Below are 501,801 nucleotides of genomic sequence, written 5' to 3'. Positions count from 1 at the left end.
GGTGATTGCAGCCATGAAATTAAAAGACTCTTACTCCTTGGAAGGAAAGTTATGACCAACCTAGACAGCATATTGAAAAGCAGAGACATTACTTTGCCAACAAAGGTCCGTCTAGTCAAGGCTATGGTTTTTCAAGTGGTCATGTATGGATGTTAGAGTTGGACTGTGAAGAAAGCTGAGTGCCGAAAAATTGATGCTTTTGAACTGTGGTGTTGGAGAAGACTCTTGAGAGTCCCTTGGACTGCAAGGAGATCCAACCAGTCCATCCTAAAGGAGACAGTCCTGGGTGTTCATTGGAAGGACTAATGCTGAAGCTGAAACTCCCAATACTTTGGCCACCTCATGCGAAGAGTTGACTCATTGGAAAAGACCCTGATGCTGGGAGGGATTGGGGGCAGGAGGAGAAGGGGACGACAGAGGATGAGATGGCTGGATGGCATCACCGACTCGATGGACATGGGTTTGAGTAGCCTCCAGGAGTTGGTGATGGACAGGGAGGCCTGGCATGCTTCGAGTCATGAGGTCGCAAAGAGTTGGACACGACTGAGCGACTGAACTGAACTGAATATCATTCAATCTTACTATTTAAAAGGCAGGGAAACTGAGACCCAGACAGGAGTCCTCAGAACCCAGGGGGGTAAGTATCTCTAACATTTAGGAAGGAGAGGCATTTCTCTTCCCTGTAAACCATAGTCTGTTTTCTGCTTGAATGTCACAGGCTAAGTGACATCTCCCCTTCTAAGATCAAGCTCTCATTAACTTGTTTCAGGGCTGGTGTTTTCACTATGTCCATTTTAGCCAATAAAAATGAGAACTTTTGAAGTTACTGATTATCCCACTTAAAGTCAGGGCACAAACTGGGCCACTTTCAGAGACAAAGGGCTTCATCACTGAAGCTGGCAGTGACTGGTAGGGAGGAGAGGAATGAGGTAAAAATAGAAGTGGGGAGAAGTTTAAGGAGGAAGTAGAAGACACAGCAACTTCAACATTTTTAAGGACCTGAAACTGGAGGGGGGCAGCTATGTCTCCCAGACTGCCCTTGTCCTAAGTTAGACAAACCAATATGTCTCTGACAAAGTTCTGGCCAAAGTCACCCTTTAATGCTGATAGAACTATTCCTTGTTACCACAGCTGTGATGATTCGCCCACTAACCTTGCCTGAGCACTTGGTGGGTGTCTGGCCCTTGGCTAACTTTTGACATCCTCTCATTCATCCTCACAAGAAGTCCCTAAGTTAAAATCTTGGCCTTTGGAGTTACTCTACATGCGGTTGGAAAACTGGCCTCTTTGAGTGGTTCTGACTTTGGCTTTGGTTGGGCAAATTAAATGCCTTCCTGAGCCTCAATTTCCTCATCTCTCTAAAATAAACATAATAATATATTTCTTTCTCAGGATCAGAATACGTCTATGTGAAATTGAAAGTCATTCAGTTGTGTCCGACTCTTTGCAACCCCATGGACCACACAGTCCATGAAATTCTCCAGGCCAGAATACTGGAGTGAGTAGCCAATATATTTATTTCTCAGGATCAGAATGCTTCTATAATCATAAACTTATCAAGGGTAGAAAGTAAGCAATCAACAATGATGTCATTCATTATTAATCAATATTGATATCAGCACCAGGAAGGCTAAGCTTCTGATAATCATTCTACCCAAGGTCACAGGGCTGAACCAGGATGGCTAAATTGGAGGGATAGGTCCTGGAGTGCCTGGGCCTCTGGGCTTCGGGGCCCAGGGCTGAGGTGGCGCGACAGGGGCTCCTGGACAGGGACCCAGGCCGCCCGGCTGGTGCTCCAAGCTGCCTCCACGCCCCAGTCCCGTTCTCCTGGGGATCTAACTGACCGGAGACTCATACTGCAGTGCCCTCCCAGGCAGGATACGGCGGATCCTCAGCCCTGCGAGGCCGTCCAGCCTAATGACATGTAGCGATGACCGGCCGGCCGCGCTCAACTGATCTGAGAACCGATCCCACACCTGCCTTCTGGACAGGCGGCTCCCAAATGCGACTTCCGGGAGCCGCGGGGCGTGCCGGGAGCCAGGCCATACAGCCAATCCCCGCGCGGGGGCGGGCAGCAGTTGCTCGGCAACGGGGCGGGCGCCCAAAAGAGGCCAGTAAGGCAGGGTGAACAGGTGTGAGAGCCGGAGAGGTAGGCGACCTGCCAATCCCGGAGGAGCCTGCTTTTCCGGTCCGCATTTCCTTTACTCCTACCTGGGCTTAGAAAGAGGTTGCTGAGAAAAATGACAAGAATAAACCATGAGAAGTAATAAAGATATTCATGTGTATTGAGCACGTACCCTGGGCCTGGCTCTTGACAGGGATTATTTCATTTGATCCTCATTTGATTTTGCATGATTGCTGGCCTCAGTTTGTAAATGAATAACCGGAGGTTTCCACAGAGTAGGCACTTTGCCGGAAGTAACTCAGCCAGAGAGTAGCAAAGCTACCCAGGAATTTGAACCTGGGTGGTCTTGAACCCATGTGGTCTGTGTTCTTACTGAGTCAAGTAGTGGACTCCCATTTCAATTCAGGAAAAGAAGTCTTGAGTTCGTACCTGCAGGGGCCAATCCAGGCTTTATGAGGTCTGAAGGGTAGACAATTTGGGGACCCTCTTTAGGAAAAAACAACAAAATTGCAGTATAAAATTAGGTGCATAAAAGAAAACTTGTTTAGAATGCAAAAAAAATTACAAAACACTTTTGTTAATTTTACAAAACTATCTGACCATGTGAACAGGTTGCTAGGGCCCTACGCAAAGGCATCCTTGGCCCTTAGCTCCCACTGAAGTCCTTGAGTCAGGCAAATTGCTTTGCAGGCTTCTCTTCCCTCCCCTTGACCACCCTGCATCCCAGCCACAGGCCCTCTCTTGGCTGGGCCCTAGCAACGCCTCTAGTAGGGCTTTTCTGGCGGTGACAACAAGCTTGGCCTGCCCAGTGAGCAAGCTAAAGAGAGAGTTAACACACTTGGTTGGAAGCATGCTTCAAACACTGAGGGACCCAGAGATGCTAATCTTTGGCGGTCAAGAAGGATCACACCAAGACATCTTTTATACCAGTGACTCTTAGGGTGTGGTCCTTCAGCACTTGGGAACCTGTTAGAAATGCACCCTCTCAGATTTCACCCTAAACCTACTGAACTTGAAACTGGGTGGTGGGGTCCAGCAACTGGTATTGCAACAAGACCCCTGGAGAGACTGATGTACACTCAAGTGTGAGTACCACTGTTATGCCACATCACTTCCCACAGTTTGCCGTGGCCTGGAGCTCCCGTGTCTACATTGGTAACGTGCTCAATAACACACCTTTTTTTTTTTTTTTTTGGTCTCCCTCCTTTACTTGTCTCACTTTCTCAGTCTTCAACTGGGGCTTCCTAGGATCGTCTCCAATAAACTACCTGCACTTGAGCCCTTGTCTCAGGCTGCTTCTAGAGGAACAACGGTGCAGGTGAGAACAGGAGGAGGTGTCACTGCACAGTGAGGAGGAGGGTGATGACTGGCACCCGCTGAATGGAGGCTGAATGTTCTGCTAAAGGCTTTGTTTTCATTGTTTCATTCCCAACCCCACCATCCATGAGGAAATTGGGGTTGGAAGGTGACTAAGTAGCTTTGAACTCAAAGATTTTAACCCAAGACTGCTTGAGTCCCAAGGGTAGGCTCCTTACACGCAAGGGCAGAGGGCCAGCCCACATTATGTCTGTTGGTCATTGCTGCTTTTCTCTGGGCAGGCAGGAATTCAGTGTTGTCCCATTCCCGTTGGACACAGCCGGAGCACTCACTAAGGGATGCTGAAATGGTGAGTGCACTGGCCTCACAGAGAGTGAGAGGTGCCCTCACTCCAGTGCTGAGTTCCCTTGGGTCCAAAGCCGGCCCCCTGTGCCTGCCCTGCAGGCCTCTTCTGTGCCCAAGCATGTGCCCTTAATCCAGAGCCGCAGCCTCTTCTGTCACAGGCGTTGAAATCTGGCCAGCTCTGCAGCTAAGAGAGCTACTTGGGGGTGGGGCGAGGAGGGGTGAGTGCTGAGCCCTGAACCTGTTTCCTCTGATGTTAGAGGCCCTAGTCACTTGGGTCTGCATGTTTCCAGGAAACTCCAGCTCTCTCTGCCTTGTCACCTGCCCTAGCCCCTAGGCTTGCATGCTCCCGAGGGATACCCTTGTCTTCTCTGGGCTCACGGCACCTGGGGCTTGAGGTCCCAGCTGTCTTCCTTGTTAACAGTTTCTCCCTAGTCCCCTACTTGTGATCCAGGGATGATGGCTGTGTTAACAGTTTGGGGTGAGTGGGGGACACTGATGAGAGCCCAGGCCTCAATCTTCAGCTCTGCTGTTGACTTTGAGCAGGGATTTTTTTTTTTTTTTTAACTCTTCAGAGCCTTGTTTTTCTGATCTGTAAAGTGGGGAGTGCACCTCCTCCCCTCAAGGTTCTTCTAATGATGCTCACGGGAGACAGCAATGTACGCACATGACATAGTCATGAGCCGTGAGGGGTGCGGTTTGCACCTGGGGCCTCCTGTTCCCTCCATCACAATGACGAGGGACCTGGGGGATGGTCTTGGGTCCTCCAGGTCCCGCGGTCTGCCAGAAGGCTGCTGGTGATGCCCAAAAGGTAGAGTTCTCCCCAGGACACTGCCAGCCCTTCCTTCAGGGTGGGAAGAGATAGAAAGGCTGACTTGAGCAATCACTAGCTTAAGGATGTTCCATTGCCTCACCCTGCCAAAAAATGACTCCCAATCTCCAGTTGAAATCAGGCCCCTCTGTAATAATTTCCCACCACATATTTGTTTTTCCTTTGTGGCAGTTATCAAGAATTGTAATTACTTACCTGCCTTTTTTTTTTTTTTTAGACATTTTTTAAAATGGAAATTTGTGAACGATTACAGAAGAAAACAGAATAGTACCTGGCCCTCATGTACACATCACCCAGCTTCAACAATTGCCAACTCAGGGTCAGTCTTTTTTCACCTCTACCTGCACTCACTCCCCCCTCCTGTATTAATCTGAGGCATCATATCATTTCATCTGTAAATATTTTGGTGTGTGTCTCTGAATGATTAGGGCTCTTTTATGAAATATAACCACAGTACCATTATTACACTTAAAAATGAGAAATAATTCCTTGCTCTGTGATTATTGTTAACTGTCTGTAACCAGGCTGTGAACTTCATGAGAGCCTTGTTCCTGGCTGTATCCATAGTGCCTGAGAGCTAGCACACTCTTAGTATTTGTTGCACAGATAGATGGATGGATGGATGAAAGGGAGAAAGGTGAAAGATGCTGGGGACCCAGCCTGCTTTCTGTGGATGCTGCTCCATCCCTTCAGCACTGTGGTGTGATGGGTGTGATCGCTGCCTTGGAGATCAACAGTTACATACTCTCTCTGATGTGAGCAACACCGTAAACCTCTCAGTTTCTTTCCCTGCCAACCTGCCTTCAGCTTAATCGGGCAGCAAGTCACTAATCTTCTCCTCGTGGCTGCAGCCCGCTCCCCCTACTGCAGCTAATTCCACCTTCTGACTTAATCATCCTCCTTAGGCTTTCAATATAGGGCTTTGCATCTTCAGAGCCGCTCAGGCATTAGCTGATTACTGTAATCTGTCCAACTCCCATGGCGTCAGCCAGGATGGCAGGGGAAGCATAGGACTTCCATTATCCTCCTGGATCCTCAGTTTCCTCATCTGTAAAACTGGGTGAGTGGGCCTAACTGACATTATTGGTTGGAGATTAAGTAAAATGAAGTACATCAAGTGCAGTGTCTCCTGACACACCAGAAGCCCTCAGGAATGGTGATTATTTCCCATTGTAATTCAGGGGATAACTCTCACTGAAGAACCAAGCAGGTCGGATTTCAATATGGCTTTTTCCCCTTAAAGAAAACATTTTCTGAGCCTGTTTTCTCATCCTTGAAATGGGGTGAACAGTGCCACCCTTTCAAAGTCTGCTAAATGGAATAAAAGCTGTGATACGTCTGTGAGGCACTGAGCAGAGTGCTGGGCACCTAGTAAGTGCTAAGAAAGTCCTGGTGGTTCCTGCTCTTCCCAGAAGGAGGCAGAGACAGGGGAAGGAGAAGGAGGCAGTGGCGCCCTTGGGAAGGTGCCGATTATATCTTTTCTCCTCCGTTCCCGAAGGTTTGTAGTCGGAGGAGGATGCCTGTTGCGCTCACCATCATGTCCCCAGCCCTTTGCCTTGCTGAGTTCTCAGTCACGAATAAGTGAATGAATTTGCTGAGGTGTGGATGAGATTAATACATCTGAACAGGACTGGATAGTTTATAGAGGACTCAAGATCTTTATCGCACAACCAGAGAAGGTAAGCAGGCCAAGGGTTAGACCCATATGTTACAGTTGAAGAAACTGGGGCTCAGGGAGATCAACAGTGGTCTGTAAGTGTTAACAGCTGTAGCTAATCTCATGCCAATTTGGCTCTGCCGGGAAGAGTGAGCGGAGCATTGGGCTCATGAAGAATCCGGCCTGTGTCATGGGTGAGGTTACAAGTATTTCTGAGATTTTCCAAAGCTGCAGAGACTCTGCCCGCTCTGCCTTCTTCCTCCTGCTGTGCCTGGTGTGGGGCTGTATCCCAGTGCATTTGTTTTTTTAGATAACTTTTTCCTCTCTTTTTTTCTTTTAATTGAGCTGTAATTGGCATCCAAGTGCACTTGTTTTTAATTACTGACAATTTCAACTTCAGGGCTGCCATGAACAGCCACAAAGGTTACATACTGTGCAACTCCAGGGGACAGATGTCATTCACCAGGACAGCAGTGAAGAGGTAAGTCTCACTCTGAAGCTGGAGGTGACCCAAGGAGGAGATGGGAAGCCTCCTCATGCACTGGCTGGAGTAAAGAACTCTGCAGGAACCAAGGCTCCTGGACAGTCTCCGGTCTCCCTGGCAGGGTCCACGTTTGGAGTGTGGACATCCAGGGGCTGATTTCCACCCTTCTTAGGGGTAAAGGTAGGAAAGTCCTGGACATTTAACCTCAGCTTTAAAACGAGGTAGTTAAGGAAAGGGAGCAAGACTCTGAACCCAGTATATTATAGACTTTATTACATATATAAGTAATCATTTAACCTTGATAATAAAGCTCTTTGAATAAGCATCATCCACCCATTTTACAGATGACTTAACTGGACACATGGAAGTTAATTAGCTTGCCCAAAGGGCCACACAGCAAGGAAGTGGCAGAGCTGGAATTCAAACTCTAGGCCCCCTATGTTACCCCTGGATGTAACCTGCATTTTACAAGGAAAGTAGCTGAGGCCCAGAGAGGGGCAGTGACTTACCCAGAGTCACACAGCCAGCTAATCACTGAGTAAATACTGAACCCAAGAATCTATAGACTGTCAGTCCCAAAGAGCCTGTAAGAGTGCCTGGCCCATTAATTAGTATTTTTAATAAAAATAAGTCTAGAGAGAGACCCAGCATGGCTGGGACAGGAGAGCTGGGGATGGGGCATGTGTGGAGCAGATGGTGAAGGGCAGGCACCAAGCCTCCGCATTTTTGGCTCCAGTCTCTCTAGAAGGAAAGCCACTGTTCCCTCCATTTCCAGGTGGTGGGTGGGGTCCCACAGGGTGAGAGGTGCTGCGCCGCACTTGGCCTCTAGGTGGCGCCCGTACTGCAGCTCTGGACTCCCTTGGGCAGCCTGGGCCTCGGGAATTGGTCTGTCCCTGGGGGCTGCTCTGTCCCCAGAGTTTTCAGTACACCCTGGGCAACAGCTCCCCTTTCCCTCCTCCAGGCTTCTTCTGCCCTGGCTTTGGCAGCGAAGGGTTGTCACGGCCCACACCGGGAGCTCATGCCTCAACTTAGTCCTCCCTTAGAAGCCCTCTGCAGCTCCATAGGTGAGAACCTTCAGAGGGTCTAGTAGGTCACCCAGATGCTGCCCATCTGCTCCACCTTGGAGAGTTTGCTCAGTCTCCTTGAGCCTCACTTTCCTCATCTGTAGAATGGAAGTGAGGTTTCTTTTGCCAGGATGTTGAGAGGATCAGATGGAACGTTTTATAAAATGCCTAGCCCCTTGCAGATGCTCAAGGGAGGGAAACTGTTAGGATTGTTCCACGGTTGGCGGCTGCCTGTTGTTACTTTTGCCTGGCTGCTACTTCTTCTTCACCTTTCTCACCTTGGTCCATCATACCACACCTTATCCATCACCATCAGCCTCTTACCCAGTTCTTGTGGGCCTGGCACCTCTTTGGAGATGATGCAGAACAGTGAGTAAGCAGAAGGCTCTGGGGTCTTGCTGTCTAGGTTCAAATCGTCCACTTCAGGACTCCCTGAGTGGCCTTGGTCAAGTTTCTTCGCTTCACTGCTGCAGATTCTTGGTGCTTACCCACTACACATTCCAGTCTCCCGGCAGTTAGGTTGGAACCATGCGACTGACTAGTTTTGGCCAGATAAATGGGAGCAGGAGTGTGTCCTGCTCTAGGAAAGGTGGTTAAGAGCCTGTGTGGACATCCTCTATCCCTGTCTTGTCCTGTCACTGTGGCCCCTGTGGGACCACAGGGTTATGGGTTTGTGTTGCAATATCCCACAGGGTTATCATGTCAGAGTATAGCTCTGAGATGGAAGTGCCCTGAGTCCCCAGATCACCCTTGGAGGAGAACCATACCCCTAGCCTGGCACTGTGTGTCAGCAAGAAGTGAACTTTTATTGCCACAGAGACTTCAGAGTTTGTTTGTACTGACCATAACCCAGTTTAACTTCATGGATACAGCCTTCTGTGCCTGTTTTCTCATCAGTGAAATGGGGACAATGAGAGCGCCATTCTCATAGAGTCATTGTGAGGATTAAGGGAGACTGTGGTTGCAACCCTCTTAAGATATAAAATTTTAGTTTTTATTACCTTTTAGGAAGGTACAGAACAGCACAAAATGACTTTAGACTCTCAGAGCAGGAGGGACCCTGGAAGGACCTTGAATTCACTCCTCATGGTTACATGAGACAGAAGCTCAGGGGGAGAAATGCCTTGTTCAAAGTCATTCAGGGAGAAAAGAGCTGACACAGGGCTGAATCATGGGTCTTCTGACCTCTGTCTAGGGCTCCTTTGGACACACCTTGGTCCCTGCTTTCTGGAAGCTTATGATTTGATTGGAAACAAGACAGACAGACATACAACAAAACCATCACTGAAGATTCCGTGTGGGAGCTGTCCAGAGAGTGAGGACTCTGAGGGTTAGAGAAGGACCTGGGGTCTGCAGGATGGGAAAGGAAGACTTCCAGGAGATGGTGTGGCTTGGAAAATGGGCTTCAGCAGAGAGCAAGGAGGGCAGTGGGCAGTGGCAGGAGAGAGGACTGGGGATGAAGAGCAGAGTGGCCCATAGAATAGATGAGTTAAGGCACAGTCTGCTGAACCAGTCCCCTGGTGAGGGGTCATGTAGCCTCCTTCCCCACCTCCCCCCATTATAAAGAGCACTGCACTAAACATCTTTGTACCCATCTCTGTGTATCTCTGTATTTTGCCAGCTGAGATAGAGGCTTTGTGGGAAAGAGAGGTTGGGGTGAAGCCCAAAGATATATTGGGCCTGATTTCTTAGGTTTGGGGGCTTTGAACACCATTCCGAGGCTTCCTCTTAATTCTTCGCATCAGGAGTCTTGAAAATGGGAACAAGCTCTTTTCTGGAGTAGTTTGACTGCAATAGGGCCCAGAGGTGGGATGTGGGGCCGGGGATGTGTGCCTCTCTTTACTGGACATTGGATTTTCTGCTGTGTGACTAATGGGGCCGGAGTGGGGCTCAGAGCCTGGAGACAGCAGTTCTTGCTCATTGCTGGCTGCCCCCCTGGTCCAGGCTGTGGATGGGTCCAGGGGTATTGCATTCCTTGGTTCCACAGTCTGCAGCCAGAATGGGCTCTGTGGGCGGCACACAGGGCCCCATTCTGGAAGGCCCAAGCCTTTTTCAAGCTCTGTCACCATCCTTCTATGGAACGCACACTGGCAGATTAACAAGAGGGAGGCAGCCCCTCTGTGTACCCATGTGGAAAGAGCTCCAGGATATATTTTAAGAGCAGAAAATCAAGTTATAGAACAATATGTGAAGTATGACTGTTTATAAACAACAAATAATTCTTAAAACTATACACACACATGCAACCTTATTATTCAATTTTCCCCTCTATTGGCTGGTTCTATCCATCCATTTATGATTCTTTTAGGGTTAGCCGAGAGCCAGAGCAGGCATCCTTGATGTATTAATGTTTCCCACACATCACATTTTAACCCATTTCCGGGACAATGCAAGGGCTATAGAACATTCTCATTCTATTTACCCCCTCCCTGACTCATGTGCTGTTGTATCATGTTATTTTAATTTTCTCGCTGTATTTTGAACATTAGTTGTATTGTTTTATACAACCAAGATTCATTTATACTTCTCTGTATTTCCCTTTCTATCACCCCCTTTCCTTTCTGAATATCCAAGCTCCCATCTGGGACCACTTTCCTTCTGCCTGAAGCTTCTCCTTATATTTATTTTTGTGTTTGAACCATTCAGATGGTTCAAAATTCAAAAGAAGAGAAGTGTTCTATGATCAATGTCTCTCTCTCCCACCCCTGCCCCCAGCCCCAAACTATATATTTCCACGTGTCCATAGAACATTACTTGGAAGGATACACACCACATCGAGAGGGGTAGCTTGTCTGCGGTCTGAAGCATCTGCCTTGATAATATATTCCCGTCTCCAGCGTGCAAGGAAAAGTCAGGGTCTGGGACAGGCAGCCAGGAGACCCAGTCTCTGCTGACTGACAGCCTGTCACTGTGCCCGCCGGTGCACACAGCCTCTCGAAATTGTCTAGGTCCTCTTTAGATCCTGGCCCCAGCCCTGTGGGCCGGGAGGGGCACGGGTCCCCATTCCCAGCACAGCTAACGACCATGGCTTCCAGGTACCATTTCATGTTTATCAGCTCATTCACTCCTCACAGCAACTATACCAGTACTGTCACCATTTTACAGGTGAGCAAACTGAGGACTTCACAAGGCAGAGGCAGGATTCAGACTAAATTCAAACAGCCCAGCTCCAGAGCCCAAGCAATTACTAACTCCATTCTACAGATGAGGAAACGGAGGCCCCGGAAGGTCAAGCCATGTGCTCTGCTTCACACAGTCAGGAGCAGCAGAGCAAGAACTTGCATCTGTGACTTTTGAGGTTGATATCCATCCCCCTCCCCCAAGACTAGTGGTTTTCCTATGCGCATTACAATCACCCAGGGAGCTTTCAAAAATGCCATGTGCAGTTGTCAGCCAGATCAATCAAATCCAAATCTCTGATCCTATTTTTACACTCTTAGCCCCCCTTCCAGGAACTTCTGAAGTGTAGTCAGGGTTGAGAACCACTGTCCAGGCCCACACACGGTCAGAGCTTGGGATCTGACTGCTTGGATTTAGTTTAATTCAGACTTTGCTCCCTGTGATCTTGGGCAACCTGCTATTTCATTTCTGTGCTGCCTCAGTTTCCTCATCTGTCAGATTGGTTCATTGGAGTGTCTTTTTCATGTGAGGATTGAATGAGATAATCCATGCAAAGCACTTGGAACAGTGTCTGGCACAAAATCTGTTTTAAATTAACAGTATTATTATTGTTACTCTTGTGTAGCTTTGTAGAAAGCTTGCCCTTCTCCCTTCAGGTTTTCCATCTGTGAAGGCACCTTGAAGTGTGGACTGCCTGGTCTTAAAGGCATCTTCCAGCTCCAGTGTGCTCATGTCAACGTTAGTTGTCTGGTCTCAAGCCTTTGCTGCCTCCCCCACTCTTTGAGAAGCCCAGCCCTGCCCATTTTGCATGGAGGCTGCAGCAAGCACATGCCAGGAGAACCAGGGACCTGCTTCTGTGGGTTGAGTCCAGCCTCTTATCATGGTGTTGATACCGCTCACAGCCGTGACATGCTGGGCTGTAGGAAGAGAAATTGCCCATGGTTGGGGGTAGTGGATGCAGCTCCAGCTGCCCCCAGAGAAATACAGAGGGGCCCGGAAGGGGGGCCCTCCACAAGGCAGGGCAGGGGACCCTGGCAGAGCAGGGCACCCCATGCCCACTTCCTACTAGTGCCCAGGGCACATGGTGCCGGTCTTGCCACCAACTGCCATTCTGCACCAATGCATAATTCATGCCCCCATGTGCCAATCTGTGCCAGCTTTAATTAGCGCCTAACTTTTTGTCATTCATTTTGCTGTGAATACCTTATGAATAAATGATGGGAGAGGGGAGCAGGGAGCGGGGCAGGAATGTGAGGGGAGGAGCCTGGCTCCTTAGGCCTCGTGGGGGAGGGATAAGCTTCCGTGGAGAGGCTAGGGAAGCCATGCTCTCAGGGCACACCCCACCCTCCCCACCCCACCCCCGGGACGGGGCCTCGGCTATGCAGATGGGTGGCCCCAGCCCACCCCATTCGCCTCCCAGCCTTGCTCGTTCACAAGCAGCATCCAGCCGCCACAGCTGTGCCAGGCTCCGAGGGCCCACAAACTAAACTCAGGAGCACACATGCTTGGTTTATGGTGGCAGGCGCTGCCCCGGGAGAGGGGAGCGGGCGGGATGCAAACAGGAAGCAACAAATCGGGCTCTGCCACAGCTCAGGGCTGGGAATCCAGGGGGGTGGCAGCAAACGTGAAGTGGGAGAAGGAGGCTGTTATGGAGGGCGCCCAGAGGAGAGGCGTTTATGTCCATTAAAAATAATAATCGCCCCTCACAGGGACGAGAGACTTGTTTGTGAGTGTTGTTTTGCTTTCATGGTTTATAAAGCACTTGAGCATGTGTTTTTCTCTTTCGTCCTGAATGGCAACCTTGGGAGGCACTCAGGGAGGCTGGGGGCTGGTGTGCCCATTTACAACTGAGAAGACTGAGGCTCAGAGAATTTATTTGGCTAAGACCCAGGTCCTCTGCATTCTAGTCTCCTGAGCCTTGCATTACACCCCCTGCCTCACCTCCATTCTTTGGGAAGGAAGGAGGGGAGGAAAGCACCCCAGTCAGGGCTGGGGGACCCAGGGAGCCATTTCAGTCCCAGGTGGTTTAATAGGCTGGACAGATTTCAAAGAGCAGACTTGGATTCCCTTGGCTCCTTTCCTCCCATTCTTTCTCACCAAGAGTGCCAGAGGGCCACCAGGGTATTTGGCATTTTAAGGACATAGAGACAGTGAAGCAGAGGTACCCATTCCTCCAAGACGCCAGCCCAGGGCCACTATGGGGCCACGCAGTCTCCTCCTCTCCATCCTTTAGCTCATCATACTCTTCAGTATCATCATGCATCATACGGGGCATCTTTGCCTCCAAGCCCAGCCCCCTCTGCCTCCAGCATCATTTGCTGAGTGACCCCCAGGCCCAGGTGTGGCAGACCAGGCCCTTCATGGTCCAGCCCGTGCCCCTCTCCTGAGATTCCTCTCTCACCCCTCCCGGCACATCTTGGTCCAGCCCTACTGCTCCCCTACCTGAAGTCTCTAAACCATGTGATGCCCCCGTGACTTGGCCCACAGCCCCTCTCCCACAGATGGACTTGCTGACCTTATCTGGCCAAGCACACTCATCTTACAAGGCTCTGCTTAAGTGGTCTCTCCTCTTGGAAGTCTTCCCCAGTTTTCCTGGTTAGGGTGGACTATAACCTACTTGGAGCCTCTCTGTCACTGCTGACCTCTGGTCCTGGCTTCGAGTAGCATTGTCTTATGCCTCCCAGCTACTTATTTCTGTAGCTGTCATTCCAACTGGACTGGAACTGAAGCTTCTCTGAGGGCCAGAAGAGGCCATATGCTTCTCTGTGTTCTCAGCCCCCAGTCCAGAGCCTGGCACACTGTGGACCTTCCAGGAATGCTTGCTAGATGAATGAACAAAGACTTTGTCTCTGCCTTTGAGGATCCTAAAGTCAAAGCTGTCTCTGAGCTAAAGATGAACCTGAACCCTCTACAGAGATGTGGCCACTTCTGGAGAAACAAGGACAAGGTCATTCTGATATAGAAAGAGCCAATATATCAATTCTTTCTTTTCCATCTTTCCTTCCTCCCTTTCCCTCCCTCCCTTACTTCCTTCCCTCTTTCCTTCTATTTCTTCCCTCCTTCCTTTTTCCCCTTTCTTTCCTTCTTTCTTAAATTTTGGAAAAGAAGGGATGGAGGTACTTTGGCAAATCTGACCCCATGTTGCACTGTAATCCCCTACAACTGACAGGAGAATCTTCATATGGTCCATACCTGGCAGGGTTCTCATAGTTGCCAGCAACAGAAAGAGACTCTGGCTAGCTGATGCAGAAAATGAATTTGCTAGTTAGATAAGGGAGAGTTCTTACAGAATCAAACAGAGGCTGGAGGACAGGCCCAGAAAACAGAGAGGGACCAAAGAAGGCAGATTGCCAAGAACACAGCTGAGAATGAAGCCCAGATCAGGCCTCAAGTGCTGTCAGTCAGGGTTTGGTACTTTCCATAACTTCTGAACTATTCTAAACTATTTCTAAACTTTGTGATTCTCTTCAAGGTTCAAAGTTAAGAGGGGAGCTTCTGATTGGCTGTCCTGGGCCACGTGCCGTGCCCTGTGGCCAGGAGGTGGGTGACGGAGGACCTTCCCTTTCAGTTGTCACAGTTAGAGCTGGGCCTGGTCCTTCCTCAACAGGGAGCTCCCCCCAGGAGGAAGGAGGTCTGCAGGATGCTGGGCCCTGAGCTGGTAGCATCTCTATGGTTCTATGGTTGTCAAAGTGCTCCCTCACTGCCCCAGGAGGAAGGCTGGGCGGGCATCATGATCGTAATTGCAGAATGGAAACCAGAGCTCAGAGAGGCTGAGAGACTTGTCCAAAGTCACATTAAGAGGTGCCCCACAGATTTGGGGGAGAGGCAAAGGTTTCCTATGGAGAGGCAGATGGGGAGAACTCTGGGCTCTTGGTGGACAACCCTGAAATGGTTTGAGAGATGGAAACTCCAGTCAGGAAGAAAGGCTGGCATTCCAGGGAATAATCCCCTGGAGAGAAGAGGGCACTGGCTCAGGGGATAGAGGTCGAGTTCCCTTTACCAGCTCTGAGTCTCCTGCAGATGCTGCCATCTCGAATTTGGCTGCTTCGTGTGCGGATAGCAGGGCTGCTACTCACCTACAGGGTCAGAAAGCTCCCACGGCTCCTGTGGGGAGAGTCCACATGCATGTCCCGGGACCTTGCTCACACTCTTCCGTCCACCCGAGACGCCCCTGTGCTTTTGCTCCATGTGGAATTCCTGTTCATCGTAGCAAAACTCAGCCCTGAAGTCTCTTGGTCCAGACAGCTTTTCTGGACTCAACCTTCCTGAGAATCCATCACCCCACTCTCCTTGGGCTACCTCTCCGCTTTGTGACACTTACCTTGTCAGCCTGTACCTGATTTATATATCTGTCCCCTCTTGGACTGGGAGTGCCTCAAAGACAGCCTGTTATTCACAGCTGTGTCCCCAGTGTGCCGTGCGGGCTTGTTCCTAGCAGATCCGTTCCCGGCTCGTCTGCTATGCTTCAAATCACAGCAGGACTGGCCCCAAATCCCACTTGGGTCTGCAGCTTCTGGCTGGAGTCAGCCAAAGAGAGGTGCTGGGGGAGGCCAGAGCTGGGGGCGAGAAGCCAGGATGTCTCTTCTTCATCCTTGACCTTAAGCAGTGTCTCTCGTAGTAACTGTGTCTCCGGCTCCCACCTGCCAGCTCCACTGTGCTCCCATCTTGTGCTGTGTGACCCTGATCCTGGTGACTGCTTCCTCTCTTCATCCCTCCAGCCTAGGGTGGGTAGCAGCTTTCTGCTGTTGCTGAACTGAGTCACCTCATCATCCCCTGTTTGAATTCTCAGCTCTTCCATCACTATATGACCACAGTTGCTTTGAACCCCTTATTATGCATTCAAAGCAGTTCTGTGGGCGGGCTGCACTCAGACAGACACCCCAGGTCCTAACACAGTTCTTGGCACAGAGCGGGCACTTGACAAATGCTTGTGGAATAAAAGTGGCTGCCGAAGAATTTCTATGAACAGAAGTATGATGCCCACATTGGAGGAGGTGAATTCAGATGAATTCAGTGCTGTTTTGTTCACTTGTAAAATGACTGCAGAAAGCCTGGGGAGTCATAGTTTGAGAAAAGGGGGCAAACCAGAAAGAAAGCAGGATTTAGGATTGGAGAATCTTTGAAAAGCACCTCTTCTAGTAGTTTCATTTTATGAATGAGGAACAGGAGTCTTATGAGAAGTCGTGTCTAAGTCAAAACCAGTTAGAGAGCCATCTGAAATTCAGAAACCAGATTCCCAACTCCTGGCTCCATCACCATCTGACACTGTGACTCCCTGAGACCTGCCAGACCACATCTCCAGCCCTGCCCTTTGTCCTCAGGTCCCAGACTTCTGTGTCCAATGACCTCCCTGACCTCTGCACTCAGTCACTGCACTGGCCTCTCACACTCTACACACCCTGGCGGGGTGGGGGTGCTCTTGCTCCTCTTCCCTCACTTCCCATCTCAGGGAATAGCACCCTGTCCACTTATTTCCACAAGCCAGTAACCTGGCGTCTCCATGACATTTCCCTCTCTCTCCCCCCAGCATCACTCCGTCTCCCAGGTCTGTAGATTTTTTACCTCCTGAATATCCCTTCCCTCCATTTCTACATCACCACCCCAGACCAGGACTCTGATACCTGGACAGCTGAGCTAGCTTATAGAGATGTGAGCTCTGGGGGCGGGGTGGGAGGGGGGAATTTGTGTGCATACATTTCTGTGCATGTTTTATTCACTGATGTATCCCAGTGTCAAGATTCCCAGGGGTTAGCAACTTTTTTGCAAAGGGCCAGATAGTAAATATCTTAGGCTTTGGGGACTGGAGAATCTCTGTTGCAACTCCTTAACTCTGCAGTTTTACTATGAAAGGAGCCATAACCCGATGGACATGTCTATGTTCTGCTAAAACTCTCTGTACAAAAATGGGGGGCAAGGTGGATTTGGTCTGAAATGTGTGGTCTGTTCCTGGTTGAGAACTTCCTGGCACACAGTAGATGGTAAGTAAATATTTCTAACTGAAGAAAGATGCTCTTATCATCTATCACCTCCCAATCAATTCCCTGTTTTTCCTATTTTCATGACACTCCTACCCCTCAACCTTCATCCCAACCATCTGCTTCAAAGCCTCCACTCCTAGGATAGAGATCAAACCCTGATGAAGCCAACATGCTCTGTACGTCTGGGCCCTGCTCTCACTGTGGCTTTACACTCCCTGACCTCCTCACCCTTTGAGCACTCCAGCCCCTCTAGACTTCCTTCACTTCCTTATGTATACCAGTTCCTTCCTACCATGAGGCCTTTGCACATACTGTTTCTTCTGCCTAAAACCCACTCTCTCTCTCCCCATCATGCATCCCTCAGATCTCAACTCAGCGTTATCTCCTCCAAGAAGTCTTCCCAGGTCCCCTAGGCCAGGTACCATTAAAATATTCCTCTTCCCAGCACCGATTCTGACTGTAATTTTACCTGATTATGTGTTTCATTGACTGTTTTTCCTGTTAGAGAAGCTCTACAAGGTACAAGGACCAAGCCTATTTCTTCCTCTGTCACATCCCCAGAACCTATTTCAGTTAGCTAGCGTATAGTAGCAATAATGAGTAAATGGTAAAGAATGGAGCTTTGGAAGCAGGCAGAGTCTAGGTTCAGTACCTGACTCCACCACATGGGTAACTCATGCACCTCCCTAAAGCCTGTTTTATTCTGGTAAAACCACGCTAAAGACACACCTACCAGAAAAGCTGTGTTGAGATTAGAATGAAGTCAGGTCAAAAGTCTCAGCCCAGAGCCTGACTCCAGGCAGCTATTGTCAATATGCTGATACAGGTCCAGACATCCAGTCAATGATATATGGTTAAAAGAATTCAGAATGTTTAGCCCTGGGAGGTAAAGATCAAGGTCAGGGAATGACCATCTTCAGCTATGCCAGTATAGACTCTTCCTGTTTCCAGCTGTCTGGAAAAGTCATGAAGTCTCCATCCTTACATATGTGCAAAAAGAAGCTGGGAGACCCTTATTCAGGTGTGCACCCTGCTTGGGTGAGGGTGCTCAGGTGACATCACCGGTTTCTTCTAATTCGGGGCCCCTCATTTGCAAGCAACTGGGGACATTTTCAGTTTTGATTGATGGAGGGGGCGCAGATGGGAGAGCATGAGTGGGGTAGGCAAAGGCAGCTGGTTGAGCCAACACAGCTAAGTGGTCCCAATGACTAGAGGGACAGCCCCGCTCGGCGCTCAGCGCGACTTTGGGAGTAGAGAGGGGGCGCTTAAAGCCAACAGATGGCGCAGGCTTACCTAGACCCGGGCGCCCGTTCGTTCTGGCTTCCCGGGAGCGTTCCCCGTTCCGCCCGAGGCCAGCCTGGCCCCCACCCCTCTGCGGGACAGTGGGCGGCCCTGCGGAGCGTGGCTCCCGCATGCACCTAGGGCCGCTTTCTCCGGCTTCCTCCTTGCCCCTTTGGGGGATTCGTCGAGTTGCCACAGCAGCCGGTGCCATGACATCGGCAGAGGGCAGTTTCGCCAGCACTGAAATATTCATGCCCTAAGCGCCTGGCCCCGGCTTCGCGCCGCTCCCGGGGGTCCGAGCTGGGTCAGGGGTGGGGGGGCTCAAGGATCCTGGCGCCCACCGTGGTGGGAGGGTGGGCGGCGGGGCGCGGCGGGGCAGGCAGGGGCTGGGCGAGGCGGGAGGTGAGGGAGGGAGCGTCAGGAGGCGGGGTCTAGGTGGCGGGGGCCGAGCAGGGCGGAGGAAGCGAGGGAAAGTTGATCGCGGACTTGAGCCGCGGCGGCGGCTCGGGAAAGAGGGCTGCGAGCGCGATGCTTGGTGAGAAGACGAGTCCGACGGCTGCCGGGCGCTGATCTCGGCGGGGCTAGCGGTCCGGCCCCGGGCATGGGGTGCCGGGGTGACGGGCTTCGGGACGATTGGGGCGCGCCTCGTGTGAGCCCGCGGCGCGCCTGAAGTTGCGGCCGGCAAGCCGAAGGGGACCCAGGAGCGGCCAGCGCGCCGCGGATGAGCCTTCGCACCGGCGGCGAGACGCGGCCGTGGTCAGCACTCGAGCAGGCGGCCTTCCGGGGCAGATCCAGCGGAGAGCAGAGCCCAAGGCGCGGCGCCGCTCCGCACATGCACACGGTACCAAGAGCCACGCACCGCCCCTTCCTCCCCCGCTTCCCTCGCCTTCTCCGAGCCGTTCACCCGCCACGCGGTGGGAAAGTTGGAGCCGTGGGGTCGCGACCGTAGCCGCCGAACCACTTGTTCTCGGCACGGCCATTGCCCTCGGCGGGCGCCCGGGACCTCCTTCCCTCCCCGGCTCCCAGCCAGCATCCTGCGTCCCACTCCCAGCCCGCGGCTGGACGCGCGGCAACTTTGATTCCTGGCAACTCGAATTCCCTCCGCGTTGGCCTTGGGAGGAAAGGCACTCCACTTCCCACCTCGCTTCCTGGACCCGGGAACGTTCGTGCGCTTTGCTTTCTGCGCCTCACAGAGGGTCTGGGTCTGGGTCTGGGTCTGGGGTGGGGAGAATTTCGAGGGCAAAGAGGGCGTTGGGGTCCGATCTCGTCTCCTTCTGCGCTCTGGATCCCCCTTTGGACAGTGGAGGTGGGGTGGGGCACAGCCCCACCGCGGGGTAGGCGTCGGCACTCTCCTCCCCTCATCACTTCTCTGTGCCGGCCAGAGACCCCAGAGGACTCTGGCTCTGGGCCGGCTATGGAAAGACGCACCCCTCGAGGAGCAGGGAGCCTGTGCCGCTCGCGCTTTGCCTTCCCCGGCCACCGGCAGTGCTGGTTGTCCCCAGGGGCTTGCGCTCAGGAATGCAGCCCCTGTCTCCCCTGCAGGTCAGCCCGGGACGCCTGCAGAACCCGTGCGTGCCAAGGTGGTGGCGGCAGCAGCCGGAGGGCACTCAGTGCCTCGCTTTCCCGCGGAGCCAGCACCTAGAGCCGCTACCTCCGTGCCTCCAGCCGAGATCCTGTGCCCTTGCTGCCGGCCACCGCCCCCTGCGACCCTAACCCGCAGCCCTTGTGCAGTCAGCAGCCCACCTCGGGCAAATTAGCCTTTCCTGGGTAGTAGCACGCCCCACCCTCCCCAGTAATTCAGAGAGCAGTGCCTGCCTCTTTTTTCATACTTTGCCCTCTCATACTAGAGAAAGCATTGACTCTTACCTTTCAGCCGCTTAGCAAGTACCCCCACCCCAATTTGGATTGGATTTTGAAATAAGCTGGAGAGGCACAGGGGGGAGTGTGTGTGTGTGTGTGTGTGTGCTGGAGAGGCACAGGGGGGAGTGTGTGTGTGTGTGTGTGTGTGTGTGTTGGGTGGAGTCAGACAGTTGCCCAGGGGAGAATTAAGCTGCCCAGGGTGGGGTGGGCTGAAAAAGCCTGGCTGAGGCCAGGAAGAGAGGTGCTGATGAGTCAGCCCATTTGTGGGGTGAGACCAGGCTTGGAGTTGATGTTTGGTGCATGGTGCAGGGGTAGGCGCACTGCGGTCAGCACCTATGAGGGTGATCAGCACCTATGAGTCTGGGTGACCGGATGTCACTCCGGTGGAGGGGCTTGGAGGAGGCCCCTTAGCTGGGGGAGCTGGGATGCTTGGTGCTGTCCGGGGAGAGTGGGAATGCAGTGTGGCTGAATGGCAGAGAGGGAGGGTACCCTGTAGGCTGGAAAGGTGATACTACAGAAGTGACTGGTGTGAACCAGGTGGCTCTGCTCTGGGTGATGGAGAGCTTCGAGAGTGTGCAAGAGGCCGAGAGTTGAATGATATCCTGGCCTCCTCTGGGCTGAACCCCAATATACATGTCTGTCTCCACCTTCCTGAACCCCCAAAAGCTGTGCTTCTCACATATGCTTACCAAAGAGGTTAATTTGAGGGTTATGATGGTGGATGGTCCTGGTTGCCTCCCAGGTATTTCCTCTGCCCATACAAGCAACCTTACCTGCAAACTCACCATTTAAGGTTCGTTTCTTTGAGCTTAATATTTTGAAGGGCGCCTTTCTGAAGCCGTAATTAAAAATGCACATACTTCTGGGAGGTGAAGGTCTAGTAGAGCCTTGCTACTCTGAGTGTGGCCTGTGGACCTGCAGCATCAGCATCACAAGCATCAGCTTGTTAGAAAAGCAGATTCTTGCACCCCACCCCTGACCTCTTGAATCAGAATCTGTATTTGACAAGATCCTTGAGAGGTTTGTTTTATCAGTAAAGTTTGAGAAGCCCTGGTCCACAGTACCTTCTCAGGAATGAGCATTTCACAGCCCTTGGTGAAAGAGTGTCAAAAAGGTCACTGGATAAGAATGTAGGTTTGAGAATGAGATTGAGACTGGAACTTCTTTTCTTGGACGTTTATGGTAGGGTTGGATTAATTGTCCACTGCTGGCTCGTTGAGGGAGCCTCCTGCTAGTGCCAGGAGGGTATCTGTGTTTTGGGCATCTTTAGACAAATTCAAGTAGCAGCTCAGTTTTCTGTGTAATTAAAACACTGCCATGTGTGCTGCATATGGGCCAGTAGGAAGTGGGCGGAAGGGGCAGGGTTTTTGGAAGCTGGTGATAAACTGCTCTGCCTCTAGGAGGCCTGGGGTTGGGTAGATGCTGTCCCTTAAGGAGAAAGAATTAAGGAACTGTCCTCCTCTTCATCTGTCCCTCCCAAATGAATGGAATGACCCACCAATCACACCTCTCCACAGTCTTAGGATTTATGCAGAGGGAGCTGCAGAAATGCTAATTTGGGGCAGTCAGCAGAGGAGAGGATACCAGCCAAGCTCCACTCTTAATTACCCCTGCCACCAGCCCAGGCTGGACACCCCGTTTCTGCTACCCGGTGCCCTGGGAGGTCCCTGGGCCCAAGAAATAGGATGATGCCAAGGCACGGTGCAAGTCACCACCCATGGTCCTCTGGAGGAAGGGTGGTGACCCCGACGCCAGCAAGGCTGGCCTGAGACTGGGGATCTGAGGACTTCAGAGCCTTGGTGGGGCCAACGCTCTGAAAGGTGAAAGATTATGGCATGACTCGTGCACCCTAGACCTACTGAAAGAGGACTGTCCTTCCTCTGTGCTGGCCTTTTTGCCAGGAGGCAGAGTGGCCCGGGGAGCTGTGGGAGAACGTGGGTTGGCATGGTCTTGGAACTAACAGACAGTGACACTCATGTGAAAGATATCTTCATCTGTGAGTTCAAAAACAACTGGTTAATAGAAGTCTTACTGTCTCCTAGAACCCTCAGGTTTTAAACAAAATTCATTGTTTTAAAACGTGAAGGTGATTTATTTTTAGCAAATTAATTTAACTGCCTTTGTTCATTTTTTAAAAAATTATTTTCAAGCCTTGATTTGAGTTTTTCTTGGCCCCAGGTAGTCCTATTTGTCCATTTAATTGATGTGCAAAGTTATTTGTGAGTTGGACCCTGCCGGATGGGTTCTTTCAGAATGGGGTTATTTTGCCTCCAGTGGAAGGGAAGTGGGGAGGGGAACAGGTTCCTCTGTGCTCTAGCCTCCTGCACCAGTGTGGACAGCACCATGAGTCAGGTGGGTGGGAGGGGTGGTCAACTCCCCAGCTGTGCCTCCCTCACTCACAGCCCTCACCCTGCACTTTGCCCGACTCTGCAGTGGTCTGGTCTCTCACTAGACGGTGAGCTCCTTCAGCATGAACTGTATCTTATTCCTCCTTGTATCTGCAGGGACCGATGCTTAATCACTGTCCATTGACTCAGTGGCTATTACATCGGCATCTGGTATGCCTATAACCAGTTTTAAGTATTCACATGGATTCCTTTTTGACTGAGCAGCTAGTGGCCGTCTTGCTGTATCCTGGGCTCTAGTCAAATGCCTCTGGAGTAGAGGCACAAACTCATGTGCCTACAGGGGCTGCGAAGCTGACCAGAGAGTAAAGCAGCATCGAATGTAAGACGATAGGGCGTGGTGGGGACTGTGGAGAATCGAAAAGCACAGGCCCCAAGGAAAAGGCACAACTGTAGGCAAAACCCGCCTATATGACAGAAGTCAGAATCATGGTTACTCCAGGGTGTGATGACTAGGGCTCAACGGTTGCTTTTGGAGTGCTGGAAATTTCCATATCTTGATCTGCCTATCTACAAGAGTGGTGAGTGATCATTTGTGCAGAAGAGTCAATTCAGAAGAATTAGAGCATTTATGGAGATAAATAGAAGCGTATTTATTTTGGTTCAATATGAAAATAGCTTTATTGAATTCCATAAGGCAGAAAATGCATACTCTTACCAACGCTATTGACTAGAAGGGTGTCAGTGAGAAACTTGGCATATTTAAGAAGTAGCCACATGGAGATAGCTTTCTAGTCTTTCATTGTGAAATGTAATCTGGTTCTGTCCCGGGGAGTGGTATGGGCTGCTGCCGCTGCTTCTTTCTGGCTGTGTATTTGGGTCTCAGCGATCATGCTCCTGGGGCTCTGCCTCCCTTCAGCAGTGACAGTCTGCAAGGCTCCATGTATTGTTGGGGGCTTGGGGCTATCAGACGTCTGTCCCTAGCCCCAGGGGCCTCAGGCGGTGACACCAAGAGTGACACAGCAGGTTCCGGCTTAGCTTCCGGCTTAGCGTTTGTAGTTTTGATCTTTCCTTTGCAGAGTCTAACAGCTCATACAAGAGTTGGTTATTATTATGATCATAAACCTGTTCCCCTCCTGATTTTTGTGAGGCCGCTTGGAGGCAGATAGAATTTCCACTCCTGAGCTAAGGCTAAGGCCTTGCCCAGGCCTTAGTTTTCTCAGTGGTTGAATGGGAATAATTTCCAATTACACTGTAGCCTTGCTGTCAGCATCAATAAGACGAAAACTCTACAGAAAGCCTTTTGTGCAGGGCCTGGCACATGGTACACATGCAGAATGTGCTAGCTTTTTTATTATCCCTTTTCGATTCAGTCATGTGTTAGGCACATTGTATTCCAGCAAAGAGGTGAAACCTCCCCTTACTTTGAGAGTTGGACAATCTATAAGTTCTTAAATTGAATTCTGCCTGAGGATGTATGCATGTGTGGTTGTGGTTTTTCATTTTGCATTAATTATTAGCAACATTAAAAAATGTCATTTTCGTAATAAAGAGCTAGATTTCTGGCATATCTGGCTAGAACAGGCAACATTGGGTCTGTGTTCCCAATTGACGGTAATTGGTTGGGGCTGAGTTGCAGCCACCCCCTTTTATTTACTTATATTTTTATTTAAAAAATGCTTTGAGGGTTATATACATACAATAAAGTGAACAGATCTTAAATGAAAGTGATGGGTTTTTGCATATGTGTGCACGTGTGTAACCCCAGCTGGATCTGATGCATCCTTGGTGGCTTGATGAGGCTCCCTCAGGCCCCCTCCTGCACTTTTTGTGTGTGTGTGATACTCTTATTTTATGTAATAGCATATTATAATCAAATAATGTAATTACAGAGTTTTCTATAGCATTATTTTTAGAGACTGTTTAGTTTTTCATTATATTCATTGAAGTAACCACTATTATGATTTTGCTCTGGCTTCTGTCAACATGTGAGTTTTACAGGTGCGCTTATAACCTTCAGTTCTCCTCAGTCTCCACCATTCCCTGTTGTCTCACATCTGACCCCATTTATTTACACTACATCCTGGCCCGTTTAGCCACATGAGTTTGTGACATCTATGCCAAGGGCTAGAAGAATCCTTAGAAACTAGCTGGATGTACCTTGTACCACGTTACAGGTGCAGAAACTGAGGCTCGCAGGGAGTGGGCTGCTTCCAGACCCTCTCCTGGGGTGAGGTGGGCCTGGGCGGTGGCTAATCAAGGACAGAGCCCTGCTACTTCCACCTCAGCATGAGGCCAGGCAGATCGTCATCTCTTGGTCCCTGGCATCCAGGGCCTGACCCTGCAATCACAGTCACCCAGAGCCTCCCGCAGGCTGATCAACCTAAGAGGGAGGGAGTCCTTCCTGAAGATGTATCTTCCCCAGGACAGGCTCTTAGCAGCACTGCCTTCCTCTTTAAAGGCCATGCTCCATTTGGAGAGGAGCTGCAATGCCATTTGTGACAAGGGCCCTGTGTACCACCTTGATTGTGTCTGTTTCTGAAAGGAAGGCTGTAATTTGGGAGCCAGTGAAATCAAGGGAGGGAACTAGAGGAGAGCAGAAGAGAGACAGAAAGGGAGGGAAGGGAGAGAAAACAAAAGGGGTGGCTGGGACTATGTCTGGGTCTCCATTTGTAGTGCTGGTCCTGTCCCCAAGAAATGCTGGCTTTTCCTGGCTTCCTTGGGGCTCAGTCAGGGTGGGCTGGGTCCCTCCAAGGACTTCCCTTTAGCTCTGCCCCTCTTGTGCTCTTTGATACAGAGATAAGAGACTTGTCATCCGGCCTGGGGCTTATCCAGGGCTTCAGTCTCCAGTCCTCTGCATCCCTTCTCTGACTCTCACCTGCCCTTGCCCTGGGAGGAGACTAATTTTGACCTTTTCTCCTGGGGCCAGAAGAGCTGCTATCTTCAGGAACCAGTGGTGACAGAACTCTAAGCCAGGCCCCTCTCTGTCCCTTCTACAGAGGCCTGAGGCTTTGTCTTAGGAGAGGCGTGGGTAGACTGCCACAGGAAATCTAGCGTGTATTGGACAGTGGGGCAGGAGGTCCTTCCTTTGTGTTTTAGGGTCTCACATCCACTGTTGGGGAGACCTTTCATTTAGCTGTTCGGTCAACCAATACTGAGCATCACCTGTGTACCAGGCTTCTCTAGTGACTGGGGATTTATGCTGAGCATCTACAGCAGTGCTGTTCAATAGAAATACAATGCAAGCCACACATGCAAGTCACATACATGGTTTTAAATTTTCTGGTAGCCATTTTAAAAAATTGAAAGAAATAAATGAAATTATTTTTGATAATCTGTTTTATTTAACCCAGTGTATCCAGAATATTATCATTTAGCAGTAATCAATATAACAAACTATTAATGAGATCTTTTACAGTCTTTTTTTTAAAAATTAAGACTTTGGAATTTTGTGTGTGTTTTGTATCTATAGCACTTCTCAGCTGGACTCAGCGCATTTCAAGTGCCCATTGGCCATGTGTGGCCGGGGGCTACTTTACTGAACTGGGGGAAATAGATAATAAATACACACTCAAGACAATTTCAGATGTTCATGAGAGCTAAGAGAAAACAGAGGATCATTGACATGCTAAGGGCAGAAGATAGAGTAGGTGGGGAAGGCTTCTTGGAGAATGGGAAGATGTGGTCTATCTCCATGGACCTGAGTCCTGGCAGGGTTGGGGAGAGGAGTGGAAGGTGGGGAGGGGTCCGTGTGTCCTCAGGCAGTCCCCCAGTATTCCACAGCACTTTGATTACCAAGCATGGGATTAAATATCCCTTCTCCTTAGAAGGCCCAAGTAGAGGGGGCCTGGAAGTGCTAGCAGTGTTTTAGAAAAGCACCTTATCTGTGTGTGTGTGGGGGGGGGGGGGGGGGGTCTCATTTTCTACGCATACTTTATAAGAGAAAGATAAGGATTAAGTTCATCTTTCTGCTGCTTTTTACACTTGGGAGTTTTCCAAGGAAGGAGGACTTTGGCATGGAAAGCTGAGGAAGTTGGGGCAACCCAGAGCAGCGGGGGTTGTGTCCTCTGGAGGAGAGGGTCTGGCCTGTCCAAAGTAGCAGGGCTTGGATGCCAGGGGGCTTCTGGTGCTTAGCAGACCAGAAGGCCCATTTTTTTTTCTGCTGGACTAGGATGGGAGGAGGACGGGGAGGGGATCTTGGGGCTTGGAAGAAGTGTCATGGACAGAATGCTCTGGGGCTGGGTAAATGCAGACCTTCCTTGCTGTCTGGACTTTGCCTGGTTGACCTGGGCCAGGGTGAACATTCAGGTGCCCACAATGTCCAGTCTGTCTGGGCAGCTGGTGTAAGAGAGTCAGGCTGGTTATGCGGACACTGGGCAAATTGCACTTGCTCGCCCCGTATAAAAGGGGGCACCACTGCAGCGGTTTTTGCCTGTGGTTATAAAGCAGCATGCAGGATAAGTGTGGTTAGACACTTCAACTTCTCAAAATTCTCTGGAAATCTAGATTTAAAAACTACAAAATTGTATTTCAAATGTTAGCAACCAATTCAAGTATTTAAAAACACCATGAAGCCACCATTCATTCATTGGTCAAATTTTTATTGAGCCCCTACTGTGTGCCAGACACTGTTTTAGGCCTCTGGGGTCTGTCAGTGGCTCCCAGTTCAGTTCATTTCAGTCGCTCAGTCGTGTCCAACTCTTTGCAACCCCATGGACTGCAGCACGCCAGGCCTCCCTGTCCGTCACCAACTCCCAGAGTCTACTCAAACTCCATTGAGTCAGTGATGCCCCACCCTTGTGTGATATACATTGTTGGGAAAGGCCCTCAGGTAAGCTGCATGTAACCCACAGATGGCCAGTTGATATAAGATCTTCGTCATAAACGTAGAGTTTCAGGGATGAAAATAATATCAGGAAGCATTTATTAAACACTTACTGTGTGACAGCCCCTGGGCTTGGCACTTCATATAAAACCCCCTGCTTAGTCCTGACAACAACCGAATGAGACGGGGACTTCTATTGGTTGTAGTTTACAGATGAGAAGTCAGGCCCAGAGAGATGAAGCAATTTACCCAGAGTCACAGAGTTAGTAGGCAGCGGGGTCAATGTGACCCAAGGCAGTCTGAGTCCTTAATCCTTACTATGTCCTTCCCATTGTACTGTACTTAGGGCTAGAGCCAGATCCCTGCTTAGGCAGATGGAAACTGAGTCTGGAAAGGACAAGTGAGCCCTGCTGGGTCTGCACAGAGGCAGTGACAGGTATGGACTTCCAATCCAGGCCTGTCAGGCGTGTTTATTGCCATGTGGACTTTACCTGTGATTGACTCTTCCCTGGGGTTGGACAGTCAGGTGCCTACAGCACCCAGGCATTTAAGAGCAGGGCTGGGCAGTGATTTAACATCCATGGGAGTAAATGAGGGGGCAGCTCACCGGCTTAGACTACAGGTCATCTGCTTGGATCAGGCTGCCCCATATGGGTAGGCCAGGCATGTCAATGCTCTCTGCTCTTGCCTAGACTGGAGACCTCAGCCTGACCTCAGCTCTCTCCCCTGTAAAACCCGGGGGGTCAAATGCAATGACTTGTGGTTTAATCTCTGCCCCACACCTTCCCTCTGCTGTTGGCCAGGCTTGCTGGTGAACTGCCCTCAGTATTTCTGGCCAAACTTTAATCCTGGCCTGGACTCTGGGTCCTGACCTGAGTGACTAGAGGACCATGGATTCATCTTGTAGTTTCCTTGTGTTGCTGTACCTATGGTAACCAGGAGGCAGAGGAATATGTGTGAACGGTGAAGAAAGATGCCCCTGGCAGGCTTGGGAAGACTGTGTGACAGTTCTTACTTTGGCTCAAGTACTTTCATCCTCTGAGCCACAGTGTTCTCAGTAGAAGGAAAAACCCTTCTGACCAATCCCCTTGATTCCAGGAGGGAGGGGCTCTTGTGAGATATAGGAAGGTACCTGGCTAAATGAATTGTGATATATAGACAGCTCAGTAAATAAATATTTTGAGTTATCATTATGCATTAATGACTTGAACTATGCAGGATTTACAAGAGATATGCAGATAGTTATGTAAACATCACAAACACCTCTAAATTCCAATAGCAGTGTCTGAATGGCTTGATGGCTTACGTCCACTCCAGCAACTTGACACCCCTCTTCGGGGAAAGTGTGTAAGTCAACAAATCCAGGGACTACTGTTTGCGGGCACTGTGCAAGGCACAGAAAGTCCAAGAGCTTTCACAACTATTCAGAGTACCATATTTGGGCCAGTCAATCTGATGTGTGTGTGTGTGTGTGTGTGTGTGTGTGAGAGAGAGAGAGACAGAGCACCCTATAGCCCCCTTTGGGAACTTCAGCATCTCATGCCTGCCACAGCTAAAGTTTTCCTTCTCTGCTTTTCCTCACGGAACTCAAAGGTCTCCCCTTCACCCGAAGTGCGGTGTGTGACAGCTGGGGGCCGAGTTCTCACAGGGATGGCTGCGTCCTGGGAAGGAGACAGGAAGGGCATGGGGTGTAAAGAGTGGGGGTTGCTGCAGGCTAGACCTGCCAGGCTGGCTGACCTGCCAAGAGGAGCCTGAGGGCTGTTGGAAACTGGAGCTCGGGCCGGAAGAAGGGAGCCCATGAATAATACAGCGGGAGGGAGGCTGTTAACTAGGTGACCTCGTTGCACCTGTGTGTTTCACAGCTTCCTGGGGAGCCGCCACGGGAGGCCAGGGTGTCGGGCAAGGGCAGAGGGGAGAGGGAAAGGCCGAGTGGAGAAACAGTGCCTTCGTTTTCCATCCCACTCTCCTTTCGGCTCTCCAGCTCAGAAGTTCTTTGTACTAGCAGCTCCTTCTCCTTCTGGTTTTGACCCAGCTGGCCTTGGCCACGTGCGCGGGCGCATGCGTGCTCGGGAGCGAGCATAGGCGCGCGGGCGTGGACGTGCGTGCTCTCACACAGGTGTCCTGGTCACCAGCGTGTTCCTGAGCAGAGGCGGAATGTGAGGCTGGGCCTTCTCCGGGGCCCTGCCTCTCAGGCCTGCTTCCCGGGTCTGTCTGCTGAGCTGGGCGGGCCTGCTCCTGGCCTCTGGCCCTTATGTGCTGTGTCACCTTTGTCAAGGTGGCCCCCTCTCTGGGCCGTTTCTGGCCGCCATGGACAGTACAGGCTCCTGGGCCAGAACGGTGTGGCGTCCCAAGCTTTCAGCCTCTGACAAGGGAAGCACCGCTTGATGTAAGTTGGGGGTCGGTAGCCCTGACTTTCTCTTCTAATGCTGTGGGGTCTGTCATTTTTTTTTTTTTTTTTTAAATTTTTTTATTAGTTGGAGGCTAATTACTTCACAACATTTCAGTGGGTTTTGTCATACATTGATATGAATCAGCCATAGATTTACACTTATTCCCCATCCTGATCCCCCCTCCCACCTCCCTCTCCACCCGACTCCTCTGGGTCTTCCCAGTGCACCAGGCCCGAGCACTTGTCTCATGCATCCCACCTGGGCTGGTGATCTGTTTCACCATAGATAATATACATGTTTCGATGCTGTTCTCTCGAAACATCTCACCCTCGCCTTTTCCCACAGAGTCCAAAAGTCTGTTCTGTCCGTCTGTGTCTCTTTTTCTGTTTTACATATAGGGTTATCATTACCATCTTTCTAAATTCCATATTATGTGTTAGTATACTGTATTGGTCTTTATCTTTCTGGCTTACTTCACTCTGTATAATGGGCTCCAGTTTCATCCATCTCATTAGAACTGATTCAAATGAATTCTTTTTAATGGCTGAGTAATATTCCATGGTGTATATGTACCACAGCTTCCTTATCCATTCGTCTGCTGATGGGCATCTAGGTTGCTTCATGTCCTGGCTATTATAAACAGTGCTGCCAATGAAACATGGGTGCCACGTGTCTCTTTACAGATCTGGTTTCCTCAGTGTGTATGCCCAAAAGTGGGATTGCTGGGTCATATGGCAGTTCTATTTCCAGTTTTTTAAGGAATCTCCACACTGTTTTCCATAGTGGCTGTACTAGTTTGCATTCCCACCAACAGTGTAAGAGGGTTCCCTTTTCTCCACACCCTCTCCAGCATTTATTGCTTGTAGTCTTTGGTCTGTCATTTTTAAGTACTCGTCACCGGAGCCCATTTACAGCCGCCCAGACCTGGCACAGAGGAGCCTCCCTAGCTCCCACAGCTCCTGGTGAAGCAAAGAAAGTCTCTGGGCAGACATGGGGGCCGTTTTAGGACCACGCAGAGGGAGATGAGCTTGAACGCAGCAGGAGAGTGGAAGGGAAGACCCGAGGAGAAGCTCGTTGAACAGTGTGTGGGCTGAGGGGCAGAGGAAGCGGTGAGATGCTGTAGTCCATTCCCAAAGGAGACTGACTTTTACCTGGCTTTACCTTCCGAGGAGCTGTTTCCAGACCCCTGGCCTGGGGGTGGGAAGCAGAGGGCCCCTGGCCAATACCTGGGACCAGAGCAGGAGCCCCGGCCTGCATCTCCTCTTTGGTCCTAAGTGCTGTCAGCAAGGACCTGACCCCTGAGGAGGTCTCAGGCCCTCCTCCCCAGGACTGGAAAGGGACTTTCCTCCAAAGCCGTACTGTGGCCTTAGCCTGCTTCCTCAGACTTAGGAGCCCGGGCCCAGTGACCTAGGCCTTCCAGCTGCCCTCTGAAAGCTAGGCCTTTTAAGAGGTGGTACCGTAAGGAAGAGGACAAAAAAAAAAAAAAAGAAAGAGGTGGTGCACCTCCATATGCACACACATCTCTGCACAGACTCGTAGACACGTTTCCTGCCTGGCCAGTATGGGGAGCACCTCCTCCTTTGTGTCTGGTCTGGGTGTGTGTGGCCAGAGCTACAAGCACCAGGCTTCATCTTCGGGCCCACTGCTTAAACCAGGAGAGTATTTCTATTTCTGAGCCAGACCATCCAGGTTCAAATCCTAGCTCTTCCAATGATTAGTTGTGTGACCTTCGGCACTTGAATCATTCTGTTCTTTAGTTTTCTCATCTAGAAAATCAGGATAGTAATAGAACCTACCTAAAAGGGTTATTGGGAGAATTAAAGGAGTTATTGCCTGTAAAATGCTTAGAAAATATGCCTGCCATATAGTAAATACTCAAGAAATGCTACTGTTAGTTACTTGTAGGTTACTGTTAAACTTTTATGCTACTGTTACTCTTAGCTCCTGCGTTTTGGAAACTCACAGTTTTGCAGGCTGGCTGAGGGTGCCAGGCGTAGCTATTATACCTCTGAGAAAAGCTTTGTAGGTTCAGAGAAAGTGGGGGCGGCATCTGGGTTGGGATGAGAGGGCAGTCTTGGGAGGCTCCATGGAGGAAGAGGTGCCCTTGCTGAGAGGCTGTGGCTTTTCTCTGTGCCCCCTGGCTCTGTCCTCCCACAGTAGCAGGGAAGAAGAGAGGCAGGTAGTTCAGTGGTTAGTAGCATTAATGTTGCTCCCAAGTCAACTGGAATATTTTTAGTCAGCTTTTTAATTGAAGTATAACACTTACAAAAAAGGGTACAAATAATACACGTACAACTTGAATTATCACAAAGTGGCTACTCCCCTGTAACTGCCATGCAAACCAAGAAAAAAGAAATTAACAGAAGCATTTCTGTCATTAGCCAAAGGTAACTTCTATCTTGGCTTCTAATAGCATGCATTCATTTTTGTCTATATTGAATTCATAGAAATTCAGTCATACAATATTTTCTCTCGGCGATGTTTTCTACTCAACTTATTTGTGAGGTTCATCACGCTGTGTATAGTTACATTTGTCTGTTCTCATTACTGTATAAGTTTCCATTGTGTAAATATACCTACAGTTTACCCATTCTATTGTTGATGGACAATGGGGTTACTTCTGGTTTTTGGCTATTATGGAAAAGTCTGTTAGGATCATTGGTTATGTGTCTTTTGGTGTACATATATATATATATATATGCGATTCTTTTGGGTATATTTGACTGTCCTTTTAGCAATACAAATGCTATAATGTAGTTACTAGCTTTATGTATCTAGTAGTATAAATTTTCTAGCTTTATTCTTCATTTTGGCTCTTTGCATTTCCGTATGACTTTAGAATCAACTTTTGAAATTCCACAAAGACTCTGCTGAGATTCAGTTAAGACTGTATCAACAATATGTAGATCAGTTTGAGGAAAATGGACATCTTTATAATATTGAATTTCTGATCCATGAATAAAATATCCTCCTCCATTGTCCTAGGTCTTAATTTCTTTCAAGAATGTTTCTTAGCTGTCTGTGTAGAGGTCTCATGGCTTCTCTGGTGGCTCAGTGGTAAAGAACCTGCCTGTAGGAGATGCAGTTTTGATCCCTGGGTCGGGAAGATCCCCTGGAGGAAGGCCTGGCAACCCACTCCAGTATTCTGGCTGGGAAAATCCTATGGACGGAGAAGCCTGGTGGGCTACAGTCCATGGGGTCACAAAGAGTCATACATGACTGAAGTGACTGAGCACGTAGAGGTCTTATACTTCTTTTATTAGATTGATTTCTATATATTTTATGCTTTTGATACTATTATAAGTGATATTTAAAGGTTTTTTTTTCATTTCTAATTATTTGTTTCTGGCATATAGAAGTACCATTGATTTTTAAAATATTGACCTGTATCCAACAATCTTTGTTAAATTTACTTATTATACCCAATAGTTTATCTATAGAATCTTTGATTTTTTTTTAACTTGCACAATCATGTTTTCTATAAATAATAACAATCTTATATCTTCCTTTCCAATATTTATATATTTTTTCTTGCCTTATTGCAATGGCTAAGTCTTCCAAAATAATATTGCATAGATGTGGTGATAGTGGGCATCCTTATTTTGATTCTGGTATTGCGAAAACTTTCAATGTTTCACTGTTAAGTATGATGTTTGTGGTAAGTTTTTTGTAGATCTAGTTTATCATATTAGGAAAATTTTTTGATTATTTTTTTCAAAACTGGGAAAATACATATAATATAAAATTTACCATTTTAAGTATACATTTCATTGGCATTAATAAAATTCACAATGTACACACCATCACTATCCATTTCCAAACTTTTAATCATCTCAAACAAAAGCTCTGTAAACTCTGTAAGCATTGGACAATAACTCCCCATTTTCTGTCCTTCCAGGCCCTGGCAACCTCTGTTTTCTGTCTCTATAAATGTGCCTGTTTCTAGGTATCTAATGTAAGTGGAGTCATATAATAATTGTAATTTGTGTCTGGCTTGTTTAACATGCTTTCAGCGTTCATTCATGTTTAGCATGTATCAGAATTCCTTTTTTTAAGGTGGAATAATAGCTCAATTGTATACATATACCATATTTCATTTATCTATTCATCCACTGATGTCATTTGGATTGTTTCTACTTTCTAGCTATTGTGAATAGTGCTGCTAAGAACATCAGTGTACAAATATCTGTTTGAGTCCATGCTTTCAGTTTGTTTGAGTATATATTTAGGAGTGGAATTATCATAAATAATTCCACATTTAGTTTTTTGAGGAATCATCACACTGTTTTCCACAGAAGTTGCTTAATTGTATGTGGCCACAACAATGCGAAAGTTACAATTTTCTCCATATATTCACAAAAATGCTTGTTATTTTTGTTATTATTAATATTTTTTATAATAGCCATTCTAATGGGTATGAAGTGGTATCCCACTGAGATTTTTATTTGCATTTCCCTAATGGCTAGTGATAAGTATCTCTTCACTTAATTGGCCATTTTAATATCTTCTATGGAGAAATATGTATTCAAGTACTTTGCAAAGCTATTTTTGAATTGGGCTGCTTGTATTTTTGTTGTTGAGTTGTAAGGGTTCTTTATATGTTCTGGATATAATCCCTTATTGGAATATAAATTTTTCCCCATTCTATAGGTATTCATTCTGTTGATAGTGTCCTTTGATATACATAAGTTTTTAATTTTGATGAAATCCAGTTTATCTTTTTTGTTATTGTTGTTGCCTGTGTTTTTGGTGTCATAGCCAGGAAATCATTGCCTATTCCAATGTCATAAAGATTTTCACCTAAGAAGTTTATAGTTTTAGTTCTTATATTTAGGTATTTGATCTATTTTTTGTTAAGTTTTGTATATAGTATAAGAGTCCAGCTTTTGTTTGTAGTTATTGAGTTTTCCCAGGATGATTTGTTGAAAAAGACTGCCCTTTCCCCATTGAATGATCTTGGCACCCTTGTCAAAAATGTTTTAACAGTATATGCGATGATTTATTTCTGTGCTTTCTGTTCTATTCCACTGGTCTATATTAATGTCCTTACATCAGTACCGCACTGTTGTGATTAATGTAACTTTGTAGCAAGTTTTGAAATCAAGAAGTATGAATTCTCCAACATTGTTCTTTTTCAAGATTGTTTTGGCTATTTGAAATTCCACACAGATCTTAAGATGGGTTTTTCTATTTCTGCAGAAAACATCATTGGCATTTTGATAGAGATTGTATTAAATCTGTAGATTACTATGGGTAATATTTTATCTTAATATTAAGGATAGTATTTTAACAATTTTAAGTCTTCCCATCCATGAACATGGGATGTCTCTCACTTAATTTGTGTCTTCTTTGATTTCTATCACTATGTTTTATAGTAGTCAGTGCACAGGTCATTTGCTTCCTTGGTTAAGTTTATTCTTTAGCATTTTATTCTTTTTGATGCTGTTGTAAATGGAATTGTTTTCTTAATTTTGTCTTCAGGTTATTCATTGCTGGTGAGTAGAAATGCAACTTATTTTTGTGAGTTGATTTTGTATCCTGCAACTGCTGAAGTTATTTACTAGCTCCAACAGATTTTAAATGGAATCTTTAGTTTTCTTTATATATGATCATGTCATCTGTGCATGGGGATAATTTTACTTCTTCCTTTCCAATTTGGAACTGGGAATTTATTGCCAAGTTACTCTGGCTAGAGCTTTCAGTATTATGTTGAATGGAAGTGGTAATAGTGGATATCCTTGTTTTGTTCCTGATCTCAAGGATGTCTTTAGCCACTGAGTGTGATGTTAGCTGTGAGTTTTTTGTATCTGGCCTCTTTTCTTCTGTTTTGCAGAGAGTTTTTTAAAAATTATAAGTGCATATGGAATTTTATCAAATGTATTTTTGCATCTATTTGAAATGATCATGTAATTTTTCTTCTTTTTCCTGTTAGTTTGCTGAATTACATGAATTGATTTTCAAAAGTTAACCAACATTGCATTCCTGGAATAAATCCAACTTTGTCTTAATGCATTATTCTCTTCATAATCCCTTGGAAACTACTGGACTAGATTTAATGGTTTCTCTTGACTATATTTTGCATGTGAATTATTAGTATTCCTTAAAATATTTTTTTCATCTGTGTTCATTAAAGAGATTGACCTATGATTTGCCTTTCTTCTGATGGCTTTATCAGATTATAGTATCAAGTTGTGCGGGCTTTGCAATATAAATTAGGAACTGTTTCTTCTTTTTCTGTTTCTCTGTAGGAGTTTGGATAAGATTTGTGTTATGTTTTTCCTCAAATCTTTAGGAAAATTAATCCGAGAAGCCACACGAGCTTATATTTCTTAAAGGGAAGGCTATTTTTAAAATATGTAATTTATTTATTTATTTTTGGCTGTGTTGGGTCTTCACTGCTGCACAGGCTTTTTCTCTAGTCGTGGCGAGTGGGGGCTATTCTCTAGTTGTGGTGCTCAGGCTTCTCATTGTGGTGGCCTCTCTTGTAGAGCATGGGCTCTAGCACACATGGGCTTCAGTAGCTGTGGCTCCCAGGCTCCAGAGCACAGGCTCAGTAGTTGTGACGCACAGGCTTGGTTACTCTGCAGCATGTGGGATCTTCCCGGATCAGGGATTGGAGCCGTGTCTCCTACATTGGCAGGCAGATTCTTCACCACTGAGCTACCAAGGAAGCCCTAGTGGGAAGGTTTTTGATTACAATCTCAATATGTCTAGAGAAATAAAACTATTTATATTTCTGTGTTCTCATGTGTCAGTTTTGGTAAGTTGTACTTTTTGAGGACTTTATGTAAATTTTTATATGAATTGACAAAGTTATTCATAATATCTCCTTCATTATTGTATTGTAGTCTATACTTTGTAGAATCTGCGGTGAGACTTTCTTATTCATGATGCTGGTAATATACGCCTTCTCTCTCATTTTTTTCACTGTCTTGCTGATCACTGTATTTGTTAGTCTTGTTAGTCTTTTCAAAGGATCAACTTTTTTTGTCATTGTGCAGTCACTCAGTCATGTCTGACTCTTTGCGACTCCATGGACTGCAGCACTCCAGGCTTCCCTGTCCTTCACCATCTCTCAGAACTTGCTCAGGCTCATGTTCATTGAGTCAGTGATGCCATCCACCCATCTCGTCCTCTGTCGTCCCCTTCTTCTCCTGCCTTCAGTCTTTTCCAGAATCAGTATCTTTTCTAATGAGTCGGCTCTCATTGGAAATTATTATTACCTCAAGTATTGAAGCTTCAGCATCAGTCCTTCCAATGAATATTCAGGATTGATCTCCTTTAGGATTGACTGGTTTGATATCCTCACAGTCCAAGGGACTCTCAAGAGTCTTCTCCAACACCACAGTTCAAAAGCAGCAGATCTTTGGCACTCAGTCTTCTTTATGGTCCAGCTCCCACATCCATACATGACCACTGGAAAAACCATAGCTTTGACTATACAGACCTTTGTTGGCAAAGTACTGTCTCTGCTTTTTAATATGCTGTCTAGGTTAGTCATAGCTTTTCTTCCAAGGAGCAAGTGTCTTTTAATTTCATGGCTGCAGTCACCATCTGCAGTGATTTTGGAGCTCAAGAAAATAGTCTCTCACTGTTTCCATTGTTTCCTCACCTATTTGCCATGAAATGAGTGGACCGGATGCCATGATCTTAGTTTTTTGAATGTTGAATTTTAAGCCAGCTTTTCCACTCTCCTCTTTAACCTTCATCAAGAGGCTCTTTAGTTCCTCTTCACTTTCTGCCATCAGGATGGTGTCATCTGCATATCTGAGGTTATTGATATTTCTCCTGGCAATCTTGATTCTGGTTTGTGCTTCATCCAGCCTAGCATTTCACATGATGTACTCTGCATTTAAGTTAAATAAACAGGGTGACAATATACAGCCTTGATATACTCCTTTCCCACTTTGGAACCAGTCTGTTGTTCCTTGTATGGTTCTAACCGTTGCTTCTTGACCTGCATACAGGTTTCTCAGGAGGCAGGTAAGGTGGTCTGGTATTCCCATCTCTTTAAGAATTTTCCACAGTTTGTTGTGATCCACACAGTCAAAGGCTTTAGCATAATCAATGAAGTAGAAGTAGATGTTTTTCTGGAATTCTCTTGTTTTATGATCTAATGAATGTTGGCAATTTGATCTTTTAATTCACTGATTTTTTAATCAACTTTTAATTTACTGATTTTTGTTTTATATTTCATTTCCTTTCTTTAGTAAATTAAAAAATTTTTAACTTTCTTTGAGTTTAATTTACTTCTTAAAACATGTTTCAAGATAGATACATGGATCATTGGTTTTTGGATTTTCTTCTTTTTGAAAATATGAATTTAAGGCTATAAAATTTCCTCCAAGCAGAAAATTTATATGTCACAAATTTTAATGTTATATTTTAATTATTTTAAGGCTCAAAATATTTTCTACTTTCCTTTGCAGTTTCTTCTTTGATTTATGATTTCTTAGAAAGACATTGCTTTATTTCCAAACATTTGGGGATTTCCTCATTTTTTTATGCTTGTTTTTGAGCTTAATATGCTGTGATTAGAGAACATACTTTGAATGATTTCAGTTCGTTGAAATGTTTTGAAAGTTACTTTATGGCCCAGAATGTAGGGTTTTGATAAATTATCCATTGCTTCATAAGAAGAGTGTTTATTTCTGTAGTTGTACCCAGTTTTCATTTTGTCAGTGAGGTCAGATACGTAAGTCAGGTTGATTAGATGCTGGTATCCTTCTGATTTGTTTTCTACTTTTTCTATCCATTTTTGAGAAATATATGTTGACATCTTCCATTACAGTTATAGATTTGTCTCTCTTTCTAGTTTTCTCTGAAAGTCCCCAATCCATAGGACAAGGCCATTGGAGAGTCACCTAGATAGAAAAAGTTTCATGTAGTTTTAAATTCTCTTCCTTTCACCCAGTTTTATCATACAGATTTTCAAATGCAGAAAGTTTGAAAGACCTGTACAGTGAACACCCATGTACCCACCACTGGGGATTTTACAGTTTACATTTTGTCGCATTTCATTTATCATGTATATATCCATCAAACCATTTCTTTTTTTTTTTTTAATTTTTATTAGTTGGAGGCTAATTACTTCACAACATTTCAGTGGGTTTTGTCATACATTGATATGAATCAGCCATAGATTTACACGTATTCCCCATCCCGATCCCCCCTCCCACCTCCCTCTCCACCCGATTCCTCTGGGTCTTCCCAGTGCACCAGGCCCGAGCACTTGTCCATGCATCCCACCTGGGCTGGTGATCTGTTTCACCATAGATAGTATACATGCTGTTCTTTTGAAATATCCCACCCTCACATTCTCCCACAGAGTTCAAAAGTCTGTTCTGTATTTCTGTGTCTCTTTTTCTGTTTTGCATATAGGGTTTTCGTTACCATCTTTCTAAATTCCATATATATGTGTTAGTATGCTGTACTGTTCTTTATCTTTCTGGCTTACTTCACTCTGTATAAGGGGCTCCAGTTTCATCCATCTCATTAGGACTGATTCAAATGAATTCTTTTTAATGGCTGAGTAATATTCCATGGTGTATATGTACCACAGCTTCCTTATCCATTCATCTGCTGATGGGCATCTAGGTTGCTTCCATGTCCTGGCTATTATAAACAGTGCTGCGATGAACATTGGGGTGCACGTGTCTCTTTCAGATCTGGTTTCCTCAGTGTGTATGCCCAGAAGTGGGATTGCTGGGTCATATGGCAGTTCTATTTCCAGTTTTTTAAGAAATCTCCACACTGTTTTCCATAGCGGCTGTACTAGTTTGCATTCCCACCAACAGTGTAAGAGGGTTCCCTTTTCTCCACACCCTCTCCAGCACTTATTGCTTGTAGACTTTTGGATAGCAGCCATCCTGACTGGCGTGTAATGGTACCTCATTGTGGTTTTGATTTGCATTTCTCTGATAATGAGTGATGTTGAGCATCTTTTCATGTGTTTGTTAGCCATCTGTATGTCTTCTTTGGAGAAATGTCTGTTTAGTTCTTTGGCCCATTTTTTGATTGGGTCATTTATTTTTCTGGAATTGAGCTGCAGGAGTTGCTTGTATATTTTTGAGATTAATCCTTTGTCTGTTTCTTCATTTGCTATTATTTTCTCCCAATCTGAGGGCTGTCTTTTCACCTTACTTATAGTTTCCTTTGTAGTGCAAAAGCTTTTAAGTTTCATTAGGTCCCATTTGTTTAGTTTTGCTTTTATTTCCAATATTCTGGGAGGTGGGTCATAGAGGATCTTGCTGTGATTTATGTCGGAGAGTGTTTTGCCTATGTTCTCCTCTAGGAGTTTTATAGTTTCTGGTCTTACATTTAGATCTTTAATCCATTTTGAGTTTATTTTTGTGTATGGTGTTAGAAAGTGTTCTAGTTTCATTCTTTTACAAGTGGTTGACCAGTTTTCCCAGCACCACTTGTTAAAGAGGTTGTCTTTTTTCCATTGTATATCCTTGCCTCCTTTGTCAAAGATAAGGTGTCCATAGGTTCGTGGATTTATCTCTGGGCTTTCTATTCTGTTCCATTGATCTATATTTCTGTCTTTGTGCCAGTACCATACTGTCTTGATGACTGTGGCTTTGTAGTAGAGTCTGAAGTCAGGCAGGTTGATTCCTCCAGTTCCATTCTTCTTTCTCAAGATTACTTTGGCTATTCGAGGTTTTTTGTATTTCCATACAAATTGTGAAATTCTTTGGTCTAGTTCTGTGAAAAATACCGTTGGTAGCTTGATAGGGATTGCATTTGAATCTATAGATTGCTTTGGGTAGAATAGCCATTTTGACAATATTGATTCTTCCAATCCATGTACACGGTATGTTTCTCCATCTGTTTGTGTCCTCTTTGATTTCTTTCATCAGTGTTTTATAGTTTTCTATGTATAGGTCTTTTGTTTCTTTAGGTAGATATACTCCTAAGTATTTTATTCTTTTTGTTGCAATGGTGAATGGTATTGTTTCCTTAATTTCTCTTTCTGTTTTTTCATTGTTAGTATATAGGAATGCAAGGGATTTCTGTGTGTTAATTTTATATCCTGCAACTTTACTATATTCATTGATTAGCTCTAGTAATTTTCTGGTAGAGTCTTTAGGGTTTTCTATGTAGAGGATCATGTCATCTGCAAACAGTGAGAGTTTCACTTCTTCTTTTCCTATCTGGATTCCTTTTACTTCTTTTTCTGCTCTGATTGCTGTGGCCAAAACTTCCAACACTATGTTGAATAGTAGTGGTGAGAGTGGGCACCCTTGTCTTGTTCCTGATTTCAGGGGAAATGCTTTCAATTTTTCACCATTGAGGGTGATGCTTGCTGTGGGTTTGTCATATATAGCTTTTATTATGTTGAGGTATGTTCCTTCTATTCCTGCTTTTTGGAGAGTTTTAATCATAAATGAGTGTTGAATTTTGTCAAAGGCTTTCTCTGCATCTATTGAGATAATCATATGGTTTTTATCTTTCAATTTGTTAATGTGGTGTATTACATTGATTGATTTGCGGATATTAAAGAATCCTTGCATTCCTGGGATAAAGCCCACTTGGTCATGGTGTATGATTTTTTTAATATGTTGTTGGATTCTGTTTGCTAGAATTTTGTTAAGGGTTTTTGCATCTATGTTCATCAGTGATATTGGCCTGTAGTTTTCTTTTTTTGTGGCATCTTTGTCTGGTTTTGGAATTAGGGTGATGGTGGCCTCGTAGAATGAGTTTGGAAGCTTACCTTTATCTGCAATTTTCTGGAAGAGTTTGAGTAAGATAGGTGTAGCTCTTCTCTAAATTTTTGTAGAATTCTCAGCCGTGAAGCCATCTGGTCCTGGGCTTTGTTTTTGCTTGGAAGATTTTTTGATTACAGTTTCGATTTCCTTTGCTTGTTGATGGGTCTGTTAATATCTTCTATTTCTTCCTGGTTCAGTTTTGGAAAGTTATACTTTTCTAAGAATTTGTCCATTTCATCCAAGTTGTCCATTTTATTGGCATAGAGCTGCTGGTAGTAGTCTCTTATGATCCTTTGTATTTCAGTGTTGTCTGTTGTGATCTCTCCATTTTCATTTCTAATTTTGCTAATTTGGTTCTTTTCTCTTTGTTTCTTAATGAGTCTTGCTAATGGTTTGTCAATTTTGTTTATTTTTTCAAAAAACCAGCTTTAGCTTTGTTGATTTTTGCTATGGTCTCTTTAGTTTCTTTTGCATTTATTTCTGCCCTAATTTTTAAGATTTCTTTCCTTCTACTAACCCTGGGTTCTTCATTTCTTCCTTCTCTAATTGCTTTAGGTGTAGAGTTAGGTTATTTATTTGACTTTTTTCTTGTTTCTTGAGGTAAGCCTGTAATGCTATGAACCTTCCCCTTTAGCACTGCTTTTACAGTGTCCCATAGGTTTTGGGTTGTTGTGGCATTCATTCATCTATACATATTTGGATTTCTTTTTTGATTTCTTCTATGATTTGTTGGTTATTCAGAAGCGTGTTATTTAGCCTCCAGGTGTTTGAATTTTTAACAATTTTTTTCCTGTAATTGAGGTCTAATCTTACTGCACTGTGGTCAGAAAAGATGACTGGAATGATTTCAATTTTTTTGAATTTTCCAAGACCAGATTTATGGTCCAGGATGTGATCTATTCTGGAGAAGGTTCCGTGTGCACTTGAGAAAAAGGTTGTTTTGGGGTGAAATGTCCTATAGATATCAATTATGTCTAGCTGGTCCATTGTGTAATTTAAGGTTTGTGTTTCCTTGTTAATTTTCTGTTTAGTTGATCTATCCATAGTTGTGAGTGGGGTATTAAAGTCTCCCACTATTATTGTGTTACTATTAATTTCTTCTTTCATACTCGTTAGTGTTTGCCGTACATATTGCGGTGCTGCTATGTTGGGTGCATATATATTTATAATTGTTATATCTTCTTCTTGGATTGATCCTTTGATCATTATGTAGTGTCCTTCTTTGTCTCTTTTCACATCCTTTATTTGAAAGTCTATTTTATCTGATATGAGTATTGCGACTCCTGCTTTCTTTTTGTCTCCGTTTGCGTGAAATATTTTTTTCCAGCCCTTCACGTTTAGTCTGTATGTGTCTCTTGTTTTGAGGTGGGTCTCTTGTAGACAGCATATATAGGGGTCTTGTTTTTGTATCCATTCAGCCAATCTTTGTCTTTTGGTTGGGGCATTCAACCCATTTACATTTAAGGTAATTATTGATAGGTGTGGTCCCATTGCCATTTACTTTGTTGTTTTGGGTTCATGTTTATACAACCTTTCTGCATTTCCTGTCTAGAGAAGATCCTTTAGCATCTGTTGGAGAGCTGGTTTGGTGGTGCTGAATTCTCTCACCTTTTGCTTGTCTGTAACGCTTTTGAATTCTCCTTCATATCTGAATGAGATCCTTGCTGGGTACAGTAATCTAGGTTGTAGGTTATTCTCTTTCATTACTTTCAGTATGTCCTGCCATTCCCTTCTGGCCTGAAGGGTTTCTATTGATAGATCAGCTGTTATCCTTATGGGAATCCCTTTGTGTGTTATTTGTTGTTTCTTCCTTGCTGCTTTTAATATTTGTTCTTTGTGTTTGATCTTTGTTAATTTGATTAATATGTGTCTTGGGGTGTTTCGCCTTGGGTTTATCCTATTTGGGACTCTCTGGGTTTCTTGACTTGGGATGGCTATTTCCTTCCCCATTTTAGGGAAGTTTTCAGCTATTATCCTCCTCGAGTATTTTCTCATGGCCTTTCTTTTTGTCTTCTTCTTCTGGAACTCCATTGATTCGAATGTGGGGCCGTTTCACATTGTCCCAGAGGTCCTGAGCGTTATCCTCATTTTCTTTTGATCCTTTTTTCTTTTTTCCTTCTCTGCTTCATTTATTTCCACCATTTAATCTCTACCTCACTTATTCCTTCTTCTGCCTCCGTTATTCTACTCTTGGTTCCCTCAAAGTGTTTTGACTCTCATTGCATTATTCATTTTTAATGGACTCTTTTTTATTTCTTCTAGGTCCTTATTAAACATTTCTTACATCTTCTCAATCTTTGTGTCCAGGCTATTTATCTGTAACTCCATTTTGTTTTCAAGATTTTGGATCATTTTTATTATCATTATTCTAAATTCTTTTTCAGGTAGATTTCCTATCTCCTCCTCTTTTGCTTGACTTGGTGGGCATTTTTCATGTTCCTTTACCTGTTCGGTATTTCTTTGCCTTTTCATCTTGTTTTAAATTGCTGTGCTTGGAGTGGACTTTTCTGTATTCTGGAGGTCTGTGGTTCCTTTTTATTGTGGAGGATTAACCCAGTGGGTGGGGTTAGACGATTGGCTTGTCAAGATTTCCTGGTTAGGGAAGCGTGCGTCAGTGTTCTGGTGTGTGGAACTTGATTTCTTCTCTTTGGAGAGCAATGGAGTGCCCAGTAATGAGTTTTGAGATGGGTCTATGTGTTAGGTGTCACCTTGGGCAGCCTGTATGTTGACGTTCAGGGCTATGTTCCTGCGTTGCTGGAGAATTTGCGTGGTATGTCTTGCTCTAAAACTTATTGGCTCTTGGGTGGTGGTTGGTTTAAGTGTAGGTATGGAGGCTTTTGGACGGTCACTTATTACTTTAAGTTCCATGTAGTCAGGAGTTTTCTGGTGTTCTCAGGTTTTGGGCTTAAGTCTCCTGCCTCTGGATTTCAGTTTTATTCTTCCTGTAGTCTCAGGACTTCTCCAACTATACAGCACTGATAATAAAACTTCTAGGTTAATGGCGAAAAGATTCTCTCCCATTAGGGACACCCAGAGAGGTTCACAGAGTTACATGAAGAAGAGGAGAGGGAGGAAGGAGATAGAGATAAGCAGGAGGAGAAAAAGGGGGACTCAAGAGGAGAGAGACGGATCTACGCAGCTGTCTGTTCCCAGAGTGTTCTCTGTAGCCCAGTCACCTACAAAGATTCACAGAATTGGATTGGGAAGAGAAGGGGAAAGGAGGAAACAGAGGTGTTCTGAGGTAGAAAACAGAGAGTCAAAATTGGGAGAGAATAATCTTCGGTTTAAAAATAGGGCTTCTCTTCTTTTTTTTTTTTTTTGTAAGGTTATAGTGTATTGAAAATGAAAATTAAGGAGGAGTAGAGGAGTACTAGAGGACTTTAAAAGAAATAAGAGAAAAAGAAAAATAGAAAATAGAAGAGAAAAAGGAAAGAAAAAAAAGAAGAAAAAAGAAAAAAAAAAAGAAAAAGAAAAAAAAAGAAAAAAAAAGGAAAGAAAAAAAATTTTTTTCCCCCTAATTAAAAAAATCATAAAAATCTATGGAAATGAAAGTTAAGGAGTAATGGGGGAGTAATAGGGGATTTTAAAGGGAAATAGAAGAGAAAAAATAAAAAAGAAAAAATAAAAAAAGAAAAAAAAAAGTAAAATTATATCTAGGAGTTTCTCTGGAGCTGTTGCAGTCAGTGTGGGTTCGGCTCAGTTTCAGATAGCTCCTCGTTCCAGCTTACACTTCTCGATATCTACAGGCCCCTTCCGGTGTAGTCGGTGTTTTCTAGAGGGATTTTAATCTGTTGCACCAGTCCCTTCTGAAGCGGTTCCCTTTGTTTATTTGGCTTCTGTTTGCCGGTCTCTTCAGAGCCTCATTTCCGCCCTGACACAGGAGGGCGGAGGTGGACTCTTATTCAGGTAGCTAGTTCCGTCGCTCTGCGGGGCAGGGAGGGGCTGGCGCCGCGGGGACGGGCTGGCGCTGCCGGGAGGGGCTGACGCTGCTTTCTCCGTCTGCGCTGCTCAGGCTCCCGGCTGCTCTATATGGAGCGCGCCCCGCGCTGCGCGAGGTTCCAGCCCTCGGGTGTTCCACAAAAGCGCGGAACGAAAAGCTGCGCCTGCTCTCTGTGCCTTCCCCGTCAGAGCGGTCCAGGCAGCGAGGGGCTTGGTGGGCGCATTCTCCCCAGGTGTGGCGCGCCCACTCCCTTCCACGGACCCAGTCTCAGTTTCCTCTGGCGCCAGTCGGGTGCGTGCGCCTTCTGCCCTCCGCGTCCCCAGCCCTAGTCCCCGCCCGCGCCGGTCGGGTGCCTGCGCCCGGTGTCTCACCGCGACCTTCCCCTCCCCCCTGCCTTCTGCCTCCGGCGGGGCTGGGCTGGTCCGCAGCCTGCGAGCTCTTCTCTGGACCTTCTCGGTCTCTTTGTTCTGCGAACGGCCGGCAGTGTGTTCGGGCCGGTTAATTTTCTCTCTTTTGGTCTCCCACAGTTCAAGTTGGCAACTCACAGAAGCTCCCTCCGATTGTCCTCAGGGCACTCAGGCCCGGACCCTACCCCAAGCAATGCCGCCTAAGACTCCTTTCCCGGGACGGATCTCTGTCCTTAGCTCTTTTGTCTCACTTTTTATCTTTTATATTTTGTCCTACCTCCTTTCGAAGACAATGGGCTGCTTTTCTGGGCACCTGATGACCTCAGCTAGAGATCAGAAGTTGTTTTGCGAAGTTTGCTCTGCGTTCAGTTATTCTTTTGATGAATTTGTAGGAGAGAAAGTGGTCTCCCCGTCCTACTCCTCCGCCATCTTGGCTCCTCCCCCCAAACCATTTCTTTAGGGCTGTATTCAAAGTTAGTTGTGTAACTGGCTCACTTCACCCCAAAACCCTTCATCACGTGTATCATTAAGTAGTTATCTTGCCTAATTTTAAAGTCAAAAGTAGAGATCTTAAATAGTTCAGGTACAAAGGACAGCTCCTCAAGAGAAAGTGGGCCAAGTAGGAGAGAAGATGTGTCACCACAAGGGTTTCACCTGCAAGACCTAGGACGCTGATGGTGCAGCTGAGTGTCCCTCTCACCTTCCAGGCAACAGGGATGGGGTCTGGCTTGGCCTCTCTTGAGTGCTTTGCCTCTAGTAGCTTGGGGCTGGTGTTCAGGATAGGTCTGTTGTGCAAATGAATGGTGTGCTTCAAAGGGCAGAAGTTGACTGTGTGATTCTGAAGGCTATAAGCCCAGAGAGTGAAAGTTCCTGGGAGGCAGCCTGGGATCCATTGAAAGAGAAAATTTGTCTTTCTTTTTTGAAGTACCAAATTAACTTTTGTTTCTACAACTTTATTTTCAGGCAGGTAATATAGGCATGTTGTTGAGTCACTAAGTTAGGTCTGACTCTTTTGTGACCCCATGTACTGTAGCCTGCCAGGCTTCTTTATCCATGGGATGTTCCAGCATGGTGAAAATTCAAAAGGCCCCAAATGGAATGCAGTGAAATCTCTCTCTTTCTCCTCTCTCCTGCAGCCACCCAGTTTTTATCCCCAGAGGTGGTCAGTTTCTGGTTTCTTAGGGTCCTCTCAAGTAGTCTGTGTACACATGTGATGATGGTGATAGTGAAAGTGTTAGTTGTTCAGTCGTGTCCGACTATTTGCAACCCCATAGACTGTAGCCTGCCGGGCTCCTCTGTCCATGGATTTCTCCAGGCAGGAATACTGGAGTGGGTTGCCATTCCCTACTTCAAGGAATATTCCCAATGAAGGGATCAAACCCAGGTCTGAATTGCAGGTAGATTCTTTACGGTCTGCGTCACCAGGGATAGTAACACTACTAATACCACTTATTGAGAGCTTATTCTATGTGAGCTTGTATTCTGAGTATTTTACATGTGTTACTTCATTTGATCTTTGTAGCAGCCCTATGAAGTATGTGCTATTATCATCTCCATTTCAGAGATGTAAGCAACTGAGCCCATAGGAGTTAAGCAGCTCAGGCAAGCTCACATACCCACATGGGCAGTCAGGATGTGAGTCCAGCTGGTCTGCTGCACTCTTGACCTCTTGTTCTATTCCTTTCAGTGTTTCTTGGAACCAACTCTATCAAAAGTTCCCTCCAGTGACCTGGCAATTGTGTATTTAACAGTGCACCAGCCTGGTTGATATGGTGGTGAGCTCCCTGTCCCTGGAGGGCATTCAACTAAATGACCCCAAGGGCTTCTCTACAAATAGCCTTGTTAGTTTCCCCCTAGCTTTAGTTTCTGCTTCTCTCCTGCCTGTGGGATCAGTTTTCTCTCCTCTCTGTAGGGGTCTCAGGTCTGTATCCTATTCTATCAAACCCCAGAAAGGAGCCCTTTGAGCATCTCATAAGGAAGGATGAGGTCTGGGCAGGGTGGCCCCTCCCCTGTACTGAGGCACAGAGTGGGCAATGGGAGCTATTCAGCCACAAGACTGTGTCTGCCAGGAATGGTCCTCCCCACTCCTTTTCTGACCCCTGTGTTTAACCTGGCTTCTCTCCCTCTTTCCATCGCCCACCCCAGGCCCAGCCTGAGGAGAACCTGTATGCCCAGAGAGGAGAGTGGGGGCATATGGGAAAGAGCTGAGTAAAATTCTTCACTAGGAACAAATCTCATTTTCAAGAAAGTCTTGACAAAATGAGGCATTAAATTACAATATTTCGGAGAGCGTCGTAATTCTATTGCAGACAGCCCTTCATCATGGAATCTGAAAGCTGGGAAAATACAAAACTCATTAGATTAAAATAAACCACCTACTGCTCTAGAGAAAAGCTTATTTATCAATATCAATTTACTTATGATTACTCTGGCCTGCAATTTGTTATTTTTAAGAATTATGATTTGTGTATTGCTCATACAGATGTGAAATATTTTTTCTTAAATTGAGTGTTTTAAAAAAGATGTCCTTAGTAAAGGTTAGAAAGTGGGTACTGGGGACGAGGAATTGGGGAGGATCAGGAGATAAGTAAGAGGTTGGAGTCAGGGATGGTGAGAAAGAGGGTGTGTGAAGAGCTAGATGGAAGCAAGTATGGACAGAGTGAACCAGAAACCACATAAAACCTTTGGGTCTTTAAAAGAAGTATTTTATTCATTAAGAGGAAGGACATCCTAATTAACCAAGCTGTCCAAAGATGGAATGTGTGCTGTGTGGGTAGTGAGCTTTCTGTTCCTGGAGGCATACAAGTTCAAGTTCAAAGTCTAGAAAGGAGGATGCTGTAAAGGACAGCAGTTGGATGAAGCACCGCCTGTAGTTCTTTCCAGTCCTGATGTTCAGTGATTCTGTGAATCTTACACACCAGGTCTGGAGGATAGGACAGTGTGGGGCAGCCTTGAATCATGTAGAAGAGAGTACTGGATTGGGGAACAAATCCTCCCACCTTGAATTCACCGGCTCTGGTGCTCCTGGTTCTGGCCAGCCCTTGCTGTGTGGTACCATGGAAAGAGCTCTGTTCCCACTGCTAGAGCCCCCTGGGTTCAAATACGGCTGTCATCACTTTCTGCTGTGAGACGTCAGTCAAGTGGTGGATTCTTCCTCAGCCCCAGATTCTTCATCAGTAGAATGGGTCAGTAAGGCCCCTTCATAGGTAGTGGTAAGGATCTATGACATTTTATAGAAAGTCTAGCACACGGTAGGCACACTCAACATGTGTTAATACCATTCCTACCTCCCTCCTGGGCCAGTTTCCTTATCTGCAAAGTGGACTGTCTGCGGGGGATCTCTGGGTTTCTTCTGGTTCTAGTTTTCTGCCCCAGGTATTCAGTGCTCTTTGTGTGAGGAAGGAAAGTGGTTGGGGTGAGGGGGAGCCCCAGCAGCTCCCAGCACCTTGAACCTGCTTGATGGCCTCCTGCACTGACATAGGTGGTTTTCCTGCTCAAAGGATCTGCTGTCAGTTCTCCATGTTTTTGTCCTGCCTTTGGGAAATTGGATCCCCATATCGTAGATGGGAAAGTGGAGGCCCAGAGAGGAGAGGAGCGGATGCTCATCTGCCCCTCCCCACCACAGCCCCGGGCCCCCTGTTCTTAACTTCTTTTCCTGAGCAGCTCTGTGGGTTGTGGGGAGCAGAGGAGACTGCCTTCAGAATTTCCGGGAGTGTTTGGCATGGAACACACCCACTGTAGCCTCTTGCTCTCTTTTCTCCATCTTTCTGCCAAATTGTAGTCTCTCTTTGGGACAAGCAGCTGTGCTCTGGTCCTCTACTTTCTCTCCTTTGCTTCCTCCCTCCCTCTATTCTTGCATATCTTCAATACCTAATATTGAACTCTTCCTATGCTATGACAACCCCATGTTAGGCTCCAGAGCAACCAAAGTGGATAAGGCAGGGCCCTGATTCTAGGGGACTCCAGAGACCAGTGGAGGAGACAGGTGTGTGTACACACACACGCAGTATGTGGTATGCTGTAACAGTGAGGGGCACAGCTTCATGCTGAAGCCTAGCTGGTGGAATCAGAGAAGACTTCCCAGAGGAGGTGATGGCTAAGCTATCTGTAAAATGAGAAAAACGAATTTGCTGTGGATTCTGTGCCCCTATAGAGCTGGGACTCAGTGACAACCGAATGGCTAACCACGCACTGCAGCGGGGCTGGGTTTGACATCACTCCCTGCCCCAGGTTCGGGACAAGTCCTTTACCCCCGGAGGAAGAAGGTGGAGTAGGAAGGCCCTCCTTGGCTGGGTCTTGGTGATGGGCACATCTGAGCAGAGGTTAGCCAGGGATCACAGAGGGCAGCCAGCTAGCAGCTCTGGCAGGGTGATTCGGCCTCTCTGGCAGGATCTGTTTGCTGGGGAGTGGGATGGGGGAGGTGGGGAAAACTGTGGCAGGGGGTGACAGATTTGGGGCTCACTTAAACAAATTCCTAGTTGTCAGTTGAACCAAGGTTCAAGCACTTCCGGGGTTTTGAGACCATGCCTCTTATCATTCCTGAGATACAGTCTCACCCTCTGGAAAGATGGGTGGCATTGACTCCTGCAAGGTAGTGGGAGAGCCAGGTGACCTAGAAGGCAGCGCTCAGCTGGGCAGCCAGGACGGATGGTGCTCTCTGTCCTGCCTGAGACCACCTGGTGCCTGCTCCCTCATGAGCTGCGGTCCTGGTGGGGTGAGACAGGGCTGTGATGAGCTTGACAGTGGCATGCCCTACACATGTAATGGGCATTATTACTGCTGTCGTCAGTGTTCTGTGAATTAGGCAGAAGAGACAGGGACTGAGGATGGAGCAAGGCAAGAGGACATTTGAATCCAGTGGATGCTCACCCTGGGTGAAGCACACTCGAGGGCATGCATTTAATCTTCATGATGTCTGCCAATGTGGTGGTGCTATTCTCTCGGTTTATACAGAGGGGAAACTGAGGCTGAGCAGGGATTTGAGTACAGGTGTCTCCTTCCAGTCTCCTGAAGGTCCCTGTTTGGAATGGTCCCTTTCTCCCTACCCCGTAGTGAGACAGCTTTGCCATACCTGAGTTCCTCGCTGAGCTCTTGGTTGAGAGTCCAAAACTCCTTCCGCACGAAGCCTGCACTGGGCTCCCCTTTCTCCCTTCAGGAGTTGTGATATTAATGAGCATAAAGGCAACTGAATGGCATCTCACACAATTATCTGGGGGGGAAGTAGCTGTCACAAACAATCTGGAAAAGATTAATCACTTAACTTACAGGAAAACTATCAGCTTTCTATTAGAGAGCCCAGGTCTTACCCTCCTTCCTCCCGTTCCTTAAGGTGGGGATCCCAGCCCGGTTTGGGGGCCCCATTTCCACCATGTGGACTTGACTGAGAGTCACTTTCCTGCTGGCTGGTGGCGCTCAGGCCTCGGCCTTCCCTGCATCGCAGCCTCAGGCTGCTCAAGCTAAAGGGACTGCATCTACATCCACTTCCTCCTGGAATGTTAGCAGTGCTCCTACTATGCACAGGCTCGGATTGGCTGGGAAGGAGCGCTCAGCATGGTTAGCACAGAAACAAGAATTGGCCCTTGTCAATTGCTTTAAAACAGCGTGAGTCACACAACAGGAATCCCAGATAGAGGATGGGGGCCCCTTCTGCCTGGGAGGCTTGGTGGGGTGGGGGTCAAGGGAGACTCCTCAGGGGAGGTGACATCTCAGCCTCTTCCTGGCAGCTGAGTCCCCGTATGGCCAGGTGGGAGGGAGGACCTCTGGGCGTGGAGAGGCCCAGACAAGGGCACGAGCTGTGAAGTCCTAAGTGGCATTTTGCAGGCAAGGACACTGAAGCCCAGAGAGACCCGAAGCCTTGCCGGGGGTCACCCTGTGATTTATGTCTGCCCTGTGATTGAAAACTCCTGTGTGCACCTAAGAATGAGGAGGAGAGGCTCAATGCTGAACCGGTGTCCGTGAGAGATGGGAGACTGTCATGGAAGGCGTCCTGGAGCGGGTAGGGTGGAAGGCAGCTGAGGGAACCGGTGAGGCTAACATCACACTGGGAGAGGGAGAGAGAGAGAAAGAGTGTGAACGGGCTCCCAGTCGTTAAGCCCCGGACATGGAGATGAAGAGCCTGGCAGGGGCCTTTCCTAGGAGTGAGGCTGGCTTGGAGCCTTTCCTACCCATCTCTCAGGACAGCTCCTACCCTGGCCTGAACTCTTGTGCTTCCGTAGGTGAAACCTCAGCAGGAAGTGGGCACCTTCATGCTCTCTCTCTCGCCTTCACTCCCTGCAGCTCTCTGGGGTCCAGTGCCAAGGAAGAGGCCTGGACTTGGCCATCTGACCCTTTGGCCAGTTTTCAGCATACAGTTGATCCTCTCAGCACTCAGCTTCCTCCTTGGTGAAATGGCCTAACATCTGCCTGTCTAGATTCGCAGTCATGTTCGCAGAAAGCCTTTGCAGAGTTAAAACCACAGAGATATCCTCCTGGCAGCTGCCTAGAGTTGGGGGTCACGCCTCAGGATGCAGCATGGAAATTGCTGGGTGATGGCTGCCCAGCATCCCAGACTCTTTGGGGTAGGCTTTGGGGTATAAGAGGCAAGAGTGGAAAGGGAGAAGGAGGTGGAGACTTGGAACAGATGTGGACCCCTCCCTCTGTCTGGTGAGAGAGCTCACCCCCCTGTACTGAACACAGTCCCACCCACAGTTCCCTTGACTGCCCCCTGGCCCCCAAGCAAATGGTCTTGACTTGTCTGGGGGCAGGGCAGTGGTCAGCATCTGTGAGGCAGAAAACAGCAGAGCTGGGAAAACCAAGTCCGCTTCGCCCTTCACAGAGGCAGGCCCGGATTTTCCAAAGGCTATGCTCAGAACCTGGGGTCTCCATTTTCATCCCTGGCTCTCAGGCTGAAGGGCTGAAGCTGAAGGCAGCCTTTATGGCTCTCAGTGTCTGTGTTTGCAACATGGGTTGCCTGGCCCAGGTTGGCTTACCACGGGACGTGGACTTCACGGGTAGCAAGACGGGGCTAGGTGAGGCCAAGCCACCTCCCTGATTGGAGGTGGGAGGCAGGGCCCAGGGAGGCAAGCAGAAGGGTCTGCACAGTGGTCGAACTTGCCAAGTTAACTGGCTTAATTTTTGACACACTTCAGTTTCTACACTAGTTTGCTTTCTTTCTAAATTTAGTTTTTATATTTTAAACAGCTTTATTGAGATGGTGTTCACATATGATACTATTTACCCACTTAGAGTCTACAATTCAGTGGTTATTAGTACAGTCACAGAAAAGTACAACTTTTGCTACAGTGTATTTTGGAACATTTTCATCCTTTTCAAAAGAAACTCCATACCTTTTAGCTATCACCCCTGCATCCTTCCATCATTTCAACCCTAAGCAACCACTAATCTATGTCCTGTCTGTATAGATTTATCTTTTCTGGCCAGACATTTCATATAGGTAGATTCATGTAACATGTGGTCTTTTGTGACTGACTTCTTTGACTTAACATGATGATTTGAAGGTTCATCTATGTTGTATCAGTACTTTGTTCATTTTTATGCCTGAATAATATCCCATTGCATGGATATAACATCTTTTGTTTATTCATTTGTCCATTAATGGACATTTGGGTTATTTCACCTTTTGACTGTTAAGAATAATAATGCTTGAATGTTCAAGTTTCTATGTGGACATAGGTCTTAATTTCTCTTAGCTGTATACCTAGAAGTGATATTACTGGGTCTTATGATAGCTCTGTAATAGTTTGAGGAATAGTCAGACTATTTTAAAGTGGCTGCACCATTTTACATTCCTATCAGCAATGTAGGAGGGTTCAATTTTTCCATATCCTCTCCAACACTGCTGTTACCTGTCTTTTTGATTACAGCTGTACTAGTGAGTGTGAGGGGTAGCTCACTGTGGTTTTGATTTGCATTTCCCCGATGACCGGTGACGCTGAGCATCTTGTCATGTGCTTATTGGCCGTTTGTACATCTTCCTTGGAGAAATGTCTGTTCAGATCCTTCAGCGATCTTTTAATTGAGTTATTCATCTTTTCACTATTAGGTTGTAAGAGTTCTTTATATATTCTAGATAAGTCCCTTGTTAGATGTATGATTTGCACATATTTTCTTCCATTCTGGGTTGTCTTTTCACTCTCTTGATAGTGTCCTTTGAAGTATACATATTTTTAATTTTTATGAAGCCAACTTATCTACTGTTCTTATGTTGTTTATGCTTTTGGTGTCATGTTTAAGAAACCATTGCCTAATTTAAGGTCATGAAGATTTACACCTGTTTTTCTTTGATGAGTTTTAGCTCTTTCATTTAGGTTTTTGATCCATTTTGAGTTGATTTTTGTAGATGGAGTGAGCCAGGGCCCAACTTTATTCTTTTGCACCTTGCTGTCTAGTTGCCCCAGTACCGTTTGTTGAAAAGACAGTTAAATGGACTTGACCCCTTTGTTGAAAATCAGTTGACCATAGACATATAGTTTTATTTCTGGAGCGTCAATTCTATTCTGATCTATAAGTCTCTTTGAATGCCAGAACCATGCTGTCTTGATTACTAGCTTGTTTTTAAATGGAGTATTTGCTGCCTTGTTTAAATACTATTAGTACTTCAATGCAGATAGCTAAGAAAATACAGAAAAACATTAAGGACAGAAAAATCACCTGTTATCTCACTACACAAAAATAAAATAAAGGTGCTGCTTTTATTGTGTTTACTGTGTTTCTGCAGTATATTTTCTCTACAGGTTCATACATCTATCATTTTTTTCCAACACAGTAACACGCTTTGCGTGTTAGTCTTGTAGATTGCGTTTTCTGTTTAACAGTTTGCCATGAACATTTTTCCTTGTCAATAAACATTCTCTGAAAACATGGTTTTCCATGGCTGCCTCATAGTTGGCTATATGAAACCGCCCTAACTTACTCATGTAAAACCTCTGTCATTGATCATTGAGTTGCCTGTTTTTATGAGTATAAACAGTGCTGCCACAAACATCCTCAAAACAAACCTTTGTGCCATGATTCTGACAATTTCCTTAGCAGAATTCCTACCTGTGGAACTGCAAAGTCAAAAGGTGTGTGAGTGTTTTCAGGTTAGAGTTTTATTGTGCCAAAGGCCTCCCAGAAAGCTGTACCATTCATACTAGAGGGGATTCTCATAAAAAACACAGTGTGGAATATAGCGTGACTCAAAAGCTGTTTTGGAATTATTTCTATACTTTAGGTATTAATCCCTTATCAGATATGTGATTTGCAAATATCTTTTGCAGGTTTGCCATTTTACTCTGTAGATAGCATCGTTTGATGCACACACGTTTTTCATTTTGATGAAGTCCAATTTATCCATCTTTTTATTGCCTGTGCTTTTGATGTTATAGTCAAATCCAATGGCGAGAGGATTTCCCTCTGTGTTTTCTTCTATGGGTATATACATTTCATAGTGTGCTATCAGTCATTTGTCGCCTCAGTAAAGCTGCATAACAAACCATTACAACAATCATTTACTTTTACTCGTGTGTCAATGGGCCAACTGGGGAGGGTCAGCAAACCTAGGCCTGATGTGACTGAGCCTGTATCTGGACCCTCTTGTGGGTTCAGTCTGCTCACTTTTCCTGGGGCATGTTCTTCTCAGATTGAAAGGCAGGTGCTCAAGAGGCAAGCCTCTCTGCACAAAAGCTGTGCTTCTGCTCATAGGGAGGTTAGCCAAAGCATCCATTTGTCAAAGCGAGTCACATGGTCAAGCCCAGCATCGAGGGTGGAACAGCATCTTCTGCCTACTGTGAGACCCCAGCATGGGTGTAGATGCTCAATCCTATGCAGAGTGAAGGGTTGGGACCAGTAATTTGGTCATCCACAGTGATGACTGGGGACAGGAATGAACCTGGCAGATTTGAGACTGATAAGTAGCTAGTGTGCCTGAAAGATGGTGATGAAGGGTGTAAGGAGGAAAGTGCCGCTTACTGGATGCATGAAAAATATCAGTTACTGAATTAATCAAAAAATTAAAAGAATGTATCAACGGAAGTAGATTTACTGAGATGGGAAAGATGAGGAGGGGGAACCTTTGGAGAAGAAATTGGCTCACTGTTGGATAAGTTAAATGTTAGAGGCACACCAAGAGGAGATGTTAAGTTGGCAGATGGCTGTATGTGCTAGACTCCGCTTTCAAGGAACTGAGGGTCTTCTTGCAGAAGGAGGATGTGTGAAAGTCTAACTAACCCTGGTGGCTGGGATAGCTGTCTCCAAAAATGTAAGAAGGATGAGGGGAGCTGAGGATCTCACTGCCAGCAGAGGTCTGGGAAGCCTTCATGGAAGATGTGGCATTAGAGCTGTGCATTGAAGAGAGGCTGGTTATGCAAGGTGCGGCTAGGTGGTGCTTTGATTGGAGAAAATAGCATGACCCAGGCACAGAGGGAGAGCACAGGGTGTGGTGACAGGCAGTGCCCCTTGGGGTAGAGGGTACAGATTTTAACAACATGCCAGAGCTGGGCCAATGTCTGTTGCCTGTTCTCTGCTGGTGAGTTGGGAGATAGGAGAAAGCTGACTTTGATCAACTCTGTTCTTCTTCCCAGCCCTAGTGGGACTGGGGATCTGAGGATCAGGACCCTCAGCTGCCTTTTCTGAAACAAAAAAAAAAAGAATGAGTCCCTGGTGCTGGTGACAGAAAGGGGAAACTGGCCCTTTCTTAATTGTTGAAGGGAGTGTGACATAATGCACCCTCTTTGGAGAGCAGTTTGTCAACACCTATAAAAATATGAAAATCTCCTACTTCCCATATTTATATAGACATGGAAATAAGGATATTCATTATGGTTTCATTCATTAATGCAAAGGTTTAAAACAAACTAAATGTACATCACTGTTGTTGTTCAGTCTCTAAGTTGTGTCCAACTCTTTGTGATAGTATGGATTGCAACACTCCAGGCTCCTCTGTCCTCCACTGTCTCCTGGAGTTTGCTCAGATGCATGTCCATTGAGTCAGTGATGCTGTCTAACTATCTCTTCCTCTGCTGCTGCTTCTCCTTTTACCTTCAGTCTTTCCCAGCATCGAGGTCTTTTCCAGAGAGTCAGCTCTTTGCATCAGGTGGCCGAAGTATAGGAGCTTCAGCTTCAGCATCAGTCCTTTCAGTGAATGTTCAGGATTGATTTCCTTTAGGATTGATTGGTTGGATCTCCTTGCAGTCCAAGGGACTCTCAAGAGTCTTTTCCAGCACCACAATTCAAAAGCATCAGTTCTTCAGCACTCAGTCTTCTTTGTAGTCCAACTCTCACATCCATACATGACTCCTGGGGAAACCATAGCTTTGGCTATATGGACTTTTGTTGGCAAAGTGATGTCTCTTCTTTTCAATGTGCTGTCCAGGTTTGTCATAGCTTTTCTTCCAAGGAGCAAGTGTCTTTTAATTTCATGGGTGCAGTCATCGTCTGCAGTGATTTTGGAGCCTAAGAAAATAAAATCTGGCACTGTTTCCACTTTTTTCCCTTCTGTTTGCCACAAAGTGATGGGACTGGATCTTGGTGTTTTGTTTTTTGAATGTTGAGTTTCAAGCCAGCTTTTTCACTCTCCTCTTTCACCCTCATCAAGAGGTTCTTTAGTTCCTTTTCACTTTCTGCCATTAGAGCAGTATCATCTGCATATCTGAGGTTGTGGATATTTCTCCCGGCAGTCTTGATTCCAGCTTGTGATTCATTCAGCCCAGCATTTCACATGATGTACTCTGAATATAAGTTAAATAAGCAGAGTGACAGTATACAGCCTTGTACTCCTTTGAACCAGCCTTTGTACTCCTAATTTTGAACCAGTCAGTTGTCCCATGCCTAGTCCTAACTGTTGCTTCTTGAACATGTACAAGTTTCTTAGGAGACAGGTGAGGTGGTCTGATACTCCTGTCTCTTTAAGAATTTTCCAGTTTGCTGTGATCCACACAGTCAAAGGCTTTAGCATAGTTAATGAAGCAGAAGTAGATGTTTTTCTGGAACTTCCTTGTTTTCTCCATGATCCAACAAATGTTGGCAATTTGATCTCTAGTCCCTCTGCTTTTTCTAAACACAACTTGTATATCTGAAAGTTCCTAATTCACGTAATGCTGAAGCCGAGCTGGAAGGATTTTGAGCATAACCTTGCTAGAATGTGATGAGCACAATTGTATGGTAGTTTGAATATTCTTTGGCATTGCCCTTTTCTTTGGGATTGGGATGAAAACTGACCTTTTCCAGTCCTGAGGCCATTGACAAGTTTTCTGAATTTGTTGACATATTGAGTGCAGCACTTTCACAGCATCATCTTTTAGGAAATAGCTCAGTTGGAATTCCATCACCTCCAGTAACTTTGTTCATAGTAATGCTTCCTATGGCCCACTTGACTTCAGACTCCGGGATGTCTGGCTGTAGGTGAGTGACTACACCGTTGTGGTTATCTGGGTCATTAAGACATTTTTGGTATAGTTCTGTGTGTTCTTGCCACCTCTTCTTAATCTCTTCTGCTTCTGTTAGGTCCTTACCATTTATTTATTCCCTTTATCATGGCCATCGTTGCATGAAATGTTCCCTTGATATCTCCAATTTTCTTGAAGAGATCTCTATAGTCTTTCCTGTTCTATTGTTTTCCTCTATTTCTTTGCATTGTTCATTTAAGAAGGCCTTCTTATCTCTCCTTGCTATTCTTTGGAACTCTGCATTCATTTGGATGTATCTTTCCCCTTCTCTCTTGCCTTCTGCTTCTCTTCTTTCCTCAGCTATTGTAAAGCCTCCTCAGACAACCTCCTTGCCTTCTTGCATTTCTTTTTCTTTGGGATGGTTTTGGTCACTGCCTCCTGTATAGTGTTATGAACCTCCATCCATAGTTCTTCAGGCACTCTGTCTATAGGATCTAATCCCTTGAATCTCTTCATCACCTCCACTCTATAATCATAAGTGATTTGATTTAGGTCATACCTGAATGACCTAGTGGTTTCCCCTACTTCCTTCAATTTAAGCCTGAATTTTTCAATAAGGAGCTCATGGTCTGAGTCACAGTCAGCTCTAGGTCTTGTTTTTGCTGACTGTATAGAGTTTCTCCATCTTTGGCTCCAAAGAACATAATCTGATTTCGTTATTGACCATCTGGTGATGCCCATCAGAGTCGTGTAGAGTCATCTCTAAAGTTGTTAGAAAAGGGTATTTGTTATGCCCAGCATGTCCATCAGCAGGGGTTAATTATGGTCTCTTCATATAGAACACTCTGCAGCTGCTAAAAATAGCAAGGCAGCTCTGTGTGTACTGAGATAGAACAACCTTCAGGATACGTTGTCATGTGAGACAGCTAGGAGTAGGAGAGCATGAATAGCTCTTAGCTTGTTTTTAAGAGGAGAGACCTATGTGCTATGTCCTCACGTGTACCTACAATACTTCAGGAATTGCTGGTTGCCTCTGGAAAGGTGTGGGCTTGGGTGGAAGGGAGACTCCCTTCCTGCTCAACACCTCCTGTGCACTTGTGTACCATGTCTGTGTGTGACTTCCAGAAAGGACAGAATAAAATATAGTTCCTGCTGGATGATTTTTTTTGACGTATAGGTTGAGGGGACTCAGGATACCAGGCCTCCCATGGAGGATGCTGGACCACCTGAGATGCCCCCATGGGGGTCTCAGGCTATGCCCCTCCCAGTCCTGCCTGACTCACCTGCCTCCCCCTATCTCAGACCCTGGTTCATCCAGTGGGAACTTTGGGGAGGGCACAAGAACAGAATGGCCACCAGGTGGTCTTTCCCCTCCTTCTGGGTAGGGTCCCTGTAAGTGCCCTCCCATCCCAGCAGCCTCCCCAGCCAGCGGCCTGGCCTGGATGGTGTGGACTCTGAAGCATGGCGGTCGGTGGCCGACCGTGGCTTTTCCATCAGTGGCCCTAATGGTGTGTCTGCAGGTGCCTCCTCGCATGCACGAACATCTCTGTGTGTAGTGGTGGTGAATAATCCCCAAATTGTCTTTGATTTCTGCAGTGTATTTCTGTATTTCTATTCAAGTTGAGTGCGTCTGATTTTATGGGAATTCATAACAGTTCAAACGACATCGTGGCACCCTGCTGTGAAAATCTCTCATTCCCGAGAAGCTGAAATGCTGCTCAGATGTCCCCTCCTGCCCTTTCCCTCCCCCTCTGCTCGGTTCCTTCTTGGCTCCTTGCTGCTGGGACGGAAAGTGCTGCCTCTCCATACACTGAGTGCACCCTCTGCCCCTGCGTCCTGACTGAGCTGCTGCGGGGAGCGGTGGGAGATGGGGACAGGAGGGTCCCACCCAGGAGCTGAGCCGAGAGTGGGCTGGTTTCTGGGAAGAGGGGAGAGGGCTTTGCTCCGCACCAAGCAGAGGCAGGCTTTCCAGTCTGTCCAAGAAGCCAGGCTGCCTGGCTTCTCAGGTTTGGTTCAGAGGCTTTTGGTGAAACCCCTGAAGGTTGGGAGGAATCTGACACTCTCCCACCTGGGGAAAGGGGGGATGGGAAGGAGGGACCCTCCAGGGTTGGGCCAGGGGCCCCACTGGGTGAAGGGACATCCCCTGTAGCAGTTCAGAGTTTGCATGTGTGTGAGAGGGAGTGAAATACATTAGGGTGCTCATTTTACTTGTAAATTGCTAGTGTTCCCCCTGCTATGAAATTGTTAGTGTTCCTCTGCCCCAGCCCCCTACCCTGGGAAAGAAGAGCCCTCAGAACAGGCCCAAGCTTCAGACCTGGGCCTGGTCTCCAAAGCCTCGGCTTTAAACCACTCTTCTGTTCTTGGGTCTCCATTGGTGGAGCAGGTGGAGTCCTCTTGATGATGGGCCTCCTTAGACCTCCTCTCTGCAGCATGGGCCTGAAGGCCGAGAGGCTTGTCTTCTGAGCTGGGACCTTCTGCCCTGGAGGGAGGGAACTCCTGCCCCTAGAAGGGTCTGAGCAGCTGCCGAGGGGTGTGGTTAACCTGAAGACCATCAAGGACCCACCCAGCTCTAAGGGTCTCCTCTGGCATTCAGAGGACTGCGGGCCTGGGGGTGTGGGGGTTGGGGCAGGACTCAGCAGAGCGGAGGAAGAAGCTTCCTAATCAGAGTTGTCTGTCTGTTCATGGGCTGCTGGCAACGCTTTGGTAGGGTGGACACCAGTTAGGTCTCTGATTGTCAAAACATTGAGTATGTATTATAGAAAATGAGGAAAATGAAAATCGTATGTGGAAGAATATAAAATCAGTCATAACCTTACCAGTCAGATAAAACCACTGCTTCACATGACTGTCCTGTATGTGCATCCCACACAGACACACGTGCATGCATGTTCGAAGCCATACACAATCCTCTGCATGCTTTCTGTGGACATCCACCACTGAACCAGTCCCCAAGGGTGTCTGGGCTGTGCCACTGTCGTAAATAACACAGCCATGGACATCCTGTGGCTGAGTGTCTGTGCTCAGCCATGATGGTTTCCTCAGCTAAAGTTCTAGACTTGCTGGGCCACGAGGGCAGACACGTCTTTAGGCTCCTCACACAGGTTTCAAGTATTCCTTTGTTTTCAGCCGAGCTGCCTCAGCTCAAAGGTGTGGGGCACAGAGATCTTGTCCCTCTGGTGGCTTCAAGTGCTGGTGACACGCACATTTACATCTGTGGCCCCACCTCAGGCCTGAGCTCTAGTTGAGGGTGTCCTCCTCCCTGTCTAGCATCACTGGTTGGTGGTCACCGGCCATTCCAGACTCGCTCCGTCCCAGCCTGAGCTTCAAATCTTGCTCCTTGGTCGGTCCCGGCAGCAGCTTTTCCCTGTCCTGGGCCAGAACCCTTGGCTCAGTTCTTTCTCGTGCAGCTCTATCCATTCCAGCAGGAAACTCTGAGTTCTACTTTGAAAATGTCCCCATCTGCCAGATCTCAGACTTGCTGCTTGAGTCCCTGCCAGAGCCCCCGTCCCCTCCGGCCTGCGTCACTGTGGCAGCCTCCACACCTGTCTGCCTGTATCTGCCCTTACCCTTCATAGTGAGTCCTCGTCTCCGCAGCCAGTGTACTCCTTTAACCCCTGAGTCATTCTCATCTGTCTTGGCTGTCTGAAGACCACGGCTCCCAGTTTACTCATGTCCCTGGTTTATAAGGTGCCCATGGTGGGCCCATTGCCCTCTGCCCTCATCTCTTACGATTCTCCCCACAGTGCACTCCACTAGCTGCACTGGCCTCCTCACCATTCCTCAGGGATGCTAGCTCGTCTTGCCTCAGGGCCTTTGCACAGGCTGTTGTCTCTGCCCAGAAGGCATTTTCCCCAGGTAGCATGGCTCACTCTCCTGTTTCTTCAAGCATGGGTTCATAGATTATCTTCAGAGGTACTCAGACCTCTTGCCCTGCTCCTTTTCTCTTTCCTTAGCACGTATCATCCCCAGCACACTGTAGAACTTGCTCACCGATGCTGTTTGTGCTGGTCTCCCGGGGGGGATGCCAGCTCCCTCTTGGCCAGGTCTTTAGTTTGTATGGCAGGGTCTAGCACCGTGCCCACGCCTGGCCCACAGCAGGTAATGTTGGGGTGGACATTGCCCCGCACTTGGCTTGGAAGCTTTACCCTGCAGCTCACAGGCTCTCTCAGGTGTACATGAGGCTCTGATTTGATTTTGGGGGTCATTCCTCTGTGGGTCAGTTCCCTCGATGTTATAACTGTACCATCTGCCAGAGCCTCCCCTGCTGGCCCTCAGCCCAGGCCTCCATGAGTAGCAGGTCTTTATGGGCTGAAGTCAGGACAAGGTGAAGGCCAGGGTGGGGAGGGGGTGCTGCCTTGAATCGAGGACAGTTTTTTGTCCACTCCTTCCAGGGACAAAGGTGTTAACCTCTCAGGGCTGGTGCTGGAGGAGACATGAGGGTGCAGAGGAGGGGACTTGGTCACCCTGGTGGTGCATGCATTCTCTTGTTGGTACTGGTTCCAGAGCAATGTCTGTCAGATGCCAACAGCATGGAGGGACAGCGGAAACAGGATCCTGCTCGCCAGCCCTAACTGTGCCTCTTCTTCTTGGCACATTAACGTGGCCTTGCTGCTGGCTCCTATATACTGTGGCTGTGGACCATGTTGGATTCTGACCCAGGCTTGACTTCCTGGCCTCTGAGTAGATGCAGGATCCTGCCCAGAGCCTTCCCACCAGGCCCTCACCCTGGGCCTGCCCTGGGACACATGTCTGAGCTCAGCAAGTGTTGGGGCTGAGGCTAGGAGACCTTGGGCTTGGCCACTTACTAGCTCTGTGACCTCAAGCTTTACCTGCCTGAGCCCCAGAGTGCAGAACACACAGTGGCTGGCATGTAATAGGCTCTCAGTAGACGTTGACATTCTGCCTCTTAAACTCTGTGCAGCTCACATCTCAGCTCTTCGGGAAGGCTCGAGAGTTCTCTGTTCACCTGGCCTCGGACAGCGACAGGCGCGATTGCTTATCTGGTACCTCACCCACATCTGCAGCCATTCTCATGGCTCCTTATCCTCCCACGGTGCCTGGTACTGGGCTTGGCATGAAAAAAGTTGCTGGAATTGGCAGCCTGAGGGCTTTGGATCTTCTTGGCAGTGGGTATGTTTCAGAGATTTCTGGAAAGCTTCCTGCCAGAGTGGATTTTGGGGCAGACAGCTCTAACACTGCTTGTACCTCTGGGGCAGGTCTCTGGCACCTATCCCAGGTCAGACAAGAAGCCCAGCACAGAAGGGTGTGTGTCTGGGTTCCCTGGTCCAGCAGGGACAGGTGGGGGCTGCTGGGAGCTCAGAGAGGCACAGCCTCCCAGGGTGGAGGAGGCCATGGAGCTCTGCTGGGGGGAGGGCAGAGGGCCAGGAGGCTGGGGGAACAGCTGTTGCACAGGGTGGAGCGAGGTCAGGCTCTCCCAGGGGACCCATGCCGCTCGCTGCAGCCCCAGCACTGAGGGAATGCTGGCAGGCCAAGGCAGCATCATTGCGACACCTGACCTGGAGGTGGGGGCCCAGGTGCTTCTTCTCATAGCCACCACCCTCTGTTCTCTCTGGACCCTGCTTTCCTCCTCGTGGCCGAAGGAACAAAAGGAAGAGTAAGATCTGGGATTGCTGGGAAAACCCAGCGGTGGGACGGACCCACTTTGTCCTGGCCACTCTGCTTTACCCTTTGGAGCCTGTACTCCCCGACCTAGTGTCCATGCTGCCTTGCCCCAAGGGAGGATGGAGAGTCAGGATGGAGCGCAGATTGTCCCGGCTTGGGATGCTCCCAAGGTGGTCTCTGCCAATCCTGCCGAATGAGAACGTTACCTGGCTGCCGTTGACTGACAGAGGGGGCCACTGAGGCAGTGTGAGTGCCTCTGAAGGGGAGACAGATGTTTAAGGAGAGAGGATGGGGACAGGGTGCTTGCCCAGCAGCGTCAGAGCCTAAGCCAGCACGTGGAAAGGGAGTTGCATTATACACGCCTGTGTGTTGTGCACACGCACTCACTTCTTTGTGTCACATTCATCCTGCATCTGGTTGTGTTGTGTATTGTCCTCCTTGAGGGAGGGGCCACGGCTTCCTCTTTTATAGATTAGTAAACAGGGTGGGCGGGGTGGGGGTGGGCAGCAGCACGTGTGTGTGAGTGTGTGTGCATGTGTGTGTGTGTGTGCACACTAACTCTCTTTAGTCATATCTGACTCTGACCCCATGGACTGTAGCCTGCCAGGCTCCTCTGTCCATGGGGATTCTCTAGGCAAGAATACTAGAGTGGGTTGCCATGCCCTCCTCCAGGGGATCTTCCCAATTCAGGGATCAAACCCATGTCTCTTATTTCTCCTGCATTGGCAGGCGGATTCTTTACCATTAGCGCCACCTGGGAATCCCAGCAAGGTGTGATGGAAATGGTGTGGGACTCAGGTCCAATCCTAGGTGAGCTCTCTGAGTCTTAATTTCCTCATCTATAAAATGGGGACTATAATATCTACATTTTAGAGAGATTTGGGAGGACTGAATAAAGTCGTACCTATGAAAATCCCAGTAAGTGTTCATTCATTTTCTTCCTTCCTTCCTTCCACTGTGAACTTCCTGCAACACCCAGCAGAACGTGTGCACTCCCAGCTATTTGTGGATGATCTTCTTAGCAGATGTTGTTTAATTCTCATAACAGCTGGTTTCCAAAGGCAGAGAGCTGGAGATTTTTTTTAAAAGACACTCACTCACTGTGAGATGTCAGATTGTCACTTAATTGCTCTGTGCCTCGGTTTCTCCACTTGTAAATCAGGGATAATGCTAGCAGTGCTGGCTAGCTTCTTCTCAGGATATGATAGGCTAACACAAGATAACAGATGGAAAGTGGTTTGAACATTTAGAAAAAGGCATCGTGTTCAACCTTGCTGGCAGTTAGGGAAATGCAAATTAAAGCAACAAGGCCATACCGTTTTTCATGCATCCGATTGGCAGCCATTTAAAAGAGGGATGACTTCCAGGTGGGCGCAGAGGCCCTCTCATACACTGTTGGAGGGAGTGGGAATTGCCACAGCCTTTCAGAAGGTAATATGACAATGTCTGAGAGAAGTTTACATATGTGCTCTGTGTTGTATTTAATTGGCCCATTAATGCTACTATTGGAGAACTAAGATTAAGAGCAAAGTCCCAACCCAGTTATGTGTGGCGAGATGTGCACTGCAACATTGCCTGTGTGGCAGGAACCTGGAAACACCCAGATGCCCAACAATAGGGCTGTTTGTCTCCATGACAAAACATCCGTACCATGAGCTGTTACCCAGCTCTGAAAATGGAGGAGGTGGATATGGCAGTGTCGACCTGGAGAGTTATGTGTGAATTATCATGACATGAGAAAAGTGAGTTTCTTTTGTGTAGAGGGTATCTCCATCATCCTGAAGAGAAACAGCAGCCACATCACTGACGCGCGTCTGTAGTGCGAACGGATCTGCTTGGCTCGGGAGAAAGGCCTTGCAGGATGCATACCAGGCCCAAGCTGCCTGCTCTGGCCATCAGATGGGTCATGTTTGGCTCATGAAAATGGAATTATTTGCCAACAAGTAAAAATTGAATTCATATTAAAAGCCAAATTTCCAGCTTTTCATTGAGAACACTCGGAAGCTCCGGGCACACTGGACCCACATTCCCTCTTGGCTGAAACACATCAGCAGTGGTTGCTTTTGTACAGAGCACGTGGCCTCCGAATGGCCGTCTTCCCCACCACTGGGTCTCCTCATTTCTGTGCCCTGCCTGGCCCCTGGGATAGGCTCTTGACCTTTGGAAACACAAAGGGGTGGCAATATAGGGCTATGATGGGGGCATTTGTCTTTTATGATGTGAAAACATCTTAGAATCTTTTCTTTCCCACATTTCTGTTTCACACCTGATAATTAGAACATCTTAAGTACAGTATTCCAGGGAAACACAGGGTACCATGGGCCACTGTGTGTGGTGTGGGGCAGGCTCCATCCTGCACTCCGCACGAGGCTGGGAGAGGGAGCTGGCTCCAAGTCCGGAACCAAGGGACTGTACTCTGGGCCCTTTCTGAAGCCCTCAGTCTGAGATCTTGCAGAGATGTAGAAGTCTCTCCACAAAAGCCCTTTTCTTCAGCTCCCGCCACCTCCCCAGGGCTTTCCTGATCATGTATTGATGAGGCAGGAGGCACGTCACCTTGGAACCAGATGCTGACCTCACCACTCACTAGTTGGGGGTCTCTGAGCAAATTTTTAAGGCTCTCAGCCTCTAGACCTTTATAAACTGGGAAGGGTAATGCCTCCCAGGCGAGGGGCATAGTAAGCGCTGCCTGAAGGAGGGTATGTGGACCCTTGGCTGGGCTGTGGGCTTGATGTGAGACACGGAGGTGGGACAGCACTAACAGACTATTTAGTGGGAGGCAGGGATTCCCAGCTGAGGAGTGCGGGCCTCTCTTGGTGTCACTGCAGGGCTCCAGGGAGGCCTGCAGGTGAAATAAGGAACCAGAGACCATGGCCCTGCTGTCATGGGGCTGGGCTTGAAGGGTGGGGCAAATCCCCACATCTGAAGGCTTAGGGATGGGAGCCTGCCTTGCTGAGCCTCTGGCTGCTGGATCCCAAATCTCTCTAGAGCTTAGCTAGACAGAAAAATCCAGATCCAACTTCCCACAGACTTGCTGGGGGCCCTGGGCAAGTTACCTCCCTTCTCTGTGCCTCTTTGGATACTGTGGCCTGGTGCATCCTTTCATATCCAAGGTTATGAGATGATATGCAGATATAAAAACAGGAAAGGACATGCTTGTTGGGCACTTTAGCTGAGGGAGTGGGGGGCGGGGTCGGAGCAGTGGGTCTGCTAGCCACACTGAGATCCCTGCCTTCCTGCTCAGTGCCTGTGTCCTAACTGTCCCCACTTACCAGGTTCCATCGCTCTTGAGGGATGCTATCCTAGAGTGGCAGGCAGCAGCCCTTTCCTCCACCCGTGGAGCCTAGTGTATGTCACAGACCTGTCCCTGTGCCTCTGAGCTCTGCCCACAGGCTATGCAACCCGCCTCCACGAGGGCAAAGAGGAGACTGTTGCCCCTGCCCTCATCTCCATCACTCTCAGGCTGCTGTGCTATACCCAGCGTTGGACGATGACAAAATCAGAGGCTGCAGACCCTCTCTTCCTCCCCATGCCCTCTCCCCACCCCCAACCCCCGTTTGCCTCAATTCCGTCTCCTCCTGTCTGAGACCCAGTTCTCCTGGGAGCAGCAGGGGTGGGCAGTGCTGGAGGGGCTGGAAGAGCAGGGCAGCTCCAACAGGCAGCTTCTCACCCTCTCCCCCTTTTGTCCTCAGGAGCCATGAGGTGCCACGTAGCCTCCAGCTGCCTTGTGGTCTGGCTTTCTGTGCTCATCTCTGGATGCTGGGGTAAGTCCAACCCTCTGCCTTCTCCCCCGACAGCAGGTATGGGTGGCCAGGCTTGATGATATGTGGTTGGGGTTTGTGCTCTGGGACTCCAGAGACCAGCCTTGCTATGTGTGATACTGGGCACGCACATCCCTCTCTGGGCCTCAGTTGCTTCTGTAGGATTCACAGGGCTGAAAATACCAGCCATCCCCAGGGCCTGGGACGCAGGAGGGAAGGGGAGGAGCCTTGAGAAATACTTGTGCTCTAAGGGAGGCATCTGTGACAATGAACTGTCCTTCTGGGATGCGGGGACAGGCCCTGGTTCTCTTCAGCTCCACGGTTGTCTCCTGAGCACCTGCTATGCATCTCCTGTTTGTCCAGCTCTGGGGGTATGGAAGAAATGACATTCTCAGGAGTCAAGTCTCATCGGGGAGAAAGACACGGGTGGAACTGCTATGAGCAGGGTGAATAAAGTGGTAATAAAGGCTGCACAGAGCTCCAGAGAAGCCCATTAGAAGAAAAACTCCATTGGGCCTGTGGGCACAGGAGAGCCTGACAGAAGGGAGATGTTTCATCTGGGCCCTGAAGACTGAGTTGTTTAAGAAAGAGGGATGGAGGGCATCCTGGAGGAGGGAACAGCCTGAGCGAGGGGGTGGCTGCCAGGAGTCTCTCCTCCCTGCAGGGAGGACCAGCCCTCCTTCCCCTGGGCCTGCAGCAGCCAGGTCAGTGCCAGCTCTAGTGCCCACGGAGGAGGCCAGGGAAGGCCTGGGCATTTGCCTCTCCTGGACAGCGAGAGCAAAGCAGCTCTGATCTGCAGGAAGGAAGGCCAGCAGGCACAGCTGGCTCGGTGTCCCCCAGGGCCAGGGCGCCCTCAGGGAAGAGCTATGGGAACGGCATGCCAGGCGACACAGGCAAGCACATTCCTGAGGGGGGCCGGCTCCTTCTCCCACTCCAGGGAGCCGGGAGCCTCTGGAGGAAGCCAGAGCTTCATGCTTGGTGGGTTGCCGCTGGCGTCCTGCTGCCCGAGAGTCCCATGAAAGTTGCCAGTCCTGGCTTCCAGACTGGGAGTAGTCTTTGCTGGAATGCCTCTGCAGTGGGGAGCTCACTCCCACCCAGGCAGCCCAGGATGACAGCACAGCCTCAGAGACTCTCGGGGCAGATCTGGAAGGGGTCTCAGACCCTCTCTCCACTCCTGGCCCACTTCACAAAGGAGAAGACTGGTGCCTGCAGAAGCAACAGGCCCAGGGTCGTACAGAGCAGGGCCCAACTGGGTCTCCATCCAGGTCCCTGTCCTCTACTGGGGCTTTGGTCAAAAAATCCAGGCCCCTGCCCCTCTCTGCCCCATTCACAGAGGCCTCAGTAGGGGGCACCCGAGACCAGCTCTGACCCTCTGGCTTTGCTGGAAGATGTCCTCAGCCTCCTCAGGGACTTCATGAGCTTGGACATTCATACCCTCCCCACCCCATTAAAAAGAAATATACATGTAAAAGTAAAGCAGGTGCTAAGAGCTCGGCTGCCTTCCTGGAAGAGGTGGCAGTCTCCCCTTGAGCTCTCTAAATTAGAGATTGTTCATGCATCCTAAGTGGGCACACGGCAGCAGCGTGGAGCCAAGCTGCTGTGTTCCAGCCCCACTTCTCCAGGGGGTTCTCTTGGGCAAGTTTCTTAGCTTCTCCGTGTTTCAGCTTCCTTCTCTAAAATAGGAAGGACAATAGGACTCTGCTTCTTACATTGTCAGAATGACCAGATGAATTAATATTTATATCAAGCACTTAGAATAGTGCCTAGCACATCTTAAGTGCTAAATAAGTGTTCAGTTCAGTTCAGTTGCTCAGTCCGACTCTTTGCGACCCCATGGGCTGCAGCACACCAGGCTTCTTTGTCCGTCACCAACTCCCAGAGCTTACTCAAGCTCATGTCCATTGAGTCGGTGATGCCATCCAACCATCTCATCCTTAAGTGTTAGCTCTTTTATTATCATTTTCACTTCTCTCTAAGAGGAGAAAAATGGGGTGCGGAAAACAAAGGAGTTAAGGCCTTTCCCTAGGCCACCCAGCCATTCTCTAGCCTGCCTGTGAGCTAGCCTGCTTTGCATGTGTGTGTATATGTATGTATTTATGTGTATAAGTCATTGCTGGCACAGTCCCCTTTCCTGGGCCCGGTGGGGGGCAGCCAGTGTGGTTCCTCTGGCACGATGGGGCCATGTAGCCCCAGCTGATCTCTCCTCCCGTTCCTGGCAGTCAGTGATAGGTCAGGCCTAGGGACAGACACCCCTCCCCGATGTCATATCTCTTTGTCAGCCTGTCCTCTCTGCCGATGATTTCTACACCCCCTCCCAACATCCCGCCTGCTTCCGTGTGCTCCCTGGCATTCCTCACTGTGGGCCTGTGGGCTTATTGGAAAGGCAGGAGGCGAAGGCCTAAGGAGACCTGCTCTGCCCCTGTCTAGCCTGGCCAGTGAGCCTCCTGCCGGGTCCCACAGGCCCCGGGTGTGAGGGGCCCCTGACGGTGAGCCCCCAGGCTTCCCCACATCAGGCCCCTCACCGCTGCGCTCCCAGGGGCCACACTGCAGTCGCCGTAACAGTGATGGTGTGCACGGGATACCTTTGACGGGGAGCTGTAGGGCGGGAGGGCAGTGAGGGCTTTTTGTCCTTATCTTGAGGCTGGGCAGTAGTAGCCAGAGAGGTGGAGCAATTTGCCCAGGTCACGTGGCAGCAGGTGGCAGGGCTTACAAGGCCTCAGTCCTGGGTGCTGCTCCACGTGCCTTGTCCTGGGCACCTTCTGGTCTTGGATTGGGGGGCAGGGCGTAGGGCTCTACCCCACGTGGACCTCAGTGAGAACCTTGGTACCTGCAGAGGCCTGGGGAGGCGGACTTGGGCTGAAATCGGGCCTTCCTGGTTCCAGTCCAGGCTCTGCCACTTGCGGTATTCCTCGAGCTGCAAGAATTCCCTGTCCCATCCCACAGCTCTGAGTGAAGTTGTGCTTCCTGGCCTGGTAGACACCTGGTCCTTCCCACACTGAGTGTCTTGACCACTCCACTCCTGCACCTTCCCAGCTTCGCTTCCTTCCCAAATCTTTCCCTTCCTCGCCTTTGTGGGGAGGGCCTGTCGTCCAGCACGTGCAGCCCAAATTCGCCTTCTCCCTTCTCCCCTCAGGCCTGTGATGGTTTAAAGCTTGAATCTTGTTTGTGTGTTTGAAACATTTAAAGCTGGTGGACTCACATCTACTTTGTAGGGAAGGATCAGTGTGAGTGGGCCCGGGATGTGCGGAGAAGGCGTCCTGGGCTGAGTGAACAGTAGGTGCCAGAGCAGGGAATGAGCTGTGTGGAGAGGAGACAGAGGGTTGCATCGTGGTTGCAGGCAACTGGACTCCCCTTCCTTGCAGAAGAGTCACTGTGGTCCCCTCCCCTTGCCACACTCACTCACATTCCCACTTGGCCAGAGGCGTCAAGGCTCCTGAGGCAGGAGGACACAGCCTCCGCGCCTTAAAAGTATCTTTAAGCGAACAAGTGACCTGTGGGCCCGCCCCTTTCCCACTCTTCCCAGGACCCTCCCAGCCCCCACTGGCAGCCCAAGGCTGCTGGGCTTCCTGGGGTAGCAGCCTGTTACCAGAACTCAGTCCTGCTTGGTATGTGGCAGGCGACACATGTCCCCCGGGCTCTGCCCAGCTGCCCGTGCAGGACTCCCAGTGGCTGATTATTGGCAGGTTGTATGAAACAAAATTTGAAAAAGAACGATGCTGCTGCGGGTGATGTTTTTCTGGCTGATTTCCCTCTCCCACCAGCCTGAGCCCACCCTATATTCTCTGGGCACCTCTGGGCCTTCTCCCCTGGCTCAGCCATTTTCCATCAGGGAGCCCAAGTCCCCCAGCAGGGATCCATCCCCCTCTGGCTGCATGGGCAGCACTGTCATTAATTTTTGTTGTTGCTCATTCACTAAGTCACGTCTGACTCTTTGCGACCCCATGGACTATAGCATGCCAGGCTCCTGTGTCCTACACTGTCTCCCAGAGTTTGCTCAAATTCATGTCCATTGAGTCAGTGATGCTATCTAACCATCTTGGTGTTAATCATAGCTACCACTTATCGAAAGCTTGCTGTGTTCGAGAGCATGGTGCTAAGCACTTTATGTATGTAATCTCATTTAATCCCCATCACAGCAAAGAAGTTAAGTCTTGTTGTTATCGCTATTCTACACCTGAGTAAACTGAGGTTCGGGAAGGTTGCATGATTAGAAAGAGGTGCAGGGACGTTCCAAACAAAAGGGAAACCCTTGATCACTGGCCTGTTTCTGAGACTGCTGTGTTTGTGAGGAGCCCCAGATTCCTCATATGAGAGGGTAGAAGGGTGTGGATGAAATTCAGTGGTCAGGGAGGGCTTCTTGAAAGAAGAGACATCTAAGACAAAAACTTGAAGAATGACTAGGGATTTGGCAAGAGAAGGCAGAAGGGCCAGCAGTCCAGGGCAGGAGGGGAGAAAGAGGCTACAATGCTTGCAGAACCGGAAATGACACAGCTTGGTGCCTGAGTGAAGGCAGGTGGAGGTGGGAATCCCGGTAGTCCTGCCTGTTCCCCACTAGGAGGTCTCAGGCAATGAGGGAAGTGCTGGCCTCTGTGTTCTTGGGCCTGGCCTAAACTCTGAGGGAGCCAGGTCCGCGGAAATGAGGGAGGAGAGGGCTGTAGCCCATCCACATTCAGGGCCCCTGGAAGACCCAGCACAAGCCGCTAAAGTGCGTGCTGCACAATACTGGCCCCATGTGAGACCGGCCAGCCCCCGGCCCCCAGTGGGCAGGGTCAGAGGGGGAAGTGCCCTCACTTGCCTACTGGGGTGTTTTCCAATACCAACAACCAGTTCTCTAACTCTCCAGACACTGACTGTGTGTCCAACAATTCAGTTCAATCCTGATGCTAAGTACCTGGAGCTAGTGTCAGAGTCCACAGATTTAGGGGTTCAGCTGTACTTTAGATTCTAGTGGTGAGTCCCAGGCCACCTGTACTTCTGACCAACAAGCTATAAATCAGGGCTTCCTCCTAGCCCTTCTCAGGTTCAGTTAGCGAGAATGACTCACAGAACGCAGGGAAGTAGTTCACTTATTACATTTACTGGTTGAATATAAAGCATAAAGCGTACAACTCAGGAACAGCCAGATGGAAGAGATGCATGGGATGAGGTCTGTGTGTGGGGTGGGGGGGCTGGGATCAGGTGGAGTTTCCATGTTTCTCTAGGTGCACCATCCTTCCAGCACATCAATGTGTTCACCAACCTGGAAGCTCATCAAATCTTGGAAATCTCCAGCCCCTCTTCCCTCCTCCCTAAGGTTGGGGATGGACTGAAAGTTCCCATCAAATCACTTGGTCTTTAGTGATTGGCCCCTTCCTGAGGTTTTCTGTAGAGGCTCCACTCTAAATCATCTCATTGGGAAAAAGGAACCCTCCTATCCCATTGGTGGGAGTGTAAATTGGTGCAGCCTCTATGGAGAACAGTATGGAGGTTCCTTAAAAAACTAAAAATAGTTACCATGTGATCCAGCATTCCCACTCCTGGGCATATATCTGGAGAAAACTCTATTTCAAAAAGATACATGCATCCCAGTGTTTATAGCAGTATTATTTATAGTAGTCAAGACATGGAAGCAACCTAAATGTCCATCAACAGAGGACTGGATAAAGAAGATGTGGTACATGTATACAATGGAATACTACTCAGCCATAAAATGAATGCAGTAATGCCATTTGCAGTTACATGGATACAACCAGAGTTTATCATACTAAGTGAAGTAAGTCAGACAGACAAAGACAAATAGCAGTGATGCTACTTATACATGGAATCTAAAATATGACACAACTGAACTTATTTACAAAACAGAAACAGACCCACAGACATAAAAAAAAAGCTTATGGTTACTAGAGGGGAAAGGTAGGGGGAGGGATAAATTAAGAATTTGGAATTAGCAGATCCAAACTACTATATATAAAATAAATAGCTAAGAAGGTTCTACCATTCATCACAAGGAACTATATTCAATATCTTATAATAAACTATATAGTGGAAAAGAACATGAAAAGAACTGAATCACTTTTCTTTCTCCAGAAATTAACACAGCATTGTAAATTAACATACTTTAAAATTTTTTTAATTAAAAAAAATCACCTCATTTGCATAAACTTTCAGTTCAGTTCAGTTGCTCAGTTGTGTCTGACTCTGAGACCCCATGGACTGTAGCACACTAGGCTTCCCTGTCCATCACCAGCTCCCAGAGCTTGAACAAACTCATGTCCATCGAGTTGGTGATGCCATCCAACCGCCTCATCCTCTGTCGTCCATTTCTCCTCCTGTCTTGAATCTTTCCCAGCATCAGGGTCTTTTCTAATGAGTCATTTCTTCATATCAGGTGGCCAAAGTATTGCATAAACTTAGGTGTGGTCAAAGGAACTCCTTATGAGTAACAAAAGACACTGCTCTTGCTCTGAAAAATTCCAAGGAGTTTTGAAGCTCTGTGCCAAGCCAAATTCTGGGCACCAGAGTTCCAGTGGTTAACAAAGTAGACGGCTCTTTTCCTTACCAAGCTCCCACTCTGTGTATAGCTGGGCTGCCCAGCAGAAATACAGTGTGAGCCACAAGTGTGATCTTAAATTTTCTAGGAATGGCATTAGAAAAGAAACAGGTGCAACTCATTTTAATAATGTATTTTACATAATCCAGTATAGCTACAGTATTATCATTTCCACACATAATCAATATAAAAGATGAATGAGATATTTTATACTCACTTTTCCATACAGGGCTTCCCTGATAGCTCAATTGGTAAAGAATCTGCCTGTAATGAAGAAGACCCCAGTTCAATTCCTGGGTCGGGATGATCCGCCAGAGAAGGGATAGGTTACCCACTCCAGTATTCTTGGGCTTCCCTTCTGGCTCAACTGGTAAAGAATCTGCCTGCAATGTGGGAGACCTGGGTTTGATCCCTGGGTTGGGAAGATTCACTGGAGAAGGGAAAAGCTGCCCACTCCAGTATCCTGGCCTGGAGAATTCCATGAACTGTATAGTCTGTAGGGTTGCAAAGAGTCGGACACAACTGAGAGACTTTCACTTTCCATACAAGGTCTTCAAAAACCTGTGTATATTTTTACATTTCATCACATCCTAATGTGGACCAGGGCTCAATAGCTACACGTGGCTGCTGGCCTGGCTGACCAAATGACCTCACAGCCTTCTGCCTGCCTTCCTAGTTACTCCTGGTTTGCCTTGAGGCAGAGCAGCGAGCTACCAGGGGCCGTGGCACTGGATGCAGAGTCAGTGCCCATTGTAGCCTCTACTCTGCGCCCCTTGCAGAACGCATGGAATTGGCATGAGGGTACTTGACTGATGCTCTTCTTCTCTAACTTCCAGGCCAGGTGAACCGACTGCCCTTCTTCACCAACCACTTCTTTGACACATACCTGCTGATCAGTGAGGATACGCCTGTGGGTGAGTTGGCACAAGGGCTGGTGGGCATGCAGGGTGGTATGGGGTGGCCTCCTTTCCCACAAGTGAAAGAGATCTTAGACATGGAGATGATAATCCCCCTGTGATTGGAACCTCTCCCATGGTGTCCCTGATGGATGTTCATGTGGTCTCTTCTTGGTTGCCTCCAGGGATGGGGCACTCACTACTTCCTGTGATGGCCCATTCCAAAAGAGAGGAGGTCTCAGTATCAAAGATTTTATCACATTAAGCCCAAGTTGCTTAACTTTCACTTCTCCATTAATTTTGTCCTACAAAATGGCTTGTTCTTCTTCCTTGTGAAAATTTGAAGATGGAAGCTCTTATAATTTGATTTGCAGCCTTTTGTACTTTTCTGTGATTACTGAGTTTTCTCTGCACTGGGTATGCCTGTTTTTTGTCATTAAAAAAAAAAACTGTTTAGGAAGTGATCATGAGCATCTTGGTCCGTGCCCCTCACCACCTCCCACCTGCCCCAACTTGACTCACCTCATCACCCAGGTCTGTCCTCGTGAGCCCTTCCTGAGGGCCAGGCTCCTTTACCTGCAGCTGGAGGTCGGCAGACGTAGCCCCATGGCCTTAGCCCAGCTCTAGGGATCCCGAAGCTTCTCAAGAAATGGGGTTGACTTGATCAAACCCATCTTGCAGCTGTGCTGGTGGGACAGCACTGGTCCTGTGTGTGTGTGTTAGTCATTCACTCATGTTTGACTCTTTGTGACCCCATGGACTGTAGCTGGCCAGGTTCCTCTGTCCATGGAATTCTTCAGGCAAGAATACTGGAGTGGGTAGCCACTCCCTTCTCTAGGGGATCTTCCCCATCCAGGGATTGAATCCGGGTCTCCCGCACCGCAGGCAGATTCTTTACCATCTGAGCCACCAAGGAAGCCTGTGAGCACAGAGGAAAACCACGCCACGTCACATTCACCAACACTCCCTCTTGTGTCCTTTCATTCTTGTCTGTTTTAGAGAAAGTGCTTGTAATCTGGGGCTTCTTACCCTCAGATCTGCCTGCTTTGTGGGTATCAGGGTAGAGCTGTGTACCAGGAGCAGTATACATAAAGGGCCAGCATGGTGCATCTTTCGGGAGCATCACTTGTACTTGAAAGTGAATTCTTAAACTTAGTGTCATTTATGTAAATTAAAATAGATCTAGTAATACAGCCTCACTGATTTGTTTGACTATTCAGTCTGTTTCAGTCTTCCAGTGTTTTATCTTGAACTGATACTTAGTGTAAGTAAAAAGGTCAGAGTTGGGATTCCTGGTTTAAGTATCATGCTTTGTCATTTTAATGAAAGTTCAGTGATTTCAAGGCATATTATGAATAATGGGTATACATTTTACAGCAGTAAATTTCTTCAGAAAATTTTTCTGTAGTTAGGTTTAAGTTATTTACAATCAAACAAGTCATTATGTGGTAAGGGGCTTAATATTCCTGAAAGAAATGGATATCTGACTAATGCCAACCAGCTGGTCAGATTTTTTCTGGTTTTAGATGTCACATGTATTTTGAAGGTAAAAGGATAAAATGAGTGAGCTTTGTCATGATTCACTATTCTAGAACTTGCATGACCTTTATTGTGTTTCCTCTGGAATGTTCTTGAAATTTTAGTTTACTAAAGATAGCTTATTAGACTTGCCAACTTACTGCTCAGCTGTATCTTTGTGAACAAGTGATATGCCCTTACAATTGTATACAGTCTGGTATGTGCAACAATGTGGAGATTCCTCAAATGATTTAAATAAAATGCTTGAACACTGAAAAAAAAAAAAGAAAGTGAAGTAGGATGGCTTGGAGAGGGGAGGGCTCTGAAGATATTTAACTAATAGGTCATTTAAAGCACTCTTTCATATATGTAAAACCAAACCTAAATGCAAAATTCTTCAAAGAAAATGTTTGCTTGAAGAGGAGAGACTTAGTGGGCCCCAGACTCACCCCTGCTGTTTGCAGGGATGCACAAGCAGCCCCCTGCAGAGGTCTTTCCTTCCAGTCTTCCTTTTTTTGTGGATGGGTGCCAGACACAGCAGGTGTGTTTCTGACTGTTGTGGGGCTTGTCCCCATGGCCCAGTGATGCTCTGGGGCAGTGGGGGCCACTGTGTAGAAAGTAGCCTCTCTTTTGATGGTTTGCAGGCCCACACATCAGTGTTGTGAGGCTGGGTTTGGGGTTTGGTGCTCGGGGATGTGGTGTTTGAAGTGTTATCCCAGAAGGAGGCAGATTGCTTCTCTGGAATATTCTCCCAGAGACTTAGATCACCTTCTGAGGAGTGGAAAGGATGGCTGGCAATCTTTTGGGGACCGTGCTGAGCTATTCCCCCAAACTGAGTTGGGTCAGGGCTGTTGTTTGTGGGCTCCTGGATTCTTCCTGGCTCCTCCCCAGGCCCAGACATGGCGTGGGGCTGGCATGGAGCCAGCAGAGCAGAGGCCCATTGCACGTGGACCCATAAATGATGAATGTTAGCAGTGTTTATCACCATTCGGGGTTCTACTTTTTTCAGTTCATTCACCAGTTTATCGGATATAGACGGGGTGCCCCCCTGTGCCAGGCCCGAGTGCTGTGAATTCAGAGAGGAACTTGACAGAGGGATAAAGAAACCAGAGTCATGGGTAGTAGCAGCTGCGCTGGTCACCTGGATAAGCCCCAGTGGGGATTGGAGGGGGAGGGTCATGCCCCTGGGGGCAGGGAGAAGCAGAAGTTTGGGGGAGGTGATGGCACTTGAGCTAAGTCCCAAAAGGGTCCTTTCCATTTCTTCACACGCTGTTTCCTGTGGCTGGTTTTTGTGTCTGTCTGAACCTCATCCTCCTGGAGAGTCCTTCAGGGTGGAAGAAATATATCTGGGACAGGTGAGATCCCTGAGGCAGAGCTGTGGCCAGCCAGTCACTAGTTGGGGCTGCTGATGGAGAGGCAAAGGCCCGTCAGGTGAGTGGTGCTACCGCTTGTGGCCCTGCACTGCCCCGCTCAGCCCTGAGTGGCGGGTTCTCTGAGGCCTGTGCTGCAGGGAGGCGGGTGGGGTGCCCCCAGTGAACACACCAGCAGGCCCTGCTCCAGTTACCTTTGGCCCCAGCTCTTGATCATCTCCTGGAGATGCTGACATCGGTTGGCCTCCAGGAACAACTCCTAGGACTCGACCCGTTATGGCTGCACTTGGCAGCCACAGCAGTGGTGTCCATCTGCGGCAGTGGGGATTGATCCCAGCTCTGGGAGGCCGCAGGAGTGAGAGAGGAGTCAGTGAGCTGGAAGACAGCCCTGCTCACCTCTCTGGGCAGGGCCAGTGCTGAGCGGGCCTGCACTGTCCTCCTTGCTTCCTTTTACATGAGGATGACAGAGCCCAGTTCCACCCTGAAGGTCAGGCACCCAGTTTCCATTCCTTGCTGTGTGGCATTGGGCACGGTGCCATATCTCTCTCAGCCTCTGTCTCCCCATCTCACCAATGAGAGGGCATTGGAAAGGTGGGCCCCAGTGAGTTTTGGCCTGGGCAGTCCTGCTAGCCCAGGGTATTGTATCTCTGGGCCCTCAGATAACACAGCCCTGGAAACCTCCAGTGAGTGTTGTCACCTACTTGCCCTGGGCCGCTCAGAGTGGATGTGAAGTCATGTGGACATGCCAGGATGCAGGCCTCTGACTAGCAGTGGCCAGGGTGAGGGTAAGGGTTCAAACAGCTTGTTAGGGGACTGGCCCTCTGCTTGCTGTGTGGAACGAGGTGGCCTAGAGACTTGACTTTGAAGCTTGGCTCTCACTACCCTTTGCTCTCTGAATCTTGGTGCTCCGAACTGTAAAATGGGATGGAATAGTTTCCCCTCTGGATCATTGGCATGTGTACATACCTTGTTGTTAACTCGAAAGCCTCCATGCCTGGAATGCTTTGTTCTTAAGGAAAAGAGGATTTACCTGTGGCCCAGGGATGACTGGTTTACTGTCCCACCAGCCACCAGTTTGCAGGGGAGACAAACAAGCACGTAGATGAGCTGGGTCCAGTGGGGTGGCTAGTGCCAGTGGCTAGAACCAGAGCCCAAATTAGTCAGCTCACCAGAGGAGGCGGTCAGAGCTGTGAGCAGACCAAACTTCCAACTGGGAAGATAATCTGGGACAGATTATCTGGCTTCTGCCTGGACCCCCAGTGATGGGGAACTCAGGATCTTATCAGGCTGCCCATTTCTGTTCTTGGAGACAGTTCCGGGGATGAAAAAGTCTTCGTAATATTACTATGAAACCTGTCCCTAAAACTCCTATGCATTGAACCTAATTCTGAAATTTATAGAATAATAAATTGGAAATTTATAGAATAATAATGATAACTATGATATACAATGTATATATAATTATATTATTATAATGACGGTGTTTATTGAGTGTTCGAGGCAGTGTCCTGAGTGTTTTGTTTTTAAATTCCTTTTAAGAATGGAAGGAAGATAGAGTTTGGCTACAGGCTCTGTCAGGATGTAGTTTCTGTGAATGTGCTTTCCTGGGCTAGAGATTAGGACTTTCATTCACCTCAAACCTTCTGAGCATTTCTATTCTTTATGCTCTTGCCTCAATTTCCGACCACAGGCCAGCAGCCCTGTGCTCGGGAGCAGAATGGGAGGGCACAGCCCGGCCATCTGAAATCCCGTGCACAGGCTGCTTGTTCCGTCTCTGTCTCCTCCTATCTTAGCTTCCAATTGCCTCTGTGCAATGTTCTTTTGTAGACCATCTCCCAGCAGAAAAAGACAGAAGCCAAATGAAGTCATCAAGCAGCTCTGCCTTCCCCCGGCCTGTTAACATCCAGGGCCCCCTTGTCCTTGCATGTCTTCTCCAGACGTGAACCTCAGTCACTGACAGCAGAGCCTGGCCTGGGCAGAGCAGAGCAAGGGGACAGCGAGCACTTAATGGTCAGGCTGCTTGGCATTGCCCACACCTTGGCCCTGACTGTCAGCAGCAAGTGGCTGTGTGGCACCTTTAGAATGAGGGACAGGGTACAAGGATGCCATCTCTGATTGCCTTCCCCAATCCATTCCAACCACTCCACCAGTTTTGCTCATGTTGAGATCACTGACCACCTCCCCGTGGCTAAAGCCGACCTAATCCTCAGGCCTTGTGGCCTTTCAGCAGCGATGTTTATCTCTTCCAGGGCATTACCTCTAGCTGTGCCTTCTCAGTCTGTTTCCCCCACCACCCCCTCATGGAGTGACTCATCCACTCCAGCCACATCAGTTTTCTTGCCATTCCTTGAGCACGAAAGGTGAGTTCCCACCTCTTGCCCTTTGCAGTTGCTGCTCCTTTTGCCGGGAACATGATGGGCCTCCGTTGGTCAGTCAAGTTGATTCAGATGCCGCTGCTTCCGTGCGGCCTTCTGGGTTTCTCCAGGCAGGGTTCAAGCGCTGCTTCCTTTGCTTTCTCCTTCTCTGCTCGTCCAATCACAGAGCTGTTGTTACTCAGCTCCTCCTCTGTCTCCCGTGTTGCCTCATGAATCCTTCCAGGTGCCCAGGCATCTCCGTGTCTCCTGAGCCCACCCCTGTGCCTGGCTCATGCCCAGGGCTCCAGGTGCCTTGGGGCAGGAGTGAAGTCTAGAGCTTGTGAGTGGCAGGGGTTGGGGGACCTTCCAAGGCGGGGACTAGGGCTGGCTGCATGCCAGCTCGCTATCCTCCTGGAGTCTCAGGCCAGGCGACCCTGCCGCCCAAAGGTGTTAGGAGCGAGGTGTGGGTGATGACAAGGATGGCTGCCCAGGGAGAGCACCCAGGAGAGCATGCCCCCCAGGTGGCACAGGTGCGGTCTGGGCCTGCGCTTGTGAATGGCAAAGCCCACATTGCACCAAGGGTCATGTTTTTATTATTCCAGCTGCCTGCTGGGCCTGTATGTGACGTATTTTCTAGGGACACTCAGGGTGCTGAGCTCTGACTGGCCTCCAGGGAGGGACACAGAAACAGCCTGGCTTGGAGGCACCAAGCTGATTTAGGATTCTGAGGGGGATGGAGGGCATCTAGTCCATCTACCTTGGCTGCCACCCAATCCTCATTCTTCAGGTCCTGGAGGGGGCAGGGTTCCTCAGGGTGGGGTCCCAAGGTCACTCATCCTATCCCAATTCTAAATATCCCCAGCCTAAAGCCTCCCACGTGCCCAGAGAAAGGAGTGAGAACTCTTTATCATACATAGCCCGTCACACACCGCTCCTCACCTGCTCCCCAGTCACGGGAACCTGCTCGCACCCCAGCCTCTCACCTCCATCTCACCACCACACCCTCGCCCGTGCTGTTCCTTCGGCAAGGAGCACCTTTCCCCATCCCTGCCTGGTGGGTTCCTGCTCATCTTTTGAGACGTAGCTCAGCTGTCACCTGCCTGGGAGGGGCCATAGCTCCCCCACCCCTCACCCTGTGTTTGCTTTGAATTTGACTCTATGAAAGCTCTTAGCAAAGTCCTATCAGGGTTATTTGTGGTAACTCCCCATTGGCGGTTCGTTTTTGCTTATTACCTTAATTAATATCGACATTGCAATTCATTATCATTTCGGTATTTATGTATAATGTAAGATTGTAGAACAATACTATTAGCTAGCGTTTATTGACTGCCAGCCTCCAGCCAGGGCCCCTGTTAAGCATTTGAAACATGGGCTCCTGTCGACCTCACAGTGAGGCTCGGGGAGGTGTCATCACGTCCACTGCACAGCCGAGCAAGCTGAGCGTCTTGGCACACGTCCTCTGTGCCAAGCACAGTGCTTTGTGTAAAGTGGGCCTTAACAGATGCTGATCGGATGAGTAGGGGGATGAAGGAAGGATGAAAGGATGAGTGGATGTTGAATGTCTTGCCGATTCCCCTCCTGTTGGCTCCAGTCCCTCCATGTGTTGCCAAGGTTGGCGCACACAGAGCCGACTTCCCCAGGCAGACCTCCCCCCCACCTCTCAGACCTCCAGAGCGTCCTGAGCCACAATTCAGGTGATAATGCCCACGCTAATCACCTACATGACTAAATTAGTCTTGTCAGGAGCCATTAAGGCAGGAGCTCGGGATTCATTAGGATGGATTGGGCCCAGGCAGCGCCTGGCACTGCTGCCAGTCGGCGCTGATTAATTTCTCTGCAAACTCCATCAATGCCCAGCTGTTTCGTCTGGACCCAGCGAGAGCAATTTTCAGGTGGGCTGACCCGCATCGCGGTCTCAGTAGACGGAGGAGCTGTGTGCCTGCAAGCACGCAGACAGCTCCCTGCAGGGGCAGCCCGCACCGGCTCGGAGAGGGAGGTGTGGGGCGGGGATGGCAGGACATCAAGCATGAGGTTGGAGCAGAAACAAAGGGGGCGGCAAGAGGGGGATCTGGGAGGGGCCTTCCTGCACCGCTCTTCGTACCTGGTGTCCTGGGAGGGGCTTTATCCCTCTCTGTGCCCCTCTACCCTTGTCTAAGCAAAGGGAAGAAATCATCTCTCGGGAGAGGATGGAGAGCCACAAGGTGAAGATGATTGTTCCCTTAAGCAGGGTGTTCCTTAGGACACGGAGAAGAGGAGGTCATTGTCCCCCACAGCAGTTCCTTGGCAGGGGATGGTGGCAAAGCTAGAGGAACTGGAGGGTTAGAGGGACGTGGATATGAGGAATCCAGTGAGGGGGGTCCAAGACATCAGCGAGGCATGTGCTCTGATCATGGTTTGTGCTTTCCCGCCGGCCACCTGCACAGAGGCAGGGTAGCTCAATAGCTAAGAACAATACAAAAAAAAAAAAAAATCAGACTGGCTGAGACAGGAATGTGTTAAGGAGAAATCACAATCTGTGGTTGAAGTTAAGGTCAGAGGTAGACAGCACTAACAGCCTGTATTCCTCACCTTCAATTACACCCCTCACCTGAGAATCCTCAGAGGGCCAGCCATGAACAACTAGGGCCTCCTGTGGGACAGTTTGATAATCACTAGTCATTCACTCCCACTTTACAGATAGCGAAACTGAGGCCCAAGCAGGGAGCTTGCCCAAGGGCCTCAGAGAGTTACTATTGAATCCCTGCCCTAACTTCTTACACCAGCTGCAAAGGAATTTAAGGGGGCTCTGCCCATGCAGGCACTGGGTACCTCTGGGCCTAGGGAAGAAGGGGCCTGGGTTGGTGCCTCAAAGCTCCTGCAGTCCGAGGCTGGAGTGCTTAGGGAGGGGAGCCCAGCTGCTCCCTAAGGCCGTCGGTACTAGGTGAGGTTCTGGAGGAAAGCGGTGATCCAGTATCTGTCCAGGTGAGCAGGTGCTGGACAAGCTGGTCTGGGGCCCTGGCTCAGTGGTGCCTTCACAGAGCAGAGCTTTCATGCTTCCTTCTGGGAGGTGTGGATGACTTACAGGACTCCGGAAGGGCCTGGATGCCACTGTGGCCCTGCTTCCTTTCTGCCATTCCCCAGGTCAGCATCGGCCCTCAAAGGGGTTATAGGACAGAATAGTGTCCTTCTGGGGGGTTCTGGACTGTAGCCACTCCTTAGAGGTCCCTGCCTGGGCACATCAGGAGCCCGTGGCAAGCCCAGCTGTGGACTCCCTCTTGACACATGAGTGGGGATGGGGTGAGTGTTTTGGACGCAGCCATAATATCACTAATGATAACGATGATGTGCCACCTGTCGTGCAGGCAGGCGTTAACGGTCCGCACCGCGCGCCTGTGCCAGGCTGTGCTCGGTGGCAGTGTGGGGACGCACACACGCATTAAAGATAACTGGGGAAATGGCAGCTATCTTTAATTACACACTTACTCTGTGTCTAGGTCAGCTCTTCATACACATTGCTTTGTTGAAGCCTTGTAGCAGACCAAGAAAGTGGGCTTTATAATCCCTACTTTACAGATGAGAAGGCAGAGGTCTCAGAGGGGGTTAGTAATTTGCACTGGGTCACACAACTTATATAGGGTGGAAATTGAGCTTGAACCCAGCGCTGCCTGACCCCAAAGCCTGTGCACTTAACCACAACTTGGGGACTCTGTGTGTGGGTCATTGCTTTTAAGGAGCCCCCGTTTGGAGCTGAGAAGAGGATGTTGTGGTAAATGTCCAGTCCACCCTGGGCAAGTGGGAACTGTGAGCTCCAGGGTGCTGCTAATGCTTGAGGGGAGGAAGGACTTCATTCTGGGCTTGGAGAGGGGGAGGTTCATAGTGGAGGTAGCATTGAGTGACTGGATGTACAGGCAGAAGCCACAGGAGTGGCATTTCAGAAGGCCATGGACCAGGTCAGCCCACCATGGGGCAAGCAACTTGTGTTGTGTCTTGGGTGGCAGAAGTAGGTTGTTGTGGCTAAAAATAAAAATAATAGTAGTAATCAACTAGTACCTGCATTTTATTAGTTAGATTACTTGCATGATCTCACCGAATCCTTACAGCAATGATGGGAAGTCTGCTCTATCATGATCCCCCTGTTACAGACTCGGATCAGTCAAGCTGCCCAAGCTCCCTCGGGATTTGAATCCCAAGATTTGAGTCTTCAACATCCACACTCTTACTACCCTCCTCTGCTACCTCTCAGGAGTTTTGAGGGTCTTTCCTCAGTCTGTTACCCAGGAAAGGGTCTCAGTGATCAATGATTGCACACGGGAGAGGAGCTGGGAGCAGGGGAAGTTGCTCCCAGAGAGGGGAGAGTGGCCAGCACAGCTCTGCCTTCGAGTGCAGGCCCAGGACTGGGGCAGGAGCCTGGGTTCCCGGCTGGGCTCTGCTCCCGTGCAGCTGTGTGAGCTTGGGCCAGTCGATTTTCCTGTTTGGGCCTCACTTTGCCGACTCCTTGGACTATGCTAGTGCTTGCTGGACGTACTGTGCAGAGTTGGGAATATTGCTGAGAAACAACTGGGGAAACAGAAGAGACTGTTAGATTAACCAAGTTGCTAGCTCCCGGGCCCACAGCCTTTTCCATGATCAGCAGTGAAGGAGGTGGGGGCCTCGACCAGCTGTGCTGGTGGCCAGGCAGCAGGCACCCCCTTTAGTGGGGTTGGGGGGCTGGCAGATGAGCCTGGCTCAGCTGCGTCATTGGGTGAGATTGTGCTGAGCTTGCAGCCAGCCGGGAACACTTGGGCTCTCTGGGAACTAGCTGAAGGTATGATTTACAGGAGCTGAAAATCCTCCAGCTGGTTGGGGAGACAGTGGCAGGCAGAGCCGACTTTGAACTTGTCATCACTCCCCTCACCCGACTATTCTTTACACAGCTCAGGAGACCTGTGAGCCTGACTGTCCAACTACAGCTTAGCCCAGAATAGATCAAGTCTCCATGTCAGCCCTGGACCTGGGTTTGGACACTCGGGAAAGTTGTCCTTTGATGCAAGGATCTCCACCGCCCTCCTCCTCTCCCCGATCTGGGCACAGGGCACCAAGCCCTGGGAGGGGTGGCCCAAGGCCTGGGTTCTAATTTCAGCTGTACCACTGGTTATCTCTGTAACCATATACAAGTCCCTTAGCCTCTCTGAGTCTCTTTTTCCTCATCTGAAAATGGGGCTGATCAACTTGCCCAGCTGACTTCACAGGGATCTTTATGAAAGAGCTTTGAAAACTAAATTGCCATGAACGTAGCAGACTGTTTTTATTGAGATATTTGTCTTGAAGTGCCTCCTCTTCTAAGAAGCCCTCCATTGAATCTTGAGTATGGACTGTATGAACTGGCTACTTAAAAAAAAAAAAATCTTTCTATGCCTCAGTTTACCTGGTTGGAAAACAGGGGTGATGATCACATAGTACGTACTCGTAGGATTAAATAAGTTAACTTCAGACCTTGAGAACTGTCCTTGGCACTAGTATATGCCAACTATATTGTTGTCATTGACTCGTGCTTTTCCCAACTAGGAGAGAAGCAACTTGAGGACAAGAATGATATGCTAAGTGGCCCAAGCCTACTGTGCTCAACACATAAAAAATTTGGTGTGATTTATGTGTTGCTCTTCCAAGGGCATTTTCTCTTGTAGGTGGGAAAGGCCCAGAGGTCCCTGGCCCCACCTCCCAGCCTGGCCAGGAATGCACTTTGTATATAGCTGTCGGCCAGCAGGCAGTGCAGACACAGGGTGGACCCTTGCAGCTGTGGGCAACGCCCCATCTCACTGGGTAGTGGGCACACCCTCTTGCTCGTGGACCTTCTGCCTCTTCTCCATGCTTCATCATTCCTGGTTTGCCCAGAGCTCCCTGCAGTCAGCCTGTCCTCTTCACATGATGTTGTCTAGGGTCTGAAGACCAAAACCTGCCCCTGAATCTGCTGTTTTACTCTAGAGGTCCCAGTTCCTGTAGCCAGCCCCCGGACTCAGGACAGACTTTCCCACCTACTCCATCTTGGTCACCCTTCTATGTGCCAGGTGCCATGCCCAGTGGTTTTTCATGCCTTGCTCATTTAATCGTCACAGCTCCCTATGAAGGAGGTGGTTATTCAGTCCATTTTACAGATGAGGAAACTGAGGCTTAGAGAGATTGTCACCCACCCAAGTTATTGAGTGTGCTGTATTCAAGCCCAGGTCTTTTTCCTCCCATAGCCAACACTCTACCCTCTTTGCAGTTGAGTAGATCAGAGTAAGCAAAGAGGAGAACCTTCTAGCTCTGGGGTAGAACAGCATCCTCACCCATCATCTGTGGCCTCTCTTGAGCTTCTTCACCCTGCCCTCATACTACAGGGGATGGAGGGGAACAGAGCATCAAACTCTGGTTCCCCCTCTGGCCTCTTGCCCTTGGGTGAGGGAGAGGGTATTCCTCAGCTGCCTGTCTCTATCCGCACACCCTGGTGTCATGGTGCTGCCCGTGGACCCTCTGTTCCTGGGCTATCTTGGCAGTAGGACTGTGTGCTACAGCAACCTAGCACTTCCTAGGACTGATTTGGTCTTTGAAAAGGATAATTCAAGATGAATATGCTGGCCTCCAACCCGAGTGAGATGGAGGGGTTATTGAATGTTGAACCCGCTTCATTGCATCAGCTGCTTTATGAGCTCTTTAGAAAACCCTACGCCAGGGATAACTCACCTCTGGCAGGGAGGCAGCTTGTGGGTGAGCAGGGCTGACGGGGCCCAGGCACCCCACTCGGCTCACCTGGGTACCAGAAGTGGCTTCCAGCCTCGTTGCGGTACAGGTCACTGTCCCTCCCCTCTTACCCATCCTGTGATGCCCCAGAGCGTGGGGTGCGAGCAGTGGTGCCCACCTGCTGGTCCCCCTCTGGATTCTAGCTCCAGACTGCCTTGGACATTGCAGGTAGGGTATAGGTGAGTGGCCCAGAGCCTGTGGGTAAATCTCAGTGATTTCTGGCAGCTTGTCACCCCTAGGGGCAGCCCAGTCCTATTGCCAGGGACACTGCCTCTGCAGGCTGACAGACGTCCCAGCAGATCAGAGCGGATCCGTGGCTGGGGACTCAGTGAACTGTTGGGGAGGTGTCCTTGAGGGATCACCTTGCTTGGTGTTGACACACAGGGGCACAAGGTCCCGGGTGCAAAGCTCCCTTTGGGGCCCTAGCAGCTCACCTCACCTGGGTCACCCCAGGTGTTTGTCCTCATCGGCTACCATGGCAGCCCCTCGATGTTAGAGGACTGGCTAGAGGGGAGCCAGGGAATAGACCATGTTGTGAGCTCTTTGAGAGTAGGAACCCAGTCTTAAACCCTGTTCGGTGGGGTCACTGGGATGTACCGGAGGCTGGCAGTGAGCACCAATGGCCTCCTTCTTCAATGTCCCTTGTGCAGCCTGGCACAGGGAGTGGCATTCATCCCATGTAATGACGTAAGTGTCTGTCCCAACCCGAGAGTTCATTCCTCCCTGGGCTGCAAATATCAGAAAGCCTTTTCTGAGGAAGAGGCAGGCGTCCAGGAGAGGAAGTGATGGGGAGACACGCCCCACACACAAGGGGCAGCTTGGGGACAGAAGAGTGCAGGGGACCGAGGCTTCCCAGTCAGGGGGCAGAGTGATGCCAGTCAGTGCCCTGGGAGTGGGTGGCGCCAGCATTCCGTCTCTTAGCACAGTCCTCATCCCCTCCTCAGTCCTGCCTCTTCTCTGTTCCTGGCCACATCATGGGATTCAAAGTCTGATGGCAGTGTCTTGGGATGAAAGCAATTTACAGACCCTGAGCCACTTTCCCATACACGTGACCCTCAGGACAGCTGACAAGGGCCACTTCTGCCTCCACTTCTGCCTGACAGAGGATGAGATGGTTGGATGGCATCACTTACTCGATGGACATGAGTTTGAGCAAGCTCAGGTTGGTGATGATAGGGAAGCCAGGTGTGCTGCAGTTCATGGGGTCGCAAAGAGTCGGACATGACTGAGCCACTGAACTGAACTGCCCCTACTTTAGAGATGAGGAAAAGTCAGTGATATGTCCAAAGTAAAAGGGTGCCTTAAATATTTGTAACAAGGTTTGAACTGGTTGGTCTGACCCCAGCCTGGACTTTCAGCTGCAGTGCCCGGCTACATGCCCACTCCGTGCCCATGAGTAAGTCATAGCTCTTTAGACCCCAGCTTCCCCATCTTGTAAACTGAGGCTAACAGGTTCATCCTATTTGTGATCTTTCCCTCCCATTCATAGTTCTGAACCCCCTGGGGGACTTGTTACAACTCAGATTGCAGGCCACACCCTCTAAGTTTTTGATTCAGTAGGTCTGGCTTGGGGCCCAATAATTCACCTTTCCAGCAAGTTCTTAGATGCTGCTGCTGCCGCCGCTGGTCTGAGCACCACACCTTGAGGCCTCTCCCCTTGCCCCACTGCTTCCCAGCCTCTGGAATTGGCTCTGGAGTCCAGCATGAGTCCTCCGTCATCCAGGCCTGGTCAGGCAGGCAGCCCTGGTGGCAGTTGCCCTGTGGGCCTCATGTTGGGCTCTCTGGACCCATCTCTTGCCTGCCTGGCCATCTTGCAGGTCCCATGGCTGGGACATCACCAGTGTTCTCTACACCTCAGTTATGGCTCCTCCTCGGGTGACAGATGTGTGAAACAGGAGGGGGTCTGCAAGGGAGGGGAGGCACAGTAGAGCGGAGATGAGATAGTGAGATGCCCTCAGCCCCCGCCTTTTGTGTTTACACAGAGTAGCCGCGCAGCAGTGGGCATAATTACTCCTGACGGCCTTCATTAAAAGCTCTGGAGCAATTTACAGTCAATTAAGGAGCAGGGAACTGCTTCCTTCTCAGGTGCTCCCACCTGCTTGGGAAGGAGTCCTGCCCAAGAAAGTGTGGAGATGGTTCGGGGGCAGGGTGTGTTTCAGGGTCTGTCAGGGATGGTGGGGTGGCTTCTGAAGCGATAAACCTGCTGGCCTCACTGTCAACAGCCTGGACATCCATCACCAACTCCTGGCTATGCACTCCCAACGTGGTGTGACAGTCCGTGAGCTGTGGAGGGAGCTCTGAGGCCGGGCTCTGCCCCCGCCCATGCTGAGGCCTCAGGCAGATCCTTCCAGCCCTGGGAGCCTTAGTTTTTCTTATCTATAAAATGGGGCTGATCCCATGCACTATGCAGAGCTATTTTGACTCTTGAATGAAATAATGAATGTGGTGGGCACAGGGCCAGGCCCCCACCGGGTGTGCAGTGGCAGGGATGGTCATTCCTGTCCCACCTGGGGACCGGCCCCTGCCTGCACAAAAAGTGCTTTCAAAAAGCGAGAAAAAGAAAAAAGCTGATCAGATGCTGACATTCTGAGGTGCCCCTGAGCCTGCCCTCACTCTCCAGACAGGAAACCAGAAGACAAGTGTGGGGAGTGGGCCTATGGTGCCTGCCCCTCTGGGTGGGACCTTCAAACTTAGATGGCCTCAGATTCAAGGGAGAATGCTTCCTTTTTTGCCTGAAGGTCAACTTAGGAAAATTAAAATGTTCACCAGCTGCATTTCTTTGGCTCAGTTGGTGAAGAGTCTGCCTGCAATGCAGGAGACCCAAGTGTGATCCCTGGGTGGGGAAGATTCCCCTGGAGAAAGAAATGGCAACTCACTCCAGTTTTCTTGCCTGGAGAATTCCATGGACAGAGAAGCCTGGTGGGCTACAGTCCATGTGGTCACAAAGAGTCGGACACAACTGAATACTAACACTTTCAAAATAAAAATAGCTTCATTGAGTGCCATGGTTGAACGTAGGGGAGGAAAATGAATATTTTTACAACTTAAATGACCTGCTTTACTGACTAGAAACATGTCAATGAGAAAAGTCACACTGCCTTTTTGCTCCAAATATATAAATAAATCTGAGTTTATTTGAGGAGGGGCAGTTATGAAACTGCATTCTGAAATTAGACCAGGGGCCACATTGAGAAAACAGGCTGCCTGGGAGCCTGGGTGCTTGTCCCTGCTCCAGCCTGGTACCCTCATTTGGTGAGATGACATATGAGTTGTGACATAGGACTTGTGACAAATGCCCAGCACTGCGCCTGGCACACCATCAAGGCTCGTTAATCCCAGCCTGCGCTCACCCAGTTGGCAGGAAGTGTTGTCTTTTCCTTCCTAGTTACTTTCTGTGCCGTCGATGCCATTGAAAGAATAATGAGGGCTGAGGACAGGGTCACCCTCCCTCCTTTCTCTATCCCTCCATCTTCCATCTGAGCTTTAGAAGAGGTGAGTGAGTGGCAGGGGAGGCCGGACGGATGGTGGAAGAGATTAGCATTCTCTTACTGGCTGGCTCTCTGGCCAGAGTTTTCTCATCCATAAATCAGGATGTTGACTCTCTCGTGACAAAGTATCAGTGGGTGTAAAGACCCCAGGGTGTCTGACAGCCAGGTCTCTTGAGGTCAAAACATCTTCATGTTGGAACTGATCTGTTTTGTTGAAGTTTTTCTGCTGTTTCTCATTCTCTGCCCTTTTGCTTCACCTAGGGCAGTGTCCTGCCATCAACATGTTGACATGTTGGGAATTGATTCCCAGGCCTGCTGGAATTTCTTACATTGGCTGCTTCCTTATGAGGAACATATAGATGTTGTCTACCCACCACTGTATCTTTGGAGGCCTCATTAGAATATTTAGTTTCAGCAACACGTGTGGTACTTATTCTGTGTCAGTAACTGCTGTAAGCTCCTTTAAAGTGAGGAAGGGTTACTATCTTTTCCATTTTATAGATGGGGAATCTAAGGCAAATGGTTGCAGTGACTTGTCCAAGATCATATAGCTGGTGAGTGGGGTGGAGCCAGGATTTGAACTTGGGTGGTCCTGCTCCAACAACTGGCTTGTGAACCAGTGTGTTCTGCTACCTCCCAATAATAGTAATGACAATAGTAATAACAGCTTTTATTTATTGAGCACCTAGGGGGCACTTTGTACCCATTGTTGCATCAAATCTTTATGATAACTTGTCAGGAGGGTCTTTAAGGCTCTGTGTGACAGATGAGAAAACTGAAGCTCAGAGGGAAAAATCAAGATGCCCTGCTCCCAGAACTAGTAAACAGTAGAGTCCAGACTTAAATCCAGGGCAGACTGTTTGTGAATCCCTGACTGCCTGGTTTTAGAAGATGGTCAAATAGTCATTTCATTTCCCCAGCCAGTCCTGCTGCATCTCCTGTTGCTCTGGCTCCAGGGAAGAGAATCTTTTAAAACCCACCTGTTATCTGTGATGAGGACTTGTCTCATCCAGAAACAATTCCGCCCAGCCTCACTGTCCAGAGCCTGGGTGGATGGCTCACCTTTACATTTCTGGTGATGCTAAATGAGGAATAGGGAATGGAGGGCGCAGAGGGGGTGGTCGTGCCACATAACAGGACCTCTCGTAGACCCTTTCAGTCTCATTGATTGCTGACCCTGACCATGTGTCCCATGTGCCTCCTCACTGGTGGCAGCTAGATCTCCTTACTAGTTAAACTGAAGCAAGTCACTTAAAGTGCTGTTATAACCAGACACCTCTAAGTTCAAATCCCCTTCCCCTGTCCATCAGACCCTGCCCCATAGAGTTAACCAGAGCTGCCATTTATGGATAGCCAACTAGGTGACAAGACTTTACATGTATCATCTCATTCAATCCTCACCACCACCTAGGATGAAGGCACCATACCCTTATCTCCATTCCTGTCAGTGCGAGACACTTGAAGCCCATGGAAAAGTATAACACTGAAATGCAGTGGCCGCTGGCCACACGTGACTATTTAAATGTACATTAATTCCAATGAGATAAAAATGCAGAACTCAGTTTCTCTTTCCCCGTGTTTCAAGTGTTCAGTAGCCACACCTGTGGAGTGGCTGTGTCTGGGGCAACACGGATCATGTTTCCGTTTTCCCTGCACATTTGGTTGGACGGTCCTGGCACAGAGTCTCTCTGATCTTCAAATGAGCAGCTGAGCCTCAGCATCCTACCCCTGGCCACTCAGCTGGGGACAGGTGGCCCTCTGAGGGCATGCCTGGTCATGTAACCCCCATTCTCCATGCCTGGCCCTGAGGACAAAGAACTTTCTCTCCAGGTGATAGCTGGAAAGCTTCAGGGACAAAGAGGCAACGTGACCTACTCAAGGTCAGGAGGCTGGAGTCGATGGTGTGAGAGAGACCAGGGGGTTCTGAATCGTCGAGTGCCACCCCGCTCCCGAACCCTGGCCGGGCCAGCTCAGAGCTGGGGCCCTGGAGGCCAGAGGCAGCCCTGCTGGTTATGAATTTTTACAGCTGCTTACCTGACGTTGTTCCGTCCGGGAATGAAATAACTCTCCCCACGGCCACTATGAATTCTTTGCTTCCTGGGGAAGGAAAACAGCCCCTGTGATTGGAACATTGTCTGCAGTCCTGTCAGGCAGCCAGCGGTGAGTGACAGGTGAGAGAAAGCAAACGGCTGAAAGCCATTACCCTCTTACTTCAGTGGACTTGGGAAAATAGTCATAAATTAGTGCCGTGTGCCGAACGAGGGGAGAGGAAAAAACACAGGAAAAAAAAAAAAACTCCCTGAGAAAGTCATAATTTTCCTCCTGAGTGTGGGAGGAATAGGATGTTCAGAAGGTAATGTCTCAGAAGAGCCTGCTCGGCACCCTGGCCTTTGGCCATGGGCGAGACAGAGTGTGGTGTGTGTGTGCGTGTGTTTGTGCTCACACACCCACGGGGTCACGGTCCACCTTGGTGGCTGCTGTTTATTATGAAGTCAGAATCTGGGGAAGAGCAACAAGGGTAGCCCTTGTGGGACTGCATGCTCTCTGAGGTTGTGATTACTTAAAGCATTGGCTCTTTTTCCTTTGTGGGGGATGGTGGGAGGAGGGTGAGGAGGGGCTGGCACAGAGCAGGATGGCTGAGCGAGCCCCTTTGGAGACCAAGGAGAGGATCCCCAGGATCAGGGTTGCTGGGATGGGATAAGCTATCTAATTCCAGAGAATTAACTCTGACAAACCTAAGTGTGAACTTGAATTAGAACTTCTGTGAGTGGATAATGTACACCAGTGGTTCTTAGACTTTGGTGAGCCTCAGAATCCTCTAGAAGGCTTGCTAAAACAAATTGCTGGGTCCTGACTCCGGAGTTTCTGATTCAGCAGATCTGGGATAAGCCTGGGAATTTGCATTTCTCACTGCTTCCAGGTGCTGTTGCTGCTGCTGTTCCGGGGAGCACACTCTGAGAACCGCTGATGCACACCCTCAAAAGAGTCCTTTCATGAATCCCCACTACCCTGCCCCACAATGTCTCCTGAGCACCCACTGGTGCTGGAGCGGCTCAGCAGGTCCAACAGCCCCGTCTTCCTGGGGATTCTGCTGGGGTAGGAGGGTCAGATGCTTCTCAGCTGACCATGGCCACCCAGGCTGGACACGGGTGATAATGAGGGGAAAGCTGAGAGGAGGAGGTGGGCATAGGAGAGAGTCTCGCCCTCAAGAGGGGGTCCTGGCATTGCAGTCAGATGGACCCCAAGTCTCCAGGACATCTCTGTGATTGCTCCTGATTCGCTAGAACCAGGGTCCTCCCTGGTCTTTCCTAAGGATTCAAGGAGCAAATGTGTATCAGGGGCTCAGAGTGCAGCCCAGGCGCTTGGGTCAGGTGTCAGACAGAGGAAACCGCGGGTGCGAAGGGGTGGGGCAGACACGAGCCCCTCCTCCTCTGCTCCTCGCCCCTCCCAGAACTCCTCCCCCAAGAGCCTTCGCCTGCTTCCTCCTCTGCCTTCTAGACAGTGTCACCCCTCACGCTGGCGCTCAGGGCTTGTCTTTCTCCTAGGCTTCTTCTATGTGGACCTCAGGAAGGCTCAGCAGTTCCCTTGCTCCACAGGAGCCCCAAAGCAGGGCTCATATCCCTTCCATCCTAAAACACAGCCCTTCTGGACCCTGAAGATCCCTCCACCAACTTTCCTTTCTTTCCCATTCAAGCTCCTTTAAAAAAATAACTTACCTACAGCATTATTGAGATATAATCCACATATGAAAAATGTTGTGTTGTTATATACATTCAAAGTGTATAATTGATTCTTTTTGAGATACAGGTAAACCCTGAAAACCGTTACCACAGTCAGGATACTAAGCTTATCCATCACCTTCCAAAAGTTTTCTCATGCCTCTTTGTAATCCTTCCCTCTACCCCTCCTACCTTCCCTCCCCAGATAACCACTGATCTACCTTCTGTGTCTGTGGATTAGTTTGCTTTTTCTAGAACTTTATGTAAATGGACTAATACTGTATGTACTCTTTTTGTCTATCTGCTTTCACTCAGTATCATTATTTTGAGACCCATTCATATTGTTGCTACATAATAGCTTATCCATCTTTGTTGTCAAGTTGTATTCCAAACAAAGATAGACCACACTTTGTTTATTCATTCATCTGTTGATGAACATTTGCGTTGTTTCCAGTGTTTGGCTATTCCAAATAAGAGTGCCATAAAACTCAGTTACTTTATATGGACATATGCTTTTATATCGGAGGGGGGGGGGGAAGTATCTAGGAGTGGGATGGCTGAGTGTTAAGTGTATGTTTAACTTCTTAAGAAACTGCCAAACTGTTTTTCAGAGTGGTTGTACCATTCACATTCCTACTCAGCTGTTCCACTCACTAGACTTGCTAACACTTGGCACAGGATGTCTTTTTTTTTATTATGGAAATATATATGTATATAATACATAAAATTTACCATTTCAACTATTTTTAAGTGTACAATTCAGTGGCATTAAGTATATTTCCAATGTTGTGGAAGCATCCCACTCTTTCCAGAACATTTTCATTGTCCCACACAGAAACTCTGTACCCATTAAACAATAATTCCATTCTTTCCCACCTCCAGACTCTGGTAACTCTATGATGGGAGGTATTTTTAATTTTGGACATTCTAGTAGGTATGTGTGGTATCTCATTGTGGTTTTAATTTGCATTTCCCTAACAGCGTTGAGCCTTTTCACTTTCATGCATTGGAGAAGGAAATGGCACCCCACTCCAGTGTTCTTGCCAGGAGAATCCCAGGGGCGGTGGAGCCTGGTGGGCTTCCGTCTATGGGGTTGCACAGAGTCGGACACGACTGAAGCGACTTAGCAGCAGCAGCAGCAACAGTGTTGGGCAGCTTCTCATGTGCTGATTTGCCAACTGTATATCTACTCTGAAGTGGCCAGTCAAATCATTTGACCATTGTTGAAAACAAGTTGTTTTCTTATTATTGAATTTTGAGAGTCCCTTATATATTTTGGATCAGAGTCCTTTATCAGATGGATGATTTGCCAATACTTTCACTCAGTCTGTATCTCTCTGTACATTCTTTTAAGCCGTGTCTTTTGAAGAACAAAAGTTTTAAATATATGCAGCCAGGCTTCTTGATGGGTGGTCTACACTCACTCGCTTCCTCTTGACCTGGGTTGGTCTGCTGTTTGCTCCTGACCCTTCTGCATAGCTCTTCCCTGCATTGCACTGACATACCTCACATTAAGGCCAGTCGATGGGGCAGTTTTCAGACCTCACCTCTCTGTTTGACCTTGCAGCTCCTGGGACCTGACTCACTGTTCCCCAGGCACCCTCCTGCCCTTCTCCTGCCTTTGTGACCACTCCTTCTTGGTCTCCTTCTTCCACTGAGCAGTGCTTCCCAGGAAATGCCCTCTGACCCCTTATACATGCTCCCCATGATGGGATCTCCCCCTCCATTTGTCCCATGACCACTTCGAGCCAGTGACACCTAGGTCACCGTCTGCAGCCCAACCACCTCGCCAACTCAGAACACACAGTCCCAGCTCTGCCCTGCAGCTGCTCTAAAAAGCCCAGAGGCACCCCCGTTGTCATGCACCGAACACTCTGCTGTTTTCTGCTTCAGTGCCTGGTCTGCACACTTCTGCTGCCTAAGACGCGCTTCTTGAGTTTCCTTTCCTCCTCCTTTGTCTTCATTCACCTCACACCGTCTCTCTTCCAGGAAGCCTTCCTGGAATTTCTGCCTCAGGGGTCTGTCCTCTGGCCTCTCCTGGCCAGTGATACAGCCTTGCACCTATCACTTTATGTGGAAATAAACTGTTTATATGTTTATTGGGTTTTCCAGGTAGCGCTAGTGGTAAAGAACCTGCCTGCCCATGCAGGAGACATAAGAGACAGAGGTTTGATCTCTGGGTTGGGAAGATCCCCTGGAGAAGGGCATGGCAACCCCCTCCAGTACTCTTGCCTGGAGAATCCCCATGGACAGAGGAGCCCGGTGGGCTGCAGCCTGTAGGGTCACACAGAGTCAGACACGACTGAAGTGAGCTAGCACATGTGTTTATTTCCCTCACTAGGCAGTAATTGCTTAGAGGGCCCATGGGACTTCTAACCCATGTCATGTGCCCCACATATGTGTTCATATGCCCCACATCTGCAGGTGTGCCTGGAATGGATTCAGTGGTCGGAAAATGGTGGGTGATTAAATTTCAGGACAGGACCCTGGGTCAGTCCTAAGCTTGTTCCTCAGATCCATTCTTGGTCTCTTCAGCTCTGCCCTCAATCACAGGGAGCTGACCCCATGGGCTGTCTTTCCTGGGTCTGCTGACTTCTACCTGGATTTAGAAAATGAGGGGCCCGGCAGGAGACTGGACAGTGGGAGGAAGGCTGTCCACTGCTTGGGTGGTGGCTCCAGCTCCCACCAGGGGCATTGCCCCCAGGCTTGGAAATGCCGCTTTCTCCCTTGACCCTTCCCTGCAGAGCTGGCAGTGGTGGCTTCTTGCTGCAGCTGATCCCTGGGTCACTGCACCGTCCCCTTCTTGGCCTCTCAGCTCTTCCTTTTGTCGTCCGTATGACTGATTCCCTGCACCGGACCCCCTCTCTGCTCAACACTGATAGTGCTTCTTTCTTCTTGGCTGGACCCTTTCCAATGGGCAGGGGCCCTTCTGCTGATACCGAGGACCCACCTGGTATCATTGATCCTGGGAAGGCACAGTAAATGGCAGGCATGGAGGCCCAGGCCCAGCAGGCTCTGTCTAAAGTCTTTGGCCCTGAAAGTCCTGCCCGGTCCTCCACAGCTAAGCTAAGCCTGTATCCTTTGCGCTGGGGTCACTGAGGGAGCAGCTGAGTGGTGGGTTGAGCAGGCGGGCAGCTCCAACGCCTCCTGTGCACTTGGCCTGGCCCCTTTATCGATGAAGCCTGCTGAGTGGTAAAAGCCAAAGTAGCCCCAGGTGGTGGGATAATAGCATCTTTAATTGTGCTCAAATGAGATTAACTTCTTATCTGACAGTTTGACATCTTTATTGTTATTAATGCCCGAATAATGTATTGTTATTTTTATAAACTCCATGGTGGCAAACATTTTCCCTTTATTTGGGTTAAAAATAGATGTATCTGTTACTTCCCGTCATTACCCCAGGTGGGACTCAGGGTCCCCAGCTGGGAGCAGGGTCTGGGGTGAAGGGAAGTCACATCTGCCTAGTCACCTCCCGAGGGACAGGGCCCAGGACTGGTCACTTGGCAGTAGCATAGCCAGGGCCTGGATGAGCTGAGGCCTCCAGGTTTCTAGTCACTCCCTGAGAAGAAGGGGTGCTTCTGGGTGACCTCTACCAGAGGCAGTGTTCTGGGATACAGAGTGTGGATTCTGTCCTGGGCAGTTTCAGGAGAAATAGCCTCAAATTGAAATTCAGGTTCTCTGTAGTACCAATTAGATTGAGAAAGAAGATGTAAAATGTAATTAAATGTAAACCATCTGGAAGAACTAAGAGCTCCCTTTGCTTGTTCATTTGTGCGTTTGTAAGTTTAAGCGTTGATCACCTGCCAGATTCAGTGTTAAATGCTGGGTGAGCTATGCTGCCTTCCAGTTGTTTCTTTCAGGGATGGGGTCACGGGGAGGGGCAGCATAATGAAGAGGCCACATGCATGGCTCTGGAGTCAGACTGCTTGGGACCAGCCCTGCTACCCATTTATCCCAGGGTAGGATACTCAGCTTCCATGAGCCTCAGTTTTCCTATTCTGTAAAATGGAGCTAATGAAAGTATTTATTTCCAGGGATTTGGGGATCATTAAATACATGTGAAGACATTTAATATACAGCCTGGAGCACATAATAGCCAAACGGTATTGAAGGAAGTTATTATAGGTGCTAGCCATCACTGGGACTGGTCTGCTTGGGGATCCCACAGCATCTGTGGTATGGGGATAGGTTCTTGCAGAAGGACTGCTAGGAGGTCAGGTCCCTTCCCTGGGAGGGAAGATTCATGCCCCTGCCCCTAGGGCTGAGAACTGCTGAAGGTCAGTGCACCGGAGAGCCCTGTACTTCGTCCCCAGGGACCTGGTGCCCACTCCCAGACACCCTGTCGCCTCCACTTACCCACTCGTTAGCCCTGCCGACAAGGTCGATAATGCTTGCGCCTTAGAGAGCTGCAGCCAATGTCTTTATCAAAGCCAATATTAATTTTCACTAATTAGGAGCTGCCGCTAATGAGCATCACAGCTAATTTAGCTCATCTATAACCCGGGAATGGCGCCGCTCACGTGCCAGGTTCAGGATGCTGGCCCCCGTTGCCTCCCCCACCCCCTCACTGCAGCACTGAGGCGCCAGCTGCCGGTACAGCCTGCACTGCCTGGTGACCCAGCCGTCTTGTTCTGCTGATGAAGGCCCAGGGGTCCCCATCTCCAGGGAGCCCCCCGGTGGCACTCGTAGGCAAGTCCTTCAGGGATAGGTCAGAGTGTGTGCCTGCTGGCCCCCAGTCTGGGAGACTCCCTATTAGGAAGGCTCTGGCTCCATTCTAGTACCTTTGCCACCTCCTCCAGGAAGACTTCAGAGACTGCCTCAGCCCATGAAACCCATTCCTCTCTTAGAGAGCCTTGTCCTCACTGGAAAAATGTTGGTAGTGAGTTAAAATTTGTCCTTGACAGTGTTTGTCAGATTGCCTATTCCTGGGAGATAGTAGAGCCTGGTCATCAGAGAGTGGGCCACGGATTCTAATGAATAGCAGCCGTGAGGCCTGTGCCTCAGCTTCCTCTCCAGTACAGTGGGAAGAATGGTATTACTCCTAGGGTCATGGTACAAGTGAGATGAATCATTGCATTAGCTGTGACTCATTGCTGTTGACATTCCCAGTGTAGGTCAAGGATCCACATGCTTACATCTTGCCTCTTCTTTATGCATCTTTGTGCCCCACTCTGTGCCCAGTACTGATTTTCCTCAGAGCAACCAGTGGGGCAAGAACCCTGACTGGCAGGCTAAGAGCCCAGTGTGGTGCCAGTAATTGTCAAATGAATGAATGGCCTTGGATACTTATATCGCCTGTCTGAGCCTTAGTTTCCCTATCTGTAAAATGGGTCCATCAGCCTGGTCAGTCTCTTAGCACCCTCTCAGCATGTCTGCTTTGTGATCCTTGGAGGTAAATATTTGCTGAGTGGGTAGATGTTGACCTCTGGCTCTCACTAGGAAGACTGGAGCAGGGATTTATTTCCCCTCCAGGCCCCTCTCAGGGCAGCTCCCATTTCTCAGATGGGGCTCAAGATCAGATGCTGGTCTCAGCTGCGCACCGTCAGAGTGGGGCCACTTTACCTGAATCAGGCATAGCTCTCTCTTCCCCTCACCATCCCCAAGCCATCACTTCTGGGAAGCCAGAGAGGTGCTTTACCTGGCTTGGCCCTTGGGCTCACGGTCCAATCCCCAGGAGCTGCCCAGGAGTGTCCTCTGCCCCTCCGTCTTCCCCTGGCCTCCTTGGCACTTCACAGCCATGTCTGAACACATTTAAGGATCATGGCAAGGGGAGGGGAGCGTGGGAATGGAGGGAAAATGGGGGCAATGGGCTCAGACTCTCCTGGAGAAATTACATTCCTGTCTCTTTCCCTCAGATTCCTTCTCTGTAGCCTGCGCTTTTGCTTAGGATGGGGGAGGGCCCAGGAGGGTGGGTGAGGACATCTTTTTTGCACTTATCACCTCGGAAAAGCGACCTTCAGGCCGAGCCAACTTTGGGGGAAGTGCCTTCAGCCGTGACAGATTTGACTATAAATCTTTAGTATTAATGCCTGGTTCCCAAGGTCTGTCATTCTGTATGCCCGTGTGACAAGCAAAAACACCGCATGCCCCATCTGTCACCTGAGGGGTCCCTGCCTCTTGCTGGCTTAGCCTGGGGAGGGTGGTGGCTGGGGGTAGGGGTATGAAGGAGAGGGAAAAGGTGGGGATGATTGGTCCAGGATCTGGTGGTGGGGGATGAGGCTCCAGCAGACTGGAGCGCAGGACTTGAGGGGTGAAGGCTGGAAACTCCGGGTGAGAATGGACCCTAATTCCATGTCTGGGCTCCAGAAGCCTGAAGGTGGGTGGGAGGAAAAGCAGCCTGTGGGTCCGAGCTTGATTTAGCATCTGTGGTGGCTGAGATGATTTCTGAGGTCCTCCGCCCTCTGGTTGTGTTTACACAGCTCTGACTCCCTAAGGGCACAAAGACCTTTGGTGATTTCGTTTGATGGGAGCCGCGTAGGGCTGTCCACAGACAGTAGCACACACAGTGGGTAGCTGTGAGAGGCCAGGAAGTGAGGATGGTGTGTCTCCAATTTGCTCTTCTGGGTTCTCTGCAGAGATTCAGAGCTGAAACAGACACTTCATAGCCAAATGGAAAACCACTAACCTGGCAGAAGGGACAGAGATGGTGTTGGGAGGGGACACGGGACAACTTGTTTTCACTTTTGTGAAAATATAACACGCAGACAGAAGAGTGAATAGAACCTGAACATGCACATTAAAGAGGTATTATAAAGCAGACACCTGTGTGATCTCACCATGAGCATTGCCAGGACCTTTTAAAGCAACCCCTTCCTGTGCCTGCTTGGCCTGTTCCCTCTTCATCAGGAGTGGGGCCACCCCTCCTTCAGGGCTGTTTCAAAGTGAGAACATTCTCCAGAGGTGTCTGAGAAGAACTTTAACAGAGTGGGGCCCTGGGAGCGTCAGGGCTACTTTACGCTTGACCTTGAATGACAGCCATTGTGCAGCATCCCACATAGCCAGCCTTCCCACTTCTCCATCTGCTCTTCCAAGGCCCACCTTCTACCTCTCTAAACATCCCGTTTTGCCTTCCTCCCTGCTCCTCTTTCAGCAGGCTAAAGAATGGCTCAGCGGGTAAAGAATCTGCCTGCAATGCAGGAGATGCAGGGTGATGGGGTTTGATCCCTACGTTGGGAAGATCCCCTGGAGGAGGAAGTGGCAACCCACTCCAGTATTCTTGCCTGAAAAATGCCATGGACAGAAGAGCCTGGCGGGTTACAGTCCATAGGGTCACAAACAGGACACAACTGAGCACAATTACAACACATCATAGCTCCTCCTTGAATGCTGGCATGCCTCGGGCCCTGCCTTCAACCGGCTTCCCCACGCCCTCTACAGCGCTTTCCCTGGTCCTCATCCCCACCCACCGTGGCTTCAGGTGCCACAAGCAGGGTCCAGCGTTACAAACCACCTCCAGAGTGATACACATGTATGTCCACCTGTCTCCTGGACCTTACGTGATGTATTCCGCAGACACCTCCAACACAAGCCTAAGCCAGAATTTGTCTCTTGCCTATCTTCCCAAATTCAGTTAGTAGGACCAGTTGCCTAAGCCAGAAATCTACAAAGTCAACCTTCCTGTCCCTAAGCTGATTTACTAAGTCACTAGGTCTTTCTACTTTTACTTCTGATATCTCTCTCACATGTCCCTTTCCTTCTATGCTGGGCTCTTATCATCTCTACTTAGCGCAGGAAATCCCTAGCACTCATACCACATTTCTCTTGTCCTGTGTCCATGCCAGACATCACTAGTCAATCGTTAGACTTTTCCCCTTTCAATGCAGTACCCTTGCAGCCACTTGTATCAATCTGTCAGAATTGGTGCACGAGATGAAGCTGATTTGCTATCCGTGGCCTGGGTTTCATAATAACTTCCCAACTGGTCTCCTCCTTGCTTTCAGTGTCTGCCCACACAAGTCTTCTCTACTACTGCCAAAAGATCTTTTAATTTATTTTCATTGAGGTGTAGTTGATTTACAATTTTATCTGTTTCAAATATATAGCATAGCATTTCAGATTTTTTATTTAAACTTATTATAAGATATTGATTATATTTCCTCTGCTATATAACATATACTTGCAGTTTGTTTATTTTATACGTACTAGATTGTAACTCTTAATCTCCTACCCTTATCTTGCCTCGTCCCCCTTCCCTCTCCCCACTGAAAACCACTAGTTTGTTCTCAATATCTGTGAGTCTGTTTCTGTTTTGTTACATTCATTCATTCATTTTGTTTTTTAGAATCCACTTGTTAAGTATTAACATACAGTATTTTTCTTTCTCTGACATTTCAGTAAGCATAATATACCCTCTGGGTCCATACAAATGGCAAAATTTGGTCCATACAAATGGTTGCAAATGGAAAAATTTCATTCTTATTTGTGATTGACTGGTAGTCCATTGTGTGTGTGTGTGTGTGTGTGACCTCTTATTTATCCATTCATCTGTTGAAGGACACTTAGGTTGTTTCCATATCTTGGCTATTATAAATTAAGCTATTAGCTATTATGAACGTTGGGTTGCAAGTGTCTTTTTGAATTACCATTTTCATTTTCTTTGGATAGATACCCAGGAGTAGAATTGCTAGATCATATGATAGTTCTGTTTTTAATTTTTTGAGAAACAACCATACTGTTTTCTGTAGTGGCTGCACCAAGTTGCATTCCTACCAACCAATTACAAGAGTCCTCTTTTCTCCACTTCCTCACCAACATTTGTTATTTGTGGTATTTTTGATAATAGCCATTATGACAGGTGTAAGATTATCTCTCATTGTGGTTTGGATGTGCACGTCTATGATGATTAGTGACTTTGAGCATCATTTCATGTTCCTGTTGATTGGCTGTATGTCTTCTTAAAGTGCTTATTAAGGTCTTCTGCCCATTTTGTAATTGTTTTTTTCCTGATAATAAATTGTATGAGCTATTTATATATTTTGGATATTAACCCCTTATCAATCATATATCATTTGCAAATATTTTCTCCCATTCAGCAGTTGTCTTTTCATTCATTTTGTTGATAGTTTCCCTTGCTGTGCAAAAACTTTTAATTCAGTCTCATTTGTCTATGTTTGGTTTAACTTCTTTTGTCTTAGGAGACAGATCCAAAAAAATTGCTATGATTTACGTCAAAGAGTGTTTTGCCTATATTTTCTTTTAGGAGTTTTATTGTTTTGTGTCTTACATTTAGGTCCTTAATCCATTTTGAGTTTATTTTTGTGTATGGTGTGAGAAGATGTTCTAATTTCATTTTTTCACTTGTAGCTTTTAGGAACAATTACTGAAGAGACTGTGTTTCCCCATTGTATGCTCCTACCTCCTTTGTTGTAGATTATTCGACCATAGGTATGTGAGTTTATTTCTGGGCTTTCTATTCTGTTCCATTGATCTATGTGTCTGTTTTGGTGCCAGTACTGTACTGTTTTGATTACTATAGCTTTGTAGTATAGTCGAAATCAGAGAGTGATACCTCCAGCTTTGTTCTTCTTTCTCAAGTTTGCTTTGGCAATGCAAGGTCTTTTGTGTTTCCATACAAATTCTAGATTTATTTGTTCTAGTTCTGTGGAAAATGCCATTGGTATTTTGATAGGGTTTGCACTGAATCTGTAGATTGTCTTGGGTAGCATGGTCATTTTAATAATATTAATTCTTCCAGTCCTGAACACAGCATGTCTTTCTATCTGTGTATGTTGTCTTCAGTTTCATTCATTGGTGTCTTATGGTTTTCTGAGTACAGGTCTTTTAACTCCTTAGTTAGATTTATTCTGAGGTATTTTCTTCTTTTTGATGCAATGGTAAATGAGATTATTTTCTTAATTTCTCTTTCTGATAGTTCCTTGTTAATATATAGAAATGAAATAGATTTCTGTATATTAATTTGGTATCCTGAAACTACCAAATTCATTGCTAGTCTCTAGTAGTTTTTTGGTAGCATCTTTAGAATTTTCTATATATTGTATCATGCCATCTGCAAACAGTGACAGTTTTACTTCTTTCTTTCCAAGTTAGATTCTTTTTTATTTCTTTTTTTTTTTTTTTGTCTGATTGTTGTGGCTCAGACTTCCAATACTATGTTGAATAAAAATGGTGAAAGTGGGCACCCTTATTTTGTTCCTGATCTCAGAGGGAATGCTTTCAGCTTTCACCATTGAGTATGATGTTAGCTATGGGGTTATCATATACAGCCTTTGTTATGTTGAGGTATGTTTCCTCTATGTCCACTTTCTGGAGAGTTTTCTGGAGAGTTTTTATCATAAATGGATGTTGAATTTTGTCAAAAGCTTTTTTTTTTTTTGCATCTTTTGAGATGATCATATGGTTTTTATTCTTCAGTTTGTTGATGTGGTATATTACATTGATTGATTTGTGGATATCGAAAAATCCTTGTATCTGGGATAAATCTCACTTGATCATGGTGTATGATCCTTTTAATGTATTTTTTAATTTAGTTTGTTAATATTTTGTTGAGGATTTTCACATCTATATTCATCAGTGATATTGGCCTGTAATTTTCTTTTTTTGTGGTGTCTGTGTGTGGTGGCATCAGGGTGATGCTGGTTTTGTATAATGAGTTTGGTAGTATTCCTTCCTCTGAACTTTTTTGGAGTAGTTTGAAAAAGATGTTGTTCAGTCGCTAAGTCATGTTTGACTCTTTGCATGCCCATGGACTGCAGCACACCAGGCTTCCCTGTTCTTCGCTATCTCCCATAGTTTTTTCCAATTCATGTCCATTGAGTCAGTGATGCCATCCAACCATCTTATCCTCTGTCGCCCCCTTCTCTTCAATCTTTTCCAGCATCAGGGTTTTTTTTTTTTTTTTACTGTATTGGTTTATAATAAATGAGAAAACAGAAGGTAAAGCATATATTTATAGCTGAATGTGGGACACCCCACATTCAGCATGTCCAACTCTTTGCAACTCCATGGCCTGGAGCCCACCAGGCTTCTCTGTCCACGGGATTCTCCAGGCAAGAATACTGGAGTGGGTTGCCATGCCCTACTTCAGGGGATCTTTCCAACCCAAGTATCAAACCCAAGTCTCCTGCACCTCCTGCATTGCCAGGGGGTTGGAATTCTTTACCACTGAGCCACCTAGGTCTGTGTTTAGTAACACAAACACATTTAGCCACTACTAAGTATAAGGCTTGGCTTCTGCTGTGGGGAGAAGTGCAGACATGATGAATTTATATGTATGAAAGTGCCTTATGAGAAGTTGTTCAAATGCTACTTATTAGTTTCTAAGAAATACATATATACATATATATAAAATATATATACATTAGTAAATATGGCACTTCACCACAGAAAGACTAGAAGCTTGTGTGTGGGAAGAAGGTGCCAGAAGAGCTGCAGCTTGTGATCACTAATGGGTAGAGGAAGGTTATCTGAAATTAGAGGAAAGGGTGTAATACCAGGTAGATGGAAGGGTGTGAACCATACGCACATGTGGAATTGAGGCAGCCGGTGGCCGTCTGAGGTGTACAGCATCAGGGTGTTTTCCAGTGAGTCTGCTCTTCACATCAGGTGGCCAAAGTATTGGAGCTTCAGCTTCAACACCAGTTTTTCCAATGAATACTCAGGGTTGATTTCCTTTAGGATTGACTGGTTTGATCTCCTTGCTGTCCAAGGGACTCTCAGGAGTCTTCTCCAGCACCACAGTTCAAAAGCATCAGTTCTTCAGTGCTCAGCCTTCTTTATGGTCCAACTCTCACATATGTACATGACTACTGGAAAAAATCACAGCTTTGACTATACTGAACTATTCTGTGAATGTTTGGTAAAATTCACCAGTGAAGCCATCTGGTCCTGGACTTTTGTTTGTCGAGAGTTGTTTTTTGTTTTTTTGTAATTACCAATTTAATTTCATTACTGTTAATTGATTTGTTTGTATTTTCTATTTCTTCCTGATTCAATACTGGGAGATTGTACTTTTCTAGAAAAGTGTTCATTTCTTCTGGGTTGTCCATTTTATTGGTGTACAGTTGTTTCTAGTAATCTCTTATTCTTTGTATTTCTGTGATGTTGATCATAACTTCTCCTTTTTCATTTCTTAATTTGGGCCCTCTTTTTTTGTTGATTAGTGTGGCTAAAGGTTTATCAATTTTATATACCTTTATAAAGAACTAACTTTTAGTTTTACTGATCTTTTCTATTTTTTTAAAGTCCCTATTTCATTTATTTCTGCTCTGATTGTTATGATAGCTTTCCTTCTACTAAGTTTGACTTCTGTTTGTTCTCTGTTTTCTAGTTCCTTTAGGTGTTAGGTTTGGTTGTTTGAGATTTTCTTATTTCCTGAGGTAGACTTCTATCACTATAAAATTCCCTCTTTAAACTGCTTTTGTTGAATCTCATAGACTTTGCATCATTGTGTTTATGCTTTGATTTGTCTTCAGGTATTTTTAAATTTCTTCTTTGATTTCTTCAGTGATCCATTAGTATCCATCATATTGTTTAGCCTTCACACATTTGTGTTTTTTTGCAGTTTTTTCCCCCATAAAAGAGTCTTTTTAAAAGTACAAATGAAGCTAGGTTACTCTTCTACTTTAAAATTCTTCTGTAGCTATTGTTTATTGGATACACAGCTTCAGTGTTGCAAGAGGAAAAGAATTCTGGAGATGGATGGTGATGATGATTGCAGAACAATGTGAATGTACTTAATAGTGCTGAACTGTACACTTAGAAATGATTAAGATGGTAAATTTTATATAATGTTCATTTTTCTACAAAAAAATTGAAGAAGAAAATGAATTCTGACACAGGCTACTGCAGACATGAACCTTGAAGACATATACTAAGTAAATAAGCCAGTCACAAAAGGAAAAATATTGTTTGACTCCACTTATATCCATTTCATAGAGACAAAGTAGAAGAATGATTACAGGACCTGGGAGGAGGGGGATTGTGGACCTTACTGTTTAATGGTAGTGATGATTGCAGAACACTGTAAATGCACTTAATGCCATTGAACTGTATGTTTAAACATGGTCAAAATGGTATATTTTATGTTATGTATATTTTACTGAAATTAAAAAAAAATATTTTATGATTTTATAAATTATATTTTAAAACTAAATAGACACATACATGTGCCTGCACATATATACAGGAGACCCAGGTTTGATCCTTGGGTCAGGAAGATCCCCTGAAGAAGGGAATGGCCACCCACTCCAGTGTTTATTCTTGCCTGGAGAATCCCATGGAGAGAGGAGCCAGGTAGGCTACAGTCTGGCCATGACTGAGTGACTAACACTTTCACTACTTTCATACGTGTATATATACAAACATAAATATATGAAATCCTTTTATAGCCCTCCATGGCCAATAGGATAAAATAAAAGCTTCCCAGCCCTAGATATGTGGCTGCTTCTGATCCAGGCCCTGCCCACCTCTCTCAGCTCCTTAATCTCATCTCCTACCTGCTGCTTCACTGTTGTCACTCCTGCCACACCTGGAGATGTGCAGTTCTTTAGACACGTCATGTGACCTCATTTGGGCCTTTGCACCTGCATTTCTCTTTGCTAGGAACCCCCACTCTGCCCCTACCTCTGGCTACTTCCTTTTTATCCTTCAAGACTCTTATCTTCTTGGATTTCATGGTCTCCTTACCCCATCATAGTGAGTTGCCCCTCCCTGACCTCTTGGAGTATCCTGCCTGACAGAGCTTGTCATAGGTTCTCTTTGCCACTTGACTGCATTTGACTCATCCTGACATCTGCTGGACCTGATGCTGTACTGAGTACATGTAATCCTTAGGTAGTCCATTGGATGTTACTGGGGCAGAGTTGGGGTGCCATGCCTCCCTCTTCTTCATATTTCTCACTGATCTCTGGTACTGCTGTCCATTGGTTAGGGGCATCCCACATTCAGCAGTACATCAATAACTCCAGTGGCCGTGGAGAAATCTAAGAGCCTTTTCCTAAGTTCAGTTCAGTTCAGTCACTCAGTCATGTCCGACTCTTTGTGACCCTATGAACCACAGCACGCCAGGCCTCCCTGTCCATCACCAATTCCCAGAGTTTACCCAAACTCGTGTCCATTGAGTCGGTGATGCCATCTAACCATCTCATCCTCTGTCGTCCCCTTCTCCTCCTGCCTTCCATCTTTTCCAGCATCAGGGTCTTTTCAAATGAGTCAGCTCTTCACATCACATGGCCAAAATATTGGAGTTTCAGCTTCAACATCAGTCCTTCCAGTGAACACCCAGGACTGATTTCCTTTAGGATGGACTGGTTGGATCTCCTTGCATTCCAAGGGACTCTTAAGAGTCTTCTCCACACCACAGTTCAAAAGCATCAATTCTTCTGCACTCAGCTTTCTCTATAGTCCAACTCTCACATCCATACATGACTACTGGAAGAACCATAGTCTTGACTAGACGGATCTTTGTTGACAAAGTAATGTCTCTGTTTTTTAATATGCTGTCTAGGTTGGTCATAACTTTCCTTCCAAGGAGTAAGCGTCTTTTAATTTCATGGCTGCAATCGCCATTTGCAGTGATTTTGAAGCCCAAAAAAATAAAGTCAGCCACTGTTACCACTGTTTCCACATCTAATTGTCATGAAGTGATGGGACTGGATGCCATGATCTTAGTTTTCTGAATGTTGAGCTTTAAGCCAACTTTTTCACTCTCCTCTTTCACTTTCATCAAGAGATTTGACCAAAAAAGAAGTCTTTTTCTCTCCTCCTCCTTTTGTAAGAATGGAGAGTCTGGAAGGCAGTAGGCTGGCTTATCTGTCCCCTTGGTTCTTATGTCTGTTCACTGGGTACATGGAGACTTATGGTTTTGGTTTAGGGAAGGGAAGGGAATGGCCATTTACTGAGAATCCCCTTTAAGGCAGGAACTTTTAGATGTGTTTCTTTTCTTAATTCTCAGAAAGACGCTTAAGAAGCAGGAATAATTGTCCTCATTATATAGAGGAAGCTCAGAGAAGTTAAATGCATTGCCTGGGGTCACACAGCAGGCAAATAACAGGGGCAGGATTCAAACCCAGGCATAGCTATGCCCCAGATCCTTATGCTGCTGTCTTTCTTGAGGTTAGAACTGATCTCCAAACCACCCATGTGAAAGGAAGTGGAAGACAACCCCTGATGTTGGGGTCTCCTGTGCTCATTTCTTTCATCCTCTCTCTCCTCTCCAAGGAATGGTTCCTCCAGGTTCCTTGGGGAGTCTGCAGGGTGAAGCCTTCAGGAGGTTTGTCTAAGGAGTTGAGGGTTGGGGTGAGCTGAATCCCTGAAGAGAGCAGGAGGATGGGGAAGAGGACGAGGTTAAGGGTAGGTCTGCCCTCTGCAAGGGGACTTTGAAAGGGGGCAAAGGGGCTGGAATGTGTTCTCCTGAGCCAGGAAACTCCCTTCTATCAGTACCAGAAGCTCCACCATTAGGGTGTCATCCCATTGGGTCTTTAAAATTCTGATCCTTTAAAAATAAAATGCTTCTGAGAAGCATCACATGTTAAATAGTTAACTGGTCATGATTCAGGCGACAGCCTGCAGCTGCCAGATGTTCGAGAGTGGGGACTCAGGTGAGGATCCGGGCTGATGACCAGGGATGGGGAAGAGGACCTGGGGGCCTGGACACGGGTGCAGGAAGGTGAGGGCACCAAACGCTGTGAGGGCAGTGCAGCAGGTTCAGAGGTGTGTGTGTGTGCATGCACACACATGTGCATGTGGCTGTGTGTGCGTATCCACGAGGGCTGGAGAGTCTCTGGACACACACATGGCTGAGATCACGTACTTATTTCAGGGACTTAATACAATAAATTTCCTTCTTGTTCACACAAAATGCAAGTTGGGTGACCAGGTACCTGGCCCCCACATGGTGATTCAGTGATGCAGCCCGCTTCAATCTCATGGTTCCGCCGCTGTCTCCCCATGTGGCTTCTACAGTCCTCCATGGCAAGGAAGGAAGGGTGAGGGCTCACCCTGCTCCTCCATGCTGTGGCCAGGAGGTGACCCACAGCACTGCCTCTCTGTCCCATTGGCATACCTGATACATGGCCCACCCAGGTGCCAGGGGGCTGTAAAAGGAGGGGGTACACGGGTGGGGAGAGCAACAGGAGCAAAGGTGCAGGGGCAGGAGAGAGCTTCCACCTGCACCTCGCATGCCTCCAGGAAGCCGCTGTTGTGTTTGATGAGGGAAAGATTGGAGTTGGGATGCTGAGTGGAGATGAGGTTGCAGGAGCTGGAATAAGTGCAGGGAGACCAGGTAGAAGGAAGTCATGGTCCCTTCTCACACGAGGAAAAGGACATGGACGGGGGGACATTTGGGCTTTAGACTCAGCAGCACTTGCCAGTGGGCTGGCTGTGGGGTAACACATACAGGAGTTTGTGCTATCAGGGCTAACCCTCGAGCTCTGGTTTTTGGAACTAGAAAGTTAATGCCTTCCAGGGACTCCCCCCTTAGAGGAAGATAGGGGTTCAGTTTTAGCCTTTGGTCATCCAAGTGAGCATGTCAAGATGGCTTTGTGAAAAACCGGGGGCTTAGATGAAACAGCTATGGCAGGTGGGCCACTGTCCACTGACCGCCACTCCCTTGGAAGTCATGACACAGAGAAGGAAGGGGTGTGGGGGAGAATCACAGCCCCAGGGAAGGGAGCGAGGATTGTGAGAGCAGAGGAGTGGCACCTCTTCTCAGAGTCACTGGGGTCACTGGGCGCCCAGATGCCCTGGGCCAGGCCCTGACCTGCCACGTCTGCCAACTTGGGTGCCAGTTAGCAAAGAGTTCGGTCAGTAGCAGCCTCTGTCTGAAAATGGACGATCAGGGCTCAGGAGGAAAGCTTTATGAAACTGAAAGCTGGGGAACCACTGAAGAGGGCCAGAAGGAGGGAAGAACTCCCTGGGTCAGTTCTTCCTCTGGAATGCCATCCTGAGCTGAGCTCCAGAGAACAAGGCTTTCCTCTCTGTCTTCAAGCTGAGTCTTGGGAGGTGGCTGTGGTGGGAATGTCTGGGGAAGCCCAGGGTCTGGCTCTCAGAGAGTTCCTCTTGCCCGTGTGGGGTGAGCAAGCTCCCACCAGCCCACAGCAGGCTGAGGATGCTCTCCCCAGACAGGGGGAGTTGGATGCTGTGGGCCTGGCCTGCATCTTGCTGTTTCAGGGCAGCTTAGCTGCTGAGTGGTGCCGGGAGAGCCTGGGCTATCGTTCCCTGCAAGGAAAAGGGGAGTCAAGAGCTGGCTTGAGTCCCTGCCCACCTACCCACCCTCCCCAGTGGAGTGGGAGCTTGATGGAGGTTCTTTGCAGTGGTCATTCAGTCGTGTCCGACTCTTGCGACCCCATGGACTGAGGTACACCAGGCTCCTCTGTCCATGGGATTTCCCAGGCATGAATACTGGAGTAGGTTGCCATTTCCTTCTCCAGGGGATCTTCGCTACCCAATTGAACCCACGTCTCCTGCACTGCAGGCAGATTCTTTACTGACTGAGCCACCAGGGCAGCCAAGTCCTGCTTGCCCCATTCTGAGCACTCCCTGCCCACAAGGCCTCATTCCCAGCAGCTTCCAGGTGGGAGGGGCCCTTCCCCCCCTCTCTCCATTGCCCCTTCTCTCCCCTCTCTCTGTATTTCTTTACCTCCTCTAGTATTGAACCTCCAAAGTACAGTTCACGGCATTAAGGACCTCAGACCCAGAATCCCTGTGGATCTACCTCCTCCCCACTCACCACAGTGCCTATCCCTGGAGAGAAACGTCTCTGTCCTCTGTCAGTCACAGAGCTGCTTTCTAGTTGATGCCAGGAGTTTCTGGCTCCTTGGAAAGCTTTCTTTCCTCTAGGCCAGGAAGACAATGGAGGCCAGGGGAGGTGAAAACACCCAGTGGGGAAGGAATAGGCTGCCTCCTCAACCCCAGGAGAATGCTGGTGGGACAGGGGCTCCAGTGCTCAGGAGGACACAGGCCAGGCCACACTGCTGGGCAGGTGAAGGGCCAGGTTGTCGCTGATGCCTGGTTGTTTACTTCAGATTTCTTACTTCCAGAAAGACCTGGGGACTTAACAGGAAAAGCCCAGTGTGACTGGAGACTCAGGGGAATAAAGCATCACAGGGATCTAGGGGAAGCCAAGGGATTAGGTGGTCTCAGGTGCCTGAGTTGAGCAGATTACAGCATTTGGGGCACTGGCATTTGGCCCTAAGTGTCCTGACAGTTAAATCCAAAAGGGAGCCTTGCTGAAGGGTTTCTAGGCAACAGAGCGCGTGCCCATTAATCTAGAGAGGCAGTTCTCCCTGGAAGCAAATCTCAAGCAGGAATTGATCATGTGGGTCTTAGTACTAAAGGACATCGAGGGGTACAGTCCATAGTGTCTTCCAAGAAGGTTTTGCAGGAGATCTGAAATGCTGCTCACCCGTCCTAACATTGACCGTGGAGGAAGGCAGGGGCCTAATGATAAATCACAACACAGCAGAGATTCAGACTCCATGTGGGGCTGAGCTGGGGCCTTGCTTTCTGTGAAGTTCCCTTGATAGGGTCTGGTCCTTAGGACTTGGCCACCCATCTGGTATAACCGTCCACTGCTCAGGCTCTGAAATCACACCCTCACACCTGTCACGGGTGACCTTCAAGATGTTTCCTAACCTTTCCAGAGTGGGACACACCAAAAAGAACAGACACTATATGGTCATGGGGCCAGAGCAGGTCCTACAGATTCTCTGGTGGGTAGGATTGAGCTTCTGGGGCAGGGGGCAAAGGCAGGGAGGTGGCGAGGGTCTGGGGCAGCCTCACTTTCTTGGGGTTTCAGTGTTTTAACAACTGGTGTGACTGTCCGGGAGCATCTCAGGGGGTGCTCAGCTCTGCCCCTCTTCTCATTCCCTTCTGGGCTCCATTCCCAGCATCCTTGACAGGCTTGGGTGCCCATCGTCCTTCATATGGCACCTTCATCCCGGCACCTGCTCTCACATGCAGGTTTGCCTTAATAATGATGACTGCCGTGGGAAAGAGAATTCCCCACCCTTTCCTGGGCCTTCTCTGTCCTCAAGGGCTCAGCCTTTTGTGTGAGTTAGCTGATTTAGTCCTCCTGGCAGGCTGTGTGGTGGTGTGGTTATCACTCCCATTCTACAGGCAAGGACACTGAGGCCTAGAGTGTTTACATTGTAGTCATGGTACTGAGTGAAGCAAAAATTACTGTTGGTGTATTTGTTAACTTACACATATCATCTGCATCTCCACATTCACACTACTGCACACATGTGTGCACATATACACATGTGCACATGCATGCACACACCCTCTGATGTGCACACTTTTGAGTCTTTGCTGTCTGAGCTCCCAGAGAGTCGCTGGCTCCTGTCCTGCAACCCACATGCTCCTGTCAAACTCATGGTTCTGGGATCCGCTGTTTCCCGACACCTCCCACGACCACAGGGCGTGTCTGTGGTTCTCCTGGGGCCTGTGCCTGGAAGTGGGGGGAGAGGGCCTGCGGCACAGCAGTCCCATTACTCACAGGTGGGAGGATGTGAGAACAGTTGGGCCACTCTTAAACGTCTCTCCACGTCGTCCTCATTAATAACTGTAATGCCAGCATCACTCGCTCTTAAATAGCCTCATTTATCAACAAGCAATTTGCCGTGGCGAGGTGGCAGGGACGCAGATAAGCAGACGGGGCCGAGGTGCTTGCAAGACACCTGCCAAGTATCTTTCTTTCTCCTCCTCCATCCCTAGAGCAGTGGGAGGAAGAGGAGGTGATAGGTAGGAAACTCAGTGAAAGGAATATTCCAGCCTGGAGGGAGGCTCACAGACTAACCTCTTTTTCTAAACACAGAGGACTTGGCCAGTGTGGGACAAGCATGGCTGCTGGCAAGACTGTTTCCTCTGGGTCCCAGAGCGTGTGGCACTCATGGGCAGTCCTCTGTCCTAGAGACACATGCCTGTCTGTCTGACAGCCCCTGGGCTGAGAGTCAGGGGGTCAGAGCCCTGCTCTGCCACTTCCAGGTGATGACCTTGGGGACACCATTTAACTGCCGAGCCTGTCCTCTCTAAACCTTAGCAGTGATGGTGAACATCCCTGTCTTGTTTCTGGTCTTAAAAAGCTTAAAAAGTCCATTAAGTATAACACCTGCTATAGATTTTTGGTATCCAGATTCTACAGCATTGAGGAAGTTGCCTTTTATTCCTTCTTTGCTGGGGTTTTATTACAAATAGGTGTTGCTTTCAATCATATGCATTGATAGACTCTCCCTCTGTAAAATGGACACCTTGTAGCCATCATGGGGATTGAATGAATAATTTACACAAAATTTCTTGTACACTTACCAGAGCTCTGTTACTTAGGAATTTATCTGGCTACAAGTTAGAGAAAATTGGCTGACCATGGTATAAACCAGTGGGGGCTTCTATCCTCCTTAGAAGGAGGCCAGAAGGTGGGCGGCTGCTGGAACCGGTTTGCTAGTGGATGAGCAACACCATCAGAAACCCAGGCTCTTTCTTTCATCATCCTTCCTGCAATGACCTTTTGTCCTCAGGCTGCCCCATCCTCAGACATCACCGTTGTTTCTTTATTTCAGGAAGGAGCCAAAGCCTTTTTCTTTGGCATGTCTTTGAGAAAGCCTTCCCACTTGCTCCCAAGAAGATCTCCCCTTAGATCTCACTGGCCAGAATCTGTCCAGGGAAGTGAGCCTGTTTGACTGCTTTAGCTTAATCCTGATTTTGAGGCCAGGAATGGTTCTACCTCTCTAGAATCATGTGTACTCCATGGCCTCCTGAAAAAATTGAAGTTGTGTGGTCAGAGAAGGCTATGTGGACAGAGAAGGTTGTGTATGTGGAGTGGGCATGGTATCTGGGCAGGCACATTGCCAATTGTCACTTGGGTGGCGAGGACTGGTTTGGAACCCACTGCTCTAGGTGATCTCCAGGTGACCCTGTGTCTTGCTTGCCCAGGATGCTCAGATTCTATGACAAAGCCAGGAGTAAGCTGGAGGCATGGTCTGGACTTCTAATGCTGGGATACGTGGACCCAAGTAGCACACAAAATTGAAAGTTACTCAGTCGTACATGACTCTTTGCAACCCCATGGACTATACAGTCCATGGACTTCTCCAGGCCAGAATACTAGTGTGGGTAACTTTCCCTTCTCCAGGGGATCTTCCCAATGCACAGATCAAACCCAGGTTGCCCACTTTGCAGGTGGATTCTTTACCAGATGAGCCACACAAAAAGCCACGGATAAATCTGACTTATCTTCCTGGAGTGCTGATTTTACTTGACAGTGGAATGCAGAGAAAAAAATTTCATATAAAAATAAACATCATTACATTATGGAGTAGAATAAAGAATTTATAGATTTTTAAGATGGGCCCAGTGGACTCTAAGCTCCTTGAAGACAGGAGCCATATCTGTCCTGTTCAGTGTTATGTAGGCTCTCAAGTGCAGCTTTATTGAGTGAATAAATGAGTTCACTAAGATGCAAATAAATGAAATATCAAACAGACTTTGAATTAATTCCATCTCTGTGATCTGCTTCTTTAGGTTGCACATCTTCAAAATCTCCCAAGATACAAGTTCATGTCTCCTCTTGTCTCTAGGGTTATTTTGGTGTGAAGCACTGAATTAACTTACTATTTGTTGGAGACTCCAGCACTCTGGGAATACAGAGGAGAGGGAGGCAGAGAATGCAGGAATATCAGAGAAGGCTTCCTGGAGGAGGTGGGCCTTGAGCTGGAAAAGAGGAGGAACAGTATCCTTCTGTAGCCACAGGACCAGCCTAGAGCAGAGGATAGGAGGGGAGGGCTGAGATGGGATAAATGGGCCGGGCTTAACTGCGGTGATATGGCTTAAGGTGGCCACACTGTCTACCAAGGTTTCCCCATGTATCATCTCACACCAGGCTTCCAACAGAGTAGTCTTAGTATCGTAGTCCTCATTTATAGGAAACAGAGGCTTAGGACATAGCTGCAGTTACACAGTCAGTAAGGGGGAGACTCAACTTGAACGTGGCATGGCGAACACCAACTCTGCTGCTCTTGGACCATATCTTACTGCCTTAGGCCAGGTTCCCTAGAAAGAGACTGAGATGAAGATGTGTATGCTGAGGTCACTGGGGTATACAGGAGCGGGACTGGGCAGAGGGAGAGGCTGGGCTGTGCTGCCGTTGCAACAGCCCCCTCAGCTGATCCTCCGGAGAGTTCTGGGGCTGGGGTGATCCAACCCCTGATGAGGGGCTGGATGAGGCAGGGGGCCAGGCCTTTGTCCCCTCCATCAATCACGCACTGGGCACAGACTGTAACCTTGGGCCAGCCGTGTGCTTCATAGCCTCCCCCTCGTGGCAGATGCCGCTGCTCTCCCTCACGCCTCAAGGTTTGTCTGTAACACATTGTTCCCTCTGCCTGGAATGGTCCTTTCCTTCATACCGACAAACTGCAGCTTATCCTCCAGGTTCACATGCCATTTCCTTTAGCTCTAAAATCTGTTTGAAATAGAACAAAGTGCAGGACAGTAGATGCCCATGTCTTTACAAAAAAAAAAAAAAAAAAGAAACAAAAATATATATACAGATTATCTATATATGTATATACACACATACTCGCTATGTATACATAATATAAACATATCTCTGGAAGATACATAAGAAACTGCAAACAGCAGGTGCTTTCAAGGTAAGGTCCAAGTGGGTGGGGGCTTTTTGCGCCTTACGAAGTTAGAGTGATGTAAACTACTCTAACGACTCTACATTAGGCCAAGTATTTAATAAATAGCAAATTTAGTCAATAAATGTAGTAAGTTTAGGAAGTAAATGGTAAGTTTAATAAAAGTAAAATCAGTAATTATTAAGAACACAAAGAAGGAAAATGATGGTGAAACCATTTGCTGGGGTAGGGCCTAGCTGCTCACTTTTCTCTATATGGCCTCTCACCACTGTAATTAAATAATTCCCGGTGTAACGATTTATTTAGAGTCCGTCTCCACCCCCAGACTGTAAGCTCGGTGAAGGCCGTCTTGTCCACCACGGTCAGGCAGTGTGCTGCACACCTAATGAGCAATTGAGGAGATCCAGTCCACGTCCTCAGGCTGGCTGCTGCTTCTCCTTCACCTCTCTCCTTCCCCCACCCCATGCATAAAAACGGCCTGCTTTCTTTCCATTTTTGCTTATTAATGCTCTTTATGATCACTTATGCAACCAGCCTAGAGGCCCTTTGCATAATATATCCATCCTGTGCACGGGGTGGAGAGTCATTGCATACATAATGTGCGGGCATCTGCATTCCCTGGGCCATGGTCTCCGCCCTTGTCTGTACCTTCCTGGGATTCTCAACTACTGTCCACTGGGTCCACCCCATGTCCTACAAGAGACTCAGAGTCAGGCTCTCGAGCGCCTGGGGAGATGGGCCATGCATGAACTTGTTATTTCATGTGCTAAGGGCATGCTCTGATAGCAGCCAGCACAAGCATCTTTGTGGGTGGGTCAGGGAAGCCTCTCCCCCCCCACTCCTCCCACCACACCCCAGGAGGTGTTTGGACTGAAATATGGAGGAGAAGGCATATACTGGGAGAAAGGAGGTGAAGGGCCCTCCAAACAGGAGCTTTGGCCTTGTACCTTCTCCTGCACATAGGATGCTGTGAGTTTGGGTACAGTGCTCAGACAAAAAGGTGGGAACCTTTCACCTAGGAAGGAAGGCTGCCTGCCAGTCCCGGGCTTCCCGGTGTTACTGCAGTCGTCCCCAGAGCCTTTTTCTCACGCTGCCCTGGCTACTTTGACATCCCTTACTGTGTCACTTGTTTAGTCATTTGTCTCCGCCAGCCAATAGTGTACACCGGTGATTTGCCACTTGTATTTTGTTCCCACACTGGCTTTATTTGGCCCACCCAGGGATTCTTTAAACCTCTGATTGGTTGCCAACACCTAAACACTGGGAAATTTTATATCAAAACATGGATTTCCAGTTTTCCTTGATTGGATCTGGCGATGATCAGATGGCTGACCCCTTGATGATGGGACACATAATGCCCTGCAATTCAGCATAATCCCAACCTGAACTTCTTTGTTCATCTCTGTCTCCAGCCTGATTCTTAGTAACGCTGAACTATGACTTTGTTGTTTCCTAAAGAGACTAATTAAATAACCTGAGTATGTCTTTGTTTCACTATTGTTCTTAAAAGGTGTTTTTGCTTTATAGGGAATTCTAAGTTGGCATTTACTTCCCCTCAGCATGTTAAAGATATCAACCTATTGACTTGGGCATCCATTGTTGTATTTGAGAAATTAATTCCGTTTAAAATGTTGGTTCCGTGGTGGTAGTCTGTATGTCTTCTCTGGTTGCATTTAAGATGCTCTGTTTTTCTTTGGTGTTTCTGTTGTTTTGCTGTGACCTATCTGGTATTAATTGCTATGTATTTATCCTGCTTGGGTTTCATTGGGTTTCCTGAATCTATAGATTGGAGTCTTTGGTCAATTCTAGAACATTAGCTCTTCAAATATTGCTTCTGTCCATTCTTTGCTTCTGCAATCTCAGTTAAATATAGGTTAGACCTATCAGTTTTATCCCTGCACTTACCCTCTTGTTATATTATCTATCTCTGATGCTCTGTGCTACATTCTGGATAATTTCATCGATTTTATCTTTCAATTCACCAGTTCTTTTCAGCAGTGTCTAATTTTTAGTAAAACCAAAGCTTTTGAAACTTTAATGATCACAGTGATTTCTAGGAGCTCTATTTGATCCCTTCTTTACATGTACTTGCTCTTTGTTTTATTGGCAAGCCACTCATCTAGTTCTTGAAACATGGTGAACATTTTATGTTTCTTGCCTGGTAATCCCAATATTTAAAGTGGTTGAGGTCTGATTACTGTTTTTTCTTCAGGTTTTCAGTGATGATATTTAGTGTGTATGTGTATTTTGACTGCAAAATCCTCATTTGGTTGGCAGTGTGAAGGAGGGATTCTTTGAGACCTGAGACCTTTAGGTTGGTCACTCCAGAGAGGATTTGTATTTGTCTTATTAAACATTTATTGACTATGCCAAAGCCTTTGACTGTGTGGATCACAATAAACTGGAAAATTCTGAAAGAGATAGGAATACCAGACCACCTGACCTGCCTCTTGAGAAACTTGTATGCAGGTCAGGAAGCAACAGTTAGAACTGGACATGGAACAGCAGACTGGTTCCAAATAGGAAAAGGAGTACATCAAGGCTGTGTATTGTCACCCTGCTTATTTAACTAATACGCAGAGTACATCATGAGAAACGCTGGGCTGGAGGAAGCACAAGCTTGAATCAAGATTGCCAGGAGAAATATCAATAACCTCAGATATGCAGATGACACCACCCTTATGGAAGAAAGTGAAGAGGAACTAAAGAGCCTCTTAATGAAAGTGAAAGAGGAGAGTGAAAAAGTTGGCTTAAAGCTCAACATTTGGAAAACTAAGATCATGGCATCCGGTCCCATCACTTCATGACAATTAGATGTGGAAACAGTGGAAACAGTGGCTGACTTTATTTTTCTGGGCTCCAAAGTCACTGCAAATGGCGATTGCAGCCATGAAATTAAAAGACGCTTACTCCTTGGAAGGAAAGTTATGACCAACCTAGACAGCATATTAAAAAACAGAGACATTACTTTGTCAACAAAGATCCGTCTAGTCAAGGCTATGGTTTTTCCAGTAGTCATGTATGGATGTGAGAGTTGGACTATAGAGAAAGCTGAGTGCCAAAGAATTGATGCTTTTGAACTGTGGTGTTGGAGAAGACTCTTGAGAGTCCCTTGGACTGCAAGGAGATCCAACCAGTCCATCATAAAGGAAATCAGTCCTGGGTGTTCACTGGAAGGACTGATGTTGAAGCTGAAACTCCAATATTTTGGCCACGTGATGTGAAGAGCTGACTCATTGGAAAAGACCCTGATGCTGGAAAAGATTGAAGGCAGGAGGAGAAGGGGACGACAGAGGATGAGATGGTTGGATGGCATCACTAACTCCATGGACATGGGTTTGGGTAAACTCTGGGAGTTGGTGATGGACAGGGAGGCCTGGCGTGCTGCAGTCCATGGGGTTGCAAAGAGTTGGACACGACTGAGCGACTGAACTGAACTAAACTATTAAACATTTAAGCTTGCTATTTGTCTGGGACCACTTTAAATTCAGTTTCTTTGCTTAAGGATTTTTGGACACACAGACAAGGTGAACTTGGACTGCTAATGCATCTGGGAACGTCTTGTGGTCATGAGTCCTTGTGGGCTATGTTCCCCTTTCCAGTCAGCACCATGGTTTCAGAGAGGCATTTTGTTCTTTTCAAACACTCCGGGTTTGTGTGGGAGTCCAGATTTATTTCCAGTTCACTCTTACACTAAGGGTGTGGTTCCTGGGGTCCCTGCTATGATGTGGATGGTTTTCTTTTAGACTCCCTACCCTGAATGGGGCCTGGTGTATCCTATCATTTTTCTCCTCTTCTCTGAGCCCTGGGGGCTCTGACAATGAAAACTCAGGTTTATCTGGTTCAGTAGATGCCCCCAAGGTATTAGGCAGACTCTCTGGGTTTCTTCCTTCACTTGGTATTTCCCATCCCGCCTGGGTCTCTGCGAGAGCACCTCTGTGTGCCACGTGGCCTGGCTGTGGCTCACTTTGAGCACCTTTTAACTTCTGCCTCAGTGCTGCCTTCATGCAAAACCTCTTATTCACCAACTCCCTGCCTGTGCACACCCCCAGGAGATACCAGTCGCACTGAGGTCCCCAGTTGGCACATAGTCGAAGTCCAACAAAGTACCATCCTCCAGACTTGAACCGAGCCTCGGCACCTGTTTACACAAAATGGCTTTGAACTATAGTGATGGTGGTTAATTTGACTGAGTTGCCCTTGGAAGAGTCGGTTATTTATTTTTTAATAACCTAAACTAGGGTCACAGTCTAAGCCCTTCATTTGTGATGCAACTAGAAACATTACATTTTGTTCTCTGAGGTTGTCTTATGTATTCTGTACAACTTGTGGGAGGAAGGGATACAGCAGCAAAAGAGCACGTAATTGTGAGAGAAGGGAGCAGGATTTTTGTCCTGACTCCATCACTGTATAGGGGACCTCGACTAGCCCCCGCCTGCCCCTTGGTTTCAGGTCCCTGTAAGTAGCCTGAGGGCATTTCGCTGTGTCTAAGACATTCTGTGAGTCCCACTGGAGCCAAAGGACCCTCTTCTCCATGGGGGCACAGCAGGTCCAGGGGGCCATGCTCAGGGGCTGTTTGCCCCACCGTATACGGGTTCCCACGGTGTAGCATCAGCCTTGGTGAGGTGGGGTTGGGAAAGCAGCCAGTGCCTCCTGCATCTGCCTGGCAGGTGGTGGGAGACTGTCGCTGGCATCCTGCCATGCTCTCTGCCCTGCTCCGGTGGGGAAGTGGTCCGCTGTGCCCTGGCCACCCAACTTCAGGCCCTGTTGCTGTGAAGGGCAGAGGGGCTTAGAGGGCATGAAATGCATGTCCTCTGCCTCCCTTTCTAGGTTTCTTGAAGCACCAGCAGGTTTCACAACCAATTTAAGAGGGAAGACCCTGCCAGAGAGAGAAAAAGGAAAGAGGCCAGAGTCTTGCCCCCCAGGATTCCTGAAGTGAATTACATCCCAATATTCAAAGAATGGGGGCACTGAGAGCCATGCGGGATAAGTGTGAATGCAGAGGTGTGTGGATAGCTTGTCTCTGGGCAGTGCCTTGGCTGAATGGCAAGAGGACCCCTCTGCAGCCCACCTGCAACTCTTCACTTACTCGTTCCCACCTCTCGTCCACCAGTGTCCACCATTTTCACCATGTGGGGCTGAGAGCTTCCAGCTCTGTCCACAGGGGACTAGGAGGAAGAATCTTGATTCCAGGAGGAAGAGGATCTCCAAGGACTCCAGGAGTTTGCCCTCTGCCTAATTAAAAGATAAACATACCCAGTTAAAGAATATCCTCCCAGCTACATAGTCACCAGGCAGGTGGGCACTGGGAAAGCTGTCTGGCTCTTACTCTCTTTTCTCTGCTCCTCAAAGAAAAGCAACAAGACATTCCTTGGGATGCCTATTAGAGACTGAGGATGAAGTCCTTGGTGTGGCTTTTAGCAATACAGTAACCACACTCCTGCAAACCCTAGAACCACATCGCCTCATGTTTATGCAGCAATGCACTGATTCATTCATTCACTCGTTTGCTCAATGGACAGTGACTGAGGGCCTGTCCTATGCCAGGCACTGGGCCAGGATGTGGGGATCCAGCAAAGAACAGGGCCACAGTCCCTGCCCCCTCAGACTGCTCACCATCAGGTGGAAGAGTCAGACCAGAAGATCAGCCCCTCATTAGGATGCAGGGTACAGACTACTTTGGTTGGGTTCTGCTGTGGAGGACTCAAAGTTTCTCTGGGATGTCTGGGATTTATGATGCGCTTCCTCTTCTGTTGTCTGGCATGGCCCTTGCCCCAGCCTTCTAAGGCAGCAACAAGGCCAGTGAGGTGGCAAGAGTTGCTTAGGTGACACAGATGGGGCCAGGAGTGGGACCTGGAGCCCCACACTGTACAAGTCTGGGCTCATCAGGCAACTGCACTGAACCACAGCTTCTTCACTATTAAGAGAGCGGGTAGCCCCTGGATAGGCCTGCCTGGAGGTGTGGTGGTGTGGACCTGGAATGAATCCAGGAAAGCACTTTCTAAGTGTTGGGTGTCATGCATATGTTTAGACTTATTATCTCAGGTGTTGGGTGATCAGAATTTGGCCTGAGCAAAAAGCAGCTCATGTGCCACCCAGTTCAGACAACTTAGGTTCCCTACTGATGAAGCAGTGATTCCTAACCTGGCTGGCAGATGGGCAGAACCATCTGGGGAGCTGTCTCAGACTCTGCCTCCTGTGTTCCCCTCTGTGACAGACACTCTGATAGGCTCTTTGGGTGAGAACAGCTTACTTGTTTTTTTGTTCCTTTACTCGTTTGCTTATCCGTTCATCCACCCACCCCCTCCAAGAAAAGATACGCCTGAAGTAAAGCCAGCCAGAAATCTTCCTGGCCCAATATTTCTCCAGTTATTATTTCCTAAACCACTGATGTCCTTTGATATGCTCTTGGAAGAAAGGGTTTCTTGGCCAAATAAATTTGGGGAAAGCTATGTCTTTTCTACCACCTCGTGGAGCTCTTCACAGTACACCTTAATGTAATAAAGGCTCTGAGAGGTCCTGCAGGAAAGAAACTGATTTGCCTTTTTTTAATGCAGTGTTCCCTAGACCTTTGCGTCTGAGCAGTGCTTTTTCGTGGAGTATCCATTAGCCTCCTAGGGAATTAATGATTCGTGAAATACACTTTGGGAAGCATTCCTTTAAGCGCAAAATCTTTTTTTAATTATAATGACTTGCATGGAATATTCATAAGATCTATTTTGTATGCATCTGCCTCCTTACATAGGGATGACTCAACATTCAGCACTTTCTTGGCACATCATTGAGCACATCACCGTGAATAGCACTCTGGGACAATGCGTCGTCATTGAGAGGAGCTAGTGAAGGGACTTAGAATATTTTAAGTTTTTACTTTACAGAGAGTTTTTATCTTCCCCTTTTGTGAGCAGCAGAAGCTGTTGATAATTTCTTCTTCCATGCATGCATTGTTCCTGTACCTGCTTGAGATACCTGTGAATTGAAAATACAAAGAACCAGCCTGATTATAACCATATGTAAAGAGTAAACAGGCTCTGAATGAGAACCTGACTGTATCTCTCTTTTTCATAACGGGCTTAAAATTTGGTGCATGGGTTTTATACCATGACTCTTAGCTGCTCAAAGACCTTTGGGACGAATTTCCTGCTTTTCATCTATGGTCTGGGTAAGTGAATATGTGGGATGTGACTCTTGAATATGTGGAGTGTTACTAAACCCCCAGCAGAGGACAGGCCTTTGTGAATCATTTGGGGCCACTACTGAATAAGAACACTGTTATCAAGGTCAGATTGTCATGAATTTGAATGATCACTCCACCTCTTTTAGCTGTGTGATCTTGGGCAAGTTGCTAAACCTTTCTGAAACCCAGTCTCCTCATCTGAGTGTGGGAATACCTTTCTCACAGGTTTGTGGTAGATATTAAAAGAGATTATGCCTGTGCAGTGCTTATCAGAGTGCCTGCCTCTCAGACAGTAGTTGTTCAATGAATGGGACCTAGTGGCAAGGCCAGGACTGGGGTGAGACAAGTGAGGTGTCCAGGGTACAAAAACAAGCCTGACTTTTGCAAGTACAGGGTCAGCACTGAGGGAGTGCCACCTTAAGTTTTGCATCCCGATGCCTCTCTGGTCTCACACCCTTGCTAGTGAGAAGCTGTCACCCACAGTTGTTCTCTGAGACTAAGGGCCTGGGAAGCCTCTGACTGGATGAATCGACCCATGCTCACCTAGGGAATCAGCCCACCACCTGTAACTGCCTCCCCACCTGAGGCGGCAGGTGAACCAGCTAAGAGGACTGGCCCCAGATGAGTAAAGGCATACCTGGGAAGAAGTGGGACAGAGGAATGAGCTGAATGGGAAGGCTTGCTCACCTGGACTCTCCCAGGTCAGGAGCCCCCACAGAGCCCCGCCCCACCAACCCTTGAGTGGCGGCAGGGCCTCTGCCCGCTGGGCTGGACCCCACTTCCCTGCCAAAACTTCTAAAAACACAAACAGTGGCAAGAGCAGCATTTGCATAAATCTCATTAGAAAAAGTGCAAGTTTCATAAATCTTGTGATAAATTAGCACGATATCATTCTCAACGTGATGTATTAATTTTAGGGCAAAATGAACGGTGCTGTGATCATTGTGGGTAATTATGAGTCTCCTCAAAGAGGAAGTGATTTCTGGAGGGACTTTTCTGGCCTCCTTCACAGTGGGAGGCAGGAGGGGGGAGCCAGGGGTGAGGGGAAAGGTGTCTTTCTCACCTGCTTTTCTGATTGCACCTTTCTTAGTTTCCTAGTCTCCTTTCCTGCTATTGAGAGGTGAAAAGAAGCGGCCCCTTGGGTTTGTGGGCACAGGAAGGGAGCACAGGAGATTCTGAAACCAGGTCCTAAGGTCCAAATTCCCTTTGAAAAGAATTCTAAATGACTGGGGCCCAGGCCCTTGAAAGGTCCAGCCCTGTGGTTCTCAAAGTTGTGGTTCCAGACCAGTGGGCTTAGCATCGCCGGAGACCTTGTTAAAAGTGCAGATTCTGAACCAGAAACTCTGGCAGGGGCTCATGAATCTGTGTTTTAAACAAGCCCTCCTGGTGCTGCTGCTGAAGGCTCAAGTTTGAGAACCTGTACTCTAACCCAATGATTCTCTACTTGGCTGCACGCTGGAATCACTGGGGGAATTATAGCAAAATACTGATGTCCGGGCTCTGGACTAGACCAATTAATTAAAACAGAACCCTTTGGGAGTAGAGCCTGGGCATTCTTATTTTTAGAAGCTACCTAGGTGATGCTAATATGAAATCAGGTTGGGGTTCACTGCTTTAAGGGTATAAATTTACTTCTTTTTAAAAAAAAATATTGGGACTTGGAAAATTTTGAACACGGGAAGGGGCAACAGAGCAAATAAGTTTTTCTTTTTCTGCCACACCTGTGGAATTGGCCTGAGTGGAATGATGTAGCTAGGGACCCACATGTTTGACATGGTGGAGTCCCCTGGAGCTGGGGGGTGGGGTCATTGGGAAACTAGCTTCCCCGTTCACCAGGTGAAAGCGCCACCTTGAGCCATGATTCCCAGTCTTACCGGCACATTAGAATCACCTGGGGATTTAGAACTTTCCAAAGCGTAGCTGTACCCCAGCCCAGTTAATCACAGCCTTAGGGTGTGGGGACACAGCCGTGGGGGTCATTTGAAAGCTCCAGGTCATTTCAGTGTGTTGACAAGTCCAGGGACCACTGACCTGTGAGTTTTCCTATGATGTAGGAAATTGGATTAGACCTGGCAATTGAAAGAATCTCAGGGATCATTTAGATCTTGGTTATCAACCTTGGCTGCCCTTTGGAATCATCTGGGGTTTTTTTGTTTGTTTTGGAGCATTCTGATACTTGAGTCCCTTCCACAGAAGCTCTGATGTACTTGATCTGGGCGGTATGGCTGGGCCTCTGGAGTTGCAGAAATGTCACAGGTGATTCAGACATGTCGCCTGGCCTAAGGCCCATGGGACTGAACTGCCCCATCATCTGCAGGAGAGGGATGGGGCACCCTGACGATGCAGCCTGTTAGCAGAGCCTCACCTTGAGGTGGCTGCTCTCCCCGGGGGCCATGCTGATAGGCGACAGGAGCCCGGCTCCTTCTGAGCCAGGAAGAGTGTGAGTGTTGGCATGATGCATGAGAGGCAGGAGGGGAGCACCAGGGTCCTCCGAGCAGGAAGGAATCAGCATGTGCCTGCAGGTGTTTGGATAATCTCTTCTGAGCCTTTAAGGGCCGGCAGTGCTCTGTTTATTTTAGTGATAATGTCAAGTTCAATTTGCCATCATTTTTCCACATTTCCTTTTGTAAAGTTAATTGAACAGTTCAATGAATTGAAAAGTTTCAGGAGAAAGGAAAAAAATACCCACGCCACTATTATCATTGTTATTAAATCTGGTAACTACAACTTGACTTTTCTGGCCTCTGTGACAGGACTTCAACCCCCGTGAGCCAGGGAGCTGCAGCAAGGACTCAGGGAGGTCAAACAGAATATTCTGAGGCCCCTTTATTCATGGCTATTTCATGCTCAGGTTGCTGTTCTTGAGCAGAAAAGAATATCTAGTCTACCCTGGACCCAGACTGTCCGCCCTGATGAGTCAGGCTCTTCTGGGAGTGTTTCAGCCAGCTTGGAAATCCTTGCCAGTGGGGCTGGGTCACCCATGCCTTCTGTCCTCCGCAGTGCCTCAGACATGGTGTGTGGCAAACAGAATCTCAACATCGTAGCTGGATGGGACCTTCATGTGGTGTAGTGGAAAGAGGACTGGGGAGCCCAGGACTCACCTGAGTGTCAGCTCTGCCACCCATAGGGGTTCGCTGGGTGATGGTGGACGCTTCACTGAGCCACCCAGCCCCACGTCTCCTTTGGCTTGTTGGCCTCATCAATAATGAGAACATGTGGCTGTGTACCGCCACCCCTTTCCCTATTCATGTCTCGTGTCTTTAATGGATCATAGCATCCTCCTGAACCGAGGTATAGCTTTGAAATCCTTCGCCACCCAACGCCCATGACCTGGGGACCAGCCTAGCACCTTGGCCACTCACCATGTTGGATTCGATTCTCCCCAAGGCCCTCTGTGCTCTGGCCATTAACATCAGCCCCATCATGGTGTCAGTGGGGAAAGGGAGGCTCAGAGAGGTGAGTGGCTCATGCTCAGTCACACGAAAGTGGTGGCTGAATGCTGTCCGCTGCCAGCCTTGTTAGTTCTGAGCCCCACTGCTTCTGTCTCAATAAAGGGATTTCACTGAGGCTGCCTTCCTCGAAACTTCTGTGTCCTTTGATTCCAGGTCCCAAGTGCTCATCATGGGGGTCACAGCCTGTCAACCAGAGGGAGGGTAAGAACACAGTTCCTCCTCCATCCTGGCTCTGACTAGATCCCAAACCCATGCTTTCATTCCCAAATGTGCCTGTGAAAGGCCAGGAAAAACATGTGGCATAAGGGATGTGTGTGTAGGCCTGTCCGCTGGACTGTCTTCTCCGGGAGGGCAGGGACTTCTGTCTGTTTTGTTCCCTGTTGCCGAGAGTAATGCCCAGCACAGAGTGGATGCTCAGGCATTGTTTGCTGAGTGAATGACTGAAGGACTGTAATTGCCTCATGCAGATTAGAAAGTCACCAAACAGTCCCAGCTCTGCCTTGTGTAAGCTATGTGACTTTGGGCGAGTAACAACCTCTCTGTGACTCATGAGGTCCTAGGGGATTAGAGTCCGTTGGTGCCTATGACCAGGCCAGGCAGGCCTTGGCTCTGATGACGCTATCGTGGTTGTGCCAGAAGCAGAATAGCTCTGGGATTCTGAGACTCAGCGTCAGATGCCTCAAATATTTAATGTCTTATCTATTCTCTTGTGCTTTATTACTTTAAAATAACAGCCACATGTAGCTCTGGCTCTTCCCCACCTCTGAAGCCTCTGAGCTTACATCATCCTGCTCTGTTAAATGTCTCCTGTTCTGCTGAATTAGCCTGTCCCCTTGGCCATCAGACACCTGCTTGCCCAGGTGAGCTGGCCACCCCTTCGCTGACTCTCAGGAGGGACTCACCATCTTCCTGGCCAGTGATAAGTGGGTCGTGGAAAGCCCGGGTGATAGAGGGGGTCCACATTTCCTACCTCAAGGGTGCTCACCTTCAGGCCAGCCAAGTAACCCAGGAGTCCAGAGCAGCCTGAAACACGGAGGGAGCCTGGGGGTTAGTCTCTGTGGAGCGAGGAGAGGGAAGCCTCAGATTCCCCCAAAAGGTTTTGTGATTAAAGCTATGAGGGTGGTGGAGGGAAGGTGAATTTTGAGTCAGACAGACTTGGGTTCAAATCCTTGCTATGCCACCTCCCGGTTGTGTCTCCTTGGGTAGGTTATTTGACCCCTAGGAGCCTCAGTATTCTTATCTGTGTAGTGGGGATGCTAACCCCTCTCTGTGGGGTTTGTGAGAAATGGATGACAGAGAATGAATGAAAACCACTCAGCATAGTGCCTGGAAAATAGTAGGTGCTCAATTAATGCTCATTTTCGCCCCCCAGGCAGTTCATATCATCTGCACCAAGTAGACTGAGCTATAGGAAAGAAAGGATGTGAAGAGGGCCTGTGGGCTTTGGTGTCAGTTACTTCCTTTATCTAGACAAAGGTGTTCTGATGAGTGTAAGGACATTGGCCAGTGCAGGGCTGGCTTAAGAGCAGGCCCACCTCACATCTCATGCTGGTGTAAGGTGGGGCCCAGGACCACAAGACAACCCCCAAATGAAGTTGGCTCCCCTGAGGTCAAACCAAGTTCAGGACCCCTGGGTGTTAGAGGGAAGGAGCCTGATAGAAGCAGGAGAGCGGGAAGGCGAAAACCTAAGACAAATGAGATTATCCCCAGGAATCAAGGCACTTAACTGACCTGTCTGATCCCAGAGGGGAGACAAATGAGATTACAGGCTCCAAGGCCAGCCCAGTGTTGGGGAGGAGGGGAGGGGGCTCATTCCAGGGGAGACAGAGAGGGCAGGAGCCCCTGGCTCTGCAGATATCAAGGCCAGAGCAGCTAGATCCCTCCAGACCAGGGGTGGGGGTGAGGGTCCCTCCTGAACAGGGTGGCCTTGTGTAGCAGGTTCATGGCCATGGGGACGGGGGCAGTGGTTATTCTCAGAAATACCTGGGTATAACCCAGGGCTTATAACCCGGGGTTGGAGGCCTGCTATCTGCTACTCCTTGCTCACCCATACACAGCCCCATCTCAAGCTGTCATCTTCCTGCCAGGACCCCTGCTTCTCTGTCTGTAAAGTGAGAAGGGGCTTTTTTGGTTCTCATTTCTGCTGTTATTAGTCCTTGTTTCTGAGCTTACCTGTCGACTCTAAGTCTGATTCTCTCCCTCCTAACTGCCTGGAACCTGATAGGAGGAGACTGCTGTTAATAGATACTTGGCCCCTGATTGGGAAATGACTGTAGATCAGGGCTGATGTGAAGTCCTTGTAAGTCACAGGTTGCAAAAGTTTGCTTCCACATGCCTTGGAGGATTGATTAGCAGTGGCTGTATGAAACCCAGTGTTGTGAAGGATCCTAAAGTTGAATATAGACTCAACAGAAAAGGGAGCTGTGATTGATTAGTAATGTCTGCTTGGGTTGGGGAAGGAATGGGTCAGTTCCTCAGCCCCAAGAGCAGACTGATTGTCATGGAGGGGTGGGGAGAGTTGCCAAGTGTGCCCCAGAACATCAGCCTCCACCTTCAAGGGAGTGATGCCTGCTCCCTGCTGTGCAGAGTTACAGACGACAAATCAGGGAGCACAGAGGAGGGAGACCTTCATGACAGAGGAGGCATTTGAGACAGGTTTTTAGGGTGACCAAGAGCTGAGAGTCCATGAGAGGAGGAAGGGCCTTCCAGGCTGAAGGAACAGCTCCAGCATGTGTGTGGGAACAGGCGAGGTCCTCTTGCGCCTGAGAGGTGAGAGCGGTGCATCGGTCTGAGCCCAGGGCCGTGGTGGGAACGTGACTGGCCAGGGAGTTGAGCACAGGTTGGGGGGAGTACTGGCCATCAGGAAGGAATTTGGTTTGAATTCTGTGTGAACTGTGGCAGGTGTCTGAGACAGGCGTGGCACAGTCAGAGGCTTGCCTTCAGCAGATGCTACTATGAGGATGAAGCACAGTAAACTCTCCTTACCCTTAATTCATTCTGTAGTGCCCTGTCCGTGTTTGGGAAACGTAGCCTTCATCCTTCCCCCATCCAAAACATAAAAATAATATAAAAAGGCCTTGCAGCCTGCCACTTCCCTGCCTGAGTTTCTGGCCCACCCCTGGTCCAGCAGGTAAAGACTCACAGCTCCCCAGGAGTGCATGACATGCCAATCCCAGGCCTCACCCCTCAGTGCAAATAACAATAATAACAATAACAGTCATCTCAGCGAGCAGCATGGGCCCAGCAGGGCTGCAAAGGAAGCTGTGATTGTCCACCCCTTGCCAGGAAGATGGATATGGCCTGCTGCTAAGGAGCTGAGGCCATTGTGGGGATGTCTCACCAGTCCTGTGCCTCCCAGGGAGGGGCATTTGCAGTCTGTTGGACAGATCCCTGCCATGACTAGGGTTTCTGGCCTCCAGAACAGGGTTTACTGCCCAAGAATGGGGTACTTGGGCCCAAGGATAGGGTACACTGCCAGTGATGGGGTACATGGCACCCAAGTTGGGATACACTGCCCAGTATGTGATGCATGGCCCAAAAATAGGGTACTTGAACCCAGGGTGGGGTACATGGTCCCAGGATGGGGTACCTGGTGCCAGGATAGAGTCTTTAGCCCCAAGAATAAGGTACACTGCCCCAGATGACCCCCAGGAGAGAGTACATGGCCTCAGGATAGGGTACAAGGCTGTCCCTGAGAGAATGGACCATCAGCCAATGATGCCCCAGTATGATTCCACCTACATCCAAAGCCAAGTGCTTGTAGTTTGGGCATTAGTAGGTTTTGATTAGCCGTGCTTTTCCCTGTCCATTAGTGTACATAATTAAGAGTTAGTTTGCTATATTCTCTCTTCTTGTCGTGGCTCAGAAATCTTCGTGACTTTTGGGGGCTGTCTTTTCCCAACACCTCTCAGCAGTTGGCAGCATCCATTTATTAACCCCATGACTATTTACTGAGTGCCTCCATGATGCCAGCCCCATGTTAGGCTTAGGGATACAACAGGGAACATGACAGGCTAGGCTGCTGCCCCCATAGAGCTAATATGAAGTGTGTGTCGGGGGAGGGAGACAGATGGGTTGGAGCAGGTAGTCAGCAAATCAAGTGAATAAACAAGATCATCTGAGATGAGGTAGGTAGGGGCTGTGAAGACAGTGACGTGGGGTGTGTGGGCACAGAATGACATCTCTTTAGACAGACTCTATCTATATAATGGGGTATGTGAGTTACCTTCTCCGAGAAGGGAACTCATGACCTGAGAGGTGAATAATGAGTAGCATATAGTGACCTCAGGTTGGAACATTGCTGGCAGAGGACACAACCAGGGCAAATGTCCTGAGGCAGCTACAGAGTGTTCAGGAGCAGAGGCAAGACCATGGCAGAGGTAGGGGTGAGTCCAGGGACTACTTTGTGAGATGCAGTGGGAGGATTGTCTTGGGTGAGGTCACAGGGGCCTTAGATGTGATCTGGTTTAAGTTTGGGTTTAAAAAAAATTTTTTTTAATTGTGGTAAAAGACATGTAACATAAAATTTACCATCTTAGCCATTTTAAAGTATACAGAGCGTTAGGTATGTTCACAGTGTTGTGCAGTCAATCTCCAGAATTATTTTCATCTTATAGAACCAATACTGAACCCCTTAACAACTCCCATCCCTCACTGTCCCCAGTCCCTGGCAACCACCCTTCTAGATTCTGGCGCTATGGCTGTGACTCCTTTAAGTATATCATGTAAGCAGAATAATACCACTGTTGGTCTTTTTGTGACTGGCTTATCAGCAAAGATTTAGCATAAGGTCCTCAGGTTTCATCCATGTTGTAGCATTTGTCAGAATTTCCTTCCTTTTTAAGGCTGAATAATTTCTATTGGATGTAGGTGTCCCATTTTGTTTATTCTTTCTTCCATCAGTGGACACTTGGGTCGCTTCCACCTTTTGACCATTGTAACTAAAATGCTGCTATGAACATGGGTATACAGTGATTTAAGTTCTTCAGGGTTCCAGCCATGAGGTAGGCTGAGCCCTCACCTGGGTTGTGTTGCCTCAGGGTAGAGGGGGCCAGCCTCTCTGAGTTACCCTTCCTTATGAGGTAGGGGAGGCCAAGAACAGAGAATCCTCCAGAAGCACCGATTGAGCTGAGAGCCCTAAGACTGAGCCTTTAAATCATCCTGGGGCCAGAGGAGCTTTTCTCTGCATCCAAAATGTGAGCCATAAACCAGGCTGACTTACAGGCAGTACTCACTGGTCTGGTTGTTTATGGCCAGCATCCTTTCTGATTGGTTGATGCCTGTACTGTGCCTGTTGTTAAATATTTGAATATCACCCTGCTATAAACCAATCTCAGAACTTCTAAACCTGGCTGTGTGTCATCATCTCTTGCAGGGAGAATGGAAGCTGCTGTTTAAACATTCACACTCTAGGCTCCTTCCGCGGCCTATCAAGGAGCAAGGCTTGGGAATCTGTATGTAATAAGCACACGGGGTGATCCTGATGCCATAGTCTTAGGGGGTCTTATGAAGCAGAAGCAGGTCTTGTGATGAGAGTTCAAGTGCAAACAGTTTATCAGGGAGGAGAGTCCAGGAAACACAGGTCAGGGAGTAAGAATATGAGACTGTGAAGAGAAGGAAGTCATAAAGATGCTTCATCAACCAAGTCTCCTCACTGGGCAAGTGGACACAAATCCCATGGGGGAACTTCAAGAGCTGGTTTGGAACACAGCCTTTGAATTACTCTGTGAGAGATGAGGGAGCTAGGGCATTTATCTACCAACTCTTTATCTGCCATCTTTTATCAGTCATTCATTGAGTGCTCTACCAGGGGCATTAGTTCCCTGGCATAAACAGGCCTGTCCTGCGTATGGTTGAAGCAGTCTCTGGTGGTCAGAACCCCTCAGGACTGGCTTTGGCGGTGAGGCTGGTGTGTGACAGTGCTATGTAAGGAATAGTGGGCAGGGTACCGACGGCATCGGCTACAGAGGACTGCCGAGTTCCCATCAATCCCCATACAGGGAGTGGTAAGCCCCTGTGAAACAATGATTATCCTTCTTACCACTGAAGAGAGTTTGAGCAAGCTCCGGGAGTTGGTGATGGACAGGGAGGCCTGGAATTGGTGCAGTCTATGGGGTTGCAAAGAGTTGGACACAACTGAGCCACTGAACTGACTGACCACTGAAGAGAATTCAAGTCTCATCCATTGTTGGCAGAAATGTAAATAGTGGGATTACTATGGAAAACAGTTTGGTGGTTCCTCAAAGAGTTAAGAGTTTCTATTGCTGCTGCTGGTAAGTCACGTCAGTCGTGTCCGACTCTGTGCAACCCCATAGACAGCAGCCCAACAGGCTCCTCTGTCCCTGGGATTCTCCAGGCAAGAGTATTGGAGTGGGCTGCCATTTCCTTCTCCAAAGCATGAAAGTGAAAAGTGAAAGTGAAGTTGTTCAGTCATGTCCAACTCTTAGCAACCCCATGGACTGTAGCCTACCAGGCTCCTCCGTCCATGGGATTCTCCAGGCAAGAATACTGGAGTGGTTGCCATTGCCTTCTCCAAGAGTTTCTATAGGACCCGGCAATTCCACTTCTAGATATATACCCACCCCGCCCCCCAGAATTGAAAATAGATGTTCAAACAAAAACTTGTCCACAGGTGTTCATAGCAGCATTATTCACAGTAGCCAAAAGGGGGAAACAACTCAAATGTCTATCAACTGATGATATGGGTAAACAAAATATAGCATACCATACAGTGGAGTAGTCATCATAATAAGGAATTAAATACTAATATATTAGCACAGGGAACTCTGCTCAATGTTATGTGGCAGCCTGGTTAGGAGGGAAGTTTGGAGAGAATTGATACATGTATATGTATGCGTGTCTGAGTCCCTTTGCTGTCCACCTGAAACTCTCACTACATTGCTAATCACCTGTACTCCAATAAAAAATAAAAAGTTAAAAATACTAATACATGTTACAAATGGATGAATCTTGAAAACATTATCCTGAGTGAAAAAAAAACCAGCACTTACGGTATGGTTCTATTTATATGAAATATCCAGAACAGGAAAATTTGTAGAGACAGACAGTGTGGATTAGCAGTTGCCAGAGGCTGGGGGAGGAGGGAATGGGGAGGAATGCTAATGGGGATGGGTTTCCTTTTGGGGTGATGAAAATGTTCTGGAAACAAATAATGGTGATGTTTACACCACATTGTGAATGTACCACATGCCACAGAATTAATTAAAATGATACACTTTGTATTATATATATTTTACTACAATTAAAAACAAGAGCTCCAGGCATTGTATAGCCTGAGTTTCAGGGTCTACCGTTTCCCAGGTGGGAAACAAACCCATTGCATGGTGTGTGTACACCAGGATCCCACAGCCGGAATGGTTCTCCTGAGGGGCTGCTTCTGGGGGCACTACGTGGGAGTTGGGCCCCACAGCTTGGCCTCTTTCCTGTCTGAATGGTGCAAACAGAGGTTGCTGGAAGCCTCCCTAATGGGGAAATGAGTCCTGTGTCCTGGATAGCCAAAGCCAGGCCTGGCTTCTACAGAATGGCAGGATAGCTGGGCGGGGGAGTATGTGCCTAGCAGGAAAATTGCGGGGCGTCTTGTCTTAAATATAATATTAAATTGGCACCTTTAATTAGTACACTTAGAAAAGGTCACTAGCAATTACCTGGGACACAAAGAAGGCGTGAGCAGGCAAGAGCCCGTGAGGAAGCCGAAAAGGACCATTTTGAGCAGCACATAATTGAGGAGAAAATGGATAAAAGTCCTGAAAATTACAGGGTGGGTGACAGCAGCTGATGGCCCCATCCTTGTCCTGCCCAGCGCCGCCCCCCTTCTTGGGAGAGCCTGAGCATCAGGCCTGGGAGAGCCATTAGGGATACTGGGTCAAGTTGTGTGACCTTGGGTGGGGGGCCAGTGGGGCCTTTCTGGAATCCCATGGACTGGCTGGGAGCTTGGCTCCATATTCTCCACCTGGGCTGGGCCCTGAAGGAGATTGACAAGTGAGATTTCCAGTCCAGGGGGCTAGCATGGACTTGTTGATGTATTGTGGACAAACAGGGACCCCATGGGCCTCAGTTTCCTCGTGTTGAATCTCCCCAAGGCCTTGGGAAGTAGCTCAGTATTCCTCAAACTTTTCCACTAAAGGACCCCTGAGGGTATCAGAAAGGAACCAGGTGTCCCCGGAAGTCAGCAGGAGGCTGGAAATTCTTTTATAGTTTTAGATTATATCTTTAAAAATGATTATACTCACATTATATTCCCATTTGTCTTAGTATAAAATAGTTGCTTGTCACTGAGTGACACAGATGCTTTGGGGAGATGTGCTTGGTTTTTCTATGGCTTCACATATCTCCTCCTTCCTCCCCTCGGGAGGAGCACTGTACTGGGAGTCTGGAAACTTGGGCTTAAGCCCTGACTCAGTTGCTCCCTGTTGTACTTCGGGCAAATTGCTAAATGCTTTCAGTTTCTCCACCTTTAAAATAGGAAGGGAACTCCCCAAAAGATCTCTGTTTTTTTTCGCTCCATGATTTCACTCCTCCTTCTGCTTCTTACCTCCTCTCATCACCTTGGATGCTACCATGTCCTACTCTGGTGTGTGATCTTGGAGAGGCTATTTTGCCTTTTTGAGCCTCAACTTCCTAATCTATATAATGGGTGGAAAAATGACTACCAAACAGAGTTGTTGAGAGGATTTAGTGAAATAACCCATGTGAATGGGCTCACATTTCATGTCTGGCATTTCATAAGAGGCTAATGATTGCCCAGTATCTGCTTTTTCTGAGTCACTTAGGGCCTGATAGAGTCATGTCTATGGAAGTCCTGAATCTTGAGTTCACATATCAAGTGTTGAGATTTGTAAGATTGTGGAAACAAATGTGGGCACTGGGCCAGAATGCCTGGGCTTTGAAGTTCTGCTCTGCCATTTGCTAATTGTGTGGCCGTGGTAAATTACTTAATCACTCTGTTACCTTATTTGTTAAGTGAGGAGAATAACAGGAAAGATTGAATTAGTTATTACACAGAAATCCTTAGCCAAGTATCTGGAATGTGGTTAGTGCTCCAGAATACTGGTTCTCATTGTCATGTTAGAAATTCTTTCAAAAGTTGACTTAGAAAAGCTCATCAGCATTCTTTTCTAAATAAAATCCCAAGTTTTGAATCCTTCCTTCCTTAGCTAGATCATCAGAGCTATTCAGTAAATATAAGAGTCAGTATATGGGGCAAAAAGAGTGTCCATCCCATTTTATAGGGTAAACTGAGGCTTTGAAAGAAGTGATTTGCTGAAGGCCCATGGTTCTAACCTAACTACTTCGAGAATCAGATGGAAACTGCAGACCTTCCCTGCAGAGAATGACAGACTATACACTCAGAACATTTTGCACTGTTCTTGGGGGTTTAAGGACCTCTTGAAGCTACAGTAACCACCTAATCCAATGCCTGGGACCTCCTGGTTTTAGCACATCTCCTGGGAAATACCTCAGTTCAGTTTAGTTCAGTCACTCAGTCGTGTCCGACTCTTTGTAACCCCATGGACTGCAGCATGCCAGGCTTTCCTGTCCATCACCTACTCCCAGAGCTTGCTCAAACTCATGTCCATTGAGTCAGTGATGCCATCCAACCATCTCATCCTCTGTCATCCCCTTCTCCTGCCTTCAATCTTTCCCAGCATCAGGATCTTTTTCAGTGAGTCCATTCTTTGCATCAGGTGGCCAAAGTATTGGAGTTTCAGCTTCAGCATCAGTCTTTCCAATGAATGTTCAGGGTTGATTTCCTTTAGGATTGACTGGTTTGACCTCCTTGCAGTCCAAGGGACTCTCGAGAGTCTTCTCCAACACCACAGTTCAAAAGCATTGATTCTTTGGCACTCAGCTTTCTTTGTAATCCAACTCTCACATCCATAGATGACTACTGGAAAAACCATAGATTTAACTAGACGGACCGTTGTTGGCAAATGTCTCTGCTTTTTAATACGCTGTCTAGGTTTGTCATAGTTTTCTTCCAAGGAGCAAGTGTCTTTTAATTTAATGGCTGCAGTCACCATCTGTAGTGATTTTTTAGTCCCCAAATATAAAGTCTATCATTGTTTCCCCGTTTATTTGCCATGAAGTGATGGGACTGGATGCCATGATCTTAGTTTTCTGAATGTTGAGTTTTAAGCCTACTTTTTCACTCTCCTCTTTCACTTTTATCAAAAGGCTGTTTAGTTCTTCTTCACTTTCTGCCGTAAGGGTGGTGTCATCTGCATATCTGAGGTTATTGCTATTTCTCCCAGCAATCTTGATTCCGGCTTGTGCTTCATCCTAGAAATAATGAATGCCTCAGTCCTAGACAAACTTCAGTGGTTGGTCACCCTACCTGAAGGCTACCTGAGGGGTCTGCTGTGAACCCCAGGGGAAGGTGACCTACTCTAAGACTTCTTAGGCAGGGTTAGGCCAGGCATTCTTATGCCCAGAGTGGCCTCTGGTCAGGGCTTTGTTTCTTTGTGAAGGTAACACCTCAGCCCTCTAACTGTGGACAGGAGCTAGACTTTGTCACCTGGCTTTAGACTGGAGTCCCCTGATGCTGCTGCATATCTTCCTAACCTCTGTGTACTCCACACAGCCAGCACCTAATCACTGTTGAATGAATGCCAGGTTTGTAAAATTTTCTGAATTAGAAAATATTGCTTCCATTTGTAAAAGACAGAAATCCAACTCTACTTAGGCAAAAAAAAAAAAAAAAAAAGGAGGGGGTGATTTATTAGCTCACACAGCTGAGCAGTCCAGGGGATAGAGCTAATATCATGTATAGTTGACTGCAGACCCTCAAACCATTAGGAATCTCTGTCCATGCACCATTTGGCTCTGTTTTCCTCCTTGTTGGCCTCATCCTCAGGCAGGCTCTTCCTGTGGTGCCAAAGATGGCTGCCAGCAGGACCAACCCCAGTGGAAAAAAAGCACCTCTCTCCTACTTGTTTCAGCAGAAGTCCCAGCATTGGCTTTGATTGGCTAGTTTGGGTCACATGCTCATCCCTGAACCAATCACTGTGATCAGGGAGATGCTGTGCTCTGATTGGCTACGGCTAAGTAGTGTGTCCATCTTGGAACATAAGAATTGAAGGGTTGTGGGCTTGTGCTCATTTGAGCCACATGGAGAACCCTTTCTCTAAGTTAAAAGACAAGAGGACAGGTGGAAGTCACAGAACAAGGTGAATGATAGTTCCCTGTTAAACACTGTGACAAGTGACCAGGGCAGAGGCGGGGAGCCTGGGATGGAGCCAAAGATGCAAAGGGGTCCTGCAGTAGTCAGGGACCTGCTGGTGGTCTATTGGGCGACTGCTCCCTATAGGAACTCAGCTCCCTGGGTAAGGTGCTCAAGAATGGACTAACCTCCTGTTTTTGTCCTCTGCTGTCCTCTGTGGGTACTTCAGGTTCCTCTGTGACCCAGTTGCTGGCCCGAGACATGGACAATGACCCTCTGGTGTTTGGCGTGTCTGGGGAAGAGGCCTCCCGTTTCTTTGCTGTGGAGCCTGACACAGGCGTGGTGTGGCTCCGGCAGCCACTGGACAGAGAGGTATGACCTGCCTCGACCTCCACCCCAGTCCTTCCATAGGGAGGCAGGGGCACATGCTAGAAGAAGATAGTTCATCGTCTTCTTACCCTGAAGCAGAATCTTCCTGCCTGAATGGTGTCCCTTTTCCAGGGCCAGTGCTGATGTCTGCATTTGGCTTTAGAATGGGGTGGTTGGGAGTGTCTCCAAGTAGGGGGCAACACTGGATAGGCAAGAGGGACAGTGACCTTGGGTACGTCCCCTGTAGGATAGTGGCTCCATGGGAGTCACACTTGTCGTTTCCATGTGTGTGAAAGACAGTGGCTCAGTTGTGTCCAACTTTTTTGCAACCCGTTAGACTGTAGCCCGCCAGGCTCCTCACCCATGGTATTTTCCAGGCAGCAATACTGGAGGGGGTTGGCATAAACCAACACAATTCTGTAAAGCAACTAAAAAATCAATTAATTAAAAAAAAAATACTGGAGGGGGTAGCCACTCCCTTCTCCAGGGGCTCTTCTCAACCCAGGGATCAAACCCAGATCTCCTACATTCCATAATCCTTCCCCCTACAACAAATGTTCCTCCGAAAGATACTTTCCAGAGACACAGGAACTGATGACAGTAACCCTTAGCAAATTAAAGTAAGGGTTTGAGCAAACCCACCCCCGCTTTCTCCTCACATTGAAGTGGCCACACTTTGCTCGAGATCACACAGTAAATTCGAGACAGAGCCCAGATTAGAACCCAAGATTCTTGACTTTTAATCTATTTCTCTTTTATGGGAAAGATCCATATTCCGAACCTACTTCTCCAATCTAAAAGACAATGCTTATTTTGTAGGGAAGCCCTCAGCTATCCAGTCCCAGACCAGCTCTTAGGGCAATGCTGGAGGGTCTCCACCCCCATGTAGGGCTCCAGACTCGGGGCCTCAGCTCGCCTCCCTAATGCTGTTCTCCTCCCTCCCTACGTTTTCTTTCAGACCAAGTCAGAGTTCACAGTGGAGTTCTCTGTCAGCGACCACCAGGGGGTGAGTGTCCCCCGAGGCCCCTGCTGCCTGGGGAGGTAGGGTCCCTGGGCCTTCGGGTGGAAAGACACCAGAGGCTGAGACTGACATTAATTCCCCATGCTTGTCTTGCCAGGTGATTACAAGGAAGGTGAACATCCAGGTCGGGGACGTGAATGACAACGCACCCACATTTCATAATCAGCCCTACAGTGTCCGCATCCCTGAGGTATGTGCCTCCGGGGTCACATTCGAGGGATATTTGGGGTCTGCTGCTCTGGGGCCATCTGGGAGTGGACTGATACTGGGGGATGGGCAGCTCCAGCTCCTTCTCTCCTGCCCACACCTCAGCCCAGGCACCTGCTCTGGGCACATTGGTGACCAAGCCAGTACCTCTGACGGGGCTTGTCTGCTGGTTGTAGAGAGCAGGTTGGTGGGAGCCTCACGCCTGAGAGAGAGCCCTGGATAAATCCCTGAACTCTGGCCAGAGTCAGGGACAGGATGGAGGTTGGGAGAGGCACGTTGTACCTCGTTTTTTCCATTCACAGGGTGTGGGCCTTGGACAGGTGGGTTGGCAGACTTAGAACCCCAGGGCTCCCAGCTTTGGCCAGAACAGTCCCCCCAGGATGCAGGGCACATGCAGTGACTGGAAGGGGCTTTCTTTCTTGAACCCCATGCTCGCCCCGCTGGCTCGCTGGCCGTTGGCTCCTCTGGGTCGTCTGTGTACTCTGAGTGTGTTTGCATGAGTGCATGAGTGTAAAACCAAGCCATTGCTGGTAATTGAGAAGTACAGATTATTGCATTACGAACGGTTAGATTATAAGCTGGCTGCTGGCCCCAGGGTTCTCATTGCTTGCTGTCCCTCTCCCTGGTGGCTGATGGCAGGCTTCTGGGCTGGCAGTTAGTGATTCCAAGACCTTGAAGGTGGCGGATAAAGAGCTTCTAACTGGGTGTCCCTCAGGCCTGCCCTAGGGGCTCTGGGTTGGACAGCAGCAGTAAAGGATGAGGAGGGGAGATGGCATCCACTTGGGAGAGAGGCAGGCTGCCACTGTGGCATTGGAGTTCTCGTCCCTTTATCTCATTGGATAAGGAAACTGAAAGAGCTCTAGAAAAGACCTATTTAGTTTATAGATGAGAAAAGTGAGGCTCAGCGTGGGAGAGTGACTTGTCTAAGGTCACACAGCTTTGACTTCCAGCTTCCTGACTCCCAGGGCAGCCTCAGATACCTCAAGGATGAAGAAACCTGATATCATGCCCCCATGTTCCTGTTGCTGGCCCTCCTTACTCAGCTGTGAGTCAAGGGTCCTCTGCTTGTGCCAGAAAGAGGACCAACATGCAGGTGGGGTACACCGGAGGTGCTCATGCCCCCCTGATGGAGTGGGACACAGGGAGAGAGACCCTGCAATCCAAGCACAGGGGCGCAGTGTCCTGAGCTGTGGCCGGCATGCCCAGGATTGCAGCTTGGCTCTGGGCCCCTGCTCATTTGGAAGTCTCCCTAATTTAATTAAGGGTCTCTACGTGCCAGCCTGCACTCTGGGCCCGTGCTTAGAAACCAAGGGCATGGCTCGGAGTTAATGAGCCTTGGACCCATTGCTCAGCTGCCATCCTGGCAGGCATGGCTGCCCTCTGCCTTCCCTCACAGGGGCAGCAGACAGCAGCAATGAGGGGTCGCATCCCTGCTCTCAGCCCCTCGGCTGGGGCCAGCCTTTCCTATCTTCCTTGCCAGAAGAAAATGTGACCTCTAGCACTGCCCCGTTGGAATCCCCCGGGATTCTCCAAAGGCCTCTGCCTCCAAGGAGAGAGCCTCTTCAGTCATTCATTTATTTAACAAATATTTATTGAGTGTCTGCTGTGAGCATGGCGCCATGCCAGGCTCTCACTGCACAGAGACCTGGGAGGCCAGAGGAATATATAATGATGGGAGCCAGAACCAGAGGCCAGAGACCCCAGGCTTAGCCCCTGCTCTGCCCCCAGATTTCTGGGTCCACTAGGGTGCGTCATTTAACCTCTCTGGGCCATAGTCCTCCTTCTTTAATAAAAGCAGAGGACAGGTGAGATAAAATGGCCTGCCTCCTGCCCATCTGATGAGGAGAGGGTGGGCCAAGAGGGGCTAGCTCGAAGGACACACAGTCCTTGGAGGCAGGCCCATGTGGTTTACTCACCTGCATGTAAACCTCCCTGGGTCACTTCAGTGGCCTGATATTCGATGCCCTGCTCAGGGCAGCTCCATGTAGCCAGTGGCGATGTGGTGTCAGCTGGATGGAGGCCTGGCCACTCCTGACCCAGGGTGGTTTGGCACTGACCAGCCCTGCCCTGGGGTGGTCATCTGAGCTAGAGCTTAGCTGCTGGACTCAGGTCCCAGCTGGAGTACGTTACGAGTCTGCTGGTCTTGGCCCAGACTTCAGCCAGGGATCTCCTGCTTACGTGGAGGTCACCCTGGAAACCCCAGGCCCTCACCCTTGAGAAGCATGATTCAGTGGCAAAAGCCCTGTGGGTGTAAACAGGGTGAGAACACAAACCAGAGGAATGGGGAGGGGGCACGACAGACCCCACAAGGCATCAGTCCTCAGGGGTTACCAGAGCAATCAGAAAAATCTCGATGTACTTCCTGGAAGAGGTGGGTTTCCAGGAGAAGCTCGCCAAGGTGAGCAGCAGAGCTCCTGTGTTATATGGTGGGCAGAGGTAGCCTGGAGGTCAAGACACCTGGGTTCTAGTGCTGACAACTAAGACTTTAGACCTGTTGCTGCCCCTCTGCTGGCTTCAACTCCAATAGCTGTTAAGCTGAGGCAGTTGGCCAGGCCCCTTCCAGGACTGAAGTTCCATGGTCTGAGTAGGAATCCCGAAATGAGTGGCTCCTTCTTATCCTCCATTACTTCATTATTCCTTGAAGGGCTGGCAAAGACCTCCAGTGGCTTCCTCCATCCACTTAGCTCTTCTTTTGGTAGTCCCAGTCACCTGCATGTCATCCCTAACCTTCCTGACCTCCACTCCCCCGAGCCCTAGGGGCCTTCATAATATTTGGGTCTGTTGTGCCCAGAACCCTGGAATAGGCATGAGGAAAAAGTTACAGGGAGGTAAATTCTAGGTCTACATAAGGAAGAATTTGCTGACTTAAACTTTCACAGTCTCCTCCTCAGCCCTGCTGAGGGATGTACTGAGCTCCCCATCCCTGAGGTTATGTTAACAGAAGCAGAAGCCCGTGTTTCAGAAGCCATCCAGTGCTGAGTATTGGAGAGGTGATGAATCAGAGGCTCCCAAACATACCCCATCAGAATTTCCTGGGGAACTAGTTAGGCTGCATATTCCTGGGCCCCTGCAATTCTGAAGCAGTGGTTTGGGGAGAGCTGGCCCAGGAAGCTGCATTTTTAACTCCATGGTGACAGCACACCCTGGGGGATAACATCTGTGGCCATCCCCACCAGTGGGTTTCTCAGAGGTGCTGCAGCAGCCCATCTTTGAGAACTCTCAGCCTGTCCACAGCTGCCTAGAGACATCAACCCACAGGGAATCACATCCTCAGGCCTAGCCCCTGAGCAGGTGGGAGGCAGGTCAAGACCAGGCACTGCCCCTTTCCTAGAGAAGTTCACCCGCCCCCTGCCCTCCCAGACCTGCCCCCTCTCCCTCCGAAAGCCCCTGCTTAAGCTGGGCAGGCGTGTTTGGGTTTGTTTGTTCTCAGTTCCGCTCCTGCCCACCCCTCTCCCCTCACTAAGCTGTTCTACATGTAATTATCCATTTTATCAGGGTGAAAGGCCCTGCAATTCACTTGTCGAAGCCCTAACGAGGCAGTGTGGATGCTTTCAAGTCCGTAAAGAAAAGGGAAATCCTGCTAGAATTGGCAACTTAATTCACCAAGCCAGCCTCGACAGACCTCATTAAGTCCCCGTGTATTCATTTCAGGCTAATGGCTGTCATGCTGACTGCTGTTTGATTTGCTGTAATAGACTTTTATGGCGTTCCAATTTGCTCAAACGTGTTTGCCTGTGTCTCTGCCCAGCAGTGCTGCTCCAGCACCTCCGTTAGGGGTGCGTGCCCACCTCTCTGACCTTCAGCACTGCCCCGTGCTCCTCCTTCTGCCCCCGGCCCTCAGCCTTCCAGCTGTGCCCCAGGGAGGTGCCCCAGGGAGGTGACCCTAGGCCTAGGTGTTTGGGTCAGAGGACAGATGGTGCCAGGAGGCTCCTTGGGCTCAGGAGGGCCTCTGGAGTGTCAGGGTTGGCCATGTCACTGACGTTCCGAGAAGCTCAGCCTCCTTAGCTGGGCCTTTAGCCATCTGGCCTCAGCCTCCCTTTCTCAGCTTATCTTCTGGTATTCCTCCACATGAGTCCTCCTGTCAGCCAAGGGGCTGAGCCAGTGCCCCCGAGCATGTGTCTGCGTGTCACTTTTCTTTGTAAAACACACGTCATACTGTTCTAACTAGTTCTGGAGTGTTTTCTTTCTTCTTGCAGCCTAACTCTATTCTGCCTGTCCTTCAAAGCCCAAATCTGATCCACTGTGCTTTGATTCCCTCAAATTGTTTGAAATGAACACAAACATTTGTTGAACAGCTATGGAGCAGGGCCCAGGGATTTTCAGTTGGCTTGGCAATTCAGGGTAGAAAAAAAGACTCTACTGTTTGCCAGCTGTATAACTTTGGAAGGAACTTAATCTTTCTGGACCTCAGTTTTTTAACTATAAGGTGGGAGACAATGTTTCCCTTTTGGGGTTATCGTGAGAGCTATAATAATGCTGGTAGGAAAAGCCCTTAGTCCAGTTTGTGGCTCATAATATATTTGGTGAAATACTAGTGATTGAGACCAGGGTCTTTGTGCTCAGGGAAGGTAATTTTACAGGGAGAAAAACAAGTAAGTAGGTGTCTAACTACCTCTAAATGTATTAAATGCTATGGCAGCTTAGAATGTGCAAAGTGGGATGGAAGGAGTAGACCTATGGAGTGAACTGTGGAAGGAGTGAACTGGTCTATATATGGGGGCTATTCATATGGGACCTTAGAGGATGAGTAGGAGTTTGTTAAGCAGAGAAGCAGATTATGTTCTCTCTGAATATCATATACTTTCTGAGATCCTTTAGTTTTTTTTTCCCATATGTTGGAATTTCCTGAAGAAGGAGGTGAACTCTAACTCCTGACCAGAGATCCTGGTGAGGTGGGACAGTGACTATATAGGTATGTGTGTCCCTTGCAAGTGCCCCCGTTACCTTGTAGAAACAAATTGGGCTGGAAGTGGGCCTTCTGGCTCCCGGCCCAGGTTTCTGTGAAGGACAGGTCCTGTGTAGATCTTTGTCACCCCTGGCTTCAGGTAACAAGATGGGAATGAGGTTGGAGGTGGGGAGGAGTGGGGCTGAGATGAGTCAAAAGGGACCCGAGAGTATGAGAGTTCTTTTCGGATCCTCAAGGATGGCTCGGGACATGATCGGAGCCAGAGCCCAGGGTTCCTGGCCCCAGGTCCAACCAGGCCACAGCATCTTTCCATATCACTTAATAAGGACAGATGAAAGTTGCTCCTTGTATGTCCTTCCTAGGGCTAGGAAAACAGGGAGGAGAGTATTCTTGATAATCATTTGTCAGTGAAACAAAATAAAGAATTCATTTCTATGATGATAATAATAAGTTGGTGTTTTGTTATTGAGAGCTTCCTGTGTGCCTAATACTATACTTCTGGTATGGGAACTGACTGAGCCCTCACTTCATGGAGTAGCCTCTCTTGTCCCCATTCTACAGATGTGGATATGGAAGTAGAGAGGTTATATAAGTTGTCCAAAGCTAGGCAAGGATGGGGCCAGGATTCAGGGACAGGTCCGATTATGTGACCTTCAGTAGGTAACTTCAATTCTACCTACAAAATGGAGATAATTATGCATGCCTTGCAAAATTATTGTGAGATTGAAATATAGGGGACCATGCGTGAGAATTGCTTAGCGTAGAGCCCAGTGTAAATGCCGAATAAATGGTCATAGTTATAGTCACTGTATGTCCATCTCTCCTGCCAGACAGAGCAGGGACAGAGCTCAAGTACCCGTGCGTCCTCAGTACCCAGCCCCAGATCTGGCCCCTGGATGTGAACTTCACGAACGGGCAGAGCCCTGCTACTTCCTCTGCCTCTTGGGTGGTTGGAAGGACAGCAGGAGCATTTATGCCAAGAATTCACTGCTGGTGCTCACTGATGCCCGCTGTTGCCTGCCAATTCTTGAACCTCAGCCATGCCATCCCATGTGCCCTGGGCATGTGGGGAGCCCAGAGTGGCCCAGAGCATGCGGAGGTGGACTTACCAAACTTATTAGCCCCACTAGGCCCTATGGCAGTGCTCCCAGCTGCCCTCCTCAAGGTAGGCCCATCAGACAATGAATGATTTATAAACTGCATCCTCAGGCTGCAGAGAGAAGTGGGGATGAGAGGGACTCCCACTGGCTTGTGCCTGCCATCCCCCTAAGGTGTCAGCTCTGCTCACAAGAGTGTCATCTCCCATGCCAGGAGAGGCAGCCCCTTGACAGGCCATATTAATTTATACCCTGGGGCCACGGTGCCCGGCGGCCCCCTCTGCATCTATAACTACACGCCTATTGATCTGGGAGAGGGAGATCAATCGGTCATCTCAGGGGCCCTGGAACTTGCTGGCCAGAGTCAGAGCAGATGGTGGCCCTGGGCCACACCTCTGTGCCCCTCGGTGAGCACCCCGAGGTGCCTGAGTCTTTTCTGGTCTCCTGCTGTCAGCACAGTGACCAGTACCTAGAACTCCTCCCTTCTCCCAGTGGGTGTCACAGCCTGCAGCAGCAAGGACAGCAGGCTTTGGGCTTGTAGCAGTGAAGTTATACACACAGCAAAGCAACAGCGTTGCCTGTCACAACAGTCTTGAGGTGCTGTGTGTGTGTAGTGCTGGTGTGTGAGTGTGTGTGCACCTAAGTAATGTCTTCTCTCTGTCCTGGTGTTTTCACTGTCTTTCATTTGTCCTCAGGACAGCTCTGTCAGTTAGGGGACAATTTTTCTTCCCATTTTCAGGATGAGACAAATTGAGGCCAGTACAAGGTCACTGCTTTCCCTAAGTCCCCTGGTGTCAGATATTCTTGCAACTAGAGTCTTGCTGTCTCTCATCTTTTAGCACCTTTGCATGGGTCTTTTTGCAACTCTGCCATTACCTGCTGTGGTTGCCCTGATACAGACAGGATGCAGGGAGGTGAGCTGGGGGCTCTGAGCTCTGAGCACAGGCTTCCCCCCATCCAAGGCTGGGGCAGGCCCATGAGCCCTGTGCACAGGCTGTGGGGGTCCAGTGGAGAAGCTCCACTCAGAGCCCTCTGCCAGTGGTCTGCAGTGAGGACCATCCCAAAGGTCAGGACCCAGCCCTGGTCACAGTGATGCACGTTCTGCATGACCTGCTGGGTTAGCCCCCCAAGGCAACCTCCAAGATTTCCGACCTCACATGTACATGCAGCATTATTTGTGAGAAGTAAGAGACCGACACACATGGGTAAATATGCCAGCCTGATCCACCTGCCTGCAGGGATGATTCAACAACTTTCTGCCGTCTCCTCCTTGAGTCTTAGGTGCCCAGGAGGGACTAAATGGAGTCCCACAGAATCCAGGCCCAGAGAGCTCAGCCCAGACACATAGTTTGAAGCTCCTTGCTCCCTCATCCCCACTGTGGAGTGAAGCTCAGGACCCCGCCTCCCCCCGAGACCCCTGTGGCACCTCCTTCTCTGCTTGGGGTGCATGGCCAGGGCTGTGGACATTCGCCACCATCCTCAGCATGAGGAAAGAGGACAGTACAGGAGCAAGAGATGGAAAGAACCCAGATGTAATTAAAATTATTATTTTGTTTGAATGGTAATAATGTTCTTAATTACATCAGTTTCCTCACCGATTCTCACTGGGAGTCTTTGGGGGCCCATATAATTCTATTGCAATGACTGCAGGACCCTCTGCCATGCATACGAAGCAGGGGACTGTGTGTGGAACCCAGATTGTGTGCATTAGGGACTCTCTGGCATGTGCTGGGTTACCTTTTATTGTGCCCCCCGCCCTTTAAATAAAGAACCTCTAAATGGAAGGAGATGATAGCTGCCTGCTGGAGATGTTCCCGCTGCATTGTTGGGCTGTCAGCCTCGTGCGCCAGAGTCCACCTGGCGTCTTTCATCTCCCTTTCCCCTTAGTGTTCTCCTCTTCCCCCAGTGGGACCTGTTGGTGGAAGGGCACAGAACTCCTGCCTGCACCCCTTTCCCTCTAGGCAGCGGGATTTCCTTAGACCTTGAGTGGGAGGACAGGTTTAGGAAACAGAGGGTTGAAGAAGGTCCCTCGTGCACCCAAGGGCAGCTGTGGCTTCACTGCATGATAAGATCCTGAGCCCGATCTGTGACATGGGGTCCCTGGTCCCTATGGCAGCACTGTGAGGGAGCCAGGCACACAGGGGTTCTAACTCCACAGTGGGAGGCTGGGAGCAAGGGGCTTAGCCTCCCGAAGCCTCCATTTCTTCATCTATAAAATAGGGGTACGTTGGGGTTGTTGTGAAAGTTCAGTGAGAGCATGTGTATGAAGCAGCACCCACGCAGGATAGTTGATCGGCTTTCCTGTTGTTCTGAGAAGTTCCCCAAGAACTTCAGGAAAGTTGCTTGAAGTCCAAGTTGCAGCTGGACAAGTAGGCTCTGTTGCTATGGACTGAATGGTTGGTTTTGGGGGTGTCAGTGGTCAAGAACTCACAGTCCAGAAGGAGACAGGAAATATGTGGGAAACATGAAGCAAAGACATGACAAGGGAAAAACAGAAACAGAGTCACCTAGGAATAACTAGTAATAGGCAGAGAGCATTTCAAATAGGCTCCTGGAAGCCAGCACCAGAGGGTCAGTCAAGCTGACTTCCTCCCGCCACACATTTTGTAGAGATCAGAAGCCAGGGAGGGTCAAGGATGAGCCCAAGGTCACCTGCTAAATCAGTGGCAAACCGCTGAAGACCTCAGGTGACTGGGCAAGATAGTCAGAGATGCAGTTTCCAGAAGCTGTGATGAGCCTGAGGGCGTGCCTGGGTGGGAGGCGCAGCACTGTTTTCCCAGGTCAATGTCCAGAGTTGGGCTGGCGGCACAAGGGGGTGCCTTCTGGTCTCCCACAGACCCCCCCCATACCCCAGGGGCAGTGGCCTCAGGCTGCCTTCTCGATGCAAAGCCCTCATGGGGGTGTGGACTAGACACCAGCTCGTGCTTCTTCCTTGGCTCTTCTCGGGGCCTCTGGGATTTTGTCTCAGCCCCTCTACTTCCCCTAACAAGTTTGAATATTGTCAGAATGGCTTGGCAACAGGCCTGTCAACACCCCCATAATAATATTGAGGCCCCCACTCAATAAGCTTGTTTTGATGCATTCTCTGGCTGCTTGACCCACCTTGTTTTCTACCAGAAAATGAGAGAAAGAGGAGAGGTCCCAGGTGATGAAGCTATTATAATTTCCGGGATTCCTTAGCATCCTTTAGTTACTTTGCAACTTTGTGGCGCTGGCTGGAAGCTGGGAGGGACTGAACTCTCCCTCTTTATGATAACCTTAAGTGGAAGCCTCCTGTCCGTCTATTAAAAAGCCAGCTCTTCTCTCCAGATGCGATGATGCGGCTGAGAGATTTCACCCGGGCATAATCACTAGGTTCAGTGTAGTCGTCCCCCATTCACTGTCTTTGCCATCCATCGGCCAGCCCACGTCCATGGCATGGGGAATTGCCAGCCGCGAAGAGCTGAATACTTGGTCACGTCCTTGTCCAGGAGGGTCACACCTCCTGGTCCCCTTTCCTAGCCGTGCCCCCGAGAGAGGGAAAGGGCTTGGAAGCCTCTCCCTCCAACCCCTCCCCTCTTGGTATCTTCCGGTGTGAGCTCAGCTGTGCCTCCACCATTCCCAGCACAAACCCTGCATTATAGAAATCCATCCTGTTTGTGTGAGGCTTTGATCTCCCAGCTTTCCTGTCCTTTCTGTCCCAGAGCCTCCCTACAGTCTGTTCACTTTGCTGCCGCCCTGCCTGCGTTCATGTTGTGCCCTCCCCCGAGCTGCTGTCACCCAAACACCCTGCACCATCTTCCTTCCTCTCATTTAGCCAAGCCCTACTCTTCCTTTCTCAGAATAGAGTGGGGAGGGCAGGGGAAGTCCTCTGTGTCCATATTTACAGATAACCAAGTCAAGTATTAGAGGAGTTGGAAGACTTGCCCAGAAAGTGACCCTCTGGGATCAGACCCAGGCCCTTCTCTTGGTCTTCCCCACTGGACTTGAAGGCACAGGCCTCTCTTAGTCCCTGCTCTTCGAGTTGCTCCCACACCTGTTATGTCGATCCTGGCTTCTAAACCTCCTCCTTGGTGATCCCTCTGTGTTCTTACCTTGGCCTGGCCTTTCCTTCTTGGGATGGCACCAGGCCTCCCCTCAGGCAAGAGAGGTCAGCCAGTCCCAGGTCTGGGTACTGAGCCTTCCTCAGGCTGGCTCAGCCAGTGAACAGCCCCTCCTGCTCGTCACCTGTCCATACAGCTCTGCAAGTTCAAGTGGGGTGAGCTCTAGCCCAGAGAGGCCAGGGGCCCCTCCACCTGTGGCTGGGTGGTCTCGTCCCCCTTCCAGGGCTCAATTTGCCCCTCTGTCAGATAGGACTATTAGTCTTGTCCACTCCACAGTGTGGGTAAAACTACAGGACAGATAGGAAGGCCCTGAACTTAAAGCTTCTTTCAGGTGGGATAGATGAACCCCTGGCGTGTTTTCTCCAATGGCCCTGCAGGTTTCGTGAGTTTTCTTTTCCTTCCTTCCTTCCTTCTTTTCTACCCCTACTCCCTCCCCACTCCCCCTTCCTTCCGTTTTTTGAGTCTGTGTATTACCTAAGTGTAAATATAGAGAAGTGAGCAATCATAAGTGTTCATAAGTTTATGAGTTAGTTACAAAGTGGATACATTTGTGTTGCCACATCTAGATCAAGAAACAGAACCTCTCAGGTGTCTAGAAGCCCCCTTGTGACCTTTCTAGTCCTTCCTCCTCCCTCCAGAAAGTAAACACTATCCTGTCTTCTAACCTCATGGGTTACTTCTGCCCATTTTCATTTTATTATATACATTCTATTGCATGTGTGTATAATCAGTTGCTTCAGTCTTGTCTGACACTTTGAGACCCCATGGACTGTACCCCACCAGGCTCCTCTGTCCATGGGATTCTCCAGGCAAGAATCTTGGAGTGGGTTGCCATGCCCTCCTCCAGGGTATCTTCCTGATCCAGGGATCCAACCTCCATCTCCCTGCATCCCCTGCATTGCAGGTGGATTCTTTACCACTGAGCCACCGGGGAAGGTTTTTTTTAATCACCTAAGATTCAGGGTACAGGCAGCCAGCTTCTTCTTGGAAGTCACTTCCCACAATGAATAGAACCACAGTGGTTAGGTTAGAGGTTTGAATATTGGTCTCCCAACTCACACCTGTGAGTTTCTAGGAAACTTCCTGTCTCTGGTTAAATGAGTGTGGTGTTGATACAGCGTCACCACCATGCAGGTGACATGAGACAATGGATGTGCAGGGCTCAGCCTTCAGCCCACACACAGGAAGGCCGGACGGACTATCCCCTGTGGGCTTCCCCTCCCTGGTCGTGGGTCATCCCTGCAGGTGGATATGGAGCTGCCTGGGAGCTGAGACAGGAGGCTGCATGGGGACCTAAATGGAATGGCTGAAACTTGGGTTGAGAGGAAGGGGAAGGGAAAAAAGGAGGTGGGCCCCTTCCTTCTTGCACTCTCCTTCAATCCTCACAGAAGTCGTCCCCTTGGTAAGAAAGATGTGATTTTCCTCATATTATAGCTGGAAAAATGAGCCCAGAGAGGTTAAGTAACTTGCCAGAGCTGCACAGCTTGCCCTAGGTGGCTTCCTCTGTACTGCCCCCGCAGAGTGAGTCCAAATGCATTTTATCCTCAGTGTATCTGCCTAGGGTTTGGGGTTTACTATAAGTCTGTCTGCTTCTGAGAGGCCAGCCTTGGGTCTGGAGAAAGTGGAAGGGGGGAGGTGTTTGCTTAGGAGAGGGCTTCTTGAAGTGACCTTTATTGCGTCTCAGCTCCTTCAGTCTTCTGCAAAGCTGCAGCTCCTATCAGCAAACCAATCTCAGGCCTGCATGAGAAAACACAAAAATCTTTAAAGGCTTCTTAGCAGCTTGAAGTGATTGTTGTTGTTTTTTTCCCCCTTCTCTGTTCAGGGCTGGGGCAGGGCCAGGACAGTGGGAGAAAAATGATAAATTCTTCCAAAGCATTGTCTTTCTCCTCACCTCTCCACATCATCAGGTTCCCCAAACTCAGGGGCCACCAGACCTTTAAAAAAACAACAAAAAATCCACCCAATACAGCCCAAACGATAGAGACAGAGGGACATGCAGCAGCAGCTATTGGGGCGGAAAGCCCTAAATGGTGTGGAAGTAATGCCTAAAGTGTGCTGGCGATTACAGACATTTCCACGGAGCCATGCTCGGGCTGCATGGGTCGGTAGCAGCAGCCATGGGGAAATAAATAAGTGAGCAAGCCTGGGAGATCCCGTTAACTGTTGCTGTGCAGAAGGGAGGTTTGGGGCAGGTCATTGGTGAGGGGCAGAAGGAAGGTAGATGGGCTCATTCATTCATTCTTCCACCCATTCATTTGGTTGTACTAAGCTCCTCTGATGTGCAAGGGATGTCGCTAGAACCTTTCCGTGGTGTTCTGAGGGCAGTGACCAGAATCCTGCCAGGCTGGCAAGACCTGGCCCCAGTCCCTTCTTCACCTCCCCTTGACCAATGCTTTCTTATGCCTCTACCTTCTTTCTGGTGCCTTAGGGCTTGTGCCACAGGACCTTTGCACGGCTGTTCCCTCCCCCTCTTTTCATGAACCATTTCTGGTGTGCTCTGTTCCCAAAGCCAGATGCTGAAGGCAGCTCAGTTCTTGCAGACGCCCCTCCAAGGCCTTTGCAGAAGGGTTGAGCCTGGCCTCACCAGAGTTTGCAGGCAGCACTGAGAAATGAGGATGCCTTACTCAGGAATGCTGGAGGAAAGGATGTCATCTAGTGGAGCTGGGGTATGGTAGGCAAACAATAATCCCAAAGGTGTCCACTTCCTAATCATAGGAAACTGGGACTGTGCTACCTCATGTGGCAAGAGGGACTTTGCAGGTGTGATTAAGTTATGGGCTTTCCTGGGGAGATAACCAGCTGATCTGTGTGGCCCCATTGTAATCACAAGGGTCCTTTTACGAGGGAGGTAGGAGAATCAGAGGGGGTGTGAATGGAAGCATCTGTCAGAGAGAGATTTGAAGGTGCTATACTTCTGGTCTGAGCACATAAAAAGAGGCTACCGACCAAGGAATGAGCATGGCTTCTAGAAGCTGGAAAAGGCAGGGACACAGATTCTCCTCTGGAGTCCCCAGAAGGAATGCAAGCCTTGTAACCACTTAATTTTAGTCCAGTAAGACCCACGTTGGACTTCTAACCACAGCAACTGTAAGATGATAAACTTACATTGTTTTAAGCCACGGAGTTTGTGGGACTTCGTTTCAGTACATATAGGAGATGGTATAGGTGCTTTGAAGGCAGAGCTGTAGGACATACATTCTACAGTGCATCCCTTCAGCACCCCCAAACTCTACTTAAGTTGCTCCTTTGGGGCCCTTAAGGCAGGGGGATTTATGCACACAGGGGAGTGTTGTCTGGACATAGGTATGAGACGGTGGTTGTTGAAGGTGATCCATGAGGGTCAGCCATGGGGCAGGGGCACCCAGAGGTGGGGAGGCCACTGTATGGGAAGAGGCCTTGTAGAAACCAGGAGGGGTGCCATGGGAGAGCTTAGGAGCCCATTCAGTGGGTATAGAGAGAGGGAGAGCTTGCAGATGAGGGGGTGGAGGGTTGTGTTAGAGGTGCTACATCGCAGAACTGGCCCCAGGCTGCTGGGAACCCAGGAAGACTTCTCCATTGCCTGAAGGAGAGCTTAGCAGGTGCCTGAGTGCTGGAGGCCCTCCTCGAAAGCTCGACCTCTTGACACAAACGGGCTCAGAGACAGAGAGGGGTGTCTGCTTGACTTCTGCCAGAGTAGTGATGGAATGCAGAAGTGTTATTAGTCCCATCTACTTGACCCCACCCTTATTCATTTGATCACTCATTCATCAGGTATCTCCTAGATTCCTCCTGGATGCCAAGTCCATCCTAGGTTCTAGAGACAGAAGAGGAGTGAGATATGGTCCCTGGCCTCTGGAGGTCCCAGCTGGGCCCTGCTCACCCACAGTGGCACCTTTAAAGCACACAGGGAGGCCAGTGCTTCAGGACTCAGGCAGCTACCACCCAAAGCTTGGCGCCTTCTGGATTGCTGATGGGTGAGATAGGACGGTTCACCTATCCCAGCTTTAGTGCTACAGGAATCCTCAGCCTTGCCACCCACCCTCCCACCCCATCCTAACTCCCAAGTCCCTTGTGACATGTGACATGAGTGGAGATCGAGCATCACTCCTTCCCTCCAGGCAGCAGGATTGGACACGGGAGCTCTAAATGAGCTTGACAGATTTGTTTTCTCTGCTCTATCGTGTTCCTCCACCACCCTACCCTTCAGCAGCCTGGATCACTTGCAGGGTGTTCTCAGTCTGGTCTAGGAGGGAGGAGCAGGAACCAGCTTGGTTCTGAGACCAAGAGAGGCCTCCTCTGTGTCTGGACTCTCCGTCTGCTTCCTTATACCTGAGATGGGTGCAGACCCCACAGGAATAGACAAGGCCCTCTGGATTCAGCAGCATTACTGAAGAAGGGACGTGGTACCAGACACTTAGAGGACTTGGTGTGGGCTTCATGACCATGCCTTCCTCCCACCTCCTGTTCCAGCTTCTGACAATACCACTTGTCTGATGTGTGGGTCCTCCTGGTCCCAAGTTCCAAGGTGTGTGAACTGATTAAAGATGGAATCCGTATCTTATAGTTCCTTGACCCGTAAGGGCCATGGGTACTGGCATGAGGAAAGCACTGAATAACAACATTCATAACAATAATGGAGGCTGTACATGCATTCACCTGGTGCTTTTCATCTCCCATCTTTGGTGCAGGTATTGAGATTATCCCCATATTTAAGGCTCAGAAAGGCTGTCAGTTGCTGAGCTGGGATGTGAACCGAGCAGGTGCACCGCCAGGGCCCCACCATGCTGGTGCTGCCTCTGCTGACAGCGGGTCAGGGACAGGGCCATGGAGGTGTTCACAGCTGGGCTGTGTGTCCTGTGCGCATGCCTGGATTCCCAGGGGACCCAGCAGGCGGCAGACCCCTGTGAGAGGGCTGCTCCTGGGCCTGACTTCCAGCCTGTGGCTCCTGGCAGCCCTCAAGGTCTCCCTTTGCCTTCCTCTCTCTAGCACAGTACCTGGTGCCATAATCAGCATGGGATAGCAAAAGGGTGGGGATGCCAGACCCTGCTCCCAGTCCTAGAGAGCCTGGCTGGGTAGCGCGTTCCTGGACAGACGCCTCCCCACCCCTGCGCCAGGACACGCACGCGTGCACACCCATCAGGCATGACGTCCGCCCTGCCTCCTTCTGTCCCGTGTGTCTCCCTCACGGGTCAGTGCCCCGGAGTGGTAAATCACGAGCAAATTGGCCACAGCCAGCAGGAGGCCAGGAGGACACAGGGAGGGGACACAGCCATTAAGGCCGTTAGCACTGAGCTGGCCGGGCAGATGAAAGCACAGCTGATCGGGAGAGGGGGGGCCAGCCTTCTTCTCTGGGCACTGTTCTAGAACCCTCCAAGGTGTGGAACATGCGTGCTCATTGGGAATTTACTGAGCATGCAGGACTCGTGGTGTATACCCTGGGTTATGCCTCCCCCATGAGAACAGTCTCAGGTGGGGACACTCACTGCGTTCATAAGGGATTAGAGATAAGCTCATTCCTGCCTAGATTCTTTGGACTGGAGGAGACTTCACCCCTGCCCCCCACCTCCACCCCCCACCTCCACCCCTCACCTCCCATGGCAGCAGTGTATCTTAAAGAAACACCAGGCTGAGATTCTTTTTCATGTCTTTGGACCTCTTTCATCTCCTCGGGCTCCAGTTTACCCACCTATGCAGTGGAGTTAATATTTAACCTTAGCTCTAGCTAGCTTCCTAACTAGTCACCATTGTTGTAAAGGCACGTGAGCCAATGGGTATGACGTGACATGAAGACTAGACCCCAGGTCCCCAGGTTGTGGCCCAGCTGAATTAGGCCATCATGTCATGGCACTCAGAGGGGTCTGGGTAACATCCCTGCCCCAAAAGGAGAAAGCAGGATAAGTGTTGTGACAGTGCAGACCGTTCTGGGGCACGTCACTCCCTGCTGCCCCTCTGGACATGGGCCTCAGTCTTCTGTCCCAGGCCTCATTGTTGTTTAGGCCCAGTGGTTGATGAGCAGAAGCAGGGCATATGTTGTCAGTAAACTGCGGCCTTAGACCTCAAAGTCCTCTCTGTATGGCTGGTGCCTTGGGACAGGTCCCTTCCCATAGTCTCACCTGGGGGGCCGTTAGGCAGGCAGGGCCGTCCCTTCTGCACGGCTGGCCTTGCAGCCGGCCTGTGGCAGACACGGCTTTTTTGTTTTTGGTTAAAAAGCCTCATCGGAGCGTTATGATATTGGAATGTGAAGGGTAATTGAGCTGAAAGCTATTCTCTTCCTGCGAACAGTGCGAAAGGAGTGATTGAGGCTTGCAGGCCTGTGTACCAGCCTGGGAACCCTGATGAAATCAGGCCTGTGCAGAGAAGGGGGGTGATAGATGAAGTGGATCCAGGCCCCCCAAACCCTTCTTCTCCACCCGAGGGGTGCAGGCCTGCCCTAAATGTGCTCCCCTGGGACTCTGAGCTGCCAGGCTGGGCCTCCACCCACCTGGAGCAGATAGCCGAGGTCCCCGGTATGTTGGGGCTAGGAGGAGGGGCCCCGTGACAGATCTTGAGGAGGGGCCTGGACACTGGACTGAAACGAGCAGAACAGGGTGGTACTGCGTCCTCTGCCCGCTTCTCCCTGCTATGTCTTCTCCTGCCCCTACTCTGTAGAGGGTCTCTTTCTCTGCTTTCTGCATCTCTCCTCACCCAACTGCTCCTCTCTCTCTGCCCCTCCCTCTGTATTCTACCCTATCTCTGCCAGTGTTTGGACAGCCCCAGTGTTTTCTAAGCCATTTTACTGCACAGCTGAATCACATGAGGGCCTTGTTAAAATGCAGATTCTGATTCAGCATGTCTGGGATGGGGCCTGAGACTCTGTTTCTACCAAGTTCCCATGGGATGCCTATGCCACTGGTCCACAACCTCACTTTGAGGAGGAAAGTTATAGGAAGCAGCCAGTGCCAAGCAGGAGTGACCCAGATTCTCAGTGTAGGGCCCAGATGTAAGGAGACACCCAGAGGGACCATAGGCTGTTCCCGAACAAGGCTGCCCCCTGTGGTTGTGCAGGTGGCGCACCCAGCAAGCAGGAGAGTGCTGGTGAAGTCCAGCCCAGTGCTGCTCAGAAAGCCGCGTTCTTCAGAGCTGGTGGCATTGCCTGGAGAAAGGAGCACGTTTTTCTTGGCTCCATAGGTTAGTTTGCTCACCAAGGTATGAACTTGCATGGAAGGGTTCACTCTGAAGGGTCATCTTTTCCTGATTGTGCACACGGGCACCGTACCGGCTTGCCCCCAAACCCCAGGTGGTCACTCTGTGCCTACTTTGCATCCCCCTGTTCCTCCTCCCTCACAGGCCAGTCTCATAGTTTCTCCTGCAGAGTGTGGAAGGCCAGCGAGAAGAGAACTAGAGTGTGTCTCATGTGTACCTTCAGACCCAGAGTCTCTCTTCAGTCACTCCAGCCCCACCTGGGTGTGAAGAGTGGGCATGGGGCTTCCTGAGCCCCAGAAGCCCAAGGAACAGGCCCTCTCCTGCCTCCTGCCTCCTCCCTGCCCAGAGAGTTCAGCTGGAGGGGTTAGACTGATCCATCCCCTCTCTCCTAGCTGGGGATGAGGACAGAGTCTGCTGCACGGAGGGGTTATCCCTGAGAAAAGAAACTGAGCAACCCCAGCAAACCAAGCCTACACTCCCCACCCCAGCATGTACACACACACAGCCTACACTCCCCACCCCAGCATGTACACACACACAGCCTACACTCCCCACCCCAGCATGTACACACACACACAGCCTACACTCCCTACCCCAGCATGTACATACACACACATACATACACACATCAAACTCAGTCTTTCCGCCTGGCCCGTTATTAATTGCCACGAAGGCTGAGCTGAATGGGTCCCATTAATATGTGCTCCAGCAGCTCCGAGGAGCCGGGGCTTGTGCTGGCACGCTGCAGCTTATCTCTCTCAGCCAGGCTTTCCCTGCACAGGACTCCACTGGCGTCTAACAAGCCCTCCTCGGGGACTTCTGGGCCCGTGTGCCAGGCCCAGCAAGGGCAGAGTGGCCCAGCCCTCTTTGGCTCTGCCCTGCTAGATCCCATCTGAGTACAACCTTTCCTCTTACCCTGCTGATACCTGCAGCCTGGGTGGGGCCGAGGGCAGTCTCCACAGGCTGCCATGCCTTCTTCCCACCCCGCACTGGGCCTGAAGCCTCCCTAACCACGCGCCCACCCATCCACCCCGGCGCCCCTTTCTGCTTCAGACCTGACTTCCCTCATCCTTCAGTGCTGCTATGCCAAGGACTGTGATGGATCGCCTTGGCATTCTTCTTGCCTGGCTGGTGTCCCAGGTGGGCAGGTGTGCAAGGCAGGGTCTCTCTTGCAGCTGGGTCGCCTCCTCTCTCCTTCTTTCCTTAGCACCTACCTTTCTGACAGCCTCTCATCTCACAACCCTCCTGACTTGGCATTCACGGCCCCTGTGACCATCACAAGAGGGAGGAGTCTGGATGCTTATTTTTTCCACCTCTCTGTCCCACCAGTGAATAGAGTAATACACGGGGTTAATGCTTACTGGACAGCTAATGCTTATCAAACACGTCCTGTGTGCCAGAAACTGTGCTCGGCATTTTCTCAGCATTATTTCATTCTTAGACCACCTTGGAGAAAGGTGTGTTCACTCTTTCCATTATGCAGATGAAGAAGCAGAGTCCCAGAGGTGTTAAGTGACTGTTCAAAGTCACCCAGCTTGCAGACAAGCTTCCAGGAAGCAGACACCACAATATGCATGGCAAAGAAACACCTCTATTTGGACATTTTCCTGTAACATGGAGCTCCCAGCTCCCCTGGGGCCATCCAGGACAAGTTCAGGCATCTCTAAATTGTAAGAAAATGCTTCGTATGTCGAGCTGGAATATGCTGGCCTGCCACTTGTGCTGCATCGATCCAGGCTTGCCGGCCAGTATTAGGGTTAGTGATAGTGCGGCCACGGGAGGCTGCCATGAGGCTGAACCCACCACCTTGACCCCGTTAGCACCAGCTTGTAAGGACTTGTAAGGACCAAGGGGGACCTGAGAGTAATTCTTCCTCCCCAGGACTTCCTCCAGCTGTGGACCCCAGGGCTTCATCTCCTCTAGCTTTTGGCCAGGGCTAATAGTCAGTACTCCCAAGCCCTGGAGGTAATAAGCCCAGGGTCTCCATTCAGGGTTCTGAACCCTCTTAGTTGGGGGTTCTCAGACTCCACTGGCACTAACATACCTCCTGAAATATTCTGTTTCTTCCATTCTAAGATGCCCATTTGCCCCTCATTTTAAAATACATAAAATTGAGATTCATCTCCAGTCTTCACCTGCACAAGTGGTGACCACACTCACCTCACCAGTGGGTGACTGCTCTCTGCTCTTCAGCCCTGCTTCCTAGGAAATAGCTCAGAGTCCCATCCTTAGGAATGTGGGCATGGCTCACCCTTCCCATCCCTAGCGGCAAAGCCAGGTTGAGTTGGGTTGGGATCCTGAGAAATAGGGAGCCTCCAAAGGCCATCACTGCCTGATCCTTCCAGCCATAGCCAACACCCACATTTGGCACTTACTGTGCAGACAGGAAGTGCTGACATTTTTAAGATCCCATACTTGGTCCACTTCAGCATTAGTGTGGTACCTCAGCCCTGGCCCCTTTGGCCCAAGATATTCCTTATCTCTTGGCCTCTGAGTGTGCAGGTCAGAACCAAAGAGGAGAATAGCAGTGTTCATTTTTACATGGAGCTCCCAAGTTCATTTTTCTAAGAAGTTGAAGAGCTTTGGACTGGAATGAATATTTTTCCCTCCTGTTCAGAAAACAGTTAGTCCTCCCTCCAGTTCCCTCCAGGGAAACTGATAGCCAGCCCCTCCCGGAAAAAGGGAGTCCCCCCGAGTCCCCTGATATCCACAGCAAAAGGCAGAAGCAGCTGCTTGGGAGCTGGGTTTGGCTCTTTCAGGGGCTTGGGTGGCTTGAGGCATCAGGACCTTCTGCAGGGAAACCGGTCGGCCCCCTCCCTCCCCCACCGCAGCTCTTCCCAGAAGTCCTCAGGCAGGAAGGCTCTAATTGATGAACTTGTTCCCCATAGCTGTCACATGTCTTCAGTTCATTACAGCCCCATCTGCCTCTCACTGAGGCTGCTCTGCTGGCCTCCCGGCTGCGGCTGGAGGGGAGAGTGCACACAAGAGCAGCTGGGCTCAGAGGCCCTGCGATTATCTTGGAGAGTCCAATCAGGGTAATGGCAGGTCCTTCTTCAGGGGAACTGAGTGTCTGGACAGGGTGGTAGAGAGGGTGGAACTCAAGGAGGCAGGTTAACCCTTAGCCTTCTGAACCTGGAGGCTGGGACCACTGCCTGCACCTTCTTCCACCCCCCCCCCCCCGGAACCCTCCCTGAAGTTCACCCGGACCACTCTGGACTAGACTGAAACTCAGCTGGGTCGTTTGAATCCTCACCCTTGAGCTTTCCTGATGCTAAGCTCTGGAGGTCCCAGACTAACAGCGTGAAGTTTGACCACTGGCAAGTGTTTTTAACTGTCGGTGTGTGCGCAGCACTAGAGTTAGCACTGCCGGGCGTGACAGTGCCCCGCTGTTCCAGCATCTCCTGGCTGGTCACTGGTACTGCCTGACTTAGCTGGCATGTGGGGAGAGACCCAGTGTGACGGGCTTCCGAACCGCAAGCCCCCCTCATTCTAGTCCTGTTTCTGCCACTGGCAGGGGACTTGGGGTGTCATTTCCTACTGGACTTTGGCTTCCTCACTGACACAGTAAGGATGTGACAACCTCCCTGCCCACCTCACAGAGTTAGCCCTGCCAGGCTGTATTTAGCCTTCAATTTTATGGGTAATAAATTCCACAAATACTTATTGGCTCCGGGGAGATGAAAAACCACATATGCCCCTCAGCACTGGCCTCTGGGAACTTCTAGTCTAATGAGGGAGATGCACATAATTGTGATGAGCTGAGGTTGGCTAAACAGGACACCTGCAAACACTCACTGGAGGTAGAGGCTGGAAGGCACTTGATGGGGGAGGCAGCCTTGCTCCGTGCTGAATAGGCTGAGATGGAGCGAAGGGCAGCCTGGGAGGGGGGTGGGACGGCGTTGGAGAAGGTCAGCATGAGGAAAGGTGTGGAGTCAGAAGAAGACCAGGGTTGCTTGGGGAGCTGTGAGAAGAAATGCTGGAATAGGCCCCATGGACATAATGTAAAAACTTATGTTGATTACAGCCTCAATATAAAGGACCCCAGGTACCCCAGTAAGTAGTCTGGATTTTCTCCTCTTAGGCGGTGAAGAAGGGTGGAGGCCAGGGAAGGATGCAGTCATCGCTGAGCTTTTGGGAAGGGTCTCTCATGGCTGCAGAAAGGATAGATGGGTGAGGCAGAGCAAACTGTGCAAGTATTCTTTCTCTGACTCCCACCGCCCCCCCATTACCACCACAGGCTGTCTAAATCTATAACTCCCTGTTCTAGAAAGGGCATCTTGTCCCTCTTCTCATTTCCCTGCATTATTTTTTTCCTGAGGTTTCAGAAAGCATCTCCTTTGAGGCTCCCACCGGCCCCCACCGCCCATTCCCAGCCAGGCTCTGAATTTTAACCATTCTATTTTCTTTACAGATTTTATGATAAACAGTCCATGTTTTCTGATGCCTTTCCTAAGTGTGTCAGGCTGTCCCTCGAGGCACTGCTGCGTCCCTTCACTCCGAGATGCCCAATCTCATCCCCACCCGGATGTGTGATTGTCCCCACTTCCAACTGGTTCGTTCTAAGTGGCCAGCACATCTCCGGCCCACCCCAGATCCATAAAATTTGGGGGCGAGTGTCCATCATCTCAGGCTGAATCTGGGTCACGCTGGCTCATAAACTAGCCTGTGGAACGGCCCCCCTCAACTCAAGCAAGGGACGTCTGTCCTGATTTTTCACACTTTTCCTGCCACTTCCACATCTGGAAGAACTGGCTGCTATGACCAACCACTATAGTACCATCAGTCTGCCCAGTGCAACTCCCCATCGTTCTGGGGTCTCCCCGTCCCACTTGCCAGCAGCTCCACCTGCTTTCAGTCTTTTGTTGCTGGTATAGAAATAAGTTTATTTAAACCTCTTTGAGCTGGGTACTTTCTTGAGTCGTCTCCTATTCCTGGTGTTCAGAAGTCTTGCCAACCTGACAAGCATGCCCATCTCCATTTCCCCCAAAGTGTTGCCACCACCACTGTCCACAGTAAAACCAACAGTTAAACTCAGAGGATGGTCAGACCAGGTTACCTGAAACGTTAGACTCCAGTGGTCTTTTAAGGGTCATTCCTCTGCCCTGATTTCCAGGTCCATTGGCTCTGTTCTGAGGGAGATCACCACCCATGCTGGACACCAAGGGTAGGACAGGTATAGACACTGGCACAGGCGACTTTGCTTGGGACCAAAAAGTGAGGCTTGGAGATCTATAGGATTCACTTTTCCTTTAAGCTCCAGGAGCCTGGAGGCTGCCCACCAGCTTGGACAGGCAGAGGGAAGAGGTCCTTTTAGCTGAGAAAACCCACAGTTCCTAGCCTGATGCCTGAAGAGCCCCCATCGTCCCCTCCCTGCACGGGTGACCAGAACAGGGTCCCTGGGGGCCAGGCTCACTCTGCTGCCGGCTTGCGTCCTCTGAGGCTCTTCAGGGAAGCATGGCTGACTGCCTTCTCCATGCCCAATCTCTTCCATCCAGACTGCTCATTGCACTTTTTATGGCTTGGAGATGGTGGTTTATGGAGCAGGAGAAAGACAGCAGTAGAACTGAAGGAAGGGCAGACTGGCTGGGGGCGGGGTGGATGGTACTTATAACCTCTGGTTAAGCCCAAAGACATTGTGTAAATTATGGCCCGTGTCTTCCTTCGTCCCCACTTTGCATTCCTGATCAGATCGTCCCTTTCTGCTGGGAGAGGGGTGAGTGCTGATCCTCCGCATACAGGGCCCAGGCCCCTCCCGACTCCTGGATCTTGTTCCAGGGGGCAAGGAGTCTTCACAGCCACAGACACCAAGCGTCTGCTCATTTTTCAAGTTGATCCTGACTCTCAAACGTCTTGGGGCTCAGGGCATCATAGAAGGCTTTGTGCCACATCCTGGTGTTGCTCCACATCCTGGTAGCCCTGGAAAACTGCCATGCATTGAGACCATTCAGTGGGTCTTAAAGAACAGGAAGAAAGCTTCATTGATGGGAAGACATCCATCATAATGGACTGTGACTGCGTAGCAGGGTATTTGACCTGTGTCTGCCCAGTAGCAGGGATTTGTGTGTTGCCCACACCCAGTGGCATTTGCCCTGAGGCTGGAAAGCTGGAGGGGACGGACCCCTGATGTGACTGTCCCCCATCCCCACCCAGGGCAGGGACTTGGTTAATCAGACCAGGGCATGGCTGGGGCCCACCGTCGCCCTTGTGCGCTGGAAATGTGAAGATTTATGCCAGCCAACTGGCATCACATCTCCATTCTGTTGTCATCCAGAAGTGCTGAGCAGACAGCTCTCTGCTCGTGGCGTGAGTTTGGACACCGAGGAAAGTGCCCGTAACTGACACAGACATCGTCAGCCCAGGACAGGGAAATTGCCAGGGAAAGGCTGCATTCTCTCAGCCCAAGTGCTCAGTCTGCGTGCTGAGCCCCACCCTGGCTGGGTGTCAGAGGGTAAGCTGGAGGGGCACGTTCCCTCAGCCTTGGTGTGTTCCCTGCCCTCAGACAGCGCACATTCTCGTCAAAGGATGGAGAATCTAAAACAAAAGGGATTCGTGGGGACAGGGAGACCGGGGGAGGCATTACTCTACGGGGTGCACGCCGGGGGCTGCTGATGGAGAGACAGTGGAGAGACCTTTGAGGGCCTGTGGGGACAGACGGGCTTCTGCGGAAGGAGGACATGAGGCCCCTGGACACAGGGTGACGAAGGGGGCACGTTCTAGGAAGAGGGCAGGGGAGCAGAGGTGGGGAGAGTGTGGTGTGACTGGGGCTAGTGAGGAGGGGGCTGGCCTGGCTGAAGCACACAAGGCATCAAGGAAGAGGAGAAGGAGTGGGCTGGAGCCAGTAGGAAGGAAGAGACTCTCGGGGCCTTGAAAGGCGTGGGGAGCATTTGCTTTCCATACAGTGGAAATAATCTCTAAAGACTGGAGTGATGGCATGACTGGATGAGAGTGGGAGGAAGACTGTCCTGAAACAGGAAATGAGCGGCTGCAGTGGGTCTAGAGACTCACCCTGTGGGCAGGTAGAGCTGCAGACAGCGAGTGATGGAAATCCACCACCCATGGTCAATCTAGACCCTGCCTGTTGCATCCAGACCCAAAAGGGGTCAGTGGGGTCAGCTGGGGCATGAAGTGTGACAGGAGATAAGGTAAGAATGTCCCCACAAGGCAACGAGGCTGGGACGATGCAAAGGACCTGTCACAGCAGTGCTCAGTGGTGTGACTGGAGGGTGGGGAGACCGTCAAACTCAAAGGGTGAGCGTCTCAGCCACGCTCCTCATCGCACAGGAGGCCTCTGGTGTCCTGGAAGGAGGACAGTCTGGCCTGTAATTAGGACAATGGTTGGGACAATTTGGATGTTTATTTGCAAGGCTGCTCTTGAAGTTTCCATGTTCCTCTGACACCTGCAATGTGACAGAACCATTACAGGAGATTGTGGGCCACGCAACAGTGCCTGCCCTCCAGCCCCATCATCCCAGCTTCCACGGGTCCACAGCTGAGGGCCTAGGCGTGGAAGCAAGAGGCATGTGGCCACCCTTTATGGCCGACAACACTGACTCCCCAGGCAGAAGAGTAGCTCGGATCTCTAATTGAAAAATGTGGGGAAATAATAGGATTTCTCCAGAATCATCGGTTATGTTTCACAGCCAAATCGTACCGAGAAAGTCATTAGTAGTAATAAACACAGCCGAAAGGATCTGTCAGGGACCTGACAGAGGACGGTGCGGGGAGGGGAGGGCGGGGGGGCGGGGGGAGGGGGGAGTCATCCCATTTGCATTTTCGTTGGCTAACAGAGTGTCACCAATATCCCCCTTTCCTCCCCCCAAGAGAAGTCAAGATTCACAAAAACACATTAATATGAAGGATTTTTCTCTGGTGTTGTGATGCCAAGGACAATGCAGCCAATAATAGCTTTGTCTCTTCCAAGTGGCTCTTTATGTTTCCTTAAAAACTGAGTGTTATCAAGGTAATTTCCACATCTCATCCCTTCTTCCTTTGCATGCCCCAGGAACCTGATAATGAATGAACTCAGTGGGTGTGCATCTCCTGGCTTGTCTCTGCTTCCTGCCCATCCTATCAGTCTGGCTTTCAGTCTTCCTCCAGCCCACCTGCCAAAAGATCCAAGGTCTCAGCCATTGATCCAGTTTTATCCCAGGGCTCACATCGACAGTGACAGCGACCATGTCCTTATTGTGGGCCAGCACTGTGTCAATTGATTTCAAACATCACTTCATTTCCTCCTCCTGACTCTTTTGAGATCACGGTGTTATTATCTTATTTCACAAATGAAGAGACCAAGACCAAGGAGAACAAATCAACTACTCAGGTTCACTCGGTTGGTGGAGAGCAGAGCTGAAATTCAAACATGTGGCTTCCCCTCCTCCCTCTTGGAGAAGTACAGTTGACCCTAGAACAGTGTGGGGATTAGGAGTGACAGCCCTCCCTGCAGTCGGAAATCTGAGTATAACTTCCGACTCAGCCTTCCATATCCACACATTTTTGTGGATTCATCCAACCTCAGACCATGTAGTTTTGTAGTATTTACTGTTGGAAAATGGAGAAGGAAATGGCAACCCACTCCAGTATTCTTGCCTGGAGAATTCCATGGACAGAGGAACCTGGGGGGCTACAGGTCCATGGGGTCACAGAGTCAGACACAACTGAGCACCCACTGTTGAAAAAAATCCTCATGTAAGTGGACACAAGCAGGTCAAACTTGTGTTGTTCAAGGGTCAACTGTAGGTGCCCAATAAGCGGGTTGGTTAGTTTCCCCCACAGCATTCTGGGGGTGTGATCTGGCAGTCAGCATTGTCCACATCACTTCATCCTTCCTACAGATTGGAGTGACTGAGGCCAGCAGGCAGGGGAAGAGAGAAACAAGACTTTCTTCCTCTGGCCTGCACCACCCCATGAGGTCTCCAGTGGTCCTGTTGCTCATGGAGGAGAAACTGAGAAAGTAGTTAAAGTACACCAAGGGTTTCCCTGAAGCTGTGAACTTCCCACATCTTCAGCATATGCTAATAACCCGCCCCCAGTCCTTCCACAATGAGGGAACCTGATGGTCTGATGCCTAGTCGTCCTGGTGCCTTACAGGATTCTGGGGCCTATGTGGCCTACCCTCACTTGACATTTGATGAAACTGAGGTCTAAGAAAGAGAAGACACTCGTTCTCGGGCACATGATTGGCAGAGCCATTGGCCCCACCCCAAACCATTTCTCTTCCCACTCCATTGTCATGTCCAACATATTTTTTTCCTGTTCCTCAGATTAATCTGATTTAGCAAAACAGAAAAGAGGAAAGTGTATCAGGACTGTCTGGTGCTGAGGTGAATACATTCTGGCAAATGACAGGCAGCTACAAGTGCTGTCTTCTCAGTGGATACAGTGAGCGATGAACTCCCAGGGGTTAGCAATCCATCATAACTGTGTGTATTTTCTTTTCTTCAAATGAGGACACTTGGGTTGTGAACGTGTACCAGGTGCTTTTGCCTGCCCCATTCTAGTAAGTCATCGCCAAAACCTTTTGAGGTTGCTGGGCAGGAGTTCTTATCCCTACAGTACAGACGAGGTTTGAGGCTGGAGGCAGCAATTTGCTGAGTTCACTCAGGAAAGGGAAAGGGTCAGAAATTGGGAGACAAAGTAGGAGGAGAGGACAAGAGCCCTGGGCTCTCTGTCTGTGCTGTCCTCACTTGATTTCCATCCTAGGAGATTGATTCTGCCTGTCTCCTGGGCCTCTGGAGAGTTTCCAGTGCACCCCACCAAGTCCAGGCATGAGCCCCAGAAAAGTGGTGGGGGGCTCTCCTCACTGTGTCCCCCTGATTGTCTTTCCAACTGGTGATCATGCCCTCCAGAGGGGAGTGGCCTGGACATGTCCACCCCACACCCTCTTGTCTCCTCTCCTGAGTACTCCTGCTGGGAGCCAAGAGGGAGCATCTTGGTGGATGGTGCTCCCCAAGCTGGGAGCCAAGAGGGAGCATCTTGGTGGATGGTGCTCCCCAAGCTGGGACCGACTCCCCTCATGCCTTTCCCGCCTGCAGCCGGGTGCTTCACGGCTCCCGGCTTCTTTGAGCAGGGCGTCTACTCCTCAGAATAAAACTCAGAAGCACTGCTCAGTGCTCAGAGCCAGGGAAGACTGCTCTCCTTGGCTGTCTCCCTTCCTTTGCCTTTCTCTTTCTCCAATGTCTGTCGTTCCCTGCTTGTGGCTTTGTTTGTTAGACACATGTCAAGCCTGATGAACTAAATGATGCAGAGCTGGAGATATAACAGCTCCTTTTATCTCTCATTTCAAAACCCAATTTGTTCCTGCTGTCTCCTGAGGGCTGCTCGGCAAACCCAGCCTCCCTCCTTCAAGAACTTGCATATTCAGGCCCTTCCACCAGGCTGGCTGTCTCTTTTCCTTCTTCCCCTCTTCTCTTGCCTACCTCTCCATGACTGTGTCTCTCCTGGCCTCTCCCCCTTTCTGTCTCTTTCCCCCATTTATCCCTCGCTCTGACTCTTTGATCTCTGTCTATCCCTCTGTCTCCCTCTCTCTATATTTCTTTCTCTCTTTCTTCCTCTGCTGCTCGCCCCACCCCCCACCACCCATCTTCCCTGTTCTTTCTCACTGGAGACAGGCTGTCTGTGTTTGCCTTCTTTCTGTTAAATGGCAGAAGAGCTGGAATGCTTGCTAGGGGTGCAGCTGGCGGGAAGTAGGTTGTCTTCAATCCTTTCTTTGCTGCCTGGTCCTGGCTGGGGAGTCAGGACATCTCTTCTAACTGGAACCCCTGTGGTTCTAGGGGGCCCACCCCTCCCCCAAAGCCAACTAGGACTTTCTATTCCTTAGGGCTACTATCCTTAGTACCCACCCCACCCTCTCAGATATTAGATGATCAGGTGGGGTGATCTTCCTGTCTCTCTGCCTCCAAAGTCATGGGTGCAGGGGCTGAGCCTCCTTCACCAACCAGCAGTTCATGGCCCTCCTGGGTCTGCACGGGGGTCCTCTTAACCAGCCCTTAATCAGTCCAGACCCTGGAGGAGAAAGCAGCTCCTTCCCTACACCTCGCTTGACAAGTTCAGCATGACAGGTTATTCAGTGCAAGCACTGAGCAACCAGGACCCTGCAGGCGCTGCCTGTGTGGACCAGGTACTTGACTGTGGTCACAGAATGTCCTGCCTGCCCCAGTCTCCCAGGCTTATAGCTAGAGACCCCCAGGGGTTGACAGAGGAGTGGGGACCCTCGGATCCCCCTGCACAACCACACACATGCTTTGCAATGACTTGGTATGTTCTCCCCTACCCTAAGAGGATCCCTTGTGTATTCCCCCAAGAAATCAGGGAGCAGGGATGAGTTCAGTTCACCCTTCCCTGCCCAGTTGAACAGAGAAAGGACCTGAGCTGGGCTGGAGAAGACCCTTTCAGAGAGGCATGCCTCCTCCTACCTTCTCCAAGATGTGCTGACTTGGGCCCCAGCTCAGGAATCCCCTCCAGCCCAGCTCTGTGCTCATCTCAAGTTTGCAGGTATCTTCTAATGACTTGGGCCTCACTGGGGCTGGGGTTTGCAGGGTCCAACCAGAAGGGCCTGCTCAGGATGACACAGCAGATGAGGCTGCTTCTGGGCCTGCAACAGGATATTCTTTGGCCAGGTACACACGTGGGGTGGCTGGCCTCCCTCATGTACCTAACTGTTTCCACATCAGACTGGCTCTTGGAGCCTCAGTTTCCTCCCAAGGATGCTCAGCCCAACCTGGTCCTCCTGGTGGTGAGCAGGAGAATGAGGTTAGGGCCCCCCTCCTCAACCAAGTCCAGCCAGAGCTCTGCTCCTTCTGCACACAATTCTCATGCAGCTGATGGTCCCCTTGGAAATAGACAGTCATCAGGCTCTTATGGATCTTTCAAACCCCCTTTTCTCCCTAATAATCCCTCCTCTGGGGCGGTATTGATTCCTAGCTGCTGGCAGCTTCTTGGTATGCCAAGGCCCAGTTTGGGGTGGATATATCGCTATGCTGTCATTTTCACGCAGCAATTACCTGCTTTGATTCCTCGCCTCCTGGACCCCCGCACCAGCCACCGGGGCCACCTGCCTATTGACAGCACACAGAAGGCCAGACCAGCCTCTCAGGGAGTCTGTGGACCTGTGAGCCACAGGAAGTCGGCAGGAGAAGGAACTTTAGGAAGGCAGGCCTGGGGCCCACTCTGGGCTGGAGGGCAGGTAGGAGGCAGGGCCCCATGCATCCTAGACATGGAGGAGGGTGTACCCCTGGGAGTGTGCAGGGGCTGTGGCCCAGCATTTCAGGAGACTCCCGTATGCCTGTGAGCAGAGTGATTCCAGCAAGAGTTGCTACACCCAGCTTCCTGCCTGAGCTTTCCCAGCCCTGGTTACTTGGGGGCTTTGGAGTCCAAATGCAGCTCAGCCAAATCAGGGCTTGGGAAGTGTGATCTTGTAAAGGATCTCTTGGTAAATATTTCAGGTTTTGCAGACCCCATGTCTCAGCTTTGTTGTAGCACAAAAGCAGCCACAGATAACATATAAATGAATGAACAAGGCTGTGGATGTGGAAATGTGAATGTCATATAATTTACATATGCTATGAACTATTATTTGTATTTTTTTTTAGTTTTTTTCCAAAATACTGAATTTTTTCATTTTTAAAAAGTTTTATTGGAGTATAGTTGATTTACAAGACTGAGTCTCTTTCTGCTAGACAGCAGAGTGAATCAGTTATACATGCACATCCACTCATTTTTCCATGTAGGTCCTTGCAGAGTATTGAGTAGAGTTCCCTGTGCTATACAGTAGGCCCTTATTAGTTATCTATTTTATATATAGTGGTGTATATATGTCAATCCCAATCTTATCCCTTCTCCCTTTCCCCTTTGGTAATCATAAATTTGCTTTCTACATCTGTGACTCTACTTCTGTCTTGTAAGTAAGTTCACTTGTACTTTTTAAAAAGATCCCACATATAAGCAATATTATATGGTATTAGTCTTAGTCTGACTTACTTCACTTAGTATGGTAATCTCTAGGTCCATCCATGTTGCTACAAATGGCATTATTTTCTTCTTTTTTATGGTGGAGTAATATTCCATTGTCTATACCACTTAAAAATGCAAAAAACCATTCTTAGTTGGTGAGCTGTACAAAAACAGACAGTAAGCTAGATTTGGCCAATAGGCTGTAGTTTGCTAACTTCTGATTTGGATCTACAAAGGACTGTAAGGATTTTTCACTCACCACTCCTCTCCCCGTTTTCCAGACGAGGAAACCAGGGCTCTGAGAGGACAGATCTTGGCCACATGAAGGAGAACTCCCTTGAGGGATCTCTCAGTGTATGAAAAGACCCTCTTGGGAGTTTCCATGTGGTTTTCTTGAGGATGGAGAGGTGGGCTCAGTGATTCACAGGGGGGATTCTGGACAACTTGGTCTGGAGTTGGATCTCAGTTCCATCAACTCCATGTGGCCTTGGGCAAGTTATGAAATTTCTCCAAAGCGTCAGTTTCTCCTTATGGAAAATGGGGAGGGGTGGGAGAGAGGAGGCAGTAGTCACAGGGGTCTTCAGCTCTGAGACACTTCATTTGTTACCTTGACTTACCACCCTGGTTGCTCCGTCTTTGGGACCAGAAGGCCCCTTCTCCTATAGTAGGACTCAGCCTGGCCTTCTTCTCCTATAGACAGACATCAGCAGATGTCTGTCCCCAAGCTCTCTGTCCCCAAGTCTTGTCCCTGGAGCAGCCTTGCTCTGGGCTTTGCAGGGAGGCTGAGTTCAGCAAGTACTCACCTGGGCAGGAGGCTGAGGAGATAAGGCCAGCCAGGGCCTGGCCACGGACACCTGGCGTGAAATTGAAAAGCAGCAGACTCTTGCCTCCACAGCTCGGTGCCTGAGTGAGAGATGACTGTGATGGTATACGAAACCGAACCTCCCCGGCCTGCCCGCCAGGCTGGGCTCCAAGCTGCCACACATCAGCTCCTCGCCCCTCCTCCATGCAGAAGTGCAGGAAGAGCAGGTTCTTGTACATCCGGCTTTTGTGAGGATGCCAGTGGCTCTGAGCAGATAGCCCTTAGCCAGGGAGGCTTGGAGGGGCCTGTGTGGGGTTTTTAGTGGGCTCTGTGAACCCTTGGTTTTGGAGAGGAAGGGGGAATCTTGGCAAAGGGGTTTGGGGGAGTGTGTGGACTCTGCCTTGTGGAATTATGCCCATCCAGAACCTCTCAGAACCACCTGATGTGGACTATAGGAATGCCCTCCACAGTCCCATTCAACAGGTTGGGGCACCAAGGCCCAGAGAGCTAAGCATCGGGTGCCAGGGAGTCAGGTGGGGCCCCAGGCCCTGACTCCTGGGTTGGGGCTCTCACCTCCTCAGTTCAGAACTTTGCTCCAGGCCTCCTTCCCTATGGAACTCTGTCATCCAGAGAGACCTGGAAGAAACGTAGCTAAGGCAGACTTGAGGATGGGCAGTGGACAAGCCCCTCAGCCCTCCCCCTCACTGTCAGAGCACCATCAGGGTAGCACAGACATTGGCGGTAACCTCTCCAGGCTCCAGCCCTAGGGGTCTGGCTTACTGCGTGCTGTCCATGCCAGGTGATTACATGTCAGGTGATTTCCTGTGGAAACACCCAGTTCCTTGTAGATGATTCTGGTTATAACAGTTGTGAGCCAAGAATGGGAAGACCACCATCTTTTTTCTAATCAGTAACCTGAATTATGCCAAATGCTTGTACTTCTCTGGACTGCTCTCGTAGGGAAAAAGGTTCTCTCATCTCATTTGATAGATGGGAAAATAGGAGCCCAGAGGGGTACTCTGATTACCCTCACACCCTATAGGAGTTTAGGGGCCAAGGTAAAACTGAATCTCCCAGCATCCTCTTCTAAGCCACCACCCTGTCCCCCCAACCCATGGTGGGGGGCAGGGAGAGGCCAGAACTGCTGGGAGCCGCTGCAGCCAAGTGACTCAGTCCTTCTGAAGTTGCTGAGTACAGAGGGCAGAGGGAAGACTGGTGTGTGTGATCCTCAGGCTTCTTAGAGGGCTGAGAAGGTGGGAAAGAGTGAAAAAAAAGCAAACTGGAGGTGAGAGCAGGCTGCCTCTTTTGTCCCTGCAATCCTATCCTACTGTAAAGGGCCAGCTGCATCCTTGTGGCGGGAGGTGAGGAGACCGGTCTCTGCTTTTAATCAAAGTTACATTAGATGAAGCCTTTATTATTCACCTGGTTTCATTATAGCTATTTTTACTCTAAGGTTAGAAGTTAATTTTCCTGGTTTTTACTGAACTCTGGTCTGCATGGCTGCTGTAGACCTAGGCAGAGTGGATGAGTGTAGAGGAAAAAAGGAAGGTGGGGGGAGAAATCAAGTCGAATAAACTCACCTCATCCAGCAGACCAAGCGAACAGGAGGAAAACAACTTTAATAACAGGGGAAGGTTCCAGAGGTGGTGGCAGGCTGGTGAAATCAGGCCTAATCAGCCCTAGCAGAAGGGGTTCCAATCACCCCCACTCCACCAAGGGGAGGGCGGAGCAGACAGGCTGGGGGCTGGCCTGTGGGCAATCAGGGCGCTGCAGCAGAGCCTGCCCCATGCCCTGGCGGCGGGGGTTAACTGGTTAGTGACCAGATGAGGAAGAGGAGCTACACACCCACCCCAGGCCCAGGGGCACAGGCGCACTGTCCTGGGGAGTGCTGCCCTGACCCCGAACCCCTCTCCCACCCTCCAGTGTGAAGTCGGGGTCACCAGTGCCGCAGACAAGCCGACGGGCAGAGAATGTTGGGCACGGCTATCTGGGGGAAGAAGACTGTGCTTCTTTTTCTTACACCTACATGGGGAGTCATATCATTTTCAGTTGACTGAAACGAACTATCCAGCCAGCCTATCCAGTGATGTTCCAGTTTCTTCATAGTTTGGGAGTCATTTTGTGGCTAGAGTGAAGCATTAAGTGGGGTCCACAGCTGGGGTCTGGTTCCCACTCATGACTGCTGCAGTGTGGAGCCTGAGGGCAGCCTGGGCTCTGGGTCAAGGCTGCTTCCTCTCACTATGGCAGTGGAAGAGAAGGAGCCACAACCGCCCTGCAAGTTACTGTCACAGGAGGTACTCACGGCTACTCAACAGAGCCTTCAGCCCAAAAGCACTGGATGCGATAGTGTGAGACAGCATTTCTCACCCAGGCTTTCCCAGCGATGGATGGTTTAACCTCTCTAATTCCAGCCAGGAGGGCTAAGGGCTGCAGAACGAGGTGGCCCAGAAGAGGCATGGGTGCTCCCATGCTGTATTCTCATACCCCCAGGGGCAACAGCCACCAGGAGGTTGGGGGAAGTGACTGAGAGGTCAGGCCTGGAGAGGTGCCCACTAGGCTGTTCTCATCTACCTGGTGTTTTGATAGGAGCATCTCAAGGTGGTTCACATCTTCCACTCTCAGCGAGCGCTCGTTGCGTCTTCCAGGTGGGGGCTGCAGGTGGACAGTTTCTGTTTGTGCCACAGAGGAACCTGGCTCTTAGTCTCTTTACACTTTAGCCCACGAACCGTCTTCCTTTTTGCTCATTCATTTGTTCAAGAAATAGTTCGAACCATCTTCCTTTTCATTCATTCATTTGTTCAAGAAATAGTTCATGAGGGCCTATGCTGTGTCAGGCCCTGTTCTCAGAGCTGGGGGCTCAGCTGAACAAAAGTGACAAAGTCACTGCTGTCGACGTCTTCATCTAGTGGGGAAGACAGACGAACAGTGCATAAATCTACATCTGTTGGTGATAAGGGCCCTAAAGAAAATAAAGCAGGCCAGGCGTTCGAACAGGATTCATGGCCAGGGAAGGCCTCTCCAAGGATGCTGGGGGAGAGACCTTGAGGGAGTGAAGCGCACTCTTCCTTAGGGATGGCACCTCTCCAGGCAGAGGGCAAAGTGATTGCAGAGCCCGCCTCCCAGCCCACAGTGAGCGCAGTGCCAGGAGAGCATCTGGGGGTACAGACACGGAGGGAAGCAGTGGGGCCCAACCCTGGGTGAGGTCAGAGCAGAGGGGTGTGGAGTCCTGTGGAACAAAGGTGTCTGAGCTGGCCTGTCTGAGGTTTCCCCTCTGACCTGCTGGCCTCAGACTCAGGGCATGGAAGTCCCAGTTCTTCAACTTATATCCCCGCTCGGTGTCTTATCCCCCACTAAAAGCCATCCTCTCTTCCTCTTCATCATTGCCCACGGCGTTCTCACAAATCTCTTCTCCATGTTTATTTCAGCCAGCTGTACCTTGGTCCAAAGTGTCTGTACCTTTAGAGTTTGGGGAGACACGTGTGAAAGAAAGGGAGGAGTTTGTTCATACTGAAAATGTCTCAAATGGCTATTGTGTACCAGGCAGAGGGGTACAGTGGTACTGGGGGTACTGTGGTGAGCAAGATCGTCATGCAGTGCAATAAATGCTCTGATGGTGGCAGCGCAGGCAGGGAGCTCTGGGAGCCCAGAGGGTGGGCACCAAACCTAGGTTCAGGAGTTAGGGAAGGCTTCCTGGAGGAGGTGATAACCAAATTGAGACTGAAAGGGCATAAGAGTTTGCCAGTGTGTCTCTGCACCTCCAACACTGCTTGATATATGTTAGGTGTTCAGTAATTATTTGTCAGATGAGTGAATAAGAATGTCCCAGGCAGGAGAACAGCTTGAGCAAAGGCCAGCAGGTACCAGATCCAGGTGGTAGCGGTGGAGCTGGGAGCCAGAACTCAGGTTCAGCATCTGCCCTTCTGTCTCTGATGCCTTCAGATTTCCTAGACAGCGTGCCCCATGAGGGTACTTGTCAGTGTTGCTTCACCACCGCACGGAGTCTGCATTATCAGAGGTGTTCAGTTTATATTTGTTGAATGCATGAAAGGGAGACATTTTGGAGCTGGTGTTTCTCAACCATCTCTCTCAATAGGAGAATGGGAAGAGTGCCCAGAGAGGTGTGCCTAAGACAGCATTCATTCCACAAATATTTATCCAGTACCAGCTGCACGCTGGGCCCTCGGGGCACAGTGATGAGTGGAACCAGACATGGCCCCTTCCCTCCAAGGGCTTACCCTCTAGTGGGGGGACAGATGGTAATTTATGGATCACAGAATTACCCAGTGAGATCAGAGCCCCTGAGAAAAAGCCCAAGAAGCTCTAAGCAAATAGAGACAAAGATCTGACCCAAGCTGAGGGGGTCAGAGAATGTTCTGGAGGAAATGGGACTTGGTTGAAATAGAAAGGCTAGGTAGGCATTTGTTGGGAGTGAGAATGAGAAAAGATGGTGGGTGGACAGCACAGGCTAAGGCTCAGAGGCAGAACAGCACCTAGTTCATCTGAGGAGGTGGAAGAGGGCCAAAGTGGCTAGAGCATAGAGGAGGAGGAGGTGAGCAGAGGGAAGCAGAACTGGACAGGGCCAGGCCATCCAGGGCCATGGGAGGGATTCTCTGATGTTTATCTTAAGGTCAGCAGGAGGTCACTGGGGAGTTATTGGAGCACAGGAGACAGGGTTGTGGCCACACACTCAGATGTGTGTTTCTAGGGGAGTACCCATTGCAGGGGCAGGGGCCCAGTTGGGCGGCCATGGCCATGTGCTAATGGTGAGCTGGCAGTGAGCAGTGAGGGAGAGCAGTCACCTGTTGTTTGGGGAAGAAATTGCAGAGGACTCTGGTTTCTGGCTTAGCACCTGGACACAAAGTGGGTGTATAGCCATCACAGAGTAAGGGATGCAGTTTCCAGGGGAGATTGAGAGCCTGCTCTTGAACAAGTGGCATCTAAAAGTGTCTTGATGACATCATGCGGAGGTGTCAAGTGGGCAGTGGCCTGTTCAGAACCCAGAGGGGCCTCCACGGAGGTTGGGGGTCCCTTGACTGCTGCAGTCAGAGTTAAGGAGCAGCTCTGCTTGTCTGACTCCTGCTGGTAACAGAAGCCAGAAGAGAGGCCCAGTGGGGTGGGGTCAGTCGGAGGCTGGCCACGTGCTCCAGCCTGTCTGGAGCCTGTCATCTGTGTGATGACGGAGTGCATTTCACAGTACCACAGTAGATTTGGGCTCAGCAGTAGGCTCTAAGTGCTTTTGGCCCTGACGTTTGGAGAAGAGCACCGTGGGTTGCAGGAGGGCTGGATGGGGGAGGGAGCCCAAGAGACGGGAGCCACAGCCTGCTGGGGCCTGCTGCTTGTCTGAATAAATACATGTTTACCCGACAGCCACACATATACCTCACATCACACCCTGTCACCCTGTTGGGGTGGGGGTTGGGGTGTTACAGGGCAGGAAGGGGAGAGAATGTCTGTGTGTAAGGGAGGAGATGGCCTGTGGGTTTGTGCTCTGAAGTCCAGTGGCCTCAGAGGACAGGAATATTTCAAAGTCCAGGTAGGATGGACAGAGTCTGAAAATGTCTCCCTTGTCTTTCTTCCTTCATTTAGCTAAGATCTTGGCCAGAAACACCAACTCTTCTCCAAGTGGTGATACTGGGAAACAGGGGAGTCAGAATCTGGGACAGGTGTTGAGGTAGGCTGGGAAGAGTCAACATAGAGCCCCTGACTTGGGGAACCAGAGGGTAATTTAATTATTATGTATGTGCAACTTCTTTGTAGATTTCTAGGGGTGTGATGATGCCAAGTCTGACCCAGGAACACACTGTATTCACTTACAGAGACACAAGGAAGAAGGAAGTAGTACAATCCCCAAGGTAGTACTTAGTGGTTGTCATTTCATCCTTTAGGGGAACAAGGGAACTACTTTCATAAAATAAATACTTCATTTAAGGTCCATACTGAGCTGCCTCTTGTTAGATTGCAAGGCCTGAAGAGGCCACAGGCTTTGCCACATCTATTGAATGTAGCCTAAGCTCAGACAAAGTCCTGTGAGAGTTCTCCTTGAGAAACCAGCTCTAAGTTGGCTTGAAAGAAGTGACAGCCTGCCTGCAATCACCATAATTGATAGCTTGTGAAGCAGAGACAGTAAATAATTGTTCCACAAGTTTCAAGAGCAAGCGTAATTAGTACCGTTAACAATCTTAGGTGATTAATTGGTTCATTCAGTACCAGTGTGAATGGGGGAGAACATGAGTGGGAGAGGGGGCTGGAGGCTCCTGAAACTCACAGCCAAGGCCCATTGCTAGTCAGCCAGGATATAGCCTCTGAAACAATATCTGATAGTCAAATGGCATTAATCTCTGAGAACTAGGACTCCAGGGGCCAGGGCAGAGGGCAGGTCGTAGAGCAAGAGCTCACTGAGTTTGGCCTCATTAGTGAAGACTCAAGGGAAGAAAGAATTGGATTTGACTTCCATGCTGTTTCATGATAGCCAAAGGTCAGAACGCTGTTGTTTGTGAAAATAAAACAAATCGATTGATTCATTTAGGAGGGGAGGAAGCAACTGATTCATGGAGCTCTAGGCTCCCTGGGTTAGAGGGACCCCAGGAGGCCAGGTAACCAGTCTCTTGACCACTGAGCTGAACTGCTCTTGGGCATCCCTGTCAGAGGAGACTGAATTGTATTTTTAAATTCTCCAGGGAAAGATGTTCTAAAACAGGGATAGCACACAGCTTTCAAGTCATGCGTCAACTTCAATCCATTGATAGAAGCTGCTTAGAGCACTGGGTTGGGAATCCAGGAACCAAAACTGAGGAAGAGCTCTGTGATCATTTGGCGTTGTCCACCCTGAGTCCAGAGAGGAGGAGAGGCAGCCTGAGTGCCAGCCGCTGGCAGATCTTTAAAACCTGCCTGAGTCATCCAGGCTGATCTGACACTTTCTTCCAGTATGGTTTCCTGGGGCCTCAATTACTGCCATTTAGGAGCAAAAATGGTCTTCATCTCAACTTCAGGGGACTGAGAGGCTGTGGGAGACAAAGCAGGTGATAGCTATAGACCCAACTTGTTGAAGGCCTCTTTCTTACTCCTGGAAGACTACAACATGAAGCCCTGAGCAGAGGGCTGGAGAGTCTGGTCCAGCCTGTCGGGTTCATCCAGGCTGTACCTTGCCTTTGCCTGGATGCTAACCCTTACTAAGCAGATGGCAGCTTCTTCCCTGGAAAGAGCTGGTGCACTGGGAGCTTTGCAGTAGGGCAGAGCTGAGTCCCAAGCTTGGCCCCTCCTTGCTCAAACTGTCTAAACCTGTTTCCTGCCCTTTACAATGGGATGCAGCCTCCAGGACCATGGTGAGCACTGAAGAGGAGAAAGTGGATAAAACTCCTAGCACAGTGCTGGTCAATGAACACCTGAACTCTCTCTCTGAAACGTTAAGACCAGTCAGATTGGGGGAACCTCTGCAGAACAAATGGTGTCCATAGCTGTACCCCTTCAACCCTCATTAAGCCAGGCTCCCCCTCCAGGGTCCTCTTGCTGTTGTTTCTTCCCCTCCATCCCATCCTAAGGGCCAGAGAGCACACACTGGGCGTGCTGGATTTGGGGGCCAACCCCACTGTCCTGACATGTGGGTCCTGAGCCTGGGGAAGGGCTCTGGGGAGAGAAGTGTGGAATTCTCTAAGGGTTGAGGTGAGGGGAAAAGGGAGGAAAAGCAGATGTAGCAAAGTCTAGAAGAGGCTTCCCCTTCCTTTGCCACAGGCTGCCTCCCCCACCAAAAGGCAAAGGCACATTTGCAGCAGCAAACATACACGCATATTTGCAAGCTACAGTACAAACGAGCAGCAAACCTAATGATTCGTGATTATTATTTGAAGGGTCCCACTGTTACAGATTTATTTGTCATTTCTTGTAATAACACCGATGGTAATGAATTCATTTGTATTAATGTGAGTGTCACGCGGACTTCCGTCGAAATTCCGCATTAATTAATGTACCATTAAAACAAAGTGTCGCCCAATTAATATCAAACGGAGGTAAGGCTGCCAGGGTCCTCTTCATCTGGGTTTCATTTGTAATTCATGGTATTAGCACCCTGCTTAATGAAAGTCATTTGCAATTCCTACCCATGGTCTCTCCTACTTCCTAGGGGAAGGCCAGTATGCCCTCAGAGCTGCCTTCACTGGGCACCCTGGGGCCAGGGGGAGGAGGACTGGGGGAGAGTCAGTTTCTTGATAGAAATTGGCCTCCACAATCCTTAACTCCAGGAGTGGCATGGGGAGACCCTAGGAACTTGCTGACCCGATTGGTCGTTGAGTTGAACCACCCAGGACATGTGTGGAAGCACCTTCTCTGGGTTCTGTTAGGAAAGGGGAGGCTGGTTTGTTTCTTGTCGAGTCTGGTCTTAACAGATGAGTGAGACCAGCTGTCCTAGGAACACCTTCGAGCAAGGTGCATCTGGGACTCTGGGTCTCTATCTTGTCTTGGGGTCAGTCTGGTGGTCTTTGTGAGCCCAGACTCTTGCCTGTCCCTGAGGCCAGTGGTGGTGGTCCTCGGTCTACCAGGCACAGTAGACCACAGAGTTGGGCTCCTTGCCCTGTTTTTCCCACAATCCCCTTGAAGGGACCCTCTCCCCAGAGCCTTAGGAACAGATGCTTCATGCCACCCCAGCCTTTAAAGCCTCAGGGCCCCTATCATGGGAAAGTTCTCAAGGACAACAGAGCAGGGTACCCTCCCGCTCCCCAGGTGTGTTGCTTGGATGAGTGGGTCTCCCTGAGTGACCCCCACCAAAGCAGGAGAATGGGAGACTGCCATTACCTGCCATTATAAAGAGATTCGTCACATTGATGGGAGCTGTTGCTGCCACTGTTACTATGGGCCAGGCACTGGGCTGAGTATTTCATAATCATTACTTCATCCAGGACTCACAAATCCAGGAGGTAGGTATTTTTATCTCCATTTTCTAGATGAGGAAACTGAGGCTCCAAGAGTCTTAGTACTTTCCCAACATCACGCAGAAGTGGAAGAGGGGGCAGGACAGACATCTGGGTTGGTTGCAGTGTCTTAGTATCTTCCTGTCCTTTCGGGACCGTTTGAGAGCAATTGAGAGAGCCCGCAGGGTGCCCTTTGTTCTTCCCAGAATGAATGTTCTTCCTCAGCTTGTTGCCCATACTCAGGGTCTGTGCTCTGCAATCCTAGTGCAGGGCAAACACCAACCACCAGCGGTGTGGTATTTTAACCTGTGTTCTGTACATGTGAGAGTGTTATATATCTCAGTAGAGAGTAACACACTGGAAAAAAAAGGAAAGGGAGAGGGACATGCCTTTATTAATTTTGGCTCAGTGCATGCTGCCTTTATATCTTCTGAAGATAGCCTCAAGTGAAGAGACTGGCTTTGTAGCAGGAGAGCCTTGGATTAGATTTCAGGAAGGACTTACAGCCATACCCTTGTAGAGTGGGAAGGGAATGTGGAGAGAAGGGGCTTCAACTCCCTCACTTGATGAATGAGGACTTGAAGGCCAAAGAAGCTTGTAACTTGCCCAGGCTCCCACGGAACCACATTGATTTTAGGTCTTCTGTCCCCCAGTCCAGTGTTCCTTGTACTGAAGGGTAAGAGTGATGGATGTTTACACTCATTATCAGAGAAATACAAATCAAAACCACAGTGAGGTACCTTCTCACACCAGTCAGAATGGCTGCCATCCAAAATCTACAAACAATAAATGCTGGAGAGGGTGTGGAGAAAAGGGAACTCTCTTACACTGTTGGTGGGAATGCACACTAGTACATCTACCATAGAGAACAGTGTGGAGATTCCTTAAAAAACTGGAAGTAGAACTGCCATACAACCCAGCAATCCCACTGCTGGGCATACACACTGAGGAAACCAGAATTTAATGAGACACGTGTACCCCAATGTTCATTGCAGCACTGTCTACAATAGCTAGGACTTGAAAGCAACCTAGATGTCCATCAGCAGATGAATGGATAAGGAAGTTGTGGTACATATACACAATGGAATATTACTCAGCTATAAAAAGGAACACATTTGAGTCAGTTCTAATGAGGTGGATGAAACTGGAGCCTATTATACAGAGTGAAGTAAGTCAGAAAGAGAAGCATCAATACAGTATATTACACATATATATGGAATTTAGAAAGACAGTAACAATGACCCTATACGCAAGACAGTAGAAGAGACACAGATGTAAAGTACAGACTTTTGGACTATGTGAAAGAAGGCAAGTGTGGGATGATTTGAGAGAATAGCATTGAAACATGTATATTACCATATGTAAAATAGGTGACCAGTGCAAGTTTGATGCATGAAGCAGGATACTCAAAGTGGGTGCTCTGGGACAACCCAGAGGGATGGGGTGGGGAGGGAGGCGGGAAGGGATTCAGGATAGGGGGACACATGTACACCCGTGACTGATTCACATCGACGTATGGAAAAAACCACCGCAATCTTGTAAAGTAATTAGCTTCCAATTAAAATAAATTAATTTTAAAAAAGAGTGATGGATGTTGAGGGAGTCACCCCCACCCTTGCCCAGACAAGGGAGCGAGAGATCAGGGAGGAAGCACTGTGGTGGGTGTCTGCCACCACCGACCATCTGCGTGACCTCGGTCAGTCCCTCCACTCTGCGTCTCAGCTTTCTCATCTACAGAGCAGGGTGACTGGTTAGGGTAGTGCTTTTCACCCTAGGCTGTATGTGGGAGTTCCTCTGGGAACTTAAAAGACAGAGGCTGGGGTGGGCTGCAGGATTGATACAGTTTAAAAGCTCCCCAGGTTTTCTACTCCACAGCCAGGGGAGTAAACTGCTGGATGAGGTGCCTCCTAAAGTCCTCTGCAGCCATGATATTCCCAGTCTCTCTCCACTTAACAAAGCGTAAACCTTTTCCCAAGGTCCCATGACCCAGTGAGTTCCTATAGCTGCAGTCTCCTTGCCTGGGTCCTGTACCCCGGGCCCCCAAGCCTCCTCTCTCCAGCCCTCACCATCCTCAGCTCCCCTGTAGCCAGGTATGCAGCCTCCCTCAGCCTGTCACCCTTTAAGCCCCCAGGCACCAAGTGACAGGTTCCACTTATCACATCACACTGCCTGAAGGGCCAGCAGCAGTGGCCACAGGGAGGAGATCGGAGAGGCAAAACCCTCACCAGGCCTAGACCACACCTGCTGTCTGCTGGGGCCTCTGCTGCCCTCTTTGCCCAGCCCTTCAGAGTGCACCTCCAACTGGAGGGTGGAGCCCAAGGGGTGGGGATGGAGAGATGAGCAGAAGTTGCATTGCTTGAGCTGTCTTCTTATTCAGAATCCATTTATTAGCCTCAGCTTCCATAGATGTAGGGCCCGCCCCAAGGAGATTTGCATATTCATTTTGTTTAACATGATTCATCATCATGCAGGGAAGGAATTTGGGGCTGGAAGATGGAACCCCATTTGTGAGCCATGGAGCTGTGTGCAGAGAGCTCAGGGCAGCATTGGAGGCCTTGCACACCCAGAATGGGCTCCATTAGTACAGAGATGGGGGTGTGTGCCATAGGGAGGACCCCCACCCCGACTCTCATCCTGGACTATTATCTCCGCTGAGAGCAGAGCAAGGACCCTAGCCTTTAGAGGCATCCCCTGCCCTTTCAGACCTTCCCCCCAAAAGTAACATTTGCAACGTGCTTTACAGCTTATAGACCCTTACATCTGCCCCATGAGATAATAACATTATGATACAGCCTAAGATTGGTGGAGCATCCGTTATGCACTAAGCATTTATTGTGTGGTATCTCCCATAAGCCACACAATAATCCCATGGGGCAGGTTTTCTTATTATGCCCATCTATAAGGAAACTGAGGCTCAGAGAGGTTGCCTAACTTCTGTAAAGTCACACAGCAAATAAAGGGTAGATCTGTGAGTCATAGAGCACATTACCTTTGGCTCTTGCTCCTCAAAGCCTCCTTTATCATATCGTTCTTCCCCATAAATAACCACTTGTAATTGCTTGTAACCATTTTTCTGTTGGAAAGATAAGGAACATGCATGGGGCAGTGCAGCCTTGTACTGTGTTGCTCCATATACGTTTTTGGGATTGATGGATGAAAGAACCTGACAGCTCCTGGTAGCTGACTCCTCCCCTTCCAGCATCTTCCTGGTGGCACCTGGCACCTGTAAAGCCCTGAGCCTGGAACCTCTTCATGGCCTAAGTCATTCTGTGGCAACCCCTTTAAACATCCTTAGTAGGCCGTGGCATTTAACATGAATGAGAGGGTCCCAGTTTCTCAAGGTCATCTTGACCATCCCCCTGCCTCCTGGACCTAATACACTTGCTTATTCAGCACTGAGAATAGTATAGCACAGTGCTGAAGAGCTTGGGCTCTGGCGTAGCCTGCCTGAATGCAAGTCCCAGAGTACCTGCTTAGTATACATGGCCTTGGACATCTCGAAAACGGGGATAGTACTGATGTCTGTTCCACAAGCTGCCAAGAGGATTATACAAGATAGTGCATGGGAAGTGCTCATAACAAGGCCTCACCATAGGAAGTCCTCAGTCAGTGTGAGTTACTACCCTAGACCCCTGGAAGGCCTTTCTTATTTTTAAGAAATCCCAGGAGACTCCATTCTCTATCAGTTGCCACTTTCCAGAATCTACCAAGTCTCACGACCAGCCACCTCATGCCTTAGGCATAGCCTGTTTCTGTCCTGGACTCAGCCTGCTGCAGCCCTAGGCTCGAGGACAGTGTCCTGGAACCCAGATGACCCTGGTTCTGGGACTCCAGGGTAGCTTTCTAGAGAGGACTCTTCTATAGGTCTCATTGTAGCTTTCCCTAATTTTTTGTCTTAGAATTTTCTCCTTCTGCAGAAAGTTATAAAGATTTTGTTTTGACCTTTGACTTTTCAAAGTGAATCATTGAATTGCCTTCACAGCTCTGTGTGGAAGGGCAGGGCAGGGACTGTTGTACCCACTTCCTGGATGGGAAAACTGAGGCATTTGATGTTTGCATGAATGCCCTGTAGCAACAGAGAAGGAAGTCACACAGATTGTTATTGGAAAGCTGGAATGTGACCCAGAGTTTCAGGACAGTTGTTTCTGATTTCCTTTTTCCTAACAGGCCAACGTGCATGGGGCAGGGGGTGGGGTCGCGGGTAATCATCATTGAATGGATCCTTTCCTGCCTCCAGAAGCCAATTTCCAAGTTCCTGTTGGGGGAGGAAGCGGGGAAAGCTCCCAGGAGTCCATCGGGCGACACGCTCTAGTTGGGGAAGGGTGAGGCGGTAAAAGTGAACAGCCAAGGTTTGGGTTCCTGCCGTCACTCTGATTCCTGTTACTCCTGCCATGCCATAGAGAGGGAGGTGGGATCACAGCCCTGAGGGAGGGGGTGTTGAACTGCTGGTGTTGAAAGCAGCATGTCATGGAGACTGGAGCCAGCATGGGCACAGGGGCTGCCTCGCTGCCACAGTCCTTCCTGTCCCCTTCTCCCTGCATGGGGCCTGCAGCCAGCAGCTGGGTTGCTCTGCCAGCCATGCACTGTCCACGGGGCATCATGCCTTGTGCTGCAGCATGCCCCCTCCCTCAGCTCCTGCAGGTCTGCAGGTGAGAGGGGGGAGAGAGTGGCTGTAGGAGGGCAGGTGCAGGGACAGCCCTGGAGTGTGGGTGCTCCAAGGAAGTGGCACACAGGGATGGGGTGGATCTTGAAACTCTTCTGTTACTCATTCTGCAGGAAGGTCCCTGGGCTGGGATGCTCAGTGGCAAGGGCGGGGGTGCTGGTGCAGCGGGGAGTGAGAAAAACCACCTGGATCTCCTTAATCTCTGAATAAAGAGATAGCTGGGGCCATTTCACACTTGGGTATCCTACCTGGCTTTGAAAACCAAATTTCTGAGAAAAAAGAAGGGAGATCTCAGATGTTCCTCTGATGAGCTTCTCCCAGTCAGGCATGTCCAGCATCTCTATAAAGCGGGGCCTAGGAGTGTAGACAGAAAAGGGTGTCTCAATCCCAGCCTGGGCTTGTGCACCTAGAAAGCCCAGTCAGTCAGGGCACTTCGGGGAAGGGAGAGAGCATCAGTCCCCTGTGCTGGTTGGTGACGTCTGCTCCCTAGGAGAACTGTCAGCAGGAATGCGTGTGGAGATGTGGAGAGGGCACAAGTACCTCGAGCAGGGTGGGCCATCATTCTGGGGGCTGCTGTGTACACCAGTCTGACTGAAGCAGAGGGTCTCAGTAGGACAAAAATGAAAGATGAGTTTGGAAAGGGAAGCTTTGACCAGACTATGGTGACATTCGAGTGTAGCAGGAACTTGCCTTGGACAGGAAAGAGGAGCCAGTGATGGTGTTTGAGGAGGAAAATGAAATGAAGGGTCAGTGCTTTAGGGCAGTGACTCTCCAAGATTAGTTACAGAAGCAGAGCTGAAAGAGGGGAGGCCACTGCAGTGGTTCAGCCATAGGGAGGTTTTCTCAATTTTTGTATTAATGTTATCAGTCATATATGCATGAGTTTAAAAGTCAAATAGTAAAGCTAGACTTATAATAAAAATAGCAGTGCCCTGCCTCGTCCTTTCCCATTCCTGATTCCCACTCTGAGATAACCCCATTCAATTTCTGATGGCTACTGATAGTTACCTTATTTCCAAATTGCATGCTTATACATTTTTTAGTTTTAGACATTATCTATTGACTTTCAGCTGTGAAGGAGGAGAACTGAACTTTTACACCACCCTTTACCTCATCTTTGCTACAGACAGATACACACACCACTCTTCATGTGCTCCACCCATCCTCCCAACATAATTATATTCCTCCTTTTAGCTCACACAGCATTTAGTGTATGTGGCATTATAATTATGTAAATATTATTCACAGCTGAGTCACATAGTGTACAGTACTGTCTTTATATTTCCAGTGTAATTATATTCCTTCTTTTGCTTTCTGTAGAATTAATAATTACCTCTTTTTGTTTGCTTGCTTAGTGTTCTATAAACCTATCATTTGTTCACCCCTAAATATTCTGACATAATGGAATACCACCTTTCCATGTATTAAAAGTGTGTTGATTTTTAAATTCAGTTTATGTTTTTCTTGGCAATAGTCTCCCTGGAGCATTCATCCTCCTGCTCCAATCTGGACTGGGTATGCTCTGGCTTGCTTGCTATTCTGGAGACTGAAAGGCTAAAGGGGCCTGATGTAGGGTATGCATAAGGGAGGAAAGGAAGTCACTCAAAGTCTATTTTTGTTTCTCTCTTGCATTACATCCCCTGTTACATGGATTCCCTAGTATCTTCTATCTCAGTTTCTGCCTTCATTTTAGTAGAATACACCCTTCTTTAATTTTATGAACAAGAATTCATGGGAATTTTTTAAAATTTTGTTTTGAAAAATGTGTTTATTTTGCATGCATATGTGTTGATAGTTTGGCTGGGTATAGAACTAGAATAAAAGTAGTTTTCCTCATACTGTGAAGTCGTTTTTCCTTTGTGTTCTGGCTATTAAGAACTTTGGTGCCATTTTGATTCTTGACCTTTGATTGTGGCCTTTTGTTTTCTCTTTGAAAGTCTCTAGGATTTTTTTTTAAATACTCAGTGTTTTGAAATTTCATCATTTTATGCTTCAGTGTGGAACTTTCTTCTGAACAGATAATATCTCTTTCCATTTGGAAGCATGACCTTCAGTTCTGGGAGTTTTCTTATTTTACTTCTTGGATAATTTCCTCCCCTTTATTTGCTCTGTTTTCTCTCTGGAATCCCTGTTAGTTGGGGGTTGAATTTTCTAAACTACTATAATTTTCGTACTTTCCTCCCCTGTTTAAGTCTCTTTTAAGTTTTGTCCTAGGTTTGGAGAAATTTCTTTATCTTCCAACTCTTCTGTTGAGCTTTTACTATCTACTAGCTCTTTCTTCTTCTTGAAAGATTATTTATTTCAAAAATGCTGTCTTGTGTTATCTCTCTCAGTTCAGTTCAGTCACTCAGTCTTGTCCAACCCCGCGCGACCCCATGGACTGCAGCATGCCAGGCTTCTCTATCCATCACCAACTACCAAAGCTTGCTAAAATTCATGTTCATTGAGTTGGTGATGCCATCTAACCATCTTGTCCTCTGTCGTCCCCTTTTCCTGCCTTCAGTCTTTCCCAGAATCAGAGTCTTTTCCAATGAGTCAGTTCTTCACATCACGTGGCCAAAATACTGGAGCTTCAGCCTCAGTCCTTCCAATGAATATTCAGGACTGATCTCCTTTAGGATTGACTTGTCTCTTTAAGCATGTTAAAGATATGTATTGTTGTTACCCCTTTTTTTCTTACTATTTTCCTCTCTGTCTTTCACATTAGAAGCTCTTCTCAAATGTTTAGTGACCTTTAATTATCTGTTCATATTTAAGAGTGAGTTCACATTTACCTGCCTGGAAGCTCACTAGGCCTATTAGGACAGGGTAGGAAGGAGGGTGGGCTTCCCTGGAAGCTCAGCGGGTAAGAATGCACCTGCAATGCAGAGACCCCGGTTTGTTTCCTGGGTCAGGATGATCCCCTGGAGAAAGGATAGGCTACCCACCCCAGTATTCTTGGGCTTCCGTGGTGGCTCAGATGGTAAAGAATCTGCCTGCAATGCGGGAGACCTGGTTTCCATCACTGGGTTGGAAAGATCCCCTGGAGAAGGGAATGGCTATCCACTCCAGTATTCTTTCCTGGGAAATCCCATGGACAGAGGAACCTGGCAGGTTACAGTCCATGGGATCAAAGAATCAGACATGACTTAGTGACTAAGCACAGCACAAGAAGGAGGGTGCTGCTTCTTAACCAGTGGACTTGATAATTAGGTGAGGACCTGGATTTGTGTGTGTGTGGTGGGGGGGAAATTCAACATGTTAATATTTTTTCTCTTGGGCCAGTTTTCCCTATGTCCTGCCTGGCTGTCAGCCTTCACAAGGCCGAATGATTATAAGAGGCCTGATTGGAGATGGGAATGAGGAGAGATGCAGCTTTTCACTTAACCTCCCAGTTTTCAGTGCCTCTTCCAGTCTGAGTCCAGAGCCTGACTACCTCAGCCCCTCCAGAAAGCAAACCTCCTATTTTCTGCAAGAGTTGGGGAAGGCATCTGGGAGTCTTACCACTCTTCTTAAAGATTTGCAACAAGTCTTCCTGTTTTGAGCATCACTTTGTGTCTCCACTTCCTGAGTTTTCCTGAGATTCTGAGATGCTAGCCAAAGTTTCAGCTTTCCCTTCTCTTCTAAGGCAGTTTCCAGTTGCGTCTGTTTCCAGGATTTTGTTGACACCTCTCATCCGTTGTCACCTCCTTTCCTGTTCTTTTTGCCCTTATGGATGTATGCATTTTAAACTTCCATATTGTCATTTTGGTGAGGGATTGGGACAAAAACGGAAATCAGTGGGTATGTTCAATCTGCCATGTTTAACAGCAAGTCCCAATTTTGTTAAAACATTTCTTGAATGCCTTCTATGTGCAAATGACAGTGCTAGGACTTCAGAGGTGGCTAAGGTAAATCGCAGAGAGAAAGGGAAGGATTTGAGAAATGTTGAAGGAAGACTTGACAGGCCCTGGTGATTGATGAGGATTGGGAGGCCAGAGAGAGGGGCACATCCAGCAGGTGAAGACACTAGCAGAACTCAGGGATTCATGTTAGGTTCATCCACTGCGGGTGGAAGTTAGGTAAGCACTTTGATGCAGGTCTTCCCAGAATTCAGAATAGACAGTATGGAGCCAGAGACTGAGAAAGGAGCAGGCTTTTGGAGATAGGAGAACACTGAGCTTGCTCCATAGAGAATGAAACAGCTGAGGAGTCCAGCTCAGTCCAGAGAAAGTGCTTGAGCCATATTAGGGTATGTGGGACTGGGAGCCCAGCCCTTTGAGGCTCATTCTGCCCACAGAGCTGGCACCTCCACCTGACAGTAAGCCTGGCCCTCGGGGCAGATCTAACACCTTTTAGAGTCCAGTGCCCATCATCTGAGAGAGAACAGACACTGGTCGACAGAAGGGATGTTGTAACATGATCTCTTCCAGACTGCTCTGCAGAGAGAGGTGCTGGAGCATGTGTGCACATGTGTGGGTATGGGTACATGTGTGGGTGTCTGTACACACCGTGTGCCCTCTCCCTGACCAGAACAAGGGCACCTGAAACACCCACGGAGGCCCAGTGGGCACCTGCCTCTCCTGGTTCTCCCCCTTGCACCAGGCCTCTTCTCAGACCTTGCTCTCATCTGCTGCCCACACGTGCCTTCTTGCTTATTTGAGAAATAAATACAGCCCGTATCTCCCACAGACCTCATTTCTTCTCCCCTATAAGCTGGAATGCCAAAAGCCTCCCAAACTTCATACCATCCCCAAGCTCCCCAGTAGGCCCTGGCTCCAGAGTCACAAGTGAAAAAGCACCACTTTGGCATCAGTGGAAACCAAGACATGGGCACCTCCACTTTGCCTGGCACCTACCCCTGCCACCCCCATCAGAAACATCTTTACTTATAACTTTAATTATTCTAGTCACAGTGGGAGCCCATTTCCTTATCCCCAGTGAAAGTGTGCAAATTTTGAGGCCCTTCTTCCTTCTGAAATTCTTTTTGAGCTAAAACTCTCTACCAACCCTCTCTTCCCTAACCCAGACAACTTGAATCTACCATCTTTGGGCCACATCATCCCCAGCCCTTCTACAGAGGAAATGAACCAGTTCTTCTTGAGCAGGGACCCTGAGCTCACTCTCTATCCTCATGTCCAGGGTCCCCAAGGTCTGGGGACACAGAGGTGACCTGATTTTAAATCCTCCTCATCACTTAAAGCTGTGTGACTTTGGGCCAGTAGCTTCATTTCTCTGAGGTTCCATTTCCCCATCTGGGAAAAGGAGGTAATGAGATAAAATTTGTGAAAATGCTGACAGGTGAAGGGTTGAGTCCTCTCCCTGCCCTGCCCCTCCTCAGGGACCAGCAGCCCAACCTCTGAGCCACAAGCTCAGTCCAGGAGGGTCCGTTCACCGCTCGGATCCACCAAGGCACTGGCACCTTGTCAGAACTCCGTCAAGAATTTATTACTAATGCATTTTATAACAGGCTTTATAATAAGATATTAAAGACTGTGGCAGCATCTAGCAAGCATTCCATAAATATTAATAACGCCTTTAGAGATGGCACCTATGGTGGAAACGGTTGGGCTTGTTTTGCGGTTTGGTCCAGGACAGAATAAATCTCATGGGCGGGGAAGGGGGGTTCACCACGAAGATGAGAGGGTATGGCGGGCTTTTTTCTCTCTCTGATCTTTCTCTTGCTGCTTTGAATTTTTTTACGTCTTGTCTTTTGTTCACAACTTTCCCTCTAGAATGTCTCTTTTGCTCCTTTAAGTTCTCTCCTTTCTTCCCAACTTTCTTCCCTCTGTCTGCTCTCACAGACTCTCTCCCGCCTTGTCCCCAACCCCCTTTGGCCCCCAGTTCTGCCCCTTTCACATCCCCCTTGGTCTTCCTTTCGCCTTCTCCCTTTCCTCCTTTCCCCTTTATTTACACTCTCTCCATCTCTGTTTGTTTCACCCTCCATGCTGCCTGTCTGGCCCTCTTCCTCCCTCGCTGCCCCTGCACCCCTCACCCGTTCCAGTGAGCACCCCCGGCCACCTCTGTAGAAACCCAGAGTAACGCGGCTCACACCGCATGTGAGAAGTGAGCTATTTATCATTATTATTAACGAACAAGATCCCTGGAACAGTAGAACTTTGCCAGAGTCTATTCCCTTGTCACCCCGGGAGTAGCAAAAAGATTTATTTGCCTCTGAATTGCGCAGGGTGGCCCGTTTACAGCAGGTCCATCAGGAGTGATGCGGAGCTTAAATGGGGAGTGGAAAGAGTCCAGGGCATGCCCGGCCTGTGACCTGCATGGAGCCGGCCCCTCACCGAGAGGGATGGTCTGGTAGGGCGGGAGATTTGCTGGGGACCATGCCTCACCACACTCCCGGGCACCCAGGAGGCATGGGCAGTGGACTTGAGGAGATGTCCCAGAAGCTGTGAAGGAGAGGAGGGGCTGGACAGGGGTGCCATGGAGGAAGGGGCTCTGGAAGCCGAGCTGAGACAGAGCAGTAGGCTAAGAGGCCTGTCTCAGGAACAGGAGATATCACATCCTGTGAAGCCTTTACTCCAGAGACCTGCTCCTTTCCAGCACAGAGGTGGACCCGAAGCCACTTCCCACAATGAGTATGTGGGGAGAAGTTGCCCTAGAATGGGGCTGCCCCACCTCCAGCCGAAATGGGCCATTTGGCCCTACTTTTTCACGGCCCTGGCCCACCTGGCAGATGGTTCAGACCCTGAACCCTAAGGCCAGATGCTATAGAGGCACCGTCCCCCTGACCCCCTGACTCCAGGCAGGCAGAAGCTGGCTATCTGGGGCATCTCTTCTCCAGGCCTGTCCTGGCTGATTGTGTCAGCCCCATGGTCAAGCTCTCCCAGACCTACCCCTCCCACCCCACATGCTCGCTGATCTTTACAATGACCTGAGTGCCTTTGCATGTTAAAAGGAGTGTCTGGGGACACTTGAAAAGAAGACTGAGATGACATTCATTCATCCAGGCCTCTCTCCTCTCCCCATGTTACCTCTTGTGTCTTCAGCAGTCATGAGCTTTGCTTTCTGTGGCCCAGCTGTGAGCGTGAAAGGGCCAGATCCTAGCAGGCGAGAGGCAGGGTGAACCTGGGGTGAGGTTTGCAGTGAGGAGGCCTTGCCCATGACTGGATGCATCCTGAGCGGACCAGGTTGGCAAGGAGCTGGAATGAGCAAGTGGTACTCACAGAAAGAACAGCATGGACTGTGTCTCAAGACCACAGCCAAGGACAGGAGGGGAGGGCCAGACAGGTTCTGTGAAGGCTGGGGCCGGGGAGGCCCTCACAGCCCTCGTCTCTGCTTTTCTGCTTCACCAGTGCCCCATTCTCACTGCAGACGGGCTTCCTCTGCAACTCTGTTTCTGTGGCTTCTCTGTGACTTTGAGCCTGTCATGGTACCCACTCTACCCCAACCAGGTAGCAGGAATCTTTTTTTCAAGCTCCCATGAAAAGTTGCTTTAATTTACAAGGACCCATCTGACTGGCCCGCTTGAGTCAGGTATTTACCCCAGACCAATCGCATGTGGCCTGGGTCTGAAGTCACTTGGCACTAACACGACTGCCTAGATCCATCCCTTCGGTAAAAAGAGCATCTCTGTTTGGAAGGAGGATGGGCCAGGACGCAGTGGGTAGTGTCTCTGGGTAGGGTAAGTAAAGCATTTGAGTTAAGACAGCTGATTTCCAGTCACAGCTCTGCCATTAAGCATGTGTGAGACAGAAAGCTTGGAAGTGCGTCCTCTCACTTTTCCCATCTAAAAAATGGGGAAACTAGGCTGGATAATCTCCAAGGTGCCTTCTAGCTTCTACGTTCAAGCCATCTTCTCCCTGAGTGGTGCGTGGTCAGGCCTGGCCTCCGTGCTCAGGAGCTCCTTGGCCTCCAGGAACCCCTCCCACCTCTCCCTCAGATCCCACCCCTCATCTACATTCTCCAAACCCACCCTGGAGGGTCTTCAGAGGTTCTCCCATCCTGCTTGCAGCAGCCGTGAACCCGTCAACAGAGGTGTTCTCTTCCTGAATTCTGGTCTACCCATTTGTCTAAATTTGTGATGAACAGATCAGCTGTTTACCCTGTTTCTAATCCCCCCACACCACTTTAAATAGGCTCATCTCATGCCACCTGTGATGGTACTTTATTACCACCATAATAATGGCAGTGACCATTTATGAGTATCGCTCAGTATTGCCATGTGCCTGGCTCAGTGAGAGGTTTTTTCCCCACACCTTAGGTCATATAAAAGTTTCTCACTACCCCAGGACATATAGGTAGTGTTAACAGCTCCACTTTTACATTTTCCTTTACATAGGGAAACTGAGACCAAAATAATAAATTTAACAGCACATGTCCGAGGTCTCCAACCAACAAGTGAAAAGGCTGGGACTCAAACTTAGGAGGTCTGGCTCAGAGCCCACGCTCCGAGCACCAAGTGTATACTGCCTGTGGTGTACTTGAAAATCCAGGTGTGCCTGGCCCCATGGAGGAAATCTGCTTGCGTTGAGTATCAACCTGTGAACGTATCTGATGTTTCTGTGAACCAGTAGCTGGGTGCTCCAAGAATCCCCCAGTGTATGTGCTGGTGAGAGTCCCCTTCCCCCCATTTCCCTGGTAGAGCTTGGCACCCAGGATTGGAAATGCAGGAGGTCAGCATTCTTTCCCCTCCAGTGGCCTGTCCCTTCTAAGTATATGAACGGCTCCTTGTCAGGCCTATTTAAAACCTTTTCTAAGTTATGCAGAAGTTAAATGGGTTTTCACTGCAGGGCATGAAACATAATCCAAGAAGGTCAGACACAGGACCATCCCTTCCTTTCCCCCTTTTCCTGTCTTCTTGGAGCTTGCTCTTAAATCCTCTGATCAGATGCTCAGAGAGCCTTCGCCCCAGACTATGCAGTATGGATGAGTGAAATGTCCTTTCCTCCCCGAGGCATGGGGCTGGAGAGCTGACATTCTCGTGGGAGCCGTCTCTCTCCTCTGGGCACTGGCTCTATGTGGGGTGTGCTCTGAAGTGCTGTCCAGCTGCCTCACTGGGGGCTGGCCGCCCTGAAATCAGAACATGTCTATCCCTCTGTGGCAAGAGCTACAGGCTGCAATGGCATGCTTTGCTTTGGAGCTTGGGGCTGACACTGGCACTCCTGCGATGTGTATGTTGGATGTAGAGAGGGGGAGGAGGGAAGAGAGAGAGAAAGAGCTGTAGGTTAGCTGAGAACCTCATAAAGATCTCCTCCAGACCAGTCTCCTGTGGTTGGCATGTTGGGATGGAGGCTGGCATTGCTGAGCCCAGCGCCTGGGGAGTTCAGTTTCTGGGGCTTTGAACGTGTGGCTTGGGGTAGATCCTTTGCAGAGTGCCTGTATCTGTCAGGGTCCCCCAGGAAACAGTTCATCTCGGATAGTTCCAATAAAGGCATTTCACTGAAGAGACAGCTTCCAGAGGGGGTGCAGGGCTAGAGCGACACTAAGGGATGTTGAGGCTCCAAGGACTAGCAACACAGGGAAGTTCTTTCTACTCTAGGACTGGAGGGGCAAGTGGAAGGGCTGGAGCCACTGAAATCTGGGGCTGGAGAAGAGGGGCTGCTGGGGTGGAGCTGGAGGGACTGGGAAAGTAATACCTCAAAGCCTTTCTCCTCCTTCCTCCTCCCCAAACTCTGAGCTCATACCAGCGCCTCCCATTGGCAGCCTGGGAATGCAGTGCAGAGGCCAGCCTGGACTGGGGAGGCGGGCAGGGGTGGGTCATGGCAGAGAAGGGCACTCGGTGGGTCTGGGGACTGCAGACAGGGAATGTCCAGTGCAGTATCATTAGTAGTCATGGTGCTTCTTTATGCCTCCCTGCCCTACCCTTGAAGATGTTCTTGTCTGCCACCCTCTAGAAGGCATTCAGACAATAAAATCACAACTGCTATCTTCTAAGCACTTAATATATGCTGGGAAGTTTATACTCAGGAGCTCGTGTACTCTTCACATTAACTGTATGAAATATTATTAGCTTTGATGCACAGAAAGGGGATTAAGGATCAGAGAGATGAAGTAACTAGCCCAAAGACACACAGTAAGACTTGGGTTCCAACAGAAGTCTGTTCATCCCTGAAATCTAGCACTTGTCCCCTCTGCCCCTTTGTACACTTGAACACTTTCCCTCTTTTGGAGAGAATGAGAGCATCTGTTTTGCAAGCCACTGAGCTGGGTAGGGCAGACCTCGCAAAGGCAAAGCAGGTCCAGGAACTCAGAACTGTAAGGGAGTGTGCTGATTTGGAGAAGTACAAATAGCTCTACCTGCCAGGAAATAGTAAACTGATAAGAAAAGATATTGCACATGATCTTAGCCAAAAGGCTAGGATATGATACCTGCCAGGAAATAAAGAATGAGAAGACAAGACCAGACCATGAGACTTGTGTCCTATGCAGAGGGGCATGGAGTGTCAGGGATTGGATGGAGGAGAGGGGTCTTACCTGTCTGCCCCTGTCTTCAGCGTGGGTTGGAAAAGGATAGGATGTAAGCCTGTCCATTCAGGTGGACACTTGCCTGGTGATGGGGGACGGGCAGCACACTCAGAGAGAAACAATGGCAACTCGGTGGCTTTGTCCTCTGGAGGCCCTTTCCAGCCCGATTAGAGATCTTACAGCGAACACACGTGCCTCCAGCAGACAGCCCTGGGGAAGGGCTTCCAGTGTGCCTGAGACTGGTCTTCAAAGAGAGAAGCTTCTCAGGTCATGGGCAGCAGCACAGAGATGGGCAGCTGTGTGATGCCTTCCCTGGGAGGAGCCCTGCAGGTGTCAGAAGGTACTCAGTTGTCGTCCCAGTGTAAAAAGATCACACAGGAATGTTGTCTCAGCCCTCAGGGAACTTTCAGGTCAATCCCACACTCCGGGCTAGAGGGTACCACGCTGGCAGGTGACCTCAGCACTGTGTGGAAGACAGGGGAAAAAACTGCCATCAAGGTTTACAGAAGTGTTTAGAAAAGAGCTAAGAGATAGGCTTAGAATGAACTATACCTGAATTTAGGGTCTTCTTTGCCACTGCCTAGCTGTGTGACTTGGGTGAGTTACTTAACCTGTCTGAGCCTTGGCTTCCTTTTTGAAAGAGGGATCATAGCAAGCACCTGGAAAGCTACTTGTTACAGAGCTGATGGGTGCAGCTCACAGCACAGATGTGGCACAGCAGTCAGTGAGCGGGAGCAGGGATTGTTTCTTCTGCCTCTGGGCAGAGCCTCCTTAGGTGGCCTATCTTCTGACGTGTCCAGAGCTCACTGAGTCAGGAGTAAATTTACTCACACAGAATTTTGCAGATGTGGCTTACCTGCCAAGCATTGTGGTGGGCACGACCGTGATGAGAGCTGACAGTTGGGCAGAGGATGCAAATAGATACTTAGAATACAATGTGCTAAGATGCTGTCATAGAGATTCATTCATGTCTTCGTAAAGGATGCTTACTGGACACCTGCCATGTGGCAGGCACCTCCTGGGCCAAGCAGATAGAGCTCTATGGCTTCTATGGAGCACATGTGCAATGAGAGACAGGTACTGACTGGGGAATTACAAAGGAACTGTGGGTGATGAAACATTTCAGGGTGCTACGGGACCCTGAATATAATAGTGGCAGGGGTTGGGAGCATGGTAGGAGCTGACCTGCCTTAAGGGTTTGGAAGGCTTCCATGAGGAAGTTACATTTAACCAGAAACCCCAAATCAGAAAGGGGCAGGGGTCTATTTATATACACAGTGTGTAGCAAAGGGCATCATGGAAGGCTCCCCGGAGGTGGTAACATTTGAGCAGGCTTTGTGGGCCTCTCTGGTTACAGGCTGCCATGGCCCAAGGATGTTATGTGGATGCCCCACCCCTAGGCAAGCCAGGAAATCTCTGTGGGCCAGCCCCACCCCAGAAACTATGCCACCTCCCCATATCACACATCTCCCAGCTCCCTGTCCTTGGAACCTCCCAACACACAGTCTCCTGGCTGCCCTCCAGAGCAGCCCGTGCCTGAGGCTTGGGCAGCCAAGGGGCACCTAACACAGAAAGCAGAACTGCCAAGAAGCAGGGGTTTGGGGACCAAAAGGCCCTCATCCGGAACTTCAGGATAAGCATATCATCTTTGGAACTGGTGCTATTACAGTCACCAGGAGGCCATCAAAAAATGGAGAAAAAAAATAGATATAGCATTTTAAATTCCTGTGAACCCTTTTAGAATAAAAATGACAAAGCCGCAGGTCTGGTTGGCTGGAGGGGACGTGGTTAATGGGCTTTGGGGGAATAGTCACTGATGGAGGCAGCTGCTCCGAGCTCCAGCTCACCCTTTTATTTGCTTTGTTTCACCCCCAGAACACACCGGTGGGGACGCCCATTTTCATTGTGAACGCCACGGACCCTGACCTGGGTGCAGGCGGCAGCGTCCTCTACTCCTTCCAGCCCCCCTCCCAGTTCTTTGCCATCGACAGCGCACGCGGCATCGTCACAGTGATCCGGGAGCTGGACTACGAGACCACGCAGGCCTACCAGCTCACCGTCAATGCCACTGTGAGTTCCTGCGCCGGCGGCCCAGGCAGCCAGATGTCAGCCTCCTCCTTCACTCAGAGAGGGCACAGGATGTCAGCCTCCTTTCCTGCTAGGCAAGGCTTATAATGGTGTTGCTGATGATCATAATAATGATAACAACAGCTGATGTTCCTGAGGGTCCGTGCTATGTCCCTGGTGCCGTGGGGAGCACTCGAATGGATTGTCTCCTTTAAACCTTACAACAATGCTCTGGCATAAATATTAAGTTACCCATTTTACAGATGAGGAAATCGAAGCACAGGAGCAATTCAGTGACTTGCTCACAGACTCCAGCACCTGCACTGGTAACCCCATGGGTCATGCCTAGTGCAGGATGTCATCTCGCTCTGAGACACAAGACAGAGGTGTCAGCCCAGCTGTGTCCTGACACCACCCAGCATGCAGGAGTCAGAGAGTCCGGGCATCCTGGCCACTGCGCTAGAGCGGTAATACTTACACAGAATGGAACACCCATCTGTGCCAAGCACTATGCTTGGGTCCTGGGAATTCCAAGATGAATTAGTCAGGAGAGGGAAGTTCAAGAGGAATAATTATCCTATTTTATAGCTGACACCGTTGAGACACAAACCGATGGGTGCTGGGCAGCAAGAACCCAAGCCTGGGTTGTCCAGCGCCCCATGGCCAGGAGTCTCCAAATTTCCAGAACGTCATAGCTGCTCGGCCTCTGTCACCAGCCGTTGTGGAGGGGCTGGAGGACAGGCAGGCCGTGGCCTCAGTAGGGTTCTCTCCTTGTACGCCCCTCTTCCCTGCTCTTGGCCACAGCCTCCAGGCGCAGCTAGAGCCTTTAGCTGGCAGCTAGGCGAGAGCTGGCCTGTTGGTCCTTAGACTTCTGTTTACAAAGCTTAGGCCAGCTGTTAAACAAATCACCTGAGTCCCTCTTGAGCCTCTGGGACTCTTTAGCCTGACCCACAGCATCCACCACCTGGCCCCGTGTCACTGCAGGGGGGCTGCCAGTAGCTCTGTGGGCTCTACTTGGCAGATCATGGAGCTCAGATCCCAGGGGAAGACTCACTGCATTGGGGCCAGGGGCCAGTTTGAAATATGAGGTACCCCCAGGATTGGACAAGATCCAGAGTGGCCCCCCAAACCAAGAAATGCAAACTTTTTCTTTCATACCTGGTCCAGGGACCCTGGGGAAGCCACTGCAGATGATACTCATGTTCTTGCCTTCTCCCCTGGTTAAGTGTTGGTTGCCTGGGAGGACATGTGTGCTGCTATTTGTGAAACTGACTTCTGGGATCAAGGGGACTTGAAAGACCGGAATCCACTTTTGGGGCACATCTGTATCCTTCCACACACCCTTGCACACTCACTTAAGATGGTGCCCCTCCCACCACTCTCCATTTGCTTACACTGGGGTCCAGAAATGCACAGATGCTTGCTTTCTTTTTCACTGTGAACTTGTCCCTGTGGGATATTTCCCATCTACAGTGAAAATGGCTTTGGGCTGGGCCAGTGGCGAAGAGAGCAGAGCCAGGCATAGGCACAAATCTGGGCGGCCGGGCCTGTCGAGAGGCCTGGGCTCAAGCTGGGATGGTGAATGTGCTTAAATTGCCATTAATCTTCCAGCGATCAGGCCTTGAAGCAGTGGAACAGGAGGGGCCCTAGATCTAACTCCCTTAGGTCTTGGTGGCTCCTCCACCTGATGCACAAGTCCCTCTCAGGGCTGGCACTGTGCCCTTGGCTGCTGGGCATCTCCCCAAGGAGATCCTCCCATGTGGCATCGCAGGGAGCATGTGGGTCCCCAGCCTCTGCTGGGTGGGTGGTGGGTGGGAAAACATGCAACTCCCCTGGGAACAAGTTGCTGAGACCTGTAGGTGCCAGAGTGACAGCTGGAAACCTGGCCAGGTGCCTGCCTGCCAGGTGTGCCCACTGCCATCCCCTTTCCCCAGCCATGGGGTCCAGGGTGGGCTCTATGGGGGCATCTGTGACAGAGGCAGGGCTGCAGCCACAGGTGTGGGACAGGAAGGGCAGGTGCCAGACTGGACAAAGCCAGCTGCCCACAGAAGCCTGGTAAGAGCAAATCATAACCACTGGCATCTCCAACGCCAGAGGTCAAGGGCCTTCCTGATGGGCCTCCCGCTCTGGCCCTGTCTGCCTGATGCCTGTGCCGGTCCCTAGATGAGAGCTCTCACCACTTTCTAGGGTGGTCCCTGAGCCTGGGCTGTGGGCCCCATCATCTTGGAGGCTGGGAGGCTATCTCCACTGTGGTTTGGAGGGACACAGCTCCTCCTGCCTCCAGACTCTCCCTTCCCTTGCTGCAGCCATGACCCATCCTCAAAGCCTCTCTTCCATCTCCCTGGCTGCCCCCGAGGCCTCTTTAGGACAACCAGCTCTTCCTTCTCCTTGAAGGCTCAGCATCTGTCTCTGGAGGGCAGGAGCAGGCACTGGGCTTGTAATGGGGGGACTGCATTACAATTGCATCGTTCACATCATCCCAGACAGACCAAGGGAGATCTAACCCAAGGACAGCCACTTCTCCAGTCCAGAGCAGAGAATTTACTCTCACAGAAGAGGAAGTCGAGACTCCAAAAGAGGAGATAACTTATTTGAGGTGACTTAGCAAGTCAGCAACTGGGCTGAGGTTAGGGCCTCAGATCAAGACAGATCAAGTCAAAATGACTTGAGTTGAGTCCTGGCCACACACTTATCAGCTGTGTGACTCAGGGCAAGTTACTTAACCTCTCTGAGTCTGTTGAACTGAAATAACTGAAAATATAAAAGGGAATGAAGTGTCTAATACAGTGCCTGGTATATAATCTACTTAGCATGTAGTTTCTATTCTTCTTGGCTATTGTTATTCAGTAGCAGCAACTATTTCATATTTAGGGTAATAGAAGATGGGTTTTGGCTTTTCTTTCTTGGTGAGCTTTTATAGGACTACATTTCCAACTATGAGGGTTTAAACATTGTCTGCTTGGCCACATGGCCTGCACGGCCTCTCAAGATTCCTTCCCAGAGTCCCCCAAATGTCACAGGCCCTGGAGCTCCCCCTACTGGTTCTACCAGCAAAGTTGCTTGACCAGTCAACCCAGTGTGCAGGGCAGGGATGCAGGGCCCAGACTAGCCCCCTCTGCATCAAAGGGCTTTTCTTCTGAGGAACTCTCCCATCCTAGTCAATTCCTTTGCTGTCCCTGGAAGAGAGGGTGCAGGAAGTAGGCATGGAGGGAGCAGTGGCCCCCAGGCTGAATCCAAAGAAGGAGCTAAGGGCAGCACCATTGCTTTATCCCAAGCCAATCACCCCGCCCACCAGAGGTCACACTGGTCAAGCCTGAGGGGTGGGGGGCGGGGGGCAGAGATGTGGCTCTGCCCCAGCCCTGCTTTGTGACCAGGATACACCACCTTCCACTGGGCCTTGGGGGCACAGGTCAGAGATCCCTGAGGGTTCTTAGAGTTTCTGAGCTCTGTGTGCTAATGTCCTTCCCTGTGGGAGTGGAGGAGTACACGTGTACATATGTGCACACATGTTTGTGCACACGAGTGTTGTGCATGTGTATCCATGTGTGTCCTTGTCCATATCACTTAACCTAAGCTGATGTATTCTTTGTCCTTCTAAGGATCAAGATAAGACCAGGCCTCTGTCTACCCTGGCCAACTTGGCCATCATCATCACAGACGTCCAGGACATGGACCCCATCTTCATCAACCTGCCTTACAGTACCAACATCTATGAGCATTCTCCTCCGGTAAGACCCTCCCCTGCCCTGTGAGACTTCCCTCTGCACTTTCGGTGGGCATGGAGGCCCTGTTTGGTGGGATGGGCTCTTTGGTGTTTCTGACTCCCACATGCCTGGCAGTGATGGGTGTCCCAGCACAGTGAAAACCCAACCCCCTCTTGTACCCCACCTCCTCGCTCTCTCACTTCATCCCCAGAACTCTCCAAGGGACAGAGAGCAGAGATTGGCTAGCGCAAGTGAAGGGCAGCAGTTCAGAAAGCTTCATGTGGGGTGATGGGGAATGGGGATGCCCGTGGAAAATCCAGCCTGAGCTAGAGAGTGAATCTGGACTCAGCCAGGCTCACCAAAACATCAGTGGGGCTCAGCCACACCCCCCATGGGTCAGCTGGTCAATCCGCCTCTCTTGGCCAGCCAACACTGCCTGAGATGGTGGCCACTTACTATCTGCCCCTCGGACTCTCTCAGGCTTGGTTCCTCCCTGAGAACTCACAGCTCCTGCTGCCCCTTCTAACTGCCCACACTTTGGGTTTCTCAAGGCCATGTGTTCAAGAGAGGTACCTGATTGGCTGTGGTCGGATTTTGTGCCGAGTCACAAGATAACAGGTTGTCAGCCAGCCTGGAGGTTGACTGCCCATGGGCCCTGTGTCCACTGCGGTCCAGTCGACTGTGAGACAAAGCATACTGCTGCCCCTAGGCAGGGGCTCTGGATGGGCGGCTTTGCTCAGCTGTGGGTCAAGCAGGCAGTGCCCTGCATCCCATTTCCGGTAGCCATCCGTGCTTATGTGTGGACTAGAATAGATTACCCGCTCTGGGCTGATAAATTAGAAAAGGCGGCTCCTCTAGGCAGACACAACCCCTGAACATGCAGGGGAGCAGCTCTATGGAAAGAGAACTGTGCCTCTCCTTCTATAGGAACTCAATGTGCTTAGGGGAAGGAAACAGCTTTGAGAGCAAAGCGGGGTGCCCACCTGATCATGTGGCTATTCAGGACCCCACCTGCATGTCTGCACAGCTCACAGGTTTGGGTGCAAGTGAGAGGCAGGTTTCCCTGACCAGATTGCAGGCTGTGCTCCTGGACCACCACAGACTAGGAAGCCTGACCCGAAGTTTGGTAATGTGGTCTCTCCTGACTGTTGGCCTCTTCCAAGCACCACGCTGTAGACTCCAGGTGTGAGAGTGAAGCCACTTCCTTTTTGGGGCCACTTGCGGGCTGGAGGGTCTGACGAGCAAGGTGGCCTCCTGTTGCTGGTGTCAGAAGCTGCTTTGAGAGCAGAGGGGGACATCTAAATGTCCCCACTCCAACCCTTTCTTTCTGAGTGGTCCATGGACAGCAGGAGTTTAGACTTCTGAGACTGAACTCCACCTCCCCCAAAACCTCTTTGCCAATAAACCCACATATTCTCAGCCCTGACCTTTTAGATGAGGTGGGTCCTCCCATCTGTCCTCAGCCTCTGGCCATCCTTTCGTAGCGCTCAGTGCTCCTGCATGGTGCTCTCACCCTTGGCTTCTCTCCTGGCCTGCAAGAATAGTGCAGCGGGAATGGGGTCTGGTGTGGGCATAGCACACCGTGGGTGCTCAGGAGGTCATTGTGGAATGGATGAATGCATGAATAAATGAATGAACAAATGTTCACTACTCAGGCCAGCTCTCTTACTATCCTGTCATCTTCATCACACCTTGTGACTGCTCTACCCACCAATCCAAAATCCACCTATCTGTTGGTTCCCAGCTCACTGACGACCTTTCTTGGAATTCTTTTCCTGGCTTCATCCTCACTGGCCCACCAGGCAGAGCTATCTTTCTGTCCTCATCTCTGCTGGGGTTCCCTGTCCTTTGGCTGCATGATCCCCTCTGAATTGTAGCCACACCTGTAACATTCACTGATGTGTAAGTGGGTTACTCTGGGGCTCCTGGTCATCAGGGTGGTTGAGTCTTTGGGTCTCAAACCAGGGCCTCCCAGGGCTTTGTGCCCAGGGTCGAATGCAGGAAATACAGGCAGAGCCAACTTGTACATTGAAGTGAGGATGTGATGGTGGCTTAGCAGCTGGAGGGTCTCAGAACAGGTCCCTGTACTACCAAGCGCTTGCTTGGCCAGATCACACAACATCCAGACCTCTTCCTCCTTGTCTCAGTAGTGGTTGAGACCACTTGGCCTGATGGTTTTAGGGACTAGAGCACCTAGTAGTGCTAGCGTCAGCAGATATTAGAATGCGGTGGTTTTGTGTTTGGATTGGGTTGGGAGGTCCTAGCTTTAGCCTCATCTCAGAGTCTCAGTGGTCAGCAAGAAGGGTGTTGGGGAGAGTGTCCTCTGAGACCCTTCAGTTTGTCTCGCCTTTCCCAGCATCCTTGTATTGTAGCAGAGTAATACTAAATCAAACTATTACTACAGGTGTTTTTTTCAGATCTGCAGGTTTCCGAGTCCACCTGGCCGTTCATTCTATTTTTCATTCGTTCACTCATCCTCTAGATGTTTATGAAGTCCGTGCAGTGTGCAGGGTCCTGTGCTAAGCCAGCCCCTCTCCTTCCCAGATGACTCCACAAGCCCTGCTAGGATGAATCCTCAGGACAGACAGACAGGCCCTTGTTCCCCTTGGCCTCAACCCTCCTTATGCTCGGTTTCTTGGCATCGGATATGGTTCTTTCTCAGGATGAGGGACCTTGATATCTCTTTGCCTTGCCACGGTTGTCCCTTTGGCTCCACAAGGCCACTGAAGTCCACGTCTGGGGGGCTCCCAAAGAGCAGGTCTGAATCCCGCCTTTTGTGTGGTGACCAGACTCGGGCAAGCCAGACAAGGAAGTAAGTTGGGGGGTTCGGTCTCTCCCAGCACCCACAGAATCACCTCCACGTCCACACACGTCTGCTCTTCCTCCCTGCCTCCAGATCTGAAAGTTTACCTTGCCTCTTGCACAGTTTCCCATACACCCTAAGCCTGATTTTTCCAGGCTTCTAATCGGTTTCCGTGCCTTGATCCAGGCCTTCCATGTCCCTTTAGAGTGTGGAAGCCTGATTTAACGCAGCACTTCCCAGGCTGGGCCAGGGCTGAGGAGCACCAAGGCCTGATTAGTCCCCCAAGGCCAGAGGCCCCAGGCGTCCCCCATCCCCAGCCCTGCCTCTGCTGGCCCGGGGGCCTGCGTCCAGACCCTCGCCCACTCCCCCTCACGCCCCCTCTTTATCTGCAGCTCCCAGCATGTATGCCTCCCTCTATCAGTGTATCAGGCCAGCATGCCTCATCTAAAGTGTATATATTACCTAATAAAATCCTTCTTATTTGGGATTATTGCATCAAATTTTAATTTCCTCACTCGAGCAGCAGCATGTCGGCCTGCCCGTCAGTGAAGGACCGATAGAAGGTGAAAAGAGCGGATAAACTGCACAAATTACTGCCAGCCGATGCCTATCAGCCCTTTGACTGGAATTGACTGGAATTAAGAACTGAGAAATAGGATTTTCTGCCTCAGAATCTGCTGTGGCAGCTCTTGTCGGAAGTCCCCTTCAGCCCCCTCCGGTCTCCTCCCCACCAAGGGCGCCTCCCACTCCCAAAGCAAACTGCATGTTGGCCTTTCAAGTCCTTAATCCTGTCATGGCAAGGGGGAGGGGCTGGGCCAGCAGAGAAAGAAGTGGACAGCCCCCACCACCAAGCCTCCAGCTTCAGCCAGTCTCCTGGCCAGCTTCTTTGGAAAGAGGCAGCCACAGAATAGAGGGTCGTGTTCCTTCTCAAGAAATCCCAGCTCCTCTTGACTCTGTCCCGACTTCACTGCTGGTTCCCAAGCCTCAGAGGCTGGGGCTGCCTGGCAACCCACCCCCACTCACCAGAGCTTGGGACTGTAAGCAAATCCCTGAACCCTTGAGCCACAATCTTTCCACATGTACCCTCACTATGAGGACAAAACAGAGGACCCATGCGGGGGCCCAGCACAGTGCTTGGTGCACAGTAGGTCCTCAACTAATGCTAGGTCTCCCTGTGAGAGCCCAGCTGTTCTCTCTATGGAATGGCCAGAAAACTCCTTACCTCCAGTGTAAGGTTGATTAACCTGGGTCCTGGGAAGTCTGCATTTGCTGAAATTGTTTGGAACCTCACATTGTGTGCATTGTCTGGGAAGAGGTGTCTTAGCTTTCATCAGAAGCACATGGAGGTTCCAGGCCCCAGAGAATAGTGACAGTCACTTTTATAGCTTTTTCTGTGCACCCAGTGCTGTTCCAAGCGCTCCATGTATCACTTGCTGAGGTGTGGGTGAATGTTTTATACCCATTCGTACATTGGGAAAACCAGGCAATGAAAGGTTAAGTAACTCAATCAAAGGGTCCACACCCTGGCAGAGGTCTAATCACAGAGTCAGACCCTTACCCCCCTTGCTGTACTGATCTTCCCACAATACAGAGTTGGAACCCCACAGGCCCGTGTACCTTTAGCCTCTCTGTGGGAAGGCAGGGCGTCCTCTTTGCAGTGGGGGTTCTTATGAAGGGAAGAAGCGCCATAGCCAGGTGGGCCCATCTCTAGCCTTTGGGGCCATCTGTTCTCCTGGTCATACTCTGGTGCTCCTTGAACTGGGTTCCCTCTCTAGAGAGCCAGACAGTCAGAGTGCCCCCCCTGTAGAGGGGCCCAGGCCCAGGGCGGGCACTTCATCTCCTCATCTTAGGAAGTAAGTTTCAGTATATTGAAAATATAATCACTGAAACTCTGAAACAAGAGCTGTGGGCTCCCAGGAGCCCCCATTCCTCCCTGTTAATTCCTTCTCATAACATTTCCCATCTTTGCGGCTGCACTTGTATTAAAAGCTCAGGGTTTTATTAAAAATGGATTTATTTATCCAAAAAGAGATGAAACCCAAACTTGTCAGGAGCCTTTCAGCGCTCATGTCAAAGACACTCAGGCGTGGCTCTTCCAGCCTCCCTGCTCTCTGGTCCTGGCTCGCCGCTGGACCCACTGAGCCCCCGCCCACCCAGGGGGACTCCAGGCCACCCAGCTCGGGGCTGCTGACGGGGAGATGCTCACAAGGCCCTGAAAACTGAGGGCTCCCTGGCTGCCGGCTCCTCTATCTGCACAGGCCAGCACTGGCCCCCTTCCAGTGCTGCTGAGGCTCACTGTCCTGGGCCCAACCAGCCACAGCAGGCCCTGGTTGTTCGCCTGTGGGCATGCAGCTGTCCCCTCAAGGTTCACTATTTGCTTGTTTGTTATTATGTGATTTTTGGCTACATAGAGTGGCATGCAGGGTCTTGGTTCCCTGACCAGGGGTTGAACCCACACCCCCTGCAGTGAAAACATGGAGTCTTAACAAGCTGGACCACCAGGGAAGACCAAGGCTTATTGTTGAATGACTATCTGGAATGGTGCTTTGGTAGGCACTGGGCCCAGTCGACCTGGCAGTCTGAGCCCTGCCCTCAGCAGGCCCAGTGCAGCCAGAGAACCCACATGCTGGAGCACCCAGCATGGGTGTGAAGCCATGGACTGTGGTCAGATGGGCTGTGAAGCCCTTTCTGGTAGCTAGAGCCTCAGGCCAGAGTCCCATGCTCTCAGGACCTCCTCCTGGGGACATATCCAGGAGGTTTAAGAGGTGACACCAGGAAAAGCCTACCCCCGAAAGGATCCCCCTGGAGTGACGGGGGAGCCCTTTGTGTAGACCCTTCAGATGTAATGCAATGCTTCCCAAATGACTGTCCACGGACTGCTAGGTCCAGGGCTATCAAGATGTTACATGAAAAGAGCCTGTCTGCAGCTCAGAAAGCCTGGGAGAGCAAAGGTTGATGGATCTCTTTATCACTTTGCTACTTTTGGGAGCCTTTACCACATTAAAGCAGGTTGTGCATCTCCAAGGGAGGGATGGGGGGGTATATGTTTCCCCACGTTTGACATGAATTAATACTTATATTAATACTTGTGGCACATAGCCAAAACTTTCATAAATTACAGTTATCATTATTATATTTTTCATATAACCTGTTACAGAGGCAGCATTGTCTGGTGGGCAAGAGCATTTTGGAGCTAAAGTACCTGAACCCGAATCCTGGCTTTCCATTCACTCCTTGCGGTGGGACCTTGTAAAGGCCACCTACCTCATGGCCCTCAGTTTCCTCACCTATAGAATGGAACTGTCTCCTGGGGTAGTTGTGAGGGTGAAATGAGTTAAGGTGTAAGAAGTGCACGTAGCAGCGCCAGGCACAGAGCCAGTGCTGGAGAAGGGCCCCTGCTGCGTGGCTGCTTCACACACTCTGGTACAGCCCAGGTCCTCAGAATCCACTTCAGGAGATACACCTTTAATGGCATCTTTCTCTGACTTTGTAACAGTCTGTTCCCCGCCCTCCCCCCAACCCCCACCAGGGGAATCTAGACAGAGCTCCTGTGGAGGGGTGGAGTTGAGGGGTAAGGTATGAAAGGAAGGAGTCAGGCCTGCTCTCTACAGAGCCTCAGCCTCTGTGTTGAGACCATTTCTCTGCAGTAGACGTTTCCTCTGCAACATTCTCACCTTCCTTCAGCCAAGCCTGGGGGTGTTCCGGATTGCCGCATACCTGGGCTCAGGAGAGGCCAGAGCAACAGCTGTGTGCGGGTAGCTGCCCTGGGAGGGTGAGGTGGCAGATGCCCCTCCTGTGTCCTGGCACGAAACCAGGAGGAGTCAGGGGCGCACCATGCCCACCCCAGGGCACTCCCTCCAGGGCAGAGTCCTGCATGTCAGGAACCAGCCTCTCTCCATAGGAGAAGGTGCTCAGAAGGGGGTAGAGTCTGCAGCCTACAGGCTTCAGTCTCTAGCTGATGAATGGCCAATGCTTGAGAGGTGCCAAGGCTATTAGAGACCTTCATCAGACATGCAAATGCCAGGGTTGGTATCTCCCTAAATACTGGGTACAGGGCTGTCCTACTTTCCCTCCATCAGCCATGGGACCTGCAGCCTGGGCCAGAAGCTGGGCAGACAGGGCTGGTGTGATAGGCCGTGTAGAGCAAAGTGAAGCTTTCCCCAGGCGAGGGGCAACTCAGCAAGTGGTGGTGGTGAAGTTAGGATCCAGCTGTTCATATGTTCATTTATTCAATGAATTAACTAACCAATTGGTATCTGTGCAGGCTAAGTGGCACAAATTAGTCGTGTCTAACTCTTTGCAACCCTGTAAACTGTAGTCTGCCAGGCTCCTCTGTCCAAGGGTTTCTCCAGGCAAGAATGCTGGAGTGGGTTGCCATGCCCTCCTCCAGAGGATCTTCCCTACCCAGGGATCGAACCCGCGTCTCTTATGTCTCCTGCATTGGCAGGTGGTTTCTATACCACTAAGCACCACGTGGGAAGCCCATTGGTATTTGAATGTGTTCATTATATGCTAGCATCTCTTCCTAGAGAGTCTTATACCTCCACAGCCCTGCCAGGGCTGTGTCTTTTGCCTGAAGCACGTTCCTTTTTGTTTTCTCTCTCTGGCAAGCTATTCACTCCTCATTCTTGCATGTGTGCTTAGTCACTCAGTCGTGTCCAACTCTTTGCGACCCCATGGACTACAGGCCACCAGGCTCCTCTGTCCTTGGGGCTTCTCCAGGCAAGAATACTGGAGTGGGTTGCCATTCCCTCCTTCAGGGGATTTTCCCAACCCAGGGATCGAACCCACGTCTCCTGCACTGCAGGCAGATACCTTACTGTCTGAGCCATCAGGGAAGCCCAAGAATCCTGGAGTGGGTAGCCCAGCCCTTCTCCAGGGGTTCCTCCTGACCCAGGAATTGAGCTGGGGTCTCCTGCATTACAGGCAGATTCTTTACCAGCTGAGCTACCAGGGAAACCCCCCTCCTCATGACCCATCCTAAATGTCGCCGTTTGTGCAGCTCTTTCCTCCTGGTGGGCTTCTATACTTTGGGGTACATTTATGCCTCCAAGAAACCCTGTATCTGTATAGCAGTGTCTGTCCATATGTCCTTGATCCCTTACCACAGATTGTGTGCTCCCCCGAATCCCATCGTGGGTATTCCAATCCTGGGCCCTTCTCCCCAGGTGCTGTAGAGAGAATGAATGGGGTGGGAGACGGAGCGGTGGGAGGTAGGAGCTGCCGGTTGCAGTGCTGGATGGGGTATGGTTCAGAGGACCGTGGTGGCCACCACAGTTGTCTTGGTCATCCCTAAAGATACCCACTTTCAGGATTTATGATGCTTTCATTCACAGAAGAATTCATCCTTGATGCTCTTCTTTACTCAGGTCCTAGTGAAAACAACATCCCAGGATTTTGTGTTATTCATTTTAAGATGGGGCAAACTGAGACCAGAGGAGTGCAGCAAACTTCTGAGGTCACACAGCAACTTGATGTGTTCAAGATAGAGACCAGATCTCTTTTCCTCCTGCTGATTGCTCCTCTATCAGTTCTTCCCTGGGTGATTCATCCGAATGAAGGGAGATAGGGAGCGGAAGAGGGAGTGAGAGCATCAGCAAGGTTGGGCCTCTCCAGTGGACACGGAGGTGTTTGCCTGGGGCCTCAGTGTATATCCCAGGAATGATAGGGGCAGCTAAGGTCTCTGTACTCGGCCCCTACTTCCTAGACTGACCTGAGGTCCCCAGGGGGAGGGAAGCTGTGGGTATCAGGACAGCTACAAGAAGAACAGCACCTGGGGCCTGACCTACCAAACTCAAGTCCTTTCTCTTTCCCACCCAGGGCACGACAGTGCGAATTATCACTGCCATTGACCAGGATAAAGGACGTCCCCGGGGAATTGGCTACACTATCGTCTCAGGTAAGGCCTGGGGTGCCCTAGTGCCCCACCCCTACTCAAGAAGAGCCACTCTAGGAGAGTCAGGCTCTGTGGGTGTGTGGGACAGTGGCATGAGGGGACCTGTCCCCAGGGACAACCCAGACCAAAGGACTCAGGAAGGAACTGCCTAGATGAAGGAGGGGGGAGCAGGGGAGAAGAGGAGTTCGAGGCGGGGGCGGGGGCGGGGGGGGTGGCACTTGGGTGATGGTGGGGACAGGAGTGTGCATTGCTCTCAGGTCTCAGGCGTCTGCGCACTTTGGGGCTCTGAGCCCAGGTTATTGGTGACTCTTGTCTAACTTGTTTCAGTACGCTGGGTTTTTGTTTGTCGTTACTTGGTGAAAAGATGGCAGTTTTTACATCATTTTAGAACTAAATCCGCTGCAACTTTGGCTGATTTCATGCTCTCTTCACATTTCTGACCATTAGACAGTCACGTTTATCTGGAATGTTGCAGGGAGGCACGTAAGCCCTCCTTTCCCACCTAGGCTCTTGGTTGAGCAGAACAGTGACTGAGTGCAGAGAAAGTTCTGGTTGGTAGGACCCCTGACTCCACATCCCTGCCTAGAGACTAACAAAGTAGCAGCTCCTTGGTCGTCGTGGGTCTGGGTGGCTTTGGAGCAAGGGGACTGGTGAGAGGTGCAGGAAAAACTGCTCACTCATACACAGACTCTGGATCAATCTGTCCCTGTTCTCCCACCCCACCCTGGCCTCCCTGCCCAGCCTGCTGGGTGAGTGAAAGGTGAGCCTGGTGCATCTGCGGGGAGGTGAGGGGCTGTTTGAAGGCCAAAAGGATATCAGGCCACTAGGCCAGTGTCCACCCCATTGCCCCTCCCTACCACACTGCCAAGAGAGTAGACTTGGCATTTAGGGGCATTTTCTCCCTAAAGCTCAGGACACCAATGTGTAGTGATCAAGAACATGGATGGAGTCTCTTGAGCATACTCTCTAGGGGTGGATCTCCATACCCTCCATAATATGGGAGCAGTAAGAATGCCTACCTCAGGTGGCTCAAAAATCAGAAGGCTTATTGTATGTAAAGTCTTTAATAAATGTATGTGGGGTATTGATACTTTGTAAATGTTAACTGTTATTAATGTGCATGTGTGCATGCTTATTGGTTGCTCAGCCGTGTCTGACTCATGGTGATCCCATGGACTCCCACCCTCCAGGCTCCGCTGTCCATGGGATTCTCCAGGCAAGAATGCTGGAGTGGGTAGCCATTCCCTTCTCCAGGGGATCTTCCTGACCCAGGGATCAAACCCAAGTCTCCTGCCTTGCAGGCAGATTCTTTACCATCTGAGCCACCAGGGTCATCTAATAACACCTTCAGAGTGCTGAGGGTTAGGTGGTGGGAGGGAGACCAGTCACATCCTTGGGAATGCAGGAAATCAGGGGTATTGTGGGCTTTCTGTAACCTGCAGCTTCTAGCACAACTGTTAACTGTGCTTCTAAGCCCACGGGACCCTAAGACCCAGGGTGAATGTCAGAGCAGCTCACGTGGTGAGCGGCAGCAACAGCAGTGTGGGTTTGTGCCTGTGCTTCCCCCACCCCTCTTCCTCCCCATTCTCATGCCCAGCACAGGGCTCCACAAGAGGAAAGTCCAATTTGTACTTGTGGAGTGGATGAATGGATGGATGGATAAATGAATTAATGTATGTTACTCTATGGTAATGGGTTTTCAAATTCCATTTTGCCCAAGTATCACCTGGGAGCTCCTACCAAAAAAGCAGAGTCCTTGGCATCCATGAAGGTTCTCATTCTACAGGACTAGGGTGCAGCTCAGGAAAGGTCCTTTCTCTTTGAGCCCCAGAAGCAGCTGGTCCTCAGGCCAGGATATGGGAAAGGAGGTCCTAGGAAGGGCCATGCTGGTGCTGGTCTCCTTCATGAGTTTCTCAAATTGGGAAGCAAAACAAGTGCCTCGTGGTAACAAGGGGCTTGTGCTGGAGATCTGAGTGAACACCAGTGAGCCCCAAGGCTGATGGAGTTGGGAACCTAGTAAAAGCTGGCAGCAAGAAGGGGGCACCTGGCTGGGTAGGGGATTGTCTCCTCATCTCATTTTCTCTGGGCTGGTTCTAGACATGCTCTCAGACAGGAGTGGGGAGCAGAGAGTCATGGACAGCGAGAAATTCCTCTCTGATACCAGATGGCCATCTTCCAAGGCATTAGTCTATTTCCAGTCTGCACTGGGTACCAAGCCACCAGCCCCAGAACCTCAGGCCCTCTATAATAGAAATGGCCGCAGCCACCCCTTTCCCCTGGAGCAGGAGGCTGGAAGGCAGAGCTGCTGAGGCTTTGGTATCTGAATGGTGCTCTGGAGCTTACAGTCTGGGGACAATTGCCTGCAGCAGCATCGCATGAAATGGCAACATCCTGTGAAATTTCTAGGGACACACTTTCTTGGGCCAGGTGCAAAAAACAGGATAGGAAGGGAAACCCAGGATATGAAAGTAGAGGTGGGGATGCATGCGAAGGTGGGTGCAGGAGGCAGAAATTTCTGGAAAACCTCGAGCACTTAGCATAGCTTTATAGGATTCCCAGAACAGATGTGCCTTGAGGGCTTTTAGAAAGGATGACAAACGGGTTTTCTCTTACCTGCCAGCTTTGATTGATTGGTAATGGCTGCCTGAAGGGGACCAGGAAGCCAAACAGGTTCAGTGTGGTCTTCAATTGGTAGAGTCTACTGTGGGTGTGGAAATGGAGGGGCAGCACTGGGGCAGCTGTCTGCCGTCCTTGGTGGGGTAGCACTTGGAACACGTTTGCAAGGTGGCCATGACGGTCCTCACTGTAATGGGTATTTGTCACCAGCAACCCCACCCGGATCCTTTTCAGACAGTTTGAGGAAAAGGCAGTCCCCTTTCTTCCCTTCCTATCCTGAGCACCTGGTTTCCCTCCCTGCCCTTCTCCCCAGGCATGGGCTGGCATGGACCCCTGCGAGCCAACCTCAGCCCAAGTCTAGGCAGGCAGACAGGCAGCAGGGCACACTGCCCAGGGGAGTGTGATTTGACCTCTTCCTACTTCCCTCAGCTGGTCAGTGTAGACACTACTGCAAAGAACATTGTCTGCTGAGGGTCTGGCCTCTCATGCCTTCCTCTCCAGTGGTGTTAAGGCCTGGGTGGCTTGACCAGTGCCTGTTTGGCTCGAAACGTGAGAGGGGATGCCCTGGCAGTGCCCCTTCACGCGGACTGTCCCACACTGACCCTGAGTGCCTGGTGGGAGCCTGCCCCAGCTCAGGTGCTCTGGGATCATTTTCAATTGAAAGAAAGGACTGAGGGCCTCAGGGGCTCCCAGAGCCAGGTGTGAGTCCTGCGGGCACTGTGGGCTAGCCCGTCTCTGGGCACCTTAGGAGCCTGGGCAGGTGGTCTGTCTCAGACACAGGCCTGAGCCCACAGTGACGCACGGCACACAGTTAACCCGCCCAGCTCCCTGAGGCCCTGTCCCCTCCAGGCTGTTTATCAGCTCTGCAGCTGGGGGGATTTATGTCCACACACCAGTGCTTTCCCCATTCCTAATGACCCCTCTGTTTTGCCAAGAACAAAGAGACCTTCAGAGGTAAGTTATGGCTCCTTTGCCATCAATTTGTTCTCAGCCTCTTGTGGCCAAACTACGACCGAAGAATGACAAGGCTGTTTCCCATAGAGGACCTGGCATGAGCCCCATGCTCCCTCAGCCTGTGCCTGCCCTGCCACTCACCAAGGGCATCACTTCCTCCAGGGTCTGACCTCCAGAGCTCTGCGGGCTCCTGTCCCCAGTGGTCAGCCTCACCTGTGGTCTGAGCAGACACCCTCCCCCGCCAGATGGACATAGTCCTGCACCCCTGCCCAGCAGAGCACTGGACTAGGAGTCCAGAATTGTCAGTTTGAGGCCCAGCAGTGCCACCTACAGCAAGGCATTTGGCCCTCTTCACCCCATATCCCCATCTGTGGAACAGAGATGACAAGTCCCATGGCAGATAAGACAATGCCAGAGAGACCCCAAAGGACCATAAAATATTAAACATTATTAGTTGTTGAAGAAAGTTCAGGACCAGGGGTTCTTGGGACCCTTACTCATTTCCTCCTTCATTCATTTAAGTATAGAGAAGTAAGTGGTTGAGCATGCAGGCTTTAGGGCCATATTCAGGGTGGTGACCACTAGCTGAGCTGCTCAGTATGGTTGCCTTGAAATGTACAGAGCTTTTGAAATGCAGCTGGTCTGATTTGAGATGTGCTAAAAACACACAGGGTTTTGAAGACATAGTATGAAAAATAGATTGTAGAATATCTCAATAATGCCTTACATAGATGACATGTTAAAATGGTATATTCAATATACTGGGTTAAAGATAGCATATTATTAAAAGTAATTTTACCTATTTTTTCTTTTAATGTGGATACTAGAGAATTTCAAATAGCAGGTGTGGCTTGCATTCTGTTTCTGTGGGCTGCTCTATTCCAGAGGTAGACCGCCTTAACTTGCCTTCCACTACCTGTGTAACCTTCTGGGCGTCAGTTCTCCACTCTGTGAAGTGGAGGTAGTTATAGCCCAGGTCTCACAGGGATGCTATGGCGTGTACACACTTAGCGGAGCGCCTAAATGTGTAATCAGTGCTCAACACACAGGGACTTGAATATCCACCTCCAGTGGACTGAGGGTCTTCTCTGTCCTAAAGTCCTGAGAGCTGGTAAGGCCCGAGTCACCATCTCAGCCACAGGAATCTGCAGGCAATCTGGGGGAGAGGCTGAATTGAAGCGCCCTGGTGAAATGCTGTGGAGACAGGCATGGGCTGTGCTGATCATTGTTGATGTAGAGCAGTGGCAACTCCCAGGGGGGTTGGCTAGACTGCTCTTTCTACTCTTGTATATATTCAAAAATATCCGTCATAAGAAGTGAGCAAGAATCCGTGGGAGGGGGTACCTCCCAGCTGTCACCAGGAGGGGAAGCTTACCAAGGAGAGATCTTCTAAGGCAGCCCTGACAGATGAGCAGCTGGGAAAAGTGGAGCGAGGGTCTGTTGCAGGCAGAGGAGCAGGACGTACCAAGATCCCAGAGCAGAGAGAGTGTACCCGATCGCCAAACTGCAGTCACGAGCGTGGCTGAGCGCAGCACGTGAGGGAGGCCACAGAGGGGAGACGAGGCCAGTGCGCAGGGTGTGGAACGCCCTGCCCAGGAGAACACCAGGCCCTGGTCCTCAGGGCAGGGGGGTTCCAGTTCAGCAGCGGGGGGACGTGGTCAGGGGTGTGTTGTGCAAAGCTCACAGTGGGTTGGGGGAGGGCAGGTGGGAGCAAGCAGGTCAGCAGGGAGGCTGCCCGAGTGTCCCCAAGTGGCAGACATCACAGAGGGGGCACAGAGACAGAGCCAAGGACGGTGAGAAGGCCACGCTGACAGAAGGTGATTAGTGGGGCAGTTGTTTTAGGCATCAGGAGGAGCCCAGGACTGGACCATGGCCTGAGATGCCTTTAGAGTCCCCTCAGGCAGAGAAATTATTTAATTTCCAACTACTATTTGTTCCAGAGAGGCATCCTCTCTTCCCAGTTAAGTGACCTGGAAGGAGTCACTAAAACTCTTGAAGCATCAGTTCCCCCATCTTTAATCTGAAGCTGATGGTGTCTTTCTCATGGAGTTGTAACAAGTAAATGAGACCATTATATAAAGCAAGTGGCATTTGGCGCCTGTCCACCGTAGGTCAGCACCCAGCAGGCCTCACATGTCCCTCCTGCCCACCACTGGCCAGGATGCAGTGGGGACAAGCACATACCATGCTGGCAGGAGCCCACCTTGCTAGCTGTGACCACTCATATGTGTCAACAAGCAGGCCGCCCGGGTGGTCAGGGGACCAGATTGGAGGCTCCTCTCAGTCAGTCCCAAGAGCTCTAAGGCCTGGCATTCTGTCCTGCTATCATCTTCCCACAAGTTCCCAGACTCTTCATCTCTCCTTAAGCACTCGTCACAGGAAGCCCATCCAGGAGAGGCTGTGAAGCAGTGGTCCTCAGGGCGGGGCCTCGGACCAGCAGCAGCAGCATCGCCTGTTAGCCATGTGAATTCTCAGGCCACCCCGGAGCTACAGAGTCAGACTTGGGGATGGGGCCTAGGAGACTATTTAAGAGGTCTTCCAGGTGATTCCAACACTGTCTGAATGCTTTCCTCCACTTTAGAAGCATTTTGATTTTCCAGAAGTATTGTTTTGAGTTCTGTCATTTGACTCTCTCCTTCCCATAACTGCCGCTAAACAGACCCTTCTCCAGCAGCCAAAGGGCCCCCCTCCCCACCCTGGGGTATGAGGATTTGGTGAAGGAGCCCAAGCTAGCACTTCCCACTCCAACCTGCATTACAGCCCCCGTCTCAGCCCAGACTCCACTTTCAGGCTGAAGAAGCCTAACCTCTCCCATCATCTGGATGCTTTCTTGTCTGAGCCCTGCTTCTCTGGGTCTCCTGCAGTCCTGCCATATACCCGATTTGTTAGGTGTGTGTGTTATTTGTGTGTGAGCCACTGGCCATTTAATCCCTCACAATAGTGTATGAAGGAGACAGTATTACTGCACTTTGTTGGCATGTATGGCAAGGCTTGGGGACTTTTATCCATTGACCAAGGGTCACAGCCACAAAGCGGAAGAATAGGGATTTGAACCCAGGTCTCTTGGGCTCCAGAATATAGCCAGAATTTGCATGACAGCAGCTGTTATCAAAGTGATGTCTCCAGATGTCTCCACCTGGGTATTATTAGAAATGAAAAGCTTTGTACCCTACCCTAAACCTGAATCAGAAACTCTAGAGGGTGGGGCCTGCATGATACTGTTCTGATGGCCTGGGGACCACCCTTTGAGAAGCTCTGGTCTTGAACAGCACGTGTCATCCATCAACAGGTCAGTATCGCCCCCAAGGGGGCAACAATTTGTTCTGAGAGGTAAAAAAAAAATACCTTACTCCTTATATGTATAAAGCACAGATATATATATATATATATATATATATATATATATGCTATATTTGTGATATTAAAATTTCATGCAGGTTAGGGGAGCAGTTAGAAAAAAATGTCTTAAATGGCTAGGGAGGTTGGAGGGGCATGTGATAATGAAAATAAAGGGTTGAGAAACAATGGCCTCAAATGAAGAATAGGTGTGCAGTATCAAGGTTGAAACCCCTCCGTCCCAGCTAAGAAGGCAGTGGCCTTACCACTGGGTCATGCTGGGGGACCTGCCCAGGTATGTTAGTGAAAGACAAAGTCTTCACTCACCACTTGCTGAATTTTACTTTTAATGTTACCAAGTGAGGCAGTTCCTTGAAAACACATTGAACACTGAAATGAAAGCTGTGTGTATGTGTGTGTGTGTAAAGAGAGAGAATAAGCAGTCAAATTTGCACAAACCCACATATGCCAGTACATACCCCTCCACATATGCCAATAACTAAATGGAGCCCCCGGCCATGGCCTGGTAGGGGACAGCTATCACAGAAGACCATCATTTGAATCACTTCAAAGCCCTTGTGATTAAGCTGCTTGGCAATTTTCTCCCCCCAAGAAGTAAAAACTTAGGAAAAGCAGATCTGCTTTGGAAATCAGAATTGCACAGCAAACCCCCTGGCTTGGAGTACATATTGGGTGCTGAAAGCCCCAGGAACCTCAGGGCATCTGGCCAGGCACAGTGGGGAATGGCTGGAGCCAAGAGGAAGTCAGGGAGGAGTCAGGGCTGATGAGAGACAAGAGGTGGGGCCAGTTGGAGGAGGGCATGTAAGGCAAAAGATGTGGATTCTTGAGCATGTCTGGGGGTGAGAGGGTCATCAGAGGATTTATCTCACGGAAGTTCTGGACAGTCAGAACGGGAAGCACTGGAATGAGGATGGTCTCCTAACAGGCTGCTGCACCAAACTAGGGCAGGACTAGGGTTTGCTGTGGAGATGTAAAGGAGGAGATTCATTAAGGTGATATAGTGAAAATGGATGGTGCAGGGAAAGAGGGAGACAAAAAAGCATCTAAGCTCTAAGTCTCGGTATCTAGGGTCCCTGTAGTGGCCTAGGCAAAAGGGGGCATATTCATAAGGAGAGCTGATCTGCTTACACCTGTGACTGCCATGCTAGACCCATGTCAGCACATATACCAGAGCACCTGTATCCCATGTCAAGGCAGAAATCACTAATTGATCTCAGCACACTTTCCCACTGAGCCTGAGTGGGCCTCCGAGCCTCCATCAGCCACTGGTAGTTGATAGGCCTTCTCTAGAGAGCTGGAATGAATATGCCATCCAAGGTTTCTCCAGTTTGCATCCTGTGGCTCTCTTCTTTCAACAATATTTAAGGGGCAGTTCCTCTGACTTTTAAAAAATTTAATTAAAAAATATTATTCACAGTGCTCTCCCACCGGCGTACCAAACCAACAATAAGAGGTCACACTAACACTGAATTCCTCCTGGTAAACCACGGGAGAGCCCTCACTTCATTCTCCCTGTTCGTTCTGCCTCCTCTCTTCCGGGTTACACTTCTTCACGTCCACTCCCCACACTCTTCTGTGCTCTGTCTTTGTGCCTTTCCTGAGGCCCTGCACGCTCTTTGTCAGCAGCTGTATCTTGCCTCTGGCATCCTTCCCATGAATCGAATTGGCCAGTGGGCTTTGAAGAGGTTTCACCACCATGGTCTGAGACTCTCCCTTTCTGCCTCTCCTCTTTCCCATACCCTCATGGGCAGAAGTCTCTGACCCTTGCTCAAGACACTATAGAGCCTCCTATGGGACCCATGTACTGTGGGAGCCTACCCAGGACCTCCCTCTCGGGTCCAAGCAGCACCTGGGTTCCACCTCCACAGCTGGGCAGGGGTGGCCCTTGCTTAGCTCAAGAAGCAGCTCTCTCCAGGCCTGGGATCTGGCAGACCAGTCATGGCTGAAGGCTACTTTCAAGGGCTCTGGCTCATTCTAGTTCATGCCTAGAGATTGCTTCGGAGAGAAGTTCTAGTCTGTTTTCCCTATGTCAACAGACATTTGTCTTATTAAAAAAATTGACTTCTTTCTAGTTTTTCCTCATCTCTAAGTAACTGCTTTTTATTGCAGAGATCCTTGGAGGATTGTGAAATTAGCCAGCATTTATTTTGCATTCTCTTTCTTTCTTATCTTGGCACACTTCAAGCGCACAGAACTGATTCAGACATCATCTTTGGCTCCAAGTCAGCACTGGTCCTTATATGGCCCTCTTCAGTTTCATTATTAGTTTTTAAAAATTTTGTGGACACCTGTGAACCCACCAACCAACACAAGAGCCAGACCGTCACTCATCCCGTACATCTCCCTGTGTTCCCCATCCAGTCCATCCCGACTCCCCATCCCACAGCCATCTCTTTGCACCTTGCGTTGTTTTTTTTTCTTTTTTATTTCTTTGGTTTCAGAGAATGTTTTGTCACATGTGCATATTGCAGTTGTCTTTGAACTTTATTTTAAAAGTATGTTACACATAGTCTCCTGGGACTTGTGTTTTCTCTTCAATGTTACGTACAAGATCCATCTGTATTTTTTTTTTTTTGGTGTCATTATTTGTTCATTTTTATTACTCCGTATTACTTTGTCATGTGAAAATATCGCAGGTAATCCATTTTCTTGTTGAATGGTGTATGCACTGCTTTTTGCTATTGCAAACCATGCTGCTCTAACATCTTGTGTATCTCTCTCTCTAAACATGTGAGAGGGTTTGCTCTGGGCTCGATACACTCTCTGTCACCCTCACCCTCACCCCAGAACGCGGCCGGCCAGAGCCATTTTATAGATAAGGAAACCCACAGAACTCATGAAACACTTAGGGTCACACAGCACATAAGTTGGGGGCACATGTTTCAAACCCAGCTTTTCTTGCTTCCAAAACCCACATCCTTTTTACCATCTTTTACTATTCTGCATGGGAAGCCAAATGATTCATGTCAACCCCCTGGTCTATGTACCAAACTAGAACCCCAGGATTCATTCATTCAGTTAACCAGCCAATATTAATTGAGTTCCTACTGTGTGCCAGCCTCCATGCCAGACCCCGGGGACCAGTTGTGAAGGGAAAGTTGCTGTCACTGAGCCCACAGAGCTCACATTCTAGTGGGGAAGACATAACTAAATATCAGCAAAGGCAGTGTCTCCTGGCCATATTAAGCACTGAGCAGGAAATACTAGTGTGAGAAGGTAGCTGGGCTGGAGGGCCACTCAGGAAGAGGGGGTCAGGAAGGCTGGACTAGGGGGATCTCAGCCTCCCTAGGCTGTGGGCTTGGCAGGAGATCTCATCCCTCCCTCCTCAAAAAAGGTCTCAGATATCTTTTGGGAGATACAGTGAGCCCCTCTCAGCGGCTCACATTCCCCGCTCCCTTTTTCATCTCACTCTCTGGATGACTGCTCAGCTTTCCAGGCAGCCCCCAGCCGGGGCTAATCTGAAATAAAAGTTTTTATTTATCTAGCTTGATACCTGGTGCAAGGTTAAATCATACAAGAGAAAAAGCAATAAGAGAAAGATTAAGTGTAAGGCGCCGTCTTAGGCATGCCCCTTTGCAATATGGTTACAAAGATATTAAGCCCAAAGTCACCCACAGCCTCACATGGCTGTACCCTCCCCTTTCTAGGCTCAGTGATGGGGTGGGTTCCAAAAGAGGAGACACCCTGGGGTGCCCTGCAGAGAGGGTGAGCAAAGCAGATGGAGTTCTACTGGCTCAGCCCATCAGCCACCTCCTGCCCCTGTACGGCTCTGATTCATGATTTCCTGGGGGAACAAAAATGTTGACATCTGCACCTACATTCCTGTCAGCATCTCCATGTCATCAGTATTTATTGTGTGCCTGCTATGGGCCAGGCGCTCTGGAGAGAGAGAGGGAGAAATCGTAGTCACATTCCCTTCTCATGGCCAGCCTGGCTCAGGTCTCAGCTGACCTTGAGCAGGTTACTTCTGTCTGTGCCTCAGTCTCCTCATCTGTACAATGGGAATATTAATAGAGTTTATCAAAATATTATCTTCTGGTTGATGACAAATGCATACACGAAAAGATACCAGGATTCCTCAGCACATAGATGGTAATGGAGACTCTAGAAAAGTAAATGTCACTGGCTCTTGCTCCTCCTCTCTGCCTACAAAAATCAAAGACTATAGCTCTTAGTAAATCCCCAAGCATTGCAGGGCCCCTTGGGCAGGGAGGAAGGCACGTGCTATCCAACTGACCTGTTTTTTTGCCCCTGATCCCTTGTGGGTGTCCCTTGCACAAAGTCAAGTCAGTAAGTCACCTGGGCCGCTCTGTCAGCACCCTCCCTAGCCACTGAAAAGGCCCAGCATCCCCCGGACACCCCATGATCCTGGAGCCAAAATGGATCGTGGGTGGACAGGGGCTGCTCATCATCCCCCTGCAGCTATACCTGGGCTTGGGCCCCTCAGCATCCCTGCTGGGCCCCTTTATGCTCCATCTCCTCCCCCACCATTTAAACAGCTTCTCCCGCTCCAGCCTTCAGCTTTTCTCTGGATGGGGCCCAGACAGGACCACAAGGACACCATGCCACCCTCCCCACCCCTATCTCTCCTACAGAACCCATGTTTTAAAGCAAATTTAAAATATGGAAGGAAAGGAAGGGATCTCTCTTTTAGCCCACATGTCAGCAGGCCCACCCACAGATTCACCATACAGGTCCAGTATCAGCCTCAGGGAGAACCTGACCGCACAGGTAATCCGTCACAGAAGCTGAAGCACGGCATGTATGACGGATGCTCCAGGAGGTCAGGAAAGTGCTGGTTCTTGAGAAGGGCAGTCCTGGAGGGATGCTTTGGAGAGACCACGAGGAAGGGGATGTCACCAGTCACAAGGCAGAGTGTGGGCACACATTCAGGGGACCTCCCCATCAGCCCTAACACCCTCTTACAGCATGGGCTTCACACTGGGAGAGCTTTCAATGCCAGAGTAAGGGGTCACAGTAACATAGGAATAGTAACGAACACTTTTGTGGATGCTTAGAACTAGATCTAAATGCTTCTCCTGCATCAACTCTTTCAATTCTCCTACTAACCCCATGAGGTAGGTACTGTCATTGTCTGCCCATTTTGCAGGTAAAGAAACTGAGGCCCAGCTGCCCCGAGTCACATGGCTGGTAGGAGGGAAGAGCATGTTAGCTCCAGAACCCACACTTGCGCAGTGCCTCTGGCCTCCCCTCCCGGTGCCCTGGACACCTGACGGTGCTGCCGGAGGCTGGGAGTCACTGGGTCTACCTGTGGGCTCGGCTGTCTTCCTGTCGCCCTGCAGCCCTCCCTCTGCCTCTCTGTCAAGTGCTCCTCCTGAGTCAATTAACTGGCTGCCCCATTCAAATATTTGACCAATATCCTGGAAACAGAGATTTCAGGGCAGATATTTTCAGACATTGATTGAAGTGAACAAACATTCTGACCCAGAAGGGATTTATTGCTCACATTTTCCTTCTGCTGGGCCGGGCTCCATTCCAGCACCTTCAGAAGGCCTTTCTTTTGTGGGGGCCAGTGGGGTGGAATCGAGGCAGCCTCTGTTTTGCAGCTCACTGCCCCTCCCACACCCTCCTGCTGCCAGCGCAGGTAGAAGCACCTGTTCTGAAGAACTGTATCAGTGAAACACTTTGGAATCAGTGAAAGCAGAGGCTAAAGGGCACTTCACCACAATGTCCAGCATAGCAAGGTTTATTTTAAAGGAGCCAGTGACCGATTTTTCTTCTTAATGACAGTGTGTGTGGGGGGGGGCTGTCGTGTCCAACTCTTTGTGACCCCATGGACTACAGCCCACCAGGCTTCTCTGTCCATGGGCTTCTCCAGGCAAGAATACTGGAGTGCATTGCCATTTCCTCCTCCAGTGATCGAACTTGTGTCTCTTATGTCTTCTGCATTAGCAGGTGGGTTCTTTACCACGGGTGCCACCTGGGAAGCCCCTTAATGACAGCGGGAGTCTTAAATGTCTGAGAGAGGTTTAGTTGGGACTTAAGGAACACTTTGGAAAGAAGGAGTTGAGGTTCTGGGATGCTGTGGGTCTTTTAAAAGTTTGTGGGGACAGGAGAGTCAGCTCTTCACAACTCAGCAAATGCTTAGTGAGGAGGTCCTGGTGAGCCAGCCTCCCTTCTTGGTGGTCTTGGGGAGACAGGGTCTAGAATGGAAATTGGAAATGGAAAACCATCCTGTGAGAAGCTTAAGGAGTTGCTGGGGAGTAAACATATGAAAAGTTGCTTGTCCATCCATACAGCATTTGCTGAGGGACTCAGGCTGCCCGTAAGTCCTCCGGGAGATCAGAGGAAGCTGAGTGTGTCGGGGGTTGGGGGATGGGGTGAGGGCAGCAGCTTCACCCCAGCTGATTCCCCAGAGAGATGATTTTAAGTGCCGCATGGGTGGGGCGTGAAATAACACCGAATCACACAGTGAGACGGCTATTCCCTTCTCAATTCTCTTTTAGATTTTCTGTCAGCCCTGTCCAGGAGAAAGTCCAGTTGGGTACTCACATCTTGAACACCTCTTCACCATTTGGCTCATCTCTCAATTTAACAAACAGAAAGCAGGCTAGAGCCTTCAGATGCCAAGCTGATGTAACTAAAATCTCACCACATAGGTTCATTTTATCTATTTTATAATCACTATTTATGGCTAGTGAACTGGTTCTCCATTGATGATATTCTTAAACAGACTCTATTAGAATGATTTTTTAAAGGAGAAACTGAATCAAATGAAAGAAAAGTGGCAAATAATAATAATTGGAGTGACATGCAGATATGGAAAAAGCTGGACATCCAGATGACTGAGTGTTAGGACTGGGCAGTCCTAACACTGGAGTAACTTGTCCTGAGCCTTTCCTTATCTGTACTATGGGAGGGATGATGGAGCTGTTGCAGGTTCTGACAGTTGTATCCATGCATGTAAAGTGTTCCAAACAGTGTCCAACACCGGGCAAGAACTTCGGAAATACCAGCCCTCTATTGGATAGGGTCCTGTAAATGATATCACCTTAGAGATGAGGGAGAAGGTATTACTGGGACTAAAGGATGGGTGAGTTAGGTAGGGAGGAGGGCATCCCAAGCAGGAGGGACCAACTGGAGCAAAATCTTTGAGAAAGGACTCTTCATGAGATGTCTGAGGGGCAACAGACAAGGCCACTAGGCTGCAGAAGAGGAAGGTGATTTGAAGGGTCAAACTAAGGAGTGTTTGGTTGTTCCTTTCAGGGCACAAGGCCACAAATTCTGTGGCCCCAAGAATTTGAGAACACTCAGGGAAAGGGGCCTTGGTGAGGCTGTGGGGTTCCTACAGGAATCCAGGGCAGACCTTCCTCAGAGTTGGACCTCCCAGGATGAGGAATTGGGACAGAGCTTGCTCCCTCTCTCTCTATTACAGCATCTGAGCTTGCCTCCTATGGCTTCAACAACAAATTACCAGAAACTCAGGGGCTTAAAACAACCGAAATGTTCTCTCTTATGATTCTGGCAGGGCAGAGTCCACTGTGATTTAGCTCCATGGGGCTAAAGTCACGGTGTCAGCCAGGCTGGTTCCATCTGGAGGTTCCGGGGGGAATCCATCCCTTGCCTCCCCCAGGGGCTGGTGGCTGCCAGCATTCACTGGATTGTGCCCAGATCGCTCATCTTTTTCCCGTGGTCACATTGCCTTCTCTTCTACAGTCAGATCTCCTGTGCTTCAGTCTTTCAGGACTCTTGTGATTATTTGTAGGGTCCAGTCAATAATCTCCCCATATCAGGATGCTCAACTGAGTCACATTTGTAACTTCCCGTTTGCTATACAAGGTAACATTCAGAGGTTCCAGGAGTTAGGACCTGGATATGTGATGGCCTTATTTAGCCTACCACAGCATCTTTGCCCCTGTCGATAATTTACCCCACTTCTACCTCTCTTCTACACTGGATCCCTCATGGTCTCCCAGGATGGATCCGTGCATCCACCTAGTCCAGGATGGCCATATTGGCCTCTCATCATGGCTGCCCTTGAAATGTCCTTTTGGCTTCTGTCTCAGCTGTCAGTCATCTAGTCATCTCCATATTCTAGTTTTCCAGTTCCAGATTCCCTAGAAGGGGTCAGATTGGCCGGCGCATCATCACAAGCAGTGTCCAAAGCCATAGGGAGCTGGCAGCCCAAGATGGTGTCACCCCAAGCAGCTGGTACGGAAGAGGGCAGCAGGGCCATGAGGGGGACCAGCCCCAAATTTATCTAGTACATTTAAAAAGATAGGCAGGTAGCCCAATGGGACAGAATAGAACCAGACCCACGTATAAATATGGGAACTTGATATATGATAAAGGTGGCACCACAAATCAATGGGGGAAAGGATGACTTGTATAGTAGCTGGTGTTGGGAAAACTAGCTCGCTCTATGGAGAAAAATAAAACAAGATCCCTACCACACACCAAGGTAGACTCCAGATGGATTAAAGACTTCGAGGTGAAAAGTGAAATATAAAGCTCATAAAAGGAAATGTGAGGGTATATCTTTGTGACCTTGTAGTTGTAAAGGACTTCTTACTACCCAAAGAGCATATGCCATAAGTGAAAAATTGATCATCAAATGATTTCCAATTCCATTGAAATATATAGACAAAGTTAACAATAGATGACATGTGTGGAGAAGATTTTTGCAACAATTAAAAAACCAGCACAGGAATAACATTTAGAATATATAAGAAATTCCTACAAATCAATAGGAAAAGTTGGGAAATTCAATAGAAAAAAGACAAAATATATTCACAGAATGTGATGCCCCAGAGATTACTGAAGGTATGTAGAGGTACCAACACTGACTGGAAATCAGAAAAATGTAAATGGCAATTGCAATGACCAACTTCTTCATACCCCCCTGCCTGTTTTGTAATATCTACAAGTTATGGATGGATTTTAAAGATGAGTATCTTTGCAGTTGATTTGATGATAGTAAGCACTGTCTTTGAATTCCACTTAAGTGAAATATTTTGCCCCCCAAATTTCATTCTTCTTATTAGTAGACCAGTATTATAAAAATGTGCTCAATTATTGTTATATATTAAATTTCATCAAAAATTTTTTGGAGATTTCTTTTCTCTACTGTTCAGTAAGTACTAACATCATGTCCTCAGTTTTCCCTCTTGACCTGCAAAGTCTAAAATACTTACTATGGCCTTTTACAACCCCTACACTAAAACTCTGTATCAGTTAGAAGCCAGACACCATTAGGTTAAATCACATAGAATCACCATTTTTGTAGGTCAAAAATGGTCGAATGTGAGCAGTTTCATAGGATTCAACTTAATAGATGTACAGGCAGTGAAATAGATAAATCTTTGAAACCTAGTGTTGAGTGATAAAAGAAACAGAATGGAATAGCATAATACCATGTCTGTAGTTGAAAAACACATTAGCAACTGTAGATATTTAGCAATAATACATACATGTACAGAGACATTTAGCAGAGTGCAGGACTGGTACTTCTTTGGGAAAAGAGGAGTAGAATGGAAGGTAAAAGGGGAAACCCCACCTAACTAATAATAACATTGACCAACATTTATTTGGTAATCTCCATGTGCCTAGCAGTATTAACTCATTTACTCCTCACAGCACCCTGATGAGGAAGGTACTATCATTGTCACTTTGCTAATGAGGAAACTAAGCTCAGAGAGGTTAAGTAACTTGCCCAAGGCCACTCAGCTTGTAAACATCAGAGCCAGGATTTTGACCCAAGCAGTTTGGACTGCAGTTTTGGAGATCAAATCTGGAGTCCAGTAAGATGGGTATTGTTCGAAGGGATGTAGATAGACCCCACAGATCTGAAGAGGCAAACACCCCCATTTACCTAAGCCCAACACCCATTCCTTGTCCAGGATGACACCCATCTCTGTTTCTTCCTCATCTTGCTTCTCTGGAACTCAAAGCACCTGCCTCAGCTACTGGTCATCCAACATGCACAGAGTTAGGAGGTATGGACCATGTCCCTAACTTGACTCAACCTGGAATGCTGGGTTGTGCCACCCACAGGACAAAATTACCAACTGGCTGCCCCCTGAGAAGTGCTTTGTATGCTGAGGTAGCAACTTAGGGCTTTGGGTCTGTTAGATCTGAGTTCAGATCCTGACTCCAAGTTCGTCTTGCTGTGGGACCTCAACAACCACTTTTGTAAATTGACATTCAAACCCCTACCTCAAAGAGAAGGCAGGGCCTATTTAGCACAGTGACTGATATACATAGTTGCTGCTGCTGCTGCTAAGTCGCTTCAGTCGTGTCTGACTCTGTGCGACCCCATAGACTGCAGCCCACCAGGCTCCTCTGTCCCTGGGATTCTCCAGGCAAGAATATTGGAGTGGGCTGCCATTTCCTTCTCCAATGCATGAAAGTGAAAAGTGAAAGTGAAGTCGCTCAGTCATGTCTGATTCTTCGCGACCCCATGGACTGCAGCCCACGAGGCTCCTCTACCCATGGGATTTTCCAGGCAAGAGTACTGGAGTGGGTTGCCATTGCCTTCTCCGAAGTGTTCAGTAAATTGCTATCATTCCTCAGTTGATTGACATCACCTAGGGGAAGTGACTGCTTTTCACTGCACCTTCTTGAAAGAAGGGAACTTGGGAAGAGCAGAGAGGAGCCTGCTGCCATTATTTATCCATCTTTCTATACCCCTCCCCTCCTTTAAGCCTTATTTTCCCACTCACCACCTCCGGAAGCCTTCCCTGACCACCCACAGGGGAAGGTTGGTTATTCCCTTTCCTTTGATGGGAGGTCATGCTCACCAGCCAGCTCCGCTTCCCTGTTCTCTCTCACCTGCTGTTCCCTACCCGATGCCAGAACCATGTCCCCTCTGGCCTATGGCTGCCTTGTTGGCTCAGGGTCCACAAGCATCTGCCTTCTTATCCTCATTCTCTTCTTCCCCATCATGGTGACTGTGGGATCCTCTGGAATCCACATGTCCATCAGGTCCCTGAGACTTGAGCCTCTGAACCCTGGAGGCCTGCTTGGGCCCCATCCACACTTCCCTGGGAACCCATAAAGCAGCCGTTCTTTCCTAAGGGGTTCATGTGTGCCTGAGCAGCTGCCAGGGACCTTCACCTAAATTATCCATCCTCTGTGTGACACTGCGAGGGAGGGCTGGCCTTCCTTTTTCACCCCAGGAGAACCTGGAAGTCAACTGGGTGCGGTCTGCCTAGGATTGCCCAGGTCCTGTGTGGCTGGCCAGCTGTTGCTACCAAGCCACCCTCATCTCACATCCAGGACCTTTTTGTCACACCCCAGCCACTTCCACCCAGAGGTGACCCTCTAATGTCTACATTTCTACCATGAAATCCATCCACCTCCTCATTTTTTCATGGAACTGAAGGCTATACCAACTGCCTTTCCTCTGTGGCCCTTGTGACTCAAAACAGTTAACTGGGGCTTGGCTGGCATGCAGGCTGGCCCTGGGAAGCCTCTCTGTGATTAGCACTGATGTTCCTTGGCTCCAAGAGTGGTCTCTTCTGCTTTGCTCCACTTGGGAGTCTAGAGAGTTCACACGCAGTGTGGGCTCAGCAGGGAGAAGGGACTGGCCTGAGGGGAGAGCAGAAGACAGAAAGCCACTGTGACCGCACTCCTCTTGCAGTGTAATTAGGATGTCAGTAGACTCCCTCCCAAGGATGTCATGCCAGGTCGTCTATAGATGTTGCATGTTATGCTGACAACAAACTCTGTCAGTGTCCCCATTTTACAGGGAAGGAAACAAACCCCAAAAGGTTATGTAACAGATAGGGTCATTCTAGGCCAAGAAATGGCCTGTCTACATGAGTCTGAAGTCCATGTGCTTTTCACAGGCCACTCTGTCCCATTGGATCTTCCTGACAACCTCTTCATGTAAAGACTTTGTCTATGCTGTTCCCATTTTATGGATGGGTAAACTGAGGCTGAGAGCTCAAGAAACCCAAGGTAGACACTGAGCTGGCTCCTGGTCCAGTCCTTATTCTACTGTATATAGAAGTTTCTTATCCATATCAAGAAACCTCCAATCCTGGGAAGTAGGAGTATAACTAGGAGAGGACAGGAGACAGTACTGCCCTGAACTGGCATGAGAAACAGCTGGGAGGGATGGCTGGGTTGTTGGAAACTAAGCAGAGTCAAGCTGCAGAAAGTGTTAGAAGCAGGTGAACGTGGTGTGTTGGGCAGGAGGGAGCTGTGTAGGGTCTTCTAGGAGAAATGAAATGCCAACTTGGTATCTTAGAGTGCTTGTTCAGCCCAGGCCACCCCCTCGCACCCCCGCCCCTGCCACTGCCCAAGGCTCCCTCCCTCACAGGTTGGGGACATTCGGCTGCTGAGGTCAGGTCTTTGTTTGAAGGACGGATAATTAATCCCACAAAGTAATCCCAGCACACTCTGGCAGATTTATGGAGATCGCCTCTGTCCCAGGAACTCTGCCTTATCATCTTTCATTTCCCAGGCAAAGCGAGTGACTTGTTATATCACAGGCCTCACGCCAACAGGAATTTCATTTAGGGGTGTTCTCCAGGTGGAGGGAGATTGATAACGCAGGCCCAGGCAAGAGCCTGTGGTGGGGCTGGGGTCAGGGGGGGAGAGCGCAGGATAGGCACCCTCGTGCCTTCACCTGTCCCCTCGCCAGTCTCCAACTTTCTCCCAACGCCAGGGGCCTGGCTTCGGGGGCTCACGCCACACACCCCAGGGACCCACATGTCACCCAGTCCAACCCTCCCAAGTCACAGATGAGAAAACCAAGGCCACAGCAGTGAGGGAGGGACCTGATTCCCAGGCTCACTCTTTCAGCTGCTCTGACCTAGGTTCTGCCTCCTCGTTAGGTCTGCCCCCTCCCAAGTCCCCTGCTGCTCTGCCTCAGGAACAGGAAGCTGTCAAGGTCCATCACTGGGAGGACTCCTCAAAACCCCACCACAGTCCTGAGAGCCTGCCTCCCTAGGAGGCTCTTATGGCAAGGGAGGGAGCAGAGCTTGGCAGCCCTGGCAGCTCATGCCCTCACAGCTGGGTCAGCCGAGCAGGGAAGCGGGCCTGGTCTTGGGGGCAGGGGCCACCTCTGGTCTGTTGGCTCTGCCTCTAGGTGCTGGGCAGTGCGGAGGTCCTTGGCCCTTTTTGTAACACAAGGAATAGTTTGATGATTATTCATTAATGTTTATTATTATGTGAATATCTAATACCTCTCTTATATCAGCTCTGGTGACACAGCCATGAACAAGAGAGAAAATGCTGTTGGTCCTCATGGATCTTATGGTCTTGTGAGAAATTCAGAATATAAACTATTGAACAGATGAATGAATAAGATAATTTTAGAGAGTGACAGGGACTTATAAGAACATAAAACAGGGGGTGAGGTATGATGGAGAATGAGCTTCAGCCACGTAGCTGGGGTGGTGACCTCTTTGGTATGGTGACATTTGAGAGGAGACTGAACAACGGTAGAGGAGATAGCCCTGTGGAGGTTTGGGGGAAAAAGAGTTCTAGGTGGAGGAAACAGTGTGTGTAAAGGCCCTGAGACAGCAAATAGCTGGGTATATTTAAGAAAGAGAAAATTGGAAAAAGAGGTTTGATGAGGCTCAGGTGTGGTGGGGAGTAGAGAATTGGGAGTAGGAAGTGAGGTAAGAGAGCTGAACAGACTGATCACTTAGGGGCTTTCACACCAGGGTGAGGATTCGGGGTTATTCCGTTTGCACTGGGAAGACACTGCAGTGGAGTAACTTGATCTGCATCAGGCTTCTGAAAGATCTTCTGGGTGGAGAGTGAGCTGGCGAGAGGGCTAGAGGAGAAGCAGGGCAACCAGCTGGAGGGCCTCTGGGATATCCAGGTGAAAGATAACCTGGAAGGTTCATCATGTGAACCATCTCAGTTGTACCCATCTGTCTGTCCAGCTGCTCACAGCTTTCCCCATACTACCCCAGCTTCTTTGGCAGCCTTTCTCTTTCAGGAGAGCCTGGTCACTGTCCTGAGCACCCCTGAGCCTCGCCTGCTGTTTCCTGCCCCAGCTCCTCCTTCCTGCATCTCCCCACGCCTCTCAAGACAAAGCTGTCTCTTGGGCCAGGCTCAGAGCCACTCTGCGCACATTCCCCACTGCATCCACATTCCTTCACCCCACTCTCAGAGCACATAGGCAGGCTGCAGGCACCCTGGAAGGGAAGCAAGAGTCTGGCCACCACCCAGACGACGGGGGACAGTGTGGCAAGCGTGCAGGACCGCCCTCGCCAACGTGGCAGTCCCTTGTCAACAGGAACCGAGCCTGGTGGGGCTGGCTCCTACCCGAGTCTCACACCCGGCTCTCGGTAATTAAAGCCATAAGTCATCTTCGGACAGGGGAGCTGCAGGCTGGGGCTGCCGCAGCTGGCAACGCTTGGGGCTCAGTGCTGGGAGGGAGAGTGGGTACATCTGGGCAGAAGTTGGAGGGGGTGGAAGATCAAAGACTGCCCTCAGTCTGGCCTGGGCGAAAGGGTGTTTGGGGTCTGAGGAATCGCTCAGTGCCATTGGCGGTGCCAGGAACTTCTTCCACAAACAGTGTTTCCTTCCTCTTTTCCACGGGCACTGAGAGTCTCGGGCTTGTGAAACATCCCCAGAGATGACATCTGTCTCCAGCTGGATCCTTTGCTTCCCCTCCCCTACAGAGGCATACATTCACGGAGCTTGGAGTGGGGGCACCATAGGATGCCTGTCCCTTCAGCTGTGCTGGGAGCATCCCAGAGAAACAGCCCTCCTGCCTAGGGAGTAGGGGTCTGTAGCCCAGGCCAGCTCCTGTAATTGAGAAGGATTCCAGTCCAGTGTCCTGAGGGTGGTCCAGTGGGAAGTACCCTGAACTCTGACCTTTCTCTTTCAAAAAAGTAGTCAGAGGTCTTGCAGAGATTTTGGTGACTGACTATCCTCCCTGAACAAAAAGGCAAGGACATCTCTCTTTTTCCTGTTTCTTGCTTGCTCAGCAGAAGTTCCTGCCTGTCTGAGCCAAGGGGACGGAAATGTCTCGGGACACCCCTCCCTGTCTGGCTGGGCTCACTCAGCAAGCATTCTGAACGCCCACTTGGTGTGGGGCACCAGGCCAGGGCCCAGGGACATGATGAGACATCTGGGGCTGATGCTTGAGCTGGAAAGATGAGGGCATTCTGGAAGCCAGGCTGCCAGGATGAAATGGTTACCCACCACATGTGTGCACACGCGTGCATGCACACACACACACATACACACACACACTAGGCCAGGACCCCTGGGGAGAGGAGCAGGGCCAGGATCACTGGCAAATGTGAAATATTAAATATTTAGGCAAGTACAGAAACTGACATAAAATACCCCCAGTGTATCAACCACCTAGATAACATTTGTTGACATTTCACCATATTTACTCCTGATCATTTTGCTCTTGTTTCAGAAGTGGACCTTGACAGATATTGTTATAAGAACCCTTTCTTTCATTTTTGGTGATCCCAGAAGCTTGATCTCTGAGGATAGAGTAGGAAAGGTTAAGGTGTCTAACCCTAATGTCAGCCTCAAAAACGAACCCCAGCTTGCCTGTGGTCTGTCTTAGGTGATATTAAGGACTCATCAGCTTTGTTTTGTGTGATAATGTGTGTCTGGCCACATTTATGAAATCCATATCAGTGATGTGTACAGTATTTAAGGATGAACTGGACTTTGCTCTGATAACTCCAGTGGTGTCAGGGGTGAGGGAGTGAGTTCAAAAGAAGGAAGATTGGCAAAATGCTGATGATTATCGAGTCTCAGTGATGGGCACACAGGGCTTCATTGTGTTCTTCTCCCTGCATTGTTTATGTTTGAAATTTTCCATAGTAGAAAGTTTCTTTTTTTCCCAATATGATCCCAAAGTTGGCCAGGCACCCACCCCTGGTCTGGAATCCATGTCCAAATGTGTCCTGGACATGCGCCCAGACTTGAGCCAGGCTTGAGGTTGACCTATCTGGTGCCAGCTCTAACTCTTAACTTGCTATGTGATGTTGGCCAAGTTACTCGCCATCTCTGGCTCTCAGTTCCCCAGGAGAGAAGGAGAAGTTTGAACGTGATGGGCTCTAACCATCTTCCATTTTCCGTCTCTGACACTGGGCACATCTACCTTGCATGCTCAGGGTCCCCACTGGAGGGCAGTGAATTTCCGCACCATTCCTCAAAACAGCCTTTGCAGAAAAGGTTCTGTGGCCAAATAACTTGGAAAGAGATCTCATCACAACATCATCCTTGTCCTGGTAAGTCATAAGCCACATTAGCACATTAAAGGCTCTGACAAGTCCTGTAGCAGAGATGCCTGTTCAGCATTTCCCAAATTTATTTGACTGTGGAACTTTAAAAAGTTGGCCTTTCCTGTACCCCAGGCATCAGAGTGACTGGGGACAACCTCTGGGAAACCCCAGCCTTTCAGTTTTCTCGGGGGCTCCTTCTGTGAAGGATGAATTTGCCATTTTTTTTTATGAGGATTCTGACTTATTTTCCGTAGAACACAAGATTTGTTTTTCACATTGTCAAGTGGATTTTGTCCTTAACTAAATCTTTAGTTTTTTCCCCCAGCCATTCCCTGATCAGAAACATCTGCTTTGATGTCACACACTGAGTCACTGACCAGATGCTGGAAAACCCTCTGACATCAGGAAACTGGGCCTGGCACTGTCTAGAGCTTTCTTGATAGGGCTTTCTAGAAGCAATGTTTCTAGGGAGGTGTAGGACAGAGAACTCAGGCTTTGCTATCAAATACTGTAGGTGCAAATTTTAGCTCAACCACTTACCAGCCATGTGACTTGGGACCAATTTTTTTTTACCTCTCACCTCAATTTAGTAATGGGTGAGGACTAAGCTGCAAAGAGTGTGTTGAGTGCCGAGTTTCCTCCCTTCTTCAAAAAAATTTGTAACAACTAATATTTACTAGCACTCACTATGTGCTGGACTAAATAGATGCATTTCCTGCTTTCATCTTCCCATCAGCTACATGAGACAAGTACTGTTGTTTGTCACTCAGCTGTGTCCAAGTCTTCTACAACCTCATGGACTGTAGCCTGCCAGGCTCCTCTGTCCATGGGATTCCCCAGGCAAGAATATTGGAGTGGGTTGCCATTTCCTTCTCCAGGGGATCTTCCCAACCCAGTGCATTGGCAGGCGGATTCTTTACCACTGAGCCACCAGGGAAGCCAAAGACAAGTATTACTGCTTCTGCTGTTGCTGCTAAGTCGCTTCAGTCATGTCCGACTCTGTGCGACCCCATAGACGGCAGCCTACCAGGGCTCCCCCATCCCTGGGATTCTCCAGGCGAGAACACTGGAGTGGGTTGCCATTTCGTTCTCCAAAGACAAGTATTACCTCTCCTCTTTTACAGCCAAGGAGACCAAAGCCCAGGGAGGGTAGGTAACATGCCCACAGACACACAGCCTATAAGGAGTTATGCTAAGATTTTAGCCCTGGTCCTAGACACTATAACATCTGCCCTTTTCACAAAGATCTGATTCAGATGAAGCAATGCTGATCTTATGAACCTCTTACCTTACTTACCTGGCTAGCATCTATTGGTTCTCAGGTAACCCAGATGGTATGATGACAGGCCCTGTGCATCCTTGGCTGAATGCTCATAGACAGCCATGGAATCCTAATACTGAAAGAGTCCATGGTGACTTCCAGGCTCCCTGAATCTCCAGACCCCCAAACCCATCTTCAGGGTCCCCTCGGGGGGAGGGGTACTGATTGTGCTGAACTCCAGCATAGCCCCCCTCATCTGCTCCAGCCAGAGCAGGTAGCCCTGGTTTTGGTTGCTTTATACACTGGGATCCTGTGCAAGATTTTCTCTGATAAAAGGATTTTCTACTAAAACATGGAAATTTGAAAACCACTACCATAGAAAGGAGAAGGAAAGGCGACCAACTCCAGTAATCTTGCCTGGAGAATTCCGTGGACAGAGGAGCCCAGTGGGCTACAGTCCATGGGGTCACAAAGAGTCGGACACAACTAAGTGACTAACACACCATAGAAAAGTCCCCTCTTTTTTAAACAGGGGAGGATTCTGAAGCCCAGAGAGGTGAAGTAAGTTGCCCAGGCTCTCCAGCTGTCCTCCTGAGCCCCAGAGAGATCTCTGTCCTCTCTTCAGGACTCAGCGGGGATCAGATTGAGGGGAACTTCTCAGCCCTCAGGGAGCCCCTCAAGGTCAGTAGTCTGGGCCAGTTCTGCCAGCTGGTGGCCAGTTTCTATGAAGATAACTGTGTCTGAGGCTGACTCCCTGAACCTCGTCTGACCACATCTATTTCTGGGCCGCGGAGCCCTGACGGAGCACAATTTGATTCATAAATTACCCAGCTCAAGGTGTGTGTGTGATGGGCTCTCCTTCCCAGATTTGAAAGTCATTCACTCCAGAATGTGCAGTACTTGGGGTGGCAGGCGGGGCAGCTGTGGGATCAGCACTCAAGGAGGGAAAACAGCAGGAGAGCCAGGGTGGGGGCGGGTGGGAATCACGGAGCCTTGCTCCATGTTCTCCATCTCATTGAATCCTCCCCCCAACCCCAGGAGGCACCTTCCATTATCATCATCCCTGTTTGGCAAATGAAGAAACAGGCTCATAGAGGTGAGGTCACTTGCCTGCCCAAAGTCCCATGGCTGGAAGTAGCAGAGCTTAGATTCGAACTCAGGGCTTTCTAATGCCCAAGTTTTTTACTGTCATGAAGATGACAAGACAAGGAACTGAACCAGCGGCATTTAGAGGAAGAGGTTAGAGCCTGGGAAACAGTATCGAAAGGGAATTTCAGGAGTGCTGAGCCTCCTCTTTCCACCAAGTTCAGTGTTGGCCCCCACCCTGCCCTTCTTCACCACAGTCTTTCCCATCTAATGTCTTCTCCCAGTTCCAGGCACTGCTTACTTCCACCTGCCCCAGGCACCGGAGTCACTATCCTTCACACATACCTGATGTAGGCTCAGCACTTTACAGTTTGTAAAGCATTTTCTGGTCCCTTATTCAACTGAACCTCCAAATAGCCAAGTGAGTAGGATAGGTATTCTCACCCCCAGTGGGGAAAATGAGGCTCAGAGAGGCCCACAGCCCCTAAGTGTGCACCCAGTCCGGTCCTGCATGAGTTCTTCAGTCAGCTTCATTGTACATAAACCCTGTCCTTCCCCTGGGGGTGACCGGTCTTCCCCCGTAGCTGGTGGGCTCCCCAGGCACATCCCCCATCACCCCCTCACCCTGTGCCTCGGACAGAGAGGCCTTATAGGGGGGTACACTGGCCCAGCCCCCTCATCCTGCCTTTCCCCATCTCAATGCTGGATCCGGGCAGAGGTGCTGGAGGAGGGGGTGCCGGCTTCATCGGGATGACAGACAGCACACACCCCGCTCCGTGCCTCCTTCTCCTTGGGCATCTGATCACTGTCCTCTTTGTTTTCTTAAGTGTCTCCCCTCCTCCTTCCCCCCTCACACTCCCCCTCTGGGACAAGGCCTTTCAGATCATCAAATATCAAACGCTTCTTATGCGAGGGCTGAGATGGCTTTATCGGAGCCCGTAAATCTCCCAGAGCCCTGACGCTCTCTGGAGTGCCAGGCCTCAGGTGAATTATGTGGGCTGGTCTAGCAGCAGGCAGAACACAGCCGAAGGACCCAGCACAGCTCAGTGCCCACCCTTGGCCCAAGGAGGGGCTCCAACTGAGGGTGGGCTTGGGTGTTCCGGGGCCACTTGCCCCAGATCCTGGAGGTAATACCTCCAGGCAAGTGAGCAGGTGAGTCCTTGAGGGACTCTCAGCCGCTTTTCCCCTTCTCTTCACCTTGTTCATCACCTGGCCAGTCTCTGGCCCCAGACCGTAGGGAGTGTGAGCCCCACCTCGGAGAAACTATGGCAGTTAGGAGGGCCATTTGAGATCCAAAAGACCCAAGTTCTAATGCCAACATTGTCTTTAAGTAATCAGGTGTCCTTGAACATATCCCTTCCCTAACTGAGCCTCGGCTAACTCATCTGAAAGCAGTGCTGGCCTTGTGGGGTGTCTTGAGGATCCAGTAAACTCAGCAGTGCTCTGCCAGTGGGCAGAAGCAGGCATCTTCCCTGTCTCTTGGGGGTAGCCTGATGTGTGAACTAAGTCTCCAGGCTCCAGAGTCAGACAGACTTGAATCCTGGTTCTGCCACTGACCAGTGGTGTGACTCCAGGAAATCACTTAATTTCTCTGTGCCTGGATTTTCTCACCTGTAAAAGGGGAATAATGATGATGATGATGATGCCACCACAAACTGGCAGATGGAATTTCGATGACAAGTAATTGACCAATACATGGGAACTGTTCAGGATAAATGGCCCTGGTTCTTGCTCCTTCTCTCACTCATCACCTAGTCCATGCATTACCAACAGGCCTTTCTGCCTCCAGGGCCTCCCCACTGCTGTGGACAAAAATCCAAGCTACTTACCCGGCATTTGAGGCTCCTGCCTCCTGACATCAGCCACTCCTGACACTGTTTTGTGTGAGCTCAGCTCTTCGCATTGGCTCCAGCCTTGGGAAGTAGTTGTCCCCTCCAGCCCTTTGCTCAGAATGCCCTCTTCCTCTCCACACTGACCCAAACCCAGCCCTTCAAGGCCTGGCAGAGGAGCCCCCCTGCACCAGGCCGCATGAGCTTTCTCTTCTAGATTGGGTGCCACTTGGGCACAGAGACCTTATCTTTTGCTGCTCAGCCCCTCCAGTGTCTTGCAAATTTCTCTTTAAGTAAAGCCCTTATTTCATTTGGCCGAGGTAGCAGTAACCATGGTGGGGAAGGTCCCTGTCCTCAGGGAGGTTAAATTCAGCAAGTTATCATCAGTCATGGTGGTAACCCAGGCAGAGGAAGGGTTACTCATTAAAGTGAATCCATTTCCAAATCAGCCCATGTTGAGCAGCAGCTTAGACACACATCATCAGACATTGAGGGATTTGGGTGGCAAATATGCATAACATAAAATTTATCATTTTTAAGTGGTATTACATACATTCACAATGTTGTGCAACCATCACCACTATCTAGTTCCAGAACTTCGGGGCGTTTTCTTTAAAGGTACTTGTATTAATTCTTTTTACAAATATAATTCACATAAATCAACAAGGAAAAGCTGAAATGGCCCTAGAGCAATGGTTCTCAAGCAGGAGCAATTTTAGCCCCTTCAACCCCCATCCCAGGGAATGTTTGGCAATGGTCTGAAGACTTATTGGTTGTCACTCCTGGGAGAAGGGGTGCTACTGGTTTCTAGTGGCTAAAGGGTAGGGGTGCTTCTAACCACCCCACAATGCACAGAGCAGTCTCCCACAATAGAGAAGTATCCAGCCCAATGTGATGGGCACTAAGGTTGAGAAACACTGTTCTCATATCACTCACTACTCAGAGATCATTTTTGTTAACATTTTGTCAACATTTCATTTCATTCCTTTCTCTCTCTCTCTCTCTACATATATATATATATATAAATATATATACATATTTTAATATATAAATACATATATATATAAATAACAACAAAAATGTGTACTGTGAACTATGCTATTTTGTACCTCCTTTGCAGGGGTGAAATGTCTTAAACATCTATCTTTTTAAGTAACAAACTTCTCTTCTGCAACATTATTTAGTGGCTGACCAAATTTCATATCGTAGCGTAATTAATCCCTGTTGTTAGACATCTAGGTTGTTGCCTGTTTTCTTTAGTAAGCAACCATGGTGAAAGTCCTGGGAGCTGCACCACTGGGCACATCCACTGTTATTCCCTCTGGAGAAGTTTACCTGACCACAGAGTAGAGGTTTTTCAGGAAATCAGAAGGTTCTGATGGCCGCCCTGGCTCCTGGTGACATCTTGCCAATCCCCATTAAAGTGTCCTCAGAGGACCAGAGTTGCCTGTCCCTGTAGACGGGGAGCTGGGTACTGCCATCCATGAGAGGGGTCTGGTGTGACCCTTTGCAACCCTGACATAATAGGCTTTACTGTCCTTGGCTGATCAGGTTAATGTTTCATAATTTGGAGCCAGTTATGAGCAGATTAGTCAGAGTCCAGTTTGTGTTCTTATTAGGAGAGGTGACCATTTGTTGGTGTAGTTGAGCTTGATGAAAACCGTCGTTCTGTGAAATGCCGACAAGACAAGCAGACTGCAATTCCCACCTGCTTATGGGGCTCGGAGGTCGTCTTTCCCCAACTGGCCAGTAATAACTGTAATTAACAAGACACACTCAGCTCAAACATGTCACTGTGGGTGCGTCGGGAGAGTGTGATCGCCCCAGTTGGAAATGCTAATTGGTTGCCCCCTCTCCATGGCCCTACTGCAGTTATGATCTCTGTGAGTGTGACATTGTAAGTCACCCCTGTACCATTCTGTCCTGGAGCCTTTTACACCAGCCTCAGAATGGCACCCCAACACACCTGCTGTAGCCCATGCATCATTCAAAAGCCTTTGTTGTGCACCTATGTATGTTACCCGGGCACTCCTGTGTGTGTGTATATATGTGGGAGACAGCCTCTCTCCAGTGTGGGAGACAGACAATAACCAAACACATAAATAGATGAAAAGAGAAGTTCAGAAAGTATAAGTGCTTTGAAAGAAACAAAACAGGATAATGGAGAAGAGGGTGATGAGGGCGAGAGTAGGATGGCGGGGTGACTAGAGAGTGCTTCTTCGAGGCCCCCTCAGAGGTGAACCTGTGAACTGAGACTGGATTGCAGACAAGGCCCCTGCAAAGATCTGCAGGGTGAGCATTCCGGGCAGCTGCAGGGAAAGCTTTGGAGAAGGGGGTAGGCCTCATCCACCTTCACAGTCCTTGGGGCAGGGCCATGCAGCAAGCTCTCCTTGCATCTCCTGTGATTGAAAGCTAAGGTAACCCACACCGCTGGTTGCCATATGTTGGACACAGAGCTGTTGAATGCAGCCCAGCCCAGATGCTACCCGGGACTCAACTCGGCCCCTTTTGTCAGCAGGCAGCTAAGTAACAATTTTTAATTTATAAGATATCTTGCCCAAAGCCCAGATCTCAGACTGACTCCCAGCTTTCACCATGCAGTGATACAGTTCTGTACCAGTCAGAATTGTACGGCTCCACTCAACAGTGATGGGCCTGCCGGCCAGCTTGTCACACTGGCCCAGGTGACATAGGCAGCACACAGGCAGCTGTTTAATAGGCTATCCTTGGCTGGGGACAAGGAGGGAGGGAAATCCAGGGGCCTCCGGGTGGGACGTGAACTCTAGCTTAGTGAGAGCTGAGGTTAATTCCTTGTTCTACCCCTCACTGTGATCTAGGACCAGTTATTCTCTATGCCTTAATTTTTTATTGGGAAAAGGGGTATAATTGTACCTATGTCATGGGAGTTTTGTGAACATTAAAAAATATATATATGTATGTATACATACACATACAATATACTTTGCACAGTGCCAGGCACACTATTCGTTGGCTTTTATGGAGAGAGCCTCTCCTGGCACATTCTGCATAAGATGGGCCATGGCTGGGGCTAACTTGATCTATTCAGAAAACAGTCATAGTAGGGAAAGAAGAACAGGAACCAAGACAGGCGCCACAATAGGTCGTGTACATACATGACCACGCCTGATCCTTACAAACCCTGTGAGGTGGGAGCTGTTATGCACACTTTACAGATGAGGGATTTGGCTCAAAGGAAATCACGGTTTGCAGGGGTCTCACAGCTAGTAACTGGCAGATCTGTCGTTGGCACCTAGATCTCTTTTGCATCCCTGCGAGTTCACACACAGTAGGCAGTCTTCACTCAGGTGTTGATGTAACAGACTCCAGGCAGAGACCACAGCTGAAAGAGGGGCCACCAGGAGGTAGGGGGTGCACATCCCAGTTCCGCTCACTCCCCTGGGGAGGGCCGGGTGACAGAGTCAGAGGCCAGGTGAGGGATCAGGCTCCCACTGGTCCCCTCATCCATTTAGGGACTAGTATTTGAGTGGACTGATAGAAGACCACCGGGCCCAGAAGACCAGCTAGGTGATGAGTGCCTCATATGCATGGCTTTTTCTATTTTTTTTTCAACTTCATGGCCCAGCGTGGGCCAGACCCAGAGCATATCCCACCTAGTGTGTGCTCACCGACCCTTCCTAATCCCTGCAGAGGGGACAAGAAACTTCAGGCCATCCAACAGATAGGTAATGAGCACCGTTCTGGGTACCATGGACAGAAGCATGAAACCATACCCTTTGCCCTCAAGGCCACACTGCTCTCTGGATGTGAGGACCAGGGAGGCCCCACAGCACAGGGCTGTTCTGAGGGTGCCAGCCCAGCTCCAGGGCTCAGTGGAGTGGAGAGGCCACAGCCTTCAGGACTGGCTTCCTGCATTGGTGACATTGGTAGTGGATCTTAAGAATCGACAGGACCAAGGTGGGAGCTATTGCAGCAAGAGTGCCGCAAGAGTGGCTGCTATCAGCCCAGCGGAGCAGACAAAGCAATTGAAAGTCATCAGCCTGTGTTCCCACACGCACCATCAGCCACTCACTAAACGGCTTCTCGCCCAGACCTAGCTCCGCCATGGGTCAAGATGCTACCAGCAAGATAACAAGGGGACAAGATATGGGAGTGATGAGATTTGGCAGGGGCCAGGAGGAGGGGTTCCCGGGGAGGGGGAGAGCTTGCCAGCCTTGAAGGAGCAAGGAGGTAGAAGGGTGAGCTCCCGACAGCCCAAAGAGAGCTGCCCTCCTGCTCTCCAAGCCTGACCCTGTACCCCGACTTGTGCTCCCTCCAATCCAGTTTCCCTCTCCCTCTGCCTTTGACCATCTATGAGACAGAAGCCCCTCGCTTAACTCTGCTGCGCCCTCTAGCTGTCAGTCCACCTCTCTCCTTGTTTTTCACACCAAACTCCAGGCAGCAGCATCTGTACTCACAGTCCCCGAGTCTGTGCCCCACTCAGCCACAGTGTCTCACAGTCTGACCTCCGGGTGCATCTGAGGATCCAAACAGGAGACCTTCACTGGATCTTTCCTCTCCTGAGCCTGTCTCTCAGACTGTTGGACCCTGATAACCATCTCTTTCTCAGAACTTCCCTTCTTCTGCCTCTGGGCATCTGGCTCTATACTGCTTTCTCATTTGCCTCCCTGACCATTGCATTTCTTATCTCCATTTTCCCCGCGTATTCTCACTGGAGCCATAGGTCTCCCTAAAGGCAGGCTTGCCAGTGCCTTATGTATGTTATCACCGGTGTGCTGGCAACCCCAGCCTTCCCACTCCAGTCCCCAGATAGACCTCCCTTCGAGTTCCTGGAGCAGCGGACCCCAACCTTTTGGGCACCAGGGACTGGTTTCATGGAAGACAGCTTTTCCAGGGACCAGGGTGGTGGTTTCATGATGGTTCGAGTGCATCATATTTATTATGCACTTTACTTCTATTATTATTCCATCAGCTCCACCTCAGGTCATCAGGCATTAGATCCTGGAGGTCGGGAACCTCTGTCCCGGAGGCCATCACCACATGGACATTCTGCTGCTACGTAAAACTCTGTCATTTTATGAGGAATTTATCTAGAACTTTCCAGAATGTATAGAGTTTTGTTTTGTTTTTTTTTTAACTAGAACTCCCTCTTGAGAAAAAAAGCAACTTCTTTGCCTCCTCATTCTGTGAAGGAGGATGATGTCTCGCCCTGTTCCTTGTTCCTTAGCCCAGGGCCAGGTGCAGAGTGGGTGCAGGATGAATGCCTGCAAGGAGAGAAAGAGAGACATAAATCTCAGTCCAGGCCAGCCACTCACCAGCCATGTGACCTTGGACAAGTTATTTAACGTCTCTGAGCCTGCTTCCTCATACGTACGTGGGATATCTTCTAAAGTTATTGTGAAGACTGAGTCATATAATTGTGCAGACAGCTTAGCTCAGTGCCTGGCATAGGGAAGGGTTCAATAAATTGTAGCCACTATTTTTTTTTTTAATAAATAGGGGAAAGAGGGCTGTGACTCCCCTTCAGCAGTCTTCTGTGCTTTTGTGAACTTGATTCACATCTTCTCAACCCCTCTCTTGCAAATCAGAGGAGGTCTTGATGCCTGAAGCTCCTAGAGGGAGGTGGCTGTCCCAGGGAAACCAGCAGGGCCAGCAATGACCTGCTTCTTCCCTTATGTGAACGCTTTAAGCCGCCTGTCCCCGAAGCCTTAGGGCTCTCAAGGTGCAGCCCCACTCCCCACAAGTTCCCCTCCCCTACCAGGTGTATCCCCACACGCCTAGGACAGCACCTGTCAACCCAGGGGAACCAGCTGCCCTTCTGCTCAGCAGTGGGGGCTGAACAGGTGAAAGGCATCCCCCGTGAGCCGCCCCCTCAGCCCCCTGGTCCCCATGGGACTTGGATGAAAAATGTCTGGGAGACCAGAGCACTGACAGGGTAGTGTCAGTTTCCAGAATAACAAAGAAACCCATGTGTATGGTTGCCAAGCCCACACAGCCCTCCCACCCGCCCAGGTAGAAGGGCAGTAAGGGAGGGAAGCAAGGAAGTGAGGACCCACCTCAAGGCTGGAACCCTGAAGGCAATGCTCTCTGGACCTGAGGGTTTTGTTCTCAGACTTAGCCTCAAGGCTTCCACCTTGTATTAATACATCTGAGCCCTGGGTTGTGAGATTCTGCTGGTAAGAGAATGTGTTGGCTTCAGTGCTACCAGTGGGCACAAACTCTAGGCAAAGGCTCCTGGGTGGGGTGGGTGAAGGAGATGATCCATGGTAGTATCTTGGTGCAGAACAGGTGGCCAACATTTATTGAGAGCTTCCTATGTGCCAGACACTGTATTAACTCATTTAATCCTCACAGCAACACTCTGGAGTGGATACTATTACCCCTTTATCTCCATTTTACAGACTAGGAAACTGAGGGCCAGATATGTTAAATAACTTGATCCAGGTCACCCAGTTAGCACGTAGCAGAGCATGATGGGAACCCAGACAGTTTGCCTCCACAGGGTACAACTGTTTCTCTGCTCCACCTAGCTTTCATTCCGGGACCTTAGCTTCATAAGTACTTATACACTCAGTAGTGTGATTGTGTCCTGATTGTGAATCTTTTGTGTGAGGCTGAAGGTATGACCTTGCCTGCTTTTCTCTGCTGACTCTCTAGCATTTCACACACAGTAGGTGCTTGATATGAACTTGGATGAATGAGTGATCTGACTGATCCATCAGTCTTCGAATGAGACCTGCCCTGTTTGGGGTACAAGACTCACCTCCTGCTGCAGCCCGAGCCCAGCATCCCAGTGAGTGCTGATGTTACCATGGTGACAGGAGGATCATCAGAGCCAGTGACTTGCTTAGGCGGTCTTGTCAGCTCCCAGAGTATAACCCTTTCTGATTGTTGGTCCTGGCAGTTAGTCACTCATACTTTGTAGGAAACTGATAGATGTGTGAAAATATTGTGTGTGTGTGTGTGTGTGTTGGGGAAGGGTCCTTGAGTTTGAATTTGTACCAGTTGAGGGATATTTGCCTGCAGGTTGGACAAAGTGCCTAGGCTGGAGTAGGGGTTATTTTATGTGCTGGGGACAGACTCTGAGTTGGGGATGGGCAGCATGGCAATGAGTAGGACAAAGGTGCTGAGTGGGGGACCCAACTAAGCGAGCCAGGAGAGATAACCAAACTGAAAGGCAGAGCACATCATTCAACGAGGGGCTTCTGGTTTGTAAATGATTTATAGGAAAAATCTTGCAAAGATAAAAGTTGAATCACATTTAAACATTGATAGCTTCCTTTATTGAGGAGAATAAATTTATATGAAAATCTGGAATGATGGGATGCTGGACAGCGAACCTGGGGAGGCGGGGTCCATGAATATGTGTGTGGTGGGGAAGTGGGTGCGGGAGGCAGGAGCCTGGAGGTCTTGCCTCAGGCAGCCCTCCAGCTCAGCATTTACGGGTTCTGAGAACCCAGCCCCTGAAGCACCCTGCACTGTCCACACCCCAGCCACCTCAGCACTGATCACCCTGTCATGGGAATGCCTGGTTGAGGGCTATACATTCCCCATTGGAAGGTGTCCCTGGTACATTGTAGGAGCTCAGTAATTGTTTGCTGAGTGGATTAGCTAATGATGAGCAGATGAAAGCACACCTCCTCTTGTTTCCCCAACAGCAGAATTCCTAGCTTAAAAAACTCCTTTGTATCCATGCATTTATATGCCTCCTTGCAACCCTGTCCTTCCTGCTCCATGAAGGCAGTCACACAAAAGCCCTCAGGAGGGTACCCAGGCTGCAGGATAAAGCCTTAGGCAAGGTGAAGGCTAGGGGGATGTCCCCTCCCTGGCCTGACCCAGGTCAGAGTCTCCAAAGTCCACAGTCTGAGAATGATGAGACCAAACAGGCTCCTCCGTCAGCAGCCTCTCCCCTGCCTTGGGCAGCCTCTGCAGCAGCCTAGGAGGATGGGGTGGGAGTGGGCCACCTTGCTGACCGGCATGGGCCAGCTGAGAACAGCCTTGCCTCAGTCTAAAGTTAGAGGGGGATGTTGTCTCCCCTCTTCTTTCCCCCTAGTTAATCCAAGAGAGGATCTGAGGTCCTTCTGTGCACAGATCCCTTAGAGCTGGAGAAGGGACTAAGTGGGGAGATACAGCAGCCTCCATGGGCCGTCCTGGTGTTCACCTTGTGTGGTGGGGGCTTGGATGTTAGTTCCTACCTATGGAATCAGTGTCCATCCACCCCTTCCCCAGTCCTGCCTGTCTTTCCAGTTCCAGCTCAAACAGCATTTATTAAGTACTTATTTTGTGCCAGGAACAGTTCCAAGTCTGTACACGTGTATTTTTTTTTTCACATTCATTTAGTTTTCATAACCCTATGAGATAGATCCATTATTATCCTAATTTTACAAATGAGACCAAGATACAGAGTGGTTAGATAACTGGCCCAAGGTCACACAGCTAGCCAATGGTGTGGTGTAGGGAATTAATGTCACCTCCTCCATGAAGCTTTCCTTCTTTAAGCCTTCCCCTGTGTGAACAGCCTCTTCCTGCAGCAGGAACATCATTCAACAAGGGGCTACTGCTTTGTGCATGATTTATAGAAAGGAGATACTGATCCTTGTGGATGCCAAAGCTCTCTGACGAAGCTATAAGTGCTTCAGCATCAGAATTCCTGGCGGAGTGACCTCTGTGTCCCCCACAGTGCCAAGCACCGGGCCTGGCCATGGGATGGCCTGTCCAAGGGACTGCTGAAAATGTGAATGAATGGCAGTGAGTATTTGAATGAACCAACACACTGGTTAATGAGGAAGAGAAAGTAGTGGAATTGGGAGTTTCCAGTGAATTCACAGGCTGATGGGAAGGGCACAAGGGCAGGTAGGGGTTCAGGTGAGCTGGGGGCAGCCATCCTTCAGAAACGTGCTTACATCTGTGCACCCAGCACTGGCTAGGTACCTTGAAGAACAGTCTTGAAAGCCTCCCACCTTCAGGGGGCTTTTAGGCTGGGTGGAAAGAGCCCAGTTACAGGAAGCAACTGGAGAACAGAGCAGCGGTTGCAGCCTGTGGGGCTAGAGGATCAGTGAGAGAGATTAGGCCCATCTTCCTGGAGGAGGGGCTGGCACTGGGGGGACAGGAGGTAAGGCCGAGAGATAAGGCAGATAATGAAAGACAAGAGGCAGGATTGGATTTGAGGACCCTGCAGAAACCACTGTGAGGGCTGGGGTGCCTGTAGGGAGCATAAAAAGGAAAGTTGGTGGGAAAGAGCAGAGTAAAGGTACACTTGAGCCAGTGCCATTTGTGTGTGATGTTTGCCAGTACTTTAAAGGTGTATTTTAAATTTTAATAAATACTTAAAATTGAATTTTGTTTTTAACTTATATTTATCATAAAAGGAAACTTTATATCACTGCCTTATAGAAAATTAGAGTAAAATAGAATAGATTAGAAAGAATAGAATAGAATAGGGAATGACCATAAAAATGAGCACAAGGAAACAAAACAAGGTTGCTGCCTTAGTTCACAGGGGCTGCTGGAACAAATGCCGGAGCCTGGGTGTCTTATCAACCGTAGGAGTTTATTTCTCACCGTTCTGGAGGCTAGAAGTCTGAGATCAGGGTGCCAGCACAGCAGCGTGAGCACCCGCCTCCTGGTTCACCCGGCACCTTTCTGCTAAATCCTCACACAGGAAGGGACAGGGGAGCTCTCCAGGGTCTCTTTTATAAAGCATGAATCCCGTGCAGGATGGTTTCACCCTCGTGACCTAAGCCCAGAAGCCCCACCTGCTCACCGCATCTGCTACCATCATCTTTGGAGACTGGGATTTCACCATACAGAGTCTTGGGGTACACAAGTATTTAGACGTAGCAGTAATGACTCATTACAGATCCTGAAGCCTGTTCTCTCTCTGTTAAAGAGAAAAAGACGCAAATGTTAGAGAGGGTGTTAAAGACATACAAGCACCAAGTCAAGACTTTCTCCTTGACGCAGTCAGAGCTTCGAGGAAGACAGACTGGGCAGAATGTCCTCCTCTTGTGATTCAGTGTCGTCTGCTGCCTGGGCCGTGTGCCCTGTTGGACCCCAGGGCTCTTTTCATTGCTCCGGGAACCCACATCCATTTTAAGTTACTGATTAGTCCTTAATGCCCCGAGAGGAACCCTGGCACCAGCCCCCTGTCCTCCTGCCCTGGGCCCCAGTCACACCCTGAATTCTTCTGTCTCGCAGGGAATACCAACAGCATCTTTGCCCTGGACTACATCAGTGGGGCACTGACCTTGAATGGCCTGCTGGACCGGGAGAACCCCCTGTATAGCCATGGCTTCATCCTGACCGTGAAGGTGAGAGCCGGACACTTCCATCCTGGGCAGAGGGGATGCCCATGCCTTGGTGCCAGCCTCCAGTGGTACCCAATGTGGAGGCTCCAGGAGGCACATCACTGCTGTTCCCATACCCTGCACTGATGCCCGGGGCTTGCGCCCAGGGCCCCTGTCAGGAAGGACCAGTGCTTGTCACATGTGGGCCTTGTCAGGCACCCTGCTGGTCATCTCAGAGCCCTTATCGATGACCACGGAGGATTGTGACTTTGATCCCCATTTCAGGGGATGAGGAGGCACGGAGTGGGTGTGCATCCTGTTGTCCTTTCTGTTACCCCGTGATTTCAAGTTCTCTTATAGCCAACTTGGATTCTTAGAGTTACCCCATTTCTGGGTTTTTCCCCTGTTTCTAATTTTCATAGCTTCCCTGGGGGCTATTAGCTGGTTAGGAAAGAGCAATGCAGAAGGGAGAGGCCAAAGCGGCAGTGGTCCCCACCCCAGAAGGTATGACAGAACCACGGCCCCCCGCCTCCTGCAGCCCCCTGCTACTCATGGTCGGTTTTAATTAAAATCAATGACTTGCTGAGGCATTCCCTGGGAAACCCACTTAGGGTGCGGATGCTGCCTGGGCCACAGGCATCCTCCCCAGCCCCAGACTTCGATTTAGAAAGGGGGTGATACAAGGACTGAGGAGAAGGGCTCTGGGAAGAAGGCCCTCCTCTGGCATGGGAAGGATAGTGCCCCCAGCCTGGCCTTTTACTGTTCTCCTTGACTTTGAGAAGGCCTGTGGCAGCGATGGATTGATTAGCTCCGACTCTCCCACTGGCTCTGTCGTGTCTACCCTATGTCCACATGTGGACCAGCAGGGAATGGGGAGTTAACACAGCCTTCCCATCCAATTCCAACCCCAGGGCCCCTCTCAGCCTCCTCTCCTGTCTCTGTTCCCTTCCTCCAGAGGCGGGCAGCTCCAATGTGAGAGAGCTGCTCCATAGTCCCAGCGACACCACCAACTCAGCACGGGACCCCGAGCTCAGCTTTTCCATCTTTCTATAAATATAATGTAGAGTTTCCCCACTTGGCTGTGAATCCCAATCCTCCGGGTAGCTAGTAAAAGACACCTAGTCCTGAGCTTCTCACCCAGAGATTCTGGCTCAGAAGGACTGGGAAGGGCTACTTGGTGGCCCAGGGACTCTGTCCAGAGACTGGGTGCCCAGGTATCTGAGTCCATCTATTCCTGAGTCCAGCTAGGACCCTCACAGTGCCTGCAAGTGTTCGGTCTATAGCAGGTGCTGAATTAAGTCTTAATTATCTGCTAGCACAAATGTTCTCAGCCTGTTTCATCATTTGCCAAATGAATAATTTGGCATCATTTTCATCCCTTTGCCTCCAGATGAACCCTGAAATCTGTTCTTGTCCTCTGCACCCCACCTCATCCCACTGCCTGAGTTTGATGCCTACTCTGGTTGTGTGTCCTTGTATAAGTCACTTAACCTCTCTGAGTTTCAGTTTCCCCATCAGTAACGGGAATCAGTAAAATGGAGATGCTAATGGTAGAATCTTCTTCCTGGGGTTATGCTGAGGATGAGATGGAATAATTCACATAAAGTGCAGTGCCCAACATTGAGAAAGCCCGAATGAATGATATCTCTTATTGTGATCATGGCTACCTTCATCCCTGGCGTGTTTATTCTTCTATCTGCAGGGCACAGAGCTAAATGAGGACCGCACCCCATCCGACGCCACAGTGACCACAACCTTCAACATCCTGGTGATTGACATCAATGACAATGCCCCAGAGTTCAACAGCTCTGAGTACAGCGTGGCCATCACTGAGCTGGCACAGGTCGGCTTTGCTCTGCCCCTCTTCATCCAGGTGGTAGACAAGGACGAGGTGAGTCCCTTAACATGTGGTGTCCAGTCCCGCTCCCGGCCTGGGCTGCACAACCCTGGGGGGGACACCAGGGATCTCTGGGCTCGCAGGTCCCCATCTATAAAATAGAAACAAACTTTGCCTCACCCTCCCCTGCTACGTGCTGAGGATAAATAAGGCTGCAAAAATCCTGTACAAAGTGTTTGAGCACACACCTCCAATGTATAGTTCTATTTTAGGAATCTATATATATGATCATCGTACTAACCTAGTCTATGTATTATGAAACATACATGCATAAAATATAAATTTTAAAAGGGAGAGGCTCTTGTATAAATGGTGACTTTGGAATAAGTCTTATTCCTGCTTTTGGGGTGATAATGACCCCACCTTTTCCTTGCAAGTAGTGCAAGTGCCTCCCAGAGGCTCCCAGGCCGCAAGGATGCCTGCACCCCCTTGTCCAGAAGCCTGGAGGCTGAGGCCAGTGTCAGGAGGGAAGACCGTGGGTTCTGAGGGAGAGAGACAGCTCCAGAAGGAGCTCCAGGAGGCGGGGGCTCCAGCTCCGCCCCGTGTCATTCTGCTGGCCTGAGTGTCTCCCCTTGCCCCACCTCCCTTGCCCGTCAGCAGTCACAACCTTAATAGGACTTCTATTTATTATCGCTGCTCTCCCGGCCCACTCTGCTCAGGAATTCCATTAGGTTTTCCCGCCAGAGGTGCTTCTCTGCAATTACTCCTCACGTGAGGCTCTCTCACTGGCCTTATTCCAGGCCTGGGGCCCCTCTCCTGTCAGCTTCTCTCAACTGTACCCAATCCCCCCAAGGACTCAGGTTCACAAGGGCAAGTCAGTGCCTCTATGTGTGTGTGTGTGTACATGTGTATGCACAGGCACATTTCTGTACATGTGTACACATATGATATGCCTTCTTCTCCTGCTGAGTCTTTTGGACCCTACCTCTCTGAGATAATTGAAGTATGTACTGAGCATCTATTGTTTACAAGGAGCTATATTTGATCACTTAAGGAAATCCAGGAAGTGAGATCTTTGGTCCCTGCCCCATGGGGCCAAATGTGTTTATGCAAATATAATATGTAATTTTAAAACATATGCAATAATGTAGAAAGTTTAAAAGGTGGAGATAAACAGGTACAAAAACAGGTTCTCACATGTTCTCACACCCCATGGATCACTTTGTATTCCTCGGGAGAGCAGACCCCCTTTAGAGACTGCTGTGTGAATGAGAACCTCAGGAGAAAGTCCCATCTTTGGTTTCAGGCTGATAATAATGCCCAAGGGAAGAGAGACACTGGAAATAGTGTGGTCCAGAGTCCAGTGACTGTAGGCGGTGAGGCTCCAGAGCTCAGCTGAGGAAGAGGGAGGCAGGGACTGGGAGCGTCAGGAAAGACTCTATGGTAAGAGGGGGACTAGGGCTAAGCCTTGCGGTAAAAATCAGGTGGTAAAAGAGTGCTCAGGAGGGCTGGGGGGCCAGACTGTGACCCCCAGAGAGGACCGGAGGGAGAAAGCTATACGTAGATCAAGGGAACAGGCAATAACCTGTGCATTGACCAGGGGTTGTGGAGTAGCCTGCTGGGAAGGTGGGCTGGGACACATACCTCGGGGAGCCTTGAGTGCCAAGCCAAGGAATCAGCCAGGGCCTGTGTTCAGGGCCAAACCTGCCATTTATTAGCTCCGTGACCTTGGATGACTCATTGACCCTTTCTAAGCCTCACTTTGCTCATCTGTGTGATAAAAAATAGGCAATATATCAGTCCATTTCTAATCACAGGAACAAATTAACCCTGCAAGCACAGTTTATTTCACCCTCCGACTGCTTGTCCAGCCAGGGGAGGCAGGGAGAGCCCCTCGGCGTGGTCACTTCGGCGCACACTCTGCAGGATTGTGGTTGTGGCAGGAGGCAGCCACGGGGTTAAGCCCCAGCTCTTCTTTGCTTCATCTCAGAAGTGTGACTTCTGCTCAAGGCCCATCAACCAGCACTAGATATATGCCCCCACCTCACTGCCTGAAGGCTGGGGGATGTAGGTAAGCAGCTAAATATTTGTGTCTGCCACAAAGGACAGCAACAAGGTGTGTGGAGAGGAGGAGATCAGCTGATAGTGTATAGGACTTAGCATGTGCCGGCCACACCCAGATGTTCACCATATGGGTGCGGGGGGCACCACCCCTGGCAGGGCCTGCTCACCTCGACTTGTTGTGGGATGTCAAGGTTACCCTGTGCCCTTGGGTTTTACCTCAGACTCCCTTCCCGGCAATCCTGTCTAAAACACCTGCAGGAATGCTGACGGCAGGGGCCCTGATCCATTGGGGTTTGGCCAGTGTCCTAACAGTAGAGGACTGGCCTCCTTCTCACAGGGTCACACTCCTCCAGGGCACAGCAAGGTGCAGAGAGAGAGGAGGAGAGGCAGCCCAGAGCATCCCACCCTAAGGTCACCTCCAGTTGACCTTAGGTGGAGGAGGAAACTGGGCCCTCCTCCAGTTTCCCAGTAGGGCTGTACCCAGGCCACCCCAGATGTGGTCCTGGGCTGGTTCCTAAATAAGAAGGAGAGAAAAATTGCTGTCTCAGTTGCCCTGCTCTTTTGTAGCTCCCATTTCTTCTCCACTCTCCAAAACTCTGGGGGGTGAGGGGTCAGATCTGCCCAGGTGAATGCTCCCAAAGCCTGGTCTTGGGTGCTGACGGTCAGGCCTCAGGTTCCCAGGGTGGAGTATTCAGCCACAGGGCCAGCAGGAACACAAGACAGAGGCCACTGGCACGCACAGCATGGCCCAAGTGTCCCAAGTCTGGAGAAACTCAGAGAACCTCAAAGAGGAAGCAAGAGCTGTTGTAAAAGATTTGTCATTCCTCTGACTTCTCTTTCTGAGGGGAGACTCATCTGTTGGGATTTGTGTCTGGGTTGAAAGTGACTCTGGATTTGCTCGGCATGGCAGGAGAAGGTTTATCGGGCAGACTTGGAGAAGGGGGCGTGAGGAGAGTTCACGTCCCTTTGTCATAGATTCTCCAGGACAGGACTCTCCCTTGCATTCACCATGCTTCTGATTTTGCAGTTACTGGTGTGATTATCCCAAGAGTGTCTTCTCCCCGTTAGGCTGAATGACCCATGGGTAGAAGCAGGTCTGTTTGCTCACCAGTGTGACCACCCAGTGCCTCATACTCTGCCTGGCACTTGGGAGGCATTGCAAAAATATATTTTGGTTGAGTTGAAAGCATGATTGAATGATAAAAGAAGTAATGAAGTAGCCCAGGGCTTTATCCAAACTGGATCATCAGTCAGTACCCATATGCTGAAGCCCAAATTCGACTGTTTGTGTAGGAAGGGGACCTCCGAGGTCCACTGTGGGGCAGTAGAGGGTGCTGGCGGAAGACTGAAAGGGAAGGAGGAAGCAGGTTAACCTCTCAGTCAGGCCTTTGTGGCAGCCGTTCCTAATAAGGATGCTGACCTAATTCACAAAGACTAGATAATGCCTACCATCTCCTCCAGATTCTGCTCAGCCTCTTGCTGAACCTCGGGCTCTGCCAGACCCTTCAGATGCACCTAAAGGTGCTTGAAAGAGACCCTTTCTCTGTCCCAAGGACTCCATTTCCACTGTCAAGTCTCACTGAGTAATTTCCTCCCCTTTGCCCAGCTATAGAAAACACAGAAAAGCCAAAGGAGAAAGGGATGGGGTGGGCTGAAACCAACAACCACCCATTTGCACCTTGTGACAGTTGAGATGCAAATAGATGGTTGTAATGCAAATCACACAAAAAAGTCTCTAGGCACAGGCCCCAGGAGTCAGCCTTGGTATAGGAGCTCATCTCTGAGTTTCAAATTAAAGGCTGTGGCAACCTCATTCCGCCAGCTGGGCGTTCTCTTGTCTCCTTGCTGTTCTCCTGGAAGCAGGAAATAACTGCACACTTACCTACTTGGATTCCTACCACATTGTTACCCACTCCCCTGCTCTCAACATGATCTCTGCTGTTTCTCCACTTTGGTCAACTTTTCCTCTCCTTATCATGCCTACAGCTGAGCTAGACACAGGCTGTCGTGTTTTCCCATCTACATTGATTGGGAGGGTTGGAAGTTTCTGTTCACTTGTCCTAAAAAGCCACTCTTCTATCTGCATTCTGACCCTGAAGGGTTGGGGGCTGAAGGCAGGGAGTGTGGAAGCCCATCCATGCAGCTGGCTGCTTTATGAATTCCAGCAAAGGGGTTCTTTAAAAAATATTGCTTCTGCACTATGCACAACCCTACCCAGTTGACTGGGCTAAAAAATGGAAAATTCTTCTTGCATGCTCGTCAGTAGAAATACCGTCCGTGTTACAGCCTGCCTTTCTTCTCAGGAGTTGGGGGCATTTGATCCACTTTACTTCTGACCCACAGCTTCTTAGAACAGAATTGCTACTGTGCTTAAGAATATGTTTGCAGTAGAGAGGGGTTGGGGTATAGGGTGGGGTGCCAATATCCTGCCCAGAGTGGTCTCTACTGCCCAGTTCTGGGAATTACAGTTATTAAAGAATGGCCTTCAGACCTCATTAATTTGTTGGCCACCCTCTGCCCCTGGCATTTCTAAGGGAATATATTAAAATGTACACTGGTGGGGGATGATGCATTCATTCAGTCAACAAACATAATTATACACCTACTGTGTGTTCACCACTGGGGAAACAGTGCTGAAGATGTGGTCCCTGCCCTCCAAGAGCTTCTGTTTCATTCCAGTGGGGAAGCTAGAGGAGCAGGCGCCAACATCACTGCAGGCGGGAATGAGGGTCAGGAAGTCAGGAAACAAGCTGAGTGATGGGTGGTGGGTAGAGCGACTACTTTCGATTCAGGAGTCCTAGAAGGCTTTCCCAAAAGGTGCCCTTGGGGCTGCAGTTCAGTGATGTGGAGGGGTCAGCCATACGGAGTTGCGGAGGGTGCTCCCCTGCAAGGGCAGAGGTTCCCTACAAGGGATCCAACCTTGTAGGGATTTCCCAGGAGCAGAGGAGAAGCTGGTGGGATGGTCCAGGGAGCTTGAGTGAGCAGTAGGAGGTGAGGCTGGTGCCATCATCAGGGGCCAGGCCAGGCCTGCCAGCTGCAGGAAGGTGTTCTTCCATGACTGTGAGCATGGAGGGGAACCAGCTGACATGGTCTGAGTTGTCTTTGTCAAGGAGCTCCCTGATGGCTGTGTTGAAAATGGGGGGCTGACAGGGGCCACGGGTGGAAGCAGAGAAACACCGCAGAGAAAACGCCCCCACCTCCACTGACCACTGTTCCCCGTTGGCAGGTGCGTCCTAGTGTCTGACTTGAGGCTCTCCTGCCCTTTAGCCAGTTTCCTCTTAAGTGTTTGCAAGAAGCCAGAGAACCCCAGACCCCTTATAATGAAACCTAAAACATCTAGAAGAAATGCCTTCAGAACACTTCTCAGGAGGACACTGAGTGGCCATCTTCAGTCTTTGTGAACAGAGGCTCTCCCATGTTCAAGTTGACCCAGGGTTTTGAACTCTGGCCATAGCCCTCTGCTACCACACCTGTCTGGACTGCCCAGGAAAGATGGTGGTAGAGAGAGCAGAGAAGCCAGGTCCCACGCCTCCTCACAGAGGGATTCCAGGCAAGCCTTGTCCCCTCTCTGTGCCTCAGTGACCACCTCTGGGAAACCATGGGTTGGACCAGTGAGCCTTAAGACTGTAAACCCTAACATTCCTTTTGTCCAAGAGGACCTGAGTGGGAAGAGGGAGGGTGCCTCCCGAAGCTTCCCTAACCACCCCGCACCGCTTCCCAACACTAGCCCGTCCTCCCTCCCCTGTTCTTGCCCCAGTTGCCTCTGTTCCCCACTTTGAGTGCACAGCCTGGTACCTTTGTGGGCCTCACCCCCTGTCCCCAGCCTCTTCCTCCCACCAACATGCTTCTTTATTTGCTACTATCTGGGGCATCCCTTTACGGGTTAGGAAGAAAGAGCCAATTAGAGTGGTTAAAAATAAGGGCTTTGAAGCCAGACTACCTGGGCTCAAATCCTAACGCTGCCGCTTTTGTTCTGTGTAACCTTAGGAGACTTGTTTATCCTCATGGATTCAGTTTTATTATCTGCAAAATGGAGGCAGTACAATTTGAAGTCTCATCAGGGGGGTAGACGCACTGCCCAGGACCCTTTCCCAGTTGGGACTCCAGATTGCTGTTAATGTGAAACTTCCCAGCACTGTTCTAGTCTAGATATAGTTGTCACCCCAATATGGTGATATATACGCTTTTGCATCTCCCTATTATTTTTACTTCTTTTCTCTTAATGACTGTATATTGAAATCAAGTCAAATGATCTATAAAAATTGAAACTGTTGAAAAAAAAAATGGAGGCGGTAATAATACCTACCTCATAGAACCATTGTGAGGATTAAATGGGCCTATGTGTGAATTTAGAAGTGCCTGGCCCATAAAAATACACTCTTAAAATCCTAAAAATTCTTACTTCCAACCCTGGAAGATATGTGTATTATTGTGTCATTTATAGGAAAAAGGAAGTTGAGGTTCAGAGAAGTTAAGAGGCTTCCCTAAGGTGGCACAGCCAATGCGTCTCAGAGCTTGGCCTTAAACATCCCTGTGCTTCTTGGTTGGGCTGCAGGGCTCCCCGTTTACAGCCAGGGATCCCCATTCTCAGAGATCTGGTCCCACCAGAGCAGGTGGGTCCCCCACCTCCAACCTGGCTGGTAGGAAGGTGAGGGGGAGGTGAGACAGTGGGGGTGGCTGCACTGCAGAGGTGAATAGGGACACATCTGGCAGGATGCCTGTTTCAGGCAGGAAATGACACAGTTCATTTGTTTGAGGGGCACAGGAGGAAAAAACCAGCATTGCCCACCTCCCCAAGGAGAAAACATCACCAAACAAACAAGTAAAAGAAAGCAACTGATGAGGAGAAAAAAACATATTCCAGAATATGGGGTTTATTTGTAGGGATGAGGTGGGCAGTGAGAAAGAGAGATTGCTCTCGTTCTCCTGTCCATCTTGACTTTATTTTTATCTATCACCCTCATTTTCTATTCCACATGTGTTCCAGGCCTGTCAGGGAGCCCAGTCCATAACCTTGTATTTATTTAAATTCATTTTCTCATTCACTCCTGTTAGTTGGTCTGTCTGGCCTGAGATTCCTCTGGCCCTTCTCCCCACGCAGCCCTGCAGGGTTGCAGTGCTGGCCCCTCAAGTCCCTCCCAGACTTCCTTTCAGTCCAGGGGTTCTTAATCCAGGAGTGGGAGCCCACTGGCTCTCCAAGGCATCCTTGACCCTGGATGGAGAAAAATCTGCATCTTTATTTTTGCTCACCTCTACCTGAACTTCTGAGATCTCTTTGATTATGAAATAGAAACAAATCACAGCAGCCTTAGGAGTACCTGTGACTCTGAGCCCAAGAGAAATCTCAGATATTTTCATATCACATTACAGGTGTCACAGGGATCTCAAAATATCATTTACACTCATCACCACTTTGAAATTACAGCATATATTAGACCCGCTGCCAAATCTTATTGTTTCATGCATTAAGAAGCATGTCACTGTACTATAATACCCTTTTCAAGTACTGTGATAACTGTGTTTCAAGATAATTAATCGACATTGTGGTCCTTTGTATTTTATTTTATGCAGCTAAAATGTTATTCTCTTGAAGGGGGTCCGTGGGCTTTACCAGACTGTCAGAGGGTCCATGGCACAAAAAAGATGGAAGACCCCTCCTTAATTCCTGTCCTCAGTAACTGCCACCCTTCAGCCCAGCTTCCTCCTCAGGCATTGGCTGTTAGGCCAACCTCCAACTGGTTCTCAGAGTTGCCATCCTGAACTGAATATCCACTTAAGGTGGGGTGGGTGAGAACAGGGAGGCCATTTTCTCCATGTCACACATTCAGCTGAGGGTCCATTTTCCGGCTGTGGAGCTTCCAGGCCACTGTTGACCCAGGCCCCATAAATCCACCCACCAGCATCTACTTTGCAGTAGAGGCACAGGAAATATACATCCCTGGCACCCCAGGGAGTGATCCCCGCTGTCCTGAGCTCTCCCTACCTGCCAGTATGACCCAAGGCACAGACCTCTGCTTCCCTATTTTCCAAAGCAATTTGAGCTTGAAACCAAACTCTAGAAGCCCTGAAGAGAGATGGGGCAGGGGCGGGCAGGGGGGTGGGGGTTGCAGGGAAGGGAGGGGCCGACTGCCAGCATCCATGGAGGCAGATGTTGGTTTTTGCTCCCTCTGGATGTGTGATTATCCAGTCATCCAGGCCCTTCTTTCCCCTCCATTAGGGAGATAACTGGGATCTGGGAAATCACCCACCTCCCACTGAATCCCCCAGGGGATATAAAGGCAGTAGATGGAGTGCCTCCAACATTCTGGATGCCTCACCCAGCTCGTGACTTCATTGCTGAAGTAAAGCAGAGAGGAGGGAGGGGTTGGGTGATCTGGCCCAGGGGACGACCCAGACAAGGCATGCGGAGAAGAGGAGGTCAGCCTAACCCCTCTGCCCCCGGCCATCCCGGCCATCCCGGCTGCTCCTCTTTCTGAAAGGTTTTCTGCAGGTTCTGTTGCAAAGCAGGGGTTAAGCATCCCCACAAAGCACAGTCAGCACGGCTGGGACCTGGGTGAACGCCGCCTCTGCCCTGGCTGTGGGCAGGAGTCCGTCTGCACGACCTCCGCCATGTCATAGCTTCAGTGCACATTCCTGGGGTTCCTCTCTCAAGATTGAGGCTCTCCAGGAAAACATCTGTTGACTTCAAAGCAAAGCCACTCTGAAAGGGAAGCCAGGGGGAGCAGGGCGGCCCCATTAGTGCTTTTTCCCATTAATTTCTCCCCAGTTGCCTTGGCTGAGGTTCTTATTATGATGACGATGATTATTAGGATTTTTCTGTGCGTGGCTGCATCCTGTGCTGTGATTCCTTCCAGCAAGCAGCTCTAGCCTCTTCCGGGACCAGAGGGTGTCCTCAGCATGATTCAGACACCTCCTAATTTAGTCCCACCGTAAATCTAATTAGCATGCTATTTACACCAGGCCCCTTAGCCTTGGCGGGTGGTGTGAAGCAGTACCAGCACCCATACCTCACTCCTCCCCACCCCAGTACCTGTGGCTCTGAAGTCCCTGCCAGCCGCTGGAGGTCATCATCTGTGTTGGATCTGGGGGACTGCTCCCCTCTTATTCAGCTCCCTTCCCCACACCCACACCTCCCCTTGGAAAGTATCATTTTATCCTCAAAGTCATGCTGCCTAAAAGCAGCAGCTGGCCTCCCTGAAGACCCCCACCCAGATCAGAAGCAGAACTAACGACCTTCACCCTGTCTCCATCGCTCCTTGGCTGGGTCATGCCCCCTCTGGTGCCCCTTCACCATGGGCCCTGGTGAACCCAGCCTCACTCCAAATCGTGGTTTCTAACTCCCACCCTCCCCCGCCTGCCTCATTTGCCAGCCCCCATCACGGCCGCAATAGCAACTGGTGGTTGTCTTGTTCATCCCCGACTTGAAGGGTAGGGGTGAGCACAGTGTGGCTGGGCGCAGTGGCTGGTGTCCCTCCCCATCACCGTGATCGTGGGCTGGGAAACGTCCTTGTCAGCAGGCGCAGGGAGTGCAGGGTCCCAGAGGGCAGCTGTGGTGAAGCCGGGAGCCTCCTCCCCTGCTCTCCTCTGTCCCCTGAGAGGGGAGAATTTTGCCGGAGCAGGGTGGGAGAGGGTAGGAGGCCTTCAGTGCCAGGCAGGGCTTCGTGGCTGTATCATCACTGTCCATGAAGGCCTGGGGGGGACATTTCCTCCTTCCTCTCTAGGCCTTAGTTTCCCCAGTGGATTTGAAAAAGGAATTGGAAGTGAGAGAAGTTTTTGAGATGAGTGTTGCCAAATGCACATGTCCCAGGTTGGAAAGATGTTCTGGCACAGAGCGGAGCATGTTTCCTCTCTTTCGTCCTGATGAGGGCCCAGAGCCTGGGGTCAGCAGGCAGATGTTACTCTGCTCTTCTTACATGAGCTCAACGGGCTCGGAGAGGAACCTTCCACATGGGGTCACAGAGCAGGGCCAACACACACAACGGCTAGCGAAGCTTGCTGTGCAGTGGGCACCCAGGCCCAGGGCAGGAGAGGGATGCCCTAGAGCAGCTCCCGCATTGAGTGGAAGGCAGGAATTGGTCATTTGTTCATTTATTCAGCAAGTATTTGTTGAACACCGACTGCGTCCCACGTACTTTTCCAGGCCCTGTTCATAAGTGAGCACACAGCCGAAGTCCAGGCCTCGGGCAGTAGAAGAATAAAGAAACAAATCGATCTATATTATTGTATGTCAAGTGGTGACAGGAGCCATGGAGAAAAAGACAGCAGAGTGAGGGGCCTGAGGGAGTGCCGGGGAGAAGAAGGGGTCCGAGGAAGTCTCTCCAATAGGACGATGTGTGTGGAGAGGCCTCAGTGAAGTGGGGGCGAGCTTTGTGGATATTTGGAGGAGGAGCATTCCCAGCAGAGGGAGCAGCTGGCGCTGGGCTGCGGGAGTAGAAGTGTGGCTGCAGGTTGAGGAGGCCCGTGGGTAGGGGAGGAGGCGGACAGGCCTGGCTCTTGTCAGGGCTCAGCAGGAAGGCAGTGAGCAGCAAACAAGAGACTTGATCTGACTAAAGTTTTTCAAGAGGACAGACTCTGAAAACAACCCAAATGCCCAGCACCTGATGAGTGGACAAACAATGTGGTATACAGTGAAAAATTGTAGAGCTGTTACAGTAATGTTACATCCACGATGTAACACAGAACCTAGAAAACAGGATGCTAGGTAGAAGAAGCCAGACGCAAAAAGTCGCTTTGTGGGTGATTCCATTTCCATGAAGTGTCTAGAATAGGCAAGTCCGTAGGGACAAAAGGCACACTCGTGGTCGCAGGGGCTGAGGGCAAGGAAATGAAGAGGGATTGCTTATACAGGATTTCCTTTCGGGGTGATGAAAATATTTCAGAACTATAGGTGGTAGTTTTACAGTATCACGAATTATACTCAAAACCGCTGAACTGCACACATTAAAATGACTAAAGTGATGAACTGTATCTCAATTCAAAAACTGTAAGAACGTGCTGGCTGCCTGGGTTCATAGACAAAGCAGAGCAGGGCCATTCCTAGGAGGGAAGGGCAGTAAGATGTGTGCAGGGGTAGGGAGTGTTCAGCGCCAGGGTCTGATTTGAAGGGAGAGGGTTTGCTGGGGTGGAGGAGGGGGTGAGGGTCCCTGGACTACAAAGAAAGCTGAGCGCTGAAGAATTGATGCTTTTAAACAGTGGTGTTGGAGAAGACTCTTGAGACTCTCTTGGACTGCAAGGAGATCCAACTAGTCCATCCTAAAGGAGATCAATCCTGAATATTCATTGGAAGGACTGATGTTGAAGCTGAAACTCCAATACTTTGGCCACCTGATGCAAAGAACTTGACTCATTTGAAAAGATCCTGTTGCTGGGAAAGATTGAAGGTGGGAGGAGAAGGGGGCGACAGAGGATGAGATGGTTGGATGGCATCACCGACTCAATAGACACGAGTTTGAATAAGCTCCGGGAGTTGGTGATGGACAGGGAGGCCTGGCATGCTGCAGTCCATGGGGTCGTAAAGAGTTGGACCCGACTGAGCCACTGAACTGAACTGAGAATGACCGCAGAAGCTCTTTGAGCAGTTAGGAACCTGGAGTCTTACTTCCTGAGATGGCAAAGCAGTAGCTTTGGTAAGGAGAAGGCAGAAGCTGTAGGTTAACCTTCAACACATTAGGTTTGACCTGCTTGTTAGACATTCAAATAGAAGTGCCAGGAAGCCAAGTAGGAAACAGGAGCATTGCCAGAGTCTGAATCATAGTTAAAGTCACGGGTCTACCTAGGAAAGGGGTACAGATAGACTAGAGAGCAGGGTTGGGGGCCAAGCAGCCGGAGGGCACCTCAGAGTTAGGGGAGATGAGGATGAACTGGCAGAGACACTGAGAAGGAACTGCCCTGAGGGAGGAGGAGGACCAAGAGGGAGCACTGAAGGATGGGAGAACGATTGAGGCAGTGGAGTGGAGAGGGAGGAGGCGGCTGCCTGAGCATCTACTAGTAGTCCCCAATTAGCATGTGTATCTGTGTTTACTTTTCTGTTTTCAGCATAAGGACTCTTAATTACCCTCATTAGGGAATGCCCAGATCCACTAACATTTACTGAGCAAGCCCACCAGGCTTTGGTTTTTTCTTTTTAATCCGCTTAACCATCTTCTCGAGTCCACCTTCAAAGCTCTCCCCTGTACACCGGGATGGCCCGCCTCTTAGAGGGATGCAGGGCTTCCTCCCCTAGCTCTGCAGTCCGGGCAGATATGCTAACTCCTCCTACAGGAACGGGAGTGTGCTTAAATACACAGGCTACCAAGGTGAAGTGAAAGTTGGATGGATTTCCCAAGGCATTCTGCTGAGCAAAAGCAGCCAGCCTCAAAGGCTGCTTCCAAATGATTCTATGACATTCTCACAAGGCAAAACTCTAGTGGCAGAGACCCCATCACTGATTCCCAGGGGTTTGGGGTAGGAGAGGGTGACTGGACAGAAGGAGCACCGGGGGGGGGGCTGGGGCGGGGCGGGCGTCCCTGGCCTGGCTGTGATGGGGGAAGGCCAAGCTATACATTCGAAAGTTTATAGAACTCTGTGCCCCCAAATGCCAATGCCACTGCATGTTCATTATACAATTTATAAAAATTTATATCATTGAAGACTTTTCCACCTTCATCCTCCCAAAAAAGATGATGTGAAAAGCACCAACGTAAATAACACTACTGGTGGACTTTTACACTCAGCACCATCCTTCCCACCACTGTCATTTAATTCAACACATATGCAATACCACCTTCCTAAAGCGAGAAAGGTAGGCTGGAGGGCCATGAGTGCCACAGTGAGTCTGAACCTGATTCAGTAGGCAGGTGGGAGCCATCGACGGTTCTTGAGTGCAAGTGATACCCTCAGAGCTGATTCATCTTTAGGTTGGTTAATCTGGACAGAAGGAGAAAGAGGTTAGAGACCAAGGGTGATGGCAGATAGCACTAATGGATGAGGGCTAGATGTGGGATCTGTGCAAAAGGTGAGGGCTGGAGTGAGGCTCGGGTTTAGAATCCCAGGGATGGAAGTGGCAGAAGCTCAGAGGGCAGGCCAGGGCAGAGGCTAGATGGAAGGAAAGATGGCAGCGGCCACCATCTGCCACCACTCCACTGGGCATGGCCAGACTCCTGGTTTCATCTTCCCCTGAACTTAGTTCTTTAGCTGAAGTCCCTCCATCACCCTCACCTGCTCTCTCTCTGAGTCTCTGTGTTAGAGACTCAATTTTCAGATTTTTTTCCTCACACCATATATTCACAGATATACCATGCAGCTCATTCACTCATGCCTATATTGCTTTGTCTGTTTAACCACAATTACTATGTGTCCAATACCTGTGTGCCTGGAAAGGCATGGCATGGGTCATAGAGACAGTGTTCTTTGCAAACCTGAGCTGTGCCTGGGTTTAACTTCAGGATGCCCCGGGGAAGTTGAGTAACACTGTTATCAGGCATGGTCACCCATCTGCCTAGAGCCCAGTGTCCTGTTCCAGCCCAAGACCCTTCCCATTGGGCACTTGTGGTGCCTGTGTTCTGAGGGAAGGGGCCCCAAGGCTGGGCAGTCCACCTGGGCAGAGGGCTCGGAGCAGGAAGATGAATTCACCCACTCCCTTCCAGCTCCCAAGACACCCAGGGTCATGGCCTCTAAACAGTCTTGAGTTCTACCCACCGCACCCCACCCCAAGCCTCTTGAGGCAATGTGATCCCTCTCAGCCCCCCTCCCTGCCACTCAGAGGCATGCTGACGGTGGGCTGACTATTGGAGAAGCAGAGGAATATAAAGTGGTGTGATTAGCAGCAGGCAGAGTCCCCCTCCTGATTTCCATAAGGCGTTTAGATTTCTTTGCCTTGCCACATTTCTCTCTCTGTGGGAACAGGGAAATAGTTTTAGCATGGTAAATCGACAGAGCCAGGCAGCTGCTCAGTGCAAGGCCCACTGCCAGCTCTACACCCTGCCCCTCCCTGCTCTGAAGCTGAGGACAGCCCCCCTCTGCCAGCTCCAGCGAGGCTCATCCTCCTCCTGCTGCCGCCCTGCCCAGGAGGCCACATGACCTTCTGCGGAAGGTGCCCCAAGGTGGGGCAGGGCAATTCTGGCCTTGGGGCAGACTGGGATGCACACCCTTTTATCCTGCATTTTGGCCTGTTCTCCCTGCACCTCTGAGTACACTTACCCTTTAGCGCACTGCCCCAACCCCAGCCAAAACTCTGGTGCAGAGTTCGCTGGTAGAGTGGAAAGGGAATTAAAGCCAGGTATGCGAGTGAGGTCCAGGTTGTCAGATTCTGATCAGAACAGCAGACCTTTTTGTTAGAAAAGTGGCTGCCATGCTGGCAGGCCGGGCCACATGGACTCTTCAAGCTTTCCACTGAGGGCGGGTGCACTCAAACAGGGTCCCGTGCAGGAGGGAGGGAGTGAGGAAAGGATGGGGGGTGCGGGCATGGCCTGGATTCCTTGGGATCTTGTCGGGTGGAGCATATTGTTCTGGAATTAAGAGCTCAGGTGTCATGAATCTCACTTGGTCCCTCTCCCCTTTACATTCAAGGCACCAATCCAGTACCTCCGGCCTGGACAGCAGTCCCCTGCGTGTGTGGGCCTGGAAAGGTCCCTTCCACGTAAAGCTTGCTGTTCGGCCACACCCACAGGCACTGGTAAGGGGAGCCTAGTCATCCCGACCAGTACCCCCTGAAGCCAGTTTGTTTCAGTAAGTGCCCACTGGGCTGATTGCTCAGGCCCCTAGAGGTCCAGGGCAGCCTAAATGAAGATTTGGATCCCAGCAGAAATGACCATTTGCCTGGGACATAGAGGTCAGAGTGGCAGGTTCCGTCTCTGGGGCTGGTACAGTTAGCTTTGCTGCATCCAGTGGACACCAGTGGCACCTGTGATCCACAGACACCAGGGCTGCCAGCCAGCAGTGCAGCCATCCTCATTGGCAAGGACCAGCTCCTGGTGTGAGCTGCTTGGGGCTTGAGCCTCTAAAGTGAGCCCAGACTTTGTGGAGCACCTGTGGGACTCAAGGGCCGGTGTGGCTAGAACTAGATGCTTAGACTCCTTGTTTTCCACACCCAGTGGATGCCGCACCTGAGCAGTGGTGCCAGCTAGCCCTGCTGGGCTCTCAGACTCTCCGCATAGAGTGGGGAACCTATTGACCTCATTTTTCTGAGATTGCCAAGGTTATAGCACCTTAAACCAGCATCCTGGGAACACTCTTAGTCCCAGACAGACTGGGACAGCTGGTCAACGAGGGGCAGTGCCCATCATCTCTGATACAGGCTTGAGAGGGGACCCACCCCAAGGCTCTGAACCAGACAAGCCTGGAACACAGAAGAGAAAGAAACAGCAGAGCTGAGCTCCCACTCTGTGACATGGGCTTTGCTGGGTTACTGGAGTTGGGACTCAGTGCCTAGGGACAGGAGGGGTGGGGACAGGGGCAAGGAAAGAGGCCATCAGGTGTAGCTGGGCTTTGGAAGTGTGAGATCCCCATAGTGCATTAGGGTAATGGGCTGCAAATTAGGAAAACAGAACTTGAAAGTGTCTGTCCCTCATTTACTTTAATGCAAGGACCCAGTGCACACTGTGTATAATTCATCTCCCAGAAGTGCTGGGACTGGCTGTAGGACTGACAGACAGATCCCTCTAGAGAGAGAGAGAGAGGTGTATATGTGCAGGTGAGGAGCACCTGCCCACCTCGCGCGCTCTTCTGTAGATGAATAATACACACATCTGCTAGCAGTGGAACTGACAGCTCTCTAGTATTCTTTCTCCAAAGTGCCAGCTGCCAATCGGATTGAATTAGATTTCACAGGGGTTTTTGCAATACATGGAATTCACCAGCAAATTACTCTTAAAGAGGGAAAATCAATCATTTGGAGCAGAGATAAGCTGAAGGCAAGGCAGCCTCGGATTGATCCCGTCTGTGCAGGCGTGTGTGGAATTCAACAGATAACCTGGGGAGAAGAGGGTGGGATCTGCTGGAGACAGGAACCGAGGAGGAGGAGGAGGAGGAGGGAAGGAAGAAGAGCTGGAGGTAGAAGGTAAAGCAGAGAGGGAGAAAATGAAAAGGAGAAGGTGAGAGGGGAGGGGAGGAAAGCAGGAAGAAGAGGGATAGAAAAAGAAGAGAGAAACAGTGGAGAGGGAGGGAAGGGGAGAGAAAGAAGGAGTGGACAGAGTGAGCAGAAGAGCGAAAAGCAATTTGAAAGAGCACAGAAGGTGAACTATCATAACAGTACCTTGGAAAATTACCTGGTCCATGCTTCCCATTTTGCAGATCAGAAAACTTAGGTCCAGAGAGACAAAAGGGCCTGCCCCAGAGAGGAACAGCAGATCCAGAGAAAACCTCAGATCCCTGGTTTTCCTGACCTCAGGCTCACGATGCTCAAGGGTCCAAACCACACAGAAATTTGGGAAAGGGGTATAGATGGTCTGAGAGCCTGAAACGAGGTCTGTCCTTCACTCTGCTGCATCCTGGGAACCTTCTCGGGCCAAGGCCAACTGGGACAACTGGTCAACTAGGGACAGTACTCAGCATCTCTGATTCAGGCCTAAGTGGTGGCCCACTCCCAGGGAAGAAAAGCTGAGATTCTGAGCCAGGCAAGCCTGGAATGCAGAAGAGAAAAACACAGCAGAGCTGAGTTCCCACCATGTGATGGGTGTGGGCTTTGCTGGGCCCCTGAGTGGGAGGGACACAAGGAAACGGAAGGTGGCTGTTTACCCAGAAATTACCGTGGAGGTGCCAGCATCAGTTCTCCTAGACTCTGAAACTTGGACGGTCCCTGGGGATTGAGGCAGAGTTAGGGGGTGGAGGCAGTGACAGCACAGGGCTTCTCCCCATCATCCCCGGGACTCTGACTTCACAGCGGGCTGCCTGTGCAGTGGGCCTGGGATAGCTGCCCCCATTGGGCAGGTGGGGCCAGAGCAACTTGGTGTCCCCCTTAAATGTGGGGACTAGAGGGAGAAGCAGCAAATTTTGAGGTGAAGGGGTGAGGAGAGGCCAGCCCCCTGCTAAGTTTACTCTGGCATGTCTGACTGGAGTTAATTAAGTGAAAGGATGGACAAAGCAGTGATAAAGAATACATCTTCTGTGGACTTTGATTTTCTGTCGCTCAATAGCATGGATTAGACAACAGGGCACAGTAGAGGAGGGAGGGAGGCCTAGGGCCCCTTGCTTACATCCAAGCCTTTGTCCTTCTCTGCCTGCTACCTTCATTCCTGGCCAAACCAAGGTCTAGAAATCAGCCCCACCCCAGGAGTACCCCCCTTCCCTTCTAGAACAATAATAACCACTCTCCTTTGTTGAGCATTTACTCCATCCCAAGCACTTTACTAAGATTTTGCAGCTCACCCGTAATAGCCCTATCAGGTAGGTTTTATTCTTCCCACTTTGCATATGAGAAAGTTGAGGCTCAAGGAGGTGAAACTGTGCAAAAAAAAAAAAAAAAAATCACACAGCTGGAAAGGGTATTACCTGTATCTGGACTCAGGTCTAACTCCAAAGCCACCATTGAAGTTTAGGGCCTCACACCCTGGAATCACTGGTCAGAGGGCTCTTCTCTGGCTGGCCCAAGTTTTGAACAGGGCTTCTGTGAGGGTGGCACTGACTCCATGGGCCCATCTCCACACTCCAGATCTCCAGCCCCATGCCCACCGCAGCTCACAGAGCTCTCTCTGTGCCTTTGGAGTGGTCACTGGCCCTTCTTCATTGTGATTCACATTTCGAAGTCACTAGTCCCCCCCTGCAGGCATGTGACCCTAGTCCTTCCTCTTCTTCTGGAAGAAACTAAGGTCCCCTCCAGGACACCTTGTGGCTCATAGAATGGATGAGGGCCCCCTAGCATTTGGGTACAAAGGAAAAATACACACAAGGCTCCTGCCATTAGGGAGACTCCTTTCTTAGGCAAGAGAACATAATCCAAAGTCACCCACCAAAACCTGGTGAGGCAGAGAGACAACACTGCTGCTTAATCTTACGGGTTATGCTTTATTCTTGCCACTTCACAGATGAAGCTGAGGCTCCAGTAGTAGAAGGTCACATAGCTAGGAAGCAACAGAGCCTGTTTTCCGAACTCTGAACCCTTCTCCCCACTACATTACACCACTGGATCACCATCCCGGCTACAACTCTGACCAACAGCAGAGGGAGATGAGCATGTCCAAGGGGCAAACTGGTGCCGCCATCAGCAGGGAAGTTTCTCAGGATGGGGAGAACCCAGCAAGAGTCGGAGGGATGAAGGAGCCTGGGGACTAGGTCAGGCCTTCCTCCTTTGGGGCACAGGGTCACCTGTCGAGGGAAGTACTAGGGGATGACTGCGGGAAGCCACATCCAGAGAGAAGTCAGGTGCAGGTTCCGAGAGCACACAGGACAGCCCCAAGCAGGCATAGTGGCCTGACAGGGCAGAATCTGCTCCCCAGGAGGGAAGGGCCCTGCATATGGCAGCTGTCAGCCAGTGTGAATCCCACCCCAGCCTCTGCCAGGGTTGTTGTGAACACTCAGTGAGCTAATAGTTGCAATAAACTCTCAATACATAGTTGAAAACAACGTTGGGTCCATCATGGAGCCAATGTTCGCTGTGGTAGCTGCAAAGAGGTGAGGCGAGAGCGTCCTTGCTGGGCAGTGTCTGCTCTGACTGCTCTCAAGGCCAGCCCTCCACTTCCAGGAGGCAGGGGGAAGGTTGGGGTGGTTAGGCAGGGGGAGGCAGCCCCTTCTGGCAGCAGCTGATAACTTGGACCAGGGGCTGGCGTGCTGCCCTCCACGGGGGGTGGCAAGACTTCAGTCACCAGGAGCAAAGCAAATCATAGCTTGCTGCACGGGGTTGGGGGAGTGAGGAGTGATTTCATGCGTCCTTCTCCCTCCAATAAATAAATAAAGCCGAACTGTCGTAGCCCCACGGGCAGCCAGGCGGCTCCCCAGCCTGGTGCGGGGAGGGCAGGCACTGCAGCTCGGCTCTGGGACCCGCGGCTGCCGGCTATCAGCCTTCTCATCTCCTCTCCCAGCTGGAAAAGAATTTAATCCACCGGGCTCCTCTCCGCACACACTGGGACTCCTTTTGATGTTTCTCTTTATCTTCCCTCCCAACAAAATTGCCCCTCAACAGCTCCAAGAGGGCCTCTTGCCTCTCCCCACCTCCCTCCTTCCCTGCCTCATCAAGTAGCCTGGCAGCAAGCAAGGAGCAAGGGCGTGGAGGAGACCCAGCCAGGACTGGGAGGAGCGGGCGTACCCTCTGCCATCTGACTTCCCTCCCCTCCACCTTCTCCCTCACCTTGGGAGAGGTGTGCTTTGCCCCTTGGGCCTCACTCCTGGCATTTAGTGAATACAGAAAGGGTTCTCCAGTGCCATCTGATGCCAGTTCTTTGCACCCATGAGGAGAGTGTTCTGGAGAGTGATATGCAAGAGACCAGGAGAGCAAGGTGGGGAGGGGCTTAGACTCTATGAGTCAGTACTGACCCAAGCTGTGCATCTTGAACAAGTTACCCTCTCTGGCTTCAGTTTCCCTCTCTGTTAAAAGGGGTGGACCAATGCTGATGTCAGTGAGATGTTGTGAAGATTCTGGTTAAGGTATGGGAAGCACATGGTTGGGGCTTGGTGTATGGAAGTGGCTGTTCTTGAAGGCTCTGGGCCAAGGGCTGCAATTCATATAGGGTTTGCACCCACTTTGCACCCACTTAGCGAACCAGGTAAGAATCCCATATACACATCCCAAGGGGCTGAGAGTCACAAGCCAAGTCCCTCTTGGCAGATTCTGGAAGGGGCAGGCTAAGCATTTGAGAGAATTTAGCCAGAGGGGTCCTGGGGTCTCAGGACAGACATATGAGCTGTCCTGACAGCTGCAGGATCAAACCTAGTGCACTTCCAGCCCCTGGTGGCAGATCGAGGCAAGGGGCGAGATCTCATTCCTTGAGACCCAAAGATCTCACCTGAAGGGGCCAGGAAGCCCTGGGGGATGTGGGCAGGAAACCCAGCCAGGTGCTGGCTCTGAATCTGCACTGCGCTCAGCACCACCCTCCCAGGTGTCCCCTCGGCCCCTCTGTCTGTGCGCCGTGGTCTCAGCCCCACTCCGTCCTCTCTCCAGCCTCTCACCCACCACATCTCGCTGGTCAGTCTTCTCACTGTTCTGACTTGCTCTGCATCCCGCCACCAGCCTTGCTCTGTTCAGCTGATTCTCAAACATTAGTGTGTATCAGAACCCCTGGAGAGCCTGATAAAATAGTGCTAGGCCCCACCCCCAGAGCTTCTGAGCGTGACCCCAGATTGTGCGTTTCTGACAAGTTTCTAGGTGATGCCACTGGTTCCCGCAGCGCACCTGGAGAACCGCTGCTCTGAGTAGTTCTCCTCCTTGGGTGCACGTTGGAATGAGTAACCTGAGCGCAGGACAAGATCCTGATGTCTCCTCTCCTTCAGCCCAAGTCTGATTTCCTTGGTCTGGAGTGCAGCCTAGCCGTGGGGGTACTTTAAATCTCCCCCAGCGGTTTTGATGTGTGGCTGGTAGGCAACTACCACTCCACGCTGCCCTGCTCGCCCTTCTGGATCCCTGCGGGTGCTCCAGGCCGCCCTCCCTGTCATGCCTGAGGTCTTCCCTGACTGTGCAGCCTGGTTCCCTAAAGACCATTGAAAAATGCAGCTTCCTGGGCCCCACCCCTGAGAGAGTCTGACTCAGTGGCCCTGGGTGTCTGTGTTTCTTCTCTAGCTCCACTGGCAGTTCTGATGTGCAGCCAGGTAAGGACGGCTGCGCGGGTGTGATTTGCACATGGCCGCCAAGTTCATCTTCCTCTTTTAACCCTGGTGTCCCCACTGTGCATGGACACAAGGCCAGAGCCCTCCAGATGGTCCCTGTGGTGGGCCTCCAGGAGAGACACAACCCCCTGATACCCCAACAGGCTCCCCAGTTTCCGTACGTAAACCCTTTGCAGTCAGCTCGCTTGTCTGCCTCATTATTAAGTATTCATTCCCCTCTCCACGCCTTTGTTTAGACCAGTCGTTCTCAAATGTGGGCTCAGACCAGCAGCAGAGGCATGAGCATCACCTGGAACTTGTAAGAAATGCAAATTCACGACCCTCCCCCTATCCCCACCCCATGGCCACCCCCGCCCCAGACCTACTGAATCAGATATTCCTGGAGGAGGGAGGACAGCAATCTGTACTTTACCAAGCCTCCAGGTGATTCTAATACACACTGAGGCCCAAGAACTTCGTGTTTAAAGCCACTTTCTCCACCTGGAATCCATTTTCCCTTCGTTCCTAAGACAACCCCTCTCAGGGCAGCCACTTCTGCTGGCATTCTCTTAGATTCGGCCCTGGAGTGCTCAGCAATGCCATCTCGGTTTGCTCAGTCCACTCATACTGCTGGCTGAAATTCCAGAACGTGCCCCTCTACACCCAGGAGCTGCATTTGGGGGATGCCCACGTCAGGCCCCAACTCTGCTTCCCTTGGTCTGGAAGGCACCCCGGCCTGGGCGCCGGGCTCTTCTTATCCTCACTCTGCCGCTTGCCCACTTCTGTGAGTTCCATTTCTTCTGGAGGCGTTCCCAAGCTCCAGTGTTCCTTCATGTCCATTATGTGGCCCACAGGAAGAAGCTCGCGCAGAGTAACGGGTGAGGAAAAGCTGCTGAAGCCCCCTGGCGCCTGAGCACCTACGGTGCAGTGCGCCTGCTCTGACGTGGCTTTGCACTGCCCCAGGGCTGGGCTGCGCCTCGGGCTCCCACGTCCCGCCACGGCTACAGAGGGTGGTTCCTTGGTCATTCTGGCAGAGAAGTCACTGGTGTCCAGTGAACATGTGCTGTGTGGTGGTTGTTGGTATTGTCAGCTCTTTATACACTTGTGGATCAAGCTTCAGAACATGGTTTTAAGTGGAAGCACGCCACTGTGTGTGTGGAAGAGGCAAGCCAGAGATCACAGTGCTTATATGCTCATGGATTTCCTGGGGAAGGATGCTAAAGATCGGGGTGTGGTCATCTCTGGGGAGGACTCTCCCACCTCCCTCTCAGTGAGGAGGGAGGCAGCTCAGGGAGACAGTAGCCCAGCCCCCTCCCAACTTTGTGCCATCTTCCCCTGTGTCCCCCCTCCCCGGGTGTGGGGCTGCACTGACCTTCCCACACCCCAGCACCTGGGTGCACACCCCCCACACACCCACCCCTCCTTGGCACCCCCAGAGGCCGTGGCCCATCACTTGCAGAGGGGGCCTTTCCTCTGGAGCAGGTGTGCCCCCGGGGTCCATCTCAGCCCCTCTCCCTTACTCTGATCTCGGACCTCACCACATTCTCTCTGATTCCTTCCTCCTCCCGGTACTTTTCCGGCTCCTTCTCTGTCTCCATACCCTTTGACTGACCGACTCCCACTGATAGAACCTGGTAAGTGAGCCTGGGAAGGGCAGAGGCTGGGAGGCATGGTGGGCATTGGGGCGGGGAGGGGGGTGCTCCACCTGCTGCGGGCACAGCTCAGGAAGCCCCACCCTCTCGGGGCCAAGGTCCATGGGAGGAAGAGGTATCGATGTCGGCTGCTCGGAGCTGTCACAGTCCGCTGGCTTTGGCTATTAGCGCCCCTTCGGGCATTTAATTGGTCCCCTCCATCTGACGGATAGATTCTACACCAGGGAGCCTGGGAAACTCCACAGCCCAACAGGGCCAGGAGAGCACTGCTCGCACAATTTATGGGAGCCCTTCCTGGGGGCCCTGGAGGGCCCGCTGCTTGCCTGGACCCCAAAATTGGCAGGGCCTTTATTTCACCAATTTGTAGTTGTAAGTAGGAAAAACTCAAGAGACCTAGGGGTAAATGTTAAAATGTATTCATTGCACAAATGTATCTGAGTACCTAAGGGACAGCTCCGGGGCCATCAGGCTTTGCTGAGGGGGTCCTTTCTAGCCTTACTGGGACCGTCCTTCCCTCTCTGACTGTGTAAAGGCTTCCAGGTTGCCTGGATGCCTCTCTTTCAACAGAAACAAGTTCTGGAAGGAAGCCCCTCGACAGACATATCCCTGGGCAGCCAAGAAAAGGAGCATGCCTCCCTGCCAGCCCCCAGTTGCTCAGAGGGGCTGTGCTGGACACTGGGCCAGGGGAGGGTCATGCAGGCTGAGAAGGAGGAGGCATCCTTCTGGTGCTGAGAGCCTAGCTCAGTAACCCACTGGGCTTCTCTTCAGAGGTGGAGAGAGGCTCTGGACTGTTTCCAAACCACAGGCTCCCTGCTGAGGTTTGAGGTGGGGGGGCTAGTCTGGGGTTAGATCCCCCCATTCAGGAGCCTGGATCACTTTCAAAGGAAGCCTGTCTCCCACCTTCAGTAGTGGCTCTTCCCCCTGATTTGGGGCGTGGGTAGCATGGAGATGTCACACATCCTGTGTGAGGACAAGCCAGGTGGCGTCTGAGGGCTCCCTGAGCTCTGGCCCTGATTGGAGTGATCAGAAACACCTGACCTAGAGCGAGGCCTCCTCGCCTGAAACCATGGCCTCGGGCTGCTGGGTTCTGGCAGAACCAGTGAAGGGCATGGCAGCTCTGCACTATTTGGGATCCTGTGTCCTCCCAGCCACCACGGCTGGCCACAGAGAGGGGCATACAGGGGTTCACTCTGACACTCCGCCATCTGGGGGGCTCCTACTCCACATGTAAGAAAGGCAGTGTTTCCCTTGATTGACACGACCCAGAAGAGGGACGTAGGAAAAGCACTGTCCTGCTCCAGCCCTCATGCCTTCTCTGGTCCAAGTTGACCCTGAACGCTTATTTGCTTCATCCCCCTCCACTCCCTTCTGGTCCTCTTTCCTTTTCTTTCTACCATCTCCCTGCTGGGTCTTGCAGATACTTCCCCCAGTTAGTGTCACTGGAACAGAAGAGGGAATGGGAGATGGAAAATGAACCAAACCACCCGAAAGGGATGTTGTGAGCATCTGGCGGGCTGATAAAGGCAAAAACAACTGGACGAAATTTCTGGAAGGCCTGGATGTGGGCAGGAAGGCCAGGGAGCCAAGCCAGAATCATGCATGGGAGGCCAGACCACTTTGGGGTGGGGGATTGACAAGTCCTGCTTCGGCCCTAACACCTCATCTGCCTCTCCAACCCCTGCTGCCCTGCTCCTCCAGCCACGCTCTGGGCCTTGGCTTCTTGCATTCTAACTGGTTTCTTCTCTCTTCTGACCCAGGGCCTGAACAGCATGTTTGAGGTGTACCTGGTGGGGAACAACTCCCACCACTTCATCATCTCCCCCACCTCCGTCCAAGGGAAGGCAGATATTCGCATCCGAGTGGCAATCCCCCTGGACTATGAGACTGTGGACCGCTACGACTTTGATGTAAGTCCCCTCGCCTCTCCTTGGCTGAGAGGGGGATTTCAGGGGAGGAAGGGGGCAGCACCATCCCCTTAAATCTCTCCTGCTACCTCTTCCCCATTCTTCCCTTGTGAATCTGACCTAGAGAAACCCACCAAGCTATGGCAGGGGCTGGCCTGGGCCTCCCCTTTTCAAGGAGGATAAGAAAATGTTCAAGAATTGAGTAGGATTTTATTAGGTGCCATCACAGTCTCAGAAGCCCATCAAGAGCCAGTCCAGCCCCCATTAGCCCCTGTCTCCCCAGCAGATTCTGTGACCACCCTGACCCTATGAGCACTGATGGAGGGATTCCCAGGAGCACACACAGGGATGGGCAGTGACTCAGACAGGTGCTCTGGGTTGGGATGGGTGCAGGCCCCAGGGGAACTTATGGGAACAAGGGCTCCAGGAGCATACAAGTGCTCACTGGTTCCTTACTCTGCACACCCAGCTTTTTGCCAATGAGAGTGTGCCTGACCATGTGGGCTATGCCAAGGTGAAGATCACCCTCATCAATGAGAATGACAACCGGCCCATCTTCAGCCAGCCACTGTACAATGTCAGCTTGTACGAGAATGTCACTGTGGGGACCTCAGTGCTAACAGTCCTGGTGAGTCCTCTCTCCCTTGAAGGGCAACTGAGCTCTGGGGTAAACCATCGGGAGGCATCCAGAGAGATTTTGCCCAAGGAGTGTGGGCAGTTCGGGGAGGGGGTACCCCCAAGCCCTCAGAGGTTGTGGTGTTGGTGTATTAGAGCATCTGGTTTCTTCATGATGAGGCTTCCTTGGCCAAGGAAGCAATGTGGAAAAGGTACCCACCTGGGAAAAGATGAAGTTGGGCCCAGGGTTAGTTTTCTGCCTTGTCCCTGAGAGATAGTGAGCTTGAGTGGGCCAAGAGCCCTGGGCCTACCTTCTAATGGGGGCAGGTGCCAGCCATCTCTCAGGAGGGCAGTCCTCTCTCTCTGAGCGTGGACACCACAGAAGAATGGGCTCCTGGACCTCCCCAGCTGTCTTTGCTGAGACCTTGACAGGGGACCCTCCCGGTGTCCATTTGTAACAGTCAGGACTCATAGTCGCAAGGGACAGAAACCTTTAACTGGTTCAAACAAACAAAAAGAGCATTGGCTCTTGTAACTCTAAAGTGTAAGTGATTTCAGGCATGGCTGTATCCAGGCACTAGGTTGAGCAGGAATCTGACTTCAGCACCAGCCTCTGCTTTTTTGTATTGGCAGAGAGGCACACCAGCACCCCTAGGCTCACTTCTCACCAATTTATCAACCCCAGTGGGGGAAAAGAAATGTTCTTTTTCAATAGTTTCAGCAAAACTCCCAGAGCTGATTCTCATTGACCCAGCTTACTGGGCCACCATAATTCTGATATACCAGAGAAGGCAATGGCAACCCATTCCAGTCCTCTTGCCTGGAAAATCTCATGGACGGAGGAGCCTGGTAGGCTGCAGTCCATGGGGTCGCTAGGAGTCGGGCATGACTGAGCGACTTCACTTTCCCTTTTCACTTTCATGCATTGGAGAAGGAAATGGCAACCCACTCCAGTGTTCTTGCCTGGAGAATCCCAGGGACGGGGGAGCCTGGTGGGCTGCCGTCTATGGGGTCGCACAGAGTCAGACACGACTGAAGCGACTTAGCAGCAGCAGCAGAGATGGGTCATGCTCCCCCTAGTGGAGTCAGGGCGTGGGTCAGTCCCATTCAAATTACATGGGCTGAGAATGGGACAGGGGCTATTCTACAGCAGCCTCTGTTATCAGAACAAAGAGGGTTGCTGAGCAGATCAGTGGCAGATGTGTGCTACACAGGCACAGGGGCTTGCCCATAGTAGGTGCTCAATAAAACAGAGTTTAACCTGCTGCTGCCCCTCCCTGCCCACTGAGGCCCCCGAAATCCTTGCCCTTCTCGCTGCATTCTCACTCCAGGCACAGACACTGCCTGTCGATCCCAGACCCCCTACTCCAAAGTGTGTTTACTCTACAGACAGATGGTGTGAAACTGTTTTCAGCCCCCAGGTCCTTCCCATCTGACAGTTATTAATTTTTCAAACAGATGTTTAGCTAGGCAGGCCGTCAGACACAAACAGTGAGTCTGCTGCGGCTGTTTTCTTCCTGCCTGCTTCCCCAGCCCGTGGCTCCGCCAGCTTTCACCGCATTGCTCCTTGCAATCAGTCACCTGGTGCTTGAGGCCCGATGGGCCCTCCTGCAGCCTCTAAGGGCCCCACCAGAGAGCAAGACCAGGGCTCTGGCCTTCTGGACCCAAAGAAATCCTCTTCATCCCCCCAGCCACTTTGCAATGTCAGGGTGAAGGGCACCCAAGCAGCCTGTCTCTCACAGGGCTTGGGGCCATATGGATATGCTGTCCAACAAGGAGAATGAACAAACTGTAGCCACACTGAACATAGATGCATCTCACAAAAATATAATACTGCGGGGCGGGGGAGGGGGGGAAGCTCTACATGAAAGAATACTTTTTGTATGATTCCCTAAGTGTAAAAGAGATTCAAAATTGATCTGTAGAAAAAGGGGCCAACATAGTGCTTATCTTTATATGGGGCAGTTCTGATGTCATCGGATGTTCAGGGGAAAGTTCTGATGTCATAGGGTGTTTTGATTCTTCATCTGGGTGCTAGTTACATGGGGTGTGCCCTTTGAAAATTCATAAGACTACACCTATGACTTGTGTACTTTTCTGCATATTATACTTCAATAAAGAACTTATATGAAAAAAATTCAGATATAAGGCCCAGGCTTGGCAGGTGACTAAGGATTCCTTCCTGTCACTCTTACTGGAGAAGAAGGGTCTTGCTTTGCAGTCCCCATCTCCCGTGACCCTGGCAAGGGTTGAGGGAGCCTAGGGGGGCAGGGTTGGGATGTGAGGTATAGAGTGGCACACGTCTTGGCTCATGCCCAGCTGCAGGTGCCAAGGACTATGTGTGAAGCCCAGTTCCATCCAGGGTTGGCACTGGAGAGTAGGTTCTCACGCTGGGTGTCCTCAAGCACTGGAGAAGTTCCTGGGCCTGCATGGACCCCCTGCCCACTGCCCAGGACCCCTTTTCCAGTCCCTCTCTGGATGTTTAGCAGATGTGTCCAGCCTCTGTGGCTGCCTGAGGGTCCCCACTCAGGACTGGCTCATCTGGGCTGCCTCTAGTTCCTGAGTGTGTCTGTCAAGCCCTTCGCACCTTCCTGTCACAGCCCCAGCCCCAGGGTCTGTGGAATTGTGCAGCTGTGAGGGGGCCGTTTCACCCCGTGATAATCTCTAGCAGCAAGGCTCTGTGTCTGAAGGAGCTTAGGTCCCAAAGTGAAACCATGGGCCTTGCCTCCCTGCCTTCACTGTGTCCTCCTCTACCCATATCACCTCTGAGAGCCTTCATTTCCCATCTGCAAAATGGGCATGATTCCCCCCACCAAGGCTGCCGTCAGTAGGTGTGAATGACAGATGTGAAAGCATCCCCTGGTGACCCCCCACTCACTGTCGTCTCCCAATCCCCCCCGCCAAGGTACTTCCAAAGCTTCTAGCAGGTGGCAAGTTCTGTGGTCACACCCACCACACCCACTGCCCTGGCTTCTCCCACCCTGCCCTTCTCCCCTCCGATCCAGTGTCAGCCCAGTCTCTCCACCTGCTTTGCTCCAGGAGGGGCTGAAGTTATAGCCTCCTGCTCAGAGACTGTGAAATTCCTTCTCCTTGACTTTTTCTGGGATGTTATTAAAATGTTTCATGGGCAGCTATGTCAGAAGAAGAAAAAAAAAAAAAAAACTATGAAGAAAAGGAAAATGTTTTAATTTGCACTGAAGGCCAGGGCAGAGCCTGCTGCAAGAGGCCTCTCCAACCCCCACTGTGGCAGGGTACCTTTTCTGTAGCTCATCCCCTGTCCAGGGGGAAGGCAGAACAGGAGGGGACCATCGCCTCCAACCTGGGCATCCCAGCTGGGATGGCATCTCTTCTCACCTCCCTGTTCGCTGAACCTCCCTCACCCCAGGTTTTGAGACCCTTACAGCCCCCAGTTCTAGAAAAATGAGTTTCTACTGCTGGAGGGGAAAGGGCAGGAATGTAGTGGTCACAGGCTTGACCTTGAGCCCCACTCTGAAGGGTGACCACAGAGGGGAGGGCTGTGTAGGGGCACATTCACCGCATATGTTTGCTTTTGTGTGGCGGGGGTGTGTGTGCATGCACACAGGCATGCTCTTGTGTCTGTGCCTGTATGTGTGTTTGCAACTACATGCTCTCAGATACATGTATACAGCACATGTGTGTATGAAGCTGGTGGCTCCCCATCCTCTAGGTTGTGTGGTTTCTTCCCCTCTCATATCCCCAGGCTGCTCTGATTCTCACCTTCCTATCCCGCTTCCTGACCTAATAATAACAGGACTTGAGTAGAAAGACTATGGGGTTTCTTCCTAGGACTCTTCTGGGCTTTGGGCAGCCCTATAGCCTTGCTGATGGGTACCTGGGTTCTGGTGGGGTGTGTGGGTGCTGCTGGACAGTAAGAGCGCAATCTAAGCATGCATGGAACAAATGTTTTTTGAGTCCCTACTACTGTGTCAGGCACATGGCCCTGAGAATCCAATGGTGATGTGAGTCTTGCCCTCATGAAGTCTATAGTCTCTTGGGAAGGCCTGATGCTAGTACTAAGAAACGAATCTTTGCATTAAGTATTACTTGCTGTGTAGAGAGATCAGGAAGCTGTGAAGATCTGTAACAGGGCACCTGACCTTGACTAGGCTCAGGGAAGGCTTCCCTGAGGAAGTAGCAATTGAGTAGGCATTAACAGGTGAGCAAATGGAAGGAGGCACATTGGAGTAAAAAGGAGAAGCATGTGAAAAAGCCCTGTGGCTAGAATGCAGTGAGGGGTGTGTGATGTATAAGGAGGTGGAGTGCTGCTCCTCTGAGGTGGGAGTGAGGGGTGGGGGAGGTTCAGCAATCTGTCTTCTTCCTGAGTTGTGCCTACCCCAAATGCAGCCACTGATAGTGGCTGTTCTGATAGTGGAGAAGTCTTGTATTCATCCATTCACATTCTCTTACCTATTCCATCCTGGGGGCCCGTGGCCAGCATTTGGGAAACAGCTGGCAGAAGTTTCTCCCACCATTCTACAAGATGAACCTGTTTCCTCCTCTGCCACCTGGGGAGGTACCCTGACAGGATCCTACCCGGAAGTGTTGTGACAGTTCGGTAGAATGGTGGGTGAAGATGCTCGGCGCTGAGCCTGGCCAGGAACACCCAGAAAATGTCAGCAAGTCATGCTGGCCTCCTGGCTGAGCTGATGGCACCAGGACTCAGAGTCATGGCTCTGCCCCAGGGAAGCCGTGTAAGCTGGGCACATCCTTGAGCTCCTGAGGCCCCAGTGTCCTCGTTATAAAGCAAGATGGTAGGGCCGGTGCTGCTTCAGGGCCTTCTGGTTCCATGAGGCTTAATTCCAGCTCGCTGTGCCTGAGAGGAAGGGTTGATTTTTGCTGTCTAGTTTCACTCCTGGCAACATAAACCTGTTCCTGTCCTTCGGGGGTCCCTCACCCACCCACTGTTCTCTAAGGCTCCCTTGCCTGTCCCTCCCTTGCCTCCCTCTCAGCCCCCATCTGGAAGTTTGCTGATGATTTCAAGGTGGTCACTTCCCCACTCCTGGAGCTCACCAGTTTTTCCTTGTTGTCCAGCCTGGCCTCCATCCCCAGCAGCATCAGCAGAGGCAGCCCTGCTGCTGTTGGTCCCCTTCTCCTCCTCCCCTGCCCATAGTGAGCATCACTGACACCAAAAAGGAAAGGTGATGTGATGTCACTGCCCCAGGCGGACCCTGGTAAAGACCAGCCTCGGTCCTGGAAGAATTGAAATGCAGCATGCCTCTTCCACCAGCTGTCAGGCTGCGGGGCCTCTTCCCTAGCTCTGTGATGCCTGCAGGCTCAGGGCACACCCCCTCCCATGTTGCTAAATCCAAGGAATTTAACATGGGCCTCACCCCGGGTGCTGGGAACTCAGTGGTCCAGCAAGGTGGTTTGGAAAGGCCAGTCCCCTGCCTCAGCTCAGGTGGTGCTCCCTGGTCTCCCTGGCCCCTCACAGAAGGACTTGCTACTCTGCAAGTGAGGGAGATGCCTTCCAGCTGCATCAGTGCCTTTAGGAGGGAACCTTAGGAGCAAAACCTGGAAACCAGAGAGACCCAGGTTGAAATTGTGCCCCACCCTTGCCGTCTCTGTGACCCTAGACAGATGCCTGGCTGTGTCCAATCTCCAGTCCCCAGAATTTGCTGTGGGGATGATAGAAGTAGTATCTGTGCCAGGATGAAAAGAGGTGCATGTAGATCGCTTACCCCCAGAAAGCTCTGAGGGGCTGGGAGCTGTAATGGCTAACACTGTTGCTTGTGCTCTTATCCACCATAGAATGCGGGGCTCAGTGCAGCTTCAGAGAACACTGAGGAATCACTGCCATGAATCACTTGCTTAAACCTGGGTCCTGGGTACTCTGTCCTTGGCTCCGACTCCACTGGACAATGGGTCCTCTCAGTGGACACACTGGCTAGTTCTTGCCTGTGTCCAACCCTGGACTCTGACACTCAGACCCCAGTATCAGGGACAGAAGACAGAGGTTAAATGAGGATGCAGGAGGAGGGCTAAGACTATTAAAGAAGCCTGCAGCAGGTGAGACAGGAGGACAAGCTTCTTGTGAGTGCAGGCTGGGCATTTGCTTGGGAAGCTGGAATTAGGAGAGCCCCACCCTAGGTTTGATGCTCTGCTGTCACCATCTTGAAATTGTTCAGTTTTGAACAAGGGGCCTTGTGTTTTCATTTTGCATTGGGAAATTATGCAGATTATGTAGCCTGTCCCAGCTACAGGAACTCTTCAGCTCTGTGCCCAAAGGAGCTCCATGGTGGTCCCTTGTCTTTGTCTGTTCCCACGTTCCATCAGCACTGCCTCAGTAATCACTTGCCATGTGCCGTGCTCCAAGCAGGGGCCCACCAAGCTTGTTTTGGTTCCAAAGGCTGCATAAGAAACCATCCCACATTTGGCCACAAAAAGCAGTGACCATTTTCTTACCTTCATGGATCGGGTGGGTCAGGAATGTGGACAGGGCAGCAGGGGAACCCTTCTCTGCCCCTCCAGGTCTGGGGGTGACTCCTGTCTCTGTCCGGTGCCTGGGCTGCTCTGGCTGAAGTACTGGTCCAACTGGACACTGTGTTCCGAGCTCCTGGCTGTGGTCTCTCCACATGGCCCAGGCATTTCAGCCATGGTCTATAGCGGGAGCCTCCCAGAAGAGGCCTCCAGGGAGTGAGCGTCTCAAGAGAATCAGGTGGAAGCCACGTGGCTTTTTGTGACCTAGCCTAGAGGTCACCCCACATCATTTCTGCTGAATGTTGTTGGTTACAGTGAGTCATCAAGGCAGGTTCACACTTAAGAAGAGAAGCTATAGTCCCTCCCCAGCCGTCAGAGGGAAGAATGTCATAGAATTTGCATAAGCGAAGGTGTCTTAGACCCCCTCAGAGCTCACTCCGTCAGTGCCCCTTTCCTGAAATACTGCACATGAGCATGGCGCCAGGGGAGAACCAGTTCCCACTCCTCCTCCAGGAAGGAAGGAAGGAAGGGAGGAAGATAGGTCACTCAGTCATGTCTGACTCTTTGTGACTCCATGGACTGTGGCCCACCAGGCTCCTCCGTCCATGGGGATTCTCCAGGCAAGAATACTGGAGTAGGTTGCCATGCCTTCTTCCAAGGTATCTTCCTGGCCCAGGGATTGAACCCAGGTCTCCCATATTGCAGGCCAATTCTTTACCATCTGAGCCTCCAGGGAAGGGAAGCCCTGCACAAACACAAGCAGAAGAACACAAATAGAAACACTTCCAATCTCATCTTCAGCCTGGAAGAGCTCTCCACCAACAGGGGAAGGGAGAGAAAAGAGAGTAACCCCTGGTACTCCCTGGCTCATAAAGTTCCAGTGCTCTAGGCCTGGGTCAGCATTCGAGGCCCCCGCACCCCAGCCCTGAGTCGCTTTCCAACCCTCGGCCCCATTACATCCCTCACACCCCTTCTCTCCTGCCTGCCCAGAGTCTCTAGCCTCCCTGCATATCCCTGCATGTCCTCACACCCCTCCTGAACCTGGCTTTCCCTCCCTCCAGTCTGAGACCATCAAATGCCTGCCAACCCTAAGAGGCAGCTCTTCTAACGGCAGCCTCCCATAAGAAGCCACCTCCCTCTGTAAGGGGCACAGGCCCACCTCCCCCGAGGTCCTTGCCCTCCTCTCCAGCTCCCCTCTGTGCTGGCACCTAGCTTTCCCGGGGTGTCCTCGCCATTTCTGTTGGGGCAGCATTGTCAATGGCCTCTCCTGCCCACTCCACGGAGAACTTCCTGAAGGCAGGTTCTCTCTGTCCGTGTGCCCCCCTCCCTGGGGTGTGTGGCACAGAGTAGGTTGGACTCCTGTGGCCTGGAGTGTCTAGGGCAGCTTCTTTGAAGGAGGAATGGAGGCAGCAGTCTCATGAGGGAAACTGAGGCATAGGAAGGGGAGATTATACACCTGTGTTCACCCAACAAGTCAAGGGCAGAGGTGTCTGTCCGAATCCGAAGCCTTGTAACTTCTGTTTCACTACTTGTGCCAGGCTCCCTAACACCCGCTCTGGCGATAGGCACTGGGGGAACACTGCTGGACAGGGAGCCCCGAGGCCTGGGCTCTAGATCCCGACTTGCCCTGTGACCCTGGGCCAGTCTCATTCCTTCTCTGGGCCTTGGCTTCCTGCTCACTCCAAGGAGGGGGTAAACTGGATGCCCTCTGATTATCCTTCCTAGATCAGGCGGGGTCTGGGGTGCAGGCCACAGCCCAGGAACAAAGGCAGGGGTCCAGGGGCTGCAATGGCCACCAGATTCAGGGGTCACTTAGGCCTCCTTGTCCTAATCAGGGCATGTGATTACAAGGTCAAGGCTGAAATGTGCCCCGCCCTTCAGCCTCCCTCTGCAGACAGGTCTGCTCCAGCTGACCTTGCTGCCTGGGCTGCTCCTGATGGCTCCGGGTGCCCTGTGAGCCCGTTTCTCCCCTGCAGAGGCCTCCCCACTGCCCCCACCCCCACCCCCAGAGCAGGACTCTGCTCTCTCTGGGGGAAAAGGGACATCTACTATACTCCTTCACACCCCTAGATGCATCTACCATACGCCTTCATTCAATGACTGTTGATCAGTGGCCTGAAATGACAACAGTGAACGAGACAGACCAATCTCCCTGTATGTGCAGGGGTGGGAGAATAAGGAAATCCAGAGTGTGTCAGAGAGGGACACGTGCCATGGGGGAAGGTATAGCTGGGGGCAGCAAGGGGGGAGTCCCAGCTGTGGCATTTGTTACCTGTTGCACCAGGTGGTCAAGGAAGACGAGCCTCTCAGAGAAGGTGACAATGGATGGAGCTCTGAAGGATGGCAGGGGGAGTCTGAGTTGAGAATTCTGCAGAGAGCTGCCCTAGGCTGAGGGAGCCACAGGTGAGAGTCTTGAGACAAGAGCCTGGTGTAGGTGAATACTTCATGAGGGGGAAGGAAGACTGGAGGAGGTCAGGAGGTCATCCTAGGATGGGTGACTGCGCTGAAGGGGAGCAGATGAATCACGGAGGCTGCTGTGTGGAGAGCAGGCCAGCAGGAGGGGGAGAGTCTGCCAGGGTGCAAGTGGGGTGACCAGGTGAGAGACGACAGCTCCGACAACCCAGGTGGCAGTGGAAATGGGGAGGGGTGGAAGATTTGAGCACCTTTCCTCTGTGCTCCCTTCTCTCCCAGCCCATGCTCAGGTCTGGACAGAGGCCCCGCTGTTCTCTGCCCCAGACCCAGCAAGGCACGCCCATCTTCACCCCACCTGGCTGCCAGGCGCGCCTTCACAAACACTGAAATGGACACACAGCCCTGGGCTGCAGTCCTGCCTGTTTCACACCAGCTGGTTGGCTTTGGGCAGGTTACTTACTGTCCTTGAGTTTGGGTTTCCTCCTCTATGAAACAGGGAAAATAATTCCCATCTCAGCAATGTCGTAGGATGATGCGTGGAAAGATAGTTATCTGATGCCTATGCACAACAAGTGGTTGGTACCAGCCTCTGCTGCGGGCCAGGCGTCCCAGGTTATCTGTGCCCCTCTAAAATAGTTGGCCTCTCCCTGTTTCTGATAGCAGTGTTTCAGGTTGATTCTATCATTGTATAGAGCTGGTGACAGAAATTGCCAATGTGAATTATCAGCAAGTCTGGGCGATAACACCACCCAAAGGTTAGACCTCATCCAGGTTCTTTAGCAAAACCCAACAGAGGTGAGCGGGTCAACAAGGGAAAGAGCGGAGGCAGGACTTCCTGGCAGCTGGGTCCCCTCGGCTGCCCTTCCCCTTCCTCCTGTTCCCCCACCTCTACACGCTCTCCCCATCTCCTCCTGACACCCCCTCACGGCAGGCATCTTAATTGATCTCATTGTTCTCCAATCCCTAGAGACCTGCAACTCCAGCTGTGCTTAAACAGAACAAAATCTCTTCCAATTTCCCCACCGTTTAAAAGAAAATTGAATTCTTTATCTGCAGCCTGGGGAGGGGAAGAGAGGTTAGACACACACGCAAGCACAAGCACACATAAATAGTAGTCACCCTAGTCCGGCTCCCAAGCTGTCCTGGAAGGCCTTCACTGACACACCGTCCCCCATTCGGGGCGGGGGTGTCTGAGCTGTACTTCTGGGCCCCTTTAATCTGCTCTTCGTTCATCTCCAGTCAGCAGGGCCAGGCGCCGGGAGGAAGCTGAGCTGGTTGATGGTGATTGACGGGTCCAAGTTCCTCTGTCTGTCAGGCCTCAGTGCTCCTCTGGATGTGTTTATCTCTTTAATCTAAATATCAATCCGTGAAACCCGGAATGGGGTGGAATGAGAGGTAGGACAGGCGCTAAGGAGAGAGAGAGAGAACACAGCTGGCTGCCCACTGCCACCCTGGCCTTCTGGAGGGAGCCTTGACAGGGCCTGTGGTTGGAGGCCAGGGGGTGCTGCTTGCGACTGGCTAGAGCCTGGGTCCGGATGGAGAGCCAGGGCTCCCCCAGCTCGGCCCTTAAGTGGATTGTCCCAGACCTTGTTCAAGGTCCAGCAGTTTCCTGCCATTTAGTTGCTTGACTGCTTGATTTTTGGCAAATTGATCTAAAGCCTCGTTTTCCATCAGGCCTCTCACACCTCTCTCACTGGTGCTTCCAGAATTCCCATTCTTGACAGGAGCAGCTCTGTCTGCTGCTGACCTTTGGCCCTTTGTCCAAAAAAAAAAGGAAGGACACTGTTGTTCATCATCACAGACCTGGTGAGCCCGTCCTGTAAGCTTAGAATATAAATGGCAAGCACTTTACAGCATGTTACGTACCTCTTCCAGGACCCATTGTCCAGAAGAAAGAAATGGAGGCCCAGAGAGGTTTAGTAACCTGTCCAGCGTCAGCCAGCTAGCAAGTGACCAAGCCAGGATTCAAACCTGGATCTGCCTGATTCCAAAGCCCTGGGGTCTACCTCCCACTTGCTGCTTGTCACTATGAGGTGTCCATTCCCATGCTGAGCTCCAGCCTGTTGGAATCAGCTGTCTCCAGAGTCCAGAGAGGTGAGCCCAGCCTGTCCTCCAGAAGCTGGAGCTGCGTTGTCCCTGGGTGACCTTGTGCAGGTCCCTGGCTCCCAGGGCCTTGGTGTCCTCTTCAGTAAAATGAAGGGATTCCACTGGATGCCCTTGAAGGCTGTGCCAACAGCACGTGACCGCCTGCCCCCGCCAGCCCCTCCTACAGGAGCTGTGACTTCCGGCCCTCTGCGTCTGTCAGACCCCCTGCAGTAGGGTTGCCGCTGATTGCTCCTCTCAGGCAGTTGCTCAGAAGACACCAGAGCAAAGAAGAGGGACCCCGCGAGTGAGAAGATAGTGGGCAGCTGTAAGTGCGGCCGGAGCCGGAATGAGTTCATCAGTGCAGTAAAGCAAATGTGTGACAGAGTCCACCTGTGCCGGGTGGGTCAGGCGCCCTGGGACTGGCCAGCAGGAGGGGGCCCAGGCCTGAGAGCTGACCCTGGAGCAGGAGGCGGGAGAGGCCGCGGGAGCAGGGAGGGGGCCCACAGAGGTTTAGGGGTGTGTTGAGCTGGGCTTGTGGTTCTGGAGTAGCCTAATCTTACTGCCTCGTCCTTGTTGGCGGGGATGACAGCTCCAGTCCCTTCCACCTTGTTTCTGGAGTGGCTCAAAGTCCCGTTTGCCCGCTGGTTTGCCTAGTGTTTTTTAAACTTTTTTTTTTTTTAATCATGATCCATAATGAAAATTACGTTTAACTCCATAACCCAGAAGACACTCACACATCCATGTGTAGGACAAAGCAATACTTCCCTACTAAGTGTGATTCAGTTATACATATACATGTATTAATTCTTTCTCAGATTCTTTCTTTTTGGCTGCACTGGATCTTTTGCTGCGTGCGGGCTTTCTCTAGTTGCAGTGAGCAGGGACTACTCTGTTGCAGCACATGGGCTTTTCATTGTGGTGGCTCCCTTGTTGTGGAACACAGGCTCTAGGGCGCATGGGCTTCAGTAGTTGCTACTCACAGGCTCTAGAGCGAGACCTCAGTAGTTGTCAGACACGGGTTTAGTTGCTCCACAGCACGTTGAATCTTCCTGGACCAGGGCTTGAACCTGTGTCCCCTGCACTAGCAGGCAGATTTTTATCCACTGTACTACCAGGGAAGTCCAAGATTTTTTTTTCTTGTATAGATTATCAGAATATTGAATAGAGTTCCCTGTGCTATACAGTAGGTCCTTGTTGGTTATCTACTTTATATATAGTAGTGTATGTATGTTAATCCCAAACTCCTGATTAATCCCTTCCCACTACATTTCCCCTTTGGTAACCATAAATTTGTTTTCAATATCTGTAAATCTGCTTCTGTTTTGTAAATAAGTTCATTTGTATCATTTTTTAGATTCTACATATGAGTGATAGCATATGATGTTTGGCTTTCTCTGTCAGACTTACTTCACTTTGTATGAAAATCTCTAGGTCCATCCATGTTACTTCAAATGGCATTTTGTTCTTTTTTATGACTGAGTGATAGTCCATTGTATATATGTGCCATCTTCTTTAACCATTTCTCTGTCAAGGGATATTTAGATTACTTCCATGTCTTGACTATGGTAAATAGTGCTTCAATGAACATTGGGGTGCATGTATATCCTTTCAAACTGATTTTCTGTGGCTATATGGAGTGGGATTGCTGGATCATATGATAGTTCTATTTCTACTTTTAAAGAAATATCCATATTGTTCTTCATAGTGGTTGTATCAGTTTACATTCCCACTGATAGTGTAGGAGGTTTCTCTTTTCTCCACATCCTCTCCAGTATTTATTTATAGACCTTTTGATGATGGACATTCTGACTGGTGTGAGGTGATACCTCATTGTAGTTTTGATTTGCATTTCTCTGATCATTAGTGATGTTGATCATCTTTTCATCCTCTTTTTGGCCATCTGTATGTTGTTTATGGAGAAATGTCTATTTAGATGTGCAATGTCTATTTAGATGTGTGATTGGGTTTTTTTTTTTTTTTTTTTTGGTATAAAGCTGCATATATTTTGTTTGTATATGTTGGAGATTTATCCTTTGTCAGTTATTTATGTGCAAATATTTTCTCCCATTATGTGGATTGTATTTTTGTTTGGCTTATGGTTTCATTTGCTGTGCAGAAGCTTTCAAGTTTAACTAGGACCCATTTGTTTATTTTTGTTTCTATTTTCATTATTCTAGGAGATGGATCAAAGAAGATACTCCTGTGATTTATGTCAGTGTTCTGCTTCTGTTTTCCTCTAAGGGTTTTATAGTGTCTAATCTTATATTTAGGTCTTTGATCCATTTTGAGTTTATTTCTGTGTATGGTGTTAGGGAATGTTCTTCTACATGTAGCTGTCCAGGTTTCCCAGCACTGTTTACTGAATAGATTGTCTTTTATCCATTTTGTTGTCTTCCCTCCTTTATCACAGATTACTTGACCATAGGTGCATGGGTTTATTTCTGGGCTTTCTGTCCTGTTCCGTAGATCTGTCTTTCTGTCCTTGTGCCAGTACCATACTCTCTCAATGACTGTAGCTTTGTAGTATAGTCTGAAGACAGGGAGCCTGATTCCTCCAGCTCTATTTTTCTTTCTCAGGATTGCTTTGGCTATTTGGGGCCTTTTGTGTCTCCATACAACTTTTAAAATTTTTGTTGTAGTTTTGTTAAAAAAAAAAAATGCCATTGGTAATTTGTAGATAGCCTTGAATAAAGATAGTCAAAATTGATTCTCCAAATCCGAGACTGTGGTGTATCTTTCCATCTGTGTGTGTCATCTTCAGTTTTTTTCATCAGCATCTTACAATTTTTAGAGTACAGGTCTTTTGCTTCTTTAGGTAGGTTTGTTCCTAAGTATTTTATTCATTTTGATGTGATAGTAAATAAGATTGCTTCTTTAATTTCTCTTACTGATCTTTCATTGTTAGTGTATAGGAATGTAACTGATTCTTGTGTATTAATTTTGTATCCTGCAATTTTACCAAATCCATTGATGAGTTCTAGTAGTTTTCTGGTAGCATCTTTAGGATTTTCTATATATAGTATCATGTCATCTGCAGAATACAACAGTTTTACTTCTTTTCCAATTTGGATTCCTTTTTATTTCTTCTTGTTCTCTGATCGCTGTGGCTAGGACTTCCAAACCTATGTTGAATAAAAGTGACAAAGTGGACATCCTTGTCTTTTTCCTGATCTTAGAGGAAGTGCTTTCAGCTTTTCACCTGTGAGTACGATGTTAGCTGTGGGCTTGCTATATATGGCCTTTATTATGTTGAGATAGGTTCCCTCTCTGCCCACTTTCTAGAAAATTTGTATCATAAATTAGTGTTGAATTTTATCAAAAGCTTTTTCTGCATCTATTGAGATGGTCATAAGGTTTTTATTCTTCAATTTTTTAAAGTGGTGTATTACACGGATTGATTTGCAGATATTGAAAAGTCCTAGTATCCATGGGAGAATTCCCACTTGATCATGGTGCATGATCCTTTAAACTTATTGTTGAATTCTTTCTGCTAGTGTTTTGTTGAAGATTTTTGTGTCTCTGTTCATCAATGTTATTGGCCTGTTATTTTCTTTTTTTGGTGGTATCTTTTTCTGATTTGGGGATCAGGGTGATGGTTGTCTCCTATAATTGAGTATGGGAGTGGTCCTTCCTCTGAAATTTTTTGAAGGAGTTTCAGAAGGATAGGTGTTAACTCTAACTTAGTTGTATGAATGTGCTTATCTGCAAAAGAAGGTGGGAAATGTAGTATTTCAGCCAGGTAGAGTTGTACTACCTAAAAAGCCTGGTTCATTTGAGAGAGGTGGCATGGGTGTTTAAGTCTCTGCCAGATAACCTCTGTGTGGCCTCAGTTTCCTCTCCTGGAAAATGACAATGACCATGTTCCTTATGGATTTGTTGTGGGGGTTCGGTGAGATAATGTAAACTTTGTGCAGCGCCTGGCACAGAGGGCATGCTAAACAGATGATAGGCACTAACATTAAGTGCCTGGTGCCAAACTAAGCACCTTCTGTGTGTTATCTCATTGAATCCCCACGACAACCTGGTGAGGCAGAAATTGGTGTCCTTACTTTATAGATGAGAGCACTGAGGTTCAGAGCAGTTAACCGCTTGCTAGAGGACACACCTGTGGAACAGGCAGAGCTGAGGGTGAACCCTTGTCTCTAGGATGCCAAGTCCATTCATTCCCTTCTCCATGAGGCACCACAGCCTTCCCTTAGAGACTAAACTCCTCCAAGACTCACCTGGTGAAACTACGGGGCTGAGAGGTGTGACAGAATGGGAACTGGGCTGGCTGATGTCCAGGCTGAACCCAAGGCCCAGAGCTCCCTCTGTCTACCCAGGATACCCAACGGCCCAGAGGAGAAACAGGACCAGGATCAAAAATCCCTTTAGACTCCTATTGTCATAAGACCTGCAGCCTTGAAGTCAGAAGGTCAGTGATTCAGTTTGCTGAAGGACCCTGGTAAAACCCGTTTTCTCCACGAACCTCAGTTTCTCTGTCTGCAAAATGGACAGAAGGCTGTTGAATCCTCTGCCTGTTCTGAGACATTTTTAGAGCAACGTGGCTAGACTGTTCTGAATTCCTTGGGAAGCAAATCTGTATAAATGAGATGTGCTGCTCTCCTGTTAGCTCATTTCTCAGTCTTAGAGCATTCTAACCACTGGAGGTGGGATGGGCAGAGGAGTGAGGAAACCCAAATGTCTACAGATAGGGGCTGCTTCTCAGGCACGAACGCGCCCAGCACACCCTCCCAAGCCCACACTGATTACACACAGTCTGCCTGTCTCACCACCAAGCCCTGGGCTGGACTGGCCCAGGTGCGAGAAGGGCTGGGACTGCAGCCCTCTGCTGGGCTCAGGATCACAGATGATTTATAGTTCCTGCATCAGACTTTGACCTTAATTTCTTCTGTCGTTGCGGGGCTGTAAAATTCATTAGGGACCTGTAGGCGGAGTGATGGAGATGTCAGGCGGGCAATCGTGTGAGTATTTAATCTATCAGATGTGTGGCTTGCCATTTAGGGAGACAACAGGAGGATGTGGAATCAATACGGTTCATTAGTGAGACACACGTGCTGGCCCAACCGGAGCCCACCGATGGCAGCAGGCATGGGGGCTGTGCCACCCAGCTCCAAGTCACCTTGAGTGGGAATGTGTCCTGGCACATGAGTCCCACCCAGGTACCTCTCCCCCACCTTCCCACTAGGCCTGGAACGGCCTGTTGCATCCCATGGGAGCAGGCAAGGAGAGGAGGGAGGGGGTCCGACTCCAGGCAAGGATACAGTGGTGAGATCTAGCAGTGAGGGGAGGCGTTCCCAACCACAGTTTGGCTGCATCCCCAGGGGGTTGATTGGACTGTCTTTTCCTCCTTCTTCCATCTCCTCTGCACATCAAGCCCCACTTGACTGAGCCTCAGCCACAGTGTCTGTCCCCATATCTCTCTGGCACTCTCCCCTTCTCATCCTCTACCACATAATCCCATCTTGATAACTGGCCTCAAGTCCCTTCTGATTGTGAGGATCATGTTCACCCCCAGTCACCCTCCCACATCCCTGGGGAAATGACTTTCTGCATTCCAGTCTTCCTTGTTTGAAGGGGTCTGATGAGTTTTTTTTTAAAAAGGAACTCAGTTGAGTCTTCCTTAAGCCTGAGGGCATAAAAAAATGGACAGCATTGTAGAAGAGTGAGGAGTGGGATTTCTTTGCTCTTTGATTTGTGTGTGCAAGTGTCAGACAGATTGAAGGTTCGAGTGCCCCCCCTCTCGATGACCAACTGCAAGACCCGCTGTCCCTGAGCCTCTGGCCACTGTGAGTGCCAAGAGGACTGGGGCATCACCGTGGCATCACTGGGGCATCACTGAGCTCACCGTGGGTGCCCAGCATCCAGCCTGAGGCTTGTGTCTGAGGCCTGGCTCCCCAGAAGCCAACTCTGAGACAGGGACATGAAGACAGGCAGTTTACTTGGGAAGTGACCCCAGGAAACTCAGATGGGAGTAGGAAGTGAGACGAGGTCACTCAAGATGACACCGTGAAGCTTGTGGGGCTCCTGGAGTGCCATCCTCTGGGAAATCAGTTGGAAGGTTATGCCTGAGCTATCCGAGCTCAGGACAAGGAGGCTAGGTTATGGGTCCAGTGGGTCCTAGCCCCATTTGAGTGGGGGCAGCTTCTGGGGAATGTAGCCACCCCATCTTTCCAACTGCTCCCTTGAGAAGAAAGTCCATAGGCCAAGAGAGGCACAGGCGCTTCCCCTAAAGCAGCCCCTGGCACCTGGAAGTGGGCACAGGGGCTTGTGTGTGGTGCTGGAAGCTTCTACTTCAGCTGAGCACTTTCCCTAAAATGAGGGTAGAATTAACTCACAGAGTAGGAGCAGCAATGAAATGTGCTAATATTTGTAGATTTCTTGGAATAAATCCTAGAGCCTGGTAAGGACTAAGCAAGAGTGAGCTGCTATTTCTATTTTTGCAATCATATCAGCTGGAATTGCTTCATCTGTAAAATGGGATTGTGACCCCATCTTGCTGGTGGCTTTAAGGATTAGGGCCAAATCATGTCACGTTTCTCACACGGGGCCAGGTCCAGAGCTGATACTCAGCAGGGCAGTGATGGCAGTTATCCCCCTGCCTCCATGGGGCCCCCCACACCTGTTCTCCAGACCAACATGGCATCTCCTCAGCAGGAGGCCTGGGGACCACCAGGTACCGTCAGGCATGAGGCGCAGGCAGCCGTGGCCACCCTGACAGCCCTTGACATCCTGTAATTGCTTTCCCATGACGACTTCTTTAAGCACAGAGCCTCTGGCCAGAGCAATTTGCTCCCCATCAGTTTCTATTTCCAGGTTTTAAAATAAAATAAAGAGAAATAAGGAAGGGGTGGAGGAGCCCAAGAACAACACCATGTCTTCAGTAACAAGCAAGCTGAGGACCCCACACCTTAAGCACGCTTGTCAGACCATTCTTAGCTTTCATTCCTCCTCCCCCTGCTGCAGATTGACACAGTAGTAGGCGGGGCTTGGGTCTGGCCCCTGCTGGAGCTCCCCTCCGACGGAGCTCAGTGCCGCCTCCCTTCTCCTCCTCCAGCCACTGCAGGCACAGCCCAGGTGGAAGGGCTGGCTGAGAGAGGGCTCAGCAGGAGCAGGTGTGCTGAGGACCAGAAAGAGTGAATAGTTAGAATTGTGCATGGAAAGATGAGTCCTGGCTCCACTTGGACAGCAGGTTCCTATGCACCAGACACTGGTCTAAGGCACCCTCTGTGGTGTACCTTCTAAAATCCCCACACCAATCCCATGAGGCAGGTACTGTCATTAGCCCCATTTTACAGATGAGAAACTGAGGATTAGAGTGGATGTGACCGTGGTTGTTGGCAAACAGGCCAGGAGAGGAAGTTAGAGGCCACAGAGGCTGGCCCGCATCAGGCCTCAGGGGTGCTACAAGCAGTTTGGACTGTCTTCAGTGCCCTGGGAGCCTTCTAAGCTGAAGAATGGTGTCCCATGTGGCCCGATGCTCCGTCTGGCTCTGGTGGAGGATGGCTGCTATGCCAGAGGAGAAGCAGGCGGACGGTCAGGAGACTCTGCAGCACGTGGGCCGAGAAGCCAGGATCTTCCTCAGAGTCCCACAGCTGATGTTTGAGCAGAAGCTGAACCAGAACCCAGATCTCGCCCTCCCCTTTTGGAGGGGTTTTCACGACCCTGCACAGAGCCACAGGTCCTTTTGAGGGCCTTGGTGCCGGCCTCCCAAGAAGAAAGACATTTCTCACCCTCCAGCAGGCAGCGCAGAGGGGCTCTGCCCACGTCCCGCTGGCTGTTGACTCCCGTAGGGAAGGTGGGACTGAGAGATGCCGAGGCCTTCTCTGCGCTCAGTGCTAGGACCGCGAGTGGTGCAGCATGGGCATGCGCCAGGGAGTGATGGCCGTCCGCCCTCGGTCCACCACCCACCGGGTCCCCACCCTCTCCTAACTGCCCTCCCACTCGGCGACTCACCTGACCATGGGCTCTGAGCCTCTGTCCCCAGCCTCCCAGTAGCACTCTTTTGTCCTAAAGCCTCCTCACACGCAGAAGGCCAAGAGCAGGCCCCGGGGACTTTCTTCCCATGACCCACAGCCTCCCCGGGATCTCTCCCGCACCCTCTCGCTCACTCCCTAGTCCACTGCCCACCTGCAGCACTCACCTTCTTACCCTACACCAAGTCCAGTGGGAGGCCTTTCCTTACAGCTTCTGTCATTTCTTCTCCCAGGAGTGTGACGCCCCACCCTCAGGCCAAGAACCCCCAGGAAGGTGCTCACAGGAGCAACTTCCAGCCAAACCTCGTTTGCCCACCTCTCACCATGCCCTCACCCGCGAGCGCTGGCTTCCTTCTTGGATCAGATAGCTTCCTTCTGAGATGACGCAGAAATGACACACCAAGCATTTCCCCGGAAGTGGGAGCAGACCAGACGATATTTCCTGGCCACAGGCTTCGTATCCTACAGAGAAGCTGAAATCCTCGTCCACAGCCCCATGGGAGGGAGCGTGGCAGCAGGGGAGAGGACCAGGCCCCGTGGGCCTACTCAGGCCGCGTGGAGGCCACCCCAGCCTCTGGGATACTGGGCTCCTCCAGTGGAGTCCCTCCCTGCCTCACGCAGCAGCACCGCCCAGCCAGCCCCCCCAGCCCCGCCCCACAAGCTTGCAAGAGTGCAGTTAATCTTATATAGTTTAAAGAGTTATTCAGAGGGGCTCAGTGAATGATAAATGTGGAAAGCATTACCAGTGAAGCACCGGGGCTCCGTGGAGCTGTTTAAAAATGCATTCTCCCATGTAAATTTCTGCTCCATCAATCCTTGTGACATGTCAAACATTGCTATTGTTTCCTGAACAAATTGTACTGTGTGCCCTTCTCTGCAGATTTGTGCACAGGAGCAGAACTGCTCGCCGGTGCCCGCTGCCTGCCACGGCTGCCGGGACCCGGGGCTGCTGGGGAGGCAGCTGGGCCCGCCTTGCTTCAGAGCAGAAGCCCATGCAGGGCATCCGGGCAAGCGTGCGTGACGGGAGTGCGGACGCTGGTGGGGAGTGATTGAGTGTGTGCCTGCCGGCTGCCGGCCCCAGGGAGAGGCGCACAGGTGGCTGGGGAAGGGGTGTGGAGGGGCCACAGGGGCTGAGGCTGGGGTCAGGGTAGGGGTGGCTCGAGACTGAGGGTGGGTGCAGATGTTCATGTGTTGGCGTATGTGAGTATGTGGCAGGACGTGTTCCACCTGAGCCAGACAGGTGTATCTGAGAGTATGTGAGGGCGGGAGTGGGACAGGGAGGTATGGGGGGCTGCCCGAGACTCAGGGCGGAAGAGAGAGAGGGTGTGTGGCGAGGAGTGTGTGCATGTGTGTGTAGAGAAGAGAGAGCAAGGTAGAGGAGAGACGGCATAGGATGGATGAGAGAAGACACAAGAGCAGGACTTTCTGGCTATAAAGAAGGGCAGAGGGTGTTTAGAAACAAGAGAGAGAAGGGCGTCTGCCAGAGGGAGGGGACCAGGGTATCAGAGTGCAGCAGCTTCTGTTGAGTAGAAGCTCAGTAGTTAGAGGCAGACCCGAGGAGGCCCAAGAAGGTGGGAGTCAGGTAGGAGCATAAGGCCCAGCATCAGTGGATGGGCATCTGCAACGTCATGACAAGGGATGACAGGATGGTTTGGGGACCCATGGAAATGGTATCAGTGAAGCAAATAGCCTGCAAGGGAGGCCCCTGGCCCAGGGTAAATGAATAGAAGAGGGTGAGAGATGGCGTCTGCTCACTGTCAGTCAGGAGGGAGCTTTGGGGAAGAGACAAGAGGACCTGACCACTGTTGACATGGCAGGTCCCCAGGAGTGGGGGTGAGATGCTGTGATGGGCATCAGAAGGCAGGGAGCTGGACTGAGTATAGAGCCCTGCCATCCAAATTGAAGGAAGAGCTATATCCCCAGGGTGCTAGGGGAAAGCCCTGTGCAAGTCAGTAGGGTGCCCACGGCCAGCCAGGCTGCCCCGGTCTTTAGCAGATGGCAGCCTCCCCGAGTCTAGGCCCTGAGCCACCTGTACGCACCAAGAGTACAAGCTTGGGTGGGAGGAGATGGAGGGGGGACTTGCTTTGAGGGCCAGGTGTCTTGGCTGAGGAAACCACAGCCAGAAACTCCTGTGTCCTCTGCGAAGGGCACAACCAGAATTGCTGGAGCCCACGCACTCCAGGCAGAGGCTGGAGGCAGAGCCTCTGTGACAAGAAGGAAAAGACTGCCTGTGGGAGCCTCATCTACAGGGTGAGGACAGTGACCTGGTAGGCACACACTGGATCCCTTGGCTGAGCTCTCAAACTGCAGGACGCCTCTCCCCTGGCCCCACCAACAGGGGGACAGGGTGCAGGAGAGGGGAGTGGTTGAGAGCACCTGTCTTGCAGTTGACTATATTGGGTTCATGTCCTGGTACTGTTTGACCTTGGGCAAGTTGACCGACCTTTCTGAGCCTCAGTTCCTTCCATCTGTGAGGGAGAAATAATATTGGTGCTGGTCCCATAGGACTCTGAGGAAGATAGAATGAAATAAAGCATGAGAAATGCCGGGCACAGCTCCTGACACACAGTGCTCAAAGGGAAATGGCAGGGGGTCCTTTGCCCCCCACCCCACCCTAGAGCCAGGGGAGAGTTGAATGTTTCTGCCACAGTCTGGCCCATCTGGGGATGGCTGTTCCCCTGCTGCAGGTTCACCTTGTCTTAACCTTTGGAATTTTCCCCCCCGTGTATTTATTTTTTCTCCTTTTTGTCAGCAGAAGAAAATTACACTTCTGCCGGCATTGTCCATCATGGAAATAAGCACTCTTGGATGCAATTATAAAGACCCAAATGAGGGAATTAGTTTTGCTAGTAATGCCAGTGTTGGGGAGAATTGGAGGAGATGCCTTATAAATCAGGCGCTGGGCAGCAGCCAGTCCCAGCCACACCCTGTCCCTCAAACTGACCATAGGGACAGATGCTGACCTGCGGTGGTCTTCCTGGGCTGCAGACGCTTCTGCTGGGGGAGGCAGAGACAGTCTGAGCCGCCTCCAGGCCTCAGTGAGAGCAGTTCTCACCAGGACCTCCCAGGCTTCTCGGTGTCTAGCCATGACTGTCCTGTGGACCCGCGTCTACTTTGCCAAGGATCCTCTCACAGACAAATCGATCTAAACTGGCAACCCCAGTCACCTGCTAGCCCATCTTCTGTATTTCCCCAGCGTTCCTGCCACTGTCTGTTATTTAGCTACTTCTCTCCTCCGTTATTGTCTGTCTCTGCTTTCTGATTGTAAGTCACATTCCAGCAAGGGCGTTGTCATGCTTATGACTGTGGCCTAAGAGCCTGGCACGGTAGCTGGCACATTGGAGATGTCAGAAAGTGTGTACTGAGTACGTGACTGAGCTCAAGTCTGGTCATCATCTTGGTGGAGGTTGTTTCTGAGGTGTGCCAGGTGCCCCCCATCTGCCCCCCAGACCCACTGAGCCCTTCTCACCTGCTCTGCACGTGCCGCAGGTTGACTGCGAGGGCCGTTCACTGAGTGCTCGCCCCCAGCCCGCTTGCCTCCGGGGTTTGGTCCGTACAGAGCTTGGACAAGAGAGCTGAGCTTGGGAGACTCACTGGAGATGCTTTATGAACCCCAGCTCTGCCTCCTGGGCCACCCAAGGAGCCCCTGCTCTGCTGATGGGGAGCATTAGCCCCCCAAGAAGGAAGGCCAAGCTAGCCCTCAGTGTCTGGTGATGAAAATTCCAGACTACTAAATTTGGCAAAGATTTTGAGCCCTGTGCCAGGCACACCAGGGGATACAGAAATAAGATACAGACTTGTCTGTCAAGGGGAGGGAATGGGACACACAGAGGCAGATTTCAGGAATGGTAGACTGTTCCCAAACCGGTCCAGCTAGGGGCTCTCAGGCCAAGAACAGCGAGCAGCCAGGGGGCTCCCTAAGGGAGGGGGCACTAGGGGTGGGCCCTGACGGGGGGCCAGAGTGTGGACAGCAGTTATGGATGACCAGGCAGTAGGGTGGTTTGGGTGCATCAGGGAGACCTGGATACAGAATCACCAAGGCCAGGTGGACTCTGCAGAGCCTTGCTGCCATGGTCCCCAGGTTTTGCCATCTGATCCCTGGGCCTCTTGTGAGCGTCTTGGCAAGTGGCACAATGTGCTAGTATGTACCTGTGGATGAGACTCTAGCCCAGGTGGGATAGCAGCGGGGACACACAGGCGTCAGAGGGAGGGCCAGGAGCACAGCTCAGGGACCCACCTGGAACCCTGGTTCCACATTTCTTAGAGTCACCAGGTACAGTATGAGAGCCACCCATCCTGGCCATCCCCTTCCCCCATCCTTGCAGCCCTCTGACTGGCCTGCGAGACCCCGGGGGTGACCCTTTAGGGAAACAGAGCGTTCCCAGACCGTGGCAGGAGGGACAGGGTATTCATGGCCTGAGGAGGACATTTGTTCTCTCTGCACTGTCCCCTGGTCACTCCTCAAACCCACCTTAAAGGGGAGCCAGTGGTCACTGTCTGGCACCTAATTTATCTGTTGATCTTTCTATTGCTCAGGCACACAGTGAGGTCTGGGAAGGAGGTGGTTGTGAGAAGTACGGTGACCAGCAGTAAGGGCCCGGGACAGCGCCCTGCCTGCCCGGGACAGGCTGCAGGCGGGCAGCAGAACAGGCAGGACTGAGCTGCCCCCTGGCCTCCACAGGATGGAGCTCCCAGGGCCTGTCCCACAAGGTGCTAAATGGTTTTCAGCACAGGGATTTGGAAGCCGGCTCTGTTGCTTAGCAGCTGTGACATCTTGGGCAAGTTCCTTATCATCCTGTCTCTTTCCTTGTTTGTTAAAGACAGGATTCGAGGGCTATTTAAGCACCTACCATGTATGGTTATGGTCAGAATGAAACAATCTGCTGTTGGGACTTTGGCACATTGAAACATGTGCCATTGGGAACAGTCTGCCGTTCCTGAAATCCGCCTGTGTGTGCCCCGTTCCCTCCCCTTGACAGACATGTCTGTACCTTATTTCTGTATCCCCTGGTGTGCCTTGCACAGGGCTCAAAATCTTTTTTGAGTTAAGTGTGTAGTATACCTTAACCTGTGTGGTGTGTATGTGGATGCAGGTGTAGTTACAGATGACGGAGATCCGAGCTTTCCTGAGCCCTCCTTATGTCCAGGCCCCACACCCCTACCCTAGCACAGCTTCAGCCCTCTGTGCAGTCAGGGCTGGGAATGTCTCCGGCAGGGTGGAGCCCTGACCCAACCTTGGGGAGCAGGAGGACATGTCAGGTCCTACCTGAGGCCGGAGCTGGCAGCAAGGCCAGAGTGCAGGGCTAAGAATGAATGTAAAGGAGAGTCTCCAGCAGGGCTGCCTAGTGGTCTAATTTGCTACCTTGTCCTGGGCACAGGGCCCCTAACTGGCCCCACTGCAGCCTGGCCCTGGCTCGAGCACCCCAGCCAGGCCCTCCCTCTGTGTCGGTCCCGGCTGCCCCCACCCTGGCAGGCGCACAGAAGCAGCTTTTCGTCTTCATATTATTCTGCTTCATGCACTTGAAAAATGAAAGTTCTCCCTCTCCTCTTCACCAGGCATACATATTTCATACGGTCATTAGACGGTGGCAGTAAAGGACTCACAAATCTTCCCTGGTCAGCATCGGCGGCCTGGGCAGGCAGCAAGAGGCCCCCCAGGAAAGAGGTCACCGTGGGAACCACGGCTATGCTCAGCCCACTCGGGGAGGGAGTGGGGACTCAGAGGGGTGGTAGAGGCCAGTGTCGGCCTGAGACAGAAGACAGTCCCATCTTATCCCCAGGGGCTTGTCTCCTCATTTCCCTGAGCCTCAGGGTGAAGGGGACAGCATGGGGGACCTCAGGGGCCCTCCCCACTCTAGCAGGCCAAGTGCAGTTCCATAGGACACACCGATGTGAAGGGCTTCTCGGCAGGGTCCTGATGTGACCTTCAGGGGCAGGAAACGCCCACTCTGCTGACCCCTCTGCACCTCTGAGCCTCTCCCCTCCTTTTCCCTCTCCTCTTTGCCCCTCCCTTTTCCTTAGAATCCTCTCTTCTCCTCACCTTTGCCCCCATCTCTCCACCACTCCCTTCTTGCTAGAATTGATTCACTCATTTTCCAAGCATTTGTGAAGCACCTGCTGGGTGCTGGCACCATCCAAGCTGGGAGGTGAGCCCGGCAGATGCGGCTCTGCCCCCCTTGCTTCCCGAGACCCTTTCCTTTGATAAATGAGAATGCCGAGACCCCAGGGGATTGCTGTTTGGTCACACAATGACCTCGGCTGTTAACTCTGACCTGGAAGTAGGGTCTCTCCATTACACTGACCCCTCGCCAAGGGGCTTGATGGCATCTGATCGTCTCCTCCCCAGACCAGGCTACAGTTATTATGGTCTGTAATACCATACATGGTGGTTGATTGATTGTTGGTGGAACCGGAGAGGCTTATGGGCACCTCCCCCACTTCTCTGGCCCCTGAGAGGGGAGATGATAGATGGGCTTGTGATGAGGGGTAGTATTCTCTCTCCTGGAATAACCAGGCGCCTCTCCGTCTGAGAACATGTTCTCTTCTTGGTTTAGAAGCAAGAACACATTGAGGTGAAGGGTGTGGCAAGCTGATACTGGGTTCAGATCCTAACTCTGCAATTTTTTGAGCTGAGCAGCCTCAAATAAGCTGTTTACCCTTTCTGTGCCTCAGTTTCCCCATCTGTAAACAGGGGGTAGTACTAATAGTAGCACCTCCCAGGCGTGCTGCAATCAGTGGGGTTGCAAAGAGTCAGACGTGACTGAGCGATTGAACAGCAACAGCAGAGAGTCATTATGAAGATAAAATACATGACAAGTTCGAGGAGCTGGTAAAGGCAGTTGCCGAGTGTCTCAGGCAGAGGGGAGGGTCTGCCCAGGAATCAGTCTTGGGTTGGAGAGTGGGTTACATAGCTTGGCATTTATGTTTCCACTTATTTGACCTGCGTCCCCTGAGAACCTGGGATGTGCTCAGAGCCTGGCCAGGGCAGTGAGAGGACAGAGGCCCACAGTCTGCTCAGCACAGTGGCAACACTAAGTGGAAATTGGGTACAGAAGGCTGTCCTACAAAAGCAGGCTGCCCACAGCCCCTGGAAATGGCTTCCTTCTGGATAACCAAGTCTTCCAGAAAACTAAGATTTTAACCCTTTGAGTATAAACATATTTTTTTCCATTTAAATCATTTGAAATAGAAATATATCATTTACTTCTCTGCCTTCCTGAACTGAACATACTGAACACAAATGAGCATTTTCTTGAAAATTCAGGTTTTCATAAAGCACACAGAAGTAATAGATTTCACAGAACCTAGGAATTGTAAAAGGAATCTCAAAAAATATTTAGTACCAAGGTATTGAGTGAGAGGGAAATAGGGAGATACTGATAAATGGGTACAAATGTTCAGTTTTAAGATGAGTAAGATCTGAGGATCTAATGTATAACGTGGTGGCTATAGTAGATAACGGTGTGTTGTACAATTGAAATTTGCTGAGAGAGTAGAATTTAAGTGTTCTCCCCAAACGGGGGGAAAAAAGGGAAATCTGTAAGGTTATAGGTAGTTAATTAACTCAATAGTGGGAATCCTTTCCATTGTCTGTTATACTTCAATGTAATATCAGGGCTTCCCTGATGGCTCAGATGTTAAAGAATCTGCCTGCGTTGCAAGAAACCTGGGTTTGATCCCTGGGTCAGGAAGATCCCCTAGAGAAGGGAATGGCCACCTACTCCAGTATTCTTGCCTGAAGAATTCCATGGACAGAGGAGCCTGGAAGGCTATAATCCATGGGATCACAAAGAGTCAGACATGATTGAGTGACTAACACTTTCACAATATAACATATTATCATAGCTTATGTGTAATGAAGTTATAAAATAATTTTCATTAATTACACCTCAGAACTAAAAAATAAATATATTGAATATATTCAATAAAATATATTGAAACATATTTTTAGCAACAGAACCTTTATCCAATTGTGATCTTATCAAGATGCTGTGAGTGAAAACCAGATGAGCCCAAGCTCAGCCCAAGGCCTTTCTCTCCTGGTCTGGTGTCAGGAAGGAGTTTGCCCAGCTCTAGGGCAGTGGCCTGGGAGGGAGCAGAGGTCATGGTGCCTGGTATGGAGTATGTGTTTACTAAGTAACTACTAAATAAACACTTGAATGGTGTCACTTAGGCTGCACTGTGGATGTAACCACACCAGGGGCAATGCAGAAGCCCAGAAATCCCAGCCACAAAAGCCAAACCTCCGTTGTAACTACCATCATCCTGAGAAGGGAGGGGATGGTGAGGGTCAGGTGGCCTAAAGAAAGGAACCCTGGACTCAGAGTAGGGAATCCCAGCTACTGCCCAACTATGCTTGAACCTCCTGATGACCTAGAGTGGTGGCAGGGTTACACTGGACCTCACTGTGTTCTGGGCCTGTTTTATAATCTGTGTGATGGGTAGAAATGTGTATCTTTTTCCACATGTTGTGACAGTTGTGAGGATAAAATGAGTAATAATAAACATGGGTGGCCCTTGACAATATAAAGTGTTTGATAGCAGTGTAGGCTGGCAGTGGTCACCATTATTGCCATCATCATTAGGCATAAGGCAGGTCACTCTCCCTCCAGTCTCTCTTGACTGTGAGTGACAGGAATCCAACTTGGACCAGCCTGGATAAAACAGATCTTCTTGGGCTCACACACCAAACTGAGGTGGGAAGGGGTGTCAGATTCAGGACTCTAGAACTACCAAGATCAGCCCTTGTTTTCATCCTCTGTCACATCCAGCAGCTCCCAGTTCACCCTCCTTCCAGCTCCACTGCCCCAGAGGACAGTTTTTATCCCCAGCAGCAATAAGAAGAATCCCAGGGAAGGATTCTGATAGGCCCCAGCTGTGGTCAAGGACCACTCCCTGAGGTCATGGGCAGAGCAGTCCCTACTCAGACCACTTGTTGGAGCAGAGACAGATGCCAAAGAAGATGGGTGGGGGGTTGGGCGGCAGACTGCTTCCAGCAGAAGAGGTTGCCAGCCAGATGACAGTCTGCCCGATGCGTGCAGTGGATTATTCCCAGGGTTAAAGGAGGGGGAACACCAGAAATCTCCCCACAGGGCCTCCCCCACTGGGTAGCACATCTGACTTGGAGGTTTGGGTGGCTGGAGGAGTCACTGAAGGAAGCCACCGGATGGTTGAACCCACCCTCACTTCTGAGATATTTTGCTAACCTACAAGTTGTGACCCCATGCCACTGGTCCAGGGTCTGTCTCCATAGGTCCAAGCCCTGTGAGCATCTGCAGAGAATGTCTGACATCAGTCCAGAAGGGTGATTTCCCAAAGTTAGAGATCTAGGGAGAAGACCGATCCTCTGGAACTGTGCACTCCAGGATTAAATCTCCATTTGTGATGCTGAAAACCTTATTAAACCACGTGGCTCTAGAAAATTCTGCCTGAGCCTGAGGAACCGTATGGGGGAAGCATGGATTCCCTGTGGACATTTCCTGATGACACTGGGAGCCTCAGCTGGTTCAGGCTGTAATGACTTCTTGTTCTTACCGTTTCAGGCAACAGACAATGATGTGGGCACCTTTGGGGAGGTCAACTACTTCTTCAGCGATGACCCTGACCGGTGAGTCCCCCCGCAACCCCCCACAGTGGCCCACTGCCACTCACCTGGTCCAGGACACTTCTTGGTGCCCAGAAGAAGAGCTGTGCCCCTGTGGCCAGGGAACTGGGCTGGGAGTCAGAACTCATGGGCACTGCCTCTGGTCTGACCCTGGTTGTGATACAGTGTTGCTCACATCCCCAAAACTCTCTGGGGCATAGTTTCTCTGACCCCCCCAAAAACAGATTTTAGTTTGAGGAATGAAGAAGCTTTTTTTTTCTTTTACTTTCTTTTTTTTATAATTTGCCTGATATCTTTATTTTACAAGGAGGACATTTAAGCCAACGTAGAAAAATAACCATTTTAACAAACTTTTTCCTCTCCTTTCCTTCTGTTGTTGAAAAATGAAAACCAAATAACAGATTTTCCCTTTTGCTTTAGTTTCTAAAAATCTTAGAGTGCAATTGTCCACACATTTTTTTTAACTCTTCAATACTTTGTTTTAATTTTTCATCTTATACTGGGGTATAGTTGATGAGCTTCCCTGGTGGTTCAGACAGGAAAGAGTCTGCCTGCAATGCTGGAGACCCAGTCCCTTGGTTGGGAAGATCTCCTGGAGAAGGAAATGGCAACCCACTCCTGTATTCTTGCCTGGAGAATCCCACAGACAGAACCTGGCAGTTACAGTCCGTGGGGTCACAAAGACTCGGACTTGACTGGGCAACTAACACAAGGTTGACTTACAATGTGTTAGCTTCAGATGTACAGTAGAGTGATTCAGTTATGTAAATACATGTATCCATTCTTTGTCAGATTCCTTTCCCATACAGGTCATCATGGAATACTGAGTAGAGTTCCTTGTGCTGTGCAATAGGTCCTTGTTGATTTTACATACAGTGGTTTGTATGTGTTAATCCCAAACACCTAATTTATCTTTTCCCCTACTTTCCCCTTTGGCTGCCATGAGTATGTTTTTGAAGTCAGTGAGTCTGTTTCTGTTTTGTAAATAAGTTTATTTGTATTAGTGATATCACATGATGTTTGTCTTTCTCTGACTTACTTTACTTAGTTTGATAATCTTTAAGTCCATCAGTTGCCGCAAATGGCATTATTGCGTTCTTTGTTATGGCTGAATAGCATTCCATTGTATATGTATACCACATCTTCTTTATCCATTCCTCTATCAGAGGACTTTTAGATTGCTCCTATGTCTTGGCTATTGTAAATAGTTCTGCAGTAAACATTGAGGTGCATGTATCTTTTGAATTATGGTTTCTCTGGATATGTAGCCAGAAGTAGGATTGCTGGATCATATGTTAGCTCAATTTTTAGTTTTTTAAGGAACATGCATTCTATTCTCCAAAATAGTTGTACCAATTTACATTCCCACCAACAAAGGTTTTATTTTCTCCAAACCCTCTCCAGCACTGTTTATAGACTTTTTGATGATAGCCATTCTGACTGCTGTGAGGTGATACTTCATTGTAGTTTTGATTTGCATTTCTCTAATAAGTAGTGAGGTTGAGCATCTTTTCATGTGCTGTTTGGCCATCTGTATGTCCTCTTTAGAGAAAGGTCTATTTAGATCTTCTGCCCATTTTTTAATTGGGTGGTTTGAGGTTTGTTTGGTTTTTTTTTAATTGAGCTACATGAGCTGTTTGTAGATTTTGGCGATTGCTCCCTTGTCAGTCACTTACTTTGCAAATATTTTCCCCCATTCTGTGGGTTGTCTTTTCATTTTGTTTACAGTTTCCTTTACTAACCCTTTACTGTGCAAAAGCTTTTAAGTTTAATTAGATTCCATTTGTTTATTTTTGTTTGTATTTTCATTACTGTAAAGGTGGATCCAAAAGCGTTGTTGCTATGCTATACATCAAAGAGTATTCTGCCTACTTCTCTTCTTAGAGTTTTATAGTGTCCAACCTTACATTTAGGCCTTTGAACCATTTTGAATTTATTTTTGCAGGCAGTATTAGAGAATGTTCTAAATTCATTCTTTTACAAGTAATGTCCAGTTTTCCAAGAACCATTGTTGAAGAGACTGTCTTTTCTCTGTTGTATATTTTTGCATACTTTGTCAAAGATTGATTGACCATTGGTGCATGGATTGATTTCCGGGCTTTCTAGCCTGTTCCATTGATCTATATTTCTGATTTTGTGCCAGTACCATACTCTCTTGATTACTGTAGCTTTGTAGAAGAGTCTGAAGTCAAGGAACTTGATTCCTGCAGCTCCATTTTTCTTTCTCAGGATTGCTTTGGTTATTCAGGGTCTCTTGTGTCATACAACTTTAAAACATTTTCGTTCTAGTTTTGTGGGGGATAAAAGCATTGGTAATTTTTCTTTTTTAAGCATTGGTAATTTGATAGGGATTGCATTGAATTTGTAGATTGCCTTGGATAGGATAGTCAAAATTAATTCTCCAAATCCAAAAATGTGATATATCTTTCTCTCTGTATCATCTTTGATTTTTTTCATCCACATCTTATAGTTTTTAGAATACAGATCTTTTGCTTCTTTAGTAGATTTATTCCTATTTTATTCATTTTGATCTGATGATAAATGAGATTGTTTCCTTAGTTTCTCTTTCTGATTTTTTGTTGTTAGTGTATAGGAATATACTAGTGTATAGATTTCTCTGTATTAATCTAGTATATAAATTTCTCTGTATTAATTTTATATCCTGCAACTTTGCCAAATTCATTGATGAGCTCTAATAGTTTTCTGGTAGAATCTTTAGTATTTTCTGTATATATTATCATGTCATCTGCAAGACTGACAGTTTTACTTATCCAATTTGGATTCCTTTTATTTCTTCTTGTTCTCTGATTGCTGTGGCTAGGACTTCCAAAACTGTTGAATAGAAGTTATGAGAGTGGATGTCCTTGTCTTTTCCTAATCTTAGAGGAAATGCTTTCGGCTTTTCACCGGTAAGTAGGATGTTAGCTGTGGGTTTGTCATATATGGCCTTTATTATGTTGAGGTTGGTGCCCTCTTGGCCCACTTTCTGGAGAGTTTTATCGTAAATGATTGTTGAATTTTATCAAAACCTTTTTCTGTATATATTGAGATGATTGTAAGATTTTTATTCTTCAATTTGTTAATGTGGTATATCACACTATTTGCAGATATTGAAAAGTCCTAGCATCTGTGGACATAACTCCCATTTGATCATGGTATATAATCCTTTTAATGTAGTGTTTGATTCAGTTTGCTAGTATTTTCTTGAAGATTTTTGCATCCGTGTTGTTCATCAGTGATAGTGGGCTGTAATTTTCCTTTTTGTGATATCTTTTTCTGGTTTTGGGATCAGGGTGATGGTGGCTTCATGAAATGAGCTTGGGAGTTGTCCTTACTCTGCAGTTTTTCAGGAGAGTTTCAGAAGGATAAGAGGTTAACTCTTCTCTAAATGCTTGATAGAATTTGCCTGTGAAGACATCTGGTCCTGGACTTTTGCTTGCTGGAAGTTTTTAAATCAGTTTCAATTTCAGTACTTGTGATTGGTCTGTTCATATTTTCTATTTCTTCCTGGTTCAGTTTTGGGAGATAGTACCTTTCTAAGAATTTGTCCATTTCTTCTGGGCTGTCCATTTTATTGGCATATAGTTGCTTGATGTGCTCTTTTATGATCCTTTGCATTTCTGTGGTGTCAGTTGTAACTTCTTTTCATTTCTAATTTTATTGATTTGAGTTCTCTCCTTTTTTTCTTGATGAGTCTGGCTAAAGGTTTATCAATTTTGTTTTGTTTATCTTTCCAGAGAACCAGATTTTAGTTTCATTGCTCTTTTTTATTATTTTCTTTGTCTCCATATTTTTTATTTCTGCTCTGATCTTTATGATTTCTTTCCTTCTCACTTTGGGATTTGTTTGTTCTCTCTCTAGTTGCTTTAGGTGTAAGGTTCGGTTGTTTGTTTGAGATTTGTCTTGTTTCCTAAGGTGAGAGTATATTGCTACAAACTTCTCTCTCAGAACTGTTTTTGCTGCATCCCATTGGTTTTGAATCATGCTTTTGTTGTCAGTCTCTAGGTATTTTTGAAAATTTTCTCTTTGATTTCTTCAGTGATCCATTGGTTGTTTAGTAACATATTGTTTAGCCTCCACGTGTTTGTGTTTTTACAGGTTTTTTTTCTCTGTAGTTGATTATTAATCTCATAGCATTGTGATCTAAAAAGATGCTTGATATGTTTTTAACTTTCTTAAATTTACTGAGGCTCACTTTGTGGCCCAGCATGAGATCTATCCTAGAGAATGTTCCAATGTGCACTTGAGAAGAAAATGTATTCTGCTCACTTTGGATGGAATTTTCTATAAATATAAAATAAATCCATCTAGTCAATTGTGTCATTTAAGGTCTATATTTGTTCCCTTATTGATTTTCTGTCTGGATGATCTGTCCATTGATGTAAGTGGAGTGTTAAAGTTCCCCACTATTATTGTGTTACTGTCGATTTCTTCTCTTATGACTGTTAGCATTTGGCTTATGTATTGAGGTTCTCCTAGCTGGGTGCATATATATTTACAATTGTTGTATCTTCTTGAATTGATCCCTTGATCATTATGTAGTGTCCTTCTTTGTCTCTTATAACAGTCTTCATTTTAAAGTCTATTTTGTCTGATATAATTATTGCTACTCCAGCTGTCTTTTGATTTTCATTTGCATGGAATACCTTTTTCCATCCTTCCACTTTGTCTGTCTCTGTTCTTAGATCTGAAATGGGTCTCTTAGATAGCATATATGCATGCTAAGTTGCTTCAGTCATTTCCAGCTATTGTGACCTGCAGCCTGTCAGGCTCCTCTGTCCATGGGATTCTCCAGGCAAGAATTCTGGAGTGGGTTGCCATTTCCTCCTCCAGGATAGCATATGTATGGGTCTGTTTTTAGTATCCATTCAGCCAGTCTGTGTCTTTTCGTTGGAACATTTAGTCAATTTACATTTAAGATAATCTTTGATAATTATGTTCTTATTGCCATTTTGTTGATTGGGACTTGTTTCTGTAGGTTTTTTTGTTCCCTTCCTCATTTATTCTCTTTTGTGATTTGATGACTGTCCTTAGTTTCATGTGTGGATTACTTTCTTTTGTGTGTGTATCTATTGTAGATTTTTGGTTTGTGGTTACTGTGAGGTTTAGATGCAGCAATCTATATATAAACAAGATTGTTTTAAGTTTCTGGTCTCTTAATTTCAAATGCATTTCCAATGTCCTGCATTTGTCCTCTTGTCTTCTCATGCTTGCTGGTTTTGATACCATATTTGTGTGTGGGTGATTTCCTACTTTTACTGTATGTTTGTCTCTACTGGTGAGCTTTCACATTTATAATTTTCTTGTCTCTAATTATGGCCTTTTCTTCTCCACCCAGAGAAGTTCCTTTAGAATTTGTCATATAGCTGGTTTGGTGGTGCTGAATTCTTTTAGATTTTGCTTATCTGTAAAGCTTTTGATTTATCCACTGAATATGAATGAAAGCCTTACTGGGTAGAGTATTCTTAGTTATAGATTTATCCCTCTCATCATTTTAACTATATCATGCCACTCCCTTCTGTCCTGCAGAGTTTCTGCTGAAAATTCGGCTGATAATCTAATGGGTATTCCCTTATAATTTTTTTTCTCTTGCTACTTTTACTATTTTTTCTTTGTCTTTAATTTTTGTCAGTTTAATTACTATGTGTCTTGACATGTTCCTCCTTGGTCTTGTCCTATGTGGAACTCTGCATGTCCTGAACTTGAGTGTTTCCTTTCCCATGTTAGGGAAGTTTTTGGCTATAATCTCTTCAAGTATTTCTCAGCCCTTTCTCTCCCTTCAGCTGGGACTCCTAAAATCCAAATATTGGTGTGTTTAATGTTGTCCCTGAGGTCTCTGAAACTGTCCTCATTTCTTTTTATTCTTTTTTCTTTATTCTGTTCTACTGCAGTGATTTCCATCACTCTGTCTTACAGCTCTCTTATTGTTCTTCTGCCTCATTTATTTTGCTATTGATTCTTTCTAGTGTATTTTTCATTCCAGTTATTGTATTGTTCAACTCTGTTTGTTCTTTAGTACTTCTAGGTCTTTCTTAAGCATATCTTGTATCTTCTGGCTCTTTGCTTCCATTCTTTTTCCAAGGTCCTGGGGAACATCTTTGGTATCATTATTCTGAATTCTTTTTCAGAAAGATTGCCTGTCTCTGCTTCACTTAGTTGGTCTTCTGGAGTTTTATCTTGTTCTTTCATATGGAGCATATTCCTCTGCCATCTCATTTTGTCTAACTTTCTCTGTTTGTGACCTTTTTCTTCAGGCTGCAGGATTGTAAGCTTCTCTTGCTGCTGATGTCTGCCCCCTTGTGGGTGAGTTTGGTCCAGGGGCTTGTGCAGGCTTCCTGGTGGGAAAGAGGGTGCCTGCCCACTGGTTGGTACATCTGAGTCTTGTCCCTCTGATGAGCAGGACCATGTTAAAGACTGTGTTTAGAGGTGGCTGTGGGATCAGGATGGCTTTAGGCAGCCTGTCTGCTGATGAATTGGGCTGTGTTCCCATCCTCTTGGTTGTTTGACCTGAGGTGTCCCAGCACTGGAGCCTGCAGGCTATTAGATAGGTAGGGCTAGGTCTTTGTGCCAAAATGGTGACTTCCAGGAGAGTTCATGCCAATGAATATTCCCTGAGCCTTCTACCTCCGGTGTCCTTGCCTCTACTGTGAGCCAGAGCCAACCTCCACCTCCCCAGGAGATCCTCCAAGACCCACAAGTAGGTCTGGACCAGGCTTCTTTGTCCAGGGTCCCAGTTCACAGGAAAGTTTGTGTGCCCCCTGCAAGAGTGGAGTCTCTATTTCCCCTAGTCCTGTGGAACTCCTGTAGTCAAGCCCCAGTGGCCTTCAAAGCCAGACGCTCTGAGGGTTCCTCCTGATGCCAGACCTCCAGGCTAGGAAGCCTGCTGTGGTGCTCAGGACTCTCACTTTTGTGGGAGTATAATTATTTTATGCAATATAATTGTTTTCCAGTTTGTGAGTCACCTGCCCAGTAGGTATGGGATTTAACTATATCATGAAAGCGCCCCTACTGCCATTGTGTTGTGGCTTGTCCACTACTTTGGATGTGAAATATCTTTTTTAATGCTGCTGCTGCTAAGTCGCTTCAGTCGTGTCTGACTCTTTGCAGCCCTGCGGACTGTAGCCAGCCAGGCTCCTCTATCCATGGGAATTCTCCAGGCAAGAATACTGGAGTGGGTTGCCATGCCCTTCTCCAGGGGATCTTCTTGACCCAGGGATCTCAAAGTGCCGCAACCATTAGGTGGGTGGGTGAGCTCACCCCCTGACCTGTGCCAGCTTTGCTCTGTCACCCACCAAGGTTCTGAGCCATCTCTTTCCCTTGTCTTCAGTTAAACTGAGCCAGGGTGAAGCCCTCTCATTTTCTACATGATCGAAAGCCAGGTTGAATTCAGAGAGCATGTCTGTTTCTGAAAACTAAGTGTCTGATACATCTGGAAGCCCAACATAATGAGTAAGACAGTTGCTGTCAGCTTGGATTACTGGCCACAGTTCCATATAAATGACCAGGAGGAGACAGAGACCGTTTGATGTACCTAACAATCCTCAGCTACTCTCCAGATGAAAGGAAGGAACCAACAATAGGACCAGTGCACAGGATGCCCCTGTCCCTCGGGACACCCAGGTTCGTGTGGCCTTGTTCTGATCATCTTGAATTTTTCTCATCTTTTGGGCTTGGGACTTCCCTGGTCTCAGAGCCAGGACCTTCCTGGCTTGGTAGCTGGCAGCTGTGGACAAGCTCAGAGCACACAAATGTCAACTGAGAGCTCAGAGGAGGTTCCTGAGGAAATGTTTAGAGGAGGAAGATGGAAGAATGGTGTCACTGGACCTTACTGCTCCCTGGGACACATTAACCAACCACTTACTCAAGGCTCAAGTGAGCCTCAAGTACTCAAGGCTCGAGTGGAAGACATGTCCCCAAGAGAGGACGAGCCACCCCTCCCCTTGCTGGAGGCTTTGCTGCCTGTTTAAAGCATTTTGGTGCAAAACTATCTAGATGGAAGGATTTCTTTTTTAATTTCCCCAATATCTGTTGTTTTTATTGAGGTGTAATCACATGTAACATTACACTCAGGTGCACAACCTAGTGATTCAATATATATTGCAAAATGATCACTACAATTAGTCTAGTTAACATCCATCACTGTACATAGTTACAATTTTTTTCTCATGATAAGGAATCTACTCTCAGCAACTTTCAAATGTGCAATACAGTATTATTAATAGTCACCATGCTGTATATTACATCCTCATGACATTTACTTTAGAACTAGAAGTTTGAACTTTTTGACCCCCTTTGCTTGTTATTCTCATCCACCACCATAGATTCTCTAGCAACCACCAATGTTTTCTGTATTTATGAACTCTGTTTTTGTTTGTTGGCTTCCCTGGTAGCTCAGACAGTAAAGAATCCACCTGCCAATGGAAGAGATGTAGGAGGCGCGAGTTCAATCCCTGAGTTGGGAATATTCCCTGGAGAAGGATATGGCAACCCATTCCAGTATTCTTGCCTGGGAAATCCCATGAACAGAGGAGCCTGGCACTTATAGTCCATGGGGTCACAAAGAGTCAGACATGACTGAGCGACTAACTCTGTTTTAGATTGCACATATAAGCGAGATCCTATGATATTTGTCTTTCTGTTTTTTGTTTCACTTAGCATACTGCCCTCAGGAGGCCTCTTCATGTTGTCACAGATGGCAGGATTTCCTTCTTTTATGGCTGAATAATATTCCATTTTGTGTGTGTGTATGTGTGTACATGTCTTTATCCATTTTTCTTTCATGGACACTTATATTGTTTCCATATCTTGACTATTGTGAATAATGCTGCAGTGAACGTGGGGTGCAGATATTTTTTCAAGTTAGTGTTTTTGTTTTTTTCAGATAAATGCCCAGAGGTGGAATTGCTGGATCATACGGTAGCTCCAGTTTTAGTTTTTTAAGGAACCTCCATACTGTTTTCTATAGTGGCTTCCCTGATTTATATTCCCACCAACAGTGCACAAGGGTTCCCTTTTTTCATATTCTTGCCAACACTTGTTACATCTTGGTTTTTTTGGTGATAACCATTCTGACAGGTGTGAGGTAATATCTGACTGTGTTTTGATTTGCAATTCCCTGATGATTAGTGATTTGAGCATCTTTTCATGTGCCTGCTGGCCATTTGTATATCTCCTTTGGAAAAATAGCTATTCAGAGCCTCTGTCCATTTTTAAATTAGTTTGGTTTTCTGTTTTGTGTGTGTGTGTGTGGTTTTTCTTTTTTTCTTTTTTTGCTGTTAAGTTATATGAGATCTTTACCTGCATATTTTGGATGTGAATGCTTTGTCAAATATATGATTTGCAAAAATATTCTATTTTGTATGTTGTCTTTTGATTTTGTTGATGGCTTCTTTTGCTGTTCACAAGCATTTTAGTTTAGTGTAGTCCCACTTGTTTGTTTATTATTTTGTTGCCTTTGCTATTTGTGTCAAGTCCAAAAAGTCATCATTAAGACTGATGCCAAGAAGCTTACTGATTAGCTTTCCTTCTAGTTTTGTGGTTTTGGGTTTTTCACAGAAGTTTTTAACCTATTTTGAATTGATTTTTGTCCATGGTGTAAAATAGTAGCCTGGTTTAATTCTTCCTGTGTTTCATTTTTATTTAATTTTTATTTTATACTAGAGTGTGGTTGCTTTACAATATTCTATTAGTTTCAGGGGTACAGCAAAGTGATTCCATTATACAAAAATATATATATATATATATATATATATATATATATATATATATATATATCTCCATTCCTTTTCAGATTCTTTTCCCATATAGCTTATTACAGAATATTGAGTAGAATTCCCTGGGCTAAAGAGTAGGTCCTTGTTGATTTTCTGTTTCATATACAGTCATGTATATATGTTAATTCCAAACTCCAGTGTATCCCTTCCCTCACCCCCTGCTTTTCCCCTTTAGTAACCATAAGTTTATTTTCTAAGTCTGTGAGTCTGTTTCTGTTTTGTAAGTAAATTCATTTGTATTTTTTTTAGATTCCACATATGTGGTGTCATATGATATTTGTCTTTCTCTGTTTGATTTGTTCATTTGTGTGATAATCTCTAGGTCCATCCATGTTGCTGAAAATGACATTATTGCTTTCTTTTTAATGGGTAAATAATATTCCATCGCACATATGTACTACATCTTCTTGATCCATTCCTCTATCAAAGGACATTTAAGTTGCTTCCATTTCCTGGCTACTATAAATAGTGCTGCAGTGAACACAGGGGTGCATGTATATTTTCAAATTATGGTTTTCTGCACATATATATCCAAGAGTGGAATTATTGGATCATATGGCAGCTCTATTTTTAGTTTTTTAAGGAAACTCCATACAGTTCTCCATAGTGATTGTACCAATTTACATTCCCACCAACAGTGTAAAAAGGTTCCCTTTTCTCCACACCTTCTCCAGCAGTTATTGTTTGTAGACTTTTTGAGGATAGCCATTCTGAATGGTGTGAGGTGATACCTCATGGTAGTTTTGGTTTGCATTTCTCTGATAATTATCAGTGTTAAGCATCTTTTCGTGTGCCTCTTGGCCATCTGTATGTTTTCCTTGGAGAAGTGTTTATTTGGGTCTCATGGAAAAACCCAAACGAACTTTTTTGGCCAACCCAATAGATGTTGGAGATTAATCCCTTGTCAGTTACATTGTTTGAAAATATTTTTCCCATATCCTGCATTCTCACACATGCTTGGTTTTGATACCATATTTGTGTGTGGATGATTTCTTACCTTTTTCTGTATATTTGTCCTTACTGGTGAATTTTCACATTCATAAATTTTTTGTTTCTAGTTTAGACCTTTTCTGCCTAGAGAATTTCCTTTAGAATTTGTTGTAAAATGTATCTGTCGGTGCTGAACTCTCTTAACTTTCATTTGCCTGTGAAGCTTCTGATTTGTGCATTAAATCTGAATGAGAGCCTTGCTGGGTAAAGTATTCTTGGTTGTAGGTTCTTCTCTTTTAACACTTTAAATATGTTGTGCCACTCCCTCCTGGCCTGCAGAGTTGCTACTGAGCAATCAGCTGATAAACTCATGAGAGTTCCTTTGTATGTTATTTGTTGCTTTTCTCTTGTTACTTTTAATATTTTTTCTTTGTTTTTAATTTTTGCCATTTTAATTACTAATGTGTCTCAGCATCTTCCTCTTTGGGTTTAAAGACTCCCAGAGAGCCCCTCTTTGGAACTCTTTGTGCTTCCTAGATTTGGGTGCCTAGTTCCTTTCCCATGTTAAAGAAGCTTGCAGCTACTATCTCCTCAAATATTTCTCAGGTCACTTCTCTCTCTCCTCTTCTCTGGCTCCCCTGTCATGCAATGTTGGTACATTTAATGTTGTCCCAGAGGTCTCTTAGACTGTCTCCATTTCTTTTTAGTCCTTTTTCTTTATTCTGTTCTATAGCAGTGATTCCTACCATTCTATCTTCCATATTATCTGTATTCTGCCTCCTTTATTCTGCCATTGATTCCTTCTAGTGTGTTTTTCATTTCAGCTATTTTGTTGTTCATCTGTTTGTTTGTTCTTTAGTTCTCCTAGGTCTTTGTTAAACATTTCCTATGTCTTCTTGATTTGTGGCTCCATTATTTTTCTGAGAGCTAGGAACCTCATTACTATCATTACTCTGAGTTCTTTTTTGGGTAGATTGCCTATCTCCTGTTTACTTAGTTGTTCTTCTGGGATTTTATCTTTTTCCTTCATCTGGGACGCATTCCTCTGCTGTCTCATTTTGTCTAACTTTCTGTGATTGCGGTTTCTATTCTACAGACTGAACGGTTGTAGTTCTTCTTGCTTCCGCCTTCTGCCCCACTGTTGGACAAGGCTGTCTGAGAGGCTTGTGCAGGCTTTCTGATGGGAGCAAGTGGTTCCTGCCCACTGGCAGGTGGAGCTGGATCTTGTCCTTCTGGTGGACAGGGACATGTCAGGGGGTGTGTTTAGAGGGCAGCTGTGTGGGGCCTGAGAAAATATTTGAAGAGATAATAGCTTCAAGCTTCTTTAACACTGCAGCCGCCTGTATGCTAACAGGTGAGGCTGTGTCCCCACATTGCTGGTTATTTGGTCTGAGGTGTCCCAGAACTGGAACCTGCAGGCTTTTGGTTGGAGCCAGGCCTTAATGAGAAAATGGGCTGCCTCCCAATGAGTACTCCCCAGAACTGCTGCCTCCAGTTTCTTTGTCCATGCATTAAGCCACAGTTGCTCCACCTTCACAGTAGACCCTCCAATACCTTCCCAGCAGACCCTCCAATGTTCATCAGTTAATTGTTATTTTAGTGGTTTTTTTTCCATTTATTTTTATTAGTTGGAGGCTAATTACTTTACAATATTGTAGTGGGTTTTGCCATACATTGACATGAATCAGTCATGGATTTACTTGTATTCCCCATCCCGATCCCCCCTCCTACCTCCCTCTCTGGGTCTTCCCAGTGCACCAGCCCCAAGCACTTGTCTCATGCATCCAACCTGGGCTGGTGATCTGTTTCACCCTTGACAATATACATGTTTTGATGCTGTTCTCTCAAAACATCCCACCTTTGCCTTCTCCCACAGAGTCCAAAAGTCTGTTCTGTACATCTGTGTCTCTTTTTCTGTTTTGCATATAGAATTATCATTACCATCTTTCTAAATTCCATATATATATGTGTTAGTATACTGTGTTGGTCTTTATCTTTCTGGCTTACTTCACTCTGTATAATGGATCCAGTTTCATCCATCTCATTAGAACTGATTCAAATGGATTTTAGTGTTTTTGTAAGAAGAGGTAAGGTCACATCCTTCTACTCCATTGTCATGTCTTCCAATAAGAACATTTTTTTTTCCTTTCCTTATGTTTCATCTAGCTTCACTTGCTATTTATAGGGCACCTCAGGCAGACACCTCCACCCAGCACTTCAGACCAGAGTTCCTCTGACCTATGGTGTCCGCTTTTATGCCAATACCATACTGTTTTGGCTCCTGTAACTTTGTAATATAGTTTGAAATCAGGGAGTGTGATGGCTCTAACTTTGTTCTATTTTCTCAATTTTAGTTTGGCTCTGGGGTTCTGTTATGGCTCCACACAAATTTTAGGATTGTTGTTCCATTTCTGTGAAAAGTACCATTGGAATTTTGATAGAGATTGCATTGAATCTGCAGATTGCTTTAAGTAGTATGGACATTTTAGCAATATTAATTCTTTCAATCCACAAACATGGACTATCTTTTTATTTGTCTTTTTCAGTCTCTCTCATCAGTGTCATATTTTTCAGTGTATAGGTTTTTCATCTCTTTGGTTAAATTTATTCCTAGGTAGAGTTTTACTGGTTTTTTGTGCAATTGTAAGTGGGACTTTTTCTTCCTAATAGTTCATTATTAGTATGAAGAAACAGAACAGATTTTTGTATATTGATTTTGTATCCTGCAGCTGTACCAAATTCCTTTTATTTTAACCATTTTTTGTATGTGTGAAGTGATTTGGGTTTTCTACATATAATATCATGTCATCTGTAAGTAGTGACAATTTTACTTCTCTTCTGATTTGAATGCCTCTTTTTTCTTGCTTAATTGTTCTAGCTAGGACGTCTAGTACTCAGTTCGGTTCAGTTCAGTCACTCAGTCGTGTCCAAATCTTTGTGACCCCATGAACAGCAGCACGCCAGGCCTCCCTGTCCATCACCAACTCCCAGAGTCTACCTAAACCCATGTCCATTGAGTTGGTGATGCCATCCAACCATCTCATCCTCTGTCATCCCTTTATGTTGAATGAAAGTGACAAGAGTGGGCATCATTATCTTGTCCCTGATCTTAGAGAAAAAGCTTCCAGATTTTCAGCATTGAGTATAATGTTAGCTGTGAGCTTGTCACATATGGCTTTTATTATCTTGAGGCACTTTTCCTCTATATCCAGTTTGTTGACAGTTGGTATCATAAATGTGTACCAAATATTTTCACATGCTTATTCTGTGTTTTTTAAGAAGATTTATTTATTATTTTCAGCTGTTCTGGGTCTTCATTGCTGCACACGGGCTTTCTCTAGTTGTGGTGAGCAGGAGCTACTCTTCATTGTGGTGCATAGGCTTCTTGTTGCAGTGGCTTCTCTTATTGCAAAGCATGGGCTCTAGGAGCACAGGCTTCAGTAGTTACAGAGTGTGGGCTCAGTAGTTGTGCCTCATGGGCTCTAAAGCACTGGCTTGGTAGTTGTGGCACATGGGCTTAGTTGCTATGCAGCATGTAGGATATTCCAAGAGCAGGGATTGGACCTATGTCTCCTACATTGGCCGGTGGATTATTAACCACTAAACCACCAGGGAAGCCCTTATTCTGTGTTTATTGAGATGATCATATGATACGATCTTTCACTGTGTTAGTGTCATGTGTCACATTGATTTGCAGATGTTGAACCATCTTTGCATCCCTGGAATAAATCCCACCTGATCATGGTGTATGATCCTCTTAATGTTCTGTTGAATTTGATCTGCTAATGTTTTGTGAGGTTTTTGCATTTTTGTTCATCAGGGATATTGGCCTGTAATTTTCTTGTGTTGTCCTTATCTGGTTCTGGTATCAGAGTAATGCTAGACTCATAAAGTGAGTTTGGAGGTATTTCTTACTCTTCTCTTTTGAGAGAGAGTTTGCGAAGGATTAGAATTGATTGTTCTTCAAATTTTTGATAGAGTTCACTAGTGAAGCCACCTGGTCTTGGACTTTTGCTTGGGGGAGATTTTTGATTATTGGGTTTATCTCCTTACCAGTAACCAGTGTGTTCAGACTTTCTATTTCTTCATAATTTAGTCTTGGTAGTCTGTGTGTTTCTAGGAATTTATCCATTTCTTCTAGACTGTTCGGTTTGTTGGCACATGATTTTTCTTAGTAGTCACTAATAATCTTTTGTACTTCTGTGGTATCAGTTTTAAGAATTTCTGACCATTGCAGTTCCATAACATCTAAATATCTCCAGTAGGCAGAAACTCTTGTCCACAGCAAGAGGAGCGTCATTCCGCCCAAGTTTCCTCATTGATTAAATCCACATACTCCTGCCCTTTCAGTACGTGACCATCATTCATGTCTCATGTGGTCCTGATCCCTGCCCACCACCTCCTGTTAAACATAGCTGCTCTTCATATGTGGGGAAAATGACACAGAAGGCAAATTTCAGACTTCGTTAATGTCTCTCTGTTGATCACCTTGGGCAAGGACATGCTGGTAAAGGCAGGCCCTTATCCACAAACCGCTTTAAACCAGGGTGTCCTTTCCCTTCCTCCTCCCGGCCTGACACAGGTTCTCTCTGGACAAGGACACAGGACTCATCATGCTGATTGCCAGACTGGACTACGAGCTCATCCAGCGCTTCACCTTGACAGTCATTGCCCGGGACGGGGGCGGGGAGGAGACCACAGGCCGGGTCAGGATCAACGTGTTGGATGTCAATGACAACGTGCCCACCTTCCAAAAGGATGCCTATGTGGGCGCCCTGAGAGAGAACGAGCCTTCCGTCACACAGCTGGTGCGACTCCGGGTAAGATGCCAGGGTGACCTTTGATCTGTCTGTTTCCCTTGTCCTTCTCTCTCTCTCTGCCATCTCCTTGACTACCCCTAAAGCCACTGCAAGGAGTGCTGACACCCATCCACAAAGGATTCTGCTCAGATCAGGGGTCACATTCTCGATCTGTATCAGGCCCACCTCTGAGCATCGCTTTGCATCCCTGGTTACTGAGTAAGACTAGTGTCTGCTGTGGCTTAGATTTTAGGTCTCCAGTCACCATCCCCCATCTCCCTTGGTGAGTGCCAAGCCGTTCCTTGTGCAAGGTCCCCCATCCAGACCCTTTAGTGATTGCCTAGAGTCACAACTGCTGCAGCTGGAAGTCACCAGAGACTGTGGGCACAACCTAGCTCGTGGAAGGGGAAACAGGAAGGGAGAGGCAGGCCCAGTGAATTAGTAGAGAGCCAGGGCCAGAATTTGGGACTCCATGCTTCAAGCATCCTTCTGTAGTGAGTCCCTCCACCATACATCAGTGACCTGTAACCAGAAACTTCTTAACATCTCATGCCCCTTCCTTACTCTGCCGACCCAGAGTGACAGGACCCAGAGCCTCCAATTAGAACTTATGTCTGAAGGAGGCATGGATAAGGCAAGGTGGAAGAGGTGGGCCTGGGGGACACACAGAAGGCATGACCACGTGCCCAGCCAGTATGGCCGTGGCTCCCCAGTGGACCCTGCCCCCACCTCCCTGCACAGCTCCTCTTACACGCAGACCAGAGGGAGGCCCCTGGAGGCTCCTAGGGTCAGAGACGTTTGGAAAGAGCTAATTAATGCAGCCACACCAGAGACAATCAAGGAGAAGGAGGATACCTGACCCTGTTCCAAGTGTCGTCTTCTCTCTTTGCATTGATGCAACCTGCACTTATTAGATATCTGCTGTGTCCAAACACTGGGCTGAGCTCTAGGTATCAGTTGCAGTCAAGAAACGAAGTTCCTTCTCACTTGGAGCTGACAGTCTGAGCAAGGAAGGCAGAAAGTAGACAAGAAACTATAATCAGGAAGGAGACTAATGGGGTGTCCAGCACAGGACCTAACCCAGTCCAGTGGTCAGGGAAGGTCTCCATGCATAGGAAGGTCCAGCTGGGGCTAAGGGTCTAGGTGATGGTCATACCAGGTGTGGTAGGACCTTTTTCATCCTCTGGATAAAGCCCAGATTTCCTCTATTTCCTCTCGGCCTTCAGCCTGCCCTCTAGGTTCTCCAGGATACCTCCACACCCCTACATCATGTATGTCTGCTGGGAGCCAGAGGGTAACCTCCAACTCAGGGACAAGGAGGGCCTGGATCACCCAGAGAAGGGCACTCAGAGAGGGGCCAGCCCTTCCTTCCTCCCACCTTCTTCTGGCCCCAGTGTCACTGAAAGCTCATGGGCCCTGTTCATCATCTTCCTTCCAGGCAACGGATGAAGACTCCCCTCCCAACAACCAGATCACCTACAGCATCGTCAATGCCTCCGCCTTTGGCAGCTACTTCGACATCAGCGTGTATGAAGGCTATGGTGGTACGCGCAGGAATGAGGGCCCCGCCTGGGGAGGAGGTCGACAGGTGGGAACAGGGCTGCACTTCACACCTCTCTCAGGAGGGGGCCCTTCTGCCTCCCAGACACCCTGGACCACTTGGGGAGCTGCCTCACAGCTCCTGTCATCTGGAGCAGCACGTGGCATGGGGTCACCTTTTCATAGACTCAAGATCTGTGTCTCCGATCAGCCAGATCTTTGAATCTTAGTTTTGTGGCCAGCTGGGCTTAAGTTACCACCATGAGTGGGGTCTCTATTAAGAAAAGGTGTCTGGGCAGATCTGCGGTGTGTGTGAGATGTGGAGAGGCTTACTAGCCAAGCTTCCCCATCATTTGGGCCTGCTGTGGCTACTGCCCAGCCCTTCCTGGCAGTGGCCTTTCCCTGCTCAGCCAGGCACAGTTCCATACTCTGGAACTTGCCCCACTGTGGGTCCTGAGCCCAGGAGCCCAGGAAGGAAATAGCAGCAATAACCTCCAGCTCCAAGATCCCAAGAGACCACTTGTTTTTCTTCTGAGGCCCAAAGACAGGGCAATTTGCTAAAGTCACACATCAAAACTGTCCAGGCAGGCCCTTGTGATCTGGCTCTTGGTGGCCTTTCAGCACCTGCCTCCCCACCAGAGTCCAACCTCTGAGGACCACTTGCACCCTCTCCCCTGACAGGGGCCACCTCTGTGTCTTTGCAGAGTCTGCTCCTTCCGCTGGGAAAGCCCTCCTCCCAATCCTTTTGCCCTGCTTCCCTTTTACCTTTGGCTAGCTTTAAGATCATTTGGATGTCCTCTCCTCTGCGAAGCTTCCCTAATGCTGGAAGATGAGCTCAGTGTCCCCAAGACAGAGCAGATGGGCACTGGGTGACTCTGAGTGTGGCAGTCACTCCTCCTCCTACCCCACAGTTGTGTCAGAGACATGTACCTGCAGCAGCTGCATCCTGACTCAGGATGCTACAGCCTAAGGACCTCTTAAGACCTGTGTCCCCCTTTTAAAAGCTGAGCAGTCCCACACCTCTGCCCACCCTCATACCTCACCACTTTCTCAGCAAGAAGAACCCTCCTTGGGTTTTACATTACTAAAGTGGTAATTGTGTTTCTGTTTCCCAAATAGAAAGTGGCAGTTTAATATTGTGGGTAATACCTTTGCAGACTACCCATGCCCCCACTCCCAAGCCAGTGCGTCTTCCCTCCCAAAACTGAAAATCAATGGCTTAGCATGAAAGAAAAAGGTAAGAGTCCAGGCATGTGCAGTGTGTCTCTGGGGAAGACACTGAACCTCTCTGAGCCTGCTTTCCTCATCTGTAAAGTGGAGCTTACATTACCCCTGAAATAGTTGCCACCTGCTGGACTCAACAGTGGGCCTGGCACAGATCAAGTAGTCAGTAAACCTCAATCAAGTCCATGAGGCTCTGGGAGTTCACAGGCAGGAGAGAAAAACCAGGCTGAGCCAGCCACACCCTCTCTGCCCAAAGGGGAGCCCCGGCCAGATGGGCATGTAAAGTCTGCTTACAGAGGGCCTGGGGCCTGTCCTGTCATTTCAGTGATCAGCGTGAGCCGCCCCCTGGATTATGAACAGATACCCAACGGGCTGATTTATCTGACCGTCATGGCCAAGGACGCTGGCAACCCTCCTCTGAACAGCACTATCTCTGTCACCATTGAGGTGTTTGTAAGTACCCAGGGGTGTACTGGCCTTGCTATTCTGGGGAATGGGGTAGTGAGTGTGCTCCCAGAGTGTTGGAGCCCTGCTAAAACCCTGTGTCCCCATGTCCTTGGCTGTCCCCACAGCTCAGAGCATTACTCAGACCGTCCCAAAGGTTGTCCCCTAGCAAACTGCCTCCCCGCTCGGCCAGGGATGGCACAGGACCCTGGGACCCAAGGATAGCCTGATGGTCCTGCTCTAATTTCATTTCAGAGCCTCAGGACTCCCTCTGGGGTGGAACAGGAGCTGGGGCTCATGCAGGGAGGTAATGTCCTGTGTTCCTTCATTTATAGCCACATTCCGTGAAGTTCAAGGGAATTCCTAGAAGGTCATCTTCTCTCTTCTGTCTCTCTCTGGGCCCCTCTTTCTTCTTCACTTCGTTTTTCCATTCCTCTGAAGATCTAAAGGGGCCTGAAACCAAACCACAGCTTGTCTGACACGAATATCAAGCACACCTTAGTGCTTTCCGTGTCTGAAATTATCAGTCACTGAATCCATCACCACGCTGGTTCATTGGCCCCACACAACTCCCCCAGCGATTCCAGGGATGCAGATCATGGTCTGACAACAGGCCAGTGGGCCTTCCCGCCACCCCCCGCCCCGGCCCAGACACCCACACCCATCCCATAAAGCCTGCTGCCTGCGGAGACAGTGAACACATGCTGATGGGAGAGTTAGTGCATAACCGGCTCCAGGAGGATTTGATCAGATTGTCAGGTTAGGAGATTCGCTGTGATTTGACAAAGGCTCAGCACGCAGGTTGCCAGATGACCTTCCTATCCCAGCTGGCTTTGCCAACATCCCCTGGTGCTGCCTCACACCTGGCTTTATTGAGCCTCATCCTCTCAACCCAAGATTGAGCCTCCAGGGCTAGTCCTGGACAGGGGACCCCACTTGCTTACAGAATACGATGGGTTGGGCAGTGATGGAAAAGTCTAGGGTGATGGCTGGAGGAACCTTGCATCTGGGCATGTGGGAGCAGCATTTAGGGGGAGCAGGGGACAGAGAGGCTCTATGGAACCAGGTCCAGGAAATGGAAGGGCAGAGTCTAGGACCTTCATCTGACACTTCAGCCTCCAGGGGGTGGCCAGAAGGAGATCCTCAAAAACCCAAAAGCATACCTGCCTTTAACCTGAGACCACCCACCTGAAACCCAAGACTAAGAGCGGAGAAGTTGGGTGCACTTGCTACCAACCCTGACCACATCCTGGTATTCTTGCTTGCATGGCCCTGACCCTGATCACAGCCCCCAGTGCCCCCTTAATCTTGGCCACACTTGACCAGTCCCTCTACCACCAACAACACTGTCAATCAGAATCCTGCTCTGCTCAAGCAAGCAGTGAATTCTTCCTGTGGGTGCTGTGCAGTAGAGACCGGGGAGGGATATGAAGGTGGCTATGAATCCTGCTCCCCCACAAAGGGACACTGAATAGAGAGAGGAGCATGGCTTGGGAGGCGTAAGGCTTTGACACTCAGCTCTGCCACCCTCTAGCCATGTGACCTGGGATTCTTTTCCTCTCTGAACCTCAGTTTCCTCATCTAAAGAGTGGGGATCCTCGTGGTACTGCCTCATGATACTGTCGTGAAGATTAAGCGTGATCATGTGGGCGGTACTTGACTCCCGTAACATGGGCCATCTTACTGCTGGTGAGACGGACGTGTTCCAGTGGCAGCATCGATACACCAGGCTCTCTAATGCATAGCGAGTTCCAGGGAATTCAGCTGGGCAGAGAAGGACCTGCTCTAGACTTTTTGGAAACAGATGTGAAAGAGGGTGAGAGTAGGGGAGGTTTAGGGAAACAAGTTGAAGTGTTCCATGCTACCCAGGTATGGGCACATAGCATTGACCAAATGGAAATTCAAACTTCTTGAGCTTCGTGCTATGCCAGCTGCTTTCACGTTACACAGGCTCTCTCGATCCCACTCTGCAGACGAGGCAGCTGAGGCTCAGGGAGGGAGCATAGCTGGTGCAAGGTCACCAGTGCCTTCCTCGCTTTCTGGCTGGTAAGTGGCATTTGAATTTACCTCCAGTCCTCGTTAGCCAAGATTTGAACTCCGACTAGTCTGACTCCTGAGCTCATGTTCTACCCACCACACTGCTAGGCTTGGAGGCTTGGACATCCCAGTCTTCATGTGACTGAGACCAGTGTGCCTCAAAGGTTATGTGGATTCCCCAGGTGTCTTAAAATGCAAATTCTCACTTAGCACATCTGGGGAAGGGCTGAGGCTCTGCATTTCTACATGCCCCCATGAGACACTGATCCTTCTGGCCAGGGAACCACTCTTTGAGTAGCAGGGCCTTCAAAAATCTGCCCTTGTGGGATCCTGAATCCCAGGGACTGCCCCAAATCCCAACTTGCTTCCCAACCTGTGGTCGGCTAAGAAAGGACCTGGGAAGAGCCTCTCTCTCTTTTTGCCTCAACCCCTCACATGGAGCTGGATCAGGAAGTGAATGGCCCAGAGACAGAACTGATCTTTTATCTACTGTGAATAGAAGAGTGACCAGCAGCCTCCGCCTCCCTCCCTGATACCAGGGAGTGGGGGGTCTCCATGTCCAGGGGCAAGGGAGGGCAGGAGTCCACCCGGCTGCTGTCCTCTCAGCAAGCCAGCACGTGCCCTGGCCTGGAGCCACCGCAGTCCAACAGATGGGGCGCTATTTTCAGATTTCCTCACAACCATCATGCAGGATAGCAGGGACCCTGTACTTCCCTTCTGGGTCTGCCCTGGCCCGTGGCAACAGGGCAGATCTGATAACAAAGACAGGTACCACCTTGACTGTGAGTGAGCATCATCTCTTGAGCAGAGCTTTGGGACCGTGCAGTCACTTGTGTCTAAGGACCACACTTGAAAAGGTCACCGCCTCTGGGTTGGTTTTTCATGTGGGTGATTTTTAAGTAGCTGTCACTTGGCTGAGCTGCCTCCTCCCTCTTCCAAAGGGATTTTCACTCAACAGAAAAAAAAAAGCCCCAGTAGAGATGAAGGAGTTGATGGCAGCATTTACTGCTCAGGTTGGGGGTGGGGAGAGGCAGATCAAGGCGACAGGGCTGTGCAAGGAGGGGGCGGGCATGGGGGCCAGGTGATTCCTTTTCATCCACTGCTTGTTGGTTTTTAATAAAGAAGTCAAACTCAGTTTGTAGATTTCCCATTAGGGGACAATAAGCTTTTGTAGAGGGAGCCGCTGAATTAGAACTAATAGCGAATGTAGCACCAGGATCCGGGGAAATATCAGCGCTAATAAGTTTCTGCCTCATGCTCTGTCACTGACATTCTCCGCGCCGTTCCGTGCAGCCAAGCAGAAGGCTTAAATATATACATATATGGGGCACTCGTGCCCACACCAGGGATGACCAGGCATGCGGCTGGGCATCAGACATCAGGTGGGGTCTCACGCTGCCATTTCTCTGAGGCTGGGGAGAGGGACAGGTCAGTGGGAACCACTGTGTGTGGTCCAGAGCCAGGGGCCAGATTAGGGAACAAGAGCACTACACTCTGGGCACTGCAATCCCAGCAGGATGGGAGCCTCTGAAGTCCCAAGGGGTGTGGACAGCCGGATATCAGGCCGTCTCCTTCCTTTCTAATTTATTTTTTAAATTTACCTTATCAAATAGTTGATTTCTAATGTTGTGTCCAGGCCGCCACCTTCTTCCTGTTTGCTCAGCCGGAAGTGAGTGACTCCAGCAGAGTGACTCACTACAGGAGCCTTTCCCCCAGAGGGCTCCCAGTCCAGGGGAGAAGTGGGCCCCTGGGAGTCTGCCTCACTGAGAGCTGAAACCTACAGACTCCCCAGGGGGCTACCACCCAGTCTACCCCCTGAGCTCCATGCTGGGCTCTTGGGGAAGGGCGGAAGGCACCACGAGCCATGTGGGCCAGCGAGGCTTCCTCCAAGAAGAAACAGGGAGGAACTCTCCCTGAGTGATTGCAAAAGTGGTTGGTGAGTACTGAGGGCCAGAGTCTTGAAGGGTAGGAAAGTCCTCCTGATTGGAGGAGCTGTTGGGAGCAGGAAGAGGCTGGGGCCCAGGCCCCGCCCTGCTGGCTCAACTCATTGACCTAGAACTTTCTTCTGGCCACTGGTGCAGGCTGGGCCTGAGGAGGGATTGCTCCAGAACTGGAGCTGGGGGTTCTGGACCAGGTTTGCTCAAGCAGGTGGAGGTGCTGCTGTTCTTGCGTGTGTGCTGAGGGGTCCGAAATTCCAGCTCTGGGAGCCCCCTGCCTGCTATTGCATACTTCAGTATCTTCTGGGCTGAGATATTCCTTTCTCCCTTCATTTCTAAGAGGGTGAACATTGATAGGAGGGTTCCTGGAACCTTCTACTAGCATCTTGGTGGAGCTGGATGGGAAGGTCCAAGTGTGGGGTTGATGAGCTGAGGTTGAGAGAACTGGAGTGAACTTGGAGTTCAGCTGGGAGACCGACAGGAGAGCCAGGTGAACTGGGAGTTACGGGCAGTCCCAACTGGAGCCTCATTCTCCATCACTCCGGCCATCATCATCTGTTCTCGACTCCCACAAGTTTCTCCAAGGCCTGTCCTGCCACTGTGAACTGTAGCCCAGCTGGAGGGTCACCTGATTGCCTCGTGACACCCCACCTGGCTCCATGACACACAGGTCAGCAGAGCTCCTTGGTGCCGGCCGTGTCCAGCCTCCCTGCAGTGACCAGTCCAGACTGCCTCCCTGGTTCCTGAAGCCTGTGCATTTTCTTTCCAGGATGAGAATGACAATCCTCCCACCTTCAGCAAGCCTGCCTACTTCGTCTCTGTGGTGGAGAACATCATGGCAGGTATGGCCCAGGTCGGGGAGGCCAGCAAGCACAGCAGGCCAGGTCAGGGTGCAGGCCTGACCTTGCACACAAATGCCAGAGGCCCCTGCCCTCCCTGTGTTTCCCACAAGTGGAACCTCTGGACATGTGTGGTTGTCCACTAGCCGGCAGTTTCTTCCAGAGCACCGACTATGTGTGGACACTCTGCTGGACGCTTGGTCCCTGCACCCCCTGTAGTTAGTTTTCCTTCAGGGAAGAGAATAATGACCAAGGATTAATTCAGCAACCTCAGGTAAACAAGAGTGCTCAGAAAGTTCCGGGTTTACGGGGTGTGAGGCCAGTCCCAGGGCCCGTGATAGCTGAAGGGGTCGCCCTGGAGGATAGCGTGTGTTCCTAGGTGAGGAGAGAATGCGAGGCTCCTCCCTGGGCCACATCTCAAGTACCAGGGCCCGCCTTGCAGACCCAGAGCCACTGGCTCCACACTCAGGCTCCCAGGCACCTGAGCTGTCCTCAGAGCAGGCCAGAAGCTTTACCCTTACACCCCGAGTGGATGTTCCGTGGGGGAGAGCCAGGTCAGGAATTGCTACAGCAGCTGGAGGGGTCAGGGTCACCCGGAGGAGCCAGGAGACAGCTGGAATCTGACAGCCAGAGTAGGGACAGTCGTAGGAGTCAGGGACACCTAGAGTCAGAGATAGCAGAGGAGTCAGGGAGCAGCTGGAACCAGAGGTAACCTTCCCTGGCACTGCCGGGCCTTCTGAAGAGACCTTCTAAAGGTACCCACCTGGGGTCTGATGATTTGCTGGACAGGGCCCAAGCTGGGCCCAGCCCACCTGCCACATGCCAGTCTCAGGCACCCCCTGGAGAACACCACTGCTGAAGCAGCCCCCCGCACTCCCCTCTGTCCCCAGAGACTCTGACAAGGAGAGGCCTTCACCTGCACTTAATCCTCTTCCATGTTGAGTGTGCTGGCATAAAGGCGTGTATCAGGGCAACGCTGCCTGTGCTTCTGTCAGGACAAGACTAGGAGTCAGATCAGAGGCCCCACGGCTACCCAAAGGGACCCAGAAAGACCTGACTGTCCACAGCCCCCTGCCCAGCCCTCACACCCCCAGGGACTGTTGATTCACCGGCATGATAGATACCGTGGTCTGACATGGGTCAGACCTGTGTCTCACCTGTTTTATCCCGCGGGATCCTCACCAGCCACCCAACAAGTCAGGTTTTATAGTTATACCCATTTTACAGAGGAAGAAGCTAAGGCTCAGACAAAGTAAGGCATTTGCCAGAGGTCCCACCAGATTCCAGCCAGGGCATGGTGACTCTAGAAGGCCACACACCGACCCTTCTCACCACCCTGCCAGAGCTGGAAGGAGGGAGCCGGAAGCCCTGGGGGGCATGGCTGTAGGAAAGACTGCCCTCAGAGTCTGGACAGGCCGCTGGAAAGGCTGAACCCCTGGCCCAGGGTTTCACAGAGATGAAGGTGAGGACCTTAACTGGGCAGTAAAGAGAAAATAAAAACCCTTACAAATTCTCCTTGTGAGCAAGATAAAATAAGACAAAAATTGAATACAATAAATGTAGAGTAATTTAATATGGAGCTTCATTTCTTTTTGAGTCAAAGTCGAAGCTGACCATTCTGAGCTCATTTATTGTGGTGGCCAGTCAGGGAGGGATGGGGTGGGGCAGTGGTGTACTCTGGGGCTGGACCAGGACTGAGCTGGGGCAGGAAGGGGGTGGGCCTGACCCCTCCCAGGCTCCACTCCCTCCCATGGAGCCTTGTTTCCACACCGCCCAGGAATCTGGGCCACAGGAGCAGGTGGTGGAGCCCACTGTCATCCCTGGATGGCCCCTGGGGCAGACCTCCTGCCCTCTGAGGTCTCCTCCACTTCCTGTGCCCTGTCCTGCTCCCAGTGCCTGGGGCTGTGAGCCCAGGGTGAGCAGACCCCACTCTTGTCTCCCGGAAGGAGCCACGGTGTTGTTCCTGAATGCCACAGACCTGGACCGCTCCCGGGAGTATGGCCAGGAGTCCATCATCTACTCCTTGGAGGGCTCTTCCCAGTTCCGGATCAATGCCCGCTCAGGTGAGCCCTGGTCCTCTGCACCTTCAGCTGGTGCTCCATACCCAGCCCGGGGACCGTCCTCTGGGCCAGAGTCTCCTGAGCACACCAGCATGGAGCACTTGGCTTTATCCCTAAAATATCCGGGTGAGATTACTGATCTTAAAAAAAAAAAAGATCACAATGTGAATTCTTTCAGCAAAGAATGTCTTTCAGTGGTGAAGAGTCATGTTAGGTTTAAATATGTTCCATTTCACAATTATCTGGCTAAACCACTGCTCTTCAAGGACACCTTTCTTCAAGCCTAAGTGTCTCAGTGGCTGACCTCATTCTCAAATCCTGGCTCCTGTTTCTAACATGAAGTGTGCCTCAGTTTCCCCACCTACAGAGGATACACATACTAGGGCTGTTGTGTGAATTCAGTGAGTCATCATAGAGAACTTGGAGTTGTCCCTGGCAAACAGTGAGTACTGACTGAGTTAGGTTGTTAGCATTATTTTCTTTGGTCTTTCCACCCTGGGGCCCCCATCCTCAGCTCCCTGCTCAGCCCGTATAACTCTCCTTTCTTCTTCATTTCTCCATATGCCTCCCTCCAGCTTTCTGTCCTCCTTGAGGCTGGGAGGGAAGCAGGGCAGAAAAAAGCAGCAAGACACCCCAGACTTCTAAGTCAGAAGTTGGAAAGGAATGAGAGGCCTCTGAACATTCATTCATACCTTCACTCAGCTGTCAGTGGGGGTCTGTTATCCGCCAGGTGCTGTGCTGGGTGCTGGGGAAACAGGATGGAATAAGACATGGCCTCAGCCTCATGGGGTTCCAAGTCAGCTCACTGGATGTGCAAGGCTCCCCACTTCCAAGTTCTCCTTTATGTATTAGGTAAGGGAACTTGTAGATGCTGAGCAGGCCAACCCTGAAACCTCAGTGGCTTAACACAATTGAACATCTAACATAAACACAGCAGTCCAGTGCTATGTTTGGTGGACAGTCTTCCATATGGTGATTCGGGGACCCAGACTCCGTCCATGTTGTGGCTCCAGGGTCACTGCAGAAGGGAAAAGGGAATGTGGGATATTGTGCAAGGAGATGTTTATGGGTCAGACCTGGAGGTAACAGACATCACTTGTGCCCACATCCCACTGGCCAGAACCAGGCAATGGCCCTGATAAATGCAAGGAAGGCTTGGGGAACATCATAGTCCCTGGCCTGGCAGCTCCTCTCCAGCAATCATTCTGGCCTGGGAATGGAGCAGGAATCTTTGATGGACACTGGCCATCCTTGCCATGGGTGCTCAGCGGCCCAGCAGGGCATCTAGTCTTCCCATTATCTGTGCCTCCGTGCTCCAGGTCTGCCTTCAGTCTCTTTCACCCCACTTCACCCCACTTTCCTGGAAGCTCAGGGAGCAGATGGCTGGTGCTGACGTGTACAAAGACTTAACACATCCAGGGCCACCCTGCACCTCCTGTTCCACCTCTGACAAAGCCGGTGCCTCCCTCTGTCCTCTCAGGAGCCTCCACCCTCAGGAAGTCTGGGGAGCTCAGAGTAATATCATTAAGGAATATTAACCAGGCACTCAGCACTGTTCTAAGTGCTCTGACCAACATCACCACCGCTCTGAGACAGGTCTTAGCTTCACGTCATCCCCGTTTTCCTTACAAGGAAATTGAGTTAGAGGAGAGGTTAAATCACTGGACTCAGGATTCACAGAGCCTGAACTTCTGACTCCAGAGCCCAAATTCTCAGCACTCTGTTCTGTAGAGCCGTGTGCCACCCCCAGATACAGTGGCGGGCACACTGACCTTTCAGCACCTACCCTGCCTCCCCAGTCAGGGACTCCATCTCTACCCTGGGGTCTTTAATAATGACTTGGACATTTTCTTACTGCCTTAACACGACTCCTTCAGCTCCAAAGGCGTAAGCGTTTTCCTCTGAGCGCCTTGGTCAAATTAGCCAGGCCCACTCCACAAAGGTGGCCTTAATTGGATCTAATTTCCCAGACAGGAGGAGCCATCTATCATGCCGACAAGTTCATGTTTAAAACTTTTTAGAGATTAATTTCTTCCTCGCCCTGCCAATTAATTGACAAGAACCCCAGCAAGGAGTGTCTTGGCAGGCAAACGATTGCCAGGCTTTTGATCCTGGTCTCAGCACCTTCAGTGCCCTGGCCCCCAACCCCAGCTTCCTTATCATGGCAGGAAGCGGAAATATGAGAGTGGAAGGGTCCTAGGGACCACTGGCCCAGCTCCCTTATATTGTGGTAGAATAAACCAAGCACAGAGAAATTAAGTAACCCGCCCCAGGTCACACAGCTCAACCAACGGGGATAGCACACAGTCCTTGCCCTTGGAGGACCCTCACAGTCCCTTGGAAGGAAATGAGCATTTTCTGAATGTTAGAAACTTCACCTATAGTTATTTAATCCTTACAAAGCTCTGATTTGGAAGCATACTAATCTCTTTTAGATGAAAAAACTAAGGCTCAAAGAAATTAATTAGCTTTCCCAGGCTAAGCTCCTGGAAAGAGCAGTCATCAGAAGTGACACCTGGACTTCACTGTCCCCAGAGCACTAGCTCTTTCCAGTGGCCCTCGTGAGATGGTACATGGCCCGGTCACCAGACCGCACTGAAGCTGGACTGTGCTGCCTCATGCCTGCTCATGAGAACCAGTTATGTACATCTCTTCCCAACTCCAAGTTCAGTGCTACCAAGTGGGTAGCTTCAAATGGGCCCTGGTGGGAATATTTATAACCAGGGAAATCGGCAAATGCCCTTTTTTTCCCTTGGGGATCCAGTTGTCAAACATTTACTGTAACACCACTACCAAGTGACTTCCATATTTTAGTTATACCAAAACACAAAGAAAAGCCAAAAACAGACTGACAAAGATAATGTGGTGGTGGTTTAATCACTCAGTCGTGTCCGACTCTTTCACGACCCCATGGACTGTAGCCCGCCAGGCTCCTCTGTCCATGGGATTTCCCAGGCAAGAATACTGGAGTGGGTTGCCATTTCCTTCTCCAGGGGATCTTTCTGACCCAACAAAGATTATGGTCTATTTTAAATGTTTATATTTAATAGAATAACTTATTTATACACTAAAAAATTCAAAGCATTGTTACATACAGGGTAATTAAGGAAACTATTTTATAGCTATTAATATTAAATCTCAACCCATTATAGGTTGAGCTGTCTAGAATGAGCCATGAGTTGGAACATGCGTGAAACATTCGGCGTGTTTCAGTCCTGTTGTTGTATTTCTATAACCAAATGAATAAACAGTGCCAGGTGCCTCTCTAATTTAGAACTAAATTAATCCCATATCAAGCCTATGAGATGGGCCCTAATATTGTTCCTTTTTAACCAGATGGAGAAACTGAGGCACAGGGGATTTAGGTAACTAGTTCCAGGTGATCAAGCCAGTGAGGTAATGTCCGCAGCCTAAGTGAGAGGTCCTTTGTGACTGAGCTTGAGGCCAAATGACTCTCCTGCCCTATTTCCAGCCCCTAATCCTGTAATCTGTCTCGATTTCCCGCATCTGAACATGCCTCCTCCTCCTAGGGTTACAATGCCCAGCTCTGGGATTCAGGTTCCCAAGTCATGGCTGCTGTGCCCTGTGAGGAGCATCTCACCACCCCTGATTCACACAGGTCACTTGATCTTGCAAGCATCTCTCTCACGCTGTGCTCTCTCCCTCCTTCCCCATTCCCTCCCTGGCCCACCCAAACCATCTCTCACGCACCCTTCTCTTATTGCAGGTGAAATCACTACCACCTCCCTGCTTGACCGTGAGACCAAGTCTGAGTACATCCTCATCGTCCGGGCAGTGGACGGGGGCGTGGGCCACAACCAGAAAACCGGCATCGCCACTGTGAGCATTCAGCCAGCCCCTGCCCCTAGCTCCCCACTTGCCAGCCAGGCTGCCGCCTCCAGCTCATCTTCAGCTTGTATCACTTAGGCCCCTGGACACTTGTGTACCGAGGCAGTGTGAGGCCTTGTGGGCATGGAGGGAGGGTGGCAAGTACCATTTCGTTGTCAGCCAAGGTCAGCCCTGGGGCCTTTGCAGCTAGGGAAAGAAAGACATTCCCACCTGGGACATGGGGGTGCTCAGGAAGAGCAAATACTCTCTCCTACCCCCGAAGACCAGCTGGGCAGAAGGCATGAGCCCCATAACCCCCTCCCTGCCCTGGCACCAGCCAAGAAACAGGAGGAAGGACTGCCAGGAAGAGCGGCTCAGAGCAGGAGGCAGGGCCCTGAGGGTTCCTGGGGGCCTGTCACCACCCACCCCTCCCTTGCCGTGCTGAGAAATGATGCCCAGGTTTCCCTCCCATGAGCAGGTAGGACCCGTGAAGCCCAGAGCCCCACCCAAGGCCTTCCTGCCTCTGAGAGTAGAAGCTAGAAGAGAGCCATTAGAGGGTCCTAACTGAGCTCTTTGCTGCAATTGCTGCAGAGGAGGGTGGGGTGAGACATTCATGCTGTGGGGCAGAAAGCAGGAAGAGCAGCTGACAGGCCGCTCCGGCCACTCCCCTCCTTATCCTCATGTGCTCTCTTGCGATCCATCTGGAGCCCCCTCTCCTCAGCCCTCACCCGATCCCCAGCAGCTGCCCCCATTCTTACCCAGCCAGAGGGGCTGGGGGGACTGTCACCTGGCCAGCCACTTGGCAGAAAAATCCACGGTGCTCTATTCAGTCATGAGAGGCCCTGCTAATAGGACTCAGAATTCTATAAATAATTTACCTGGGTGGCAGGTGAGCAGAGAAATTGCTTGGCTTGTAGCTGAGACTAAAAGGGGAAACTCTGTGGATCCTATCAGATGTCCCACCACAAACCTCCCACACCCTGTCAGTCACCTTCAGCCAAGACTCGGGGTGGACAGAATGCATCCCAGGTTGTAGGGACCATTTCAGGGATCATTTCATCCATTCCTCTATCTCCTAATGGGACAACATCTAAGCTCCCTGAAAGGTCTAGGCCCCCTCCTGTCCTTGAAAGCCCAGGATCTCTCCTGAGGCCCCCAAAGTGGGTGGAGCTGGTGGAATTAGTGCCACGGTGCCCATAGGCATCTGAGTGAGTCCCCAGCGTGGGCACTGTCCTTGCACAGCTCAGCTAGGTGCATCCCACAGTGCCCCTTGTGGCTTCACAGGTGAACATCACCCTCCTGGACATCAATGACAACCACCCCACCTGGAAGGACGCTCCCTACTACATCAACCTGGTGGAGATGACCCCTCCAGACTCTGACGTGACCACGGTAAGTGGTGGGGGGGAGCAGAGCTTCCAGGTGGCTGTTCGAGGAGTGTCTGCCTCTCCCTATGGGCCAGCCAGTGTGGAGCTGTTTCCGAGTCAGCTCTCGGAGCAGAGTTCCGGATGTTCTCTTGCATGGTGAAAGATAACCAGAGTTGGGGGAAAGCCCTCACACAGTGCTTGGAGACAGCAGGCTCCAGACTTTGTCAAAAGGAGCACTGGCAGCCCAAGGACAGTGCCCGAGGGGCTAGGGCTGGTTCAGCTCGGGGTCACCCTTACCCTGGGACCCCAGGACTCTGGCCACCCCCTCAGGAGAGCCCCCCCCAACCTCCCTTGACAAGGCACAGGTACCCTCCCTTTCAAATCGCACAAGCTTCAGCCCTGCCCCCATCTCCTTCCTTATTCCTCGGGACTTCTGTCACTGCAGCCATCAGTCTGGATCAGCAAGCCCAGGACTGCCCCAGCAGGGGGCTCAGAGCTCACCCAGGGACTTTCTGGCGTGAGATGTTGCAGGTTTGCACGGGCTCCTAGGCGTGCTGCATGTGGGGATGTGGCTCAGGATAGGGAGTGAGAGACACAACCAAAAAACCTCAGGGCGTCCAGAAAGGAGAGCAGCGTCCTGGGGAAGCTGAGCAAAGCGGGGTCAAGCATCCCACTCTCTCTGTGCTGGGATTCATATTTATGAGGCTTTCTCTCTCCCTCATGCTTGCACCCCATTTGGCCTCATTCAGACAGCTTTCTGCCCCCGTGTGCAGCCCCACAGACACCAGCCACCCCTGTGAGCCTGACAGAGCACACGCTCAGATGCTCAGTCATGTCAGACCCTTTGTAACCATGTGGACTGTAGCCCACCAAGCTCATCTGTCCATGACATTCTCTAGGGAAGAATACTGGAATGGGTTGCCATTTCCTTCTCCAGGGGATCTTCCCCACCCAGGAATTGAACCTGGGTCTCCTGCATTGCAGGCAGATTCTTTATCAACTGAGCCACCAGGAAAGTCCCCATTTATTGAATGTCTAGGACATGCCAGCTGCTGTGCTAGGCACGTCTCACGGATTCTCTCATCCTCATGGGGATCCCACATCATGGCAGATGGATTCCCTGCTTCCACTGTACGATGGAAGGAATGGAGACTTAGCGTTTGAGGGACTTGCCCAAGATCACAGAGCTTATGAGATAGTGAAAGATCATGTCCGTACTCAAACCCGGATCTGACTGACTTTGAAACTGCCTGACCTCTATCCCTCTGCTGGCTCAGGGGCGCTCTGACAGGTGGCCCAGGTCCTGAAAAACTGGAGAACTCGGGTGGGATGGGAGAAGGGATAGAAAACTTTCCTATCCAGTTCTTCAGGAAGGCTGCCCCACCCTGAGGGCAGGCAACCTCAGACTGGTGATGCCTAACCTCCCCACCCCTACCCTCATCACCCACAGGCAGTAGTGACAAGGTCTGCCAGGTCTCAGTGGAGGAAGATGTCAACCTGGAAGGAAGGACAGAAAGAGAGGGGTTGGCCTTCATGCCTGTTCTGTCTTCCTTTCTACATGTTAATGATACGAATGACTCTCAACTCTGGGCAGGATCCCCTCCCAGGGATTCCAGTAGGGTGCAGGATCTGGAATCTTGTTTTCTCAAAGTCCCAGGTTGGGGAATCCTTCCAGCTCAAAGCCAGACTTGGCAACCACTCCCAGTTCCAATGGGCACTCTCTGCTGCCACCTCATGGGCACTAGGACTCTAGACCAGGATTAACCCCAGCCAGAGACTCCAAAAAGCTGGGACAGAATGCCCACCTCTGAACACCTATCGGGTCAACTCTTACCTTTGCTTTACATGTCTGGGAAATTCCTCCCAGAGGAAACTGAGGGGAGAAAGTGGCTGCATGGGACAGCATTCAGGGGTGCCATTATTAAAGAGTCTACCTGCTGGTCAAAGAGTAGGTCTGCTGAGTTGGGAGTGCACTTTCTTGGCTTTAGGCATGTCCCAGATCAGGTCCCAGCCTTTCCTTACATCCTCTGTGCAGTGAGCAGGTGTGGACAGTGGGCCAGAGGCCTGCTGCCCAGTGTTGTCTCAGTCTCCAGGAAACCCCAGAAGCCTTCAGTGAGCACCTACTGTATGCCAGACTTGGCAGGCTCCGGAGTTCAGGATGCAGCAGGTCCTCTCTGCCTTCAGGGAGCCCCGTGTCACTCTTGGGCTAAAACACCCCTGGTTCCCATCTCACCCTGTGTAAAAGCCAGGGTCCTTACTGGACCTACCTGGCCCACAAGATCTGCCCCACTTTAACTCTGGGGAGAAGGACACGTGAGTCCACCCCTCAGTACTGAGTAGACGTGGCTGTCCACAGCCACGGGTTTGGGGCATCTCAGCTTTTCAGTGACTCATGGTAGTGTTTGAGACCTGAAGAAAAAAAAAAAAGTTACTGACTCAGAATTTCAAAAAGAACAGAGACAGAATTAAAGCTTGTTATATTAAACATCTGCCACATATGTTGTGACAACTTTAGAAATTACAATATTTAGGGTGTGTAAAAATTTCTTTGCGTTTAAGCATTTGAGGACAAGTTGTGGGCTTGATTTTCTAGAATTCTGGAGAATTTTTTTTGAATGTGATGATTTGTCCGGATGCCAGAAATCAAGAAGCCCATACATTAACTGAGCTTGTTATAGCAAAATAATTTCAAAAGGAATAGTCATAAAAATTCTTTCAGATTTTATAGCTGTGAAATATATGTATGTGTGTAGAGGTGGGTATGTTGTAATACCTTATGGGGGCCCCCTGGGAACTTCTAAGGTCTCATAATGGCCCTGAGTGAGGTAGGATCTGTGGCTGGGGTTCGAGAAAAGTGGTCTTTAAGGAGGGAACAGCTCACCCAGAGGTGACATCAGGGGGAGGTGATATTTCAATGGAAAAGAAACCAACCTACCTTCTGACTCATCTCCCACCCGCCTTCGCCTTCGCAGACCCACCACACACCCCCAGCACACACAGGACTTTCAGCTTCCCGAACCTGCTGAATTCCTTCCCACCTTGGAGCCTCTGCACAAGCTCTTCCAGCCCCACAGGGTGCCCCCTTCCTCTACTCCACCCCTCCCCCACACCCCTACTCTTCCCACGGCTGGCTCATTCTCCTCCACCCGTCCCAGCTTAAAATGCCACCTCTCTACACGCCATTTCTTTCAGAGCTGACTCCACAATCTGTGTTTAGGTTGCTTGCTTATTAAGAGGCAGTGTAGCTCAGTGATTAAGTGAGAAGCCTTTTCTGCTACCAAAAGGTCTGGGCTCTAATCCCAGCCATACCACTTACCAGCTGTGTGACCTTGGGCAAGTTACTTAACCTCTCTGTGTTCCAACCTTCCTAAGTAGAAAATGGGGATAAAGTCTCCATTTGATAAGACTGTGGTCATATTTAATGAGTCAAAATACACAAGGTACACTGGCACACAGTGAATGGTCAGCAGATGAGAGCTGTTGTCACCATCAGCTGCCTCCCCTGCTGGAATCAAACCTGTCTCGTTCACAGTTGAGCCCCAGCGCCTAGCACAGTGCCTGGCACATTATAAGGGTTCAGTATGTGTGAATGAGAGCTTTGATGGACTTGTTCAACTTTCTTCCCCATCGTACCTAGCACCCCACTCCAACAGATGGGGTCGAGTCTTCCTTGTCAGAGGGAGATGAGGGCATGTGGCCTGGGACTTTCCCAAGGGCCCCTCTAGTGAGGGCCCTAGCCACAGCTTCTAAAGCCTGAAGTACAGGGTGATTCCAGTGTTTTTTTCTCTTCAGAGCTGTGTGCAGACGAGCGTGTGCCATGTTCCCGTGCACTGGGAGCTGGCCAGGCACGTGTGTGTGTGCCCATGCGCACCTACACCTGCATGGGCATGAGCTTGCAGAGCGGCTGTTCTCTGTTTGCAAGTGAGATTTTGGCCCAACTCTCCCTCCCACTCCTGCAGCCTCCTTCAAGGACCTGGCTGATGGGCATTGATTTAGAGCCTTTCAAAGCCCTCCAGCAAAATAAAGGAGAGGGGAGAAGGAGAGAATTATTCCCCGTCAGGCCAGGAGAAAAATGACGGGCGTGAAATGGGAAATAAATGAGGGGAAAGTGGTGAGATTCTACACAATCGCCCAGCAGGGAGCTTGCAGGAGGGGCCCCAGCCCACAGCCTTCTCCTGTGCCCCTACACCATCCCACCACACAGGAGTGTGCCACAGGGCCAGAAGTCAAAACCCACCCCCAACCATGGGCCTTTGGAAGCAGCTGCCCAAGATTCCCCCTCTCTAGCACTCGGGGATAGGAGAAGGTGTATTAGCACACTCAGCAACAGGCTAGTGTGCCTGCCTTAGAAAGGGTGGTTCAACAACTCTTGCCACAGTTTACCAATCCAGAAAAATGGGAATAAAAGCTATCTCCATCCTCTACATTGAGAGAAGCATTGTAGAAACACAAGGCTTTCTGGTCTCCTCTATCAGTGGACTGACTGCCTAGCTGAAATGATAAGAGGAGAGCCTAGGGGACAGAGCTCTTGTTGTCAATACAGGGGTGATTGGGCTCCCATTATAAAGCCTGGGGAAACTTAGCCTCATGCCCACAGCACAGTGAGGGCTTCTCAGGCCTGGAAGGCTGAGGCCACTGCCCTGCCCCCTGAATACAGCAAGGCTGGAAAGGGAGGAGATGGGCTGAGCAGGTAGGGTGGGAGTAGCGCCATGTCCCACTCTCTGAAGTGAAGAAAGACCTGGATGGTTTGGAGTCAGAGCCAACACTGGCCTCTCTCCCTGCCTCCCTGGGGCCTAGGGGCAGACGGGCGCCCTCGGCAGGACAATCCATCTGTCTGTTCTGGTCTAATGGCCCCTGAGACGCCTCTGGCTGGGGATTAAGCCAGAGGAGGGACAGATTCTGCTGCCAAAGCACAAAAAGCCCCACATCAAGTAAGATGAAGGAGCTGACAAGGCCAGGCTGTCATCCCCGAGTGTCCTGGAGTTAAGAATGACACTGTCCTGATGTGGCCCCTGGGACTGCAGTCACACCCCATTGATCTTGTCCATCTTGGGTGCTGCTGTGGCCCCCACAGCACAGGGTTGGGGTGAGCTGACATGTGGGTGCCACTGCTGTCCTGGGACCCTAGGAGGCCTCTAGGGTGGCAGCTGGACCAGCTCCATGGCTGGTGCTGTGTGATATTGAGGCTGGCCCAGGCCTCTCTGAGCTCTGCTGTCCCCTGTGGGAGGTAGATGGTAGAGGAGTTCCCCATGAGCAGAGATTGGTGGGCATAGGGACCTGGGAAAGAATGGGCTGCAGGGTTTGTTGCCCTGGATTAGGTCAGCATTGAGGTTGATCCCTTCATGGAGTGGGGCTTACAAATGGGATACCACAGTGGGGCTGGAAGGTTAAAGGGGCCATATTGTCTGGGCCCCCTGTCCTAAAACCTCCTCCTTCTCGGATATGGCATCCCCCCCTCCAGGGAAACTCAACCCTCTCCCTCCCCCAGCCTCACCCCAGCCCCAACCCCATGACTGGCCCCAACTTACTGGGACCCACTCTTCAAACCAGGGGGCTTGTCTATGGCTCCTTTCCCATGCCCTGTCATTCTTGGTGTCACAGAGGCCGAATTGTTTTCAAATTGCCTCACAATCTAAAGCCCCAAAGGAAGGAAGAAAGGGTTTGGTGATGAAGAACTCAGATCTCAAAATCCAGAGTTTCAGATCCTTTCAAACGATCACTCAAGGATTTGGACTTCCCAGCCCTCCCTAGCCCCCACCCTGAAGAATTCCATCGTCATAGGCTACAGGGACTCCCTGCTCCCCCAGAAGCCTGTGAACACATTAACCCGACTTGTCTGGAAATGAGGGACACTGGCAGTGTTGCCTGCTAGAGAGATCTAGAGCCACTTCCTGGCTGGGAGACTTAGGGAGACTCGCTGTGCCTCATCTGTAAAGAGGGCTTTCTTCTAGGTGTCCTCCTCCTAAGACTGCTGACACAGTGGGTGGAGAAGGCCTGTGAGGTTCAGGGATTTCTTGCAGGCTGGTGGGTACTAGGTATCGCTGTTACAGTTCAGAAGCTGTGGCTTAAGTGTGGAAAGGAACTTACTTACCCTAAGGCCAAAGCTGAATGGGTAGAGAATCCAAGGAGCCCAGGGTTCCCACTGCGGCTCATCTTCTGAACCTCCTGCCTCCCAACCCCTAGAGACCCGCCACTGAAGCCAGGAGGGAGACCCATTTCCTGAGTCTGAGCCAGACTGCCTCCTGCGTCCAGGCAGTGGGGTATCCAACATGGGAGCTCAGACAACCAGGGCAGGCAGCCCAGGCCACAGAGACACCTGCCTGGGCTGGGCTCAGTTGAAGGGCCGGTTCCTCCCTGGTAGGTGGTGGCCGTGGATCCAGACGTGGGGGAGAACGGCACCCTGGTGTATAGCATCCAGCCACCCAACAAGTTCTACAGCCTCAACAGCAGCACGGGCAAGATCCGCACCACCCACGTCATGCTGGACCGGGAGAACCCCGACCCCCATGAGGCGGAGCTGATGCGCAAAATCGTCGTCTCTGTCACTGACTGTACGTTCCCCTCACACCTGGGCTGTGGCCCCTGACCCTCAGTGACCTGGGGAGCTCCCCCAGTGCATGTCCTCTGGCTGTCCTGGGGCCTACCCAGGAGGGCTGTAATCTGATCATCAAGAGCAGAGTGACACCCACTTCCCAGTTGTGACCCCCAGAGCACCCTTAGCGGGCAGAGGGGGGCTGGGGGTGCAAGGCCCAGGCTGCCTCCTGGAGGGGCCACTGGGGTGGAAGGCCACTGAATCATCTTTCTCCCTCTCCCTTTTTCTCCTGCACCCCTCTTCCCCCACCCCCGTGGTCCCCCTAGGTGGCACACCCCCTCTGAAAGCCACCAGCAGTGCCACAGTGTTTGTGAACCTCTTGGACCTCAATGACAATGACCCCACCTTTCAGAACCTGCCTTTTGTGGCCGAGGTGCTTGAAGGTACCCCTGCAGGGGTCTCTGTCTACCAGGTGAGTTTCCCTTTCATGGCCCGAGATCCTGCTCTCTGTCATCTCCTCACTTCACCAACCTGCCAGCCAGGGAACGGTGGGTGCTGTGTGTGCCCAGCCTCGTGATGGGCACTTTGCAGGGCGCTGGGGTGACTGCCGAGACAGGACACAATCCACTCCAAGCTTGGAGAGTCAGTGCTCTGAGAGATGGAAATGGAAGGCTCCCTGGAGGAGGAGGCGCTTGAGTTGGGTCTTGAAGGAAAGCACCCAAGGAGATAGATAAAGGCAGAGGGAGAGAGGCAGAGACAGAATTCCGGGAAGCCAAATGGGTTTCTCAGGGCCTGACTGTGACTGTCTGGCCCGAGACCCTCAACACTTCATGCGTGTAGGTGGTTCTAGAACACAAAAAAGGTCGGACAAGTGTAGCCTAGACATCCTGCCTCCATGGGCAGCCCCCTCTCCTGTAAGCCCCAAGGCAGCACCACACGGTAGGTGGGATCCCTCCACTTTTCAGGAGACGTAAAGAGACTTGCCCAAGTCCCTGTGGCCAAGAAGAGATGGGCCTGGGCCCTCTGCCTCCCACTTCACCACCCTTCTGTTCAGGAGGGGGCCCTGAAGGTGCAGGTTCAGGAGAGATGATGCCCAAACGGGGCTGTTTAGAAATACTGACCCTCAAAGTTAAGAGGTGGGGCTTTGGAGTAGTCTTCCCAAATCTACCACCAGTGTGCTGGGTGACTTGGAACACCCTGTTTAACCACGCTGAGCCTGTGAAGTGGGGATCAGAATAGTACCTGGCTAGCCATGTTGTGGGGATCCAATCAGACATATGTGCAAGCAAGCTGGCACTTGGATCGCAGGAAATACACAGCAAATGATGTACTCATGACATGTGTACCTGTCACGAGGGTTTCTACATGACAGACAGTGGGATCCCATAGCAAGGGGTTAGCCTGATCCCATTCAAAGAAGACAGGGCTATTTGTCAAGACACCAGAACGGTTCACCTTGGCCATGCCCTCAAGGCCCACTGTGCTTCAGTTTCTTTATCTATAAAAGGAGATTAAGGTTCCAGGGAGCATTGTTTCTCCAACAGAACATTCTCCCCAAACCCCCAGCAGGGGGAGCTGCAATCCAGGAAACTGCAGCCACTCCCTGAGGAGGAGTTCCCCACCCCACCCCACCCCAATAGGAGGGGGGAGCCTTCAAACTGGGTTCTCCTCTAGACTCACAGGCAAGAGAGGGAGAAAACACCCAACAGCACAGCTTCTGAGTTTATGGAGGAACTGGCTCAGAGTCATGTGAAGATGGTTGGAGGAACTGGGAGTACAGAAAGGGAAAGGGAAGTCGCTCAGTCGTGTCCGACTCCCTGCGACCCCATGGACTGCAGCCTACCAGGGTCCTCTGTCCATGGGATTTTCCAGGCAAGACTACTGGAGTGGGTTGCCATTTCCTTCTCCAGAAAGAGGGCTCTAACTTGAGCTGTGCAGTTCCCCAGCTCCCCTCTACAACCTCAGCTAATAATGATTTCTGCAGAATGTGCAGAAGAACTTTCCCCAGGGATTAGAGCTTCGTGCAGATAAATTAGAAGTAGTGAGTCCCCCACTGAGGAAACCATTCAATCTGAGTCTGGATACTCTCTTCTTGTCCGGCTCGTTGGATGTAAGTTAGACCAGATGACACTTAACATTGACTTTCAATCTTGAGCCATGCCATGCTGTCTAAGTCACTTCAGTCGTGTCCAACACTGTGCAACCCTATAGACTGTAGCCCACAGGCTACTCTGTCCATGGGATTTCTCAGGCAGGAATACTGGAGTGGGTTGCCATTTCCTTCTCCAGGGGATCTTCCTGATCCAGGGACTGAACCCACGTTTCTTAAGTCTCCTACTTTGGCAGATGAGTTATTTCCCACTAGCACCACCTGGGAAATCCCCTCAATCCTGGGAGTCTTGGTTAGATCCAAAGCTCTTATTTTAACTGTTTTTGCATGTTTTTCCTCAAATGTCTTGAATCTTCTTTGAAACTTTCAATATATCAGAGTCTTGAGTCAGGATATCTCTCATCAGCACTGGAGGTGCAAACAGTAACAGTTGGAAACAGCCTAAGGACTGAAAGGAGGTTGGCCTACATGTGTCCTCAAATGGCCAGGATTTAATCAAATCCTCAAGTGACTTTTAAAAACCAGCTGTATCATCTTATTTTTGTTGTCTTACAACTAGAATAGAACATGGGAGGGAATCCTTTTTATCAAGCATTTTGCGTAGTTGAGTTCCACATAGTTGAAGGGGTCTGAGCTGTTAACAGTTGCTCCTAGCCAGCAATGAGAGAGTCGGGTGAGGGAGACTCCTGAGTTTGGAGGGTCCTGAGCCAGCTGAAGTGAGTCTGGAAGAGCTTCCTGATGAGGAGAGCAGGGTTTGGAAGGGAGAAGGCTGTACTCCTGGACTCTTGTTCTGGAAAGCCCCTTTCCCACCTCTCCCACTCCCTGCCCCACTTGTTGCATCTGTATACCTTTCAGCTTGAACATGCTGACCCCCTTAAGAGCATCTGGGAGGCCACATTGTAGGTAGTGGCCTGGCCTGAGGCTCCGGGGTAGCAGCCGTGTCGTTGGGAAGGAGGGGGCACTTCTCAGGGGGTGCGCATCAGTACTAGCGTCCCCACACCTCACTCCAGCCCCTCCTCCCCCTCAGGTGGTGGCCATCGACCTGGACGAGGGCCTGAACGGGCTGGTGTCCTACCGCATGCAGGTGGGCATGCCCCGCATGGACTTCGTCATCAACAGCAGCAGCGGTGTGGTGGTCACCACCACCGAGCTGGACCGTGAGCGCATCGCCGAGTACCAGCTGCGCGTGGTGGCCAGCGATGCAGGCACGCCCACCAAGAGCTCCACCAGCACACTCACCATTCGAGGTGAGGGCGTGGGGTGCCCCCTGCCGTGCTGAGCGCATGGCGTGAGCCCCAGGGCAATGCAAGGCTGGCTGGGAGCCCATGCTCATCACTGCTGTCTGCTGTCCAGGCAGCACAGACTGTCTTGCCAATGGGCATCCTCTTCAACTGGAGCCATTCGACATAGCCCTTTGTGTCTCCACCAGTTCAAAAACGCCAGCAGGGCCTTCTCTCTACCTGGTGTCTGACTTCAGGGTCCCAGAGCCTGGACACACTGCTCAGGTCCCCCAGTTTGATCCCAGCAGCATCAGAGAGGTTTTGAGCAGGGAGTGGCACCCTCGGGGTTACGAGCAGGCACCGAGGTTCAGAGCTCTTTCTCCGTCATTGGAAGGACAGACTTCCTGTTTGGAGATATAAAGGGAAGCTTCCCTTCCTGTACTGGGGGAACGCCTGAAATTGCCATGAAAGGGCCTCACCCGGGAAGAGGGCAGCTGGGATTCCCAGATTCCCTAAGATTTCTCACCCCCTGGGGCCCTCTCAATAAGTCCCACTGTCTCCACCCTCCAGCAAGGCAGGATCAGCCCAAGGAGGGTTACTATTTCTCACCTACTCGGCCTATATCTTTAATTTCTAGGACAAAACATGGACATGGACATGGACATGAACTGTTGCCAGGGGCCCAGAAGTAACCCCAGGGAAATTAGTTCAGAGTGTAATGGGCAGGAGATGGGCTGTTCTCTCAGACAGGCCTGGGGCCGTCCTGGCTCCTACTGGCCTCCATGGGATGGGGAGTGGATAGTAGTTGGCCTGGCACAAACATTCACCTTCCTTAATCATGACCCAAGATGATGGAGGCTAGGGAGAGCTGAACATCCTCTGTCTTGTTGATCCAAGGCTTGGGGGTTCCTCGTGCCAGTTTGATGACCCATGTCTGTGCCCATGATTGACAGGGCAGATGTCCAGCCCTCTCAAAGAGGACCCCAGATTTTCTTTTTCCAAGACTCAGCAGAAACCATGTCATCCCATGAGCTGATCATTTCTCCCAGGGTTATCGCAAAGAGGAGCCAAAGCAGGTTGGGGCTCATTTCACTATGAAGGTCACCCGAGGCCCCATCTGCCAAAGGAATGGGGGCCTGACGTGCAGAGCTGAAAAACAAATCTGTAAGGGAAATTAGACTTTGGGGGCTAGTTCTCAAAGCCAGCTACTTTCCCTGGGATAAATTGGGAACAGGCCTCCCCAAGACCCCCACCTACAATTCTCTCGCTGTGTGACTTTGGACAAGTCATCCAGTTCCTCTGAGCTTCCTCATCTATATAGCATGCCGAATGATGGATGCCTAGTGAGGATGATATGAGGGGCCCATGTGGTCCTGTTCAGGGAGCACTTAGCCTGGGCTTGGCACCTGGGGAGAGCGGAGGAATGCGATGACCATCATCACAGTCATCATTGTCATTGTTAGGCACGTATTAGAGACAGACTCTGGGGTTTCGATGGCATGAGCTACAAGAGGGGGCAGAATCTCTGTTCAGCCCTGTCCTGGCTCCAGCAGCCATGGGGGCCCTCGGCCCATGACCAGCCAGTGTTGACTCCTAAGAAATGTGTTTCCTGTTGGTCTGTGGCATGAACTACTGCCTTCGGAGCTGGCAGTTTAGGGTGGAAGCCAGGTCTAGCCCAAGTGCCGACTCTTCCCCCAGTGCTGGATGTGAATGACGAGACACCCACCTTCTTCCCTGCTGTGTACAATGTCTCCGTGTCGGAGGAAGTGCCACGGGAGTTCCGGGTGGTCTGGCTGAACTGCACGGACAACGACGTGGGCCTCAACGCCGAGCTCAGCTACTTCATCACAGGTGTGGCCCTGCCTCCCCGACCCTCAGATGAGCAGCCAGCCTGGAGTGGGCTCGGGGAGAGGGGAGGAGGGGAAGAAGGGATAGGACCTGTACTGCCCATCAGCCTTTTGCCTCTGTTGGGGCCTCAAATATTTGCTTTTGACTTTTCCCAAGGGCTTTGCACCTGGGTCCCTCTGGTCTGGCTCTCTTGGGGCGGGGGGGGGGGGGGGGCGGCTTCTGTACCTATTGGATGATGCAGGGCCAGGGGGTCTTCCTGAAGTTTATTCTAGAGGGTGGTGGACCCAGTGACTCCTGGGGAGGAGCCCTGCCCCCAACTCCACCCCACATCAGGGTAACAAAGCAGTGGCTAGAGGAATGTGGCCTGGTCCTTCCCAGGGCGCCTTTCACTCATGATGAGAATTTTCATCTATTTAGAGACAAATAGTTTAGATATCTCTGAGCGAAATGATTTTAGCTTAAAAGTGTCAAGTGGTTACTACTTAGAGAGCTGTGGAGAAATGTTATGAGGCCATGCCCTGGCTCCACAGGAGAAAGTGAGCTGTGATCGATTAGTGAAGTCTGCAATGGCAGTAGTCTTGGTAGGTGGTGGCATACATGCTATGTATTAGCCGTTCCTGGATTAGAACAGTCTGCCAGCATTCTTCAGTCCATGGCACACCTGAGAGGTGCTAGGGTGCATGGAAGAGAGCAGGGCAGTTCTTTCACATTCCTCAGCCCTCCCCTCAGCCATTTTACTGGCTCAGTCTTCACTCTGTCCCTGGCCTGCCTGCAACCACATTACACACACGCTCATATGCATACATACCTGTGCACACACCAGCCTCCCTGACGCCTCTCCCCTGAGTAAGGAATCCCAGGCTACAACCCACCCTCAGCTTGCTGCAGCCCAGGTGACCTCCCAGGCCTCCACCTCTCCTTTCCAGACCCTTTCCCTCCTTCCCCTCCCTGAAAGAGGCGCCACATCTTCAGACCAGCTTCTTGCAAGTTGTTCTCAAGACTGCTCTGGAAAAGGCTGTTATCAAGAACCACCCCCAGCACCAGCCATGGTTCAGCCTCCGGCATTACTTGTGTCTTAGTTCCTCCCCTGCCTCTTGAAGCCGGATTGTGCCCCTTGTAGATGGTGCTTCAGACACTGGGAAGCAGTTATTAGAGACTCGGGGGACAGAGTGCTTTCTCCAGGGGCAAACCATGTGAGGACAAGGGAGAACCTGGTGGCAGCCTCTGGGATGATTTCCCAATGCCTCAAAGTGGCCAGTCCCTGCTGACCTGAGAGCCCCCAAGCCCTAGGTTTCTCAGATCTTTGCACATTCTGCCAGGCACTGCACAGCGTCTCAAGCTAAGCTAGCGCAAACCCAGTTCAGTGACGCCCTCTGCTGCCCAGAGGGCCACGCTGCCTCCCAGATGGCAGGGAAGGGTCTCCACACAGTTCTGAGGGAGTCCTTTTCACTCTTGTCCTTTCCTCTCCTCTCCTCGGAGTGGAGACCATCCCCCTTCCCACCTGGCCCAGAACTGAGGAAGACTCAGTAACACCTGTATCCTGTCCACTTGCCTCCACTCTTTACTCTGTGTAGCCTCCGGGAGTCCCCACTCAGAGAGCCCAAGACCCCTCGGCTGACCCCAAAGTCCTCAACCACATATAAAAGCCCTGATCCTTCTACCAGCTAGGCAGGTGGCAGAGTGGAGAAGGACATGGGTTCAGGAACTAGACTTTCCAGTTGGAGTCCTACACCCCGAATAGGTGACAGTACCCCATAACCTCACTAAAGGGCCATTTTGCTGCTCTGGGAAGTAGTGACAGCACAAGTGAGATGCAGTGCCTGGTACACAGTAGTTGTTCGATCAATGTTAGACTCAGGATTTCAGGCATTCGACCCTTCACCTAAGCCCACATAGGCAAGCCCACACCCTCATCAGAGCCCCTGGGACCTCCCCTCCCTGGTAGTGCTGAGTGGACAACATAGCCTTTCCCCCCCTGGACCAGCCCTGAAGTGTCCTGGCTTGGAAGCCGAGCTGGGTGTCACCACGCTTTCCCTGGTTGCTGACCAGTGCTTCATTCTCTCTCCCCCACAGGTGGAAACGTGGATGGGAAGTTCAGTGTTGGCTACCGCGATGCCACAGTGAGAACGGTGGTGAACCTGGACCGGGAGACCACGGCCACATACACGCTCGTTCTGGAGGCCATCGGTGAGCACCAGCCCACCCACGGAGTTTACGTGGGTGCCCTTCCAGGAGCTGGCCTTGAGGCAAAGGCTGTGCCCTGGTGCCAGTGGAGAAAGGGCAACCAGACCCTCAGTATAGTGGCATGCCCTTGCCAGCCGTGAGGCTCGGCACATCGTGCTACGTGCAAGATGCTAAGGTGGTGTGTTGGGGGCTACATGGGGGCCAGACGGGAGACCAGCATGTAGACAGATCACTGCAAAACTAGCACAGAGCAGAACAGGGTGAAGGGATGGCCCAAGAGTACAAGCACCAAGGGTGGTGGAAACTTGCAAAGGGGGGTGATCAAGAGGGGCTGCTTGAAGGAAGTTGCCTCTGGGAGTGCCTTTGGATTAATTAGGACTATTAATGGCAATTTTTTAAATAAACTAGCTTCAGCAGGATAGGCTCACAAAACTACACTGGTCCACAAGGAGATGGAGCTTTAACTATTGACTGGCTTTGGAGCTCAGATGATGCCACAGGCCTCAGTCTCTCTGCGTTGGCTGCCTCTGCCCCTGTGTGTGAGCTCTGTCCCCTGGCTCACTTGATGGCAGATTCTTGCTGCAGTCCCAGCCTTCGTCTGAGTTCCCTGAGCAGCAGGGAACTGGCACTTGTATCTTTCCCAGCTTCCCCAGCAGAAACCCTCAGATGGGCTCTGATTAGTTCTATCTGTCCCAGCACCTGTCTCTGAACCCCTCATTACGGCCAAGAGGGGGTGTGATGTGCTTCTTAGTTGGGTCTGTCCCTGTCGCTGGGGGAGCTGTCAGACCCACCTGGAACCCCAGGCCTCAGAGTTGGGAAGGGAAGTTTCTCAGAGGGACCTTCAGGGCACAGACTTGCCTAAGAGAACAGGATGGTGCTGATAGAAACAAGACATGCTGCCCACCACCTTGGGGACCACATTGGGTTTCCATATGTGGAGAAGCAGGGAGGGCATTTCAGGCCTGGATTGGAAGATGGGAGAGAGCTCTGTGTCTGGGTGTCCCTTAGTGGGGGGGCTGTGATCAGGTAGGGCCCCTTGTGGAGGCCTAAATGTTGAGCTAGAAGTTTGGTCTTCAGTTTCCAGGCAGCTGGGAGCCCTTGAGGACACCAGATGGCAAGAAGGGTGTGAACAGGCCTGTGTCCCCCAGATGCCCCTGGTCCTCACAGGAACGCTTTTTCAGTGTCTGCAGTGATCTCAGGGTGAGAGGCAGTGAGCTCTCTGTGCCTCACTCTAGCCAGCCTGCAGTCACTCCCCAGCATCTCCCCCCTGCCCTGTTCTCCTCCCACCCTGGAGTGGCCACACCACCCTCTGGAGGCCCATCACCTGCCCTGGGTTCAGCCTTTGCATGAAGCACTGGCTAGGAGGAGAGGCTGGGGCGTTCTCTGGAGCCTGCCAGCTCACACTGTCCCCAGACGGGGCAAGTAAGCAGTACCCCCGGACAGTGAGAGGTTGGTCCTGGAGAGGAGCTCAGGAGGACAAAGTGACCTACCTCAGGATAACTCACTGACCCCAGCAGGTGGGCAGCTGGCTTGGGCAGAAGGACAGAGTCACCCCTGGTCCTCAGCCAACACCAGCTGCCCATACTCCTCCCTGGGGTGACCGCCCTTGCCTGGACATGCAGCACTGGGCACAAGAAGGATGACCCAGCCCTGGGAGGGTCCTTCCAGGAACTGAGAGGGCAGAATCCCTGAATACTTAAGGCTTAGAAATCAGGCAGAGTCCACATCCCTGAATGCAGAGGCCTAGTCCGTCCTGAGGTGTGTTTGACCCATCTCATGTTTCATAAGAAATAATAGCTGTGGACATTTAAAAATCAGGAGATTTTAGTTAAAAGCTCAGATGTTTGATTTCTCTTGAGGAATCAGAAGATCTAGGGTCCCTGGGCCCCATTCTGCCTGTCCAGTGTGGACAGGAGCAGAGGATGGCTGCCCCGGAGGCAGACACGCCCGGGTGTGCACCATGGACCTCACCCTCCTGGCCCCAACAGCAGTGGGGTTTGTCATCTCAGTCCCTGTAGCTGATTCCTAGGGCAGTTGAAACACATGATCACACAGCTGGTGGCTTAAGGAACACATTTATTTTCTCACGGCTCCGGGGGCCAGAAGTTCAAAATTAAGGTGTCAGCAGGACTGTATTCCCTCCAAAGGTTCTAGGGGAGGGTCTTTCCCCACCTCTTCTGGTTTCTGGTGGCTCCAAGTGTCCCTTGGCTGGTGGCTGCAGGACTCTGGTCTCCACCTCCGACTTCACATGACCTTCTCCTCTCTGTGTCAAATCTGCGCTCCGCCCCCCCAACCCTCATGCCTGTCTCTTGTAAGGACCCTTGTCATGGGATTTACGGCCCACCCAGATAATCCAGGATACCTCCTCTCAGGATCCTTAATTACATCTTCAAAGGCCCTTTCTCCCTGTAAGGTTACATGTACAGGTTCCCAGGGACTTGCCATGGGTATATCTTTTGGGGGCCACCATTCAACCTACTTCATGCCTCAGTCACCTCCTCTGATAATGCACCCGCTTGGCAGGCTTATTGTGAGGACTGAATGAGTTCTTGGGACATGTTAGATACTGTTAGTGTTGCTCCTAACCTAGAGAAAAAGAGCCACCCCCTTGCAGAGGTGGGGGAACAGAGTCTGGTTGGCACCCGGGAGCGTGCCCCTCAGGCAGCTGCTAACACCATTTCCTCGGCCCCGCCACAGACAATGGCCCCGTGGGCAAGCGGCGCACGGGCACAGCTACCGTGTTTGTCACCGTCCTGGATGTGAATGACAACCGGCCCATCTTTCTGCAGAGCAGCTACGAGGCCAGCGTCCCCGAGGACATCCGTGAGGGCCACAGCATCGTGCAGGCAGGTGACGGCGGGTGTGGGGGGCGGCGGCGCAGGGCAGGCAGGGCCACATTCAGTTCAGAGCATGCGCTCAGTGGCCTTGTGGCAGGATGGAAACAGGGGCCAGTCCAGCTGCTGCTCCCGAGTAGCCAGTGCTGTAACCAAAGAGGGACCCAGGCTGCTCCTCCCTCCTGGGGAGAGTAAGCCCCCAGGTTATGTAACCCAGGATGGATGGGCCCAAAACAGAAAGAACGCCTTGGCCCTCCTCTCCTCTCTCCCTCCATCCCCACAGTCCTCTCCCCATCCGCCACTTCGCCCAGGAGGCCCTTTCAGAGCAGGAGGGAGCTGGAGACGTCACATTTCCCAGAAAGGAGTTGAGAGCCAGGGCCCAGCACAGCCCAGAACAGAGCTGCTTTCACAGGGCTCTTGGCTGAAGCTCCCCTCTTGGGAAATAAACAGGCACAAAAAGAAAGGGCTCTTTTGCCCGGGAAGCAGGAGCCACAGCTTTGGGCCTTGGGGGAGGAAGGCAGGGACCTGAAAAAGGAGGCTGGGTGCCCTCCCGAGCCCTCCCTGGAGGCCTCAGTTGCTGGGTGGGGAGGGAGGCCGGGCATGAATTACCCTCCTCACCAGCTGTGGGGTTTCCAAGTTGCAGGCTGAGCCAAACAGAGCAAATCTGGGCCTGCCCGCTGGGACAGGCTCCCAGGCTTGGGAGGGGCAGAAGAGTGGGAGGTTGGCAGTGTGCCCACCTCCCTGCATCAGGGCCAGGTGTGGGGCAGGAGGGGAGCCGGGAGCAGGGTGCTGACTCCCAGAGGCGCCAAAAGTCCAGGAAGCCATGGGTTGGCAGGGTCTGGGGGTGGTTCTAGAAAATGGTTTTCTCCCTCTGAGCCTCAGCTCCTCGAGCCTTAAAGAAATCCACCACACCAAGCCATGGAGCCCCACTCTCCCCTAGCCTAAAACTTAGCACCTGCGACCCCCAGCTCACAAAGGTCTCCAAGGATCAACCTGGGAACACAGCTGGGGGTACAGCAGACCTTTGAGAGCCCTCTCCTCCCCACCCCCAGCTTTTTGTCCTTCAGGTCAAGGATAGCTTTACTGCCCACCCCTGTGACACCACATGCCAGGCAGAGTATGCTGGCCGGGGGGGTGATACGGTGACCAACTCCAGGCAGAATTCAGCCTGGGGTGTCTCAGGGAGACGTGACAGGGGAAAAACCAGGAAGAGGTTACTGCACTGTGGGAGGAGGCCTGCCTCGCTTTCTAAACCCCAAGACTTGGTTTCTATTTATATAGACTACTCAGAGTGAGATCCTAGAGCCTGTGAGTAATATAAGTCAGTCCCCGAGTCTCCCCATTTCTCAGGGAGAAAATCAGGCTCTGGTGATTTCTCAAGGCCCTGGAAGTAAGTTTCTGGCCAAAGTGGACTTGCTCTCAGATGTCAGACTGACCTGAAAGGAATGCACTATGGGCCTGCTGGGAGAGACAGCTTCTGTGCAGGGGCATCCAAGGGAAGAAGGGGGTGCGCCCAGGACTAGACAGGGCCACCCTTCACTCAGTAAACACAGGCCCCATACCTCTGAGCCTGTCGCCGGTGAAGCAGATGAGGGGTTGGACTTGGTCTCGCTCTCTGGGAGCCTCCCAGGCTTGTAGAAAGGAGCAGGCATGACAGGGGTGACCCACACTGCCCAAAGGAAGTGGTCCCTGTCCTCCCTTGATTTCAGGCAGGAGGAGGCTGCAGGTGAAGACAGAGGGCTTCACGGAGGGCGTGCACGCCAAGTGAGCTGTAGCCTGGGGTGGACAGATATTTCAGTTTGCCTGGAGTCTTGGGTCAGGATGAGGCTAGAAGCATCATTTGCAGTCAGCTCCCAGTGGGCACTGAGCACCAGACAAAGAAGCTCTGGCTTGACCCAGCAGTAGCTTCTGGAGCTGGGGAGTGGCAGAATCGGAGCTCACCCTGTGAGAAGACATTCCTGGCTGCTGTGTGGATTGTAGCAGGGTTATGTGGAGCAGTCCCTAATGGGGTACAGGTGACTCTAGCCAGGTGACTCTCTGGGGCAGGAGCTGGGCAGTTCAGACCCCTCTGCCCAGCCCCCCAAATTTGGTACCAACCAAAGTGGTTAGCCCCAGCCTTACGAGGAGAGGTTGAAGGTTTGGGAATCTGAGAAGCCCAGCCTGGGTTGGGATTGCTTTGACAGGAGCCAGTCAATGAAGCGATCACCAAAAATATGATAGCACACCTCATGTGGTCGAGGCCTGAAGTTCCACAGCTGTCCTGGAGAGGCCTGGACCCTCCCAGCTGGAGGAAGCCTGCCTCCCTCCCTGGGTGAGGCATGGAGCCTCTGCAGTGCTCTCAGAGCCCGGATAATGTCACCTCCAGCTGCTGACAGTGCCTCCTCCCACTCTGACACAGCGCCGGTCCCGGCCTCTGCAAGGAGCTTCTTAAGTCATTCCCAGCCCCGTCCTCATCCATCCTGGCTCAGGTGCACTGAGAGAGGGGGGACGTGCCAAGGTGACAGCCAAGATTGTGATTGGCTAGGTGTGTTGAGAGCCCCCAGAATGCCCCTCCTCCTAGCAGGCACCCAGCATCTGATCCACCACAGGGGTGCTGACTGCTCCCATGGATTACAAGCAAATGCAGGCAGGGTCCAGGAAGTCGGGGGAGGTAATTCCCTGGGTTCCCCTTTGCCTCAGGCACTGAGTTGGCACAGAGGGCAGGACACTCCCTTGCCCCCAGCATGGCTTGAGTATTTCTCTTGGCTGCAGGGAACCTTAGGCCATTCAGCAACTAGCACTGGAATCTGAGCTGGGCTTTGGCACCTGGAGGGTGGGCAGGGCTTCTCTTGGGAAGAAGGGGGGTTGCTTCCTGGAGATTGCTGGTGCCCGGTTGTCAGAGAAGGGCCTTGGGGGCCCCAGGTTTCTACCATTGAAAGCTTTGGGCCAAGGGTCCAGATGGTTGCAGGTGCTCAGTCCCTGGTCCGGGAGCCTTCCAACCGGCAGCAGCTGAAGTGGCAGCAGGAAGGAAGGCATTCTTCCGGGGACGATCCCTGGGAAAGGCCACGGGCCTGAGTGCACAGGGTACCGCTGACAGTGTGGGCACGTGGCCCAGGTTGTTTGGGCCACTGTCCTCTTGCAGCCGGAGGTGCCTGGTTCCGCCCGAGGCAAGAGGGTCTGTGGATGGAATAGGAGGACACCCCTGTCACATCTTGGTAGATTCCGTGCAGTCGCAGTCGTGGTTGTCCTCTCTGCCCGGCAGGGGGCGCCGGGGGGCAGGCCGGCCGCGGCGGAAGCTGGGCAGGGAGCGGCGCAGAGAGCCCAGCCGCTTCCAGAGGCGGAGCTGCGGCTCGCTGGGGCTCCCCGGGTGGTGGGGCATGCACTCGCGGGCCCGGCGGCGGCTCGGGTCCAGGGCGCGGGGCTTGCAGAGGGTCATGAAGAGCAGACAGGTGGCCAGCAGAAGGAAGATGCAGGCCAGGGCAATGAGCACGGGGATGGGGTCAACGGCCTCTGAGAGCCTCCCCGGCGTGGCTGGAGCTGTGAGGAAGGCGAGGGGGCTGGGGCCCTCTGTGTCCATGGCTCCTGCAACGGGAATGGGACAGGAGCAGATGAGCTGGACTCAGGACTGGAGAGGCAGGGGGACTTTGATGGGTGCTGGGCACTGCCAGACTAGCTGCGGACAACATTGCAGTCATGTTCCAGGTTAGAACAGTGAGCCTGGGAGAGGTAACAAGGCTAAAGTCACGCAGTGGGAGAGTGATGGAGCTGGGCCTGAGCTCAGATCCTCCCTCTGCTACGGTCCCTGCCTACCTGTCACGGAGGAGGCAGGAGGGGTAATGCCTTCTGGCATTTTAAAGTCAATTCTCAGGAATTACAACAGAGTCTTGGGGTCTAAGACCAATCCTGTCCCTAACTTGCTCTGTGACCAGGAACAAGTCATCAATTATAGTTGCAGAGGGCAAGGACCCTAGCAGTTATCTGCCACCAAGGCTACAAACTGGTTGAGTTCTTACAGTGCTTTTATAAACTTAAATTAATTGTGAATTTAAAAAAAAAAAAAAAAAACACACAACAAGGTTTCACATAAATATCTGAACATCTGGCTTCTCTTGAAATTTCAGAATTTCAGCACTAGCAACATGGGGCCCATTGCTGCCTGGCCCCCAGGGGCTAGGGCCGAGCAGCTGCTGCCCAATTTAGATGGGGTGCTGGCCCCCAGCTCACTGCACTCCCTGCCCTCAGCCCCCCTGCACACCTATGTCACCCACCTGACCCCCGGGAGAATTCCTGTTGGTGCTTCCCAAGGAAGTCCAGCCTGCTCCAGAGACAAGTGAGGAAACTGAAGCCCAAATAAGGGATAGGCAAGCCCAAGGCCACACTGTGAGCCAATGGCCAAGCTAAAGCCAGAACCAGGGTTCCCGACCCCTGGACTGGTGGCATTGCCAACCTGCTGGCTCCCAGCCCTCTCCCAGGACTTCCTGAGAACAAGTGGGAAAGAACCCCCAGAGAAGCAGCCCACTTGACAAGGTGGGGCTTGAAACCCCCAGACATAGTCACCCATTACCACTTAGGATCATCCCACTGGTGGGGGGGTGAGGGTGGGGGCGCGGCAGATTCCTTATAGCTGGAAAATCAAACTGAGCTCTTGGTTGCAAATTAACATGGCTAGAGACCAGCTAGTAGATAGCATGTTACCAGCAGGACAAGTGGGCAGGTCTACATGAAGAGTGGGGACGGAGGGGCCTTAGCCAAGCTGACGGAATCCCAGAAGGCAGGCCCCGGTGGTCCCTCTTCCAGGTTCCCAAGAGAAGCCAGAAATCTAGACTTTTTTAGGCAAACTTTCCTGATGTTGAAGTGTTGCCAACTAATTCAAATCTGGTTGAATCCCCTCTGGAGAGAGAGCGGGGGCGGGGGGGTGGCGGGGGAGACACTACAAAGGCCAAACAAACTTGATTTTTTAAAAACTCCAAATGAATTTTCAAATATTTAAAATACTACAAATGGGCCAAACAAAATACATAAGGAGGCTACAGCTTGCAGGCCAATGTTTGTGATCTTTGATTTCTACAAACACAGGAAATCCAGAAGGGGGTTTATTAAGAAATAATCATTTATTTCTCTTTGACCTTTGAGACTTTCATGACCTAAAGGATAACAGAGTCCTCTCCTTTTCCCAAGTAACAGCCTAGTCTAACTTAGTCAAGTTCTAGCACCAACACTAGGGAGGAAGCGCTTTAGGTTATACCGAGACTCTGCCTGTGGGCTGCAGAGCCCACCAAGTCAGCAGGAAGTGGGAAATGGAGAGGGGGCCCCCCAGCCCACACCCTCCCCAGCCGCCATCACCACCCGAGGCACTCACCAACAGCTGCAGGACCTAACTCCTGGCTCTCTCTGCCCAGCCTCCTCTGCTGCAGCCTGCCCTGTGCCCAGGGACTAAGGGCATCCAGTGCACCCCACCCCCAACCCAGTCCCCACCACCACTCCTTCCCAGCATTTCCAGACAGAGCATGACCCCTCCCAGCTCCCAGATGGAAATTTTGATGCCCATCTAGCTGCCTGGGGCCTCCGCCTCTTAGCATCAGACCTAGAGAGTACACTGGCCAGGCCATACGTGGGTTGGCTCTTCCCTGAATCTGGAAGGGAAGAGGGATGGGGTGTGCCCACTGCCATGTCCTTGGGGAGAGAACTGCCCATCCCTCCATCCTCCCCAGGAAAGCGCTTGGCTGGGAGTAAAAAAAGCGCAGTCTGAAGTGAGAGGAGTCGCAGCCCTACTAGTCCTAATGCTATTTCGAGACCTCCACATGGATCTGGAGACCCTATCAGACTAGCAAAGCAGGTCCAGGCTTCAGTCCTTGGGGCAATGCTTTGAAAAAACATGTGAGGCTAAATTGGCATTGGAGTATTTTCTTTGGGAGCAGGAGATTCCCAAGTGGTTGAAAATGTCAGGCCATCCTTCCAGGGAAGTGCGGCAAGACTGACTACAGGCCCCCCGGCTGCCCTGTCTGAGCAGCCAGCCGGGGCCAGTGGTTCTGGGGAAAGGAGACCTCTGTCAGACCACAGCTAGGAATGATCTCAAGAGCAGCTGATGCCTCTCCCTGCCCACTGGAGCCACAGGCACGCCTGCAGGCCTCACTTTGGACATATCTCTGCAAGCTCAGTCTAGAACCTTCTTTCTTCATTCAGAGCTGCAAAGAGCGGGGCCTGCTGTGATAAGAGGGGACTGACCTCAGCACATCTTTCTGGGTGGCCTCAGACTAACCACTGCTCCCACCTGGACCTAGGTTCCACTCTCTACGAAAGCAGAGGGATTCCCCAGGCCTGAGCACATGCACACATCCTCCCCCCAGAACCCCAGGCAGCGTGCTGCCCCACTTCCCTGCAGGCCCCAGCACTGACCTCAGGGCCAGCTCTTGGCAGTCTCCAGCTGGGTGAGAAGTCTTCTCAGCTGTTCGAGGAAGGTCCTGGGAGCACTGGTTGTCTCTGTGACCCCCACCTGCCCTGGGCTCTGCCTGTGTCCCTCAGCCAGCCAGGCAGAGTGGCCCTCACCCCTCACTCTCCAGTTAGACCTGGCTTTGTCTGGAAGAGTCTGGGCCCTCCCTGGGGGGAGGGGAAAGCCAGGAAGGTCGGGATGGCAACTGGGCTGGGAAGAGGGAGCCTCCTGGAGGACTTGGGCGCTCCTGAGCCTTCCCACGGCCTTCATTGGCCGGTCTCCTTGGAGCCCTCTGGAGGGGCGGGGGGCCCTAGGGGGAACACAGAGGGGAGGGTCTCTCTGACTCTGTACCCGAGGCACTCACCTTCCCCTGCTGGACGTTTGAATGGTATGGTCGGGGGCAGCCAGCGGGTCGGTATTCAGTGCCTGCCAGCCTCCAGGTTACCGGGGAGAGGGCCTACAAGCCACCACACGGCGGGAGGGGACCGGGCAGAGAGATGGGCCCTGGCAGCCCCCAGGCCCCCCTCCCCTTAGCTTCCCGAAAGAGCACCTTCCCTTTGAGGGTATGTGGCTGTAGAAGTGAGGGGGAGAGGCGTTTTCAAAAGTCAGAGAAATCACAGGGCAGAACATAGAGGACCGAGAGACTGCTAGGGCTGCACTCCTTGTAGTTTGGTTGAGCCCTTGGAGATCCCCAGGCGGTGGCTATACACACACACACCCCTCCCCCAGCCTCCTTTCTTCCTGGAAGCCAGCACTCCCCTGGCAACCAGCCTGCTTAGGAGCCTAAGTCTTCAGCAGCTTTCCCATCAAGGACCCCCAAGCTCCCAGATAGGGGGAGCTGTGGCTCTGCCCAAGACCTAAGCCTGGGGTCCACCTGCTTTTAGGGGAGCCTGTTTTTTTGACAAGTAGCTCAGATGGTAAAGAATCTGCCTGCCAGTGAAGGAGACCTGAGTTCGGTCCCTGGGTTGGGAAGATCCCCTGGAGAAGGGAAGGGCTACCCACCCCAGTATTCTTGCCTGGGAATCCCATAGTCAGAGGAGCTTGGTGGGCTACAGTCCATGGGGTCACAAAGAGTCGAACATGACTCAGCGACTAACACTTTCACTTCCTGCCCTTAGCCCTTGACAACAGGAGAAGCATCCTCTGTCTGCATAGCCCCAGGTGGGTAGGATTATGAGAGTCCGTTAGGTGACTGAGGGGTCGTCTCATCCAGCCCCGTCTTCCACATAATGAAACTGAGATCTGAAGAGGCGCAGCCTGGCCAGGGTCACCCGCCTAGCTAGTGGTGGGGGACTGGGTGCTTTTCCTGAAAAGGCTGGACAGGCGTGGGCACCGGCCCCTGGCAGTGTGAGCCGCATCAGCCTGAAGACGTCCCCAGTGCCCAGTGGTCCTGCTGGTCCACCTCGCCCTTGGGTGAACCTCATTCACTTTCTCTTCCCACGCTGACAGCACACCTCACCTGTGGCCTCCATTGTTCTTAAATGGCCAGAGGCGAAACTCCCCAGGTGGTTCAGGCTGCCAGGAAAGGGAGGCATCCGGGAAGTCCCACCACGGACAGCCACACCCAAGGGTGTCCACTGGACAGCTCAGCCCTCCTCCTGTCCTGATCCCTTTCAGAGCCAGGCTGTTGAAGTGCCCCGCTACATCCTTGCACCTTCTAGCTCTTAAGTCTTCTCACGGGAGAAGGGGCGTGAGAAGCCCTCCACAGCAAGGGGCGATGCAGCCATCCCAACCCCAGTGTAAATCAAGAGGAAAAGGTGGCATGTCTCATAGCATCCAGCCTTCAGCATCTATCTTGGCACCGGACCAGATGCTTTGCAGCGATTATATCTAATTTGCCCATCCACCTCACAAGGATGATTATCACTGTACCTACTGAGGCTCAGTGGGGTTATTGTATCCATGGCCACATAGCCAGTAAGTGACAAAGCCAGGACTTGTGCTTGGGTCTGCCTGACCCAAACCCACTGTTCTTTCACACCAACAGACTCCCTCCTCTGCACCATCAACATGCTTTTCTAAACCCTTAGACACACAGCATAGGGTTGACGTGATTGCTGAGGACAAGAGGGCAGATCCAGGAAAAGGGGGAAGGGCCCGGGCGTTACACAGCAAGTTGTACATAAGGTGGCCCCGTGGGAGCCTGCCCAGCCACGCAGGCCCAGTGCAAGCCGCACTCTCTCTGCATCACTTTGCAGGGGTGTTCTCTGCTTCTTTCCAGTGGGTAGTGGGTAGAGGAGGTATTCAGCTCTTGGTTTGATGGAACAGACCTCAGGGCCATCTGTGGCTCTGCCAGCAGCCTCAGGGTCAGATGCGTTGTCAGAAAGGCTCAGCACTGGGCATTCTCAGAGTGAGAAGAACAGCCCCAATTCCCACTGGAAACAGGACATAAGCCTGAGGTGCAACCTAGCAAGCCGGGGTGGGCTGGGACTATACTGGAATGATCATGTGTGTGATTGGACATGGAGCCATTCCTTTGGCAAGTGGGCTTTCTGGGTTTCCACAATGTGGCTGTTACAGTGCACAGTATACTTTCCAGAAGTTGTAGTATATACAGTGCCAGTCTGGGAGCCAGAATAGCTTCAGACCAAGGAAGCGTGGGCAAGGAGCAGTTGTGCACCCCGCCTACCCCAGGTGAGTCTCCTGGACTCTCAAAAGGCTGAAGGAGGGAACCGTGGAGGGCCAGGCTGAGCTAGCCAAGCCTGGATCCAGAGAGCAGTGGAGCTGTCACCCACCTTCTCGCCCATGCTCACCAGGAGCCTGAAGGAGTGTCAGGAAAAAGAGTTGGCAGGTCTCCTGCCATGGACAGGGCAGCCCAGGGCCATCAACAGACAGGTGTCCTCATAGGGGATGAGAAAAACATGTCCCTCTCCTCTTCCTCACCCCCAGCTTCATGGGAAACGGTTTGGGCAGGACAGGCTTGGGGTGGTGTAAGGAAAGGGGAGGGACTCCACAAACACCTTCTCTGCCTATGGGTGGAATTCGAGGAGTAACCACGTGTCTCCTCTTCCCTCAGCTAAAAGCCACAGATGCAGACGAGGGCGAGTTTGGGCGTGTGTGGTACCGCATCCTTCACGGTGAGTGGGCTGCCCTAGGATGGCAGGGGAGGCGGTTCCTACCCGGGGTAGCAGAGCTTCTCTAGGCTGCCGAGGGTCTGGGAGACGGGTCAGAGGGACAAGCCAGGGGTGTTCTCAAGTCACTCGCACCAAGCTGGTCGTGTTTTCAGTGAGGATGCGTTTGACTGCTATGCTGAGTTCTTCATGTCCCACAGTGGGATATCACCCTGACAGAGGGGACCTCGAAGACCAGAGCAGCCCCTGGCAGTGAGCCCCCAAGACATTGAGTGTCACTGGCCCAGTGTGTATCATGGGCCCATGCCTGAACCAGTCACCATGGCCTTGGACACTGGGATAGCCCCCACCCCACACCCCCGCCCCCCAGCAACCTCCCAAGGAGGAGTCTCACTGGGCCAGCTAGAGTCACGGGACCATGCCTGAACCAGTCACTATGGCCTGAGACTGCCACGTGCTGACCTGGCTTCTGGAATCAGGGGTGAGCTCACCGCTGTGAGTGGAGGCGGCTGGATCCCAAAGGAAAACGAGAGCCCCCAAGGTGAGGGAGGGGTGCTTCCTCACTAACCTCTCACAGAGTTTGATTCGTGTTCCTTTCTTTGTCATGCCCCGGTGTCCTCTGAAATAGTCAATCTGCTGACACCTCTGGGTGTGGAGGTCTCAGGGGACCTCCAGGCTTTCCATAAGTGGGGCACGGAATGAGCGTCTATCCCCTCCCTCAAATCCTGCTAGGCTAGGGCAGTGTGAGGCGAGGCTTCTATACCACTTCAGGTTTTGGCCAAGTGCCTGAGACCTCTGGGAAAGGTCTGCCTTCTGGGGGTCTGGGCTCCCCATCTTTTCTCCATAACCATGATCTCACAAGCGTCCTACTCCAGGGCAGAGCCCATGCATATCCTCTGTCCCTCCACACAGGTAATCATGGCAACAACTTCCGGATCCACGTCAGCAATGGGCTCCTCATGCGAGGGCCCCGACCCCTGGACCGGGAGCGGAACTCATCACACGTTCTTATAGTGGAGGCCTACAACCACGACCTGGGCCCCATGCGGAGCTCCGTCAGGGTGAGGCCAAGGGCGCTCTGGGGCTGGGGGCTTGCACATGGGGCAGCTTGTCATGAAGCCCTGTGTTCTGTTCAGCCCTGCTGTCAGGGCTGACTGAGCCAGAGCCTCGGGAGGACCAGAGATGGCCAGCAACTGGGCCCGGGGCGGGAGGGCACCACTCGTCTGGGTGCTGAGTGACACCTGGGCTCAGTAGGGATGCCTTGGGCTCAGACCCACCTGGGATCTTGGATGTGTCATTTTGCTCCGAGCCTGAGTTTTTCCAAATGCGGAAAGGGGTCAGTGATGCTGATGCCCGTCCTAAAGGATGAGGTACCCTTACTATACTAACCCCTGTATCCACATAGCTCTCTAGTGTGGGCCACGGAATCTCACACATGTGATCTTGGAGCTATAGATGTCACCAACTTCATTTTACAAATGAGGAAACTGAGGCACAGAGGAGCCACTTGTGATCGAACCAGGACTTGAGCCCAAGTCTTCCAAGTCCAAGTTCAGTGTTCTCTCCGTTGAAAGTATCTCCCAAATATTCCAGTCAGCACTCCCAGCTGCCCCATCAGATGTCTTCTTCTGTGCCCACCTCACTCCCCTCAGGCCTCTCCCCTGTGCAACTAAAATCAGATCAACCCTAATCTTCCTGAATGGTCAGAACATGCACCCAGATATTCCATTAGCTGGGCCAGATGTACTCTCCTGCCCAGTAACAAGGGGATGACAGAGGTAAGGGAGATGACCTACAAGGTCACCCCCACACTACCCCACTGCACACTCAGCAACTCACAGCCCCTTCCCCTTAACCAGGTGGAAAGTGAGTCAGACCTTAGAGGTGAAGAGTAGGAGGAAGATGGGAAAAGTTGGGGTGGGGAGCAAGCAGGGACTTTTACCCAGAACTGAGTGGGGCAGAATCAGCTCCTCTTATCGGCCCCATCTCCACCCCGCTGTTTCCCTCAGGCTGGAAACAATGAACAGAAGCCTGCCTCTGGTCCCCATCACAAAGGAGGGTGCTGAGGAGCAGGTGACTCAGCCTTGGCCCATCTTCTGCTGTTGCCCCGCAGCTCTGCCCCAGGAAGAGATGGCGAGGGAGACCTGAGTGCTTACGGCTGCCCCTTTGAGTGAGGTCTGCCCTGATGGAGGTGGCCGAGGGGGTCAGATCCCTTGGCGTTTCAAACCGTGGGGCTGTTTAGAATGATTCCAGGGCCCTGATGACTGAGGGTCAGACAGTTACCTAAATGTGCACTGAATCAGCCCCACACAGCCACGCTCACCTTCATGACGATGAGATACTGAATCAGCATGTGAATAAGTAACCCACCCACTTCAGAGCATGCCCTAAGTGGGGCCAGCTTCAGGCCACAGGGTGACCGATGTCAGCGTAGGTTGGCTTGGCACCCTGGACCTCGAGCTGCGTAACCGCAGCCCTCCTGCCCCACCCCCACTCACCTCCCTCCCAGGAGCGGGTGGGCACCTCTCTCCGGGGTCTGCTCCTGTCACTGCCTCAGCATTGCAGCTGCAAACCTTTCTAACAAAATAGTATGCAGCACCCCAGGTACAGTGTAAAACAAACAAAGCCAAGCTACGCCCATCGGTGCAGGGAGAGACACCCAGAGCCACACCTGCTCAGCCACACTCTGTGCCTCTCCCCACGAACCCTGCGGAACGTTAAGCACCCTCACTCTGTGCCAGGCGCTTTTCTAAGTGCCTCTTGTGCTTGAGCTCATTTAAGCCTCATAACAGCCCTCTGATGTAGGCACTGTTATTATACCCATTTTATAGATGAGGAGATTGAGGCAAGGAGGGCTTGGCCAATGTGTTTAGGGTCACACGGCAGGCAGTCAGCTCAGATCTGTTCTCTTAACCGCTGTACCCCACTGCCTCACAGAAGGTTCCAGAGCACAGAAACCACTGCTGCCTTATGCCCAAGAGTCATTTTTAAGGTGGGGATTTGGTTGCTTGCCCACGGGGTCAGAACTTGATGGCCCTTATCGTACACAGCTCCCACATCCCTGAGCCCAAGAAAAGCCAGGACCTTCCTGAAGACAGTGCGCATGTGCACACACAGTCTCCTGACTCGTCCCCTCTGGAGGGCACAGCACTAGACAGAAAGTGGGGCTAGTTCTCCGGGGAGCCCAGCAGCTCAGTCACTGAGCCCTCCTGCTCAGCAGGAACTTGGCAGACCTGTTTCCTGTACATCTGTGTCTCTCAGGTTCGCAAACCACACACCATTTTGCCTCCTGTCTCTGCTGCTATAAACAAGGCTGAAACCAGCAAGAGGAGAGTGGCATGCAGCCAGTCTTATGGAGGGCCACACCCAGGCTCCATGCTACCTCACTCCTCTTTATTGCACTGTCAGATTAGCCCTGTTTTTTTCCGCCATGACTCTTGGAGTCAAGGTCATTTGGCCAAGCCAACTCGGGAAGGAGAAGGCTCACAGTTTCGAGAGACGGATGGGTAGTTTCTGTTTATAGCAAAAGAGTTCCTGAAATTCATCCATGCAAATTCCCCCTCACACCCACCCACCCACCCCACCCAGGATCTCCCCAGCCAAGTTCTTGGTGAAGCCAGACTTAGAAGGTTCTGGCTTGTGAGCAGCTGTGCTCTGGAGTAGGCATGCTAGTTTGCATATTGGGTTCTGGGTGTCTGGACATGAAAATTTGATGACCTAGCAGAACTACAGGGGCCCCAAGAGCAGGGAAGTAGAGAAAACTTCACCCCCAGAGACATCTCCTCCCCACTACTCTGCCACCCCACTCACCTCATAGTTGTCTGCCACTCAGGTCACCATTTCTGCTTATACCAACAGAAGCCCCTTCATTTCCATCCAGCTAATTCCCCACTAACCCAGGAAGAGAAGCTGAGGCTGATCTGAGTGGCAGTGATCAATCAGAACCCAAATACTCATGTTCTCAGATGGGACCTTGCTCCGCCATCGGCACTGGGGACCACATGCGCACTCCACGCCGCGCATCATTGCCCCAGCCCCATTGGCTCCTGCCTGCTCTGTTGGCAAGCTCCTGCTGGCCCAGGCTCTGTTAGTCTGGAAGGAGGGTCTCTCTCCTGTTCTGGGGCCAGCTCATCCCCAGCATGGAGCGAAGAGTGGTAGGGCTGCTGGACTGGGAACCAGGAGAACCATCACTCTCTTCCCAGCTGTCAGTGACCTTGAGGCCTCGGCCAAGTCCCTCCCCGTCTCTGGGCCTCTGTTCCCTCATCTGGGAAAAGAGGCAGGAGCTCTGAGCCTCCCTCTGGTTCCTTGAGCCCCACTACCCTCTGACTATAACTCCCCTCCCCGCCACACTGGTCCTTCTGGACACAGCCCTGGTCCTACTCCTGCCTGGGCCAGACCTGTGCACAGTCACATGCTTGTGTGTGTGTTGAAAGGAGAGGGGTGTACCAAAAGAAGAGTGACGTGCTGATCTCTGGCCGTCACAGCTCTCTCCATCTTTCACATTGTTTGTTTTGTTTTTTGCTGTTGTTGTTATGTAAGACATACATGTTCGATAGGGAGAAATTAGAAATTGTAAATAAGCAGTGATGAAAATCATGCATAATTCCACAACTCAGGGACAACCACTGTCTTGGGCTGGGTCTGCAGAAGCCAATCCTGAGACAAGGGTTCATGTGAACGTGATTAGTAGGAAGTATCGGAAGTGTGCCCAGGAAAAGCCGGAAGGGGCATGGACCAGGAAGGAAAGGCAGCCAGCAAAGTGGAACACAGGAAACTGACTCAGTCCCCTAGGGAGTTCGGGGGACGGTCATCTCAGCTGCCCATCAGTCAGAGGCTGAGGGCTGCCTTAGCCTGAGTGGGCGTAGTTCCCAGGCGGCTCCCGCTCCCTGAGCGTCTCCTGGCTCCGGCAGCAGGAGTGGGGCTGGCGGGGTGGGGTTGGTCCCCCACAAAGAGCCGCAGTGTTGCACACTGGCAGTGAGCGCACCAGAGAGAGCGCGTGAGAATCTGGAGGAGTCTATGAATCTGGAGGTCTGCTATGACCGAGGATGTTTTCATGTCTTTTCTCCCGGAGGTATCTTGGTGTTTGAATGGGGTCCCTTTAAACTTTTCAAGCACTTTTTCGAAGCCCTGGCTCATTTTGCCTTCATAACCATCCTAGGAGTGGCACAGGGTGTGAATTGTTGAACTGATGTGACTGTCTCATAGCTGAGAAGCTGAACAGCCCAAGTTTCACCAATTAGCCACAGGTTCCCACAGGCTTCATAGCAGAGTCAAGAGCCAGACAAGATTTGTTCTCTGACAAAATGATATTTAAACACCTGCCACATGCCAGGTACTGTGTGAGGTGTGGGGACACAGTGACCAGCCAGACAACCCCAGGCCCTTTGTAGAGAGCTCATAGCTGGCCTAGGAGCACAGTAACCACATATGCAGATTCAGGTGGGCACAGCCCTGGGCTCCCCCGACCCCTACCCTGACCTTTCGTCCCGGGCCGGCTCCCACAGGTGATTGTGTACGTGGAGGATGTCAACGACGAGGCCCCGGTGTTCACGCAGCAGCAGTACAGCCGCCTAGGGCTTCGCGAGACAGCGGGCATTGGCACGTCAGTCATCGTTGTCCAAGCCACGGACCGAGACACGGGTGAGGCCGGCAGGAGGAAGGCAGGGAGTCCTTTCCCCAGAGTGACTGGCCACAGCCCCGGCCCCCTCTCCCACAGGGCCTGGCGTCCTCTGGTTGCCCTGTGCTCCCCCACTCAGTGGCTCCCAAGTGGGCAGGGACTCCTGGGATCCCCACCAGATTCCCAGTCCCAGGAGGAAAGGAGTCTGGGAAGTGGTCCTGGTTTCAGAGAGAGGAGAGGTCACAAGCTGGGGAAGTCCAGGTTTGTCATCCCAGGACCTGGCAGCTCCCGGCTAGCCTTTGGCTAGGGGCTGGGCAGGGCCAGGAGGGGTGAAGTTCTTGTCCAAAAGCTGGCTGAGGCCTGCTCCTCCAGCCAGCACAGCCCAGGGCCTGGCACACACACATTTAACTGAAGCCAGTGTCTTGTTCTGCAGGGCAGTGGACATCCCTGGAGCCCTAGAGGTGGCCACCGTTAGCAGCGCAAAGTGAAGGAGAAAGGCAGTCAGGTCACTCTGGTCCTCTTTACAGGGCCTGGTTATCTAGGCCTCTGCCCCAGGCCAGGGATACAGCCAGAGGAGAGCCCTTCCTATCCTTCTAGTTTCACAGATCTTGCCCTTCTTTCATGTCAGCTGCTCTCATGGCTTCCAACCCAGTCCCTGTCAGCCTCCCCAGCTCATTCCTGGAGCATGGGATAGAGTAGGTGGAGAAATAGGCCTGAAAACTCCTGGGTGATTGCTCTCCCTTAAACGACAGGTTTATATGGTGCAGGTCACACAGGCATTGCTGGGAGATAGTGGTTCAAGTCCTTTTCTGGGTCGGGAATCTGTTTGAGAAACTAGTGAACACTATGGATCCCTTCCCAGAAAGAATGCACCTAGAATTTTACAAATAATTTCAAGGAAGTCTAGGATTTCCCGAGTGATTTTATAACCATCCTCTCTGAAGTATGTGGACTTCAGCTAAGGAATCCCAACTTTGGCTCCTGGATGAAGCATGTACTCCAAGGCCACAGGGACTGGGGGGCAGGGAGTGGGCAGAACAAAGAAGGGTGACTCTGACACTGGAACCCTTTGGCTAGAGGGACCAAATGAAGGTTTAGCCACCTCTGAGGATGTTGCCCCATCTAACACTTGCTAAATCAAAGCCTCCACTACATAAGAGATCCCTAATTACCCCACTGTCTCCTTGTCCAAATACTCAGTGGAGGTACTTGAACCCAAATGTTAGGACTCCAGGAGCTGAATCCTCCACTGGCATATCTCTCATCTCAAGGCCAGACCCCGGGGGAGTCAACAGCGCATGCTGGGCCTTGCCATCCTTGACCTTGACTGAATCCTCTGTGTTTCTCTTGGGAAAATCCAACCCACAGAGGTCGGGGGTGGTGCACACTGGGTAGGCAAGCCAAGGCCCATCGCCCTGTTCCTCTGGGACAGCAGTGGGTATGCTGGGGCAGCTCGTAAAACCACGAGGCAGCCCACCCGCGCCTGAACTGCATAGCCTCTTGTGTCCTCCTGCAGGGGACGGTGGCCTGGTGAACTACCGCATCCTGTCGGGCGCTGAGGGGAAGTTTGAGATTGATGAGAGCACGGGGCTTATTATCACCGTGGATTACCTGGACTACGAGACCAAGACCAGCTACCTGATGAACGTGTCCGCCACTGACCAGGCACTCCCCTTCAACCAGGGCTTCTGCAGCGTCTACATCACTCTGCTCAACGAGCTGGATGAGGCTGTGCAATTCTCCAACGCCTCCTACGAGGCTGCCATCTGGGAGAATCTGGCACTGGGCACCGAGATTGTGCGTGTCCAGGCCTACTCCATTGACAACCTCAACCAGATCACCTACCGCTTTGATGCCTACACCAGCGCCCAGGCCAAAGCCCTCTTCAAGATAGACGCCATCACGGTGAGGGAGGCTGGGGACAAGCCCAGCCAGGGCTCCATCAGAGGGCAGGGAGCGCAATTCCTTTAAAGCTAACCCGCGTTGATTGAGCTCCTTCTATATGACCAGCACTCTCTTCTTTGTCATAAACATCCCTTTAATACATCCCTTTAACATGTAGTGATAAGATAAAGTTTATACGCAGGCAACCTGCTGTCTTCTTATTAACTAGACAATGAAAGTTGTGCAGGTCATCACGTTTCCCTTTTTACCTTGGCTGTTAGGAAGCGCAGATATAAATTTAGGGCATTACTGCAATAGCTTTTCTTAGCTAGGTGTCTAGTGCAGCTATGTCTTATCTACTGCCTAGACCTTCCTCTTCCAACTTTGCTTTAGTGGGTCTTCTGTCAGAATCCCTTCTCTGAAATTAGGCAAGATAGTAATTGCTGCAGTGTGCCAGGCCTTGTCACAGGTCATGATGGGGGGGCTCAGAGATGAATAAGACCTTTCCCAGCCCTCACAGAGCTCTCAGGCTAGGAGCAGCAGAAGCAGGAATAATCTAATATGCAGATCAGAGCACCACAAGGAAAGGTATGAAAAAACTATGGTAAAAGGGTAATAGAGCACCTCTGGGGCCCAAAGAAGAGAACGCCCGAACCTGGCTAGGGAAGCGGGACGCCTGCGTGGAAGAGGCAGGATCCGAGTGGGATTGAGAGAGAAGTAGGATTTCAGTGGACAGAGCATTACGGAGATGTGTACCAGCAGAGGGAGTGTTGTGGAGGTGGGAAAGTGGGCCGACCGTCCAGGGATGGCACAAGACTGCTTGGAATATGATGTCACTGTCCATCTGGCCCCCTCCCTGCAGGGTGTGATCACGGTCAAGGGCCTTGTGGATCGGGAGAAAGGTGACTTCTACACCTTGACGGTGGTGGCAGACGACGGCGGCCCCAAGGTGGACTCCACCGTGGTGAGTGGGTCCCCGGGTGAGAGCCCCCAACAGGTACAGCCCATCACCTCTCCAAGGCCCCCCAAACTCACATCTTTGCCAGCCACCCAACCTGCAGGGAGGCAGTGGGCGAGGGTTTCAGTCACCCAGGGATGGCGCTGCAGCTGGCCGTGTCACACCTCCCTGGGCAGCCCCGGCAGGGCTGAGACCTCAGACCAGTGGGAGAGGGGTGGCATCCTCGACAGACCACTGCTCCAGGAGCCGGGGCTGGGGGAGCTGGGACTGATAACCACCTGCATTTTTCCTCTTTCTCTCCCTCGGCCGCCTCCTGCCACCTCTGCCACCTACAGAAGGTAAGTAACCTGTGGGCTGTCTGTGGCCAGGACTGGCTTGGGCCCTGTGAGGTGCTGGGCCTTCCTGCCTCTCCTGTGGAGAGGGCATGTGGACAGGCCTGCCGCTGGTCCCTGCTCAGACCCCTCCCAACCTCCCCAGCCCATCCACTCTCACACCTGAGCCCAGGCCCCTCCCAAGCACAAACTCCACATCCGGCTCCGTCCTCTCTGCCCTCTGTGTCCCGTCACACCTCCCACGGCGGCCTGGGTGGGTGTTACACTAACATGGGGTAGGTGAAACACACCGTGGAAGGAACACTGAGGCCTCATCCCCGCTCTGCTCCTCTGTTGGGCTGTGTGACGTGAACTAGTTGTGCATCCTCTCTGGTTCCTCTCATCAGATCTAAAGCGGGGACCATGCTAGCTGCCCTGCCTTCCTCAGAGCATGCGATGAGCAGATAGGAGGCCTTTGTGGGCTAGGAGGGGTGATGGGAGCAGCGTCTGTAAGGGGGGCCCCTTCCCTCTCTCAGGGTTGGTGTAACAAGTGTGTTAACGGTAGTCGTGTGGAGTAAGGCGCTAGTGCCAGTGCCTGGGGAGTGCTGAGAGGGTCAGTGGTTGGCATATGGTGTGAGTCCCTACCCCCGAGGACTCTCAGAAAAGATACAGAGGCCTTGTAGACTGGGGGGAGGGTGACTGCTGAGGTTGGGGGTGTCAGGCAAGATTCCTAGAAGGGTAGGAGAGGTGATGATCTCGGACTAGGAATGGATATGGAGGTGAGACCCGGGGCGGGTTTTGAGGTGGTCTCCTGCCACGTTGAGGAGAACATTATGGATTCGGCCTGGGCTCCAGCCAGACAGGTCTGAGGCCATCTGTAAACTGTGGGGTGGCCAGCTAGTCATTAGCCTTGGTTCCAGCCATGTTTTCACCCCCGTTGAGTCCCTTTCACCTTCGCCTCAAGGAGGAAGCGAACCTGATGTCCAGGCTAAGAGCCAAATGCAGCTGCTTGGTGTCCTGTGACCCGCGCGTGGCTCCCTCGAGGTGCTGACTCCAGGGGCCCTGGTTGCGGCTAGGCCGTACCCAAAAGACCCCACCATCCCCGGGGCCAGCCTGGGCTGAGTGAGGCTACAAGCAACTGGGAGCTCGCACAGCTCCCTGCGACCCCTGGTCCCTGAGGGCGGCCAGTGAGCGGCGCCCGCAGGCGGCAGATGGCGGGGAGGTGCTCTGGGTCCTGCAGCTCCCGGCGAGGCTCCTGGTCTTCCAGGAGGGCTCATCAGGGCCCTTCACGAGCCCCAGCAGCTTCATCCATAAAGCGGGCCCAGTCGTCCCTCTTCCCTGCTGTCAAGGGACATTCCCCACGGGGTGCCAAAGCCCCTCGGGGGGCCAGGCGGCCACTTCCTGTGCTCAGGCTGGCGCGGGCGTTCCAGAGCACACACTCCTGCGTGGGCCCCTGTATTTCTACTCCCTTCGCCGTCTTCCAGGAAGCAGGACCCACCCCGCTTTGTTCTGCCCTGGCTTCCTCTCAGAGGCTCCCAGAGCCACTGGCCCAGATACACCAGACTTGGAGGTGTTGGGGTGGAGGCAGGCTGAGGGGCCTTTTAAAGGCACCACCATTTCCTCTGTGAGGCCGGAACCCCCAAACCACAGCTCACCTACATCTGACTCCTCCCATCCCAGCAGTCCCCGTGGCCCTGAGACGGGTGGGGAGGCAGCCGGAAGGGGCAGGGTAGGTGGGGACAGCTCTGCTGTAGGAGCTCTGAGTAATACTCTCAGGCTTTTGAGGGATGAGGGTGGGGATATTTGGACCATGAGACCCTGGGTGAGGGCACAGACCCATGGCTCCTTCCCGTAGATATTGGTATCTGCTCTCCCTCCTCACTCACTGATGCAGAGTCCCCATTGCCAGAACACATCATCAGAGTAGTAATCCTAGAGGGAGCAACTACTGTGTGCCAGCCTCTGGGCTGGCTTAGGGTATACGCAACAGGAAACCGAAATCAGACACAGCCTCTGCCTTCACAGACGTAAAATAGAGGGAGGGGAAAGACACTGATCAAATTATCACACCAATAAATATATGCCACAACAGAATGGATAATAAGATATCAGGGAAATCAAGGAAGGCTTCCTGGAGGAAGTGATTCAAGCTGAGATTCCTCAGAAAGCATAGAGAAGGAAGAGCATTTCAGGTGGAGGAAATGGCATATGCAGAGGCCCTGACGTGAGAGAAAGCATGGGGATTCCCCACAAGATCTTGACCAGAGTGAGAAGAGTTTGGGAGAGTGCTTCCCGGATGGCCCAGAGGGTAAAGAATCTGTCTGCAGTGCAGGAGACACAGGAGACATGAGTCTATTCCCTGGGTCAGGAAGATCCTCTGGAGGAGGAAATGGCAACCCACTCCAGTATTCTTGCCTGGGAAAATCCCATGGACAGAGGAGCCTGGCAGACTACAGTCCATGAGTCGGACACAACTGAGCAACTAACACACACAGATTGTGGGAGCCTTGTTTGTTTTCCCCCTGAGAACAGCGTGGTAGACATTATTATGCCCATTTCACAGATGAGCAGACTGGGGCTCTGGGACTTCACAGAACTCCCCGATGAAAATTCATGATGGGTAGGCAGCATCTTGTCAGACCAGATGCAGGACAGGGACCACTTTTTCCTGCACCATCACTTTTTGTTGGCTCATTTATTCCTTCCAGCATCCTGATGCTGTAGGTGTTCTTGTTCCTACTCTCATCTGAGGAAATGGAAAATCAGAGAAGTTGAGTAACTTTTGCCATATCACACAGCTAGTAAGTGGTAGAACTGGCCCTGCTGTGAAGCCTGGGTTTGTTCCCTACATTTCTGACAGCTGCCTATAATTTGGAAGTGTGGTTAGAACCAAGAAGGGGGAATTCCTGATTAGGAAGGAGGGGGGATGAATGGAACCTTCTCTGTATGGTGGCGCGCTTCCACAGGTTCCCCATGGAGTCCTGTGCACACAGGAAGCAAGTAGACCTGGGAGCCCTGGAGCCCCAGGCCTGAGGAAGGAGAGTCGGGTGGGGTGGAGGTCTGGCTTGGGATAGCTAAAACCTGAGCCTGGTTCCCTCCCACCCCAACTTCAGTCCCCTCATCAGTGAACTTGAGGGGCACCTATGACTCTGGCTACATGGCCCGTGGCCATCCATGGGCTGGAAGCTGCATCCCCAGCCGGGCCTTCTCTCCAGGCTTGCTCATCAGACCCTGAAGGAGAAGCCTGAGCTGCAGGCACAAAACAGTGTGCTCTTCGCATGCAACTTACATGTCCCCTGTTTTTATATGGTAGTTGGAAAATTCCCTCCCTTCCCTCTCCACATTGGGACCACCAAGCCACCTAAGTCCCCTCTCCTGCTCCTGAGTCCTGGTTCCTTCCCTCTAAAGGTGCAAATGAAGAGGCCTTCGAGCAATACCTGGTTACCAGATGTGTTTTAGCTGGGCTGCACAAAATTTTTTTTTTAATTTTTATTCAGTCCAGTCGCTCAGTCGTGTCCCACTCTGCAACCCCATGAATCGCAGCATGCAAGGCCTCCCTGTCCATCACAAACTCCCAGAGTTTACTCAAACTCATACCCATCGAGTCGGTGATGCCATCCAGCCATCTTATCCCCTGTCGTCCCCTTCTCCTCCTGCCCCCAATCCCTCCCAGCATCAGGGTCTTTTCCAATGAGTCAACTCTTCGCATGAGGTGGCCAAAGTATTGGAGTTTCAGCTTCAGCATCAGTCCTTCCAATAATCACCACCTAATTCCACACAGAAATCTGGATTCCTTAGTTCCTTTTGAAAAAACAGGAAGCTATGCCAATGCCAAGCTGACACACCCTCACAAATTTGGAGCTAAGTAGCTTCTATTTCCTTTAGCCAGGGCTATGCCTTCCAGTTCTCCCAGGCCCCACCACTTCTGAGTGCCCTCCAGGCTCCCAGCATTTGTCTGCAGCACCGCCCCCCCACCCCCCACACCAGACTCTCAGAAGAAACCCACTCAGGGCCTCTGTGTCAAGTCAGGTTGGCCTAGGCAGGCTCTGAAAGCTTGCTGACCTGCTGGAACTCATTGGAGGTGTGGTCCCCGTTGAGCCCATGGTGGGACCCCATCTGTGGGGCCCAAGAAGGGAAGGAGGTGGAAGTCTCTGGCCATGTTCACTCCCAGGTCTACATTACTGTGCTGGACGAGAATGACAACAGCCCCCGGTTCGACTTCACCTCTGACTCAGCGATCAGTGTGCCTGAGGACTGCCCCGTGGGCCAGCGCGTGGCCACTGTCAAGGCCCGGGACCCAGATGCTGGCAGCAACGGGCAGGTGGGTACCAGTGAAATAGTCCAGATCTGCGCTGTGAGGGCTCCCACAGGCCTTCAGTCAGAGGGGTCACTGGAGCCATCCCCATCCTAAGCAGGAGCAGGTCGTCCAGGCTCTGCCGGGCCCTGAGCAGGACAACCCTGCCCTCACTGCAGTCCGTGTCCAAGAGACAGAGCTATGCAAGCTGTCAGCCCTGCCTGGACCCTAGGGAAATGGCACCCACAGCTGGCCACGGCTCAGTCCCCGCAGCAAGCTGAAAACAGAGGGTTTTAACCTTTCCATGACCCCTTGGTCACCTCATCCACAAACCACACAGCATCTCACCCCTGGGGCCAGCCCTCCCCACACAGCCCCAGGGCCCCAAGAGGACACACTCCTCCCCCTGCTTCTCGGGCGCCCCCTCCCCACCGCTACAGGTTGGGGCACCCCCAGAGCACAAGGAAGAGGGGTGACAGCATGCCAGTCTTCACACCACTCTGATCTGTCCATCAAACTGAGCTGTGTTTGAGGAGGTTTCCACCATTTTTGAAATGCTTGGACACCTCTAGAGGGCTCTGGAGTCAGAAGCCTGTGGGTTCAAATCCTTGTTCTCTTGGACACTTGCGAGCTGCGTGACCTTCTTGCTCCTGAGCCTCCTCTCTGAGCTGGAGAGGACAGCTCCTTTATCAGGGCCGTTGTGAGAGCTGAACAGAGCCACGTGACACCACGGCCGTGCCTCTCCTTGCAAGGGGCTCAGTGCTTCCCTGCCCCCCACCTTGGGAAATCACCTGTAGTGGGACTCACAGTTGCCTTTCTGGCCCCATGCTCATGTCATTTCCCATCCCCTGGAGCCGGTCACAGACACTCTGCCCCCTCAGTGGACCCCATTTTGAGGGATGTCATCACTTCTGCATAAAACGCATTCTTCTCAATCACCCAGGCTGAGCAGAGGGCCCCAGCGGACAGGGGAATGTGCCTTGGTTTGGCCAGCTTCTCGTCCTCTCCACTTCTTCACCCTCACCCCTCATCCTTTCTCTTCCCTGACAGGTGTTCTTTTCCCTGGTCTCTGGTAACATCGCCAGGGCCTTTGAGATCGTCACCACCAACGACTCCATTGGTGAAATATTTGTGGCCAGACCTCTGGACAGAGAAGAGCTGGACCGCTACATCCTCAAGGTTGGCAGCAACCCCTTCCATCCCGAGAGCACTCAGCCCGTCAGCACGCCCTGGTGATCAGCTTCCTATGTCACCAAGCACCATGGGGCAGGCAGCACCCCTTAGGGCCAAGAGCATGCGCAAGGCTGATCTGGGAAAAATGGTGTGCTGGAAGGGGTCCCTGGACCCAGAGCAGGAAGCAGCAGGGGTGGTCGTCCCTGCTGTAAGAGCCAGGAGAGAAAGCCTGGCAGCTGATGGAGCACTGGCTCTCCCACAAGCACACTGTGAGCCGGGCAGGTGGTCTCTTCTGTCCGGGCCTCAGTTTCCCCTCTTATGCAATGGGCAGAAAAACCTGACTTCTCTGCTGAAGTGAGACATAAATGCAGGTGAGGAATCACAAAGGCCTCCGTTATTGCTGAACTGCTCTGGCTACTGTTTCCTGGGGCTTCCCAGGTGGCGCTAGTGGTAACCACCTTGCCTACCAATGCAGGAGTCGCAGGAGATGTGGGTTCAATCCCTGGGTTGGGAGGATCCCCTGGAGGAGGGCATGGCAACCCACCCCAGTATTCTTGCCTGAAAAATCCCCATGGACAGAGGAGCCTGGCGGGCTACAGTCCATAGAATCACAGAGAGTCAGACAAGACTGAAGTGACGTAGCACGCATGTATGCACTATGTTTCCTGAGGGGTTTCTGGGGACCCCAGAGCCATGCTTCCGCAGGGATCTGAGCTCTAGCACACTGTAGGCCTCCAGAAAATATCAAGGCTCCTAGCGACAGGCTCAGTCTATGAGCCTGAGGATTCCCACTCATTCCTAAAAAGATTATTTGAAGCTCTTTCTCTATTTACCAGAGAGCAGATCTGAGTGCATGCAGCAGAGGCATAGAAGCTAAACACAGGAGCCCTGGGTCTGGTTGCAGGCCCAAGGTTACAGTCGGGGGCAGAATAGGGAGGTAAAGACTAAACGCATCAGAGTCAGATTGCAAAGACAGGTCTCCAAACAGATAAGAATCGGGCAACAATTGTTTGCAGCATGGGGCAAAAGGTGAAACCTTGGGGAGAGGCGAAGGGCCAGGGGGCAGAGATGGGCCAGCAAGTCTCTCTGACCTCGCAGACCTCCCCACTGAGCAGACAGCCCATCTGGACTCCATGTTCCTCATCCAGCCCCGACCTGTTAACCCTGACTCCAGTCTTCCCCCTCCTTGCAGGTTGTGGCGTCCGACCGTGGCACCCCTCCACGGAAGAAGGACCACATCCTGCAGGTGACCATCCTGGACATCAATGACAACCCTCCAGTGATCGAGAGCCCCTTTGGATACAATGTCAGCGTCAACGAGGTGAGGGTAGCCCTGGGGCCCATACAGCTGTCCAGAATGAAGAGTGGGTATAGCCAACTGTGAAGCACCTGTTTAAATATCTGCCTGGCCCACTAGTCTCTCAGATCATGGGGCTGGGGACATGGCTTACTCTTTCATGGTTCAATCCCTGACACCTGGGCCAGGTCCTGGAAAAAAAAAAAAGGAAAGAAGAAAGTGGCATTTCACCACCAACAGGAAACTGAGGTTTACCTGGGAGAGCTGCCTTTAAATAAAACTGTTCATTTTTAAAAAAATCTTTATTGGAGTATAGTTGATTTACAATATGGTGATAGTTTCAGGTATACAAAAAAGTGATTCAGTTATACATGTATTCATTCTTTTTCAGATTCTTTTCTCATATAGATTATCACAGAATATTGAGTAGCGTTCCCTGTGCTGTACAGTTCAGTTCAGTTCAGTTCAGTTGCTCAGTCATGTCTGACTCTTTGCAACCCCATAGACTGCAGCACGCCAGGCCTCCCTGTCCATCACCAACTCCCGGAGTTTACCCAAACTCATGGTGCTATACAGTAGGTCCCTGCTGATTATCTATCTTATATATAGAAGGGTGTGTATGTTCACCCTAAACTCCTGACTTATGCCCACACCCCGCCCCCAGTTTCCCCTTTGGTAACCATAAGTTTCTTTTCGATATCTGTATAAACAGTTCATTTATTATTCAGTCATAAGATTAAGCCACTCCAGGAAAATTTTTGCCCAGGCACTAGTGGGTGTCAGGTTGAACATTCATGAAGACCTCCCTTGATTCAGATCCTGGCTCTTCCACTGACTGTATGATTTGCACACATTCCTTCCCTGAACCTCAGTTTTTGCATCTGTAAATAGGGTGACCTAATCTATAGCATTGTAAGAGGATTTGATGTGTTCACGAAGGCCGAGGCATGTAGTAGGTACCCGCAGGATGTTCGCCACCATCGTCTTTATCTGCCTCACTATTGTCCTGGGGTCATCAGAGCAGAGCTTTCTAGAGGTACCAGTCTTGGGCTCCCGAGCAAGAGCAGGAGCTAGACTTTGCCCCAAAGGCCTTGAACCTAGAATGACTGCTTTCTTGCTTTCCCCCTAGAACGTGGGCGGGGGCACTGCTGTGGTCCAGGTGAGAGCCACTGACCGTGACATCGGGATCAACAGCATCCTGTCCTACTATATCACCGGGGGCAATGAGGACATGACCTTTCGCATGGACCGCATCAGTGGCGAGATCGCCACTCGTCCCGCCCCACCTGACCGCGAGCGTCAGAGCTTCTACCACCTGGTGGTCACCGTGGAGGACGAGGGCACCCCTACCCTATCGGTGAGTGATCGGGGGCGGCCGCTGGGAGAGGAGGGTGGGGGAGGGGCAGCTCTGCTTTCTGTGCCATGGGACGAGATGGGTAGGAGTGGAATGCCACGCGCCGGTGAGTTCGCAACAACTCCATTATCATGCCTTGAATCCCTCAGCCTGTGAGTATTTTATGGAGGGCCTGTGTGTGCCAAGCTAGGGTGCTGGTTCACTTGCCTCTGCAGCCACTCTGAGCCTTGATTTAGCCGTATTTGCTCACCCGGGGCGGTGCTAGGAGACCACACAGAGGGAGCCTGTACCTCGGGGTCTGGCCAGCCTGCACACCGCCGGCCAAGTGTGCTGCACATCTGTGGGCCTCTGTGCCAAATGGGGAAAGGTGCCCTCTGGGCTCTTCCCCTGCGTCATGTTGGTGTAACATGCTGTGGCAACATTTCTGGGTCAGGGGGCTCATGTCTGTGGTCCAGCCTGATGCGTGGATGGGTGGGACCGCTGCTCAAGGCAGTGTGCAAAGTCTGCAGAGTTGGAGAAGGAGGTGGGGCTGGCGGGGCTGGATGGTGACACCATGTGGGGTGATGGGCTGGACTGTGATTTCTACTGTGAGCTGGCTGCATGATCATGAGCAAGTCAGGACCTCTCTGAATATTGGTTTTGTCATCTATAAAAGAGAGATAATATCTGCTTCATAGGTGGTGTGTGGGGAATTGAGTTAGCTCTTGTCTGTGGAAGCGCTTGGTAAACCATGAGGAAGAGGAGTATATCAGCTATCTTATCACCACAATATTCCTGCATTCAAAACCAAACCAGAGGCATTAAACAACCATCGACTTAGCTCCAGTTCTGCAGGCTGGCACTTGAGACCTGGCTTATCTGGAGGGTGGTTCTGCTGTCAGCTGGGCTCCCACATGTGTGTGTAGACAGCTGTGTGTATCAGTTGAATAGCTGTTCTTTTGGGGGTTGGTTTCCCATCAGCCAGGATAACAGGGCAACTGGGCCACCTCTCTCTCTCCTTCTAGAAGGCTAGTCCATACTGGTTCATGTGGAGCCAGAAAAGGTCCAGGGAAAAGAGCAGAAGCATGCAAGGCCTCATAAGGCCCAGGCTTGGAACTGAACATGGTTGCTTCTGCCACATTTCTGTTTGCCACAGCAAGTCAGAAGACCAGTCCAGGTTCAAGATATGGGGAAATAAACTTGATCTCTTGAAGGAATGAACTGCAAAGGCACACTGCACAGAGTGTACATACAGGGAGGTGTAAGGATTGAGACATTTGTGTAATCTGTTTATCCTAGGCACCCTGATTGTAAATGAGACCTCAGTTCCATCCTTCTGCCCTCCAAAGGTGATTCTGTTAGACCCCTCTCTTTTGGCAGTAGCACTGTGAACTGTGGGGTCAGAGCAGATCTAGGCAGGGCTTTTTATGTGGAGTTTCTCTGGGGAGGATGGTGGAATTGGGCCAATCCCAGGAAACCACATCCTGAAGACCCCAGGATGATAGTAATCACTTCAACCAATCACACCCAGTAAGCGAAACAGAAACATATTTACAGAACATATATAACTAACTGAGGGGAGGACAGGTAGGGTATCATTTATTGTGGCGACATGGAGGGACTCAGTTTTTTTATGTGGCAACCCCTCTGTACCTGCACCTAGCTTCAGAGTGAATCATCTTCTTGGTCTTCTCTACAATAGCATTTAAAGATGTGTTTGATTACAAGTAACAGAAACTCAAATATGGATTCATAAATAAATGAGAATACATTTTTATCACATAACAGCAATTCCACAGAGAAACTTTGTGGAAACACACACTTTGATTTTGTGCTCAGTGATGTCAGAGCTAATGTTTCTTGTCCTTTCCCTTATGGTTGCAACATGGTTGCTATAGCTCCAGCCATCATGTCAGCATTCAAGGCAGAAAATGACAAAAAAACAAAGAGCCATGCAAGCAATTTCTGCCTTTTTATCAGGAAAGCACAAAATTTTCTGGAACTGTTCTCCAGAGTTCTCTTGTGACTCATTAGCCAGGGGAGGTTCCCAGGGGCACCCTAGCTGTAAGGAGGTTGGAAAAAATGAGGGACAGGATTGTTGGGACTGGCTTATTACTTGGGGGCCACATATAACACTGCCTCAAATAAAAATAGAGCTCTGTTAGTGAGAAAGAGATGGGCAGCTCAGCATTTGCCATGCTGCTCTTCTTCATCCTAACCTAGGCCAGTGAACACACCACTCTCATGCCCACTCCCCATGCTTCCCCAAACCCCACAGTCCTAGAGTTTCCCAAGGAGGCAGTAGGTGAGACCCATAATACTCTAAGACCCTGAGTTGGGGAGGCAACATCTGGTTTCCTTTTGGTCCCAGGAAGAAATGAGAATTAGAGAAATGTGAAATCACCCTAGCCACATTTAACCACCCAAAATGAATGGGCTACTCCCCAAGCAGCCCCCATAGAACTTGGGGCTGGTCCCCATGGTCAGAAGTTTCATCTGTTGACCATACCCTCTGCAGAGATCCACCCAAGCCCAGTGGAGACCCACAGGCACTGCCTCCTCACACACACAGGGAGAGCATTCTGGTTCTCCTTAAAGCAGGTCTTGGCCTGTTCCAGCTCCCTGGTAGAAGTGTGGGAATTTGGGTGGTGAGAAATGCAGTCTCCTTTTGTCTACCTTCTTCGTCCTGGTCATCACTAACACTAATCCCAGAAAACACCTTCAGGATGACCAAGATCAGGGATGGGGTGTATGTATATGTGTGTATATGGGTCCTGGGGGCTGTAATATCATAATAGACAAACAGTATCAAGTACCAGCTGGGGAAACATTTCTAGGAAAAAACTTTTAAGTCAAAATGAATCCATCCCTTCAAGTTTTTTCTGCTTCTTCATGTTGGGAAAAGATCACTTTGATTTGATATTTTGTTGGCAACACCACAGTAAAGAACTGCAGGGACCACAGGAGCATTGTTGAGAACTTAGCACTGGACTATTTGCTCAGTTATTTGTTCAACCAGCATTCCCTGAATGCCCACTCTGTGCCAGGCCCCAGAGATACAGAGATGAAGCCAGTGTGCTACAATGAAGTGCAGCCAAGTAAGGGAGACAATGAAGTCAAGGTGTAGATGGACCTTGGGGAAGGCTTCCTAGGGGCAGGTGACACCTCGGCTGTCTTGTCAGTCAGTCACAGTTAGCACAACAAAGAGGGAAAGCATATTTTGGATCTGGGCATCAACCTGAACAAAGGCCTAAGAGCGAGTGATAAGCCAGGGCGGGTCCAGGGAGCCACAGGTGGTCTAGACCCAGGGCAGCATTCAGAGCCCAGAGCAGGGCTCTCTGTCTACATATCCTCCCCATGATGTCTGTCTGCAGCAGGCCCCAAGGGCTGGTGCCAATGTTTTCTCAGGCATCCCCTTCACTCCCTCCTGCCCCAGCTAAGTTAGAACCCTACAGCCACTGCCCCCCGCTCCCCAGAGTTGGCATTTGTCTCCAAGGAGTGCTGAACCCTTAAAGATTCGTTGCCACTGACCAGACTGTCACGTCTGGACTGTGAACCTTCCAGGGTCATGAGTGCCCCCAAGCCAAAGGTGACCAGAGAAGGTACCTTCTCTGCCATTGGGCAGATCTCCCTGGAGGAGTGTTTGAAGAAGTAGGATCATTCCAGCCTCTCCTAGACCAACCAGAGCCCCAAGAAGCCTCAGACCAGCCATCTCAAAGTTCCAGGAAAGGTCACCATGGTTTAACAGGGTACATACCTCTGTCTAAAGACACCCACCAGACCCATATGCAATCCTCTTGTTCCCACCTACAGTTATCTGCCTGGTTCAAGCCAGCCCTCAGGGGTAGCACAGGACCAACCTTCCTGTTGGACAAGGGCAAGTAAGAGTTATTAATTCATTATTTCATTCATTCATTCAACACTAAATATGTGCCAGGCCTGTAAGTCAGAGATGGGTTGGCCACAGCTCTGCCCTCACAGAGCCTACAGTTAGTGGGGAGAAACAGACACGTAACAGACGCTGACAACCCTCAGATGTGACAGAGTGCCAGAAGCTCAGAGATAGGAGCCATGGAAGGCGCTGGACAAGGCATTTGCCTCCATGTCTTAAAAGATAAGCCTTCCTAAGCAGGAAGGTGGGATTTCGCTACAAAGTCTCCCTAAAACCAAGAGAAATCCTATATCCAAGGCCTCCCATCTCTTCTTTTCTCCCTGGGCTCTCCTCCACCCCAGTTTCCTGAGAGCAGAGCTTTCTTACAAACGGCCGAGGCCATCCCCACCCCACTGTCAGCCCCATATCACCCAGAGCTCAGAACAGCTGTGCTGCAGGGGGCATCCGGGCCAGCCCAGGCCGGTCACACAATGGTGTACCACCCAGCAAGGGAAGTCGTTGTACAGCCGCAGTCCGGAGCCTTGCTCCAGGCCACAGGCAGGGAGGCCAGGCTTGGGGGAGGGCTCTGAGTGGCCGTGTCAGGAGGCCCCTGCAAGAGGAAGGGCCGGGCCCTGGGAGGAAGGACGGAAGGCAACTGGGAGGTCAGAAGCTGAGCCCCAGCAACAAAGGCACCTTGGCAGGGGGCTGGGGAAAGGGAGGTTCCCGAGGGGACCTTCCTGCTGTGCGAATCCCAGCCAGAGGTCAGCCAGTCTCAGATAACCAGGCCTGGCTTCTCGGGCTGGTGGGGACCTGCAGAAGACACCTGTTTAGGCAGAAAGACAGGACATCTCCCACCACTTCTGGTACAAGAGCTGCCAGCAATGGCCCCATAAAAGTCTGTGAGTGGGGAATGCTGCTCTTGTCAGCTCACCTTGTATTTTTAGGGCCGAGGGCGCCTCTGTTTATTAAACTTGGACCCTGCTGCTGTTTATGAAGCCTGCTTCCCCTTGCTCAGGCTCAGGAAAATGCCCTTTCCCATGCTGCACACCAAGTAAACCTGCCTTCTCTGGCCCAGCCTGATTCAAGTCAGGCCCTTCCCGTAGCCCTGCTTCTCGAGAATGTTCTGCAACTGCTCAAATGCTACACATGCAACTGGCTCAGTTCCTCCCGGAGACCCTGGGGCTCTGTGGATAGACGAGTTCCTACCTTCCCCATTCCCCTCCCACGAGCAAGTGGGCGCACAGGCTGCCATGCCCCCCAGGAGTCCTGTGGCTTCAGGGCTGCCAGGCAGGAAGGGAAGAGAAAAGACTGATGTGGAAGGAGTAGAGCCACGGGCTTGTGGGCACAGGCTCATCCCCCAGGCCTGGTATGCACAGTAAGCAAGTCCAAGTCCTGGCCTGTAAGGCGACTTGCTTCAGTGCAGAGAAAGGAGCACAGGGCTGGGAAGCAGGAGACACAGGCTTCAGTCCCAGTTCCACATTCACTTGTGACAAGACAGAAACCTCTTGGAACCTCAGTTTCCCTGTGCATTAAATGGAACAATAAAGCCTTCCAGGGTTTTCTGTCAGGGGAGGGAGTGAGTAGGAACCAAAGAAGTCATACACCTGAGAAAGTGCTTTGGAAAGCCTAGAGCATTATCACAGAAGAGCAAAGATACAGAACACATACTGCCCTTCCCTATCCTGTGCCCAACGCAGGCATTGCTAGTGGATGTCAGCACTTTCCCATTGAACTATGTTGATACTTCAGAATCTCAGGAAGCCATACCAAGAGATCAGAATTGCAAAACAAAGTAAAACCCATGTCCCTTGGCCTGTTAAAGCTCAGGGCACCATTGCTGTTGAGGAGATTCCACGAGGCCCAGACGAAGCTGCTGGGAACCAGAGCCAGTCGAAAGTCAGAGGTTGCCCTGCCGACTCCGAGTGGTCCGGAGAACGGAACCCTGGCATCCTGCTTCAGTCCATGACTCAGTGGCTATGTTTTGGTCATCAGCTCTACAACCAGGTCCAAAGGGCAGGCTGTTATTGGACCCCTGCCCTAGAACTCCAGAACAGTTCCCTAACCTCCGAAACAGGGAGACACAGGGGCCATGCAGGAGAGGCATCCGTGCAGCGGGTACAGTCCCAATGGAGGACTAGATGGTCAGAGCTTTTGATGGGCTGGGACAGAAGCTCATCTGAGCTGTGAGTGTCAGCTTCTCAAGTGCACTTTGCACCTCGCATCCTGGCTGCCAACCCCAGTTCCTCTTTCCGCCACTGCTATTCCCCTTGAGTTCCCTGAGCAAACCTTCGCCCAGCCCCCAACACAGTTAGGCCAGCCAGGTCAGCTCTAGCTGACACCCGGAAGGCTTCTTCCAGGAGGCAGGGCACCAGTGCCCCAGCCAGGGTAGAGGGTGACAAGGCCTCTGCAGCCCCCCCATTCCTGCACCACAGAGCACTCCCTGAAGAAGGTGATGCGTTAGCCCCTCTGTCCCAAGTTGCTACGTGTAGGAGGGAGCTCTGGCCAAGCAGGAGCCAGAGTATCCCCAGGGCTGGTCTTCTGAGAAGGGCCCCCGGGGGTTCCTGCATACCCACCCCAGTCTAACACCACAGACCCCCAGGCAGGGCCCACCTGATCCAACAGCAGCATCTCCAGTGGTCTCTGCAGAGAGTGTCCATTTCATTCCCTTAGCCTCTCACTTGCAGGAAACAAAGGCAGGAGATCTTTTATTAAATGTGAACATCAAGAGATAGGTTACAGGCCCCTTAATTCCTGATACATCTCTTAACAATGACTTAGTGCCTGAAAACACAAATTTCCCTCCCAGGGCTCCTCCCAGCTCCCTAAAGGCAGGGACCATGTTCTCATTCCCCTACCCTGTTCCACACACCCCAGCCCACAGGCATCTCCAGAGGCACTGCTACCCCGAGGCGAGCACAGAGGGACAACCTGGGTACCCTGCCTTTCCCCACGGCATCAGGGTTGGTGGGGAGTGCCTTTAGGGTTGCTAGGGACAGGGTGTGTTGTCATGGATGAAGATGGAGACTGGAGCTCAGAGTAAATTTTGCTGAAAACAGGAAACCACGAAGCTATACGTTCACTAGTAAGTGTCCAGAGACGAGCTCGAGGCCATGCAGGAGGAAGCTGGGGAGGAAGTGTGGTGTCTTTCTACTCCGGGGCCGCCTCCCTCCTCCACTCAGCGGCCGGTGGGCCTGGGGTCTGGCAGCCAGATTCTTAGAAGTTGTCTCTACCTTGAGGTCAGAACTGAGGTTTGGGCCAGGCCAGCCTCCCCGACAGGCAGGAACATTCTTTCTGAGCTGGGGGATGAGGGGTCTCGTCTGCAGGCTTGTCCTTCAACCCCAGGGGTAGCCTGGCCCTGCCTTGAGCAGGTATCGCCCTGCCCATCCCTGCCCCCCTGGGACCCCACAAGCCATGAAGACAGCACCCTCTTTTTGTGGCAGCTGGTGCTAAGTGTCCACAGCAGCAAAGAAAACAGAGGAGTAGACCCCCAGGGACAAAGCAGGAGCCAGGGTTCAGGGTTCTGGCCACTGGAGGTGTCAGTGCAGCCTTGAGGCCCAAGGCCCACACTCACGTTCTCCTCCAAGCCCCCTGTTCCGCTCAGGGCCCACATTGGCCTACAGCCTTGGACCTGAGAAGGGGGCTCCCTGGCTCCAGGTGCGGGCCTGGGGCTCATGGCTGCTGGAGAGCCTAGGGCTGTTCCTCTCCCATCCCCAACTAGGCCAGGGAGACATCTCCCTGCCTGCTGGGCCCTCATCCTGGCCAGAAACCCGGGCTCTCAGCACCCGTGCCCGGCTAAGCAGAGCCAGCGTAGGCTGCTGGCAGACGAATGCCCAGTTGAAATGACACCCTCCACACTGCAGTGCCCGGAGTGCCTGTCTAGCCCAAACTGCCCCTCGCCCTCTCAGGCCCCACCGCCCACTTTCACCCCACAGGGTACAGAGATCCCTCCCCACTCCTCTCAATGCTTTAAAGCTCTTTAATTGAAATTCCACAAAGGATTCCCCTCCTATTTGTATATAAAGACAAACCTGGGTCATGCCTGAAGCAGGAGATGGGAGCAGAGGGTCTAGGGCAGAGCAGGCCCAGACTCTCTGTGGACGCACCCGCTCCTCCCACCCAGCAGGGTCCCACTGCCCCTGACGGCTCAGTGCAGTGACTGGAGCAGAGGTCCTCGAAGACTGGGGGTGGGGGTGGAGGGCTCCCTGGGCCTCAGGCACCTCGGAAGCAGAGTAGGGATTTCAACCCAGCTCTTACAGTCCGTCCATGGGGTTTTTACACTGTCACCCACATAGTTTTTAATAGCACCCCCTCTTCACACTGAAAAGTAGTCATAGTTTGGGCAGTACATTATGTGGTCACCAGCTCTCTCGACCACAGGGAGAGGGGGGAGGAGCCCTCTCCTCTGAACCTTCCCAGCAGGCCCCCCGCCAGCCCACTCTCCCTCCTCTCCCCACTATGGTGGGTGGGCAGTACAACCTCTGGCCTGGCCCCCATTGCCCAAGATGCCAGTTGGCTCACTGGTCACCGTGCCCCAGAGTGTACTTCCCATTTTGGGGCTTCCGGCCAGTGCATTCTGGGGACCCAGAGTGCAGGCAGTGGGAACCCCAGATTTGTTTAACCTGTTGACAGCCCCTCAGAGTCTGCTGGTTAGAAGGCAGCCAGGTCAGGCAGGCCCAGCCCCAGAGCCTCATGATTACAAACAGTGAGTCTGATGGATGAGCAGTCTCAGGCGGGAGTGGGGAGCCAGGTCCACTGCAGTGGGAAGAGTCTCTCCACATCTTATCCTGTGTCTCAGGCCTGGAGGGTGGTGCTGGGAGGTCTGCCCATTGCACATCTATACTGTCAGGTCCCAGGGCTTATGTCCCAGAGAGAGAGGCTGCCACAGGAGCTGGCAGTGCTGGGGCTTTGAGGACGGAGGTCATCTGGCATCAGTAGCTGGTGAATTTCAGGTCCCTGGGGTCGGATCCCAGCCTCTCACAGTCCTTGAGAGAGGGGCTGGACTGTCCAACACCTTCTCCCTTCTGCCATCCAGAGAGGTGGAAGGTCTGGCCATCAGGGGTATTTCAAAGACTCTGAGCTTACAGCTGAAGGGAAGAAACCAGGGCCAAAGGGACCAGTCAGAGGGCCAGCCCTGGCTCAAATGCCCCTGCCCCAGGCCCAGCCACATCTTCTGCGGGCCCCCAGCTGGTTTAGACGGCCTCAGAATTTGGGGAGTCAGGGACAGGGTCTGCAAAAGAAAGGAGAAGCAGAGTGAAGGGGGGTTCCTCCATCTGTCATCCCCCCCACAACCCCACACCCTGAGGCCGTGAGGATTCCCAGGGAGGTGGGGAGTGAGGCTCGTGCGTGCGCTGCCGGTCACAGTGCCATGAGAGAAGAGATTCACTCACCTAGGGAGGGGAAGAAGACATCCCCGGGGCCCGGTGGAGACAGAGGAGTGTTGGGCTCGGAGAGCAGGTGCCGCCCAGACTCAGAAGGCTGCCGCTGGGCCATGTAGGTCAGGGGCTGCCTGGGCTTGGCCTCCAGCATCCCGTGGGAAGGTGGAGAGGTCTCAAAGCCAGGGTTTTCAATTCCTTGAATGTTGTTGCTAGAGAAGCAGAATAGAAGGTCATGCATGCTGCCTGGGCTAGGCCTCTGACCTTCCGCCTGGCCTGCCTCACTTCTCTCCCCTCACCTCCGCCTTCCCCTCACCTGCCTTCACACCCCAGGCCTCAGCAGCATCTCCTAGCAGGAAGGGAGGCTCCAGGGCCAGGGAGGAAAAGCCATGGGCTGCACTTCCCACCTGCCCTGAGCTGAGGGCATCTGCCCATCTGCCCCCAGGCCCAGGAAAGAAGCCCCAGGTAAGAGTGGCTCCAGGACACTGGCCTCAGGAATCAGGGGACAAGTCTCTCTTTGATCAGTAGAATTAATGGCCTTAGGACTGATTGTCCCCACAGCTTGTCTTGAGCTAAAGGGAGACCTTCTTCCCTCGTAATGGGACAACCTCTGAGGACCACTCTAATTCTGAGATTCCAGCAGGATCTAGCTAGGACTTCCTGTGACCTGTCTTAAATATCATCCCTTTCAGACACCAGGGAGGAGCTCTGAATTTGGTGTTACATGTACTGGGGCCAAGTTCCTGAGCATGGCCTGTTCCCAAGCACGCCCTCCGTGCCAGGCCCCATGCCAGCTTCCTGCCCAGGGCACACCACACACACTTCCCATCCACTCCATCCCCAAGCTGCCCCCCACCCACGTCTGAGCCAGGTCAGCCTCTGCCCTTGTGGCCTGACTGCTTTCTCCTTGGGGTGCCCTGCACTCCTTGGGGCCTCAACTCCAGGCATGCTGACCTCCTTTGCATGTTTCAGGGTCTGCCTGGGCTCAGCTGCTTCCTCCCCTTCCCCACCCCAGCTGACCACTGAGGCCCAAAGGTGGGTGCATCGCTCTCCAAGCAGCATTGGAGCCAGCCAGCTGGGTGAGGGGTGGCAGGGCAAACAGCCAATTGGCGCAGATGGCAGATGGCAAATGCTCTTCTAACCAGCTATGCCAGGCAGCTTAACCGGGGCCCTACTGCACAGACATATCTCCTTCCTGACAGCTGGCCCAGAGCACAGGGAGGCCCAGGAAGTCCATGTCTGTGTTCTCAGCCCCACTGTGATATCAGCAGTGACCGGAGAGGAGAGGGGGAAAGAACCTAGTGGAGTCAGGAGAATCAGTCTGTCCTTCCACATTAACTGCCATATAAGAAGCTGGGTGTAGATAGATGCTGCCCAGCAGAGACCACAGCCCAGGGAAGGCAAGGAGAGAGCCTGCCAGACTTTGACTGGGATGGCACAGTTGTGGCAAGTGTTCTCAGGAAGGTCTCCATGGGCCTTACCTGTCCATCCGCACCAGTTCCTGGGCACCTAGGGACAGACAGACAGAGAAGCTGGTCACAGAGGAGAGGCTTCCCCAGACAGCATCTTGGCCCTCGCTGGCAGACACCCCTCAGGAATCGGAGTGAACCTGGGCAGGGCTGTGCTCAGCCCCAGATCCCACTTCTGTTCCCTCAAGAAGCCAGGAGGGCAGTGCTGTGTGTCTACCCAGCAGGTGAGGCCTTGGTCAGTGGCCCGTGTTGACCCATGATAAATTAAACTTGGGATGCATTTGACAAGTGTGTGGGGCAGCTAGGAAACCAAAGGCAGCCGGTGGTGATGTTAGGCATCCAGGATCAACTAGAGGCCTGGCTCCTGAGCTGTTGTTTCCTGTGTGGCCGTTTGTCACGTTCTGGTCATCAGCCATGATTTACTGGGCAGGGGTGTTGCAAGGTCAGTTCCTAATGAGAGTTCCTGGTCCTCTCTGTTCTGTCCTCCGCATTGCCTAATAGGGTCAACACCTCTCAGAGCAACCCTAGAGGGCCTGACACTTCATCAGTTCTCAGTCACGCTACCACTCTCTACCCTGCAGTCAGGCTGCTGCCACCCTGCCCCTCTGTGGAGGTTCCCCATCCCGCAAACCGGCCACCAACCAGATACAGCCACCCCAACTTCCCTCTTTCTTGCAGCTCCCCACGTACTCCCACAGATCCTTCTTGTTTTTTTAAGAGTTTTGCTGCTCATTACGATGGGGAAACAAGTGGTGGGGGAGGGGCACAACAACAGAATACCCACGGGAAGTTGCACACAAGTTCCTGAAATCTCCGCAGTATCGGAATCATGGCTTCTTGTTTACCAGGGCGACTCTGTGTGGGGCTTCCTGCAGGTCTCTGCCTTCTCTCAGCTCATCCTCTGCTCCGCCTGATACTAGGGAGGTTGCCGTGCCCGCTGGCCTCTAGCACACTGCCTTCCTCTGTGCTCCCAACACTCTGTTGCTGTGGTTCAGTCGCTCGGTCGTGTCCGACTCTGCGACCCCATGGACTGCAGCACGCCAGGCTTCCCTGTCCTTCACTATCTCCCAGAGCTTGCTCAGACTCATGTCCCTCAAGTCAGTGATGCCATCCAACCGTCTCATCTTCTGTCATCCCCTTCTCCTCCTGCCTTCAATCTTCCCCAGCATCAGGGTCTTTTACAGTGAGTCAGTTCTTTGCATCACATGGCCAAAGTATTGGAGCTTCAGCTTCAGTCCTTCCAATGAATATTCAGGATTGATTTCCTTTAGGATTGACTGGTTTGATTTCCTTGCTGTCCAAGGGACTCTTAAGAGTCTTCTCCAACACCACAGTTCAAAAGGATCAATTCTTCAATGCTCAGCCCTCTTTATGGTTCAACTCTCACATCCATCTCATGACTATTGGAAAAACCATAGCTTTGACTAGACTGACCTTTGTCGGCAAAGCAGTATCTCTGCTTTTTAATACGCTGTCTAGGTTTGTCATAGCTTTTCTTCCAAGGAGCAAGCATCTTTTAATTTAATTTCCCAACCCTTGCTCTTTCTTTTTTTCCTGAGTGTGGCTTACTCCCAAGCACTCCGTCTATGCCCAGCTCTGTGGCAGCACCCTGCCCAGAGCACACCACACACAATCCCATCCATTCCACCTCCAGACCTGCCACCCCTGCTCCAGGCCACTCAGCCTCTACCCTGGGGCCACATTCCTGCCATGTCCCAGGTGACTTCTGCTACCATAATTCCGTCAGCTGCTTCTCTAGAATCTGGATCAATAAAAATGACCAGAATCTCCACTCCCTCTCCATTTCATACCTGGTTTCTCTAGAATCGTTCCCTCTGGCATCTCGTCTGTCTGTCTCTAAACCTTCAACCATATAAGTCTTTTTTATGGAGAGGACAGAGGACTAGCCTCAAAAATACTTTTATTAGGAGATAAATGACTGATACATTCCTGTTACTGCATGTATTAAATCTGGGGATAAGATGCTACGAAGTGGTTGTCCATCACAGAAATGGAATTTGTTTATAGAGTTTCAGAAGGCATGCTCGTCATTGGTCATGGCACAGCCCTGGCTGGCCCACTGCACCCCCTCAAGCCTTCTTTCACTGCAGTTTTTCAGCACCCAGCTCATCTGTCCCTTTCTCTGTGAAGCCCTCAGTCTGCAGGTCTCCCAGTACCTGCAGCAGGAGATACTGGGGGCTGACCCCAGGCTCCCCGTGTCCTCAGGACACGGCCACAGCGTTCCGGCCTGGGGGTGTCCCCTCTCTGGTTTTTCTTCCTCCAGCATGGGACACAGGCGGAGCCCTGGCCCAACCCCTGGGGGCCCCGTGAGGATCAGCAGTGCCCCTCCCCCGCCCCGTGCCTGCCTCTGCCGGGAATTTGTTTCCCAGTTCCTGGGGCTTCCCTGGTGGCTCAGAGGGTAAAGCAATGCAGGAGACCTGGGTTCAATTCCTGGGTCAGGAAGATCCCCTGGAGAAGGAAATGGCAACCCACTCCAGTACTCTTGCCTGGAAAACCCCATGGACAGAGAAGCCTGGTAGGCTACAGTCCGTGGGGTCACAAAGAGTCGGACACGACTGAGCCACTCCACTTTCAGTTTCCTGTTCCCTGATGGAGGCAGACCTGTGGTCTGGAGTAAAGGGGGACAGAAAGCACCTCTTCTGCTGGGAGTCAAGCCTACCTGAGCACGGCCCCTCCTCGTCCCTTCCCCACCTCCGTGGACGCACTCCACAGATGAGCAGGAGCTGAGGGTGACTCTGCAGCCGTGCCTCTCCTGGTTCATCCCCTGGGTTCCTCTTTCTGTTCCAAATCCCCTCACCTTCCCCCACCCCAGCCCCAGCCCCAACCCGCTTTGTGAGAGGAATTAGGGCCTCCTGAGAGGTGGGGGAGGCTGACCACTGAAGAGGGACAGAGGGATGTCCAGTTGGTCCAGTCCAGCCAAAGCCCCCCTCAGGTACCTCCTCCAGCAGACAGCAGGGGTGGGGAGGGGTGCAGGAAGAGGTGGGGGAGGCCATGCAAGGGCCCCCGCCCTCCTGCTCCAGGAGGACTGAGGTTGGCTGAGGCTCATGGGTGGAGTCAAAGGAAGGGCAAGGCGCACCGTCACCCGGAGAGACAAGTGGAAAGGTATCTGTGGTCACAACTTGAAACCTGGCTCCACCACGTACTCACTAAGGGGTTCCTTAAGGGGATCCCTTATACTGCTCTCTGCCTCAGTTTGTTCAGCTTTAAAACGGAGCCAATAGTAGGACTAGACTCTGTTATGAGGAGCACTGAGAGAATGTACGTAGCAGGCTTGGCACGATCCCTGGCACAGCAACCCTACGAGTTGGGGGTCCTCAGCTATTGCCCTCATGCTGAGTGTTTTTATTATGAGGTGGAACCATGTTCCCTGAAAACCACTGAGTTGAAAAGCTCTGAGTCTGAGTCTTAGCTCTGCCAATCACTAAGTTTTATAACTTTCAGTTAGTTATTTAACCCTGCTGACCTTAGGTTTGTGACCTGTAAAAGGAAAGAGTTGAATTGAGTTATTTCTAAGATCCCTCCCAGTTCTGTTAATCCAAAGGTCATTTTGTCCCAACCGTTGCTACGAAGACAAACCCACCTATATGTTAAAGCAGGTGCCCCAACAATCTCCAGGTGGTAGCACTTTTATAAACCAGTTTCAGCTACTCCATATGACTGCTCATTCATTTAACAGATCCCTGTTGAGTATCAAGCCAGCACTGCCAGGGGCCAGTGGGTCCCCTCCTCTCTACTGCGGAGCCCAGCTCTTGTCTCTTGAAGAGCAGAACTGGGTCAGCCTTTTCCCTTGGCTCTTCCCTGTGGCTGAGCGGGACACTGAGGCAGGTCACTCACACCCCACCTAGCCCAGGCAGACAGGGATACTCACGGCGGTTGGAGGCCACCTGCCTTTGCTTGTAGACCAGGAGCAGGATGAGGGGGAGGCAGAGAATACCCACGATGCAGGCGCTCGTAGCCAGAGCAGCAGCCGTGATGCCTGAATGGACAGAGAGGCAGCCAAAGTGAGGCCCCACTCCCATTGCTCCTCCTGAGGGAAACTGAGGCCCAGAGAGGGAAGGCCCAGCAACACAGGGACCCACCTTTACCCAGGCCCCACAACTAGACCCACAGTGACCTGCAGAGGCATGGAAGGTCTGGGAACCCCAAGAGGGCCAGAGCACCCAGAAATCAGGCCAGGCGCTTACAGCTGAGGCAGATACACGGGAGAAAGAGAAGGGTCCTCATCACAGCCTGCAGGAAACCTCAACCACCTGGACCACTGGTCGCTCCCTGAAGAGGAGAGCAGGCCCTTCATAGACCCCATGTCACAGAGTTCAAGGCTGAAAGAAGCCCGAGAGATGAAAAACTTGTGAAAACAGATGAGTGGTGATAACTACACAGCACTGAGAATGTAATTAATGTCACTGAATCGTACTCTTAAAAATGGTTAAAATGGCAGTTTTATGTTATATATGTTCTATCGCAATGAAAAATAAATGAATGAAAAGCCCTGTTTATCCCCTGAGAGACCCCTTGGCTCCAGGACAGGGCCTCTAAAAGTGATCTCACATGTAGCTCATGGGGAAACACTTGGGGCAGGAACTAGGGAAATGTGAATCCTTGTCCAATTTAAATTTTTTTAAGCTTTCGAAATTACACACACACAGAAATTTACAAGTTTTTTTTTTCTTTTAAATTCAACATTTTCTTCCTCCACCTGTACCTGGGCCCCCTCCAGAGACATAATCTAGATACATTCTCCGCATGTACCGCATATATGGGATCACGTGACAACTGCTTTTCCCGCTTAGCACAGCTTGGGCACCTCTCTGTATCGGCACAGAGATCTAGCTCATTCCGCCTAGGGCTTATCACGGGGCTCACCTAAGCTTATTGAAACAGTCCCCTCCTGGTGGGTATGTAGGTTGCTTCCATTTTTCAGCATAACTAATAATGTAGCAACGAACTTGTGGAGGCATCTTTGCTCACTCAGGCAAGTACATCAGTACATAAAACCTAGTAGTGAAAGTGCTGAGCCAAAGAGTATGTTTTTTTTTTTTTTTTTAGACTATTGCTAAATTGTCCTGCAAAAAAAAAAACAACAGTTGTACCAGTTCATGGTCCCATCCACAGCATGGGAGGTTTTATTTCAGTCCATCTGCTGACTCCAGGAGTTTGGCTGGGAACAGACGTGCCCTCAGAACCACAACCAGCATAAATGCTTTTCCTTCCCAATTTTAGTGCTTCCCTCTGACAGAAAAACAATGGGGTAGAATATTTTGTCACAGCATCAGCTTGGCCCCGGGAGCTTTGGGAAGGTGAGCAGGCTCGGTGCTGCCTTTGCACTGCTTATTTGGTTATAAAGGCTTGTGTTTTATCTCACTGTATTCCTGAACAACCCGACAGTGTAAACAAGGTTTCAGAGGGCTTGTTCAGACCTCGGAAGAGAAAAAGCTGTTTTCGGGTGCGTTAGAAGTACCCGCTGGTACAGGGACAATTGCTGTGTTGTTACAAAGCAAGTTCAGCTCCACATTAAAGCAGGCGCCCCACATATCTTAGCGAGGCTGCACTTTGATGCAGAGTACTGAAAGTAAAACATTTTCTAATTCAGACATCTGAGTATCTCTGAACCCCATCACAGGACCTTATTGTGGGCACTGAGAAACCGGCTGCAAAGCACCCTTTTCTGGTCATCAAAGCAGGTTTCCTCCAGACTGGCATTAAGCAGCGTATGGTGTAGTCAGTCAGTGACTACTGAGCATCTTGGCCCAACCTCTCTCCTGACTGTGGTCCCCAAGCAAAGACTCCCTCTCTTTGTCCCCTCTAGGGGATCAGGTCTTGGTTTCCTTACAGCCTGGGCTAGGAGTTGAGGCTAGGCCCAGGGAGCAGGGTTTGGGCAGAGTTTTGTGGGCCAGCTGCCCTCTGAGACCATGGGCTCCTCTGCAGAGCACAGCCTCGCCACAGCTCCCCACCCCGCCCCCTACGTGTGGCCAGTACCTGGGGCAGAGTTGGGGAGGGGTCTGGTCCTATAGCCATCCGGTGCCAGGCTCATGCCCAGAAGGTGATCAGGCACTGGCAGAGGCAGCTGCCCAGCCAGCACTTACAGGCAGTGTGCCAGGCCCTTACAGAGCAGGGTGGGATAGAAGGGGCTCGGTCTGCTCAGCGGGTCTTTGTCCAGGGCCTGTCAGTACCCCGAGGATGTTTACGGAGGAAGGAGTTCAGTAGGACTGCCTGGTTCCAGGGAGGGGGCTGGATGAAACCACACATCCTGCTGTGCTGCGGGGTGGAGCAGTTGCTTCTCGGGGAGATGGGCTGTCCACCCTCCTGGCGCAGGTTCAGTGAAAAACCACAGCCCCTCAGCAGCTTGGGGCTCCCAGGCTCCTTCAGTACCAGCTTCCTCATCCCACTCCTCTCTTATCACCTCCCCGGCCACCTCAAGCTGACGTGGGCCTTCAGAGGATTTCATATACCAGCTGCCTTCCTACTCCCCCAAGATATTAGGAGATCGGGGCTGCAGTTTGCTGCTGCTGTTATTGTTCAGTCGCTAAGTCATGTCCAGCTCTTTGCAACCCCATGGACTGCAGTTAGAGAAGGAAAACTCAAAGAGCTTCTTGGTTGGAAACATCATTAACTGATCAGGTACCAAGGGTGGCTGTGGAGCCCCTGTCTTATTAGCAGGGGGGTCTTTCCAGAGGTAAGTGGCAGCAGACGGCAGGACCCAGCAGTCAGCCCTGGGACCTCCTAAGTACATGGATCATCAGGCAGATGTTTCAGACTGTCAGAGAACAAGATATGCGTCCACCGTCCACTGCCATCTACTTGCCATCCTGCCTTGGTACAGGGGAATGGATGAGATGATTTGGGAAGTGAGGCCTAGAACTGCACATTAGAAGTAATAATAGCCAACACATACACAGCACTTACTCTGTGCCAGGCATGTTCTTAATGCTTTCCTTACACAGAGTACCTCATTTTAGCCTCAGAACACCTTCAAAGTATACATATAACCATCATCTCTATTTTACAGATGAAAAAACCAAGGCACAGGGAGGTTAAGCAACTTGACTGATTTCAGGATCTGTGCTCTTAACCACTTCACCACACTGCCTTTCATTAGAATAGACTCGGGTTTCAAATATGGCCAGCTTAGTACTTAGCTTTTTTTAATTAGTTGCCAACACTTTAAAATTGAGAGCTCAAGTAAAATCTGGACTTCTGACTTTGCTTGAAAATTTAGTGGCTCTGGCAACCCTGGGCCCCTCTCCTGGCGTGTGACAGTTGGAACTGCATGTACACACTGGCGGCTGGGTTTTCACCAGTCTCTGCTTCTCTGTACTGTCTTCCCCACCAGCTCCCTGGCCCTGTGGGCATTCAGTCTTTGAGCCCTGACTCACTGCCTTTGATAACATGGGGTGGCTCCCTGTGAGCTGGAAAGGGACACGCGTGCTGACATTGCTCAGTGGACACATGGTACCCAGAGGACAGACGCACTGTCAAGTACCCACATCCCACCCCAAAGTATAGCTGGGTTTCTTTTCATCTGAGACCACTTCCACCTTAGTGCCAAGACTCCTCACAGCTGTCATCTCCAGACCTCCAGAACCAAGACTCTGAAAGGGGACTCCAGCCTTTCAGAAGCTTGCAGATTGATGCTTTACCCCTGCCCTTGACAACTGGGACAGACGCGAACATGTCCCTGTGGCCATTAAGAAGCCAATTCCCTGCAGACAGTAGTTCAGGGAAGCAGGGAGCAGAGTGAGGCTGCACATCCCATGAATTGGAGAGGAAGGAACATGTCAAAACCTGAAAGTTGAGGTGCCCAGCAAAGGAAGCCTGACCTACTCTTAGCAGTCAAGTCCTGCCTCACCCTTGGGCTCTTATCAGTCAGACTCCTGGAACTTCCCAGGTGACTTCTGTTCCCTTAACTCCAACAGCTGCTGCTCTCGAGTCTAGAGCAAGAAAAATGACCCAGATCGCCACTCCCTCTCCATTTCACACCTGGTTTCTCTGACACTGTCCCCTCTGGCATCTCTTGTCACTGTCTCCAAGACAGCTGACTTTCAGAAAATGAGTGCTGACAGAGGGGAGGGCCCCAGCACTCAGGCAAGGTTTGCACACGGAGAACCAGGTTGCTCTGGCTTCTCCTCTTGGCTCTGGGAGACTAGGAACCACTCACTTCATCCATCTGAACCTCAGTTTCTCCATCTGTGAAATGGGGGCAGTGGCAGAGTTGTTCTGCAGGAGCCCCTGGAGGCAGAAGTGGGACTGGGGGCTTGCTCGTAGTGGAAGGGGTAATGGGGAAGTGAACACTCACGGACCCACCAGGTGAGGCTCACCCTGACCTGTGCGCAGCATGTGTATGCACACACAGTCGTGAGGCTGCTGCATGGGCAGGAAGGGGCTGCCGGGGGTGTGGGGTTGCGGGGGGGGGGTCTCCACCCTCCCCAGGGAGCCACCAGCGGAGGAAGTGAGGAAGGCAGCAGCTTGGTACAAGGCCACACACGAGCTTGTGGTGTGCAGGTGGAGGGCCTTGTTGTTAGTTTCTTAGTTCCATGTGGGTCTGGCTCAGACCAAACTGTGTGTTCTAATTTTATTCCTGGCTAGTCTGTTTTTTGCTTCGAAAAAAAGGAGTAGTGTGAATAGAAAGTCACCATGGCCTTTGAGTGGGGGATTAGCTGTGGCTGAGCTTCCTGGCTTCAGTTGTGATGTATGTCCTCCTGGAGGGCAGAGAGAAGGCCTGCACTTTCGTGTCTCCAGGACCTAGGCAGGGACTGCTCCACACCGGATGCCCAATAAATACTAATGGAGAGAAGGCTAAGGAAGCCAAGAACCCCTCCTGTCAGAAGAGGGCGCACCCCTAAGACATCTCCCCTTTGCTGTCTCCAAGCTGCTGGCTATTCTCACCTGGACTGCAAGTGCCCAGGCATCCCTTGGAGCAATACCCCTGCCCTCCATGGGCACCTCTGGGCAAACACCAGGGGGCTGACTGCCACCCACCGCCCTGTGCATCCAGTCTCCTTCCCCAGCTGTGCTCCCCTCACCTCCAGAAGGTGAGGGGAGCACAGTGCCAGCTGCACTTCCCTTGTCAGATGTGTGAATTGAGGCCAGTTATATCACCTCTCTGGGCCTCTGTTTCCATGAGTGTGCCATGAAGTTGGTGACACCTACTTCAGAGGGTTCTTGTAAGAAGCCATTGAGATACCAGTCCTTAGAAGGACTTAGCACAGTGCCTGAGACATAGTAGGAGCTTTAGGAAAGGTCGTTCTGTTCCCCTGCCTCTGCCTCCACCCTCTCCACACACATAGAACACCTGACCTGTGCGTGAGTGGACCTGTGAGTGGACTCACTTGGACCTGTGAGTCCAAGCCAGGAGGACCCACACACACACCGCCCTCCTTCCCATGTGGCAGAGGGCTGGTGGGCAGGAGTGGTCCCCACTGAAAACAACCTCGGCAGCCTGTGGCACCCAGTATCTGTCATGGGGGCACTTGGCCCAAGGTCACTGCCAGGGCACAGCCTCACCCAAAAGTCAGGGGTAGGACTCAGAAGCCAGCTTCCTTAAGCTTCAGGCCTTAGAAGGGGCCTTAGAAGTGGGCTTCTGGGGGGGCTGCAGCCCAATGGCTCAGGTGAAGGAGGAAGCAAAAGGGAAGGGTGGCAGCAAAAGAGGAGGAATGGGGTTCCGTGGGCTTGGAGTGATGAGGTCAGAGTTCAGAATGAGGTCTGGGTCCAGGGTGAGGGCAGAGAACAGAGAATCCAGAGGAGGCAAGAGGTGGTTCCTTACTTTCACTCTCATTGGAGGAGGGTGGGTACGCGATGCACTTGGATGGTGTTTCTTCGCCTGTGGGAGCAGAGAGAAGGGTGATTAAGTGGGCGTCAGACCCTGGAGGCCAGGAAGACTTATCCAGGCTGGTATGCCCTGCTCCTGTCACAGATACCTTTGCTCGTGTCCCCTTGGCAATGCTGGCCCAGCTGCACACACACACACACACATACACACACACACACTCACACAGAAGCATATTTTCACTGCACAGCCAGGCATGCCCTGCCCATCACCATGACACCCCCATGGGTGTGTGGATACCTGCCCACACCCACACCTCTGTCTAGTCTACTGCCCCTTGTCTTCTCACCTACACACACACACACACACACACACACTCACTCACTCACTCACTCACTCACTCACTCCTAACTCACACTGCAGGTCATATATCACAGCCCTGGAATTGTCATGAGCAGACACACTCCCGGCCCAAGTTCATATGCTTAGTCACTCAGTCGTGTCCTGCTCTGTGCGACCCCATGGACTGTAGCCCGCCAGGCTCCTCTGTCCACGGGATCTCCCAGGCAAGAATCCTAGAGTGGGTTCCCATTTCCTTCTCCACCGGTTCCTATACTCTCTCCCATTAAAAAACCCCACTGTCATAAACAGAGCCCCGTACGCCCTTCCTCTCCACCACACCCAGCGACCCAGAGAGAGGTGTTCACAGCTCCACATCCCATACCACCCCTGGAGGGCCAGCGCCACCCAAACAGAATCAGACACCCCCCCGGCACAGTGTCACACCGCCAGACACACAGCACCACCCCCCCACCAGCCACTCCGTCCTCTGCTCATCCTCCCGGACAAGCTCAGACACCATCCCCACAGTGGCAGCCGCCCCCGGCCGCCCCACAGAGCAGGGGCTCACCTCTCTGCACCTGCAGCTCCATGGCTCCAAAGAGCCGCTGCTCGGAGTGGTGGTGCCTGAGCTCCACCACCAGGCAACAGTAGAGGCCGCCATCCAGCAGGGTCAGGTTGCGCATGGTGATGGTGAAGTTGCCGTGGTGGTCGGAGGCCGACTCCAGCCCGTAGCGCTGGGCCAGATCCTGGCTGGTGTTGGCCTGGTGGCCACTGTGGTGCAGGTGGAGGTCCTGGAACGTGAGGTTGCGGATGGGCCGGCGCTCCGAGCAGACCTGCACCTCGCCCCGCGAGCTGCGGTACCAGGTCTTGTAGAAGGTCACGTCATGCCCTTTGGCCAGGGGGCCCAAGAGCCTGCAGGTGAGGGTGACGTTCTGCCCCTCGGGACACACGTACAGGGAATAGGGCGTGGCAATCTTGAACGCTGTCACCAGGCCTGCTCAGAGAGACGAGAGCCCGTCACCCACCTGAGCCGGCAACACTCCCAGTACCCACCCGAGTAGGGAAGAACCTCGGCCTGGGGCTTCACAGATATGGGTTCCCCAGCCACAAGCTCAGGGCCAGTCAGCTGACCTCCCCAAGCCTCAGCTTCTTCTTTTGCTCGTGAAGCCAGCTCCCTCCAGGCTGTGTGGGAGGAGCCACAGGAGCCTCCCCAGGTAAAGCTGGATGAGGCGTAGGCGAGACAGCAGGCAGGTGGCAGGTGGCAGGGTGGGCCCGGCCCGCAGCATCCCTCTCCCAGGTGGTACATGTGCGCTGACCCCAGCTCCTGTCCCCTCACTGCAGGCACCGTGGCTCTGCCCAGGCCTGGCCCCTGGCACTTGCAGTTCCCGTGCTCTGCACATCAGTGGGGAGAAGCAGAAGGCAGTTTGGGAACAGCAGCCTCTTGCCCTGGACCACCCCTCTGGAGGCCATCGGCATCTATTCCCACTCCTGGGGCCAGCGTGCCCCGCACCCCACCCCATCAGTGAGCACTAACAGAGCATCTGCCCGTGTGAGGCCTGTGCCAGGCGCTCTGTGTCACCTGGATGCTGAAGACACAGCATCCCTTGGGAGCTTATGGCCTAGCTGGGTAGACAAGTCCTACATCCTGACAAAGTAACCCCACAGGACAAAGGGTAAAGCTGCGCCAGCCTTCAGGGCACTTGAAGGAAAGAGGATGTGACCTTCCTGGGGATAGTCAAGAGATTTCTTATAGGAAGGAGAGTCTTTGGGGTTGATGGACAGACAGGAGCCCAGCATGTGGAAGGGGGTAAAGCAGGAATACCCCAGGTGTCTCAGGGACAAGGACAGGTGTGCAGAAAAGGTCATTTCACCCAGGCACCTGCCTGCCACCTGGTCTTCTGAGACGTTTTCTCATTCATTTTATTTCAATAAGCAAATGAAGCCATCCCCTGGTCCTCTTTACCCTACCCGTCTCCCAGCATGTAACCATGTTGACCCCCTAAAGCACTGTCCCTTTAACAGAAAATTCTGTCTAGCTGTGAGCCTCAGTTTCCTCATGTGTGCAGTGAGGAAAATATTAGCTACAGTGGGGTTGTGAGAGGACAGAATGAGGGGAAGAGGAGAACACGATATGTGAGCTCTCATGCCTTCTGCAAACATCGGAGGGATAGCTATAGTTACTAGACATTAGTGATGTTTTCATTTTATTTGGCATCTCAAGGGTTATTGTGGACTGACAGGGAAGGAAGGTTTGGAAATATGTACAGGATCCAAATGGATATGCCCCTTCCATTGCCATTGCCTGAACCCAAGATAATAATGCCACTTCTTTCCAGACTCCCCTTCCCTGTTTTACAGCCTATCTCCCTACCCCTACCCAGAAGAGCTGAAAGCCTGGCCCAGTCAGGAGAGAGGCAGCCGCTGTAGCTTTGGAGTTGGCTCAGCCTGCAAAGGAGTCCAATATCTGGGAGTTATATAGACTCTGAGCTTCAGATGCCTCGCTGTAAAACACAGAAGTGGAACAGCTCCCTGCCAGAGTTGAGGCAAAACTACAGATAATTTACGTGAAATGCTCTGAAAGTTGAGGCTTGGTACCTGGGAGCTAGGTAGGTCTCTAGGTCATTTCTGCAATTCAAAAGACATTTCTTAGGAGTGAAAATAGAACAGAGAAGGCTGCTTTGAATGCTCTCTCACTAAAGTGTGAATGACTGATAACAGCTGTGGCCCAATCTTGGCATGCTTGCATATTTAAAGCAGAGTGTGAGGCGGCAACAAAGACATTTCCCCCAAAGAATATGTCTGCAAGGGTGGAGTTCTAAGCCCCAGAGGGTAAGAAGGACAGATACGCACCAGAGCCTCCCACTCCCAGCACCCGCATGTGAAAGGCAGTCACGTCTAGGAATCCCAGATTTTTGGGAAGTCATTGCCAAGGTGAGCAGAGACTTCAGAACTTCTTTAGTCAAGATGCTCATCTCCTTTTCAGGGAGAAATATAGATGTCAAGAAAGGGAAAGTGGTTTGCCTGAAGTTCTGGAGGGTATAAACTCAGAACCTGAAGCATGGGGGCTTCAGGTAAAGAAGGATCTAATTAGGACTAGAAGAATAATAAATAGGATGGGCATGGCTAACAACCCAGTAAGGCAGCTGTTATTTTTATTCCTGTCTCACCAATGAGGAAACTGAGGCACAGAGATGTTAAGTAACTCACTGAAGTTCACAGAGAAAATACTAGAGTCAGAATTAAACTCAAGCACTTAGACACTGTACTAAAAAGTTTCAGATTTTGGCAGCCCACAGGCCATATTCAGTCTTCAAATATATTTTACTTGGACCTCAAAGTATTTTACATTTTTTTTGAGATTGCCAAAATTTAAAGACCAAGAATTTGATACAAAAATTCTGACTTCTAGCTTCTCTTTGAAAATCAGAGCATTAACACTAAACCCAGCTTTCCAGATGGTACTAGTGGTAAAGAATCTGTCTACTAATGCAGGAGACACAAGAGACCTAGGTTTGATCCCTGGGTCAGGAAGATCCCCTGGAGAAGGAAATGGTAACCCACTCCAGTACTCTTGTCTGGAAAATTCCACAAACAGAGGAGCATGGTGGGCTACAGTCCATGGGGGTCGCAAAGAGCTGGACACAGCTGAGCGCGAGCATACACAGCTTTCCGATGAGGCACTTGTCAACTGGAACTAGGCAGCAGCCTCCTCTTCCCATGGGGCACTGGTGTTCGAGCTGGCTGCAGTCCCCACTTCTCCCTGATGTTTCCCCCAGTCTGCTTCACTCTCTTACCCTCAGTGTCCCATGGACATTTGAGTTTCTGGTCCGTGAGTGGGCCCCTTGGTTTCTAACCAGGGAGGCATTCCACTCCCCAAGCCCACTGTCCTACAGATCTAACAGTCAGGCTCAGAGAGAAAGTGATCCACCCAAGGCCCCCAGCGGAAACCAAGCTACTGAATTATGGCTGTGCCAGTAAATGAAAGTGGGAAGTAGTCATGGAAAGGGCCCTCTGAGGAAGAATAAAAACCCACCCAAAGAGTGGACCCTCGATTAACTCTGCCCTGTACTCCCCCTTCCCCCCAGCCAGCCATATGACAGCTGCCACCAGCACTTCTCCCGACTGATACCCTGTTTTCCCTTTCCCCAACATTATCTTAAGCCCAGAACTACCCCCAAGGGTGTGAGCCGAATCCAGATCCAACAGTATTTGCAGAAGCATACACACCTTGGGGGCCAGGGGGAGGCCAGGGCCACAGGTCTGGGGGGAGTGGAAGCAGAAGCAGGAAGGGGAGCCCAGAGCCGAGCAGGGCGGGGTGCCAAGTGGACAGAGGTGTGGATGGGGTGGGGTGAACATGTAGGCAAGATGCAGCTAGCTTGTGGGCAGGTCAGGTGTCCATGAGCACAGGGTGATGGGGCAGGGTGGGAGCAGGCAGCAGGGCCTCCAATGGGGCACCAGCCCAGGGCCTCCCTGGTCCAAGCAATGGTGTTAGGGACCACAGAATTCCCCAGGAAAGCAGTGGGGAGGGGCTTTTCAGCCCAAGAGGCAGTTTTTTTGCAGACTCACAGGGGGACACAGAACTGGGGTTCAGAGACAGAGCTGGGGTTCAGAGACAGAGCTGGGGAGGGTCATTGCTCAATTCCTAACACCCCAAGCACCCCAGAAGGACCTCTTCCCCTTTTAGAAAAAGGAGAAGCTACACTGGGCTTTAGGTTTGGGTGTGGGGGAGAGTATTCAGTTCCAGCACACAGACTGGATGGGGTGGGCCGGATGTCCACAGGACTTACCCTGGGGGAGAGAAAACATCTTGATTGTTGTGTCTGAGACTCCAGCCAGGATAAGGCCCAGGGGCAGCCTGTCCTTAGGTGGACTCTCAAGGGCACAGTGTTAGAGAAAACTACACACGTGCCCCATGCCTTCCACGACTGCACATACACATGTGTGTTATCAGGGGCTATAAATAGCCCAGCTGGAATTATAATTATTTGGCCAGAGGATGTTGCTTATTGTAAGGAGCAGATCCTTTTGGACACCTGGGGCATTGTCGGAGACTGGGGAGGAAGGCCCCTGGCTCCAGGGTGGCCGAGAGCATGTGGAACAGGAAGAGGCCTCAGGCCCTAGGCTGAGCCTGTGCCTGTGTGGGAACCAGCCATCATTGTGCTGTTTTTAGGGCCCAGCCCCCACCTGCTGCTGGGTGAGTTTGCAGAAGCACCTGCAGGAAGAATGATGTGACCCTGGGGTAATCCTAGGTCTAGGATTGAAACACTAGCCTGGGTGGGCAGATCCCTGGGCCCCAATCCCCACTTAGCCATGCCCTTACTGCGTGCCTTGGGCACGTCCCATCCTTCTCTGGGCCTCCCTTTCTTTATCCTATCTTGAGAGACTCCCCACATTCCTAGCCCCCTTCCAATTCTGAAACCTTGTGACAGGTGAGAAAGGCTGTCTTTCTTCAGGGCAGAAGAAGGTGGCAAGAATGGGCAACAATACTAAGATGATCACAGGCATTTATGTGCACTTCTTACATGTTAGGACTTGCTGAGCACTTCACACTCATTTAATTCTCATAACCTCTGATGTAGGTCTTATTATCCCCATTTTAAAGAGGAAAAAATAGAACCAGAGAGGTCAAGCGATTTGCCCACAGCCACATAGCCCTATGTAGCTGAACAGAGGCCCACACCTTGGACAAGCCAACACTGCAGACAGGAAGAGCCCTCCACCCCTCCAGCGGGTGGGGCTAACACCTCATCCTCCAGCTACTCAGAGTGAACTGACCTCCAGTTGACTTCGGCGCTCTTCACGCAATCATCCTTGCTCTGCCTCAGACCCAAAGCAAAAACATCATTCTTTCATTCCACAAATATTTACTAAGGTCCAAACTTGGGCCAGGCCCAATGCAGAGAGGCCGTGGGGGTGCAGAGTTCCTTAAGGGACCTCCACTCAGAATTCAATCCTGTTTCTGCCACTTTCTAGCAATGGGACCCTCAGCCACAGAGGGGCTGAGCCTCTTGTAAAAGCTTCTATTCCAGTCTAAGGGAAAGTTCTTGTTTGGCTTCATCTCAAGATACTAGTTTGTGTGACCCCTTTCCCCCCCAAGCAGGCACCTTGTGAAACCCTGTGGGTGTTCATGGGATGGGTGTGGGGGTGGGGGGAGGGGAGTGTAAACAGGCCTGTGTATTTTCCCTGACCAGGCATGAACTTAGCCCACAGTCACCAAGGCAACACCCCAGCCTTTGGAGGTGGGTCCCTGGTTCAATTAGTCAGGCCCAGAAGGCCCCACCCAAACAGCTGGACTCTGTCTAGCTGCTAGGGGCTGTAAGTAAACAGTTACTCCTGGCCTACTATTGCTGGCCCTGTGCTAGATGCAAAAGACCGGGTCCTCGCCCTCAGAGCGGACCCCAAATGGGCGTGAGTGTGGCCTCCAGCTCCCTGCTAGGACAGTCCAGGAAGGGTGTAAGGAAAGGCCAGGCTCTGTCTTTATCAAGATGCAGAGCACAGAGGGCAACAGAGGCAAGGACCAATCAGGACTGGTCCTGATCCCAGCGCTAAGCTCCAGGAAGTAGCTCCAGGGCAAGGGGCTGAGGGCCCAAAGGGCAGGTCCGCCGGTGGACCTCCGTAGCCGGTGAGGACAAAGGGCATCTCAGATGTGTTTATTGATACCTTCTCCTGCAGGAAATGTCCATTCACATCAGACCAAGGAGTCTAGGAAGGGGAAGCCAGGCTCTATGGGAGGAAGTGGCACTTCCAGCACCTTGGGAAAGCATCGCCGCCTCTGGGGCTGGAGGCTGCTGGCCAGCACACTCCCTGGGGAGAGCCTGGGGCTGGCCAGAGCTGCACCAGTGACCACTCCTCTGGATGGCTCCTTCCTCAGCTCTCCCAGGCCTTCCCTGAGGACAGCTCTATGTAGCCCAGATTGCCAGCTCCAGCCAGCTATCCTCAAGATCCTGTGCTTTGAAGACTTCCTAAGGTTCAGGTTCATATCTCTTTGTGCCCTCCCCTCAGTGCAGGAGGCTTGGTGGTAATGGCAGTAGCAGGCGCCTACTCTGTGCCAAGCATCATTCTAATCACTTCTACACTGATTCGCTTATTGAATCCCCCCTCCCTGTGAGGGAGGACCGTGACCATCTCCACTTTACAGACGAGGAAACTGAAGCAGAGAGACTAAGGAACTTGTACAGGGTTTCCCAAATAGTACTTGGTGGTGTCAGGATTTGAGCCCAGGTCATCTGGCTCCTGAGGTCTGCAGTGTAGAAGTAGCCAAGGATTAACCAGGGTCCCCACCTCCTTCCTACAGATGTACAGTGTGACCTGGCCAATGGGGCTGCCAGCTCCCTCTCCCACTCTCCCCTACTGGTCGTTGGGACAGCCAGCTGGTCCCAGCATGAGGAGAGGACCCAGCTAGAGCCACTATATTTATTTGGAGAAGGCAATGGGGGCTGGGAGAATTGGGGTCTGGAAGAAGCCCAGATAGGCCTGCTGACCCTGTCTTGGCCTCTTAGGATGGGAAACTGCCCTCCCTCCCTTCTTCCAGGAGAGCTAAACTGCCCCCTGCCACCAGCGTCCACTCTTCATAGTGGTGAGTTTTCTTTTGCAGTGGAGAGGAGCTGACAGCATCTATAGCATACGTAGTTTTACTTTCAGTTTGATGGCATTAAATAACATTGAATCACATAGAGAGAAGGCTATTCCCTTTTCGATTCTCTTTCAGTCCTGATTACATCAAAGAGAAAGTCCTAGTTTGATGCCAATGTATGTTCAAAACATCTCCATTATATGCTAAGCTCATCGTCTTTTTTTTCTTGCAAGGTACAGCAGGCTTGGAGCCTTCTCCAGACTATAGTTTCCAATCAGAATTTACCATATTTGGTTTTCCTATTATGTACTTTTATGATTTTGTTCTATTTATGGCAGGTGACACTGGCTTTCCATTTATGGCAAGTGATATACAGTTTCCTTTTAAAATCTGTTTACCTAAGTAAAAGAAATGAGTAGATTTTTTAAAGAACATATGGTAATAGGCAGACACTGTAGAAATCCCCAAGGTGCTAAAGAAATGGACTGAAGGTCAGGAAACACCAGCATGGAATTACCCTTCAGAAGCATGTCTTCAGCCTTGCTGAGACCCTGTTACCCAGCCTGCTCAGGGCTCAGATAAACAGGGAGTATGTGTTTGTGGTCCCATAGTAAGTGAACAGCAGAGGCAGGACTTGACCCCCTGGTCCCCATGAGAAGTAAGATCCTATGTAGAAGGGTTAAGGGACTAGGCTGGCTTGCCAAGGAGCAGAGCAGCTTCATTACTGAATTATTGGTGTGCACAAAGGTGGCCATTGTTTTTCTCTCTGGGGGTGGTCAGCCAAAGGAAAATAGGTTGAATATTAAGCTCAGTTACAAGAAAGACCCTAAGAAGACAAGCAAACCCTGGCTTGCCTTGAAATTGCAGAGTCCCCATCTCCAGGGAACTTTAAGAGGAGACTCTGCAGGCACCTGCATGGGCATTTCAGACTCAAAGTGCATAGAGGTGGCACAAAGGCCTGGGCTCAGCACCTCAGACCTCCAGGATTCTCGAGAGTCCTGTCCCAGTGAAGCCAGTCCAGTGGCTTCCCACGCTCTGGGCACTCTGCCGGACCCTGTAGGCAGCAAGGAGCTAAGACAGTAAGCCAGGGCATGTGGCCTTCAAAAGCCAGGAGACAGAATCATACCACACAGCCCGAAGCAGGTGCCAGGTGCTATATTGTGTGTGCGCCCTTCACCACGGCCTCTGAGGGAGGCACTGTCATCATGCCTCTTGGAGAGATGATAGAACCTGCTCAGGCATGCTGAGTAATGCGCAAAATCACAGAGCAGTACAGGGCCATCTTGAGAGGTGAATGGAGGGCTCATTGCCTCCCCAAGCTGGCCTGTTAAGTAACGGGTTGTACAAGAAACCCTGGCAGGCAGAGCACACAACTCCAAGTCCCTAGCTTCGCCATTCTCACACACGGCGGCATCAGGAAGGCCTTGCACATGTCAGCACTGCCACTGAGGGGTCCCTAGGGTCTATCAGAAGCTGTCCCAGTGCTCCCTGGTCCCCCTCCCCTGGTGAGGCCAGGCTGCTCCTGGATGAACAGCTGGCTTAAAACCTGGAGCCTCAAACTCAGTCTTTGGGACGTGGTCAGTGCTGGTTGAGGGGTCACTGCCAGTATACCCAATGGGCACTGAGGACCCCTTCCTTCCTCTCTTCTTTCCCTCAGTCTGCTTGGCCCTAAGACCCCCTGTGTGTGTTGCATATAGGGAGGTGACCTCTCAGCAGTGTACCTCCCACCGGGGCCACCCTGTCACCAGAGGTCAGACCCAAGCAAGGAACCTTTGCCCTGTTTGGGAGAGAGAGCAACCAGCCCAGCTAGAGGCTCCCCAATATAGCTGGGGACCCCTGCCATTGGGTAGAGGCTCCCTTGTGCCCATGGGCTGGCCTCAACGCTGCTTCTCTCCACCCCAGGGCTTCTGGGCAGAGGATTGTGGATTTCCTAAGACTAGTCCTTGCTGTGTCAGAGGCTTGCACCATTGGGTTACTCAACAAGGGCCTGCAACACTGCTTACCATACAGGGGGGTGTGGGCTCCTCCCTCCCCAGTGCACCTCCGTGGACTAGTCCCAGAGTTGGAGGCTCCTGGGTCAGCCTGTGAGGTCATGACAAGGTCAATAACTTCCATAGGCCCTAGGGATGCCAAAGGGGAAGAAGAGGCTCTGCCATCCTTGGGGTCTGCTGGGTCCTGGCCTCCCTCCACCCATCTCACCCTGAGTCAGGCCCAGGAAAGGGGTATCTGCAACTTTTCCTGGGCTCCTAAGCATCAGGCTCACCACCACCATTTTCCATGGTGCTGGCCCAGCCCCAAGAGCTAGAGAACAGGTTTGCACCAGCCACTCCATCTCACCTTCCCAAAGCATCAATCCTGCCCAGGGCAACCCAGCACCTCAGCGGGCTGGTGAGCAGGTCTCTTTTCAGTTCACAGACCCTCTGGACCATGCCTGCAATTAGGCCTGCCCATCTTTTAGCCCCCTTGTTGCACACTCTACTAGGTAGCAGCATGAATACTCAATAGCACGCCTATATTACAGTTAGGAATACTGAGTCCCAGACTATTTCAAAACTAAGAGAATTCTCATGACTCCTTTCGGTGGAAAACTGCTTCAAACCCTAATTATCCCCCTGAGCTGGGCCCAGGCAGAGATGGAGTGCCAAGCTCTCTCTAGGAAGTCTCCTGGCTGCGTAGACAACATGAAGCGAGGGGCTCTGAGCCTCTGTGCCGCTGGCTGCTCTGCGAGCCAGCGCCCTATGCCCTAGTTCTCTGGAACTCAGTTTCCCAACCTGGGGCTGCTGAGCAGAGAGCTGCCCAGCCAGAGGAGGACATAGGATAGGGGTAAGAGAACTGAAAGGCCTCTGAGGGTCACTTGGAGAGGCTGGGGCAGGGCAGGGGTCTATAGCCAGCAGACTGCTGGCCTTCCTGCCTGCCACCATCCCCTGCTCCTCTGGGAAACCATGTTTGCCATGAGCCATGGCCTTGGTGCCGAGACTGCTCCCGCTTTGACTCTTCCTGAGAAGCACCCAGTTCAGGGCTTAGGCAGCAATGTCTGCGGGCTGTGGGCTCCCTCCTCCTTATAGGAGGCCAGGCCAGCCTTCCAGCGCTGAGATAACATGCTGCCTGCAGGCTCCTCAGTTTCTGAGGTGTTTTCCAGGTTCTCTCAGGCTCCTCCTCTTGCTCTTAGCCTGTCATCCGCTCCCTCCTCTTCTTCTGACTTGCCCACTGGGTCAGTGCCAAGCTCCCCACCTCCCTCCTGCCTCCCTCTGACTCCCTGCGTGACTCACACTTTCCCTCCGCCTTCCCAGGGAAAAAGTTTAAAAGTTGAGTTCCATAGGCTGCCTGCCGGTCCCCTCCTCCCTCACGATCCAACTGCTCCAATCCTAGACAGGCGAGAACTGTCGGCCAGACTATGGGTGCCAGGACCTCCTTTGCACCCCCAACTCAGTGTGTCCTGACCAGGATACCACTTAGAGTTGTGCAAGTCTGGACTTTGGAAGAGGAAAGTGACACCTCCCCGTGTATGGCTTCTGTGTTTGAGCTGAGGAAACTGAGGCCCAGAAGATGATATAAGTTATCCAAGGACTTAGAAGGGGCTCATAATTGAGCTGGGAAATGCCCCCATGTTCTCCCCAGTGCATGCCCTACATCAGTCCCCCTGGGGGCAGCTTTGCTAGGATGCCAGGAATCAGCTGACCACTCAGACCCTCAGAGGGGTGTGCATGTCCAGCAGCAGACCAGTAGCCACGCTGACCAGTGCCCACCAAGGTTCAACCGAAAGTATCACCAGGGTATAGGACAGTGGCTGCGAGTATACAACTCCCCTACCGGGTGAGATCCTGGACCCCTAAGGCGGGGCAGGGAGATGCCGCAGGTGTCAAATGCCAGGGGCATCCACTAGAACACACTGGGTTGTCTCCACCGGGTCCACCTCCTGTTCGGCAGAAGGTGCTCGTGCCCTGGGCTCTCTGGGCTGGGAAGGCTTGGACAGGCAGCTGCTTAGGCAGCTGTCAGCAAACAGATGTGCCACCACCCAGCCAGGGCACTTGGCAGAGAGCTGCTGCCTGCTGCCAAGTAGTCCTAGCAGCCTGTCTGCCGTGGGGGGTGGGCTGGGTCACAGCGGGCTGAAGGGGGCTCCCGGGGCTCCCCCGTCTGACCTGTGACCCCCACCCTGCCCGCTGTGTTCTCCCGGTGCTCCTCCCCCGCACCCAGGCTCGCCGACCTTACCTCGGGAGGCAGCCAGGAGGAAGGCGAGGAGCACAGGCCTCCAGCGCCGGCTGCCAGCCTCCGGGACTGGGGGAAAACCCATGTCGCCGTCGGGCAGAGCTGCGTCTGGCGCAGCCGGGCCGGAGCGGAGCCCAGGGGCACGCAGAGGGGACTCCTGGTTCGCAGCGAGCGGACGGGACGCGGCCGGCGGGGAAACCTCCGGGCGAGTGAGTGTCGAGCAAGTGAGCGCAGACGGCCGCCCGCTCCAGGGGCCCCACAGCGCCCCCGGGCGGCCATGGAGGGCACTGCCTCTCCAAGGCTCCTCGGGAGGGGCTTCCCACTTTCCCGCACGACCTGACCCTGTAAGGTGGAGGAGCCAGGCAGTATCCCAGAGAGTCAGCAGCGCAGCTTGATCGCTAGTTTCAAGCCTTTTCTTCTCTCCCCTATTCCTGTTTGCAGAGGATTAGTATTGGTGCAAAGCCTGAGGAGTATATCTACGTCTAACTTAGCAGCATCATCATAGATTGTATCAGCCCTCACCCACCAGCAGGGGCTTGTACCAGTCATCCTCCAACCCAGCCCAGGTCCTGATATATCATAGGCACTCCCAGTAGTGGAATGGATGGATGGAATCTAACTTTTGTAAAGAGCTGGGTGAGTTGGAGCAGGCTCAACTGTAGATTCCAGAGCCTGCAACACTCTTGTGCACATGTACACATGCACACAGGTGCAGGCTTGGCACATCCCTACACTGGGACATGTGTGTGTGGCGGGGGTGGGGGTGGGGGTTGTGCACGCATAACATTGGGTAGTGTGTCCCATAGAAAATCACCAGCACTCCTCTGGCCCAGGCCCCAGCTTCACCTCCCACCTCGCAGCCTCTCTCCCTGCGCCCCAGAGGTCTGCAGGACGCTCCCACCCTCCGCCCACCTCTCGCCCTCTGCTCTTGCACCACACCCAGTACTGGAGCCCCTGGCAATGTCTCTCTCCTTTCTTCCAAGTTCTTCTTATCGCTCAGGGCTCAACTCAGGCTCTTTCCCTTTACAAAGCACCCTGAGTGTCCCCTGAAGGTCTTTGTCTGGTCTACACCCCCTTTGTCTATCACACCGAGCCTGGGGTTACCAAACAGCTGGTCTTCCCCCCAGGCTCATTTGCCCTCCTGGGCTAGACTATGAGCTTTTGGGAACCAGGGTCTGTCTCTTATGTTTCTGAGTCCCTGGCACAAAAGTGGGCATAGGGGAGATGTTTGATGCACACTTCTCTGAATGGATAAATTTATGTATAAGTGAGCAGTGATTTCCCAAATAGAAGTGGAGGTGACAGTGGTAAGGGCCAGGGTTCAGGGGCGAGGGAGGGCACAGCACTGTACCTGTTTACTGCCGCCTGGCTGAAGCTTCCAAAGGCTTTGCTGACCCGTTAAGGGTGTTGAGCTCACGAGCAACACCTGGGCTGAAAGACAAAGTACAGCCAGAGTCTGTGTGGGTCAGGAGTCAGGGTGGTGAGACTCAAGGAAAGCCAGGAACTCTGGGTGTCCCATGGGCAGACTGGTCCAAGTCAGAGATTCTCTGCATGCTTCCAGCCCTCACTCCCAGGGTAGAGAAAGCTGCAACAGAGGAAGGGTGGGCATCATGCTATTACTATGTGAACTGGTATAGGCCTAGTCTCCCTGAAGCCAGGGAATCCCCCTGGGATGGGAGTCCCAGTGATTTCCAGGACATAATCCAAGTTCTTGGTCACATCCTGATCTTGTGACCCTGCTTTAGGGGACAGCCCGGGCCCTTCTTCCTGACAGAGTGTGAGTTCTTCCACCCAGGGAAGTTACAAAGCCAGCTGAAACCAGGTGGGTACCAGGTACTCTTCCCACCCTGGCCATCATCCAGTGGAAGTGAGATGGGGTCACCGTAGGGTGAGACCCTAGAGCACCTGCTCTCCCTCCCCTCATCCCTTCCTGGCTTGGCCCAGCCCAGCCTACCCTTGAAACCAGACTCCCTCTGCCCCAGGGCCTAGAAGGTGGGTGTGGGGAGGCTGGGATTAGGGGAGGGGAGCAACTGCTCTGCCAACCCCTTACCCAGAGGGCGAGAACACCTGAGCTGGGCCCAATCGCCCTGCCCTCCACTTACTTCCTCCCCACCACACTCCCCCCCACCCCAGTGAGCCTCCTAGGTTTGCATCAGGGTGAGACACAGAGGCATTGCCCAAGGTGTGGGCATGGTCCAGAAACCTCAAGCACTGTTTCTCCAGTATCAGGGCAGAAGAACTTGGCTGCGAGGGCCTTTGGGGCACCAACTTCCTCCTCACACTAGAGGCCAGGGGAAGTCAGACCCACCTCCCCCTCCCAAGCTCCTACCTGGTCTTAGAGAGAAGGAGTACCATGGAGCAGCTCCATTAGAGCCCCGCCTCTCTCAGTCCTGCACTGGTTAGACCCACTTCCAGGAGCCTGGGGAAGTGGGAAGTGTCAGTACCACCACCCTTTAGATGAGGCTCTAGGGTGGCGCTGGCATGTCTTGCTGGCAGAAGGGGCTCAGAAGGATGCGGTGCTGGGCTCCTCACTGGTGGTAAGCACTCACAGCTGCATCTGTGTGCAGGGCCACAGATGAACACAGTGTCCTTCCTTGACAGTCATCTTTACTCAAAGATTTGGGGCCTCCACCACCATTTTTAATGGAAACTAACAAACACCTTATGGGGGTAAAAAGTGTGAAACTTACATGAGCTTTCAATAGGAGAGATTTCAAAGATATTTCACTCTTGAGATAAATGCTTCAGGGGTGTTCCCCAATTCAGTGCAAGTCCCCTCTCCACTCTGGTGGGAAAGTCTGAGAAATGTAAAAACAATGCATTTTACTTTGCTGTGTCATTGTAATTTTTATGAAGTCATTGAAACTCTAAGACCCAAAAGAGTATCTCTTTGATGGAGCAGGGGTTCAGACTGATGGTGGCAGATCAGCTCCTCAGAATGTCTGAACCAGAAGGGATGTTAAAGAACAAGTCGGGTCCTTCACTAACAGACAGAAAAGGTCCAGAAAGGATCTCTGTGACATGTCCAAGGTCACTGAGCCCCATCTCCACGTTTCCAACACTACCTGCTTTGGAAACAGTTCTAGCAACCACCTACATACCCCACCCAACCCCTGCTGAGATCCAGAGCTGCAGCTGTCCCTGCCTCCCTGGGGCAGTGAAGTCTTCTTGGGTGCAGGTCTCCTGTCCATCTGTCTGTCCTTCCACAGGTGATTCCAGAACCAACTCAACCCCCAGTAAAGGTGCTCTTAAGTTGACTATATCCAGCTTTTTGCACTACCTGCTTTCGGTTCCCTGCCCTTGACAATTGCCTGGTCACATTCTCTCTACCCAGATGTTTTGAAAGTAGTTGTAACTTTATTATTGTATTTTATATTAGTCACTAATTATAGTTTGTATGAGTCAGGGTGCTGGAAGGAAACAGATGGCACACTCAGAAAGGGCTCAACTGAAGAGAGCTTAATGGAGGGACTATTTACAGAGGGCTGGTAAAGCACCCATGGACTAAAAACTGCAGGAAGCCATTTCCACCCATGGGTGCAGAAGGCAAGAGAGGGATGAGGTAACTAGAGCCCAGTGAGGGCCAGAGCCATGAAAGAGGGGCCACCCAGCAGAACCACTGCCTCTGGCAGAACTGCAGTGAAGGAAAGGGAGTAGAAATGCCCCCACCCCCTCTCCGTCTTCTGCCTGGACCTCCCATGGGCCAAACCATCTGGGAGCCAAATGGCAAGGGAGCCCAGGTAAGACAGTCCACAGAGGACTCCTCCATCCTCCCAGGTAAGGCGGTCCACAGAGGACTCCTCCATCCTCCCTGGTAAGGTGATCCACAGAGGACTTCTCCATCCTCCCAGGTGGAGGAGCAGAAAAGGGAGGAGGGAAGCTGAGGGACAGAGAATACCAGTACATGGCTAAGTTCTTGCTTCCACTTACCGCTTCTGCTTGTGAAGTGCCACATCAACCACCTCAATGGTTCTTGGGTGCTGCTTGCTGAGTTTCGATTGACTAAGTATTATCTGTGGTCTGATTGGACCAAACATCCATCAAAAATGGCCAGTCACTGGAGAGCATGGTGTGAAATTGCTCTTGCACTGAAGTCATATGCTGTTAGCGTTATTTTTTCACAACTCTACAAATTCTGTCCATGGAACTGCCCCAAGCCCAAGGTCCTTCCTTCTCAAAAGTGCTGAAAATAGGTATTTCTTCCATTTTCCTGAACAGTGGGTAAAGTTTAAATGCATGGGCTGCATACGTTACATTCTTGCCTTTTGTGATCTAGAAGGAGGTCCAGGGTAAGTAAAGCCCTGGCCCAGTCCAGGCTATGGGCTGGAGGCAGTTATTGGGGTTCATCTCATGTGCCAATGTTAATCACTAGATCAGTGTTCTGACAAGGACCCTGAGGTTGCATCTGGCCTCAGCAGTGCAGTGGTTGATTAGTGATGTCTGCCACTGACATGGACATGAGAGTGGTGGTGCAAGTGCCATCTTGGACCAAAGCAGTTACCTGGCTGGGCTCTCCGTGGGGCCTCTGTGATTTCCTCCATCAGCCTGTGACTTCACTCACTCTCCTTCTCTCTTTACCTCACCATGTTGGATCACATTGAGTAAGCTCAGCCTAGGAACACGTCCAGCTAGCTCCACCTCAAACCCCCTAGCCAGCCGACCGAGGAACCTAATCACACTCTTCTCCACAGGCCACCACCCACGTGTATGTGACCATCGTGGATGAGAACGATAACGCACCCATGTTCCAGCAGCCCCACTACGAGATCTTACTGGATGAGGGCCCGGACACAATCAACACCAGCCTCATCACCATCCAGGCCCTGGATCTAGATGAAGGACCCAATGGCACAGTTACCTATGCCATCGTGGCAGGCAACATCATCAACACCTTTCGTATCCACAGACACACGGTCAGCGGCTGGTGGAAGGGGCCAAGAAGAGGGTCAACTGGCTAAAAGGATTGGCGGGCAGTTCAGTGACGTCATGGGGGTGCGGGCAGAGCAAAGATGGAGTCCAGGAGGAAAACAGGATGGCAGCATGTGCGGGAGGATGAAAAGGCCCTGGGCTAACAGGGCCTCCTTATCTCAGCCAGGATGTCAGGGCCTACCTCCTAGGGTGGTCAGAGGGTACCCCAGACCCACGACCCATTGACCCACAGTGGTCCTTCTCTGTATCCCACAGGGCATCATCCGTGCTGCCAAGGAGCTGGACTATGAGATCAGCCATGGCCGCTACACCCTGATTGTCACTGCCACGGACCAGTGTCCCCTCCTGTCACATCGCCTCACTTCTACCACCACGGTGGGTGGGTGGGTGGGTAGTACACAGCCCCAGCTTGGACAGCTCCATGGGGAAACAGGGTAGGGAAAGATTATTCAGGAGAAACCCCTCAATCCACCAGCCCTGTCCTGGTCTCTGCAACTCACCCAAACTTGCACTGTGGCTTTGAGATTACTGAACCTCTCTGTGTGGCTGCAGCTGTGAGATAGATGATTCTGCCTGCCTTTCTCCCCTTCATGGGGAGAGCACAAACTCTGGTCAAGCCAGCAGGGGTTCATGTTCCTGGTCTTCTACCTCCTGTGTGACTCTGGGCAAGTCACTTAACCTCTCTGAGCTTCACTTTCCTCCTCTGTAAATGGGGGATAATATAAACTGTTTCAGAGTATGGGAGGAGAAAATAAGACCAGATAAAATGACCATAGTTCAGCAATAGGTAGAAGTTTGTAGCATTATTATTAATAATAATATTCTGCCCTTGGAAAGACTTTGACAATAACAATAATTTATCTACATGTATAGCTTCAAAGACCCTCCCACACCCATTAACCAATATGATCCTTACATCAGTCTAGGAAGCAGAATTTTCAGGTCCAGTTTACAGATAAATAGGCCTGGCTGGTGTCCGGTCCTGACTAAGCTCGCCCATCATCTCAGGTGCTTGTGAACGTGAATGACATCAACGATAACGTGCCCACCTTCCCCCGAGACTACGAGGGGCCATTTGACGTCACTGAGGGCCAGCCAGGACCCAGAGTGTGGACCTTCCTAGCCCATGACCAGGACTCGGGCCCCAATGGGCAGGTGGAGTACAGCATCATGGATGGAGACCCTCTGGGTGAGTGGGCCTGAGCTTGGTGATGGGGTGGCACGACCTAGTGGGCCTCTCCCTGACCCCACTCAGGAATTGGGTGAAAAAGGAGGTTTTCCTAACTACTAATGGTAGTTTACCGCATAATTGTATGATCTTGCACTCTCTGGGCCCCAGTTTCCCCATCCACGAGATAATGGAAATAAACTTGTCCCTGGAATATGGTGAGAACACCCTGAAATCTGGGAGCAGAGGCTGGTAGCCTTGGAAGGTCACAGACTCCTTTGAGAATCTGATAGAAAACACCCTGGGTCATACCCAGAGTAAAGGCTCCAGGGAAGAGGAAAGAAGGAAAGACAATCATCCTTGCCGCAGACCTTCAGGACCCCCCAGATGCACACTGAGGGAGCACCCAGACTTCTCTGCACACCTCATCATCATCCCTTAATGGCCTTCACAGCTGCCTTGGCTGACCCCCTCAGTTGAAGAGCAGCGTTTGCCTGGCCAGAGCAGTTTCTCAAGATAGTTTTTACTCACTTTTGTGGCATAGGAATCCCAAACTCAGGGCCTACTGGGGCAATGCAGGGAGCATACATGGGGGGAAAGGTCTGGGCTAGAGAATAGGGAGCCAGGGGGCTGTGGCAGCCAGTGGTGGTCAGATTAAAATGCAGACCTGGAGTGAGGACTTCCCATTTTTAAAAAGGAATGATGGGAATCCAAATCATTGTGAAACATCCTGATTTTTAATTGATCACTCAATAAATATTTATTGACCATATTTGCTGATCACATTCCAGATGCTGAGTATACAGAAAGGTGAAAAAAAAAAAATCAGACACAAATCCCTACCTTTATAGAACATGTGTTCTGGTTGGAAGATACAGGCCATGAACATAACTGATTAAGTAGATGACTTTGTCTATTGGGAGGTGCTAAGTGCTGTGGAGAAACATAAAGCCAGGAGAATGGGGAGTGCCAGGGTAACACCTGCAGTTTTAGAGAGAATGCTCAAGGCAGACCTGGGCAAGGAGGTGACATTTGAGCAAAGACCTGAAGGAGGTGATGAGTGGGTCATGTGGATATCCAGGGAAGAGCATGGCAGACAGAGAGAGCGGCAAGTGTAAAGGCTCTCAGATTGGAGTGTGCCTGGCTTATTCTCAGAGGAGCAAAAAGGCCCAGTGACTGGCATGAAGCCAGCAAGGGAAAGAGTAGGAAGAGATGAGATCAGAGAGGTAACAGAGCCAGATGTTGTTGGGTCCTGCAGGCCATTGTGAGGACTTGTCTTTTTCTCCAAGTGACATGGGAACATAAGAGAGCTTTGAGCACCAGAGGGATATGATTTGACTTGAATTTCAACAGGAGCACTCCAGTTCCTGAGCTCAGAACAGAGAATAGAGGTTAAGGAATGACTGATAGGAGCCCCTTGCAGTCACTCGGGCTAGAGATGTGAAGCTAGAACCAGGGAGGTGGCACTGGAAATGCTGAGAACTCTAGTATATTTCACAGACAGCCAACAGGATGTGAGATGTAACTCAAGGATGACACCAAGATTTGGGCCTGAGCAACTGTGCTGTTAGCAGATGGGAAGACTGCAGGAAGAGCAGGAAAAGGGGGCTGGGGGATGGGAAAGCTGAGGTTAGGTTTGAGATGTCAGATTGTTGTTCAGTCGCTAAGTCATGTCCGACTTTGTGACCCCATGGACTGCACCACAACAGGCTTCCCTGTCCTTCACCATCTCCCGGAGTTTGCTAAAGCTCATGTCTATTGAGTCAGTGATGCCATCCAACCATCTCATCCTCTGTCGCCCCCTTCTCCTCCTACCCTCAGTCTTTCCCAGCATGAGGGTCTTTTCCACTTGAGTTGGCTCTTTACATCAAGTGGCCAAAGTATGGGAGCTTCAGCATCAGTCCTTCCAATGAATATTCAGGGTTAATTTCCTTTAGGATTGATTGGTTTGATCTCCTTGCTGTCCAAGGGACTTTCAAGACTCTTCTCCAGCACCACTATTCAAAAGCATCGTTCTTTGGTGGTCACCCTTCTTTATGGTCCAACTCTCACATCTGCACGTAACTATTGGAAAAACCACAGCTTTGAGTATACGGACCTTTGTCAGCAAAGTGATATCTATGCTTTTGAATACGCTGTCTAGGTTTGTCGTTTCTTTGCCCTTTCTTCCAAGGAGCAAGCGTCTTTTAACTTCATGTCTGCAGTCACTGTCCACAGTGATTTTGGAGCCCAAGAAAATAATGTTTCTCACTGTTTCTATTGTTTCCCCATCTATTTGCCATGAAGTTATGGGACTGAATACCATGATCTTAGTTTTTTGAATGCTGAGTTTTAAGGCAGCTTTTTTACTCTCCTCTTTCACCTTCATCAAGAAACTCTTTAGTTCCTCTTCGCCTTCTGCCATTAAAGTAGTATCATCTGCATATCTGAAGTTGTTGATATTTCTTCCAGCAATCTTGATTCCAGCTTGTGATCCATCCAGGCTGGCATTTCGCATGATGTACTCTGCATATAAGTTAAATAAGCAGGGTGACAGTATACAGCCTTGACATACTCCTTTCCAAATTTTGAACCAGTCCATTGTTCCACATCCGGTTCTAACTGTTGCTTCTTGTCCTGCATACAGGTTTCTCAGGAGACAGGTAAGGTGGTCTGGTATTCCCATCTCTTTAAGAATTTTCCACAGTTTGTTTTGATCCAGACAGTCAAAGGCTTTAGCATTTTTCTGGAATTTTCTTGCTTTTTCTATGACCCAATGGATGTTGGCAATTGGATACCTGGTTTCTCTGCATTTTCTAAATCCAGCTTGTATATCTGGAAGTTCTCAGTTCACATACTGCTGAAGCCTAGCTTGAAAGATTTTGAGCATAATCTTGCTAGCATGTGAAATAAGTACAATTGTAAGGTAATTTGAACATTCTTTGGCATTGCGTTTCTTTGGGATTGCAGTGAAAACTGATCTTTTCCAGTCCTGTGGCCACTACTGAGCTTTCCAAATTTGCTGGCATATTGAGTACAGCACTTTCATAGCATCATCTTTTAGGATTTGAAATAGTTCAGCTGGAATTCCACCACCTCCACTAGCTTTGTTCGTAGTGATGCTTCCTAAGGCCCACTTGACTTCACATTCCAGGATGTCTGGCTCTAGGTGAGTGATCACACCATCGTGATTATCTGGCTCATGAAGATCTTTTTTGTATAGTTCTTCTATGTATTCTTGCCACCTCTTCTTAATATCTTCTGCTTCTATTAGGTCCATACCATTACTGTCCTTTATGAGCCCATCTTTGCCTGAAATGTTCCCTTGGTATCTCTAATTTTCTTGAAGAGATCTCTAGTCCTTCCCATTCTGTTGTTTTCCTCTATTTCTTTGCATTGATCACTGAGGAAGGCTTTCTTATCTCTCCTTGCTATTCTTTGGAACTCTGTATTCAAATGGGTATATCTTTCCTTTTCTCCTTGGCTTTTCACTTCTCTTCTTTTCACAGCTATTTGTAAGGCCTCCTCAGACAACCATTTTGCTTCTTTGCATTTCTTTTTCTTGGGGATGGTCTTGATCCCTATCTCCTGTACAGTGTCACAAACCTCTGTCCATAGTTCATCAGGCACTCTGTCTATCAGATCTAGTCCCTTAAATCTATTTCTCACTTCCACTGTATAATCATAAGGGATTTGATTTAGGTCATACCTGAATGGTCTAGTGGTTTTCCCTACTTTCTTCAATTTCAGTCTGAGTTTGGCAATAAGTAGTTCATGATCTGAGCCAGTCAGCTCCCGGTCTTGTTTTTGCTGATTGTATAGAGCTTCTCCATCTTTGGCTGCAAAGAATATAATCAGTCTGATTTCAGTGTTGACCATCTGGTGATGTCCATGTGTAGAGTCTTCTCTTGTGTTGTTGGAAGAGGGTGTCTGCTATGACCAGTGCGTTCTCTTGGCAGAACTCTGTTGGCCTTTGCCCTGCTTCATTCTGCACTCCAAGGCCAAATTTGCCTGTTACTCCAAGTGTTTCTTGACTTCCTCCTTTTGCATTCCAGTCCCCTATAATGAAAAGGACATCTTTTTTGGGTGTTAGTTCTCAAAGGTCTTGTAGGTCTTCATAGAACCATTCAACTTCAGCTTCTTCAGCGTTACTGGTCGGGGCATAGACTTGGATTACCGTGATATTGAATGGTTTGCCTTGGAAACGAACAGAGATCATTCTGTCATTTTTGAGATTGCATCCAAGTACTGCATTTTGGACTCTTTTATTGACTATGATGGCTACTCCATTTCTTCTAAGGGATTTCTGCCCACAGTAGCAGAGATAATGGTCATCTGAGTTAAATTCACCGATTCCAGTCCCTCTTAGTTCGCTGATTCCTAGAATGTCGACATTCACTCTTGCCATCTCCTGCTTGACCACTTCCAATTTGCCTTCATTCATGGACCTAACATTCCAGATTCCATGCAATATTGCTCTTTACAGCATCGAACCTTGCTTCTATCACCAGTCCCATCCACAACTGGGTGTTGTTTTTGCTTTGGCTCCATCCCTTCATTCTTTCTGGAGTTACTTCTCCACTGATCTCCAGTAGCATATTGGGCACCTACTGACCTGGGGAGTTCATCTTTCAGTGTCCTATCTTTTTGCCTTTTCATACTGTTCATGGGGTTCTCAAGGCAAGAATACTGAAGTGGTTTGCCATTCCCTTCTCCAGTGGACCACATTCTGTCAGACCTCTCCACCATGACCCATCCGTCTTGGGTGGCCCGGCATGGCATGGCTTAGTTTCACTGAGTTAGACAAGGCTGTGGTCCGTGTGATCATATTGGCTAGTTGTCTGTGATTGTGGTTTCAGTCTGTCTGCCCTCTGATGCCCTCTCTCAGCACCTGCCGTCTTACTTGGGTTTTTCTTACCTTGGACGTGAGAGTGGAATTCTAGTTGAGCTATTTCAAATCCTGTAAGATGATGCTGTGAAAGTATTGCCCTCAATATGTTGGCAAATTTGGAAAACTCAGCAGTGGCCACAGGACTGGAAAAGGTCAGTTTTCATTCCAATCCCAAAGAAAGGCAATGCCAAAGAATGCTCAAACTACCACACAATTGCACTCATCTCACATGCTAGTAAAGTAATGCTCAAAATTCTCCAAGCCAGGCTTCAGCAATACATGAACCGTGAACTTCCAGATGTTCCAGCTGGAATTTAGAAAAGGCAGAGGAACCAGAAATCAAATTCACAACATCTGCTGGATCATCGAAAAAGCAAGAGAGTTTCAGAAAAACATCTATTTCTGCTTTATTGACTATGCCAAAGCCTTTGACTGTGTGGATCACAACAAACTGTGGAAAATTCTGAAAGAGATGGGGAATACCAGACCACCTGACCTGCCTCTTGAGAAACCTGTATGCAGGTCAGGATGCAACAGTTAGAACTGGACATGGAACAACAGACTGATTCCAAATAGGAAAAGGAGTATGTCAAGGCTGTATATTGTCACCTTGCTTATTTAACTTATATGCAGAATACATCATGAGAAATGCTGGGCTGGAAGAAGCACAAGCTGGAATCAAGATTGCTGGGAGAAATATCAATAACCTCAGATATGCAGATGACACCACCCTTATGGCAGAAAGTGAAGAAGAACTAAAGAGCCTCTTGATATGAAAGTGAAAGAGGAGAGTGAAAAAGTTGGCTTAAAGCTCAGCATTCAGAAAACTAAGATCATGGCATCTGGTCACATCACTTCATGGGAAATAGATGGGGAAACAGTGGAAACAGTGGCTGACTTTATTTTTGGGGGCTCCAAAATCACTGCAGATGGTGATTGCAGCCATGAAATTAAAAGACACTTACTCCTTGGAAGGAAAGTTATGACCAATGTAGACAGCATATTAAAAAGCAGAGACATTACTTTACCAACAAAGGTCTGTCTAGTCAAGGCTATGGTTTTTCCAGTAGTCATGTATGGATGTGAGAGTTGGACTATAAGAAAAGCTGAGAACAGAAGAATTGATGCTTTTGAACTGTGGTATTGGAGAAGACTCTTGAGAGTCCCTTGGACTGCAAGGAGATCCAACCAGTCCATCCTAAAGGAGATCAGTCCTGGAGGTTCACTGGAAGGACTGATGTTGAAGCTGAAACTCCAATACTTTGGCCACCTGATGCAAGAGCTGACTCATTTGAAAAGACCCTGAGGCTGGGAAAGATTGAAGGCAGGAAGAGAAGGGGACGACAGAGGATGAGATGGTTGGATGGCATCACCGACTCAATGGACATGAATTTGGGTAAACTCTGGGAGTTGGTGATGGACAGGGAGGCCTGGTGTGCTGTGGTTCATGGGGTCACAGAGAGTGGGACACAACTAAGCAACTGAACTGAACTGATACAGTTTTTTGTGTATTTTTGCCATCTCTTCTTAATCTCTTCTGCTTCTGTTAGGTCCTTGCCATTTCTGTCCTTTATTGTGCCCATATTTGCATGAAGTATTCCCTTGGTATCTCCAGTTTTCTAGAAGAGATCTCTAGTCTTTCCTGTTCTGTTGTTTTCCTCTATTTCTCTTCATTATTCACTTAAGAAGGCTTTCTATCTCTCCTTGATATTCTCTGGGAATCTGCATTCAGTTGGGTGTATCTTTCCCTTTCTCCTTTGCCTTTCACTTCTCTTCTTTTCTAAGCTATTTGTAAGGCCTCCTCACACAACCACTTTGCCTTCTTGCATTTCTTGTTCTTGGGGATGGATTTGGTTACCACTCCCTGTACAATGTCATGAACCTCCATCCACAGTTTTTCAGGCACTCTGTCTACCAGAACTAATCCCTTGAATCTATTTGTCACCTCCACTGTATAATCATAAAGGATTTGATTTGGATCATACCTGAATGGCCTAGAGGTTTTCCCTATTTTTTTCAAGTTGAACCTGAATTTTGCAATAAGGAGCTAATGATCTGAGCCACAGTCAGCTCCAGGTCTTTTTTTGCTGACTGTATAGAGCTTCTCCATCTTCGGCTGCAAAGAATAAAATCAGTCTGATTTCGGTGTTGACCACCTGGTGATGTCCATGTGTAGAGTCGTCTCTTGTGTTGTTGGAAGAGGGTGTTTGCTATGACCGGTGCATTCTCTTGGCAGAACTCTGTTAACCTTTGCCCTGCTTTGTTTTGTTCTGTAAGGCCAAACTTGCCTGTTACTCCAGGTATGTCTTGACTTCCTACTTTTGCATTCCAGTCCCCTATGATGAAAAGGACATCTTTTTTTGGTGTTAGTTCTAGAAGGTCTTGTAGGTCTTCACAGAAGAGTTCAACTTCAGCTTCTTTGGTGTTAGTGCTAAGGGCATAGACTTGGATTACTGTGATACTGAATGGTTTGCCTTGGAAACAAACTGAGATCATTCTGTTGTTTTTGAGATTGCATACAAGTACTGAATTTCAGACTCTTGATGACTTTGAGGGCTGCTCCATTTCTTCTAAAGGATTCTTGCCCACAGTAGCAGATATAATGTCAGATAGGGCTTGGGTATACAAACCAGGAGTTCAGGAGAGAAGTCTGCTGTCAAGAGAGGTATTTGGCAGTAGTCACCCCAGAGATATATGAAGGCATGAGATGAGAGGAGTGCATTGAGACAGCTGACAGAGGAGAATAGAACCTGGGATGAATTTTCAATTAAGAGACTATAAAAGCAAATCTACTTCTGTAGGGCCAGACTTGGAGCCCCTGCTGTCCAGAGCTTGTGATGGGTCACTCTGTTCTGATACGTCACTCTGTCATGTCCCAAAAAGTCCTTTCTCTGGCCAAGCACTGTGCCTTCCTGCTTTGCAACCAGCAGAGCCTGGGCCTTTCTCTGCTCTTGTCATACACAGAGGTGGTATCACTTAACAGGAGTCCTGCTCTTGTTCAGGAGGCTGCCAGAGCCTGCTTGACAGGTGGGTGTTGGGTGGGCAGCTGCACCCCTTCCCAGGCAGGGGCCATCTCTGGACCCACCTCTAGGGTTCAAGGCTCACACACATGTCCAGCAAACTGTTCCCTGGCACCGGTCTTTGCAGTCCTGTGGAGAACCTGCTGGGTTAAATGTACACGTGATCAGGGCCAGCCCAGGAACTTGGGGCCTCATGGAGGCAGGCCAAGAGTAGACATTCAGCGCCCAAAGATAACTTGGGTGGAGGGGGTCACTGAACACAGCCCCCAGTCCAGAGGAGAAGAGCAGAGGCTGGGTGGGGTGGGGAGGCTGACAGTGCCCTGCTGGAGCACCTGGCACAAGTCACGACATCCCCTCCCCATCTCTCTCCTCACCTCTGGGTTCACCGACACCATGTTGGTAAATCGGGAGGTGGGGTGCTATTTTCTGCAGAGAGCTGGTTTAGCGACACTGTGGGTGAAGGGATGTTCTCCAGGCCACCCAGCTTCAAGGTCACCTTCCCACCACCACAATCTGAGAGTGGAGGGGGCTCCTGCTGGGGGGAGACTGGAGGCTGCCTGAGCTCTTCGAGCCCCACTAAGTTGCAAGGAGACATGTGGTCAAAGAGCACTTGGGAAACAGGCCATATCACTTGTGCCTCTCCCACCAGCCCCAGCCTTCTCAGAACCTACATCTACCCTTGTGGTAGGTCCACTCCTGGGACCCCTTTCGTACATCTTCATCTTCTGTGTAAGCCCCCAGCTTCTTCACAAGGATGCCTGGGCTCCTTTTCAGGGTTCCCCTAATGATATAAAGAGCTACCGTGGGTCCAACACACACAGGGTGAACTGGGCCTTGTCCAGCACCAGCACCACCCTGCAATGGCATGTCCTTATTAGCCCATTTTTCAGATGAGAACATGAAGGCGAGATTTAATCGCATGCCCAAGGGTACATAGGAGTGAGTCAGCATGCATACCTGGATATGACTGTTGGAAAGCCTCTGATTTTAAACCTCTGTCTCCAGAAGCAGTGGAGTGGTGGGGAGTTCAGGCCCCAGGGCAAGCTCTGAGGAGGGTAACTTGCCGTGTGGGGGGACCTTTGACCTGCCCACTGCCTCACTGAGCTGACCTCTCGCGGGTCTAGCTTGGGCCCAGCCCCCATCACCTCAAGCCTGCTCCCCTGAGCTTCAGAACCTCTTCCCTTTCTTCCAGGGGGTGGCTGTCTTTGGAAAGAAGGCAGCTGACCATCTGCTTGCACATGGGGCTGAGACAAGGCTGGGAAACCCCTACAAAGGGAATCCCCAGTCCTCTGGAGACCTTGGACTATCAGGCTCAGGAAATCCTGCTTCAAGCAGCTTCCGCCCCCCCTAAGCAGGGTATAGCCCCTAGGGCCCCCGGGAGCGGAAGGGCTGGTGGGGACTGCCAGCCACAGGTGGGCCTCGGACGGGCTGTTTTGGTGAATCAGAGCAGTGGGAGCTGGGGGCAGAGAGTTATGAGGTAGGATGTATAGGAGTAGGCAGAGCAAAGTGTTGGGGAGCTTGGGCCTCTGTCCTTACCGCACCCTGAGGCTGTGTGTCTGAGCAAGTCAGCGCCCCACCCTGAGCCTCTGCCCCTAAATGTCAAAAGGGAAAGCGAAGGAAGTCACTTTCTCCCTGTCCCCATTTCCTGGGGGAGTGCATGGAGAGCAGCCCCTCTTCCTCTTGGTCTCTGCTGCTCCTCCCTTGTTCATCTTCACTTACTGTCGGCCCCCTGAGCGCTCCCATGCAGCTGGGACCCCACTCACTCCCCTGGCATTCCCCCGGCCCTGCTCTTCTCCTCCACTCCCTCCCTGATCTTACCCCTCCCACCCTGGCCAGCTCTGGGTGCTCAGTCCCATGTGCAGAGAGCCGAGATGCAGAGCACTGGGTTTGAGTCCGGGTGCTGTTGTTAACTTGCAGTGGGAGAGCTTTAACCAGTCATCAGCCTTCTTTCCCATTTCATTTTCCAAAGGACACTGGATGGTGTCTGAGGTCTCTTCCCGTTCAGAGCCTGAGAACCTGAGGTTCTTACCCTAGGCATTCCCAGACATCTGGCCCCTCAGCCAGGCCAAGACTGAGGCCACAGGGCCAGCTGAGGGTCCTCAGAAACCTCAAGAAAGGAAGTCAGGGCCAACCAGGGTCTGAGTGGTGGCCACCGGCCCAGGAGAACGCTGGCTGCGCTCCACCTGGGTCAGCACCGGGGCTGAATGGAGGCAGCTGGGGCTTCCCTGTCCTCAGTCCCTCCCACTCCATCCTCCCTGGCGCCTCACCACTGGCAGGGTGCTCCTCTGCGGTAAGCTTTGCCCTTCCCCAGTATCCTGTTTTGCAAGATGAGCTATCTGGAAAGAATAGCATATTACAAAGTTTCCGATACCTTCATTCATTGATTTCTGATCAAGGGTGGAGAGAAAGCAGATGCCTGTATAGAAAGGGAGCCCCCACTTTTTCAGCATAACCGTCATACCCCAGGTGGTCAGGGCTGTCAGGGCCTGAGTGGCGCCCTGTCTGTGGGACCCCAGCAGTTATCTGTCCCCCTCCTCCTGCTGCATTTCCCAGCTTTCGGCAGGTCCTGAAGCTGGGGGCGCTGGAGGCCCCTCGCCTCAACTGTAAGGCTCACTGGAGGAAGCGGAAAGAGGCCTGGGCTCCCCACCCCTCCCGGCCATTCTCCGCTGACTCCAGCCTCTCCTGGGCGACACCCAGGGGAGTTTCTGATCTCTCCCGTGGAGGGGGTGCTGCGGGTCCGGAAGGATGTGGAGCTGGACCGGGAGGCCATTGCTTTCTACAACCTGACCATCTGTGCCCGAGACAGAGGGGTGCCCCCGCTCAGCTCCACGGTGAGTGTGGGGATCCTGTTCCACGGGCTTCACCTCCCCACCCCCTGAATTCTCCGCAGAGACTCCTCTAAACACTGCCACCCTCAGGCCCAGAGCAGCCTCAGGCTGCTCTAGAGCCAGTCCAGGCCTTCAGGGCCCCTAACAGACCTGTGAGTCCTTGTGGGGCTCACCCGTGGGGGCTGGGCCTGGCAGCCACGGCCACTCAGCACTCCCAGGGGAGACTTTCCTGTCAACCAGGCCTCTGCACCTGTCACTCTGCTATTTGCATCCTGCCTCTGCCTCTTTACCTTTTCTGTCTCCCTCTCATCCTCACTTTCATCCTCCTGCCGCCTTTGTTATCATTTTCCTTTCTTCCCCATGACCAAATGCACCGCTCCCTCCTTAGGTACCACCACTTTGCTATCTTGCTCCACCTGCCCCCGCCTCCACTGTCTCCTTGGCCACCAAGTCCCCCGTCCCTTTCTCTTCCTCCTCTCTCTCCTTCCATCTCCCCCATGCCCCCTTCTCTCCTGGTCCTCCTCCTTCACCCCCTCCTCCCCCTTGACCTGCCTCAGATGCTGGTGGGGATCCGGGTGCTGGACATTAACGACAACGACCCTGTGCTGCTCAACCTGCCCATGAACGTCACCATCAGTGAGAACACCCCCGTCTCCAGCTTCGTCGCGCATATCCTGGCCAGCGATGCTGACAGCGGGTGCAACGCCCTCCTCACCTTCAACATCACTGCAGGCAACCGAGAGAGGGCCTTCTCCATCAATGCCACGGTAGGGCCAAGTCTGACCCCAGGGAAGCCCCCGGGATTTTTTCTAAAAGAGAGGACCCTGCTCTAGGGGCTTTTCTACTCTACTGTCTGGGTTTCTGCTGGTTCCACTTCCTCCTCAAGTCTCTGCCCTCCACTGGCATTTGGGGGTCTCTGGAAAGCTTGGAATCTTGGATTCCTAAGTGAGCCACTTCTGGGATCCCTGTCACCCCAAGGCTTGTCATGTGCAGGGATGGGACCAGAGCTTTGGTGCCGCTTGGTTTGCATCAGGGTGCACCAAGAAATCCTCACGTGGCCTCTTGGAGTGTTACTAGCTGCTGACCCCATGGAATCCTCAGAAGGACCATCCCTTTCAGGTGGCATGACCTGGGCGCAGGGGGACCTTGTCCTAGCAGGCCCCTGCTAACCCACTGTGGTCCTCCAGACCATATCTTTAGTGATTTAGGGAGGTCATCCACAGTCACTCCTGCAGGCAGAGCAGTTGGGCCTCAGTGAGCCAGAGCCCAAAGTGGGGGACAAGTCACCCCTCAACTCACCAGTCTCTACATCCCAGACAGGGATCGTCACAGTGAACCGGCCCCTGGACCGCGAGCGGATCCCAGAGTACAGGCTGACCATCTCCGTGAAGGACAATCCAGAGAACCCACGCATAGCTAGGAGGGTGAGACTGCAGGGGGTGGGGTGGGGTGGGGTGGGGTGGGGGAGGGGCACGGCTCTGCTGGATTTATCCAGGTGGCCTGGGCTTAGATGCGCAGGCTCTACAGTAAGCAAGTGCTCGGTTCAAATCCCATTTCTGCCTGTCAGTGGGCGTGTGGCTTTGGCAAGTCAGTCTTCCTTAGCTTCTACCTTCTCTTCTGCAAAATGGACACACACCTATCCCAAAGTCACGGAGAGGCCTCGAAGGAGCCAATATCTGTAAAGTCCTTGGCACAGTGCCTGGCACATGGCAAACACTCAGTAAACACCAGCTATCATCTTTTCTCATCAAACCACTGATACTTGGGCACACAGGACTGGGGGTAGGAGGAGGGTGCAGGCAGGGCAGGGGGATACGTGTACTCTGGGATTCTGAAAGGGTTACATTTTCCAGGTGGCTTTTCCCTCAAAGGGCTTTGCTGGTGGCTCAGACAGTAAAGACACCACCTGCAATGTGGGAGACATGGGTTAGATTCCTGAGTTGAGAGACCTGAGTTTGATCCGTGAGCCTGGAGAAGGGAATAGCTACCTACTCCAGTAGTCTGGCCTGGAAAACTCCATGGACAGAGGAGCCTGACAGGCTACAGTCCATGGGGTCGCAAAGAGTCAGACATGAATAAGTAACTTTCACTTTCCCTCAAAAGCCAAAAAGTTGTCTCTCTTTACTAAGAGGAGATGGGTATTGCAAAGCAAACAGTGCATTCAGGGATAGGGTCAGTCCTCTTCCCCGTCCATGAGGTCTGGGTCCTGGACAGGAGTCCTAGGGTCTGGCTCATCTCAGCTCTGCTTCTGACTAGTTGATGGCTCAGCCCTTTCTGGGCCTTGGTTTTCGTGTCTGTACCGGCTGAGGAGCCTTAAGGCTGGAGGTCCTTGCAGACCGCCAGCATTCTCATCCTGTGTGCCTTCCCTTCCTTCCTTCCTTCCTTCTCTCACTCCTACCTTTTCTCTCCTGCTGTCACGCCCTCCCCCTCCCCCACACACACCTGCCCTCTTAGGAGGGCCTGGGGCATCCCGGAAAGGAGCAGTATGGAGTGATGGGAAGGAAGCTTGGAGGCTGCTGGGCCCCATTCTGCTGCTAACTTGCCATGCAGCTTTGAGTAGTCACCCCCCCTCTCTGGTTCCCCCATGTCTGCAGTGAAGAAGCTTCCAGGGTACTGGGAGGTTCCAAGAGATAAGGATTATACCTGTGGTTTATGAAAGGTGTGAAGTGCAGTACCAGATGAGAGTTTGGATGAACTCTGACCAGGGCACAAGGCCAGCCAGGAGGATCTAGAAACTAAGATTCATCTTCCTAGCTGAAGTCCTTCCTTATGAGATGGGACATGACTCAATACCATTTATATCCATTCTCCTGTGAACGTCACAACATCTCTGTGAAAAGGAGTTAAGATCCCCATTCGTCAGATTGGAAAACTGAGTCCCAGAGAAAGGAAAAGATTTGCCCAAGGCCACCCTGTGAGCTGCTAGCACAGCTGGGGCTTGAACCCAGGTCTCTGGACCCATGGTGTGGGCTTTTTAATCATCTACCTCTCTTCCTTGACCTTCTTCCCACCCCACTTCCCAGTCTTCCTCCCCTGGAGTGCTTTGCCAGAACCAGATCATGGCCTACAGCCTGTCCTCCCGTTGTGCCTCCCTCAGGATTTTGACTTGCTGCTTATCTTTCTTGCGGACGAGAATGACAACCACCCCCTCTTTACTGAGAGCACCTACCTGGCGGAGGTGATGGAGAACTCTCCTGCTGGTAGGTGCTGGGCCCACCTGGGAACCCCTGCTGCTACCAGGCACCCCTTGAGCTCGGATGCCGAGGACTTCCTTGTGCCTGCTGGGGGCCCCGCTGAGGCCTGGCTGAACACAGACCTGGCAAGTGCAGAAGGGTGTGGTGGGGAGAAGGGAGTATAGCTCTGAAGGGCTGGAGGACCAGGGCTGCCAGGCTCCTAGAGGCCACCAAGGAGGCCACAGGTCTGATTGGAGGCAGTCATTGGTCCCCAAGACTGATAAGAGCCCCACTTCCCCTCCTAAAGGGGCATTTAGCCTTAAGGACTACTCAGGAGGGGAATAAGCCCACTCTTTGTGCTCTCCCGATTCCAGGAGCATGGGGCATCCTGGAGGCTTCTGAAAGCTCAGGGAGCATCTGAAATCAGAAGCAGGGGCCAGGCCTCTCACAAATCAGTGTGGCCCTTCCCCCACACACGTGCACTGAGTCTCCTCTTCACTGTCTCCCCAAGGACGTCCTCTCACTCCTCCTTCAACCCCCAAAGCTTGAAGTCTTAAGTTGGGAAGAGATGAGCTGGGATACTCCCTGTCTCTGGCTGGGTGTCTCCCCTGTAGGAATATGAATCTTAAACCTGCCTGTGTATATGCTCACCCATGTGCCAGTGCACGTCCATGTGAGGCATAAGTGCAGCTTACACCCTTGCAGAGATACTCATGGGTGCCTGCACGATGCACTCCATGTGCAAAAATAACCTCCTGCAGAGGCAGAATGCACAGCCGGGGGCCTCCCAGGCCTGGGAGCATCACAGAGTGAATGCTCGTGGCTGTGTAAACACGGAGTCCCGTGCACACATGTGGGACTAGCCTTGAATGGTCAGGCAGCCGTTGGAGCATTGTGTACACACATGCGTGGGCAGACTGGGCTGGGGGTGCATACCTAGACAGGGCCCCCCACACAGGGAGGGGACGTCAGGGAGCCCCCAGACCCTCCCGCGGTGGCCAGCCTCAAAGGCTGCTGGGAAGGCCGGCGTGCTCCGGGCGGGCCGGAGGGGCTTGCTCACCGCTGTTGTGTTTTCTCCCCAGCAGGGCTTTGAGGCCGCTCCCCAAGCATCTGCGTCAGTCTGCCAAGGCTGCCGCAGCCCGGCCCAGGGCCCCCACCCCGTCCGCCTCACCTCCCCTCCTCTCATCCATTGTCAGCCATGGCTCACCGGGGCGGGGTGGGGGAGGGGCGGGCGAGGGGTCAAGTTGGCCCTGCAGTGACCCCTCTCCCCCGGCCCAGGGACCTCCCTGACGGTGCTCAACGGGCCCATCCTGGCCCTGGATGCAGACCTGGATGTCTACGCTGTGGTGACCTACCAGCTGCTGGGCGCCCAGAGCAGGCTCTTTGATATTGACAACAGCACCGGTGAGGCCTCTGCGCACGCCCCCAGCTCTCCCAGCCTAGCTCCAAGTCTTCCTTCTACCAGTCTCCACCACTCGATCTAGGGTCTCCTTTCTCAGTGCCGGGTCCAGGCTCTCCAGAGGGACCCCATTCCTTACAGCTCCCATCTTCCAGCTGGATTAGGCCACCCAGGGGCCAGCGAGGACGAACCAGGAAGAGGCTTGGGGTCAGCAGAAGTGACCTGCTGACACATAAACTCTCAGCCTCAGTAGAGAGCCCCCAGAAACCACTCCCTCTTCTCTCCTCCCCCGCCCGGGGGATGGGGCCCCTAGTCTTCCAGAAGAAGCAAACCATCCTCAAACCAGACTCAAAACTCCTGTGTTGTGATAGTCTTGGCCTGGTCAGTTTGGTGACAGGAAACAAGGAGGGATGTACTAGCACCTCTCTCAACAGAGCTGCTCAACCCTCCAGCCTGCGGCACTCGTCCCAGGCAGAACTCTGGAGAATTGCCGAGGACATCTGGGGAGGGGGCCTCCCTAAATGTTGGTTGTTGAGCCTTGGAGGAAGAAAGTCCTTGTGTTGCTTTCTCTGCTCCTCTTTCATCTCTGTCCCCATCATGCCTTACCTTTCTCTGTCCCCCCTGGGTTGGCTCTTGCCCGGTTTCCCCACCACATCCCTTCTCCTTTGTATCTCCCTGGCCGGTGGTGCTGGGTACCAGGTGTGGTGACAGTGAGGTCAGGTATCGTCATTGACCGGGAGGCCTTCTCACCCCCGGTCCTGGAGCTGCTGCTGCTGGCTGAGGACATCGGGCTGCTCAACGGCACCGCCGACCTGCTAATCACCATCCTGGACGACAATGACAACTGGCCCACCTTTAGCCCTGCCGTTGTCACCGTCCACCTGCTGGAGAACTGCCCACCAGGTAGGCAGGGTCAGGCCCCAGCCCCCAGACGGGAGGTGTTCGTGTGTGGGGATTGGAGCCTCACAGTTTGGAGACAGAAATCGCCTGCATTGGGGAGAAGGATGGGCAGCAGGGTGGGCGGAGAGGGGGTCAGGAGACCCAAGTCCCCCTCCCTTCCCTTCTCAGACCTACAGTGTCTTGTATACAAAACAAGATTATTAAGATATGTTCCCTCCATGTTCCTGTATGGAAAGACTGATTGTTTCAAAGTCAAAATAGGATTAACATGATTTCCATCAAAATCAAATATGATTTGGGAGATAAGTTTGATTCTGAAAAACATTTTGAAAAATAAGTGTAATAAAGCTAGATTTGTCTTACCAGGTTTTACAACATATTACCGGTATTTAAAACCACATGATATGAACACAAGACTCTGAGACAAGGTAGCCCAGCAACAGTGATGGGTAAATTAAGAAATGTAACATTATGTCATAAAGGAAATGATGAAACCAATAGTGAAAACTGTTTAGTGTGCAAAACATTTGTTCATATTTAGTGTAGATTCTCATCCCATATCAGACACCAGAAAGAAACCCAAAGACATCCTAAAGAAAATATAAGAGTATAAAACATTAAAAGATAAAAGAAGACACTTCAGGTAAATATTTATCTGCTTTAAAGATAAGGTTCTAAGCATTTAAGAAACAGAAGAACATAAAAAGGGGAAAAATATTAAATTCTGGTACATATGAACCATTTCAACTTCTTTACATCATATAACCAGTATCAAAAGGTGAACTAAAAACTGAGAAAAAAAAAGATATTTATCACAAGTTATTATAATTATATAATTTGTATAAATTGACCAAAAACGGGCGAAGGACAAAAACTGACACTGCAGAAGAGAAGATACAACTAATCACTGAATTATTAAAACATTGTTCAGTCTCAAATAATCAAAGAATGCAAAATAAAATAGGACACCATTTTCCTAGAAAATTGCAGATAAAAAAATGCATAAAAGATGGATGTTTATTTGCAAAATAGAATTAGACTCACAGACTTTGCAAACAAATTTATGGTTACCAAAAGAAGCTGGGGGTGGAGGGATTAATTAGGAGCTTTGGATTAATAGATACACACTACTATGTATAAAATAAATAAACAACAAGGACCTACTGGATAGCACTGGGAACTATATTTGATATTCCTACAATAACCTACAATATAAAAGAATATATATGATATATATATAACTGAATCACTTTGCTGTACATCTGAAGCTAGTACAACATTGTAAATCAGCTATACTTCAATTAAAAATAAACTTTAAAATAAATATATAACAAAATAACAAAGAGAGGTGCTAGCAAGGGTGTTGTGGGAAGAAGCCCTTGTGACCCCCAAGGAAAGCATCTCAGTGTGATGTTTTTATATAAAAGGTAACTGTTCAGCTGCTCCCCATTCCCACCCCCACAGGATTCTCAGTCCTTCAGATCACAGCCACAGACGAGGACAGTGGCCTCAACGGGGAGCTGATCTACCGAATAGAAGCTGGGGCTCAGGACCGCTTCATCATCCACCCGGTCACCGGCATCATCCGCGTCGGCAATGCCACCATCGACAGGGAGGAGCAGGAATCATATAGGCTGACAGTAGTGGCCACCGACCGGGGCACCGTCCCTCTCTCGGGCACAGCCATCATCACTGTCCTTATCGACGACATCAATGACTCCCGCCCGGAGTTCCTCAACCCCATCCAGACGGTGAGCGTGCTGGAGTCAGCTGAGCCAGGCACTGTCATTGCCAACGTCACTGCCGTTGACCGTGACCTCAATCCTAAGCTGGAGTACCACATCATCGGCATCGTGGCCAAGGACGACACCGACCGCCTGGTGCCTGACCAGGAGGACGCCTTTGCCGTGAATATCAACACAGGTACAAAGGCCTGCTCCCTTCCAGCCCTCCTCCTGACTCCCTGCCCAGTCTCCTGGCTCTCTGCTTTCTCCCTTGCCCTCCTCCTTGCTGCCCTCTCTCTGCTCCTCCCTACCCCTCAGCTGCTCCTGCCTTCTCTCTTCTCCCTCCTACTGGCACCATGTCCTTCCCTCTCCCTGCCATCTCTCCCCTGGCTCTTTCCCTCTCTCCCTTCTCTTCTTCCTTCTCCCTTGACCAGCTTCCTAATTATCTTACTCTACCAGTATTGTATGAGTGTGCCCATTTCACCACACTTGTGATAGCATTAAATATTATAGGAAAATTGCATTTTTTAATATGCATTTCTTTAATAACCGAGTGGCTGAACACTTTCTTCATATGTGCCCAGGCCATTTAACGTCTTTCTAAGTTTCACACATACACACACACACACACACACACACACAGGTACCCACACATATATATTTCTATGTTATATGTGCATGTATGTATACCCTTAATGATTTTCTTACACTATCACAAAACAAAGGGGAACTGTGGCTTATCTTTCACAATTTATACAGCTTATAAATTTTACTTTAATTTCATTATTTTTCTAAAAGTTTTTGCCTCTGAGGGGAGTTAAGGAGGGGACATGGGACTAACTTACAGGTATACTTCTTGGATGGCCCAGAGAAGTGACAGACAAACTAACATGGCTATAACAAAATGCTAAAAATCATTGTTATTTAGAGAAATGCATAGTAAAAAGCAATGAGATATTGGTTTTCCATATGTGATCAGCAGACATTAGGATGCAGGACAGTATTGAGTATTGGTGACAATGTGGGAACATCATACACTACTGTAGGAATTTTGACTAATTTCATATCTAGACAGCAATCCAGCAATACCCAATGACCCAGCAATTCTGCTCCTAGGAAGCAGAATTGTCCCGAGAGAATAGCAATTCTATCCCGAGGAAGTTCTCAGGTTGATAATGAGACTGTTTGAGGATGTTCACTGCAGTGTTATTCGTGACAGAAGCTTGGAGGCAACCAAGGCATCCATCCCTGGGATAGTGGAGAGTAAAATGTGGTGGGTGCACATCCTGGGATACCAGGCAGCCGTTAGAAGCAATAGATTAGGCTCACACAGAGAAATATGAGGTGGGGGGGGAACCTTAAAATCGAGTACTTACTGAAAAGGATAAGAAACAGAATTGGTTATATACATATATATATGTGTGTGTGTGTGTGTGTGTGTATACACTCAAATCCCATTGCATGAATATAAAATACATACACAAAAACAATACATGATTTTCAGGAACACTTCCAATAAATGCACTTTAATACATCGCCCAAAGGGAGGAGAGAAGGGGAGACAAATGTGAGAACAGAAGGGAAAAGATACATACATAAAACAAGAGTGATGCCAGTGACCATCATGTGCAAACAACTAGCGAGTATGATTAACTCAGTATGCCTCTGAGGCCCAAAGGAAAAAAGAAGACAGGAAAACCATGAGCCTCTAGGAGGAATTAGATAGCTTAGTCCTGAGTCAGGTTAGCAAAATTCTCACTGCAGCAGTTTCTCAGGACCATGGAGAGCTGCCCCATGCCCCTGCCCAACTTTATGCACACTGTTGCCTCTACCATTTTTTCCTGTTCTCTCTCCAACTGACTCTCTTCTCTCTGTTTTCCTTTCCAGTGTCTTCTCTGCCCCTCTTTCTCATGCTTTCCCTCTCCCTTGCTCACCTCTCTCCTCCTTGCTAGAGCCTCAGCCTGCTGGATGCTCCTCTCTTACTAGGCTCCCCCTTGCTCCCCTAGCTTCCTGCCCCTCTGCCTCTTCCCATCCACCCCATCCCTCCCAAATCTCCTGCCCTGGTCAGCTCTGAGCCCTTCCGTCCCCCATGCCCTACTCTGCCCCATCCCCTCTGCACCCTGAACTAACTGATGTTAACCCTCTTCTCTCTTCCTCATGGCTGGCAGGCCCACAGGTTTGAGCTCTGTTTCTCTGTCACTTCCCACCTCATCTCTTCTCTGCTTCACCCCATCGCCTTCCTCCATACCCACCGCACCCCCACCACCCTTCCCATCCCGTGGGACCTGGGCCAAGGCCGTGGCCCAGCCTTTGCAGACTGAATGCAGCCACCCTCTCCCCATCCTCGCTCCCCAGCCTTGGGGACGGGGAGCGAGAGTAGGAAGAGGAGGAGGAGGAGGAGGCAGCGGCCCAGGGTAAGTGACTGCCCCATGGTGGGGGACCCGAGGAGGACAGGAGTTCAGCAGGGGGAGCCTGCCAAGGGGGGGATTCCGGACACCCCAGTGCCTGAGAGGGAGCTGGGGGAGAGAGGAGGCTTCACCCTAGGATGAGGCCAGTGGGAGGAACAGCCACCAGGCCCTCACAGTGGCAGGAGGAAGAAAGGTCCTAACAGAGCCAGGCCTGAGATCGGCAAAACTCAGTCTGCCCAGTTCAAGCCCAGGCTTCTGGAGGGCTCCTCTGTGAATCAGAAGCAGGCTAGGGCTTGGGGGTCAGTGGGTAAGAGGGAAGGAAACAGCTCTTTGTTGTACAATTCCTTTCTCAGGTGGCCATGCCACCCCCCACCCGACCCCGTTATCATGACAAGGGGGTGGGCCTTACTGTCCAACTGTGCCACTGCTGTCCCTTCCAGGAACCCCCCTCAGGCATTTTCAGTGCATTGACCTTCCTTTATGCTTGATCTCCCTAGAATACAAGTGTTTTTTAAGTTACAAAATATATATAAAATTTACCATCGTAACCATTTTTAACCATAAGTTCAGTGGTTCAGTATGTTCATGTCATTGTGGAATACAAGCTTCTTTTTTTTTTTTTTGGCCATGCAATGTGGCTTGTGGGCTGTTAGTTCCAAAACTAGTGATTGAACCCAGGCCCTTGGCAGGGAATGCATGAAGTCCTAACTACTGGACCACCAGGAAATTCCAACAAGCATTTTTTTAAACAAGCAATTACATAGCACTTTCTATGTGCCAAGCCCTGTTCCAAGCCCTTTACAAATACATTAAATTCATTTAATTGTTATAATCTTCCAAATAGCCCTCTGCGGTAGGTCCTGTAATTGTCCTCATCTCACAAATGAGGACACAGGAGTGCAGAGAGGTTAGATAACTGCCGGGCTGGTGACCAGTGAGTGAGGGGCAGAGTGACATGCCCCAGCTTGCAGATGGCTGTGGTCTCATCCAGCTAGAGGAGACTGACAAGTTCCAGGTCCCCTGGGGACCACTGCCCATGGTGGGGGTTGGGAGGGTTGGCCAGGAGCACCCCTGGGAGGCCCAGATTTTAGAGGGTTCCCCTGGGGCTGAACCTGACTTGGTCTGGTCTACAGGGTCTGTAATGGTGAAATCCCCTCTGAACCGGGAGCTGGTTGCCACCTATGAGGTCACTCTCTCTGTGATTGACAACGCCAGCGACCTACCAGAGCGCTCCGTCAGTGTGCCAAATGGTAAGGTCTCTCCCCACAGGCCTCTCCACATGAACCCATAGAGAGGCAGGCCTGGTCCTGGGAGGGAGCAGCTACAGGGGCTGCCAGTAGTCAGGCTGCATGAGGAGGGGTGGGAGCCGGGGAAGGTGGCAGCTACAGCAAGGCTGGGGGTGGCCCTGTGTCCCAGAGCTCAGCAGTGGGGGATCCAGAAGCCTAGAGCTGTGTGTGATCTTGAACTCTCAGCCTCAGAGTGGGAAGGAGGCATGGTAGACACTGGAAGGGGACTGAGAAAAGGATGGGTTGATGGAGACTTAGGTTGGAATCCCATTGTCAGAACTGGTAACCAGGGTGTAGCTGGGATGTGAGATAGGAATTTCAGATCTGCTAAGAAGCCACATGGTCAGGCCAGAGGCAGCAAAGAGCAAGGCAAGGTGACTTGAAGCCACAGACACCACAGCGGAGAAGAGAAGAGCATGCAGGCTGCCTTCTGTGGCTGGGCACAGGCTGTCCTGCCTGTGGCATAAGCCGGGAGAGGCTGCTAGAGGCACTAGATCTTGTCAAGCAGGGAGGGAGGAGGGGGATTTAGGGATGGCTGGCCTCTGCCATGAGGCGGAGACAGCTGGGGTTGGGGAAGTACTGGCTGGGGCTTGGCAGATACTGGCTGCTTATCTTTATAGCCCAGAAGCCCTAGTTTTCAGGAAGGGTGGACCTAGTCATCTGCTACTTGTCCCAGGCTCAGAGGGCAAAGGGCCCAGGCTGGTTATACAGAGGGAACAACTCAGAGGGAAACAAAAGGTTGAATCATGGAAAAGGGTCTTACAGATCATCCGAGTCCTGTCTCCTGGGACAAGTTAGGAAACTGAGCAACAGTAATGGCCAGGGCTTCCACCAAGGTTTCCAGTCAGTTGGCAGAACGCAAGCCCCTTTCCCTATGAAAGAGTGAGCGACCTGACCAGAGTCAGGGGGCACAGGCCACCACCCGAGGCTAGGGCCAAGCGTCAGGGAGCCCCGGGAGGTCTGCAGCGAGATGCTGCCACCCTCTCCGGGCCTGGCTGAGACTTAGGAAGGCCTGACCCAGCCACACCGGGGCCCTCTCATGCCACTGTCACCTGCTGCCCCCACTCCAGCCAAGCTGACGGTCAACATCCTGGACGTCAATGACAACACACCCCAGTTCAAGCCCTTCGGGATCACCTACTACACAGAGCGGATCCTGGAGGGGGCCACCCCAGGCACGACGCTCATCGCTGTGGCAGCTGTGGATCCCGACAAGGGTCTCAATGGGCTGATCACCTATACCCTGCTGAACCTGATGCCCCCGGGCTATGTCCAGCTGGAGGACTCCTCAGCAGGTGGGCGGGAAGGTCTGCCAGAGGAGGGCTGGGGAATATGTGTCTGTGCCTGCTTAGCCTCCCAGAGGGGCCAGGTTCACTTCTCACCCTCCAGTTGAGGCCCACCATGACCCCTCAGTGGGTGGGGCCAGATCCCGTATAGTTAACATTCTAGTTACTCCCACATGCCTGACCTAGAAGCATGGATGGGGTGCCTCGCTCTCACTTAGGATGGAAGCCTTCTTCAGCATCTGCTGGAAAGCTGGAATAGTCCCTCACCCTCTCTACCACTCAAGCTCCACAATTAGTATCACTTAGGGAACAAGTAGGCCAAGAGAGAAATGTCCCAGAGGGGGTCCTCGACTTGTTCTTGTACATTCCCCACCCCCTTTTTTTTCCACTTTTGACTGCACTGGGCCTTCGTTGCTGTACGTGGACTTCCTCTAGTTGCAGTGCACGGGCTCAGCAGTTGCAGTGCTAAGGCTCCCCATTGCAGTGGGTTTTTAGAGCACAGGCTCTAAGGATGCCTCAGTAGTTGTGGTGCATAGGCTGTTGCTCCACAGCATGTGGAATCTTACCAGACCCACACCCCCTGCATTAGGCAGGGATTGAACCCATATCCCCTGCATAGGCAGGCAATTTCTTAACCACTGGACCATCAGGAAAGTCCCCTTCTGACTCGTGAAAAGCTTTCTCACCCTTCCAGTGAGGAGAAGAGCTAGACACCAGTTTTTCTCAGCCCTCTGGCCAGCCGCTGGGCAGTGAGGCCTCAGCCACCCTTCTCCCTCAATGGACCATGCTCATCCCTCAGAGCCCCAGATCCTTCTTTTCACACTTCAGAGAGCTTCCACGAGTGAGGGGTGGCCAGAATGGCAGTGAGCATCTCTGTGTCTTAGGGAAGGTCATTGCCAACCAGACAGTGGACTATGAGGAACTGCACTGGCTCAACTTCACCGTGAGGGCCTCGGACAATGGGTCCCCACCCCGGGCAGCTGAGATCCCTGTCTACCTGGAGATTGTGGACATCAATGACAACAACCCCATCTTTGACCAGCTGTCCTACCAGGTGGGTGGCCAGGCCAACACACTGGGTCTGGGACCCATGCCCACTCCTTGGGACCTTTGGGCATCTTTCACTCCCACCCTGCCAGCCTTCAAGTCCCGTGGGAATGACCATCCATGAGTAGCTTGATGCCCTGGGTTGTCTGCATCAGTGAGTTTCTTGGGCAAGGGCAGAGACTCTAGACTGACCACGGCCCATGCTTTCTCTCTGCCCACTGGGCTCCAGGAAACTGTCTTTGAGGATGTTCCTGTGGGCACAGTCATCCTGACGGTCACTGCTACTGACGCTGACTCGGGCAACTTCGCCCTCATCGAATATAGCCTTGTGGATGGTGAGGGCAAGTTTGCCATCAGCCCCACCACAGTAAGTGGGCAATGGAGGGCCTGGGTTTGGGGAATGGGAAGTGGGAAGGGCTCAGGGTCATAGGCTGAGAAGCCACCAAAAGTATTGCAGTCACCCCTCTGTTTCTGGGTCCTGCCACCTGGACATCTATAGCCTCAGAGGTCTTCCAGTCAAGTTGGCAAGCACTGTTCTCAGAGTCCCAGACATCCTTAAACTGCGGCCTTTCTGTCCCAGCAGACCTGGAAGGAAGTGGCCAGTCTTTCGGAAGTTGCCCCTTGTGGGACAGAATCCGAGATTTGTCTCCACCAGCCTAGAAGACTTGATTCAGGTCCATGAGACTGCTTTTTGAAACTGCCCAAGAGAGGTATAGGAAGCTCTGTAGACAGTGGGCACAGTAGCTGAGCGCCTACTGTATACATGGCTCTATTCTCAGTGCTGGGAGAGGGAAGAGGTGCCCACCACACAGCCCTCATGTTCCCATGAGTCTCAGACTTGTGGGAATGCAGAAGCTCAAGATTTTGAATGTCGGCAAATTGGTTCAAAGTTGCTGTTTCAGTAGAGGAGGGAGGGAGAGAGCCCTGTGGCCTGGGGCTGGCTGGCCAGGCAGAGCCTTCCCTACTTGTGAGGCTGAAGCTGGACTTTCCCTCCCGCTGCCTGCCCACATCCCCCTGCACTCTGCCCTTTCAGCCAGGTTTCTCTCCTTCCTCTTGGTGTGAACAATAAGACATACTCCCAGCCTGGCACTGTGACTGTGAATACTTGTGGGGCACTTCTAGGTACCTGACCCGGGAGTGAGCTCCAGCCTGGGCTGTTTATCCCGTCTCCAGGTAGACTCTGGAGTAGTGAAGGCAAGAAGAGCCACTTTCTGCTCACGGGGCCGGGGCTGTTGTCTCTTCAGTGCTGTATCTCCAGAACCCAGAACAGTGTCGGCACATAGCAGATGCTCAATAAATATCTGCCGAACTGATGAAGGATCTGACTCCACCCTCCCCCTCCTAGGGTGACATCTACGTGCTGTCCTCTCTGGACCGGGAGAAGAAGGACCACTATATCCTGACTGCCTTGGCCAAAGACAACCCTGGGGACGTGGCTAGCAACCGTCGAGAAAATTCGGTGCAGGTAAGGGACCTTGGTGTGGACTAAGGACTGTGGCTGTGGACGCAGCAGGCAAAGCCTTTATAGGATGGGTGCTGCAGGGCAGAAGCAGGACCACCTTGACCCCTGAGAGCTGTGGTGGCAGGAGGGAGAAGCAAGAGCTTAGCCGGGGTTCACAATGGCTGTGGCTTAGGGAGACGGGGGCTCTGTAGGAGGAACTTCTTGTGTCAAAGCCCTACTAAGGCAGCTAAACATACATGTAAGTAAGAGTTAGTTGCTCAGTCATTTCCAGCTCTGTGATCCCATGGACTGTAGCCTGCCAGGCTCCTCTATCCATGGGATTCTCCAGGCAAGAATACTGGGGTGGGTTGCCATTTCCTCCTCCAGAGGATCTTCCTGACCCAGGGATCAAACCCAGGTCTCCTGCATTGCAGGCAAATTCTTTACCATCTGAGCCATCACAGAAGCCCAAACATACTTGGATGTAATCCAAATAAAGCCTGGGGCTCCACATGTCCCACTGTCTCCATGGTGTCCCATTGAAAGAAACACAGTCCAGCGACCAAACATAATTATAAAGCATTTATCTTTATTTATGTCTCAGAGAGCATTAATGAGGGATCAAATTCACAACCCCATTCCCAGTCCAGGTCTAGCGTCCGCACAGTTGCTCTGGGGAGGCCAGCATCCCACCTTTGCTCTGTCCCCATTTCTATCCAAAGTCTTTCTCCTCGAGACTCTGCTTTCTCTTCTTTCTCTCTGTTCTTTTTGGCCTTTCCAGTCCTGTCTTTCTGTGTTCACTTCTTCCACTTCTCAATAGTAACCTAACCATCCAAAGAAAAGTCTCCTGAAGGGTGGGGAGGTAAGAAGCTGGGTTTGCAAAGAAAAATTCTCCTTAGCAGTTAGAGGGCGGGGCTAGGAGCACTCACACATCCCGTCGTTCTCTCCTGTCACGTAGGCAGGAGCTGTGGTGGGGAGAACACAGTATCTGTAGTCAGGCGTCTACACTAGCTGAGCACACTGCCTGTAACCTCTCGGAGCCTCGGCTGTCAGCAATGCAGGGAAAGAGGGGCAGGGGCAGCCATGGGGAGGCCTCCCTCCCAGAGCAGTGCTGAGTCCAGGAGATGGGAGGTAGAAAAGTGCTCTGTGCACTGAAAGAGGTGGTTGGTGTCGAGGCTGTAAAGGGCTCTGGTGCAGGTGTGGTCAGGCAGGGCCACAGCAGCCAGGGGGAGGAAAGGCCTCCTGGTGTAGCCAGAGGACCTGCCCTGGGCTGTGGGCTCAGCAGACAGTCCCAGGCCAGACACAAACACCAGTCAAGAGGGGCCCTCAAGAGTGCAGGCGTCGCAGTCCCGCATTAAGGTCCAGAGATCAGAGTCAGATGTATGGAGCCACTGTGGGAAGGGAGGAAGGACGGAGTAGAAGGTGGGTGGGGAGGGGTCCCTGCTGCAGGACCCAGACACCAGACTCCCTGTTAACCACCATGCTAGCTGCTGAGCATTTCCTCAGGCCAGGCACTGCGCATGCACCATCACAGACGAACCTCACACGCTCTGAGAAGTAAGATTCTCTTGTCCCCAGTGTACACCTAAGAAAACCAAGGTTCAAGGGGTTAAGGAAATATTTTGAGGTCACACCAAACAGTGGGCACTATCCACCCCAGCTTACTCTTGTGTGACTGGGTCACCTGAAGCAGGCCCCACTACGCTCCTGACCTTTGACCACAACCCCCCTCCAGGTGGTGATCCAGGTCCTAGACGTCAATGACTGCCGGCCACAGTTCTCCAAGCTCCAGTTCAGCACGAGCGTGTACGAGAATGAGCCAGCAGGCACCTCTGTCATCACCATGATGGCCACCGACCAGGATGAGGGCTCCAATGCGGAGTTGGCCTACTCTCTTGAGGGCCCCGGCGTGGGTACGTAGCCTGCTCCCCCCTCCCAGGATGCTTTAGGGGCTGCAGCCCCAGGCCAGGCAGAAGGTGGGGGGTGGAGGAGGGATGGGAAGGGTATCTCAGCCAGACCCACGCCCTGCTCTCCTACCCCACCTGCCAGAGGCCTTCCACGTGGACATGGACTCGGGCCTGGTGACCACAAAGCGGCCACTGCAGTCCTACGAGAGGTTCAACCTGACCGTAGTGGCCACAGATGGCGGGCAGCCCCCGCTCTGGGGCACCACCATGCTCCTGGTGGAGGTCATCGACGTCAATGACAACCGCCCCGTCTTTGTGCGCCCACCCAATGGCACTATCCTCCACATCAGAGAGGTACTGCTGTCCCCGGGGCCTCCTGCCACCTGCACCCACTTCCAGTATCCAGGCTACTTTTATATTCTGCAGTCATTCTGCAGCCTGAAGCTGAAGGGGCCCCCACTGTGAAAGCAGGGAAACTGAGGCCAGAGTAGGGAACCAGCCAGCTCAGTGCCACACAGGGCCATACTGAACAGTGGTTAGTAAGAAGGGCTGCGCCAGCCAGAGCTCTTGAATCCACATCTGACTCTATCACTTACCAGCCAGACGACCTTGAGCAAGTGACTTCTCTGAGTCTTTTTTTTTCGTCTGCAAAGTGGGACTAATAATAGTAGGTGTCCCACTCTCCCTCCTAAATGTCTGCCAAGGACAGTCTCCGCACAAGTCACTTCCCCCATACTTGTCTCAAAATAAACACGCAGCCCCTTCTGTCTGTCTGTTGTTCCTGCTGATACCAATGTTGGAGACAGCCTGGGACCTAAGGATGAACATCAAAATAAGAAACAAGGGGAAGTGGCTGAGCGTCTGTTTCCAATTCTTCTTTCATGCCTTGTTCTCAAATGTCTTATAAAGATAGGGCAGGACTCCTGCCCTTCCCCTCCTTCCTCTCAGCACCAAAGCCCAAAATGCTCCCTGAAAGAATACTTGGGGTGTCTCCCACTTGTTCTTTTCTCCCCAAATGAGAAAATGCTCTTTTCTCTCCGAAAATGAGCCAGTGGGCTCAGCATCTCTCTGCATCTCAGAATGTCCTTGCTGTCACTCTGACTCATTTGAGGTCCCACATGATAAATTTCTCCCAGGGCTGAGCTCTAGGAAACACTACACTTTTACCTTGTGATTTGTTTTTTTTTCAACCCGTGTCTACTGCAGTGATACAATGGCCCTCTTTTCTTTGTTCACTAGAGAGCTCAGAGTGGTCAGCCCACCTTGATTGATGTACATGTTAGTGTACACATCTTCCCTCCTATCCCTCTGTTTCCATCTTCTGCCAATCATTTTTTTCTCTACCCTGATTTTTTTAACCCATTCACTCTTATTATAGTTTACACATTCTTGTCCACTGCCTGCCTCAAATCTTCTTTACAGAATGAGGCAGCGTATAAATTAATAATAGTCTAGTTCTTTGTAACTTTCCTGGTGGCTCAGACAGTAAAGAATATGCCTGCAATGCAGGAGACCCAGGTTCAGTCCCTGGGTGCAGAAGATCCCCTGGAGAAGGAAATGGCAACCCACTCCAGTATTCTTGTCTAGAAAATCCCATGGACAGAGGAGCCTGGTGGGCTACAGTTCATGGACTCACAAAGAGTCAGACACGACTGAGCAACTGCGCATAGTTCTTTTCCACACCAAAGGGCTCCTTTTACTAAGGTGTTTTTTTTTTTTCTTTCAAGGGGTCCATATTTGAAAGATTCATGTTTCTCGAACAACCAGCATTTGTTAAGTAATTACCCCTGTCATCCCACTTTCAATCTATTAGATGGAACTGCCAGTTGGAGTTTCTGATTGTCATGATCAGTGAGATAAACAGTGAAATCATGCTGAGCTGATGCTTTTTTAACTGAAAGCCAAAAACTTGTTCTTTTTCTTGTGCCCTTGGCAACCTTTTCATGGACTATTAGGTTGATGTCTATTAGGTTTTTTGATAGCTCAGACTAAAGGGACTTGCGAGCCTGAGGATCAGAGGAGAGAAGTGGCATGTTCAGGTCACAGAGTGAATTAGTAACAGACTTGAACCCAAATGTCCAATCTCTAGCCACCAAATCACCCTACCTGCATGCCCTCCCCATTTTCAGGGACCCCATTGGGTGGATGTGTTCTCTGGGGATACCTAGAGCTCCTGTGATTGGGGTAGTAGGCCCAAAAACAGAGGGTGGGTCTGAGGGTCTTCTAAACCTCAGCATGCAGTGCGATGGAGGGATGGGATAGCCCTGGAAGGGCGGTCACCCCAAGAATCTGGAACATGGTGGATCCAAGGCTGGACTGTCCGTGGGCAGTGGCCTTGGTTGGGGGTGGGGGTGAAGGAACATTCTAGCAGGTACTTAGACTCCAGGAGAGTCCAGCCAAGCAGACAGGCATTTCCTAGGAATGCTGAAAGGTGGCAAGGACATTCTGCTCTGAGAGCTGGGATTCTCTCAGGATACCTCCTTCTGTACCCCCTGCAGGAGATCCCACTGCGTTCCAACGTGTACGAGGTCTACGCCACGGACAAGGACGAGGGCCTCAACGGGGCCGTGCGCTACAGCTTCCTGAAGACGGCAGGCAACCGGGACTGGGAGTACTTCACCATCGACCCAGTCAGTGGCCTCATCCAGACCGCGCAGCGCCTGGACCGGGAGAAGCAGGCAGTGTACAGCGTAAGGGGGCGGGGCCTGGCACGAGGGGCGGGGCCCACTGCCGGGGGCGGGGCCGGCCGAGAAAGAGACCTTCTTCTGGCCGCCGGACCACTACGTCCCCACCTAGAATGTCTGCGAGGGTAGTGAGCTGTCCTCCGGGGTTGCCTGCCTGGGGCCCTTCGTCCGCTCTGACGGCACTTCTCCTCCCCAGCTCATCCTGGTGGCCAGTGACTTGGGCCAGCCGGTGCCCTATGAGACCATGCAGCCGCTGCAGGTGGCCCTGGAGGACATCGACGACAACGAACCCCTCTTCGTGAGGCCGCCAGTGAGCTTACCCCTCCCCTGCACCGGTCACACCACACTCGGTGCACACTGTGCTGCAGACACACGTGGTCACATGTGGAAACTGCCTGGCACTTCACAGATTATTGTCTGAGCAGCTACTATGTCAAGGCACTACCCAGCAGTCAGAAAGCAGACAGAAATGCCTGACTCCTGGAGCTGACGTGCCCATGTCTGCATACACGCTCACAAAAGGACCCTGAAAATCAATTCTGCTTTAGTGAGCTGGGGCTGAGCCTCTTCGGGTGGACTCAGACTCTAACCTGGCAGTTTTCTCATCTTGTGTGCATACAGGGTGTGATGTTTCCTGGAGACCGCACATGTGTGTGTGTGTGAGAGTGTGTATGTGTGCACATGCAAGCCCCCTTGTTCAGGTCCTAGGAGACCTTGGAGAATGTGCCCAGCCAGCCCTGCCCTCCTGGAGGAAGTCGTGGGTGACACTCCCTCAGGGCAGAGCAGGGGTCTCTCCAGCCCAACCCTTGCTCCCTTAAGGTTACAGCAGTTTCTCTAGGCCTGGGCAGGAAATGCCCTCAGCACCCATGAAGGCACTGCCCAGTGCCCTCTGGCAGGAGCAGAGGCTCAGGCCTTCCCTTGGCCTCCCATGACCTCCCTCTCCCCCCTGCAGAAAGGCAGCCCCCAGTACCAGCTGCTGACGGTGCCCGAGCACTCACCACGTGGCACCCTTGTGGGCAATGTGACAGGCGCTGTGGATGCAGACGAGGGCTCCAATGCCATCGTGTACTACTTCATCGCAGGTGGGTCCCGGCAGGGTGATGCCTCCCTACCCTGGGGCTGGAGATGCCCCACATGTGCCCCCTCCCGGCCCCTCATGCTGTGCCACGGTCCCCTTCAGCCGGCAACGAAGAGAAGAACTTCCAGCTGCAGCCCGACGGGCGTCTGCTGGTGCTGAGGGACCTGGACAGGGAGCGTGAAGCCGTCTTCTCCTTCATCGTCAAGGCTTCAAGCAATCGAAGCTGGACACCTCCCCGCAGGCCCTCCCCAGCCCTTGACCTGGTCACTGACCTCACCCTGCAGGAAGTGCGTGTCGTGCTGGAGGACATCAACGATCAGCCGCCACGCTTCACCAAGGCTGAGTACACTGCAGGTGCAGGGACCAGAGCCTGGGCCCGGGGTGTAGGGTGGCCTCTCCTCTGCTGTAGGGTGGCCTCTCCTCTGTCGCTTACACTCATCTGCCTATTCCTGCAGGAGTGGCCACCGACGCCAAAGTGGGCTCGGAGTTGATCCAGGTGCTGGCCCTGGACACAGACATTGGCAACAACAGTCTTGTCTTCTATAGCATCCTGGCCATCCATTACTTCCAGGCCCTAGCCAATGACTCTGAGGACGTGGGCCAGGTCTTCACGATGGGTAGGGGCTCCAACCACTTCATGTATTGTAGGTCTGAACGAAATAGGGTCTATGGGGATACCACAGGGTATAGGTGGCCAGTCAGCCACATCAGTCCTTCTATTCACCCATCCAACCATCCACCTATCCATCTCTGTATCTACCCACCCACTTTCTTCTCTTTTTCCCATCTCCTCATCCATCCATCTACCCATGCATCCATTCATTCATCTTCATTCATTCGTCTGCCCATCCATCTCCCCATTCTCCTTTCCATATATCCTCCTATCTTTCCATTTGTGCACCTCACCCTCCCCTGTGTCAGGCATTGTGCTAGGTAGGCACTGGGGAGCCAGAATTCAAAAAGCACACTTCAACCTAAAAGTATGCATGGTTGCTTGTGCATCTGCCTGTGTGGAGAGCTGAGCATCTCTGGGTTAGGTTCTAGAAGGTGTCCCAATCTTACCTCCAGCTCCAGCCCCTTCCCTACACTTTGCTGCCCACAGCAATCAATTCAGGTTCTTTGGCCTGGCTTTCTAGGCTCATCAGTTCTTCCTTCTAATCCCGCTTTCTGGTTCCACAGCCCCTTTTATACCCTTAAGGGCACGGCTCCCACTCAGGCTGAACTACTCACCATTCCTTCAAGCCTGCTTCACAGCATCCTCCCCTGGCCTTGGATCCCTTTGTGTTCACTTCCTGGAACACCATCCTGGCCTTTACCTCTGTCTTCAGAATGCTCCCCTCACCATCCTCTGAAGTCTAGTTCATGTGCCACCACCTCCAGTCACACCACCAGACAACCATCACTTTGTCCTCCGAGTTCCCACTGCTCTTAAACTAATAAGCAGCTTGCTACAGGTCACAAAGCTACAAAGTGGCAGACTTTGAACCCAGATCTAAGTCTCTGAATCCAGTCTTTTAAGAGAAGGCCTTGCCGTACCAACGCCAGTCATCTTTCTGCTATGGTTGTGAAATTCCAAGGCGCGTGTGTTACATGTGAGAAACAGACACAGGGGGCTCGGAAGTGTTCCACAGCCTCCCAGGATGGGATGGCAAAGTCCAGCTTGTCATCCTTGGGTCAGTGCAGCCCAAGTTGTGTTTTTAGGATGCCGCATGTTTAAATAAAACTTAGAATTCTCTAGAGAAAGTGCACCAGCCGTGGGCTCTCCCTGCAGGGAGTGTGGACGGCATCCTGCGCACCTTCGACCTCTTCATGGCCTACAGCCCCGGTTACTTTGTGGTGGACATCGTGGCCCGGGACCTGGCGGGCCACAACGACACGGCTGTCATTGGCATCTACATCCTGAGGGACGACCAGCGGGTCAAGATCGTCATTAACGAGATCCCTGACCGCGTGCGTGGCTTTGAGGAGGAGTTCATCCACCTGCTCTCCAACATCACCGGTGCCATCGTCAACACCGATGACGTGCAGGTACCCTGAGGAACCCGCTCTGGGCCTCGGGGCAGCGGAGCAAGAAGTGGGGCCGGGACAGGGGCAGAGCAGTGCATAGAGATCGGGGTGTAGGAAAGGGATCAGCCATTTCTGAGCTGCCTGAGCATGGTCCTTCCAGGTCTCTGGGCCTGTTTCCTCCTCTATAAAATGGGGCTAATAATAGTGTCTGGCCCAGTGCAGCTCAGTGGTCAGCCTCGAGCTTGATCCTTGGTGAGCATTCAGTCGTGCTAGGGTTTCGGCAGGGCAGGGCAGGAGGGGCTGCTAGGAGAGGCCTGCCCCTCCCATGCCTTGCCCCTGCCACACCTCCCATGATGCCCTTCTCACCTAGTTCCACGTGGACAAGAAGGGTCGGGTGAACTTCGCACAGACGGAGCTGCTCATCCACGTGGTGAACCGCGACACCAACCGCATCCTGGACGTGGACCGGTGGGTGTGGGTCTGTGCTCAGCTCTCTGCCCCCACCCTGGAGTTGGGTCTGTCAGTCTGCCCCCACCCTGGAGTTGGGGAGCAGGGTAACACCATCATGCCTGTTGTATGGGAGGCTCTCACCCAGGGATGGGCAGGGCAGGTAGAGAGAAGGTGTGTGAACAGAGGTCCACCCCCTGAGCCTTACTCTTCCCATGCGTGAAATGGGAGTATTACAGCAATTGTGAGGATCAAACAGGATCTTATGTGAAGGGATGGTGAATCTGTAAGATACAGGGTTATCCAAGCTGGGTGGGCCTGAATTTCACAAGGCTTGGTGGGGGGTAAACTTGGGGGCAGACTGGCCTGAGTGGGACGAGCTCTTGAGGAATGGCTGAGGCCCCTGCCCCTCGCCCAGGGTGATCCAGATGATCGATGAAAACAAGGAGCAACTGAGGAATCTGTTCCGGAACTACAACGTCCTGGACGTGCAGCCCGCCATCTCTGTCCGCCTGCCCGATGACATGTCCGCCCTGCAGGTACCCCTGGTGACAGCCACCCCCACAGTCCCCGTGCTGCCCTGGCTGCTCTCACCCACTCAGGCCCGGCCCTGCTCCCCTAGATGGCGATCATTGTCCTGGCCATTCTCCTCTTCTTGGCTGCCATGCTGTTCATCCTCATGAACTGGTACTACAGGACTGTGTGAGTGACCCCCACTGCCCTGCCCTGAGACAGGCTGACCAGCCCTGCTCCGCAGACAGTCACGGAGGCAGGCAGGGCCATTAGGCCCTAAGGTGCCAATCCAGCCCCAGCCTCCTTCACCAGCCCCTCTGCTTCTTTCTAGACACAAGAGGAAGCTCAAAGCCATCGTGGCTGGCTCCGCAGGTAAGAGGGCTGTGATGGGTGGGGAGGTGGCAGGGGCCCCTGAGGGCCTAGAGTGACCGCCAGGGCCTCACAGGGCTGGCTCAGGCCCAGTTCCCCAGCCCCAGCAGGGTGTACCCCTCTACCCCACACCCCAACCCTTCTCCTACAGGGAATCGTGGTTTCATTGACATCATGGACATGCCCAACACCAACAAGTATTCCTTCGATGGGTGAGTGGGGTCCCTGAACCCTGCTGGGTGCACTTTAGGAAGACACACCCTGGACCAAGCTGGGGTAAAGTCCCTACTGCCTCTCAAGCACTGAGGGCATCATTGACTGGCTGAAACCTGGGATGTGGGTGCCCCCTGCTGGGCCAAACACCCCTCTCTCCACCCTGACTTGTGGGCCGCAAGTTCCAGGGAGGCATAGGTTTTGGACACCGGGTGCAAGGGGAGGCCTCCGCACCACAGCTGATCCTGATGGGGATATTGTCCTGGTTCTTGTGGGATCTGTGAAGGGAGGACGCACCCACAGGTGCCACAGGCAAGGGGCGTTTCTTACCACCCTCTACCCCCAGTCCTGTGACAGATATGGCTGAGGAAACGGTGGGGGCCCGTTTCCCTCAAAGGCGTCAGAAGTGTCCATCCACTGCAGCCTCCTCCCAACCCTACTCCATCTGCAGGGCCAACCCTGTGTGGCTGGATCCTTTCTGCCGGAACCTGGAGCTGGCCGCCCAGGCTGAGCACGAGGATGACTTGCCGGAGAACCTGAGTGAGATCGCTGACCTGTGGAACAGCCCCACCCGCACCCATGTGAGCCTGGGCCGGAGGGGGCGGGGACAGTCAGGAGGGACATGTACGTGTGTGTACACATGTGCATGCCGTCTACCTCTGCGCCAGCTAATGCCTCCTCTCCCCAGGGAACTTTTGGGCGTGAACCAGCGGCAGTCAAGCCTGACGACGACCGGTACCTGCGGGCTGCCATCCAGGAGTACGATAACATTGCCAAGCTGGGCCAGATCATTCGGGAGGGGCCCATCAAGGTGAGTCGTCCTGGCAGGCTCCTGCCCCCAGACCCCTGGCTGGGCTTGGACTTACTCCAGAGGATGCAGGGACGGGGGAGGGGCCTGGGAAACAGCTCCCTCCACCTCCAGGGCCTCAGCTAGACCTGCCCTCTGGGGGGCCAGAACAGATAGCGGCCCTGGGCTGATGAGAAGCTGCTTCAGCCCAAGTGGCCTCAAGGCCAGGACTCTGGCAACATAGGTCCGGCTGGCCGCTGTCAGCAGGCTCAGTTCCCACCCTCTACCCTAGGATCAGATGCCCAGAGGCACCTTCCATTACCCCAACCTGTTAGGGGAGTGAGTGGGGGGTGGGGCAGGAAGGGGAGGGCCTTGGTGGGGGTTAACCCTCTCCCTCCCCCAGGGCTCGCTGCTGAAGGTGGTCCTGGAGGATTACCTGCGGCTCAAAAAGCTCTTTGCACAGCGGATGGTGCAAAAAGCCTCCTCCTGCCACTCCTCCATCTCCGAGGTAGCGGGTGGGCCGGGAGCTGTATGCTGTGCCCCAGCCCTGGGGGTGCTCTCTCCCTCTCCCTGTCTCTCTTTCATCCTCCTCGGAGTCTCTAAGATGTAACTAGGACCCAAGACTGCAGTGGGTGGGGGTCCAGAGAGTCAGACAGTTGGATTCTGCTCTCTGGACTCTGGTGGACTTTCCCAGGGATGGGTGGGTGCTGAGGCAGTGTTTCTCTCAGATCTGAGAAACCCCCAAGAAGGTATCTTTGAGAGATCATGTCATTTTTAGAAACTGACTGCAGTGCCACGTCAATCACTTTGAACAGTCAGACTTTGTCTAAAAAATTCAGGTTTCCGGCTGGGCCAATATTCCCCACACAGGAAGGTGAAAACTGAGAAGCTCCACACAGGACAGAGCACCATTTGTTGAGTCTCTGCTCAGCCTTATCAGTCCCCTCCAGCTCCCACTGTGGACACCTCCCACCTGCCACAGTGAGAGCTGATCCTGCTCAAGGCCAGCCCGGTAACAAGTCCCGATTCCACAGCTGCAGTCACAGGATCTTTATAGACCTGAGTGAACACAGGAGCTTACAAAGATTCTCATAGGAACCCCATGCTCTGCAGAACACACCTGTAGCACCAGATGGATCTATTGTTCTCCTTTGTACCCAGTTTGAACAACAGTCGTAAGCTGCGCAGGCTTCTGTGGCACAAGCCCAGGGCTCCTTGTGTGTGGAGGGAGACAAGCCCACAGCAGGTGGGACTCTGGGGCCGTCGCCCTGCGCAGGGGCAGGCCTGAGCACAGGGTTCCGGGCCTCTTGCAGCTGATCCAGACGGAGCTGGAAGAGGAGCCAGGGGAGCGCAGCCCCGGCCAGGGCAGCCTGCGTTTCTGCCACAAGCCGCCTACTGAGCTCAGAGGGCCGGATGGGATCCACGTGATGCACGGGAGCACGGGCACGCTGCTGGCCACGGACCTCAACAGCCTGCCCGAGGATGACCAGAAGGGCCTGGGCCGCTCCCTGGAGACGCTGACAACGGCCGAGGCCAGCGCCTTTGAGCGCAACGCCCGCACAGAGTCCGCCAAGTCCACACCCTTGCACAAGCTTCGAGACGTGATCATGGAGAGCCCCCTGGAGATCACGGAGCTGTGACTAGAGGGGGGAGCCCACCTGGAATGCGCAGCCCAGCGCCTCCCGGGGCCAAAGCAGGGGCAGGACCTCCAGGGTGCGGGCCCCTCCGGGGGCAGCTCTGGGCACACCACCACGGGCTGGCCCAGCAGCAGGGCCTGCCTCAGCTGCTCAGGCTCCACTTCTGCCAGACGCTTATTCAGCATCTGATCTCTACCTTCATAAAATGTTATTTTTTTAAGAAAACCAAACAAATGGCAAGCCTCTAAGGATGAGGTAAGGAGGGTCACTGAGAGCCCAGGAGTCTGAGGTCCAACTCAGCCCAGGCTGAGCTGAAAGAGGCCAAGCCGGCCCACTCCCCCCAACCCTAGCCCCACTGCACAGGAGCCCAGCACTGGGGAGGGAGCCCAGGGCAGGCGTGCCCTGCCTGGCCTTGACTCTTGGACTCCAGTTCAAGTCCCAGCACATTTCTGCCACTTCCCTGACTGGACATGCAGGTGGGGGCAGTGAGTCCTCCCTGTCTCCCCACACGGACACAGTCAATGTCAGCAAACAGCACTCTCTCCATTTCACTGGCTTCCCAAACGTTCCTGGCTCATAAAGAGAAAAATGACTGACATTCCCTTGGGTTTTGAATGTAGAATGTTTGTGTGTATCCCCCTTTGAAACTAAGTTATTCCCTCAATATTTTCCCCTTGGTTTTGTTCAATTGGTACGCACTGAACGTCTCTGGAATGGTCTGAATTTTAAAAAGAAAGGCAACTCACAAGGAACCAGCATGTCACTCTGGTAAACTTACCCGCTGGGCTGGGCTGGGGCAGGGGGGCGGTGGGGGTCAGCATGGGCCAGAGCTGGACCCATCTCCGGGGGCACTCCCTGACCACTGGTGGCCCGGGGCTGCCACAGAGAACCAGAGATGGGACTTCCTTCCTGTGCCCAAATGAGGCCCAAGGACTGCTGGGCACTTACAGGTTCACAGCCTCAAGAGCTCTTCAGAAGCCAAACTCTGCTGGCTGAGGTATCACACACACTCAGGCTCTGGTTGACAGACTTTATTGTTAAATCACAGAAATTTTAGTGCAAAACAAACCAAAACATCAATAGCAACCACATGTCTTGCTCTCTCCTGGCAACCGGAAGTGGAACAGAAGATGCAGCCAGAGGGGAGAGAAGAAGGCAGGGCGGCAGCCGAGGCCCCGGGACAGCACACCCAGCAGACCTTCTACCTGGAAGCCAGAGGCTTAGGAGCTTGTCATCCACATTTATTGGCAGGTCGAAAAGAACATCTACAAGATGGGGGTCGGAGGGGAGGGACTGTCCTGCCCAGAGCAGTGGGGGTGCTGGGCAGCAGGGCCGACACCAGAGCAGGCAGGAGGCGTCGCCATGGTCCACACACACACACACACACACACACACAAAGCAGGCCCACAGAACCGCCACAGAGAGCCAGCAGGGCACATTCAGGTGAACTGGTTTTTTCCCCTCCCACCCCAAACCACAGAACCCCAAACAACGCATCCATCAGGAAAGACAAGAAAGCCGAACTGAAGGCTGACCCAGGGATAGCGAGCCCCAGCCCACCAGGTCTCCTGAGCAACTGTTTCCAACAGCTCTGTGACAGTGAGAACCGCGTTGTTTAAAAAGCCTCATTATTCTGAGTCTCTCATCCTTCATATAAAACTGCCTTTGTTTTGCAGTCAGCAGGCCCACAAAAGGGGATGGAGACTCGACTCCTTCGTTAGAGTAGGCAGAGGCCTCAGCACCCAAAGCCCAGCCAGGAGGACGGACCACCTCTGTCCGGAGGCTCTGGCTCACGCCCCCAGCCAGAGCCCCTTCTCCTCCACATAACCACACACAGGGACAAACTCAGAAGACCTCCAGTGTACGCTATGCCGGCGTCTGTGTAGCAGAGAGAAAGGGACACTGAAGCAACGACGTCAGCATGCCACTGACAGCAATGCCACAATGAGGGAGAGAAGAAAGGGACTGAGGGAAGAGGGGATCCTATTTCTATAACAAAGTCAACAGATCTGTGTTCGTTCCCCCAGACACACAAGCAGGAAAAGACGCTGCAGTTTCTCCAGGATGGAACGTGCCTCTAGTTCCACACGTGACGCTTGCAGTGCTCGACGGCCTGACGGGAGAGAGGAGACAGTTTAGTCTGCAGGTGACACACTCCACCCCTAGCCCCTAAGCACATGAGCCTGCACCCAGAAAGGGGACCCGATACCCTGGCCCAGATCAGCCAGAGCACACCACATGCTGAAAACCCAGGTCTTTATATTCTTTAAACCCAGGCATAATATGTGGTGGGGTTCTAAGACTCATAAGGCAAGAGTCCAGAGCAGTCCAAGGCAACAGTCCTGTAGGAAGGACCAGGGCCCCTCTGATTACACACCTGAGCCCTGGCACAGAGGGCCCCAAGGCAAAACTCCTCAGCCAACAGTCAGCCATTCACACCAGCTCAGAACTGGCCCAGGTACCCAGGAGAGCGGGGGAATCCCACTCCACCACTGACTGTGCTGCAGGGCAGGGTTCTGGGGCAAGAGGCTCGAGGTGGGGGGCCCTCACACCCTCCCTGCCACAGCCCAAGATGATGCAATGCCCCCAACACTGGCTCACTGAAAGAATCCCACAAGGAAGAGAAAGTTGCGCAAAGAAACATAAGGTAACAGAAGTTGAGACACACATCCCCACCCAGGAAAGCGGCATGGGTCACCCAGCAGTGGCCGCCCAGCTGGGAGCCAACGCCCAGGGTGGTTTGAGAAGAGCTCTGCCAGGCCCTGGTGAAGAACCAGGCCAGGCTCCAGCCAAGGCAGAAGGAGCCCGGGGACAAGAGGCCTTGTGCAAGAATCCAACAGGCCTTGTGCAATCCCTCGGGTGACTGATTTCTTATGAACCTGACCCTGTCACATGGGAACTGAAGGCAAAAGCAAGAAAGTGGAAGCAAAGAACACTGGAGAACATCCCCTGCCACCCATCACTCCTCAGAGACGAAAGTGCAGTGAGCCCTGCTTTTGCTGGTGACCCCAAGTAAGCCTTACTGCACCCCCATCCTAACTCTGAAGATGAAGCAGAGAGCTGAGCAGCGAGGCGCCAGTTAGACCAGAGCCTCCCTCCCCTCGGCGTCACACCCCGAGAGCGCAGGCACAGGCCTGGCAGGCGGGCCCAGAGCAGTTACTCACGTTGCACAGGGCTGCCGACTCCATGTTCTGGCACCAGTAGCTCGGGCCCCAGACACACTTTTCAGTTCCCAAAAGCGGCTTGCGGGCTGCTGGGCAGGCTCCAATCTTCTATATGGTCAAGAGGAGGAGAAAGTATTAGATCTGCTCAGCTATTCCTTTTCAAAGCAGAGATTATCAGCTGCTAGAAGCAGCTAGAATCAAAGCTCTAATAAGCACTTTCCCAAAAAGGCAAGGTTGCTCGGTAAAGTGGTGGGACCTGGATGCCTGACTCTCCCACATACTGTCCCCAGACTCTGCCTCCAGCCCCATATTTGAAAGGAACCCTTCCAGGGTCCACACAGCACTCCCCCGCCAGGCGGCACTGCCCAGGAAACTACCAGCCTAGCACATGGCTTACCAAGCACACGAAGGAAGGGTCCATCACCTCCACCAGGATTTCTATCAGCACCGGCTCATACTCCGTCACAAACTGGTCACACTGTCGGGGAAACAGCAGTGCAGGTCTGGGTGAGTGCAGGCGGAGCGCGGGCAGACGAGGAGGGGCACTCTACATGCTCTCTACCAGAACTCCTGGCCTTGCCAGCCTCCCAGCCTCCCTGCCCAGGTGCACTACCTACCCACACCTGCTCATTTTCCTGCCGGTGGCTCCACTGGAGTCCACAGGGCACCTTTAAGAAAATCTCAGTGGACTCCATGCCAGAGGCAGAAATGGCAAAACTTCACCCAGAGGTAGAGTCGACGAGCACTCAGCTCCCACACTCCCCCAGCAGGTGCTGACATTTGGGCCGAAAGCAGCCCATGGCGTACCTGCTTCTCGTACTGGTCCGGCAGGAAGCTGCAGCCTTTCTCGAGGGCAGCCAGGATCTGCTCCTTGGTGCTGTTCTTCTCCAGGCTGCGGTCCAAATAGCCCACAAGCTTCTTGCACACCTCGCAGAAGCCACCGTCCTTCCTCGGCGTCAGGCGGACTACACGAGAGAGCCCAGGCTCAGTGCCGGCGAGGCCCTCCCTTGCCCAGGAGGGGCCGCCCGGCCTCACCCGCCCCGGGCTCACCCGCCACGGCCGGCAGCCCCCGGCTGGAGCAGAGGTGCAGCATGCTGCACACCAGCTCGGGGCTCGCCTCCTGCAAGAGGATGGACAGGATGGCGCTGCCGTAGGTGTCCACCACCTCCTGGCACTGCTCAGCTAAGGATGCAGGCAGCTTCGAGCACACTTTGTCCAAAGCGTGGATTATTTCTTCCTGAAACACAAGGGGAGAGGCTCAGTGAGAAGATGGGAGGCTGCATGGGGGCGAAGAGACTCTGAAAATGCTGATGTGACCAGGAAACCAGCCAACACGCAAGGTGCTGCTTCCCCCCGCAAAGGCTAGAGCTCACAGCAGGGCAGGTGCCTCCTCCAGCCCCAGCCCAGAGCGACCTGCTGGTGGGGAGCGGGTGTTTCGACCTCCAGGCTGGTGTCCCTCACCCGCCAGGGCCAAGCCCAGGTCTGCTGGTCCTCCCACGAGGCCGTTCTGGCTCCAGGGCCAAGAGAGGTTGTCCCTCTGCCATGGCAGACGTCCCCAGATCCACGTACCTCAGTCCTGTTGTTGTCAATCAGCTTGACCACCTCCTTCACCACATACTCGCACACCTCGCAGTAAATGTCAGCCTTCGCGGGGGCTGGGTCCTTCTGTTAAAAGGGCAGGAGAAGAACACTGACACCAAGAGCCTCGCCTCACCCCTTGGTCCTGCTCCCCTAATGGGGGCCGAGGCCAGGACGGGCTAGCGTCGCCCAGAAGCCACCTTCTGCTGCTTTCAGAACAGGGTGTGGCTTCTTCCTAGTATCTGAGCCCTGGCCCCTGCTGTTCGTATATGGTGGGAAATCCAGCCCTTTCCCTAATCCTCCACCTCCCACCCAAAACTACGAAGAGAAGCAATGAAACTGTCCCCCAACCCTGGAGAGCTGTCCATTCAACATCTGTTTGGTTCAAACCACCTCATCATTCAGCATTCATTCTGGGGAGATGAATGAGACAGTAGCAGCAGAGGAATTCTACTATTTAGAAGACAGTTTTAAACACATCTGAGATCATCTCTTGACTTTCAAGTCTCAGCACCTGAAATTTCTTTTCTAGAGCCTATCTTTGATAAAACCATGTTCAACAGAACTTTCCATGACAACCTTCTCTAGTTGTACCATCCAGTAGAGCAGCCACTGGCCGTGTGTCTACTGAGCACCTGAAATGTGGCCAGCAACTAAGGAACTGGATTTTGTTTTTAAATTTAAGTACCACATATGTCTAAGAGTACAAGCTATACCTCTCCATTTTGTCTGGCCACTAGGCCACTAATCCAGTCAGAGAGATGGGCCGCAGCCTCTGAGCATCTGGACTGGGCAGGAGTGGGAGGAGCAGTCAGACACCTAATCCATGCGTGGTCCACACAGGGCACATGCTGAGATTGCCGGAGGAGACAAGACCGCTAAAGTCAAGCAACACTGACACGGAAAGTTCCAGAACAAGAAGTGCACACACGTGCCATGTGGTGAGACACCACACTCCTGGGTGCTCCTTGAACACAAGGATGATTCTGTTCACTGTTGACGAACTACTGTGGGCCTCAATCTCTAAAACACTATCTCACCCATAAGAAGTGCTGAACAGAAGTCAAGTATGGAATGAAGGAGATCTTTACCAAGTGCAGGATGCTAAGGAAACAAAACAACACGAGGAGCAACACCCAGAGAAGCTCCTGCACTAACCCTGGGAGTGTTCTGGGAACATCGAGTTGGGACCATGGCTACAGTGTGGGGAAAGATGTGGGAGCGGCCACAGAAAGCACATCAGAAAGGTTTGGTTGGAGCCAGGCACTGAAAGGAGAAGGCAATGGCACCCCACTCCAGTCCTCTCGCCTGAAAAATCCCATGGACGGAGGAGCCTGGGGGGCTGCAGTCCATGGGGTCGCTAAGAGTCGGACACGACTGAGCGACTTCACTTTCACGCACTGGAGAAGGAAATGGCAACCCACTCCATTGTTCTTGCCTGGAGAATCCCAGCGATGGGGGAGCCTGGTAGGCTGCCGTCTATGGGGTCGCACAGAGTCGGACACGACTGAAGTGACTTAGCAGCAGCAGGCACTGAAAAATGACCTTGAATGGTGTGCTAAAAACACAGACTTGATCCCATGAGCACTAGGGAGTATAACTCAGGAAAGAAACATATGACAATGAGGGTGCTGCATTAGTTTAGGGGAATGCTGTAAACTAATGGGCTCAAACGCAAGTAACCTCAGAAACCAAGCAGGGAACCACAGGCGTGTGTGCTGTGTAGGGCGTGACAACATGGAGTGGCGGGGCATCATAAACCAATGGCACCAGGTACCTTGATGGGCTCCACCAGCTCCAGGGCGGGGATGACGTTCTCCGAGACCACATCAGCAGGGACCAGGGTCTTCATGGGCATCTCCTTCACCTCGTCACAGAAGCCGACCAGCACACAGATCTCCTTGGGTTGCTGAAAAGAGCACAGAAGCAGCTGTTAGGAAGCAGGCACGCACTCCCCACACACACTGGCCCACGCTCTACACACAAAGGTCAGGGTGCCGGAGGAACATCCTAGACCCAGCGTCAAAGCTTGGTCAGGCAAAAAGGCTCATTCAATCTAAGGGGCTGGTGCAAATACAGATGTACCAAGGAGGCCATGCAAAGCTTTGAAGGGAGATCAGCACCCAATGTCGCTCCAGCCAGGGAGCACCCAGGGAAGCACGACTCCCGGCAAGCACCTTTCACCGGCAGGCAAATCCTCTCCAGGGCCACCTGGTCTGTTCTAGCACCTGTTTTCCCATTGAGCAGGCTCGCTCTCAGGCGGAAGTAAGCTATATGTTCTTTCCGGAGGAAGAACCAGCATGCCCATGACCTAACAAAGCCCCAAGTGATACAAATAAACCATACCGGATCTTTCAGTGGCAGGACCATTAAAATGATGCATTAAGGGGAAACACTGACTTTATTTATAAAATCACAGTCTGTGTTCAAAATGGCACACATACAGCACACACCAAAGCCCAGTTTCCCCAAGTGATGAACCTGTTCGAGTCAGAAGATCCGCAGATTGATCCCCTTCCCCTCCAGACACCAAACCGCAGAGAACTAGAGTTTGGACAACACCTTGACCATTTCACTATGAAGGTGGCCAAGAGCAAGTGAAGTATACATGCTGGGTATACTTTGTAAACAAATGCACTCAGCAACTCGCTCTGGCCTGATGGCATCTGCCTCCCAGCACCAAATCATAAAGCAGCGAGAAGAAGATTGTAGAAACAAGCCCTGTTAATGGGAGACAGCGAGCCCACTGCCACGGCTCATGGTATCCTATCTCTGACAGGCTTTAAGAATGGGGGGGGAAATGAGAAAAGGGTTGGAGACAGAGCAAGCTTTTTAGAAAAAAGACCAAGATCAGGAGCTGTGGCTGCTTTGTCTCTGACCAGTTTTGCTATACTAACTCCTTGAGGAGGCCTAGGTGAAAATTCAGATATTTCAACCAAGGTGCTCTCCCATTAGACTCCATAATACCTTTGAAAATCTTGAATTCTAGAACTAGATGAGGGCAGTGCTCAGTACAACCCTGAAAGGGCGCTGGTTCAGTAAGTCCAGTCAGGGGGCTCGGTCCCCAGGTTTTGCCACCAGTGGCCTTGCTCTCAAGCTGTCTCATGTGGCTCCAGAACCCAAAGGACCCCATCACCCGGAGGGGCAGAAGCTATAATCAAGAGATTGTTTCCAATTCTCTGGATCCAACAGACAGGGGAACAGTCTGCTCGCTATTTGCAAATGACCCACTCATGCAGCAGAAGCATTTCTGGGCTGATGGAAAACATGCCTGTAACATGCAACGCTCTCCTGAGTCCTGACAGAAACAAGGTGTCCCCCTGGGGTCAGGCCTGCACTGCGGAGAGCAGTGACCGCAGGCCGCCCATGGTTCCCACCCACTGGTGGCCTGCGCGTGGCCGGCTCCTCCCTGATTCTGACCAGAGCAAAGGCTCTGCAGGCTTCCTTTTCTGGTCCCCCGGAGGGGAAATGAAACCCCTGACCCCTCCAGTGCTGAATCACACAGGAGAGATGTAGACTCTCCCCCTGCAGCCGATTTATTAACAGAGAGAGGGAGCCTACCTGTCACAATCATTCCTTGTATCTGTCAGAGCTGATTATGCCATACAAAAAAAGATGAGCAAAATAACTACAAGAAGCAGCAAACCACTACTACAAGCAAATTCCCATCACATACCTGATCCTGCTGTTGAACAAAAAAAAACAGGAAATCGGAGATGAAAATAAGAGAAAGGAAAGGACACAACAGTTAAGAAAAAATTAAAACAACAATAATCAAGCAGTTAACTAGGTGTAAAAACATCTGTCACCAGAAGTTTAGGGGAAATGCCCTTTCAGGCATCTTATCAACAACCTACCTTGCTCCTACTACTGCCTGCATATGGGGGCCTGAAAGCTGCCCTCCCTTCAAGAGTCAGACCACGCTGTCCAGCCTGTCTGCACACCGTTCCCTTGCCCCTGACACCGAGTCAGAACCCTGAGCGGCAAGTCCCCGGAGAGCACCAGTTATGAAGGGCTCTTCTCACTCAGAAGCCAAGCCCACCTCGCCTGCAAGGCCCTCACCTCAGGCTGGTGATGAGCAGCCAGGAACAAGACACAGGGCTGCTCAAATCAGAGCACTGTCTTAGAACATCAAATACACCCGGAGGTGACGGAGGTGAGGGACACCGGAGGTGAGGTCACGGAGCCCTGGCCCAGGTCTCAGGGCAGACTGCCCCCAGGTGGCCAAATGCCAGCCTGGAAGGCTGGTCTGCCAATGCAGGTATACCTCATTTTGTTGAGCTTCACAGATTATACAAATTGAAGGTTTGGGACAAACTTGCTTCAAAAGCAAGTCTATTGACCCCCCCGCGCTGTTCCACTTGCTCACTGCATGTCTGCGTGTCATATTTTGGTAATTCCTGCAGTATTTCAAATTTTTCATCTTAGTAGTTAGTTAGTTAAGGTGATCTGTGTGATCAATAATCTTTACTACTATGACTCACTATGGCTTCAATGATAGTATTTCTTAGGAATAAAGTAGTTTTATTTAAGGTATACACATTGTTTCTTTAAACCTAATGCTACTGCAGACTTCACAGAGTGTGGTACAAATGTAACTTTCATACAACTGGAAAGCCAAAAAATTCCTTTGACTCATTTTATAGTTGTATGATTCACTATACTGCAGTGGTCTGAAACTAAACCTGTGGAATCTTCGAGGTAAGCCTGTGTACCAAAAGCCCTGCCCTTTATTCAGCAATTCCAGTCTTACTTACCAGTTACCTATCTTGAGGGAAAAAAACAGGGATGTGCATGTCTATCTCTTTGGCTCTACAGATGTTCATCATACTTTTTATCCTAAGAGCAACCTGAAAACAACCTTAACACCAGCCATAAGGAATTTTATCTATACAATGGAATATTATGCAGCCATTTAGCAATCGTACATGCAGAATATTTAATGACTAAGACAAGTTAAGCAAAAAATGCAAAAATATGGGTAATTATCCCTATTTCCAAATATGTCTATGCAGCATGATTTTTAAAAATAATGAAAGTATTTTGTTAGCTACGATGAAGCATTTAACTAGACCAGGTCACATCAAAGGCTTATTTTTTCCTGCTTTAGCAGCATGTCTTTGTATGCAAAAGCCCTTTGCCTTTAAGCTATTTTTAGAACAAGGCAGGGTGTGAGTAATATTTCCACAAAAATTCTATTGTGCCTGATGGAACCCCTGAGTGGTCAGATCAGGGCCAGAGAGTAACTCACTTAGACTTTACAGGCCCTAAGTTCTCAACTACTCAACCCTACTATTATAGTGCAAATATGGGTATTACTATATTCCATTAAAACTACTGGGCCATAGCTTTCTGATCCCTGGTTAGAGAACAAACTTAAGAATTGTAGGCCAATCTCAACGTAGTTAGGAAGTTAGCATGACAGAGAGAAAAGCAGTATTAAATACACCCCCCCCCCGCCCTCAGCCACTGTGGATTAGATCCCAGGAGGCCAGGGCATCCTAGGGTGCCTTCAGACCACCCTGCTCTGTACAGCTTCCTGCATGGAGCTAGCTGGCTTCCCTCTACACAATGGATGTTTTCTACCTCTAATAATGGAGGACCACCCCCAACCACCTGGATGTATCAGAAGCAAGTGCAGCGGTTACGGGCTCAAGCAGCAGTCACAGCCGACACTGCTGCAGAGCAAGACCAACTATGGGAGGCGGGTTCTGCCCGCTCAGAACTCAGGCTACAACAGAGCAACCCTCAGGCCTGGCCGAGCTACAGAGCAGACTATTCCCACGGGTCCCAGAATGAAAGCCAGATACCAGAAATCTGATGGCCGGCTCACAGACACAGAGGCAAACAAACCGCCGGGAAGCCACCACGGCAGTCCCAAGGGTCGGGCTGCTTCCGCCTTTCCCCAGCCCGGGCAACGCAAGGGGGAGGTACTAAACTGCAAGTGGTCAAAGAGGGCTCCTTTTGGTTTAATTCAGTACTCAAAGGTAAAAAAGGGAAAATAAACTGTACAATTTTCAAAATCCTAGAAATCACAGCCTGAGACAAAGAGAAACAATAACAAGGAGCTTCCCCCACGACCTACCATATGCATCACCATTTGGATAGCAATTTCCGAATACTGGTTGATGTAGTTCTTGCACTGGGGAGACAGAAACAGACTTTTAGTAAAACACTACTACCACAATACACCGACACTCCAGCCTTTCCAACAGTGTCAATACGCAAATATCAAGGCACGTTTCCAAGAGCAGAATCATAAATGTCTGTTCTGGGCAGTCTCAATAAGACAAAAAATGGCAAAGTGTTTTGAAAATGTTTTCCAAAGGCCCGTAGAGATGAGGTCCTCCAATCTCCTTTTATGGCCCTTGCTTTCTCCAAGGTCACACAGCAACTACTCAGGGACAATTTAGGGCAACTGTGAGATACACTGATCAATTTGAGATTACTTCCCAAATTCATTCACACATTCTTAGACGGGATTATGAAGTTCAAATCTAGTATAATCCAGTTAAGTTATAATGATTTTCATAAATATCTAGGTATTTCTTGCAGACCCTCTGGTCATGACTGTGAAGTGTCTATAAGAAAATGGGGATGATATAACAGCCCTCAGAGAGGTTAGCCTGGGGAAGCCAACTGACACAGCAAATATACAAAAACACTTCAATGAGGCTAAAAGAGTTCCAGGTTTAAGTGGACAGAAAGGGACCCTTAGCTTCCAGAGCTCCACCCAGAAAGGCTGCTCTAGAACCCAGACCCGAGAGTCCACGTCTAGCAGAGGTTTAGTTTCCTAGTTGTCAGGCATTAAATAGCATTTTGGTTTTAGATGTCAATCTCATGAGTGTGGTTAATGTGAACAGGGTCCAAGAAATAAAACCCTTGTGGAGCTAACAGAATTTCTGAGTCCACAGGACCAACATTCTCCAGAGTTAAAGAAGGGGTGCCAGGCGAGCCTCCTGCCAGCCAGGGGCCTGAGCTTCCCCCAGGGAACCGCCCTGCTGGTGGCAGGGACAGCCACAGTTAGAATTACGAATATACGACAGCCCAACCTTTCAAACCAGGGTTCTACGTGGCTCTCTTCTTGTTCCTCACATACGTGGCAACTGAGAGAAAAGAAGAACAATCTCTTCCTCAGGGCCCTTAAGTGGAACCTGAAGTGGCACCCCAGAAGTGAACTCTCTTGGCTGTCCCACTTTTGTCTCCAGAGCCCAGCTCCCTGGCCCAGAACATCCTGCAATGCAGGAGGCAAAGCTCACCATGTCAGACATGCCGGGCCCCAGGCGGTCGCACTCCTCCTTAGCGTGGTCCACCAAGGCCTCGACAAAGGTGGAGTTGGTCCTCAGAGCTTCCTGGACGTCAGTTACCATTTGAATGCAGTCCTGGCAGACGTTCCCATTAGCCTAGACAGACGGGATGGTTAGGCCATACACCCTCCTTAAACAGCTCAGGGTATTCAGGTTCCTACATGTTCATACTATAGCACTAGAAATGAGTCCCTAAACAGTTCTTAATGTGCTTTTATAGACTCTAAAGTGACTGAAGTTTAAAATCATGTGGGCATTTATTACAGTGAAACTTAACAGGAAAGGGGGCGTGTTAAACATCCCAGTTCTTCAGAATCTCCGTGGCACAACCATCCGAAGGGTGGCTGGTGTAACTGTGGAGTCAGGTGAAGGAATGAGGCCCCAGTTTCAGAACTGTACACTGCCCCTTCTGTGTCTCAGCTCCGGTTCCACCCCAACCCCAAACGGGGCCCTGGGCAGCCTGGCCCATTGCCTCACCTTCTTGGGCTGCGGCGTGCTATGGGAGCCGTCCTGAGGGTAGAGGAGGAGGGGGATGTTGGCCATGAAAGGAGCCACCACCTCAGCCATATCCAGCTCCGGGATCTGATTGGACTCGAGCTGTTTCTGGTGATTCAGCTCCGCCAGGTGCTTCTGAAGAGACTCGCAGAGGTTGAGAGCAGAGCACACCTCCCCGGGATGGCTCTGGGGGGAAAGAGGCCCAAATGGAAACCCTTGCCCCAGAAGGAAACAGACCACCTGGCACCTCAGAATTCTCCCTTTCCTTATCTCCTGGCTTGACTCACGTGCCCATGTCCAGCTCACAGGCAACTCACACTAAACCACCCAGCCCTCCGCAGCTCCATTTTAACAAATGGTTCTACCACCAGCCTCCCAGAGGCACCCGCCACAAACCTGGAAGGCATGACTAACTCTTCCATTGCCTGCAGTCCCGTCCACCAGCAAGTCTAGTCTGTTTATCCTCTAAGACAATGTGCAGCTCTCTGCCTCCCCTACCCCCTCACATCTCATACCTGACTGTCCAGCCAGCTTCCCCTCTTGCAACTCCCCATTGGTGGGACCCAGACCAACCGCCCTGAACAAGGATCCTGTCACTTCTCCCGTGAACCCCTCCCAGGGCTCCCCGCAGCACTGGCAATGCTGGAACATGGCCTGAGGTCTTGTGGTGACCCCTGCTTCCACACCAAAACTGTGGTCCCCACCCAGGACACCCCTGCCCTACTAGAGGTTTTTAGAGTCTTTCCAAATTCATGAACTTGGCTCCTTGTTCCTTGGGGAAAACCCAACCTATGACATGTGGTTTATGCAATAACAGATACTTATTGAATGAAAGTCGAAGGGAGGTGGGAGGGGGGTTCAGATGGGGAACACATGTAAATCCATGGCTGATTCATGTCAATGTATGGCAAAAAACCACTACAATATTGTAAAGTAATTAGCCTCCAACTAATAAAAAATAAAGGAAAAAAAAAAAGTTGAGCATCCTTATGGCTGACATGGTTGACATCAAACCAACACCTATAACTGTATACCAACTTACATTCCCTCAATAATTCTGAGTTCCCATATTTCCTATACCCTCCTCAACCCTTGAACATTACAAGCTGAGCGGTCTGCTGTGCCAAAGCCATTCTGGATGTTAAAACTGTAGAAAAGATCTGTTGACAAAATCCCAATCTATCAATGAACTCTCCATCATGGTCACTGTAATCTGATCTGGAACCTCCCCTGGCTCCAAAATCCCAATCTATCAATGAACTCTCCATCATGGTCACTGTAATCTGATCTGGAACCTCCCCTGGCTCCAGAGGTGCCCTAAAAAAAGAGGCTCTTCTCCATCACATACCATCTGTCCTTTAATCATGTCCAGGATGACTGGGAGGTATGAGTCGACAATCTCCTTGCAGGAGGCAGACATATTCGGCTTAGGCAGCCAGTCACAGGTCCTCTCCAAGTACATGAGGATCTCTTGCTAGAGAGGACAGAGGCAAGAGTCAGACCAGAATGGACTTCTTCTCCGCCAACGGGCTGAATGCAAGAGGCCCTCCAGCTCCAGGGGCCCTCAGGGAAGAGGCCATGGGAGAGGGATAGTGAGGAGCCGTGGCTGTTAGACCAGTGAGGCAGAGAGCAGACGCGAGCACTATTCAAAACAGAGATGCTCAAACCTGCAGTCTCACAGGCACAGGGAACTCTGAGCAGAAATCACCAAAAATGAACCTAAAGGTTAACAGCATGTGATACAAAACCTCAGTTAACCATGGGCATTTAATGCTGAGCTCAGCAGTCAGCAAACTAGCACCCATGGCTTGTTTCTGTGTAGCCTGTAGCCAAGAATGGTTCTTACATTTCTAAAGGACAGGGGTGGGGGGATTGCGTGACAAACAGTCTGTGGCCCGTGGGACAATTACTTCCCACCTGGGCCTGGACCATTCCTAGTTGGACCCCGAGAATCACAGCTCTGTGAGTAACCGATGCACGGCCGCAGAGCCGCCACTCACACATGGTCACACACACACTGGCGGCAGCTCACCTCGGTGGCGTTGTCTTTCAACATGTTACCAGCTGCAGTGATGACATCTTTGCATATGTCGCAGGGAAGGGATTTCTAAGAGGAAAGAACACAAGAGAGCTCTGCATCTGTAGGACAAAACTCACATCACACACGGGTGAAAACCTCTGCGGCCTTTTTTCTCACTCCACCTAGCCAGGGCCACCTCTGACACGCCGGCACATGCCAGTCCCCCAACCTAGGTGAGAAGCACTGGACACCACAGGGGAGGATCAGAAGTGACCGACCACACTACTCTCTGCTTCCGTGGGCCGGAAACCCTCCTCCTGCACCCTCTACCCCTGAGCATCTCGCACAGTGCATCCGGAACCAGCCACATTTCGTATTCCTGCTCACAACACATCTGTGAGGAAACGGAGGCTCAAAATACATCAGCTGAAGGGGCTTCCCTGGTGGTCCAGTGGCTAAGACTCCATGCTCCCAAAGCAGGGGGGCCTGGGTTTGATCCCTGGTCAGGGCACTACATCCCACATGCCACAATCAAAGAGCTTGCATGCGTCCACTGAAGATCCTGCTTGCTGCGACTAAGACCGGGTACAGCCAAAGTAAATGAAGTGAAGTGAAAGTCACTCAACTGCGTCCGACTCTTTGCGACCACATGGACTATACAGTCCCTGGAACTCTTCAGGCTAGAATACTGGAGTGGGTAGCCGTTCCCTTCTCCAGGGGATCTTCCCAACCCAGGGATCGAACCCAGTCTCCTGCACTGGTCTCCTGCATTGCAGGCGGATTCTTTTACCAGCTGAACCATGAGGGAAGCCAAAGTAAATAATTATTTTTAAAAACCAACTAGAAATCAGAGTAGCAAGAATCAGAGAAAATTGGTACTGTGATGCAGAGAGAGGAGAGGAAGGCGGAGGGAGACAAGGCCCAGCCAGACCTCTGCACATTCACACCAGCACCACTGCCAGTACTTCGTCTGCTGTCCACCTCCCGGGCTGGGCTGCACGCCAGCGGGGGCCACACGTCACCACTGCAGAGCTCAGAGATGGCCCAGGACCACGGAAAGTCTAGCCAGTCCTCAAAGCTTGTGGGGTGTTCCCTTCTGTATGTCAACTGATTTTCGACTCATGAAGAAGGAACTGACATATCTCAACTGACACAGGTGAGATAAAGGAACACCTGTGAATTCAGCTGCATTTAGAGAAACTGCCTTGAACCTTCGGAACTAATCGGGCTAATCCCATGCACGGGGCCACTCAGGCATCCTGAATGAAAGCCTGCGAGGTTCAGGTGTCCACAAGACTGTCCTGTCAAGAGAGACAGACATCTAAAAAGTTCCCCTCATGACACATTAAACTTCAAAATAGGAAGTAGTATTAAAAACAAGACCAGAAGCAAATGAGAAACAAAATCTGAAATTTTGGCCACGGACGGCAGGTCAAGAGTGAATTCAGAAACTTAAAGGGCAGTGTTATTTACTTAATTCTTCTTCTCTTACTGAAGTACTAGGAGCCACTGACAAGTTTTAAGGCTTCAAGCTCCACACAGTCAAACCTGGCTTGTACCATGGGTGGAAGCACATCCCAGAGTCGGCTGACTCAGCCAGCAGAGCTTGGGCGTCTCCTGAGAAGGTTCAGATCGCGTGCAGTGCGCACTAGAGGTTTGTCATCTCAAGAGTATTCCCACATTAATGTGCTATATGTTTATCACTGTTCAGATGAAAAATCAGTGGCATCTTTTCCAGGTTGACCATAGCTGGAAATAAAATTCGACAGCTACCAAGCTCTAGGGTCTGAATCAATGATGTGCCTGTTTGAGAGGCAGAGAGAGAAAATACCAAAAGAGGGGGAAAAGATTTTCAGAAGCTCAGCTTCGGCTTTGACTGAGTGACAAGGGCAGGGCTGTTACCCACGGTGCAGCCCCGGGAGTGGCGGCCACACCTCGTCTGGGGCAGAGGGGGCAGAGTGGGGGCCTCTCACCCTCTCTGTGCCTGGACACACCAAGTGACCGGGGGACGAGGCACCTCCCCTCTCCAGCCCTCCAGCCCGCCCGGTGGGTACCCTGCCCCGCCCCCACAGACAGGCCCTGCCTCCCCAGGGTCATCGGGAGGAGCAAACAAGAGGAGGCAGGAGAGCGCGCCTCGTCGAGGGCGGCAGTTCCAGACACTGAGGACGCTCACCACAGTCGGCTTGTTCCAGACGGTCTGCAGGCAGTGCTGCACGGCCCCGCAGTCCGACGCCGTCTTCACATTCTGACACCACACGGCCGAGCCTCTGGTACATTCCCTCAGGCCCAGGATGGGGCTGGCGAGAGCTGCAAGCAGAACCGGCGTGAGCACGTGGCCCCCTCCCACAAGGCCCGCCTCCCTCGCTCCCCCAGCACAGGGCCCCGGCATCCTGTGGGAACCCTAGGCCGCCCCCACCAGCTAAGCAGACGCGCGTCTCACAGCCAAGGAGTGGCATGGTCACCTGCGTCCCGGGGTGGGGAGGGACGACCCATCTGGTTCACTGTTTTCCTCTGCCACTATTTTTAGAACAGTATCAGGCAACAGACCAGTCATTTTAATCTTTACAATCTTAAATTTCCACGAAGTAAAGAAACAAATCAAAAAATAAAAGACTGGCAGGTTTAAAAACAGAAGATTCAAACTTCTACAAAATAAAAAATAGCCAAAGCTTAAAAACTGTAATGAGACCACCAAGATTCATAGCCTATAAACCAATGGCTCTTGCGGTCTCAGTCAATCCTAAAGGAAATTAGTCCTGAATATTCATTGGAAGGACTGATGCTGGTATTTCTGGCCACCTGATGCGAAGAACTGACTCATTTTGAAAAGACCCTGATGCTGGGAAAGATTGAAGGCAGGAGGAGAAGGGGACGACAGAGGATGAGATGGCTGGACGGCATCACCAACTCAATGGACATGAGTTTGAGCACGCTTTGGGAGTTGGTGATGGACAGGGAGGCCCGGCGTGCTGCAGTTCCATGGGGTCACAAAGAGTCAGACATGACTAAGCGACTGAACTGAATGTTGTAGTAGATAAGATCCTTTATAAATCAATTGGGTGAGTTTCTGCACATAAACAAGTCTACTAGCAAAAAACAAAACTACATAGCCACCGAGATATCACAAAGTGTGTGTGTCCACTCGAAACCAGCTGCATGCATAGAGTTTCATCTATGGTGTCGCAAGGGAAGTACCTGCATGGAAGTCACAGCCACAGAAATGGGATTAGCCAAAAGAAGAAAGATCTAAGTCACCTGGGACCAAAGAAATGCAGGTTAAAGTGAGAAGGTACTGTATTTCTAAATAGCTAAGGGGAAACAAAAACCTTGTCACAAAACAGTGACAAGTTTGTGGTGAAAATGCATTATTATAAGGCTGACAGCAGTGTGACTGGTCAGTACTTCTCAAAATATATTAATGCATTCTAAGAACTGGAGAGAAAAATTTCTCTTCAAAAGTCCACTTCTAATAAAACACTGTCAGGAAATACAGTAATTCAACAGGTAAAAGACAATATGCATAAACATATATAATATATAAAGCAAAATTTACAATACTAAAAAAAGGTAGATGTAATCTGAATGGTCAAAAAATCGGGGGAAACTAGTGATATTACCAAAATATGCAGCTGCTAAGTATACTTATAAAGATGATGTATGTCAAACAGAAAAAAATTCAAAAAGAATACGAAACTGGGGTTTCACAAAAATCAGAAAATAAAACAATGTGGTTGGCTAAATTACTTAATTCCCAATGGCATGTTGTGTGTGTGTGATTTTTAAACAACACTTTATAAACTGCCTGAGAGCGCTTGTGTGTTTCTTAAAACAGGTCTATGGTATTCCTTGATTCTGTAACTGAAAACCAGCAAGAGAACTCACATTCACACCTCGCTAGGAAACTACAGGTTCTATCAGGGTGCACGTAGACGGACGACTGCCCAGGGGTCAAATTCCAGCATATATCACGAGAGGGCTGAACTAACTTCTATTGCAAACAGAAAACATTTGGTGGGGGTCTGAGAAGAAAACCCCAGAGCCATGAAACAAACAGATTTAGCAGCTCAGGCATCATGCTGCTTCACCCTATAAACGGAGAGCGGACCGGGTCAATTCTACAGACACCTCTCTCTCTCCCACCCCGGGCTACACAGTGAGGGTGGCAGGTGCTCTCCCTCCAGACGGAAGGAAATGCTGTTGCTCTAACACTTCACTAGCATTCAAGCCTAGTTACAGTTCCACAAACTATTCATGCAAAGATGGGAGTCGCCCATTACCAGAAAGCTCAAGTCAGATGACCTGCGCCCCTTCAGACACCAACAAACAAATTCCTAATCTGCTGCCCAGATTACAGCCCTCTCTGACCTTTCGGAGCAAAACCATCACAACCCACAACCAGTTCATGAGCTCAACAGAACTGGCCGCGTGCCAAAAGCTGTTGGTTTGGTCTGGTCTCTGTGGGAAGATACATGCCAGGTGCATAACAGCAGCGCTCTCCCAGACAGTGAGCCTTAACAGCCGAGCGAGCGAGGCTGGGCCTCCGCTGCGGGTGGGGGAGGCCGGAGCGGGGCAGACCCGAGGCTGAGGGCTCCGAGCAGCAGTGAGGGGGTCACAGAGACAGCCCCAGACCTGGCGGTGACCACCAGCACCTCCCACGCTCCTCCCAGGCACTGGTCTCCGGGTTCTCCTGAACGGTACCCACGAAGACACACTGCTTGCTTCCATCTCCACACAGGGAACAAAAATTATCAACAGGAGTCTGCAAAATGAGTCTCTGGGCAAAGGCACACACAGTGGTACAGAGAAGCCAGAAGGATGGACCTCAGCAGATAAAAGCAGGGCCAGTGAACACCACTGCCTGCACAGGGCCCGACCACCACTCCCCATCCTTCCAGACACAGTCACGGACAACTGTCATCAGCTTCCATCCGGGATTATCTCCGACTGTCCCAGCTAGGAACTGACCGAAATCTATCAGGTTTCAGGAACACAAAGCACTATCACAGGCCCAAGCAGCAGGAATGCTTTGTAACTTGCTTAGTCCCTTAGGAACTTAAAGCAGTAACCACCTGCTACATAGACTTTGTAACTTGTTTACTCTCTTAGGAACTTGAAGCAATAACCACCTGCTATATACACTTTGTAACTTGTTTACTCCCCTTAGGAACTTAAAGTAGTAACCACAACTATAAAGACTTTGCTACTTGTTTTGGCCAAGCCATTCTAGACTAAAAAAGTAGCCCCTTTTATCTGATATTGGTCAAGCTACCAAGAACCCAAGGTCATTTCCCAATGCCAACAGTTACCGAGTAGTAACAAGCCTGCACCTCAGAACTAGAGACAAAAGGTATCCAAGGGAACCCATTTGGTAGACCTAAGAGGTCACCCAATCCAAGCCTAAGAGAACATGGGCACTGAGAAATGAAAACCGAAGTCCTAGCTCCTAGAAATTCAGTTCTCAGCTAGACATCCCCATTCACCTCCAACCTAAAGCCGAATTTACAAAGGTGCATGTTATTAAAATGGCCTGTGGTGGGATGACCTAAAACAACTGCGTTTTCTCAGGTTGGTAATGAGGCTGAAACAAGCCTGGTGATGCCAGCGAGCTACCTGCTGAGGTTTGGGGCTTATTTCAGGAGCTGGTCTCTTGGAACCAAACAGTGGGTCAGAACAAGTTTGGGACAAAGATCCTTTCCCCAGAAAATGCACTTGTTCACAAAACCCTCACACCCCTTCAAGGGGCTCTCAACAGCGCTGCACAGAGCAAGCTCTAGCAGTAAGCATGGGCTTTCTCCACAGAAGTGGGAGAACAGCTAAGATGAAGATGCAATCATTAACCCCACTGAGACAAGCACAGGGCCCTTGGGAGGGAGATCAAGGTGAAGACAGACAGACTCCTGGACCCCAGAGCAGAAGGGACAGACACTGCACTAACAGAATTCTGGCGCTGCAGGCCTGGGAGCAGCGAGGAGGATGCCAGACTGCCTGGGGCAGCCAGGAGCGGCTTCTTCAAAAATGAAAACTGAAGTGGCACCTGAAAGATGGTCTAAGGAAAGACGGGGTGTGTGTTGGGGGGGGTGGCACAGTGAGGGGGGGGAGCACTGCGCTTTCTCTCTGCAGGAGCCAGGCTGAAGCAGACCTCAGGTCCACCGGGAAGGGCTGCACTCCTACCTTCTGACGGGTCCTGCGGGCGATGACAGCACATGAGTGTCACCAGGTGGGAGGCGGGAGAAACGAGAGGGAGATGGGAGATCCGGATCACGGGCACCTAACGGAGTGCAGGGCTCAACCCAGAAAAGCCAAGCAGGAGCGGGAATGAAGGGGATGGCTGGACAAATAAAACCCTCTGGGTTGGGTTTAAATCTGCAGTCTGTGCAGCTGAAGAGAGAAGAGGGCAGCAAGAGCCAACAGCAGGAGGACGGAGGTGAGGGTCAGACCCCGGGACACAGGCAGGCAGAACACACGTGTGCGCCTACTTCCGGGGACAGCGAAGGGCGCACTAGGGTTGGGGGGGCAGGCGGGAAGGGGACGCCCCTCGGAGACTGGAGGTGTTCAGCTGGGAAAGAGACTGCTTCCAGGATATGCACAGTTATCCTCACAGGTCAAGGACACCTTCCACCTCTGACGTGGGGGCAGACCTGCTCTGGGCAGTGGTTTCAGACCCCAGACCCCAGACCTCAGACCTCAGAGCAGTGGGGAGAGGTGAAGGGAAGCAGACCGCAGCTGAAGGTAAGAAACATTAACATCCACAGGACATAAAAAGGGAGTGGGCTGGCTCATTACATGATGAGCTTGCCAAGAGCAGGGGCAACCAAGGAAAGGAAATGCCCAACCTGTGAGGGATTCTGTGTAAGAGGGATCCTGAGTGCTGAGTGGGGGAGGGCCTCTAGGGGCTACAGGTCTTCACTCTCATAGTAACGAGGCAAATGACATTCAGTATTTACACATAACCAATGTTGAAATTACCCTAAACTACTTTCTTGGGTGTTATTTCTCAAAACATGTTCCCAGAAAAGCTTTCATCTCTATTTTGATCTTCCCACACTGCCCCCAAATACCAACTTCCTTCTCTGAGGCAACAGGGTGAACTCGAAGAAAGTTCTTAGAATGTCTGCCTGACCCCCTGGAGATTTCTGATTTAAGTCAGTCATATTAAGTAGGATCACTGCTCAGGGTGAGGCAAGCACTACACTTCTTAGTTCAAGGGCCTGGCATTCGAGACCTCAGTGACAGGTGCTGGTGGGCTGAAGTCAGAGGAGCAACGGCTTCAGAGACCCTGAACACCACAGGCAAGTTCCATTTTATTAGAACAGGGTTTTGGTTTTGCTTTTTTTTAAAGACTTCTATTGTTATTTCCTTAGGAAAGGGGTGGGTGCTCTATTCCCTTTTTACTCCCCAGGCTTAGAAGAAAATAAGCAGATGTGTTCTAAACCACTCCACATGTAAGTCATCAAAGACAGGCCGCAATGGAATTCTACTGTCGTGAGAACAGCTGCCGTGAGCCCATCAGTCATGCGCTTTGCTTGTGGCAGCTCTAGACTCTGACCAAAAATCCTCAGCGAGCCTGGGAGGGGAGGAGCGGGTGAGAGCTCACCATAACCATGTGTGTTTCAGGTGCTCTTATGGTGACTTCTTAAGTGAGAAGGAACTAAATCCAGAGTTTAGAGTGAAGCTTCTAAAGCAACTTATCCACCATCTAAGTTAAAACGTGGTATACTGAAAAGAAAATAAGATCTGCCTGCAAGACCTGTCCAAATGACCTCAAGCAAACCATAAGCCTTCTGAGTTTGCTTTTCATCTGTAAAGTGAGGATTTTACTGGATTGTTTTGAGAAACAGGATGACAAAACTATGTACTTTCAACTGCCAGCGGACTACTCTCTCAACCATTATTCCTTACCATCATCTCTCTGGCATCCTAATTTATCTACATTATCCCCTACCAGACTGGCTCTGAAATCAGTGAAGGTTCAGATCATGGCTCTATTACTTCCAGTCACATGACTGTCAAAACTTTAGTCTTCCAATCTGCAAAACAGGCCTTTTACAAGTACCTACCTACTTCAAGGGATTTGTAAAAATTAATCTATTTGTAAAACAGTTAGTGCAGTGCTGGCATGCTATGAAAGTCCAATGAGCACCATTACTAATATCACTATCCATAGCAGTAACCAGATCTTTCTCAGATCCACTACCCTGCCCAGAACAAGCATTCCACAAACAGTTGAATCAAGGCTGTTCAATCTGCTTTCTCTACATTTAATCAGGTCATTGAATGGAAGCTCAATGACCCGGAGAGCTGTACCCCAACAACCTCAGAAGACGCTGGTTGCTAAATTAAGACCTAGAAATCACAAGGAGAGTGAAGCACAGGCTATACTGTTAATGAGCCCAGGAGCCGACACTGCCCATCTAGGAACTAAACAAGAAGCCCCGCATGAACAAAAACAAGAGGTGCCCAGCGAGACACCAGTAAGAGCCCCAGCGAAATGCTTTCGGCAATTCATGCAATTGCAGCTACAGGCTGATTGCCCTCCAATCCCAAGTAAGCTGCCACTGTTCAAAATATTTTTGGAACCCATCTTTTTAGAAAGCCCTCTCAAAACCTCTCCTTTTCTGGAAGGGCATGAGGCAATGTGGCACCATGATCACTGCCCTGGTGATCAGGGGTGGACAGACGTGAAGAAACCCCTGCTCTGCTATCTATGATAGCCAAGCCTTAGAAAACTCACTAATGCCACAATTCCCTGCAAAATATGGAAAATAAGAGTGCCCTCTTCTCAGGAATTCCGTGAAGACTGATGAGAAAGCAGAGAAAGCACTGACAGTGCCTAGTACCTAAGAAGCTCAGCTGATTATAAACCAGCTCGTTGTTAATGGTGAACCTGGGGGGACGATGACAAAGGGAGGTGGTCACATTCTCATTTTTACGTTTTGGCATAATTAACCTTTTTTCACGTTACCTTTGAAACCAGAAAAAAACTGTTAAATCTTACAAACTGTTAATAGGGAACAACTATCGCCCAGTGTGGCAAAGACCACAAGCTGCTCCCTGTATCTATTCTCTACCCATTTCAAAGGAACAGAACCTACAAATTCTTAGCTACATATAAGGCTGCCAAAATTAAAAGCCAAATTTCCCAGTTCCCCTTTTAGCAAGATCTGTCCATGAAACCACATTCTGGCTGATGGGGTGGATGTTAGCAGAGGTTACTGAACTTTTAAAGACAAATGTAATGACTGGAACTCTGGCAGCCAGAATGGGCCACAAAGAAAGGGCTATATTTCAAGGATGAAGAACATTAACCTAGAAGAATGTGGGTCTCTGAATTCTTTTGGAAGTAGAAACACTATACCAGTCCTAGACTGCCTGGCTCCTGAACTTACTATGATAGATAAGAACAGTTCAATAATATTTAAGCCATCGTTATTGTAGGTCTCTGCTGCCTGCAGTCAACCGATGGCTAACTTTAGTATCAGCTTAATCATCTACCTCAGTCACCAAAATAGTCTCCAAATGACAGGTCTTTACTTAGGCTTAACTTCATTAAGGATATTTAAAAATCCATGTACACAACATAATTGACAAAGATTTTCAAAAACAACCTCAGAATGAAGGGGATAATTATTCCTAGAATGTGTATTTTATGCCCTATTGGTTACAACAGTCTTATTATTTTAGCCATGTAAAATCTTTTATTTTTAAATATTTCCAGTAACATATGCTAAATACTGTTTGAGTCTGATTATTAAAAAAAAAAAGCGGGGGAGGGTGTTACAGAAAAATGCAAGCAGCCTCCCTGTGTCAATAATCAGAACACTCAGCACACATTCCACAGGGCAGTGGATCTGATGCCTGGGTAATGCACTGCCATGGCAACAAGCAGGTTGCTAGGAAACCAAGAGAGATGAACCCCAGGAGGGGCAGCATCTACCTCAGGTCCCCCGCATTCAGACATTTCTCAGGAGAATTCGTGCACTTAGATTCCCTAAGAGCAAGAAGATAATACAATGCAGTCAACACTGACTACTCGATGAAACAGCTGGTGTCACAAATACCTTCGATGGCAAAACACATTTGTCTCTTCTTTATAGGATCTTGCTTTTGGACAACATTCCAAAGAGCTGAATAAAAACATTGCCCATTTAATCATTCAGAATGGCATTAGCTCAGAGGCAGCCTGCCTTGATCTGGAGGAAGTAAGGTCCAAATATTCCTCTTATCACAAATGAAATCTGTGGCAATAAAGCTTTCAAGCTCCCTAGGCTGACATCCCATTACCTCTGGCCCAGATAAGCTATTATTTGTTACTTAAGACAAAGGTTCTTTCTTCCCTGTTTCTCCTCTCCCTCTGCTGCCGTGTTTCTAAATTTTCCTCATAAGCCAGATCATTCCAGGAAGAAATTAATCCACATGAAGAAAGCAACAGAATGCTCAGGGACACTGCCTTGTGCGGTAACACACACTGAGGGGCAAGGTGATCGTCTTAAGACTGTAAAAGAATGATTCAACTTGGCATAATTAATTTTGAGAAGAGAAATTCCTATCTCCTTCATTCAAGAGCATTCCAGTCATAACACAACACTGTAAATCAACTATACTCCAATAAAAAGATTAAAAAAATAAAAAGAGCACTCTAGTCCAATATAAACTATTAACAAAAGCTCTTCCAACATGTCAACCTATTAGGTTAATGATCAGAGATGAACTTAAATCACCTTTGGTAAGATTATGCCACAGGGCCAGACAGGACTGCCTAACACCCAGTCAGGTGGATGGGTATAGGCAAAGGTCAAAAATGCACATCTGCATGGCCCACCGTACGGCCCAGGAGTCAATTCAGCCAGCAGCCAGTCCAGGCTCTCCCCCCATCCCTGCTAATCAGCTAGGTGGTCTCTGCACCCCTGAAGAAGAAAATATTCTTAAAAAAAAGAAAAAAAGATTTCATGCAAACTCCACTAATAAGGAGTGTTCTGGGCTTATCCCACATTGAATGTTTATTAACTAAAAAGTTTCAGGGACTTCCCTGGTGGTCCAGTGGCTAAGACTTCATGCTACCAATGCAGGGGGCCTGGGCTTGATCCCTGGTCGGGGAACTAGATTCCACACGCTGCAACTGAGTGTTCACATGCCTCCACTAAAGATTCTGTGGGCTGCAACTAAGACCTGGTGCAGCCAAATAAATTAAATTAAATGTAAAATAAAAGTTTCAGACAGGTGTGTGTCTACAAGTGTCACTTACGTAACACTTAAAAAGAATACCACCTTCACTGAAAATGCCGAAATCTAAAATTCAGACCACAGCATGGATGAGGGCAGGATACTAGAATGCCCCCAGCATTCTGATCTGGTTGCTCTCACCTGTGAGGGCTCTTGTGAGGATAAAATCGATTTGAAGCAAAAAAGCTCCTAGAAGAGAGCTGGGCACATAGTGAACTCTGGGGAAGGGTCACCTGCTCTCACACCTGCAGCTCCTGCAAATCAGCTACACCGGTGATTCACACTCCAAGTATGGTCGATGGAACCCTGAGGGTCTCAAAGATTCTTTCAGAGGGTCCATGAGGTCAAAATTCTCGTAATAAGAGTAATATGAAGATGCTAGTTGCCTTTTTCACTCATTCACCCACAAAGGAGCAGTGGAATTTTTCCAGAAATATGTGACATGTGACAGTGCAAAGAATGAATGCAGAAGCAACTGAAAATCCAGCCAGATGTTAAAAAGATTGCAAAAATGTAAGAAGCTGTTCCCTTCCCTAAGCATGTTTATGTTTAGGAAAAAAGCTATTTGTCATTAAAATCACAGTATTTTAACATGTAATGGAGTTATTTTAAGCATTATTTTTAAAATGTTGTCAATTTATAAGATGGTAAATATCAACAGATATAATCCACATTAAGAACAGTTCTTTGGGGGATCTCTCAATGTCTCCTGAATATACAGGGATCCTGAGACCAAAAAGTTGGAGAAGCACTGCGTTAAACATTTATAAACAATCAAGTTCTGGAACCAAAAGGAGGGGAAATAACTTCCAGAAATTATCAGGGCCACCAGGGGTATCTAAGTTGTGTTAGGCTCTTGTGTCCCTACTCCCTACATAAAATCCTCTCCAACAGGCTTGGGGGACGAGGGACAGGCAGTTTCTAAGCTGGACACAAACTATTATTAAAAGCCAACAGTTCACCTGAATCCAGAGTCACTCTTGATGTGGCAACTCCTAAACACAATTTCTCAAAATTAGTTTCAGTTAATAAAAGAAAATGCTTTGTTTAATCGTGACAAAGACTTGGCGCTACCAGCATTTAGGTTTTATGCACAGTGACCCACCAGCACTTACTGAGCGGACATCTGTCTTCTACGCCTCACACCACGGTCCAGCGGTGCTGAGCACCTATTAGGTGCTGAACACTGTTCTACATGCTGCAGATCCAGTAAGTGACCATGACAACAAACAAAAACGCATCACATGATGCCAGGCAGAGCTGGGTGTTATGAAGAAAAATGAAGCCAAGGAAAAGCAAGCCGAGGGCAGGATGGCACAGCCATTTCAGACAGAGCCGTGGACAACAGCTAAGCAGATAGCAACCACAAGATCGTCTAAAAAGGAAGATGTCCCAGACTGGTAGAACACAAACACAAAATTCTGGGCAACAGTAACTCAGCAGCCCTGACCTGACAGGAGAGGAAGAAGAACCCTTCAAAGTATCCAAGGACCAGAAGACGTGACCATGCAGATTAAGCTTCAGGTTTTCCTCCTACATGGCCCTCTGGTGTCAGTGTCTGCACATGTAGGACAGCATCCCAGCATGGCTGTTAAAGGAGTTTTGTTTTGGCTTTTATCTTTTTTTTTTTCCTTTTTCACTGTAATAAGACTGGCCAGAAGAACTTTCTATAACATCACCTGTCATGTAAAGAATTACCTTTCAAAAGCAATATCTATCCAAATATGACCAGAATTCAATTTTAAAATTTAGAAGTGTCATTAGAATCCATCTCACTTTTTCTGGGACACAGATGTCTATCAACAGGTTTAACTAAATCGAAACATCTATAGAATAAAATACTCTGCAGCACTTTTTTAAACAGCTGGGAAGCAGAAAGTGATTAAGAAGACAGGACAACTGAAGCACAATGTGATACGCTGGATCCACTCTTGGAACAAAAACACGAGCTTAGTGGGAAAATTGGTAAAATCCAAATGAAGTGTGCGGTCTGCGTGCGTGCTCAGTTGTCTCCGACTCTTTGCGACCGCATGGACCGCAGCCCACCAGGCTCCTCTGTCCATGGGATTTTCCAGACAAGAATACTGGAGGGGGCTGCCATTTCCTCCTCCAGGGGCTATTCCTGACCCAGGGACTGAACCCGAGTCTCCGGCATTGGCAGGCAGATTCTTTACCACTGAGGCACCTGGGAAGCCCATGCAGTCTAGTCAACAGGTTAATTTCTTACTTCTAACAACTGTACAGTGCTTACACAAGATGTTAACAGCAGGGCATACAGGGTGAAGGGTATCCAGAAACTCACTGTATTAGCTTTGCAACTTTTCTGTAAATCTAAGATTATTTCAAAATTTTAAAAAATTTTTAGAAAGGTAAGTAGTATAGATCTGTAATTAGCATGAATAACCTCTAAAGATATAACAGAGAAATGCAAATGAAAAACCACCTCATTTTTTTTACTCTTATCATGGCAAAATTTCAAGTTTGACATCAAATGTTAATAATGTAACTAAAAGCTGCATATTCTGTGGGAACAGAAATTCCTAAAATCATTTTAGAAAGTGATTCAGCAATTTCTAATTAAGATGAAAATAGATACTGTCCAAATCTTTACGACCCCATGGACTCTAGCCTGCCAGGCACCTCTGTCCATGAAATTCTCCAGGCAAGAATACTGGAGTGGATTGCCATTCCCTTCTCCAGGGGATCTTACTGACCCAGGCATCCCAGGAGTCCCGTTCGCCTGCATTGCAGGCAGATTCTTTACCATCTGAGCCACCAGGGAAGCCCAGATATACTCTACAACTAAGCAATTCTGTTCCTAGGTATATCCTGTAAGGAAGTGTCTGTTCATGTGCACACCAGTATTTACAGCAGAAAAATAAAACTGGAATAATCTGAATGTCTAGCAACAGAATGGAGAATAAGTATCATATAAATGGAATACTGTACTGAAAATGAATGAAACAGACCTAAATTTTCAAAATGAACCTCACCAGCAAAAAAAAAAAAAAAAAACCCAAGAATACATATTGTTTATAAAATGTTTAAAATATCCAGAACAATACTACTCAAACCTGCTGAAGATCACACTTACATGCATGAAAGTATAAAGATAGACCAGGAGAGGGATGGTAAACACGAAGCCCAGGAAGGCAGTTATCCATGGAAGGAGGTGGGTTGTTCTGTATCTTAACTAGGGTATTAGAACTGTGGTGTTGGAGAAGACTCTTGAGAGTCCCTTGGACTGCAAGGAGATCAAACCAGTCAATCCTAAAGGAAACCAACCCTGAATATTCATTGGAAGGACTAATGCTGAAGTTGAAGCTCCAGTACTTGGGCCACCTGATGCAAAAAGCTGACTCACTGGAAAGGATCCTGATGCCAGGGGAGATTGAAGACAGGAGGAGAAAGGGATGACAGAGGATGAGATGGTTGGATGGCATCACTGACTCAATGGACACAAGTTTGAGTGAACTCTGGGAGATGGTGAAGGACAGGAGTGCAGAAGTCCACAGGTCACAAACAGTCGGACACAACTTAATGGCTCAACAACAACAAATATACATGGGTCTTCATTATAATTACTCTTCTACTTTTCTGGATGTCTAGGATGCTCCATGATTGAAAAAGGAAAAAAAAAAAAAAAAAGATCAAGGAGCAAACAGTCAGTGTAACATGTGTTTGTGTTAAAAAGAAAAATAGAAGGGGAATTATACACACAGTCACCTGTAGGTAACCAGGGAGGTTCCTAAAGAAGCTGGTACCAGACTGCCTCTGGGAAAGGCCCTAGGGTGGGGGTGGGGCTGGGGGTGGGGGAAGGTGGTAGGATGAGACAGACTTTTTATTTTACTCTCTGCCCTATTACAATAATGTAACTTGTTTGTGATGTGCAGTTATGACCTAATTAGTTCACCTCCACTGATGGACAGGGAGCCAGACTTGGGGGTGAAAGGTCGCAGAGGGGGTATGGAACAGGCTGCAGGGACCATGGTTAGTGACAATGGGCCTAGAATCTGAGCAGTCAGGTTACCAGGAGCCAACCTGATCTGCTGGGCTGCTCTGTTAAAGATTGATGCATAAACTGAGTCTGGCTGCCAGGCCAAACTCTTTCCCACCTCCCTCCTAATGGCTGACTACCTACCCTGGTTTGTTTTCTAACCCAGTAATTATGACCAACATACACATTTACAAGTCAATGTAATTTTGTTTGTTGTTAAATTTACATCTTTTGCAAGGAAAGAAGGCACGAGACATCACAAAACAAGGGCAGAGAGGGCTCGCTGTGCCGGCAGAACAAGGACATTACCAAACACGCACTGCTTCTATACATGGTGTAACAACAAACCTCACAGTGCTTCAAGCCTGTGCCCTGTCATTCAGTAAGCTATTAAAGCATCACTACAACCCAGTTAGATAGGAATGACTATCAATCCTACTTTACAGATGAGGAAGCAGTTTAAGAAAACTGCCCAGGGTCATAGAGTCAGCGGTGTGATTAGTTAAAACTTCAATTCCACAGTATCATCTCACTCCCATATTAAAGAATTACAAATTCCACAAGAAAACATGAAATTTGGACAGATTATTCTTCAGTGCATAGGCCATTACCCAAGGTCACAATTCAGGGGTTGTTTTCTGGAACTTCAAGAAACAGAAGGAATGAGTGCTATCGCGAACAGTCAAATTCTTCAGTATTTACCATCAGTTTTTAAATGATTTTAAAAAAACAAGGCAAGAAAAATCCAGACCCTCCTTCCAGGAGGAAGACCCAAATCACGGGTCAGGACCAAGGCTTGGGTTTAGAATGCCCATGCTGGAAGACTGCCTCCAGAAGCCGCAGCGCACACCAGCCCAACGTGGCAAGGTCTTGGGCTGGAGAACGTCCCCTGCCGGACTAGGTGCTTTCCCCAGCCAGCAGTTCCCTGTTGGCCCTTCCTCTTCCCAATCCAGTCAGCCACAGCCAGGCCATTCCACGCTTTCACATCTCAAGAAAATGCAGGAGCAAGTTTCCCTTCCTCATTTAGAAAAACTCAAGACCACCTGATCCAATACACTTTAGCTATTATAGGTGGTACTGGATACACCTTGTCAAAGGCAATTAAAAAAAGCACTTACCAAATCCTTGGTTGGCTAATACAAATAAGCCCTTCACAAATTATATTCATATTACTATGAATGTTGATTTTGACTAAAAATTCATAAGCAAGGAAACTGTCCAAATTCCTGACAAGTGAGAACTGGAATTGGCTTCCCTGGTGGCTCAGACGGTAAAGAATCTGCCTACAATGCAGGAAACCCAGGTTCAATCCCTGGGCCAGGAAGATCCCCTGGAGAAGAGAATAGCTACCCAATCCAGTATTCTTGCCTGGAGAATCCCATAGGCAGAAGAAACTGGCAGCGAGGTCCCAAAGAGTTGGACACAACTGAGCGACTAACACTTTCACTTTCTGACAAGAAGAAAACTGAAACTGGTGATATTCAGCAGGCATGCCATAATCATGTCTTGCATCTTAATAAGTGGATTCCCAGGTGGCTCAGTGGTAATCTGTCTGCTAAAATGCAGGAGATGCAAATTCAATCCCTGGGTTGGGAAGATCCCCTGGAGGAGGAAATGGCAACCCACTCCAGTATCCATGCTGGGAAAATCCCACGGTCAGAGGAGCCTGGTGGGCTATAGAATGTGGGGTCACAAAGAGTCAGATTTGACTGAGCATGCACGCACACAACATCTTAATAAAAATAAGCTGTCACGGGACTTCCCTGGTGGTCCAGTGATTTAAGAATCCACCTCCCAATGCAGGGGACATGGGTTCGATCCCTGGTGGGGAAACTAAGCCCAAGAGCCACAGCTACTGAGCCCTCCCACACCTAAAGCCCATGCTCCACCACAGTGAGAAGCCCCCACACTGCAACTAGAGAAAAGTGAGTACATCAACGATGGCCCAGCAAAGCCAAAAATAAAGAAAAAAAATTTTAGAGCAGCTATCAAATGAATATAAGTTTGTACATAATACATTCTAGCATCCCTAGAGAGCTACCTGCCTCAGTGCTGAGCAAACTGTTCAGCTGGCTAGCCTCTACACAAGTGACAGTAACAGGCAACGAAGCGTCAGGGAATATGTACCACCTCCCAGACACCAAGCCACAGGTCTTATACTTTTCACCTCATTAACACTGGGTCTGCCTTTCTCCACTAGAAGAACCACCCAACAGCATGTCCTCACTATATGATCTCATGTATAAAAAGCTCAAAAGCAGCAGTTGGGTTTTTTACATCGACAGTGCTAGAAGCTAACCAAGCGGTTTCCTTTGGGACAAGTTAGAGAGAGATGGGGAGGCACAGGTGTTTCTGGAGTGGGCTTGTTCACGTGCAGTAATACCTCAATTTGCACACTTAAAATGTGCATGTTTTCTGTGTGTAAATTACAGCCCAATAAATTTGTAAAGAATTAAGCAGTTCATGTTGATGGAAGGACAAAGAGCAAGCACCGTCCTGAGTCCTGGGTTCTGATTCTGACTTCCCCAGTAAATGGCCTACAATTTGGGGGAGTCTTTTCTGGGGGCCTCAGTATCTTCATTCCTGAGAAGTCAGAGGAGGTATTCTCCATTTCTCTCAGTATACCATCACTGCCATTTCTTTTCCAGGTGGAGAAAAAGGACAGGCAATAGGATGATTGGAAAAGTAACTCAAAAGCAAACGTCTCTACCACCAGGACATCATTGAAACACAAAGCAGAAAGCCTCTGCAGATCCAGGATGACACACTCCCAGGGAGCAGATGATGGCTGCCGTCACCAGGCATCTTTGTTAACAAGCTCAACATCAATCCTAAACACTTTTTATCTTTTCAAAAACCTACACTGAGGCCAGAACTGTCAAAGCAAGCAGGCATTCACACATTGTGTTCAGAGCATGAACCAGTGAACCAGTGAAGTTGCTCAGTCGTGTCCGACTCTTTGCGACCCCATGGACTGTAGCCTACCAGGTTCCTCCATCCATGGAATTTTCTAGGCAAGACTACTGGAGGGGGTTGCCATTTCCTTCTCCAGTTCAGAGCATGACCTTGACGTAATCCTGAAGGCTGGGCAGCAAGGTTAGAGCACATTATTACACACTCCTATTGCCCAAGTGCTTTGGGAAGAAGGTGTCTAGGTTAACTGTCTGGTTAGCCACACTCCCGTGTATATTGTACCAGAGGAGAACTTTACATTTCCTCTTTGTGCGGTGTGATTCAGAACCCCTAAGGGTCTCGTGAGGAGTGACTCACTGCCAGTAAGAAAAACTGGATACTGAAAAACAAAATAATTGTTCTCAATCAGTATATTTACAGACTAGCATTCGTATATCATACAGACCATGAAATAACAAGCAGTACCAACCCCAGCAAGAAAGTTTCTTCAGTGATTATAAACCGACATCTTTATAAACTGATTGCCTTTCATAATCCACAGGTAAAATAAGGTTAGGAGCTTGGTTTAAGGTTTAAGGTTTCAGCTCCTGGAAGTTGCTGAAAGCTAACATGAGGAAAAACACCTTAAATCTATGTCACCTATAAATAACTTATTTCTTTGATTTTTCCATCAACTGTCATCCATTTTGTTACGGTTTAATTAAAATCTGCATTGCTGCATGAGTTAAAATGGAAGCGAGCCCTTAAATTACAGCTCACCCAAAACAGAAACTGAGAATGGCTGTAAAGATCTGATTTATTTCCCTCAGAGGGCTATTATCTGAAAACACCCAGATTTGTGAAAACACCTCTCTGTATTTAAATTAAAGTCTGGCTCTATTTATCTCACTCCCTGCCCTTTACCACGATGATTTAAATGAGAGTAAGATTGAAGACAAAAGCTGAAAGGGTGTGGGGAGGGCATAGGGTCCTTTCTAATTCCAGGAAGGCAGTGCAGCTAGTTCTCAAGTTCCGCCCTGTAGAGATTTTAACATCCATTAACACTACTTCAGGACAATTAGTGGGTGTAGGAATACTGCCGAGTAGCACCAACTTCTCAGGTACCTACATTTTCACCAAAATAAAGGCCATTGCCAAAGCCGGCCAGTGGCCATGCAAGATGAAAGGAGGGCTCCATAGCAAACAACAAAAACCTCATATCATCTTCGAGGTGTAGGATGAAGAGTAAACAATGTATGTAAAGGTAAGCATCAACACAGAAGATACATAATACTTCTGTGCTTCCTGCAACTTCAATACTTTTAAAAACTGGGGCAAGTGAGGCCAAGGGCCGAAGTCTGTCCAGAAGTAGAGACTGCAGTCCATCTTGATTACGTGCGCCCAGCAGAAGCAGAACACAGCTGCTGGAGCGGTCACCCTACAAGCCTACCCCAAGAGCAGGACGGAGAGTTTAAGGGAAGGCCCCGGTAAGTCCCAGCCACGCCCACTCAAGCCCTGAGGGAGACGCTACTTCCCCTGCCCCACCCGCCGGACCCCAGACCCTTGGCAACCAGGTTTCCAACGGCCTCCCGCAGCCCCTCCGCCGCCCAGCAGCTACCAGGCGCTGCGCACGCGCCTGCGCAGTGCGCGCCCCTCGCCAATCCCTACGGAGCGCGGAGGGGCGAGGCCCGGTACAGCCCGATCCAGGAGGAGCCGGCCGCGTTCTGCCGGGAACCCCTACCCCAGGCTGGGGGAGTGGGGCTCTCAGGGCTTACCCGCGCCGAGGAGGCTGGCCAGGACGAAGAACGAGTACATGGCGCCACCGGACTCCGCAGTCTGCAATGCAGAGCGTCAGCTGATTCTCGGCGAATATAAACCTGCTCCGCCCCAGCGTCGCCCACTGCGCAAGCGCAAGATCAGTCCCCGCCAGGCGGGTCCGAATTCCGCCCGCAGCCTGACTCAGCGCCACAGAGGGCGCCTGCGCGGAGGGGAGGCGGGGCGGGGCGGGGCGGGGCGGGGCGGGGCGGGGCGAAGGAGGGAGGGGTCATCAGAAAAGAATACATAATTGAAGACGTTAGGGATTATTTATATAAAATATCTTTCAAGCCTCACCTTTTTTCTATGACGTACCGTTTTCTGTTATTAGGGCCATTTTTCAGCCGAGAATCTTAAAGTTCATCTGCTTTTTCTAAGCTCTCACAGTCAGAATTCAAACTCACCACCCAAAGACCCAAAGCTGTCTCCTAAATTGACATTCGTGGTATTTAAGTGGCTGGGTTAGTGCATAGCTTCATTCTGGTCCCTGATTTTCCCTCTTCACATCTCACATCCACCATCCCTTCTCCCCACGACTCGCAGACCGGTTTTTCCAATATTAGATATGTAGGGTTTCATGGCAGGTCTCAGATGTGCCACTTTGGCATGTGAGTCTTTCACCCATCCAACGTGTTAGTTTAAGAAATGCCATAGAGTGGTTTTGTATTTCATTCTTCCCCTTTTAGGCCTTTAAGTATCTTTGACTAGCAACTGTCATCATGTCAACAAAGTAAAACATGGTTGGCTGAATGAGAATTGATATTGGGTGGAAGATCCCCTGGAGAAGGGCATGACAACTGGCTCCAGTATTCTCGCCTGGAGAATTCCATGGACAGAGGAGCCTGGTGGGCTACAGTCCATGGGGCAGCAAAGAGTCAGACTGGACTGAAGCGATTTAGCACACGCACATACAATGGGTAATAAGGGGCTTCCCAGGTGGCGCGGTGGTAAAGAATCTGCCTGCCAATGCAGGAGATGCAAGAGATGCAGGTTCTATCCCTGGGTTGGGAAGATGCCCTGGAGTAGGAAGTGGCAACCGACTCCAGTAGTCTTGCCAGGAGAATCCCATGGACAGAGGAGCCTGGCAGGCTACAGTCCATGAGGTCGCAAAGAGTCAGACACAGCTGAGCACACACACACTTGTCTTTCACATTAAAGGCAATGGAGACCCTGAGGACTTAAGAGAAATTACTGCTTCTCCCTTAACTACATAGAAGAATTTAAATTGGGAATTTAAAAAATAAAATAAATTAGGAATTTTTCCCAGAAAGACAGTTATTACCAGGGACACATTTTATCTACGTGACCTCCATGTATATGGCAGGGCAGACCCCTAATTACCAAAAGATCTTCTCTTATCTGCCTATGGGTGACCCTCCTGTCCTTGGAAGCCCCAGATCCCTATTCTATTCCTTATCTCAAGATGGGGTATATATCTCATTTTACCTCTCTGTCTCTGACCTGCTCATGTTTGTGGGATTCCTGAACATATGAAATTAAATTTTACTGTTAATCTGCCTTACATCATTTTAATTATCTGACCAATCAAAAAGAACCAAAGAAGGGAAGGGAAAATTTCCCCTTCCCAACAAACACACTCCATCCCAAGGCCCTACTAAGGTCTGTCCCGGAGTTGGAGGAAGTGGAGGAAAGGGACTGAGGAGCAAGATGGGGGACAATAATAGGAAGTGCATAAGTCATTGGAGAAGGGAACAAGAAGTGAAGCGCGAATTGAGAACCAGGCTAAAAATCAGCCTGTTGGAGAAGGAAGCAACCCCCCCACCCCCCGCCCCATCTAGAGCTCGATTGTCATCTTACTCCGGAATGAGAAAGGCCTCAGTGGCCCACAAAACCACTCGCCTTCTACCTATGCTTGACCCTCTGGTTCTGAGCACAGAGATGATGACCCTCACTCACCATCTCCCACAGGAGAAGAACCTAAAAATTCAAAGGAAGGGAAGGAAATCTCAGCCTAATTTCAGGGCAGACTCTTAAAGTTCATTTAGTCTCATTCCATCATTGTACCAAATGAGAAATTCAGACCTGGGATGGGAAGGGCATTTATCCAAGGTTACACTTGACCAGGGAGGGGCAGACCCAGGGTCCCATCCATCTGTGGCAATCTTAGGAACAGGCCACAGACAGAGGTCTTGGCGCCTTTGGCCCACCACCTCCGTCTCACCTCCTCCACCACCACCCCCACACTGCGGCTCCTACTTCCCACTGGGGAGCAGAATGGGGAAGTGTGCACTGCAGTGGGTGATGTGAAAGAGCTGAGTAAAGTCGGGACGAGATTTGGTCTAAACTGGATGCCTCATTGACTGGTCTCAGCGGCAAGATGGAGGCTGCATGGCCACCCCCACCCACAGGCTTCCTAAGTCCAGGCACAGCATGGGGCACATGACCCCAACAGCCAGATAAGGGCAAGGGACGTGGGGTCCCAGGACAGAGCCTGGCCCCCGGCTCCTCATCGGTGAAGGAGGCAAAGCATCCCATGCAGAGGTTACAAGACCCCAAGCCAAAAGGAAACCTGGAGACCTACGGGTCACAGGCTCTCACTTTGCTGGGGTTACTGCGCTCACAGAGCTACTTATTGACACAGCCTGAACCAACCATGATTCTTTTTTAATACCCCACCTCCCACATAACCACAGGGATATGTCAGTGTTTTTGCAATGAACTTTTCATGCCTTTTATTTGCACACCTGGAACACAAGAGTAATATGTTCCTTAATCTACCCTCTTCCCTGTAAGGACAGAATTTTAATAAAGAATATAAAAGCAGTAAGTGGGTTATGATCATTTTTTACCAAGTCAGTAGATGCTTAAATCCTCTTAAAATACCTTCTTAACCATCTGTGTGTAGACAACAAGAGCTTTGAAGCTATTTGGACCCTTTGACCCTATAATACCATTCCTAGCTTTGTACCCCCCTCAAAGAAATAATCCAGAGCTAAGAAGTATTTTATCCAAAGTGTTCACAGAAGGGCCCTTTGTAACAGTGGAAACTGGAAAGATTTCAAATGCTGAAAGATGATGGGCTAGCTAAGGAAATAGGCCTGGACAAAACAATGTTACTTGAAGCAGCTTTGGAGCGTGAGGCAGAAGCAGCAGCATGCCCTTCTCTTTCAGAAGTGGCAGGATTTTCAGGAGAGGAACAGAGAATCAGAGGTGGAAAGAGTCTTGACTTTGGGTTGTACCCATCACTCCATTATTTCACTCATTGCCAAGTCCATGTTTTATTTTATACTTTAAAAAAAAATATGGGAAAAATTTTAAAAGGTAAAATAAAAATCCCCTTCTTTACCTCCCTACTATGAGCTCAAGTTTTCAGGAACTGTAACGATATTTTTCCTCAGAAATGTGAGCCACACCGGAGATCCTGGTGGGGTTCTTGACGGCTTTCCAGCTCTGGATCCCAGTTCCTCATGAGGCCCCACTTCTAGGGCCCGAGATCTGTGAAACTTCTCCGTCTGGCCCTGGATGGCATCCATCTGTCACTGCTTCTACAATGGAAAGAGCTCTTGGCCAAAACAGCTGATAGAACAGAGGCATCCACTGGGAAGGCCCAGCTCAGCTGTCTGGCACCAAAGCTCCACCCTGGCTCCTCCTCATCCTGGAAGCACCCCTAACTCCCCTCAGCCAATTTCTAGCCTCTGATGTCTTTTCCTCTCTTCCCACCAATCCTGGACTGCTGGAGAAATCAACTGTGTCAGCTAGGCTCACAAATTCCTCTGTGCTATTAATACTTGGCACCTTTTTGGCCCTTCCAAGTGACTGAGTCTGCAACTGTCTTCTAATGTCCTTCACCTCTTTTTCCCTTGATCTTGATAATTAGTAATCAAACTCCCTACTTCTGGCTGCACATGTGGCCACCCAGAAAAAAGACATTTCATAACCTCCTTTGCAGCCAAAGGACTTCATTTTGGCCAATGAAATAAAAGAACATGTGCCAAATTTGTGACTTTTAAGGTCCTGTTCTTAAAAGGAAGAGAAACAGCCAATGCAAATATTTGACAAATCTGAGTGACTAAAACTTTCACTTTCACTGCTAGGACACTGACCATTTTGTTGGGGAAATGTCTTAGAAGATCCCAGCTGAGCCAAGGTGTTGTCCTGAAGGGGTAGGTGGTCCCAGAGGATGAGTAAGCAGAGGAATGAGCATCAGGGAGTCAGCAGTTATTTACCAGCTGGTACAGAAGTCGGTGAGAGTTGGACCGTGAAAAAAGGCTGAGCGCCGAAGAATTGATGCTTTCTAATTGCGGTGCTGGGGAACTCTTGAGAGTCCCTTGGACAGCAAGGAGATCAAACCCGTCAATCCTAACGGAAATCAACCCTGAATGTTCATTGGAAGGACTGATGCTGAAGCTCCAATATTTTGGCCACCTGATATGAAGAGCCAACTCACTGGAAAAGACCCTGATGCTGGGAAATATTGACAATAAAAGGAGAAGGGAGCAGCAAAGGATGAGATGGTTAGACAGCATCAATGGACATGAACTCAATGGACATGAATTTGAGCAAACTCTGGGAGGTAGTGAAGGACAGGGAAGTCTGGCATGCTGCTATCCGTGGGGTTGCAGAGTCAGACACGACTTAGCAACTGAACAACATCAACGAAACAGAAGTGTTTTGGGCTTCCCTAGGACTCAGTGGTAAAGAATCCACCTACCAATGCAGGAGATGGGTCTGATCCTTGGGTTGGGAGGATCCCCTGGAGAAGGAAATGGCAACCCACTCTGGTATTTTTGCCTGGGAAATCACACGGACAGAGGAGCCTGGTGGGCTACAGTCCACGGGGTCACAAAAGAGTCTGACGTGACTTAGTGACTAAATAACAACAGAAGTATTTCAGTAATTTTACTCCTAAACAATGCTGCTGATTTGGACCAGCTAAATGTCAGCTGTGGCTGCAAATTCCTTTCTTATGTTGGATTGCAGACATAATGGCAGGAGCTCAAGCATCCATTCTGGGCCATGAATGGCCCAGCTATGCCTTGCTATGGATGACAAAGCAACGAGAACCTGAATCCCTGATAATTATATTTGTTCTATATTATCCACCTCCACTATTTACTATCCCCCACTATCTACCACCTCCACTAAAGTACTGTCCACTTTACTACTTATGTAAACACATCCATATCTCATTTAAGGTTTCATTATCTCAAGTTTTCATTACCTTCAGATCTTTTCAACAATACTCAAGTTCCAACCGCATCTTTGTCTCCTTCATGCTCAATTCCTATTTTACCTCTTTCCTTCCATCTCTGAAAAGGAAATGCCTTTTCTTCTTTTCGTGAGGCCAGACTGTAGCTGCTAAACCCTCCTGTGCTTTCGCTGATCAGCTCCTATGACTGATTCTGTGAGGACAGAATTGATACCCTGTCCGTTCTTTTCTATATTTAATATATTTTTTTCCTTTTTAAAAACTAGAGTCTAGTTGATTTACAATATTGCATTCGTTTTAGGTGCGTTCATTCTCTTCGTTTGTTCCTCATACTTTACCAGTTGTCAAATATTTTTATTATTCATACCTCGAGCGCTTTGCTCCATCAACTGTCCTTTTGTTTTTCATATCTTCAGTCTTCCCCCTCACCACTGGCTCTTCTCCCTCAGATTATAAATATACACCAGGCTCTCCTAGCCTAAAAGAAATATCACCCCTGCCTTTCACTTCAGCTACTTTCTCGTACCTTCCCTTCACTTCCTTGCTCCTTGAAACAGTCACCTACATTGTTTACTACTGTCCCTCCAGACTATCCATAACCCTGCCCACTCCTCCACGGAGTGGCTTTTTGAAAGTAAAGAGTAAATCTCTACTTGGAAAGTCCAACAGCACCTTCTCATTCCCTTTAGCCTCTGACCCTGATGGCCTGTTCCTCTTTCCTACAGCTCTCCCAACTTGGCATCTGTAACACCACAGCTCTCTGCGGAACGATGGACATCCAGCACACACGTCCCCATGCCTGCTTCCTCACCCATGATAGACATCACTAGAAGAACTTGACTTTGAAGCCTCTTCAACTCAGTATGCCAGCTGTTAGGACCAGCTGATCAAAGTTGGATCTTGAACTGACACATACTTGCCATCTTTCACATCTCTGAGAAACATGCTCTGAGACTGAAATGTGTGGGCAGGAGTTTTCAGCACATGCTCACAGAATCAGCCCTGTGAGGCAGTGAGGGCAGCAAGACAGGGCAGAGGGGGAAACTATATTCCAGTGAAGTTGCCACTGAGGCCTCTGCCCACCCTCGTGTTGTAGGGATGGCCCTGCAGAATTGTCCTCAATTGAGGCAAGAGGAATAGCCCTTGCACCTCAGCATAACAGTGTCCCAGGGGAGAGGCAGAACTTTGGCCCAGGGGCTCCCTTTGGCTGAGGGCAATTCCTGAACAGGGGCACCATCAGTATGGGCTTCCCTTGTGTCTCAACTGGTAAAGAATCCACCTGCAATGCAGGACACCTGGGCTGGGAAGATCCCCTGGAAAAGGAAAGGCTACCCACTCCAGTGTTCTGGCCTGGGGGGTTGCAAAGAGTTGGACACGACTGAGCGTCTCTCACTTCATCCGTCAGCATGGACTGAATGTTTGTATCCTGCTCCAAAATTCACACATTGAAGCTTAATCCCCACGCAGTGACTGTATTTGGAGATGGGGCCCCTAAGGAAGTAATGAAGGTTCAATGAGGTCATAAGGGTGGGCCTCTGATCTCACAGGATTAGCATCCTTATCAGAAGAGACACCAGAGATCTTGCTCCCCCCTACACCCCAACCCCCAACCCCAACTGCACACAGTTAGGAAAGGCCATATGAGCACATACCAAGAAGGCAGTCATCTGCAAGCCAGAAAGAGAGTCTTCACCAGAAACCAAATCAGCAGAAACCTTGATCTTAGACTTCTGGCCTCCAGAACTGTGAGAAAATAAATGTCTGTTGTTTAAGCCCCCTGCTCTGTGGTATTTCACTGTGGCAGCCCAAGCTGATGAGGCCAAGTGCGCAGATGTGAGTCCTTAGCAGGCTGCCCTCCACCAGCAGGGAAAAGAGTTCTGTTAATAAGTAAAATTCAATTGAGTAGATTTTTAAGATTTTATTGGCTTTATTCAACAATTCATGAATTGTTGCAGCATCCAATCTGGCAGATAAGAAGGAGCTTGGAGGAGCTGTACAAAATGAAACACTTTTAATGGACAGAAGGGAGTAGGAACAAAGAAGCTATACTAGGTCAAATTTTACTAGGTCAAGACAAGCAGCTTGGCTATGGCAAGGTCACTTTCCTTAGGGGATGTCAGGGATCTCTCAGCCAGATCACCTGACCTAATGCTGATTGCTCACTAGGTGATTCCCGAATGACTGGTTAAAGATTCCATTTCTGGAAAATCCAACGCTGTAATTACGTCTCAGTTTGGAGCCACCGGGCTTAACATAAGTGACTCCATTTGGGGCCTTGGTCCTGACGGGAGATCTAGCGGTGCACAGTATCACTCTCACCACCCCTGCTCTGAGCTGTCCTCCTCCTTCTCTGACATTTCTTCTCAGAACACAAGCCATGGCCCTAACCCAACTCTGCAATCTGCTCCCTTGAAGTCCCAGCCTTGCCCCTCCCTCCCATGGTCTCAGCAACTCTGCCCCACACCCCCGAGGGTTACCTGAACAACATGTGTGGTTTCACATCTTTGTGCCTAGTAATACCTACTTCCTCACCTCAAATTCCCTTTTCTACTTCTTTCCCTGGGGAACTTTTATTTAACCTTCAAAACTCAGTTAAAATGATACTCTTGGAGGAAAGCCTTTTCTGTGCTGTAGGAGACCGTTAAGGTTCCCTCCCACCCCTTCTGTATGTGATTCACTTCTCAAGGAGCTGTCTTGTTATTTTCAGCAGTACTTTTACTGAGCACCTAATACACACTAGAGGCTGTGGACGCTGAGCTGGAAGACACAAGCTGAATGGAAAAGCCACACTTGGGGTCTGATGTCATCTCACGCTCTCCAGGGAGCCAGAGCGCCCCACTGGGTGCACGGCTCTCTCAAGGTTCCTGGTGCGCAGGTCCCATTTGGCACCTTGGGGCTCTGCCACCTTCTGGGCTGGAGATGAGCCCAGTCCCAGGCAGCCAGTCTGCTCTGGAGGCTGGCCACCCCCAGGATGCGGCCTGGCCCCAGAGCTCTGCTCCCAGGTGTAGTCACAGTGGACCGTGCCTGGCTGAGCCAGTTGGGTGCTCTGTGGGGAGCTGGCCTTGGGGCTGCTAAGAGCTCGCACTGGTGAGTCAGCTGCAGGCATCAGAGCCCATGGGAGACAGCTGAGTCACCGAGATAAAAGTCTGCCAGCCCAAGAGGTTGGAACCCTTTTGAGAATCTGCTGAAAGCTGGGAGCACTCTGCAAAAAAAAAAATGCTCAGACACACCATTTGGCACTAGTTTCAGGAGACTCTCAGACCTCCACTGTCCATCTGTGAATGTCAGAATGAGAACTATAGTAAACCCAAAGAGGGAAGTGACAGAACAAGTCACAAGGCCAGTAGGGAACAGAGCTGGGACCAGATCGTTCCAGTCCTCCTGGTTTAACACTTTAATCTCAGTTCCAAGCACCTGCCTTTCACCTCCTGGTAAGTGTCCCAGTTCCCTCCAGCCTCAGGCATCATTCTCTTCCTCTGACTTCTAGAATACCCTCAAGTCCTTGCTCAAGGTCAATTTTGTAGGGTGAACAAAAACAAAGATAGGATTAGACTGAAGAGTTAGTTCCTGAGCCTGAAAGGAAAGCAAGAACTGTTCAATAATCAAATTGAATACATTAGCATATCTTTAACAAGTGAAGCTTCCTAATGAACTTGGATTTTAGAGGAGGCAGGAGAGAAGAATCAAAAAGGCAATCTGGCATTATCCCACAGCAACCAGAACCACAACTGGCATTAATTGACTATCTGTTACATGTGAGGCTCCCTCCTGATTGCTCTACATGCATGGGCTCAAATCTTTAAATCAAGGATCATGCCCATTTTACAGACAGAGAAACTGAGTCTCAGGAGGCTGACTTACCTAGGATATCCCTGATCCTGGCAAAACCAGGATTCAAGCCCAAGACACTCTGTGGCCGAGGCTGATGCCACACAGCCTCCACTGAGAATGCCCCGGGACTTCCTGGTGGTCCAGTGACTGAGACTCCATGCTCCCAATGCAGGGTCCCCAGGTTGAATCCCTGATCAGGGAACTAGATCCCGCAGGCCGTAAGTAAAGAACCAGTGTGCCACGACCAAGATTGGCAGAGCCAAAGAAATATTTTTTAAAAAGAGAATGCCCAGAATTGCCCAGGAGTGACAGAGCTGGGACACTCGTCCTAATACTCAAGACACAGGGGCCAGCAGCACCGGATGCCGTCAGAAACCACCTTTCCCTGTTCAGGTTCTATGTGCCCAGAACAGACTCTGAGACTTGTCTGACCAGCCTGATCATAGTGGGGAGACTGCTGCTTGCCTGGGCAGATAATGCCGTTCAGGAGACAGGGCTATTTCTTGAGTAAAGACTGCTCATCTGGCTTTCATATTGAACTTGCCAGTTGGTGTTTGAGCCTCATTAACTCTGGGCTCTGAAGACATTAAAGTTCTCACTGGGCCAGGTGGATTAAGATCCTTGGACCACAGTCATTTCATCACAGTTGTTACATCCTATGAAATCAGCTGAAGAAAGGGGAGCCCACGGAAGGGACCACTGTAATCCTGGGAGGCATATGGCTGTTTCGAGTTCAGATTTGCCCATTCAGCCACAAATTCAACTAATGTGTAGTCCTGGCCAGCAGTGGGCACCTCATGGCGGAGATGTCTTCCTGTCCTCAGGAGGTGGCAGTCCTGGTGGGGATGCAGATGGATAAATGAACACCCGCCCTGTCTGAGAGGAGACAATTTCTGAGCAACACTTCTCCCCTCTCTCCATGGAGGATTAGGAAGGTATGCCCCTCGTGACCCAGATCCTTTGCCCAGGAGACCCGTGCAGCGCCTGACTCCTTCGTGGGCTCCTCTGGGGTACAGCAAGGTCAGTTCTGAGAAAGTTCACGTGTGTATCGGGACTCACAAAATGGGGACTGCCCTCGCCAAGTCACAAATGTACACTGAGGTCAGCCCTACTTAATTTACTGATGGGAAACCCCCGGCTAGGAAACTTGCCATACATTATCACAACCCTCTGAGCGGCAGCTTAGCCAGCTCACTGGACCCTAGAAAACAGAACCAATCAACTTTAGCCAATCCTGTTCTGTTTCCAAACTGCCTCTTCTAATGCTCTAAAAATGTGCTCCTGCCTCAAACTCCTCAGCAACAGCGTGCCCCTGCTTGTGGGGTACTGTGTCCCCCTAAACTGTGGGCTGTTCCTCCCTTGAATAAAGGACCTCAAACATGACTAAATTGTTTTAGGTTTATCATTTGACAGTTCTCAACAGACCCCCTGATCTTAGCCCTTAAGTGGCCTCCAGTCCTTCCCTGGAGCTGGGAGCATCAGCCATGAAGAGGGTAGGCTTGCCCTTCAAAAACCCTGTCACACAAAACTAGAGAATCAGTAAAAAGATTAAGTGGTGGCCAGGGGTGGGGAAAGTGGGAGGGATGTGAGTAGGTGGATTTGAAACCGCTCTGTGTGATCCTGAAATGGTGGGTACATCACATTATGCGACTGTCAAAACTATAACACAAAGAGGGAACCAATATAAACTATGGACTTTAGGTGATAACAGTGCATCAGGGGACTTCCCTGGCGGACCAGTGGCTGAGATTCTGCATTCCCAGTGCCGTAGGCCCAGGTTCGATCACTGGTCAGGGAACTAGATCCCACATGCCGCAACTAGAACAGCCTGCGTGCCACAACTAAGACCTGGTGCAGCCAAAGAAATAAAACTTTTAAAAAATAATCATAACAGTGCATCAGTTGGTTCACTAATTGTAACAAACATACAACACAAATGCAATATGACTGTAATAGGGGAAACTGGGGAGGGGAGAGAAGGGGCATATGAAAACTCTATTAGTTGCTCAATTTTCTGCAAACCTACAACTACTTTAAAAAATAAAGTCTATTAACTAAAAGACACACACACAGCAAACAATAACACCCTGTCACAGAAACCAGACCTAAGGCCTTCCCAGATTCTGACTGATTCTGCCTCTCCTGAGACATATTAAAGGGTCATGACCCTGCAGTCACACTGGGACCTCCTATAGCACTAAAGCGATGTTGAACCATGTAATGATAGCAAGTGGAAAGTCAAAGTACAGAAAAGTTGTCTAGCATGCTCCATCTGTGTTTAAAAAGGGACAGCTGTACATATTTTATCATATTTGCATAGAATATCTCTGGAAGAATTTAGGGGAGGTGGAAGGGAACCTTTTTACGAAACTTCCTTTAGAATTCATTTAGAAATCATGTAAAGGCACTACCCATTTTCAAAAAAGATAAAGAAGGTTAACACTATTAACTGATGAACTCTATCACCTGCTGTAACAACTGTGAAATCCTGGGCAAGTTACCAAGCCTCAGTGTCCCCATCCAGAAAATGGGGAGAATGCTGCACCACGGTCATAGGACTCTGTGAGGACTGGATGAGGCCAAGGTATTCAAAGATCCCAGCGCAGGCCTGGCAAGTGACAGCTCGTCAGCACTGCATAAGGGAACCCTAAGCAAGAAGATGTTATAGGCATTCGGGGAGGGGGGTTGTGTCTGTCTTATTTATTAAGAGCAGGAGGAGAAGGTCTCCTCAGGTGGACAAAGAAAGTAGGGAACTGCCCCAGAGCCGGTGCATCCCAGGGGGCAGTTGTTCTCCCACACCCCCGCTATGGCCCTGTTTCTGCTCCACAATTCTGTATCATCCCAGGACCTAAGTCCCCCCAAGCCCGAGCACCCTACAGCCACATCACCGTGGGCACCTCACCCAGGGGGCCTGCAGGAACTGGAGGGGTGGTGGCGTCAATGCTGGGGAAGGAGAGAGATCCCAGGCCCCCCGCCACCAGCCCTCCCCAGCCCAGCTGCCCGTGAGCTTGCTTGCTGGCTGTGGGCAGGGGCCCTTGCTTCCTCTGGTCTACCCACAACCCTCAGGTGCTCCCGCAGAACCCCCCACACCCCAACCCCAGCCCACCCGGCAGGTGCTTGGAGAATGTCTGACAACATTTGGACTCAGGAATGTAGGAGCCTGCCTTCTGCCTCCCCAAAGAGCTTCTCCTGGTCCAGGGGCTTGTCGCCTGCAGAAGGGGCCCTGAGGAGCCGGGAGACGCAGTTCCTGTTTCCCACTCATCGTAACAGCTGCAGGACCTTGGGTGACACATATGCCTCCCTGGGTGTGCTGTCCTCATCACCGATGGGCCAGGAGAGGCTGGGAACAGGCTGTCAGGCCCCATCCTGCTCTCGTGCCCCCGGTGACCCAGAAGCCCAGGGGTCTAGGCCAGGTGTGTGTTCCTGACATCACCGGGCATTTACACCTGCCCTCTCTGACCTTGGGAGGAGTAAGGGGAACGTCTGCTGACAGCTTGAGGACTGGCATTTAAAATAATAACAGGCTTCTCCCCTGATTATCAAAGCAGGTATGGTCACTGCCTATAATTAAGAAAATTCTTGAAAGGACAGAGAGGGAGGTAAATGTCATTTCCCAACCATAGCTCCTGAGGACTGTAAAAAGGGAGAGGAGATTCGTTCACCTGGAGCAAGGCCTTATTTAGAGGGGCCCAGAAGGAGCTGTGACCAGCACCCACCCTCAGGGGCCCTCTTCCGCCCCCGCCTGGAATCGCGGCCTTGAGGAAGTTCACTGCAAGTCACACGCTCTGGTAGGAAGCCCGGCCGCAGGCTCACCCCTCCTGGACCTACTGGGTGGCTGAGAAGGCCTGGGGGTCACGTGCAGAGCCGCAGATATGGGACCAAAGTTTCCAAACCAAATGTCACCACTTTCAGACAGCCTGTGCTCCCTTCCTCCCTGGTTCCTTCCTGAGGCCCTGAGTGAAGCCTGCAGGGGAGCCCTGGCTGGGGCCCGTGGGGCAAGGCTCTCCTCTGCTCGGTGGAGACCCTGGCTGTGAGGCACCAGCACCAGTTAAGACAGAATTTTCAGTCCCCCCAGGAGCCCCTGAGGTCAAGATCTTCTTCTACAGAAAGAGAAACAGACCCAGAAACCGGGAATTCCTCCAAGACCACGCAAAGAAAAGCAAGAGCTGAGGCTAACCCCAAGGCTCCAGACACCCTGGACGGCACTTTCTCTGCAGTTTTGGCCCTTTTGTCCTGGAAACACTCTGTTGAAAACACCAACCTTCAAGTTCACTTAATCTCTAAGGCATAAGGAAGCCTGTGTAAGGAAAGAAGAGGACTAATTGTCAAACACGGTTCTGGAAGTGACAGGGTTGAGAAGGACACGAGCCGCCCTTGCCCCTTGGCCAGGAGCAGCTGGTATTTGTGGAAGAGGCTTTACCTGCAGGAGCGCAGGGCCCACAGGCATGTCGGGGGCGGGGGCGCCCCATGAGTCAGGGGATCTGACGCTGCTCCCTCAATTGCCCTTCCCCATTTAGGACTTCTGCGAGGCTTCAAAGGCGAGGTGTGGGTGGATCCCAGAGCCCACAGTCGAAGCACCACTGAGGTTCTCATCCTGACTAGGACACTTTTGTGAGTGATCAGTCATCGGTCATAAGACCCACCTAGTGTCCTGAGCTTCACAGTGGGTTAGAGGGTCAATCGACACAGGGGTTAAGGATCCCCTGGGCACAGGGAAGTGCACCCAATGGAAATGGAAACTGAAGCTCCCGTCCTGCCAAGCCTCAGCCCCAGGGGACAGGAGCGCACGGCCTAGGAGCGTGGACTGAAATCATTCAGAGCTAAAAGTGCCCCTTGAGAGCCCCGTCTGGCGTATCCCTGTAATGTAGGGGTTGGTACGTGCCTTTGTGTGTGTGGCCTCCCAGACCTGCGGTCTTCATAGGCTGGCAGGTTCTGCACACAGTAGGGCTTCAGGTACCTAGTAGGTCTTGGCAACCCAGCCCAGTATTCTTGCCTGGAGAATTCCATGGACAAGAGGAGCCTGGCAGGCTCGATCCCTAGGGTCACAGAGAGTCAGACACAACTGAAGGGACTTAGCACCCACACAGGTCTAAACTCTCCCCATTAGAACCTGCGTGCTGTGCCTTCAGAGGTCAGCCTGGCACACAGCAGGGCCTCGAGAGGGGAAACTGACGCCAGAGATGCTACCATGAAGGGGGAGCAGGTGGAGCCAGGCTGGGCCAGGGACCCTGGGGCCTGCTGGCAAATCCTTCCTTTCTGCCTCTCCTCTGACCTATGAATTGGGCCATTCAGATCACAGTGAGCAAGGTTGCTAATTAGGGAAATGCCCTTGAGGGCTGAGCTTGCGCCGAGAGAGCTCAAGACAGTGCCAGGAGCAGGCGCCAAGCTGGGTTCCTGGAAACCTTGGGCCTCTGGGACCCTCACCCCTGGAGGCACAAAGCGGGGTGAGCCCTCCCGAAGCCCGCCCCCCCACCAGCTCACCATTACCACTCCCTGAGAGTTAGGCAAGGTCAGATTAACCTGTGTGACAAATAAGCCCCAGAGAAACGGCCTTGTCAAGGTCACCCAGCTGCTTGGTGGCAGGGTTAGGCTTCGAGGCCCTTTGTTTATACAAAGCCCAGGATCAGTCACCCCTCCAGAGAAGTGTGTCAGGCTCCAGAACACAGCACGGGGGCAGCCAGGTATCTACTGAATGAAAACACCTCTCACCACCTTCGCCCTAGTCCAGACCACGTCCCATCCTCCCAGGGTGGTCTCAGAGGCCTCTGGGGGTATCCTGTTTCCCCCCTTGACCACCTGTTCTCCAGCATGCATGCCAGGAATGTGGGTGTGGTGAATCAGTGCAGAGATGACTAAAGTGAAAGCGTGAAAGTGTTAGTCGCTAAGTCGAGTCCAACTCTTGGGACCCTGTGGACTGCAGCCCGCCAGGCTCCTCTGTCCATGGGATTCTCCAGGCAAGGATTCTGGGGTGGGTGGCCATTTCCTTCTCCAGGGGATCTTCCTGGCCCAGGAATTGAACCCGGATCTCCTGCATTGCAGGAGGATTCTTGGTAAAGAATCTGAGCTACCAAGGAAGCCCTTGACAAAACCCTCGCCAAAAGCCATCCATGCCCACGGAGGCTCCTGGGACATACAAAGACATCAGCATGGCCAAGGCCGCCCATCTAGCTTTCCCATGTACCCATTCCTGGGTATCCTTCTCCCACTCCAACCCCAGTCCTCTGGGGCACCACCCCATGACAACCTCCTGGCACCTGGAGAAGGGGCAGTCTGAGACGGAGAACCGTGCGGCAGGCCCGGGCCCCAGAGCACGGCAACGAGGGCAGGTCCCAACAAGGCTCTACTTCCTGCCGCCTCCCAGCAGTTAGAACTCTGAAGCAAAAAGGTTGCCATGGGGATGCCTACTTATTTGAATTTAAAAACTGAAGTCAGATGTTTTC

General features: G+C 50.5%; 4 protein-coding genes across 15 annotated transcripts; 1 reads left to right on the top strand and 3 right to left on the bottom strand.

Moving 5' to 3' along the window:
• Positions 1–18,685: 18,685 nt before the first annotated feature.
• On the top strand, positions 18,686–452,624 carry CDH23 (cadherin related 23). 10 transcript variants are annotated; one of them, XM_043476667.1, is made up of 70 exons: positions 18,686–19,041; positions 67,352–67,423; positions 74,786–74,863; positions 138,662–138,804; positions 139,760–139,807; positions 139,920–140,012; positions 196,844–197,038; positions 200,635–200,763; positions 209,363–209,441; positions 246,899–247,011; positions 248,690–248,878; positions 271,225–271,230; positions 273,006–273,155; positions 273,622–273,780; positions 302,221–302,285; positions 317,568–317,805; positions 319,223–319,328; positions 320,873–321,000; positions 325,735–325,807; positions 327,751–327,867; positions 331,592–331,704; positions 332,977–333,084; positions 339,421–339,610; positions 339,918–340,063; positions 342,729–342,948; positions 344,620–344,772; positions 346,843–346,956; positions 349,651–349,799; positions 359,213–359,273; positions 360,180–360,328; positions 364,772–364,907; positions 366,401–366,789; positions 367,631–367,732; positions 368,062–368,064; positions 372,209–372,358; positions 373,382–373,510; positions 374,697–374,825; positions 375,931–376,158; positions 413,443–413,664; positions 413,936–414,055; positions 414,689–414,869; positions 425,436–425,569; positions 426,124–426,333; positions 426,883–426,990; positions 428,664–428,766; positions 430,018–430,143; positions 430,838–431,041; positions 432,503–432,961; positions 436,304–436,420; positions 437,527–437,751; positions 438,627–438,796; positions 439,019–439,156; positions 440,135–440,254; positions 441,966–442,143; positions 442,280–442,491; positions 444,636–444,827; positions 445,018–445,131; positions 445,774–445,903; positions 446,002–446,253; positions 446,355–446,516; positions 447,671–447,927; positions 448,277–448,374; positions 448,772–448,892; positions 448,976–449,055; positions 449,198–449,238; positions 449,387–449,447; positions 449,900–450,029; positions 450,137–450,259; positions 450,639–450,743; positions 451,549–452,624. In XM_043476667.1, exons 2-70 carry the CDS (start codon positions 67,357–67,359, stop codon positions 451,873–451,875), a joined length of 10,065 nt encoding a protein of 3,354 aa, XP_043332602.1. In that variant the 5' UTR covers positions 18,686–19,041; positions 67,352–67,356; the 3' UTR covers positions 451,876–452,624. The 10 variants fall into 10 exon arrangements, 9 of the variants coding, with proteins under 9 accessions (XP_043332602.1, XP_043332599.1, XP_043332594.1 ...); XM_043476664.1 differs by lacking the exon at positions 451,549–452,624 and adding an exon at positions 451,075–451,530; XM_043476659.1 differs by lacking the exon at positions 450,639–450,743.
• On the bottom strand, positions 350,886–355,221 carry C8H10orf105 (chromosome 8 C10orf105 homolog). Its single transcript, XM_043476673.1, has 2 exons — positions 355,126–355,221; positions 350,886–353,348 (listed from the first exon to the last, which is right to left on the bottom strand). Exon 2 carries the CDS (start codon positions 353,341–353,343, stop codon positions 352,972–352,974), a length of 372 nt encoding a protein of 123 aa, XP_043332608.1. The 5' UTR covers positions 353,344–353,348; positions 355,126–355,221; the 3' UTR covers positions 350,886–352,971.
• Positions 382,684–408,981, bottom strand: VSIR (V-set immunoregulatory receptor). The gene is made up of 7 exons (XM_043476672.1): positions 408,755–408,981; positions 397,541–397,966; positions 396,628–396,684; positions 390,736–390,843; positions 386,859–386,886; positions 385,393–385,589; positions 382,684–385,232 (listed from the first exon to the last, which is right to left on the bottom strand). The coding sequence occupies exons 1-7, from the start codon at positions 408,834–408,836 to the stop codon at positions 385,195–385,197; spliced, it is 936 nt and encodes a 311-aa protein (XP_043332607.1). The 5' UTR covers positions 408,837–408,981; the 3' UTR covers positions 382,684–385,194.
• A 264-nt stretch (positions 452,625–452,888) lies between the features above and the next one.
• LOC122446436 (prosaposin) lies at positions 452,889–486,478 on the bottom strand. 3 transcript variants are annotated; one of them, XM_043476668.1, is made up of 15 exons: positions 486,321–486,478; positions 468,610–468,743; positions 466,449–466,523; positions 465,765–465,890; positions 464,399–464,602; positions 463,874–464,017; positions 462,700–462,756; positions 460,291–460,299; positions 458,392–458,523; positions 456,606–456,701; positions 456,087–456,273; positions 455,844–456,001; positions 455,434–455,514; positions 455,037–455,144; positions 452,889–453,985 (listed from the first exon to the last, which is right to left on the bottom strand). In XM_043476668.1, the coding sequence occupies exons 1-15, from the start codon at positions 486,358–486,360 to the stop codon at positions 453,950–453,952; spliced, it is 1,587 nt and encodes a 528-aa protein (XP_043332603.1). In that variant the 5' UTR covers positions 486,361–486,478; the 3' UTR covers positions 452,889–453,949. The 3 variants fall into 3 exon arrangements, with proteins under 3 accessions (XP_043332603.1, XP_043332604.1, XP_043332605.1); XM_043476669.1 differs by having other exon boundaries at positions 460,291–460,296; XM_043476670.1 differs by lacking the exon at positions 460,291–460,299.
• Positions 486,479–501,801: the final 15,323 nt, after the last annotated feature.

Source organism: Cervus canadensis, chromosome 8 (assembly GCF_019320065.1).
Source record: "Cervus canadensis isolate Bull #8, Minnesota chromosome 8, ASM1932006v1, whole genome shotgun sequence".
Lineage (NCBI taxonomy): Eukaryota > Metazoa > Chordata > Mammalia > Artiodactyla > Cervidae > Cervus > Cervus canadensis.
Note: the sequence above shows the minus strand (reverse complement) of the source record. Positions and strands in the feature narration are given on the sequence as shown.

Bases quoted from the DNA above. Each gene is read 5' to 3' on its own strand.
- CDH23 (XM_043476667.1), top strand. From the start codon at position 67,357: ATGAGGTGCCACGTAGCCTCCAGCTGCCTTGTGGTCTGGCTTTCTGTG. The intron at 325,808-327,750 runs GTATGGCCCAGG...GTCTCCCGGAAG, and splicing joins GGTGGAGAACATCATGGCAG to GAGCCACGGTGTTGTTCCTG. The intron at 426,334-426,882 runs GTAGGGCCAAGT...TCTACATCCCAG, and splicing joins CCTTCTCCATCAATGCCACG to ACAGGGATCGTCACAGTGAA.
- C8H10orf105 (XM_043476673.1), bottom strand. From the start codon at position 353,343: ATGGACACAGAGGGCCCCAGCCCCCTCGCCTTCCTCACAGCTCCAGCC.
- LOC122446436 (XM_043476668.1), bottom strand. From the start codon at position 486,360: ATGTACTCGTTCTTCGTCCTGGCCAGCCTCCTCGGCGCGG. The intron at 464,603-465,764 runs GTATGTGATGGA...CTTTCCCCCCAG, and splicing joins ACATGATTAAAGGACAGATG to AGCCATCCCGGGGAGGTGTG. The intron at 456,002-456,086 runs GTGAGCCCGGGG...TCTCTCGTGTAG, and splicing joins GGGGCTGCCGGCCGTGGCGG to TCCGCCTGACGCCGAGGAAG.
- VSIR (XM_043476672.1), bottom strand. From the start codon at position 408,836: ATGGGTTTTCCCCCAGTCCCGGAGGCTGGCAGCCGGCGCTGGAGGCCT. The intron at 390,844-396,627 runs GTAAGGAACCAC...CTGTCCATTCAG, and splicing joins CTCCTCCAATGAGAGTGAAA to GCATCACGGCTGCTGCTCTG. The intron at 385,233-385,392 runs GTGAGTGAATCT...TTTCTTTTGCAG, and splicing joins TGTCTTCTTCCCCTCCCTAG to ACCCTGTCCCTGACTCCCCA.